The 526406-nt window shown below is 47.8% G+C and overlaps 4 protein-coding genes, 1 long non-coding RNA gene and 1 pseudogene across 17 annotated transcripts; 2 read left to right on the top strand and 4 right to left on the bottom strand.

Annotated features, from left to right (window-relative positions):
- The first annotated feature begins 19150 nt into the window (after positions 1-19150).
- LOC104652455 (uncharacterized) lies at positions 19151-25124 on the top strand. Its single transcript, XR_012516728.1, has 4 exons — positions 19151-19234; positions 20134-20728; positions 24223-24301; positions 24892-25124. It is a non-coding gene; the product is annotated as an uncharacterized LOC104652455 (long non-coding RNA).
- Positions 25125-55255: 30131 nt separating this feature from the next.
- Positions 55256-211520, bottom strand: EVC2 (EvC ciliary complex subunit 2). 6 transcript variants are annotated; one of them, XM_074395877.1, is made up of 22 exons: positions 211259-211520; positions 198074-198128; positions 194621-194787; positions 191861-191929; positions 189778-189964; positions 185528-185637; positions 181206-181259; positions 163372-163506; positions 159727-159866; positions 137718-138042; positions 128428-128667; positions 125165-125340; positions 122373-122532; positions 118903-119357; positions 114563-114767; positions 111442-111564; positions 84597-84824; positions 71785-71999; positions 69975-70062; positions 61642-61838; positions 57837-57938; positions 55256-55967 (listed from the first exon to the last, which is right to left on the bottom strand). In XM_074395877.1, the coding sequence occupies exons 1-22, from the start codon at positions 211469-211471 to the stop codon at positions 55700-55702; spliced, it is 3912 nt and encodes a 1303-aa protein (XP_074251978.1). In that variant the 5' UTR covers positions 211472-211520; the 3' UTR covers positions 55256-55699. The 6 variants fall into 6 exon arrangements, with proteins under 6 accessions (XP_074251978.1, XP_074251979.1, XP_074251980.1 ...); XM_074395878.1 differs by lacking the exon at positions 211259-211520 and adding an exon at positions 198224-201226; XM_074395879.1 differs by lacking the exons at positions 198074-198128; positions 211259-211520 and adding an exon at positions 197858-197940.
- Positions 211521-214055: 2535 nt separating this feature from the next.
- EVC (EvC ciliary complex subunit 1) lies at positions 214056-310078 on the top strand. 3 transcript variants are annotated; one of them, XM_039468093.1, is made up of 21 exons: positions 214056-214403; positions 223015-223140; positions 233167-233250; positions 235260-235492; positions 237176-237260; positions 246524-246616; positions 250005-250142; positions 252863-253021; positions 257548-257764; positions 258939-259087; positions 264756-264854; positions 281122-281334; positions 291376-291485; positions 294811-295021; positions 296363-296569; positions 299699-299843; positions 301544-301655; positions 305692-305818; positions 307045-307138; positions 307868-307979; positions 308479-310078. In XM_039468093.1, exons 1-21 carry the CDS (start codon positions 214230-214232, stop codon positions 308558-308560), a joined length of 2970 nt encoding a protein of 989 aa, XP_039324027.1. In that variant the 5' UTR covers positions 214056-214229; the 3' UTR covers positions 308561-310078. The 3 variants fall into 3 exon arrangements, with proteins under 3 accessions (XP_039324027.1, XP_039324026.1, XP_074251977.1); XM_039468092.2 differs by having other exon boundaries at positions 308476-310078; XM_074395876.1 differs by lacking the exons at positions 301544-301655; positions 305692-305818; positions 307045-307138; positions 307868-307979; positions 308479-310078 and adding an exon at positions 300354-301530.
- Positions 310079-315191: 5113 nt separating this feature from the next.
- On the bottom strand, positions 315192-394543 carry CRMP1 (collapsin response mediator protein 1). Of its 3 annotated transcripts, none has more exons than XM_003934660.4 (14): positions 394046-394543; positions 368835-368923; positions 363161-363345; positions 357716-357880; positions 345526-345587; positions 343363-343443; positions 337000-337068; positions 335480-335600; positions 333752-333908; positions 331056-331197; positions 329903-330073; positions 322859-323038; positions 319897-320062; positions 315192-316244 (listed from the first exon to the last, which is right to left on the bottom strand). In XM_003934660.4, the coding sequence occupies exons 1-14, from the start codon at positions 394424-394426 to the stop codon at positions 316153-316155; spliced, it is 2061 nt and encodes a 686-aa protein (XP_003934709.2). In that variant the 5' UTR covers positions 394427-394543; the 3' UTR covers positions 315192-316152. The 3 variants fall into 3 exon arrangements, with proteins under 3 accessions (XP_003934709.2, XP_003934708.2, XP_003934707.1); XM_003934659.4 differs by lacking the exon at positions 394046-394543 and adding an exon at positions 391161-391760; XM_003934658.4 differs by lacking the exon at positions 394046-394543 and adding an exon at positions 389799-390173.
- Positions 350687-350777, bottom strand: LOC120363767 (U6 spliceosomal RNA; annotated as a pseudogene).
- A 4466-nt stretch (positions 394544-399009) lies between the features above and the next one.
- C3H4orf50 (chromosome 3 C4orf50 homolog) lies at positions 399010-521200 on the bottom strand. 4 transcript variants are annotated; one of them, XM_074395870.1, is made up of 15 exons: positions 520903-521200; positions 514421-514559; positions 510255-510794; positions 497329-497458; positions 495841-495968; positions 491420-493882; positions 483657-483821; positions 479429-479485; positions 476902-477084; positions 470180-470228; positions 468120-468241; positions 460630-461658; positions 458777-459777; positions 429227-429384; positions 399010-407162 (listed from the first exon to the last, which is right to left on the bottom strand). In XM_074395870.1, the coding sequence occupies exons 1-12, from the start codon at positions 521187-521189 to the stop codon at positions 461413-461415; spliced, it is 4509 nt and encodes a 1502-aa protein (XP_074251971.1). In that variant the 5' UTR covers positions 521190-521200; the 3' UTR covers positions 399010-407162; positions 429227-429384; positions 458777-459777; positions 460630-461412. The 4 variants fall into 4 exon arrangements, with proteins under 4 accessions (XP_074251971.1, XP_074251970.1, XP_039324298.2 ...); XM_074395869.1 differs by having other exon boundaries at positions 458777-461658; XM_039468364.2 differs by lacking the exon at positions 429227-429384 and having other exon boundaries at positions 458777-461658.
- Between the last annotated feature and the right edge of the window lie 5206 nt (positions 521201-526406).

The following is a 526406-nucleotide window of genomic DNA, read 5'->3' as shown; positions in this document are numbered from 1 at the left end:
CATGATCAATGGCTTTCCCTCTTGGTGTCTCTGCACTTCATGTTTATCCCGTCTTTCCCAACACACATTTTCTAATTATTTCCACCCAGCAGGAAGAGTGGCGAGTCACACATGAGCCTTTCCCAGGTATCATAGCTGCCATTCTTGCATCATCCTAATTCTAAAAGAAGATTTATGCAACCACCTTTTGTGCTTAATTCAATAACATTTTCTAGATAGAAATTAATTTCACACATTGCTATAGTCTGAATGTTTGTGTTCTTCTGAACTTCATATATTGACATGCCAACCTCCAAGGTGATGGTGTTGGGAGGTGATTAGGCTGTGAGGGTGGAGCCCTCATAAACAGAATTAGTGCCCTAAGAGGTCCCAGAGAGCTCTCTGGCCCCTTCTACCATGTGAGGACACACGGAAAAGGTACTAAAAAGCAGTTCCTGCCAAAACACCAAATCTGCCATAATCCTGGACTTCCCAGCCCCCAGTACTGTGAGAACTAAATTTCTGCTGTTTGTAAACTACTCTATTTATGATATTTTGTTATAGAAGCCTGAACAGACTAAGACACACATCATATTTTTAATCAGTTCTTAACAATTAAGAGTGAGGTTGAGAAGTTCTCTAACAGAGTTGTGGCCAAGACCAAGAGAAACCTGTCTGATCAATCAGCTTTCTCCATCTTTCTCAAAGCTCTCTTCTGTTCCCCACCACCACACCATGTTCCCAAGAGAGCTGGGGAAACAGCAAAATAGAAATCAAAATGACTACATCAGTATTGAGGCCCCAACACATAGCCTTGTTAGAAGGTCAAGTCAAAGCAAGAAGCACAGAATCAAAGCCTTAGCTAGGCCCTGGGATCTTCCCAAAATTTGACCTTGGCACCTACAGACTCAAGGGTGCCAATCACAGCAGTGCAATCCATTACTAATAGTGGCCCCATTGATGGCTTAGGTTCAGACCTGTCAGAAGGGAAATTTCTCTTTCATTGTGGGAGAAATGAGCAAGGGTGCAGACATGCCTGGCAGTGGAAAATGTGCAGAGATTCCCTTTTTGTTTGTATTATTAAGCTGTCAGAGAGTCCTACTCTCTCACAGAAACCAAAATCAAATAAAGCCAGAATTTATTTACTTGCCTTCTAGACATCTTCTTCCATAGAATTTCCCCACTCGCTCTTTGTGGTCATGGCAAGAATGTATTGGTGGCCATGCTCTTCTATATGACATTTTATGTCTATACCTCTGAAGAGCCCTCCAAGCCTCCATCTTGGAGGTGACTGGGTTATGAGGGTGGAGCTCTCGTAAACAGAATTAATACCCTAAGAGGTCCCAGAGAGCTTTCCGGCTCCTTCTACCATGTGAGGACACAGAGAAAAGGTACCTCCATCTTGGAGGGCTCTGGATGTTACCAAGGCCTTGACACTGGCCCATCTGCCCACACATTAATATGGCAAACCAGAGGGGAGCTACCTTGGTGTGCTCAATGGAAGCCTCCTTTGTCAAGACCAGCAAGTTGGAAAAGAGATGATGGAGGGTGCATTCCAGGCAAGGAAACAGGCAAAAGGCCCTGTGTTCAGAGATACCCTCGGTTCTTCCAAGAACAGTAAGGAGGCCAAGGGGCTGAAGCTTAGTGAGTGGAGTGAAAAGTGGTACAGATGAGGCCACTGGACCAAGCAAAAGGACCAGATTATGGAAGTCCTAGGGAACGCCGGGGAAGAGTTTGGAATTGTGTGATGAGATGTTCTTAAACTGTTTAGAGAGGGAAGTGGCTACTGTGCAGACAATAGACAATGGGGTAGGGGTAGGGACAAGTGTAGAAATTGGGAGGATACCAGTTAGATGGATGATAGAAAAATCCAGGTGGCTCAAGGGGGTAACCCTGAAGATGCAGATGGATCAGTGATGTAGGGCACATCACAGTGACCTACTACTACATCACAGTGGCTCGCAAATAGATGGATTGGAGACATTTCTGGAGAACTTTCAAGTTGTATGGGGTGATAAAGGAAAGAAGCAGGACTTCTAAAAATTATACTTTAAGCTCTGGGATACATGTGCAGAACGTGCAGGTTTGTTACATAGGTATCCATGTGCCATGGTGGTTTGCTGTATCCATCCTCCTGTCATCTACATTAGGTATTTCTCCTAATGCTATCCCTCCTCAATCCCCTCACCCCCTTCTATCCCTCCCCTAGCTTCTACAAGCCCCTGGCAGGCCCCAGTGTGTGATGTTCCCCTCCCTGTATCCATGTGCTCTCATTGTTCAACACCCACTTATGAGCGAGAGCATGTGGTATTTGGTTTTCTGTTCTTGTGTCAGTTTGCTGAGAATGATGGTTTCCAGCTTCATCCAAGTCCCTGAAAAGGACATGAACTCATCCTTTTTTATGGCTGCATAGTATTCCATGGTGTATATGTGCCAAATAGTCCTTATCCAGTCTATCTTTGATGGGCATTTGGGTTGGTTCCAGGTCTTTGCTATTGTAAATGGTGCCACAATAAACATATGTGTGCATGTGCCTTTATAATAGAATGATTTATAACCCTCCGGGTATATATCCAGTAACGGGATTACTGGGTCAAATGGAGTTTCTATTTCTAGGTCCTTGAGGAATCCCCACACTGTCTTCCACAATGGTTGAACTAATTTACACTCCCACCAACAGTGTAAAAGCTTTTCTATTTCTCCACATCCTCTCCATCATGAGTCAGACTGACCTGGTTGTGTTACCATGGACCAGTAACTTGAGATTTCTGATATCCAGTAATAATAGACAACCAGCATGCAGATTAAATAAAATCATGTATTTAGAGCTCCTATTGCCTGACATGCAACGTATACTCTGTGAGACATATCCTCTCCTCTCCTTCATCTCTCTTGCAAGAGCAATAAAAGCTCTAGAAGCTTTGGGTTGAGCTCTTTTCTGCCATCTACTTCTCTTTTTAGGGAGCTGGTTTCCCCTATGCCCAACACCCATATGCTGCTCCTTCCTCCTCTTCACCCCCTGACTTCCACACTTTATCTCTCAGATAAAAACATCAGCCTTGCTGAAAGGAGATTTTAGTAAGAGTCTCTGCTGAGGTCTTCTGAAAAGATTGCTTGTTTGCAAGAGGATTTTCCTAAAGGTATCCTGTATCTATTTGCTTTCTGCTATAAGCAATGGAAACTCAACTGCCTTACAGGAGAATAAATGTTATCCCACTTAATAAGGAGTCCAGCTGTGCACAATGGCTCAATCCCTGTAACCCCAGCACTTTGGGAGGCTTAGGCAAGAGGGTCCCTTGAGCCCTGGGCAACAAACTGAGACCCCGTCTCTACAGAAAATTCAAAAATTAGCTGGGCACTGTGGTATGCATCTGTAGTTTCAGTTGCTCGGGAGGCCTAAGCGGGAAGATCACTTGAGCATAGGAGATTGAGGCTGCAGTGAGCTATGATCACACCACTGCTCTCCAGGCTTGGCAGCAGAGCAAGGCCTGATTTCTAAACAAACAAACAACAAGAAAAAAACAGTGAGTCCAAGGGAGGGAAAATCCATGGCACAGAATAGGGTGTGGATCAACATCATCAGGGCCCAGGTTGGTCCATCTCGCTGCAGTGATGTTCTTAATGTGCTGGCATTGTCTTTGAGTTGGCAGTCCTCGTAGTTTTAGGTGGTGCCACAGACATGCACATACTATCCAGACACAAGAGCATTCAGGGGACATAGAAGAGGCTCTGCCTTCCTATAGATCTCTCTTGAAGAAGAGAAGTTTGTCCCAGAGTGCCCCATACTTTCCCTCATAACTTGTTGGTCAAAATTGGGTCACATGCCCATCCTGAACCCATCATAGGCATGGGGATTGGGATTGCTATGATTGGTTTATACCAGTCATAATCCATTCTCTAAACCAGGAGATGGGCTCCCCTTCCCTGTGTGATGTGGAAATGAGAGATGCATGTGGCCAACATTGAAGTTCTATAAGGAAGGAGAAGACATGTTGGCTAAACACATAGCTTTTTTTTTTTTTTTTTTTTGAGATGGAGTTTCGCTCTTGTTACCCAGGCTAGAGTGCAATGGTGCAATCTCGGCTCACCACAACCTCCGCCTCCTGGGTTCAGGTAATTCTCCTGCCTCAGCCTCCTGAGTAGCTGGGATTACAAGCACGCGCCACCATGCCCAGCTAATGTCTTGTATTTTTAGTAGAGACAGGTTTTCACCATGTTGACCAGGATGGTCTCGATCTCTTGATCTCGTGATCCACCCTCCTCAGCCTCCCAAAGTGCTGGGATTACAGGCTTGAGCCACCACGCCTGGCCCACACATAGCTCTTAACAGAGGGAAACTGAGACTTCATTGGATTTGAGACAAATTATTACAATTCTGTTAGCAATGGTCCTCACAGAGACCTTTCTAGCTTTGATTCACCAAAGAGAGATAAAAGGCACAGAAGTGACAACTTCGAGTTCTCTTACTGTTTCATCACATAAAATTCCATTCTGTGAACACAATTAGTTCATGGTTGTTGGTTCTCCATGGTGACTATAACTTGCCAGACTTCAATACATCAGAGGTGGAGGATCCAAGAAGAGGTTGGGCAAAGGAAAACTGACATTTATTGAGAACCAACCACGTGCTGGGCCCTGAGCTACAGCTCTGCCCAGATCTCTCATTTGATCCTCAGATTTCTGCAAGTCAATATTGTTAACCCCTTTTCACAAAGAGTAGCTTTCTGTACATGATGGATTGAAAAGGTGCCCTGGATGGGTCTCTAATTCTAAAAATTAGGCACCTGGAGAGAAGCTATCTACTGTGTCTTTCATGTCCAAAGTCTCAAAAAATGCATTTATTACCCAACTTGGTTGAAGTACCAATCTATCTACCAATCAAGAGTTGCCAGGGGGATGTACAGGGAAAAACATGGTAGTCATCCTGGAACCTTGTGGGCTGGACTCAGAGACTCACTTCTAACAAATAAGAGCATGGAAAAGGAAAGCAAGTGATGTTACAGTGGAGGACCCCAGCGGACACCACCTAGCCAAGTGATCAAAGACACCATTGCCAGAAAAAGTCACGTTGATATCATATATCCCCTGAAAAGATACGATGGGAAGGGCATTTAGGTTCTCTCATACACTTCCAAAACATCCACAGCTTCAGCCTAATAATGAAAACACATCCAACAAACTTCAGCTGAAGAACATTTTACAAAATACCAAAAGTATCAAAATCATGAGAGATAAGAAAGCAAAACAAGAAATTACATCGATGAGAAGAGACGAAGGTCACCTGACAGTTAAAGACAATGAGATGTCCTGCATTGGATCGTGCCACAGAGAAAGCGCATTGTGGAAAAACTGGTGAAATCCAAATAAAAGTTTATAATTCAGTTCACAGTAACATCCTGATGCTAATTTCCTAGTTTTGACAAAGGTACCATGGTTATGTAAGATGCTGGAATTAGGGGGAGGTGAGTGAAGTGTGTTGCAATCTCTGTAGCTCTTTGATAAAACTAAAATTATTTTAAAATAAAAAGTTCTGTCTGCAGAACTGCCTGGCATTAGCCACCCTGATGTTATCCCCTCTACCCTCATCCAAGCAGTAGCATCATTTTTTCTAAGGCTGACCTTGGAATTCTGCTTTCTAAAAAAACACAAAGATACTCTCAAGAAGGGCAAAATTCCTTATTGTAGGCATTGGTGGAGCTTACATGTGCAAGGAGAAGCATCAGCCCATCTGTCTGTCCTGGCCTGTACAGACTGACATCACGCCTGCTGCTGAGAGGCCCCATCCCCAGTGAAAAACTCAGCCAACCTTCCCCTTGTTGGGGAAGCTGAGAGACCACACATAGACACACAAGCATGGCAGAAAACACAGGGCCACCTATGTTCATCAGCTTGGTCTATTATCGATCAATCAAAAGCACAGGCCAGGATCAACCAGGCACTGGGGAAAATCAACAGCACAAAAGAAAGGGAACAGGCAGGAAACACACAGGGGAACTCTCCACAAATGACATAGTTGATTTGGAGAAGAGAAGAAAACTTTAAAAGATTGAATTCATCCCTCAAAAATATTTGAGAAGACATTGCGGCCATAAAACAATAGAACAAGCTATTCTGAAAACAAATGAAAGAATGTGAAGGAATTTCTGAAAGGTGTTGGATATCCCAAGTACATGGAGAAATCAGAGACCACACAAATTATATGGAAGTATTAAATTATCACTTGTACCCAAAGATGATACACATCTATTATGCATCAGCAAAAACTTTTTCAATTATTGCCAAAATAGAAAATTCAATAAAAGAGCTGAAGGAATAAGTAGAAGAAATCCCACATAACTTCCGTCATCTCAATAAACACCAGAAAAAGCTTTCGATAAAATCCAGCATCCCTTCATGACACAAACCTTCACCATCCTGAAGACTGAAGGAACACACCTCAAAATAATAATAAGCCATCTATGACAAATCCACAGCCTGCATCATACCAAAAGGGCAAAAGATCAAACCATTCCCCTTGAGAACTGGAACGAGAAAAGGATGCCCACTCTCTCTACTCCTATTCAACAGAGTACTAGAAGTCTTAGCCAGACCATTCAGGTAATAGAAAGAAACAAAAGACATTCAAACAGAAAAGCTATCTCCCTTTGCTGATTATATGATTCTATACTTAGAAAATCCTGAAGGCAAATCCTGAAGGCTCTGCAAAAAAGCTCCTAGAATTGATACACAAATTTAATAAAGTTTCAGGATACAAAATCAATGTTAAAAACCTGTAGCATTTCTATATATCAACAATGTCCAGCCTGAATTCGAAATCATGAATATGTTCTCACAATACCCACAAAGAAAATGAAATACCTAGGAATACAGCTAACAAAGGAGGTAAAAGATCTCTTCAAGGAGAACTACAAAACACTTCTGAAAGAAATCAGAGACCACACAAATAAATGGAAAAACATTCCATGTACATGGATTGGAAGAATCAATATAAAAATGGCCATACTGATGAAAGCAATTCATAGATTCAGTGCTATTTCTATCAAACTACCAACATCATTCTTCACAGAATTAGGAAAAAACTATTCTAAAATTTATATGAAACCAAGAAAGAGCCCAAAGAGCAAAAGCAATCATAAGCAAAAAGAACAAAGCTGGTGGCATTACGTTATTTGACCTTAAACTATACTATAAAGCCACAGTAACCAAAACAGCATAGTACTGGTACAAAAAAAGACACATAGGCCAGTGGAGCAGAATGGCAAACTCAGAAATAAAGCTGTACATGTACAACCATCTCATCTTCAAGAATGCTGACCAAAAAAAAGCAATAGCAAAAGGACTCCCTATTCAATAAATGGTGCTGGAATAACTATCCATATGCAGAAGATTAAAATGCCCTACCTTTTACTATATAAAAATTTAACTCAAAAAGTATTAAAGATTTAAATGTAAAACCTCAAGCTGTAAAGATCCTGGAAGAGAACCTAGAAAATACTCTTCTCAATATTGGCCTTGGCAAATAGTTTTTTGCTAAGTCCCCAAAAGCAAATGCAACAAAAACAAAAATAGACAAGTAGCACCTAATTAAACTAAAGAGCTTCTGCATAGTAAGAGAAACTATCAAAAGAGAAAACAGGCAACCTACAGAATGGGAAAAAATATTCATAAATTATACATCCAACTAAAGATTAATATTCAGAGTTCATAGGGAAAGTAAACAAATCAACAAGCAAAAAACACACAGCTCCAATTAATAATGGGCAAAAAACATGAATAGACGCTTCTTAAAAGAAGACACACAGCCAGAAAACATATGAGAAAATGCTCAGCATCACTAATCATCAGGTAAATGCAAATCAAAACCACAAGATACCATCTCACACCAGTCAGAATGGCTATTATTAAAAGGCCAGACAACAACAGATGCTGGTGAGGCTACAGAGGAAAGGGAATGCTTATTCACTGTTAGTGAGAAAGTTAGTACTTCCACTATGGGAAGCAGTCTGGAGATTTCTCAAAACAAACAAACAAACAAAAACCTGAAAACAGAGCTAACATTCAACCCAGCAATCCCATTACTGGGCATATACCCAAAAGAAAACAAAACATTTTACCAAAAAGTGCCAAAAAGACACATACACTTATATATTCACTGCTGTGCTATTCACAATAACAAGGACATGGAATCAACCCGTTGCCCAACAAAGGTAGACTGAATAAAGAAAATGTGATACAGGCTGGGTGTGGTAGCTCACGCCTATAATCCCAGCACTTTGGGAGCCTGAGGTGGGTGGATCACTTGAGGTCAGGAGTTCAAGACCAGCCTGGCCAACATGAAGAAACCTTATCTCTACTAAAAATACAAAAATTAGCTGAGCATGGTGTAATCTCAGCTACTCAGGAGATTGGGACATGAAAGTGGCTTGAATCTGGGAGGTGGATGTTGCAGTGAGCCAAGATCACATCACTGGACTCCAAACTAGGCAACAGAACAAACCTGTCTCTAAAAAACAAACAAACAAAAAAAAAAAAGAAAGAAAGAAAGAGAGAAAATGTGGTACATATACACCATGGAATACCATGCAGACATAAAAAAGAATGAAATCATGTTCTTTGCAGCAACATGGATGGAGCTGGAGGCTCTAATCCTAAACAAATTAATACAAGAATGGAAAACCAAATGCTGCATATTCTGACTTATAAGTGGTAGCTAAGCATTGAGCACACATGGACATAAATATGGGAACAATAGACACTGTGGACTACCAGTTGATGGAGGGGGGGATGGGTTAAAAAAAAAAAAAAACTACCTATTGGATACTATGCTCACTACCAGAGTGAAGGGATTCATATACCAAACCCCAGGATCACACAATATTCCCATGTAACAAATTGGCACATATGCTCTCTGTATCTAAAATAAAAGTTGAAATGAAAAGGGACTATGAGAAAAATGTGATTTGGAAATTGAGACACAGAAGATCAATAATAGTAAAGATGAGGTGTGTTCACTATATGCTAAGCAGTGTACTAAGCAATTTGCACACACATACATACGAAGTTTTCACAACCTGATGAGATGCATGAAGTCTGCATTTCTATTTTATAGAAAAGGAACTGAGACACAGAGATGAGGAATGACTTTCCTTCACACAGCTAGTAAAAGAAAACACCAGACATCAAACCTAGGCCTAAGCCACTTTTCTAATCTGCTACTTTCACCAGTGGCTTCATCTTCTTGAGTCTAACCAAACTACTTGGCTCAGCAGATGTATTAGTAATTTTTATACTGCTATGAAGAAATACTGGAGACTGGGTAACTTACAAAGAATAGAGGTTTAATGGACTTACAGTTCCATATGGATGGGGAGGTCTTACAATCATGATGGAAGGTGATGGAGGAGCAAAGCCATGTCTTACATGGTGGCAGGCAAGAGAGTGTCTGCAAGAGAACTTCCCTTTACAAAACCACCAGATCTCATAAGACTTATTCACTATCATGAAAGCACCATGGGAAAGACCCACCCCCACGATTCAATTACTTCCCACCAGTTCCATTTCATGACCCATGGGGATTATAGGAACTACCATTCAAGATGAGATTTGGGTGGGGACACAGTCAAACCATATCATTCTGCCCCTGGCTCTTCCCAAATTTAATGCCCTCACATTTCAAAACCAGTCATACCTTCCCAACAGTCCCCCAAAATCTTAACTTGTTTCAGCATTAACTCAAAAATCCACAGTCCAAACTCTCATCTAAGGTGAATCAAGTCCCTTCTGTCTATGAGCCAGTAAAATCAAAAGGAAGTTAATATTCAGAGTTCATAGAGAAATTAAACAAATCACCAAGCAAAAAACATGTAGCTCCAATTAAAAATGGGCAAAAAACATGAACAGACACTTCTTAAGAGAAGACACACAGCCAGAAAACATAAGAAAAAATGCTTAGGGTCACTAATCATCAGAATAATGCAAATCAAAACCTATATACAATGGGGGTACAAGCATTGGTTAAATACACCCATTACAAATGGGAGAAATTGGCCAAAATGAAGGGCCTACAGGCCTCAGGCAAGTCCAAAATCCAGTGGGGCAGTCAAATCTTAAAGCTCCAAAATAATCTACTTTGACTCCATGCCTCATATCCAGCTCACAGTGATGCAAGAGGTGGGTTCTCACAGTCTTGGGCAGCTCTGGTCTTGTGGTTTTGCAGGGTACAGCCCCACTCCTGGCTGCTTTAACGGGCTGACATTGAGTGCAGCTTTTCCAGATGCATGGTGCAAGCTGTTGGTGGATCTACCATTCTGGGGTCTGGAGAACAGTTGCCCTCTTCTCACTCCACTAGGCAGTGTCCACTGGGCAGTGTCCCAGCGGGGACTGTGTGTGGGGGCTTCACTAGATGGTGGCCCACTAGGACAGTGTCCCAGTGAGGACTCTGCTCCACTAGGCAATGTCCCAGTGGGGACTGTGTGCAGGGGCTCCCACCCCACATTTCCCTTCTGCAACTGCCCTAGCAGAGGTTCTCCAATGAGGACTCTGCTCCTGCAACACACCTCTGCCTGGACATCCAGGTGTTTCCATAAATCCTCTGAAATCCAGGTGGAGGATCCCAAACCTAAATTCTTGACTTCTGTGCACCCAAAGGCTCAACACCACGTGGAAGCCACCAAGGCTTGGGGCTTGTATCCTCTGAAGCAATGGCCTGAGCTACACGTTGGCTCCTTTAAGTCAAGGCTAAGATGCAGGGCACCAAGTCCTGAGACTGCACAAAGCAGCAATGCCTTGGGCCTGGCCCAGGAAACCATTTTCCCCTCCTAGTCCTCTGGGCCTGTGATGGGATGGGCTGGAGACCTTTTCCCCATTGTCTTCCTGATTAACATTTGGCTCCAGGTTGCTTATGCAAATTTCGGCAGTGGGCTTGAATTTCTCCCCAGAAAAATGGGTTTTTCTTTTCTTCTGCATCATCAGGCTGCAAATATTTCAAACTTTTATGTTCTGCTTTTTCCTGAATACTTTGCCACCTAGAAATGTCTTCCTCCAAATACCCTCAATCAACTCTCAAAGTGCCATAGATCTCTAGGGCAGGGCCAAAATGCCACCATCTCTTTGTATAGCAAGAGTGACATTTACTCCAGTTCCCAACAAGTGTCTCATCTCCATGAGATCACCTGAGACTGGACTTTTTGGTCAAAACCATTCAACAAGTCCCCAGGGAGCTCCAGACTTTCCCACATCTCCCTGTCCTCTTCTGAGCCCTCCAAACTGTTGTAACCAGTTCCAAAGTCACTTCCACATTTTCAGGTATCTTAACAGCAGTACCCTACTCTACCAGTACCAATTTACTGTATTAGTCCATTTTCATACTGCTATAAAGAAAGTTTTGAGACTGGGTAATTTACAAAGAAAAAGAGGTTTCATGGACTCACAGATCCACATGGCTGGAGAGACCTCACAATCATGGCAGAAGGTGGAGGAGAAACAAAGGCATGTCTTACATGACAGCAGGCAAGAGAGTGTGCAGGGGAATCGCCCTTTATGAAGCCATCAGTTCTCATGAGAACTAACTCACTATCATGCGAACAGCATGGGAAAACCCATCTCCATGATTTAATTACCTCCCACTTGGTCCCTCCCACAACATATGGAGATTATGGGAGTTACAATTTAAGGTAAGATTTGGGTGGGGAAACAGCCAAACCATAAAAATATTCATATAAATATAACATTACAAAAGCTTTTAATGGCTTAAAAATTTTAGAATCAAACCATGGACAAAGCACAGATGCTTTCTTTGTATTCAGTAAAGAGGATGTACTTGTGAGGTAGCTGATAAAAGTCAGGAGTAAAGAGAAAGAATTGGCAATGTGCTAAGCAACTTGTTTTTCACAATGGGAGTTCACAGGAACACTTTCAAGGTGATAATATAAGAAGTAGAGTTTATCACAATCGCCATTATATTATGGCGATCACATCCTGTTAGTGTTGTTATTCTGACTTTATAAAGTTAATGGGGCAGAGCTAGATTTCAAATGGCTGCAGCTTATATAACTTAGGGGCTCTCTTTAAAGAACATGAGTACATATTGGAAATTCAAAATTAGGCCCAGAACCTTGGAAGGAGCCTGAGAAACCTTAAACTACTTTCTATTTACCGTCAGTCTACCTCTAGTTTCAATAAGAAACCGAATTGAGAAAACTAAAAAAATGTAGAAGGGTGGGGAATGTAGATTATAGAGCAAGTTGATATTATCTAGCTCTAGATAATATCAAAAGGTATGTGTATATAATTGTCAAAGCACACAGATATGAACATATGAAACTGGATGATAAAGGTGATAAACAGAAAAAGTAAAAGCAGAAACAGTTAAACAGTATTTCTGCTGTGGGTCTCATCTGGAGGTGGTGTAGTGGCAAGGGGGAGATTTTATTTTTCATTTCATCCCATTCAGAACTGCTGTGGGAAAAACTCCCCTCTATCCTCTTAAGGGCCTGTCTGAGTTCCAGAATTAAATTGACAGAAGACAGAGTAATGCAAGTTTTGTATGGCATGGAAAACTTCATAAAGAAACAGAGACCCAAAGAAGCAGTTACAGTCAGTCACAAGATTGAACAAAGAATAGCAAACTGTAAACATGCAATAAGGCAAAGTGTCCTGGGCTAGGGTGGTTAATTAGGTAAAGTAGCCAGGATAGCAAGGGTTAGTTTAACAAAGCTTGTTTGCACAGACTTCCTTCAGCCTCAACTATCTTGTCCTTGATAATAAGAATGTTACCTTATAAACAATTATAAATCTTTCTATTATAAGGACACATGCACACATATGTTCACTGCAGCACTGTTTACAATAGCAAAGACCTGAAACCAACCCAAATGCCCATCGATAGACTGAACAAGAAAAATGTGGCACATATACATCATGGAATATTATGCAGCCATTAAAAACGATGAGTTCGTGTCCTTCGCAGGGACATGGATGAATCTGGAAACCATCATTCTCAGCAAACTGACACAAGAACAGAAAATCAAACACCACGTGTTCTCACTCATGGGAGGGTGTTGAACAATGAGATCACATGGACACAGGGAGGGGAGCATCACACACTGGGGTCTGTTGGGGGGGACAAGGGGAGAGACAGTAGGGGGTAGGGAGTTGGGGAGGGATCACATGGGGAGAAATACCAGATATAGATGACGGGGGATGGAGGCAGCAAACCACATTGCCATGTACGTACCTATGCAACAATCCTGCATGTTCTGCACATAAACTCCAGAACCTAAAGTGCAATTTAATTTATATTAAACAAACAAACAAAGAATGTTGTCTTTTCTCTAGTGTAGGGAGGACATTTTTCAAATGGGAATTTCATCTTCTGCTTTTAAGTTTTTGAGTCCAGAGAGCAGTTGTTGAGATTTCTAGATGGTGGGTTCAAAGAATCTCCAACTGGAGTGGGGCAGGCGTGGTAACCTGGCAGGTCTCCCTGGTTTGGCATTTGCATGTTGAAAAAGTTGTTCATATATGAGTGGTTACAGTGAGTTTTCTGAAGTCTGTATCAAAATGTCCAGTTTCAGCTTACAGGGATTCTGGAAAAAGACAATTTTAATTTTTAGCGATGCCAAGTCAGAAGGGTGGGAGAAAATTGGAAATATTAGTTTGGATACTAGTAGCCAGATACTGGAGGAAAGTAGAAGAATTCAGTATCTAGTCAGTATTATAGGTAAATAAAAACCTCAAAAACAATGAGCAGGACTACGGTATCCATCTAATAATGGATACATTATAGTTTTCTTCTGAAATATAATTTTTTCTCTCTAAACTTGAGTCTACTAAGTGGCAGAGGGTCCCTGGCCAAATTCCAACTGGCTGTGCACTGGGAACGTGCACTGGGTACAGCCGTGGAAGTTCCTGCTGTTTGCAGCGGGGAAGAGCCTGGCCCCTCCTCTTCCTGTGTGGGACCTGGGATTCAAGCTGCGAGGTGGGAGGCATACTAGAGAAACTCTGGCCTTGCAGAGTCCCTGTTCCCCGATTTTTTTCCTTTTCACCCAATAAAACCCTGCCCTGCTCACCCTTCAAATTGTCTGCAAGCTTAAATTTTCGTAGCCATGTGATAAGAACCCCTGTCTTCAGCTGAACCAAGGAAAAGTTCTGCAACACAATCACCCCATTTTTACCAAAGGTAATCAACATAAAACCGATTTGTGAGTAAAAGAATACAGTCTCATTAAACTTGTGCTGATCATTTACATAAGTGCATCAAGAATAGTGATGGATCATGCAGGCTCGCTCCTTCCTTCCTTCCTTCCTTCCTTCCTTCCTTCCTTCTTCCTTCCTTTCTTCCTTCCTTCCTTCCTCCCTCCCTCTTTCCTTCCTTCCTTCCCTCTGTCCCTCCCTTCCTCCCTCCTTCCTTCTTTCCTTTCTTCCTTCCTTCCTTCCCTCCTTCCTTCCTTTCTTCCTTCCTTCGTCTCTCTCTCTCTCTCTTTCCTTCTTCTTTCAAGGAAAGAGTCTCACTCTGTTGCCCAGGCTGGAGTGCAGTGACACAATCTCAGCTCACTGCAACCTCTGCCTCCAGGTTCAAGTGATTCTCCCGCCTCAGCCTCCCAAGTAGCTGGGATTATAGATGCCCACCACCATGCCCAGCTAATTTTTGTATTTTTAGTAGAGATGAGGTTTCACCAGGTTGGTCAGGCTGGTCTCGAACTCCTGACCTCAGGTGATCCACCCCCCCCCCCCCCGCCCACCGCTTGGCCTCCCAAAGTGCTGGGATTATAGGCATGAGCCACTGCTCCGGGCCTAGGCTTTTTTTTTAAAGTCTACTTTGCTGTAATCTCAGATTGTACATTTAAAAGCCCCTGAAGGCTAGGAAGCCAAGTCAAGGACTTAGCATTAGATGTCATCTGTGATACCTATAGATTTGGTGAATTCCTTTCTTCTTGAGGTTTCCAAAATATCCTGAGGGTTTGGGGCCTGTCGGACAGTGGCATTCTTTACAGAACTATCAAGTCAAGAGCCTTTTAAAGCCACATACAAGGCCAGCTTTTCCAAGAAAGCTTTGTAAGCATTGGCTCCATAAAGTCAACCTTACTTCCTTAAAGTTGTCTAGTCATATCTGGAAATGTGATATTTCAGTTGAAGCCTTAATAGTATAAGCAATGTTTCCAATTATGTCCTGTTATAAAGAGAACAGATTCTTACTGAACTCACGTAGGCAACTATATTGCCATAAAAATAAGAATACTCATGGAGAGTTAGTTTCTAAATTGGTGGAGGAGGGGATCTGGTAGGAAGAAAAGATAAATGTCTCCTTTGTGTTTACTCAGGTATGCCTTACTAACTTGCTATAAGCTATAGATCATTAAGAGAAAAAAAAGAGAAAACTTTTGTTAAATCTGTAAAGCACAATGTGAAAGAATCGCCAGTGTTTCGCACAGAAGTCATAAAAAATGGTCTTCAGCTGTTTGTTTACTCCCACGCAATTAACTCTTATTCTGCCTCATTTTGTGATAGCACTTTCATGAGCCTGTTGGTTTCTTCATTGGAGTTCTGGAAACTCTTCCAGTCTGGCCTTAAAGTTATTGGAAACCTATGTTTCAGAGTACTTGTCAGAGGCTTTTTCTATGATTTTGTTAGAAAGAGCAGAAACTTTGGACGGTAGCTGGTTGTAAATGCCTTCAGGAAGAATCAAAATAAACAATAGCCATCTGTGAATAACAGAAGACTCAGAAAGGCCATGGTTAAGGGTCTGATAAGAGTTCACGATAATAATGATGAAATTGACAAGGAATTTGGTTATTTCTATGACGCAACATTTTAACATGTTAACTAGAATCATTACTGATAATGTATTAGACATATCACATTTCTAGGAATTTTATGTAATTTTTAGAACACATATTAATGATATATGTTCATATCAATATAACATGAAGGTTAAATATTATTTTCACTATGTTTCCCTATACTTTAATATGTCAAATAAGCTTAATTAGTTTAATATCTCTTTCTGTAAGGAGAGAAAACAAATATTTTATAATCCTCCAGATACCCATCTGGAAAATTCTAAAGTTAGCTCAAGGTAATTTAGATTTAATTTAGAATTTGATTTTGGAAAGTTTGTCAAAAATGGAAAGTTTGTCAAAAAGTTAAAGTAATTAATTAAAACATGATCATAGGTCATGAAATAATACCAAAGTGACAGATGATTTCAAAGGCAAATACAGAAAGTTACATTGTCCTTTAAAAAAAAAAAACAAAAAACTTCAGCCTTTTTAATACTAAGAAAACTTAGTTTACTTAAGTAATCAAAGACAATGAAGACAATGAGGACAGAAAATTATTTCGATCAAACACAAAATTTCTGTTTTCTAGGCAAATTATTTCAAGCCTAAAAGAAAACACTTTGGCCAGGTGCAGTGGCTCATGCCTGTAATTCCAGCACTTCGGGAGGCCAAGGCAGCTGAATCATGTAGGATCAGGAGTTCAAGACCAGCCTGGCCAACATGGCAAAACCCTGTCTCCACTAAAAATACAAAAATTAACCAGGCATGGTGGTGCACACCTATAATCCCAGCTACTCGGGAGGCTGAGGCAGGAGAATTGCTTGAACCCAGGAAGCGGAGGTTGCAGAGCAGAGATAACGCCATTGCACTCCAGCCTGGGTAACAGAGTGAGACTACATCTCAAACAAAACAAAACAAAACAAAACCATTTTTATAAATCTCTTATCAAGAGCAGATCAGTGTTCCAAAAAAAGTTTTGTCCTTTAAATTGAGAGGACAAAATTCTACTTTTGCATCAGTTTGCTTATGATATTAAGGGTCATTTTAAAAACCCTTATAATAAATTCATTCAGTTTAGTCAGCTTGACTATATGAGTCTCTATTTAGCTCTCTCTCTCTAACATTTTACATCCATCCAGTTTTTATCCTTTATTCATTGATCCATCCTGAAACAACCTTTGGAACCTCAAAACTTACAAAATTATTCTTTTCCTCAACAATAGCAAAAAAACCACACCTTTCTTTATACCTTATAACATCTCACTTTCATTGTAGCTTTTCATACTGAAGTATTTCCTTTATGATTGCTAGCAGTTTTTGTATTGGAATTCTTACCTCTTAGTGACTTTAATTTCTAGTAAAAACTAGAAAGCCAGGAAATAAGCAATTGTAAACATCTATGGATTTGTGAATACATTATTTCATTACTTCTAGGAATATATGTGCTTCACTGTTGTACAATTTTTCAGTGTGGCACAGGACATATTTATCAACAGACCCAAATATCTTTGGTTATTCTGTAATAAGAAGTCAGAAGAATAGGTTACACTTATGTTCAGCAATTAACGTTTCAGCATTATGTCTTATTTGAAAATGATCTAGATATTCAACAAATTGTCAATCATTTAATTTAACCTAATATAGTTTTAAGGTTTTAGTTTGCAAAAAATATTTTGGAAACTATTTTTAAGTACACTTATTTTATAAAACATAATCATTGTTGAAAGGGTTATTTATAAACTTTGTCCTACTTACATTTATTAAGTCTACTTGGTTTTAACAATTATGTCTGAATTGTTAATGAAGACTTCATGAAACATTAAGCAAAGCTAGTTATTATCTTATTTTCTTATAGACAAATCAGTCAAGTATCAAAAAAATCAAAGAAACAAAGACAAAAGTTACAACATATGGCTCTTTTCAATTTTTTAAATTGTCATTTTTTCGTTCCTCAAGCAACTTACCTTTTATTAAATATTTTGTTCTTAGGTTGAATTTATAATTTTATACTCTTAAACATACATAACCTTTTAGAATTGTAAGTCCAGATAGAAGAATTTGTATGTGTGCATTATATTTAATGTTGACAATGCAGAAAACATGCATGCTTTAATTAAATCAACAAACTTTAAGTCGGTTTTTATTTACCAAAGATTATCTAAAACCATGTGAACTTGAAAAACACTTGGGTTAGTTTCTTTTTTTCTGAGATAAAAATTTGTGTACTTTTTTTTTCTTTTAAGTCACATCATCACATAGGTACCACTAGGACAAGATAAAAGCTCTCTTTAAAAAAAAAAAAAAAAAAAACGCTTTTAGATAGAAAAGTCCAAATCTTCAAAGATATACCTACTTCAATTTTGACTCAAAACTGATTATCTTTTTATGGCTTAATCAGGGACAGAAGAGGCATCCCTAAAAAGGATACAAAAGTACCCCCACCACCCCACCCAGAAAGTCAAAGTTTCCTCCAAGGATATCTAAGAAAGTAAAGAATCTCATTGATAACAAGGCAACAAAAGCTGAGGCAATTAAGACAAACTCTCCTGAGAGCTGGTGAGGTCATACAAAAAGACACTTCATGCTTCAGAATCCTGGGAGCTGGCTAACTGCCTGGTATAAGTCCAACAGCTTGGGCCCCAGGCTAGTGGAAACCAAAGAGCACATTTTCACTGATTACAAAGCCAAACTCTTATGACTTAAAAGACGATGAAGGAGAGTCTTATGCAGGGCAGGTGAGCCTCAATCTTGGGGATCAACCTGAGAGAGTTCTTGGATTCATCCAGGAAAGGATTCAAGGGTGAGCCAGTGGTGAGAGAAAGTAACATTTATTGAGCCAGTACTGCTCCTTGCAGAGCAGGGCTACCCATAAGCAGTGCACCCAGAGTCAGCAACACATAAGCTGTTGGCAGCTGTATTTATACCCACTTTTAATTATATGCTAATTAAGAGATGGATTATTCAGAACATTCTGGAAAAGGGGCAGAGAGCTTCCAGAATCACATATGGTAACTTCCAGGCCATTATTATGACCAGTTGCCATGGCATGTGTAAACTTTCATGGCACCATGGGAATGTCTTTATGCTAATGAGTAGTAAGGGCAACTAGAGGTCACTTTCATGGCCATCTGCTTATTTTGGCTGGCTTCTTCACTGCATTCTGTTTCAGCCACATCCTTTCAACGAAATCAGCGGGGTCATGACCAGAAAACAAGTCCTGCCAGCCTCCTACCTCAAATCCAATTATAATTTTCCTCATGACAACCCACACAAAAGACAAAGATAAGAAAAAGGACTCCTGGGAAGCTCTGGATCAATTACCAGTCAGAAGCACATTCACAAGATCCACAATTCAAAGAACCAATTTTTACAATTTTTTTTCCTGTCAATTGAATTTGGGAAGGAAGGAACAAGCAAAAATTGTTATCTTCTTCTTTCGACAGCACACTACGGACAGAAATCCAGGAGCGCTGACCTTGGTAAGATTTCCTACCTTCTTCCCTCATTCATTAGGCCCCTCAGGATCCCATCTGCAGGCTCCAGAGGGAGTCAGGGGTGCCCAGCCTGTTAGGACGGGATGAGAACTGCTGGGACAGAAAAATACTACTTCACACTTTTAGGGTCCCAGGTGGGTCCTAGAATTAAATTGACATAAAATAGATGAACAGGAGAAAAGCACAGTGCAAGTTTTACATGGCATAGGAGCCTCATAAAGAAATAAAGACCCAAAGAAGCTGTCAGAGTCAGTTAATTCTGTACCGGTTTTAACAAAGAACAGTAAACTGTAAACATGGGCTAGGGTGGTTAACTGGATAGAGAAGTAGCCAGCGTGATAAGAGTTAGTTGAGCAGGCTTGTTTGTACAGAAATCGTTCCACTTAAACCTTCTTGTCCTTGATGATAAGAACCTTGCCTGTTTTCTACTGTAGAGAAGAAGACATCTTTCACTGGAGAATTTCATCTTCTGCTTTTAAAGAAATAAAGTTCAGACTGATCTCCTTGCACCTGCTGCTCTTCAAGTGAAGTGCCTTTAACTGAAATAGTCAACCTACCAAAATAGAATGTTTTAGCCCCTTCGGGAATGTTGGTTCTTGTTTATTTTCATACATTACTTTTATAATTATAAAAGCTTGTTTTATAATTGTATAAAAGGAGACCTGGGAACACCAGCCTTCTGCCCTCCACATGCAGGAACTGCAGAACTGGAATGCTTTGCTGCCAGCTGGACCTTTGACCCAAACTCCAGTGTGACTCTCTCCAATGCTCACTCAACTGGAATGCATCCATGAGGGTCACTTTCTGTCCAGATCGTGGAGTCTGCATGAAAAGAATCAATACAATCCTATTTTTCTCACTTCTCTCTCTCTCTCAATTCTTAGGTTAAAGAAAAACATAGCAGACCTGGATGGTGCCCAGCTCAGATCCCCTCTGAAGCCTTTTACCAGCTCTGTGCATCCAGCCCAGCCCCTGTATGCCTTGCTGCTAAAGGTTTGCCTCCAAGCACTGGGGCCTTCCCTGGAGAGCTGGAACAACTTGGCAACTCATTCCCAGCCCTTCCCATCCCCCCTTAACTCACCGCCAGTGACTGACCAATGTGGAAATACAAAGGCCCAGCACCTGTGCCTTGGACAGGACAAACCCTGAGATATCTCTGCTTCAACACACCACTCAAGACCAGGATGAGGCTGGGGTGTCACCCAAGATAGCACACTGCTTGGGTCTCTTCTCCTCCCCTATTTTCTCCCCCACCCCTGGTCACCACTGCCACACTGGTACATCTCAGGAGCACTTCCTCAACAAACCCCTTGCACTGAATCCATGGCTCAGGCTCTGCTTCTGGGAGAATAAGACCTGCTGGGGAAAACAGTAATGATGAATACAGTCGTGAACCAGACAAAGCAACCTTTGACTTCATGAAGCCAATGGGGAAGAATAACTCATTTTATTGATTGGATGCCTGGCACAGAAGGAGGGGTGAGTACCTACATTCATAGGTGAATTGTCAGCCAAGGTGGGGGAGTTGCTTCAGCAATCCTCTTTGGTGCTCATTCTAAGAGCACTGCTGTGCTGCCTCAGACACAGAGCCTAAGGAAAATGTGTCCACATTTAATGGCAGGTGGACAGCCAACCTTTCCCTTTGTCCCAAGTCTTCTAAGAACAAGCATGCAGAGCCTGCTCCAAGCTGGACAAAAGTCCAATTCCCTCTGTCTTCCTCTCAGAAGGTAGTCTCCCGAGACTCTGCCTTGAATAAGTAGAATTTGTCTGATGTGTTTTTGTTAGTGGGGGTTTTATGTGCTTTCTTTTTAATCTTCCCTAGGAAAAAATAACTGATCATTGGCAAAAAGCTGAGGATGACAACCTGAGGGGATGAAAGGCTGTCTTTTCGCCCCCTTCTGAGCTTTTCTGCTGGCTCCCAGCTGGGAGAAACCAGCACGATGAAAGATAAAGAATACTGGAAAAGAGAGAGAGTGGGCAGAGCCACGACCTCATCCTCCCAGTGGTTACTCTTGAGTCTGATTTGACAAGATGTCTTCTCAACCAGGTGACCCCCTGGGAACACATCAGTATGTCACCCCACGACCTCACTGAGTCCTCACAACAAATCCAGGGTGTAGATTGTTTTTCCTGTTTAGAGATTACAAATTGAAATGCAGGAAGATTAAAGAACTTGCCTGAGGTTGCTTCGGTAATAAAATAACCTGGATTAGAACCCAGACCTTCCCAGCTCAATAACTGAGTCCTTTGTTACTGATTACACCTATCTCATGGGCATAATGCCATCTACAATCTCTCTCTGTTCCACTGTTTAAGATAAATCCTATGAGGGTTAACTGAGATCATGCATGTTCAGCGCTTAGCCTGAAGTCTGTTGTGAGATAAGCACTCTATAAATGCTACCTAGTGTTGTCATTGCTGTTGATGGTGTTGTTGCCATTTTTGTTACTGTTTCTGCTGCTGCTGATACTGCTGTTGCTGTTTTTGCTGTTGTTGCTGCAGGTTATGTTGCTGCTGATGTTTTTGCTGTTGTTGATGACAATGTTTTTGCTAGTGTTCTTACTATCTTTGATGCTGCCGTTATTGCCATTTTGTGGCAGTTGTTGCTGCTGATGTGCTGCTACTGTTGCTGTGATGATGCTGTTGACATTGTCACTGTGGATGTTGTGATGATGCTGTTGACATTGTCACTGTGGATGTTGTGATGATGCTGTTGACAGTGTTACTGTGGATGCTGTGATGATGTTACGGCGCATGTTTTGTTGATGCTATTGACATTATTACTGTGGGTGTTGTGACGGTGCTGCTGACATTGTTACTATGAACGTTGTGATGATGCTGTCGACGCTGTTACTGTGGGTGTTGTCATGATGCTATTGACACTGTTACTATGGATGTTGTGATGACATTAACATTGTTACTGTGGGTATTGTGATGATGCTGTTGACACTTACTGTGGGTGTTGTGATGATGTTGTTGATGTTTCTCTGATACTGTTATGTTGTTGGTGATGTTACTGTGGAATAGTGATGCTCCAGACATTGTTTCTGTACATGATGTCTTGATGCTGTTGCTACTATTACTGTGGGTGTTGTGATGATGCTGTTCATGCTTCACTGTGGATATTGTTGCATTGTTACTGTCAATGTTCTGGCTGATGTGGTTGGCAGGGCTGTTGTTGCTATTTTATTCCTGTTGCTGAGATGTTATTGTATTATTGTTGTTGCTGCTGTTGTTACTGCTGCTGTGCTGCTATTACTGATGTGATAATGTTGTAGATGTTATTAATGTTGATGTTGTTGCTGATGATGTTGGTGTTAATATACCCATCCAGATTCACTGCTTTTGTTACACACTTCCAAACCAAATTTAATTTAGGCATAACTTACTAGTCATACAAAGATATACTTACAGCCTGCCCCTCATGTTTCCACAGAGGCTGAGAATTTCCATTCCACTCTCTGGGAGAGATTTTGAAAGTCATCTATAGACTTTCTTTGCCTCCTCGCTTAATGGGGCATTCTTCTCTCAGACATCCCTTTCAGAAACATAAGCTGGCCAATGGTACATGTGACAGGGAGAGTGAGTCTACCTCTATCGAGGTATAAAGTAAGAGGAGACTCATGTGGCTACCCACCTCAGGTACCTGGGTCAATTCAGCCTTTTAGCATGATATTTTCATCCCCATCTGTCTCGCTCCTGTGTCTAATTGGTTCAAAACTGGGAGATGAAGAAAGAGGTGCCATATTTACCTCTAAGACACCAACGAAGTCTTCATGATACACTTCAGTTCACTTTTTACCTCCCCAAAGAATCCTTTCCTTATTTCTACAACCCAGAATGGTCTCACTCGCCTATGAATTTTTATAGCAGTTTGCTATTTACTCACATACCAGTAAATATTGTGAAATATGGGAACCTGGCTAGACTGTGAGCTCCTTCAGACTAAGAACATATCTTAAACATTCTCTCACTTAATGTGGTTCTAGACACATAGTAGGTGCCCAGTAAATGCTTGTAAAGTGAAATACATTGGAAGCTTCCTACTTAGGAATGGTTCATGTGGCTGAGTCTTTATGCCATCCTATATTTTTGAATGGAAAATATTAATTGGAAATCTGTGATCCAGAACTTATATATGATGAATGAATGCCCTTGATGGTATGGAAATGGGAAGAACTGATTAAGTTCTTTAGTTTTTAAGACCCGTCAGTTGATATTAACATCTTCTTATTACATGTAATTCAATAAAAGTGTAAGTCATTACCTGTAGAGGCATTGGGATGGATGCCAGGCTTCCAAAATTGAGCATAAAATCCAAGGGGTTTCAAAGTAGGCCATTCTCCAATGCTCCTTTCACAAAAGAGATCGTGCCAGTAACCTTGAGGAGTCATGAGCCTGGGGAGGAGCCTGTGAACCTTTCCACAGAATCGAGTGTGTGGCTTTGTACGGTGCTTACCCCCATCTCTCTAGGATAGCTATTTCTTTATTATTGTATATATTTAAGGTGTACAGCATGATATTCTGATACACATGGTGAAATGATAGCTACAGTCAAGAAAGTTAACATATCAACCCCCTCACATAGTTATGGGGTGTGTGTGTGTGTGTGTGTGTGTGTGTGTGTGTGTGTGAATAACACATAAAATTCAGTCTTTTAGCAAATGTTCAGCATACAATACAGTACCATGAAATGTAGTCCTCCTGCTATGCACTAGGTTGGATTTATTCATGTCACATGACTGCAAGTTTGCACTCTTTGATCTATAACCTCTAGGACTTTTCAGTTCCTGAACTGGCCAGCAAATTCCAGCTGACTGAGGTTACCAGGCAGCTGACTACCTCATAAGGTAAATTATTGTTTTAGAAGCACTTTAGGCTTTTTGTAGGACTGGTTTCACTTCTTACTCATCTGGTGAATAAGGCTTCATCAATTTGCAAGTAAATATTGTGTTAATAATATCATCTAATAGGCGCTGAGAACTTGGTGTGAACCACAGTCACCTAGCAGACTACCTACCATGCTGAGCATCCATCCCAATGCCCCTACAGGTAATGACTTATACTTTTATTGATTGATTCTCTCAATCCTCATGTCCTGAGAGTAAAGACCGGTGCATCTCTCGCCTTCAGCACTCATGGGCACTAATGCATTTAATTCTCACAATAACCGTCTGAGGGAGACACTGTTAATATCCTCCCAACTTTGCGGAAAGGCCTGGAGCACAGAGGAGTTCGGTTATGTGCCCAAGGCCGGGAGCCATTAAGGGAATGGGGACCCAGATCAGCTATCTCTGGAGGCTCCACGAGTGACAAGAAAATGGAATCCCAGGTTCACTGAGGCATGAAAAGACTTCCCTTGTATTGCTCAGGGTGCGCCAGGGAAACAGAACCAATAGAATGTGTGTGTACGGTCCTCCCTTGGTTACAGGAGATTGGCTCCAGGACCCCGCACCGATACAATAAAATGGTGTGGTATTTGCATGTAACCCATAGCATGTCCTCCTATGTACTTTAAGTCAGGGGTCCCCAGTCCCCGGGCCACAAACCCACCCTACCCATGGCCTGTTAGGAACCAGCCCATGCAGCAGGTGAGTGAGGTGAGTGGTGGGTGAGTGAGCAAAGCTTCATCTGATTTACAGTTGCTCCCCATCGCTGACTCACATCACCATCTGAGCTTCATCTCCTGTCAGATCAGTGGCAGCATTAGATTCTCATAGGAGCACAAACCCTATTGTGAACTGCACATGCGAGGGACCTGGCTGCACACCCTTTAGAGAATCTAATGCCTGATGAACTGTCCCTGTCTACCATCACCTCCAAATTGGACCATCTAGTTGCAGGAAAACAAGCTTGGAGCTCCCACTGATTCTAAATTATGGTGAGTTGCATAATTATTTCATTACATATTACAACTTAATAATAATAGAAGTAAAGTGCATAATAAATATAATGAATGTGTTTGAATCATCCTGAAATCACCCTGCTGCCAGTCCATGGAAAAATTCTCTTTCATGCGACCGGTCCCTGATGACAAAAGGCCTGGGGACCACTACTTTAAGTCATCTCTACTTTACCTATAATACATAATACAACTGAAATGCCCTCTAAGTAGTTGTTACGTACATTGTTTGGGGAATCATGGCAAGGAAAACACCTGCATGCAACTTTCATGGGTCTAACTAAATATTCCACCTGCAATTGGTTGAATCCACAGATGAGAACTGTGGATACAGAGGGCCGCTGGTATGTTGATAGAGATTTACTTTAAGGAGGCTGGGAAGTCCAAACTCCACAGGGCAGACGGCCAGGCTGGAGACCCAGAGGGGAGCTGAGGCTGCAGCTCCAGCCTAAAGGCCATCTGTGAACAGAACTCCCCTTGCTCAGGGGAGGTCAGTTTTTTCTGCTGTTCAGGCCTTCAGCTGATTGGACGAGGCCCACACGCATTGTGGAGGGCAACCTGCTCTACTCAAATGCACTAACTTAGATGTTAATCTCATCCAAAAACACCCTTGCAGAAGCATCCAGAATCATGTTTGACCATAACTCTGGGCACTCTTGTCCAGCCAAGTTGACTCATAAAATTAACCAGCACACCCAATATCACACAGATATAAGAGACCCAGGCCCTCGAAATGTGACTGAACCCGCATGTTCTTACACGTGGGACCGGGAGCCTCTGTTTTCATCAGCTCTGCAACCCACCCTGTCTGCCAGCAAGCAGGGGTCAGTTGTGTCCTTCCTTCTAGAGCTGACTGTCCTTGTTCTCTCCCCAGTGGCTACTTAAGTGAGGCCACTGCTGCCTCTGCACTGACCATCTAGCAGAGAGAGCTTAGCTGCTCTCTGCTTTAAGACTTCATCAAGCACAGCCTTCAGGATGCCCAAGGTGAAGAGCATGGATCGAATCTGTTTCCTGGGCTGCTTGTCTTGGGAGGGAAGCCAAGCGTGCAAGCTGTGCAGGGATGGGACCAGAGATGGCCAGCACTAGCAGGCAGCGTGGTGGACTCTAACCCCGGAGTCTCCCTCCATACTCTACCCTGAAATCAGGAAGCGGCTCTGACTCTCCACTGCAGAGAAGAGGAATAAAGGAACCAAACCTTGTTCACTCATTCATTCAGCAGATCTTCCCACCATGTGCCCGCATTCCAGATGCTAGAACATGTCACTGACAAAACAGACAGAAATCGTTTCTCATGGAGCTGTCCTTGCGGTGGAGGGACACAGACAACAACTCAGGAAAGAAGCAAATGACAGTACGTGACAAGCTGACGAGTGCCAAGGAGAGAAATCAATGAGGGAAAGGGACCGGGGTGCGGGAGGAGGCGGGGTTGCAATTTTCAACAGGGCAACTAGTGAAGGTCTTGCTGAGATGGTAACATTTGAATAAAGACTTCAAAGCCACATGGGGCCGAGCAAGGTGGCTCATGCCTGTAATCCCAGCACTTAGGGAGGCCGAGGTGGGCAGAACACAAGGTCGAGAGATCGAGACCATCCTGGACAACATGGTGAAACTACATCTCTACTAAAAATGCAAAAATTTGCTGGGCATGGTGGCACATGCCTGTGGTCTCAGCTACTCTGGAGGCTGAGGCAGGAGAATCGCTTGAACCTAGGAGGCGGAGGTTGTAGTGAGCCAAGATTGCACCACTGCACTCTAGCCTGGTGACAGAGCAAGATTCTGTCTCAAACTAAAAAATAAATAAATAAATAAATAAATAAGCCGCATTGGTGTTGGAGGAGGAGCATTCCAGAGAGAGAAAGCAAACACAAAGGCCTGGAGGCAGCCGTGCTCCTGGGTGCTCAAGGAACAGCAACGGTGGAAGTGGCTGGAGCAGAGCCAGTGGGGATGGGATGGGAAAAGAGGTCAGGCAAGGAATGGGTCCAGTTGGGAGGAACCTGGCTTCTTCTCTGCCTGGGATGAAAGCTTAAAAGGCTTTGAGCAGAGGAAGGACATGCTCTGGAAGTCCATGTTCCAAGGACTGGAGAGATGGAGATGCTTGCCTCACATCCTGCAGCCAGTGAGGGGCAGAAGAGCAAGCCGGTGCGTCTAGCTGTGAAGAAAAGCTTGTTTTCCTGCACCACCCCTGTACCTGCCAGAGCTTGTTGGCTGGAGTCCACACTGCTGCTAAGAGAGCTGACTGCCACAACAATGTGAAAAATAAATCAGGGCATGGGGAAAAGAGGGGTGGCTGTGTGCTAATTCAGGAAAGGGGACAAGTCCCAAAAGGCCTATTGGAGGAGGTGATATTTGAGCTGAAACCCAAATGGTAGAAATCAGCCAAGGAAATACACAGAGAGCGGGGTGTTCAGAAATAGGTGGTGCAAAGGTCCTGAGGCAGGACCCCGCTCAGAGTCCCAGGAGAGCAGAGAGAAGACAAATGTGGCAGAATTGCCATGCACAAGGGGGAGATGAGGTCACAGAGGGAGCCAGGAGGCAGATGCTTCACGGCCTCATAGGAATTTGGATTTTATTCCATTTTTTTTTTTTTTTTTTTGAGACGGAGTTTCACTCTTGTTACCCAGGCTGGGGTGCAATGGCACATCTCGGCTCACTGCAACCTCCGCCTCCTCGGTTCAGGCAATTCTCCTACCTCAGCCTCCTGAGTAGCTGGGATTACAGGCACATGCCACCATGCCCAGCTAATTTTTTGCATTTTTAGTAGAGACGGGGTTTCACCATATGGACCAGGATGGTCTCGATCCCTCGACCTCGTGATCCACCCGCCTCGGCCTCCCAAAGTGCTGGGATTACAGGCTTGAGCCACCGCGCCCGGCCGGATTTTATTCTTAAGAATGATGAGAAGGCACTCAAAGATTTAAAGCAGGGAGTGATTTACATTTTCTATTTTATTTCATTTTATTATTATTTTTTGAGATGGAGTCTGGCATTGTCACCCAGGCTGCAGCACAGTGGCGCGATCTTGGCTCACTGCAACCTCCGCCTCCTGGGTTCAAGCAGTTCTCACAGGGTTAATGTGACCTGTGAGGATTTTTCATCAGAGGATTGTGATGAGCGCAAACAAACTTCCTGTGGCCTTGTTAGGGGAAAATAATAAGCTCCTGCTAATGTATAGAATTAACATGTTTGGGCTTCCTGTTCAGAAACCTCAAGCGTCTCACTTCCACGTAGTCCGCAGAGAATTCTTTTTTAGATGCAGTTGCATTGAGTGAAGGAGGCTTTGTGGCCTCTAATATCCCCACTGCTGGAAGAGCTCTACTATCCTGGGTTTTCCTCTGCAGTTCACGGTGGTCTGGCACTTAGCATAGCATCTGAAGAAAAAAAAAAAAAAAAAGGCTAGATTTCTATTTGAATGAACAAAAGAAATGGTTAGTGGCCATAACACAAGGGTTTTCTCTCATGTCTATTTTCTAGGGAAAAACAGGAGAATTTTAAAAAAATGTGTCTCTCTTTTTGGGCTGGGCATGGTGGCTCATGCCTGTAATCCCAGCACTTTGGGAGGCTGAGGCGGGCAGATCATGAGGTTGAGAGATGGAGACCATCCTGACCAACAAGGTGAAAACCCGTCTGTACTAAAAATACAAAATACAAAAATTAGCTGGGCGTGGTGGCCTCATCTAAACGTCATTGCCTCCCAAAGCCCCACCTCAAAATACCATCGCATTAGGGGCTAGGGTTTTAACATATACATTTTTGGGGAGGGGAACACAGTCATTCAATCCAGAGCAGAAATCATAAGGTGGGAAAATTTCCAAATACAGTCAGACTATTCCAAAAGCAAGATGGCTCCAAAGATGGCCACACCCACTACAGCCTTTCTCTTCTACATCTGTCTCCCACACAGGGCCTGGCACACAGCAGGGGCTCAGTAAGTGACAGCACCTACTTTCGCTAGCTGTGCTTCCCTGTTTAGCCTCTGCCCGTCTCTACCTACAGCTCTGTCTACTTGGATTCCTGTACTTGGAATTTTTTCCCATGGACCCTTTCACTACAACCAGCACTTTAGAAGAAAAAACAATGGAATACATCATGCAAAGTTCACCAAATCCAGCTTTAGCACCAATTTTAAACACAGATGTATGCAAATATTCAATGCAAATATATTTCTAAGATATGATTCTCTAAAAATGTGGGTATTGACACTCTTATCACAACCTAGTGTCCTTCACCCAAGAGATGTTTAAAGAGCTTATTTGTATTACTTGATTTCCACTTAATTAATGTGCTTATTGATGCCTTTTTTTGGAAGAAATATATTTAATAATTTAGAAACAATAAGGCAAAATATTTTTACATAAAAGTTTTAAAACATTTGCATGACAAAAAACATGCAAATTAAAATGACAAACACTACACTGCAGAAATATTTTTAATTTAAATCACAACACATTAAAAAAGAGTTATTATCCCTAACATATAAATCTCTGTAGCATTTCCTAAAACCATAGGAGAAAGAAAAGCCCTAGAGAAAAATAAACTAAGAAGTAAATAGACAATTCACAGAAAACGAAAAAGCATCTTAATTGCATGAGAAGATGATAACCTTGTCACTGAGAAAGGTAAATTAAAACCAGCTTAAGACTGTCAACAAACACATAGCAATAAGGATCAGATTTGTCTTTCCACTTGGAAAACATTTCTAAATGGACAAAAGGAGCAAAACAATAGTTTTCAAGATGTTGGATGTTAGACAACAAAGGCAAGTGACCCTAAAAGGCAGGAGAGAAATGAGGTGAGCCTAGAGTTGCCCTACTTTCTGCCTTGAGAGACTTTCCAGGCACTGCTGCAGGGACGGGAACCCAGGCAGAGCCCAGGAGATTTCAAGAGATTGCAGGCAGAGTTTTGGAGAGAGGAGAATCAGAAATCTACAGGGGGCTATCCTCAACCATTCAGCAGAGTGACATCAGTACATGTGCGTGAGAAAATGACTTGCGGCTGGGGAAAGAATCACCCAAAAGAATTCCAGGGAGCAGTAATCAGTGCTCATAGCAGAATGGAAATAGTTTCCCACCAGCCAGACTTGAAGAACTTGTAAGTCAGGGGTCATTTGGTAGAGGACTCAGAAAGATCTTGTCTCAACAGTGGGGAATCATTAGCCATAGACTAAACATCTTCACAAATCATAAAAGCTAAACACAAAAGGATCAAAGTATTTCCACATGCTTAACTGCATACCCGAACAAAGCCCAAGAATAGTTACAAGAATACCAAAATACTCAGCACCCAAGAAGCTAAAATGATTGGCATTCAATCAGGGAATACCAGGCACGTAAAGAAGCAGGAAATATGGTGCAAAATAAATAAGAAAATAAATCAATTCAACTCAGTCCAGAATTGACACTATTGAAATTTGTTGGTGTCACTAACACATTTACTAGAGAGAAATTTCTGGCACTAAATCCTGTATTTAGAAAAGAAGTCTCAAGTCTATGACTTCAGATCCCTCTTCAAGAAAAAAGAGGAGAGCACCTTAAACCTAAATTAAGGCAAATAAAAGAAATAACAACGAGCAGAAAGTGGTGAAATACAAAACAGAAACACAATAAAGAGAATCAATGAAGCTAGAAGTTGATTCTTGGAAAATATCAGTAAAACATAAACCTCTAGCCAAACTGATCTGGAAAAAAATAGAAAAATAAAAGAAGGAAGGAAGGCAGGGAGGGAGGGAGGAAGGACACAGAATACCAATGTCAGGAATGAAGAAGTGGCATCACTATAGATTCCACAGAAATTAAAAGAATAATAAAATATTATGAACAGCTTTATGCCAATAAATTCAACCACTTAGATCAAATGAACAAATTCCTTGAAGTGCATACATTACCAACTGTTATGCAAGAAGAAACAGATATGATCCACTCAAAAAATTTAACTTTTAATTTAAAATCTTCCAATAAAGAAAATGCCAGGCACCAAAGTTCACAGGTGAATTTGAACAAATATTTAATGAAGAAATAATACCAATTCTTCTCACACTCTTCCATAAAAATTAAGTGAGAATATACTTTCCAACTCATTTTATGAGGCCAGAGATAGCCTGATTCCAAAACCAAAGACATTCCAAGAAGAGAAAACCAAAGATCAATATTCCTCATGAACTTAGATGCAAAAGTTCTTAACAGAACTTGAGCAAATAGAAACCAACAATAGATTGCAAAAAAGAATAGTTTATCATGACCAAGTTGAGTCTATCTCAAGAGGGCAACGTTGATTTAATATTTTTTTTAAAATCAATGTTATTTATTCTATTAAATGATGAAAAAGTAAAATATATGTCCATTTCAATGGGGGAAAAGTGTTTTACAAAATCTAACATCAATTTCTGATTAAAACCATTGACAGAGTAGGAATAAAGGGAAACTCTTCCATACAATAAAGGTTCTCCATGAAAAACTCACCGTTACTATCACACTCAGTGGTGAGCAGCCAAATCAGAAACTACTGGGTTATATTTGCTCTCACCAACTCATTAAACATTGTCCTGGAAGTTTTAGCCAGTAAAGTAAGGCAAGAAAAAGAAATAAAAAGCATCCAAATTGGAAAGGAAAATGTAAAACTGTCTTTATTCAACAACACTACGGTTGTCTACATAGAAAACCTGATAGAATCCATAAAAATAGCCACTAAAGCTAGTCGGTGAGCTTAGAAAGCTTGAAGGATTCAACTAAAACAACAGAAATCAATTGGATTTCTATACTTTAGTAATGAAAAACAGAAATTGGAACTTTAAAAGGCAGTATGATTAATAATAATATTCCATTACTTAATATTTATGGATAAATTTGACAAAAGTACACTGAAACTATAAAACATTGCTGAGATAAAATTTTAAAGACTTAAATAAATGAAGAGCTATATTGTATTTGTGGATTGGAAGACAATATTTGTTAAGATGTAAATTCTCCCTAAGCTGATCTATAGATTCGACACAATCTGAATCAAAATCACAGCAGGATATTTTGGTCAAAATTGACGAGCAATTCTAAAATTTGCATGGAAATTTGCATGCAGTGGACCTATAATAGCCAAAACAACTTACTTTGCAAAAGAAAAAAAAATACGTATCTAACACAACCTGATTTAAGACTTACAAAGCTACAGTAATCAGGAAACGGTGCTATTGGTGTCAAAATAAACAAATAGATCAATTAAACAGAAAAGAGATATAGAAATACACCCACTCATAAGTATATGGCTGATTTTCAACCAAGGTGGAATTCAATTCAGTGGAAGAAATAGTCTTTTCAAAAATGATGCTGTATAATTGCACATGCAAAAGAAAAAAAAAGAGAAATGAACTTCGATCCATGGCTTGCACCACACACTACAAAAAAACACTTTAAAATGTGACCTTGAGTTGAGCAAATATTCTTTAGACACCAAAGCGAAATCCATAAAAGAAAAAGTTGACAAATTGGACTTAATCAAAATCAATACCTTCTGCTTTTCAAAAGATACTGTTGAAAGAATGAAAAGAAAAACTTCAGAATTAGAGAAAATATTCCCAAACCATATATTTGACAAAGACTTTGAATCTAGAATATATAATGAACTCTCAAAACTCAAAAATGATAAAATAAACAACCCAAAACATCTAACCAGACCCACCAAAGAAGACATGCGGTTGGCAGACAAAAACATGAAATCCAAATTAAAACCGCAATGAGAAATCACTACTGACTATTAGCGTAAGTACAATTTAACAGACTGACCACATTCAATATTTGTGAGAATGTGGAGGAACCAGAACTCTCTTACATGGCTAGTGGACTGGAAAATAGTGCAAGCACTGTGGAAAGCTGTTTGACAGATTTCTATAATGTTTAATATATGCCATCGTACGTTCTAGCCATTCCACACAGATATATGTCCAAGAGCAATGAAAGTTTATGTTCACACAAAGATATACACAAACGCTCACAGCAGCTTTATTTGCAATCGCCACAACCTGGGCCATCAACAGGTAAATGTGTAAACAATTTGTAATGGCCACAACTCAGATTTCCCTCAACAGGTAACTGTGTAAACAATTTATGGTACATCCATATTGCTCTGCAATTAAAATAATCAACCATTGATACATGCAACACATGGATGAAACTCAAAATAATTATGTTCAGTGAAAGAAGCCAGAGTGTGTGCTGTTTGGTTCCATTTATGTAAAACGCTTTAAAATGCAAACTAATCCACAGTGATAGAGCAGGTAAGCTGTTGCCTGGGCATGGGGAAGGGGGTGCCCTAGAGGGAGAAATTACCAAGGGCCACAAGTAAATTTTTGTGGAGGATGGAGATGTTTGCTGTCTTGATTGTGGTGAAGGTTTCACAGCTGTATCCATATGTCGGAGCACACCAAAGTGTACATCTTAAATATGTGCCATTTATTATATCTTAATTATACCTCACTACTGTTTTTTAACTGCCTTAATGTACAACGTCTAATCCATCAGATTGCCAGAATTCTAAAACGTGGACATCAGCTACTGCTGGCAAGCTTGTGGGGAGGCAGAGCTTCTTTTCACAGAAGCCCTTTAGGTTTTAGGCTCCCTCCCCCAACCAGGGTCTAAGCATTACCCATCATTGCACACTCATCCATGCTAATGAATTTTTAAATTTTAATTTTAGCTTTTCCAGCTGCCTCTGACCTTTTCAGACAGCAGAGTGTTAGTCTGACTATAGTGATAATGCTGCTCTGTAAGAATGCAGATGGTTAAGGGAGAAATCAGGGTATGCAAAAAAAAAAAAAAAAAAAAAAAAAAGAAGCAGCAATTTCATGTAGTTACTCATTTGCATTCATTCCACAACTATTTATTGACTGCCTGGTAGGTGCCAGGCTCTGTTCTAGGCACTGAGGACGTAGCAGAGAAGAAGCCCAAGGAAGTCCCGGTTCCCATGGAGCTGACAGCCCAGCGCTAGGCTGCAGACAATAAAAACCATCGAATCAACAGGGAGCACATCCAGTGGTGACAAACTGAGGAGGAGGGAAGCTCAGAGGGAGCTGTTATTTTAAAGAGTGGGGTCAGGCAGGTCTCCGTGAAAGATGGTGTTTGAGCAGAGACTTGAGAGTGAGTGCTGGAAAAAGATGATTTGGAAGGGCTGAAAACAAGCTTCTCTAAAAGCACACGGCTTCCTTTCCCTCTGGAAACATTTGGAATATGCAGGAAGGACTCCACATCCTCACGTCCCAGCCTCTCAACCTCTCCACCATGGCTTGAAGCGATATTTGTGATGCTGTGGGTGTGTTTGTCACTGTAGGCTCAGCGTCCCAGGCCTTGCAGTGCCTCACCAGTCTGGTGATTCTGAGCAGGACAGTTCACATCTCTGAGCCTTGTTTTCCTTTTCTGTAAAAATAGATCATTAGGAATTCACTCAATCATTCAACCAATATGGTTTGAGCAGTTATGTGGTGGGGCCTGTGTTAGGTACTGGGACAAAGCGGAGAACAGGAGTCCCTGCCCTCACTGAGTTTATGTCCAGAGCAACAGACAATGTGTGTGCCGCCCTCCCCAAATTGAATTCATATGTTGAAACCCTAATTTCGATGTGATGGTGTCAGGAGGTGGCCATTTCGGTAGGTGGTTAGATCGTGAGGTTTGGCCCTCATGAAGGATGAGGGCCCTTATAAGAAGCCAGAGAGCCAGCTAGCCCTTCCTGCCCTGTGAAGATAAGATGAGAGCCCGGCTGCCTGCAACATGAAAGACAGCCCTCACCAGTACCTGACCATACCGTCGCCTGATTACCGGTTTGCAGGCGGGTGTGGCTACTCACACCTGTAACCCCAGCACTCTGGGAGGCTGAGGTGAGAGGATCACTTGAGCCCAAGAGTTTGAGAACAGCCTGGGAAACATGGTGAAACCCACCTCTAGAAATCATTTTTAAGAAATTACCCAGGCATAGTGGCTCACACCTGTGGTCCCAGTGACTCAGGAAGCAGAGGCAGGAGGACCACCTGAGCCTGGGAGTTTGAGGCTGCAGTGAGTGGAGATGGTGCCACTGCACTCCAGCTTGGGCCACAGAGTGAGACCCTGTCTCAAAAGAAGAATCCTCACTTGCTAATGCCCACAGCTTTGATGGGGACCTCCTAAAAAAGCCAATAGGCCCATCCCTCTGGGGCCACCCACCACTCAATCTTGTCATCTGAAGAGGATGCAGGTTAATGAGTAGGCTGTCCAGGTTCTAAGCCTCGCTCTATAACCTACACACTGGAGAGTCTGTGCCCAATATTTGATGATCGTGCCTCAGTTTCCCTATCTATAAAATGGGGATGATCATAGTAGCCCTGACTTTGCAGAGCTGTTGTGAGGCATTCACATGAAGTGCTACTCACAGACCCTGGCAAGAGGGTCAGTTGTCAGGATTGGCTCCTCCCAGCCATCCTTGTCACGGGAGCTGTGGCGCGGTGTCGGGGCAGTGCGTCTGCAGCCGCGCTCGTGGGGACAACAGCAGCTCTCCCAAGCCCTTCCGTGGTTTTCCAGGGCCCACTGCCAGGCTCAGCAGCAGCAGTAACCAGCGATTTTCTCTTCCCTGCAACGTAAACAAGTCCTCCCACACGTCTCCCCTCCACCCATCCTGTTAAGTGAGGCGAGCAGAGCAGAATTCTGTATTTTCTTGACTTCTTATTATGCGAACAGAGAGGCTCCAAGCATTGCAGGGCTCAGTCCAAGGTAACTCAGCTCTGTTTTGGGACAAACTTGCAGATAAATGATCATTTTTCAGACATCCGCTCACTTAACCGAATCTCTGGAGTCCCAACCAGGTACTGCCAGAAGCTCTCCTGGTTCCCTGGCCTGGAACAAGATACAATCCTGGTCTAACCAAAGTCTCTCCCACCCCTACCCGCATTGTACCATCACCATCCACCCACAGCCGGCACGCTCCTCCCTTCTGAATGACACAGTGAAGATCAGGGTTAAAATCTCAGCCACTAACTTCCAAAATAAGCTCTTGAAATCTGTAAAAGACACAATTTTGAAGCCCAAAGCTTTCAATGGCAAGAGGGTTCAACGTGTTTCACACATCTAGGAGTTGGTGAGGGGTTCTTAGTATACAGATTATACCATAAATAACAAAATTGGCAAATATATATATATATATATATATATATAAAACCAATAACTGACAATTGACACAAGAACAGAAAACCAAATACCCCATGTTCTCACTCATAAATGGGTGGGTGTTGAACAATAAGAACACACAGACACAGGGAGGGGAACATCACACACTGGGGCCTGGGGGGTGGGGGACTAGGAGAGGGATAGGGGGTGGGGGGATTGGGGAGGGATAGCATTAGGAGAAATACCTAATGTAGATGACGGGGCAATGGATGCAGCAAACCACCACCATGGCACGTGTACACCTATGTAACAAACCTGCATGATCTGTACATGTATCCCAGAACTTAAAGGATAGTAAATAAATTAATTTGAAAAATACATTATGAATAAAAAACAGTTTTCTAGCCCAACCGGAAGTAAGGTGCCACAGGTACGAGGAAGAGAGGAGAATCAGGAAAGAGGCTAATGAGAGCATATTCCAGAAGTTCCACGTCAAACCCCTCCAGGCAGAACCACGGGGGTGGGGGATAATAGGGAATATTATAGAAAACCCAGGTAGGTAAGATGTCTGGGGAATCGGGTGTGAGGGGGCATTGCACGTGCTTCCCAAGTGCAGTTCCAGCCCCTGTGGGGTTGGCACCAGGGCTGCGAGGAACATCTGAGAAGGACACTGTCACAGCATCCACCACCCCTGCACTGCACATTTCCTGTGCCCAGAAAAGGATGCAGGCCTCCAGGGCCATCACAAGGAGACCCAAGTACAGGTGACAGTGTGGGTGTTCTGGTGACCATTGGTGAGGAAACCGATCACAGAATGTCAGACAGGCAAATTATGCACCTCCAGGTGCTCACTGGGTGGAACTGTGCACCAGACACCCCCTGCCACATGAAAACTGAAATCCATGGCAGAAGAGGGAGGGAGAAACCGTGCAGTCATCTGAATGTAAACTAAAATTAACTAGGAAATCACTGAATTTGACAGGGCTAACCTGGCCACAACTTAAGGCTTTTTGCAAAAGGAATGTTGGCTAGATACGGAACTCAAGTTGTTCTAGAAAAAGAGAAAATTCTGTTTTCAGAAACTCTGTCTGAAGTTGTCAAATAGTGGATCGACAGTAGAAGGAATTGATCTGTCCCTGCTTTCATAGAGTCATCTGAGACTTAAATTTATTTTCTCTGGAAATAACTTGATTATCCATCTCATGCTACCCTCCACACACGTGCACCCACACAAGAGGTGCAGTTCTGTGCAATTCTGTTTGGGTCCCTCCGTATTAATTTCAAGACAAGTGCAACGCAATCAGTGCAGGAGCCAGCGAGCCCAGAGTGACTCCGTGGGAAGCTCTTGGCGATTTGATCCACCCAGGTCCCCAAGAGGGAGGAGTAAACTCACATAATTCAAAAAGTGAAACAGCTTCAGGACAAATCACCAGAGTTCTTCGCATATCACATTGGATGTTCACATTGGAAACTCCAAAAATAGAATCACAGAGAACTAAACAGAAGACAGGGAATGAGGAGTTATGGATACTGTGGTGAAAACATGGAGTGACCACCGTTCGGTGCTCAGGATTGAGATCCACAGATCAAAACTCGGTTTCTCAACTTGTTCCTCCCAAGGACAGACAGGCTTGGGGAGGGTCCAGCCCTGCAGCCCCCAGGACTAGCCCTGCCCACCCTGGCTACCTTAGCTTCAGAGCCTCCTCACTCCCATCTCCCCGACCACACTAAAATCCCTACAGCACTGGCAGTGCACCTCAAGCCTGAGCTCATGCTGCTCCTTCTGCTTGCAACACCCTTCACTGGCACAGCCTGCTCAGCCCTCCAGGCTCAGGTGCAGTGTTTTAGTCTTTGTGTATTTTCCTGGGGCACTCCCAGAAAGGGGGGTTCCTTCCACAATGTTTCACAACACCTATAGATGGCTTTGTATGGGATCTGTGTCCCCATGTAGATAGTGAGCTCCTCTCCAGGAGACATTTACTCATTCATTCATTCATTCATTTATTGAACAAACATTTACTGAATATCTACTAGATGTCCATAAATAAATGGCACACAGAAATGGTTGAAAGAATAAACAAATAATGATTCTATTTTCAGGCCAGGGGAGTCAAGATGCTGTGTTGGGAAGAACACAGGCTTGTGATTCAGACAGATGAGTTAGAAACCTGACTCTGGAATTTGCTAAGCTGGAATTACTCATCTGAGTCCAGTTTACTCAGATATAAAATGATAATAGTAACAGGTAATGTTCACTTCTGGTATTATTAGACATTACTCAAAACAGAGTTATCAGAAGGAAGTACGAATCTGCAGAAGACATGGCACACAGGAGTTTCCTCTCCCTGTAAGAGAAGAGGCTGGACCGTCTCTGATTCCCTACTGACCACGTGGGAATTTGGCAGACATGAGTCGCCTACCCAAACCCTTTCTCCCCTGCTATCATACTAGAGTCCCAACTTAAAATCACCTTTTCTTATCATCCCTTGCAAGCTGGGGTGGTCATGGGACTCAGTTCTGTATAAAGATTTAGTATAAAGACCATACTACAAATAACAAAATTGGCAAAATTACATTATGAATAAAAACCCATTTCCTAGTTCAACAGGAGATAAGATGCTACAGTGATGAGGAAGAGAGGAGCATTGGGAGATGATCTGCAAGCAGATGTCACTAAGCGGGGCTTCTGGAAAAGCTCTTCAAAGGGAACTGACAGCTATTCAAGTTTGCTCTTTTGCTTTCTCCATCTGATGGCAGCAGCAGCAGCCTGTCTAGAGTGGCTGCTGCCACCACGCTGGCTGCAGAAGGGAGGTACAGCCAGGTCTGCAAACTACATGGAGCTGGTGGGAGCCAGGGACAAGTGGGAGCCCTGCCCCTTCTGGATTGGTGGGCAGGAGCTGCCCTGGTGCAGCCATGGCTGCCCAAATTGTGGCGGTGGAACCAGGCCTCCCACTCCATGGGAGGAGTCCTGCCCTGTGGGCACAGCTACAGCCTCCCAAACATACCTGTAGACTCAGGAGTCTGTGCACTCTTGGGGGTCTGGGAAGGCCCCCATGCCCTTGCAGGCTCGGAATTGTCTGCTCCCACTGCCTGGCTTCTCCCTGCTGTCAGTGCCTGCTCTGATCTCAGAGCAAAGTCAGGGCCAAGTTGCAGCTTGGCTGGTGCACACACACTTGGGGCAGTGTTGACACATCAGCCCCCCACAGGACTTTGGGCACCAACAAGCATAGGAGGGAAGCCAAAGGGGTGCTGAGGGTAGTTCATCATGACTTGCAGGTGCCCCTTGGCATCTACAGCCTGGGCACCATGAATGGCAGCAGGAGGCAGAGAGGTTCCTGGATGGAAGGGGGCAGATCCCCAGTGAGGCCCCACCTTCAGGAAGTGAGGATCTGAAGGCTGGGGTCCAGGTTGCCAGTCCCATGGACCAGAGTGGGAACTTGTGGTGCCTTTTCCAGGTCATTCACGGCCACCCATGGACCAATTGGCATGCACTTCCTCCCTTCTGATGCCCATAGAAGCCCCAGGCTCAACCAAAGCTGATTTTGGGATAACCAGCTGCAGAGAGGAGCTACCCACTCCAGGGCCCCCTCTGAGCTATTGTGTCCCTCAATAAAGCTCTTCTTCACCTTGCTCATCCTCCGCTTGTCTGCATACTTCATTCTTCTTGGATGTGGACAAAAACTCGGGACCTGTGGAATGGTGGGATTAAAGAGCTATAACACAAACAAGGCTGAAACACACCCCTTGCTCGCCATGTTGCAAATGAAGGGGAGTGAAGAGCTGTAGCCCTTCAGTGAGCCCAGACCTGGGAGCTCCCTGAGCCAAGGCTTTGACTTCCTCTTTGGAGCCCAATGGCTCCTGGAGTCTCCAAGCTTCCGTGTGCCACCACACTCCCTGGTGGTAGTCATGGAGGCTGCCTGTGGTGCACCTTGTCCAGCCACAGCCTCACAGAGAGCTGGCACCCATGCTGACACCTGGAGCTGCCCGCCCCACTGCAGTAGCTGGTGTGCCTTACTGTGCACAGTGGCTGGACCCCTCACTGGCTCACTCACACATCCATTGCCATTTCATGCCTGGCTTGCCCTTGGCAGACATGAGATCTAGGCTTGTAGCATGAGCTGAGCACAGCCTGCCAGGACAAGAGGGAAGAATGAACCCAGCAGGCCTAAGCGAAACTTGGGAAAAGGTGCCACCAGCCACAGAGGTTTCCAGCCAGAAAAGTGACACACCAAGATCCCTCAACACTTCCCTTCATCTGGAATGGGAAAAAAATGATGGAAGTTGCAGCAGCCACCTTGAAACCATGAGACAACCTTGAGGGTGGAAGCCATGCACCTAGGATGGCCAAGCAGAAAAGTGGCATAATGACATTGTGGAGCTCTTCTCCAGCCCACACTGCCCACTTCTGAGTTGTGTGTCACATGTGAGAAAGTTAAACTCATAACTTATTTAAATCACTACTATCTAAGTTTTTCTTCCACACGCAGTGGAATTCAATGTTTATCTGATGCAGAGAGTGTCTGCAGATCACTCAAATCTGCTCGATCATAGAAAAGTATAATAATTGCTGAGAGTTATTTTGTGGTTATTATTGTTATGTGAAATGGGTTTTAGATATTCCTAAGCCAGAAATATGATTACAAGGTAAAATATGAAAAATTATTTTCTCTATTTCAAACCTGTGATTTCAGATATCATTTTTGGTACTCTTATCTGATGACAAAGGAAATGGAGGTTCATTTACACAAATTTGGAAGCTGCCAGAAGGCACAAAGGAAAAAAAAATTTAAATTACCTGTAGACCCTTCAGGAATAAGCAGTGCTAACATTTGATCTATTTCCTTAAGTTGTTTTTATGTATTCATTTACTAAGAGTCCCTTCCTTCCTTCCTTCCTTCCTTCCTTCTTCCTTCTTCCTTCCTTCCTTCCCTGTTATTTTTATTTATATGTACTCATTTACTAAAGCAAGAATTCTTCCTTCCTTTCCCCCCTTCCTCCTTCCCTTCTTCCCTCTTTCCCTCCTTCTTTCCCTCCCTCCCTCCCTCCCTCCTTCCTTCCTTCCTTCCTTCTTTCACTAAATAGACGGTGATTGAAAGATTGAAGGCTGGATACTATTATTTAATCCTGTTTCTTTTTTTATTACCATTATTTACTAAAGCTTTCTGAGGTCATCAAATATTCATTAACATAACTTTGAAACTGAATAGCAACAATAAAACCAACCTACAATTTTTATATTATATTATATTGTTATAATGTCAATATAATTTAATCAATGATGCAACACAACTAACCATCATTGATTAGGCACTTAATCTGTACTGGGTACCTGGGTATGGGAGTTTTCTTTCTATTTTACTCCTCACAATAATTGTAAGATGAGAACTGTTTCACGTCCTCCTTTGACAGGCGAATACAATGAGTAGTAAAGAGGTTGAAGAACTTGTCCAGGGTCTCACAGGTAGTCTAAGCATCTATGCAGGGCTGTCCCCTGACAATGCCAACATGTGCATCTCCCATTCTGCTACACAGATTTTCTTCATAGTGACTAAAGCATTTACCCATTTTCTAGTTGTTGTGCTCAGCACTGGACATTTAGTCTTTCTGATCTTCATGATCAGCTTACTTGGCCAATAATACAGTCTCCCATTTTACAAATGAGAAAACTGAAGCTGTGAAAGGTCAAATCCTCAGGGAGTGACAGAACCCGGAATTAACCCAGAACTCTGATTCCAAATACCAAGGACTTTGAGATTTTTAATTAAAGTAATGCATGTCCAAAGCTTAAAGGCAAAGAACTGAGTGAATTTTAGGGCATAAAACAACAGACCCTGCTCATTCTTCCTTATCCCTTTATATAGACTTGTGTCCCTACTCAAATCTCATCTTGAATTCCCACATGTTGTGGGAGGTAATTGAATCATGGGGGCTGGTCTTTCCTGTGCTGTTCTTGTGATAGTGAATAAGTCTCATGAAATCTGATGGTTTTAAAAATGGGAGTTTCCCTACACAAACTCATTTTGCCTGCTGCCATCCATGTAAGATGTGACTTGCTCCTCCTTGCATTCTGCCATGATTGTGAAGCCTCCCTAGCCATGTGGAACTGTAAGTCTATCAAACCTGCTTCTGGTATAAATTGCCCAGTCTCAGGTGTGTCTTTATTAGTGGTGTGAAAATAGACTAACACAGTAAATTAGTACTGGGAGTGGGGTGCTCTGAAAAGATACCCAAAAATGTGGAAGCAACTTTGGAACTGGGTATCAGACAGATGTTGGAACAGTTTGGAGGGCTCAGAACAAGACAGGAAAATGTGGGAAAGTTTGGAACTCCCTAGAGACTTGTTGAATGGCTTTGACCAAAATGCTGATAATGATATGGGTAATGAAATCCAGGCTGAGGTGGTCTCAGATATAGATGAGGAACTTGTTGGGAACTGGAGCAAAGGTGACTCTTGTTATGCTTTAGCAAAGGTATCAGTGGCATTTTGCCCCTGCCTTAGAGATACGGGGAACTTTGAACTTAAAGAGATGACTTAGGGCATCTTATGGAATAAATTTCTAAGCAGCAAAGCAGTCCAGAGGTGCTGTTAAAGGCATCAGTATTAAAGGGGAAATGGAGCATAAAAGTATGAAAAATTCACAGCCTGGCAATGCGATAGAAAAGAAAATCCCATAGGAGAAATTCAAACCAGTTGCAGAAATTTGCATGAGGTACAAGAAGCCTGATGTTAAACCCCAAGGCAATGGTGAAAATGTCTCCAGGGCAGGTCAGAGGTCTTCACGGCAGCCCCTCCCATCACAGGTCCAGAGGCCTAGGAAGAAAAAGTGGTTTTATGGGCCTGGCCCATGGCCCCCATGCTGTGTGTAGCCTAGGGACTTGGTCCCTGTATTCCAGCCACTCCAGCCATAGCTGAAAGGGGCCAACATAGAGCCTGGGCTGTGGCTTCAGAGGGTGCAAGCTCCAAGCCTTGGCAGCTTCCACATGGTGTTGAGTCTGTGAGTGCACAGAAGTCAAGAATTGGGGTTTGGGAACCTCTGTCTGGATTTCAGAAGTTGTATGGAAATGGCTGGATGCCCAGGCAGAGGTGTGCTTCAGGGGTGAGGCCATCTTGGAGAACTTCTGCCAGGGCACTGTGGAAGGGAAAAGTGGGGTTAGAGCTCCCACACAGAGTCTCTACTGGGGCATTGCCTAGTGGAGCTGTGAGAAGAGGGCCACCGCCCTTCAGATCCCAGAATGGTAGATCCACTGACAGCTTGCACCTGGAAAAGCTGCAGGCACTCAATATTAGCCCATGAAAGCAGCCAGGAGGCAGGCTGTGCCCTTCAAAACCACGGAGGTGGAGTTGCCAAAGACTAGGGGAACCGACCTCTTGCATCAACATGACCTGGATGTGAGACATGGAGTCAAAGGATATCATTTTGGAGCTTTGAGATTTGATTTTACTGCCTTGCTGGATTTTGGATTTGCACTGGGGCCTGTATCCCCTTTCTCTTGGCCAATTTTTCCCATTTGGAATGGCTGTATTTACCCAATGCCTGTACCCGATTGTATCTAGAAAGTAACTAACTGGTTTTAATTTTACAGGCTCATAGGCAAAAGGGCCTTGCCTTGTTTCAGATGAGACTTGGGATTATGGACTTTTGAGTTAATGCTGAAATGAGTTAAGACTTTGGGGGACTGTTAGGAAGGCATGATTAATTTTGAAATGAGGACATGAGATTAGGGAGGGGCCAGGAGAATGATATGGCTTGGCTGTCCCCACCCAAATTTTATCTTGAATTCCCATGTGTTATGGGAGGTTCCTGGTGGGAGGTAATTGAATCATGGGGGTGAGTCTTTCCCGTATGGTTCTTGCAAAAGTGAGTAAGTCTCATGGGATCTGATGGTTTTAAAAACAGGAGTTTCCCTGAACGTGCTTTTTTTCTTTGCCTGCCACCATCCATGTAAGATGTGACTTACTCCTCCTTGCCTCGGCCATGATTGTGAGGCCTCCCCAGTCATGTGGACCTGTAAATCCATGAAACCTCTTACTTGTATAAATCATCCAGTCTTAGTTATGTCTTTATCAGTGGCGTGAAAACAGATTAATACACCCCTCAATTCTTTTTCCAGAAACTACTTTCTTTTTTTTTTTGAGACTGAGTTTCGCTCTTGTTACCCAGGCTGGAGTGCAATGGTGCAATCTCGGCTCACCGCAACCTCTGCCTCCTGGGTTCAGGCAATTCTCCTGCCTCAGCCTCCCGAGTAGCTGGGATTATAGGCACGTGCCACCATGCCCGGCTAATTTTTTATATTTTTAGTAGAGATGGGGTTTCACCATGTTGACCAGGATGGTCTCGATCTCTTGACCTCGTGATCCACCCGCTTCGGCCTCCCAAAGTGCTGGGATTACAGGTGTGAGCCACCGCGCCCGGCCCCAACTACTTTTAATTGTTCAGTTATTTCTTATGATTTTAACATTTATATTTCTAAAGGAACATTTTCAACTTCTCAGAGTTTTGTTATACATTTTACATACTGACCTACTATGGAGATGACGACTAAACTCTACTTCTTACATGTATACACACACACACACACACACACACACACACACACACACACACACATTCTTCCTGTCTCTCCAGAGTGGCAGGGGCAGAATTTACACTCCCAACTAGGGAGTTGGCCAAATTATAGGCAACAGCTATTCTCAGACAGGCAACAGATGGCACAGGACTGTGAATAAATGAAGCAGAATCATAGTTGCCTTTAGTGCCGCGAGGCAGTTTTAAGGTTACAGATCAGGAAGGGGAAACCCGAACAGAGATCCCCAGTCTGGATGAGTTGAGGAGACAGATAATGGACTGAGACAACTACAATTTATGAGACAGAATACTGAAGAGGAAGCAGAGGTAGAGAGAGAAAGAACACTGGATAGCAACAGAAGGGCCTCCAAAAGTCTTTAAGTGATGATCTGTGCATACAATGAGGAAACTCTCAGAGCTGGGAAAGAACCATGGAACAGTAGTTCCAAGCAATTCCCAGAGCTCACAAAGAGCCAGGAATATTTCATCTCCCCTCTGGCATGTGATAGATCGGCTAGAGTCCTCTGATGGATATTGCTGGTATTTGTCTTTTCTCACATTGCTACAAAGAAATACCTAAGACTAGGTATTTTTTAAAGGAAAGAGGCTTAATTGGCTCATGGTTCCACAGGATACACAGGAAGCATGATGCTGGCATCTGCTTGGCTACTGAGGAGGCCTCAGGAAGCCAAGTCATGGCAGAAGGAGAAGGGGAAGCAGGCATGTCTCACATGCCAGGAACAGAAGCAAGTGGAGTTGGTGGGGGTGGGTGCTACACACTTTTAAACAAACAGATCTTGTGAGCACTCACTCACTATTGTGAGGACAGTACCAAAGGGGATGGTGCTAAACCATTCATGAAAAAATGCCCCCATGATCCAATCTCCTTCCACCTCCAACACTGAGGACTACAACTGAACGTGAGATTTGGTGCACATGGAACCAAACCGCATCATTGCCTTAGTACTAGGAATAAATCAACTCTGGACTTAACATGACAAGGCTAAAAACCAGGTCTCAATAAATCTGTAGAGACAGTAAGTCTCTAGGGCTGGAGCGGGAGTAGGCAGGAACATGAAGTTTTGTGGAAGTGACTATAAGCAGATACAAGATTTTTGGAGAAATAACAAAATGTTTCTAAAATTAGATTATAGTTACTATTGCACAACTCTGTCAATATACTAAAATTCAACTGTTCACTTTAAATAGGTGAACTCTAGAGTATATAAATTGTATCTCAAGCTTTGAAAAGAAAAAATAAAACCTTAAACAATTCAACTGATCCCAACTGACTTCACAGCATGCCAGAACAAAATCTCTTTACAAGAATCCAACAAAATCCAGCACCCAATGATGTAAAACTGCAATGTATAACACGCAGTAAAAAAATTCTCAGGCATGCAAAGAAGCAGGAAAAGATGACCCACATGCATGAAAAAAGTTCAGCAACAATAACTGACTTGGAAATGGCAGAAATGAAAGAATTCACAGGTGAGGACAGTGCAACAACCAATATGCGTTGCCGTATGCCAAAACCAGAGGAAAAAATAGGAACACGACGACGAGAGAAATGGGAAGCAAAAAAAGGAATCCTGCCACTTCCAGTTTCAGTCTGAACATGTAAAAAACTGGGAAGCTGGTGCTCCCACTCACAGGACAAGGAAAAAGTTGAGCAAATTGAAAATCAGTGGCTTTTCTTGGATCCATCTGAGAACTGAGATCACAAAGCCAACCACTACCTCCCCATCTGGAAAGACAAGCTCACCTATAGAGTCACGGCTGAGACCTGCTTACCTGAAGTTACAAGTGGCTGAAACCATAACCAGTAAGAAAACTTCATGGTCACGTTGATGAATTGCTGAGGGCTGAAAGTAGACTTGGGTAACCTGCCCTATAAGAAATGTTAGAAGTTCCAGAAGAAACTCTAAAGGCCTAGAGTCTTAGGGGGTCCCTCACTCTTTGTTTGGTTTTACCTATAACAACCTTACCAGATTCTCATGATGAAGAGATAAGAAAGATCCCCTCTTGGCACTGGAAGAAAGAATAGAAAATCAAGCATTGTGTAATAAGCCTGAAGCATCTGCATGACTTTAACAGACCTTATCCCGTCTCCCAACCCCACACCACCAAAGGAAGGGCATTTTCCTAGCTCCAGCCACCTCAGCCTTTCCTGTCTCACTTGAGATAATTGAGAAGAAGCTAAGAAACACTTGTGAAGGTCACAGCCTGGAGACAGAGAAGACTGGGAATACCTGAAGTCTATCATAGCCAGAAGCCCCTCCAGAGTATTTTGAGGCCAATCCCAGACAACGTATAATTTCATCCATAAATATTTCTGTGCATCTCCAAAAGATGAGTCCTTTTTATACAAGCCAACTCTTAACTCCAAGAAAAACAAAAAGTTACACAAAGAAGGAAATGTATTTAACTCAAATGCATTATAGGGCTCAGCTTTAAATAAAAATTTACTCGTTATTAGTTATAATGTTGTAAATGCCAAATATTTACTTAAAATTGTGCTTTAATTGCTCTAGATAACTAGAAAGAGAAAGGGTGTCTTTGCACACACATGTGTATAAGGAGAGTGGAGTCATCATTCTCCATAGTAGAAGGTCAGTATATAAAAGGGATAAATAGGGCATAAGTATAGCCACCAAAATCATTTTAAGTGTAATTGATATGCTGAGAGAGATAAAATAGAGTAAGATAAAATGATTAATCAAAACCAGAAAAAGCAGAAAAAGGAAGGGGAGGGAAATAAGCAATTCAGCAATGAATGGAAAACACTTGCAAACATGGCTGATATTAATCCAACTATATTAATAAGCACTTAAAATGTGAATGGACTAAAAACATCAAAGATAGAGATTGAGTGGATTTTTTTAAAAAAGATCCAAATATATGTTTTCTACCAAAAACCCACTCTAATTAGAAAAATGGAGACAGGTTAAAAGTAAATGGATGGAGAAAGATATGCCTTGCTAACACTAACTAAAAGAGAGCTGGGATAGCTATATTGCCTCCAGACAAAACAGACTTCAGAACAAGGAAACTTACCAAGGATAAAGAAGGGGAATAGATATGATAAAGGGATCAATTCACCACCAAATATAAGGCATAATGTAATTGAACTGCAAGGAAAAATAGACAAATCCACTACTATAGTTGGAATCATAAGAACATAGTTGGCCTGAAGAGCACTGTCAATCGACTTGATCTAACAATTATAGAATAATCTCTCCCAGAAGTACGGAATATACAATCTTCTCAAGTTTGCATGAAATATTCACCGAGATAGGCCACATAATGACAAACTTAATAATAGAAATTATACAAAATATGCTTTCAGATCACCATAGAATTAAACTAGAAATCAATAAAAGAGAAATGAATAGAATGTACCATAATACATGCAGATTAAATAACACATTTCTAAACAACACATGAGACAACAAAGTCTCAAGAGAACTGTAAAAACATTTTGAACCACATAAAAATGAAACTACAACTTATCCCAGTTTGCGTATGCAATGAAAGAAGTGTCTAAAGGGAGACTTATACTATTAAATGCACATATTGGAAAAGAAGGAAGACCTAAAATTAATAATCTAAACTTCTGCCTTAGGGCACTAAAGAAAAATGAGCAATTTAAGGCTAAAGCATCAGAAAAATAGGATAATAGAAAACAGAGCAAAAATCAGTGAAGATGAAAATAGAGAAAATTCTATGAAACCAGAAGCTGGTTCTCTGAAAACGTTAAGTATAATTGATAAAGAGCTGAACACACTAACCAAGAAAAAAAGAAAACATGCAAATTACCAATATCAGAAATGAAAGCGCAGTCTCATTACTGATCCTATGGACAGTAAAAGCATTGTAAAAGAATACTGTGAACAACTCTGTGCCCACAATTTTGATGACTTAGGTGAAATGAATGAATCCCTTGAAAGACACAAACTACAAAAATTCACACAACATGATGTAAACTAAATCAATATATATCTACTAAAAAAAACTTAATTTGGTAACCTTCCAAGAAAATAAATTCCCAGACTCAGATCATTTTACTAGTGAATTTTAGTAAACATTCAAGTAAGAAATAATACTAATTTTCCATCTCTTCTAGAAAATAAAAACAGAAAGTATACTTCTTAATAGGGCCAATATAACTGTAATATAAAAAATAGATAAAGAAAATACAAGAAAGAAAAACTAAAGACCTATATCTCTCAAGAACATAGATGAACAAATCCTGAACAAAATATTTACAAATTAAATCCAATAATTTATAAAAAAGAATGATACACCATGACCAAGTGGGATTTATCCCAGGTATGCAAGCCTGGTTCAACATTCTGAAATTGTTTAATGGAATACATCACATCAAAAGGCTAAAGAAAAAATTATATAATCGTATCAATTAATTCATAAAAGTATTTGGTGGCATTTATTATACACATATGATAAAATCTCTCAGCACACTATAATTAGAGAGGCACTTCCTCAACTTGATTAAAAAATAGGCAAAAAAGGTATAGCTAATCTCATACTTAAATAATGAGAAATCAGATGCTTCCCCTTCAGATCTAGAGTAAGGCAAAGATGTCCTCTTATTACTTCTATTCAATATTGTATGGGAATCCTAGCTAGTGTAATGAGACTAAAATAGGATATAAAACATACAAATTGAAAAGGAATAAATAAAATTGTCTTTGTTCTCAGATGACATAATTGTATATATAGAACATCTCAGAACTAACCAAAAAAAAAAAAAACCAAACAAACAAAAAAACAAAACAAACAAAAAAAACCCTAAAACTAATTGGCAAGTATAGTAAGGTTGCAGGACACAGCATTAATATTCAAAAATTGATTGCTTTCCTATATATCAAAAATAAATGATTGGAATTTGAAATGTTAAAATACCATTTAAAATAACACCAAAATAATAAAATAATTAGGTTCAAATCTAAAAACATTTACAGGATCTGTATGCAGAAAGCTATAAAACTCTGATGAAGGAAATCAAAAGATCTAAACAAATAGAGGAATAATATTTCATGTTCATGGTCTGGAAGATTCAATATTGTGGAGATATCAATTCTTCCCAATCTGACCTATAGAATATATAGATCTATAGAATATCAATTAAAATTCTAGCAAGTTATTTTGCAGATATTGACAAACTGATCCTAAAGTATATATGGAATGGAAAACAAAGTTGGAGAATTCATACTACCTAATTTCAAGAGTTACTATATAGCTGCAGTAATCAAGATAGTGTGATATTGGTGAAGGGACAGACACATAGATCATTGGAACCGAATAGAGAGCCCAGAAATAGATCCACACAAATATAATTAGCTGACCTTTGACAAATTCCAATTATAAGAACGTTTTAGAAAAGGCAAAACTGTAGAGATAGTAAAATGATCAGTGATTGCCAGGGGTCCACGTGGAGGAGGTAGACTGAACATGTGGAACACAGGAAGTTGTTTAGGGTAGGAAAACTACTCTGTATGATATTACAATTGTGGATACATGGCACTATGTGCTTATTAAAATGATTGTATATCATTTTATACAAATTCATATGATTTTATACAATCATTTTAACAAATACATAGTGCCATGTAAATGCAGAGTTGACTTTATCATATGCAAATTTAAAAAATTGTTTAAGAAATCCAGAGAATTCCAGGAAGCAATGCAGAATGTGACAAAATAATGTAACTGCATTTCAAATGTAAGAAACAACTTCACTGAAGAGGTTGGAAGAAAAAGATGCTGACCTAAGTAATTTAAATGAGTAAAGTCTTTAAAACTAAATGCCAAAGAAACTGCACATGAGGACTCTATTGAGAAAGCTGTTTCCCACATGGGTCCAGGTTATCAACCCTAATAATGCAGCACATGTGTATTGGAACTGAACACTTAAGTAAATGGCTGGGAAAAGATGGCAGCCAGGTTTTTCACAGTTGGAATGGAGAGAAGGGTCAGGTGTGGTGGCTCACACCTGTAATCCAATCACTTTGGGAGGCCAAAGTGGGAGGATCATTTGAGTCTTGGAGTTTGAGAGCAGCCTGGGCAACACAATGGGAACCTGTCCCTACAATGATAATAATAATAATTGCTGGGTGCAGTGGTATGCATCCGTAGTCCCAGCTACTTGAGAGGTTGAGGTAGGAGAATCACTTAAACCTAGGAAGCCAAGGCTGCAATAAAGTGTGATTGTACCACTGTACTCCAGCCTGGGTGACAGAGGAAGATCAGGTCTCAAAAAAAAAAAAAAAAAAAAAAGAAAAGAAAAGAAAAGGGGAGAAGGCCAGAATGATCCATGTGGCAATGGATTCATGTTGGAGACATCAGTAAATTCATATTCAGCTTAATATAGACACGGATTATCACATGTGAAAATATTAATGTGGAAGACAGTGTGGCGATTCCTCAAGGACCTAAAAATAGAAATCCCATTTGACCCAACAATCCCATTACTGGGTATATATCCAAAGGATTATAAATCATTCTACTACAAGGACACGTGCACACGAATGTTCATTGCAGCACTGTTTACAATAGCAAAGACCTGGAACCAACCCAAATGCCCAACGATGATAGACTGGATAGGGAAAATGTGGTACATATACACCATGGAATATTACGCAGCCATCAAAAACGATGAGTTCACGTCCTTTGTAGGGACAATGGATGAACCTGGAAACCATCATTCTCAGCAAACTGACACAAGAGCAGAAAATCAAACACCGTATATTCTCACTCATAGGCGGGTGTTGAACAATGAGAACATATGGACACAGGGAAGGCAGCACTACACACTGGGGTCCGTTGGGGGGAAATGGGGGGGGTGGGGAGGTGGGAAGAGATAGCATGGGGAGAAATGACAGATACAGGTGAGGGGACGGAAGGCAGCAAACCACACTGCTATGTGTGTACCTATGCAACAATCTTGCATGTTCATCACATGTACCCCAAAACCTAAAATGCAATAAAAAAAAAAGAAAAAGAAAATATTAATGTGTATGTGTATATAAACAGGTTAGTATGCACACATACATTTTCTTGCTCTGTCAGCCACGAGGGCCTAGAAGCAACAACACTGCGGTAACAACAAGCACATTTAGTGCTCAGATTTTGGTTTCTAATACCATTCTCCAATAAAAGGAATCAGACTCCTTGGAGAAATGTCTGATTCTAGGACCGAGACAGGAAATACAGAAGAGAATTTTTTTATAGTGCTCATCTGTTATAATGTTCACCTTTTAGACCGTCTTCTAGCGTCATAAAATAAGGAAGTACTCAGAGAAACTTAAAAATGTGCACTGATGGGATTATGTTAAAGCAATATGGAAGACAACAGAAAGAGCTCCCAATGTTGAAAGCCGGTAAAATTAGGGAAACAAATTGTTATTTACTTATAACTCAAAGTGTAAAATAAATAACCATGACTCTATACTGATTTTAAAAAATTGAAAAATAAATGGAGAAGAGATCATTTCCCATGTAGAATTCCAAATAATCTATGTAGACACTTTGCCCTCACGGAGGTGGAATTATGTCCCTATTCCTTAAATGTGTGCTGCTCATACTGACTTCCTTCCAAAGAGTGCAGTGTGGAAATATAGAAGAGTCATAAGCACCAGCTGACCCCTGCCAGGTGTGACCTCGTTCCCAAATTCCCATGGCAGGATTTTCATATGTGTGTCTTACCCCTTGCATTTACCAATTTTTTTTTTCTTTTTTCTTTTTTTTTAATTGCATTTTAGGTTTTGGGGTACATGTGAAGAACATGCAAGATTGTTGCATAGGTACACACATGGCAGTGTGGTTTGCTGCCTTCCTTCCCCTCACCTGTATCGGTCATTTCTCCCCATGCTATCTCTTCCCACCTCCCCACCCCCCCATCCCTCCCCCATTTGCCCCCAACAGACCCCAGTGTGTAGTGCTCCCACCATGTGTCCATGAGTTCTCATTGTTCAACACCCGCCTATGAGTGAGAACATGCGGCATTTACCAATTTTTTATTTTTGTGTCAGTCAATGCAACTAGATCAAACTCCTTGAAGACAGAATATACAGGGAGCTGAGCCCCACAGAGGCTTAGGAAATTTATCAACTTTGCTCAGCTTGTAAGTAACAAAGCCCAGACTTGAGCTCAAGTCCTCTCAATCCAAGTCCCTTGGAGCTTCTCTCTCATGAGTAGGCTTCCGTGTGAAGATACAGACCTTCAAGAAAACTGCCTTCACCTAGAGTGGCAAAAGGAATGAAAGAAACAGTTTGTTCTCACATTGTTATACGGAAATATGTGAGACTCAGTAATTTATACAGAAAAGGGGTTAAACTGACTCACAGTTTCACATGACTGGGAAGCCCTCAGGAAACTTAACAATCATGGCAGAAGGTGAAGGGAAAGAACAGCACGTCTTCACAGGGCAGCAGGAAGGAGGAGTGCCAGCCGGGGAAATGCCAGACACTTACAAAGCCATCAGATCTCGTGAGACTCTCTCCCAGGAACAGTATGAGAGAAACTGCTCCCATGATCCAACTGTCTCCACCTGGTCCTGTCCTTGAGACATGGGGATTACGGGGATAACATCTCAAGGTGAGATTTAGGTGGGGGACACAGAGCCAAACCATATTATATTGGATTGATTTTTGTGAAGTTGTTAAAATATAATCAAATAAATAAGCTACCTTATTGCCCACCAACATTTCATCAACATTACAGGCATAATATCTGGTATCTTCACTCTTTACAACATCCCTATTCTAAAGTAAGGCATTAGGACCTCTGTTTCACAGATGAAGAGACTGAAGTTCAGAGTGGTAAAGTAACTGCTGAGAAGTTGAAGAGCCACAATTTACACCCAGTCTATCTGATTCCAGAAACAGGCTTTCCCCAACCCATCTTGGCATTTTTTTTTGTGCAGTGATTTTACAAAAGGTAAATCAGTAGTTAGTCTTTCTCTATTAACATAAGGAGTTACTGGTTCAAATGCTAGATTTTGAGCAGCTTGGGCACCTCCTGTTGTTGTCAATAGCCTCTTCAATCAGTCTTCGGCCTATAATTTTGAGCTATTTTTTGAAATCTTTGCATGCAATCTACTTTCAACCATGCATAATTCTAGCAGAGCCCTTATAGAAGCAGGAAATTATCAGAAATGCAGACATTTGCCTTAAAGAGGAAGAGAAGGACATAGATGTGGTAGACTTTATAGACCCAGTTGTATCTACCTGCCCAGATACACATGGCTCACAAGTAGTGGAGCAGGATTTGAACTCCAGTCTGTTTATTCCCAGGACCGTGCATTCTCCACTCTGCTGTCCTGTGTGTAAAAATCACTGCTCTTTCTCTGTCCTCACTCAAGGCCCACTGGACCTTCTGATGGATGGGAAAACTGGCGCCATCATCTCTTCTCTCCTGCGTTCAAACTGCTTACCTGCACATTCCCGCCAGTGCAGCCAGTCAAGTGGCAGCTGAAGACGGTGCACGGCTGCTATCCCCTGGGAGAAGTGCAACCCCAGCCACGGTCCCTGTCCCGGTGCTGCCTGCATGCTAATAGGAAACCACAAACAAGACTTAGTCTTCTTGTTGCCAATGGCAACGGGGCATCCACGGCAGATAAGCGTTTTAGTGAGGAGACTCAGGTTCAAATTGAGGATTCCTCCCATAGAGGTGGTTTGATTGTGGGCAAATGATTTCAACTCTGAGTCTCAGCTTCCTTGGCAGTAAAATGGGAATAGGGATACTCCCTTTGCTGGGGTATACGTGACCATTAAAAAGTAGGTTAAAGTTGTTGGAAGGGTCTAGCAGCACCTCTCATGTGACAGATGTTTGATCTTTTATCAACCATCCCTTTCTTCCCTTGCTGGTGAGAGGATGTCCATCCTCATCATCCCCTACTATCAGGAAATACCCACTGTAATTGTATTACTTGCCTTGCTGATAACATATGTGGTCCAGCCCCAGTGAAACATCACTGGCCTCAGGCAATGCTGTGGATCGAAAGGGTCAGCACTCACACAGGAGCCTGGCGAGACATGAGGACTTGACATAGTCTATTTATAGTAACCGTGTGAGGGATGTTATGTGTCCATGGATCAAGGCCAGGACAAAGGATAAGGTTTGGGGGCCATAAAGTGTGAATCCTGATTTTCCTATTTATTAGCTTTATGACCTTGTAAAAATCACTTCAGTTTTCTATGCCATTGAATTTCCTCATTTGTAAAATGGGAAAATAACCCTGATTTGAATTGGTGAAGGTAGACCCCAGGGGCTGGCACATTTTTTGGCAACTGGAGTGATGGAGGGTGAATCTTTCTATTGAACACCACAGAGGGAAGAAAACACAAGACATAATTACAAATAAACACTCCCTACATAAAGCAAACATGGGTTTCATTAGAGCTTTGTGCAAAACACATTTATTTTTTAAAGTTCCCTTTATAAAAATAGAGTATGTAAGAAACACAAAACATTAAGAGCAGAGAATCTGGCTATCACCACATAGCCCATACCTTATACAGCAGAGGATGTGGTGTGGATTGCAGGGTAGGGGTCTCCCTCAGGGCCCTGGGGAGGTGAGGCTGAAAGGGAGTGCTCATGTCCTTGTGATACGGAAGAGAGTGGGCCATCTGGAAATTCATGAGACAAGATTAAACCAAGTCAGCGAAAGTGGGCATGCATGGGGGGGGGGGTCTGTGCCTTCTGCATGTGCAATTTATATTTGCAAGTTGTACATTATAAACACACACACACACACACACACACACACACACACACACACACACTGGTGGGCAGGAGAAAATAATCCCTTCTGTTGTCAGATGCTCCTGTGGGGCTTTCCCTTGGGCTAGTCCATGCCCAGGGCCTGTGTGGCCTTTTTGGCATTCAGAAAGTTCTTCTTTTTCCTGGGAGGAACACGCAGTGAGATCTCTGGCTCCTTTGGATTTCTGAATATAAAGAGCTTCTCTCCCGTGTTTAATATATCAATGGTTTCTGCCCCTACAATGGGTACAGGGGCCAGTTCGCCAATGGGCTCCAGTGACAGGTGTGGCCAATTCCCTTTTCCAGAGAATATCATCCTCTCTCTGAGAGGGAGACATGTCTTCTTTAATATGCTAAAGAAGAAAGAAAAGATCAAATTCAACATTTTTGGTAATGTACCCTCCAGAGTGTGCTGAGTTCTCCAAGAGACTCCCCCTTTGAGTCCTGAATTCCCCAATCCAATGTCATTTTAAGGAAAGGTTATTTTCCCCCTTGGTCACCAGATTGCTATAAAACTAGCAGCAGCCTGTGACAGTGGCACACTGCAGTCAGCTCCTCCTGGCTCACGACCATTCCATTTTCAGGACTTCTGCGAGCCCACTGTCATCACGTTGTTAGTGTGACATCAGATCAGTCATGGTGGGAATATTTACGCCACAGAAATTGGCAAATGCTACAAATCAGAAACCACTGTTCCCCTCCCCACCAGCCAATGGCTAAGCATTTATGAGTACACCTTATGGGACTCATGCTAAAAGCAGCCTGATGAAACCTGGTTACAAAGCAACAGTTAGAAGTCAGGCACAATGTGCTTGCCATAGAAGAGTGCAGCACACTTTGAGAATGTCCCATAAAAAGGGTGCTGGAATCTTGGCCATGCCTAGTCCAACCTCTGACTCCCAGGGTGCTCTTGATAGTGACCATGACCACCACCAAGAGCCCTATACATCCCGAAAGCCACAACGCTCTCTCTCTGCCCAAGCAGGGCAGAACAAGGCCATGTCATGGGGGATGCACCTGCTGCATGTCACTGGCAGGCTTGCTGACCCTCCCAGAGGTATGTAGTAGATTCTGCTCCATTGCCGTCACCACTAATTACCGCACTTGCAGCTAGTAAGTCTGTACAAGGATTCAAACCCAGCTCCGTCTCTCCACCATAGATCCATGGTGCCTCTAGACAGAGCAAAGGCCAGCACAGTGAGCCAGGACAGTGGGACCATCACGTTTCTTGATCTGAATCCACTCCACTTCTATTAGCGCAGCCTAGGAATGTTCCTAATGGTATACTTTAGAGTTCCATAGATGGAATTTCATTTTCTTTATCTAGGATCACATGTACTTCTTTTGACCAATATCCTGATCTAACTTAGATCTGAGACTATATTATGATAACCAGGCTGCTAATGGTTCCAAGTTTTTACATGAACACTCCATGAAGCTTGGTCTCAGCACCTTCAACTTAGCTCTGAGCAGTTGTGGAAGGGGCAGGACTGAGGTAGAGACGTCCCTTGAACAGCCACTGCTTCTGGAGTACACATCGATAGCACTGTTCAATCCCTTAGGAATCTACCTGATGCTGCTTTTTGTTACCCACCTTCTCTAGCTGGAATCACAGGAGACACTTTGGTCAACAGTTTGCAGCAATCTAAGACTGCTCTGCCCCTCACTTCCCTCTGCTCTCTAGGTGTGTGATAGCCACAGCCAAGGAAAAAGGCATTGGGTTGAAGGTAAAAAGCACAAGGTTGGAAGTTTAAGGAAATAAAGGGGGTCAGTGAGGCAGCCCCAAAGCTCATGGTCACTGTTCACCAGCTGCAGGCCTGGGGCTTTTTCTTCTGACCCCACTGCCCCGAGTTTCCATTTTACCATCCCCACTTTCTGGAAGGCTTAATGCAGCAAGACATGAAAGGGCTTTCTGAACAGTAGCCTAAGTAGCTACAGGAATTCTTCTAATTACATGCCATTAAAAATAGCCGTTAGCTAAAATAAATACAGTAACTTAAATGCTCATAAATATTGAGAACATTCTCTCACTAGTGGCCACAAGCTCATCTTTAGCTTCTAAACCCAGCCCACTGCATAAAGATTTGTGATCTTCAGGGTCACAAATCTCTGTCTGTTTGCAGCAATCTCCTCTTCCTTGTCACCTCCTGCCTCCCCAGCCCGGCACACAGGCAGCTTGGCGCACCCCCAGCCCAGCCACGCAGGCAGGTGCCCATCATTACCTTTCCTTCCTCTTGCGAGCCCACAGCATCTTTTCTAATCCTTTGCTTATGAGGTCTCCTCGCAGTTTGCTGTCTAAGGCTCGCCACCAGCTCTGGTGTTTCCTGCAGGCAAGAAGGGAGGCTTAGAGTTTCACAAAGAATAGAATCTTTAAGTGATGAGTAATCCTACCCAGCTCTCAATGCCACCTTTGGTTACCACTAGGAACCCCCTCCCCAGCGAGTTCATCATTAATTCTTTCCCTCATCCACTGCACATTCATCAAACACCTTCTCAGGCCTGATCAAGATGCAACCTCTGTCCTCAAGGGGTCAAGTTTAGGGGATCACAGACAGAAGAAGGCTGACTGGGGTTGGGGGAGATATTTGAGCAAAGGGAGCCTCTGGGGACACTCACAAAGGAATGGGCTCTGAGGCTGACTTCCATCCTGGCCGCCTCCTCCACTGGGATGAATGTTCTGTGGAGGCAGGACTTGGTCTCTTACCCTCCATGTAGCCCTAGTACCTAAAGCAGAGGACAGAGTGGGAGCTCCACAGTGCTTTATGCATGTACAAATACAGACGTTGAGAAAGCACAGGGAAGCCTGGAAGGTGGACTAGGCAGGGAGCCATAAAGCCACGAAGCTATGTGGTCCTAGACTGAAAAAGGTCATTGGAGAGTGTTGCCTGGGAGAGTGGGAGGCGTCAATAAAGGATGTGCTAGACTCATTCCTCTGCCTTGGCAGCTCACACCTGCCCAGCTGGTGGTGCAGATGGAGCCTCTCCCACCTGCCCAGCTGGTGGTGATGGAGCCTCTCCCACACTGAGCCAGGCAGGCTCTCTCCCAGGAGTCTAACTCCTGAGCAAAGGAGGGTGGTCCTCTGAAGGCAGCACCCAGAGAGGATGCCCCAAGTGCTTCCCTGGCCCTGCCCTTCCTGGGGCCTGAACCCAGGCTCTTTCCTGGATTCTGACATGGCCCTCAATACACCCCATTCTGCTTGGATTAATTACTCAGTTCCCATTGCTTGAAACTCAAGACTCGTAACTGATGTAATGGCCAGATGCCAGGTGCTGGGGACACAAGAATAGTATATACCCTGCCCGCAGAGATTGGGTTAGTGGCCTGGGACTCCAGAGTCATCCAGGCTGCCTGGCCATGAGGCTGGGCAAAGAAGGGCCATGCTCATGCCCATGGTGACAGTGACCTCCAGTCCTCTTGCCTTGTCCCACCTTGGCCTGTCTATCTCTCCCCACCGGCCTCCCACACTAAGCTGGCTGAAGGGGCAGCCCCAAAACAAGGTCCTCAGGGGTAGGCAGGCGGAAGTGGCCTCCCTACGTCACACCTGTTCCTGCTCCAGAGTCACCTTGAGTATTTGCCACCTGCATGTCCTCACAGGCAGGCAGGCAGGCAGTGACTGGGAAAACCAGGCAGCGAAACCTGATTTTACTTTAAATATTATTAATAATATTAATATTATTGGCTCCTAATATTCCACGGAGGGGCATAGCAAAGAATATGTAACTGTCATCCTGTCACTTGACATTCAGTTTGGCAGATGTGGCCTCCCCCTGGCTCCCTCTAGTTCCTCTGACCACACTCACCCCCAGGCTTCTGACCACGCCCACACCCAGCCCTGTGACCATGCCCATGCCCAGCCCTCTGCCCACACCCACACCCAGCCCTCTGACCTCAGACCACAACCAGCCCTCTGGCCACACCCACACCTAGCCCTGTGACCACACCCACACCCAGCCCTGTGACCACGCCCACACCCAGCCCTCTGACCCCAGACCACAACCAGCCCTACGACCACGCCCACACCCAGCCCTGTGACCACGCCCATGCCCAGCCCTGTGACCACACCCACACCCAGCCCTCTGCCCACACCCACACCCAGCCCTCTGACCTCAGACCACAACCAGCCCTCTGGCCACACCCACACCTAGCCCTGTGACCACACCCACACCCAGCCCTGTGACCACGCCCACACCCAGCCCTCTGACCCCAGACCACAACCAGCCCTACGACCACGCCCACACCCAGCCCTGTGACCACGCCCACACCCAGCCCTGTGACCACACCCACACCCAGCCCTCTGCCCACACCCACACCCAGCCCTCTGACCTCAGACCACAACCAGCCCTCTGGCCACACCCACACCTAGCCCTGTGACCACACCCACACCCAGCCCTGTGACCACGCCCACACCCAGCCCTCTGACCCCAGACCACAACCAGCCCTACGACCACGCCCACACCCAGCCCTGTGACCACGCCCATGCCCAGCCCTCAGACCAGCGCACACCCAGCCCTCTGACTGTGGTCCACATGGCACTTCCTGACTGTGCTGGGCCCCAAGGCCACTGGGAAGGCTCCTCGCCCCTGTGGCCTCCTGCCCACACCCGCTGCTGCTGTTCCCTCTTCCTCACCTTTCCTCGCACCCCAGCCTTACTCTATTCACCCTCAGAAGTACTTCCTGGCTTTTTGAGTCAGATACTCTCTGATAAGGAAAACATTCCCCCTTTTCTCAGAATTCTATCCACACCGTCATGACAGTTCCCCGGGCTCTCAGGTTCCCAGATGCCCTCCCGGCCTCCTCGGCGTCCTTGCTGAGGCTGCGAGCTCTGCGGCCTGGCGCTCAACATCTCCATCCTGGCCACGACTTTCCTTGAAGCCTTGTTTCCCACCTACTACATTCTCCAGGGGCACTGCTGGCTGACCCCCAAACCCACCTTACTCCACACCCCTTTCTGCCTTTCCCCATAAAGAACCTTTACTGGCCAAAGAGTTACCCATAATTAAGGAAGAAATGGGCCCAAACTGAGCGTCCAGTGACAGGATGACAGGGCCATGCTCTATGCTACACCCCTCAGCATGAGGAGCCAGTAAACATAATAATCACATGTACCACATGTCAACAACGTTGAAAGAATAAATTTGAAGTTAATAACACTAGCAGGAAATATAGTCTAAGTAATGGGGTAGGAATTATATGGGGGACATTTGCATGAAAGTTAACAGGTAAGGAGCAAAATTGCTTCTGCTACATGATTCTGAAACGCAGAATGTAGCAAGGCTGTATCCACTGCATGCCCTCTCCACACTCGACACACAAATACACATATTTACATGCATGACACGCTCACACACATACACCAACAAACACATGCTCCCACACTTGCAGACACACACTCATAAAACCCAGAAGAGAAATACCTTCTGGAGGAAGAAATGTTAACGGGATGCTAGCAGTTATTTTTCCAGGTGGTAGAACCATGGATATTTCTTTCTCTTCTTCCTTTTTTTTTTTTTTTTTTGTCCCTCAGACAAAGTCTTGCTCTGTCGCCCAGACTGGAGTGCAGTGGCACAATCTCGGCTCACTGCAACCTCTGCCTCCCAGGTTCAAGCAATTCTCCTGCCTCAGCCTCCAGCGTAGGTGGGATTACAGGCATGCGTCCCCACGCCCAGCTGATTTTTGTATTTTTAGTAGAGATGAGGTTTCACCATCTTGGCCAGGCTGGTCTCGAACTCTTGACCTCAGGTGATCCTCTCACCTCGGCCTCCCAAAGTGCTGGGATTACAGGCGTGAGCCACCATGCCCGGCCTCTTCTTCCTCTTTTTATGCATTTTTTACATTTTCTTTAATGGGCATGCATGACATACTTATGGCTCTGTGTAAACTTTTCTTAAGATTCTATTCTAAAAATAAATTGGTGACAAAATTAGAAAGCATGAACAAAATACATGGGCCTACCGTGACCTTGAGGACTCATGGGGACCGTTCTGGACAGGGACGCGCTCCAGGAGGCAGCCCCTCCACGGCACTCACCTCCACCTGCCCACGTCAGCCTGCTCTGCTCCAGCATTGCTCTCAGCCGTGTGGTCCGGATGTCTCTCGCCACCCGAATCCAGCAGGGCCAGCAGCTGAGGCTGTGAGGCTGTGGGCAGCACCACGCTCAGGAGCCGGCGAAGCGTGGCCCCGGGCACCACGGCCATCTTCGCCAGGTACGATGCCAGTCTCAGCTCCTAAGGGAAACAGCGGAGGGAGCTCAGACCCTCGCCACCCCTCAACTTGAACCACCCTTTTTCATTATCATATTCTGAGGACATTCTGACCTGGAGTGATAAATATTTCAGTAGCTTAGTCTGGAACACATGTTCCCGAACTTTCGGAGCTATCAAAAAAATCTATTTGGTCAGCAACCTTGGCTCCCAGGTCACTTCCAAAGCCACCATCCATCCTGTCTAGCTGCTTGCAAGTCACTGAGGCAGTGCCCAAATCCCTACAGCAAAAGCCGCAGTGTGCAGCAGGGAGATCCTCATGAATGTGCTCTTTCCTCCTCCTCACATTCCATGAAGCCATTAGGCACCAGGCAAGCAGCAGGCTCTGGAAACAACGGAAGTGTCCCGGAACCAGTGGATGATTAAAGACACCGTGCTACACCCATGCCACAGGATACCACTCTGCAGTCAAAAGAAAGAACTGGAAACATCCCAGGGGCATTAAGCTGAGGGGAAACAGCCAGTCTCCAAAGGTCACGTGCTGCATGATTCCATGCATGTAGCCACCTGCGTGTGATGACGCTTGGAGCTGGAGAGCAGAAGTAGACGGCTGCGTGGGGCAGGCGAGGGGGTGTGACCATCAAGGGGCAGCACAGGTGGTCTTTGTGGTGGTTGGCAGCTCTGTGTCTTGATAGTGGTGGTGCTGGTTACATGAATGTATATGAGATAAAATGACAGAGAACTATCGTACACTTCATATCGATGTCAACTTCCTGGTTCTGACGCTGTCTGACAGGAAGCATTGGGGGAAACTGAGTGAAAATGGGGGTCAGGGGCCTGAAACTCTCTATACGAGCTCTGTAACTTCTTGTGAATCTAAAATAATTTCAAAGTTAAAGGTTTTGGCCAGGCATAGTGGCTCACACCTGTAATCCCAGCACTTTGGAAGGCTGAGGCAGGAGGATCGCTTGAGCCTGGGAGGTTGAAGCTGCAGTGAATCATGATTGCATCATGGCACTCCAGCCTGGGTGACAGACTGGGACCTTGTCTCAAAAGTAGGGGTCACAATAATACCTACAGCAAAGACATTTGTGCAGACAAAGTGAGCTGGGGCATGTAAAACTGTTCTGCGCTGCAAAGACACAAAAACCAACCACTTCTCCCAGTAACGAGGCAGGGTGTCTGGCCACTTGCCCATCAAAAACCTTCCCTGGGGTTTTACAGGGCAAATCTGAGAGAGAGATGCATTTTACACAGCATCGTCAGGACGCCTGGGTGTTGAAAGGCCATGAGCTCAGGGCTGCCAGTTACACGTGTCCCTCTGTGTGGAGAAGGTTCATCAGTGGGCACAAAGAAACAGAGGAGAGAGAGGGAGAAGCAGAAAGACTCAGGGTCCCTTGGCCACTTGAGCCCAGAAACCTCAGCCCTGCTCTTCTGGAGGACAGCAGGCGATCAACCCATGTCCTTTTATGCTCAAAGCAGTTTCAGTCGAATTTTCGTTACCTTCACCTAGAAGGAATCTTGACTTTACAAAGCAGCTGAATGTAGTGCTTGGCCAGCAGCAGGCACTCAGCCCATGCCGGTTGCTGCTGCGGTGGCATCTGTGAGTTTCCTATGCAGCTGTGACAAATTACCATAAACTTGTGGCATAAAACGACAAACATGTATCTACGTACAGTTCTGGAGAACCAGAGTCTGAAATCAGCCTCACTGGGCTAAAGTCAAGGTGTGGGCAGGGCTGGTTCCTCCCGGAGCTCCAGGGGAGGATCTGTCTCTGCCTCCTCCAGCTGCTGCAGGTCGCCTGTGTTCCCGGGCTAGTGCCCGCCCCCTTCCTCATCACCTCCCTCTCATCTCCATCTCCATCATCATCATCACACAGCCTTCTCCCCTGTCCCTGACCCTCCTGCCTCCCTCTTCTAAGAACACATGGATGATCCAGGGGAGTCCCCCCGCCCCGTCTAAAGATCCTTAACTTAATCACGCATCAAATCAAAGTTCCTTTTGCTACGTAAGACCACACTCGCAGGTCCCAGGGATTGGGACATGGTCATTGTTGGATGTCTTTATGCAGCGTGCCACAGCACATTGCTGGTGCATTTACTCACTTATTCACTCATAACATGAGGGTGGAGACCTACTAGGTGCCAGATGCCCTTCTGGGCACTGGAGTGAGAGCAGCGAGTGAAATAAAGTCCCTGCCCTCACCAGGGTTACAGTCAAGTCAAAGAGACAGATGTAGGCATTCAAAACACAGATAGGCAAGGATGAAACATGAGGTAGGACAAAGGGACAGAGGGTGATGGGTAGGGGCAGCCTATGTTTTAGATGGTGGTCAGGGAAGGCTTCTCTGAGGAGGTGACATCTGAGCAGCCATCTGCATGCAGGGAAGAAGGAAGCCATGGGCAAACAGAGGCAGAAGGGAAACCAGAGCAGAGACCCCGAGAGGGGAAGCTGGCAGGGAGCATGGGACAAGGACAGGGATGGAGAAAGGTCAGAAGGACAGAAGGTCAACTCACGTGGGGCCTTTTCACCATGTAAGGATTTTGCCTTGTATTTGCACTGAAATGCGAAGTCATGGTAAAACCTTAAGCAGGGGAGTGGCATGCGCTGACTTTCACTTTTAAAAGGTTGCGTTGGGTGTTGTGTGAAAATGGACCATCTGCAGCAAGAGAGGTGGAGGAAGAAGAGTATCCCAGGCGAGGGATGAAGGCAGCTTGAACAGAGTAGGGGAGGGAGGTGGCCAGGGGTGAGCCGACTTCAGAGACATATCAATGGCAGAGCCAGTAACTTCTGTGGAAAGGAGGAGAGAGATACAGGATGGCACCAGTCTTCCACTGGGTAAAGGGAGCTGCCATTTACTGAGATTGGGGAGCAAGTGTGGCAGCGGGAATGACGTTCCCTGCAGCTCCATTTGGACAGAGGCACTAATGGAGGTGTGCGGCCGGCAGCTGTGGGTCAAGCCTCAAGTTCAGGAGATGGATTAGGAGTGAGCCATATGTAGATGACATCAACAAGGGAGTGACCACAGCTGGAGAGGAAAAGAGGCCCAAGGACAGCGCTGTTGGGTGCTCAGCACCCAAAGGCCGTGAGGAGCAGTGTCCAGCAAGGGGCCTGAGCAGGGGCGGCCAGGGGTGGGAGACAGTGAGTCCAGGTGCCAGAAGTCAAGGAGAGAACGTGTTCAGAAGGGTGGGCTCGGGGGTCAGGGACCACAGAGAGGCCAGGAGAAACAAAGACAGGGACTCGACCACTTGGAAACGCAAGGTCGCTATGACCTTGGTAAGTGCTTTCACTGAAGGCACAGGGAAAGGCACTGCTCCAAATACCACAGCTCCTTCCACATCCTGACACTCCCTGTCCACGGCCTCCCTCCACTGTCACGCCGAACTACTCGTCCTTCCCTGACTGTTGCTCTCCAGGGCCACTCAGCCCTTACCCATGAGCTTCCTTCTGCCAAGAACATATTTCTCCCAAGCTACTCTCTGTCTCTCTCCAACGCATTCTTTTGCACTCTGCACGACTCTTCCCCGACCCCACTTTCTGGGTCAGGTGTCCCTCCTCTGATCTCACACTGGTTTTAACCAGCTCTGCTGTAACTGCCCCATTTCCAGTGTGCCTCTGGACCTAGGCTCTTAGGATGAAGTCACTGATGCACAATTCCCTGTCTCCAGCACTTAACCCAGTTCCTGAAACAGAGCGTAACCAACAGACATTTGTTGGATACAAGATGGATAAACAGTGACTTCATAAACACCCTGAGGAAGAGGGATCCCACCAGTCAACGTGGGGATAGACCAGCCCATTGCCACAGCCCTTCCAGCTGCAATGATCCCTGATCACTAATCCTCCAGGTAAGTCAGTTCACCGGGTCAAGTCTTCCTGAAAGAGGTGACACAAAAAGCATCCATGTGGGTCATGAGCTTTGAATCTGATGCCGCATCTACAGACGGAAGTGGATCACAAGGGTAAAAAGAGAACATTTGCACATTGCTGGTGGGAATGTCAACTAGTTCAACCACTATGGAAAACAGTATGGAGGTTCTTTAAAGAACTAAAAGTAGAACCACCATTTGATCTGGCAATCCCATTACTGGGTATCTACCCAGAGGAAAAGAAGTCATTATATGGAAAAGGCACTTACTTGCACAAGCATGTTTACGGCAGCACAATTCACAGCTGTAAAAACATGGAACCAACCTCAGTGCCCATCATCCGAGTGGATAAAGAAAGTGTGGTGTATATACACCATGGACGACGACTGAGCCACAGCGCAGAATGAAATGATGGCCTCTGCAGCAACTGGGATGGAGCTGGAGGCCATTATTCTAAGTGAAGTAACTCAGGAATGGAAAACCACATGTCGTATGTTCTTATTTTTGAGAGGAGCTAAGCTATGAGGACGTAAAGGCATAAGAATGATATAATGGACTTTGGGTTCTCACGGTGGGGGGGGTAGTGAACGGATAAAAGACTACACATCGGTACAGTGCACACTGCTCGGGTAGTGGCTGCACCAAAATCTCAGAAATCACCAATAAAGAACTTAGCCATGTAACCAAAAGCCACCTGTTCCCCAGTTGAAATAATAAGAAAAAAAAATTAAAGAAATGGACCATAAAACAACACAGGGACATACTCTCTAGGCAGAGGAGGGCGACAGAGAGGCCAGGAGTGGCCAGTGGACAGCCTCTCTCCCCGCTTCCTCCCTGCCCCTCTCCACAGGATGAAGGAGCAGCAGGAGGAGGAAGGACACATGGACGTTGGAGGACTGAGCTTCCTGATGATTCTTTTCTCTGGTACAAAAAAGAAAATGGCAAACTATGGGGCTTCCTCCAGCCTGGGTGTGTGGGTTCATTTGACATGTCAGTTTGGCTGGGCCACTGAGCTCAGATGTCCAGTTAAACATTCCTCTTGTTTCCGTGGGGAATTTTGGGATGAGATTAATATTTAAACTGGTGGAGTCTGAGGAAAGTAGATTGCCTGCCACAATGTGGCTGGCCTCAGTCGATCAGTTGAAGGCCTGAAGAGAACAAAAAGGCTGACCAGCCCTGAGCAGATCATACTTCCAGAGACCGCTTTTGGATTCGAAGTGCGTCTCCTTCCTGAGTCTCCAGCCTGCAGGCCAACCTTGCAGAATTTGGACTCACCAGCCTCCACAATCCTGTGAGCCAATTCCTTAAATAAATTTCTCTACAGAGACACATCCTATCAGTTCTGTTTCTCTGGAGAACTCTTATTAATACACAGGAGTTGGGAAGAAAGAAATTCAGCTGAGTATATATTATTAGGCAGACTATGCCGAGCATCAAGCTGGGGACCAAGAAAAACAACAACCCTCCCTGGTCCCTGCTTCCCAGAGCTTCCAGTGTGGCCGCATTTACTCCTCATAGAGCCACTTCTTCAGCAGAGTGCTACTGTTTGAGCATTTGTGTCTCTTCCAAAATTCATGTTGAAACTTAATCCAAATGCCGCTGTATTAGGAAGGGGGGCCTTTGGGAGGTGATGAGTCCATGAGGGCTCTGCCCTCAAGTATAGGATTAGTGTCTTATAAAAGGGCTCCAGGGAACTAGCTAGGCCCTTTTTGCCTTGCCATCCCCTCTGCCACACAAGGACACGGTCTTCCTGCCCTCCGGAGGACGCAGCAACAAGGCACCCTCTTGGAAGCAGAGAGCTGTCCTCACCAGACACTGTATCTGAAGGTGCCTTAATTTTGGACTTTCCAGCTTCTAAAATTGTGAGAAAATTGATAAAGAATTTCTAATTCTTTTTTTTTTTTTTTTTGAGGCAGAGTTTCACTCTTGTTCCCCAGGCTGGAGTGCAATGGTGCAATCTCAGCTCATTGCAACCTCTGCCTCCCGGGTTCAAGTGATTTTCTTACCTCAGCCTCCCGAGTAGATGGGATTACAGGTGTGTGCCACCATACCTGGCTAATTTTTTGTATTTTTAGTAGAGACGGAGTTTCTCCATGTTGGTCAGGCTGGTCTGGAACTCCCAATCTCAGGTGATCTGCCTGCCTTAGCTTCCCAAAGCGCTAGGATTACATGCGTGAGCCACCGTGCCCAGCCAATAATTTCTATTCTTGATAAATTATCCAATCTAGGAAGTTTGAACAATAGCAGAAGCTGACTGAGATGCATGCAGAGTTCACAACTGGAAAGGGCCCACAATCTAGAAATGAACCTGGGTGAAATTCCACTGGTGATACTGGCTTTCTGTGAAGTCTCAAAGTGGCAAAGAAAAAGGTGGGGAAATCAAAGTTGAGAGTGGGAGGTGGCTCAGTTATGCAGAGACACAGGCCAGGGGTGGCCATCTGCTTCAGACCCTTCAGAGCCGGTCAGGAAGAGCGCACCAGGTTGGGCTGAATCCTGAGCCCCCCACCAGCAGCGGCGAGCCCTCATGCCCTCACCACCTCTCTGTGCCTCAGTCCCTTTACTCATAAAACAGGATAATACTGCCTGTTTCCCATCTTTCTGCAAGGATTAAATGAATAACGGACCTAAGTACCTAGGACAGCACTCAGTGCATGACAGGTGTGCAGGAGGCACCAGCTCCTCCCTGCCTTGTTTGGACACTGTCACTCCAGTGCCAACACTGGTACCGTGCTTTGTACAGTCGACAGAATAATGACCCCTCTCCAAAATGTCCACGCTCCCATCTTGGGACCTACGAAAATGTCACCTTACAAGGGGAAGGGTACTTTGCAGATGGGAGTAAGGTCAAGGGCCTGGAGACGGGGTGGGAAAGCAGTTAGCTTAGATTATCCAGGTGGTTCCAATGTAATCATCATGTAGATCCTTAAAAGCAGAGATTCTTCCTTCTGTGTTAGGTCAGAGAGAGACACAACAAGGCCAGAAGAAGGGCCAGAGAGATACGATTTTGCTGTCTTTGAAGATGAAGAAAGGAGGCCATGAGCCAAGGAATGTAGGTGCCACCGGAGGCCAGGAATATCCCCTGGCTGGCAGCAAGAAACAAGGACCTCAGTCCTGCCACCACAACGGACCAAACCCTGCCAACTACTTAAGTGAGCAGGAAACAGATTCTCCCCCTAAAGCTTCTGAAAGGCAGGCAAATCTGCCAACACCTTGATTTTCGCCTGGAGAAACCCAGGTTGCATTTCTGACCTGCAGAACTAAAAGGTAAATTTATAGCTGTGATAAGCTGCTGCTTGTGTTCATGTGTGACAGCAGTGATTAAAAAAACGAATCCATTCAGGAAGCTGGGTGTGTCTGTGGATGTAGCCGGCTGGACACCTAAAAGTGCCCCAACCCCTCCTCCCTGCTGACTCCCTTCTCAGAGGCCGGGGTAAGTGAGCTGCACCTCCCCTGCAGCTAGCAGGGCCTGCAGGCCAGCTTTCAGGTTGGGAGGGGAATCTGCTGCAGGGACTTGGGGGCATTTGTTTCCTTTATGAGAAAGAGCAGGCATGGTGACAGTTCTTCCACTTCCTCTTTGTTGCTCTGAAAGTTATGGCAGCTGGAACTGTGAGAAGGAACTGTGGAAAGAATCGCAGAGCATGACCCTGATGTCACTGCGTCAGCAAGCGCCTCTCCGGAGGCATGTGGCTTGCATTCACCACTGTCTGAAATCATATTCCCTGCTACTTACAGACACCAGAAGCGCAGGAAGCCCCTCGCAGGATGCGTATAAAACCCGACCAGTAGCAGACAGTCAGGTACGTGACTGCCTAAGGCTCCACGCACGGCCTCGGGGCTGTGTATACGGAAGGGAGGTGAGTGCTGCAACTCTGGCCAAGGATGAGAAAGGCTGGCTGATCTCACCTCAGAGAGGTGTCGTGTGGGGTACAATATCACCGACTTACGGCTCTGGCCTAGTTTTCTCTTACCCACTTTGTTCCTGGTAGAACCTAGTTTTTGTATATTAAACTTAGTTCAAGATAGAGAAGAAGGAAAATATCTGGGTGCCTGTCAAACCACAGAAAACATCGACGGGGGAAACGTGATTACTGTTGTGGTTGCTGCCATTAGCACTGACTGAGTGTCCTCTGTGTGTGCTGGGCTGTGCCAGAGGCTTTGCACACATGTGCTCTGCGGTTCCCAAGGCTCCTTCTCATCACCATCCTGCAAGTGAGGAAATGCGGACTCTGAGAAAAAGATGGAGTGATGTGCTGGCCAGGGGCGGCCTCAGACATGGCCAGTGGCCTCTCACCTGGCTGTACAGGGTTGCGAAGGTGTCTGCCTCCATGTTTTCCAACAAGTCTTCTAGGACGACACTGTTCTGTTGCTCTTCTCTCAAACTAGAGTGAGAATAAAATATACGTGAGTTTGGTTTTGTTAGAAAGTGATACTATGAGATCATCTAGTGATTTATTTATTTATTTAGAGATGGAGTCTCACTCTGTTGCCCAGGCTGGAGTGCAGTGGCATGATCTTGGCTCACTGTAACCTCCGCCTCCCAGGTTCAAGTGATTCTTCTGCCTCAGCCTGCCAAGTAGCTGGACTACAGGTGCATACCACCATGCCTGGCTAATTTTTGTATTTTTAGTAGTGACGGGGTTTCACCATGTTGGTCAGGCTGGTCTCAAACTCCTGATCTCATGATCCACCTGCCTCGGACTCCCAAAGTGCTGGGATTACAGGCGTGAGCCACTGCACCCAGCCTAGTTATTTTAATAACAAAAGAATCACACATCTAAGCCACACAATTTTAAAACTATGTCTATAGAAAGAGATGGCCAGAAAGACTGTCTTCCTTTTCTTGCCTAGGCTACTCTGCACATAACATGTCAAGGAGGGTTCCCTGGGAAGGAGACTCCTCGCAGTGAAAAGTTTCATGGTAGGTACAATGAGACGTTTCTGTGACTTTACAGGGTGATCTCTGTGATGCTGCTTGGAAAACTCTGCCTCAGTCCTCGTGGTGATGACCAAGAAAACCAGGATCCGGGGTCTATATCCACCATGCACCCTTGGGTTGAAGCAGACTGAGAACCAAAGGTTGGCACCTGATGCCCACACGAGGGGGTCTGCTTAACACACACCTTAGCCAGGTCAAGTTGGCTTCGTGGATCTCACCCTCATGCTCTTGCTGGCTAATACACCCCAAAGCTTCTGCGGGCGCAACTCAAATCAAAAGTCTGATCACAAGCCATCTCCTCCAGGAGCATATGAACATGATATGCCCTAAAATCCCAGGCTAAATTAAGCCAGAACCTTTGAGCATTTTCCTCCAACCACACAAATGAAGCCCCCTCGCACAATGATTTCAATGGGACAGAAATGCACTTCGATGTGTTTATACAGAAGAGCGTCACAAAACATATGAAAATCATCTGTCATCTCACTGCCCAGAAATCACATCTATTGAAATTTGGTCTATTTCCTTCCAATTAATTTGGTGTGTGTGTTCAAAAAGTAGCCACACTGTGTATAGACTTTGCCTCCAGTCCTTTCCACGTTCATTTTTTATTCACGGTGGAAAAGTATGAAGCTGTTAAAAATTGTGTTTTTCCAGGAGTTCTTGATGCCGCAGCCGAGGCTAAGTGTCTCCTGTGAATTGAAAACAACACAAAGAACAACAACAACAACAACAACAAAAAGCCTGAGGGACTGTTTTATAATTTTACAGAAGCAGGACATAAAATACTATGTTTGTGGTGAAACTGGAATAAGGCCGAGTCTAGTTCATTGTCTTTGCCAGTGTCAATTCACATACCATGACTACGTAAGATGTTACCAAGAGGGGAAGGGTACATGGCACTCTCCCTACTATCTTTGCAACTTCTTGTGAGTCTCTATTTAAAAATAAAAAGTTTAAAAATATTATGTTTAGCAAAACTTCAATGATATTAAATTGAAGGGAAGAAGGACGCCAGGGAAGAAGGAGGAAGCTACAAAGCCAGTAGCTCGTGCGGGAGCGATGGGATGACACCTTACGCAGGAAGGTGAGAGCCAGGGTGGGCAAGGTCAGGCTGAGTGGGAGATGCCTGAGCTCTTTGATCGCCATGGGGCACGCAGCCTACCTCTGCTGATGTTGCTCCAGTAGTGTCTGGCTCCTGCTCAGGGCTTGCTGCAGGACAGTAGAGACCTGCCTTTCAGAATCCACCTCCCCAGGTTCGTTCAGAATCCCGGGCCCATCGGCCACCCACTGCTGCCAGCTCGCCAGGGCCTGCTGTTGCTGGGCTGCCTCCTGCTGTGCCAGCTGGTCCTCCAGCTTCCTCTCCAGATCCTGGAGCTCCTGCACAAGGCAGGGAAAGACGGTGAGCCCCACTGCACACAGTAGGTGCGCTGCAGGACGTCTGACCTCCTGGGCATGTTGCTGGAAGCCTGGCATGGCCCTGTCTTAGCTGGTTCCCCATCCAGCTGTGCCACATGGTGCAGTGTAAGTGCACCACGATCTCTCACTCCTGTGTCACCTCCACGCCTCCACATACGCTGTTCCCTCCATCTGCAGTGCCTTTCTCTGTCTGTCTGACCAATCCTGTCTTCTTTCACTCCATGGCTTAAGAAGAACCTTCTTGATGAAGGGCTCCTCAGTGAAGGGATCCCTGAGTTCCTTGGGAAACGCAGGTGCCCTCAACTCACATGCCCAGCCACTACCCCTGGCATGTGCTCCATTTCCCCCATTACCCAAAATGACTGTCCTGTGCCTTTCTGCTAGAGTGTGAGCTCTTTGAGGGCAGGGCTGTGTCTCCTTCTCCCTGCCTGCAAAGTGCCTGGGTGCCTGCTGGTTGGCACCTGTCACTGTATACAGTGGAGTATCTGCATGTGCCCACCGTGGCAAAAGCCAGGCTGGAACACAGCAACCATGGCTCCACCACCAGCACCATCAGTGTGCCCGGCACTGCTCTGTGTACTTTTTATACGTAAATCTCACTGAACCTTATAACAACCCTTCAGAACACATACTCTTAGTTCTCTTGCTTTGTAGGTAGCGAAATTGAGACAGATAGAGTTAAATTAATTTGCCAGATAATGCAACTACTGAGTGACAGATCCAGAATCTGGAGCCAGGCTAGGCGGCTCTGAAATTGTTTTCTTAACCAATGGGCTACACTGTCTCTCCTTGGCCAAACAGTAATCTGCATTCTTAGGCCACCAGGATTAGATAATGTCAGCATAAGAGACTGTCCACAGCCTGCTTAGGTGGGTGACAGGGGCAGGAAGGAGGGCCCCAGGTCTTGGAGAATGTAGGCACATTTAACCCAGTATTTACCAGATTGGTCAGTACTGCAGGTGGGACTGGAAGGTGGACAAGGTGTTAAATCCCAAGAGGCCCTGGCTGGAGTTCACCGGGGAGGATGATCCTTAACCCTCCCACACAGGTACAGAATGGTCTGTCTTTCTGCAGAGAGGCCAAAGGTTGCCTCAAACACTCAAAAGGATCTCAAAGCCCCCAAGATTCTGAAACACTATTTGAGAACCACGAGAGAATAAAATCAGCCAGAGAAAGACTGCATGTCTCTGTAACATGGAGGCCACAGCACGGAGAACCTTCCATCCCAGCCAAACACTTGGGTGCCGAGGCTTTGAGAGCTCCTGAGCAGAGCTCCTAGCATGCTGAGATGTGGAACTATGACCATCCCTCTCACTACAGCATCCCACAAGGAAACACAGCCCAGTAGAGTTCCAGCAGTGTGCGCTGTCATGCTGTCAGCATTGCCAGGAGCTGGAGACAGAGAGCCCACTTCTACACAGATGCCAGCCCCAGCCCACCTCGAGGGGAAGGGAGGCTCACACCTGAGCGTGTGTCACCAGAGGAACAGTGGAACACACAGAGATTTTCAAGCACCAGGAGAGCCCTGGTTAGGAATAGAAAATAAGGTGGAAATGTGTCCCACAGTTTACAATCTGCTGATGGTGTCTCGAAACCCCTGTACCCTTACACCTGCCTGCCATCTGGTACAACTGGAATCCAAAAACTGGTTTCAGAATTGTCTTCTCTAATGCCCGATTTCCTCTCCAGGTTTTATTTATTTATTTATTTATTTATTTTTTTTGAGACGGAGTTTTGCTCCTGTTACCCAGGCTGGAGTGCAATGGCGCGATCTCGGCTCACCGCAACCTCCGCCCCCTGGGTTCAGGCAATTCTCCTGCCTCAGCCTCCTGAGTAGCTGGGATTACAGGCACATGCCACCATGCCCAGCTAATTTTTTGTATTTTTAGTAGAGACGGGGTTTCACTATGTTGACCAGGATGGTCTCGATCTCTTGACCTCGTGATCCACTCGCCTCGGCCTCCCAAAGTGCTGGGATTACAGGCTTGAGCCACCGCGCCCGGCCCTCTCCAGGTTTTAAATGCTGAGGGCGGGGACTCAGGAGCATCGCTGACGTGTTCACCTTTCTCCCCAGCGCAGAAAGAGTAACAATAATAACGATGATGATGATGATGATGGCGACAATAGGGATGACAGCAGCTGGCACTTACTGAATGCCAATATGGTGCCAGCTTTTATTCAACGTATTTTACATGAATTACTTTGTTTAATCTTCACAAAACAAAACAAGATAGGAATTTTTCATCATCTAATTTTATATATAAGGTAACTGAGGCAAAAGTGTATAATTAAATCTGAAATCATAGAGCTGGGCAAGAGTCTGAGTTAGGGGTGATTTCAGGTGTCTCTGACTCTGGGTCCCATCACTCTGCTCAAATGTCCCTAGTAATTACTCCACAGCTATCTGCTGAATGAATGTTGATGATGGATGGATGGATGGAAGCATGGGTAGAGGGAGGGAAAAGGGAAGGAGGGGAAGACAGACACACACAGAAAGGGAGAGATATAATAGATTGGGAGATTCGTGGGTGAAGAAGACATGGCCCCTACACTCCGAAAGCTCACTGTCTAGTGAGGGAGACACTCATGTACAGTTGCAGTGATGGAAATGCCACCATCTGCTTCGGGATGGAGGGTTACAGGAGCTGGAAGAGACCAACTCTGCCAGAGGGAATCATGGATGGCTTCAGAGAGGAAGTAACATTTTGAGTTCGTCTTAGACTATGGAGTTTGCAAGTCGGTAGAGCAGAAGCATTCTAGGCAGAGATCCTTCAAAGGGACACATGCCTGAATGTGTCTCCGATGCTCAGAGGCAGCAAGAAGGTCCAGGGGCTAAAACGCAGGATCTGAGAGAGGGAGCGATGAAAGGTTGGATTTTTAAATTCAGAGCTGGGGATGGGGCTGTGAGTCATCACTTTTATTTTTCAGGAACATCCCCTTAACCATCGTGCAGAGGGTTAACTAGAGTAGGGAGAAAGGAGGTAAGCAGAAATTGAGGTTAGGACAGGAGCATAGGCTTTGGAGGCAGGAGGTTTAAAGTCTGCGTTTCAGCTGTGGGATCTTGGTGAAATGACTTAATCTTCCTAAACCTCAGCTCCTTCATCTCTAGAATGGGTATGAAAACGTCATGAGATGGACATAGGTTTAAACACATAACCCACTGCTTTGGACATAATGAGAGCTCCATCGATGCTGGCTAATATCAAGCTTATTTCTGTTGTTCAGATCTAACACATCAGACAAGTGAAGCTGGGCAGCCAAAGGTGGAAATGAGAAAATCCAGGCAGAATCAACAGAAGGTGGCCAGTGGCATATGGGAGGAAGGCCAGAGAAAAGAACAGAAGATGCCAAGGCTCGGCACAGTGGCTCACACCTGTAATCCCAGCACTTTGGGGGGTCGACGTGGGAGGATTACTTGAGGCCAGGAGTTTGAGACCAGCCTGGCCAACATGGTGAAACTCCATCTCTGCTAAAAATACAAAATTAGCTGAGCATGGTGGTGCATGTCTATAGTCTCAGCTGCTCGGGAGGCTGAGGCAAGACAATCAATTGAACCAAGGAGGTGGAGGTTGCAGTGAGTTGGGATCACACCACTGCACTCCAGCCTGAGTGACAGTGACTCTGTCTCAAAACAAAAAACAATAAAATAAGAAGCAGCAGCAGCCAAATCAGACTTGGGAAAGTAAATACACAGCAATTTAAACTGAAATGCAAATACAGTGGGTACCATTTGTTTGGGGTCATGATATCTGTCAGGAGTAAGTCCATCCCACTTAAATTTGCCTATTACTGTCAGTTGGCCTTCTGATCTGACTGAGCCCTGAGTATGTTCCGAGTTCGCAAAATAGTCTGAATATTTCATCAGATAAGGTACACTTGATATGGTTTCCTTAGGAGTAATTTCTTCCACAGCATTCCATTTCATGCTTTTTTAATTCTCCTGAATGTTGAACAGCCTAAAAGCTCATTCCTGGTAGGAAAGTGGTTTACACAGAATGAGCAAATTGCAGAATGCAAGTCTAATATCTGGAACAAAACAACAGGTTTGTCTTCATTCCAAATGCAAACTCAAGTAAAAGCGTATCATATGCATTGCCTTACGACCCATTTAATAACACGCATCATCTGATTTATCAGCTGCTCCCAACTCAGGACATGCTAACTCTCTGTTCTAAACAAACTGGAGCTAGGAATTCCTCAAAAGAGTTTTAAGATAAAAAATGTAAGTGTTGTACTCTCCAATTATTACACTAATAGAAATCAGAGTGGTATCAAGTAAAAAGCACTACTCTGCATTTTAGGGCTGTACTGAGGGTGTTTCTTGGGCTTTTAGGATGAGCAGATGAATCATAAACTGAAGGCTAACTGTTCCTGGTGCCTCACTCTGCCCCTAACTCACTAAACAACCTTGGACCTGCTCTTCCCTCTGCAGGCTCTATCTCCTCCACCTGGAATTCAGGGCAGTGGTCCGCCTCATGCTAACCACCTCAAGTGTAATACTCGCTGTGGGCTTTGGCTAAGTACTCTGTGGAGGTTTCCTCCTATTATTAATTTGCTAAGGAGTTTTATCTTGAATGGATGTTAAATTCAGTAAAAGAATGATATGGTTTTGATTTGTGTCCCCACCCAAATCTCACGTTGAATTGTAATCCCTAGTGTTGGAGGTGAGGCCTGCTGGAAGGTGATTGGAACGTGGGGGTGGATCCTTCATGAATGGTTTAGCGCCATCCCTTTGGGGCCGTTCTTGTGACAGTGAGTGAGTTACAGTGAGATCTGGTTGTTTAAAACTGTGTAGCACCTTCCCCACTCCCTCTTCCTTTTGCTCCAGCCATGTAAGATGTGCCTCCTTCCCCTTTGCCTTCTGCAATAATTGTAAGTTTCTTGAGGTTTCCCCAGAAGCTGAGCAGATGCATTATGCTTCCCAGTCTGCAGAATCGTGAGCCAATTAAACCTCTTTTCTTTATAAATTACCCAGTCTCAGGTATTCCTTTATAGCAATGTGAGAACAGACTAATACAGAAAATTGGTACTGAGGAGTGGGCAATGCTACAAGAATAATTGAAAATGTGAAAGCAGCTTTGGAAATGGTTAACCAAAAGAGGTTGGAAAAGTGTGGAGGGCTCAGAAGAAGACAGAAAGATGAGGGGAAGTTTGGAACTTCCTGGAGACTTGCTACATTGTTGTGACCAAAATACTGATTGTGATATGGACAATGAATTTTAGGCTGAGGAGGTCTCAGATGGAGATAAGGAACTTACTGGAAACTAGAGTAAAGGTCACAATTGCTATGCTTTAGCAAAGAGACTGGTGGCATTGTGCCTCTACTCTAGAGATCTGTGAAATTTTGAACTTGAGAGTGATGATTTGCGGTATCTGATAGAAGAAACATCTAAGCAGAAAAGCACTCAAGATGTGACCTAGCTGCTTCTAACAACCTATGCTCATAAGTGTGAGCAAAGAAATGACCTGAAACTGGACTTTCTATTTAAAGGGAAAGCAGAGTGTAAAAAGTGTGGAACACTTGCAGCCCACCATAGCCAAGACAATGGGAAAAAGACCTCAAAGGCATTTCAGAGACGTTCATGGCAGCCCTTTAATCACGGGCCTAGAGACCCAGGAGGAAAGAATGGTTTCCTGGGCCAGGCCCAGTGCCCTGCTGCCCTGTGCAGCCTTGGGACTCTGATCCTTGCATCCAGCCTCAGCTCAAAGGGCCCCAGGTACAGCTTGGGCCACTGCTCAGAGGATATAAACTATAAGCCTTGGCAGCTTCCATGTGGTGTTAAGCCTGCAGGTGCACAGAATGAAAAATGAAAGAGTGAGTCTTGGGAGCCCCTGCCTAGATTTCAGAGGATATATGGAAAAGCCACGATGTCCAGGCAGAAGCCTTCTGCAGGGGCAGAGCTTTCATCAAGAACCTCTACTAGGGCAGGTTCATGGAGAACCTCTACTAGGGGAAATGTGGGGTTGGAGCTCCCACACCAAATCCCCACTGGGACACTGCCTAGTGGAGCTGTGATACGGGGGCCACTATCTTCTAGACCCTGGAGTGGTAGATCCACTGACAGCTTGCATCCTGTGCCTAGAAATACTGCAGTCACTCAACATAAGCCCTTGAGAGCAGCTGTGGGGGCTGAATCCTGCAAAGTCACAGGCGCAGAGCTGCCCAAGGCTTTCAGAGCCCATCTCTTGCACCAGCATGCTCTGAATATGAGACATGGAGTCAAAGGAGATTATTTTGGAGCTTTAAGATGATGATTGCCATCCTGCATTTCATCCTAAGATGACAACTACTCTTGCATTTCGAACTTGCCCTTTCTTTTGGCCAATTTCTCCCTTTTGCAACAGGAATATTTACCCAATGCCTGTGGCTCCATTGCATCTTGGAAGTAACTAATTTGTTTTTTATTTTATTTTGTTTTATTAAATTGTACTTTTTTTTTTTGAGACAGATTCTCGCTTCATTGCCAGGCTGGAGTGCAGTGGCAGTATCTTGGCTCACTGTAACCTCTGCCTCCTGGGTTTACGCAATTCTTCTGCCTCAGCTTTCTGAGTAGCTGGGACTACAGGCACCTGCCACCACGCCCAGCTAACTTTTTGTATTTTTATTATAGACAGGGTTTCACCTATTAGCCAGGATAGTCTCGATCTCCTAACCTCATGATCCACCTGCCTCGGCCTCCCAAAGTGCTGGGATTACAGGTGTGAGCCAATGTGCCCAGCCTTATTTTTTATTTTACAGGCTCATAGGTGAAATGGACTTACACTGTCTCAGATGAGACTTTGGACTTTTGAGTTACTGCTGGAATGAGTTACGACTCTGGGGGACTGTTGGGAAGGCATGACTATATTTTGAAATGTGAGAAGACCATGATATTTGGGTGGGGCCAAATCTCATGTTGAATTATAATCCCCAATGTTGCAGGTGGAGCCTGGTGGGAGCTGGTTGGATCACGGTTTAGCATGATCCCTTCGGTGCTGTTCTCATGATAGAGTTATTATGAGATCTGGTTAAAAGTGTGTAGCACCTCCCCCCACTTCTATTCCTCCTGCTCAGGCTATGTAAGACACGCCTGCTTCCCCTTCACCTTCCACCATGATTGTAAGTTTCCTGAGGCCTCTCCAGAAGCTTGGCAGATGCATTATGCTTCCTGCATTGCCTGCTGAACCATGAGCCAATTAAACCTCTTCCCTTTATAAATTACTGAGTCTCAAAGTATTTATTTATAGCAATGCAAGAACAGACTAACATAAAAACTTATTCTCTATATTCTAAAATCATCATACGAGTCACTCTGCTTTAATTTGTTAATCAGGTGAATTTTGTAAATGGATATTTTAATGTTAAACCAACCTTATATTCCTGGAATAAACCCAACCTGGCCATAATGTATTAATTTTTTAATAGATGGCTGTATTCTGCTATTTTGTTTTCAAATGGTACATCTGTGTTCGCATGCAAGATTGAAGTATAGTTGTTCTTTCTTGCACTATTCATGTCTGGTTTGGGTGTTAAAATTATCTAGCATGGTGAAATGAATTGAGGAATATTCCCTATTTTTCTAACACCAGGAATAATTCATATATGAGTTTGGAAAAATACCTTAAACTTTAGCAACACTCATCTACAAAACTACTGGAGTTGGGTGTCTTTTGTCTGTGTTTGGAAGATTTTAAACTACGGAATAAATTTCTTTCATGATGACAGGGATATGCAGACTTTTTTTCTATTTGAGTCAATTTTGGTAATTTGCATTTTTCTAGAAAATTTTACATTTCATTTCAGTTTTTGAATTCATATGTATTAAAGTTTCCTCTTAAAATCTTAAAACTGCTTTAGCTGAATTCTACAGATTTCCATATATCATAGTTTTTCTCTGTATTTTAACTTTCTTTTGTTATCTCTGACCTGTAAATTATTCAAAAGTATGTTTTCAAATTCCCTTATTTTTATAAACTCTACTGCATCTATTGTCATGTTGTTTTTTATACTCTTAATGTCTTTTATTTTTTTAATGGTTGCTCTTGCCAAGGGTTTGTTTATTTTATTAGACTTTTCTCAAAAGATTCAACTCTTCACTTTATCAATTCTATGGCAGTTTTGTTTTTTTTTATTTTGTTTATGCTATATTTCAGAAGAAACATACTTGTATTTGTTGAGAAGGAGTCTCGACCTGGCTCACCCAGGCTGAAGTATAGTGGCACAAACTCAGCTCACTGCAGCCTCTGCCTCCTGGGTTCAATCAATTCTCCTGTCTCAGTCCCCTGAGTGGCTGGGACTATAGGCATGTGCCACCACACCCGACAAATTCTGTATTTTTAGTGAAGACAGGGTTTCACTGTGTTGGCCAGGTTAGTCTTGAACTCCTGATCTCAGGTGATCTACCCACCTTGGCCTCCCAAAATGCATATACTTTTAAATATACTGAGGGAATGTGTTCTCTTCCCAGGTCCACAAGGGGGCATAGTTTTTAGGGCAGGAACTTGCCAGTGACATGCCCTACCTGCCTTCTCCCTCGGCTCCATCTGGGAGACTTAATGGTCTTTGTTTAACTTTGGCGCATACAGGAAAGGATTAAAGACCAATCACTCCAGTGGAAGTTTAAAGGAACTCTTTTCATTGGCAAGAGGGCTTGGAGAAGGTGGGAATTCCTTCCAGGTTAAAAGTTCCCTTATTTCACACCTCCTTGGATTCCATACTTGGGTCCCCTTCCACTAACTTTGTGGAAGCTCTTTCTCTCTTCTGGATTCCATCTTTCTGGATTCTCTCACTCACTGTGAGAGGAGCTTTCCCCCTCTGGGAACCCGTCTCACTCAGTGTGAGAGCGGCTTTTCTTTCTCCTCACTCAGTTTGATAGCTAGCTGTTTCTCTCCCTTCCCCTTCATCTTTCTCTCTCTCTCTCTCTCTCTCTCTCTCTCTCTCTCTCTCTGCCTAAGTAAATCCCTTTCTGCAAAAACGCCTTGGGGTTTGATATTTACTTGCGATCACACTGCGTCCAGTGTGGTCCCCTCTCCCATTCTTGGGTAAGTGAGAGACCAAGAGCCTGGAGCCCACTGGGGAGCAAGATAAACCTCCCCTGCACCCTGAAACCTGGAAGCAAAATCTCAATAAATGTATCACCATTTATTAGAAAATAAATATATATATTTATTGAGGTATAATATCTGTATGTTTTAGAAGAAATGTGATATAAACAAAATAAAAAACAATAAACGTCTTACTTTTTCCCCTTTTTATGTAATCTTAATTGTGAGCCTTTCTGCTTCCCTAGTATCAGTTTAGGGCATACATTTCCTTCCTAAAGCTGCTTTAGCTGAATTCTACACATTTGCATGTATCACAGTTATTCTCTGTATTTTTAGATTTCCATTATGTTATCTCTGACCTGCAAATTATTCAAAAGTATGTTTTAAAATCAATTTCTAAAATTATTTTTTTTAATTTTGATTTTTTTCTAAAATCAGTATCTAAAATCGATTTTAAAAAATCAATTTTAAAATTTCCAAAGTCAAAATTATGGACACTTTATAATCATCTTTTAAAAAATGATTTAAAATTAATTTCTCCTTGTCAAAAAGTATTAAAATAATATTGTATAGTCAATTATTTTTAACTGTTCCAATATATGCTGGAGATACACATTCGTCAGTTTTTAGTTGTAAGAGTTGTACACGTGCATTAAAACACCTTGTTAAATGTGTTCATCTCCATTTTTACTTGTGTTTCATTTAATCACTAAATCAACCACTGACAGAAGTATGCAGAAATTTCCCACTATGATAATAGATTTATCAATTTCTCCCTGTTTTAGCAATTGTTCTTTTTGATATTTTGAGTCTTTTATTAAATATATGCAAGCTTAAAATCACTATATGTTCCAGGTGAATAACACTTTTTTTTTTTTTTTTTTGAGATGGAGTTTCGCTCTTGTTACCCAGGCTGGAGTGCAATGGCGCGATCTCGGCTCACTGCAACCTCCGCCTCCTGGGTTCAGGCAATTCTCCTGCCTCAGCCTCCTGAGTAGCTGGGACTACAGGCACGCGCCACCATGCCCAGCTAATTTTTTGTATTTTTAGTAGAAACGGGGTTTCACCATGTTGACCAGTATGAAAATCAGCCCAGGTGTGGTAGCCTCACATCTGTAATCCCAGAACTTTGGCAGGCTGAGGCAGGAGGATCATTTGAGCCCAGTTGAGATGGGGTAAAACCCCATCTCCTCAAAAGTTACATAAAAGAAAAACAGCTGGGCATGGTGGTGCATGCCTCTGTAGTCCCAGCTGCTTGGAGGAGGGAGGTTGGAGGATTGCCTGGGCCGGGGAGGTTAAGGCTGCAGCGAGCCGAGATCAGGCCACCGCATTCCAGCCTGCTTGACAGAGTGAAACCCTGACTAAAAACAGAAAAAAAAAATTAAATCATTTTTGTAATATCTTTAACAGTTTCACGCATTATTATTATTTTAGATTCTGTGTTGATCACTGGCATCCCTGAAGTATTCAGGGATCTTAACCTGCTTTGGCTTGCTTCTCCTGTATGCAGTTCACCTTATCGGGCTTCTCTATGTGTTCAGTGACTTTTTTTCCTTCGATTCAGAGCTCATATTCGGCTAGACTTAATCTATGGAAATCCTGAGCTGCCCCATTCAGAAAATTTTTTTTCTGGAGAGGATTTGTCTTTGCAAGAAGACAGTTAACCACCTTGGAATTATTTTAATTTATCACCTTGGCGATTTCATGACTGGATGGCTAAAGTACACTTGGATTTGTTCCTCATGTTAGCAGAAGCCTTTGATGAAAAACTCACAGGAAGAGTTTCACCTGGAGCAGGTGCGGAGGAGGGTTTTTCCAGCAGGTGGCTTTCTCCTCCCGCCGCTCACTGGGTGTTCTAGCTAACTGAGACATCCCACAGCCTCATCTCCCATTCCTCCAATATTAATCCTCAGTCCCTGTGTTGCAGGTTTCAGCCTTTGCTCTGTAGTAAAACTGGCTTCTGAATTTGCCTGCACTTATCTCTGTGAGTTCGGATTACTCTAGGATATATCTTGCATCCTAGAGTAATTTGGGGATTTTCCATAGACCCTTGTGAGCTCACAAAGCATTAAAAATATGTGCATTCTCATTTGTCCAGCATCTGGCTATTTTGTGCAGGAATCACCTACAATGCTCGCTCACCCGCCCTTCCTTCCTTCCCTCTCTTCCTTCCTTCCTTCCTTCCTTCCTTCCTTCCTTCCTCCCTCCCTCCCTCCCTTCCTTCCTCTCTCTCTCTCTCTTTTTTTTTCTTTCTTTTAAGATAGAATCTCACTCTGTCACCCAGGCTAGAGTGCAGTGGTGTGATCTCGCTCACTACAATCTTTGCCTCCCAGGTTCAAGTGATTCTCCTGCCTCAGCCTCCCAAGTAGCTGGGACTGACAGGCGTGCGCCACCACGCCCAGCTAATTTTTGTATTCTTAGTAGAGATGGGGTTTTACCACGTTGGCGAGGATGGTCTGGATCTCTTGACCATGTGATCCACTCGCCTTGGCCTCCCAAAGTGCTGGGATTACACTTTTGCTTTCTTTCTATCCCTAACATAGCTGTTACAGTGCAGGGTGCATACTGTCTGCCCACCCCCAAAATAGTTTTAGACTTTTCAGCATCTACTGTTGTTACTTTTTAAAGAAAGTAATGAGAGCCTCACATGGCAGACTCAACTGATACAGTCCATAGATCTGACATAATGGGTTGAAGTCAGAAAGATTCCATTCCTGGCTCCTGTCACCAGCCATGTGGTCTTTACAAAGAACTTGACCTGCCACCTGCCCCAGTCTCAGTTTACCTGAGAACTGAGCATAATCGCAGTATCTACTTCACCACACAGCTAAATAATGAATCAAACGACAAAGAGCATAACTGAAAAGTAGCATTAAATTGTACCTTATTAATTATGCTTAAGTAATAATCTTAATAAATGTAACTAAATCAAGAATTATGAACACTTCAGTGAGCGCCTGTCTGTTCACAACTTAGAGACACCTCCCTCCCCATACTAGGGATTCAACAAATGTGAGGGCCTTTTTCCTCACTGTAAGTGATTATGATAATAACAGATAATAAGTGAAATTCTAAAATCTGCACAGAAAAGGCCTAAAATTAGTCACCAAAACAGTTATTACCATTGCTTTTGTTTTACGGATATACCTCTCACATTTTGGAAAGAATGTAGCATGTTGCAATAATTCTTATCATTAGAATCTTAAAAATAATAAATAACCCAATACATTGTTGCATTTAAGGTGCCGCTAATTGGAAGATACATTACTGTCTTCCCTAGCACAATGAAAGAAACAATACTGCCAGCTAAACCACGGCACCTGCCAAGTTTCGGAGATGTTAAAATCCAAAAGGGTTGCTTCTCAGAGCGATTAAATAGAGCCATCTTGGGTTGAGAGAGTGCAAAGTACTCTAATAAGTCACTTCATTTAATCCTCACCACAACCGGCAGCAGAGACAGGACAGGGGAAGACGCAGAGGCGCGTACCAGAAGGAACCAGCTCTGTCCCTCTCCTTCCCAGCGCCTGCACTCACCCGGCTGTGTGACTCCAGAATCTGCATGCAGGCCGACTTGGTCAGCGTCTCAGACGCACTCAGCTCTTCCAGGAGCAAGTCCTGGATGCTGAGGAGGGCGGTGTAGGCCGACAGGGTCTCGGTCACCCGGGCTGCCTTCTGGAACTGCAGAGCAACAAGCGACTGTGCAAAGCCTCCCTCCTGCGCCTCCAGCCGCTGTACTCTCTCCTGTAGCAATTCACCTCGGACCTGGGAGGGGACAGAAATGAACGCAAACCCAGAGGGCAGTGAGGAGGGTGGAGGAGGGCAAGCAGCCTTTCAGAGTTCACAGACCCGGGATCCTGAGGACCACCAAAGGTTTACAATGGAGACACACTGGGAACCCACAGGGAGCCACATCAGACAAGCCTGTCCCTGCTTATGAAGACGCCAGGGGGCTTAGGGAGTCCAGCCAGCCTCCATTCCATAGGCATCATCCTCAAGAGTCACCCGAGCCTGTTGCTCTCCTGAAAACCCATCAAAATCTCTCCATGTCCTAGAGGATGAAAGTTCAACTCCTTAGCGTGGGATCCAAGGAACGCCCCACCTCAGTCCCAGCAAGGTTCCCCTGGACAGGTGTGGTCGTTCCTCCGCCCCTACCCCACTCACTCACACACGGACACCCGGGACTTCCTTTCCCAGCTGCGCGCTGTGCTCTGCACACCACGTGCTTTGTTCCTGTGGCTTGGCTCTCGGCAGTGACTGCAATGTCCTCCCATCCTCTCTTCCTGAAATTCCACGATTTGTCTGTTGGGTCTGTAGTTCCCAACCAGCCCCTCTGAAGCATTCTCACTTCTCTGTTTCTTTTGTTCCATGTAGGCTTTAAGCCAGGTGCCCAGGGTTTACTTGACCTCGGGCAGGTCATTAAGCTCTGCATGGCTACATGTCTTCATCTCGAAAGCAGAGACAGTAATACCATCCGACACACAGAGTTTAGCTTACTTTTTATCAAAACATCTTAACTGAGCTATAACTTCTGTACAATAACCTGCACATAATTACAGTACACATTGTGATAAATGTTGACGTACTTCTACCCCTATGAAACCACCCCCACAACCAGGGTAGTAAACACGTCTATGTTCTAGGTAACCCCACCCCCTCTCCCCCACTCAGCAACCACTGATGTGCTTTCAGTTACAATGGATGAGTCTGCATTTTTTAAGAGTTTTCTATAAGTGGAAACATACAGTATATATTTTTTTGTCTAGCTTTTTTTTGAGATAGCGTCTAGCTCTGTCACCCAAGCTGGCGTGTAGTTGTGTAATCACGGCTCACTGCAACCTCCACCTCCTGGGTTCATGTGATTTTCCTGCCTCAGCCTCTGAGTAGCTGGGATTACAGGTATGCAGTAGCATGCCCAGCTAATTTTGTAATTTTAGTTTAGATGGGGTTTCACCACGTTGCCCAGGCTGGTCTTGAACTCCTGGCCTCAAGTGATCCACTGCTGTGGCCTCTCAAAGTGCTGGGATTACAGGCATAAGCCGCTGTGCCTGGCCTTTAACTGAGCATAATTATTTTGAGATTCACCTTTTACCATCTTCTTCTGGGTTGAGCATCTCTTAAGCTTCCCCCTTCCCTCCCTTTGTGGCTTTATTAGCTATAGCTCTGTTTTGTTATTTTAGTGGCTGCTTTAGGGTTTATAGTACACATCTTTGACTTATCCCAGGGTATCTTCAAGTGATATTGCATCACTTCACACGGAGTACAAGAGCCAAAAATAAAATTCTAAGGTCCTCCAACCATCCTCTCAGCAAGGGGATGTCAAAGTTATCCTGAAAAACTAGTTCAGGCCATGATGGGAAGGAGGAGCTGAACATTCCTTCTTATACCTTCCTTCCTTTTGAAATTTCAGGTAGAACAGACTCTTGAAGTCTGATAAGAAACATTTAGAATACATTCTCTCTGAAGCCTGCTACCTGGAGGCTTCATCTGCTTAATAAAAGCCTTGGTCTCCACAACCCCTTAGTGTAACCCAGATGTTCCTTTCTATTGACAATAACTCTTTCAGCCAATTGCCAATCAGAAAATCTTTTAATCTCACTATGATCCGAAAGTCCTCACTTTGAGTGGTCCCATCTTTCTAGACCAAACCAATGTACATCTTCCACATATTGATTGATGTCTCATGCCTACCTAAAATGTATAAAACCAAGCTGTGGCCCAATCACCTTGGGCACATGTCATCAAGATCTCCTGAGGCTGTGTCATTGGTGTGTCCTTAACCTTGGCAAAATAAACTTTCTAAATTGATTGAGACCTGTCTCAGGTACTTTTGGCTTACAACCCTTATGCTAATTGACTTCCCTTTCTTGCTTCCTGGTCTTTATGCTATTTCTGTCATACATTTAATTTTACATGTGTTATAAACTTCACACTACTTTGTTACTATTTTCATTGAAACAAGTCAGTCTTTAAAATGTTCTTGTATTGAAGTGAAATGCACATAACACAAAATTTACTACTTGAAAGTCAACAATTAAGTGACATTTAGGATTGAGTAGCCCCCACCTCTATTTACTCTGAGGACATTTCACCATCCCCAAAGCAAAAGCAAACCCCACACCTCTTAAGCAATTACTCCCCAGTCCTCCCACCCCAAGTTCCTGGCAACTACCAATCTTCTGTTTCTATGATTTTCCTTATTCTGGATATTTCATATAAATGGAATAACAAAATAGCAACCTTTTGTGTCTTGTTTCTTTTACTTAGCATAAGGTTTTCAAAGTTCATCTACTTACTGTATCAAAACTTCATTCCTTTTTATGGCTGTATAATATTCCATTGGATGTATGACCAGTAAATTTTTGGAAGATTTTTAAAATAAAAAGAGAATCTAACATATGTACCCATGTAGTTACCATTCCCAGTGCTCCTTTTTTTGTGTGTGGTTCTAGATTTCTATCTGTTATGAAAATCCTTCTGACTGATTTCCTATAAAATTTCTTGCAGTATGAATCTCCTAGTAATAAAAACTTTCAGCACTGTATGTCTGAAAAAGTTATTTCATCTTCATTCTTGAAAGATATATTTTCTGAACAAAGAATTTTAGGTGGCAGGTTTCCTCATTGTTTTGAGGACATTCCTCCATTGTCTTCTTACTTGCATTATTTGAAATGAGAAATCTGCTGTCAACCTAATCTTTGCTTTGTAGTGTACATAATACATCTGTTTCCTTCAGTTGCTTTTAAGGTTTTCTCTTTATCAGTGGTTTGGAGCAATTTGATTATCATATACTTTGGAAAAATTGTCCTCAAGTTTCTTATGCTTGGAATTCACTGAGCTTCTTAATTCTGTGAGTTTATAGTTGTCATTAAATCAGGCAAAATTTTAGACATTAATTCTTCCAATATGTTTTTATCCTTCTTTTTCTCTCTCCTCTTCTCTAGGAATTCCAACTACCCACAGATTTAGGCCACTTGAAGTTGTCCCATGGCTCACTGGTACTCTATTCACTTGCCTCTGTTTTCATTTGAGACAATTTCTGTTGCTACATCTTCAAGGTATTTTTTTTTCTGCAGTTGTTAATTCACACACACACACACACACACACGTGTATGTATGTGTATATTCAAATCAAACTTCTAGAGAAGAAAAATATGTGTGATACAGATGTAAATACAGACATATAGATATATCTTTTTATGTCTTCCATATCTATACTTAATGTTTTCTGAATATATAAAACAATTATAATGACTGTTTTACCCCATTTATGGTGGAGGTTGCAATATTGTGTGTGTGAAAAATCAGATGTTGGTGCTCACCTTGAGCAGTATGATATAAATAACTCCCACAGCTTAATGTTCCAATAATGGAACACTAGGCATAAATGGTTTAATGCCATTCTCTGTCAATTCTAACATTTGTGTCAGTTCTGAGTTGGTTTCAATTGGTTAATTTTTCTTCTCATGAGGAGTTATATTTTCCTGTTTGTTTCCTGTTAACTGAACTATAGACATTGTAAATTCTACCTTGTGGGGTCCTGGATATTTTTATGTTTCTATAATTGTTCTTCAGCTTTGTTCTGAGATGCAGGTAAGCTACTTGGAAACAGGCTGATCTTTTGGGTTATGTTTTTAAGCTCTTTTTGGGGGGACCGGTTTAGGGCTCATTATTTCATTGCTAAGGCAAGACCTTTTGGGGACTATATTTGATGCCCTCTGAATTATGAGGCTTTCTGGTCTGGCTAGCAGGAACTGCCACTATCCCCAGCTCAGTGTGAGTGGTGTGTACTCTTCTAAGTATTTTGGGTGGTCTTTCCCCTAGCTTTGAGTAATTTTCTTCCATCAAAGTGTTTAGCAGGTCTCAGCAGAATACTCAAGGGGACCCAGCAGACATCTCTGGAGTTCTCTCTGTGCAGCTCTTTCTTTTCTGGGATTCTGTCCTGTGAAATCCAGCTGACTCAGCTTCCCCAAATTCTTAGCTTTGTCTTTTATACTCAAGTAGTCTACCTGAATAGACCTCCTGGGCTCCTTCTTGCTGTGCCTCAGCCTGGAAACCCTTTGGGAGCAGTGCGTTGGGGCAATGACAGAGCTGAACTCCTTTATTTCCTACTTCTTAGGGATCAGTTTTGACTGCTATATAGTGTCCTGAAAAGCACTGTTCCATAGATTTTGTTTGTTTAGTTTGGTTTTAGGTGAGGGGTAATTCTAATACTTTTTATTCTCTCTTGGTCAGAAGCAGAAGTCTCTCACAGGGTTATCCTGATTATTAAATAATCTCATACTTTTAAGTGCTGAGAACAGTGCCTGACACATTGGAGTATTTACAAATGTTGCCATTGTTGTCCTTGGTGGTGCCAATGTAATACTCTTATTACTGGAGGTGGAACATGGTGGGTTCCATAAGGGAGGTCCACATATGGGTCCCTGTGGTTTAGAGAAAGGAGAAGGTGGAGGAGTCAGGGGAGGTTGTGACAACACTGGCATTTGAAGCAGGTATTGAAGGATCCATGCATTTAGGGAGAGGAACAGTATGACCAGAGGCCCTGAGACAGAGGGCCCCCACAGAGGCTTGTGAGAGGCTGAATTGGACAAAAGCTAAGAGGGAAAGTGGAAGATGAAGCCGTAAAGGTGGGGCAGAAGAACCCATGCTGCAGAGGGCCTGAACTGTCAGAGACAAGAAGGCAGAGCTTCCCCTGAGATAGTGAGAAAGGCAAGAGAGCTGGATGTCCCTAAACAGGAAAAACCTGAGTGATGGGCAAGGCATGGCAAGATCCGGGTAACAGGTGAGAAATAAAAGTAAAATTCGAAGCCCCCTAACTGACTGAATGGACCCCCTGTTGGCCAAGGAGACCCCAGAGACACCTTGGAAGCTGAGCTCCCAGCCATAATGGGACGGGAGGTTGGGCATACCTTGCTATGCCCCCTCCCTCACTAACCATCATTATACTTTCTTCCCTAAGAGGTAAACAGAAACCAGGTCTTCCGAAAGACTCCACCCCCGATATCAACCAACTACCTGACACTGCCCCTCCTTGTTGATGTCTTAACAAAGCAACCAACCATTCTTTCCTGATAACACACACTCACCACAGAGTGGTTCTGGACAGTGGACACAGGATGCTCAGTGAGGGTTTTAGTGTCCTCTACTTCACATTCTGATGTCAGAAGGTAGAAACCACCACCCTCAGATCATGCTAGCACCACCATTTTTTTTGTACATGGCACTTGTATTAGTCCATTCTCATGCTGCTATAAAGAACTGCCTGAGAGCAGGCAATTTATTTATTTATTTATTTTTCTTTTTTTTTTTTCTTTTTTTAATTTTTTATTGCATTTTAGGTTTTGGGGTACATGTGATGAACATGCAAGATTGTTGCATAGGTACACACATGGCAGTGTACTTTGCTGCCTTCTGTCCCCTCACCTGTATCTGTCATTTCTCCCCATGCTATCTCTTCCCACCTCCCCACCCCCCCACCCCTCCCCCATTTCCCCCCAACGGACCCCAGTGTGTAGTGCTCCCCTCCCTGTGTCCATGTGTTCTCATTGTTCAACACCCGCCTATGAGCGAGAATATACGGTGTTTGATTTTCGAGAGCAGGCAATTTATAAAGAAAGGAAGTTTAATTGATTCATAGTTCCACAGGGCTAGGGAGGCCTCAGAAACTTACAATCATGGCAGACGGGGAAGCAAACACATCCTTCTTCACATGGTGGCAGCAAGGAGAAGTGCCAAGCAAAAGGGGTAAAGCCCCTTATAAAGCTATCAGATCTTGTGAGAACTCAGTTGCTACCACAAGTATAGCATGAGGGTAACTGCCCCCATGATTAAGTTACCTCGCATCAGGTCCTTCCGATGACAAGTCAGGATTATGGAAACAACAATTCAAAATGAGATTTGGGTGGGGACACATGGCCTATGAAAGAGCATGAAGCTCAATGACACTTGTGCATGTTTCTCCTTTCATAAATATTTATGACTCCTCCTATAGCTTATTAAATATGTGTATTAAGTCACCCTGTTTAGCATAAATTCATGTCTCCTTTGTCCCTTTCTCTAAGTGCCTGTTTTCAGCTAACCAGAGGCTATGCTTCCCAGCCCGTCAGAATGGCCACCCTGTAGGCTACAACCCTTAGGAGAAATAAAGGTCTCCTTTCCACATTTAGAAAATATATATATATTTTTTGTACTTTAGGTTCTGGGATACATGTAAAGAACATGCAGGATTGTTGCACAGGTACATACATGGCAATGTCATTTGCTGCCTCCATCCCCATCACCTATATCTGGCATTTCTCCCCATGTTATCCATCCCCAACTCCCTACCCCCCACTGTCCCTCCCCAGTCCCCCACCAACAGACCTCAGTGTGTGATGCTCCCCTCCCTGTGTCCATGTGATCTCACTGTTCAACACCCCCCTATGAGTGAGAACATGTGGTGTTTGATTTTCTGCTCCTGTGTCAGTTTGCTGAGAATGATGTTTTTCAGGGTCATCCATGTCCCTACAAGGGACACAAACTCATTGTTTTTGATGGCTGCATAGTATTCCATGGTGTATATGTGTCACATTCTCCCTGTCCAGTCTATCATCAATGGGCATTTGGGTTGGTTCCAAGTCTTTGCTATTATAAACAGTGCTGCAGTGAACATACGTGTGCATGTGTCCTTATAGTAGAACTATTTATAATCCTTTGAATATATACCCAGTAATGGGATTGCTGGGTCAGATGGAATTTCTGTTTCTAGGTCCTTGATGAACCTCATCATTCTTCAGCTGACAGAAGTCTTCTTTATTAAATGCCTGCCACGTGCTAGGGTTTTCACGTTACTTTCGTGTGGTCTCCATCTTCCCCTCTTGGGTGCATGGTGGTCCAAGTGCCTTGTAGGACCCAGACCCCTGCAGAGGTGCAGGGCAAAGGCAGAGGGGAGAGTAAGGTGGCCATAAGGGATAGTTCAAGTTTTATTTATGCAAATGCATACATAAATGTGGGCGAAGTATAAAGCCTTTAGTATATATTATAAGAACAACAGGGACAGTGAAATTAAAAGGAAATAAAAGCTTCTCCAAAATTCTTTTTTCTTCTTTGGAAAGCTTAGTTTGTTAGTTCCAGCACCATGAGAATGTGCCTCTAGAGGGGGATTTAATCCTTTTCTAGAAGAAATCCTGGGAAAGCAACACAGATTTGCATTTCTATGAGGTATTAATGACAGGCTTCATTAAATATTCAAGCCAATGAGAATAATACAAATTCATTCGCAAAATGATATGCTGCTAAATACTCTTTAAATGAGAAGTTCAAACAACTTCCTTACTATTTTTCCCTGATAACATGTGGATTTCAAAGGAAGAGTTTCTTCTATGCATTATAATGTCCTTTAAACACATAATAAAGTCTACCTGTCAACCAGCGGAGAGTTACTGGGATTCTAAAGAGCTTAATAAATCACACCTCTCCTTCTTGCCTGTTTGGAAACAAATACAACTAGATGCAAGGGTGAGCCAGACAGACACCGAATGTCAGCTTTGATACTGATGAAAACTAGACTGGAGAATGTAGCTCAGATATGTATCCTAACAAACTCATAGTCCCCCAAACAGTAGGCCTCCCTACCAAATTCATCACTTAATAAACAGATAAGAGGTGCTTCCTACAGGCAGGCTGGGTCCCAGAAAGGAGGGGGCTGAGCTGAGCCCACCCCTTTTCTTCTCTAATCCTACCAATCACAAAAACCCTCCTTGGAGAAAAGTGGGCAAGGGATGGAGAATCTAGGGATGCCACTAGCAACATCCTCCAGTGGAAACAAAGGCATTGAGAAAGGTCTTATTGTTATAGTAGGTAACTAGTCAGACATGAGCAGGACAGGAAAGAACCGGCCCCCCGACCAGGAATGTCAGGGGGCCATCAGGTGATGGTCAGGTGGTTGTTAATTGCCTCTTTAAAATAATAATTGGTCGCAGCTGGTGCCAGGGAACAACAGTCTCCCAACAGATAGAAGAAATCTGAAATTAGTGATCAGCAGCTTCCTGATAAGAACTCAGGAGTTGGGCAAATGAGCTCACATGTGTGCACTAAGGGGCAAAATGGCAGAGTACAACTAGTATATGATTTCTAGGAACATTCTACTGGTAAGGAAGAGCGCCTCAAGTGAGCATGTGCACCACTTCGGTAAAAACACTGGGTGTGTATCTCCTCCCAAGTGCTGGCAGGCCACTGTGCATGTGGACAGCCCACCCCGAAGGAAGAATCAGGGGAGAAGAGACGTGATACAGTTTGGCTGTGTCCCCACCCAAATCTCATCTTGAGCTGCAGTTCCCATCATTCCCATGTGTCATAGGAGGTAACTGAATCATGGCGGTGGTTACCTCCATGCTGTTCTCCTGATACTGAGCCAGTTCTCCTGAGATCTGTTGATTTTGTAAGGGATTTTTCTCCCCCTTTGCTCTGCAGTTCTCCTTGCTGCTGCCATGTGAAGAAGGATGTGTTTTGCTTCCCCCTCTGCCATGATTCTGTTTCCTGAGGCCTCTCTAGCCCTGCGGAACTGTGAGTCAATTAAACCTCTTTCGATGATCAATTACCCAGTCTTGGGTATATCCTTACAGTAGTGTGAGAATGAACTAACACAAGATGTAACCCTCCATTAGTATGCCAATGTATAAAACCCCAAGTCAAAGGTCAAGCTGTACAGTTGGTCTCTCAAATCACCTGCCTGCCCCTCTTCCAAGTGTGCTTTACTTCGTTTTCTTCTTGCTCTAAAGCTTTTTAATAAACATTTACTCCTGCTTGTAAACTTGCCTCAGTCTCTCCTTCTGCCTTATGCTCCTTGGCTGAATTCTTTCTTCTTAGGAGGCAAGAATTAAAGTTGCCACAAATTTGTACAGATTTGCTGCTGGTAATATTATCATCAAGAAACTTGCATCCAAACATTGGGAGGATAAGGCTAAAGAAACGCTCCTTAAATATCAATGTGCATTTGAAGACTCCTATTCTAGTGGATTGTCCTCTTAAAAAGCAGGTTAGTTTTCAAGCCTGTAATCCCAGCATTATGGGAACCGAGGTGGGCAGACCATGAGGTCAAGAGATTGAGACCATCCTGGCCAACATGAGGCCAACCCCATCTCTACTAGAATACAAAAATTAGTTGGGCGTGGTGGCACACACCTACAGTCTCAGCTACTTGGGAGGCTGAGGCAAGAGAATCACTTGAACCCAAGAGGCAGAGGTTGCAGTGAGCTGAGATTGCACCACTGCACTCCAGCCTGGCGACAGTGAGACTCCATCTCAAAAAAAAAAAAAAGCATATTAGTTTAATCCCTGTTCTGCTGAATGGGTTCAAAATACCTAGAGTAAGTAAAAAGATGGGAAATGTTTAAAACTCCCTGCAGCATATTGTATCAGAAGAAAAGTAGATTCAGTGACAGTCCATGATGATCCATTGGGTTAATATTTGCTGAAAGAAATACTAACTTGCTAAATCAGCATTGTCAGTGCTTAAAGTTTAGACCTAGACAAAGTAATTTATATGCCTGAAAAGATACTTCTACCACCCCTATCATCTTCATTATCAAAGTGCAAATACCCCAAAGAAATGAGGGACATCACCTCACATCACTCAGCATAGTTTTGCTTTGTTATATTTTAAGATTGATCTATTAACTCTTGCATACAAAGTTACCACTGAACCAGCTGTGACCGAGTCAAGTTGCTTAACTTCTCCAAGTCTCAGCTTTTTCTGTGAAAAGGAAATAATATCTGGTACCTAGTGAGCGCCTAATAAACAAGAGCTGCCATCATCATTACCACTTTATTATTTTCGCTATCATCATCATTAATATGAAAATAGGATCTCTTTCAAGTTGCACAAAGAAGATCAAAATAATGGTTTGCCATATTAAGTTTTCCCCTTATTTTAAGAGGTTTCTTCATTTCTAATGATGAAATACATGCATAGCATAAAAAAATATTTACAATGAAGATTCCTAGTGAAGAACAGTGAATTTTTAAGATACATCGAGTGCGTTTTTTCAGGCAGAGGGTAAATATGGCGGAAACGAGAGAGGAAACCACAGTGGTAAACTTTTAAAAGTTAGAAACTGGATGACTCACTGGGAGAGAACTCAATAGATCCAGAAAACTGAATCCTAAGTTAGCCATGAAGTAAGCAAAGAAGCAACGTAAGCTATAATTTGCCAAGTCTCAGAAACATCTAGACATCAGATACATCTAGAAGTGGGAGGTAAAAGATGGAGCTAAAACAGAAGAAAGGGGTAAACATCTCATTAGGAAACAGGTTCCCAGAATTCCCCCCACCCATCCTCTGCTCAGCAGGCCACTCTATTCCCTACAGCCAGCAGATGACTGCAGATTTAGTCTCAGGAAGAGTCTCTGAATTTAGGGAAGGAAACTCAGGCACATCAGAGAACAAAAGGCCCTAGTGAAAGTTTACATACTGACTACTAAAACCCCGCTCCCTTCCTGCATTTGGCTTCCCAAATGTTGGGCAGCCAGGCCTTTACCATCTAGACAAAAGACTTGGAGTGGCTTCTCTGGGGGATCCAACTAGCCTTGATGAAAGATCTAAAGACACTCACACTGGGGATTCACCAACAGAGTGGCCCAGCCCAACCTCCAGAGTGAAGGCCACAGTCTACAAGCCCTCACTATAGGCTCAGAGCCTTCAACCAGTTTCTTACTATCCCACTCTTAAATATCAGCAGACCACCAATGGTAACCACATACCTGGGAAAGCCTCTATTGAACACGAAGGTAAGAGTGAATATGCAGGAATTTAAAAATAACCATTAACATTTTCAGAAAGACAAATCAAGTTATAGCAGCCTCAAAACATTAAGAGAATGTTATTTCTTTAGGAAGAGAGCATTGGGATGGTGCAGGAAGATGCTCTTAGAGAATTCAAAATTGAAAACATAAATGAAGAACTCTATTAAAGGCTTGTAAGATAAAACTTAAGTTATCTCCCAGCAAGAAAAGCAAAAAGACAAATAGTAAAAAGAGGAAAAAAAATAAAGAAAGGATGAGAGGTCAACATTGGAATCCTGAGAGTTCCAGAAAGAGAAATTAGAGAATAGGAAAAGACATCATTAATACAATCCAGGAAAATTTCCCAGAATTCTAGATTGGTCAAACTGTCAGTTGAGTATGAGGGCAGAATAAAAATATTTTCAGACTTGGAAAAATCTAAAAAATTCCAAAATATTACATCTCCTATGTTCCCCTTCCCAGGAAACTAATAAAATATGTGTTTCACTAAAAACAAGAAGAAAATCAGGAAAGAGAGGGGTGAAGGGAACTCATAGTGTGACCCCAAGATGGCAGTTGTGCATGAGGCACAGAGGTCTATGTCCAACTGGAACACATCAGAGGCAGAGACAGAGATGTACCCTGAAAGTTGGGATTAACAGAAGACGTGACACGGGTGATGGTCCTGATAGGGTATTTGGTCCACTATCAAGAAGTGGATTCATAAAGCTGGGCATGGTGGCTCATGCCTATAATACCAGCACTTTGGGAGGGCAAGGCAGAAGGATTGCTTGAGGCCAGGAGTTCAAGACCAGCCTTGGCAATGCAGTGAGAACCCTGTCTCTACAAAAAATTTCAAAAATTAGCCAGTTAGGGTGGTGCATGCCTGTAATCCCAGCTACCTTGGAGGCTGAGGCAGAAGAATCACTTGTACCACCCAGGAGTTCAAGGTTACAGTGAGCTATGATTGCACCACTGTACTCTACCCTGAGCAACAGAGCAAGACCTTATCTCTTAAATTTTTTTTTTAAATGTAAAAATAAGTGGATTAAATTGGTGATAAATACATAGAAAAGTTACCAAAAAGAAAACTAAAGAACAATATTAACTCCAGGAAAACCAAAAAGTTATAAAGTAAAGAAAAAGAATCCCAGTTTTCTAAAAGATTCAACTGTGAATAACATTTAAGTGCTTATAATCATAGAAACTGTAAATACTGATCTAGCTATGGTGGAGGATGAAGTGAGGCTGATATGTGGTTGAGCTTTAGAGAAGAAAGGCAGTAAAGTCGTTTCCTAAGGAAACTAAAGGACAATATTAACTCCAGGAAAAACAAAAAGTTATACAGTAAAGGAAAAGGATTCTAGTTTTCTACAAGATTCAACTGCAGTAACATTTACATGCTTATAATCGTAGAAGCCATAAATACTGATCTAACTATGGTGGGGGATGATAAAAGGGCTGGTATGTGGTGCAGGCTGAGAAGACAGCAAAATAGAGTAAATCCTCATTTTTCATATGAAAAAGAGAATAGATAATCACAAATTATAAAAATAAAAAAATAGCAAAGCAAGCATGCTATTTAGAGTTATGGAGGTAAGCACCAAAAGACCACGCTGAAAAGTTAGAAGTTGTTAACTCTGGGGAGCTGAAAATGTGTGTGTGTATGGGCATGGCTGAGGAAGTTACTCTTTTTTCAGCACAAGCCTTGTAGAATTATTTGACTCTAAAAGTAGGCATGCATATGTTTGATAAAAATGAAATATAAAATTTAAAAATAGACAAACTAGAAAAATAGGAGAAAAGTCACTAAATTAAAGCCATCCAAAGATAGCTGTGGTAACCTATCGGCATGTGAAAGGCATACATTGAATAGATGAGAAAGGTAAGATGAAGTCTGACCATGAGGCCTTGGATGCCAAGCTCAGGAATCTGAATTTTGTTAGGGGTCAGTGGGAAGCTATGGAACGTCTCTCAAAACGGTGCTTCAGGGAGATGAATTTGACAGAGGCTGCCTCAACGGATAAGACAGAGACAAGAGATGTGAGGATAACTGTCGGCAGGCTTTCCCACTCTTTATGGATGGATGGATTTTTTTCTTCCCTTCCTAAATGGATTCCCTTTTAACACACCTTCCTTTCTGAGCTCTTTAAGGACCATCAGTGTTCTCTCCTGTCAGGCCACTGAAAAGCAGCACATTATTCTGATGCTTAAACTCGAGTCCCTTCTCAAGTCAGAGAGTGTGAAGAGCCATTCCTGACAAGTACCAACTACCCCCGCATAATTGCCGAGGCAGCTGCAGAAACACAATAGGATGCACCGTCGCTGGCAATCAGGAGCTCCACTGCTGAACGAAGGCATTTCTAGTGAACTGTGCATGCACGGCACGTCATGACATCTGGAAATAGTGGATGAATAATGGATGGGTGAATAGATATGTGGTAGCTGTGCCATGCAGACAGAGAGCAAGATCATTAAAATAAGACCAGAAATAATGGGTGAAGGAGGAAATATGGTTATTTCATTTTCATTTATATTTAAAAGTTCCTAAAGAATATTTGTGAGAAATGTGTGTATACACTGTTCAAAAACAGCATAAGAATCACACCAAAGATGAATTAAAATGTTCTTTCATTTTTGGATCCATCAAATAGATCTGCTAATCAAATGCAGGGATGGAAACAGAGATATCTGCGCTTTAGGCTCTGTTCTACCATGCCCCAGCTTTGTAACCTTGGACAAGCCTCTTACTCTTTCTGAGCCTCAGTATTCTCATCTGTGAAATGGAGACAGTAACAGTTGCTCTGACTGCTTCACTACAGGGGGGTGTAGGATATATGCAGAGGGTCTAGGATTGTTTAAAATGTTTAGGGGTTGAAAACAACCTAAATATCTATTAGTTGACAGCAGATGAAATCACTTAAGGCTCACATATACACTGAAATGCTATGCTGCTGTGAAAAGCAATGAGGGAACTCTCATATAGTTGTATCCAAAATCTTCAAGTTTCAGAGTAAAGCAAAAAGCAGAAATAGACAGATAATAAGACAGGTAAGTAGAAAAGCAGTTAACTCTTGAACAACACGGGTTTTAATTGCCTGGTTCCACTTACATGTGGATTTGCTTTCAATTAAAGTTACATCAATGTTAAGTGAAATAAGGCAGCCACAGAAAGAAAAAAAATCACATGTTCATACACATAGATGTGAGCAAAAAGAGCTGATCTCATGGAGGTAGAGGGTGGAAGGATAGTTACCACAGGTGGGGAAGGGTGTGAGGGGAGATGAAAGAGTCTGGTTAATGAGTACCAACATACAGTTAGATAGAAGAAATATGATATAGTGTTCAATAGCAGAATGGGGGGGCCATAGTTAATAACAATGCATTTTCTATTTCACAATAACTAGAAGAGAGGACTTAAATGTTCCCAACACATAAAAATGATAAATACATGGGGTGATAGACACCCTAAATACCCTGACTTGATCATTATACATCTTATGTATGTAACAAAATATTACCATATACCCCATAAATATGTACAAATATTATGTATCAATTAACAAATTTTAAGTTACACTGAGTGTACCTGTGTTTCCCGTCTCCCCTTCCACCTCCTTCAACTCTTCCACCTCTGCCATCGCTGAGACAGCAAGACCAGTCCCTCCTCTTATTTCTCCTCCTCCTCAGCCTGTGAAGACTGGCTTCAATTCAATGTGAATGTAAATTCGATGTGAAGATGATGAGGATCGAGATCTTTATAATGATCCACTTCCATTTAATGAACAGTAAATACATTTTCTCTTCCTCATGATCTTCTTAAGAACATTTTCTTTTCCCTAACTTACTTTTTTTTTTTTTTTTTTTTTGAGATGGAGTTTTGCTCTTGTTACCCAAGCTGGAGTGCAATGACGCGATCTTGGCTCACCGCAACCTCCGCCTCCTGGGTTCAGGCAATTCTCCTGCCTCAGCCTCCTGAGTAGCTGGGATTACAGGCACGCACCACCATGCCCAGCTAATTTTTTGTATTTTTAGTAGAGACGGGGTTTCACCATGTTGACCAGGATGGTCTCGATCTCTTGACCTCGTGATCCACCCACCTCGGCCTCCCAAAGTGCTGGGATTACAGGCTTGAGCCACCGCACCTGGCCACTTTTTTAAAACATATATTTAATAACATACAAGGAATTGCTGGCAAGATGGCTGAACAGGAACAGCTCCATTGTGCAGCTGCCAGAGAGACTGATGCAGGAGATGGGTGATTTCTGCATTTCCAGCTGAGTTACCTGGGTCATCTCACTGGGATTGGTTTGACAGTGGGTGTGGCCCAGGGAGGCCGAGTCAAAACAGGGTTGGGTGTCGCTTCACCCGGGAAGAACAAGAGCTCCAGGAACTCCCTCTTCTGGCTAAAGGAAGCCATCAGGGACTGTACCCTGCACTCCGGCCCAGATACTGCACTTTTCTCACAGTATTTAAAACCCACAAACCCGGAGATTTCCTCCGGTGCCTATAACACCAGGGTTCTGGGTTTCCAGCACAAAACTGGGCAGCCATTTTGGAAGACATAAAGTCAGCTGCAGCAATGCAAAATGCAAAAGCAATGGCAACAAAAGCCAAAATAGACAAATGGGATCTAATTAAACAAAAGAGCTTCTGCACAGCAAAAGAAACTATCATCAGAGTGAACAGGCAGCCTACAGAATGGAAGAAAATTTTTCAATCTATCCATCTGACAAAGGGCTAATACCTAGAATCTACAAAGAACTTAAACAAATTCACAAGAAAAAAAACAAACAACCCCACCTAAAAGTGGGCAAAGGATATGAACAGACACTTCTCAAAAGGAGACATTTATGCAGCCAACAAACATAGGAAATGAAGCTCATCATCACTGGTCATTAGAGAAATGCAAATCAAAACCACAATGAGATGCCATCTTATGCTAGTTAAAATGGTGATCATTAAAAATCTGGGGATAACAGATGCTGGAGAGGATGCGGAGAAACAGGAACACTTTTACACTGTTGGCTGGAGTGTAAACTAGTTCAACCGTTGTGGAAGACAGTGTGGTAATTCCTCAAGGATCTAGAACTAGAAATACCATTTGACCCAGCAATCCCATTACTGGGTATACACCCAAAGGATTATAAATCATTCTGTTATAAAGACACATGTACATGTATGTTTATTGTGGTACTGATGACAATAGCAAAGACTTGAAACCAACCGAAATGCCCATCAATGATAGACTGAATAAAGAAAATGTGGCACATATACACCATGGAATGCTATGCAACCATAAAAAAGGATGAGTTCATGTCCTTTGCAGGGACATGGATGAAGCTGGAAACCGTCATTCTCAGCAAACTAACACAAGAACAGAAAACCAAACACCTCATGTTCTCATTCATAAGTGGAACTTGAACAATGAGGGGAGGGGAACATCACATACCAGGGCCTGTTGCGGGGTGGTGGGCTAGGGGAGGGGTAGCTGGGGTTGGGGGGCTAGGGGAGGGATAGCATTAGGAGAAATACCTAATGTAGATGACGAGGGGATGGACGCAGCTGACCATGGCATATGTATAACTATGTAACAAACCTGCATGTTCTGCACATGTACCCCAGAACTTAAAGTATAATAAAAAAAATACAAAAAACTGTTTATGTTATTTGTAAGGCTTCGACAACAGTAGGCTATTAATATAATGTCCTATTTGGGGGGAGTCAAAAGTTACAAGCGTGAGTTCTACTCATGCACGTCATGCACAGGACTTAGCCAAAGACTTGAGGATGCCCTGAAGATCTCTGGAGAGCTCTCTCTCTCTCTCTCTCTCTCTCTCTCTCTCTCTCTCTTTCTCTCTCTCTCTGTTGGAGCTACCTTGTCTTTGGGAACTCTGCCATAAGAACTGTAGACACAGTAGCTTCTGAAAGTTTGATTTTTCTTTGCTTAACCTGGTGAGCCTGGTGGGCTCCACCTGTGATATGTGACCCCTGCGATGTGTGGGGTCAGCACCACAACCCCCATGTTGTTCTAAGGTCAGATAGCCAGATGATTGATAGCCAGATAGATAGATAGATAGATAGACAGACACACACACAGACAAATAGACAGATAGATAGATAGATACAGACAGGCAGATCTATTTGCAATCATTGGTAAGTAAAACATGAGCTGCATAATTTGTGGACTGCTCTGTAGACTGGCTCAGATGTTGAGGCAAGAGAAAGAAGTCACATTCTCTGTCCTGGTTAGGAATTCAGCAAAGAAGGGTTTGGCCAAGAGCCATTTTGAGTAACAGTGTTACAGTCCAACAGATCTGACAAACTTGTCCCAAGCTGAGGAGAGTGGTTTGAGGCCAGGGCAGGTGGCCAGAATGTCCCTGAACTGAGTGGACACTGTACTTGGGCAGCCTCCTTGGCTGCCCTCCCGGGAGGGTGGGGGTAGTGGGACTGACCCAACTGAGCATCAGTTACAGCAACTTTGACATCCCCCATGCCCTCAGGGCAACTATATCCTTGCTGTGCTGTGAGGTCTTCCTGTGCCATGGGGACCTGTAGGTTCACCGAAGCCAATCCCTTTCCTGATGGGACTGTGGTAGCTTTCAACATAGGCTGACACGCAGAAGAAAAGGAGTAGGTCAAACTAAGACGAGGCCCATCTGCCCTAAGCCAACCACGGCAGAGGTCTGGAGAGGAGGACGGACCAACAGAGACCTACTGACTGGTACTCCCCACCAAATATTCTCTAGAAAGTGCCTAAATCTTGTTGATTTTACTTCCAAACATCTAAGCTGCTCAGTGCAGCTTTGCAGACCTCATGATCTGGCTCCCACCCACCTCCTAATGCTCCCTTTTCCATACTCACTGGAAAACACTCAGCCTTTCTGAGAACAAATCTTCTAAAGCAGACCTAGTATAGAGCCACAAGGTGGGCTTCAATACATTCCAAAGAAACTTTATACATACTTTGATCTCTAACTAAGATGCAATGAAATTAGCATCAATAACAAATCAGTAACACTTAAGGGCATCACCTTAGTAGTGAGAATAAATGAGTCTGGATTAAATGCAGCTCTTAACCCAAGCTAACAGAGCTTCAGAGCAAGTCTTCAAAGGGTAAAACGGATTCCAGGTAACTCAACTACCTGTTAGAGCTCTAACACTATTAAAAAGAACACAATGAAATCCATTACCCAACACATAAAATTTACAATGCCCAGCATCCATTCTTCTTAGCAGAAATATATGATCCATAAACCAGAGAAAACACAATCAATAGAAATGTGAGAGATGGTGGAACAAGCAGATAAGGACATTGAAACAGCAATTAGAAAGAGAAATCAGGTGTAAGAACTGGGAGGCTACGAAGTTGTAATCATTTGTTGACATTATGACTATGCAAAACCTCAACAGAATTAACAGATAAATCCCGTAGGTGCTTCTATTATCCACACTTGAATGATGTGTATGTTAAGGTGGAGAGAGGTTAAGTAACTTGCTCAAGGTCACACAGCTAGAACGTGGCAGAGCTAGGACTCTGGAGCCAACAGTCTGGCTCCTAGGATAGCATATGGGAGTCTGGAAAGGCTTACTAAAATTAGTTACATGTTTTATGCCGGCATTGAATAACCGAAAACATACAATTGAATCATTCACAATTATAGCCAAACCTATACTGTGTCTGGGAATCACCATAAAGAAAACACAAGACCTTATATATAAAGTCACCGTAAGATTTCTCTCCTAAGCTGAGAGACAAAGTGGGGGTTCATGGGAAGAGATGTGGGATGATAAGGAAACTGGAACTGTCTCAAGCAAATTGAGATGTATGGTCACCCTATTCACAAAAAAAAAAAAAAAAAAAAAAACTGGTCAATTTCATTAGAGGTCCTAAAAGAAGCTCCAAACAAAATAAGAAATATTGTACACTTTTGGATAGAATAAGCAACTGCTAAATGAATATGTAAATTCAATGCAATCATAATATAAATGTATTCAGAAACTTGATTAACTTATCCTAAAACGTATATGCCCTCCAATGTCTTCCAGGTTGCAAATTCTGTATCTGTGCATTTGTAATCGGTCCATCAGAAGGACTGGGCATCGGTAGCTGAGTCTCCCATCTCTGATCTGCCCACTTTGGCCCAACAGGATAGCTGCCTGTGACCACAGCTGATGCCTTCCTCCCTTAATCCACCAGCTGTAAAGAAAAAGTAGGCAGCCAGAGGCTCATGTTTGTCTGTCAGTCTCTCCTTTCCTCCAGGAATCAGTCATACAGATCTTCCTGAATTAGTCACACAAGTCAAGGCAGAGCTACAGATAGTCGGGTGGGTTTTCAATCTGAAAGCAGGAGGCAGACTTCCAAATGCTTGATGGAAGAATTGCCTGCTCACCTGAAATGGTGAACATCTCAAAAGCAGAAACTTAAAACCGTGCCTAGCACAGAGAAAACACCACACAAAACATTCCCTAAAGAAGGAGGCAGAAGGAACAGGGACAGGGGAGAACAGAGAAGGGCAAGGAAAAGACAGAAAATGAGAGAAAGGAGGAGATGGGGAGGCAGTGGCAAGAGCCCAGAAGAGTCATAATGGGAGGCGAAAGCCTTCTCATCCTGGCAGCTCCCTGCGGTCCCGGCCACAGGCCTGGGCTATGGAGGCAGACACACCAACTCTACCACTCGCCGCTGGTGTGGCTGCCGACAATTCTCCCAACCCGTCCTGGCCTCTCTTTCCCCTTCTGTTGGATAGAGAAGTCTAGACAAGGGCCGTATCCATTTGGGGCTGAGGGTTGGCGTGGATATCTGCGGCAGATTTTCATCAAGAAAGGGGTCACCCAGCAGGTGCTCCTAGTCTGAGTATACTCTGCAGCCCAACAGTGAAGTCAAAGTCCCTCTGGGGACACCACATGGCCTGCCAGGCTTGGCATCCACAATGGGTCTCTTGGGCAGTGTCAGCAAGATGCAGCTCCATCTTTCCAGCTTCATGGACTCCAGGGGACTTCCTATTCTCAAGACATGATTCTGACGGTTAATTTTATGTGGTTGGAAAACTGGGATAGGAGGTGCCCAGATGGCTGGCAAAACATTATTTTGAGGTGTGTCTGTGAGGATGTTTCTGAAAGAGATTAGCATCTTTTTATTATTTTATTTTATTGAGACATAATCTCACTCTGTCGCCAGGCTGGAGTGCAATGGCACAATCTTGGCTCACTGCAACCTCTGCCTCCCAGCTTCAAGCAATTCTCCTACCTGAGCCTCCTGAGTAACTGGGATTACAGGCATGCACCACCACGCCCAGCTAATTTTTTTTTTTTTTGTATTTTTAGTAGAGACTGAGTTTTAACATATTGGCCAGGTTGATCTCGAATTCAACCTCAAATGATTCACCTGCCTTGGCCTCCCAAAGTGCTGGGATTACAGGCATGAGCCACTGCGCCTGGCCTGGAAGAGATTAGCATCTCAATCAGCAGACAGCAGCAGACAGTGAAGATTACCCTCCCTAATGTTGGTGGGCATCATCCAATCCCCAGGGCCTGAAGAGAACAGAAAGGTGGGAAAAGGGTGCATTTCTCTTCCGGAGCCGGGACGTGTGTCTTCTCCGTGCCCCTGGACATCTAAAGTGCTCCTGGTTCTCTGGCCTTGGGTCTCTCATACTGACGCCAGCAGCTCCCCCAGTTGTCAGGCCTTGAGACTGAATCATACTACTAAGTCTGCAGGTTCTATACCCTCCAGATGGCAGACAGCAGACCTTCTCAGCCTCCATCCTTGCATGATCAAATTACCCAAATAAATCTGAATAAATCTCCCCCTATCTACCCTCTTTCCTCCCTTCCTCCCTATCTATCTATGTATCTATCTATCTCCTATGGGTTCTGTTTCTCTGGAAAACAATGATTAATACAACCATCAAGCAACTCTTAGTTGCGGGCATTCACAGAATGAGAGCTGTCATTTTTCCCTCTGCAAATAAAACATCTGAACAACCGCCATGCAAGTGCTAAGAGACATAATCGATCAATTTCAGGAGGAACGTCAAAGCTGCCAACTCAAGAGTGCCTATTCTCTTGGCACCTGCCACGACGAAATGGCTGAATGTGAAGATGGACTGTCACAGAAAGGTCACGATGATGAATGCCTCGTGTCCGCCTTTGTGAGGCCTGACTCACGTAGCACGTGGAGCTGCTCCATTAGCAGGAAAGAAACAAGAGCTGCAGCCTACTCCAAAGCTGAAAGGCACCTTGCAAATGCCCCGTGACTGGAGGCTACTGTTGCCACAAGTTGCATTTCACAGAGGCAGGAGCCAAAGCGCGCTCACCCTGCATTGTGACGGTCCTGATCAGGACATGTGGTCAGGAGATGGTGTGACAGTGACAGAGCACAGAGAGCTTCTGCTTCCTGTGCTGCGTCTGCCACTGTCCGGCTACAGGATCCTGGGCAAAGTCACTAACTTCTCTGGGACTCAGTTTCCACATCCATAAAACAGAAACATTGATGGTTCTTACTTGTTGTGGAAATTGAGAAGGGTAAAGGATGTAACGAACAAGGCACAGGCCAGTAATGCAGCAAGAATGCAGGGCCTGAAGACCAGTTGTGACCCTGGAGTCACTTCACCTCCCTGTGCCTCAAAGTCCTTATCTCTCACAGACCAAGGACAGTGGCACTGCTCTTATGGGCTGTGTGAGGATTAGAGTGGAGAGATGGAAAGCACTTAGCTCTCAGTACACCTCACTAGCATATACGTGGATTATGAGCGTACATAAGGTACTCGTACATAGAACTCACATAGGGATGGCTCATATGTACACACCCATACATACTTATACTTCTCTCTTAGGCATATATTAATACATACACATACACACATACATAGTGTTTAGCAAGGTGCCTGGCACTAAAACACAAATGAAGGAAGTAGGCACCATTCTTATTCAAATGCCATCACTTATTAAGTTCTCCAATCAGTGCATAAGACAAAAGTGAAATCTAAATCACCCTTGGAAATACCTTAGGGAGCAAGAACCAGCCAGTCCTTCCTCCAGTGCTGGAGCAGATGGCTGTGTCTTCAGCCCAGGGCCAGGTGAAGGGTCTGGCTTGTGTGTGTGGGCTGGGATGTAGAACAAACGTCTGCCCCAAATGTAACCGGCAGAGGTGAGCTCAGGGCAGGGGCAGGGTGCCAAGACAGGCTCCGGGAAACACAGACCTCCAGCGCCCTTTGCCTCCCCATCCCCGTCCTGTGAATACCTCTGCTCACCTGCTGAGCTCACCTGGCTGGTTTAGCCGATCTTTACTCCTGCACCCTGTTCTTCTTGGTCAGTGTGTTATGAATTGCTCCTTCTTTGTTTTCTTCCTTTCTTTTTTTTTTTTAAATGCCTTTTGTGAAACTTCCCTAGGTGTCTATGAATGTGTGGCAGGTAGACTAGATAGGCAAGCTGGAAAGACCCATGCTTTCTATTCAAATAGACATGGCTTTGAGTTGTAAGGGTTACACCCACTAGTTGGGTGGTCCTGAACAAGTCATACAGCCCCCTGGTGATGCTGCCCCTCATGCATCAACTGGCTAAGGTGACCCAGTACACAAGGATTCCCAAGGTAGGCTGTCATTGTGTGTACCCGCCACACCATGGAAATCCTCAGATGTCTCCTCCCCATCTGCCTTGGATCCCTTGTTCATGCTATGAAAGAAGTGGTAACTAGTATCTCCAGCCAATTACATGGGACCAGGATGCCAGCGTAAACTAGGAGACGCAGCACAGAGGGCTGAGGCAGACCAGGTCTCATCACATGTCTGGCGGTGGACCCTGGGTTGGGAACGAACTTTTCTGAACTTAGAATGGACCTCAGGATGCCATTCTTGCAGCATTGTGATGAGTATGGAGATTCATGCTCATGAAGAGTGTTAGCAACAAGCCTGGTAATCTGATAGGAATCTGATAGGTCTAGAAACAGTTTTGCTTTTAAAATCACTATGTTTTATCAGTACAGTGTACTGATTATCTTGTAAGCCTAGTCAATTAGACACAGAGCCCTCTCTCACACATTATGATGAATGCAGAGGCCTGGGAGAGTAATTCTAAAGGACCATGGGTGACAAACAAAAGGAACGAGGTTAAGGTATTTTCAGTAGTAATAGTGAGTACTGGAATTAAAAACTCAAAAATAATGGAAAGAAACTAAGAAAGAAATGGGGTGATGAAAGATATAACGCGTTAAAAATTTCTAAATAAAACAAAAATCCTGACAGAAGCAAAGTGAAAAAAATTAAAAGGCAAAGAAAACAATATTTTATATTTGCCACCATGAGAAAATGTAAACAGTTGTGAAAATAAGTAATCTGATACCTAAGTTGCTGAAACTTTGTATTATTGGGTGCCTTAAAGGAACATGATTATAGGGCCTGAGTCACATGACAGGCAGCTATAACCTAAGCGGCTGAACTTTTGTTTCCCGATTACAGGCTTCTTCCCAGCCTACGTTGTTTTGTAAAATGCTGTAAATGACTAAAGGGTGCCAGAAAGGACCCCTTTCCTCTGCACTGCTGATCTTCCTTACAGATTCACTTCCCTCTTCCCTCTCACACAGACTTCATGAGTATCATATTTGCCAAGATGGAATGTTAAATATACTCTTCTAAATTGGAAAGGAAATGAAAACAAGCCACACAGAAAAGAAAACAAACTGTAACTAATTAAACTGGTATAACTTAAAACCAGACTTGTATAGAAAATGTAATCCTGTTAAATCTTTTTATTTTATTCCTGTATAATTAAGACCTTAACTTTTAGCTTTAGAGGGCTGACCCCATTTCTCTGCAGTCTGTTTCCCAGATGGCAAGTCCCAGGTTGTCTCTTGGATAAACTCTCAAAAACTGGGTGCAGAGTCTTTCAATTATTTCAAGTTGACATGGTTTTTTTTTAAAAAAAAAAAAAAAAGAAAGAAAGAAAAGAAAGAAAAAAGAACAACAGGAAGGAATGTGCTTAGTTCCTTCTATTGAAATGACTAATTTGGGCAGAAAAGGAGATGGATCTGCTGGTTTGGGGTCCGTAAGGGATCGGAGCTGGGCTTTAGGAAGAGGATGCTCCCTGCTGCAGGAGAATCAACTGGATGGAAGAGGAAACAAGCAGGGAACAGTAGGGAGCCCACTGCGTGCATCTCGGCAAAAAGGGTGCTTGGCAAGGCCGGAAACAGGAGGAGATGGATTAGAAATAATTATTAAGACAGAGCAGGAGGAGATGAGGCAGGGGCCAGGGAAGGGTTATGGAGGATGCTGAGGTCCAGCCTTGAGCCGCTGGGTGGGAGTGGTGCTGTCTGTACCTGATGTCCGCATGGGTCACCACCTCTGCATCACCTTCTCCCCCAGACATTCATCCTGTGACTCTGCTCCAAGGGTGCTGGTGAGATGGCCCTCATCTTTCTCAGCCCGGCCTTTGAGCAGGTTCCTCCACGGGGCTGCTCCCCGTCCCTGGCCATGACCCCGCACTCCAGAAACGCAGCTTTGTCACAGGGCTTCAACCCTCTGAGTTCCCTCTGTGCGCTGTGGCCTCCAGCGCAGTCCTGGATACGCATTCCCTCTGCCGAACCAAACCCCAGCTTTCCCTTCACGAGCAGCTCTTCTCCGACAACAGCCACCTTCACTCTGGTGGGTTTCGCCTCTTACAGAGGATCACAAAGCAGCTGGTACCGGGGGAAAGGCCCATTCCACCCCCAAGTGTGGCGATCTCCTCCCTGTGCCAAGAGCTCAATGTGTACAACACCTGCCCTCTCTCCAGCTCTCTCCTCTTCTCGCTGTAAGCTGGGAATAAACTGGAACGGCTTGGCTTCCCTCTCTTGCTTTTCTTTGGGACCCCGATTTCTGCTTCCCTAGGGGTAGGCTGTGCTCGCCTCCCCAGGAACCTTCCAGTGATACTGTGATTGTGTTATGGAGTCTGTCTAATTCTCAGGTAGTTTAGCAGCTCTCACATTAATGTGTATCTCTTGAATTAGCCTTTACCAATAGGGAAGATGACATTGTGCCTTTATCTGTCTAATTTTTGTCTTACTGTTCAATTTCCTATAGAACCTGGGTGAGAATAGGGTTGCCACTTCCTGGATCCCTTAAAACATCAACAACCTGGTCACACTTGATAGGAGACACTGACCATGCCCAGAGCAGTTTCTATGAGATCATGCGTTTGTGTTCTGAGAAATATACCAGCACTAAAATTAAAAAAAAGCAAAAGAAACTAGAAAAAGGAGATAGATGGAAGGTAAGAACAAAACAGCAGCTCTAAAGCATGGCTTCATGCATTAATTCACTGAGCATACTCCTCTTGGGAATCCACCCTTTGCAGGGTGCTGGGGAAGACAGCCAGGCAGCCAGGCTGCGGTCACATGGCTTCTTCTCTCAAGCGGCACCTCTGCAGAGACCGCGCCTCCTCTCCCACCTACAGTCCACCCTGCTTCCAGCCTACTTCATCTGGAAGGTCACGCCATCTTACTCCTTTCCTTAATAGCACTGATGACGGTTTATCATTTTAAGTGTTCATCATCCATCTCCCCCAACTAGAAGGTGCTCTCCTCTACTGGAGAGCAGGGACCGGAGCTGCCTGTCACTGCTGCAACCTCAGAGTTCACTGACACAACGCCTGGGATACTGCTGCTTCCCCAAAATACTTGTGGAACAAATTAACCACGTAATAGGTGCTACGGTAAGAAAGAGCTGGAAGTGGGATGGGACAAGTGGGAAAATCTGGGGTGTTCAGGGAAGGCTTTTTGGAAGGGGAGACATCCAAGAGCTGAGGGAACACCTCGGCGCAGCAAAGGACAAACGTGATTTATCCAGGTAAACAAAGTGGAAAAGTAATTCCAGAAAGAGAGATGAATACAGGTGAAAGCGTCCTAGGAGACTGTGTAGTGTGTGCTTGAACATCACATATAAAACAAGGCTGGGCCAGGGAATGGCTCACGCCTGTAATCCCAGCACTTTGGAAGACAAGGTGGGCAGATCACCTGAGGTCAGGAGTTTGGAGACCAACCTGGCCAACATAATGAAACCCCATCTCTACTAAAAACACCAAGAATTAGCCGGGTGTGATGGCAGGCACCTGTAATCCCAGCTACTCGGAAGGCGGAGGCAGGAAAATCGCTTGAACCTGGGAGGTGGAGATTTCAATGAGCCGAGATCACTCCAACCTGGGTGACAGAGCGAGACTCCATCTCAAAAGAAAACAAACAAACAAACGGGGCTGGAGGGAAGAGCCCAGTCAGTTTGTGGGAGCACGGAGGAGAGTGTGAGAGATACAGAGTGTGATGGAGGTGATACGGCAGATGCATACGCCCCAGGACAGAGCCAGGCACACACATAGCAAGTAGCTCAGCCAACAGAGGCAGCACCCGAACTGAAGCCTGAAAGATCCTGCGAGATCCCCAGGCTGAGAAGTAGAGGGAGAGGGTTCCAGGCAGAAGGCACTGGGCGGGGCCCAGGGGGAGGGTCTTCCCACTCTTTCTTACCATCACACCTGAGCGAATGAGTGGTTGGGTGGAAAGGGACGGCACAGCCCCCAAGGGCTCTGTGTGCCTGCAAGTGTGTCAGCTGTGAGCCCCGCCATGTGCAGAGAGAAACGGCGGGTGAAGCAGAAGTCTGACCTTTTCAGCCAGGTCTTCAGCGGCCTGTTCCTCACAGAGGTGGATTTTATCTTCGAGGCACTTCTTCAGAAGATCTCCCTTGCTTTTACCCTTGGATCGCGACTTTCTCGCCTTGGACTGCGGCTGGAGAGGGGTTGGGGAAGACACTGGTAAGAAGGTGATCCCCAGCGAGTCCATGCAGCCCGCACAGGGCTTCACAGCCCAAGAGAAGTTTCTGCAGCTCCCAGAACTGAAAAACTCTGCCTTAGGCCAGAGGGGAGGAGAGAGGTATGTTTTTCTGGAAGGAGCTCAGTTTCAGAGCCTTTGGTCTTCACACACTCTGGTGGGCTCTTTCCACCAAAGGAAGGAGAGGGAGCCTGATGGGCAGAACCTCAGCTCTGGAGTCAGACAGCGGACCCAAGCCATGTCCACCTCCTAACTAGCTGCGGGACCTCAGAGCCGTCAGCCTCCTGAGAAGGGGATGTGACGAGTGAGGTCCTTGTTCTTGCAATGCTTCCATGATGGTGGAGAAAGCAATCTGAAAAGATGAAAACTAACTAAGGATACTAGGAGGCAAGTCAGGCTGGCGGGCAGGACCCGGAGCCCGGGGTATAGACTGGGGCTGGGAGGAAATAGCCCTAGAGAGGGCCGGGCAGGGAGCCCATCCTGCAACTCCCAGGCGGTGATGTCAAGCCTGAAACTGGCCTTGAGAGGATTTACACCAGGGAAATGGGCAGACGCTGCAAGTCAGGATTCCCCTCCCTGCCTTCCCTCTCCCCTGAGGGCTCTCCCAGCACAGGTCTGGTCAGGGGCCAGACCACAGGGGGCCTTGAGGTCATGCTGGAACTTGTGTCCCAGCCCAGAGAGCCACAGAAAGGGCTGAAGGAAGAGGGTGGTGAGTCTGACCTGCACATCTCTTTAGAATTTGCAAGTGTCTTAGAAACTCACATCTGTGAATGGTCTGGGAGCCCTGGGGGCCGCCAGCAGATGAGGTTCAACAGTAGACACTATCTGTTTTGCGGGTCTAGATCAAAGAGAAGTGTGCAGGGAAGAAACGTGGGGGTTCCCTGGTGGTGACGTGACAGGAGGGTGAGGACGGCCAAGGGATGGGGAGTGCGCTAAGCACCGCTGACGCTGCCATTGCTGCACCTGGCCCCATACGCCCTCATTCCACCCATTTTACAGATGAAAGCATGAAGACTAAAACAACTATTTTTTCCCCAGGCCTTGGTGCTCAGGAAACCGAGAGCAGGCTCTCCTGCCACCTTCTCTGCTGCTATCTCGGGACTAAGCAAGAGAAGGGAGCTGCCGCTCCATCCGTGGAAACCCTGGCCCTCCTGGCCCACGTGGGGCGAGCACCTTCATGACAGGGAAGATGACGTCTGCCCCTCTGAGGCATTGGCCAAAGCCATTTCCATCTGAAAACCAAGCACCCTGGGTGATTTTGAAGGCAGAAACTTCATTCCCACTGGAACTTACCAGCTTCAAGGCAGGGGAAGCTGCGGGTCATGGACTCCCTCCCCTCATTTCAGTGATGTCAAAATTATTTTCCCCTATTGTTCCAAAATATTTGATATTTTTGATAATGTATCCCTTACTCTTTAACCACCACACATGCTGTATCTCCCATATCCTTGTAAGAACAGAAATGGGGGGTGGGGGTGGGGAAAGGACATTAAAAAACATTAAAAGAATGTAAGAGCTTCCAAGTTGTTTCTGCATCCACTGGTTTATATTCAGAAAGAATATGTCTGAGTTTTTTATTTCTCTAAAGGAAAAGAAGTCAGTTTAAAGTCAGGAAACACCAGCTCCCAGCCCCGTTCTCTCCTTCCGATAGGGCCACTCACTTTTCCTCTGCTGCTCTGTTTTCTCATCTGTAAAATGGGACATCATATTGACATCTTAGCACTGCTGTGAACTTCAGGTGAGACCAGGTAAGCTTCAGTGATTTTAATGTTTTCAATCTCAACATACTATTTTAAGCCCCAGTGTTACACATCTGGTGCTTGGGTAGTGGGATGTTGAAGCCAACAAAATTTACTGCACACCTACCATGCACTCGGTACTCTTGAGTGGTGAATGGGCCAGGGAGCTTATTTTTAGTGGAAGCCCAGGCAACGGGGAATTCAAGGAACCAGCACATTTTAGATAATGATAAATAAAACCATGAAACCAGCATGTGATAAAGAATGCCTAGGGAGAGGGTGATTTTAGACAGGTGCTCAAGGAAGCCTGTCTTGGTGGAGGTGGCATTTGAGCTGAGACCTCAATGGACTACAAAGCATGTATGTGGCAGAGAAAACAGAAGTTCGAAGGCCACATCTTATGTTGGGATCCCCAGAAGCGGAGCCTGAGGCAGGGATTATGTGCACATAGTTTCCTGAAGGAGATCCCTTTAGGATCAACCTGTTGGGGAACAAGGGAACAGGACAGGAAAGGAGAGAGCCAAGCAAGGCTGTGGTCTCAGGTAAAGTCAAGCCTAAACTGGTCCCTGGGGGCTCTGGAGCAAAAGCTACACTAAAGAGTTGTCTGCCTTCAGGCACATACTAGCTGCTCACTAAAAGGCAGCTGCCAGTCATCATCCTTTAAGACCCTGTGCAAGAGGCCCTCTTTCCCTGACCCACCTGAGCTGAGGGGATCACCCCTCCTCTATGCCATAGAGAGAAAGGCCTTTTGTACCCAGAGTCAGTCATTAGCTGTGGCTGGAGGAAGGGTCAGGAGAGACAGAGTAATATCTCAGGCGAGGCAGCTTCCATCAGGAGAAGATTGTGGCTGGGCGAGACTAAGGTTTATGGCTGCTGGTGGATGGCGCAGCAGTCTGGGCGTCAGGATCAGGGCACAGCACCAGTGATGTCCACTATACTTTAAAGTTGGGACAGCCCTGGAGTTTCCTGGAACTGCTGGACACTAACGTAGCCAGAGAGGAGAGGACAGGGGAGCGTGAGGTGAGATGGGCTCAGGGTGCTGGAGAGAGAGGACAGGGGAGCGTGAGGTGAGATGGGCTCAGGGTGCTGGAGAGAGAGGACGGGGAGCGTGAGGTGAGATGGGCTCAGGGTGCTGGAGAGGTCAGACCCTGCAGGGTCAGCAGCTGGGAGACAGCCCCGCTTCTGTAATAAAGAGGCAACTGCCACGTCCATCCTACCTGCAGCTCGGGGGCCGCCAGGGCCTGGTCCAGCTTCAGGAACTCTGCTTCTCGCCATGCAGTCTGAAATCGCTGCAGCAGAACTCGGGCCCGGATTTTGGGGAGGGCCAAGCTCCTGTCCATCTGAGCGAAGCAGCCATGGACCTCCTGCCTCATCCTGAGCAGCTCCTCTTCAGACAGGGAGAAGACTGAGGAGTAGAGCTTCCTGGGAGGAAGAACAGAGATTCGCTCTTACACAGAGAAAGCCTGGGGGCTGGGCTGGGGTGGCGAAGCCAGAGATGCAAAGCTCATTCCTCAAATCCACAATCTGGAGAAAAAGCATTGGCTCCTCAATCGTGCATTTCCTGCCACGGGCGTTCCTTAAGCACCTAATGCATGTTGTGCTGCGTAGGACGTCGTACTGGAGCTAAGAACGAGAACTGAGTGAGGCAAGGCTACCGGGATGTCTTTGAGGAGGAAGCAGGCCTTCCAGTGCCCATGACCTTGCAAATAACCTGGTCTCACTCACTTCACAAACAGACATGAAAACAAAGTGCTGTCTGCGGAGGCTGGTCAGGAGCATTCTCTATGTAGAACCAGTGGACAGAGGAGATACGGAGCTCAGGGTGGTCAGGGAAATGGGAGTCCCTTGTGCTTGGTTCTGAAGGTTGATGATTGACAGCTATCATTCAGTGAAAACTGATTCCATGCTGGGAACCATGCTGAGGGACTTCATGTTACGGGTTGAATTGTGGCTCCCAAAAAGATATATTCAAGTCCTAACCTGGGACCTGTGAATGTCGGTTTATTTGGAAGCAGGGTATTTGCAGACATAATTAAGAAGTAAGCTAAGATGAGGCTATACTGGGACACAGTGGTCCCTTCATGCAGCGTGACTGGTATCCTTACAAGAAACGAGACAAACACGCAGAGAGGGCATCTGATGCAGAGGCAGAGATTTGGGTGAGACGTCTACCAGCCAATGAATGCCAAGGATTGCCGCCGACACCAGCAGCTAAGAGAATACACAGAACAGATTCTCCCCTGGTGCCTTCAGAGCGAGCATGGTCCTGCCAATGCCTTGATCTTGGACTTCCGGGCTTCGGAACGGTGGGAGAATATATTTCTGTTGTTCTAAGTCACCCAGTTTGTGGTACTTTGTTATGGTAGCGCTAAGAAACAAATGCATTGACCTACATCACTGCTGCTCCTTACACCAAATTACAGACAAAAAAAAAATGGATAAACAGTTCCTCTTCCTTTCTAGTGAGGCCAACAGCCCTAAAGGAGACAAAGGCTACACAATTGCTTTCTCAGCCTCAAGGGGGCTGGTTCTGGTCCATGAAACGTAAGAGGAAATCTGCTCGGAAAGTCTGGACAGAATTATTCACTGAACAGAGATTCTCTGTAGATTTGTTTGGATGTTCTGTCAATACAGCCAGCATTCGCAGATGCCTTAAAATTTAGAATTATCTGTAGAACACCCAAGGTGGTTGGCCAGAGTCAGGCTTACCATACCCAGATCTCAATGTGGGAATGTGAACTGTGGCCCAGCTAGAAAGGACTCTTGGGGAAAGAGAATGAGACCTTCAGAGACCATGCGGGCCCCCTGCTGAAAACAGTCTGAAGGTCTGACCCCGTGTCATGTGACACCCGTCTTGGGTTCCTCACTTCATGGGGCCCAGTGATTTTTAAAGCAACCTCTAGAAACTGCAACAGCTCCCTTGTACCTTCCCTAGTGCAAAGCCTTTGCCCCGCTGTTTGCTGGTTACGTGGAACCCAAAGTGAAAGCAGCTGTGAGATGACTCAGTCATTATTCCTGCCACTTTCAAACCAGATCGGCCCTTAGCAGTCTCGTCTTGATCCTCCGTTACGGAAGTGCCAAGAGAACACAGAAATCCAAGAGGCGAGATCTTTGCCCCGAAGGAGTTTAAAATCAAGACAAGAACTTAGGAAAGAAGGCTCAAAGATACGCTTTCTCTACCAAAGATATTCCTCAGGAATTCCTACTTTAGCCAGCCAGTTTTACAGCAACCCCATCTTGGCTGAAATTGGAAAGCTGCTAAAAATGTGTTTCAAGTCTATTGTGCGAAGCCATTTTTGCATAATGCCTCAGAAACAAAGGCTGCAACCTTTTAGAATATTAAATAAGCAAAGTATATAAGCAGACTCACACTGTGTGCATTGTGAGTTGATACTCTATGACCCTTGGAAAAATCCTACACGTTTCTGATAGCCAAGGGAGAGTTCTCTTTTTCCCTACAAAATGGCTAAATCAGCAGTGGCTTTAGTAATACTCCCTGCAAAACGAATCCAGACGAAGCTGAAGAAAATGACCAGTTGGTAACAGAAATGCCAAAGCGAATTCACTTGCTACAAAGAGTCCAAAGCCAGTTTGAACATGAAAAGAGAATTTCCTGGAATGTAGACTAGGCTGAATAAATACGGTAGAGGGCAATTCATGGGAATAAGAAATGGCATTTAAGGAACTGATTTTTATGGACTAACAGAAGACAGCATCTTGTTTTCCTTGTCAAGAAAGCAAAACCTAACAAAGATTTAAAAAATAAATGAGGCCAGAATCACAAAAGAGAGAGATGGGAAAGGGCCAGAGGTCACTTCATGCAAACCAAGATAATATCACTCCTTGCAAACACCTGGGGACCGATTTTCCTGGTGGCAAGGTCAGACCCGGGGATGAAAACTGTGTAGGGAAGGGAAGGGCATTACATCATTGAGGCCAGCAAGATGCTAGGAGATAACGTGTACAGGGGAGGAAGGAGATTGCAGGCAGATCCCATGTCCATCACAGGGTCCGAGGGGAGCCCAGGCTCTCACAGAAACATCGTCTTCACATTCAGACCATGTGACAGTGCCACGTCCTGCCAAAAGCACCTGAAATGATTCGATTTAGTTTTTGTGGTCTTCATTTTACAAGCAGGAAAGATGAGGCCCAGAGAGGTTGAACAACTTGCTCAAACCTAAGTGGTGATCCTGGGTCTTCCGGTCTCTACTGCCCATGTCTCCTTCTACACTGGCTATGTTTGAGGCCCTTCCAGTTTCCAATCTGATGCCAGCCCCAAACCACCACCAAAAGTTCTGTTGGTCTCTGTCTCCCTTCCTGGGCTAAGCCAAATCTCAGCGTGCACAAAGAGCTGGCAGACATTTCAGAGAAGTAGAGGACTGTGGGGCTGGCCCCTCTGGAATCAGACTCCAACTTGTCTTCACTGTTTCCACCACCCTCCCGTGTCTTTAAAAAAAATTACTTGTGAGATTTATTTTGGGAGGCTGAGATGGGAGGATCCCCTGAGCCCAGGGATTTGAGACCAGCCTGGGCAACAGGGTGAGACCCCATCTCTACAAAAAATAAATAATAAAAATAAATGTATCCATGATTTTCTAGTTACTGCAGGAGGAGTGTTAGCTGTGGTCCACTGCATCCCAATGGGAAGCGGAAGTCATTGCATGGTTCTTGAATTAATAATAAAGATATGGCCAGGCATGGTGGCTCACATCTGTAATCCCAGCACTTTGGGAGGCCGAGGTGGGTAGATCACGAGGTCAAGAGATCGAGATCATCCTGACCAACATGGTGAAACCCCATCTCTACTACAAATACAAAAATTGGCTGGGTATGGTGGCGCGTGCCTGTAATCCCAACTACTTGGAAGGCGGAGGCAGGAGAATCACTTGAACCCAGGAGGCGGAGGTTGCAGTGAGCCAAGATCACACCTCTACACTCCAGCCTGGTGACTTGACGAGACTCCATCTCAAAATAATAACAATAATAGTAATAATAATAATAAAGGTACATAGCCCAAGAAATGGACCAGGGATGAAAGGGCCAGGTGAAAAGATGACAGAGTGCAGTGGAATAACTGAAACGAGGGCCAAGATCACGTGCAGCCTTGAGCCTGGTGAAATCAGCAGGGCCTGGAATGGCCTCACTGCACACTCCCCTTCCCACTCTGCTTCTGTGGATAATGTGCCCTCCCCAGAGGACACTTTCTATTAAGGAAACCAGCACATTCCCATTTATTCCTGAGTAGCTCCCTGGAATTATTCAGCCCAGGGAATTATTTGGACAAGCCAATCATATTTTCCCCTGGGAGCCAGGGGCCACCCATCCTCTCCTCACTACAAAGCCCACGGCCCTTGTCCTGCCCTCTGCTCAATCCTTGTAGGTCCTGCGTGACATGGGAGGTCCTCCCTGCGGGGGAGTTTATGTGACTCATTAACGCTGTCAATCATCTGTCTGGGGCCAGGTGTCTCAGGCGTGGCCACCCCCACAACCACAGGGCAGGAATCTCCCCGCATCCATGGGGTGGGGAGAGGTGATGAGGACCCAGGGGGGCACTCACATGAAGATCAGGCGCTCCCAGCGTCTCAGCTCCACCTGCTCCTCCGTGGCCGCCTCGGGAGCGTCGTCCTTCAGTCTCTGCCTCACGCCCTGGACACCCTCCTGGTCCCTGTCCCTCTCCTCCCCCTCCAGCAGCTCGGCCCGCGCGGCCATCTCCTTGCCATGCTCCTCCAGGATCTGCTGCAGGAAGAGCCACGGCACGCTGCGCTTGAGCAGCTCCTGGGTCATGGCCGAGTTCTGCAGGCGCCGCAGCTCGTCGGTGGCCTTCTCGAACAGCGAGAGGGTCAGGGCCCTGAGATCGTCCAGGGCGGCCTGGTCCAGACGCTCCTGCAGCTCCTCCAGGGCGGCGCCGTGCTCCTCCATCAGGCTCTTCCACTGGCGCAGGTACTGGCCGGCATCCTCCACCACCTGGAAGGCCTCGCCGACGGACAGCTGCTCCCTCCGCTGCTCCCGGTGCTGGCCCAGTTCCAGAAAAGAAAATTAGGTGGGGGCGGGGCTTGGCGGGTACAGCCTTTTGGCTGCAACACTTTATTGCGGGAGGCACAGAACGTTTATAGACTTTTCCCCAACAATCTCATATTTGGAAAAAGTCATTCCTTTTTTTTTTTTTTTTTTTTTTTTTTTTTTTTGAGATGGAATCTTGCTCTGTCGCCCGCGCTGGAGTGCAGTGGTGAGATCTCGGCTCACTGCAACCTCCACCTTCTGGGTTCAAGCGATTCTGTGCCTCAAACACCCGAGTAGTTGCAATTAAAGGCACGTGAGTCATCACACCAGGCTAATTTTTAAAAATAATAATTTATTTTATTATTTTGAGACTAGGTCTCTCTCTGTCACCCCTCCTGGAGTACAGTTGTGTGATCTTGGCTCACTACAACCTCGGCCTCCTGGGTTCAAGCGATTCTCCTGCCTCAGCCTCCCCAGTTGCTGGGATTACAGGTGTACACCACCATGCCCAGCTAATTTTTGTATTTTTTGTAGAGATGGGGTTTCACCATGTTGGCCGAGCTTCTCTTGAACTCCTGACCTCTAGTGATCTACCCACCTCAGCCTCCTAAAGTGCTAGGATTACAGCTGTGAGCCACCCTGCCAGGCCTAGAAAGTTATTGTTTAAAAAAAAAATACAGTGAAACCCTTATGCACTCACCATTCGCTGAACAGGTATTTACTGAGTAGGTAAAGCCCAGATGGCAGACTGCCTGGGTTCCAGTCCCGGCTCCACCATTCACAAGCTGAGTGACCCAAAGCAGGTATATTAACCTCTCTGTGCCTCCATGTCCCAACTGTAAACTGAGGATAATAATAGGACTTCCCTCTCAGAATAAGTTGTGAGGATTATGTGAGTTACATAGTACATGTACAGCTCTTAGAAAAGTGCCTGATATAGAGCAGTTTATGCCAGTAAATATCTGTCAGTGTTATTACTATGTGCTAGGCACACAGGATCTGCAACGTGTAATATTATAAAGGGGGAACTAAAAAGCTAAGATTTTTGAGAGACGACTTAAATGAGGAGGTCAGTGAAACTTTTAAGGAAGAAAATCTAAGTGAGACCTAAGGAAGGAGGTCTCATCTGAATCAGCTTAAGAAATGGGGAGGCCGGGCACGGTGGCTCAAGCCTGTAACCCCAGCACTTTGGGAGGCCGAGGCGGGTGGATCACGAGGTCAAGAGATCGAGACCATCCTGGTCAACATGGTGAAACCCCGTCTCTACTAAAAATACAAAAAAAATTAGCTGGGTGTGGTGTTGTGTGCCTGTAATCCCAGCTACTCAGTAGGCTGAGGCAGGAGAATTGCCTGAACTCAGGAGGCGGAGGTTGTGGTGAGCTGAGATCACGCCATTGCACACTCCAGCCTGGGTAACAAGAGCAAAAAACTCCGTCTCAAAAAAAAAAAAAATGAGGAAAGAACCTTCCTAGTAGAAAGAACAGTAGGTGCAAAGGCCCCTGTTGTGGGAAAAAATTGAGCTACATAAAGATGTCCACTATGGTGTTCTTTATAACAGTGGGTTCACAGATAGTCTCGGTTCTATTTTGAGAGAACATAAGATGCTCTTCCGAAGGAAGCACTCAATAAATGTTAGTTCCCACCATTATCATTAGTCACTCAAACCAGCACTCCTCAGACACTAGTCTATCATAACCCACGTTCACGGGTCCTGGTGACCGGAGAGTATCCATTCTTTCATTCTACAAATAAGTACGGGCACCTACCAGGTGTCAGGCAGTGTCCTCAACAGTGGGGATGCAATCATGGAGCTACATCCTAATTCTGGGCCACTGGTAATGTTTATCAAAAGTAGCTACAAGAAATAACATTCACAGAAGACTGCCAGAATCTCCTACAGGATGTGGAGTCCATCCTTCTTTCTAGACACTGACCTTGGATCAAGACCATAGGGAAATGGAGCCCTGGACCCCTCTGTTTTCATCCCTTAAACAGTGGCTCGGAGATGAATGGTGTGATGCTCAAAGATGGGGTGTGCATCATGATCAAGGTCAGAATCATGGCTTTCACTTGGGTCCCAAACTTGGTAACAAAGAGCAGAGTTTCTACTGATCAAATTTGAAACTTATTCTTCATCCCCTCCCTGCAAATGGTACCAACCAACTACTTGGGTGTCATCCAGCGTGTCCCATACAGTCCCTGAACCTGTCCTTACCCCCCGTACTCAGGGCTTTGTGACAGTTTAGGCCCTCATCTGCTCACACTTGGCCACGTACCAGACACTTCATGGGGTGTGTTCCCAGGTTCCTGAACTCCATCTTACATGCTGCTCACCTCAGCTTCCTAAATCACAGATCTGGTCTCTCTCTCTCTCACCTGCTGAAGACCCTTTAACGTTCCCTACTGTCCTCGGATGAAAGGTAACCACTTAGCCCGGAACAGCATGCCCCCACTGACTTGGTACTGCATTTCCTTCCAGGCCCTACCCTCCTCCCTCTGCACACTCCAGCCTCATCATCTCATCATATTCTTAGAGACTCCAAATGCATGCCATGCTTGCCACTTAACTAGATATTTGACCCTGACCACACACACACACACACACACACACACACACAACCCCATGGTATCTCCCTCATAGGGTTAATATAAAGATTAAACAAGATATCTTATATAACACACTTAGCACAGTGCTAAGTAAGCACTCAATAAAAGTTAACACCTATCATCATCATTAATCACTCAAACCAGCACTCCTATTCCCTTACCTATGCAGACATTACTAGTCTACCATGACCCTCTGCTATGCTGGGGGCTGGATAAGAACTGGATGCTACTGCAGCGCCTGCTGAACAGAGCATTCCAAAAAGTCACTACCAATCAACAGTAGATGGCACATCATGATGCCTGTACAGCTGCCCTTCTGATCCTAGTGCACCAATGGCAATGGGTGGCACAGTACCCTGGTACTTGATGGGTATTAGCAAGTGCTTATGGAAAGAATAAATAGCATCATGCCTTATATACCTTTTGCAGCAACTCTCGTCTTCTCTTAATTATTAGTTTTTGGTGGAGCTTTTTCTTTTCCTGCTTTAAGTCATTGTCCAACTTCTGCTTGATTGAAAAGACTTCTGTCTGAGCCCGTTCCAACAGCATTTCCATTTGGTCTTCATCCAGGTACCCCGCTCTAGATGGAAAAGATGTAAAGTTAGAAATGTGGTCTCCAAACTCTCCTGAAGCTTAATTGCTATTGTACATGAACAGTCATCTCCTAATTAGTTTGGTTTGAATCAGAAAATCTTTACCCTCCAGAAGAATTAGGAGAATGGGCAGCTAAGACCTTACCAAAGTACTAGCAGAGGAAGGGCAGAAAAAGCTCAACACAAGAGAGGCATCATTAGGGTGGAAGTTGGCAAGAGTTCTGGGAGAAAGAAACATTTGAGAGGACCAGTCTGGTGCAGACAGAAGCTTCCAAGGGGAGATGGTGGATTAAAAATCCTGTGTCAAGAACAGAACAAAGTAAAAGAGGCAAATACAGGGAATACTCTGTGTGACAGTTAATTTTATGGACCAACTTGATCGGCCCAGATGAAATGTTCTTTCTGGTGTGCCTGTTTCCAGAGGAGATCAGCATTTGAATTAGTGGACTCAGTAAAGCAGATGGCCCTCCCCAGTGTGGGCGGGCATCATCCAATATGCTGAGGTCCTGAATAAAACACAAAGACAGAGGAAAGGGGAATCTGTCCCTTCTTTTCTGCCTTACAGCTATGGTGGGACCTCTCATCTCATCTCCTGCCTTTGCACTGGGACTTACACCATCAGCTTCCTCTGGTTCTTAGGCATTCAGATTTGGATTGAATCACACCATTGGCTTTCCTGGGTCTCCAGCTTGCAGATAGCTGGGACTTCTGACAACGGGACTTCTCAGCCTCCATAATCACTTGAGCTAGTTCCTGTTTGTATAGGAAGCTATTTGGATGGTAAGCTGGAAACAAGAGACGATTCTGTCTATATGTTTATATATCCTGTTGGTTCCGTTTCCCTGGAGCACCCTGACGAGTACACTCTGCTACTAGCATTGCCACTATCATTCCTAGACTGCCTGTGTCCGTGGGCTGAGTCCCCAGCTTGGCCCAGGGAAGACTCTCAATGGAGGTTTCTTGAAGGAATGAACAGGTGAAGGAATCAGTAGTAGATGCACGCTTTAGAAATATAATGATGTCTTTTAAAATAGAATTTAGAAATAAGAGATAAAACATCTTTCCCTGGTGATTGCTGACAACCAGCTGGTGGGCCCTTCAATTCAAGGCGAAAAACTGGTTCTTTCACTTGAGTGCAAATCAAAATCAGGAATGTCAAGTAAATTGCAGTGATAAATTCATTCGCATCTTCAGGTGGGGAGTGTTTACGTAATTTGCACCTTACCGAATCCTCATTAACAGAGCAGGAGAGGGGCAAAGTCCCAATAAGATTACCTAAGTAGCAGAACCACAGTAAAACAACAGATCGTTATAAGAAAACCACTTTATAGTCATGTCCCTATTCATTTCAGAGCTTCCTGTAACCTAAAAGGATAAATTTTGCTGTTTACAATTAAGTTACCACAAAGAATTGCTGAGAAGGAACGCTAGAGAGAGGCAGGTGATGGCAGTTAGAACTGTGACGCCACCATATACCTGACCACAGGGAATCCCAGGTGCTGCTTAGAAAACCATTTGGAATCCGAGACAAGCATCTCTGTATTTATTCTTGGTGTCAAAGGTGAATGCAAGAGCCAGTAGTGTGCTAGATCTTAAAGAGACGTGGGCTCTTCCATCACATGGTCGATGTGAGCCTCGTCCCTGATTTCTCTAGAACACATTGTTGGGATTCTTCTTCAAAATAATCAGGGTAGGGATGTATAGCCACATCAGAATTGGCCATGAGTGAACACCTGCTGAAGGGGCTCATACAGTTGTCTAGACTGTTGCATATGTTTTTAAAATTCTGTAACACTAAGGATTTTTACAAAAAGATAATTCTTAAGAAATAATAAGTGGTCAGGCATGGTGGCTCACACCTATAATTCCAGTACTTTGGGAGGCTGAGCAGGGTAGATCACAAGGTCATGAGTTCAAGACCAGCCTGGCGAACATGGTGAAACCCCATCTCTACTAAAAATGCAAAAATTAGCTGGGTGTGGTGGTGGGTGCCTGCAATCTCAGCTATGTGGGAGGCTGAGGCAGAGAATTGCTTGAACTTGGGAGGCGGAGGTTGCAGTGAGCCAAGATCATGCCACTGCACTCCAGCATGAGCAACAGAGTGAGACTCTGTCTCAAAAACAAACAAACAAACAAAAAACAGAAGAAAGAAAGAAAAAAGAAAGAAATGATAAGAGAGGAACAGCCAGCATATATGCTGAATAAACAGAAGTGCAGGTCTCCAGTGAGAAAGGTTTGTGTGAGGCATTTCATTTGTGCCATGCTGTGAATGTCACCTCCAAAACTTGATATTTAATTGCCATTGTGACAGTATTAACAGATGGGACCTTTACGAGATGATTAGGTCATGAGGGCTCCACCCTCGTGAATGGATTCATGCCATTTCTGTGTTAGTTATCACAGGAGTATGGCCCCCTTTTTCTCTCACACGTGCTGCCCTTCTACCACGTTATGAGGGAGGAAGAGGGCCCTAGCTAGATCTTGAACTTCCCAGCCTCTAGAACCATGAACCCAAATATATCTCTTCTATTTATAAATTACCCCGTCTGTGGTATTTTGTTACAGCAGCAGGAAACAGACTAAGACAGTTTGCACTGTTGGGATGGTAGTGAATGGTACCTCTCGTGCTTCTGAATGAGGTGGGTCACCTGGGCTGCAGCAGTGCTCAGAAGGCCCTGCACACGGGTCTCTGATGACTGTAGGTTCTGGACCAGATACTCCCTGTGGCCAAATCTTTTACTCAGATGATACCTCTTATTAGCCTGGAAAAAGTCCATTAACTCTTCTACATTCTCCTGTCAATAAAAAAATAATCAAGAAAATACGCCTAATTAAAATTCAGAGCATAATCTTTCTAGACGTTTAAAATATGATTTTTCCTTTTATAAGAAATACACGAGAAAAGAAACATGAGAATTAACACCTTTAACCTCCCTGCCTGCAACAAAGGCTTATGGGAAAATTACATACGAATAAGAAATGAGGGCTTTGAAAAATGCAGTCTAGACCCTGACGGTAAAGAGTTATCAGGACAACTTTACTGCCCTACAGAACATAAATTTCACTCACTCGGCCATTCATCCTTCACCCATGCACACACCCCTCCCATCTGTGGAGTTCCCACAAGTGCTGAGCACCAGGATGAGGCGCTGAAGTTCTGGGATAAGTCAGCCATCAGCCCAACCCCAAGGAGCTCCCACCACCACAGAGGAGACAAGACCAGGATGAGCACAAAGAAAGCAAGAAGGTTTCTCCCAGTACAAAGTGAACAAAACCCAAGCGAACACAGGCGAGAAATAACCTAGCTAATGTGAGGTACGTTCTCCAGACCTGAGACTGGGCCAAGAGTGTTTCCTGGCTCATCTAACTTAACCTAGGGAGACAGTATTATTATTCCCATTTCACAGATGAGGAAACTGAGTCCACATCCGACAACTGGTAAATGGCTGAGCAGGTATTTGAAGTCAGCAATCTAATTCCAGGACCTGTGTTCTAACATCACAACAGGCTGCTTCCAAAGACCCTGCTTTAACCAGAGGCATAGTAATAGTAATTAGATCAGGAACATCAGAAGAACGACCCCATGGACTGGCTTGGCTGTCTTTTCTCCATCTGTGGAAACATTGCCCATACAACGGATAACCAAAAAAGTCAACAAGTCAGCGCTTTGTTCAACAGGGAACACGTGATGGCATGGCTGCTCTCCTTTCCACTGTAGCAGCTCCACGTCTCAACATTTGGGAATCAGCACTATCCATTGGGTGAAAAGCTTTGTGGTCAGTCAGACGTGGCTTCACACTAGCATCCCCCTAAGAGCCACCGGCACCAGAATCCATATAGTAGGAAGGTTGTGGCAATGTTCCTGTTCTCCACGGGACGGGATCCACACGTGTTGATTGATGGGAGCCCATCCCATAAGGAAATTCAGAATGGGCATCCTGAAATACTCTTATAGCTCTGGTCCAAAAAGCATGTGCGGTACTTCTGTTATCACCTGTGAAGTTACTTCATCTGGCATATCATCATTCACGGCAGCATGCATTCTTTTTAACTTGAGTGCTCTGGCATTGAGAGTCAGACACTGCTCATCATGAGTACAATCTGTGAATATCTAAGTCATGCCATGATGTCTGAATACTGAGCTATGAATACAACAGAATTTATGCTTTATGTACGCTCACTAAGGACTTAGTGGGAAAACCCTAGATTAAATGGAGTCAGGAGCTCGTTCACTTTACGTCCTGGGTGCCTTCTGAGAGTGGGAGGCTTGTGATGATGACTTGGTCTCCTCCTGGGAGAGCCTGATGTCCCGGCCCTCATGCATTCAGCCTGGTGCCGGCTGCAAGTCCCCGGAGGACGGGCAGGGGCAGCCTTTGTCTTTGTCAGTGATAGGGTGAATGCTCAGGACCTGCTCACAGATGCAGGGATGGCCGCCCGTGCCTGCACCTCCTCTGGATGTTCCAGTTCATCTTTTGCCACTGTCTCAGCAATGGAGTAGCAGAGGCTGCTTGTAAGCCCTGATTCACCCTAGATGGATGTGGCTTATTCTGCTATGGGTAGAATCTGTCCTTCTAGTGCAAGTAGGGAATTTCAAGGTGGGAAAATTAACCAGCTAGCCAACTTTCTGGATTGATTTTCACTTATAAAGATAAAACTGAAATAGCACTGTCCACTACATCAGAAAAAGCATTGCTGAAGAACCACAGTTATGCACTCCTGACTGAGAACACATTACTGGACTAAGGAACAAATCAACCCCTACGGACTTGAGTATGCCGGATGATGCTTCAAGACCTCCAGCACCAACCAAAGGTACCTTTGCTGTTTTAGAAACAGGGATTGGCTCATAATCTGGAAGAGGCAGCCTGTCTAAAGAATGACATTTGCATTTGTCAAACATTTTATTAACAGTCAAGATACAACATTCTGTAAAGTAAAATAAGAGTTTGTTCACTGCCACCCTTACCATCAGCTAGAGCAAGCTATCAGCACCAGGGACAGCGCTGAAGCCAAACCACAAAGCGCATTCTTGTAAAGCAGTGATGTCACTCTGTGTGCCTGTGTGTGTGCACCCACTTCTGCATGTAAAATACCTCGTGCATGTCTCCTAAGAAATTCCACAGTGATGTTGACAGTTTCAGACAGACGATTTTCACTACCGCCTAAGAAATTGTTCCGCTGGACTAACAACATTCACACTCAAACTGACTTGCAAAAATACACAAATCCATCCAAGTATATCCAGGCAGGTACTAAACCCTACATAAACATTGATACATGCACACATACATGCCTGTGTGTGTGTGTATTTATTTATTTATTTATTTGAGACAGGGTCTGGCTTTGTCACTCAGGCCGAAACGCAGTAGTGCTATCATGGCTCACTGCAGCCTCAATCTCCTGGACTCAAGCAATCCTCCCTTCTTGGCCTCCCAAAGTACTGGGAACCACCAGGCCTGTCCCATATTTATTTTCCACTGCTATACACATTAAACATACGTTATGCCAAGCACTAACTTTCCATGAATCAGCTCATCAAATTTTCTTCACACCCTGGTGAGTGTGGGCATTCTATTACACTCATCTTACAGGTGAGGAAACTAAGGCTCAAAGAAGTTAAGTAACTTGCTCAAGTTCACACAGTAGACCAGTGGTGGAACTGAAATCTGAATCCCGATCAGCCTGAGTTCAAGGCCTGTACTCCAAGCCACTATTGGCCCTGCTTACTAGAAACCCACATACCAAGAGATAGAAAGAAGAGAAAGTTCACTAGTGCACAGTCCAAAGGAGAGGCAGGAGTGAACACTGAGAAAGGAGACATTTACTGAAACAGTTCAGAAAAATTACTCTTCCATCACAGCCAGGCTGATTTGAGGCATTACCTGTATTGTAGAATAATCTTGCAGCAGCATTTTAGCTGCCTCTGGCTTCAATTCCCCTTTGAAAAGAGCACTTTTTATTTGGGTAAAAAAGATACTGTGCAGTTCGCTTCTCTGGAAAACAGCCAGCTGCCTGTGAGCTTTGGCAAAGTCTTCTTCTTGTTGCAAAGCGAGAGACTTCCGTAAGTGCTCCTGTTCCAGGCCATGGAGGGTCCGCAGAAGGTTGCTGCACTCTACAGCAGACTGGAGAGAGGAGAGGCAGCGCATGAGAAACGGACACACTGACCATGAACCTCCATGTGTATGCAATGTAATGTGTAAGGCACATATGCACACACAATGTGTACATGAACACATAGGTGCATGCATGTATGCACGACAATATACACACATGCATATGTGTGCACGTGCATACATGTGTGCACATGCACACATACAATGTACACACATGCAACATGCACACATGCGCACACACAGAACATGCACATACACAAGGCACAAGTCCATGTGTGCACACAGCATATACACACACAGCAAAAACAATGTGGACACATAGACATACACACAGTCCCAAGGTGACAATGGTGAGATTACTAAGCCCTGTAATATGCTGTTCCTACCTGTCCTCCCCTGTTATCTAAATGTTTTCCAGAATAATCTTAAAGCAGAATATTCACAGGGGTGGAAATTTACAAATCAAACTGTTAGAAAATAGCCTGCAGGCTGGGCATGATGGCTCTCGCCTGTAATCGTAGCACTTCGGGAGGCCAAGGCGGGTGGATCACCTGAGCTCAGGAGTTCGAGACCAGCCTGACCAACATGGTGAAACCCAGCTCTATTAAAAATACAAAAATTATCTGGGTGTAGTTGTGCCTGCCTGTAATCCCAGCTACTAGGGAGGCTGAGGCAGGAGAATCGCTTGAACCTGGGAGGCGGACGTTGCAGTGACCTGAGATCATGCCACTGCACTCCAGCCTGGGTGACAGAGCAAGACTCCATCTAAAAAAAAGAAAGAAAGAAAAGAAAAGAGCCTGCTAAAAACGGAAATCAAGAACCACAGTCACGGACTCATAACGGAAATCTCTTAACTATCAATGGACGATGCTGTTAAACTCACAAGATTATTTCCCCTATCTTTCATTCTCAACTTCGCTGAAGAGAAAAATACCAGTAATCAGGCCCAAGTGGAGATCCTTTGGGTAAAGAGAAGCAAAAGAGGTGTTCAGAAATGGCTGCTTGGATGCCTGCATATTCTGAGGTCCTGCATGCAGCAAGAGAGGAAGCTCACCTCTGCTGAGCTCCTGATGCATTTTCGTACAGCCTCCCCCTAATTATCTCAGTACGACTCATGCCCTCTGAGGGAGCTGTTCTTCACCTTATGTGGGTAGGTAGGATTCCAGAATGGCCCCTGATTCCCAGCCCCCAGTATATATGACACATAACTTCCCTCCCCTTGAATAAAATGGGATGAGACTTCTGATTAAGACATTCCTGTGATTAGTTTACACTATATGGCAAAGCTGAAGGCGTCTTGATGCAATTGAGGTCACTCACTAATCAGTTGATTTCGAATTAATCAAAAGGAAGACTATCCTGGATGGGCCTGACTTTATCAGGTGAGATTCCTTAAAAACAGCACTGGCCCCTTCCTCAACAGAGAGACTCTCTCCTGCTGGCTTTGAAGAACCAAACAGCCATGCTGTAAACTGTCTATGCACAAGGGAAACTTCTAGGAGCTGAGGGCATCAGTCCTGTACCCACAAAGAAGTGAATTCTGCAAATAGATTGAATGAGCTTGGACCAGGACCCCAAGCTCCAGAGAAGAACGCAGCCCAGCTGAGACTTTGATTGCTAGCCTGCAACATCCTGAGCACAGGTCACAGGGAAGCTGTGCCCAGACTCCCGACCAAGGACAGTGAGGCAATGTCAGTAAATGCGTGTGGTTGGTTAGGCAGGATAGAAAGCTGATACACTCCACTTTGTAGGAGAAGAAACAGAAGCTCAGAGAAGGTAAGAGCTTTCCCAAATTCTCACCCATGTTCAGCAGGGAAGGAAAGGAGTTGAAAGCAGGTGTCTGGGCCCCAAGCTCTGAAGCCACACAGGCAGTGACAGTGGAGCCTGCTGGTGAAGCGAAGGCAGGGAAGGCTCACGTGTGCACGAGGCATGGGTACAGATATCCCAGACGGACAGCAGAGGTCTGGCCTTGGGGAGCAGGCAGGTGTAGCATCATGCCATGGGTGAGCTGAGCAGACGCCCAGAAAAGGCAAAAGGGGCTCTGGGGCAGAGGGCAAGGGCCAGAGCTCCTTCAGGCTAAACAAGGTCAGAATGCTGGATCACCACCGGAATTCTCTGATTTCAGTAAATAGCATCACCAGCTCCCCAGTTTCCCAAGTCACAGACCTGCTCACCTCCACTTCCAATTACTTACAGAAGCTCATAAAGGTGATATGTTCATTTCTAGCTTTCTCTGTCTCTCCAGCCCCTTTTACTTATTGTTTGTTCAGAATCTGGGCCAGAAAGAGAAGCATTATTTAGAGCCCTCCAAGGAAGTCCAAGGGGCAACACATGGCAGCCTCTGCCCTCTGGGTGCTCTGGCGAAGCCTGGTGGATGACAGCAGCGGCCACAGGCTGGAAGTCAAAGCCTTCTGCGTGCATCCTCTCGGCAATTCTATCAGGATCCATGCCTATACTAACGGGTTGCCTTGCCCACCAAATAACAGTTCAGTCTTTTTAAAAAGCTGATTTTATAAAAGGATTGGATTCAACATAATGAGTCACTCTATCACAGAGAAATGGTATTCACAGCTGACTTGATCTAAATCAAAGGATGCGGCTCACCAACAACCAGGAGGGCGTTAGGACCCTGAGTCCGGGCACCACAGGGGCATTCTGCTACGAAAGCCTGGCTGGTGCCCAGTTACGTCAGTTCATCCATCAAAGTGACCTTCTTTTTTTGACAGTATGGAATTTGACGAGTCCAAAACCTTAATTTATTTTAATTTACAGGAATGAAATGTCGGGTAATTTCCATTTAGCTTCTCACAGACAAGACAAAAAGCACACACACACACAAATCCTAAAATAAAATATTTTGGCCTTTTTAGGAATTCTATCTGAAGAATAAAGTATGAGGCAATGACGTGTTTGTGCCATAGTGAAACACTCTCTGTAATACATGTGGACAGGATTTCCATGCCCACTTCTAAAGGGAGTTCAGAGACTTGCAGAAATGAGTTTGACCCCTGACCTAGTTCAACGTCCTAAGGCGTAGATGGGAACAATAAGCCCTAAAGCAGGGGAGGTCCTGTTTTCAAACAACTGGGGCTGCCTGGTGGGAGAGGCACTAGGGAGTACTGGGGACTGGGGCAAAGTGCAAAGAGCAGCCCTGCCTGTGGGGGCAGCCACCATTCCGTCCACCAGAGGGCTCTGCAGGAAGACAGACTCAACACGGCTCAATCTTCACATCCTTTAGCTGGAAATCACCTCAAATAAGAGCTTATATTTTAAATATTGTCAACAAATGGGTTTTTTTTTTTTTTTGAGATGGAGTCTTACTCTTTTGCCCAGGCTGGAGTGAAGTGGCATGATTTTGGCTCACTGCAACCTCCACCCCCCAGGTTCAAGTGATCCTCCTGACTCAGCCTCCCGAGTAGCTGCGATTACAAGCATCTGCCACCATGTCCAGCTAATTTTTGTGTTTTTAGTAGAGATGGGATTTCGCTATGTTGGCCAGGCTGGTCTCAAACACCTGACCTCAAGTGATCCACCTGCTTCAGCTTCCCAAAGTGCTGGGATTACAGGCATGAGCCACTGAGCCTGGCCACAAATGTGCATTATAAAGGAATGTGAAATAATTGCTCACTCCAACCCCTTATTGAACTTCTCAATAAAACAGACTTCAAGGAGATAAGCCACATGTACACTGTGCCTTCCAACACCTAGAAAAGCCACTGTCCCATGGAGGGAGTGGGGGGCATGCACCTAAGGGAGGGTACAAAGGTTCCAGTGTGAGAAGCTCGGCCTGCATCAGGCTGGCTGGAGCAGCTGCTGTGCATAACACTGACTCCACAGCACCACGAAGTGAAATCCCGCTCAGAGGTTCTGACTGTGCTCGCACACTCCCCACACTCAATTTAGCAAGACAGGCAAATTATAAAAATGTTTTCTGAAAATAAATTCATCAAACACGGTGAAAATGTCCGAATTCTTGTGCTGAAAGAGTCTCTCCCTTTAAGACAAAGACTCACACAGGGGTTAGAAAGCCTCAGGCAGCCCAGGGCAAGTCATCTGCTGGGCCTCCTCTTTTAGTGGCTGAAAAGCAGCGGGGAGGGCCTGGGTATAGAAGAGGAAACCCAGAGGAAGGACCCAGCTCCAACTGGCTGCAGGAAGCTGGGTTGCCAGTCACTTCCCCTTCAGGATTTGGTTTGCCCACCTTCAAGCAGAGAGTTCACATTCTCTGTTCTATGCCATGGGCATCTTTAAAAAATTACACTCAGTTGCCGGGTGCAGTGGCTCATGCCTGTAATCCCAGCACTTTGGGAGGCTGAGGCAGGTGGATCATAAGGTCAGGAGTTTGAGACCAGCCTGACCAACATGGTGAAATCCCATCTCTACTAAAAATACAAAACTCAGCTGGGCATGGTGCTGCCCACCTGCAATCCCAGCCACTCCGGAGGCTGAGGCAGGAGAACTGCTTGAACCCAGGAGGCAGAGGTTGTAGTGAACCAACATTGTGCCACTGCACTCCAGCCTGGATGACGACAGAGCGAGCCTCCATCTCAAAAAAAATAAAAATAAAAATTACACTCAGTTATGAATCATAGTAAACACTCGTGCAGAGTTGATTCTGCGCCAAGCGATGGCTGAAGAAGTAGATGAGAATTAGCTTACTTATTCTCAAAACAGCCCCCTACGACCTCAGGCGTCATGATTCTCCCTGTCTTAAGGATGGGAAAAGGAGGCCCAGGGTGACTGGACAGTGTGCCTGCTGGAGGGAAGGAGTGAGGAAATAAACACAAGCGACCTGCCTCTGTGCCTGCATTCCCCAATTCTCAGGGCTTCTCAATGGAGAAATGCTTTGAAAACTATAAGGCATTGTATAGGCATTTAAATATCATCATGTGAACACATTTCAGCTCTACACTGATCACAGGCAGCTCTCTGTATCCGTGGGTTCCCCATCCACGGGCATAACCACCTGCAGGTCAAAAATTTATGTGAGTATTGAACATACACAGACTTTTTTTCTTGTTGTTATTCCCTAAATAACACAGTACTATTGTTTATATAGCATTTATATCAACTATTTATATCAACTATAACTATGTAACATTTATATCATATTATTATAAGTGATAGAGATGATTTAAAGCATACAGGAGCATATGTGTGGGTTATGTGCAAATACGATGCCATTTTATAAGAGACACTTGACAATTTGTGGATTTTGGTATCCATGGGGGTGGGACGGCGGGGAGGGTCCCTGGAAGCAGCGCTTCATGGGTATAGAGGGAGGGGTGACTGGACTGCACTAAACCTGACTCAGGAAAACTGAGACTGCTCCTTTTGCTTTTCTTTTTTAAAACTAATTCTTGGTGGACTAAGACACCCACAATATCTTTATGTATTTTATTTAAAGATGACTACAACACATGTTCGATAATTATAAAGTAGCTGTGGTTTTGTGAGATGGAATCACTTGCACGGACTGGAAGTAAACCGGTTCTATTAACTTTTCAGCTCACGTACTATTTCTGGAAAGATTGGGTCAAATAAGGCGGCTGCTGGTCTTTGAACATGGTGACCTAGGAAATCTAGAGTGATGGTGCCTGCCCACGGCATGCCAGCGGGCGAGGTGGTGCGGGTGGGAGAGAGGTTGCAGAAAAGCCAGGACAGGGCAGGGTCAGGAAGCCCCGAGGAGGAGAGGAACTGCACAGCAGATGGGAGCAGGGCACGTCCCAGCATCCTGTCCTCATGCTCTCCGCATCCAAAAGCATTGCCCCAGGCAGTCTTTTGGTAGCAAAGGCACTGGAAACATTCTAGATGCCCACAGGATGGGTTCACATGGGGCGCCAGCAGGGGGATGTAACCTCCTGCAGGAGCGGGCAGTGTGCACGGTGGTCAGGGGCGCGCTGCTGGACGGGAGGCTGACCGTCCTCGGGCAGGTGCACCTTCCCAATCTCAGTTTCCTCACCTGCCAAAGTCAGATCCTCTCAGTCCCTACCTCACTGAGTTATGAGCACTAAGGAGACGGTCAATGGGATGTGCTTAGAACAGTAGCAGGCACACCGTGCATGCTGAGGAGAGCTGTTACTGTTACACCGTGTACTTTTTAAGTATTGAATAAAATCAGCAAAGGTGTATGCTGTAGTATAATGTGAAAATGAGAAATGTGTACATTTATACAAACTGCATAATCCTTACTGTGTAAAAATGGATGGAGAAAGCAAAAGGCTAAAACGTATGTTGGAACCTGAGGGCAGGTGTGAAGGCCGCCTGAGCCATCTCTATAGCTCCAGGATTGGGATACAGTAGGAACTCAGTAATGGGCCGAATGAGTGGTGGGATGGGCTTCCCTTTTTATTTTTTCAGGGCTTTTTCTTTTTCAGCTTTGGATCTGAAATCAGCCTTTCTGTAAAGCACCATATTTTAGACTTGGCCATCTGAGGTCTCTGTCATATATTCTTACATTTGTTTGATTTTTTTAAATGCTTTAAAAATGTAAAAAACATTCCCAACTTGTGGGCCACACGAAAACAAGCTGGGCAAGATTGGGCTCATGGGTCCTTGTTTGCTGACTGCTGCCTTAAACTACTGTCCAAGCCTCTCTTGTTGAGCATGTATTATTTTTAAAGGTTAAAAAAAAAAAAACACTGGCCAGGCATGGTGGCTCATGCCTGTAATCTCAACACTTTGGGAGGCTGAGGTGGGCAGATCACCTGAGGTCAGGAGTTCAAGACCACCATGGCCAACATGGTGAAACCCGGTCCTATTAAAAATACAAAAATTAGCCAGGCTTGGTGGCAGTGCCTGTAATCCCAGCTACTCAGGAGGCTGAGGCATGAGATTCACTTGAGCCCAGGAAGTGGAGGTTATAGTGAGCCAAGATTGTGCCACTGCACTCCAGTCTGGGTGACAGAGTGAGACTCTGTCTCAAACAACAACAACAACACCACCAAATTGTAACAGGTTTAGGAAAGAATCAAAAGAGAGATAATGGGATCGTTTAGGAGCTAAATCACTGAACAGTGCATTCAATGCATTCTTCCTAAGAGCCTGGCTCACGGATGTGTGATGTTGACCAACACAGTCATAGAGAAGGCATCAGAGGGGAGGGGTGGTGAGGGAGGTTGCAGTGGGCTGAATGGTGACACCCCCACCCCCAGCCCCCTAAAAAGGTATGTCTAGATCCTAACCCAAAGACCTTATTTTGAATAAGGGTCTTTGCACATGAAATTAATTTAAGATATTATGAGATCATTCTGGATCATTTAGGTGGGACCTAATTTCAATGACAAATGGCCTTATAAGAGACAGGAGATGAGAGGGTTATCAGGGAAAAGGCCACATGAAGGCAGAGCTGAGATTCCAGTGATGCAGCTTCAACCCAAGGGACACCTGGAGCCACCAGAAGCCGAGTCAAACGTGGAAGGATCCTGCTGACAAGGAGACTTCGGACTTCCGGCCTCCAGAACTATTACATAACAGAATACATTTCTGTTGTTTTAAGCCACCAAATTGGCGGTGATTTTTTATGGCAGCCACAGGAAACTAGGACAGGCACAAGCCACACCTGAAATGTACAGTAGCCGAACAGTACACAAGCCACACCCTAAAATGGCATGGTCTGAAGGCAAGGGAGGCCCCAGGAGCAAGGGAGCAGGTGCAGGCAGGACGGCGAGGACTTTGCCCCCTTTCCTGACTGCTCAGCCCACGTCTGACCACAGATGACCATCTGTGAGTCACGAGCTGTCAACAAGAGAGCTGCTTACTTACTCCCAGGGGCATCGGTGGATGGCCACAGTCTGGGGAAGGGAAGCTGAGTTCAGAAGCTTGTTCTTAAGTCGTCGGAAGCCCGCCCTAGGGTAGTAAATGTTCAGAACAGGACAGGCAGGCTCAGGTCACATGAGCTGAATAAGCCGTCTCTTTCACAGAGGAAGACAGAAATCAGGTTTGATTTGGTGCATTCAGGAAAAACTCCAGTTCTTTCAAGGCAGCAACTGACACAATTTTTGGAAAAACAAGAGCTGATTTCTGAGCCATCTAGGCCAGCCCTGGGAAGGCCAACTGAGCGATGAGACCTCCACCCGAGCACTGTGTGCTGAGAACCTTCTGCAGCCCATGTGCACTGGGCAGCTGCTTTTCCCACACTGCTTCTCCCACCCGCCCTGAGAGGTGGCTGCCATTAGACTTGCAGAGGCTAATTAAGGCCTTCAGGAGCAGAGCTGGAATGTACTAGACTGTGAGTCCAGGTTTTTCTGACTCCAGAGCTTGCGCTGGAGAGAACTGTAACCTAACAGGCTATAGACCAGAGGGGGACACATGCAGTCTGACATCACAACTTTCTGTGGACCATGCCCTCTAAGGACGTGTTCCGCTATGAATGAAGCCTTTCTTTCCCCATGAATTCCACAGCACTGTGAACATATCGCTATTATAACATGACTCAATAATGTCTCATTTTTTATGTGTATAGATTTTTTTGTAAGACTACGAACTTCTTGAATGGAAGAACCATGTCTCATTGTCCCCTATACCTTCACTGCTAGCCCAGTGCCTGAGAGACAGTAAGTAATCAACACATTTTTGCTAAATGAATTCTGATAGATGGATGGGTGATAATGGGCAGATAGGTGGATGGGTAGATGGATGGATGTGTAGGTGAATGGGTAAATGGATGAGTGGATGGGTAGATGGATGGTTGGATGGGTGATGGTAGCATGGATGGGGAGGGTGAATAGATAAATGAGTAGGGGGATGAATGGATGAACAGATGGAGGTGTAGATAGATAGGTAGATGAGTGCGTGGATGGATAGGTGCACAGATGAATGAATGAGTGGGTGGATGGATGAGTGTGTAGATGGGTGGATGGACAGATGATGACGGATGGACGGTGAGAATGGTTGGATGAATGAATGGAATGATGGATAGATGAATGGGTGGATGGTTGGATGGGTGATGTACAATGGATGGAGGAGCCAAACAGAAAAATGGGTGTGTAGACGGATAAATGACAAATCGCTGAGAGAAAGGGAAGAGGCAAGGGAACACCTCCCCTTCAGACCTGCCTTACCCTCTCACTGGCACGTTTCAGCAACTCTTCTGCTTCCTCCATTGCCATCATCTCTCTCTGGTACTGGTTTTCCATCTTCTTCCTTGCTTCCAGGTCGCATTCAGCTGTCAATGCCACCATCTTCCGATCGTACTCCTCTTGTATTTCATTTTCCAGCAACAGAAACTGCTTTTTGAAAACAGCACTCATTTTTCTCTCTACCTGGGGTGAGAGGTGGCCGCTGCTGGTGAGATTTTTCAGTAGAAGGGCAATGACGTCCTTGCTGATTTGCGTTCGACAAGCCTCTAGGTCTGCATCTGCTCGATTCAGAGTTGCAATCTCCAACCTAAGAAACACAAAAGTCAAAAGAATTCTATTACATGAAATTGCAACAGAAATCAAAGATTTTTCGAGCTCTGGGGTTTTAAATTACGTGTAGGTGAGGGCTTTCTTCCCCTTCCTTTTCTCCCTTTCTCTGCTCCCTTCTGCTTCATGCAGATATTGAAAACCATTCACTAAATTAGCTGACTCTTACTTAGTAAATTGGTAAGGTACCACATGATGTGCAAAAGGGAACAGAATCAATTTAAGACATGTCTTTGTCAACAAGTAACAAGTCAAACAACAAGGAAACCAAGGGGACATTGGATAGCTAATATATTTGGAGAATTTAAAAATAAAATTTATTTTACTTTTCTTTCCACTAAAAACTAATTTATGGACATGACTAGTAAACATAATGTCATATCCTGGATGGATTCCTGGAGCAGAAAAAAGGACATTAAAAACTGCGAACATCTAAATAAAGCATGGACTTTGATAACAATTGATACATGACCACACTGTATCAATATTGGTTTGTTAATTCTAACAAATGTAACATACTAATAGAAAATGTTAATAATGGGGAACCTGGGTGCAGGATATATAGAAATTATCTGTATTATTTTCTCTATTTTTCTGTAAATCTAAAACTGCTCTAAAAATAAAGTCTACTTAAAAATATGTCTGAGGTAGTTCAGAGACACAGTGTTTTGAAACCTGATTGGCAGTAGTGGCAGGAGTGTATATACTTCCAGTAACACATCAGACTGCACTATTAAAATACGTGAATTTTATGATATGTTAATCATACTTCTATAAAAGTAAAAAAATAAAGCCACATAGGGAAAACATTTATTTACGTTCATGGTAAAAATACATCTGGAAAACAAAGACGAATTAAAAAAAAAAAGAATTCATTCACTGTGAATCCGTTATTCAATCAGAACTAATGAAGGCATTTTGTTATTTTATTTTATTTTACTTTATGTTCTGGGATACACGTGCTGAACATGCAGGTTTGTTACATAGGTTTACATGTGCCATGATGGTTTGCTGCACCTATCAATACATCATCTAGGTCAGGAATTCCCAAACTACTGCCTCGTGAGCCGCATGCGGCCCCCTGAGGCCATTTATCCGGCCCCCTGCCGCACTTCAGGAAGGGGCACCTCTTTCATAGGTGGTCAGTGAGAAGAGCACAGTATGTGGCGGCCCTCCAACGGTCTGAGGGACAGTGAACTGGCCCCCTGTGTAAAAAGTTTGGGGACGCCTGATCTAGGTTTTAAGCCCCGCATGCATTAGCTATTTGTCCTAATGCTCTCCCTCTCCTTTCCACCCACTCCCCAACAGGCCCAGATGTGTGATGTTCCCCTCCCCGTGTCCCTGTGTTCTCATTGTTCAACTCCCACTTATGACTGGGAGCATGCGGTGTTTGGTTTTCTGTTCTTGTGTCAGTTTGCTGAGGATGAGGGTTTCCAGCTTCATCCATGTCCCTGCAAAGGACATGAACTCATCCTTTTTACGGCTGCATGGTATTCCATAGTGTATATGTACCATATTTTCTTCATCCAGTCTATTGTTGATGGGCATTTGGGTTGGATCCAAGTCTTTGCTATTGTACATAGTGCTGCATGCCTTTATAGTAGAAGGTCATCATTCAATTAGAACTAATGAAGACATTGTTACATTTCTTCCAGCCTTTTTTTCTATGCATATTCTTTTCATAAATGCCTGCTATTTACAGAGATGTATGCAAGTACAATTTTATCCACTTTTTTCCCCCAATTAACATTGTTACAGGTATCTTCCAGTGGTATTTAAAAACGAAATGCTTCTTTATAAGGGTTGCAAAATATTTTACCATGTGATACACCACCATTCTTCTATTGTTGCACATCTGGATTATTTGCAAATTTCTTTTTTTTATTGCATTTTACGTTTTGGGGTACATGTGAAGAACATGCAAGATTGTTGCATAGGAACACACATGGCAGTGTGGTTTGCTGCCTTCCTCCCCTTCACCAGAAATATCTGACATTTCTCCCCATGCTATCTCTCCCCACCTCCCCACTCCCCTGACTCTCCCCCATTCCCCCCAACGGACCCCAGTGTGTAGTGCTCCCCTCCCTGTGTCCATGTGTTCTCATTGTTCAACACCCGCCTATGAGTGAGAACATGCGGTGTTTGATTTTCTGCTCTTGTGTCAGTTTGCTGAGAAATCACTTTGTACAAAGCTCTTGGTATTCACAATAATTTCTTCAGTACAGATTCCCATGAGAGGAATCACTGGGTCAGATGTCAGTGACATCCGTAAGTCTCCTGGCACACCTAGACAAACTGCTTTCCAGCAGAGACCCCCAGCCACACATCAGGCTCCCCACACACAGCCCCACCATCCACCATATCAAATACCTTTGATAATCTGATTTTGGTGTATGATTGTAAAAATACAAGGGTTTTAAGAAAACTGTAAGGGCTTCTAAGTACATGACTTCCATATTAACTATGTTCAAAAATCGTCAATATTGACAAATCTTGTTTTCTCTACTGCTTTAATGTTTGAGCAATTTAAAGCAAATATCAGATCTGTCATTTTACCTCACCACGCATCTTTAACTCTCAAGGAGACATAAATAGACAGATTGATCAAAAGATAGCTGTGTGCGTGTCTACCTATCAGGTAACTTGTTTACATAAAATGTACATGCATATCTACTTTACCTAACCTTGTTGCTGAAGGGTAGTAAAATATACTACCTCCAAAATGTGCTTCTGGGATACTGACTATTTTCAGTTAAAGACACCTCAAAAAACAAACAAACTAGTAAGTATCAGATCACTCTGACCTTCACCTTGTTTCTTTTTTTTAAATATATATACTTTAAGTTCTCGGGTACGTGTGCAGATCTTGCAGGATTGTTACATAGGTATATACATGCCATGGTGGTTTGCTGCATCCATCCCCCGTCATCCACATTAAGTATTTCTTCTAAGGTTATCCCTCCCCAATCTCCTCACCCCCAGCTGTCCCTCCCCTAGTCCCCAACCCGATAACAGGCCCCAGTGTGTGATGCTCCCCTTCCTGTGTCCATATGTTCTCATCGTTCAACTCCCACCTATGGGTGAGAACATGCAGTGTTTGGTTTTCTGTTCTTGTGTCAGTTTGCTAGGAATGATGGTTTCCAGCTTCATCCATGTCCCTGCAAAGGACATGAACTCATCCTTTTTTATGGCTGCGTAGTGAACAAGCAACCAAGAGAATGGAACTAATTTTTGCAATCTACCCGTCTGACAAAGGGCTAACATCCAGAATCTACAAAGAAATAAAGCAGATTTACAAGAAAAAAACAACCCCATCAAAATGGGTGAAGGATATGAACAGACACCTTTCAAAAGTAGACATTTATGCAGCCAACAAACATATGAAAAAAAACTCATCATCACTGGTCATTAGAGAAATGCAAATCAAAACCACATTGAGATACCACTTCACTCCAGTTAGAATGGTGATCATTAAAAAATCTGGAGACAACAGATGCTGGAGAGAATGTGGAGAAATAGGAACACTTTTACGCTGTTGGTAGGAGTGTCAATTAGTTCAACCACTGTGGAAGACAGTGTGGCGACTCCTCGGATCTAGAAATAGAAATACCATTTGACCCAGCAATCCCATTACTGGGTATATACCCAAAGGATTCTAAACCATTCTATTATAAAGACACATGCACACGTATGTTTGCTATGGCACTGTTTACAATACCAAAGACTTGGAACCAACCCAAATGCCTATCAATGACAGACTGGATAAATAAAATGTGGCGCATATACACCATGGAATACTATGCATCCTGTTTCTTAAAAGCAGAGGGGTGAAATTCCAATGTGAAGGAGGCCATCCCTATAGCGGAAGGAAAGCAACATTGTTACCATCAAGCATGAAAAATTGAGACCAAGATAAAATTGACCTTGTTTAAATAATTCTTATCCTTCTTTAGCCTCACCACATAATTTAGTTGCTTTTTCACAACTTGCTAGTCTCTGTCTAACTCAGCATATACTATTGACCTCTCACTGTGTCGGGTCTTCATTTCCTTACGTGGGCTCCAGTGTCAAGTCAAACTTATATTAAATTTGCACGTGGTTTTCCTGTTAATCTATCTCAAGTCAATTTAATTCTCAGGCCCAGATGGGACCCCTAAGAGGGCAGAGGTAGAGTTTGACTCCCTACACTACCATTATTATATTAAAAATATTTGAAACAGCCTGGGTGCAGTGCTCATACCTGTAATCCCAGCACTTTGGGAGGCCAAGGTGGGTGGATCACTTGAGGCCAGGAGTTTGAGACCTGCCTGGCCAATGTAGTGAAACCCCATCTCCACTAAAAATACAAAAGTTAGCCAGGTGTGGTAGCAGGTGCCTATAATCGCAGCTACTCCGGTGGCTGAGGCACGAGAATCACTTGAACCCGGGAGGTGGAAGTTGTAGTGAGCCAAGATTATGTCACTGCACTCCAGCCTGGGCAACAGGACAGGATTGTCTCAAAATACCTAGGAATACAACTAACAAAGGACATGAAGGACCTCTTCAAGGAGAACTACAAATCATTGCTCAAGGAAACAAAGGAAGACAGAAATAGATGGAAAAACATTCCATGCTCATGGTTAGGAAGAATCAATATTGTGAAAATGGCTATACTACCCAAAGTAGTTTATAGATTCAATGGCTTCCCCATCAAGCTATCATTGACCTTCTTCACATAACTGAACAAAACCACCTTAAACTTCATATGGAATCAAAAAATAGCCCACATAGCCAACACAATCCTAAGCAAAAAGAACAAAGCTGGAGGTATCATGCTATCTGAATTCAAACTATACTACAAGGCTACAGTAATCAAAACAGCATGGTATTGGTACCAAAACAGAGATACACACCAATGGACCAGAACAGAGGCCTCAGAAGTAATGCCACACATCTACAACCATCTGATCTTTGACAAACTGGACAAAACAAGCAATGGGGAAAGGATTCCCTGTTTAATAAATGGTGTTGGGAAAACTGGCTAGCCATGTGCAGAAAGCTGAAACTGGATCCCTTCCTTACACCTTATACAAAAATTAACTCCTGATGGATCAAAGATTTAAACATAAGACCTAACACCATAAAAAACCTAAAAGAAAACCTAGGCAATACCATTCAGGACATAGGATCCAGAAACAGAAATGCTACTTGACCCAGCAATCCCATTTCTGGGTATATACCCAAACACTGTAGTTCTCTCTCATAAGTGGGTGTTGAACAATGAGAACACATGGACACAGGGAGGGGAACATCACATACTGGAGTCTGGTGGGAGATTGGGGAGGGATAACATTAGGAGAAATACCTAATGTAGGTGACAGGGCGATGGAAGCAGCAAACCAGCATGGCAAAGATTTCATGAATAAATATCAAAAGCAATGACAACAAAAGCCAAAATAGACAAGTGGGATCTAATTAAACTTAAGAGCTTCTGCACAGCAAAAGAAACAATCATTAGAGTGAACTGACAACCAACAGAACGGGAAAAAAGTTTTTGCAATCTACCCATCTGACAAAAGGCTAATATCTGGAATCTACAAAGAACTTAAACAAATTTGCAAGAAAAAAACCAAACAACTCCATCAAAAAGTGGGTGAAGGATATGAACAGATGCTTTTCAAAAGAAGACATTCATGTGGCCAACAAACATGAAAAAAAGTCATCATCACTTGTTATTAGGGAAATGCAAATCAAAACCACATTGAGATACCATCTCATGCCAGTTAGAATGGTGATCATGAAATATCTGGAGACAACAGATGCTGGAAAGGATGTGGAGAAGTAGGAACACTCCTACATTGTTGGTGGGAGTGTAAATCAGTTCAACCATTGTGGAAGACAGTGTGGTGATTCCTCAAGGATCCAGAAATAGAAAAGCTACTTGACCCAGCAATCCCATTACTGGGTATATACCCAAAGGATTATAAATCGTTCCTTTATAAAGACACATGCACACGTATGTTTACTGCAGCACTGTTTACAATAGCAAAGACTTGGAACCAACCCAAATGCCCATCAATAATAGACTAGTTAAATAAAATGTGGCACATATAAACCATGGAATACTATGCCGCCATAAAAAGGGATGAGTTCATGTCCTTTGCAGTGACATGGATGAAGCTGGAAACCATCATTCTGAGCAAACTGACACAAAAACAGAAAACCAAACACTGTATGTTCTCTCTCATAAGTGGGTGTTGAACAATGAGAACACATGGACACAGGGAGGGGAACATCACACACTGGAGTCTGGTGGGAGTGGGGGCCTGGGGAGGGATAGCAGGGGGTGGGGAGATTGGGGAGGGATAACATTAGGAGAAAAACCTAATGTAGGTGACAGGGCGATGGAAGCCGCAAATCAGCATGGCATGTATATACCTATGTAACAATCCTGCAAGATCTGCACATGTACCCCAGAACTTAAAGTATAATAAAAAAAAATTTTTTAAACAATCCCAATAATGAGTGATGTCTAGTTATCTGTCATTATTCAGATTACTTCAAGTGTCTCAAAATGTCTTTTTACAACTGAACATTTAAGAACCAAACAAAATCCCATAATGCCAGTTAAGTTCCCTTTAATCTAGAACATTCTGGCCTTCCATCTTTCCTTCTACGGCATCGATGTGTTGCGGAAGTAAGGCCACCATCCTGCAGAGTGTCCCACATTCTGGATTTGGCTAATTGCTTCCATGGGTGTCACCTTACCTCTCTCTATCCCCTGTCTTTCCTGTAAACTAACGGTTAGATCTAAAATCTTCATTCGATTTGTTTTCCTTCGTTTTTTGAGTGACTTTTAAAAATTGAGACAAAATATACATATACAATTTACCATCTCTTAAGTGTGCATTTCAGTGGTAATGAGTATTTTGCATTTATATTCTTGTTTTCCTTCATCTACATCTACCCCTTCCCATTCCTGGGCTCCAGTAACCACTATTCTATTCTGTATCTTCACCAAGTCCACTTTTTTAGCTCTCACATATGAGTGAGAACGTGTGGTATTTGTCTTTCTGTGCCTGGCTTATTTCATCTAACATAATGACCTCCAGGTCCATCCATGTTGCTTCAAATGACAGGAATCTGTTCTTTACTGTGGTTGAAAAACATTCCATTGTGTATTTATTCCATATTTTCTTTATTCATCTGTTGATGGGCACTTAGGTTGATTTGATATTGTGGCTGTTGTAAATAGTGCTGTGATACCCATGAGAACGTAGCTATCTCTTTGATATATTGATTTCCTTTCTTTTAGATATACACCCAGTAGGGGAATGGCTGGATCATGTTGCTACTATTTTTAGTTCCTGAGGACCCCCCCATAGTGGTACTATATTAGTACCATGTGCTTCCTTTATGTCCATACTGTAGGGAAAGGCTAGGACAAATCCATAGATTCAAGTCGTACCAACATGATCCCTGCGTTATCGTATTTCCCATCAACCATTCATCTAATGATTGTAACATCCATTTCCTTTTTTTTTAAGTTCAGAGGTACATGTGCAGGTTTTTTATACAGGTAAACTTGTGTCATAGGGGTTTGTTGTACAGATTATTTTGTCATGCAGGTATTAAGCCTAGTACCCATTCGTTATTTTCCCTGATCCTCTCCTTCCTCGCACCCTCCACCCTCTGATAGGCCCCAGTGTCTGTTGTTCTCCTCCATGGGTCCATGTGTTCTCATTATTTAGCTCCCACTTATAAGTGAGAATATGTAGTATTTGGCTTTCTGTTACTGAGTTAGTTTGCTAAGGATAATGGCCTTCAGCTCCATCCAAGTTCCGGTGAAGGACATGATCTCATTCTTTTTTATGGCTGCATGGTATTCCATGGTGTACATGTACCACATTTTCCTTATCCAGTTTACCATTGATGGGCATTTAGGTGGATTCCATGTCTTTGCTATTGTGAATAGTATTGCAATAAACATACATGTGCATGTGTCTTTATGACAGAACGATTTATATTCTTCTGAGTATATACTCAGTAATGGGATTGCTGGATTGAATGGTAGTTCTGTTTTTAGGTCTTTGAGAAATTGCCACAGTTTTCCACAACGGTTAAACTAGTTTATAGTCCCATCAACAATGTATAAGCATTCGTTTTTCTCCGCAACCTCACAAATGCCTGTCATGTTTTAAAATTGTTTATTTTTTGAGACAGAGTCTCACTCTGTTGCCCAGGCTGGAGTGTAGTGGTGCCATCTTGGCTCACTGCAACCTCCACCTCCCAGGTTCAAGTGATTCTCCTACCTCAGCCTTCCAAGTAGCTGGGATTACAGGTATGTGTCACCGTGTGTGGCTAATTTTGTATTTTTAGTACAGACAAGGTTTCATCATGTTGGTCAGGCTGGTCTCGAACTCCTGACCTCAAGTGATTCACCTGCCTTGGCCTCCCGAAGTGCTGAGATAACAGGCATGAGCCACCGGCCCTGGCCTATTTTTTGACTTTTAAGTAACAGCCATTCTGACTGACATGAAGTGGTATCTCATTGTGGTTTTGATCTGCATTTCTCCAATGATCAGTGATATTGAGCTTTTTCATATGTCTGTTAGCTGCATGTGTGTCTTCTTATGAAAAGTGTCTATTCACATCCCTTGTCTGCTTTTTAATGGGATTGTCTTTTTCCTGCAAATTTCTAACAGTTACCTAGATCCATGATTTCATTAGGGATTTAAAAAGCCAATTGTCTAATTCTATCTTCTGCATTTTTAAGCTGAAATTCTTCAAAAAGAACTTTCATCAACAATTCTGTTACTCTGACATAAAGTTCACAGAGATGTATAATTATTTCTCTTGTATTTTATCAATTTTCTAATTAAAGAGTTGGTGTCACAGCAACCTTCAATGGTGAATAATGAGTTTGGATTTGTTTATCAGCTTGTTTTGTTATATTTTAGCATGAGGACAAAGGTTTATAAAACTTTTCTCAGCTTTCTGAGGATCTGAGCTTTCGTTAACTCTTACCCAGAAACTTACTAAGAGGAATAATATCAAATAGGCTACCAGGCAACATGGCTTACGGTAAAAATAGTGCCAGACTGATAAATTACATATGGATGAGAAGATGGGTAAATACACTAAATACCTAACAGGGATGCCATATTTTGTACTTTCCTGAGGGAGGTGTCTTGGAACTGGGCATAGCTCTTGTAGGAACCTTGGAAGTGGTATCTGTGAGTTGTTACAAGAGATATTGCCACCACCTGTGGGGAAGGAATATTTTAAGCCAGAAACACTCCTGCACCTGCTTGATGTGGACTGCATCTCCTTGCAACTGACCTGTGTCACCAGCGAGGAAAATGCCGCCCCCCCCCTGCAAATAGTTGTGTAGGCTGCTGTGTGGCCTGTGGTGAAGACACCCACAAGGCAATAATGCTGTCCTCACAGCAAGCCGTGTTGCAGCCCCTCACACCTTCTGAGTAGATGGGGGCCATGTATGCCCTGTGAGTCCAGATGTTTAGCCGCACCTAGGAGGAGCCCCTGCCTCTGCATAGTACCACTATGAAATTGAAGATTTTTATATATTTGGCGGGTTTTGATCAACTGCAGTCATTATTCTTTTTGATGCTCTCATTTTACCATCTTAGATTAAAATAGCTTCCATCCCCTTAAGACACAATTTAGCCTAGTTTGAAACAACAGCTCATTCATTTGCTTCTTTCGTTTTCTCCGAAAGTGCTTATTGAACATGTGCCTATGTAACCAGTGCTTCACGGGTTACAAAGCAAGAAAGTAACCCAGGAGCTGCCTCAAGGCAGTGTGTGTGTGTGTGTGTGTGTGTGTGTGTGTGTGTCTAAATGTCAAATGAACTAACAAACAATGCTATGCAAGCTCAGAAAACAAAATCCCTTCTCGATTCTGAGACAGACAGAATGGATTTCACACCTTAAACAAAGCCTTAATAGGCAGGGAGGATGGTGCCCTCCCCAAAGACATTCACAGCCTCATTCCCAGATCTGCAAACACATTAGGTTTCATGGTAAAGGAGAATTAAGGCTACTCATCAGCTGATCTTAATATTGAGATCAAGAACAAGGGCTTTGAAAATTGGAAAAGAGTTCTGGGCACAGTGGCTCACACCTGTAATCCCAGACCTTAGGGAGGTCGAGGCAGGTAAATCATGAGGTGAGGAGTTGGGAACCAGCGTGGCCAAGATGGTGAAACCTCCTCTTTCCTAAAATAAATAAACAAATAAATAAAAATAAAAAATAAATTAGCCAGATGAAGTGGCAGGTGCCTGTAATTCCAGCTACTTGGGAGGCTGAAGCAGGAGGATCCCTTGAACCCGGGAGGCGGAGGTTGCAGTGAGCCGAGATTGTGCCACTGCGCTCCAGCCGGGGCGACAGAGTGAGACTACATCTCAACGACAACAACAAAATTGGAAAACGGAGGCAGAAGAGGGATCAGAGTCAGAGAATGCCATGTGGTGAAGGAAGCAGACACAGGAGTGATGATGTCAGCTTTGGAGACAGAGGAAGGGGACCCAAGTCAGGGAATGGAAGCGGCCTCAAGAAGCCAGAAAAGGCCAGGAAGTGAACCTCCCCTAAAGCTGACCTCTTTTTTTTAAAATTGACACGTAACAGATGTACACATTTTCTGGGCCCATGTGATAATTTAATACATTCATATAATGTGCAAAGATTTAATCAGGTTAATTGGGATAGCTATCACCTTAAATATTTGTCTTTTCTTGATGCTAGAAACATTAGAATTCTTCCTTTCTAGCTATTCTGAAATGTGCAATAGATTAACGTAAACAATAGCACCCCACTATCTATGTAGAGCTGACATCATGATTTTTACCTGGTCAGACCTGTATCGGACTTTGACCTCCAGAACTCTAAGATAATACATTCATATTGGGGTAAGCCACAGTTTGTGGTAATTTGTTACAGGTGAATAGGAATCTAACACACTTTACTTGACCACCTTGTCCATCATTCATTCACTAAGTTACATGAGCAAATGTTGTAGCTGCTTGTGTGGGGTAAAGGGCAGGTGCTGTACCAGGTGCTTTGCCAATGGCTTGCTGTGAAAGCACTTGCTAGCTAAGGGACCTGGGTAGGGAACTTCGTTTCCACATCAGCACAGTGAGGACCACCCTCATAGGCTGTTGCTCAGGGTTAAAGAAGAGAAGAGTCCAGGCATGGCGGTTTGTGCCTAGAATCCCAGCACTTTGTGGGGCTGAGGCAGGTGGATCACAAGGTCAAGAGTTCAAGACCAGCCTGGCCAACATAGCAAAACCCCTGTCTCTACTACAAACACAAAAAAAATTAGCCCCGTGTAGTGCAGGCACCTGTAATCCTAGCTACTTGGGAGGCTGAGGCAGGAGAATCACTTGAGCCTGGGAGGCGGAGGTTGCAGTGAACCGAGATCACGCCACTGCACTTCAGCCTGGGTGACAGCGACATACTCCACCTCAAAAAGAAAGAAAGAAAGAAAAGAACACAGAAGAAAAGAAGCAGAAGGCACGCAGCAAGACTGGCATTTTGTTGGTTCTAAATAATAGTAGTTTCCTCATTCCTGGTTCTTCCCTCTTGCAGAAGCCTGGCTGCAGGATAGAGTCGGGGCCCACAGCTCATGTTCCTAGTTGCCTGGGAAGACAGTCCCAGAGGCACTCTTCCTTGTAACAGTTTTAATGTTAATCCCTATGGATAATCTGTCAGAAGAGGTGATGATAAAAACTGTCAGAGTGTTCAAAAGCCACAGGAGAAAAGAAAATATCCCCCTAAATCGATTAAAACACCATGCCACTAATGAAGCCAACTCTCATCCATTAATTTCCCAAAGGGTTGTGAGAGAGGAAAACAAATATCAATAATTCATCATTTCCATACAGGATTGGGTCCACTGGTGAAGAGTTACATTTCCATTGCCCCCTATGGCATTTTGGCATTTTTAACTATTCAGACAACAATGAAATACAGATCTTTTTCCATTCCCTTAAAAGTCCCTAACAATCCCATGAGGGGGACAGAGACATTTTGGGTTACATATGCTGGGCTCCGACCCTCAGGCGTCTTCACTACCTCAACAGCTCAGCAATGTTAGCAGGATTCACCCACTGCTTTCCCAGGGAACAATCGTTCCTTGAGGTCACAAAAATATCATCTTGCCCCTGTGCTTCAAAGATGAACATATTTTCTCTGACCAGTTTTGCTACAAATACAAGCAATCTTCCTCTTGGAAGTGACTCACTTTACATGAGTTTAGAACCTCGTCCAGCACAGGAAGCACTTACTAAGTGTAAGCTATTAAACCTTGGGAATAGGTCTGCCGATGATAACATCTTTCCAAGGGAAACAGTACCGCTTAAATTAGCCAAGAACTGATTAATACTTTGATTAGCTACTGATAATAAAAAAGAGAGAGGATGACATTAATTATTCTTTCTTCTTACTTTTTCACATAAAAATTAATCAAGTTCTCACCAAATGGCAAGCAAGGTGTCAGGACAAAATTAGGATAAGAGTTGACACGGGCCGGGCACGGTGGCTCAAGCCTGTAATCCCAGCACTTTGGGAGGCCGAGGCAGGTGGATCACGAGGTCAAGAGATCGAGACCATCCTGGTCAACATAGTGAAACCCCGTCTCTACTAAAAATACAAAAAATTAGCTGGGCATGATGGCACGTGCCTGTAATCCCAGCTACTCAGGAGGCTGAGGCAGGAGAACTGCCTGAACCCAGGAGGCGGAGGTTGCGGTGAGCCGAGATCGCGCCATTGCACTCCAGCCTGGGTAACAAGAGCGAAACTCCATCTCAAAAAAAAAAAAAAAAAAAAAAGAGTTGACACACATGTGGCAAATGTTCTCCAGAAAGTGAAAGAAGACTCATTTAAGCAACATGGTGGATAAATAATACATTTATTTATCCACAAAATTCAGAAGGAAAATGAAATCACCATGGCTATTTTAAAAATATAAATCTGGCATCTTCAAGGTAGCAGGTGTACACACAACAGATCCCCCTAAACCGATTCATTATGAACAAAACTGAAATTTTTCTCATCAGAAGCTAATTCCCATGGACAGACAATACTGTAAGATTCCTCTCGGGGACCATCAATCATGTTTATAAACTGCCTATTTGCAGGCATGGACAATGGGAATTTGGGGAAACAAATATCTCCTGAGTATATGTGCTGTCCAAATTGTAATGAGAGGTTAAATGAGAGTAAAAGGAGTCACCTACGTGAGCTAAACACCAATAAGACTTAAGATAAACCATTAACTTTCGAGTTTGGTAAAACCTAGACTGCAAGGTACAAGAGGTCAGCAGTTTGCATAGGTCCTCACTCATATTTTCCCTCTTAAAGATTTCTGTGTCCAGGGCACGGTGGCTCACGCTGTAATCCCAGCACTTTGGGAGGCCAAGGCAGGCAGATCACCTGAGGTTGAAAGTTTGAAACCAGCCTGACCAACATGGAGAAACCCCATCTCTACTAAAAATACAAAATTAGCTGGCATGGTGGCACATGCCCATAATCCCAGCTACCTGGGAGGCTGAGGCAGGAGAATCGCTTGAACCCGGAAGGCGAAGGTCATGGTGAGCCGAGAAGGCACCATTGCACTCCAGCCTGGGCAACAGGAGCGAAACTCTGTCTCAAAAAAAAAAGAAAAAAAAAAAAAAGATTTCTATGTTTAGAAGTGAGATTGGGCCTTCCCTCTCCAGGCCTCGAGCTACTCCTTAAAGTGGGTATAGATGCAGACAGATGCCACTGACTCTTCCCTCCTGGGGTTTCCGTATCATTGCCCACTCCCTACTCCACCCACTGGCCAGACCTGACAGAATGCTCAGCCCTGGAGGAGGCAAAAAGGAGAAGCGGGACTTCCTCTCTCTGCCTCAAATCCTTCCTGTGCTTCCCTAACTCCATTTCACACATATCCTAATCAAGTTTCCCTGGAAGGCAACATTTCATTACGTTTGAAAGCATGCACTTGGAAGTCACAGGAACTTAGCTTTCAGTTTCAGCTTTACCCGGGAGGGACTGCATGAGCTCAGGTGGGTTATTCATGTCTCTGAGCCCAGTTTCCCCGCTGGCTAAGTGAGAATATTATCACTCACATCAAATGAGAGTCACCGGGAGGATTAGTCATAGTGCCTCTTATGATCAGGCTTTGTTTTAATCGCTTCATATATATATAGTAAGCCATTTAATCCTCACAAGGAAACCTTATAAGGGAGGTGATTAACATCTCTTACAGGTGAAGAAACTGAGGCACAGAAAAAATACCTTAAGTCATACAACTATTAAATGACAGAACTGGGATTTGAACCCATAACATGTCTCCAGAGTCCTTGCTGTACCATCTGTCCTACCGCCTCAAAACGGCATGCATGAAGCACGTAGCCCAGTGCCTGACACAGAACAGATGCTGGAAAATGTGACTTCTCAATGTTGCTGCTGTTGTTACGTCTGTCACATCTCTCTTGACATCATTCTTTATGGCAAAGAAAAGAAGATGCAGGGGAACCATGATAAACACATGGATGGATGAGTGGATGGCTGCATAGATAAATGGATAGATGGAAGGGCGGATAAATGGATGGAGGGATGGATGGATGGATGGATAATAGATGAACAAATGGAGGAATGCATGGGTAGGTGAATAGATGGGTGGATAGATGGCTGGTTGGATAGATGGAAGACTGGATAGTAGATGAAGGATGGATGACAGATAGATGGGTGTGTAGATGGAGATATAGATGGATGGATGATAGGTGGACAGGTGGGTGAATGGGCAAATTGATAGATGGGCAGATGGGTAGATGAGTAGATAGAAGAATGGATGGATGAACAGATGAATGAAAGAATGGGTGGGTGAAAAAGATGGGTGGAAGGACAGACGAGAGAATGAGTGGGTGAATGGGTGCCTGGGTGAATCGGGGGGGTGAATGAGATGATGAATGGGCAAATGAGTAGGTGGATGGCACATGGGTAGGCAGAAGAACAAGTGATGGGTGAGTGGGTGGATGGCTGGATGGGTAGATGAGTGGATTAATGACTGACAGGTAGTAGAGAGATAACATTTGAAACTCTTACCTGAAAGGGCAAATTGTGCTTTACCTGCAAGTCAGGAGACGAATCGAGGAAAGAACTGCAGGACGGAAAATGTAAAGGTAGCTTCAGAAATGGAATAAACCTTGGATGTTAGCTAAGTCACCTTTCCAACCAATATCTGGGTTTTCTCAACATCTTCTCTGCCAGGTAGTCCCCAGTCTCTGCTATGTGCACCCCCACAATGGGGAGCTAGCTGCCCCTCCAGGCTAACTCCCCTTATAGGAGAGCTTGGAGAAATAGAAAGGTCTTCATAATTAGCTGATATTTATCTTCCCACAATTTCCATGGATGTCCCAAGTTCTACCATTTTATACGTAACAACCTTGCAGATATCTGATGATCTTGATCACGTGAACACAAGATATCACCAATCCAGGCTAAACGGCCTTAGGCATCTGACACAGAGCCTTGCAGGCCACAGCGGGGATTTGGTTTTACTAGGGAACAGGAGGAAGCTGGCAAAAGCTTCTCAGTACAGGTGACCCAACCAGGTCCACTGAAAAGGCACCTCTGGCTGGGGTGTGAATGGACTGGAGGGTCAAGGATGGCGTGAAGTTGGTGTCAGAGGACAAAATAGAAATGGCAATATCTGGGACTCAGGTGCTAGTGACAAGATGGGAAGAGGTGGGAGCTCCAGGACAGAGAAGCTCCAGGGGAGAAGTCCCACGCAGGGACCAGCATGGAGGTGAAGTGAGGCTGTGTCAGGACGGCACCACAATTCAGCCGGCTGTTTGTAGTAAACACCGTGTTCACCACATGTGACACTGTATAAACGGATTTCTGGCTAAGGAGAGACGCACCTTCTGGGGAATATCAGCTGCCCAGCACTGAGATGGAGAACTACATTTGTATTCTGCGGCTGCTGTGACAAAGTACCACAAAGCAGGTGGCTTCAACCACTAGAAATGTGTCACCTCACAGCTTGGAGGCCAGAAGCCGAGACGAAGGTGTCAGCTCATGCAAACAACAGGCAGCTGGGCCAGGAAGCGAAGGTCTTCAGAAGCATCCTCCAGCCGGCAAGGGCTCAGAGCTGCAGCAGATAAAAGCCCTGAGGTGGGAGGGATGGCACGGAAGGTCTGCAGCCTTAGATCAGCATTCTTGTGAACTCAGAACCAAGTAGACGATGCATCATTGGGGTACTCTGCTCTCCTGCAGAAGTTGTGAAACTATTAAGCATCAGAATGACCAGAGCAATCTAAAGATGTAAAATGCAGCTCCCCAGGCCACTCTCAGGTTCTGCTTCACAGGGTGTGGCTTAGGGAGGTGTACTTGTTTCCTAGGGCACTTTCCTGTATAGCCAAGCACCTTCAGCTGGATATCTTAGAACAACAAACAGGTATATCCTCATAGTTCTGGAGGCCAACAGTACAAAGTCAAGATGTTGGCAGGGATGATTCCTTCAGGAGGGAAGGATCTGTTCCATGCCAGCTTGGTGTTGCCAGCAACCCTTGGTGTTTCTTAGCTTGTAGCCGCGTCATTTCCCATATCAAACCCTGTCCTTCCATCAGACAGAATCTCCCTGTGAGGGTGTCGCAGCCACAGGACATCCTTGGAGGGAGCTGGGTAGGCTGTGGGACCACATCACATCTGGAAACACACAGCGTTGTCTTCAGGATTGGGGAATGCTGCACCTCCTCCTAATCTTTGCTATCAAGTACCTTAGAGCCTCAAATCTTCTCTGCAAGTGACTTCTGCCAAGCACACCATTGTACAGTGGTACCCACTGATCCAGGCACTGCTGGAGGCACCACAGATGAATCAGCAAGCTAGACAGGAGGTCTCTGCACTCACAGAACTTACTGCCTAGCTGGGTGAGACAAAATACAACATTCATTTGAAAAAATCAGGTAGTTTCCAGCAGCCTTGAGTGTTGTGAAGAAAATTAGAATTTCAGGATGAAGAATGGAGGCAGTGCTGCTAGAGGGAAGGCCCCTCACTGGCTCGATGACCCTTCAATCTCTGCGCCCTCTCAACCTCCCATCCCAGCCTGGTCCTCCTTTGGGTCCTCAAATGCCCACATCCCTTCCCACCTCCTGTGCATGCTGCCCACCCCAAAACGCTCATCACCAGCTCTCAGCTTAACAAGCCTCCCTTAGAAGCATCCTCTCCACGATTCTTTAACAGAGCCCCTTGTCCCTTCACAGCTCTGACCACAGTGTCGAATCAGTTTCCGGTGCACGGAGCTGTGTTTTGCTTGTGTATGCTCTGTAAGGACAAAAGCCAAGACTCTCCCTTGCTAGTGTCCAGCAAACAAGAGGCTTGGGTCTACCCCAGTGTTTGGCGCTGAATGCACCCTAAGCAACAATCTGTTGGACTCATCAGTCCTTTGTTTGGTTTTTTTTTTTTTTTTTTTTTTTGAGATGGAGTTTCGCTCTTGTTACCCAGGCTGGAGTGCAATGGCGCGATCTCGGCTCACCGCAACCTCCGCCTCCTGGGTTCAGGCAATTCTCCTGCCTCAACCTCCTGAGTCGCTGGGATTACAGGCACGCGCCACCATGCCCATCTAATTTTTAGTATTTTTAGTAGAGACGGAGTTTCACCATGTTGACCAGGATGGTCTCAATCTCTTGACCTCGTGATCCACCCGCCTCGGCTTCCTAAAGTGCTGGGATTACAGGCGTGAGCCACCGCGCCTGGCCTTAATTACTTTTTTTAAGGTACTGCATGCATGAACCAGCAACCCAACCAAAGAACAAACGAGCAAAAGAACCTTGAATAAAGTGTTTCATTTATTTCCCTGGGCTTCGGACTTTTAGAGATGAGGAAGAAAATAATTTCTCTGCAGTGTTTATAAAGAATAAAAAAAGTAGTTGTAAAAATATACCGTATGGTTGGCACATAAAAAACTACTCAACACACATATTTAAAAGCCTCAATTTGACAAACACTCATGGCTTACTTACTTTGTACAAACACAATTTTGAGACAGTTTAGAGGCAATGTTGGGAGCATCCGAAAGGAGGGCTAAGCTTTATCTAACCAGAGGAAACAGACGTACGCCTGGGCTTCTTTTTTGTCTTATATTCTTTGACTCTCTGGAATATCTAAGCTTAGTCTTTTTAAAAAGCTGTTCGGTCAATAGAAGAAAAGATGGAAAGCATGCAGGCCTAAGCCGAATCCATTACTACCTCTGTGGCCTTGGGCAAAACCAATAAACCTGACTGAACCTCAGCTTCCTGGTCAAAAACGGGAGAGTTGGGAGAATGAAATAAGATCACAGGCGGGAGGTGTGTGGCAGTGGTCAGGCCCAGAGCAAGGCCGGAACTAAAACACGGTGAGCAGTCCACGCTCCTAGAAGCTTCCAGGACCAGCCAGTCCTGCCCGGTTCCTCCCTCCCCCGGTCCACCTCCATGATAACCACAGTCAAGGAGCCTGATAAAAATCAAAGGACATATTCCTTCCTCAAATCCTCTCTGTAAGAGACAGCCTATGAATAAGCAATGTAAAAGATAAACCACCACGCACACACGCACACACGTAGGAAATGCTCTTTGTCAAAAATAACTCAGCAGGATAGAGCGAAGTTTAGGCTCTGATGGGGCTTGAGAGGAGGTGGCAATCAAGTCACCTAATGGCATATTTAGATTCCCAGCTAAGCTTCCTCTTAGAATTACAAATGGGACAACTGATTTGCCAGAGAGAAATGCTATTTTTAGTGGGAAATGTATCACAGATTTCCACGCATACTAAGCTCCTGCCATTCTGAGTGACATTTTCTTTCTGGGAGCACCTAGGCAGGACTATACATCAAGATGGAAAGATTAAAAGTAATTGGCAATGCTGTAACTAGGGAAAAGAAAAAGACTGGGTTCCTAAAACTAGTGTCCAAATACAACGCCTGAAATGGAATTGGAGTTCAATAAATATTGAATGTTGGGACAGGAGGGAGGATGGGAAGCTGGGGGAGAGGAATAAATTTAGCTCACAAGCTGAACCCTCTCAGTGCATGCTTGATAATCAATGCTAAACACTCTTTAGGCAAAATAAGACAAGCTCCCAAGAGAAGTGAATATAAAATTCCAGAGGTGCAAGAACAAAATCATTATAAACTTCAACATTCCTATTGTAGTCAGGCATCAGGACTGGCAAAGTGGAGCAGCTGCTTATAATTTCCTTAAATGTAGGGACAAAGAAAGACTGGGCTTCCTACACCCCATCGCTTTTGAATAAAAAACAAAGAGAGGAGGATTAATATTTTCCTATTTTAAAGTACTAATTACTTTGGCCTGAAGGTTATAGAGTACTACATACTTGCAAATTAAATATCCAGGTGCTGATTGCACGATCCAAATCATTTCACTCTACTTTTCATTTTCACGTTTTGTAAGAAAACGGACTTTTCGCTCTGAAACCATTTGATAATTAGCTGCTCATACCACTTAATACAGTAAGTGACATTTATGAACCTCTGCCAATAACTTCTCCTCCCATTGCCTGTCCATTTCTCCCCACTCCTCTCAGACAAGGTGGCAAATTTTAATTTGTATCCTTGGCATTCTGATTAGGGAATTAAGTGAAAATGAAGAATCGCATCTTAATGGCTGCACAAGGCTTAATTAACCAAGCCACACAACTCTGGCACCCAGAAATGGATTAACGAGGCCTGACTCTCCTCCTGGCGCAAGGTCAGCCCTGCATTTCCGAGGCTGCAGGCCTGGCTCTTTCCAGGGCACTCAGGGAGGAAGGAGCAGCCATTCAAACAAGAGGAGAGTCCTTTCTGCTGAGAACAGTCACTGAGCTCAGGAAGTGCCATGAGTCAGACATAGCAGGGCTCTTCTCTCAGGCCAGTAAGTAGTTGCACCTGGAAATACCATTTGACCCAGCAATCCCATTACTGGGTATATGCCCAAAGGATTATAAATCATTCTATTATAGACACATGCACACATATGTTTACTGTGGCACTGTTCACAATAGCAAAGACTTGGAACCAACCCAAATGCCCATCAATGATAGACTGGATAAAGAAAATGTGGCACATACACACCAAGGAATACTATGCAGCCTTAAAATAGGATGAATTCATGTCCTTTGTAAGGACATGGATGAAGCTGGAAACCATCATTCTCAGCAAACTGACACAAGAACAGAAAACCAAACACCACATGTTCTCACTTATAAGTGGGTGTTGAACAATGAGAACACATGGACACAGGGAGGGGAACGTCACACACTGGGACCTGTTTGGGAGTAGCGGGGAGGGCTAGAGAAGGGATAGCAGCGGGGTGGGGGGCTAGGGGAAGGATAGCATTAGGAGAAATACCTAATGTAGATGACAGGATGATGGGTGCAGCAAATCACCATGGCACGTGTATACCTATGTAACAAACCTGCACATTCTGCACATGTTCCCCAGAACTTAAAGTATAATAATTTTTAAAAAGTGTATTATACAAGTTAGTTCTGTAAAGTTTGTAAGCTGTGTCTGGTACTATCTGTATTGCACATAGGTAGCACGATGATAATATTCACTAACTGCATAAGAAGGGAATTCAGTTTAGCACACAGCCACATCACTTGGTCCAGCCTCTCTCCCTCTGTCTCTTCTTTATTATCTATACTCAATATCCCAATCTGCACATCAGCCACACTTAGCTACTGACATCTCACCAAATGTATCTTGCTTCTTTCAAATTCTTACATCTGCCCTTTCTTTCCTCCATCTGAAAATTGTTTCCTCGCTTAATCAACTTGGAAACCTTCTTCATAAGCTTTCAGAATCAGTTCAGATTCTCTCCCTTAAATAATGAGTATTAGATTTAATACCTGGGTGATGAAATAATTTGCACAACAAACCCTTGTGACATAAGTTTACCTACACAACAAACCTATACACATATCCCTATATAACATAAAAGTTAAAAATAAACTTAAAGATTAAAATAATTAGGCCGGGCGCGGTGGCTCAAGCCTGTAATCCCAGCACTTTGGGAGGCCGAGACGGGTGGATCACGAGGTCGAGAGATCGAGACCATCCTGGTCAACATGGTGAAACCCCGTCTCTACTAAAAATACAAAAAAAAAAAAAATTAGCTGGGCATGGTGGCACGTGCCTGTAATCCCAGCTACTCAGGAGGCTGAGGCAGGAGAATTGCCTGAACCCAGGAGGCGGAGGTTGCGGTGAGCCGAGATCTTCAGCCTGGGTAACAAGAGCGAAACTCCGTCTCAAAAAAAAAAAAAAAAAAGAAATTAAAATAATTAGTTCAATGCCACCTCCAGAGGAAGCATTTCTATGACTCTCAGAAGTAACTACTTCCTCTTCTGTGCTCTGCCAGCCCTGATATTCCCATTGGCAAGGGTGCCACCCAATTTGCTGTCACTTCTGTTTATGGTTGGGTCTTCCCCACTGGATCAGATTTCCTTGGAGCAGGAAGTATGTTTTCTACACCTCTTTTCCTAGATGCCAAAAACGTCCAGTGCATAGCAGTTGTTGAATTATGACAAGAGAGGGGCGAACGATTAACTGAATGAATGGAATATACTCAGTGTTTGCTCTTACGTCACTGCTGTTAAAGCACTCATCACAACTATGGAAGTATAATGGGATTTAGAATTCTTACTCTTCTAAGGCTTGAAGCATGCTCCCAGGGTCCTCGGAAGACAGAATGTCTATCATTTGGTCGTTCAGGGAAAGGTCCTCATTCACACCATCAGCTGAGGTAAACAGCAAGGGTTCCAGCTTGCTCTCGTGCTGCCAAACCTTCAGGAGAATTGCAGAAGTAACAATTGAGTGAGCCTTCTTGTGAATTCCATGTGCTGGGAAAGCCAGGAGGAAAGGCCAGGGGTCTGCAGTCAGAGCCCCCATCAATCAGCCCCACCACTGTGACCACGGTAAACCCTGACAAACTTTTGCAAACATCCCTGAGCCTCCATTTTCTCCGCAAAGAAATGGGATCACAATTCCAGGAGCCCTGCATGCCGATGTTGTGTGGGTAAAGTGGAACAATGGACAGAAAGACCTTAAAGAGGTTTCACTATCATTATCTTTATCATTATTAGGTAGAGGAAACCTCACAATGGATATGGTGGGCCTTGCCATCAGAAATCTGGTTGGTTTCTAATCAGAATAGAGGATTGGGCTCAGCATGGTGGTTCATGCCTGTAATCCCAGCACTTTGGGAGACTGAGGTGGGCGGATCGCTTGAGGTCAGGAGTTCGAGACCAGCCTGGCCAACATGGTGAAACCCCATCTCTACTAAAACTACAAAAATTAGCCAGGCATGGTGGCAGGCGCCTGTAATCCCAGCTACTCAGGAGGCTGAGACAGGAGAACTGCTTGAACCTGGTAGGCAGAGGTTGCAGTGAGCTGTGATTGTGCCAGTATATTCCAGCCTGGGTGACAGAGACTCTGCGAGAGTGAAGGAAGGAAGGAAGGAGGGAGGGATGGAGGGAGGGACAGAGGGAAAGAAGGAAGGAGGGAAGGAAAGAAGGGAGGGAGGGAGGAAAAGAAAGGGAAGGAGGAAAGGAGGGAAGAAAGGAAGGAGGGAGGGAAGGAGGGAAGGAGGGAAGGAAGGAGAGAGAAAATAGGATTGTGAGCTGGAAGTGACATTAAGATACCCAAGCCCAACCCTCTGATTGGATAGAAGATATATCTGCTTTGTCCCCAATATCATTAACTCTGCAAAAATACATGACAGCTAGAGCTAACCTTTACCAATTCCTGTTCCTGTGGCAGGGATGATTTTCAGCACTTTCTATGTGTTATCATGAAGCTGTTACAACAAGGAAGTATTGGTGCCCCCACTTTACAAACAGGAAAACTGAGGCTCAGAGAAGGGGAATCAGGTTATTGAAGGTCACACAGCTCAAAAGAGCCCAGCTGATTTCTGATCGCAATCCAACTCTGAAGGCTGCCTTCTGTTTTAGAGCATGGCCATCACCATGTTGGCAAAAAAAAAAAAAAAAAAAAGAAAGAAAAACATGAAAAGAGTTCATTCTGTGATGCCAGGAAAAAAGGGTCTTCAGGCCTTAAAACAAATTCATACCCTTGCTTTTTCCTCTGTGCAGTTCTAATGATCTGCCTTAATCTCTGGGAAATAAATCCTGCTCCGACATCAAAGCAGCAGGGTGCGTTTAGTTCTGATTGATAACAGCTTTGGGAGAATCAGTACAAGGTCTGATTAGATGGGCCGTTTTTCTTCTCACTTTTGCCTGCCAAGGAGATTGTGGGCTGACCTCATTTTGAAATGACAATCCTGTCCTCCAGGAAGCAGGCACAAAATGAACAGGCCCCTCACCCAGGCTGGGGTGGAATTTCCAGCCTCCAGAGAGGAGAGAGAGGGAGTCCCCAGAAGCCAGGTACTAGCCTGTGCCTGGTCACGTTAAGCAAGTTATTTAACCTCATGGACCTCAGAGTTTATGATCTAAGGGGAAGGACAAAGATGATAGATGTTCCTGCCAGGGTGTTGCCCCTCTGGGTGACAATGAGTCACCGTAGGGCCCCTGGCACGGCTGGTTCTTTGCCATGTCCCCTGCCTTGAGCACTGCAGTGCCTGCCAGCCCACGACCCACCAGCGTGTATCCCCACTCCTTCCCTGAACGATCCTGCTGGCCTCAGATGCCATGTCAGGAGCATGTCCCCTTCCTTCTTGCCTTTCTGCCTCCCTGTCACCAACCGATAACTTAGTGGACATCTCTCCCAGCCCTTCTGCCCCTGGGTACAGTGATGCTGTGGCTGCTTCTGCTCCATCTCCAGAGCCCCTGGGCAGGACTAAGCCCCAGGCCCCACAGAGGCCCCTGACGAAACACACCCTTTACCAGCTACCTTCCCTTCCTGCCCCACTTCCCACCCCACCCCTTATGTCCTGGGATCACTTCCCACATAAACTACTTGGATTGGAATTTCAGTCTCAGGGTGTGCTTTTGAGGGAACCCACCCTCAGACAGGAATGCAAAGATGGAGAAGCTCCCTGTCCGGTCCAATGTATGACAACAGGTGCCTCATGGAGCCAAGTGGAGGACCTGAGAAAGGACCCCTACCCTACGGGAAGTGGCCTGCCACGCCTTGCAGGCAGAGGCATTGGCCAAATTGAGGCTCGGAGGATGGGTAAGAATTGCCCTAAGTGAGGAGAGAGGACAGGAAAATGCTCAGGCGTGTGGACGAGGAGCTCAGCACCCTCAGGGAAGCTGGGTCACTGGGTACAGCGGGAAGCCGGGGTGTGAGGCCGGACCTGGCAGGGGGAGCAGCTGGAAGCCAGTCTCGGGGGGCTTCGAAATCCGGGCTCAAGGGTCTGGGCTTCAGTCTGAGGATAACTGGGAGTCTCCCAAAGCTTTTCCACGGGGACTGCAGAATGAGACCTGCATGTGGTGCCGCAAGAATACAAAGCAGCCAAGGTGAGTGGGGTCATGGGCTGCAAGTAGGGCAACAGGATGCGTAGGGGTGACGGGCTGCGTGGGGGCGACGGGCTGAGTGTGGGTGACAGTATGCATCGTCGTGTGGGTGACGGGCTGCGTGGAGGTGACAGACTGTGTACCAGGTAATAGCTGCACGAGTTCTCCCACCTGGCTGGTGGTTAGAATCATTGGGGGAAGTTTTGGTCAGGTGCAGTGGCTCACACCTGTAAATCCAGCACTTTGGGAGGCTAAGGTGGGCAAATCACAAGGTCAAGAGATTAAGACCATCCTGGCCAACATGGTGAAACCCGGTCCCTACTAAAAATACAAAAATTAGCTGGGTGTGGTGGTGCACACCTGTCATCCCAGCTACTAGGGAGGCTGAGGCAGGAGAATCGCTTGAACCCAGAAGGCAGAAATTGTAGTGAGCTGAGATCACACACTGCACTCCAGCCTGGTGACAGAGGAAACTCTGTCTCAAAAAACACGGGGAAGTTTTAATAATGACTAAGCCGGGCATGTTGGTGTAGCTGCAGTCCCAACTGCTTGGAAGGCTGAGGCAGGAGGATTGCTAAAGCCCAGGAGTTCCAAGTTAAAGTGTTTTTTATCGTGCCTATGAACAGCCACTGCACTCAGCCTGAACAGAACAGCGAGACCCTGGCTCTTAAGGGGGAAAAAAAAAAAAAAAAAGAATGATGGGGATGCATCCCAGGACAAACGCACCAGTTTTGGAGGCAGGCCGTGGACATGGGTTTTGTGCACAGTCCCCTCAGTGATGCTGGTGGAGATCTAGGGCTGAGACCCACAGAACTGAAGGATGAACTTCAACCTTGCATCCCCCACCTTCCAAACCACCCTCAGGGAAGACTCACCCGATGTCTCGTGAGCATGCTTCCCTTCAGACACTGATAGCGAACCATGAGGAAGAGGGCAGCCCAGGTCAGCACAAGGGAGAGGAGGAAGGCGAAGAAGAACCCCGCTGCGTGGAGGCCATGGTTTGGCAGAACCTGCGAGGACAGGAGGAGAGCAGGATTCATGTGAGGTCAGACTGCGTGTCTCCCAGGCCACACAGGTGATGGAGTGTCAGAGAGACCAAGCAGGGAGCCGGGACACTCACTGGCATCTGAGTCCCGCTCTGCCAGCTATTGGCTGGCTGCCTGGAGGCCCTCAATGGTCCCCTGTGAGCCTGAGTTTCCTCAGTGCATGACAAGCCTGTCAAAGAGCTGACGCATGGTGACTTGCACACAGTAGGGCCATCCAACCCCAAGCCTAGCACATCACAGACACTCAAGAATGTTAAGTTCCCAAATCAAATACGTGACAATCCAAAGGAAGCACTAGCAATCCATGACATTTTCTGAGAATCAGGGGCAGAATTCTGCAGAGGCCACAGAAAGAACCCATGGCACCCTCACCTTCCTGCCATACACTGTAACTTTAAATTAAATAATTAAACCCCAATTTTAATGGTATTACATTTAGAGAAAATCTCATCTTCTGACTAGTGAGATTAGTGCCCCACACTTGCCCCCACCCCTCCTTCCCCATTTCTGCCTTCCAAAATTTATTAGGTTTATATCATATATATTTTGTTCTGCAACCTGAATTCGGTCCTGATGATTGTTTATAGGTTAATTCCAGCAACTACAAAATTTAAAAGACAATATTATTACTATGATTAGGCAAATGCTGCTCACTGCAGAGTAAAGTAACTGGATCCAATCCTGTGTCACTAAATACTGGCCCCACAAAGGAGTATGTTTCTAATTCACCTCCCTTTCTCACACTTTATTAATTTTTCCAAATCGGGCTACATCTTCAGTTTGCTTCAATATGAATTAGCATTTCCTTGTATGACTTTCTGTTTTTCCTGAAGTTTTTCACCGTCTTTCTTTTTTCTTTTTTTCTTCCTAGTATACACCCATTTTCTTAATAATACTATCTGTTACAGAGAGTACAATTTACTTTTTCTCAAAGTTATCACTCCCAGAGTTCTCTGACTTTCTCATTTAATCAGACCTGGCTACTTTCTAGGTTTTCTGGTATCATAGTGAGCTTTTTCTTTTTCTTCACTGCCTTCTATATTGTCACAGCATTACCGATTGAAGAAAAACTGTATTCCTTGGATCCCATTTCTTCCTTTTTATTGGATAATTCTTTTTTATTTTGATGAAGTATCCTAAGTATCTACTGATGCTCAAGTAAGTTTGTTTAGAGAAGAAATGTTCTTTTCTCACATCTGGCCACGCTGTCACTTAGCCCTCAATTTGATTGATAGCGTGGCTGGGTATATAACTCAAGGTTCAAAGTCACTTTCCCTCAGAATGTTGATGGTGCCATTCCACTGTCTTCTGACAGAAGTGCACCTGATAACCTTTTAGAAGGATCTGTTTTTGCTTTGTGGGTGCTTTTAAGATTTCCCCCTTTTCCCTATAGTTCTGAATATCTTACCACTTAAAAGAAGATTTTTGAATACGTTTCTACTAATATATAAAAAGGCTTATATACTAAGCCTTATATACTAAGGCTTATGTACTGATGCATGGTGACTTGCACACAGTAGGGCCATCCAACACAGTTTTGCATACTGTGTATGCAAAACAATACACAGTATAATCTCGATTTCATTAAAATAAAAATAATATGGATATATATACATACACATGTGTAAATTATAAGGAAAATCCTGTAGAATTTTATTTGAACATAATTTCTTCATGAGGTTTTTCACCTTCTTTATGCTTGTTTTCTAATATTTCCAAATGGGCATGTATTACTTGTGTAATAGGATACAATAATAATTATTATTACTATTATTATGATGATTATAAAAAAATGTAAGGCAAGTTTGACAGATGAAAATCACCCAGACTGCTGAGTCTTTTCAACCCAAATCACAACTCGACTTCTTCCTCTTTTCAATCCTGCCTCATTCTTCTTCCTTTCATAGGGAGTTTTGATTGTACCAAGGATCCCCAAGGCCACCTGCATACAATTACACTCATAAGTATGATTTATTACAGCAAAAAGACACAAAGCAAAGTCAGAAATGGGAAGAATGGAGTAAAGTCCAAGGAAAACCAGGCATATGCTTCCAGACTCCAGTGGAGTCACAAGACATGCTGAATGCCCCCAGCGAGGGGCTGTGACAACTCATGTGAAATGTGGTCTGCCAGGGAAGCTCATTAGGGACTCATTGTCCAGGGTTTTTATTCGAGGCTGATCATGTAGGCACCCTGTGCCTGGCATGTACCAAAATTTTATACTCCAAGGAAAACAGCAGATAATCAGTGTAAACTATACTACATGTGAAAAACACTTTAGGTACAGGGAGCCACTCTTACAGGTTTTAAGAAGATGGGAATCCTGAAATCCAAGTTCACAGACACAAGTCCAGGATCAATAATGTAAGCAAGCCTTTCTAAGGATAGCAGCCTCCAGTTGGATATGCTAACTTTTCTCTGTACAATGGTAACCATATTTACCCAAAACTCTGCATCAGCATCTTTCTCCAGAAAAGCAAACCTGTGACAATTAGTTTAATTCAAAATGGCTCCAGACCATGGGACGCTGAATGTATTGTTTAGGGGCTAGAAGACAACTAGCCTGTTCCTCATTTTTGCAGCCACAATGCAGACTGTAGTCAAGGGTACATTTTTTTCTGACCGACCAATGAGGCCACCCTAACCTTCCAGACTTCAAAGCTAAGTTAGGTCAGAAACAGGAGCTTCAGTTCAAATGTTTATTGAAACCTCAATCAAAGTGTGATGCCGCTTATAACTCACCTTTGATAAATCAGACTCTGTCCACAAAGGCTCTTGTAAGAGACTGACAGAGAACCAATTCTGTTTTCCTGCTCTAACATCCCCCTGATCCTAAATCTTGAATTTTGATTACCACCAAAATGAAATCAAAGTACTCCATTTGTTCTGGAAATGTCCCTCTGCTCCCTGAGCCCTGACTGTGTACCCACCAGACAAGAAAAAAAATCAATAAACTAGATAAGCATGAATAGCACTGCATGGAGGTGATGTCAAAATATTGATAGAAAGGAAACTGAAAAAATCCATCTGTAAAAGAACACAGAAGCTAAAGATCAGTAATCTGTTTTCAAAATTGTTAATCCCCTTTTCCTTCAAAGAGCAACAACTTGTTTTTTCATCTTTGAGAAGAAGGAATGGGATTTAAAGGGGATTAACAATTGTGATTACCTGCAATACACCAATCTCTGGGATAGACAAATGTAGTAAGTTGAGTTGAGCTGTGCCCTCTAAAAAGATATGTTGAGGTCCCAACCCCAATACCTACGAATGTGACCTTATTTAGAAATTGAGTCTTTGTCAATGCAGTCAAGTTAAGATGAGGTCATATTGGGTCACGGTGAGTCCTAAATCCAATGGCTGTCCTGAGGAGGGGAAGATTTGTAGACACACACAGAGATGAGGCCCATGTCAAGATGGAGCAGATACTGAGTGATGCAGCCATAAGCCAAGGAATGCCAAGGATCTCTGAAGCCACCAGAAGCTAAGAAGGGGCAGAGAAAGATGCTTGTCCAGAGTCTTTAGAAGGAGTGTGGTCTTGCCTGCCAACATCTTAATTTCAGACTTCTAGCCTGCAGGACTGTGAGAAAGTAAATTGCTGTTGTTTTAAGGTACTAAGCTTGTGGAGATTTGTTATGGCAGCCTGAGGACACTAACACAGTGCTTCATATACTTTATTTCATTCAATCTTCTGTAATCCCGTGGGACACGTATCATCCCTGTTCTACTGATAGACAAATGGAGACGCAAAGAGATTGAATAATTACTCGAAGCCCACAGCTAAAACAGAATTAGCTCTGTGGGACTCCAATATGTATGTTTTCCCCACTGGAGCTGGCTACTACTTACTGTCTAGGGGGCTGCACATTTTTCTAAAACGTTTCTAGTCTTAATCTCCCACACCATGGTAGAAGTTAGCTGTATGGCTGAGATTATGTATGGGCAGCATCACTCCACTGTAAAAGGCAGCAACAGAACTCTCTCGTGTGTTCCTTCTCTCCTTTTCCCCCATTCCTTCCTCCTCCTTCAAGAAATAGAAGTGGATAGCTGAGTCAGGCTACCTTAAATCTCTTCCTCTTTCCACTCCCGTCTTCTAAATGTAAATCTTAAGATCTTACTTTCCTTTGGCCACATGGGCATGGCTAAGAGCAACTGAAGAGCAGTGGTACTTAGGACAGTTCAGTGGAGCAGGGTCTTGATCAATGCTTAAAAGTAGCAACACAACTGTGGGAATCTAGGAAGGATCTAGGAAGAGGTAAAAACCAGGGCCGGTTCTGCAGATACCATCACCTTTCACCCCCTTCTCTTACAATTCCTGCTTTCTGGCACCAAGTAACAAGCAAACTTAGGTAGAGCCTACCTTCATGGAGCAAACCCACTCATGACCCTCACTTTCTTCATTTGTCTGTGTTGTTAAATTATGCTAGGTCCTGCCCTGCCTACAGTGCCTCTACTCCTCAATCTTCTTCTTCCATGAAGAATGACCAAAGAAGAGTAAGATCTCAATATGTAATTTTATGGTAAGAAGGAGGCTCCACATAATCACTACCATCACTATCATCATCAACAACATCACTCTACCACCATCATTATCAACATCATCAATATCCCTATTACCACCATCTTCACCATCACCATAATGATCAACACCTTCATTAATACCATGATCACCATCATCAGCAGCATCATCATTAAATTCATCATCACCATCACCATCACCACCATGACCATCACCATCATCACCATCACCAACTCATTATCAACATCATTAGTATCTCCATCATTATCATCTTTATCATTACTGTCAACACCATCATGATCACTATCAGCAGCATCACCATCAAATTCAGCATCACCATCACCATCACCACCATGACCATCACCATCATCATTATCAACATCTTTAGTATCTTCATCATCATCCTTATCATCACCATCAACACCATCATGATCACTATCAGCAGCATCACCATCAATTCATCATCATCATCATCATCATCATCACCATCACCACCATCATTATCAACATCATCAATATCCCCATCACCATCATCTTCACATTGGCCATTACCACCTTCACTATCAACATCATCAATATCACCATGACCATCATCTTGTGTAGGGCTGAGGGCCCCACAGGGTCGTGGGGTGTGCCTTATGCTGCACTGAGGCGCAGGATCTGAGAAATAAAGAGACAGGACACAGAAGTACAAGGAAAATGCAGCTGGGCTCAGGGGGCCACGCCACCTATAAGCAGAGTCAGGTGAGGCCCCGAATGTCCAGAAGCATGAGTATTTATTGTGTATAGGTTAGGGGGCAAGGCAGTGAGTGAAATCATCTTTAAGGATAGTGATAGGGTCATGAGCAATAAAACATGGGGTCCACCCCCATTAGGTCACCTAGGCCAGGAGGTAGACAGTGTACAGCAAGGGGCCCGTTCCCATGAATGCAAGGGCCGTGTGCAGTGAAGAGGGTGCAGTGTGCGATGCTTCCATCTATGGCTAAACTACTTCTAAGAAGATTTATAGGAGGATGCTTTAAGTCACATAGCAGTGACGGAGCTGTCAAGGCTACCACCACCTTCTGGCAGCTTCCAATGAGTTCTATGGGAAGATGCTTTTCTAGCAGCATAGTAGCAAGAACTGATAAAGTTCACAGTCAGCAAGGTGGATTGCCGGTTTGAGGGCAGCCTTCCACAAGAACTGGAGCAAGGTCCTACAACTCCTTTATCAGGAGGAGTGGCTCTTGCCCCAAGCCTACCATACAGCGGGTATCTTTATGACACTGAACGCTGCCACCTGGGCCATGGATTCTTGTCCTGGTATAACTGGTTTCCCTGAAATCATGCTCTGCACTGCATTTGCTCTAGACATTTCTCTGATTACAAGCTACTTATTCTTAATTCACGCTCTGTACGGTGTCCACTCTAGGCATTCCTCCGATTATGAGCTAAGATATAATTTATATATATATATATATATATGGAAATATTCTTTAGGCACTCATACTATCAACTATTATATGATTATATATAGAGGATTATATAAAGGAATTCTTCAAGCCATAATTCTATAAACTAATATATATTTATATAAAGGATTATATAAAAGGAAATCGTTGAGTAGCAGCATTATAAAGTGAGATATTCTTCAAGCCCTAACTGTGCCAGGGTTCTGCTTAGCTCACTCCTCGGTGCCTATATGGGGGGGTTACCCACAATCTTGATATTGGCCATTACCACCATCACTATCATCATCAATATCACCATCACCATCATCTTCACCATCACCATCACCATCACCACCATCATTGTCAACATCATCAGTATCCCAATCATCTTCACCATGACCACCACCACCATCATTATCGTCATCATCAGTATCTCCATCACCGTAATCTTCAACATTACCATCAACACCATCATGATCACCAACATCAGCAGCATCACCATCAAATTCATCATTGCCATCACCACCATGACCACAGCCACCATCATTATCAACATCATCAATAGCCCCATCACCATCATCTTCACCATGACCATAACCACCACCACTATGAACGTCATCAATATCACCATCACCATCATCTTCACTCCCACCACCATCAACACCATCATGACAACATCAGCAGCAGTATCAACATCACCACTGTCATTTTGGAGAACAAGTGTTATGCAGACACTAAGCACCAAGGGATGGGTCCAAGTGCTTTTCGTCTATTAATCCATCTAATCACCAGAACGATCCTCTGACATGGGAACTATTTTAACTGCCACTTTATAATGTCATTGTAGAAATAAGTTTTTTAAATGGCCCAAGGTCACAGACAGAGTAAGTAGTGGACCTGAGATACATCCAGCAGTTGGGACTAGTAGTCTTCACATCCCACCTGCCTCTCCTAACCTGGTCCTTTATCAGGAGCCTCGAACTGAGTCATCAAGGGTTTGTGCCACTGTTAACACTTTCACTCCCACTCTGAGTAGGCAGCTCACCTTTTGGGGGTGAGGCAGTAGCAGGGCAGGATTTTGGAATTCCTGAGTCTCTGGCCAAAAGCCTTCCTAATCTCTTCAAACTTTACTTTTTTCCACAGGCCAGGCTTCATTCCCTTTTTACTCTTTCAAACAATACTATAAATGCAGAATTCAGACATCCATCTCACATGTGCAGAACCCAAGCTTTGCTGTAATTTTGTTTGCCTGAACCTTTCTATTTAAGTGGATACATCAAGTGGGCTGCCAGGTTTGGCCCTGTGTTTGGATGTGACACTGCTTTCCTGATGTTAATTCACTGAGTTAGTGGAGCCCTGTACTGGCTGCTGTAAGAACAAGGAGGAACCAGAGCCAGGCCCTGCTCAAGGACCTCACAATCCCACAGAGGAATGAACAGGCAGGCAGATGCTGCTGCCACAGATGTGCCTGGGCTGAGGTTAGGAGCCTGGAGGACTCGCGGAGGGAGGGAGCTCCTCTCCTAGCCCAAAGGATAGGAGAAGGCTTTCTAAGAGGTGACCGGTGGGCAGGGGAGAATGAGCTGGGCCAGGAGGAAGGCGAGCTTAGAGAAGGACTGGCCTGAGCAAGGCCTGCAGCCAGCAAGACAAGCAGCCCCAGCCCGAGGGCCTTCGAGAGCAGGTTAGTGATGTGCTGTGTCACCCTAAGAGAATAAGGGGAACAAGTGAGAGGCTTTAAGCCAGGAACAAACATGGTGAAATCAGTATTTTAGAAGATAACTCTGGCCGCTGTATGACTTCAGCCTGGAGGAAGGTAAACCCGAATGCCAAGGGAGAGACGGGGGTCATGAAAAGAGGCTGCAGGAGGCAGCGGGACAGGCCAGCAAGGACCATGGACTTTGGCCTTTGATGGGGGTTCAACTTTTAGACCCACCCCCTTCCACACTGTGGGTCACTGTGTCTCTTCAGCTCTGAGTGGCAATAGGTTAAAAATAGAATTACTATACAACCCAGCAATTTCACCCCCAAGCATATACCCAAAATAATTAAAAACAGGCATTCAAACAAAAATCTATACTCGACTGCTCATAGCAGCACTGTTTACAATAAGCTAAACATCCTGATGAACAGAGAAGCAAAATGCTGTATATCCATATAATGGAGTATTATTCAGCTATCACAATGAATGAAGTGCCAGGCACGGTGGCTCACGCCTGTAATCCCAGCACTTTGGGAGGCTGAGGTGGGCGGATCACAAAGTCAAGAGATCAAGATCATCCTGGCCAGAATGATGAAACCTCGTCTCTACTAAAAACACAAAAATTAGCTGGGTGTGGTGGCATGCACTTGTAGTTCCAGCTACGTGGGAAGCTGAGGCAGGAGAATCACCTGAACCTAGGAGGCGAGGTTTCAGTGAGCCAGGATCGTGCACTCCAGCCTGGCAACAGAGTGAGACTCCATCTTCAAAAAAAAAAAAAAACAAACCCCAAAACCCCAAAAAACAAAACAAACAAACAATCAAAAAGGAATGAAGTTCTGGTGCATGCTACGACATGGAGAAACACTGAGAACATGATGCTAAGTAAAAGCAGCCAGACACAAAAGGACACATACTGTGTGATTTCACTTATCTGAAATGTACAGAGTTGGAAAATCCAGAGAGGGAAGCAGATGATTGGTTTCCAGGGGCTGAGGGAGAAGGAAATGGGAAGTAACCAATAGGCACCAAGTTTCCTTTTGGATTGGGGAAAACATTCTGAAAGCAGACAGTGGTGATGGCTGCACAACACTGTGAATGTACTAAACGTCAGGAACAGTAGATTTAATGCCATGTGTACTTTACACACAAAAACAATGCCTAATGTTTAGGGTTACAGCACACACAAGTCAGTAAATCCGAGGCACTATGACTACTACTATTGTTGGCTGGTGGGAAGGGCACAGATTAGAGGAATATTTAGGAGACAGAGTCAACTTGATGTCATGTTGGAATGGATACATAAGAGGCCAGACACAGTAGGAGCCAACAATGTCCCTGAATCCAGCTTCGTGGGGCGGGATGGTAGGACCCACTGCTGCAGTTCAGAACCAGAAGTGGCTTAGAGCACCAGAATCAGCCCCACGTTAACTGCACTTCTGAGATTCCCTTAAAAATGCTGTGGCCAAGTTCCACTGAGAATCACTTTAAGCACAGATTCCAAAGATCATCCTTACCTTAAACTCCATCGTCTAAGAATAAAGAAAAAGAGATGGTTATCCCGGCTTCCCATCCCCCAGAGACCTCCTCACTTTCCTTCCTGTCTCTGGAAGAGAATCATCTGCGATTACCACCCCTTTGATCACATATTAGCAGGAGCAGATGCCTTTGATGCATTCTGTCACTGCATTTATCAAGAGCCATGCTGGATAAACAGGCCTTTCAAAATGAACTCTAAATGCTCAGCATCCAACACCAAGTTACAAAAGCACGATGAAGAATTGTTTACAGAGTTTGACTTCAATTATGTACTAAATACATTCATAGCCTTGTGGCAGGTAAGTAGCAAAGATGGTTCTCCCTGCTGGTGGGATTACAGCATGAAGTTATTTTATTCTTCCAACTTTTCTGTATGTGGATGGTGGTGTGGAGAGGACATTTCTTCAAAAAGCCTACAGTGGCCTTATATTAAATCTCACCCACCCAACCTTTCAAAACACAGAAAATGCTTGATGAACATGGAGAGCAGATGAATGTTTTCTCCGAGACAGAGTCTAGAAGTCATTTACTTGAAATTCTTTACTTTGAGCTTGAGATCCAAGAAGCAGAGGGGTGAGTGGCTGGCTTGCCTCTGTCACACAGTCTTTAAGGGGCAGTCCCGAGGGCAGAGACCCTTGGCCTCCCAGCTGATGGTTCTGGCAAGAGTGAGATCTCGAAGGTAATCACAGGTAGAGACAATCACACTTACCAACACAGCAACAGCTTTGCTAATTTACCTATCTAGTGAAGAACGCCTGGATTTAAATCACACATGATTCTGACTACAATGATGCTGAGTTCAGAACCTGGACAGTTCCCAGAACCTCTCTGGACTGGAGGTTTTTACTCTAAAATGAGAAAGTGGAATAGATCATCTTTAAGGTCTCTTTCATTGCAACAATTCTATTCTGATGTCAACAAAAATGGATTAAGTGCCATCCAGAGGAATAATCTCAATGTCACGGAATGCCAGGCTTTAATAAATGGTCGAATGCATAGGACTCCAACCCAGAGTGTGACCAGCTTGCCAGGGGAGAGCTAGGGCATCACGGAGTGGAGATGCTGGTCAGGGTCTGGTGGGAGGTTTACGAGTTGCCCAAAGAACAGCTAAAATGAGAACAGGATGTGCGAACCCAGAGCATCACGGAAAACAAAGGCCCCCAGCAGCCCTGGGAGATGGTTAGCAGGGGTCAGCCTTCCTGATGGATCCCGAATGGGGGCCCCTCAAGAATAGAAAGCAGGTAGGTTTGTGTTTCAGGGAAGACCACTCCAGCGTGGACAATGGGCTGGGTAGGGAGCAAAATTGGAGGCAGAAAGGACAGGGCGCTGGGGCGGTCATCAAAACAAGAAATGCAGATTGGGGCAATGGTTAGCGGGCTTGATGAAGTGTCCACAAAGAAGGCAAAAATGGTAATGTGCAATTGTGTGCAAACCCCTAGGCCTCCATATACAACTAACAGCCACGTGATTTTGCCCTCAGAGTGACAGGGGTGGCCACTGTGCTTCAAGGGCACCTTGTAAGCCTCGTCTTTGGGAAATTCTCATATTGTAGATAGCTATCTATTGTGGCATTCCACCTCTTATACATTAAGATTAAAATGCCCTTTATATATTAAAAACATTAATCTTTCGTCTCTTATACAATATATATTACAAATATTCCCCAAGTTTCTCATTTATCTTTCTGAGTCCTGTTTTTAAATGTAAAGTTTGCAACGATGTGTACCCAAATCCACAGTTTTCTCCAGATCATATCGTATTAGCCCATTTTTTTTACAAATTGTTATATTTACTTAGATTTTAATCTGATTAGGAAATTCATCTTTATCTTTCTTTCAAAAGACCCAGTCAGTTGTTACCAAATTCATGGATGATACATCCTTCTCCCACTGGTTTAAAACATATGTATACATATGTGTGTAGATTTTATCTTTTCTTCCATTGGTTTGATGTTTCTTGTAGCAGTCAAACGCTGCATTAATGTAGCTTCCTAATATTCTTAATATCTGCTATTACAAACCCTCCCACATTACTCTCCATTTTCAAAATCTTCCCATCTGGGTTCATAATGTATATTTTCAGGTGAAACTAATTTTTTTCACATCCCCTCCAAAGTACCATTAAATTAGTATTGGAATTGTGCTCTAAAGGAATTGGGGTACCATAACAATTGGTTTAAATGTCTCCCTTTGATTAGATCTGAGATCCTGGTAGCAGAACACCGTGATCTGTTCTCTTGGTGCCCAGCATGGTACCCAGCCCTTTCGTGGGCACATGTGATGAATACAGAAGATGATGTCTAGTGCCATCTGAGACCTGCACTTGATGTGTGATTCTTATTTCCTCTCAAAAAGACACTACTCAGCCATGAGACAGAAAAGGGAAGAAGACTTCTTGAGAAAAACTGAGAAATAATTTCTTGGGATCTCATTTTCCTTGGCTTATATGTGTCAGTTTCACCCTCAGGAAAGTAACAGGAAATTAAGGAGATAATGCGGTAGCTCTCAAGTGCGGCAGAATCTCTGTTTACACAATGGAAGCCTCCTGTTTTTACCCTGTATTTTTTTTTTTTTTTTTTTGAGACGGAGTCTCACTGTGTTACCCAGGCTGGAGTGCAGTGGTGTGATCTTGGTTCACTGCAACCTCCACCTCCTGGGTTCAAGTCATTCTCTGCCTCAGTCTCCCAAGTAGCTGAGATTACAGGTGCCTACTACCACGCCCGGCTATTTTTTTTCTATTTTAGTATAGACAGGGGTTTCACTATCTTGGCCAGGTTGGTCTTGAACTCCTGACTTCGTGATCCACCTGTCTCGGCCTCCCAAAGTGCTGGGATTACAGGCTGAGCCACGTCGCCTGGCCTACCCTGCCTGATGCAAACGACAGGAGCGCTGCTACCATCCCAGTGAGCTCATCCGATTCATTGAGACCACATGGGTCTGGTGTAATTCTACTATCTCTGCAGGTGCCCGCGTCTGCCCTGCTGGAACACATGCCATGACTGCCATGGCCTTACCTCAACCTTATGTGCATGCCAGCCAGTAGTTCTTGGTTCATGCCTGACCAGTAGTCAACACTGGCTTAACACAGAAGTTGGATCTTCAGCTGCCCCTTCCCTCTCTTTAATTAAATCTCACCTTCAAGGCCCAATTGAATTCTTTCTCCTCCAGGAAGCCTGCCAGTCCCCCCAGCCCACGGAGTTCTCTTTCTCCTGTCAGTGCCCATGGGACAAGCAATCTATATTTCAGGTCACGAACTCACAAACTCAGTGAGTACTCTGCATTCTTCGGTCTTTTTTTTTCTTCAGGTACTGCCTGAGTGTGAGGGGGATGGTGGGTGGCAGGTGACCTGAGTGTCCAGGCTGCCCCACGCTCTATTACTTCCTAGAATCTTGCACTGAGCCTGACATACACTTATAGCACCTGAGTGCCCCCCATGGGCACTGGAGCACGAGGCCCTGGTGCAAAACATTCATTCTCAGTCTCACAGAACACTTGGCACAGCTGTGTTGTCCTCATGTGTAAATAACAACAACAGTGCTGATGGTAACAGCTGACATTCACAGAGCCCTCACAACACCGGGCACTGTGCTGAGTGCTTTACGTCCCTTGGTCCATTGACCTTGACAACCACCTATGAAGTGAATATTGTTATGACTCTCATTTCACAGTTGGGGAAACTGAGGCTCTTAGAGGTAAGTGACCTGCCCACGGTCACATGCAACCAGTGGAGGGACAGGGATTCAGAGCCAGGCTTTATGGTCCAAGAGTCTGCTGGGCGCACACAACACCACAGGGCCACCTTGTGTGTATAGCGCCTCTCCCCACTCAAGACGGAGCTCCCTGAATGCGGGCCACAGCCCAGGAATGCCTGTCCTGGGGGCTGGTGTGGCTGAAATCCAGCTCCAGCTCCACGGCCACGCCTTGCATCCACAGGTCTGCATCCCAGGGGCAACCATTTCTCTTTCTCCTGAAGGCAACATGCAGGTGACGGGAAGCCTGAAAGACATGGGCATGGCTCAACTCCATGCACAAGGGAGCCTGTGGCAGCTCAGAAATACCCATCAGTGAGTGTTCTCTGCCTTTTAGTACACTCACACAGCAACCAGCCACCTCCTCCTGAACAGCAAACATCACCATTGATGACAATAAGCTCAATCACAGGATATTTACCCATTGAGTGCCACCTGCAATGTACCACACAGTGGGAGACATGGGCGAATCTGACACGGCCTCAACCGCCGGGAGCTCACAGACCACCAGAGAGACCTGTTACCCACAGGTCCCTCTAAACTGAACACTCACCCAAGGCCAGCCTTGTACTCTCTCTTCCTCTGTTCTGTGCAGGACTCTGGCTCTCTGGGAGGCAGTGTAGCCCAGTGCCTGACAGCAGGACTCTGGAGCCAAACTGCTTGGGTTCAAATCCAGGTCCTGCCACTTACTAGCCACTCAGAAAACAGTGAACAACTCTAGCCAAAGACTGCCATCCTCTGAAAGCCCTTCCTGTAAGGCTGGGCCTCAGCTGATGTCTGGGAACATGGATTTGGGGAGGGTTTCCACTATTTTCTGGTTAGAGTGACTCTGTTTTCAAACTGTCTGTGCAAACAATGTGGCTTACGCTGAGCACCCACTTTCCTTCTGGGAGTCTGGAATCTTGGTATATGCCAGGCAGACAGTGCCTACATGGCCAGCCCCCAATAAAAATTCTGGCACTGAGTCTCTAAGGAGCTTTCCTGATAGACAACACTTCACATGTGTTATCACAACTCACGCTGGGGGAATGAAGCATACCCTCTGTGACTCCACTAGCAGAGGACTCTTAAAACTTGTATCCCAGCACTTCGGGAGGCCCAGGTGGGCAGATCAAGAGGTCAGGAGATGGAGACTATCCTGGCCAACATGGCAAAACTCCGTCTCTACTAAAAAACAACAAATTAGCCGGGCATGGTGGCGTGCATCTGCAGTCCCAGCTACTCAGGAGGCTGAGGCAGGAGACTCGCTTGAACCCAGGAGGCAGAGGCTGCAGTGAGCTGAGATCATGCCACTGCACTCCAGCCTGGGCCACAGAGCAAGACTCTGTCTAAAAAAAGAACTTGCAGGTGATTTTCTCCAAGCTTCTCCCCATGTACCTTTTCCCTGTGCTGATTTTGCTTTGTACCTTTTCGCTGTAGTAAGTCATAGCAGTGTGTACAACTACAGGCATGCATCACCTAACGACGGAGAGATGTTCCCAGAAATGCACTGTTAGATGATTTCCTCATTTTGCAAACATCATAGTATGGCTTATACTAACCTAGATGATCAAGCCTACTACTCACCTATGCTCTATGGTATAATCTATTGCTTCTAGGCTACAAACCTGGACATCATGTTACTATACTGAATACTGTAGGTAACTGTAACACACGCTAAGTATTTGTATATATAAATAGATCTAAGTATAGAAAAGGTACCAAAGACTGTAATCCTAGCACTTTCAGAGGCTGAGGTGGCTGGGTCACTTAAGGTCAGGAGTTCAAGATCAGCCTGGCCAATGTGGTGAAACCCTGTCTCTATTAAAAATACGAAAACTAGCTAGACACGGTGGTGGGTGCCTGTAATCCCAGCTACTCGGAAGGCTGAGGCAAGAGAATCACTTGAATCTGGGAGGCAGAGGTTGCAGTGAGCTCAGAATGCACCACTGCACTCCAGCCTGGGTGACACAGCAAGACTCCATCTAAGAAAAAAAAGAAAGAAAAGAAAAATACGTACAAAAGACAAAAAAAATGCACTTGTATAGGAAATTGACCATAACTGGAGCTTGCGGGACTGGAAGTTGCTCTGGGCGAGTCAGTGAGTGAGTGGTGGGTGAAGTCCTGGGGCGTTACTGAACACTGTTGACACTTGAAACGGTGCATCCTCAGGCTACACTAAATTTATTCATTTTATTTGAGACAGAGTCTCACTGTGTTGCCCAGTCTGGAGTGCAGTGGAGTGATCTCAGCTCACTGCAACCTCCGCCTCCCAGGTTTAAGCAATTCTCATGTCTCAGCCTCGAGCAGCTGGAATCACAGATATGTGCCACCATGCTCAGCTAATTCTTTTGTATTTTTAGTAGAGACGGGTTTTGCTCTGTCAGCCAGGCTGATCTTGAACTCCTGGCCTCAAGTGATCAGCCCACCTCGGCCTCCCAAAGTACTGTGATTAGAGGTCTGAGCCACCGTGCCTGGTCACTACATTTATTTAAAAAGTACATGCTGTGTAGGTTTCTTCAGTAACAAGTTAATCGTGGCTTACTATAACTTACTTACTTTATTTAATTTTACTTTAAGTTCTGGGATATATGTACAGAACGTGCAGGTTTGTTACATAAGTACACATGTGCCATGGTGATTTGCTGTACCTATCAACCTGCCATCTAGGTTTTAAGCCCTGCATGCATTAGGTATTTGTCCTAATGTTCTCCTTCCCCTTGTCCCCTACCCACCAACAGACTCCAGTGTGTGATGTTCCCCTCCCTGGGACTTTATTAACTTTTTATTATTTTTTAACATTTGGACCCTTTGGTAATAACACAGCTTAAGACACAAACACATTGTACAGCTGTACAAAAATAGCTCCTTTCTTTATATCCTTACTCTGTAAACTTTCTATATTTCTCAGATTTAAAAAAAAAAAAACTTTTTTGTTAAAAACTAACACACAAACACACACATGAGCCTAGACCCACACGGTGTCAGGATCACCAACATCCCTGCCTTCCACCTCCACACCTTGTCCCACTGGAAGGTCCTCAGGGGCATGGATCTGCCATCTCCTAGAATAACAATGCCTTCTTCTAGACTCCTCCGGATGGACCTGCCTGAGGCTGATTTATAGGTAAGTTTACTTTGGATTTGATCAGTGGGAGGAATACACTCTAAAATAACAATAGAAAGTGTGTATACTGAATACATAAACCAGTAACATAGTCTTTTAGTATCATCATCAAGTATTATGTTTGTACACAATTGCACATGCTAGACTTGTTATGACTGGCAGCACAGCAGGTTTCACACCAGAATCACCAAGCAGGTGCATAACGCACTGTGCTGTGATGGACGGTACACAGCCACGTCATCACTGGACGATGGGAGCTTCTCAGCTGCATTACGATCTTAGGGGACCACCTTCATATATGCAGTCCATTTGTTGGATACAATGAATTCTAAATTTTTCTTCAAAGAATCAGCATGTCAGTAGGCCCAGTTCTTTGTCCTCCATTTTAAAGCTTAATTTCCTTGTAGTTTCAGTAAACAACCTCTTCCACCAGTTCTAATCAGTAGTTCACATCTGTTCCCCTGGTCCCCATCTCTATCCTGACTCATCTCAGTCACCTGCTTCAGTCACCTGCCCCGGCCACCTGCTCCAGTCACCTGCTTTGACCTAGGTCACACCTGGCTACCTGCTCTGACCTGCCTGTAACCATCCTTCTCACCAAACCACCCACCCTGCAATTCCAGCTCGTACCCCTGCTCTCTTTAACATAGCCAGTCAGGATTGGTCCAGCCTGTGCGGTCTAACCCTAGCCAACAGGTGAACAACACAGCAGCAGCGGCAACCTCCTTCAGGATAAGTACCCCCTTTCCTCCCTTGTCCAGGTGTGTGCTCACCATTGCTCCGTCCATGAGGCGCACCCTTCTATAGAAGTAAACTGCCTTGCTGAGAGGATTTATCTTTGAGTGTTATTTCTTTTGCAGCATTGAAATTTTACTTCAATGACATCGTTCACCAAAATGTCATTAGGTGGCACCTGACTGTATATGTAAGTCCTATGAGTCACTCTGGAGAATCATTGAACCTGGGGATGGGTCTTGGCGACTCAGACATTCTAGCCATGGGATCTTGGGCAAATGACTTGACTTTAATGTGTCTTGGTTTCCTCATCTGAAACGGCAGTGATTTTAAAACAGAATCTGTCTCACAAGACTGTGGTAAAGACGATGTGATTCCGCATACATAAATTGCTTAGAATGCCTGGCACCCAGTAGGTGTTTAAGAAACATGAAGTATTGTTACCTGGTGAATTAACACTTGGTGAATAGAGGAATGAGTGAATGTGTGAGCTACAAATGAGGAAACTGAAGAACAGAAATGAAGAGGTATTCGTGGGGCACAGTAGAAGCAGAGAGGCCTGCCCACAGACAGCAGGCTTTGGGAAGATCTGGGAAGACAAAATGTGACCAGAAGCTTGACCTAGTGGCAAACGCTGGGCACAAGTAGGGGCATGGCCAGACAGCAGCACAGACGGGCAGTGAAGGCTCAGCCTATCCAGCCTGTGGCCGACCTGCCTTGCCCAGGAAGAGGGTCATCCAGTGAGGCAGCCGCAGGGCACACAGGAACTGGGGTACCAAGGCCAGCAGCTGGCGCCTCCCCATAGCACCAAGGACAGGCAGGAGACCCACACAGCACGGGTGTGAAGAGACACAGATATAAGGCAGGGGGTGTTCGGGTCGTGTCATTTCTCTTACCCTTATGTTTTCTTCTGCTGTTATGGTAAAAAGTGCTTTCAGCTGTGTTCTATTCTAGAAAAGGAAAAAAGGAAACGCTTTCAGCAACAGTTTGGCGTCTGACATGTGGGGTAACATTTGGTGTGATTTCCAACCCACCAAGCCTGGAGCTAGAGTTGGCCCTAACTGCTGCATAGGCCAGAGCTTGTGAAGGTTGCACCATTGGAGGAAGGGCCCGTGGGCTTAGGATCCCTCCCTCTCTACCGGAGGCTGCGTGAAATCCAAATGCCAGGCTCTCTAACATCCAGAAAGTCACAGCAGCAAGCCCTTGTGGAGAAACCCTCGGGGTGGGGCGCTGACTCCAAGCCCGTGACCAGGGTAGGTCACCTCCAGCCTCCCAGCGTCTGCCTCCTTCACAAAGGCAGACAGAATCCTGGGCTCTGACTGGACTGCACTGTTCTTCTCTCCCTCAAACGCGTTTGGTTCTCCAAACCCCAAGTCCCTGTGGGTCCATTCCTAATGCTCTCTAACATTCCTCTGCTGAGAGATACACGAAACAGAAAAATGAAGCGTGTTACGGCAATCCACCTGTTTAACCACATGGTGACTGAGAAGACCTAACATGAGAACGTACTTCTTCCTGGGGGTGGAGGCAGAAGAGTCTGCAACTGACAGGCAGCATACAGGGTGGTGGCTAGGGCCAGGCTGTCCGGGTTCATACAGGGCTCCACTGCTCACCAACAGTTGTACCCTGGGCAAGGTATTAGCCTCTCTGTGTCTCTATTTTCTCATCTGTGAAATGGTAATCATATTTAATTCACAGAATTGCCATGAGGATTAAGTTAGGTAAAACAGAACCCTGAAGAGTGCCTGGCACTAGGGGGTGCTATAAAATATTACTGCTGTTGGGGGCAGTAGCTGGTAGTAGTAATATTAGCAGTAGCAGCAGTAGAAGTAGCAATAGCAGGTCAGGTGTGGTGGCTCACACCTGTAATCCCAGCACTTTGAGAGGCCGAGGCAGGCGGATCACCTGAAGTCAGGAGCTCAAGACCAGCCTGGTCAACATGGTGAAACCTGGTCTCTACTAAAAATACAAAAATTAGCCATGAATAGTGATGGGCGCCTATAATCCCAGCTACTTGGGAGGCTGAGGCAGGAGAATGGCTTGAACCTGGGAGGTGGAGGTTGCAATGAGCTGAGATCGCACCATTGCACTTCACCCTGGGTGACAAGAATGAAACTCTGTATCAAAAATAATAATAATAATAAACATTTTAAAAAGCAATAGCAATAATAGTAGTAGTAGTATCATTATATAGAATTAGACCAGCCGGGAGCGGTGGCTCATGTCTGCAAAAGCAGCACTTTGGGAGGCTGAGGCAGGTGGCTCACCCGAGGTCAGGAGCTCGAGGTCAGCCTGGCCAATGTGGTGAAACCCCATCTCTACTAAATACAAAAGTTAGCCAGGAATGGTGGCAGATGCCTGTTAATTCCAGCTACTTGGGAGGTTGAGGCAGGAGAATGGCTTGAACCCAGGAGGCGGAGGTTGCAGCGAGCCCAGACCGCACCATTGCACTCCAGCCTGGGTGCCAAGAGTGAAACTCCGTCTCAAAAAAAAAACAAAAACAAAAAGAACCAGACGTTGGGACTTGGAGCTTGCAGCCCAGTGAGCTAAGCAACCCGTGTAATTCTCATGACAGACACGACTAGGGCATTTTTCTGTAACTTGAGCTACACTCCTCCCAAGGTAACAAATCCCCGGATCCACGCCCTGCAGACATTATGGCAGCAGGCGAGGAAGCAGCGGGACTTCCCAAATTCACTGTGGGCCAGCAGGCCAACCTCATGGAGGCTTCAAAGAAAATCAAAAGACTGTATGTCCTCTTTCCCTAGGAGGGAAATGGAACAGTTTTAGAATATGACTCTTTAAAGAAGAGACCCCTCTGAGGCACTCACTTGGCCTTTTCTGTTCTGGAGTCGCCTCTCCTTTGGAATACATCTGGTGCCTTGGAGTCTCAGGGTCTCCTGAGCTGCAGCCCGAGGCTAAGTTCAGAGCCCACATTCCAGTACACTCTGCTGTGTTCCCCACTTCCTGTGCTTTCTCATACCCAAGATCTACACAGATTGGAGCCTAAAGCGTACTATCAAAGCTTGCCTTCAACTCTTTGCAAAACATAAATCCTCGGCTGGGAGTGGTGGCTCACACCTGTAATTCCAGCACTCTGGGAGGCTAAGCAGGTGGATCAGAAGGTCAAGAGATTGAGATGATCCTGATCAACATGGTGAACCTCATCTCTACTTAAAAATTTTAGTAGAGATGAAAAAAAAATTAGCTGGATGTGGTGGTGCATGTGTGTCGTCCCAGCTAGTCAGGAGGCTGAGACAGGAGAATCGCTTGAACCCTGGAGGTGGAGGTTGCAGTGAGCCACAATCGTGCCACTGCACTCCAGCCTGGTGACAGAGTGAGACTCTATCAAAAAAAAAAAAACAAAACAAAAAACCATAAAGCCTCACTCCAGTAAAGGTGTGCAGTTACGACATAAACTTCAAGGCTTGAGACATGTGTTTTAATTCCTAGCATGAAGCCAGAAAACATGGACCAAGAGGGAATCAACACATTGTTACTGAGTATCCACCACGTGCAGGGTTCTCTTTTTGGCATTTGTCATTCCCAACAGGTTTATGTCACTTTCTTGGAGACATAGCTGTGAATAGGATACACGAGGTCCCTGGTTTCATGGAGCTGACATTCTAGTGAGGGATGGAGGGGATTCCTAGAGGGTAGAGTCAATATCACAGACAGGAACCAAACAAAGTAACAGGCAGGACTATTTCTGGGCGTTAGCAGGGGAAGTCACAAAGAAGGTCGCCCAGGAACATGCAGGGGCCCAGGCTGTGCCAAACCACAAGCCACCTGCTGCCCAGCCAGCACAGCCCAGGAGCACACACAGCTGCCCAGGGCTGCAGCTCCTGAGGCTCCTGCCTGAGGACACGGAAGCTTCCGTCCGTTTCATTTTATTCAGAGTTTCTGATTTGCTTTCTGATTCTTACCTTATCTTACATTTTGATTTTAATTTACTTGGTTTCCTGTCTTCTGAAATTGCTGGTATTTATTCTGGGCCATTTCACCCCTAATTTTAAAAATCTGTCTTTGTCTTCTTTTTTACTTTACACTGAATTATTTCCTAAGAGACTTGTCATTCCCAACAGGTTTATGTCATTTTCTTGTATCTTGTATTTAGCCTCTTTCATTTTATATACATTTATCTAAGATGTTTTTTGATTTTTTTTTTTGGTCCCTCTTATTGCAGCAGAAACGCCACATTGGCCTTGCAGCCTCAAGGGTGGAAGGAGGCCCCAGGAGGAGGCTGCAGGGCACAATTTGATTCTGTTATGTGACCTGGGGCAGTCACAATCACGATATGAGCTGCACCTTCCATGTCTGTGAATAGGGAAGACTTTCTCCAGGGGCTGAAACCACAATAAATGACAAAAGGAAGCAGAGCGTCCTGATCTTCTTGAAGTTAGGAACCATATCTCCCCCAGCCTGTACCCAGGGCGTGCAGCCCCTGCCAATCCGGCAGACAGCCAGTGTTCACTGCAGAAGTGAACTCACCACAGGGGAAGCGAGAGACAGAGAGACTCACTATAATGGTGTTACAGGCCAAACTGTGTTCCCCAAAGTTCCTATGTTAAAGTCTTAAGTCCCAGTGCCTCAGGATGTGACTGTGTTTGGAGATAGAGTTTTTACAGAGGTAATAAGGTAAAGGGAAGTCACCAGGCTGGGTCCTGGTCTTGCATGCCTGGTATCCTCATGGAAGAGGTTAGGACACAGACGCGCAGACAGGGAAGCCCTTGGGAAGACACAGGGAGAAGGCAGCCTCTGCAAGCCAAGAACAGGCTCAGAAGGAATCGGACCTGCAGACACCCTGATCTCCAGCTTCCAGCTGCAAGGAAATTACATTTCTGTTGTTTTTAAGTCTAGCCTGTGGTACTTTGTTATGGCAGCCCTGGAAAATTAATAGTAATGGTAACTGCCGGCTGGTGCTTACGAGGTGCGGGACACAGGGATGAGAAATTGACATGTATTGATCACCTATCCTTATAATAACCTCATGTGAGGCTCAGAGGGGTTAAGTAACTTAGGCAAGGTCACATGGGCATCACTAAGGGAGCCAGGTTCCTGGCAAGGTGTGAGACTCCTGGGCCTGTGCCCTTCTCTGCAAGGCGGCATCCCTGAACGAAGGAAGAAACTAACAGGTGTTCTGCCCAAAGTGTCCCTGTTGCTAAAACAACCTCTCTTGGCAGTGACAAGACAGAGATTAAAGTAACAAAGGTAATACCCGTGACGAGCTCTGAAAGGTGAGCTGGGCAGGAAGTGTGAGGCTTTCTCCATTCCAGATGTCTCCAGCCTGGGGCGTGGCTGTGTAGCTGACAGCGAAGGCATCTCCCACTGTGCAGAGAAAAGCACCTGTGAGTCAGGGAGGGCTTGGCCACGCCCCCAGCCACACCCCACCACAGCCCAGACACATCCTGGCCTCTGGCTTCAGGGTTTCCAAGGGAGGCCACCACGGCAGTGACGCCTGCAACAAGGAAGCACTCTGTACTGCACACACCTGAGTGCGGGGAGGGAATTCTCTGAGTGGTAAACTGAGGAAAGTGAGCTAGGCGGACTCCCGGTCCTGGCGCTTCCAGTCACGAGGTGGGGTGCACGACCCGCAACAGGGCTGGCTCTCCCGGCCCTTTCTCACTGTGCAGCAGGACTCATTCCATGAATAAGTCTGGGTGGGCTGCGCTCTGCCCGTCCTGCTCAGGAGAGGCGGTAACAGGACTGGAGGCCTTCGCCCGACGTGGTCAGGTGGGTGACGGAGCCCGTCTAACTCTGCCGGTCACTGTTCTTACCTAAGCTTGCCCTCCAATCTTGCCTTTCTCCCTAACCGAGGTTACCTGTAGCCCTAAAATGCCACCATATGCCTCATTTCTCAATGTATACAGACCTCAAATACACACACACACATATATATATATAATATGTATATATATATAGTAAAGAGGAGGAACACTCACTTAGCCTAAGGAATCACTGGAATTTTTGTTTTTAAAATCCTCAACATTTTCATTTTTATTTTTAAATTTTTATTTATTTTTGAGACAGGATCTCTCTCTGTTGCCCAAACTAGTCTTGAACTCCCAGGTTCAAGCGATCCTCCTGCCTCAGCCTCCTGGGACTTTAGGTATAGACCACGCCCATCTCATTTTATTTTTATATGTGGATAAGAACTAAGATAATGACCGTAAAGTGATAAAGATAATGGTAGTGACAATGGCGGGGAAGGTAGTGGCAGTCAGACCTTCCTCACACAGTGATTTGATCACTCTCCACGCGCTGCCCCTGCATTAACCCAGCGGATCCCCATACACTTGCCGGAGACGGATGGAGAACATGTGAGTTTCTGCAACATACAGAAGAGGAAACTGAGGCTGAGAGACAGTAACTGGCTTAGGATCACCCCGCTGATGGACAGGGAGCACTGGTCCTCTGGGTCCCATCATCTTTTCCTCAAACAACAGTGGCTCTAATCAAAGAAAAGCATCAAATAATAATAAGGACAATAATGATGACGAGGTCAGAATGTCAATGAACTGGGCCTGACTGGTCATCTGAATTTATAGTTATCTATTTATGTTTTCAGGGGGAAAAAAAAGTCACCTGTGCCCCAAGGTGAAAATCAATGTCACATTCTTTGGCATAGCAGTGAGTTCACAGATAAATATGATTCGGACACTGCCCTCAGGGAATGCAGAGCCCAGTAGGAAGAGCTAAGCATGGGCATGAATAACAAGAATGGAGCAACAAGATAAAAACGACACCAATTATGGCCGGCGCAGTGGCTCACACCTTCATCCCAGCGCTTTGGGAGGCCGAGGCAGGTGGATCACCTAGATCAGGAGTTTGTGACCAGCCTGGCCAACATGGTGAGATCCCACCTCTACTAAAAATACAAGAATCGCTTGAACCCGGAAGGCAGAGGCTGCGGTGAGCCAAGATGGCACCACTGCACTCCAGCCTGGGTGACAAGAGTGAAACTCCTTCTCAAACAAACAAACAAACAAAACCAACAACAAAATCCTTCCTAACACCAGGAGCCCAGGAGCACTTTCCAAGGCCGGGCCAGGCCACACTGCTTTAACTCCCTTACCCTCACAGCACCTTCATAGGTAGGTGTTACTGGCATACCCGGGGAGAGATGGAGAGCCAAGGTTTTCTAGAGACACAGTGTGCACGCGCCAGAGCAGAATTCCATGAATTCACGTGTGGAAAGTGCCTAGAATGCCATTAGGCTCCAAGCAGGGAAGCAGGAAGGGGGAGGTAAGTCTCAGTGGGAGTTTGGAGGCAGAGGGGTGACTTTGGGGCAGGGGATACGGTAGAGCTTTCTAGAAAAGGTGACACCAGGGCCAGGTCCCAAAGAATGGAGATGATTTGCATATTCAGAGTGGAGAGAGGTGCTCTCCTGACCCACACAAGAGCAAGGATAGATGCAAGGAGACAGGAGAAGGGGAGGAAGCTGGGTCTGGCAGGAGCACGGACCATGAATCGTCAGCGGGAAAGTGAGATGAGAGGCCGGTGCTGCAGGACCACAGGCTGCAGAGGGTGTTGGACACCTCCCCTTTACCAGGCAGAGTGCCTGGGTGACATCGTCTCCTTGATTCAAGCTCTACAACTCCACAATGGACTGATATTCGCACAACCAGAGCACTTCAATAGCTTTCCAGGAGCCATGTAGCTGCTGTCTCCAGGCTGGGAGTCAACCAGGTCTGTCTGAGGCTGTGTCTGTGCTCTGCTCATGGGCCCATGCTCCATTCTTTGAACATGAGTTTAAGAATAGTGGATTCTTTTTTTTTTTTTTTTTTGAGACGGAGTCTCACTCTGTCACCCAGGCTGGAGTGCAGTGGTGTGGTCTCAGCTCACTGCAACCTCCGCCTCCCAGGTTCAAGCGATTCTCCTGCCTCAGCCTTCTGAGTAGCTGGGATTACAGGTGTGGCCACCACACCCAGCTTACATTTTTAGTAGAGATGGGGTTTCACCATGTTGGCCAGGCTGGTCTCAAACTCCTGAGTTCAGGCGATCCACCTGCCTCGGCCTCCCAAAGTGCTGCGATTACAGGCATGAGCCACCGTGCCTGGCCTCATTTTTATATCATTGAAGGCAAGAAAGCATTGAAGGTCACTTAGCTGGGACATCTCATAACAACTTTTACGGCATCATTTAAATCAGAGCCAGCAAAAAGGTCACTACTTGTGGGCAAGCTCCAGTGGTAGGTTCTGTCGATAACAGTGCGTACAGAGGGATTCTGAGGCCTCATCTAAGCTCCGAGGGAAGGAGCAGCATGGCCAATGAGCACTGTGCGTCACGAGTACGGATGCATGGAGTTGCTAAGAGTTCCAGGTGTGTGAGAAGCATGACGGTTTAATGGGTACCAGGGTGCACGGGGGAGCCAGACTGCCTGAGTATGACTCTCAGCCTTGACATCGGCCAGCCGCATGACAGTGGGCAAGCTTCTCAGCCACTTCAGCCCCAGCCTCGACATCTGTAAATGAGGTCCTACTAAGAAGAAAAGATGTCTTTGCCCTCCTAGGGAAACCGAGTTCTGAAGACATGGTACCAACTGAATCCCAGAAGTGGTTTTCAACCTGTTTAATTGACCAACAGCAGCCCAGCTCAGGGAACGAACCTCTGAAAGCCACCCAGTGAGGGTGGCATGGTCTACAAGCCAACCAAGCGGAGGTAGAGTTACCCCAGTGAACATGCTTGAACATGCCTGAACATGCCTGGATGCGCCTGGACATCTCAGGAACATGCTACTGAGATGGAAGTCACCCCCCTCCCACCCTGTCCAGCACAACCCAAAACAGACTCCTCCTCTTCCTGAGTGATGGTCATTTTGGTGATCTGAGTGACAGGTATACTGGGGTTCACTGTAAACTCTATCTTTGTGTATGCTTGAAATTTTTAATAATAAAAATTGACTGTATTTTTTTAAAATTCTAGACCAGGCATGGTGGCTTAAGCCTGTAATCCTGGCATTTCTGGAGGCCGAGGCAAGCAGATCACAAAGTTAAGAGATCGAGACCATCCTGGCCAACATGCTGAAACCCCGTCTCTAATTTAAAAAAACACAAAAATTAGCTGGATATGGTGCTGTGGGCCTGTGGTCCCAGCTACTTGGGAAGCTGGGGCAGGAGAATCGCTTAAACCCAGGAGGTGGAGGTTGCAGTGAGCCAGGATCATGCCACTGCACTCCAGCCTGGCAGCAGAGAGAGACTCCATTTCAGAAAAAAAAAAAAAAAAAAATCCCCACAATTCTTGCCCAAATCCAACATCTCTCTAAGGTAAATGAGAAATTCAGCTTTTTGGTGGCAGATATCGAACGCAGTCTCTTCTTCTGATACCCTGGCAGTAAGCTCCACTGTGCGGACCAAGTGAACCCATGTGAGGCCTGCAGAACATGCCTGACCCAGAGCACATTCACCTGGAAGTGTCTGCAACACGTTCTCATTTGTCATCCCTGACTGAAGAACGCTCTGCTGTTACCTTGTAGAAACTTCTTGCTAAAAACCTGGAATCCTTCTGAGGTTCTGTTTCCGATGGATTCCCCAATGGTGAGACCAGCGATGCTGTCCAGCAAGAGCAGCTCTGAGAGGTTGGCTGACGAGGGTGTCTTGGTGTTGTTAACTAACAGCCATATGTGGGCTGTCTGTGCTTCGCTCGGCCCGGACACCTAGGGCAGGAGGAGAAGGCATGAGGGCAGATTTGCTGACAAGCCCGGCTTCCTAAAATGGGTCACGAGCCCAACCTATGCACATCAGGTCTCCAGGAAGGAGGGTGGCACCGTCTCACAGAGGTTCTGGGAATTTATCAGGCTCTGTATGATTTCAAAGACCCCCAGGAGGGTTTTGAGCCACACTTGCCAAGCTGTTGCTTAGAGACCATTTCAAAGAAACTGAGATGCAGTGAAATCATCCTTGCAGAGAATCTTAGAAGAAAAGGTCCAAGTGTGGAAACAGTCAGGTTGGGGGGATTGTGACAACCGGCGTTACCAAGAAGAGCAAACAATGGCTCTTGGGTAGTTATTTTGAAGATTCATCCTCAGCACAGGGTCTCTGATGGTCATGTGATCTCCAGGAATGACCTGAGCAGCTTTGCTGCCTCCTGGGTCATCTCCCACATTCAGCCTCTGCCCAGCACGTGTCTCAATGGCTCTGCTGCTGGAAGCCAGCCAGTGGCCCACCCAGCAGGCTCATCACCTGGGCTCTGCACTCTTGCCCTGCCTCCCTCTCTACCTTGTCTCCCAGCCCCCTGCACCACCTTCTCCCCAGCTCTGCTGAAATAGACACAGGAGCTGGAAAAAAGAGAAGGAAGCAATGTATATACTGAGATGAGTGAGCTCCAGAACACAAGAAGTGATGAAAGCAAGCTTCAGAATGATGTGTGTAATATACTGCCACCTATGTAAGAAAAAACAAAGTGGAGGGAAAGAAGGTGCCCATATGTGTACCTGCATGTGCACAAGCCTCTGCCTGCATGCACATGGCAGAAATCGTCTCTAGAAAGATATATGAGAAACTGCTAACACTGACTGCATCAGGAAGGCAAACGATGTCGCTGAAGGGCTGTGATAAAATGAGGGTGGCACAGTGCAGGCTTAACTCAGCAGGTCTGGGCTGTGCAAACCCTCCACATTCAACAGAAAGGACTGGCCCTTGACCAGCTCCGGAGAGATAACCTCTAAAAGCCTGCAGAATATCCCTGCCTGATTACAGTGTGGGTTTTTTCAAATGCCTCAGTCCTTAGACTTTACCAGATAGCGATGCCAATGATCTGTGGTGGGTGCCTTGGACCCTGCTGTACTGAAATGACCCCTGGGGGGGCTGGAGAATGAGTAACTGAGGTCAGTCTCTTGGATGCTCCATGCCTATGTGACCAAGCCTGAGGAAAGCCCTGGACAGCAAGACTCCAGCGAGCTTCCCCGGTTGACAGTACTCCATCCGCGTTGTCATACATCATTGCTGGGAGAACTAAGCTCTGTCCACACAACTCAGCCACTGGGCGAGGACAGCTGGAAGCTCACAGCTGGTCTCTCCTGGCTTCTGCAACATTCACCTTTTTCCTCTCCTGACTTTCATCTGTACCCTTTCTCTGTAATGAACTGTAACTGAGCATAATGGCTTCTCTGAGTTCTTTAAGTTTTTCCTGCAAATCACTGAATCTAAGGCAGGTGCTGGAGTCCCGTGACACAAGGATACTACGAGGAATTAGTAATCATCTTGTGGGATTACGAAGGTTAAAGACCTAAAAATTATCGAACAATATTTAAAACTGCCAGGTATCACATTAATGATTACAATCTGAAAGAAAATATATCGTACTTTGTCACATTCTAAATGATCACTGTGCATTTTTAATGACAATTATTTAATTGTAACAAAGAAAACTCAGTGGTAATGCTACCATATGACATCTCAGAGCCCTTGCTGTGTATTCATTGCTTGTGTGTCTAGACTTGTGTAGGTAAGCCCATGATTTATCAGTTCTTAAATACTTGACTCCATTAAAATGATTTGGGCAAAATCCAATTAATTTTCTCTTCAAAGATAAATCCCCAATGGAAACTTACCAGTGCACATTTCTGAAAAATTACTCCATTCTCAGAAGTCCCTTGAACTTCTCTTGAAATGTCCCCATACTACAATAAAATGTAAAAGTTATTAGAAAATGAGAAATACTTCATGCTATACATAGTTAATAAAAGTACAAGATGATGAAATTTTTACAGGTGGGTAGAAGGATTATTGCTACTAATCCTTAAGTAATCTTGAAGTCTTATTTTTAAAAGAGCATTAAAAGATTGGAAATTAAAACCTACAGAAAGAAGAATGAGGACTTGAGATTACACCGCGTGTATTCCCAGTCTGGGTGCATGTGTGGGACACGTGTTGTCACAGGGACTCGGCCAACCCAGACTGACTTACCGGAAAGGGGGATGTGGGCAGACCAATGAAGATATCATTTCACATGCACCGTGTGCCTCCCAGGTGTGGGCTGACTTAGTACACGTGTGCACCACGGTTCGCTGGAACGAAGGGCAGTGTGTTTGGGAGCTGGGGGTAGCCTCTGTGAGCTTGATCCCTCATCAACATAGGGAATCTCCCCCAGGCTTGGCCTCCTCCAGCCCTGCAATGACTCCCATGAAAAGGTTCCAAAGGAAAGCCAGGGTTCGCCCACCAAATACAAGCTTCCTGCAGCCCTTGAAACCCCAGGTTTCCGTTCCCTTTGTACTAACAACCAATGTTTGTTCATTTCTACTCTTGGCCCTTGCCATGCTCCCTACCCTAGAGCCCTGGCCCCTGCAGTATCCACACACCTCCTTTAAATGGGACTGGACCCTGACTTCATCCAGGAAGCTCGATGACCATGTCTTCCCCACTATCTGCCTTGCGCACCTGTCACCTGCAGTGGGACAAGCTGAATTCTGAGTCATGGACTATGGCAGCTCTCAGTGATATGAATAAGCATATGTGAATTTATTTTTTATTTTTGTAGAGATGGGGTCTTGCTATGTTTCCCAGGCTGGTCTTGGACTCCTGGCCTCAAGTGATCCTCCTGCCTTGGCCTCCCAAGGTGCTGGGATGACAGACGTGAGACACCACACTGGGTCTAATAACCATAAAATGTCTGTCATTTACTGAGGGCCAGGCATGGCACCCATCACTTTACATACTTGAGTTCTATCACTCCCATTTTATATATGAGGAACTGAAGGCTCAGAAAGGTTAACTCCCTTGCCGAAGGTCACATAGGCAGGAAGCTCGGGACTATACCCAGGACTGTGTGACTCCAAATTCTATGATCTTTCCACAGCTCACATTCCCTCTCCACAGTGTAACCCTCTCATTGCGTAGAAAATCACCAAAAAGGCAGTTTTCCAAAGAACACACTGACAATGTGCAGCAATCTCAGCCTGACGCAGGCCTTTGATTCAGCTGAGCTTGCATCCACCACACCCACCCTAATGCCTTTTTAACATGCTGGGACCCTAAGAGAATTAATTTGCCAAAGCCCTCAAGCAGGGACCTGGCTTTCTCTTCTTCTGACCTTCACATAGCATCTTGTAAACAGTAACTGATAGATACAGCTTGTAGGGCAAGTAAGTGCAGAAGGGACGACTGAGCATGGAGGGTGCTGCCCTGGGAGGTGGTGACGAGTTACCTGTGCCTGGAGAGGACTGGAAAGAACAGTGAGTCTGGGAATGGGTTCAGTGGTGGCCCCCAAAGGATATGTCCACATTCTGATCCCCAGAACCTGTGAATGTGTTCTGATTTGGAAAAGAGGTCTCTGTAGATCTAATGAAGCTAAGGATCTCAAGAGGTCATCCTGGACTATCCAGGTGGGCCCGACGTCCAATGACAAGTGTCCTTATAAGTGGCACACAGAGAAGCCCCAGACACAGAGGAAGCCAGGTGCAGATGGAGGCAGAGAGTACAGCAATGCAGCCGCAGCCAAGCAAGGCCTGGAGCCACCAGAAGCTGGAAGAGGCAGCAGCATCCTCCCCTAGAACCTGCAGAGGGGACATGGCCCTGTCAGCACTGTGATTCCAGCCTTCCAGCCTCCACAGCAGTGAGAAAGTACATTCCTGTTGTTTTCAGCCACAATGTCTGTGGTCATTTGCTATGGCAGCCCCAGGAAATCAATAGCACTACTTAGCAGGGAGCCCAAACAAGGGCTCTTGGCCATCATAGCTCACTGGCCAAGCTCAATGGTTCTCACACCACGTTAAGTCACTGAACCCATGCTACATAAAACAGAAGAGAAAACAACAGGAAGAGCACAGAGCAGTGGTTACAGAAGAGGCTTCCGATCTGGGATCTAACACTTCCACCTGTGGATATGGAACTCGTTTCTTAATCTCCCTAATCCTCAATTTCCCATCTGCAAAATGAGAATTAAAATATGACTGTTAAGAAACTCATAATGAGGCTTAAGTGAGATTATGCATAGAAGGTGCTAACCCCAGCACCCGGCCCATAGGAAATGCCTATGAGACGCTCACTGCTCTTAGGGGCACAGTCGTCTTTAATAGCTGGGAGTGATTCCGCCTGGTTTAAGCACAATCCACTCGCTGCTTCGGAAACACCAGAAGAGACAGCCTAATTCTCTGATTCAAACCTCTTCTCCATCTAAATACTGTATATCGTGTAGCAGAAATAGGGCCTCGGAAGAAGAAATGGATTTGCTCCCCAATGATAACTATGTTTAGTGAAAGAGGAGGAACAGGCTTTTTTAAGCAACAAAAGCCTGTGTCATTTTATAAACAGCCCAAAATTGGATTCTTTCCAACTTCTGGTATTTGTGTTAAACTATTGAACTTACTACTTACCAGGCGGTGTGTTATCGGAGACTCTCTTTTAAATAAGTTCTTCTTAGGCCAGGAGGGTATAAAAGCAAAAAAGGAATGAGTCCAGGGCCCACGAGAGGCTGCAGAAGTTGACAGTGGGATACAGACTTCCATTTTCTTGTCCAGTTTCTCTCCAAGTGGTGCTTCCACTGGAAAACAGCAACGCACATGTCTTATATAATGCGGAAAGACAGTAAGACATAGAGCTTAGCCTCCAGAGGCAGACTCCAGGGTATGTGGAAGGCACCTGGAAAATGTGTGCTGGGTAAATAAGTTAATGAATGAATGAATGATACCATTGTGTGCTGGGTAAGTTAATGAATTAATGATATCATCTCTCTGCCGGGAAAATGAGACATGCTAATTGGGAAGCTACAGAGCTTAAGAAGAGCATTTTTCAAAGCCTGGTCTCCTTACCTGAGTTGCGCAGCCCCATGTAAGAATCAGAACCGCTGGGCAAGCATGGTGCCTGGGGTGATTCTTACACACATGATATTAGACAGCCCTGGACTCCAGTGCTGGCTCTGCCCCTCCAGCTATGAGTCCTTGGGCATAACCTCTAACCTCTCTATACCTCGGTTTGCTTAATTCTAAGGTGAACAGCTCAGGTCTTAACATTACTAGGTCCTTCCTAGCACCTGCCTACCGCAGAGACCTCAGTGAACACCTTCAACCACCATCCTAAAGAGGATGTGTGCACGGCCAGACACAAACGCCTGCTGAGCCCTCCAGTAAGAAATGACTCCCTTAGATGTTTCTCTGTGTTGATACATTTGGAAAGTTCATGAGCACTGTGTGTAAGCACAGGAATGTCATTTAAAAGGTCCTGGCTGGGCTGTCAGGGTCCTCTAGAGTGGACGCGGCCCAGGTGCTGCTCAGCTGTGGGACCTTCCACAGGTCAGCTGAGTTTTCTGGGCCTCAGTTCCCTTCACCTGGGAGTGTGGTTAAGATGCCAATCAGAGAGGGTTGCTGTCTGAGCAGCCCATCAAATGCCACACTGCACGTGAACATGCTCAAATACATCAAATGCTTCAAGTCAGAAATTCGAGTTTTGAAATGACCTGGATGGTGGAGTTGTGCCTTCATCAACATGTATCTCCTATTCAGACACAAACTACTTTGACTGGATATTTGAAAATAATATGGACTTTTCAGTCTTTCCTACCCAGTATATTAATGGTAAGGACTTTACAAGTACTTTTGAAACCTCCTCTAGCATTTTAAAATATATGCAGGAAAAAATTAAAATTTGATAAAAAAGATGTGGAGCTGGGTCCCAGATTAAATTACAGTATTTTTTTTTTTCCTTCCTTGGGTAGTATCTGGGGGTGATTCAGCTCCTCCGGTTGCGATGGGATAAGGGCTCCTACTGCATCAAGCATCGGGGCACTGACGGCCCTCACCACGGAAACAACTGGGTGCTCCAGCAGGTCAGTGGCTGATTCAGAGCATCAGGAATGTCCAGGTAGGGAGTTTGGGTGCAAGTGAGACCAGACATCCACCTCCAGACCCCAGCATAGCACCTGGGGCCAGGGCACAAACGCCTGTGAAGCAGCATGGAGGACATAAAATCTGCAGGCCACACCTCACCCTCACGTGAACCGTCTCTGGTCCACCCATTTAAGCCCCTGTGGCTCTCCTGGTCCTCAGCTTTAATGAAAACTCCAAGGCAATCCCTCCCTTCAGAGAGGATCCCTCCTCTATTCAGCAAGAATCCTGCTTGGTCTATAGAGCCAAGTGGGGCCCACCTGAATTTCTGCCCAATCCCAGTCCGTTCCCCAGGACACCAGAGATAGGCACAGAACCCAGAAAACCCCACCCACTGGCCCCAGGGATAGGTTCGCGGACCCACGCTGAGCCCATAGGTCTACACTGGAACTGCCACAGCTGCTGGGAAAAGTCTGCGCTGCAGGTGCCAGCCATCAGGTTCAGGAGCCAGGGACTGCCTACAGCATCTTTCTCACCATGGGGAAAGGATGTGCCTGCCTGAGAAGGATGCTCACCAGAGGAAAGCAGGGAGGCCGAGAGGGAGGGGGAAAGGCAGAGCCACAGGAACACTGAGAACCTCAAGCTCCTGGGTCCAGCAGTACCGTGGCCGGCGCCTTTCAGTTACCGACGCGGATCAGTTCCCTCTCACTTAAATGAGTGTCAGTTGAATTTCAACCACTGAGTATGTCAAGCCGAATAAAGGTCCACAAAGACAGCCAGGCCCTAACCCCATGAGCCTGTGAATGTTATCTTAGGGTTGCAGACACTTTGCGGATGTGATTCGATGAAGGGCCTGGAGACAGGGAGATTGCCTGGATTATCCTGGCGGGCCCTAAATGTCATCGCAGATGTCCTTATAAGAGGGAGACAGATTTGACAGAAGAGAAGAAGGCCAAGTAACTTCTGAGGCACGATGCCATGCTGCTGGCTTCCAAAACCGAAGAAGGCAGCATCCCTCATCCATCTGTAAGGAACTCAGGCAACGTGGCCACAGATGCTGAAAAGGAGAGGAAATGAGCTCTCTTCTGGAACCTCCAGAGGGGGCAGGCAGACCTTAACTTTGGCTAGTGAAACTCTTGCAGAATATTCAGGAGACTGGAGAGATCAGTGGGTGAGACAGAGGAAGGTGGCCACCAGCTCAGCGGATTAGCATCGCAAGGCTGAGCAAAGGAGAAAGAAAACGGGGTACTTTGTACACATCCAGAATGACTCGCAGCTGACAGGTTTACAGAAGCCAGAACAAAGAACAGTTAATTAATTTGTAACATGCCCTGTGATGTACATTACATTCGAAAAATAGCATTTTGAAAAACACATTGTACATTCTTGGGTGTTATCTTGCCCCGTGACCTTGCAGCTGGTCAGCAAGAAAAGCAGGAGTCTTGAGATGCCTGGGAACTTCGCTGAGAATGTGGGGAGAACAGATAAGGTAGGCTTTACAGGGAGTTGTGAATTTCAAGCAGAGCTGGGAGTTAGGTTTTATGTTGGACACAACACAGTAAACTTTATAATGTAGCCATTAGACTACTATTGTTACTGTTTAATTTCCCTCTTCAAAACTGATGTCAGACTTCTGCACTCCAAAACTGTAAGAAAATAAATGTGTGTGGCTCAAGCCACTAAGTTTGTGAACATTTGTCAGGGAAGCCACAGGAAATGCATACACCCAGATAATTCACACATTCTGTTTCATACACCAAATGCCTTCAGGGGACACTGAAAAGGGCCTACCTCACCCCAGATTCCACGCGCACTGCCGCTCCGGCCGGCTCTGAGGAGGGGGCCCACAGCGCTGGTTCCGTAGGGTCAGGGAATGACCTACCTGCTCAAAGTAGAGAGGTGCTGGAAGCATCAGCAGAGTGTGAGGGAGCTGGAGGAAGGAGGGCTTCGGGGTTCTGCTTCTTTCATGCTCAAGACAGGGGAACATCAACCAGAAGAAAAACTCACCTGCAGTCTTAAAGGGACAACATTCCACTTTGGGCCAGATGGTACAGGGCAAGTCCTACAAAATTCAAAAGACACAAAGCCATTAATGAAGCGCATACTTGTGAGAAGTGGTGATAAATAATCTTTGTAAATGGCTCAGACGGAGAGGACCTGCACTTTTATCCAGAAGCGTGAAGTAAACTTTTCAAAGCCAGCCATCCCTGCCAAGCTTCTGAGTAGAGAATTCCCTTCTTTTCCCTGGGAGAGAATCAGCACCCTCGTGACTGCATTTCCGGGAGCTGTCAAGGGAGGCCACACCATGTGATTGAAATGGCTTATCATCAGACGGACCTGGGTTCAAACTTCAGCCTTGCCCTCCTCCATCAACTCTGAGATCCTGGGTAAGCCAAGAGTCTCCAATTTCCCAAGATCCTGCAAGTTTTCGGAGTGGCAGATAAGACACTCAATGGGGAGTGGAGAAAACTGGACTCCAGCTGGAGCCATTTATTTGCTGTGTGTCCTTGGCTAAGTCTCTTAGCCTCTCTGAGCCTCAGATCCCTCTTCTGAAAAGTGACTTCAAAGCCTCCCCCGGGTCATCGCAGTCTCTTCTGTGATGAAAATTGGTCTATACTGAGCCTGGCCAAACCCTTCCAATTTACCTTCGTGAATCGCTGGGCTCTAGAAGACTCAGACCTCTCTACTGAATAATGATGAAAGCTCTCCTGGATGGCACCTCCTCAGTGTGTCAGTGCTTACGCTGTGTGCTCCAGGTGGGCTGTACGAGCAGTCCCTATAGTAACCCATGCAGCATCATTTTCATTTTACAGCACTACCCCCAGTCTACGGTAACTAGATAACTCACTCCAGAGCCTGGTACGCAAGCAGCCTGGCCCAGCACGTGCGCTCACCCTGCACGCGATGGCTGGTTTCTGTGTAATGGAAGGAGAAAGGATGTGTATGTGAGCTAAGTGGGATGCTCAGGCCTGGCTTTGGGGTTCAGTTCCATGACTAGTCCCTGTGGCTAATGATCACATGGCTCTCATGCGGGCCAGACGCCATGGAAAGCATGAGATAGGACGGGATCAATGGGTCACTGCTGTGGCCACTGTCTGTGTGTTTCAGGCCCAGTCCTAAAAGGCCTCCAAGACCCCGGCTGTGGCAGTTCTGCTGGGGTGACGTAAGCCCAGCTGGGCTGGAGGCTGGTTTTCCCCCAAAGGCACAGAGGCCTGCCCACAGAGACAGAGTCTCATGCAGAGACACAGAGAAAATGATGGAAATTGCAGAGACAGAGGCAGAGACAGGCAAGAGAGAACACGGATGCAGCTCGATCCTGCCTGCCTTCTACCAAACCCATCCCAGTATTCCCAGTTGATGAAGCCAAACATTTGGCTTGAGTTTGTTCATATGGAGCTTCTGTTATGTTATGGGCAGCGTGAAGAATTCTATTTAAAATAGTAAATGATGGTACAAACATTCTATGGAGTACTAGGCAGCTATTAAAGGGAATAAAGCAACATGATTCAGAATTCCACTTCTGGGCATACAAGCAAAGTAACTGAAAGCAGGGTCTTGAAGAGATATTTGCACATCTGTGTTCACAGAAGCGTAATTCACAATAGCCAAAAGCGGATGCAAGCCAAACATCCATCAATGGATGAATGAATAAGCTAAATGTGGTCTATCCATAAAATGGAATATTATGCAGCCTTGGAAAGGAAGGAAGCTGGGTATGGTGGTTCAAACCTGTAATCCCAGGACTTTGGGAGGCCAGTGTGGGTAAAGCACTTGAGGCCAGAAGTTCGAGACCGGCCTGGCCAGCACGGCAAAACTCTGTCTCTACTAAAAATACACAAAAATTAGCCAGGCATCGTGGTGCACACATGTGGTTCCAGCTGCTTGGGAGGCTGAAGCTGAAAATCACTTCGACCCAGGAGGCAGAAGTTGCTGTGAGCTGATATTGCATCACTGCACTCCAGCCTGAGTGACAGAGTGAGACTTGGTCTCAAACAAACAAACAAAAAACACACAAAAAAGAGACTGGGTGAGGTGGCTCATGCCTGTAATCCCAGCACTTTCCAGGTAGATCACGAGGTCAGGAGATCGAGACTATACTGGCCAACATGGTAAAACCCATCTCTACTAAAAATACGAAAATTAGCTGGGCTTGGTGGCATGCGCCTGTAGTCCCAGATACTCAGAAGGCTGAGACAGGAGAATCGCATGAACCCAGGAAGCGGAGGTTGCAGTGAGCGAAGATCATGCCATGCACTCCAGCCTGGGTGACAGAGCGAGACTCTGTCTCAAAAAGAAAAAAAAAAAAAGAAGAAGAAAAGAAAAAAAGAAAGGAAGGAGACTGTAACAGTTTTCAACATGGGGGAACCTTGAGGAAAGTATGCAAAGTGAAATAAGCCAGTTACGAAAGCACGAGTCCTATATGGTTGCGCTCATATGAGATCCCTAGAGTAGTTAAATTCATAAAGACAGAAAGCAGAAAGGTGGTTGCCAGGGGCGGCGGTGATAAAAATGAGGAGTTATTGTTTAATGGGGACAGAGTTTTACAAGATGAAAAGAGTGCTGGACATTGGTTGCCCAACAATGTAAATGTACTTCACACTACTGACCTGTACGCTTAAAAATGGTTAAGATGCTAAATTTTGTTATGTCCATTTTACCGTAATTAAAAATAAAAATGGACCAGGCATGGTGACTCATGCGTGTAATCCCAGCAATCTGAGAGCCCAAGGCAGGAGGATCACTGGAGCCCAGGAGTTGGAGACCATACTTAGCAGCATAGAAAGACCCCATCTCTACGAAGAATTTTTAAACAATTAGCCAGATGTGATGGTGCATGCCTGTAACCTCCCAGCTATTTGGGAACCTGAGATGGGAGGATCACTTGAGCTCAGGGGTTCGAGACTGCAGTGAGCTGTGATCATGCTACTGCACTCCAGCCTCAGTGACAGAGCAAGACCCTGTCTCAAAAAAATGAAAATCAATAAATACATAAATAATAAATGAAGCAGACCTGTGTTTTCCTAGAAAGAACTCTAAGATGATTAAGTGAAATCTCCAAGTCACAAAACTATATTTTCCCATTAAATCAAAATGGGATTTTTATATATTCAGTACTATGTAATAATTATATTTCTCTATTTATTTTATATATTTATATTAACACACTTACGTGTGTGTATTTATATATTCAATATGATACTTATATATTCCATAATGTATTTAATACTAGTATTTACACGTTTAGAATGTACACTACAATATATTATAACACGATACTATTTTTAAAGCCTAGAAAGGGGACATTCTCAAGTGTTCCCAGTGGCCACTGTGGGGAAGGAGGGGTATGGGTGGAGGCAGGAGAGGAAGACTCACTATTTTGGTGCCACCCACGTTGCTTCATTTCTCACCATGAGGAGTACATGAGCACGTGTCACTGCAACCCCCGTGACAACAATAATAGAGACTCAGGAACGGGAGCCAGCCACGATGCTCCTTTGCAGGCCTGTTTCTCTGGGGTTTCGGCTTCCAGGCCTCTCACACCTGACAGGAACGCTGTCCCCAGGAGCCTCCTTGGACAGCTTGGTGGGCCCAGGACAACTGCTAGCTCATGAAGTGTCTTCTACAAAGTAGAGGAAAGCTTCCTTCCTCAAGAGAACAAGTCCATCTGCCAGAAACTGTTGCAAACTGCTCAAGTGGATGGAATAGGCCTCTACTGCCACATGGCAGGAAAAAAATGTGAAGAAAACCCCACACCCAGGCTGTGGACAGTGACCTCCTTCCAACAAAGACAGCACAGTCACGCGGCATCAACAACGGGGATATCGTCTGAGCAGTGCGCCGTCAGGCAACATCATCATTGTGTGAACATGAAAAAGTATACTTACACGCCCCTAGATGGTGCAGCCAGCCCCACATCTAGGCAGTACGGTGTCGCCTACTGCTCCTGGCCTACAAAGCTGTACAGCAGTTACTGTACTGAATACCACAGACAACCGTAACACACTGTAAGTATTTGTATATCTAAACATAGAAAAGCCACAGTGAACATAGAGTACTGTAATCTTATGAGACCACTGGTGTATAGGTGGCCTGTCCTTGATGGAAACCTGGTAATGCAATGTCTGACTGTGTAGAAAGTGGGGAAAGGGCAGTACATTTGTCTGCTCTCATGCTGCTAATGAAGACATCCCTGAGACTGGGTAATTTATAAAGGAAAGAGGTTTAAGGGACTCACAGTTCCACATGGCTGGGGAGGCCTCACAACCATGGCAGAAGGCAAATGAGGACCAAAGTCACAGCTTACACAGCAGCAGGCAAGAGAACATGTGCAGGGGAACTCCCCTTTATAAAACCACCAGATCTCGTGAGACTTATTCACTCTCACAGGAACGTTATGGGCCAGACCCGCCCCATGATTCAATTACCTCCAACTGGGTCTCTCCCACTTCACATGGGGATTATGGGAGCTACAGTGCAAGATGAGATGTGGGTGGGGCACAGCCAAACCATATCAGAGAGTTTCACAATGGAGCAGCCTGACAAACTCCGCTGTAGCCCAGTGACCCAGGCCAGCGCCAACAGCAATAAGTCACGCTGACAGCATACACCCAGAAAAATTCCTAGGCAGGGAGGGCATCCTAGAAGACCCCAGACCAGACTGCCTGGGAACTGTTAAGGAAAGCCTGAGAAGGGGTCACAGCAAAGAGGAGCCCAAGGAGATGTGACAAAATATAATGTGGGCTCCTGGGTGGGACCCTGGAGCAGAAAATGAACCTTCAGTAAAAACGAAGAAAACCTGAATGAACTACGGGCTTTCATAACAGTTTGTCAGTATTGCACCATTTACTGTAACAAACGTACCACACAAATGCCTAGTTAATTATGAGGGGAAGGCTGGCCATGCTGGTTCATGTCTATAATCCCAGCAGTTTGAGAGGCCAAAGAAGGAAGATCTCTTGAGCCCAGAACTTCAAGATCAGCCTGGACAACACAGGGAGACCCCATCTCTACAAAAAAAAAATAATAATAATGATAATATAATAAAATTAGCCAGGTGTGGTGGCATATGCCTGCAATCCCAGCTATTTGGGAGGCTGAGGCAGGAGAAACTACTTGGACCCAGGAGATCAAGGCTGCAGTGAGCTATGATCATGCCACTGTACTCCAGCCTGGGAGACACAATGAGACCTGTCTCAAAAAAATAAATATAAATATTAATAATAAATAATAGGCTAGGTGCAGTGGCTCAAGCCTGTAATCCTAGCACTTTGGGACACTAAGGTGGGCTGATCGCTTGAGGTCAAGAGTTCGAGACTGGTCTTGCCAATATGGTGAAACCCTGCCTCTACTAAAAATACAAAAACTAGCCGGGCATGGGTGGTGGGCGACTCTAATCCCAGCTACTTGAGAGGCTGAAGCAGGAGAATCACTTGAAACCGGGAGGCGGAGGTTGCAGTGAGCTGAGATTGTGCCCCTGCACTCCAGCCTGGGTGACAGAGTGAGACTGTCTTAACATATATAAATAGATACACACATACATAAATAGAAATATAATGGGGGAAACTATGCATGTGGGTGGGGGGGAAGAGATATATGTGAACTTTCTGTACCATGTGCTCAACTTTTCTGTAAATTTAAAACTGTTCTGAAAATTACAGTCTATTACTTAAGAACAAATACATCCATATGGTCTCTAATATGAACATTTGCCAACGAATATGACACCATGGTGCACCCAACTCCACACAAATGTATGTTTATACATCCCCTAACCCGTAGAACTTTCTATCCATTCTTTCAACCAGCACCTGCTGCCTCTTAGGCACTGTGCTAGGCATCACCCGTCAGGCAAAGCAGACCTGGCCCCTGACCTCGCCCTGGGACAAAGCTTTCCTTACTAGTGAACACTGCCACTTGCGAGGAAGGGGCAGGTTCTCAGAGAGCAAAGGACCCAGGCTGACCTCCATGAGGAAGCCCTTGGGTAACGCCGGTGCCAGGCACCCTCGGCCATGCCTCAGACATGCCTCCCAGGGCAGTCTCACTGGTTTCCGGGCATCTCTGATTCTTGTCCTCAAGGAAGTCCCCAGCCTGGGGAGGTGCCTCTCTGGGGACTCTGGCCACTCTGGGCAGCCACTCCTGTAAGCATCATGCCATGTGCAGCTGACAGTACCTTCCAGTGCCCAGCCTGTCATTCCTCTCTCCAAGCTGGCACAGCTCCTGTGGAGGCCACCATGGCCACTCCAAGGCCCCACTTCATGACCAGTCCTCCTCATCACACACGCTTACCAGCAGCATTCCACATGGGCTTATTCCAGCTTCCTGTGGCTGCTGTACAAATTACTGCAAATAGAGTGACTTAAAACAACACAAATTTATTCTCTGATAGTTCTAGAGGTCAGAAGTCTGACACAGGCCTCACTGGACTAAAATTAAAGTGTCAACAGGGCTGCGCTCTTTTCTGGAGGCTCCAGGGGAAAATCCGTTTCCTGGGCTTTTCCAGCTTTCAGAGGCTGCTGTGTTCCTTAAGTTCGTGGCCCCTTCCTCTGGCGTCAAAGCCAGCAGCAGCTGAGTCCTTCTCACGCTGCATCTCTCTGACCTTCTTCCAATATCCCCTGACTCTCTTCTCTGCCTCCTTCTTCCACTTTTAAGGACCCCGATGATTATATTGGAACCATCAGGTAATCCTGAATATCTTCCCTACTTTAAGATCAGTTAATCAGCAACCTGACTTCCTTGTATAACGTCAATTCCCATGGTCCTGTAACCTAACATACCACATGTTCCCAGGGTCTAGACGTGAGCATCTTTGGGAGCCATTATTCTGCTGACCATGGTGAGCCCTTTCTCACTTCCTGAAGTGCCCTCCACCCTTGACCTCTGGGTCACACTCCTGGTTCCCTTTCACAGGGGCCACGTGTTCTCCACCTCCTCTGCTGGATCTTTTCTTCTTCCTGGTCACCAGCCCTGGGGTTGCTCCAGTGCTCAGCCCTAGGACCTCACTCTTTCCATTCAAGAGTTGCTCCTGAGGTGAGCTCATCCAGGCCCTCAGACGTTAAAGTTCATTTTAAAACTGGCTATTCCTCCATGTAAATCTCTAGTTCAGATTCTCCCCCCATATCCAGAATTGAATGCCTAAGAGACATGTGGAACTCAACGACAGTGATTTCCAACCCGAGCCTGCTGCACAGTAGCCCACGGTAACTCCTTTCTCCCATTTGCTCAGGCCAAAATCTGTGGCTTTGTCCTTGATTCTTCTCTTTCTCTTTCTCAACCCAGAATCAATCCCATTAAATCCCACTGGCTCTACCTTGAAAAAGCACCCACAATCCAACAGCCTCTCGGCAGCTCACCATTCCCTCCCCAGTCCAGCTCCCCTCCACGGCCCCCTGGCCTCCCACCTGCCTGCTCGCCACTTTCCCGCTCACACCTCTGCCTGCCATCTATTCTGTCCCCTGCCACAGGGGTGCTTGGAAAGGAAACACGAGAGTGGGTCCCTTTCGTGCTCAAAGCCCATCCACCGCGTCCCATCTTACTCAGAACAACTGTCGGAGTCGTGGCCAGAAACACGGCCTTGCCCGTCCCTCACTCCATTCAGGGACTGGCTCAGCCGTCACCTCCTTGAAGTACCTTCCCTGCCCACTGTGTCTGTACCATCAGTGCCCCTCATCACTCAGACCACTCTGCCCACTGTGTGCATCTCGACAGCCCCAACCACAGTGGACACACCACCGAGTAGCATGATTCCTGCCTGTTTACTGCTCCAAAAACACAGTTTCCTCAAGAGCAGGGACAGGTCTTGATCTGCCTTGTCCTGTTGTATCCCAAGCACTTAGGACAGAGCCTGGCACCTAGAAGGCCCTTGAACGCCATTGCAAATGAATGGCTCAGAGGCCCAGTCTCTATTCCCCCTGCACTTCCTCCTCCCCTTCCAGTCAACTTCCAGTAGAACGGTCTGCAGTGAGGAAATTGGTCTAGAATCTGAGCAGTCCACTAGCCACACAGGGCCACTGAGCATGTGAAATGTTTCAGTTTAGCCATATATGGCTACTGCAGTGGACACTGCCCTTTTAGACCATCTGAGAAATGGTTGTACTTGCCTTCTAGTTCTTGCTTTCAAAGAAGAAAGAAATAATAAATTAGCACAGAATGCTTGTGTTCAGGTTTACATAGCACTTTCTTCTTTTTTCTTTTTTCTTTTTTTTTTTTTTGAGACGGAGTTTCGCTTGTTTCCCAGGCTGGAGTGCAATGGTGTGATCTCGGCTCACCGCAACCTCCGCCTCCTGAGTTCAAGCAATTCTCCTACCTCAGCCTCCCGAGTAGCTAGGACTACAGGTGCGTACCACCATGCCCAGCTAATTTTTTTGTATTTTTAGTAGAGACGGGGTTTCACCTTGTTGACCAGGATGGCCTCGATCTCTTGACCTCGTGATCCACCCACCTCGACCTCCCAAAGTGCTGGGATTATAGGCTTGAGCCACCACGCCCGGCCCTACATAGCACTTTCTTATAGACTGTAGACACTGACAGCAAGTACTCTGGGATAGGCAAGTCTGGGTGGGCATTTTCACCTCACCTGGAGTCACTGCAGCCTCAGTTTCCTCATCTGTAAAATGGGGATATTATATCCTCTTCATAAGGAATTTTAAAAGATTAAACCAGACAATAAATATAAAGCATTTAGCATAGTGCTCAGAACACAGTAAATATACAGCACATATATAATTGTTATTATTGCTGTTATTACTAATTACTATGTATTACCATTCAGTAAGTCCTTACTTAACATCATTGATAGGGTCATGGAAACTCTGACTTTAAGCCAAATGGCATACTGTATAGCAAAACCAATTTTACTCTAGGCTAGTTTATATAGACAAGAGCTAGGTTTCTATAGCAGACAGTGCTTCCTTTTGCTTAAAGTATCCAAGAACCTATCTATGTTCCGTGAGGACTTACTGCATAGCATCATAACTATTATGATCACCGCTCTTGTTACTGTTCTTATCATCATCACCATCATCATCTCTGATAATGCCAAAGGGAACTATGAAATCGCCACTTTGCAGATGAGGAATGTGAGTCTCAGAGCTGCACTGAGCATCAACTTCAGGAAAGCAGAGACTCAGGCGTGCTGAGAGCTCTATCCCCAGGAGCCACACGGAAGCATCAAGAGAACCCAATAAATGCTTCGTTTGGTTGTCGTTGTCTGAGAGACGGTCTTGTTCTGCCATCCAGGCTGGGGTGCAGTGGTGAGATCACAGCTCACTGCATCCTCAAACTCCTGGTTTCAAGCTACCTTCCTGCCTCAGCCTCTTGAGAACCTGGGAATACAGGCATGTGCCATCACACCCAGCTAATAAAAAAATCTATTTTTTTTTATAGAGATGGGGGTCTCACTATGTTTCCCAGGCTGCTTTCAAATTCCTGACCTCAAGCGATCCTCCTGACTCTCCCACCCAAAGTGTTGCGATTACAGGCGTGAGTTTATTTGACTAATGGGTCTCTTAACTGGAATTCCAAGGCTGCAATTTCAAAGCTACAGTAATTACACAGTGTAACAGATAATGTTACCTCATAACTGGCTGATTTTCTGTTGTTGTTTTCTACAAATTCCTTGACCTTGGGACACATCCGATCCACTGAACTTGGCATCACAACCAACCTAAATTACTGCTGTTTGATATTTGAAGTAAAATAACAAAATGATACTATTAGCATAATGAAATGGTGAAAATGATGAAAGGATCCCATTCTGAAATAGACACTTATCTTTCCAAGGGGCAGGGTGGTTTCTTTCATCTCTAATTCTTGGGACAGCCGATAAGGCTTGCTGCTGAGCAGTGATTCTCAGACTTGTTGGTATTGGGACTCCTTTACACATCTGCCAATTATTGAAGGCTCTAAAAAACTTTTGTTTGTGCTGATTATATTTATCAACACTTACTCTCTTTAAAGGTGAGAATATTTTAAAGTGTCTATTAATTCATTTTAAATAGGAATAGCAATGCCATTTCATATTAACATAAATAGCATATTTTATGAAAACTAAATAAACTAAAACTATTTTCTAAAATTAAAAAGTGAGAAAAATGGCATTTTTTACATTGTTGTGAACCTCATCTATGTCTGAGTTAATGGAAGGAGCTGGATTCTCAAGTCTGCTGGATACATTAAACCTGCAGCAACACCACACTTCCTGTCACCTTGGAAAACCTCATAGCACAATTGTGAGAAAATGAACAGAAAAGGTAAATAATATCTCAGTATTACTATGAAAATAGCTCTGACTCCTTGGACCCCCATAATGGTTCAGTGACCCCAGGGATTCCCTAGGCCCCACCTTGAAAATCACTGGGGAATAAAAGGCATTCCAGCCAGGCATGATGGCTCATGCCTATAATCCCAGCACTTTGGGAGGCCGAGGCGGGTGGATCATGAGCTCAGGAGATGGAGATCATCCTGGCCAACATGGTGAAACCCCATCTCTACTAAAAATATAAAAATTAGCTGGGCGTGGTGGCACATGCCTATAATCCCAGCTACTCAGGAGGCTGAGGCAGGATAATATCTTGAACCAGGGAGTCGGAGGTTGCAGTGAGCCAAGATGGTGCCACTGCACTCCCACCTGGCAACAGAGCAAGACTCTGTCTCAAAAAAAGAAAAAAAAAAAAGGCATTCCTAGTGGGCATCATCAAATGAAGAAATTAAAAAAGGTAAAATCCCTGTCCACAGGAACTCACGGTACAGCAAAGGAGGCAGACAAGCAGCCCAAACAATGTGGTAAACGTCCTCAACAAGAGATGTCCCAGCCTCAGGGGACAAGAGACTTAGAATATGTCAAGCCCGTCCTACATGCCAGCCACACCCATGATGATTCCTCCACCTGGGATGCTCTCTCCCCATTCTTTCCTGGCTAAATCTACTCATCCTTCAAGTCTCAACTGATCCCAGACTAAAGACCTCCTTCCTCCACCCTCTCTCACCGCTCCCCATTCTCCTCCTCACGGCAATCACTGTGTGCAATTAGGCACTGGTCTCCCAGCCCCCTGCACACAGCATGGGACTTAGCAAAGGTGCAATAAATACCTATGTAGATATTGAAAGAATGAATGGATAGATGGAAGGAGGGAGACATGAAGGTATCAAATAATTACAACAGGAAGAACGAATCCATGCCTTCAGGAACTGTGCTCTGGAACTAGGCCTTATACCATTGCTCAGAAGAGCAAGCAGAGACCCTGAGGGCTGTGACTTGCCCTAGGCCCAAGAAGGAGTGGCCATGGCAGGGGCACACTTGGCCCAAGCTCTTTCCTATACAGTGTGCAGAGGGCTGTCCAAGACAGGCCCAGAGTGACGGAGGAAGGCTGGCCATGTGGACAGCTGAGATGGACTGCACTGGACCAGAGCCCAGGGGAGGCACTCAAGACACCAAGGGCACCTGAACACAGGTGCTCATTACCAGGTTCCTGCAAAGGCAGAGGTGGCCCTTGAGGGTGAGGTGCTCTAGGCACACTGTGGTCCTAGACAGCTGCAGGCCCTTCCCAGTAGACACTGGTCTCCTTTCAGGCAGGGACCACCCTCAGCACCACCGCTGCTGACAGAGGTCAGTGCGCACGAGGATCTTCTGACACTGGCTTCTCAGAAGAAAGAGCCTGCGCTAAGCAGGTGAGGCCAGGCACGCGGGCTCTGAATTGGGGACCACGGAATGCAGCTCCCTGAGTGCTGGTTTCGTCACCTACAAAATGGGCCAGATACTCCCACCTCACAGAGCAGATGCAAGTGAAAAGACCCAGGGAACATATTCTGTCATTGGACTTTTGAAAGCTCAGGACACTGACATGACATTTCTCCATTGAAAACCTAAAGACAGAAAGGGAGCAGGGTCTCTTTTTTTTTTTTTTTTTTTTTTTTTTTTGAGACAGAGTTTCACTCTTGTTGCCCAGGCTGGAGTGCAGTGGCACGATTTTGGCTCACTGCAACCTCTGACTCCCAGGTTCAACTGATTCTCCTGTCTCAGCCTCCTGAGTGGCTGGGATTACAGGCATGCTCCACCATGCCTGGCTAATTTTTGTATTTTTAATAGAAACAGGGTTTCTCCACGTTGGTCAGGCTGGTCTCGAACTACCGACCGCAGATGATCCGCCTGCCTCGGCCTCCCAAAGTGCTGGGATTACAGGCATGAGCCACCATACCCCACCAGGAGCAAGGTCTCTTTTAAGAGACTAAACCTCTACAAGTGTCACAAGTGTGCTGGGGTACAGAACACAACATGACAGGACCCAACGCCCTGTGGGAGAGCTGGGAGGACCCCAGGGCAGCATCAATGGGCTAGTCCACTGGCCAGGGCAGTCCTGGGAATAGAAGCCTGGGTGTGCTGCCAGAAGCGATAAAGTTGGGGAGGGAAGAGTGCCAGCAGGGGAGGAGAGTGCCAGCAAGGGAGGAGAGTGGCAGGGTGTCTCCCAGAGGTCTGGGGGAAATGGATGGGAGACATGGGAAAACCACCACCAAGGGCTGGAGGTGAAATGATGGGGCCTGAAGCCAGGAGGTGGCAGTGCGCAGGGAGGAGGGGCAGACATCCAAGCTGAGAAAAAGGCACTAAGACTGATGACCAGCTTTGTAGGGCGAGGTCAAGTCTAGGTCGACAGCCAGGAATCTATGCCTTTCCGGTTTAGGACCACAGAGGGAGGGCCAGGTGAAGTTGGAAGTGGTTAAATCCATCAGCCAGGAGAGTGCAGTCAGCTAACGGCCCAGCCCAGAGTCCCCACTTTCAACAGCCACTGCTGCAATCTCCCAGTGCTGGCTTCTGCAAGGCGCTCCGCATGCCTGAACTCATCTAACCCACTTCCACCCTTCAGGGTGGAGGCCAAGACCGCCCCGTTTCACAGATCAGGAAACAGGAGTGACTTGCCCTAGGCCAAAGCCCCTCAATTGCCAAGTAGGATTCCAACCCGGGTCACCGGTGAAGTCCAAGCCCGCAGCTGCCACACCTGAGGAAGGTCTCCAGTTTCCCTCGAAGCTTTCTGGACAAGAGACAAGGGCCGGATACACCTAAGGGCCGCGAGACACCCTATTCAAATCCTGCCCTCCCTTCCACATTGTTTGTGCACTACTAAGGGGCCTCCCGCCACCGCCGGTGTAGACGGGGCCAAGCCAAGGGAGTCGGACGGGCGCTTAGGGGCGGGTCCTCCTTACCTGCGAGCTGCTCTCGGGCCCCGCCCCGCTCCCTAGGCCGGACCCAGACATGGGAGCCACCGGGGCATCCCGGGGTGGCTGCGAGCCGAGGGGGCGCCAGCGGGGACCTGAGCTGGCGCCGAGACCGCCTCGGCCCCCTGGCGCCAGCGCCACAGCCAGGAGGCCCCCGGCCAGCACCCACGTGGCGCGCTCCCGGGAGCCCGCGGGGCCCATCGCCTGCGGGGACCCACAGCCTCGGAGCCGCGGAGCTTCCGGACCCCGGGCCCGCCCCGCCGCCGAGCATGCTCAGTGCGAGGCGCCGCCGAAAGTTTTCTGGAACAAACACCCGCAGCTGGGGCTCGGCGAGCCGGCGGTGCCGGGCGGGCGTGGGAGGGGGAGAGAGAGCTGGCGCGGCCCGGGCACAACCCAAATCAGGTTGCTCGCGCCCAACCCAAATCAGGGCTGGTCACTCCTCTGCTCCCCAAGGTCACCGGGGCCTCCGGGGCCCCTCCGCTACCGCCTACCCGGGTCTGTAAGCCTCAGCTCAGACGCACTTCCCCTGGAAACCCTTTCCTGACACAGGGGTCTGATTCCAGAGTGTCCCCATTCCCGCTTAGAAAACGGAGAAGCATTTGGAGCGCGGGGCCAGGAGTCGCGAAGCACCCGGAGGGTTCAGGGCGGCTCGGAGGGGCGGGAGAGAAGGAAAGCACCCGCACTTCCGGCTGCGTTCAGTGCGGAGCACCCACTGCCCGAGCCCGCTGAGGATCAGCCCTGGGCCTGACCGGGTGCCCCTCGCATTCCCAGTGGGAGACAGTCAGGCCAGCCACTGGGACACTTCTCTGGGGACCTAGAAAGAGGGGAAGGAGTTGGTGTCTGAAGACGCAGCCCTGAGCAAGCTCTCCCGGAACTCTCTGTGGGCACAGAGGGTTGCTTTGCCAAGGGAGGCAGGAGGAGAAAGACCCTGGAAGGAGGGCTGGTGGAGCCTTTTGTCTGATCCTTATCCCGGCTTAGGTCCTGGGTGGCCGCTGACACGTGCTGACGGGAGAAGGCTCCGCTCCTGCCAGCCTTCCTGCTGGGCGGCTGGTTAGGCTGTCTAAAGTTTCAGGCCAGAGAGCCTGGCCCCTGGCAGCCTCTCCCCATAACCCAGACCGTCCAAGGACAGGCCTTTCCTAACCTAGCATGGACAAGGCCACGAGATTTGAGAACCTGAGAATTTATAGCCAAGTTCCCCACACCAGGGGTGACCTGGCAACTGTCAGCATGAGACAAGGCCACAGGCTAAATGCCAGGCAAGTTGCTGGACCATCAATTTTACTTAACAGTCAGTAATTTAAAGGTTAATTGAATAGTCAAATAACTTTATGATAAAGTAAAATGCAAATAACCCTACATTTAAAAATTCTTCTTATTACTATTTTTTTATAGAGTCAAGACCTCACTATATTGCCAAGACTGGTCTTAAACTCCTGGGCTCAGACAATCCTCCCACTTCGGCTTCCCAAAGTGCTGGGATTACAGGCATGAGCCACCACACCCGGCCCAAACACCACCTTTAAAAAACTAAATCCTAAGCATTGATGGAAATACCCTGCATAGTATTCACGGAAATACCCAGTATAAAGCAAGAGCATCAAGTTATTGCGTCCCCAGGAACCCTGGAGATGCTTCTAAGGAAATATATCAGAAGCTCCACATAGCAGAGAGTTTGCCCTCAAGCCAGAGAGACACAGGTGTCAATGGGGCAGGAATTCTGTCCCACTCGGTAACTGCGAGAGGTTAAATGAGTCACCTCTCCTCTCTGTCGGTTTCTTCATTTTTAAAGAGGATGAAGAATTTGGATCACAGTTCCCATGTTGCCATGCGGAAATGACGAAATAAACTAGAAACAAGCTGGACATTCAGGCGGAAAGGACAAAGCTCTTTTCTGCTGAAGCAGATCCTCATGGTGTCCCTGAGCCCAGCCCGCACAATGAATTAAGCTCCACAGGATAGGAGTGTGCGTGTGTGTGTGTGTGTGTGTGCACGCGCGCAAGTGTACATTCTTGTACATGCATGTGTGCTTTACCCCCGCACCCCTGACAAAAGCAAACAACTAATAGCTACTCCATAAATGTTTGCTTAAAGCGAACGCAGGGTGATTAACTCATCTAATTGTTTATCCCTTTAAACAACTGTGAGATGGTCAATGCCCCTGATACCGTTTGGTTGTGGCTGGCCTATCCCCTGACCATGCAACACTCACTTAGCAGATTCTCCCCAAGTGCTCACTAAATGATGATGGTGCAGTGTCCTGGTCCTAGCAGGGACTGGGTGTAAGCGTCTCTCTATCTATCCATCATCCTGGGGAGATGGGGTATAACGGTCTCTCTATTGTCTTGACCTTCCCTGGGAGAAAGTAAGATTAAAACGGGAGTCTTTGCGTGAGCAAGTTCAGAGGCGCGGGGGGCGGTGTGGCCCCGGGAAGACTGATGGGTAGAGGTTAGGGACAAGGGCAGTGGGGTGGACGTGCGTTGGTCCCAGCGTCATCAGGAGGATGGTGCACCCACCGCAGAGGGTTATGGAGAAAGTTAATGGGATCGTGACTCGAAATGCTCGGCATATTCTAAACCTTAATAAAGTTAAAGGAGCAACGCCTTCCTCGGTGGTCGGGGTCCCTCTTTCTCCCCGGGAACCCAGGAGTCCCCTTGGAAACCCGGCTCCCTCCGGAAGGGTCCAGGGCTGGGAGGCGAGCCCCTCTCTGGGCATGCTCAGTGCAAGGGCAGGGCTGGGGCGGGGGTGGCTGAAAGTTTTGGGCGGTGATCTAGGCTCCTCCCTCGGGCTCAGCGAAGCTGGGAAGGGGAAAGGAGCTGGAGCCTGGAGACCGCACAGGCCGGAAAGTGCGGAGCGCGCCGCGCCCCTGACGCGCCGGGCCTCCGGGTCCCGCTTCGCCGCCCTGGCGGGGACTGTGCACCAGGCGGCGGGATGCGGCGGGGCGGCCGCCTGAGCGCCCCCGATGGCCCGCGGCGAGGCGGCCTGCAAGAGCGACGCGCGGTTGCTGCTGGGCCGGGACGCGCTGCAGCCGGAGCCCGCGCTGCTGGCCCCCGTGGTGCTGCTGGGCGCCGCGCTGGGCCTCGGCCTCGGCCTCTGGCTCGGCTGCCGCGCGGGCCGCAGGCGACCGCGGCACCAGGTGGGTCCGCCGACCGGGCAGCGGAGGGGCGGAGCGGGGCGCGGGGCTTTTGGGTCCCGCGGGCTGGAGCCCAGGCTCTGCGACCCCTTGAGCCTGGTTGGGGACTTTGCGCTCACAGGGGTCCCCTTCTGCTCCTGGAAGGAGACGGCGGGTGACTAGAGAGCGTTGGCCTGTTTCATCCCGCTCCGTGTGTGATCCTAGACAGCAGCCCAACCGCGCCACGCCTCGGTCTCCTCATCTGCAGCACCCAGGGCTTGGACAGGATGCTGGCCCCGCTCACCGTGGTGGACCGAGGAGGCTGGGGATCCCACCCCTGAATGCCTGTTCCTGCTTCTGCCTCTTCCTTCCTCGCGGTGTGGGTTACCTCGGCTGGCCCGAGTCCCAGCTGCCACATTGGGATGCATTCATTCATGCATTCATTTATTCATGCCACAGTAAAAGTTTTCGGGCACCTTCTACACCCAGTCACTGGCCTAGGGACCACATTCATGAGCAAGAGAGACCCTGCGTTGCCTGCTTGAGGTTCACATCCTCAAGAAGAAGGACGAGTTGCAAGTTTGCAAGTAAACTTTGGGTTATGACACCCCATGAGGAAGTCTGTGATGGAGCACTGACAATACTAGCGTTTCTTAAGTGCTGACTGTGTACCAGGCACTGAGCCAGATCCTCTGCCTAAATGAGCTCAATGAATCTCCACAACAGTTTGAGTTGATTTCATGAATGTCGCTGCTTTGCAGATGAGAAAACTGAGGAACAGAGTGGTTAAGTAACTTATTAAAGTGACTGACATATCTAACCCCAAAGCCACTGTGTTTTGCATGGATGAGGGTCTGGGTGGCTGCCTGAATGGGACCAGTGGATGCTTCATATGCGCAAGCCCTCATGGAATTGACTGTGCATGGCGACACCCGGCATGTGGCAGGCATTCCATCAACAGTGGTGTGGCCACTATTTTAGGTCCTTGCAGTTTCTGCCTCTTTGAAGTGTGTGTGTGTGTGTGGGGGGGGGGGGCAGGGAGGGTAAAGTCTGTGAGTTCAGAAACAAGATGACATAGTCTTGCTGTCCCCATTTCTGGCCTCTGGGAAGAGGAAACAGACCCTGTGCAGGTACTTTCAGAATGTGGTGACTCATGGTGAGCATTGCCCTATAGAGGGCTGAAACTAAGATAAGGCAAGATGCTTGTAGATGAATTGAGGGTTGTCAGATCCTGCTGGCGATTAAGTGATGCTAAGAGATGCTGGCTTGTTGGATAGAGTGGGAAAGTGAAGTAACATACAGACTCTGCTAGGTGCCCTATGCAGTGTTTACAGACATCTGGTTCTTTTTTTTTCTTTTTTTTTTTTTTTTTTTTTTGAGACGGAGTTTCGCCCTTGTTACCCAGGCTGGAGTGCAATGGCACAATCTCGGCTCACCGCAACCTCCGCCTCCTGGGCTCAGGCAATTCTCCTGCCTCAGCCTCCTGAGTAGCTGGGATTACAGGCACGTGCCACCATGCCCAGCTAATTTTTTGCACTTTTAGTAGAGACAGGGTTTCACCATGTTGACCAGGATGGTCTCGATCTCTCGACCTCGTGATCCACCCGCCTCGGCCTCCCAAAGTGCTGGGATTACAGGCTTGAGCCACCGCACCCAGCCAGACATCTGGTTCTTTATACTCCAGCCCATGAGGTGGAGAAACTGTCATTATCCCCGCTTTACCGTGAGGCAGTGCAGGCTCTGCAAGGTTATTGGTCCAGGGTGCCACGATGAGTAAACAGTGGGGCTGAATTTCAACCCTAGTCGGTTTGAACCACAAAGCCAGAGCCTTAAGCATCTGCTACCTGGTGAGGTGGTGGTTAGTATCTTATTTGCTAGCTGATTCAGCTAAGGCTTACTGGGATTAACCAAGCCATCTGGGTGTGCACAGCTAGTCAGTTGAGGCTTAGAGCAGGGTGGCAGTCGTGGTGGGACTGTGGCTCAAAGTAGGATTAATAGTGTTGCAGGAGCGGCCACGAGAAACAGATCTCTCCGACACCGAATATTGAAGGAAGGAGTCTATTCGGCCGGGAGCAAGGTGGCATATTTGCCTAATATCCAGGCTCCCCTAACAAAGGAAGGTTCCTTCTTTATATAGGCTTATACTTTAGATGTTACATGTGGAGGAATCTTAGGTTCATAGCTTAACATATGAAAAGGGTTTACAGTCTTAGGAATTACATATGAAAAGGGCTTCAGTTTACAGTCTTAGGAAAAGGGAAGTTAATCTGAGATCCCTGGGTCTCCCTCTTCAATAGGATTTTCTTATAGTTCGACCTGATCCTTGCAACAACATTCTTTCTGATGGGACTCCTTTCCTCCTGTCTTCTCCCTCTAGTTTTTATTTATAAAATGCACGTCGGACAATGTGACTCTCCTGATTCAACACCTCCAGAGACTCCTGGCTGCTTGCAAAGACAATACACTGTTTCCTAGCACGGCACATAGGGTGGCTTACCGTCTCCAGAGCACCCAGCCACTTGCCTCCTCCTGCTCTCCTCCGCATTGCTGCACATCTGTTCTCTCTGCCTGCACTGGCCTTTCTCAGACTCTATCTTGCTGAGGCTTCAGGACACAGAGAGACTTCCCCGGCCGTGTTAGATCAGGCACCTCCCTGCTTTCTGGGCACTCTGTTCTCCTCTAATCCAAGTCACAGTTTTATTTTGCACTGCTTACCTTTTGTTGTTTTCTTTTTATTTTATTATTTTACCTTATTTCATCATTAAACCTGTTTTATTTACATCAAAGTTGTTCATGTACATAATTTAAAGTAGTAGTTCAAAAGAAGCAATAGCCCCACCCATTTCCACCCCCCCACCCCCCGCTTCTCAACAATGACCTTGTTAACTCTTTCTTTTCCTTAAAGTAAAAGCAAGTTTGTTAAGAAAGTAAAGGAATAAAAGAATGGCTACTCCACAGGCACAGCAGCAGCCTGGGCCCCTCCACTGAGTATGTTTATAGTTAGTTACTCCTTGATTATATGCCAAATGAGGAGTGGATTATTCATTTATAGGGAAACGGGTGGGCAATTCCTGGAACTGAGGGTTTCTTCTGTTTTTAGACTATATAAGGTAATTTCCTGATGTTCCTGGCATTTGTAAACCCTCACTGTCACTTAGCATGCTAATGTATTATAATTAGCATAATGACCTTGTTAACTCTTTCAGCTGGTTATTTTGGGAATTTACTTCCCATTTTTGGATAACGTGCCAATATTGCTGCTGCTTGCTTTTGTTTGTTTGGGTTTTTTTTTTTTTTTTTTTTGGCTGCATGAAATAGCCATTGACCCTCCACTGTGGAAAGGAAGAAGACTTAGCTCTGTCGCCTCCTCTCTTCCCTAAGATGTCCACTCTTCCCAACACCACCACCACCCTCCCGATATGGTTATAGGAGAATTTGGCTTAAGTTACTATTCGGTGTTTCCATTATTACAATTCTGTAAACATTATTTACTGTAAGTCGAGGATCAGTTATGAATACCTTCTTTTCTTGAACAACACTCTGTTTTTCCTGAAATTAATAATCATCCCTTTTTTTTGGCTTTTTGTTTTTTGATTTATTTGGGACAGGGTCTCATTTTATTGCCCAGGCTGGAGTGCAGTGGCATGATCATGGTTCACAATAGCCTTGACCTCTTGGGCTCAGGTGAGCCTCCAGCCTCAGCCTCTCAAGCAGCTGGGATTACAGGCTTGCACCATCATGCCTGGCTAATTTTTTTTTTTTTTTTCTGTTTTTTTAGAGTCAGAGTTTTGCCATGTTGCCCAGGCTGGTCTCAAACTCCTGGGCTCAAACAGTCCTCCTGCCTTGTCCTCCCAAAGTGCTGGGATCACAGGTGAGAGCCACTGCATCTGGCCTCGGTTTCTTCGTTTGCTTAGATTCTGTGTACTTATCATTCATTTAACTCTCCCCCATATATATGCCTTTCTGTTCAGGACATTTGAATAATTAGATATTTGATCCATTTTATCTTCTTGAGAAAAACATCTTTCCCAGAAACATTCTGCCATGCTCCAGTTTGAGCTGTTGTTCTCTAGACAGTTCTCTAAAGTGTGCACCAGACCAGCAACATCATCATCTTGGAGAGCTTGATAGAAATGCAAATTTTGGAGCTCTGCCCCAGACTCACTGAATGAGAATCTCGGGGTAGGTCCAGCAAGCTGTGTTTAATAAGCCCTCCTGGTGATTGACATGTTCTTAAAGTTTGAGAAGCAGCTACTCATCGTGCTGGGACTTTCTCACAATTCTCCTGGGTTGAATCCTCTTTCAGGATTCCCCTGCTCTCCCCTTTCTTTAGCTAATTTCCTTGCATGCCTGGAGAACATCCTTCAGTAGCCTTTTTAAAAAGGGATGGATGCAACTCTTTTGAGGACTTCTGTGTCTGAAAATATATTCTTCTATCTTTATACTTAATTTGGTTAGAATAATTAGCTTGGAAATAATTTCCTGCCAGAATTTTGAAGGCATTTTTTCATTGTCTTCTAACTATTGTAGAACTAAACTGGGTGCCACCCACCTGGCACAGTAAGACCAGATTGCCACACTGAGGTAAAAAGGAAGGTGTTCATTCACAGAACACCAAGTCAGGAGGACTAGGCAGTTCATCCTCAAATCGTGACCTCCCTGATGACTTGCAGGTGAGGTTTTTTAAAGGTAAAGGTAAATTTCAGGAAAGCACAAGTTACAGGCAAAATCTTAAATCAATACATGGAGGTTACAGTTGGTTTCAGCCTAAGAGAGCGGGACATCTTGAAGTGGAGACTTGCAGGTCGGAGGTAGATTCAAAGATTTTCCGATCTGCTATTTTGTCAAGGAAGAGAAGCTCTGTTTTAAAATGTGGGTTCAGCAGAAAAGAATGTTAGCTCAGGCTCCTGGGCATGACTTTCTCTGAGTCCCCCAGGAGGAACTTTCGAACAAAGAATGGTGCTCAGAGTTTAGATCTCAGAGAAGGGGCAGCAGAGCACCTCAGCCATGGTTCCTCAGGGTGGATCCATTTGATGGGGGTCCAGGTTTCTGAAAACAACTCAGAGACTTATTATGTTATCTTTACTTTCTGTAGGGAAACCAAGCATCTCCCGACTCTAACTTCCTTGGCTATTGCTTTAAGCTGCTGTTACCTTCTTGCTTATCAAGTTGCTGATAATTTCTCTTGAGGAAAGTCAGGATTTTCTGTTATTTGCATGCTTAGGGCAGGGGATTTGCAGGCTCCTAAAAAGGAGCAGGGTGGAGCCCTGCTTCATCTCATAACTTCCACTGTTGCTGTTGAGGAAACCGATTCTATTCTGATCCTTGATACTTTACACAAAACCCCTTTTCCTTTTGCTCCTCTGTAGAATCTTTTTTTTTTTTTTTTTTTTTTTGAGACGGAGTTTCGCTCTTGTTGCCCAAGCTGGAGTGCAATGGCGTGATCTCGGCTCACCGCAACCTCCACCTCCTGGGTTCAGGCAATTCTCCTGCCTCAGCCTCCTGAGTAGCTGGGATTACAGGCACACGCCACCATGCCCAGCTAATTTTTAGTATTTTTAGTAGAGACGGGGTTTCACCATGTTGACCAGGATGGTCTCGATCTCTTGACCTCGTGATCCACCTGCCTCAGCCTCCCAAAGTGCTGGGATTACAGGCTTGAGCCACCGCGCCCGGCCTCCTCTGTAGAATCTTAAAGAACCTTTTGTTTGCTCCCAGTAAATGAAATTGTGCCAGGATGGTCTTGGTGAAAAGTCGTTTGTCACCCACAGTGCCAGGCCTTTGAAGTGTCCTTTCGATCCAGAATCATTTTCTTGCTTTCTTTGATGATCCTTTTCCTTTGATGATTCTTTCCTTCTTCTGGACGAAGGAGTTCTCTTCTTCCAGAAACTCCTATCATTTTTTTTTTAGGTTGAATTGGGCTTCTAATCCTAATCTTCCTCTCTCACTTCCCATCTCTTTGTCGTTTTTACATTACAGAGAGACTTTTCTCAACTTTATACTTGTATTCGATTTTTTGTATTTTCAATTTTCAAGAGTCCTTTTTTGTTCTGAGAATGTTCTATCTTGTTCTTGTTTTGTGAATGGAATATCTTCTGTGATCTCTCTGATCGTATTATATTTGTTTATTTGTTTAAGGTTTTTTTTCCCCCTTGCATAATGTGTTTCCTGCTTGCTTTTTTCCTTTTGTTTTGGATTTTATCTTTCATATTAGAGTCTGTCTTCAAATGGCTGGTAACCCGTTGGTCATTTTCAAGTGATGCTGGTGCTCCCTCTGTGGGATAGATATTTTTTTTCCCCAGTGTTTTTACTGTAGGACTTTCTGACTTTTTTTTTTTTTTTTTTTTTAGGCAGATTCTTGCCCTGTTGCTCAGGCTAGAGTGCAGTGGTACAATCTCGGCTCACTGCAACCTCCGCCTCCCAGGTTCAGGCTATTCTAAGTAGCAGGGATTACAGGCACCTGCCACCATGCCGAGCTAATTTTTGTATTTTTAGTAGAGACAAGGCTTCATCATGTGAGTCAGGCTGGTCTCAAACTCCTGACCTCATGATCTGCCTGTGTCGGCCTTCCAAAGTGCTAGGATTACAGGTGTGAGCCACTGTGCCTGGCTTTGATTGGGTCCTTCTTTGCAGAACCCTTGTACTGGCCAGCTAGGGTTGATAAAGAAACAACCCTCAAAATCTCTGGCGTCATCGTCTACCCCAAGGCCCACCCCAGCCTGCTGCATCTGTGCAGGCTTCTCTCCATGCCCAGCATGGGCCTGCCTCAGTGCCTTTGCACTTGCTAGTCTCTCTCTCTCTGGAGTGCTCTTCCCTGAGATATCTCAATGGCTGGTGGCCTTACTTCTTTTAAGTTCCTACTCAAATGCCACTTTGTCCAAGAGACTTTGCCTCCCAGCATCCTTCCCAGCCTCCACTGTTACTCTAGAACATGGGTCGTCCCTGACTTACCACGTGTTTTTTTTAATGTGTTTGCATCTTTCTTCTCTCAGTGCAATGTTAATGCCACAAAAGCAGAAGCTGTGTATTTTGTTCATTACTCTATTCCCAGTACTTAGAACAAGTCTTGACACAAAGCAGATGCTCGATAATAGTAGCTGATTAACTCAGTGACAAACTGGTAATATTTCTTTAGTTCAAAGATTAAATTCATGAGCAGCTAGTGATTAAAGAGGAAGTTGGTTAAGTGTCTGGGGTAACAGAATTTTTTTTTTTTTTTTTTTTTTTTTTTTTTTTGAGACAGAGTTTCACTCTTGCTACCCAGGCTGGAGTGCAATGGCGCAATCTCAGCTCACCACAACCTCCGCCCTCTGGATTCAGGCAATTCTCCTGCCTCCGCCTCCTGAGTAGCTGGGATTACAGGCACGTGCCACCATGCCCAGCTAGTTTTTTGTATTTTTAGTAGAGACGGGGTTTCACCATGTTGACCGGGATGGTCTCGATCTCTCGACCTTGTGATCCACCCGCCTCGGCCTCCCAAAGTGCTGGGATTACAGGCTTCAGCCACCGCGGCCGGCCTTGGGTAACAGAATTTTAAATACGGTTTATTCTCTTTATTCGTGGTAGTTATGTTCTATAAACTTGCTGAGAACACAGCATTAGTGAACACCAAACTGTTGTTCCTAGGGGAAAACCAGCATTAGGTTCCTATAAGCCTCTGGTCACATTTCCATTAACCAGTCAATACATAGCATTGTTTTATGTATGTTTCTGTTTAAAGATATCTTATTTAACACATGTTTTTGATGTATTAACATGGGACTCACAGACAACAGCATTGTAACTCATACCTGAATGAAGCTTCTATAACACAGCCGTTTCTCCAAAGGGCATGTCATAGTCTTCTTGTATTTCAGGAGACTAGAGAGCACTACTGCATGGTGCTTGGTGGTGGTTATTTTAAACAGTAAAACCACCAAGAAAAAGCACAGAAATGCAAACACTGTGGTACTAGAGTATGAACAGGATGTCTGTTTACAGCCTGAGAGCAGAGACAAGAAGGCAGAGTCCTGCCTTGTTCCATCTCAGCTGAGCATGTGCACGCTGGGCAACACAGATTTTTCAGGCTCTGCATGTATCCATGAATAACTGTGAAAGACCCATAAGCATTGGTTTGGGGGTCATAAGTAAATTTTAGCAACTACAGGAATTGGCAGATACAGAATCCATAAATCAGGAGCACTCGTTGTAGTTCAGAATAGAGACTATTCTATAACTTAAGGTCACCTAACATATTTTCTTAAAAACCATTAAGCAGATGATCAAAATCAACAGGAAAATTAATATGCATGGGCCATTTCCCATGCTTAGTTGTTAAATCGAAGGAACTCCCAGTCCAGCGGGGACCTCAACCTACAGGAAAAATGGAACGAGCTTTGCTCCGCATCTTGCTCCAAGTCCTGAGGGTGCCCTGAGATGGGGCACCCTGGAGGGATTAGGAGGACATCAGTGCAGACCCCATGTGGGGTAGGAGGCATCACACACAGAGGGCCAAGCTCGTGTCGAAGCGCAGAGGCAGGTGGAAGTGGCCACTGGACTGGGGCAGTTGACTGGCAAAAGTCACAGTGGGGACCAGGCTGACTGACATCAATGTTGTGTTTCTATCCACCCTCAACTCCTGGCCTTCCGGTTTTAGAAAGACGACACTCAAAATCTGCTCAGGAATTTGGAGTCGAATGCGCAGACCCCCTTGGAAACTGGCTCCCCATCGAGGAGGAGGAGGAGAGAGGTGCAGATGCCGAAGGACAAGGAAGCTGTTGATGTAAGCTTGGTGTTGGTGTTTGTTTGTAGAGGGACCCGTGGGAGGTGGGGTGTCCTCCCTGGCAGCCAGGTATCATGTAGACAAGCCTCTGACAGATGCATTTTCCCAATCGGCTGCTTTTTTTGAGGCATAATTTACGTATAGTCAAATGCACAGACTTTAAGTTTTACAGTTTGATGAGTTTTGACGATTGTGTACACGTTGGAACTCATACCCGCATCGAGAATGTTTTCATCACCCAGCAAGTCCTCTAGTGCTCTTTTCCGGTCAATGGCCACTCCCACCCACTTCCAGAGGCACCCATGCATGGGTGGGACAGTTTCGCTGTTCTAGAACCTTATGCAAATGGAGTTGTGCTGCCCTGCGCCTGTGTTCTCGCCACAGAATGCCTTGAGATGTTTCCCTTTTGTTGTGTGTATCAATAATTCGCCCATTTTTATTGCTCAGTGGCAGTGTACTGTGTGGATGTGCCATGCTCTGTTGTCTGCTCACCATTTGGTGGGTATTTCATTGGTGGATTGGGCTGTTTTCAGCATTTGGCTGTGATGAATAAGGCTGCGATGAACGTTGGTGTCTGTTTACTTTCATTTCATTTTACTTCCTTTAAGTAAGTCTCTAGGGGTGGGAGTGCTGGGCCTCTGGAAGAGATGTTACAAAAATTATCCTTGTTCCTGCCTTCCTGGAACCCTTACGCTATGCACAGAACATTGCTTTCTGGGTGAGCCTCGTGGTGGAGAGGATGTGACATTTCTAGTCACCTCCTTGTCCCCTAGAAAGCACTGCAGACTTCTTCTGGAATAAGGGGAAAGACTGAACTAGCGTTATGTCTTCGCATCTGCTCATGTCAGGCAGTTTTACACCTCTCACCTGTGAGTGATGCCAACACTCACGTGAATGATCTCGTCACCTTCCCTCAGCAGCCACGAGAGGCTGATCTGATTTATATCTTCCACATGAGAGAGCGAGGCTCAGCAGTGGTCTGCTCTCCTGAGTCCCGCAGCTGAGGAGTAGCCAAGCTGATATTAGTCCTTAGATTAGCCAGGCCCCTGCTTGGGAGTGCTGCACCCCCACCTCTGACTCCCAGCCTCTTCCCCTTCCCATCCTGTTCCATTCCATTCTGCAGCCTCAGCTTACCACGGAAGAAAATGGGTTGGGGATTTCAAAACAGATTTCCCCAAAGGTCTGAAGTCAGTAGGGCTCAGCTTCTAGTTAAGCTTTACAATCAGCTTTTGTGCCAGTCCTGGGTCTCCCTCCTGTGCTGGCGGGATCCTGTGGAACAGGGGCACCTCCCTGCCCTTGGCTGACACGGAGCCAGGTAGACGCAGGGAAGCCTCCGTTGCTGTCCTGGGACATGGCTTGTGGGAGATGAGTTGGAATGAGCAGATCTTTAACTTAACCCTTGGTAATTATTAGCTTGATAATGAGCATCTGCTAGGTGTTGCTGAATAGTGAACAGGTAAGACATTACTAGGCAGGAAAAAAAGAGTTAAGCTTACAGTGAGGTATAAACACTGAGGGCTCCCTGCAAACACTGACTGAGCACCTATTTGGATGTGCCCTGTGCTTCTCTGATGCTGTGTTTGCCTCTCCACGTGTGTCCATGTGTGTGTATGTCCCAGTCCGTCACTCCCTCTGCGGGTCTCTGTGTGTGTGAGCCTGCAGGTGCGCGGTGTCTCCCTGTCTTTGTGTCTCTCTTCCCCTCACTGCTCGCTCTCTCTACTGCTCTGCCCCTGTCCTGCCCTCTCACACTATTAGAATCTACTCACAGATGTGAAAACAGGTGTCCACACAAAAACTTGTATGCAAATGTTCAAAGCAACACTATTCACAATAGCTAAAATGTGGAAACAACCCAAATGTCCCTTGACTGACAACTAGAAAAATATTTGTGATATTTGCAGACATTGAAAGATTATTTGGCTATAAAAAATGAAGGGCTGATCCATGCTACAGTCTGGATGAACCTGGAAAATACACTAAATGAAAAAAGCCATTCACAAAAGACCACACGTTGTAGGATCCTGAGGGAATTTGTTCTGTTTCCAGGTCCATGAGGGGGTGAAGTTGTTTTTTTTTTATTTTTATTGCATTTTAGGTTTGGGGATACATGTGAAGAACATGCAAGGTTGTTGACAGGGAAAATGTGGCACATATACACCATGGAATATTATGCAGCCATCAAAAACGATGAGTTTGTGTCCTTTGCAGGGACATGGATGAACCTGGAAGCCGTCATTCTCAACAAACTGACACGAGAGCAGAAAATCAAACACCCCATGTTCTCACTCATAGGTGGGTGTTGAACAATGAGAAGTTTTAAGGGCGAAAGTTTCCCAGCGCCATGCACCCCTCCCATCTCTCTCCATCCGAGAAATTTAACGGTTTATGTTTATATTTCGGGGGCGCGGGAAGAAACTAAAAGTCAATCACCCCAGCGGAAGTTTAAAGGGACTCCTTTCATTGGCCAGAGGAACTTAGGAAGGTGGGAATTTCTCCCAGGATAAATTCCCCTGCTCCTTCACCCACGCCAAATTTCCAGCTTTCTGGAATCCCCTTCCACATGGTGAGAGCTCCCTCGGGATTTCCCCTCTAGAATCCCCTTCCGTACTCTTCGTAGAAGTCTTTCTCTTCTTCTCTTTGCTCTACCTAAATAAAATCACCTTTCTGCAACACTTCTTGGTCCAGTACTTACTTTTGTTTGTTTGTTTGTTTGTTTGAGACGGGGTTTCGCTCTTGTTACCCAGGCTGGAGTGCAATGGCGCGATCTCTGTTCACCGCAACCTCCGCCTCCTGGGTTCAGGTAATTCTCCTGCCTCAGCCTCCTGAGTAGCTGGGATTACAGGCACGCGCCACCATGCCCAGCTAATTTTTTGTATTTTTAGTAGAGACGGGGTTTCACCATGTTGACCAGGATGGTCTCGATCTCTTGACCTTGTGATCCACCCACCTCGGCCTCCCAAAGTGCTGGGATTACAGGCTTGAGCCACCGCGCCCGGCCCCAGTACTTACTTTTACTAGCATACAGGTGAGACCTGCGCTGGCCCCGCTGCTTCTGCTTTAAAAGGTCGGAGGCCGAAAACCCACAGCGTTCTCTCAGGGAAGCTGTGCCTCACCGGCGCTTAAGAAAAGTCCCGGTTACAATCCCATTCCTGTGAAATGTCTAGAACAGGAAGATTTATACAGACAGAAAGTAGATTAGTGGTTTCCAAGGGCTGGAGCAGAGGAAGGGGAGGAATGGGGTGACAATGAAAAGAGGACACGGTTTCTCGTTGATGCCATGAAAATGTTCTAAAGTTGACGGGAGGCTGGGCACGGTGGCTCATGACTGTAGTCCTGGCACTTTGGGAGGCTGAGGTGGGCAGATCACTGAAGGTCAGGAGTTCAAGACCAGCCTGGCCAACATGGTGAAATTCCATCTCTACTAAATACAAAAATCAGCCAGGCGTGGTGGGGCGTGTCTGTATTCCCAGCTACTTGGGAGGCTGAGACAAGAGAATCGCTTGAACCCAGGAGCTGGAGGTCGCAGTGAGCCAAGATTGTGCCACTGCAGTCCAGCCTGAGTGACAGAGCGAGACTCTGTCTCAAAAAAATCAGTCAGTCAGGTTGACTATAGTGATGGCTACACGTATCTGAAGACACTGAAAACTATGAAATCTTATACTTTCGTGAGTGAACTGCAGGGTGTGTGAATTAAATCTCAATAAAGCTATTAAACAACACTGTTTACACATAGGGCATCCTCGAATGTGATGGGAACAAGCTGGCTTTGGGACCTAGAATCCTGGAACCCAGTTCCAGCTCTGCCACGTGTTTACTGTGTGATGTTGGGCGGGAAGTGTAACCTGTCTGAGCCTCAAGTTTCTTACTTAAAATGACAGCAGTGATGGTGCTTCCCTACCCGCCCCCCAACCCTGGAGTCACCCAGGGCTGAGTTAATGCATGTGAATGTTCCTGCCACAGAATAGGTGCTCAATCAGTGTTTGCAGGGAGTCCTAAGTCATTCTACCCTGTTGTAAACTTGTTTTTTTCTGCCTAGTAATATCTTAGCTGTTCACTCTTCAGCTACACGTAGCAGATGCCCATTATCAAGCTAATAATTGCCAAGGGTTAAGTGAAAAATCTACTTGTTCCAGTGACTGGCTTGTCAGAATGCTCTTGGCTTTCTGCAGGCTGAGCTTGTCAAAATATGTGGCCAGGACTGCTTTGGCCTGTGGGTCGAGCTACAACTTTCTTGTCCTCTAGTGCCCAGAAAACCAGGGCTTGGTGGTTCCCGTCACACCTTGGATGACCTCTATTTAATGAACAACTCATCTCAGCTGAAAACAGAAAGTTCCACAAGGTTCTGAGGCTTGCTACTCCACAGCCTCTGTCTCTCCATCCCATTCCTTTGCTTTGCAGGGAGGGAGAGTGGGTAGAGCCTTTAAGGACTCATTTATGCATTCTCTGAAAAGAATCCCTTTATGTTGGTGACAGAAATGGCTTTTCCTTTCCTGCAATTACACTTTAACCAATTTTCTGAATAATTGCATTGCTTCAGCTGAAGAAGCTTAACCTTGTATATTTCGCTACAACCAATTTTCTAAATAATGGTATTGCTTCGGCTGGGGAAACTCTCCGAATTTGGAAGACACCTGACCTTAATGAGGAGCGCTTTAAAAAACTGAAGGCAGGCCGGGCGCGGTGGCTCAAGCCTGTAATCCCAGCACTTTGGGAGGCCGAGGCGGGTGGATCACGAGGTCGAGAGATCGAGACCATCCTGGTCAACATGGTGAAACCCCGTCTCTACTAAAAGTGCAAAAAAATTAGCTGGGCATGGTGGCACATGCCTGTAATCCCAGCTACTCAGGAGGCTGAGGCAGGAGAATTGCCTGAACCCAGGAGGCGGAGGTTGCAGTGAGCCGAGATCGCGCCATTGCACTCCAGCCTGGGTAACAAGAGCGGAACTCCGTCTCAAAAAAAAAAAAAAAAAAAAAAAAACTGAAGGCAGTGGCTCCTGTTCAGGGAGCAGAGCCTGCTCCTTCCCTGGTTTCAGGTGTCACATGTTCCTGGTCCTTTATGCCCTGGCAAAGACCATGACCATCCGTGGGCTGGCCCTGCAAGGGTTGCAGTCTGTAGGTAGGTGGATCAGGTTGAGGCTTCCTGCCAGCTGGGCTGTGTTCCTGATGCCCATTCCCCGGCTCCTCCATCCCCAGGTTCTGCCCTCACAGGTCTCTGGTGGGCCCTGTACCAACATCCTTTTCTTCTTCTTCTTTCTTTTCTTCTCTCTTCTTTTTTCTTTCTTCTTTCTCCTCCTCCTCCTTCTTTTTTATGTTTCTGATCTCAGCTCACGGCAACCTCTACCTCTTGGGTTCAAGCGATTCTCCTTCCTCAGCCTCCCAAGTAGCTGGAATTACAGGCACATGCCACCATGCCTGGCTAATTTTTTTTTTTTTTTTAAGTAGAGATGGAGTTTCACCTTGTTGGCCAGGCTGGTCTTGAACTCCTGACCTTGTGATCCTCCTGCCCTGGCCTCCCAAAGTGCTGGGATTATAGGCATGAAGCATTCCTTGTTCACTGACAAAATTTCAAGTGGAAAGTGGGCCAGAATGCAGGGGATTGAGAGCAGACCAGGCTCTGTACCCTCAGGTCAGAGGGAGGCCAGGAAGGGTTTCAAAAGGCACATTGATGGAAATTTATGTTTAAAAGATAATTCTATTTCTATGTGGAGAATGAATTGGAAGATGTTAACCTCTGAGCCTCAGTTTGCCCGACCATAAAGTAGGCATGATAATAATAGTCCCCACCTCCCCAAGCTGACGGATGTGTGGTAATTAAATGGGCAAGCATGCATAGGTGGCTGGACATGGTAGACCCTCTCAGTACATGGATGAGAAGCTGCTTAGGAAGTGACTGCAGCCCTTCAGGGTAAATACGATGGAGGCCTAGGCCAGGGCCATGGATTCCAGAGAGATTTGGGAGGTTAAGTTGATGGGATTCGTGGTCAGTTGGATGTGGGGACGTGGGATGTCAGAGTGCACGGTACCTCCGTATCTGCTGTAGGTTCCTGAGCACGGTGAAGCCAATCCTGGGGCCTTCTCTCCGAACCCCCACTTCCCTTTAAGCTCCATGGCACTTAGTCCTGCTCTTATTTGCGTCACGTTGACAGAGCCAGCATGGCATCGGCTAGAGGGCAGACCTGGAGCCAGCAAAGCTTGAGTTCAGATCCCGGTTCCTGTGATGATTGGCTGTGTGGCCTTAGGCACGTGGCGTTACCTCTCTGCGACTCACTTTCTCTGTCTGGAAGTGGAGACGGTGATCTCTGTGGCAGGGTCCTCGAAGTTTAGGGAGGTAGCACGTGTTGGTGGTCTTCCACTATTTTTTTTTTTTTTAATGAGAACTTTTTGTTTATTTTTCTTCAACTTTTATTTTAAGTTGTGGGATACATGTGCAGGATATGCAGGTTTGTTACATAGGTAAACGTGTGGTGGTTTGCTGGACAGATAAACCCATTACTTAGGCATTGAGCCCAGCATGCACTAGCTCTTATTCCGGATCCTCTCCCTGCCCCTGCCCCCAAAGAGGCCGCAGTACATGTTGCTACCCCCGCCCAATGTGTCCACGTGTTTTCATCGGTCAGCTCCTACTTATGAGTGAGAAGATGCCGTGTTTGATTTTCTGTTCCTGTGTCAGTTTGCTGAGGATAATGGCTTCCAGCTCCATCTATGCTCCTGAAAATGACATGATCTTGTTTCTTTTTATGGCTGCACAGTATTCCATGGGGTATATGTACCACATTTTCTTTATCCTGTCTATCATGGATGGGTATTTGGGTTCATTCCATGTCTTTGCTATTGTGAATAGTGTTGCAATGAACATACACATGCATATATATCCAGTAATGAGATTGCTGGGTCAACTGACATTTCTGCTTCTAGGTCTTTGAGGAATCACTTACACTGTCTTCCACAATGGTTGAACTAATTTACGTTCCCACCAAAAGTAAAAGTAAAAGTTTTCCTTTTTCTCCACAGCCTCACCAGGATCTTTTGTTTCTTTACTTTTTTTTTTTTTTTTTGAGATGGAGTTTTGCTCTTGTTACCCAGGCTGGAGTGCAATGGCGCGATCTCGGCTCACCGCAACCTCCGCCTCCTGGGTTCAGGCAATTCTCCTGCCTCAGCCTCCTGAGTAGCTGGGATTACAGGCAGGTGCCACCATGCCCAGCTAATTTTTTGTATTTTTAGTAGACATGGGGTTTCACCATGTTGACCAGGATGGTCTCAATCTCTTGACCTCGTGATCCACCCGCCTCAGCCTCCCAAAGTGCTGGGATTACAGGCGTGAGCCACCGCGCCCGGCATGTTTCTTTACTTTTTAATAATCGTCATTCTGACTGGCATGAGATGGTATCTCATTGTGGTTTTGATTTGCATTTCTCTAATTATCTGTAATGTTGAGCTTTTTTTCGTATGTTTATTGGCCGCATGAATGCCTTCTTTTGGGAAGTGTCTGTTCATGTCCTTTGCCCACTTTTTAATGGGGTTGTTTTAACTTGTAAATTTGTTTCAGTTCCTTGTAGACTCTGGATATGAGACCCTGTTCAGATGGAGAGATTGAAAAAATGTCCTCCCCTTCTGCAGGTTGTCTGTTCACTCTGACGATAGTTTCTTTTGCGGTGCAGAAGCTCTTTAATCAGATCTCATTTGTCAATTTTTGCTGTTGTTGCGATTGCTTTTAGCATTTTTGTTGTGAAATCTTTGCCTGTTCCTGTGTCCTGAATAATATTGCCCAGATTTTCTTCTGGGGTTTTATAGTTTTGGGTTTTACATTTAAGTCTTTAATCCATCTTGAGTTAATTTTGTATAAGGTATGAGGAAGGGTCTTCCTGATTCTTGTCACCCAAGTCTTTTGTGAGTTGTAAGGTAGAGAAATGACAAGAACCGGAGCCCCTGGTGTGCAGCTTCCCTCCCATGCTGCTCACAGGGCGTCAAGGTGCAGCTCTCCTTGGAGACATTATTTTAAGCTGCAGGGTACGTGTGCAGGATGTGCCAGTTTGTTACGTAGGTAAATGTGTGCCATGGTGGTTTGCTGCACAGATCAAACCATCACCTAAGTATTAAGCCCGGCATGCACTAGCTATTCTTCCTTATCCTCTTCCTCCCCCCATCCCTAGGCCACAGTGCTGGCTCAGTGGGGGCTGTGTCATCACCCCAAATTAGGAGCAAGTGATCCATCCTTCTGTGTTGCCCACAATAGGCTCTTATTCCAAGGTGAACTTTGTGATAGGAAGTTGGTCATGGTGATGGAGCTTGTTCTTCAAGACGTGGTTGAGAAGCATTGGAATAGATGCAGATGTCGTTTTACCCATCAGTGTGCTCAGAATTGCTCAGAAGAGATTTTTCATGGTCTGCAGCGCCAGGCTCTGGGCTTGCCTGTCTGCTTATCTTCATTCACTATCTGGTTGTGTCCAAAGCATTGATTCGGCACTGACTTTGCAAAGTGCAGTGGTGGGGTGGGGATGACGCAACAGGAGAGAGGTGGAGGGGATTCAGGGATATGGGGAAGGCCATGGATAAGTTCATCCAGCTTCTCTATTTTTTACTTTTTGAGACACTGTTGCTCTGTCACCTGGGCTGGAGTGCAGTTGGGGGATCTCGGCTCATTGCAACCTCTGCCTTCCAGGTTTAAGTGATTCTCCTGCCTCAGCCTCCTGAATAGCTGGGACTATAGGCATGTGCCACCACGCCCTGCTCATTTTTGTATTTTTAGTAGAGATGGAGTTTCACCGTGTTGGCCAGGATGGCCACGATCTCTTGACCTCGTGATCCACCCACCTCGGCCTCCCAAAGTGCTGGGATTACAGGCATGAGCCACTGCGCTCAGCCCATCTAACTTTTTATTGAGTCAGGGGAGGTGATTCCAGAGTAGGATTTGACAGTGGTGTGTTATACCGCTACGCACAGCGGCCCACTGATTGGTTTCTTCTCTATTCTAACAACTCAGCAGGGTGCGTTATGTATGTGGTCCTTGAGGGCAGATCCTCTGCTGATTTGCTATCTGGGAAGACTAAGATTCAGAGAAGTTAGAAGACTTGCCCAACAACTTACTTTTGTTGAAGGGTCTAATCCAAGATCTCGTATGAATATTACTGCATGTGCTTACACCTGTGGCAGTGCTAAAAGTATTTTGTGTGTTTGCTTTTCCTAATTCTTTAGGAGACTCTCTTGTCAATTATTCTCAAGTTATTCAAATCCTTTTTTTTTTTTTCCCAAAACTGAAGCATTTTGATTAAATGAACATTGTGCCATTCTCTTTTGATAGCCTCCTCTGTCTGTTCATCCGTCTGTCCATATACCCATCTATTTTTTCATCTACTCATCCATCTCTCCACCTTTTCATTCACCCATCCATCTGGCTGTCCATCCACCCACCCACCTATCTATTCATATACCCATCTATCTATCAACTCACCCATCTATCTATCTGACTACCTATTCATTCATCCACTTATCTGTCTGCCTATTCATCTATCCATCCATCTATCCATCTACCCATCCATCCACCCACTCATCTATCCATCTGTCTATCTATTCATCCATCCATTCAGCCATCCATCCATCCATCCATCCATCCATCCATCCATCCATCTACCCATCCATCCATCCACCCATCTATCCATCTGCCCACCCATCCATTCCTTCACTCATCTATCCATCTGTCTTCCCATCTGTCCATCCACCCATCTATCCATCTGTCTACCCATCCATCCATCCACTCATCTGTCTACTCATCCATCCATCCACCCATCTATCCATCTGCCCACTCATCCATTCATTTACCCACCCATCCATCTATCCATCCATCTGTTTGTCGACCCATCCACTCATTTTCCTTCTGGCAAGGAAGAGCTTATATGAATCTAAATGTGCCTATTATGGTCCCTTTCTGAAGCTACTATTACAAATGGGATGTGGCATATTGGAAAAACTCGACAACTTATCCTTCATTTTACAGAAAGTTTCCCATGCCTTTTGTGTCTTTCCCTCCCAGGAATGTGAGCCATCTGCCAACAGCAACGTCACAGCATTCGCCCTGAAGGCAAAAGTCATCTACCCCATCAATCAGAAGTTCCGGGTGAGTGTCCTGAGCTCCATCATAGAAATGCAGTTACTTCTGTCATGTACCAGTGACTGGGAGGAAAGTAGGGGGATTGACTGTGTGATGTTTGGTCCTGTTTGAGGGTTTTATGGCAAGCCATTTTAATAGGGGTAGTTTTGAGGCTTTGTAATGGAGCAAAACTTAGGGTTAATCTGTCTTATGACAGTGTTATCGGGAGCAGGACATGCCCACGATAACCACAGTAAGGAAGTTCCATGGCTCCTTGTACTCCTGGGGACATGAGGTGACAGCACAGTAGGACAGCTTCCTCTCTGCCTTTTTAACACTAATACAAACACAGATACTGACTCAGTTCCCAGTGCTAATCCTCATTCACAGAGCCCTGGACTAATGCCAGCACCTACTGAACACTTATGTGCACAGGGCCAGTGTCGTGCTAACTGTTTGCCATGCATTAGGCAATTCAACTTGGTGTTATGTCTATCAGGTAGATAATATTGTCTCCACTTAACACGTAAGGCAACTGAGGCCCAGAGAGGCTAGTGACCTGAGGTCATGTGACAGGAAGTGGCAGAACCAGAATCAAACCCCAACACCTGGCTACAGTTACACCTTCCAGGAGCCTGGGAGGTGCTTTGTGCAAAAAGGTTTCTTAGCGAAATAAGTTCGAGAAAGTGCGGCTTGCTTTCTGGTGATCAGGATGACGAGCTCTGGAGTCCCAGTAATTCAGTCCTAACCCCATCTCAGCTATTCCGTGCTGCATTTCCTGACTTCTCCGTGCCTCAGTCTCGTTATCTGTGAAATGGGGCTGCTGGTGCTCCTGCCTCGTGCCGTTGTTTTGGTGCTACACAGGGTAACATAATAAGGGCTCAGACAGTGCACACCCTCTGCACACTCAGAACATGTTAGCATTTCTAAATTATTACTTGCTTCTGAAGACAGTCAAAGCATACTGAAGGTTCTGAGAATTCCTGCTCCAAAAAACATTTCACCTTGTTTAACACAGGCTTTCCCCAACTGATTTTTCTGTGGAACCTTTGTGGTGAGGAGTAACTGGCTCATGGAACTGTTCCCCAGAGCCCACAGTGGGAACCACGTCCTTCACATTGTGGAAGGGTGGGACGGTGGGTGGATGAAGGGCACTTCCCCATCCTCTGGGTAGGCCCTGCGTGGGTCCTGGGGATCATGCCATGGTCAGGAGGGCATCAGCCCCACCCTGGAGGACCTCACTGCCTGGGAGGACCAGAATACACTGAGATTGCAGGACGGCACTTGTTGAAATAGGCAAGAGGCAGGTGCCAGGAACTGCGGAGCCATTATGGGGTCGGGATCCATGCCTGGAGGGAGGGACACTTCCACCCAGCAAACAACATATTAGGGGGGTGATTCAGAGAGGGGGACCAAAGTCGGGAAAGGCCCAGAATGATGAAGCGACCAGGAGTGTCTGAGACAGAGCCACCTCAGTGCAGCTTGGGCAGCCAGAGGTGGAGGCTGACATTTGCTGGGCCCTCCTGTGGCCTGGTGCGCATGGTGCTCCAGCTTCTTGGTGAGGAGCGTGGAGCCTGTCGGTGGGCAGGGGGTGGGACGGTGGCACCTGCTCTGTGCAGGTGAAGGACAGGTACTCGGCAGGATTTGTGGAGGGAGCAGGCCGGGGTCAGACAGCGGCGAGTGAACTGGGTCAGGGCAAGCGGTGGCTGTGGACCCGGTCCGAGGTGCCAGCTGGGAGGAGGGTGCAGCTGGGTATCCGGGGGGCACAGATCCAGGTTGGCAGCTTAGGGGAAGGAGCCTGGTGCAGAGGGGCTGGCCTCATGAGGACAAGTGAACTGTGACTTGGGCCTCTGGGATGTGATGTGGCAGAAGCCGGGACAGAAGCCCTGTGGTGTCTGTCTGCTGGCACCCCGGCCAGTCTCCTCCAACCAGGCTTCCTGTGAGCATCTAGAGTGCATCTGGTAGAATTGTTAATACTGGATCAAATCCCTGAGGCATCACGTGGACTGAGTGTGACTTTCCTACGGCCACCGCAGCCTCTGGCAGATGGCTCCTCCAACCCGTCTCTGCACGAAAACTTAAAGCAGGCTGTCTTGCCGCACCAGCCAGCAGAGGCCTCCCCTTCCAGCAGCCTGGGGAGCCTGAGCCAGGCCGAGAAGGACGACTACAGCTCCTCATCCAGCATCCACTCGGCCGCCAGCGATGACAGGTTTCTGAGCCGCACCTTCCTCCGGGTGAACGCCTTCCCCGAGGTGCTGGCCAGCGAGAGGTAAGGAGAGGGACAATGGAGGATGAGGCTTCCGGTCCTCTTGGCGTTGGCCAGGAGGGTCACATCATTGTCAGAGGAGGAATCGGAGGCCCAGAGAGGTTCAGTGACTCTGCCAGATACACACAGCCACCCAGTGTCACAGTCAGAGTTCCAGATGAATTTGTCACTTGTGTGCTGTGTTGACCAACACTGGGCTTATGGAGTCAGGCCTGAGCCCTGGGGAGAGACGACAAGGCGGCCTCATTTAATCACTGGCATGCCCCATGCATGCCATCCCAGCCAGTGAAGTTGATTAAGTGGGTACTTCTGAGTACTGGACAGAGTGCTAAGCATGGAGATTAATGATCTCATGAGGATTTTGCCCAGTAGGAGGGAGCCTGGGACAGGTTGAGCAATCTGTAAGTATTAATCAATGAAGGAATGAATTCCCGTTAACATACCTATGAGGTTGGGACTGTCAGTTCCCCCAGTTCACGAAGAATAAAGGGAAACCCAGAGAGGCTACGTGACTTGCTGGTCACACAGCGGTGAGTGACAGGGCTGGGTTTGACCCAGCCCAGAGCAGGGTTCAGCACCTAGAGGCTTGAGAAACTCAGTCTGGCAGGTTCACACACCAGGCCCCAGGCCTCTCTCCGCTCTGAAATTACATGAGCCCGAGGGATGGGATGATCCAGCACACAGCCTCTACTCGGGGCTGGCAGAAGGACTGGGCTCAGCTCCTTGAGCCTGAATGTGACCCAGGCAGAAGGGACTTCATTGAAGAGGGGCCTTCTTGGATTGGCCAGCCCTGGCTTAGAACAGCTTTCTTTCAGCATTCGGACTTAGAGGATTTGAAACAGTTTGGGTGGGAGTGTCATGATGTGAAATGTATTTGCCTATGAGGGAAAAAGGCTCAAAGACTTCTACATCTGCTGTGTGTCTGTCCCCATGGACCCTATGATGATCACTCGATTTCTCTGATCCTCTCTTCCTGAGTCAGTTTCTGCATCTGTAAAATGGGCGTCAGAATGTGTCCGCTAAGGCACCGAGGGAAGATGATGTGTGTGATGATAGATACGAAAATGCTTGAGGTGGGGCATCGTGGCTCATGCCTATAATCCCAACGTTTGGTATCCAAGGTGGGTAGATGCTTGAGCTCAGGAGTTCAAGACCAGCCTAGGTAGCATAGGGAGACCCCATCTCTAAAATAAAATACAAAACTCAACTGGGTATGGTGGCGCATGCCTGGTAGTCCCAGTTACTCAGGAGGCTGAGGTGGGAGGATCACTTGAGCCCGGGAGGTGGAGGCTGCAGTGAGCTGTGATTGTGCCACTGTACTCCAGCCTGGGAGACGGAGCAAAACCCTGTTTCTAAAAAATAAATAATTTTTTAAAGAAAATACTCAAAGGAGGAAACAGCATTTTTATTTCTCTCCCTTCCCTCCTTCCACTGGTTTTCTCTTGGGGGTCCCGGGCAGCTGTGTCTCTGACACCAGCTGTTCTCTTCTGGCCCTTGGTGGGTTTCAAACAGCTCATTCGATCCCTTCTTATAAGCCTGGAGCGAGTGTAAGGACCTCAGCATGCTTAGAATGAGAGTCTGAGGCAGGGTGTGCTGTGGCTTATACCGATTAGGAGCGTGCCAATATCCACGCTTTTCATTTCCAATATACTGAAAGTCTTTTCTGATTCTCATTTTATTTTGCAGTGTAGACATTGACCTGTGTATCTACAGCCTTCACTTAAAAGACTTGCTGCATTTGGACACAGCACTGAGGCAGGAAAAGCACATGGTAGGTGGAGATGTTCGCATTCCCTCCTGTTCATGGGGGCAGGAACTGGGAGTCACGGCCTCTGTGTGCACTGGGTCCCAGGGACCCTTGAGAAGCCGACATCAGTGAAAACAGAGCTGCCGCAAGGTCGGGGAAGCCGCGCTGCCAGGCATCCAGCCACAAAATGCAAAAGCACTTCATGCCTGTTGGTGGGGCATGGAGTTTACTTTAACTACAACTGTGGAGCCTCAGCAGAAAGAGGAGTACCTCCTTCAAGGGTACACCTCCTGCTGGAGACAGAGATAAGAGATATTTAAAAGAGACTAATATTTTTAAAGGATTAGTAATAATATTTATAAACATGAATTTTCTTGAGTGCTTGCTATGTCCTAGGTCCCAGGAGTATTTACACTTAAACCTCAGCACAACCCAGAGGGGCAGGTATCAGTATTATCTCGACTCTGCAGGTGGGGAAACTGAGGCACGGGGAGGAGGAGGTACCCGGTTACAAAGCTGCAGGTATGGTGCAAGATGAGACGTTCAGTACCTTTTTATGGGGGGGCGCATGTTCTCTTGGCTGAATGAACAGGAACTCAGAACTGTGGATGTGAGGAAAACAGCATTAGTCTCTACCAGATGAGTCGGGTCCAGCCCTACAGGGGCCCGTGAGTCCCTCTCTACAGGTGTGGAGACAAGAAACTGTGGAAATAAAAGACACAAGACACCAAGAAAAACAGTTTGGGCCCAGGGGTCCACTGCCAACCAAAGTACGGAGTCCAGCAGTGGCCCCGAGTGCCTGGACACTCTGACTTTTATTGAGTACACAGCAGGGGGAAGGGTAGGTAGAATGGGGTCATCGTGGCCAGTGATAGGGTCAGGTCAATCACGTGTCTCAGAGACAGGGGTCCAAGACTTTGAGGAAGCCAAGGCGAGGAGAAAACCCAAGGTGTCCGCACTTTTTTCATACTTGTCAAGAAATAGCAAGGTCACTAAGATTTAAGTTACGAATTCTCATCTTCTATGAAAAAGAGGAACCAGGTGCAGAAGCAGAACTTGAATGCAGACATGGAATCTGACCACTGAACCGCAGAACCACATAGAGAATTAAGCCCCCGGATGTCTGTGGGTCTCCCTGACAGCGTCAGGCTGACCACAGGAGCTTGGAAGAGCAGAGTTTTCTCCTAATTCTCCAGAGGGAGACGACTTGGTTATCTTGGATGTCTCCTTCCCTAGCTGGCTCAACAGCAGGCGCTTTCACACAGCCAAGGCGTCCTCCGGCAGCCCTTCTGCAGGCGTGACAGAGGCCTTAGAGCATCTTGCCTTCGGGTCATCTCTTTCCCAATGCCACTTCAGTTCCATACTTCCTGACCTGAGACTTATTAGTAAAATTAAAGATTATATGATTATGTGTATACATATATATTTATGATTACATATGAATAGCCATGTGGTTATGATTATATTTTGTAGGAATAACTATCTAACTATATCTCGAATTTGTTTCTAATCCTGTGTTTATATGAGAACATACTGAGGCTTCAGACCCCTGCCTAGGCTCTTGCAGAGTTTCCGCCCTCCGACACAGATGCACTTGGCCCTGATGGACTCACCCGTGGATCTGAGCTGTGGGAAGCCAGACAGACGAGTCCCACCGTAGCTGCAGAATCCCAGTGGCTTTAGCCAGGCATCAAGACCACCGGGGTTAAGAATGTGCTATTTCTCCATGAGGCACATTCTCTGAATTACTGAATGAGGGATGAGACCTACAGAGAGAAGGCAGGTGAAAGAGGAGAGAGAGGAACAGAGGCAGACAGACACAATATATGTCTACAGGGCATGCTTATCAGCTGGAGAAGGGCACAAACATCACGTTGGAGGCCAGGCGTGGTGGCTCACACCTGTAATCTCAGGCTTTGGGAGGCTGAGGCAGGAGGATTGCTTGAGCCCAGGAGTTTGAGACCAGCTTGGGCAACATTGCAAAACCCTGTCTCTACCCAAAAAAACAAATTAGCCTGGTGCAGTGATGCGTGCCCAGCTACTCAGGAGGCTAGGTGAGAGGAACACTTGAGTCCAAGAGATGGAGGCTGCAGTGAACCGTGATCACACCTCTGCACTCCAACCTTGGCGACACAAAAAACAAACAAAAACAGATGAGCACACTGGGGATGTGTCTGAAAGAAACTTGTGCTCTGTGTGAGCTGGACTAGCCTTATAAACAGGTGCCAATGTTTGAAACTGCAAATAAGCTAGAATTCAAGAAATAGAGCATAGCCCTGCCCCGCCTCTACCCCAGCCCCATGGACATCCCCAGACGTGAGCCACCAAGCAGCCTGTGGCTGCAGCCTGCCCTCAGTGCGCTCCACCGGCCCTGGCTGTTTTCTCCAAGGCTCCATGCTCCCTGGAAGGATCAGTTCTTTCTGGGCCCAAAGACCGTCCAGTTGGTGAGCAGAGTGGTCCTGGCTGGCTTCGCCCCACAGCCAGTGGGTACCCACAGTGAGCAGCCTGTGGTCCTGGAGGGATGGTTCACCATCACTCACCATCCAGCACTGGGGCGTGGCCTCTGCACGCTGCTGGGCACAGTGTCAGACACCAGGGGTGGCCTCTGCCTTTGTGGAGCCCACTCTCTGGGGCAGCAGGGAGGTTAGTAAACAGATGTCACAAAATATACAGTGGCAGGCAGCATGACAGAGGCCTGTGACAAAGCACCATGTGGGTGTAAAGGGGGCACCAGAGGGAGCGCAGGCTGGGGAAATGGTCAGACTTCCCTGGGGGTGAAAACCCAGGGAAGTTCCAGGAGCACTGGATTAAGAGACAGAGACCTGGGCTCTAGTTCACCATTTGACAATTAGGAGCTGTGTGACTTTGGGTAAATTGCTTCACCTCTCTGGGCCACTTTAGGAAAGGCTTAAAGAAAATACTTTTTCAGCTCTTGCTCTGTGGAATTACTGAGTTACTGGGAAGTCAAGCTGTCCTGCTTTGAGAGGGTTCTGTGGGTAGAACTCTGGGCTTCATGTCACAACTGTGTGGCCTGCATGGTCACAGCAGCGATTATTCTGCATGTACGCCCTGATAGGCTCGCTCGGTGCTTTAAATCTTTTACCTCTTTGAAGCTTTACCTGCCACTTCACTAACAACAAACCTGAGGCTCAGAGAGGTTAAGTCACTTGTCCAAGGTCACACAGCGGGTGATGGCAGAATCAGACCTCAACAAGGTCTGTCTGAGTGCAAGGCCCCTGCATGCCCAGTGTAGCCCTGCACTCTGCACTTTGAAGGTGCTCAGGAGAAATGTGTTGCGCGTGTGACCAGCACCGCCCTGAGAGAGCTACCTCCCAGCCCAGTCCTTCTCTGGGGAGCACAGCTCCATCGTTGCATGCTGGCTCTGTAGGAACCGGGTGAGCCCCTGGAGCTGTGCTACCTGGAGACCTCAAGCTCTGTTTCCCTGGTCGAGATGAGCTGGGGTTCTGGAGTTCTTCAGACCGAGACCCTCATGTGTCCCAGAAGTTTGGAGCTCCCTGGCTGGCCCTGAGGAGGAAGAAACTGGCTCTGGGCTTGTCCAAGAGGCAGGAGGAGCTGGAGTGGAACCTCTATAGAGCGGTCGGGATGAGAACAGACGGGTGGCATGGAGGAAAGTTTAAATAAAGGGGCGCGCCAGCACGAGGGGTCTCAGGGTGCTGGAATATTAGTTTGACTGTGGCTGCGCTTGCCTGAATCTATACGTGGGGTAAAATTGCATAGAACTACACACACGCGCACACACACGTGCACACGCGTAAATGTGCTTAAAGATGGGGGAAAGCTGAATAGCGTCTGCAGACAACAGTATTCGACCAGTGGCACTTTCCCAGTTTCGATACCGTACCAGGGTGTCATCAGAAGCCACCCCTGGGGGAGGAGCACACAGCGCTTTGTGCAGGCACACCTGGCGTTATTGCATTTCACTTTATTGTGCTTCAGAGATGCTGCATTTTTTTGTTTGTTTTACGAATTAAAGGTTTTTGGCTACTCTGCATCCAGCAAGTCTGTGGCTCCATTTTTCCAATAGCACATGCTCACTTCACGTCTTTGTGCGACGTTTTGGTAACTCTTGCACTATTTCAGACTTTTTCATGATTATTTACGGTCATCTGTGATCAGTGATGTGGAACGTTACGATTGTAGTTGTTTGAGGACATCACAGACTGCGCCCGTGTGAGACGGCGAACTTAATAAACGTTCGATGTGTTCTGACTGATCCATCGACTGGCCACTCCCTCTCCTTGGGCCTCCCTATACCCTGAGACACTGGGATGCCGAAATTAGGCCAGTTAGTAATGCTGCAATGGCGTCCAGGTGTCTGAGTGAAAGAGAGAGTCACATGTCTCTCACTTTAAATCAAAAGCTAGAAATTGTGAAGCGTAGTGAGAAAGGCAGATCAAAAGCTGAGACAGGCTGAAAGCTGGGCCTCTTACACCACACCGTTAGCCAAGTTGTGAATGCAAAGAAGAAATTCTTGAAGGAAATGAAAAGTACTACTCCAGTCAACACACGAATGATAAGAAAGGAAAACAGCCTTATTGCTGATACGGAGAAAGTCTAACTGGTCTGCATAGATCAAAGCAGACAGAACATCCCCGTAAACCAAAGCCTCATCTAGAGCAAGACCCCAGCTCTCTTCAATTCTGTGAATGCTGAGAGTGGTGAGGAAGATGCAGAAGAAAAATTTGAAGCTAGCAGAGAATGAGGTTTAAAGAAAGAAGCTGTCTCTAGAACAGATAAAAGTGCAAGGTGAAGCAGCCACGAGTGCTGATGGAAAAGCTTCAGCAAGTTACCCAGAGGATCCAGGTAAGACCCTTTGTGAAGGCGGCTGCCCTAAACAACAGATTTTCAGTGTGAATGAAATAACACGATATGATCATGGAAGAAGATGCCATCTAAGACTTTCATAGCTAAAGAGGAGAAGTCAATACCTGGCTTCAAAGAACAGGCTGGCTCTCTTGTTAGGGGCTAATGCAGGAGATGACTGTAAGCCGAAGCCAGTACTCATCTACCATTCTGAAAATTCCAGGGCCATTAAGGGTTATGCTAAGTCTACTCTGCCTGTGCTCTGTAAATGGAACAGCAGAGCCTGGACTACAACACCACTGTTTATAGCATGGTTTAAGCTCACTGTTGACACCTGCTGCTTAGAAAACAAAATTCCTTTCAAAATGCTGCTGCTCATCGACAAAACACCTGGCCACCCAAGAGCGCTGATGAAGATGTGCAAGGAATTTAATGTATTTTCATGCCTGCCAACACAGCATCCATTCCGAGCCCACTGATCACAGAGGAATTTCAACTTTCAAGTCTTATTGTTTAAGAAATATGTTTCCTAAGGCTGTAACTGCCGTAGATAGTGATTCCTCTGAAGGATTTGAACAATGTAAATTGAAAACCTTCTGGAAAGAATTCACCATTCTAGATGCCATTGAGAACATTCATGATTGATAGGAGGAGGTCAAAATACCAACATTGACAAGAGTTTGGAAGAGGTTGATTCCGATCCTCATGAATGACTTCGAGGGGATTCAAGACTTCAGTGGGGGAAGTCATTGCAAATGTGGTGGAAATAGGAAAACTTGGATCAGACTTTGAGCCTGAAGATGGGGCTGAGTTGCTGCAATCTCATGGTGGAACGTGAGTGGATGCGGAGCTGCTTCTGACGGATGAGCAACGCAAGTGGTTTCTAGAGAAGGGATATGCTTCTGGTGAAGATGCTTTGAATGTTGTTCAAAGGATTTAGAGTATTACATAAACTTAGTTGGTAAAGCAGCTGCAGGGCTTGAGACGATTGACTTCAAGTTTTCAAGTTCCACTGTGGGCAAATTGCTATCGAGTAGCATGGCATGCTACAGATAAATCTTTTGTAAAAGGAGGAGTCAGTTGATGTGGCCAATTTCAGAGTTGTCTTAAGAAACCGTCACAGCCACCCCAGCTTTCAGCGGCCACTAGCCTCATAAGTCAGCAGCCATCAACATCAAGGCAAGACACTCCACCAGCTAAAAGATTACAACTTTTTTTTTAATAATCATCTTAGGCTCAGATGAACATTAGCATTTTTGGGGAAGAAGGTATTTTTAAATTAAAATATGTACTTTTTTAGACATAATGCTACTGTACACCTAGGCTACAGTATAGTAAAAACATAGCTTTTATATGCACTGGAAAACCAAAAAATACGTGTGACTTGCTTTATTGATAGTCACCTTACTGAGGTGGCCTGAAATCAACCCCACAGTATCTCCATGATATGCTTGTATTATTTTTGTGTCTCCATTTGAGCCTATAACTGTCCCCAAACCGGCACTCTGGAGAGGGAGAGGATGAGGCTGTAAGCATTACCGATTCATTTGGGGCCGGGAAGAAAGTAGACTTGAAACTAACATCTTGCAAAAATACTGTTATTCTATCTTACACCGTGACAGTCTTCAGCGGGTAGAAAGCCAGGACACCACTTTCTTCTTGGAGCTCACTGTCACTGGCAAATATGAAGGTTGGTGGGCAGAGTTCTGGGTTCGAATCTCAGCTCTATTGCCTGTGGCTGTGTGGCAGGAGGCAAGTTGCTGGGCATTTTTTCAGGGGAAGGGAAAAATGGGGAAGATGATATCAATTTCCCCGCATGCTGTGAAGATCAAGTGGTAGTATATATAATACATACATTAGGCTGGCACAGAAGCCTTAACCCACTAAAGAAGGATCAAAAACTGTGGCCCTTGAGCCAAACCTGGCCATGCCCCTTCCTTTCCAGATTGCCTGCATGGCATATACCACAACCGCAGGACTAAGTAGTTGCAAAAGAGATCATGTGGCCTGCAAAGCCAAAAAAATATTTGCTGTGCCACCCTTTACTGAAAAACTTCACTAATCTCTGCATTTAAAAATGCCTTACCAGGCTGGGTGCAGTGGCTCGTTCCTATAATCCCAGCACTTTGGGAGGTGAAGGCGGGCAGGTTACATGAGCTCAGGAGTTCGAGACCAGCCTGGGCAACATGGAGAGACCCCGTCTCTCTAAAACAAAACAAAACAAACCAAAGACAAAAAATGCCTTACCTTCTAATATCTAAATGACCTTTGATGAAGGGGCAAAAGCACTTCAATGGAGGAATGATGAGCTTTTAATAGATGGTACTGGAGCAATTGGACATCCATAAACAAAACAACAACAGCAAAAGAACTTGAACCAAAATCTCACACCTTACACAAAAATTAACTCAAAAAGGATCAAATACTTAAATATAAATAATAAACTATAAATCTTTTAGAAAAAAAATATTGCCGGGCACGGTTGGCTCACGCCTATAATCCCAGCGCTTTGGGAGGCTGAGGCGGGTGGATCACTTGAGGTCAGGAGTTCAAAACCAATCTGGCCAACATGATGGAAACTCCATCTCTGCTAAAAATACAAAAAACAGCCGGGTGTGGTGGCACAAGTTTGTAATCCTACCTACTTGGGAGGCTAAGACAGAAGACTCTCTTGAACCTGGGAGGTGAAGGTTGCAGGGGGCCAAGATCATACCGCTGCACTCCAGTCTGGATGACAGAGCGATACTCCATCTCTCTCTCTCCCTCTCTTCTCTCTCTCTGTCTCTCTGTCTCTCTCTCTCTCTCTCTCTCTCTCTCTCTCTCTATATATATATATATATATATATATATACACACACACACACACACACACACGTATTTGATAAGAGATTGCCGAATTTGATAAGAAATCATATATATATATGTATTTTATATATGTATTTGATAAGAAATTACAAAAATGTTTTCCAGGATGGAAAACATTTTTATATTCCCATCAGCAATGTATGAGTGGTTACAAAAATTAACCGGGTGTAGTGGCCAAGCTTGTAATCCTACCTACTTGGGAGGCTGAGGCGGAAGACTCACTTGAACCTGGGAGGTGAAGGTTGCAGTGAGCCAAGATTGTACCATTTTGTATATACACATTATATATGTATATACATATATATATGGGTGTGTGTGTATATATGTGTATATATATATACATATATACACACACACACATATATAATACATATATATATATATATATATATATATATATATATATATGAGAAACTCTCCAGGATTTAGACCTGGGCAAAGAGTTTTTAGACTTGACATCAAAAGCATGACACACAAAAGGAAAAATTAGCTGGAGTTCATCAAAATTAAAAACTATTGCTTTGCAAAAAACCTCATTAAGAAGATGACAAGATAACAGCTATGAGGTTAGAGAAAATGTTTGCAAAGCAGGTACCTGCCAAAGGACTGGTGCCTAGACCAGTTACAGAAATGTCCAAACTCTGCTGAAGACAGGAAGCAATCCAGTTAGAAAATGGGACAGACATGAACAGATATTTCACCTAAAGGGATACATGGATGGTAAGTAAACACATAAAAAACTATTCAGTATTGTTAAGCCAGCATGAAAATCCAAGTTAAATTCACAGTAAGATATCACTACACACGTGTCAAAATGGCTAAAATAAAAAACAGTGACAACACCAAATGCTGACAAGGATGTGGAGAAACTGATCACTCATACATTGCTGATGGGAATATAAAATGGTACCTACCACCACACTGAAAACATTTTCGCAATTTCTTATCAAATTAAGCTTGCAGTTACCAGGAGAGCCAGCAATTGCACTTGTGGGCATTTATCTCAGAGAAATGAAGACTTACGTTCACACAAATGTTCATAGCAGCATTATTCATAACCCCAAACTGGAAACAATCCAGATATCTTACAAGGGTGAATAGATCAACAAAATGTGGACACAGTCCCCTCTGTACTTCCCTGGGTATCCCCACTTATGGGAGGGTCCTTCTTGGTTTAAGGGATGTCTCCAACCATTGAAACAGGGGACTGACATGGATGACTTTGCATTTCCAATTCCAAACAACTATCCCACTGATTCTTCAAAGAAGCAAACCCTCCTTTGCCTTTCATATTTTCTTCACACATGGAAATGGGGGATGTGGAGGATCTTGCATAGAGTAAGCACCTAATATTTGTTGAATACAGGCGTGAAGAAGTGAAGCTTTTTTAGGAAGCTTCATGAAAATGTAATCCATTATGGACCATTTTCATGATTTATAATCGGAGGTCCTTTCTTACAGCAAGACGTGTGGAGAGAGGGTGAAGGAAGAAGAGAAGGAGGGAGGTAGTGAGGGAGGGAGGGAAAGAGACAACAGAAAGTGAAAGAAGCACCATTGGTTAAACTCTTCTCTTGTTATCTTTCCTTTTTTGGCAATAGATGTTTATTCAGATTTTAAAAATGTGCCTCCTTGATCTTCTTCCTAAAAAGAATGATGAATTATACCAGAAGATCCTTTCAAAGCAAGAAAATGTAAGTCTTCAACCTATATTTAAAAGTAACTTAAAAATAGTTTATTATAATATATAAAACTTAAGATACAAAACTATTTTTTCTTCCATGTATAAAATAGGCTCTTACAATATACACTTTTTAACACAGTATAATGAAATATAAAAGTATGTATGCAAATATTTGAACAGTGTATTATTAAAATTTGGAAAATATTTATAGCAAAGAGAAGAGTATTGGCCGTATTCACTACTCAGACAGTCACTGTTAATGTTATTGTCTGCACAAGTTTGGGATATTTTTAAAGACGTGATAATTTGTTTTTTGGTTGTAGCTATATATACTAGTTTGTATTCTATTCTCAGCCTTTTATGGAAAGTTTATTTTGTTTCATGCACAGCAAAGAATTGGGGCTTGGAGTCACTCGGGCTCTATCTTTTATAAGCTCTCAGAATCCTGGTTTCTTTTTTGTGTAATGAGATAATCTGTTCTGCAATAGTGCAGAAAGGATAAGAGAGATGTGTATGCTGCACCTGGGAATATCATAGACTGTGGCTATGTGATGGCTACCATCATCCTCATTATTACAACCACCACCAAAATCACCATCATCTTTGTGATTGCCATCATTTTTATTTTATACCACCACCATCACCACCACCACCATCACCACCACCACTACCATCACCGTTCTCTTCTTCACATCATTCTTGTCCTCACCATCAACCATCTTTTTTGTTATTGTCACCGCTGACACCATCATCCTTCTTTCTGTCTTTACCACCGTCATCGTCATCCTCATGACACCGTCATCACCACCACCATCACCATCCTCCTGTCCTCATTACATCATCATGAGCATCATTTTATCATTGTCGTTGCAGTCATTGGCATTCTCATTCCCATCACCGCCATCATCATCTTCATTACCACCATAATCATCATCACCATCTTCATTGCCATCACCACTACAAATGTTGCCACACAGGCGAGCTCCAGAATGGGGTTTAGCCTGGGAGGATACTTGGCTTCACCCAGGAGGGAATTCAAGGGAGAGCCAGTGGTGTTAGACAGTAGTCTTTTAGTGAATGGTGCCACTCCTTGTGGAGCGGAGCTAACCCATAGGCAGTGTGCCCAGAGTTGGTAACAGCTTGGCAACAGTACTTATACTCATGTAAACCCACTTTTAGTTACATGCAAATTAAGGGGCAATTGAATGCAAATTGAGGGACAGGTGATTTCGAACTTTCTGAAAATGGGACAGTAACTTCTGGGTTGTTGCCATTGAAAGGGTTGGTAACTTTTGGGTTGTTGTCATGGCATTTGTAATCTGTGGTTGTGCTGCTGGGAATGTCTTATGCTAATGAGCAATGAAGGCAGCAAGGTAATTAGTAATGAGGGCAGCAAGGGATCACTTTCATCACCATCCACTGGTTCCTGCTGGTTTTTTCACTTTATCCTGTCTGGACCAGATCCCGTTTTGATCAGCAGGGTTGTGATCAGAAAACAAGCCCTGCCGGTATCCTGGCTTACCTTATTCTCACCATCATCATCATTATTCTGATTCTACTGTCACCAGCCTCTTCTTCATCATCCCCTACCATCATTTTCATTATCATCATAATTGTTACTGTCATCATTCTCATTATTGCCATCATCACTGCATCACTGTGTTTGTCTCCTCAGCACCACCATCATCACCGTCTTCATCTTCTACCTCTACCTTCACCTTCATTAGAGTCCTTATCATCATCATCATCATCATCATCATCATCCTTGATAGTATCATCATTAGATCTGGGGGTGTGGGAAGGAATGTTTCTTCCTTACTCCACTGGATTCCATGAAGAAGGATGACTTACTGCGTCCCAGGAAGGAGGAAAGACATCACTGCCTTCATTGTCACCTTCAGTACCACCACCATGGTCATGGTCCTCAGGCAATGCACATGGTGCTTGGCATACATTATTTCATTTAATAGTTATGACAGCCCTGTGAGTGGCCGTTCTTATTTTTGTTTTACAGCTGAGGAAACTGAGGCTCCATGAGTTCAAATGACTTTCCAATGGCAAAAATGATAATGATGATGACATTTATCATTGCATTAATAATAATGAAACAATACTGTCTGCTATAATGGGAAGAATAAGAGCTCTGGAGTCTGCAGACCTCAGATCAAATCCAATCTCTATCAGTTAAACAAGGCTGTTTGAACTTAGACAAGCATATTAATTAGAATAGTGGCTAGTATTTATTGAGACAGTCTAGTCGAGTGATTTAAAGGCATAATTTCATTTAACACTTGCAATAACCTTAAAACTTTCAGAAGAAGATGAGAAGTGCCCAGAATTTGGAAGAGTAAGGACAAGGCTAGCACTGCCCCTTTCTGCCTGGGAGTCTTTGGACAAACTATCTTACCTTCCATAAACCAGCTTTGTCACCTGGAAAGGGGTCATAATTTCTCTCCTGCAAAGATGCTGTGAAGATTGGAAATCACGTGTGGCCTCAGCTTGGGTCCTCAATCGTACTTTACATCAATGTTAGTTTTCCTGATGAAGCTGGACCGATGCCACACTGTTGGCTGTGTGGCAATGAACATAGAGAAAGCAGAACTGCCTCCCACACTCCATCTTGGGGTTTGTAGGACGCTATACTTAGAATGCCCCTTTTCTTTCCTGAGTTCAGAATCAGTTGAGAGTCAAGAAGCCAGATATAGAAATGTAGCTTTATTACCGAGTAGAGGCCAGCTTGGAGGACGTGGCTTAGTTGCACAGCTCTCATGGCTTCCTAATACTGAATCCCAGAAATCACTCAATTGCCTAGCTAGTCACAGGCAATACTGGGCCATTTTAGGCTTCCCCACAGAGAAACAAGGTCTTGGCTATCCAGCCCACTCTAGGCTGAGACCACACCAGAGCAATGGCATCCCCTGATTGCCCCATCAAAACAGGAAGAGGCTGGGCAAGCTTCCGGGTTTTGAACCAACCAATCGAATACACACTACTTCCTGCCCTGAGGTGTCGTGAGTAATTTTTCTCCAGGAAAACCGGAAGAAGAGGGAAGAAACATTCCTTCCCAACCCACCAGATGTCATGATATTTTCCAGGACTTTATAATGATTGAAAGATACTATTTTATTGATTTTTTAAAGTATGGTCTAACTTTTTTGTTTGCAGGAGGATACAGAAGAAAATAATCCATTGTTCTTGAAGCTCTATGTTTAATGAGAAAATAGATTTGCTGCCAGTAGGTTTATTATCAAATCTCATGTACAACAATGCCCAGAGCATTTAATTATTGTTTTAAAATATTTTGTAATAATGTGGTGAAAAATAAGAACGTTTATTTTTCTAGAACTTAAGACACAATAATTTTTTTCTTTGTTTATTTGCTTTTTTTTCTTCTCTAGGATTTGGAGGAATTAGAAAAGGGACTTCAGGTCAAACTGTCAAACACAGAAATGTCAGGGGCTGGTGACTCTGAGTATATCACCCTGGCTGATGTGGAAAAGAAGGAGCGAGAATACTCTGAACAGCTAATCGATAATGTGCGTGCTGGACTTTCTTTCCTGTACACAAACATTGGTTTCAAAAACAGTGAAATTGGCTAAATTAAAGAGATAAGAGTTAGAAGTGTGCCTAATACTTGGATTAACCTATCACATTCTGCCCAGGAGGCAGGATCCAGTCTCTGATGCTAAGTGATAGGGAAGAAGTAATTAAGCAGCAAAGATTCACAAAGGGAGGTTTATTTTTTATGTCATGAATTATCCTCATTTAAATTTCAGATTGGTCTTTTTATCATTCAAAGCAGATTGCTCTAACCTTTGCTGTCATCACTGCCCTTTGGAGCAGAGCAGACAAAGCTGCTAGGCACCGCTCATGAAAGTATGCTTTAAGTTGCAGACTGAATGGCTTCCCTGAAATACTTTTTTCTTTTCTCTTGGGTTCCACCACCCCCTGTTCACATTTCCTGGGCACTCGCTCTTCACTAGGCATCATGCTGGGCACTGGGGACATAACAGTCATTTAGACATGGCCTTGCCTGAGAGGTGCCAGGGGGGACCAACAGGTGAGCAGATGACGCTTCATGGGGCCACACGTCTTGTGATAGAAGGAAACATAGGAGAAGACCCAAGGCAGGCACAGTGGAGGGAAGCGTTCATTGACCCCAGGCTCAGGAAAGCCTCCATAGAGGAAGGGACCAGGGAGAGGCTGGTCGGGAGAAGTGTGGGTGCTGGCCAGGGGTGGGGCAGGGACGGGAGGTAAGGAGGGCTGAGAGCAAGTCGAGGTGAGGTAAAGCCAGAGGGATCTGGCCGGCTTGTGCCTTATGCCGCGGAGGTGGGAGGCACCGAAGCTTTGAAGCAGGAGGTGGCTGGGTTCAGCATCTGTTTTAGAAAGGCTGCCCAGGCACTGAGTGGGGGCTGGTGAAGGTCTACTGGGCTAGTCCAGCAGGAACTTTATTAAGGCAACCGCAGTGGGACGGACAGGTGAGGAAAAGTGTGAGAGAAGCTGTGGTGATCTACTGTGGGGCAGTGGGTGGGGAGGAGGAGGAGTCCAGCGTCAGTGCTGCTGAAATAAGGGTCCCAGAGTGAGAAGCGCATGGGAGGGAGGGAGCTGGTGCTCCTCTCCTTCGACTAGGTCCAATGTTGAGAGGAGAGGCCTAGAGATGCAGCGTCTCCATGAGAACCCACGTTAGAGGGCCTGGAGGGCCAGAATGTTCTTACAACTGTGGGCACAGCCTGGATTCCAGTGGTGCACAGAACCCCCAATGCTGTGGGCAGCATCTTGTCCATGTCTGCATTTCTCAGGGAGAGGGCTCCGAGTTTTCATAAGATTCTCCAAAGTACTGGTGACCTCCGAAAATGGAGATGCCTCTGGCCTAGAAATGTGTGTAAAATGGGAAGAGAAAAGATCTTGGGGGCAAATGCTGGATCCTGCCCATATTTAAGGAGGAGGGGATGAGAAGAATCGGGACAAGAAAGCAGCGGAGGAAGTGGATGGGCTTTGCAGAAGCAGGAGAAAATCACGTCGTGGATGCCAAGAGAATCAGGAGTTTGTAAGCAGAGCGGGGCGTGCAGAGTTGGTGGGTGACAATTTGCAGTCGCATGGCAGGTGGAAGGCAGGTCATCTGATGGCCCCAGGGGGAAGAGCAGGGTGACAGCATGAGGGTGCCAGGCAGGTGTGAGGTCCCTCCTGGCAGGGATGGGAGGAGGAGCTGACCAGCAGCATGCATGGGGTTTACTGGGAGGCCATGGGGTCCTGAGGTGGGAAGCCACACCAATTGGGGGGCGGTGTTCATCTGGGTGCAGGCTTCCCTGTGGCAGAGCCAGACAGATGCCGCAGTTACAGCGGACAAAGTAGAAAGGTTATAAGGTTACAGGTACCATGACCTTTAATCACAGCAACAAGATCCGCATGGGTTTCTGGTGCCACTAACCCATGCCCCCTCCCATGCCTGGTCCAGCCAGAAGTGTCCATTGCAGCCTCTGAGAGGCTGAGCCAAGATGGAGACAATCCCAGCCGTGGAGTGAAATGGACCTGAACCAAATCCTGGCTCTCATTGGTTACATGACCTACGTCTCCCCATACAAACTTACCAAGGCATCAAATGTGTGACGTACGGAACCTGGCAGACAGCCTGCAGGCCACGAGGGAAAGTTGTTCAGCTTCTGGTGTCATTGTCCTTAGAGCTCTGACTGGCTGCAATGATGCAGTTAAACCTGCATGCTAAGCCACTTGGGGATTCCCAGCTCTGCTCCTGATAAAATGAGGAGAAGGGAGGAAACGTATTTTAAAGCAAAAGGTTTTCATGGTGGGCATCGTCTCTGCCATGTTAAACTTTTGTACTTTCAGGACAATAACTAATGTTTAAGTGTCTGTTTATGCTTTTATTTCTGGGAAGTGTTTAATCCCTTTTAAAATTCCCAAAGCTTCCAGGAGCACATTTTCACATTTAATCTGCCCCTAGGTAGCTTAATGACCCATGCGAGAGTCTGCAGGCTGGACAAGCTACTGCTTTCTTTCCTTAGCAGCAGTGCTTTTGTGTCTGCTGAAAAGCCATCACAGAACTGGCTCCTGCAATGGAACCAGAAAAAAACTTTACCGTAGAATGTGATTGTTGCCAAGATAAACTCATTGAAATTGTACAATTGTTTAGAATCTTTGTTTGTAATAAGGAGTGAATTGTAATTCCCAAGCATGCACCCGTTTGGCTTTCTTGAGTAAGTTTTTCCCTCACTTCTTGCTGCCTTTGCTCATTTCACAGATGGAAGCTTTCTGGAAACAGATGGAAAACATCCAGCACTTTCTTGTGGACCAATTTAAGTGTTCCAGCTCCAAAGCCCGACAGCTCATGATGACTCTGACGGAAAGAATGATTGCAGCCGAAGGGCTATTGTGCGATTCTCAGGAGCTGCAGGCTCTGGTAATGCTGGAGGGGGCGGGAAGGAACATCAAGATATTCAGACTAGAGATTTGGAATCCCAACGCTTGACATTATTAAATCTAACAGATCATGTTGTAGCTGGGTATATAGAGCCCCAGGGGAAAAAAACAGTAAATTCATCCATCCATCCATTTATTCATCCATCCATCACCCATTCATCCACCCATTTACCCTTCCAACCACCCATCCATCCATCCATCCATCCATCCATCCATCCATCCATTCACCCACCTGTCCACCCACCCATCCATCCAACCATTCATCTACCCACGCACCCACCCACCCATCCACCCACCTACCCATCCATCCACCTACCCATCCGTCCATCTACCCACCCAACCACCCAACCACCCATCTATCCACCTACCCATCCATCCACTTACCTATCCATCCATCTATCCATCCACCAACCCACCCATCCACCCATCCATCCAACTTCCCATCTGTCCACCTACCCATCTGTCCACCTATCCACCCACCCACCCAACCACCCATCCATCCACCTACCTATCCATCTGTTTGTCCATCCATCCATCCATCCGTCCATCCGTCCATCCAATGAGTGAAGGCTCTGGCCAGCTCATTATTACTGCAGCATAGAACTCTAGTCCTAAACCTGAAATTACACATTGAAATTTTCTGGGGAGCTTTAAAAAGTATTGATTCTTGGGCCCCAGATGGGTGTCTACCCAGAGTTTCTGACTTAGTCAGACTGGGTGCAACCTGGCTGGGCACTGGGGTTTTTAGAACTCCCCAATGACAACAGTGAGCACTGGGGTTGATGCCTGCTGGTGTAGATAGAGCATTGGTTTACTCTCCTGACTGCCCTGTTTTGCCGCAGAGTTCTTTAAAAATGCCTTTTCCTGACCTTCGCTCTCAGAGGTTCTGATCTGATTGGTCTGGAGTGGAGGCCCTAGCCTTGTGGGTTTTAAAACTCGCCGAACTATTCTGATGGGAGGCCAGGGATACGAACCACTGGTGCATGGATGTCCGACCTTTTGGTTTCCCTGGGCCACACTGGAGGAAGAATTGTCTTAGGCCACACATAAAATACACCAACACTGATGATAGCTGATGGGCCACACATAAAATACACCGACACTGATGATAGCTGATGAGCAAATTAAAAAAAAAAAAGTTTTCTGCATATATTTATGAAGGCTGCCGTCACAGGTAAGTGTAAAACATCCTCACATTCAAAGGGTTGGACACCCACGGGAGAGAAATCTGCAAATCCAGCGTTGACCCTGGGCTCTGTTGTTTGGAGCTGTGTAATCTTGAACACATGACTTAACTCTCTGAGTGTCTGTTACTTTATTTATAAAATAATAGTGCTAAGAGTTGCCACAGACAGGCCTGGGTCGCTGCTGAGTGACTCCTAACACCCCAGTCTCCATTGGGTTTCTCTTGGTACACGTTGGGCTCGTCCCGTGTGTGCCAGCCAGTGTGCACGAGCCCTCTGATGCTGGCTCTGCACCCATTTCCCTGTCCTGTGTGCCAGCCCATGTGGCAGCTCCGCTCAGAACCCTCCAGTGGCTGCCCTGCCCTCAGCACAGACTCAGCTCTTCAGACCAATGGGAAAGCTAAGCCTCAGTGGATCCTTGCCACCCCTACACACTGCGGCCTCTCCCAAGCCGCTCTGCTCCCCCGGGTGTGATCCACAGACCACAGCATCGGCTGCACCAGGAGCTGGTTAGAATGCAGAATCCTGTCCTCCACCCTCCTGAGCAGAATCCACGCTTCAACAAGACCCCCACATCCACACAGTTGTTTAAGAACTTCATATGCTTTTTCTCAGCACATGCACACAAGGTCTTCTTTTTTATCTCAACACTACCAAAAGATAGGCGTGGGAGGTATTTTATTCACAGCACACAGATAAGGAGCCCACTCAGTTACGCACCTAACATCCCCATCCTGTCTAATGACGTCACTGAGCCTGGGCCTGAAACTTCCTGGTTTGCTGCCCAAGCCCCTTTGAATTGGATTTCAGTTTGATAAGGCTGCTGACTCAATATTAATGCTCTGCAAAGGTGAAAGACTTTTCTTCCTCTTTTTTTTTTCTTTTGCTGCAAGCAGGATATTGATGCAGAAAAAAGAAAATAGATCGTTAGCTGACTCTGGCCAGAGCATCAGTCAATAACTTCCAAATAGTAAGAAGGAAAGGGATCGTCCAGTTTAACAGCATGACGGTCCTTCAGCCAGTGTTTAATGAGCACCTACTGTTTGCCACATGCTGTTATGGAAACCATATTGCAGAGGTTACAAATGCAGACTCGGGGAAGAAACCGGAGGTCCTACTGCAGTCTTGAGCCACTCATTAGCTGTGTGATCTTGGGTAGATAATTTAACCTCTCTGTGACTTGGTTTCATCGTCTATAGAATGGGGACTGTAAGAGCACCTGCTGTCTCACAGGGTCACTGAGAGTGTGAAAGACTCCACAGTACGGAGGGTTTTTAGAGAAGAGCCCAGCATGCGGGCAGCAGTCAGTACTTGTCAGTCATTAGAGCCCCACAGGCCACGTGTCAGCAGGAGAAATAGACGACAACAAGTTGTTGTAATGAGGTGTGGACAGGGCTACAGTCTGTGTCTGTACAGAAGAGGAATGGATTCACTGTGCCTGCATATGGGAAAAAGATGGCCCCTGTATCTCAGAACACGGAAGAGTTGACATTCCCAGGGTGGCATCTGATCTTTCTGGCCTGGGAATTTGGAGCTGGAATGTGCATCTCTGAATATTAAAACTGGAAGAGCCCTTCAAAGGGACCCTGACAGTCATAAGATTCAGTTTCTTGAGACACACGGGAAAAAAAAAACAGCTGCCGAGACAGATGTGGGGACGGGCCGCTGATAATGATGGAAAGGGCTGACGCTCAGGGAGGCTCACTGTGCCGTGGCTGTTGCTCTCAATGCTTTACGGATTCTGACTGACTTAACCCTCATGTCAGATCTGTGCGGCAGGGGTCGGGTGAGGAGCCTGTGCCCGGGTCCTGGGAGCCAAGTCTGTCGAGGACTCAGCCACACTCGGAGCAGGTCGGGGCCCCCATCCTCCATCCCATGTCCCTCTTCTCATGCACCTCTCTCCACTCCATCCTCTCTCCAATATAAGCCCATCGATTGCACCACCTCTGCCCACCCCACTGGCCTGTGTTGGGCTCTCAACATCCTCACGTGCTCCTTAGAGGTGGTCACGGCCGCCCGTCCAGCCCACGGGCACCTCCGCTTATCCTCTTGCGCCCTCTAGGGGTCACAGGCTGCTGGAATGAGTGTCAGCGTCCGGGTCCGTCACTGGGGGATCTTCCTGCCCTGATCTTGTGTTGTGGGAACAGAGGCCAGTGCAGCTCAGAACACAGCAAGGCCATGGCTGGTCAAGGGGACATGGGTGACTCAGGCCTGGCTCCTGTCCTCAAGGGCTCTCAGACAGGGCTGGGACTGCTACTCACAATCACATCCTCCAAGATGGGAGCCCAGAGCAGGGGACCCATGCGGGATGAACAGGGAATGGCCACAGAGCCCGAGAGGATGAGAAGGACCTGGCCAGGCAGGGGAGTGAGAGGAGGCAGCGAGGGTATTCCAGGAGGACGGCCCCGCATGTGCAGAGGCTGGGCAGCCAGGAGCAGGCAGGTGCATGGGACAAGGCCCGACAGAGCTTCCTGTGCCGTGCCTGGGGCACTGGACTTGATCTCGGGGCAGTAACAGGAGGGTTTGGGGCCAGGGCTGACAGAACCATCAGCATCTCTGAAAGGTCCCCTGGTCTGCAAGGTGGAGTTGGAGCTTGGCGCAGAGATGGGAGGCTGGGGAGCAGGACTGGCCCCTGGCCTCAGCCCAGCACAGACGTGCCCAGGCCTGAGCTGGGCTTGGCTGGGAGTTGGGGGTGCAGAGTCTGTGCCAGGGAAATGCCGGGGCCCCCCGCCTGCTCCTCCATTCCCCTTACTCTCATTCCACCAGCAGCTGCTTTTGGGTGTGCATGCCTTGGCTGCCTCGGGTTGACATTTTCCCGTTTTTCCCGATAGTCAAGTCCATGAAATGATGAGGTGGGGCCGGGAAGGGCCTGCTGTAGAATCTGACTGCAGGGAGTCATGTTGGAAGCCAATCATTTCCCAGAAAATCTTGGCTGTCCGCAGCAGTCAGGCTCTCTGGGGCTCGAAAGCTGGGGACAGCGGGCACTTCACATTTCCTCCTCCGTCCTGGGGGAGCCACAGGGTCAGATTAGCTGGGGGAGGTGACTGTAAGCAAGGTGCCTTTTTTTCCTTGACCATTTGCAAATCTGGATTCCCTCCCGGGAGAGCGGCCCTCTGGGGCGCACTCACTGGGGATGAACTGCCATGTGTTACCCAGCTCAGCCTCCCCGCACCCCTAGGAGAGGCATTAATCCCCACCTCAGGGGCAGACCCAGGTCTCACTCATGAAGGAGAAGAGGAGTTCATTCCTCTGAGCTGTTCCATGGGAAGCTGAACGGTTCCCAGGACGCCCTAACTGTGGTCTTGTGTGTTTTTTCTTGCAGGACATCCTGGAGAGGACGATGGGGCGGGCGCACATGGCAAAGGTGATCGAGTTTCTGAGGCTGCAGGTCCAGGAGGAGACCAGGTGCCGGCTGGCTGCCATCGCCCATGGCCTGGAGCTGCTGGCTGGTGAGGGGAAGTTGTCTGGGCGGCAGAAGGAGGAGCTGCTCACACAGCAGCACAAGGCCTTCTGGCAGGAGGCGGAGTGCTTCAGCAGGGGTGAGCGTGGGCATGGGCGCCGTGGTCCACGAGGCAGGGGTGAGTGTGGGCATGGGCACCGTGGTTCACGACACAGGGATGAGCGTGGGCACAGGTGCCATGGTCCACAACTCAGGGGTGAGCGTGGGCACGGGCACTGTGGTCCACAATGCAGGGGTGAGCGTGGGCACGGGTGCTGTGGTCCATGACGCAGGGGTGAGCATGGGCATGGGCACAGTGGTGCACGACCCAAGGATAAGCATGGGCATGGGCGCCGTGGTTCACAACACAGGGATGAGCGTGGGCACGGGTGCCATGGTCCACAACTCAGGGGTGAGCGTGGGCACGGGCACCGTGGTCCACAATGCAGGGGTGAGCGTGGGCACGGGTGCTGTGGTCCATGACGCAGAGGTGAGCATGGGCATGGGTGCCATGGTGCACGACCCAGGGATGAGCATGGGCATGGGCGCCATGGTCCATGACCCGGGGTGATCATGGGCATGGGTGCCGTGGTCCACAACTCTGGCATCCTGGGTCCCTGGGGCTATGCAGGGTGGGCTGGAAACCTGCAGCAGTCCGCTTCTGCTCTAGGGACTGGGTCACTGGACTGTCCTCTGGGCCTCTCTTTCCTTTTCTGTACAGCAGAGCCCATGAGGGCCACTGCCCAGGGAAGGGGTCAGCTGCTGCACTCACTCACCAGGGATTCAGACTGACTGAGTCCCCATGTCCTGCAGCAAAGGCACCAAGACCTGCTGAGGGACAGAGGAGGGTGGAGATCTCACACCAGAAACTTAGAGTGGCCTGTGTCACCCAGCAGCAGCTCATGGTCCTGCCGGAGTCACATGGGCCTGCTCAGCGGCAGGGTGGGCGAGGGTGAGCCAGGTCCAACATGGGGGGCGGGAAGGGGAGCCCGGTGTGGCTCAGCTGCACGTGTATCCCACGCATGCTCCTGCCCCAAGGCTGGCCCTGGGATGCTGGTGGGCAAGGCTGGAGACGTAGAGGCATCTGGACTTAACTGAGGTCACGCTACTAGCGGGACCCTCAGAAAGAAACCCAGGTGTGTCACCGACAGGGCGGGCACCATCTCTGCAGCCAATACCAGCTTCCCCAGCCTCTGGATGGGAGAAGGCATGCGGATCCCCACTGAAAGTTCGGCTCAGACACTCACTTGTGCTGTGGCTTTTTTCAATCCCAGAGTTTGTCCAACAAGGCAAAGACCTGGTCAAGGCGTCTCTGGCTCACCAGGTGGAGGGGACAGCAAAGCTCGCACTGGCCCAAGAGGAAGAACGGAGACGCTTCCTGGCTGAGGCCCAGCCGACTGCTGACCCGGAGAAGCTTCTTAAGGTGACACACACCCCCAGCCCCCGCACATGGGGTGAGCGGTGGTAGCTCTGTTCTCCTGACTGAGCACGGGAAGCCCGAGGTCTTCATCAGATGTCAGGTTATCTCCCTACTTCCCATGTGACAGCCGAGTGACTGAATCTCAGTCCCTTAGCCCCTGCACCCCTAGTGTCTTAGTGGACTGTAAGCCAATGCTGAGAGTCGTGCCACTGTCACTGGGCTGCTGGGAAGAGGAAGGTAGGATCCGTGGAGAGCTTGGCAGGGTGCAAACGTAGTGGGGCGCACAGATGGTGACGATGGCCTGAAGCGAGAAATGTATGGAGCAGAGGGGACAAGCATGTCCTGTAGAGTAAGGCAGGCTCACACACCCAGGGGAAGGGCTCTCGTGGGTTGGCTACAAGTCCAGAAGAAGGAAGGGAGCTCCCAGCCTTGTGTGTGGGGTTGAGTGGGCAGGGCTAGGAGGTGGCCAAGCTCAAAGGTACCCTTGGTTTTCCCTGAGAAGGGGACAAGAAACCTGAAGGACAGAAAGCAAGATGTCACCCTCCACGGACCAGGGGTCACCCGGCCCTGGTGCAGGCACCAAGGACCTGGGCTGGCCAGTTCTCAGAGAGGCCGCCCGGCTCTGGTTTCGCTCTGCTTGCTTTCCCTGGTAACGGGCAGTGGGAATAGGGGAGGGCCAGCTTGTCTGTGACCATCTTGCACGCTGGTTAAGCACTGGGCGCTGAGGCCGGGCCACACCTGGCTTTGCGTGCGGACTCTGCCAATAGCTGGGTGAGCTTCAGCACGTTGCTCACCCTCTGGCCCTCAGCTTCCACATCTGTGAAATGGGCATAATGGCACCTATATCACGGCATTATTAAGATTCAGTGAGACAGGAAGGGGCAGCCCAGCCTCACTGTTTGCCCAGGTCCACCTGCCCTGCATCAGCACTTGGTATGGGGCATCTCAGCTCTGCCAAAGGATGGGTGGTACCATGTCTGGGTCCAGGTTCAGCCCAGAACAGAGGCCCAGGGGCCCTCTCAGGGGGCCAACCTGGTGGTGGTGGCACGACTCCTTGAGAAGCCAATGGAGAGGTCCCTGAGAACAGAGGAGAGGCCTCTAGGTCCTTGGTCCAGCTGCCTCCCTCACCCAGGGAGCCTCTTCCAGAACTACACTGGGAGTTTCTGGGTTTGCTACAAAGGGGTAGGGTGGGTGTTTCTGTCTTCAAGAAGACACATTTGAAATAAGAGGAAGGTAAGCCTATTCAGTTCCTTGTCACTTAGAGATTTCGGGGCCACTGTCCATGATGCCTCAAAGCCCAGTGTGAGTCCAGAGAATGGAGACAGTCCCCGGGTGACCGCGGTGTCCCAGGGCCTCGGCACAGGCCTCGGCGCTGGCATTCAGGACACGTGGGATGCAGGCAGGGCAGGTGAATCCATGCATGAAATTGGCAAATCAAGTAAATGACAGAAGGACGGAATGGATGGGAGAATGAATGAACCGCACCCGGCTCCCAGCACACACTCAGCACCCGCCTGTTTCCAGCCCTGCCCTTCTCTCTCATCTCACCTCCTGCCTGTAGCATCCCCACAGGTCCTAGGGGCTCTTAACCTCTTGGCCTCTGCTGCTGCTCCCTGAGCCTGGCTCCCCATCTGCCCTCAGGGAGCCCTTCCTTGTGCTTAGAGACTCCACTGAAACTTCTCCCGAAGGAATTTTCTCCTGTAGGCCTCCCCTGAGAAGGGTCTGTTCGTCTGTCTGTCCGCCCTGCCTCACCCCTCTGCTGGTGCCGGGGCCTCTGATGCTCTGCCTAGGGCTGGCTGGGTCTCCCTCTGCTGATGCCAGAGCCTCTGATGGTCTGCTTAGAGCTAGCCGGGTCTCTCTGCTGATGCCAGAGCCTCTGATGGTCTGCTTAGAGCTAGCCAGGTCTCTCTGCTGATGCCGGGGCCTCTGATGGTCTGCTTAGGGCTAGCCGGGTCTCTCTCTGCTGATGCCGGGGCCTCTGATGGTCTGCTTAGTGCTAGCCGGGTCTCTCTGCTGATGCCGGGGCCTCTGATGGTCTGCTTAGTGCTAGCCGGGTCTCTCTGCTGATGCCGGGGCCTCTGATGGTCTGCTTAGTGCTAGCCGGGTCTCTCTCTGCTGATGCCAGGGCCTCTGATGGTCTGCTTAGTGCTAGCCGGGTCTCTCTGCTGATGCCGGGGCCTCTGATGGTCTGCTTAGTGCTAGCCGGGTCTCTCTCTGCTGATGCCGGGGCCTCTGATGGTCTGCTTAAGGCTAGCCGGGTCTCTCTGCTGATGCCGGGGCCTCTGATGGTCTGCTTAGAGCTAGCCAGGTCTCTCTGCTGATGCCGGGGCCTCTGATGGTCTGCTTAGGGCTAGCCGGGTCTCTCTCTGCTGATGCCGGGGCCTCTGATGGTCTGCTTAGAGCTAGCCAGGTCTCTCTGCTGATGCCGGGGCCTCTGATGGTCTGCTTAGGGCTAGCCGGGTCTCTCTCTGCTGATGCCGGGGCCTCTGATGGTCTGCTTAGGGCTAGCCGGGTCTCTCTGCTGATGCCGGGGCCTCTGATGGTCTGCTTAGGGCTAGCCGGGTCTCTTTGCTGATGCTGGGGCCTCTGATGGTCTGCTTAGGGCTAGCCGGTTCTCTCTGCTGATGCCGGGGCCTCTGATGTTCTGCTTAGGGCTAGCCGGGTCTCTCTCTGCTGATGCCGGGGCCTCTGATGGTCTGCTTAGGGCTAGCCGGGTCTCTCTGCTGATGCCGGGGCCTCTGATGGTCTGCTTAGGGCTAGCCGGGTCTCTCTGCTGATGCCGGGGCCTCTGATGGTCTGCTTAGGGCTAGCCGGGTCTCTCTCTGCTGATACCAGGGCCTCTGATGGTCTGCTTAGAGCTAGCCGGGTCTCTCTGCTGATGCCGGGGCCTCTGATGGTCTGCTTAGGGCTAGCCGGGTCTCTCTGCTGATGCCGGGGCCTCTGATGGTCTGCTTAGAGCTAGCCGGGTCTCTCTGCTGATGCCGGGGCCTCTGATGGTCTGCTTAGTGCTAGCCGGGTCTCTCTCTGCTGATGCCGGGGCCTCTGATGGTCTGCTTAGAGCTAGCCGGGTCTCTCTGCTGATGCCGGGGCCTCTGATGGTCTGCTTAGAGCTAGCCGGGTCTCTCTCTGCTGATGCCGGGGCCTCTGATGGTCTGCTTAGGGCTAGCCGGGTCTCTCTGCTGATGCCGGGGCCTCTGATGGTCTGCTTAGGGCTAGCCGGGTCTCTCTCTGCTGATGCCGGGGCCTCTGATGGTCTGCTTAGAGCTAGCCGGGTCTCTCTCTGCTGATGCCGGGGCCTCTGATGGTCTGCTTAGAGCTAGCCGGGTCTCTCTCTGCTGATGCCGGGGCCTCTGATGGTCTGCTTAGAGCTAGCCGGGTCTCTCTGCTGATGCCAGAGCCTCTGATGGTCTGCTTAGGGCTAGCCGGGTCTCTCTGCTGATGCCGGGGCCTCTGATGATCTGCTTAGAGCTAGCCGGGTCTCTCTGCTGATGCCAGAGCCTCTGATGGTCTGCTTAGAGCTAGCCGGGTCTCTCTGCTGATGCCAGAGCCTCTGATGATCTGCTTAGAGCTAGCCGGGTCTCTCTGCTGATGCCAGGGCCTCTGATGGTCTGCTTAGGGCTAGCCGGGTCTCTCTCTGCTGATGCCAGGGCCTCTGATGGTCTGCTTAGAGCTAGCCAGGTCTCTCTGCTGATGCCGGGGCCTCTGATGGTCTGCTTAGGGCTAGCCGGGTCTCTCTGCTGATGCCGGGGCCTCTGATGGTCTGCTTAGTGCTAGCCAGGTCTCTCTCTGCTGATGCCGGGGCCTCTGATGGTCTGCTTAGGGCTAGCCGGGTCTCTCTGCTGATGCCGGGGCCTCTGATGGTCTGCTTAGAGCTAGCCGGGTCTCTCTCTGCTGATGCCGGGGCCTCTGATGGTCTGCTTAGGGCTAGCCGGGTCTCTCTGCTGATGCCGGGGCCTCTGATGGTCTGCTTAGGGCTAGCCGGGTCTCTCTCTGCTGATGCCGGGGCCTCTGATGGTCTGCTTAGAGCTAGCCGGGTCTCTCTCTGCTGATGCCGGGGCCTCTGATGGTCTGCTTAGAGCTAGCCGGGTCTCTCTCTGCTGATGCCGGGGCCTCTGATGGTCTGCTTAGAGCTAACCGGGTCTCTCTGCTGATACTGGGGCCTCTGATGGTCTGCTTAGTGCTAGCCGGGTCTCTCTGCTGATGCCAGAGCCTCTGATGGTCTGCTTAGGGCTAGCCAGGTCTCTCTGCTGATGCCGGGGCCTCTGATGATCTGCTTAGAGCTAGCCGGGTCTCTCTGCTGATGCCAGAGCCTCTGATGGTCTGCTTAGAGCTAGCCGGGTCTCTCTGCTGATGCCAGAGCCTCTGATGATCTGCTTAGAGCTAGCCGGGTCTCTCTGCTGATGCCGGGGCCTCTGATGGTCTGCTTAGGGCTAGCCGGGTCTCTCTGCTGATGCCGGGGCCTCTGATGATCTGCTTAGAGCTAGCCGGGTCTCTCTGCTGATGCCGGGGCCTCTGATGGTCTGCTTAGAGCTAGCCGGGTCTCTCTGCTGATGCCGGGGCCTCTGATGGTCTGCTTAGAGCTAGCCGGGTCTCTCTGCTGATGCCGGGGCCTCTGATGGTCTGCTTAGGGCTAGCCGGGTCTCTCTGCTGATGCCGGGGCCTCTGATGGTCTGCTTAGGGCTAGCCGGTTCTCTCTGCTGATGCCGGGGCCTCTGATGGTCTGCTTAGGGCTAGCCGGGTCTCTCTCTGCTGATGCCGGGGCCTCTGATGGTCTGCTTAGGGCTAGCCGGGTCTCTCTCCTGATGCCGGGGCCTCTGATGGTCTGCTTAGGGCTAGCCGGGTCTCTCTGCTGATGCCGGGGCCTCTGATGGTCTGCTTAGGGCTAGCCGGGTCTCTCTGCTGATGCCGGGGCCTCTGATGATCTGCTTAGAGCTAGCCGGGTCTCTCTCTGCTGATGCCGGGGCCTCTGATGGTCTGCTTAGAGCTAGCCGGGTCTCTCTGCTGATGCCGGGGCCTCTGATGGTCTGCTTAGGGCTAGCCGGGTCTCTCTGCTGATGCCGGGGCCTCTGATGGTCTGCTTAGTGCTAGCCGGGTCTCTCTGCTGATGCCGGGGCCTCTGATGGTCTGCTTAGTGCTAGCCGGGTCTCTCTGCTGATGCCCAGGGCTGGCCCCAGTCTCCTGCTGCTCTGCTGGGTTCTTCAGGGAAGGGCTTCCACCATGCAGTCAGAGTGGGGCTGGCTGGTTGCTGACTGCACTGACCTCCAGTCGCCCGTCTGCGTCACCCCTGCTGGCTCCCATTGGTGGGTCTCCCGTGGCCTGGGTGGTGGTCCTCAGCCGCAGAAGTCAGAAAGTGATGTCTGGGTGGCTGTGGCCAGGACAAAAGGGTGACAGAGGTAGCCCAGTGGGCCCTCCTCATCCTGGGTTTAACAGAAGTGTGGTTTGTGGTATTTCCTGGCAATTGGATTTGTTGGCCCTGGCATCAGCTGTGAAAGCCATGTGGCAGCCCCATGCCTCAGTTTCCTTGTGTGTAATACAGGGGCCAACATCCTTCTTTCTGATCTGAGATGCAGGGGATGGTTGGAGAACCTTCTGGAAAAATAAAAATAAAAAAAAAACAAAAAAAAAACACCCTGCATGTTTCTACCAGACTCAGGTCTTGCTTTCCTCACAGGCTTTCCATGAGGTCCTGGAAAGGCAGAGGCTGCTGCGGTGCGACCTGGAGGAAGAAGAGAACGTGAGAGCCACCGAGGCGGTGGTCGCACTCTGCCAGGTCTGTGGCCTCTGCGGGGACCGGCAGGGAAGCCCCAGGGTCTGTGTGTGTGCGAGAACCCCACATCCTCCTGGCCGGGGATCCCAGAGGTGGTTCGGTCCAACCCTGGCACTCGTTGGCCAGAGATTCAGGCAGACCGTGTCCCCTCCACGGAGTCCTCCCTGTCCACAGCAGAAACTGAGGCCTCTCGGAGGCCCCGTCCATTTCTGGGGTGCTGAGGGCTCTTATCTCCAAACGTCCCTGTCAGCAAAGCTCTTTGGAAATCAGTTCTCCCCAGGTGAGAAACAGGCCCAGGATTTTTGGGTGTCGTCAGTGTAGAGTGACAGAGGAGGGGTGCTGGGCTGAAATGGGGAAGTCTGAGGTCACCTGCTAGCACCACCGCCTTCTCTCTGTGCATCCGTGTGCAGGTCTAGGGTGGGGAGGGGAAGCCGGCTGTGCTTGACCCGCGGGCTGGCTTCGAGAGCACAGGAGAGGGTGCCCGAGCCCTCCTTAGGCCAGGAGTCACAGGATGCCATGCTGAGCCAGAGCTCCCGCCACCCGCAGGCAGCATCCTCGGCTGTGGGAAGGGAGGAGTGTGGACACCTGGCTCTGAAGGAAAAGTGGGTGCTGGCAGCACCGGCAAGACGAGAGGGCTGTGTCTGTGGCCTGGCTCCCCTCTTCCTCTCTGCATGGCCACAGGAGCGTCACCTGGTCTCTAGCTCTCAGGTTCCCCATCTGTGAAATGGGGACAGTCATCATTCTTCATGGTGGCGCTGGGACGACTGACCACGTATGGGGCCCTGAGATGGCAGCTGGCACTCAGGATGCCCCAGGGCACTTTGTCTCCGGTGGCAGCCTCCCTGCTTCTGAGTGCAGAGGAGAGGCCAGGGACTCCCCGGGGAAGGTGAGACCAAGGACAGCAGGCTGCAGGAGGCGATGCTGAGCCAAGCGTTGGACGAGACCATGCCCAAGTGGAAGTGAGTCACGGGCATCCCTGGCCGGGAGAAGCCCATGCAGCGGTGGGAATTGCAGCCCCTCATCCGGTGGGAGCTGCACTGGGGTCAATCGTGTCTGTGTTAACCTGCCAGGGCTACCGTGTTGCATACCACTGACTGGTGGATTAAACAACAGAGGTGTGTTCTCTAATGGTTCTGGAGGCTGAAGCCCAAGACCACAGTGCCAGCAGGGTTGACTTCTGGTGAGGCCTCTTTTCCAGACTTGCAGACAGCTGCCTTCCCATTGCCTCCTCACATGGTCATTTCTCTGTGCTTAGAAGAGTGGAGGGCAGGGGAGAGAGTGAAAGAGAGAGCTCTGGTCTCTCCCTTCTCTTATAAGGACACCAGTTCTGTGGGATTAGAGCCCCACCCTGATGACCTTATCTAACCTTAATTACCTTCTTAAAGGCCCTGTCTCCAGATACGGTCACATTGGCTACTGGAGGTTAGGGCTTCAATATAAGAATTTGGGAAGAGGAGACAATTTAGTCCCAACAGTGTCCTTCAAAATGTCATGTCCATCTGGAACCTCAGGATGCGGCCACACTTGGAAATAAGGGCTTTGTGGATGTAAATGGTTAAGGTCACACAGTTAGTTAGGTCCTGCTGGATTTGGGTGGATGCTAATTCTAATGGGTGGTGTCCTTATAAGCAGGCCATGAGAAGACACAGAGACACAGGGAAGGAGGCTGTGTGAAGACAGCGGAGAGGCTGGAGGGGTGCGGCCGTAAGCCGAGGAACACCTGCGCCCACAGAAGCCGGAGGAGGCCAGGAAAGGGCCCCCAGAGCCTTCAGAGGGCGCGAGGCTCTGTCAACACCTCGGTTTCATACTAATGCCCTCCAGAACCCTGAAAGAAGAAACCTCATTGTCTTTTGTATGTTTGTTTAATTTTTTTTTTCAAGACAGGGTTTCACCATGTTGGTCAGGCTGGTCTTGAACTCCCGACCTCAGGTGATCCGCCTGCCTTGGCCTCCAGAGTGCTTGGATTACAGGTGTGAGCCCCACACCTGGCCGAAACTTCATTGTCTTAATGCACCCAGTTTGTGGCACTTTGTCATGGTGGCCACAGGAAACTAAAGGGAAACCGACGTTTGTTCAGGGCCAGCCCCTATCTTAAGTGCCCCCAGAGTATTTGGTTATTTAATCCTCATGAGATTCATGAAGGAGACACTGCATTTCCCTCCCTTCCCAGATGAGGAGTGAAGAAGTGTTTTCTCCAGAAATGCGTACAGTAGGGCTCAATTTGTCAAAGCCCTGGGGACCGCAGGCAGGAAAGGAATAACTTTGTTTCCAGAAGAATCAAGGCTCAAATCTCTGGCTAGACATGAGGAAACCGAGTTCTAATCCTCCTCTGAGTGCTAACATGCTGTGTGACCTTGGCTGGTTACCTAACCTCTCTGTTCCGGCCCATGTATCTTGCTCATGTTTTCTACAGCCAGCAAGCAGGGAAGATGGAATTTGAAAGAAAGCCTTTCTAATGTTAGTGCCGATGTGCTCACGCCAACCATGCTGCTCACTGTGTTGATGGCTGTTGTGAAACCTCGGTTCTTGTCTTTTTAGTTTAAAAGGATTTAAACAAGAGACTCACAGTAAAGGGATGCAACATAGAGAGATTTATTGCAAAGGAGAAAGAACGTTCTGAAAGTTAGGTGCAGAGTAGACAGGACACCCTGGGAGACGGTTCAGAGCAGACGAAAACAGCCTCAGCTGTTACCGGCAAACCCCCTTTCTGGGAGTCTCATGTGATGATTCATAAGGGGTGGGAAGAGGCGTTACTAGTAAGCACGTTCTGGGGCCGGGGAGGAGGGTGCTCTGGGTGCCCGTGTGCAGGAGCTGTGCACACTTGTTCATACATCACAGGTCTCATTAGCATCTTAAGTCTCCGCCCAAGGGTGTGTTTTTTACTATTATAATGAGCAAAGGGTCAGTCTGAGGACAGATAAAATCAGTGCACCTGCTGTCTGCAGGGTGGAGGTAACTGTGCTTGGAAGAGCTGACTACAGTGTGAACGCTGAGGCTTATTGTGTTGATGATTTGGTCGAGGTCACTTCCTTGACTACCTGTGCTGCCTCAAGTGTGGGCTGCGGAGCGTAACAGTGAAGCCCAGGCTCTGGAGCCAGACGTCTTGGGTTCAAATCCCAGCCATGCCTCTTACTGCTCCCTGCTGGAGGAGAGCCCTGGTGGCCCTGAGGCCATGGGGTGGGCATCAGCAGCATTCTCCTCCCTGCCCCCCATGGCAGCTTACTGGATTCTCACCAGGTCCCCTCTAACTGGTAGTTCTCAAACTTTGCTTTGCATCAGAGTGTCATGAAGATTAAGGCAATGGAGGTATAGGTTAGATCTCTTGCTCACAATTGCACACCCAGGCCGACAGCCTGAATAAAACCCCTATCAATGATTGCTGCAAAGCATAAACCAAGCAATATATAAATGTAAACCCAGAAAGTCTGAGACAGCCTCAGTTAATTTAGAAAGTTTATTTTGCTAAGGTTGCGACACAGCCTCAGGGGGTCCTGACAACATGCGCCCGGTGGTCCCGGCACAGCTTGGTTTTATACATTTTAGGGAGACAGGAGACATCGATCAGTATACCTAAGAAGTACTTTGGTTCTGTCTGGAAAGGTAGGACAACTTGAAGCAAAGGCAGTGAGGCTCAAAGCAGGGAGGGGGCTTCCAAATCACAGGTAGGCAAGAGACAACAGTTGCATTCTTTTGAGTTTCTGATTATTCTTTCCAAAGGAGGCAATCGGATACGCATCTATCTCAGTGAGCAGAGAGATAACTTGGAATAGAATGGGAGGCAGGTTTGCCCTAAGCAGTTTTCAGCTTGAGTTTTCCATTTTGCTTTGTGATTTTGGGGGCCCAAGGTATTTTCCTTTCACAATAGCAAAGTGGCTGGCCAGCCCCAGTGAGTGCTGATAAATACATCAGTTTCAATGAAGGTTTGTCAATGATGCTGAAATGACATCCGTAGGAAGTTACGCATTTGGTTTTTCCCTGTGTGGGACTAGTTGCCGGGCCTATGAGAGCTTCAGCGAAGAAAGTGGAGACAGCCTTTTAATCTGACATCAGGAGAAGGTGACAGGTGTGAGGAGGGGTGATACCTGCTGGAGTCTCTCTCTTAGGAGGAGGCATATGAAATGTACTGCATAAGAAGGTGTCCAGAAGCACAGTGGAGGTGGGCGTGAACTTCTCCACATCTTCGTGGGAGGTTTTTGTTTGCTTGTTTTTGAGACAGAGTTTTGCTCTTGTTTCCCAGGCTGGAGTGCAGTGGCGCCATCTTGGCTCATCACAACCACAACCTCCGCCTCACGGGTTCGAGCAATGCCTCAGCCTCCCGAGTAGCTGGGATTACAGGCATGCGCCACCACGCCCAGCTAATTTTGTATTTTTAGTAGAGACCAGGTTTTCACCATGTTGGTCAGGCTGGTCTCGAACTCCTGACCTCAGGTGATCTGCCCACCTCGGCCTCCCAAAGGGCTGGGATTACAGGCGTGAGCCATCTCATGCAGCCTTGCAAGGGCCTTTTTAAGGCAAGTGACCCAAGGCCTGTGTCAACTTGTCTCTCAGAATCAGGCCAGAGGGGTTTCCTTAGGTTTACTTTCCCCTTTCATCACAAGCCTTTTGGTGCCCTGTCGCTTGGTTTATTTTACATTTCCTCAATTTGGAAATTGTCGCCTCTGGTTACTGGAAACTGCTTTACCTGGTAATTCCATAGGAGCAGGCTAAACTCCATTGCAGATTGGAGAGCTGGCTGGGTGTCCTTGGGCCAGAGCCTGGACTGCTCTGAGCTCTGGTTTCCTTCTCTGTGCAGTGGAGGCTGGGAGGCCATTTTCCTTGATGGCGGGGGCTGCCCAGGAGAGCAGGTCTGAGGCCTGGGCCTGGCACAGCGGTAGGTGCTCAGCGAATGCCTTCCACCTGCCCCAGGAGGTGTTGAGCACAGTGCGGATGAGCCCAGATCTCTGGGTCCAAGGTCCTGGGTGTGAATCAACCACCGAAATGAATGACTGAAGCAGGTGCCGCAATCAATCAAGGTTGACTGAGCCAGCCTGAGGGTGCGCCTGGGCAAACGCAAGTCATAGACTTGGCTGTTTTTTTCCAAAGAGGTTCTCAGGAGGTTTAGTATTTGTACATTTTCCTTTAGAAAAGGGAGGGGAGGTGGGGGTGGGGCAGCAATGAGAGGAACAGTTATGCACTTGGGAGACCTCAGTCAGTGCCTAGTAAATCTATGTTTTATGTTAGATAAGGTGACTGAAGAGAGGAAGCAGGCATCTCATCTCATCTTTGTTCTGTACTGGAAGATGAGCAGCCATCAGCATGACCAGCCTGGGATCTTTTGAAAGGGCCGGTTTCTGTTTAGTCCATAGGGAAGAAAGCCTTACGGTGGTTGGCTGGTGCGGGACGGGGTACAGTGAGGTGTGTTCAGCCTCCCATCCCGTCCTTCATGGCCATCGGGAACTCAGCTTCCAAGGTTTCCCTAGAGTCCGCTTGGCCAGCAAGCCCCAACTGTGCAGTCAGTTGGCAGCTTAGAATTTTACTTTTCTTTCTCAGTCTGCTAACCAGGCACCTTGGGAGAGTTTGTTCGTTCATTCATTCATTTAATCATTCATTCATTCAACAAGTGTTGTTGAGCACGGCGTTGTGCAGCACGTGTGTGCTTGGGGTTGCAGCAGTAGGGCCAGTGTAAGGGCAGCGGGGAAGCTGGGAAAATAGGCAGGGAGGAAGGGGCAGACGGGGAGGGGATGAGGCCAGAGAGCCACATGTTGGAGGGCTTTGCAGACCATCCCAAGATAGTTGCCTTGACTTCTGAGTAAGACAGGAAATCACCAGCGTGTTTTGAGCAGGGAACTGACTTGCTTTATGTTTTACCAGGATCACTGTGGTTTCCATGAGGAAGGCAGACTCAAGGGGCAGAGGTAGCAGCGGGGAGCCCTGGGAGGAGACATTGCTGTTGCCACGAAAGAGATGGCGCTGACTGATGGGGCAGTGAGAAAGCCTGGGGCTTTGCGTCTATTTGGACGGTCAGTAGCCCACCTCCACTCTGTCAAAGTGGAGCTAATAGGCCTTCTTCATATGGCTACCAAGAGGTTTAAGTAAGCTCACATGGGTAAAGCATAGAGAAGAGTGTTGGGCACACAGTGACACTCGAATGTATTCTTGGCAGGGCACGGTGGCTCACACCTGTAATCCCAGCACTTTGGGAGGCCAAGGTGGATGGATCACTTGGATCACTTAAGGTCAAGAGTTCGAGACCAGCCTGGCCAACAGGGTGAAACCTCGTCTCTACTAAAAATACAAAAATTAGCCAGGTGTGGTGTTGGGTGCCTGTAATCCCAGCTACTTGGGAGGCTAAGACAACAGAATCGTTTGAACCCAGGAGGTGGAGGTTGCAGTGAGCCGAGATTACACTGCTGTACTCCAGCCTGGTGACAGAGCAAAACTCCATCTTTAAAAAAAAAAAAAAAAAAAAAAAAAGTACTTTCATTCACTATCATTCAGTTTCTAGAGGCCACCCACATTCCTTGGCTCAGGGCCCTTTCTTCCATCTTCAGGGCCAGCTATGGTGCCACCCCTGCCTCTGCTTCCACCATCACATCTTCCCTGACTGTGACCCTCCGCCTCCCTCATTCGCTTATCAGAACCCTGTGATAACATTGGACCCAACTGGGTCATCCAGGATCATCCTTCTGTCTCGGGGTCCTTAGCTCAATCCCACCTGTGAAGTCTCTTTACCATGGAACATTCCATGTTCAAAGATTCCAGGGATTGGGACGTGAACATCTTTACGTCCCAATAAAGATATTCTGTGTCACAGAGAAAAACAGTACATTTCCAAAGAGTGAAAGAATTTTGTTTCCGGAAGACCATGAAAACCCTGATTTTTCTGGGCAGTAACCTATTGGAAGCAGATCTTGAGAGGACATAATAGAAGCCTGGGCCCCACAGACCTCCCCGTCTCTGGGAAGCAGGTGTCCATGCGTGGTGCAGGGTGCAAATCAGTTTCTGTGGTTCTTTATTAGGCTTGAAGGGTGATACGCCATCACCAAGGATGCAGAGACTGAGAAAAACAGGCTGGATGAGTCTTACCTACCTTTATAGAAACAGACTAAGGGAATGTGCCTCTTTATTTTAAGTTAGTAATACTACTGGGGTAAATGTGTTTTCTCTGCAGAAGCACCACTCACAGTGCCCTCTCTTTCCTTTTAATAACTTTTACAACCATCTTACCTCCCTGCAAAGAGGTACAGAGGGGAGAAGAGTCATTCAAGAAGCAGCTAGACCAGGTTGTGAACCCATTTCAGCTGCATACCTGCTGTGTGGCCTAGTCCGTATCACTTAACCTCTCTGATCCAGGAATTCTCAGCTACCTTCCTTTTAAGTTCTTAGCCATATGAAAGAGCCCACTTAACACCCCAAAATGCCTCCTGTTGCTCTCAAGAAGTCTGACATCCTTAATCTGGCCCATGATGACCACTTAGCTTGGTCCATGAGGCCCATCCAGCCTGTCCACAAGATGCCCCCAGCCTGACCCACAATGCCTTCCTGGCCTGACCCATGAGGCTTCCACCCAAGCTGGCCCACAAGATCCCTAATGTGGCCCAACAGGCCTGCCAGCCTGGCCCACAAAGTCCACACAACCTGGCCCACTCATCACCCTTCCGGGAGTTCTGTCCCTTGCTCCCTGACTCCGGCCAAGCTCAGACATCTCTCAGTTCCCCCAAGGGTGCCCTTGCCCCTCCCACCCCAGTGCCTGCCACTGTCTTCCTCCCTTCCCTGGGCTTTGCCTGGTCAGCTCGTTCCTGCTCTTTGAGTCACAGCTGAAATGTCACTTCTTTAGGGGCGCCCTTCTCTGACCTCTCCCCAGACCTGTCTGTCTTAGGACTTCCATCTTCCCGGTCACCACATGCGTCACAGTCTGTGGGCAGCATGTGTGCCATGTCTGACCCCCTGTTGGACTGTGATCTTGCTCAGGTCTGGGTCCACACCTGCCACAGTCACCGCACTGTCCCTGGCACAGTGTTGCCTGCAGTAGGTGCTCAGGAGACATTTGCAAAATGAACCTCTGCACGCTGTGAGGAGAAGAGCTTTCACTGTTAGGACCCTCTCCAGTCCCTGCTGTCCAGGTAACTATGATCACAGTCATGCTGTGTAACAAGACACCTGGAAACCCAGGGGCTGAAGAAAGCAGTGATTTGCTCCCATGGTCTGCAGCTTGGTGGGCGGTTGGCTGATCTCGGCCGGGCTTGATTAATGTGACTCAGCCTTGCTCCCTGTCTCTCCTGTCTTCCTCCTAAGACCTGTGGACTAGGCTGGGCATGTTCTCATAGCAATAGCTGAGGCCTAGCCTCCAAAGCAGCACACCGCCCTTCCGCCTCATTCTGTCGGCCAAAGCAAGTCACGTGCCTGAACTCAGCGAGGCAGGGGCAGGGAGGTGCTCCCCACTCACCCAGAGAAGTCCCTGCAAAGTTATGTGGCAAGGGGCGTGGGTACCAGGAGAGAGAGTGGGAGGCAGTGCGCTGAGCTGCCCAGGCGTTTCTGGGGCTCTCCCCCAGGCAGGTGTCCGCCCCTCCTTTGCTAAGGGAGTTGGCCCGTGGTCACGCTGCTGGTGGATGGCCCAGCACTGCAGGCGCGTGAGCTCCTGCCCCTTGTTCAACCCACTTCCTGTGTTTTTGAGACAAGGTTTTGCTCTTGTTGCCCAGTCTGGAGTGAAATGGCACGATCTTGGCTCATTGCAACTTCCGCCTCCCAGGTTCAAGCAATTCTTCTGCCTCAACCTCCCAAGTAGCTGGGATTACAGGCATGCACCACCACACCCGGCTAATTTTTTTGTATTTTTAGTAGAGATGGGGGTTTCTCCATGTTGGTCAGGCTGGTCTTGAACTCCTGACCTCAGGTGATCCGCTTGCCTTGGCCTCCCAAAGTGCTGGGATTACAGGCGTGAGCCACCATGCCCGGCCCCCAATTCCCATTTTTAAGAGACCTAAGCTCACCTGTGCTCTCTAGGACCCACTTGTCAGGGGAACTTGAGCACACTTTACTCTGAAGTCATTAAATGCACATCTTCAGAATAATCAGGCTGCAGTCCCTGGGGAGTGTTCTTGGTTCCTGTTGTGAGGAACAAGACTCCCAGGGGCCAGGCCATGTCCAGGGCATCCAGAAAGATCCATTCTGTGGACTCTGCAACTTCCTCAGGGCATCTTCAGCCCTGACTACATCCTGGGCTTGCTTGAACCCCACCATGGTCCAGTCTGCCAGACCTCCTCTTGGCAGTGTGGCATTTTGGTCTCTTGTGTGATGCTGGCCCCGTCACTAGCCCTCTACCTCCCCAACACCCTGTACTTTAGCCCCTCTGGGCCACCTGCCCGTTCCTGGCCGTGTACCTCTCCTCCCTCCCTGCTCTCCCACATCTTGCTTGCTTTTCAACAACTGAAACAAAAACTGCCCCTGCTCAGAGGGAATTCTTCTCACCTCTTTTCCCGAAATGCTTTGTTCCTAGAATGACAGTGGCAGTGGATAACACTTCTTGAGAACCACACACTAACTTCTCCAACTTTTATCTAATCATACGAGCTAGCATTTATTAAGTGCTTGCTGTGTTCTGTGAGCCTACCAATCCTTTCTAATCCTCATAATCAGCCCTCAAAGCAGGAATTATCAGCCCCCCTTGACAGATAAGAAGACTGAGCCTCGAGTAGGTTAAGGAAGCTTTCAAAGGCTCCAGACTATGAGTACCTTCCCTGCCCCAAGTCCCTGTTCAGTGAGAAACCTGGGGAGGGCAGCTGGTAGTTTGGATGAGGGTGTAGAGGAGACACCTGAGTAAAGAGCAGGTTCAGAGTGAGCAGGTTGTCTCTGCCTGGGCTGTGTGTGCTTCTGTTTGAGGGGAAGGGGACATCCTCCTAAGCTTAGGGGGTGAGGCCCAGGGCCAGCCTCCATCCCCCACCAGAGTTCCCCTCCATCCTGACCCCTTTACTGGGAAAGCAATAATGCAAATTAACTCTGGTTCTATTTCAGGCACAGAATAAATCAGTATCTCCCAAATGACACGTGCCAGCATTAGTGGGAAGCGATGTGTTTTATAACTTGTCAGACTGTGCGACAAGAACACAGACCTGAGTCTTTCCAGGGAGCAGACAGGATCCAGCACATTTTTTATTAGAAGGAGGCTAAGCTAATGGACCGTATTGCTTTTACAAAGCTAACCTGTCTCTAATTTACAAATCCCAGCATCTATTTGTGATTTGACAATTGTGAACAATAAACAAAAAGGTTTGTCCCAACCTCTGCTGTAGAATCAGAGAGTCCAAGAATGAGAGTCAATTTAAAAATCTGTCTGCTGGCAGAAAATTGGGATTCTTAGAGGCTGAAAAATAATGTCTATCCTTCCCATTCATTGAAGCAATTTTTATCGTGAAATATAACACATATGAATAAATAAAGCAAAATCTTATAAATTAACAAATGATTAATGTAAAACATGTACGAAACCATGTAGAGCAAGAAAGAGAATGTACCTGAGACCCCAGAATACCCCCATGCCTCCTCCCCATCCTAACACCCTCCCTGCTCCCAGAAGCCTTCATCCAGCTGATACAGAAATCAAATTCCGGGTTTGATTTACAGTTGTGTGTCTCAGAGCACACCCCTGGACACCGTTGTGCAGCTGAGGCAGTTTTTGAACTTCATGTAAATGGAATCTTACAGCATGTGCCTTGTCCCATTGGCCTTTCACTCAACTTTATATTCGTGAGATTCATCTGTGTGGCTGTGTGTGGCAGTAGTTCATTCTTTCTTATTGCTGTGGAGTGTTCTGTTATATAAATACAGCACCATACATTTTCTCATCCTACTGGTGATGGACTTTGGAGTCATCTTGTGTTAGCCGATTACACATTGACTGGCATGAAGTTTCTTGTAGAAGTTGTGTGCCTGTATTTCTCTTGGATATACCGAAGAGTGGAATTTTGGATTAAGGAGTATGTATTGCTTCAATTGATATTACATATAGTTATTGATTAAGATTTAGAATGTATAGATCCATTTGAGGATCATTAATGTCTTTACAGTATCAAGTCTTCCAATCCAGAAACATTGTATACTGCATTTATGTAGGTCATATTTAATTTAGTTTTTCTTAATATTGCTTTGTGGTTTCCACCATTAGGTATAATATGTAATATAGCTGGGCTTTTTTTTTCTTTAATCAAGTTAAAAATGTTTCTTTCCATTCCTAATTTGCTAAGTGTGTTTCTCATGCACAGAAATTAAATTTTGTAAAATGCTTTATCTTCCTCTACTGAGGTAATCAGTGTAATATTTTTTCTCCTTTATTCTGTTAATTTGGCAAATTTCAACGATTCAGTAATGTTATTAAGTACATACAAATTGATAATTTTTTCATCTTTCTAGTGAATTAAACCTTTTAGCATTAGGAAATGACCTCTTTGTGCCAAGTCATGTTTTGTCTTTCTTAAAGACTATTTTTTTCTGCTATTCATGTAGCAAAAAGTGACCCTGTGTTTACTAGGTACTGGCTATTCATTTATTCATTCACTCATTTACTCATTCATTCTTTAAAAATATTTACCTGAGTAGCATCAAGGTCATGGGCACTGGACCTCAACTGTCAGAACTGTGTGTAAACTTGTACAACTTATTTAACTTCTCTTTTACATGTAGAGAGAAAGCCTCGGATTCCTTGTTTGTGAATTTCTTCCTTCAGTTTGGGAAATTTCATCTCTTCAAATATTGCTTCTACTCAGACTTTCTCTTCACTCCTTCAGAGACTCCAATTTAACATGTTGGACCTTCCCACTATGTGTTCTATGTCATAATCTTCTCCTCTGTATTTTCCATCCTTTAGTCTTTCCTTGCTTTGTGCTAGTTTCTTCTGGTCTATCTTCCGGTGTGCTAATTCTCTCTTCAGCTGCACCTTAACTGCAATTAAACCTTGAGTTCTTAATATTGAGTTCTTAATATTTGGACAAAATTTTTCAATTCTAGAACTGCTAGTTGGTTCTTTTTAAACTAAGTAGTACTACTTTTTATAATTTCCAGCTCCTTACTTAAAGGTTTAAGAGTGGCTTTTAACTTCACAAGCATGGTAAGCATTGATACTTTAAAGTACACGTCCTGTAATTACATGCTGACTTGTAATTATTTCTGAAGTACCTGTGGGTTTGTTTCTGATGTCCATTGTTCATGTAGGTCCTTCATCATGTTACCTTATCTCCTCATGTGTCCATTTATATTTTGTATACTATATTTCAAATTTGCACATTTATTTGTAGAAATATTTTCAAGTATACAATGATACTGTCCTTCTCCAAAGAGGATTTTCCTTTGCTTTTGTCAGATATCAGTACCTCTAGTGATCCAGGGTCACCTTAATTCAAAGTTGGGGATTAAAATATCCTGGGCAATCTAAATAACTTGACTCTGGGTTACAGTCTGTATAACCAGTTTGGGCTGGTTCCCTTCCATTTCACTAACATTTCTTCAGTGTAGCTTTTTGGGTCCCAACCTTAAGTGTGGAATGGTTTATCTTCACCCATAATGAATGATGAACTCAAATTTCTGTCTCCTGACAGCTTCAGGCTGTCAAAAGACCTGCCCAGGCTTTCAACCATCCCCTCTGAATCAAGCAATACTCCCTAGGTAAAAGCAGCTTAAAGGCTGGGCATGAACCATGAGCTCAAGAGTATGGCTTTCATTCGGTTGAATTAACATTGATTTGAATGAAATTTAACTTATATTCATTAAGCATAGCAAGTATGACCTAGGAACATATACCATACTAAATGTATGTGTGAGGATATGTTTATTTTCCTTTCAAAAAACCAATTATCCATGTAGGACCCTGGCTAAGGGTGTGAGTCTAAGAGTCTAATGGCCAGGACCTACCGTCTATAAATCGTGTCCTAGTTACTCATTTTCTCTGCCTCAGTTTCCTCATTTGTAAAATGATGATTATAATAGAATGTCTTGATTGAACTGTTGTGTGGATTGAGTGATATTACGCATAACAGTGTTCTTGATTCTGGCAATGGTAAGAATTCATAATTGTTAATAATTCTATTTATTATCACCTGCCATTTGCTGGGCACTCTGCTAGGCCCCACAAATGCAAAGGTGGTAAGAAGAAACTCTGTGGTCTCATCCATGAGAAGGGCAATCACACAACCAGTGCCTGCAAAGGGTGGTGAGTGCTGGAGGGGCAGCAGCAAAGGAGGGGCACGTCTCCTGGGGCCCGAAAGACCCCTAGATTCAGTGGTTCACTAGGACAGCTCACGGACTCAGCCTATAGTTGTACCCATGACTGAGACTTACTGCAGTGAAAGGATTCAAAGCAAAATTAGCAATGGGAGAAGCTACAAGGGGTAAAATCCAGAGGAAACCAGGCACAACCTTCCAGAATCCCCTCCCCGTGGAGTCAAAGAGGATGCACTTCATTCACAAGAGTTGCGATAGCATGTGTGAAATGTCTACCAGGGATGCTATCCTGAGCTTAGAATCCAGGGTCTCCACTGGGATCAGTCAAACAGGCACACCCGCTTCCTGACATGTACCAAGATTCCAGATTCCAGGAAGGAGAGCAGATGTTCAGCTAAGCCACGGGGCACCTAATCAGACCCTGTGACCAGGGGCCTTATCAGAAAAGGAGACCTCGAATTGGTTTTTGGAACATGGTGGAGAGGTCCTGGGTAGAGAGGGGACGTGGTTGTTCTAACTGTGTTGGTGCATGGTGAGTTCAGGGACAGCAGGCAGGGACTTGGTTGGAAAGGATATGAGATACGGGTCCAGACCCTAGTGCAACAAAGTCGCTATCTCAGGGGCTGTGCTCATGGGGGATGACAGGTAAACTGTGGCTTAGATACTCTGCTGGGCTAACCAAACAGCTGGTGGGAGCCCAGGGTCAGAAATCCCCATGTTAGTCTGAGTGGCCCGGGGAAGGCTCCAGAGAAGGGATTATTTTGGAGGGATTGCAGGGTGAGGAGTCCATTCTGGTGTGAAAGTGACGAGATGGGGAAAGGGAGTGTCTTTAAAAAGCTTCTGGGCCCGGCACAGTTGCCTATACCTATAATTCCAGCGCATTGAGAGGTCAAGGCAGCCAAAGCCCTTGAGCTTAGGAGCTCAAGAGCAGCCTCTGCTACATGGTAAAACCCTGTCTCTACGAAAAATCTAAAAAATTAGCTGGGCATAGTGGCATGCACTCCTATAATCCCAGCTATTTGGGAGGCTGAGATGAGAGGATCACCTGAGCCCAGGAAGTCGAGGGCGAGATCACTCCCCTGAACTCCAGCCGGGGCGACAGAGAGAGATCCTGTCTCAAAACAAAACAATAAGCATCTGCATAATGAAACACGCGATGAGGTGCCATTGATGGGTGAATTAACGCACACACCAAAAGCCACCTTTATGAACATGATATGCAGGGAAAGTATAGACATGTAAACTGGAGAGGGATACTGACTTCACGGAGGTGGCTGTGTGAGGCTGAGAGGGAGGGGAAAGAATTGCAGGAAGCCGTGAAGAATTACAGCTTAACCCGTAAGGTTCCGTGTTTTTCTGTCTGTTTGTTTGTTTTTGATCTAGAGCAGGCGTCCCCAAACTACGGCGGCCCCCTGAGGCCATTTATCTGGCCCCCACCGCACTTCAGGAAGGGGCACCTCTTTCATTGGTGGTCAGTGAGAGGAGCACAGTATGTGGCGGCCCTCCAGCGGTCTGAGGGACAGTGAACTGGCCCCCTGTGTAAAAAGTTTGGGGATGCCTGATCTAGAGTGTCTCTGTGTCTCCCAAGTTGGGGTGCAATGACGTGATCTCGGCTCACTGCAACCTCTGCCTCCCAGGTTCAAGTGATTCTCCTGCCTCAGCCTCCTAAGTAGCTGGGACTACAGACATGCGCCACGACTAATTTTTGTATTTGTTAGTAGAGTCAGGGTTTCACCGTGTTTTGTTGGCCAGGATCCCGACCTCAGGCAGTCCTCCCAAAGCGCTGGGATTGCAGGCATGAGCCACCACACTCGGCTACCTGTAAGGTTCCATTTTTTAAATAAAAACACACAAAAAAGATGCAAATATCGCATCTATAGGTGTTTCATATTATTATCTATGGTGTGGGTTTGTTTTTCGTAGTTTTTAGAAAGGTATTGGGGCAGGGGAGGTGGGACGAAGGCAACAGAATGAGACGGCCGGTGCCACCTCTGAGCTGACTGGAAGCCCTGCTGGGTGGTCCTGAGTGTGAGGGGAACAGAGATCCTCCATAGACCTGAGGCTTCAGTATAACTCACCTAAGTACGGAGGGTGGAGGGAAGGCAGAGAGACCAGTGGGGATTGTGAAAATAACCTGGACAGTGACCCAGGGGAGACCCAAATGGTGGTTTCAAGGCGATGCCAGAGATGAAGTGCTCACTGAGGAAGGAGAGCAGGTGTGAGGCTTGGCTGAATGGGGCTGATGGCTCTAGGGTAGCGGGTGTATCCCAAGACTATGCATGCATGTGTGTGTGTGTGGGGGGGAGTGTGTGTGCACAAGTATATATGAGTGTATTGTAATTCATGTGCACTTTATGTATAGAAGTGTGTGGGAGTGTGTGCATGGGTCGACAGGTGTGTGCAGGTGTGCATGTGTTCATGTGGATGTGCATGTCTGTGTGCATGTGTGTATATGTGCATGTGTGTGCAGGTGTGCATGTGTTCATGTGGATGTGCATGTCTGTGTGCATGTGTGTATATGTGCAGGTGTGCATGTGTGGATGTGCATTCTGTGTGCATGTGTGTATATGTGCGTGTCTGTGTGCATGTGTGTATATGTGCATGTGTTCATGTGGATGTGCATGTGTGTATATGTGTGTGTATATGTGCATGTATGTGAAGGTGTGCATGTGTTCATGTGGATGTGTATGTCTGTGTGCATGTGTGTATGTGCATGTGTGTATATGTGCATGTATGTGCATGCATGTATGTGTGCATGTATGTGGAGGTGTGTATGTATTCATGTGCATGTGTATGTGTGCATGTGTGTATGTGCATGTGTATATGTGCATGTGTCTGCATGCATATGTGTATGAGTGCATGTGCATGTGTCTGTGTGTACAAATGTGTATGCATATGGGGGGTGTACTTGTATGTGTGTATATGTGTGTCTGTGCATGTTTGCATATGTGTGACTTCAGAGTTCCTGTCTGTGGATCTCCTTGTGTCTTGTGGGAGGCTTGTGGAGGAGAGGCAGAGAGGATCTGAGGCCCCACAGAGTCCTGCCGTGACCTATAACACCAGCTGTGGTTCTTGGCTTCAGGAGCTGTACTGCAGCACCATGGACACTTTCCAGAAGTTTGTGGACACCTTGTTCCTTCAGACGCTCCCTGGCATGACTGGCCTCCCCCCGGAAGAGTGTGACTACTTGAGGCAGGAAGTCCAGGAGAACGCTGCCTGGCAGCTGGGGAAATCGGATCACTTCCGGAGGCAGCAGTGGAAACTCTTCCAGGAGCTCCTAGAACAAGACCAGCAGGTGCGGGCATTTGGGAACCCAGGGGCTGGGGTCTGTATTTTAGAAATGCATGAAGAAGAGTGACAGATCTCACATGCTGAGCACCCACTAGTGCCTGTTGTAGCTGCTTTACAGGGATGACTGTTGCCTCCCTTTCACAGTGGCCCACCACGGGGTGGGATGAGAGAGCAGAGCCCTCATCTCCTGCAACAGGAAGTCGGAGATCATACCTTAAGTTGATCGGTCAAGAAAGAGCAGCAAAGCATGTTCTTTAGAATGAGAGGAATAGGTAGCCAACCAAATGGCAGAAAGGAAAGAGATTCACAGGGAGTGGGCTCTGTGGGAGTGGGGCAGCTGCATGCACAGGACTCCTGTTTTTCAGTGAGAGTCTGATTACTAAGACCACAGATATATGCTGAGACAGAATCATGACCCCCCCCACAAAGATATCTACACTGTGCTCCCTTGCACGGCAAAAGGCACTTTGCAGGTGGGGTTGAGTGAAGGATTTTGAGGTAGGGATGATTCTGGGTTATCCCAGCGAGCCCAGCCTAATTGCATGGGTTCTTATAGGAGGCAGGCAGAGGGGTGGGAGTCAGAGAAGGAGATTTGATGGTCTAAGCGGAGGTCGGAATGGTGTGGCTGTGAGCCTAGGAACTCTGGCTGGTTCTAGAAGATGGGAAGGTCAAGGAGCACATTCTCCCCATAGCCTCCAAAAAAGAACACAGCTCTCCTGACACCTTGATTTTAGCCTGTTAAGACCCGTTTTAGCCTTCTGGCCTCAAAACTATAAGATAATAGATTTGTGTTGTTTTCAGCCACAGCTGTGGCAATGTGTAACAGCAGCAATAGGAAACTAATACAAAACACACTGATGTTTTTGTTTTTGTTTTTTGGGGTTTTTTTTGTTTTTCCAAGATGGAGTCTCACTCTGTTGCCCAGGCTAGAGTGCAGTTGGTGCGATCTCAGCTCACCACAACCTTTGCCTCCCAGATTCAAGCGATTCTCCTGCCTCAGCCTCCATATTACAGGTGCGGGCCACTACACCTGGCTAATTTTTGTATTTTTAGTAGGGAAGGGATTTCACAACCATGTTGGCCAGGCTGATTCCAAACTCCTGAACTCAAGTGATCCACCCACCTCAGCCTCCCAAAGTGCTAGGATTACAGGCGTGAGCCACTGTGCCCAGCCCACGTTGATTTTGTCTTTAAAAAATTACACTGTTAAATAAAAGAAGGCATATTCAAATTCAGCATCCACCAAGACTGCCTACATGTCCTGTCTCCCGTGCCTTCTGCCCTCTAGAAGCTGTGAAACTAACATCCTTACTCTCCAGATCCCTTACAACTAGCCATGGCTGAGCAACACTGCTCTGGCCTTTGAGACAAGGCAAAGGGCTTCTCTTTCCTGATACAAAAGCCGGTTTTGCCTGGAGCAGCCCACTTCTTTATTGTCCCATTCTTCCTTCCTAGAACACACGGGAGGCCTGGAGGTGCATCAGCCTTCTTCTGCCTTTGAGGCAGCCTGTGTGAGCCTGGTGGGCTCCAGATGATAGCGCGGTCGGGACAGCCCCGAGCCCCTGGCGGTGCTGTTAAGCCATTGCCGCAGCCCTGAACTGCCCACCCCTAGATGCTGGTTGTCAGAAACAAACCCTGTTTCTTTAAGTTGGGTTTGCAGTTAGTTACAAAAGACCAATCTGACTGAAGCATCTAAAAGAGTTTTCCTGAAACGATTCCTTGGAGCAATAGAAAGTACAAAACAGATAGAGGAAGGCATTATGCAAACACACGACCACTCACAGCTGTGGGGACAGGCACAGGGCCTAGTTACCGGCCCAAATGAATTCTTAGACCTCCTTCTAGTTCATTCAGTCCTCTGTCAGTGGCCTCCAGTTGCCCCGTCATGGGGCAACTGTCCGTCTCCTGCATTTGGCTATGAGTTCCTTGAGGACAGCAACGCAGATTTTCATCTTTACACCGCCTGTGTAAAGCCCAGTGGCTGCAATATGGTAAAGGCTCAGGAAAACGAGTTCCATTTCCAGCAACAATAGTGCAGCTTTGGAAATGATGACAGCGTTGCCTTTGCCCTGTATTCTTCTAAGGGATCTAAACGAAGCTGAATTCCTCCAATTCATTCCGAATCCTGGACCGCAGACCAATTCATTTACAGTCCCTGCGGAGGGTGGAGGCCCTGAGCCTCAGTGTCTTAGAATCCAGCTGAGCCTAATGGGCCTCTGAAGTGGACCCACTAAATGTGCGTAGGGGCCTTTTAAAGACCATTGTGGTTTTGCAGCCAGGCCCCTAACCTCAGAAGTCCAAGACATGGGTTTGAGCCAGAGCAGACACATTAATGAGCTATGTGACTTTAGCCAGTGAGCTGACCTCTGGCAACTCTGTGACTTTACACAACTTGCTAAAAATGCCTCAGAACTCCAGCTTCTGTGTGAAAACGAAGGGTCGCAACACCCAAGTGATTGCTGTGAGATAATGCAAGTTAAGACCTTTTGCACGGTATCCATCAACTCATTTAATGCTGTTGACAGTGAAGGAATCCAGAATTTGACTTCTGATAAAACACCTGTGATTCATCTAAAACTCTCTGGTTATGAGTCTCAAGTTATTTTAGGCAAATAGTAGATTGTCCACAGCTCTGTTTTTTTATATTTTACTTGTTTACACTGTGAGCATATGATTGTCAATTTTTCTTGGCATGTGGGGAAGGTTTGGTTTCTGGCTGAGTTTTGCATGCAGGAAGCAGCAGAAGAGTTAATGACCTCATCAGCTGATTATATACGTATGACCCAAGACTGTTTTCTCAAGGTGTGTATGTCATAGTTAATTTACTGATTACTTAATTGCCTTAAATTAACACACGATAGTTAGAGATCCACTTGCCATGTTTCCCCGTCGATGGAAAAAATGAGAAATGAACTCTCTGCAGTTCAGATGAATATTAATCATGAGAAGAAAAGCACCAACAAAGCTATTCATGGAAAATCAAAACACATCGACTACAAATTGCCTTTCCACATCATTTTCTATCCAAAAAGGCCGTGGCAGTTTCACATCCCGTTGCTCAGGGAAGTTGTTAAAAATTATGGACTTTGTGAATTACGCTGTTGGAACGGGTTGTAGAATGCCGTTTCTCAAAATTTCATCTGCTCTAATGCAGACTTCTGGGCTTCTCCCAGTGCCCTTGCGGTAGGCAGCCACAATGGCCCCCAGGAGGCCCACGTCCTAGTCCCTAAAACTCATGACTATGTCTGGTTACAAGGCAAAAAGGACTTTACCAATGCGACCGTGAGATGGGGATATTCTCCCGATGATCCGGCTGGTCCCCATGTCATCACAAGGCTCATTGTAAGTGAAAAAGGACCCTCAGTGTCAGAGTAAGGCAGCGAGGAAGACTCTGCAGCCCTTGCTGGACTTGAAGATGCAGGAAGGGGCTGTGAGCCCAGGAATGCAAGTGCCCTCTAGGAACTGGAAAAGACAAGGAAATGGATCCTGCCCCAGCCCCTCAGGGTGGGGCGGCGTCTGACCTCTAGCAGTGTAGGGTAATAAGCGTTGTTTTCAGCCACCAAATGGGTGATACTTTGTTACAGCAGCCACAGGAAACTAACACACCAGTGGGTAGTCGTGGGGCAGGGAATGTGGCAGTTGGTACACTCTTGAGCATGACAGTAAAGAACGCCAAGGCTAGAGGCAGTCTGTCTGAGTTTGAATCCTGGCTCCCCACCTCACTCTGTCTGCACTCGACTCCAGATGGTTTCCATCGTTTCGTCACTGAGTCTTGCTCTCTCCACCAAGTGCCGAGCTCTCTGGCCTCCTCTTACTGGACTCGGGGGGGGGGTGTTTGGCCACGCTGCTCTCTTCCCTCCTCCTTGAAACACCCTCTTGCCTCTTGCTTCTCCTCCCACCTCGCTGGTTTCTGCTTCTCACTCTCCTTCTGGCCCCTTCCCAGCTCCTTATTTTCTGAACACTGCAGAGCCCTGGGGTGCAGTCTGTAGCCCTCTTCTTTATCTATATCTGCCCTGCCTCAGGGGTCCCATCCAGTCACACACCATCTGTATTCGTTTTCTAATGCTGCGTTAACAAGTAACCAGCAGCTTAAAACCACATGCGCTTATTATCTCGCAATGTCCGTGGGTCAGAGGCCCAGGCAAGGTTTAACCAAGCCCTTTTGTTCAGGGCCTCTCACAAGTCCGCAGCCAATCCCTGGGCTGGGGCTGAGGTCTCATCTGAAGGTGTGACTGGAGAAGAGTCACTTCCGTGTTCACTCACATGGCTCTTGTCAGATTTTAGTCCCTCAAGGCCAGCAGCTTCCAAACTTATACCCTCAGCTCAGGAGCATTCCTGAACTCAGCTCTACACAAAGTCTCCGTTTAGATGACTGCTAGACCTGAGAAATTGGTGTGTCAAAAATAGCTGTTGCTCTTCCTGCCAACCTGCCTTACTCACAGCCTTCCTCCACTTTTCTACTAAATTGGGGCAAAAACTTTGGGGTCATCCTTGACTCCTCTTTCTTTCACACCCTACATTGGTTGCCAAGAAATCCTATTAGTTTTGCCTTCAGTCTAATCCTGAATGTCTAACCACTTCTCAGCACCTGCCCTCTTAGCACCCTGGTCAAAGCCACTGTGCCTCTTGCCTGGGTTACTGTAAGAGCTGACCAGCTGCTCTGCCTCCATTCTCAAGCCCCAGCCAGAGTGATACTTTTAAGATAAGATTGTCCGACCTACAGGCTGCATGCATTCCAGGATGGCTTGGAATGCAGCCCAACACAAACTTGTAAACTGTCTTAAAACATCATGTGATTTTTTTTTTGCATTTTTATTTTATTTTATTTTATTTTAGCTCACGAGCTGTCATTCATGTTAGTGCATTCTATGTGTGGCCCAAGTCAGTTCTTCTTCCAGTGTGGCCCAGGGAAGTCCAAAGATTGGACACCCCTGTTTTAAGACATCCTATTTGCCACTAATCTTTAGGATACACATTTAAAAATATTTTAACATCCCTGAAATCAAGAGGCATTTTAATTTAATTAGCAGTGACTTTTCTCTCTTAGTGATACTGAAAATAAGTGGGCATCTTACAGTCATTGCACAGTAGATGTGATAGGGAACACTGAGTCACATCATGCTGCTTCTCTGTGCAGAACCCCCAGCAGCTTCTCATTTCACAGAGCATAAAGCCAGAGTCCTCACCACACTCTGCAAAGCCCACCATGTCAGGCCCTGGCTGCCCTCTGATGCCACCTGCATGCTCCGCCAGGCCCCGCTGCTTCCTTGCACCCCTCTGGCTTTCTGGGCGCGCTGCAGCCTCACTCTGCCCTGCTCCGGACCTTGGCTCCCTTGTCACTTTCACAGCAAGGCCTACTCTGACTGTGCTGTTTAAAACTGCAATCCCCACTTGCCCCCAGCACTCCGGTGTTTGCCTCAGGAATTGATTTTAGAGCTCACCCCACCTAAAAACCCTCCCTGTTTCCAGGAGGACACTACCAAATTTTCAGCACATACTAGGCATCCATTAGTAGCTCTTCCCTTTCTCCCCATAATACACAAAAGTTTGAGACGAAGAGTAAAACTTACCCGAGGCCACCGAATGACCTGGTAGCGAACCAGCACTCTAGCCCGAGGAAGCAGCTCTTCTGAACGTGAGCATTGACCAGCCTGCATGTGATCATGCTGAAGAGGTTTGTGTGATTCCTGCAGGCCGCGTCTCGTGCAGGTCTTGGCCTTATCACTCATCGTGGAATCCTGTTGCTAATTTTAGCTGCATTCTCAAAACACCCAGCAAAGACCCTTATATACTTTAGTGACAATGCAAACTCACCTTTCAAAGAATGAAGACTGGCCAGGCACGGTGGCTCATTCCTGTAATTTCAGTACTTTGGGTGGCCGAGGAGGGTCGATCACCTGAGGTTGAGAGTTTGAGACCAGCCTGGCCAACATGGTGAAACCTACTCTGGGTGGTTTCCATCATTTCGCCATTTTTTGTAAAAATACAAAAATTAGCTAGGCGTGGTGGCATGTGCCTGTAATCCCAGCTACTTGGAAGGCTGAGGCAGGAGAATCACTCGAACCTGGGAGGCAGAGGTTGCAGTGAGCTGAGATTGTACCACCTCACTCCAGCCTGGGCAACAGAGTGAGACTCCAATCTCAAAAAAAAAAAGACTCTGTAGAATTTTCTAGAATGTTCTGGTTTCCCTAGTACTCTAACAGATTACTGTAAACTCCTCACAAGAGGGATCAGAGATGGGATTTAATGAACTGTTCCAGTAGCACAGTGCAGTTTTGTGAGAGTTAAGTGCATGTGTTATGAATTACAGCGTCCACTAGAACTGAAGTCTAGGCTGCAGGTACTTTTGTCCAGGCCTGTGTTTTATCTGCATTCCAAATGCAGCATGCACCATCTCCAGGCTGCCAGAGGTACAGCCTTTTACCATAGAAAAGGGAAGAAGTCTCTCTTACCTGAAGGATGGAGGCCTTGGTTTTATCATCGTCTTGCTGAGTTAGGTGCATCTCCTGGTGATGTGAGATCATCAGGGAGGAGCATGGTGGATTTAGAAAATATGTGAGCCTTGGAGACATAAAGACGTAAATTTCAGTTCCTGCCCCACTGTTTATTACCTGTGTGACAGCCGCCTCAGCCTCCCTAAGTGCTGAGATTACAGGCATGAGCCACCACGCGTGGCCTCATTACTATAATTTTCATTCATAAGGTATAGTTTCTCAGTGTCTTGTCTTGTTTCACAGTGTCTTGTTTTAAGGGCTATTAATCCCCTCTGTTTTCAAAAGAACACACGTTATAAGCACATTCTAATGTATAATCTCAGCACTTTGGGAGGCCGAGGCGGGTGGATCACCTGTGGTCAGGAGTTCAAGACCAGCCTGTCCAACATGGTGAAACTGTCTCTACTAAAAATACAAAAAGTTAGCTGGGCATGGTGGCAGGTGCCTGTAATCCCAGCTACTCGAGAGGCTGAAGCAGGAGAATCACTTGAACCTGGGAGGCAGAGGTTACAGTGAGCCGAGATCTTATAGGAGATCACTCAGCCTGGGTGACAGAGCAAGACTCCATCTCAAAAAAAAAAAAAAAAAAAAAAAAAAAAAGAAAGAAAGAAAGATAAAAACGAAAATTATAGTAATGAAAACAGATATCTAAGTGGATTAATTAATATAATAGCAGATGAAATTGAGGCTAAAGAAACAGTACATGAACTAGAAGATAAATGTGAGAAGGTGGTTCCAGAAGACAGCTCAGAGGTCTAAAGAGATGGGAAATATGAAAGAAGAGACCTGGAGAACAGGATGACAAGATCCTGTAGGAGCAGAACGTATCTTATTCTGTAGAAACCGGCAATTTTAAACCGGTAAAGGAGAACAGAGGGAGTGATGGAAACAAGAAAGAATACTGGACAAAGGAACAGTGGTAATTTAAACAATGAAGAGTTTAGAAAACAGCACAGAACCAAAATAATGGAGATCAGTATCCGAGAAGGCAGAGAGAACCCTGGAATCATGTTTCTCCTAGTCTGGAGGAGGGCGGAAGTATTAACTTTATATTTACAAGTTAAATATGCAACTTAAAAACTGAAAAGTAACCACGTAGGACAGAAAGGAGCAGCCCCTCCCATCCAGGAGCTAGCCTGTTACTCACAGCTGGACCTGGGTGTTTGCTGATTGAACAACCAACCACCGAGCATCAACCCTGGATGAGGTCCCTCTGCTACAAGAAAGTTGGAGCCAAAAATGACAGCACCCTGCAACCACATCTGAATCCATGGGAAACATTGTCCAACTCCCCGCCCCTGACATGCCCAGACACCGCGTCCTGGCTGAGCCAAGCCTGGCTTCACTAAACCCTCCCCAAATCACCTCCCACAGCCCACACCTGGGCCTTTCTCGCCCCCTACACGTTTTCCCTTGCCGCACCAGGTGATAAACCAATCTGTTCAGCCACAGGGGCGCTCTGATGGTCTTTGCAGTGCATTGACTGAGTAAAATAACTAAACAGAATATATGACTTCCAAGGTAGAGGCAAAAAATATCCCAGAATACAGCTTAGAGATCCAAAGAATGATGAATACAGTTGTTGGAAATAGATACTCGGTGCTGCAAAGAAAAATTAGCACTGAGATGAGATGTTTTAGCAACGCGTGACTGCAGGAAGGGGACCCTCACTAGCTATTGTGCCATGAGAGTACAAGGAACAAAGGGAAACATACAAATGTATCCCTTATGCATTTGGGGTCGTCCTTACTGCTGTGTGTGTTCTCCGTTGATTGGAGCCAGACCTCACAATCTGAACTAAAACCCGACTGGCTAACAACTTAAAACTTTTCTAAACAGGTAAAAGCAGTGGAGAGCTGGGACATGTCTGTGAGCATGTCCAGCACAGGTATCTTGTTTAAAATACAAGGACATGGAATGTGCTGCGTGCCTGTAAGCACGGCATGTCAAACAGCTACATAGGGCTTTACAAAGTTGTTAGCACACTTATTCTTTAACAAGAAAAGAAACCTTAAAAAGGAACTTTTCTACTTTCCACACCAGTAAAAGATAAAAACAAGTTGGGAACAATGCACATTTCACAGTATCTACAAAACACAGGATTAGACAGCGGGAATAGGTCCAAGCGTACCATTAGTCACAGTGAAAACGAGCAGATCCATTTAAATTGCTAAAAAACACATTTCCTAATCTAGCTGTGTGGCATTACAGGAGACACAGCTAGATCATCAAAAATTAGAAAGCCAAGGAAAGGAAAACAATATCTCAGACAAATATCAACCGAAAGAAACTGCATGATACTGAGATCTGACAAACTACACATTAGGTAGCAAACTTTTTGGGGGGATAAAGAGAAACATTACATCGTGTAAGACGAACATACAACAATTTAGCCACAAAATATATAAAGCAAAATTTGACAGACTTGAAAAAAAAAGATGAACAGTTGATACCATGATGGAAGATTTTAATACCCCATCTCACAGAAGGTAACAGACTGACCAAACAGTAAGTCAGGCCAGGAAAGATCTGTCCTGAACAACACGATCAGCAAGGGTGAGCGGATGCTCCTCCATCAAATTTTGTGCATTATTTGTGGATTATTCAAATGTCTCTATTGGAAAGCCAAAATAACCTACAGACAAACTGTCACAACTATGAAGATTGCTCTGAAATGTCACCACATACAAAATCGGTCCCAAACCCAGAGATTTCCTCCATACCAGCAACACCCAGTGATAAAGAAAGATCATCTTTAGAATAAAAGCCACAAGATGCCTAAAAATAGGTTGACCGACATGTATAAGACCTTCAGGGAGATGTTTATAAAATGTTACTGAAGGCATATAGAAAAATGAGAGCAATGGCATGTTTTGAGGTTGAAAGCTCAATTTTGTAAACATGGTGATTCTCTCCAAATTGATCTGTAAAATCAACCCAATTATGAGAAAATTCTAGAGTCTTTTTTCCCCTAAACTTGGCCAGCTGATCCTAAAAGTCGTTTGAAAGGGAAAGCAACCGAGAACAGTTAAGGCAGCTTTGAACAAGAGGATAAGCGGGGGATCTGCCCTTGCTGCACTGACATTTGATTGCTGCAGCATTAGCAAGCATGGTGTTGGTGCAGAAATAGACAGACCAATAGAACAAAATAGAAAACCTGGGACAAGATGTGCGTGTATACGTTGATTGTACAGACAAGGTGGCATTGGAGGAAAGCCAGAAAAAAATGAATTATTTAATAAACAGGGTTGGGACAATTAATTATCCATTTATCCAGAGAAAATTAGACTCGTTCCTCACTATACAGAAGATAAATTTTAGATACTTTGATTTAAAATTTTCCTATTTGCATTTTTCCTGAATGTTTCTATTTGCATTTAAAATTAAAAATTTTCCTATTTGCATTTTTCCTACATGCAAATAGGAGAGATGCTATGCTTTTAGAAGAAAATACGGGAGAAAATATCAATGAAATCGAGGCAGAAAGGGATAAAAACAAAACAAAAAACAACTAACCACCTACCCGCTCTGTCCCTCTGCCACGGGTTCAGGTGTGGATGGAGGAGTGTGCGCTGTCCAGCGTGCTGCTCACGCAGCTGCGGGAGGATCACGAGAGCACCATCCAAGGCGTCTTGGGCCGACTGGGCGGCCTCACTGAAGAGTGAGTACAGCTCTCTGAAGGCCTGGGGCTTGTGTCCTGTGTGATGCTTTGTCCAGCCTCAGCGTCCTCATCTGAACAGTGGGTACACTGACTGCCCCTCGCCTTCCTTTGGATGTAGATGACTTAACATTTCTTAGCCTTGATTTCCTCATCTATAAAATGGGCTAATGATGCCTACTTCATAGACTCGTCTGTCATAGGAACTTTTTTAAACAGCTTTTTTCAGGTATAGTTTACATACATTTGTTTTATGAGTATAATTCAATGATTTTTAGTAAATTTACTGAGTTCTACCCCTATCACTGCAATCCAAATTTAGAACATTTCTGTTACCCCCAAAATTGCTATGTGATCACAATTGTAAAAAGATCTCTTGTGCCCAATTGCAACCACTCCCCAATTTATTATCAGTTTTTATATTCATTTTTCACATTTTTGCTATAACTATTAGTGCAATATGGTCTTTTCAATTTGCTAGAAAGTAATTTTTCCTTCTTTCATATAAAAAATACACACACACACACACACACACACACACACACACATGTATTTTTTTTTTTTGAGCTAGAGTCTTGCTCTGTCACCTGAACAGGAGTGCAGTGGCACAATCTTGGCTCACTGCAACCTCCCTCTGCTTCCAGGGTTCAAGCGACTCTCCTGCTTCAGCCTCTCAAGTAGCTGGGTTTACAGGTGCAAGCCACCACGCCCAGCTGAGAAAAAAATTTTGGATATAGCTATTTTTTAGTTTTATTTTTCAATTTTTTATTTTAGATTCAGAGGGCATAGGTGCAGGCTTGTTACAAAGCTGTATTGCGTGATGCTGAAGATTGGGGTGCAGCTCCCCTCACCAGGTAGTGGGCACAGCACCCATAGGTCGTTTCTGAACCTTGCCCCCTCTTGTGGTCCCCAGTGTCTGTTGTTCCCATCCTTACATCTATATGTGCCTCATGTTTCGCTCCCACCTGTGAGAACATGCAGTGTTTGTTTTTTTGTGTCTGCATTAGCTTCCTTAGGATGATGGCCTCTGGCTGCATCCATGTTACTGCAAATAACATGATTCCATTCTTTTTATGACTGCATAGTATTCCATGGTGTATATGTACCACATTTTCTTTATCCACTCCACCTAGATTGATTTCTTGTCTTTGCTTTCGTAAATAATGCTGCAGTGAACATATAAGTGCATGTGTCTTATTGGTAGAATTTATTTTCAATTTCTTTTCCTTTGAGTATTGATATTACTATTTTTTTTAGTTGTCCAGCCCTTTCCAGAAAGCAAATTGTGTATACCATCAAGAAGTAGGTGTCTAGCTATGAAACTGGATAATACGGGGGAGACATCAGAAGAGCCTGGTGGCCAGGTGTGCTGGCTTGCGCCTGTAATCCCAGCACTTTGAGAGGCTGAGGTAGGCAGATTGCTTGAGCTCAGGAGTTCGAGACCATCCTGGGCAACATGGTGAAACCCCGTCTCTACTAAAATACAAAAAATTAGCTGGGTGTGGTAGTGAGCACCTGCGGTCCCAGCTACTTGGGAGACTGAGGCTGAGAATCGCTTGAGCCCCAGTAGCAGAGGTTGCAGTGAGCTGAGATCGCGCCATTGCACTCTAGCATGGGCTACCTAATGAGACTCCATCTCAAAAAGAAATAGAAGATAATGGAAGCATAAGTAGTCTTGGACCAGGGAGACCTGGTGAGCCATACTGAAGACAACAGAGAGTGATTGGGGGGTTTGTCTAGCCTGAAAACATGTGTCTTTTAATTGTATTAATGTTTAGTCCATTTATGTTTAATGTAAATCCTCATGCTGATATGTATTTGGGTTTTCGTATCAGTTTATGGAAATTCTCAGCTGTTTTCTCTTTAGATCTTCCCCTGCCCATTCTCTCCCTCCTCTCTTTTTTTTTTTTTTTTTTTTTTTTTTGAGACAGAGTTTCGCTCTTGTTACCCAGGCTGGAGTGCAATGGCGCAATCTCGGCTCACCGAAACCTCCGCCTCCTGGGTTCAGGCAATTCTCCTGCCTCAGCCTCCTGAGTAGCTAGGATTACAGGCACGAGCCATCATGCCCAGCTAATTTTTTTGTATTTTTAGTAGAGACGGGGTTTCACCAAGTTGACCAGGATGGTCTCGATCTCTTGACCTCGTGATCCACCCGCCTCAGCCTCCCAAAGTGCTGGAATTACAGGCTTGAGCCACCGCTCCCGGCCTTCTCCCTCCTCTCTTTCTGGGACTCCAGTGACAGAAGTTATGATGCTTTTCCACCTTACCCCATATGTCTCTTACATGCTACTCTGTATATTTTATTCTTTTCTTCTCTGTGGTTCAGCATGGATATTTTCCTTTGAGGTACCTCCCAGCCACTCTCTCTTCAGCCATATTTTATCAGGTACCAAACTCATATCTTGAGTTGTTCATGTCAGTTATTGTGTTTTCAGTTCTAGGATGTCCATTTGATTTCTTGTATAGTTTTCCAGTTATCTGCTGAAATTCTTCGTCTTATTTAGTTTCTGGAACATATTAATAATAATTAGTGTAAAGGTCATTGTCTGACTATTCTGCTTTCTGATATCTGAGGGCATGTTTCTGCTGTTGGTTTTCTCTTTATTTTCAGTTAATCCTCTTCTATTTGCATGTCTGGTTATTTTTATTGGATGATGACCACTAAGCGTGAAGGACTGTAGAGCTAATTCAAGGCTTCAAATGATAGGATCTTCTTTCAGAGAGGATTTGTGTTACTTCTAGTGGGAATTGCAGAGAGTGGTAGATTCACTCCACCCATGTTGGAATTTAGCTGATTCTGAATTAGATCTTTGTGGGGAGGGACTTTTTTCCTAGCATGAGGCACCCACCAAAAAGCCTGGAGTGTTTGCCAGCCTCTCCTTGGTAGCTGACTCTCAGACCTCTGTTCACCTCTCAGCCTCTCAGCAGATGCCTCAAGTTATACAGCCAAATGAACCTCTCTGGAAGACTGAAGTTTTTACATGCATCACTGAAATAGGAACTCAAAAATAGCTCAAGATTTCTGCTTTGGATGTGCTGATTTTGAGTTACATCATTAATTTGAGTGGCTGCATACCCTAGGCTGCCATACACATGGATTGGACAGCCGGGCAGGTTGTGATGAGGTTAAAAAGATTAATAGACAAGTAGATAGCGGTGGGGTGCCCAGGAGGCACCCATGCCTAAGAGGATGGCAGCAGAGGGTGGTGATTCCACTCTGCTTCCTTTTGGAGGGGCTCCCTGTGGGCTCTGGCTGTTTGTGGGGGGAGCTTCTCACTGGCTCCGTGAAGCCAAGAGCATTGACCCCACCCCTACCTGCTTTTCTCAGGTCCACGCGGTGTGTCCTGCAGGGCCATGACCTGCTTCTGCGCTCGGCCCTCCGGAGGCTGGCGCTCCGCGGCAGTGCCCTGGCCACCCTGACGCAGATGCGGCTCTCGGGGAAGAAGCGCCTCCTGCAGGAGCTACGGGAGCAGCGTGCGCTGGAGCAGGGGTCCTCCCAGTTCCTGGACGAGCATCAGTGGCAGCTACTCAGGGCCCTGGTAGGACCACCCATTTCAGACAGGTGCTGCCCCTGCAGCAGCCCCCAGCTTCTGAAGTGGAGGTTTGCCAGAACCCAAATCCTACCACCCCCGGTACTGCAGGGCAGGGTATTCATTCGCTGAGGCTGTCGTAGCGAGGTTCCACAGACCGTGTGGCTCACACAGCACACATTCCCTGCTCACCATCCTGGAGGCCCGAGTTCTGAGATCCGGGTGTGGGCTGCTTTGATTCTGAGATCCCTCTCCTTGGCTTGTAGATGGCCGTCTTCAACCTGTGTCCTCCGGGTCCTTCCTCTGTGGGTGTCCAATCTCTTCTTATAAGGACACCAGGCATACTGAATCGGGGCCCATGCTAATGACCTCTTGACTTTAATCACCCCTTCGAAGGCACTATCCACTTACTGACCTCCCATGCTGAGGTACCTGGGCTCAGGGCTTCAACATACCCATTTTGAAGGGGCACAATTTAGCCCATAACAAGTGGAGACAATGGAGGCCCCACAGGGCCAAGCAGGTGCCAAAACGTTCTAGTGTCCCTAATATAAAGAGAATTCTACTGGAAAAAAAGCATATCTGGAATCAGAGGGAGACAGGTGCAGTTGTCTTTGGGGGCATGGGAGAGAAGGCCTCTGTGATCTCTTTGAAGTGTGATAGCAGATGAAAGAAAGAATAGGTAAGTTGCAGAGCTGGGATTTACACCCAAGTAGGCTGACTGCAGGCCTCTGGCATGAAGCCGCCAAGCTCTGGGAGCAGCTGCTGCTATTTGACCCACACATGAGGCCCAAGTCCACAGTCTCTTTACCTCTGTCCAGGAGAGCTCTGAGGGGCAGGCAGGACTCACTGACCTCGCTCCAGTCCCGCTCACTTCTTTATCTTGTTTCTACAAATTACGGCAGCCCCCGGGGCCCTGTGTGCCCTGCGTCTCTTGTGGTCTCCTAAGAGACTCAGATCTGGCTTCAAAACCTGGCTCTGCTGTGTGACTTTAGAAAGTTACTTAAATTCTCCAAGCCCTTGTGTCTTCCTCAGTGCTAGCGTTCAGGTCTCAGGATGTTCTGGAAGGGCAAGCAAGGCCCCCCCACCATCTTGTGAGGGGCCATAGATGGTACTGGGCACAGAGATGGTGCTCAATAAACGCCCTTTCTCTGGGGAGTGGAATCTTCAACAGACACCTAACCCCATCCATTGACTTTGGCAAGCCTAGAGAGGCCACCTCTTTCTGCCCTTTCCATCTCTTTTCCAACCTCTGAGCCATGGATAGGACCAACCCCATATCCCAGTGCTGGCCAGAGCTTCTCTGTGAAGGGAGCACTTGGCCCTCGCTCCCAGTGCTTTCCCTCCCAGGAGGCGCGTGTGCTGGAGGAGGCCAGCCAGCTGGACGAGGAGGCTCAGCAGACGCGGCTGCAGCTCCAGCAGCGGCTCCTGGCCGAGGCCCAGGAGGTGGGGCAGCTTCTGCAGCAGCATGTGGAGTGTGCCATCGGGCAGGCGCTGCTGGTGCACGCACGGAATGCGGCCACCAAGAGCCGGGCCAAGGACAGGGATGACTTCAAGGTATGTCCTGACCCTGGGAACACCAAGGGCAAGAAGGATCAGGGTAGGGTCCATGCCTGGGTCTGCTCCTTGCCACACCCTTCATGGAGCCTGTGGCCTTGTCGACTTTACCTGACTTCTCTGAGCCTTGTTTTTCTCACCTGTAAGATGGGTCTTCTCCCTCACAGAATGGGGAGGTCCCTGGTTCTCCTCCTGCCGCGGGCCCTGTGCTGCGTCATCCTGCGAACTGGCTCTGTCCTTACAGCAGCCCTGAGTGCGATGTGGTGGCACCAGAGCCACACTGTCGGTCAGTGGCAGAACCAGGATCTGAGCCAAAGTCGGCCGTCTCCCAGAAAGAGAGAGACGTGTGCTTTCCCTGCCCCTGGCTGTCTCTGCTGAGACACTGGAGCTTTCTGGAGTTCACCCTGATGGCTGAATGATGCCACAAAAAATCAATTTGGCTTAAGTAGACTGGTTTAACTCCTTATATTCACAAGAATAAAAAACAATAGCAATAAAAATGGGAACAGTAAGAAGTCACATTAGCACTGCACTGAAGTCGAAGTGCTTTTTCCCACCTTGTCTTGTTGGATTCTCTCCACTACCCTGGCACGGTCAGGATCACTTTTCTTCCCACTGGGGACAAAAGAGGCCTATGATTGGGCAGAGAATACATTTCCAGCCTCCAGCCTAGTGAGGGGCCACCCCTGGGCTGCCGGAGCCTGACCAGCATGCACACTGCATCTGCCTGGTGCTCCCCTTACGAGCTGTAAGGAGAGGTGAGCCACCCCTTATAGCACCTCGCTCACTGCAGGTCACTGCAGAAAGGGTGTCTGCACCCGGGGGACAACAGCAGGGGACAGCCCTGTGCCCAGCAGGCAGCCCTGGTATCAGGAAGTGCAGGAGCACTTCCAGGCGTCTTCCAAGGGGCTCCTTTCATCTCGGTAAAACAAGTCACTTTGTGTGTCTGTGCAACAAAGAGGTTGGGCCCACATTTCTGCAACACCCCGTCTTATTCTAAATATCTCACCTCTGCCTCAGATTATCCAAACATTAGGGCTGTGCCTGGCTGGTGATATTGGGAATGTCACCCCATCCCTAAAACTGTCCGCATGTTACCTAATAGTAAATGCTCACTGCATGGAAATGGAGTAAGAAATGAGTGTCAGATGTTGTCCTCAGCTTTCCAGAAGGATTTTGAGTCGAGATTGAAAATGAGTGCCCCCACAACTTCACGCTTACAAAAAAGAACACTGAGCTTAGTTTCTAGAAGGATGGTCATTTATTCAACCTCTATTCAGGGGCTTCCTGGAACGCTAGCACAAATGTGTGTGCTGATGGGTACAGGAGACTGGCCAGAAAATAACTGAGAGGAGGAGAGAAGGGGTGGTCAGGGGTGGAGGCCTGGGGAAGGGAGGAGGGGTGGGTGCAGAGTGGGGTGCTCGCCGCTCTTCTGTGGCAGGAGCATACAGGGTGTGAAGATGTGGGTGGGTTTGCTGACCTTCATGAAAAGAGGATGGGAGCTCCCGATAGGAAGGGCAAGGCTGAAGCCCACGTCTTTGGAGGGATGGAGTGGGAGCCCCTTTGGAGATGGGGCAGAGGAGGAGGAAAGAAGCATTGGCAGTAAGGGATGAGCAGGGGCTTGGGAGTTAGAAGACCAGCTCAGACCTGCGCTGCCACCCGGGCCATGAAGTCTCCTCACCTCTGCAGCCTGCACTCCACCCCTGTGCTCAGGTACCTTTCTCAGATGCTACACTGAGAGTAGGTGGGTGTTTTTTCTTACCCAAAGCATAGGACCATCCAATAAATATTTGTTACAATGGGGATGAACTTTTCTGGCCTTTGCCCATCTTCTTTTTTTTTGAGACAGAGTCTTGCTCTGTCACCCAGGCTAGAGGGCAGTGGCTCGATCTCAGCTCACTGCAACCTCTGCCTCCCGGGTTCAAGTGATTCTCCTGCCTCAGCCTCCTGAGTAGCTGAGATTATAGGCATGCACCACCATACTCAGCCAACTTTTTATTTTTAGTAGAGACAGGGTTTCACCATGTTGGTCACGCTGGTCTCGAACTCCTGACCTTGTGATCCTCCCACCTTGGTCTCCCAAAGTGCTGGGATTATAGGCTTGAGCCACCGTGCCAGCCTCTGCCCATCCTCTTATGGAGAAAAGGTTGATAACTTTCTCGGTGCACAGCCAACACATCCCCAATGATGGGATGTCTCAGCATCTCCTATCTTTTCTGCTTTGGTCTCAGATGCATCGTGCAGAAATGTAGCTGCAAGTAACATGACTCAAAACAAATAGCAGTTACTCACCCCCTACCCCAAGAAATGTGGTGGTGTGTGACCCCAGGCTGCCACAGTGGCTTTGTGATGTGACCAAGGACAAGGCTCTTTCTTTCTGACCCTGCATTCTTACTGTTAATTTATTGCTTCATAGTCTTAAAATGGCCACTGTCACGCCAAGACATCAGGCCTGCATTCCAGGCAGGCAGAGGAAGCAACAGTCTTTCACCTGCTCAGCTTCCGCCTTAATGTTTAGAAAGGGAAGGCCTCAGCCATGCACAGTGGCTCACGCCTGTAATCCCAGCACTTTGGGAGGCTGAGGTGGGCAGATCACCTGAGGTCAGGAGTTTGAGACCTGCCTGGTCAACATGGCAAAACCCCCATCTCTGCAAAAAATACAAAGAATCAGCCAGGCCTGGTGGTGCGCTCCTGTAATCCCAGCTACTCGGGAGGCTGAGGCAGGAGAATCACTTGAACCTGGGAGGTGGAGGTTGCAGTGAGCTGAGATTGCACCACTGCACTCCAGCCTGGATAATAGAGTGAGACTCCGTCTCAAACAAACAAACAAAAAGAAAAAAAAAAAAAAAAAAAAAGGGAAGGTCTCTTAGCAAACTTTCCCTAACATCACATTTCCTTGGCCAGAACTGGATGAAACAGTCAGGCCTAGACATCCCTGGCCTAGGAAGATAGGATTACCATGACTAGTTTAAACCAGCCATGCACTCACTGGCTGCTTCCTGACCAGTCCAGGTTGGTGAGTAGGTAGAAGAATGGAACCAGAGCACAGGGAGACAGGGACTGGATGGGCCGTGGGTGGCTCCCATGTGTGACTTCTCTGCTGTCCCCGTCCTTCCTTTCTCCCCTCAGAGGACGCTGATGGAGGCAGCAGTGGAGAGCGTCTACGTGACCAGTGCTGGTGTCAGCCGCCTGGTGCAGGCGTATTACCAGCAAATTGGGAGGATCATGGAGGACCACGAGGAGAGCAGACTGCAGCACCTGAAGGCACTGCAGGGTACGGGACCCCTCAGGGAAGACACAGAAGATGCTGGCAACATGTGCTTTTAGTTCGAAGTGGAATGGGATGTCAGATGTTGTGAATTTTATGTTTGGGCATTTAATTCTTTCAGTGTTTTAATGTAGTTATTTATCCCTTCTTTGTCTCAAAAACCTTTTTCAAAAGGCCCTTAAAGAAACACAAGCGTAAGGACACATCCATTGCAGTGCGAGTGTTTTAAGTCGATCACCCAGGACGAGGATAGGACCCTGAGGTAGAGTCAGGACGAGGCTTATCTGGGACAGCAGTCCCCATTACATTTACTATACACTTTATTTCTATTATTATTCCATTGTAATATACGATGAAATAATTATGCAACTCACCATCATGTAGAATCAGTGGGAGCCCTGAGCTTGTTTTCCTGCAACTAGGCAGTCCCATCTGGGGGTGATGAGAGACAGTGACAGATCACCAGGCATTAGATTCTCATAAGGGGAACTCACCCTAGATCCTTCACATGTGCAGTTTGCAGTAGGGTTCACGCTCCTATGAGACGCCAATGCCGCGGCTGATGTGACAGGAGGCAGAGCTCAGGCGGTGATGTGTGCGGTGGGGAGCGGCTGTAAGTACAGATGAAGCGCCGCTCACTCACGTGCCGCTCACGTTCTGCTGTGTGGCTGGGTTCCTGACAGCCAGGGACCAGTACCAGCCTGTGGTCCAGGGGTTGGGGATCCCTGATCGAGGAAATCTGCCCGCAAATCCTACTTGGACGTGAAATGTGATTTTGTCTGTGAGCTTCCTGGTGGTCAAAGAGATGGAGACCTACTTAGTTAAAGCCACCACAGTGACCATGAGCCCAGTGGCCCAGGGGGTGTTTGAGACCTTGAGAATGTTCCCCCATGGGCTCTTGTAAAGGCCACTCTGGGGTGATGGAAAGGACAATATCCCCAGTTCCAGTAACCTACGGATAATGACGATTGGAAGCCAGTTTCTTAAATGGTCTTCTTCTAACACCCTCCCCTGAATCCAGAGCTTCAGCCTCCCCAGTAGCTGGGATTACAGATGTGGGTCACCAGGCCTGCCTGATTTTTGTATTTTTAGTAGAGACAGCGTTTCACCATGTTGGCCAGGCTGGTTTCAAACTCCTGACCTCAGGTGATTCACCCATCTCAGCCTCCCGAGCTGCTGGGATTACACACGTGAGCTAGGTCGCCCAGCCTCACTTTACTTTTAAAGCTTTTAAAAGTCAAGAGTTTCCTGAGCAGCTTAACCTGCAAACAAGGAGGAGCTCCAAGAAACGGGGGGCGTGACTTCAGAGCCCAGACCTCCCAGCTCCTTGGAAACACCGGCTTCGGCACTGCCCTGACTCTGCCTGGCCAATCGCTTTTCCTATCTGGTGTGGCTTTTTGAGCTTTTTGTGGTGCCCGCTCAGGGTTGACTTTTTCTTATTCGACCTCCCTTTTCTCCTGATATGAGAAAGCTGGAGATGGAGCAGGTGGAGGGACGCACCACAGATCGCTTCCTTCTGCAGCGCCTGGCCCACTATGAAAGCCATGTCATTCATGCACACAGCGCCCTGTCCCTGTGCTGGTGCAACGGCACACTCTTTGAGAGCTGGTGTGTCCTGCTCACCCTGCCCCCCAGAACCTGCCCCAGACCTAGCACAGTTGATCCTCCAAAGAGACCCCTTGATTGTCCTGTGTTAAATGATCTAGGTGAGAGAATGGAAAATTACAAGCTTCGGAAAAAGCAGGAGCTCGGCGACCCTTCGTCTGGCGGCAGGACAGCAGGTGACGCTCACGAGGCCTCCCAGGCGGTCCACCAGAGGTGAGGCCCCAACTGAGGTCCCACGTAGGGGCGTTCTCTACCCCTTCACGTGGCGTGTCTCTCTGTGGCGCTGTCGGCGGGTTCCACTGCATGCATGGCCCATGGACTTGGGCACCATCAGCCTCCCTCACCCGGTGCCTCTGTCCTGGTCTCTGCCCTCCATGCAGTGCCTGGAATGGCACCTGGCACAGATGAGTGAGCAGGTCAAAGTGTGGTGGTGGCTTCGTTCCCAGATTTAAGTGGCAATCACAGCCCGGACATGCACCTCCCCTCTCGTTCTTTGGGCGTTCTCAGAAGCAGACCTTGACGAGGATTTGGGGGCAGGTTGTGTACATGGGAGGTGACCCGCAGAAGCACAGTGAGAGGGCAAGGAGGTGAGGAAGAGGTGGCTGCTTCCTGGGACTGTGACCATCACAGTAAGTGCACATGTAGCAGCTCAGGCCATGCAGATGTCCTATCCCGAAGTGCTTGAGGTCAGCAAGCGGGCTTGGCTCTCCTGGCTTCTTCACTCCTCACAAGGCCTGAGTGAAGGGGTCAGCCGACCGGGCTGTTATTAGGAGGCCACTCACTAATAGCTGTCAGGAATGCCCTGCTGCAGGGTTGCACAGACTGAACTTGCCCTGACTTTCCAGGCTCCCAGTGAACTAGGGTCCCGCAGTCCTCAGATGTGGGGCGCAGAAGCATCCCTCAGCTTTCCTGCTAAACTTGTAGGTTCTGGGAGCACAGCCCGGAAACGTGGGCTCAGAAGGTAGGAGAGGAGCCCAAGAATCTGATTTTCAGCCACACCCCTCCCCACTAAGGGTTCTGATAGATGTGGTCCAAGGGCTTCACTTTGACCCAGGCGATCGAAGAAAAGGAGCCCCAGCAGCTGCGTGGGCCAGCGTGCTTTATGAAGGAGGAAAAGGAAGCAGAGCGGTGGAGGACAGGGGGCATGACCCCATCTGTGACTCACAGCTTGTCTGTGGCTGTTGACGCCCTTCCCTCCCTCCCCCACCGCCTCGAATTCATAGAGGCAGTTTCTTTTTCCTTCTGAAAGAGCGCAAGTATAATTTTATTACAGAGCTATACTGAATAATGGTGAAGGCAGAGCTCTTAGTGTACCCATCACCCAAATAGTATTTGTTTTACCCATTAAATAATTCTCATCATCCACTCCCCTCCCATCATCCCACTGCCCTTCTGAGTCTCTGTTGTCCATCCTTCCGCTCTCTCTTTTTTTTGTTTTCAATTTTTTTCTGAGACGGAGTCTCCACTCTGTTGCCCAGGCTGGAGTGCAGTGGCATGATCCCGGCTCACCGCAACCTCCGCCTCCCAGGCTCAAGTGATTCTCCTGCCTCAGTCTCCTGAGCAGGTGGGATTACAGGCACACACCACCATGTCCGGCTAATTTTTTTGTATTTTTATAGAGGTAGAGTTTCTCCATGTTGGCCAGGCTGGTCTCAAACTCCTGACCTCAGGTGTTCGTGATCTACATGCTTTAGCCTCCCAAAATGCTAGGATTACAGGCATAAGCCACTGCACCCAGCCTGTCATTCCACTTGCTGTGTCCGTGTGCACAGTTGTAAGTGAGAACATGAGGTCTTTCTGTTTCTGAGTTGTTTCACTTAAGAAAATGGCCTCCAGTTCCATCCACGTTGCTGCCAAAGACATGAGTTCATTCTTTTGAACGAAAAGGCCAGAGATTAATAGATGAATGAGTGGATGGGGGGAGAAAGTGAGGGCTGGAGGGATGGATGATGGGGTCTTGTAGGATGCATAGGAATTTTCTGGACAAAGACGAAAAAGAAGAAGGGTGTTACTGGCAGACAGAAGAGCATGAAGTAGAAGCAGGCTGGTACTTCTGTGCCTCGGGCACACCACATGCACAGCTGCCAACCATGCTGAAGGTGGCTCTGCCTTCAGATCTAGAAATTTGACCCCATGCGGAAAATCTGTCCTAAAAGATGGGAAGGAGGTGAGCAGGGGGCAATAGTGGAAACGGGGCAGCTGGATCTGGATGTTGCTGTTTGCTGAGGAGCTGAGGGCACCCGGAGAGGGGGTAGGCTCTGCAGCTCTGTAACAGGGCTGCCTGCCGTATTAGGGATTTCCCAGAGGCTGCATCCCAGCAAGCTTCTCATTTTACAAGGGAGGGGCTGGGGCAGTTCTGAGATTTAAAATCAGGGATGGGAAGCCGGTAGGTCTCCGGTCCTTTCAAGAGAATGCTCCTCCGCGGGAATAAGATGGTTTTTCTCACGAGAAGATGCCACCTTCTGCTCAGCCACGTCACAGATGTGTGCACTCAGGGAGGCCCCACCTCTCTGGGCTTCTTCCACTGGCTTTTCTACACTGTCCTGCTGGTGCTGGGAAGCTCCTCCGAAGATCACACGGAAAGTGTGTGAGCAGGACTCCGTAAACTCCTGCGTTGTAAAGGGCGTCCCCTTCGATGGAGAGGCAGCCTGCCTGTGGGGAGCTTTTGCTTGGGCCCACTTGGGTTGTCTGCCCATTTAGCCTGGCAGGCTACACTCAGTTCACACTACTGGCCTGAATCCCATGCCTGCCAAGGGTGAGCCAGGTACAGAGCAGGGAGAGATGTGTGAGTTAGTGAGTGTGGGGTGTGGCCACAGCACAGTCAGGCATGCATGCTGGCTGCTGCAGTGGGGCAGGCAACTGCAGGTGCCAGCACAGGTACTGACTCTCTGTGAGGCTGTGGCTGGAGCAGGCACACTGCAAGCAGCTTCCCCTGCTGGCACTGTGGAATGAAGTGGTGTCTGGACGCTCTGAGATGCTGGAAACTGCCAGGGTCTGAAAGAGGGAGTAACAGCCCTGGCTCTGGGAGTTCCCAGGTCTGGGCTCCCCAAAGGACAGCAGCTCTTCTCTCCCTCTCTTCATCCACACTGAGGTGAGAAAGGGGCATGTTTCAGCCCTGATTGTGTTACAGCTCCTCTAGCCTTGCCATTTGCTGGGCCCCGAGTTCTTGTCCTGCAACAAGGAAGAATGAGGCATGGAGACAAGCAGAGGGTGAGCGAAATGAAGAGGAGCTTTATTGAGCAGTAGAGCATCTCAGAGGGCTGCTGTGGGCATCTCCTTTCTGAAGACAGGGTGGCCCAACAAGAGTTCAGCCCTCAGCAGATAACAGGAGTCCCTGGGGTTGGTGGCATTTCTCTGCTGGTACGCGTCTCATTGGTCCAACAGGTCTTGGCAGAGAGGAGGCCCTGGGGTGGGTCGCTCCTCTCTGCAGGCACATCATCCCTGGAGTGGGAGGCTTCTGTCTGCTGCAGGTCATCTCAGCATTCTCCAGCTATCAGCAGAGAGGGTAGCTCCTCTCTGCAGCTGGTCATCTTGTCATCTCTCATGCTCTGGCTGAGCCTGGGGCTTTTACAGGTCTCTGAGCAGAGAAGTGCATGTTGATTGATTTGTGGCATCCATGGGTGGGGCCAGGAAAAAGCACCATGAGTTACCTCTCTGGTACACAGGACTGTCAGGCCAGCACCCAGGCTTTAGGACTTCCCTAGCCAAAGGTGGGGCTTCTGAGCACTCAATCCCTTCCACCCAGAAGTGTTTCTGCTTCCTGGTGCTATCCATGCAGCCCAGGCTACTGCCAACAAAACCCTCCTGCAGGCCACTGACAAACTGCCCTCAGTGGCCCCTGGTTTCCCTGCCAATGCTTGTCAGTGCCAAAGCCAGGGTCTGGAGCTGGGGCTGCTGTGAATGGCACCCCCAATGGCCAGGCCCCTCTTGGGGTTCCCAGGGATCAATGACATCTAGTGGCCACTACATGCCTCCACGCAGCAGCCCTTCAGAAAGATTTGCACTGGGACCCTAGTCAGTCTGCAGCCCAGTGGCACTGACTTCCTCCCTCCCTCCCTCCCTCCCTTCCTGCCTGTCTGCCTCCCTCCCTCCCTCCTTCCCTCCTTCCCTCCCTCCCTCCCTCCCTCTTTCCCTCCTTCCCTCCCTCCCTCCTTCCCTCCTTCCCTCCTCCCTCCCTGCCTCCCTTCCTCCCTCCCTCCCTCCCTGCCTGCCTCCCTCCCTCCCTCCCTGCCTGCTTTTCTTCCCCCAGGATGCTGTCCCAGCAGAAGAGGTTCCTGGCCCAGTTCCCTGTGCACCAGCAGATGCGTCTGCATGCCTGGCAGCAGCAGGCAGGAGTCATGGACCTTCTGGAAGCCCAGCTGGAGACCCAGCTGCAGGTACGAGTTACAGAACTGGGCCTTCAAAAGGCAGTGGTTTAAAGAGGAGCAGAAATAGCAAATGCCAGCCCGTGACCACAGGTCAGCCATGGGACTGTGGTGAGGGGACACCCTGGTCCCTGTGCCTCCCCGCCTGTGGCATTGTTGACCCGCCGAGTCTCCCCTGCTGAGGATGCATCGGCCTCACCCTAGGACCCCGAGCCCCTGGAGGGCAGGTGGCCTGTGTGGATCCCTCCAGCGGCTGTAGCACCCTAAGCAGGGCCAGGCCCTGAGCAGCTGGTCAGCCCTCATCTACAGACCTGACAGAGAACTGGGCACCCCCTGCAGGTGCATGGCCACCAGGAGGCTGGTGGTATAATGGTGACTTCCGTAGTCACTCAGGCAGTGTTGGTGGGAGCTAAAATTTACCCTTTATTTACAGCAAACAGGAAGCTCAGCTCTCATGATACAAAGTGCATATTTCATCACACACAGTCCCGTTTGTGTGAGATTATACAGTGGATGTGAGGTGAGACTATAACTGTGGCTAAGCAAAGCGGCTGCCTTTAAAAAAATCAAATCTTCCAGAATGGAAGCGTCCAGCAGAGCGCTGGCCCCTGCAGTTTCCTCCATTGAGGATGGCAATCGCAGGGTGACAACCATGAGATACAGCGGTGCTGGCTGCTGGGCACTTACAGACTCTGCGGTAGACAGTCATGAGCCGAGAGCTTTGCATGCACTTTCCCACAAGGAGGTTACTGCTGCTATCCCTGCGACAGGTGGACACATCAAGGCATGCACAGGTTAAGCTGCTATCCAGGGTCTCACAGTTCATGCATCAGGGAATTCTGGTGTGTCTGGTTATGCCACGGTGTTGGCAGTTAAGAGCCAGTCTGCAGAGTCGGGCAGAAGCGGGTCCCGTCCTATTCTGCTGCACCTGCTCCGGGCAGGTCACGGAGCCCCTCTGACCTCAGTGCACTGTGCCAGCTGGAGACCCACGGCTGCTGTGAGTGAGGACACGCAGTTACGTGCAGGAGCTGGCAGATGTCAGCTCCTTCTCTCTCGGGTGCCTCCTCCTGCTCCTCTCCTCCCTGGGATGCATCTTAGAAAATTCTCCTCCACAACAGGACAGGGACGTGGTCCCTGGTGGCCAGGCTTAAGTGGCAGACTCACGTGGAGAGAGATGTAGAGAAGTCAGGAAGGCGGAGGGAAGCCCGGTTGAATGCTCCTCTCTGCTTGCGTTTCAGGAAGTGGAACAGAACTTCATCACTGAGCTGGCAGCCTTGGCCCGAGTGCCCCTCGCTGAAAGCAAACTGTTCCCCGCTAAGCATGGGCCACTGGGTGAGTCACAGATGCTTGTGCTGCAGCGGGAAGCACTCTGGGCTGAGAGATACGGGTTCTAGTTCCACATTGGCCGCTAACTAGCTGTGTGGCCTTAGGCATTGTGCCTAGCCTCTCTGGGCTTTTGTGACCTTGTCTGTAAATGAGCAGGCTTGGCTAGGCCACCCCACAGGCCCGCTTGCCCTCTGTCATTTAATAATTCCAGTTCCTGGGTCTGCTATGCACTGGCTGTGTCTCCTCACTGACTCCATTTTTCCATCTGTACAGTGGGGATAATAAGCCCTCCTCCCACCCCTGCCAGTGACAACTTCAGTGACATCACAGGGTGTTTTAACCTGGTAATGGGAGAGTGACTCAGAAGGTGGTGTGAAAACACAGAGATCTCTTAAGGCGAAAGCTATCATACTGGTGCTGGGTTTTCAGTGGCTTGTAACTTCATTAAGTCTTCCAGTCAGCTGGGCAGAATGGAAACCCAGTGGGAGCCGAGCAGACCGGAACACAAGTCCCAGCTCTGCCACTTACAGGCAGTGCAGGCTTGGGAGGGCACGTCACCTTCCTGGGCCTCAGTTTCCTCATCAGTGGAGCAGCTGTAATAGCATAAGGTACCAAGCACACACTTGGTTCACACAGCAAGGTCAAAAATGTCAGGCTGGGTGGGCGTGAGGCTGCAAGAAGTTGTCACTTGCCTGAAGTCACAGAGCCATGTGTGGATTCATCTGTCCTCTACAGAGAAGCCCCTAAGGACTAAAAGGAAGAAACCCCCACCCCGGGAAAGAGAGGATCTGGGGGTGCCCAATGACGAGGATCTTGCCTCTGGGGACCACACCTCAGGCTCGCTTAGGTATGACTGGGCCCCAGACCTATTGCCTGTGGCTGGGTTTTACACTCAGCTGCTGGATGCCAAAAGTCTGGGCGGGAGAATCCATCCCCTCAGAGGCATTAAATGTGAAGGTTCCAGAAATGACAGATATGAACGCAATTTGTGGGCAGCAAGCCATGACGACACCAGGGGTGCCACAGGGCTGTTACCCTGCCTGTCTGTGTCTCATTTGGCCAGGTGAGCCTTGGCCTACCTCCACGTCCCGTCGACATTCAGCCTGAAGTGCTGAGCAGTCCCCTCTTTGACCAGGGCTGCTCGTGGTCATGGCACTTGGATGACCTCCTACCCAAGAGAGGGAAACAGGGATTTTATTTGCTTCTTAGCAGCCCATGTCAAAGTGAAAATTGTTTTGATCACCCTTAGCTGCATTTTCATTTAATCCGATGGGGTAAATTATGGCATCAGGATGGGCGTGGAGCCTGCATACTAACCAGCTGCTTTTCTTCCCTGTTTTAAGCAGCAAAAAGCTGAGTCCACAAGAAAGTGAAGCTGGGGACAGTGAGAACTCAAAGAAGATGCTCAAGAGAAGAGGCAACTTATAATTTAAGACCAGTCAGAGGGACGGGACCTGAAGCCCTGGGTCTGGGTGTGAACTCTGCCTTTCCTCCCACAGCGCTGAGAGTCAATGAGGAGGGGGAGGACAGCCGTGTCTCTGCTTCAAAGGCTCTTTGAGATGGATGGAGAAAGAATAGAAATGTGCCCTAAAAAGCATATGTGGGTGCTATCACCTGAGAAAATTAGGCATTCCACTGTTGGAAACATGTCTCTGTGGGTTCACATTTCATTTGGCTTGGAGCCCTGGCTTGACACCTCACGGATCTTTCTTTCCCAGGAGGGACTTCATCAGGTGTCCAAGCCTCAGGCCAAGAACCCACAATGTAGACCCTGGAATCCCCAGCCCAAAGGCCTGTCTTGGCCCACCTGGGGCTGAGGATGCACAGATACATAATGACACCTGCAGAAATATATTTTCTGAGGACACTTAGAATATGAGGAAGAGGGCGTGGCCCCAGCCTTCACTTCACCTGGGGAGGGCTTCTTCCAGACAGCAGACCCCCTTGACCCTGCAGAGAGAGGTCATGGGAGCACCTACTTTCTGGATGGATAGTGAAAGCATCCAGAAATTTCCAGACCAGCCCCTTGTCCACCGCAACCAGGGGAGGACTTTCCTGCCTGGATAGAAGCTTCCAAACCAGCCCCTCTCACCACAGCCAGGAGAGACCTTTCCTACCTGGAGAGAAACTTCCAGACCAGCCTCTCACACAACAGCCAGGAGAGGCCTTTCCCACGTGGAGAAGCTTCCAAACCAGCCTCTCTCACCACAGCCAGGAGAGATCTTTCCTGTCTGGAGAGAAGGTTCCAGAAAATCACCATAGCCAGGAGAGCCCTTTCCCACCTGGAGAGAAGCTTCCAGACTAGCCCTTCCCACCACAGTCAGGAGAGGCCTTTCCCACCTAGAGAAGCTTCCAGACCAGCCCCTCACACCACAGCCAGGGGAGGCCTTTCCCACCTGGAGGGAAAATTGCTCCTTTCATTGAGGTTCAGGACTGTCACCCTGAGCACTGTGAACATTTTGGGCAAGGTCATTCTTTAGGGGAAGGAGCTGCCCAGCGCATCACAGGATGTTCCAGTGTCCCTGGCCTCTGCCCATCAGATGCCAGCACCTCCACCAGTCCTGGCAACCAAGAATGTCTCCAGACACTGTCCTGTGTCCCCGGGATATCACCCCCTGTGCTGAGTCAAAGAGTGCCTGCCCTGGGCAAAACCAGGACATAGCCATGGGTGTGTCCACAAATCCCCAGAACCTAGTGAGCCCTCTGGCTTTGGGAGCCCCTATCTCAGGGATTTTCTGGGCCATTTGTGACTTTTCATTTTTTAAACCTGAAACAGACTCTCAGTCAGGTACGAGTGACTCTTTCCCGGAAGTGGCCAAAACTTCTCAGCCGGTGAGATCTCCAAAGTTAATCGACAGCTCCCTCTTGTGGGTCACTAAAATATTTCATTATTCCATGGAGTTGTGCAAAGCTGTGGCTTCCTTGATACAATATTCTCAAAACCTACTTTGCATAGAAATCACTTTTTTTTTTTTTTTTGAGATAGAGTCTTGCTCTGTCGCCCAGGCTGGAGTGCAGTGGTGTGATCTGGGCTCACTGAAACCTTCGCCTCCCAGGTTCAAACAATTCTCATGCCTCAGCTTCCCAAGTAGCTGGGACTACAGGAATGTACTGCCCGGCCAGTGTGTGTGTGTGTGTGTGTGTGTGTGCGTGCGTGTGTGTGTGCATGTGTGTGTTAGCAGAGACAGGGTTTCACCATATTGGCCAGGCTGCTCTGGAACTCCTGACCTCGTGATCCGCCCACCTCGGCCTCCCAAAGTGCTGAGATTACAGGCGTGAGCCACTGTGCCCCACCAGAAATCACTTTTATATTGTCTCATGGCATTGTCCCTAGTGGCTTCCTGCTGGGGAAGCCTGATTTTGTGACCTGTGTATGGTAAATAAGGCCCTCCAGCAGCACCATAATTCGTCGGTTATCCTGAGCCCAGAGCTGGGCAAGTGTCTGTGGAATGATCATAGGACCCCTCTCCTCTAAGAAGGCTCACAGCTGCCTCCCTGCTGTCAAGCTTGCAGCCTGACTCCCTGGCTGTTGCATGGAGCATTTTGTTTCTGGGGTGGCTTCCTTAGCCCAAGGGAATGTGTACTCTGCTGTTTGACCCTGCCCCTGCCCCTGCCGCCTGGCTGTTGTGCTGGGCACAGTCTGGTGCACAGGCCTCCATGATGAAGATGTGTAGGCTGTGGGTGCTTTCATGTGTCACAAACCAGCACTTGTACCTGCTGGCGGGAGCGTGATGGGGACGCCACGCAGGAATTGTTCCCTGATTAAAATGAGATACGGCTATTTGGAAGACATTGCATGCTAGCCACTGTCCCTGGGCACAAGCTGGGGCCCACCCTGGAGCTGATGAGGGCTGGAAGGACGGAAGGGCTGAGCCACACGAAAGTGACACTCAGGGCCAGGCGAGAGAGAAGAGGATCAGCAGTGCAGCCCCAGGATGCCTCTCAGCTGCCCTGCCTCCACATTAGTTACCATCCCCAGTTCTTATTATGGGCTGTGGGCTGCTATGGTGATGGATGGACGTGGATTTGGAAGGGGACCTCGAGAGATGGTGTATTAAGATGTATTTGTGAATTAACTCTTGGGTGAAAATAGGATCCTCTGACCTGTACTTGAGACCCCAGGATGAAGCCGGCGTGGTTTCTGATACTCTCTCAGGGTCAGTGCACTCTGCCAGGATCCTCCCCGCCAGCCGGGGGGCATGTTCTGCAGAGCATTCCTCCTGAAGCCGTGGCCGGGACAGTGCTGATCTTGCTGTTGCCACAGAAGCCTCTCCTGCTGTTGCCAGGTTTCTGGGTGCAGGGGAGTGCTCAGCTTGCTCCTCGGTGGGCTGTTCTTGGTCCCTCACTCACCTGAGAATGGGAGGGGGGACCATGCTAGGCGTGGTGTGCTAGCAAGTAAAAATTGGACCCCAAAGAGTTTTTGCAGAAACTGATTGATTTAGGCAGAGAACGAGAAAGAAGAGAGAGAAAAAGATGAGAGAGAGATTCCACGAAGATTGTGGAAGGGGACCCAAGTACGGAGTCTGAAGGGGTGTGTATGAAGGGGACTTTTAACCTGGGAGGAATTCCCTCCTCCAAGCCCTTTGACCTATGAAGAGTTCCTTTAAGCTTCCGCTGGAGTGATTGACTTTATTTTCCCGGGCCAGTCAAAATGGAAACAAAGACCCTTAAGACCCCTGATGGAGGTGGGGGAGCATGGCGCTGGGAAGTTCTTGCCCTTGAAACTACGTGCCCTTGTGGACCGGGGAAGAGAACACATTCCCTCACTGCCCCTGCCATCTGCTCATCACATGTTCTCCAACACAAATCTGTCTGAGGGTGGCGTTCCCTGGCTCTTGGGAGGAAAAGCCGGATCTTTGCCATGGACCATGAGACCCAGTGAGGTCTGGGCTGAGCCCACCCCTGCGGCCCAGCAGACGCCCTTCCCCTTCAGTCTGCACCCGGCCCATCTGCTGTCATGACCTCACATGGGCCACGCCCCTGCCCCCACCAGGCCTTTGAGTATGATGTGCATTCTGTCTGGAAGACCCCTGTCCCCTCCCCAGCCCTCTGTTCAGGGGCTCCTAGCCACTCCTCATGTGGACTCAGGACTCACATCTTCAGAGATCCCCCTCTCTCCCCACTCTCTCTCCAACCCTGAACAAGATGAGGGTCCCCCTTAGACTCTAGGTCCTATGTTCTTTGCTGCTGGGACTGGGATAAGGGAGGACAACCTTCCTCTATTTCTTGCCCAAGTTCAGAACTATGTGACCTACATAGACAATCCCTCTAAACGCAACTCAGCTGGCCCTTACCCAGATCCCAAAAATGTCCCGGGCCTCCCTAGTGTCACCCAATATGCAGTGGCATCAGTGGGAAAGGGAATAGTGGTCTTAGGGATTGCAGCGGAAAGATCTGACTGATGTTGCAAGCTGTAAGGAATGCTTCCGTGGACTGTGGCTAAGCCCACTCCCGGGCTCTGGTGGGGTCTGTACACAGGTGTCAGAAGTGTGAGCTCCATTAGCTTTACCGTGAATCAGCTGTGGGCACAGTGGGCAAGCTTCTCCACTCTATGAAGGCTCCCTGAGAAAGAACTGGCAGACAAAAGGCAGACCAATAGAACAAAAAGGCATTCCAATGTAATGTGCGCGGCTCAGGGAATGGCAGGAGAGTGATGACTCAGCAAACCAGTGAGGTCCAGGTGCTTCCACTCTCTTACTCATAGGGAGACGGGGCATGGGGGAAATGTGGCTATTTAGAGGATAAGGAATGATTTATAGGGAGGATGAATCAATCCAAAGGCAAACACTGTCTTGGGAGTCATTCTTCCCAGACCAACCAATCAGGTATTTCTCCTCCTCCCCAGAGAAGAATAAAAGAGAGAGAGAGAGAGAGGAGGAGAGGAGCCAGGGGAGTCCCCTAAGCTTCCCCACAGAGTGGAAGCCCCTCCCTCTTTGGAGATGGGCAGAGTGGGAGATGGGATTCTCTATTCTCCCCTAAATATTCCCTCAATGACCCGTAACAGAGTGTGCTTTGGGTAATAATCATTTTATTTGTACCTGATGTTCCCCTGGAACATACACTGTGGACCAGCCACATGCTGCCTGGCATTTAACAGGCATTCATGGTCACCTAGTGGAAGGGAGGGAGGCTGGGGATACTATTTTCCTCACATGGAGTATGGATTTCGCTGTGTGTCAGCATTACCCAGTGAAGTTTGATATGGGCTCCAGATTATGCTGGCTGGACAGTGGCTCCTATGACCTGGGAGTCAAGCAAGCATCCCTTCAGAGTCTGTCTTAGAGAAGGTGCTAGTGCTGCTTCTGCTTCCACTTCCACCCTGACTGAGGAGGCGAGACCCAGAGAGCAGGGTGGATAACTCTATCCTGCCAACTTTAGTCTCCTGGAAATTTCCCTTTAATAGTCCAAATGGGCCAAGGCTGAATGTCAAAAATCCTTATCATTCATTCTTACCATCCAAAAATCCTTACCATCCATGGTCTTTCTCAGTAGTTAATTAGCCTTGTTTCAAGGAAGTCTGTAACTGACCCTGAGCCAACACTTCTTTAAACATTAATGAAGGTATCCTCATGAAGCTGAGGAGTGGAGGAGGAGAGCAACACATGAAAAACGCTGAGTTAACATGGGCCCAGACCATCCAAAGCCACCTGCCTCAAATGGCCTTGGAACTCAGTAATTAGGAGCAAGGAGCTTTGGATTCGAGCCCAAAGTGCCTGAGTCCTGGATTCAAATCCTGGTTCCATTACTTCCTAAGTGTGTGATCTTAAGTTTATTGACCTCACTCTGACTCAGTTTCCTCATCTGTACAATGGGGATAAATAATCCTTACCTCATGGAGTACCTGGCATATAACAAGTGCTATACAGATATTAGCCCATGTATTTGTTATCATCATTACCACCAACTTCATCACCATCACCAACACCATCATCATCACCACCATCACCATCATCACCACCACCATCATCATCACCACCATTACTGTCATCACCATCACCATCACCATCATCACCACCATCATCATTACTGTCATCACCATCACCACCATCACCACCATCATTACTGTCATCACTATCACCACCATCACCAACTCCACCATCATCACCATCACCACCATCATTACTGTCATCACCATCATCACCACCATCACCATCATCACCACCACCATCATCACCATCACCACCATCACCACCATCATTACTGTCATCACCATCATCACCACCACCATCATCACCATCACTACCACCATCATTACTGTCATTACCATCATCACCATCACCACCATCATCATTATTGTCATCACCATCATCACCACCATCACCACCATCACCATCATCATCACCATCACCACCATCATTACTGTCATACCATCATCATCACCACCATCATTATTGTCATCACCATCATCACCACCATCACCATCATCATCACCACCATTATCATCACCACCATCACCACCATCATTACTGTCATACCATCATCACCATCACCACCATCATTATTGTCATCACCATCATCATCACCACCATCATCACCACCATCACCATCATCACCACCACCACCACCATCATCACCACCATCATCATTAGGTCATCACCAGCACTGTCACCCACTATTACTAACAGCTAATGGAGGCAAGCAACTTTGCCTGCTGTTTTTACTCCTGTTTTAGTGTCTCTCTAGCTCATGGAAATGGAGGGAAGAAATGTGAAGTTTAGGAGACTGACCTTCCACTCTGAGGCTGATCCACACAATACAGATAGAGAAGGAGAGCCAAGAAAGGCCTAGCAGGAGGGACTAGATGCAGGATTTGAGCCAATTTTGTGGAAGCCTGCCCATCAGCTGTCTTCCCTCTCTTCTCCTCCTTGGGTCTCAGGAACTCAGCCTTCAGAAGTCGTGAACTGAATGTCTCCTCCGAACCCCACATCCACCAGTCTCTACCAAGAGTGAGTCCTCAGGAAGCAGCCACCACCATTTGTTTTCACATGGGGAGACTGCCCGGCACCTGTACCCACCCCCGACACCACCACTGAAATGAAAACGCCCAGTCAGGACAGCAGGCAGTTCATTTTCTTTATTTTTTCACAAGCTTTGAATTCAGAAATAAGAGCCACAACAAGTTGGTTGTTAAGTAAAAATGGGAGTGATTACAAAGGAAAACTTTGTACAAAACTTTAAAAATCTGACTGCCCCGTCAACTGCCTCGGAGGGACCAGGACTCAGGCCACCCAGGGGCAGCCATCACCCCCCCATCGTCAGCCCCGAATGGGGATGGGGAGACCTCTTTCTGAATGTGAACCTGGCTCGGCCTGAAGCCTAGAGCTGGCTTGAAGAACACACACAGACCAGAAGACAGCACAGTGAGTTACACGGAGACCAGGGTTTCTGACACAGGGTGTGGAGGGTGCTTCTCTGCAACCCAGTGCAAGGCTTCCCCTGCCATTCCGAGAATTCACAGATCTCACGGTGGAGGTGGGCCGAGCTTCCTTCTAGTGTGGACCAGGGGTGGGGGCGATGAGTAAACATCTTCACTGTAAGAGTCTCGGGGTTGCCCCCGAGGACTTGAGGTCTCGGCATCGTGTCTCAGTCAGTCCTTGGCGATGTCCCCTCAGACGCACTCACAGACTTGCATACGTAATTTAGTAACATGCATCAACTATCCTAGAACATCTACAGGGTGCAAAGGAACCACCACTCAGAGAATCATGGAGCCAGTGGAGTTAGAAGTGGAAGGGACAGAACACGACAATGCTAAAACCCGTGGTTCACTAGGAAGGGGAAATGAGAACACCATGCTCCGAGGTGGATCCAGCATGAACACAACTGTGGGCAAGGAATTTCCAAGCAAACACACCACACGAGTACCACTTCTTCCTAAACAAAAAAGGGAAAGAGCATCCTTCGACTTCCCCCTCCCTCCATCAGCACCGACTAAAACTGTGGGTTTCAAAAACACTGACAGGAAAAGGGATGGACATGATTCCTGGAATCCTTCAGCTAGCTCCTCCGCGCGTCCGCGTTCAACCGAGGCTGGTGATGTTGGAGCGGCCACCCGGAGGCGCCACGATGCGGTGGCCGGTGCGCCTGGGATTGTTGTCATCTATCTGGGCACCTGAAAGAGAGCGCCAGTCGCTGCTGGGTGGAACTGGATCGACATCAGGTTCCCGCTGCTCCTGGAGGCCATGTACTGTGCCATGCCCACCCCCCTCCCCTACCTTAGCAGACGCCATGCCCCCACCCTCCCTGTCTTCAGATGTTCTCCACTGGACCCAACCTTCATTCAGGCCTCAGTCCAGACCACCCCGGGAAGCCTCCCTGGCCTCCGCAGAGGCCACTGCTCTCTCTTCTGTGCCCCGCAGCCCCTGGGCTCTCCCTCCTTCAGCCCTGACCACCTTGGGTTGTTCTTGTCAAATTCCCCAGTAAAATCTGACATTTCTGAGACAGGTGATCAAATGCTTACTAAGTTCCTACTGTGTGCCTGCACAGACTTGGTGCTTTAACTTGTTACTGCATTTATGAAGCGGGTGTTTGTACTCCCAACTTATGGGTGAGCAATTTGAGGCTCAGGCAGTGTGTCTCGGGGGACGCCGCAGGTGTTGGGTGGGGAAGCCAGGGTTCAGGCCCAGACTGGTTGGTTTTCAAAGCCCATGCTCTTAGGCAGAGTCCCGCACTCCAAAGGTATTTTGCATATTGTGTGTGTACACATTTGTATATGCACGTGCATACGTGTGTACACGTCCATGTGAATGACTCAAGCTGGATTTACTTCCCTCATTGGCAATGGGTGGATCTGGAGGGGGGCGTGGTGTACAGAGGTTCTTAGTTTTAAACTTTCAGAACCAACCACGCATTCTAATTTTACATGTTCTCTTGCATAAAGATGGGAAATTCTAGCAGCAAATCCAGTGCCTGGGGCTCAACAAATATTTATTAAATGAGTAAATCATGAAGGATGGGTAATGCTGAAAGGTGGGAAATGTAGTCCTCATCAGGGAGGGGAAGTCGAGCTGGTGGAATCAGGGAAAAGTAAAAAGAGAAAGCAAATGAGCTGTAAGTCTGCCTTTCTTCATGGTCTAGCACACAGCCTTCCTGCACAAATGACTCACAGCCTTCCTGCGCTCAACTTATCACCAGACCCTCAGCTCATAGAAAAATGCAAGTCAGCTCACTGCAACCACAGCATTACGGAACAAAGCTCTCTTCAGCACACAGCACGAGCACCATCCTATAAAATCTCCAGCAAGCCTCGGTTTCCTTGCAGTCAGCTCCTTTCTTGCTGACCTACCCCACCACACCCTTTCATACTTTTTCTAAGAAATCTGACTTTCTTTACCTACAACTGTCTTGATGAATTCTTTTTACTGCCTGCAGGACGCTGGCCCTTAGTGCTAATCATGCCTTGAATTTGGGCAATTTGGAGTAAGACAACACCCCCGTTCCTTGGCCTCATTTCCTTTTCTGCAAAATAAGAATAGTAGACTAGATGAGCCCCTTCCAACTCTGACATTATTTAATTGTCTATGCAAGCCACTAAGAATTTGGTTCGGAGTACTGACTTTGCTTTTCTCCCATTGTTTCACTGGTAAACAATTTGTCTTCTTGTAATACAAGAATCCCCTAAAGGCTTACAATCAGGTCTAGTACTTAGTACCTTTTTCCTTATAAACATCTGTACCTTGCTGGTTACATGTCTGTACTTTGAAAATACCTGCTGGACAAAGGGACACTAGTTATCGTTTGAACTTTTTTCCCCCAAAACCTCATGTTGAAATCTGATCCCAAAGGTGGAGATGAGGCCTAAGGGGAGGTGTTGGGTCATGACGTGTTTGGATCACTCATGAATGGCTTGATGTCAGCCTCACGGCAATGAGTAAATTCTTGTTCTGTCAGTTCTTAGAAGAGCTGGTTGTTAAAGAACCTGGCACCTCTGCCTTCTTCCTCTGGCTTCCTCTCTTGCCATGTGATCTCTGTACATGCTGGCGCTCCTTCACCTCCTGCCAGGCTGGCTGGCCTGAGGCCCTCACCAGAAGCAGATGCTTCTCGTACAACCTGCAAAGCCGTAAGCCAAGCAAACCTCTTTCTGTGAGTCACCCAGCTTCAGGTACTCCTTTATAGCGATGGAAATAGACGAAAACAGACTACTAACTCAGGCTACAGCTCTATAACGTAACATATGCCGACATTAAAAAGGGCGTCTGTGAGGTTGTTACTGATGCTGGAAAGCATCTATGCTGTTGGTAGCAAATGAAGTCACCTATCAACGTGCCATGAGGCTGGCAGACGGCAGCGGTGCTGTGGGCTTCAGGAGGACCCAGAGAAACTGGAAGAACAAGGGCGGGGAGGGGCCCTGGCAGGAGGCTTTGAACTTCATTGTTAATTCTTGTTCTAAGAATAATGGGGAGGAGGACTTTCTGTCCACGTTTAATTGCAATTGCGCAATGTTCAACTGTATAACTCCAGAACGGAGGTCCAGTCTGTAAACTCCTTGAAAGCCTGCATCTTCTTATACCCAGACAGCGCTTCCCAGTATTGAAGCCACTCCCTGTTTTGCTGATTGAGCAGCATCACATGAATATCAGAGTTCTATTTAGGGTCTATTTTGTGCAAAAATATTAAACACTGGAAGCTCTTCCATGAAAGTCTTACTGAGAGTGAGACGGATGGGGAGGCCTCCCTGATTCAGGCCTCTCCACCTAAACCACTGAATCAGACACTTCTTGAATGGATGAGAGGTTCTCCCGCCACGCCGTCTAAATCGGTGCTTCACCATCTCTCTCTCGCTTTGCCCCTTCCACTCTCTCTTTTGCTAAGCCTATCACCTTTCCTGACCAGGAGTTAGCCAACTGCTCCACTGACCAAATCCAGCCCACCGCCTGGTTTTGTACAGTCTGTGACCTGAGAACAGTCTGTACATTTTCAAATCGCCATTGAATAGAACATCCTAGGTGTTGTATTTTAGCTCAAAAAGTCTGAAGTATTTACCATCTGGCCCTTTAAGAAAGAAAAAAATCCCCATATTCATAGTGCCTAGTGCAGTGTGGTACCCGGGCAATGCCTCCTAAGAGTTTGCAGGACAACATTCCAATTCAGCTTTCTCAATGTGTGCGTGCCTGCCCTCACGTGGCCATCTGACGAAATCGCAGACACACCGCCCTGGGGCCTTAAGAAAGGCGCGATCAAGTCAATGTCTAATTTTGTTCCCACACATTTGTTGAGCACCAAGTCCTGGCATTTTGACATTGGATCTCTTGCAGCTTCAGTTTCCTCTTTAAATAAATTGGTATAACATCACTCTATGGAATAGTGAGGATAAAATAAAATCACGGGCTATCAAAGCACTTGCTACACCGCAGTGGGCACACAGGCTGAAGACATGCACAGAGCACGTGCCCTGCCAATGGCAGCTACTCTCATCTCCTGTTCGGCCCCATCACGCCATGTCTACCTTCACGAGTAAGCATGGGAAAGTGTCCCCAAGTGTGTGTAAGGATGAGGCCTGCGCCAATTCTGGTGCCACTCTTTGTAAACCCAGGGCAGATACCACCATGTTGCCCCTCTAATGTGGACCCTCCTCTGCTTGGTGACCATGCCAGCCCACGCTGTCCCACCAGTGAAAACAGGCCATAGCGGGGGGCGTGACACACTCCCTTCCCTGCTTCTTCATCGAGTGTCCAAGGCCATTGTCCATTTCCTCAGAAGCAGCAGGAAGGGCTCGGGCTGAACTGCTGCAGGGGTGGGAAGCCCCGGCCACCACTGCTTCCTACCTGATAAGCTGAAGTTGGACTGGTGGAGGTTTCTGATGGGCGGGGGCTGGTGTTTGGAAGGCGAAGATTTGGCTGAAGGAGCGGGAGTTGCATATTTGGGTGTAGCTGGCACCTCGTACACAGGACCGTCGTACATGCCCCTGGAAACCCCTTGCAATCCAAAAACCTGACAGAGGAAGGGAGAGTGTGATTGAGTGTGACTGATTGACACTGTGTGCGTGTGCCTTTCTGGGCAGACAAAGCAGAGCCCTGTGGGCAAGAGAAACCTGAGGTCACTTCGAAAGTGCACGCACACACATAACACACACACATGCACACGTATGATATGTGTACATCACACACATGCACCCACGCATTCATACACACAAGCATGCATGGATATACATAGACGCACACATCACATACACACACTCACATACATGCACACGTGTGCATGCATGTGCAGTAACAAAACATCCCTATACGGTAGCATACATGTGTGAACATGAATACACACACTTAAACACATTCATATTCACACTCAAAGGCATACACTCATGTATGTATACACAAGCACACATGCCCATACACGCACACTCAGATATACACACTCCTATATATACTTACACACATGCACACTCATACACATACACACAAAGCATCATGCGGAAGGACCCCAGATCCCTTCCAAGAAGAAATCACTTTCCCAGACACTGCCACCTTGCCCCACCCCCGGGAAGGACCCCTGAATCCCAGACAGGCAGCAGCGAAGGGCCCATCTTCATGTATGTTCTTGCAGAAGTCAACGGTGAGGCAAAGATTCGGGAGGCAGGTAGTTTGTTGGGAGATGGTTCCAGAAAGGGGTCAGGAGTGGGGAGGTGAGACAGGGAGGGAGAAAGCAGGATAGACAGGCACCAGGAGCGGGCCAGGTCTGTGGGCCACAGGCTGGGGGTGCTGCGTGCAGAGCATGCCTCTGTACTGGCCTGCAGAAGGATGGGGAAAGAAGGCAACAGAGCCACAGCCCCAGCCCCACTGGGAAGGGTGGTGGGGGCAGAGACCCTGAAAGCAGCAGGGTCCTCCTTCCAGGCAGGAGGCTGTTAGCCTGCTGGGAACTGGCAACAGCAGCCCTGGTGCCCTATGGATGGCCAAGGGTGGGAAGGCACTTGCTCCAGGAAATGACAGCACGTGTCCGGGGACCTGCACAGGGTCCCTGCATGGGTCAGTGGCAGCACCCTACCCCAACACAGGGCTTCGTCCTATCCAGCAGGTGACAGTGCCCTGACCCTAGACCTGGCTCCCTCCTTCTCTGCAGCAGGTGACAGCACCCTGACCCCCAGTTCTGCCTCTCCATAGGAGAAAGCCTCAAGTTTCACACCAAGCTGAAAGACCTAGCACCTGCACATCATGTCGGTGGCCCTCCCCTGTCCCTGAGCCCTGCTCCTCAACTCCCTGGGGCTCACTCTATCCTGTCCACTGTCCTCTGTGGCTGCTGCATTGCCTCCTGGGTAAGGCCTTTCATCACTCCCTGAAACTCAGGTGGCCAGAGGCAGGCTCCGGTGCAGGTTTCTTCCCTCACCTGGCCTAGCTCCTGCAGGTTGAGGAAGGAATCCCCGTGCAATGCGATCCCCGGTCCTAGTGCTCCAGCAAACTGCTGTCTTGGCATCTGGGGTCAGACATCTGCTCTCAGGGAAGCTGACTGTTAACCGCAGGCCTTGGTTCAGACCAAGAAGGAAATGAAGCCAGCCAAGGGGTGTTTCTGTCTCTTCAGTGGGTGTCCCAGCCAGGGATTTCCATGAGTCTCCTGTCCTCACGTGGCCTGCTGCCTATGCCTGGCCACGTCTCAGAGCTGACTTGTTTCTGCCCCAACACTTGTTTCCCCATCTCGTGCGATTTGGTGTCTTTGACCTGCATGCTACACCTTATGGAAGCTGGCAGAGCCTCCCAGCTGGGGCTGGAGCCTGGGAAGGCAGGAAGCCCTTTGGACTTCTCCATCTCAATTGGTGCTACTTACTAAGCACACAAAGAGCAGGACCACACACGTACACACATGCTCACATACCGCACACACACATACACACAGCTCAACACATGCTCACATACACATATACACACTCCAACACGTGCACACATCCCCATATGCATGCATACACACGTGCATGCATGGACACATGCACGCATAACATATGCAGACACACACACATACGCACATGTGCGTGCACACACACACACGCGCGCACACACACACACACGAAGCTGGCCTTTCTGGCAAGCATCAGCTGTCTCATGGGAAAAGCAGCTGCCATGGGGATGGGAGGACCCGGCTAGGGAAGACGCTGGCCACACGTGGCAGTCTATCTCAGCTGAGAAAGTTCTCTCCTCCAGTTGCTCTAAAGTTAGGAATAGAGCCCACTCCTTGCGTTTGACAGATGTCTTGAGGTCAGTGCTTAAGGCGATTCAAGGAAAATAAGGAACAACGGGGCAGAACCACCAAGGGAAGAGGGAGGGGAAGAAAGGGCAGATCTGAAAGGAACGTGGCCTGCAGGACGCTGGGGTCATGCCTCTCTCTAAAAGGCCAGGCCCGAGGGTTTCCGGGCTGTGACTCTGGCTGAGCCCTTCACGGCTCTGGGCTGTAAAAGCAGGATCACAGCAGCTCCAGTGAGTGTGCAGGATTCCTTAAGATGACGCAGGACAGTGCCCAGGGCAGCTCGGTAAGCGTCCCTCCTGTGACCCCCCCACCCTCACGGGTGCACGCCCCTCTACGGTCGCAAAGCCCTGGAACTTGCGTGCCCTCATTTGATACTCACTCCTGTCCTCAGACAGGAGCCCAGGGCAGCGTCTCAACCCATTTAACAGAGAAGGAAAGGGAGGTTCCCAGGGCTCTGGCATTATTAACTCTGCACACGCACACGTCAGACCTCGATTCCCCAAGAGGAGCTGTCGGCTCTGATCCCACAGTGGGCCGGTCCCCTGCAGATGCACTCACCTTATTCCTGATTTTGACGCGCTGGTAGAGATGCTCCGGGAACGGCTTCCGCGGGATGAAGCGGCCCATGCCCTTGTTGACGTTGATGTTTCCGTCTTCAAAGACAATCTTGCCCTGGCTGATGACCACTAGCGGGGAGCCATGGCACTCCATGCCCTCGAAGATGTTGTACTCCACCGCCTGCACCAACAGCCTCAGCGTTACTTCCCAGGCTTGCTCTGCTCAAACCCCGCTGTTCGAAACAGCAATTTTGCCTAACACTCTATCACAAGCATGTTCTCATGTTTTTTTCCTCTGTCTCTCAAAACACCTTTTATTGATTGTGTAATATTCCACTGTATGACCCAGAATGTCTATGACCAACAACTCACTGCTGGGCAGGTAGGCTGCTGATGGCTTTCTATAATCAAATCAATATGGTCCTGGGGCATCACCAACAGGAAGGGGGTCCCCCTGGTAAGTTTAGGCAATGTGGCTGCTTTGACTATACTGGGCATAAAGATAAATCAAATGTTCTTTATTTTATTTAAAACACCTCTTTAAAGTTTTTCTCTAGGATAGGTTTCTAAAATCAAATTACTGGGTGAAAGAATATGCACTGTTTTAAGGCATGTGTTGCACATGGCCAAATTATTTTCCCAAGGGATCAGACCAACTGACACTGTATCAGCAACGAGGGAGAGAGACATTTCAGGTTCACCCCCTCCAGCACTGGGGAATGCCATTTTTTTCTTTCTCTGCTAATTTGAAAGACAAAATAACATTTCCTTTAAAACACACATTTGGCCGGGTACAGTGGCTCATGCCTGTAATCCTAGCTACTCAGGAGGCTGAGGCATGAGAATTGTTTGAACCTGGGAGGCAGAGGTTCCAGTGAGCCGAGACTGCACCACTGCGCTCCAGCCTGGGGGAACACAGCGAGACTCTGTCTCAAAACAAAACAAAACAAAACAAAAACAAAAACACGTTTCTTCCATTACTCTTAAAGTGAATGCTTGACCTTGTGTGTCAACTGCTTTTTATTTATTATTTTAAAAGTGGGTCATACAGACGGTTGAAAAAAAATCAAATAGTAAAAAGCATATTTGACAGAAAGGAAGTCTGTCTTCTACTTGAGTCTGAGACATGTCTTGAAGAGTTTCTTCTATATCTCTATGTATGTCCAAGGCATGAGTATCTGTCTCACGTATACACACCTCTACACAGACATGCCTCACGTTGATTTTTCCTTACCTCAGCAATTGTTCTGTATCAGCACACATACAAAATACTTTTATGCTATACCGTATTTCATCAGGAGGATGTACTACACACCCAGTTCCCAAGGATAAACATTTGGGTCACTGCCATGCCTTTGCTAAAAAACAATGCTGAAACAGACTCTGCACTGACAATCTGCACACGTGAACATGTTTCTAGATGTGGAATCTGGGGCCAAAGAGTAAGTAGATTTTCACCTTTGATAGATTTGCCCTCCAAAAAAGGCAATGCTAGTTCCCATCCCCAACAAAACTGTGAGCTGACCTGACAGCCTTTGGTAAACAGTATCTATGTGTATTACACTCCTGATCTCGGTTGCTGGCACAAGTGAAAAATGGTCTCTAGGTTGCTATTTGCATTTGTGACTGAGACTGGGTCTCTTTAAATCCACACACGCCATTTCTGTATTTCTTACCATGTCACTGTTCTATTTCTCAGGGTCTTGGCATTTTTCTTACTGATTTCTAAAAGTACACACTCACTGTTAAAGAATTTACCCTTTGTTATGTGTGTTGCAAATACTTCTTCCCTCCCTGGTCCCCTGTCGCTGGAACTCATGTGAAGTAACTGTTTTTGCCACACGGATTATTTTGTATAGTTTTTGTGTAGTTGATGTTCAAACAGACCAATCTTTTCCTTTACCATTTCTAAGTTTTGTGTTTTGCTTAGCAAGGTCTTTTCCCCTCCAAAATTGCAATTTTTTTTTTTTTAAAAAAGTGTGTTTCCCTTAATCTTTGATCCATGATTTGATTTATTTGCTAGTAAATAGCAAGGCAGAGGTTAAGCCTGATGAGCCAGGTATTCTAACACAATTGGATGAGTAACTATTGTTTGCTCATTCTAAATGTCTGCTAATATTGCAAACGAAATTCTCATATGCAGTCAGTCTATTCCTCGGCTCTCTTTTCTTGTACCCAAACCAAACAGTTTGATTTATTGAAGCTTTATAACATGTTTTAATAACTGGGACGACTGACACCTCCACCCCAGACTTCCTTTTGTTCAGAACTATTTCAGCTGTTCTCACATTTCCCACCTGTGAACTCTGCTTTCTTAGCTAAAGAACTGAATTTTCTGATGGAATCACATCAAATTTATAGATAAGATTAGAAATAATTTATATGTGCACTCTATGGAATCTTCTCAGTGAGAAGGTTCTTGAATTTATCTAAGTCTTAGTTTATTTATTTAATTTATTTATTTTTGATTTGTTTGTTTCAAGACAGGGTCTCACTCTGTCACCCAGGCTGCAGTGCAGTGGGGTGATCATGGCTCACTATAGCCTCCAACTCCTGGGCTCAAGTGACCCTCCTGCCTCAGCCTCCCAAGTAGTTAGGACTACAGGCATGTACCACCATGCCTGGTTAATTTTTTTTATTTTTTGTAGAGGCAGGGTCTCACTATGTCACTCAGCTTGGTTTCAAACTCGTAGCCTCAAGTCCGCCCACCTGAGCCTCCCAAAGTGCTGAGTTTACAGGCGTGAGCCACCACACCAGGCCAAGTCTCCAGTTTTTATTGCTATTACAGGATTTTGATTTCCATTCTATTTTCCAAAGTGTTTTTTGACTCTTCCATAGAAAAACAATCAATTCTTTATATTGGTTGATAATCTGCTGGTGTTTGGCGATTTTTAGGTGCATTCACAGCTGCTGTCACTGTGCCAACCTCACAGGACCCGGGCAGACGGTGCACTTCCAGTGTCAGCATTTGCTAACCTAATTCTCCCTGGGCTGCCCTACTATGGAGTGATTCCTAACTGTGTGAAGGTCACGTGGACTGTAAATGCTGAGGGGAGGGTGCAAGGAACCCATCACCCATCTCCCAGCTGAAACTGACCAGCCCTCGGGGACCTGGGTTGCTGTCCCTACTGCTGTGTGAAGACCATGCAAGCTGGGGAGCTGTGAGGAGGCCCGGGTCATATCACAAACGTCACACCCTGCATTTCACACCACCGCCGAATTTTAGACAGCAATTCCTTCATTTCTTAAAGGTAATATACAAACAATGTAAAGATGTAAACAACACAAAACACCGTAATGAAAAAGCCTCTTGTCTCTCCCATCCGTGAGTCCCAGTTCCCTGGTTCCCTCCAGGGAGGACTCTTTTCTACCTTTTAAAAGGCAGCCCGTCAGCTGATTGACTGTGCATAAGCAAAACGTGGTCCATCCCTACAAAGGAATATTATTCAGCCATCAAAAGAATATGGCACTGATCACAATACAGCATGGATGATCCTCAAAGCAGGATGCTAAGTAGAAGCAGCCAGGTGTAAAAGGCCATATATTCAATGATTCCACTTATATAAAATGTCCAGAATAGGCAAATCCATAGAAACAGAAAGGAGCTGAGTGGTTGCCACAGAATGGGGGAGGGAGAAAGGGGCTGATTGGTCACGGGTAGAGGGTTTCTTTTCTGGAGGTGATGAAAAGGTTCTGGAATTAGTGACGACTGTACAACCTTCTCAATATATTAGCTCATATATACTCAATATCTCAATATACTAGGCTCAAAAAGCCACTGAACTGCATACTTCAAAACGGTGACATTTATGGTATGTGAGTTACATCTTGATAAGAAAGCTTAAAGCATCCAGATAGTCTGCGATATACAAACATGTACGCATACCCATGATATAGCACTTTGATGTGAATACGTTTTCCACTGATAGGAAAGAATAAAAGTTGTATGTTATAGAAAAGTAGATCTGAAATCTAATCACTGGTCAATATACAAGAAATGACGCCTTTTCATTGTTAAAAGTAATTTTTTTTTGAGAGGAAGTCTCACTCTGTTGCCCAAGCTGGAGTGCTGGCACAATCTCGGCTCACTGCAACCTCCACCTCTTGGGTTCAAGCAATTTTCCTGCCTCAGTTTCCCAAGTAGCTGGGACTACAGGAATGAGCCACCATGCCCAGCTAATTTTTTTGATTTTTTTTTTTTTTTTTTTTTAAAGTAGAGACAGGATTTCACCACGTTGGTCAGGTTGGTCTTGAACTCCTGACCTCGTGATCTGCCTGCCTTGGCCTCCCAAAGTGCTGGGATTACAGGCATGAGCCATCATGCCAGGGCAAAAGTAATATATTTTTAAAACATACAAAAATAAAACTAACCTCTAACAGCATTCCTCAATCCACATTCTGAAAAAATTGCAATTCTGTGAATTGCACTGCTATAGACAGAGAAAATGAAACAAAGTCCTTTGGTCACTGGCCTCTTGCTACTATGACAAGAATTCAAATCTTGCCTGACACAGAGAGGAGGAGGCTTCCCCAAGCTAAACCTGAAGACAGTGACCTCCTAGGTAGGTAACCTCGGGTATATTACATATTGTTACCGGTTGAAGTGTGCTCCCCAAAAAGATATGTGGAAGTCTAACCCCCACGGCCTCAGAATGTGACCTTATTTGGAAATCGGGTGTTTGCAGGTGTAATTAGTTAAGATGAGGTCACGCTGAGGTGTGGTGGGCCCAAAATCCAATGCCTCGCATCCGTAAAAGGAGAAGACAGCAGAGAAGACCACGCAATGACAGAGGTAAAGATGGAAGGGATGCCTTACATGCCACAGAACCAAAAACTGCCGGGAACATCAGACACTAAAAACTGCCTGGAAGGGATCTGCTCCCGGAGGTCTGACCAACACCTTGGTTTTCAACTTCTAGCCTCCAGAACTTTAAGAGAACAAATTTCTTTTGTTTAAACCACCCAGCCTGTGGCACCTTGTAAGAGCATCCAGAGGAAATGAATGCCCGTGTCCTCTCTCTGCCCATTTTCTCATTTATTAATAATGACATACCTAACTCAGAAGATCTAAGGAAGAGTGAGGTGATGCATGGACAATGCTGAGCGTGGAGTAACCACAAAGTGGTAGTTGGCTGGATTGTAACGATAAGCAGAGTGCCCACCCTGGAGCACGGAATCTGGCGTGGCCCCTGATCCCACACTGAAATAATCAGATGATCCCAGCTCAGTCTACTTCCTTCTGCGTCCTTGTCAGCTGACCTGTGACTGGCTGACTCAGACATCCATGTTCCTTTCTAGACAAGGATCACCTTGTGAAGGAAGGGGCAGCTCCCACGGCCAGATGGTGGTGGGCGTGCACACGCTCTGCCATGGCTGGAGTGTCCCCTCAAAATTCAACTGGACATTTCATTGCCATTGCGATGGTATTCAGACATGAGATCGTTAGGAGCTGATTAGGTCATGAAGACTCTGTCCTCATTAATGGGTTCATGATATTCTCACAGGAGTGAGTTAGTTACTGTGAGATTGGGCTGGTTATAAAAGTGAATACAGCATCCTCTCGATATTTCTTTCACACTTGTCCTCTTCTGCCCTTCCGCCCTCCACCACGGGATAACTCAGCAAGAAAGCCTTTGCCAGATGCCAGCATCTTAATATTGAAATTCCCAGCCTCCAGAAATGTGTGCCAAATACATTTATTTTCTTTATAAATTACCCAGTCTGTAGTATCCGTTACAATAGGACAAAATGAATGAAGACACCCTCTCACTGGCAAGAGCCTCAGATATTCTTCCACTGCCTCTCCTATGTGCACAGACCGCAAGCAGTGTGTACACACCTTAAAAAATTCATAGTAATAAAATTGCATGCCCTGCTAGACTGTACATGTGAATGGCATAAACCTTTCTCCATGGGAAGACGATCTCAGGCACCCCATTACCTGGAGATGGGGGCTGTGGGAAGCCAGCAGTGTTACAGGGAGCATCGTGTATTGCAGGAATGCCCCGGACTGGTGAGCCGGACAAGGTCAGCAGAACGCTACCAAAACCTCTGCTTCTGCAGGCCACGTCTCTTGCAGCCAAGCAGATACTCCAGGGCCGTGGCCATGAGCTGCTACAAGTGTTTCCCGTGGCTTTCTTATGAGACTTCCTTGTGCCTGGCGTCCTGTCCCCATACCTGTGGTCTCCTTCTCCAGTATGTGACCCCAGGGGCTATGAGAACTCCTACTGCAGCTCCAACCTGGTGTGCACGTGCGCTACTTCTGACTTGTGTGCCTGCACAACTCCCGTGAGCCAGGGACCACTGTGGCCTCTTGGGTCTGTGCGTGTAATTGTCAATCCAGACTCAAGACCATTGCTGGCCAGGCAGGAGGGTGTTAAAGCAAGGCCTTAGGGAGGCACAGGTGTCCTCCGCCATCTCTGCATGCACCCTTTCTGTGCATGCATTTTGCTGGTTGCTGCATGAGTAGAGAAATCATAGGCATGTAAGATACAAAGTGGAGATGGCCCCTAACCACAGGCGTGGGATGTGAAAAAGTGTGCACTTTAGGGCCGAGCCTTTCCTGTCTATTAGCAGCCAGCCACAAAACCAAGTGGGAGGCTTCTGATATACCAAATCAAATCCTGTCCAGCTTGACAATTAAATTGATAACCTTAGGCCTAATACTTTCCCCCTCCGAACCCTGAAGCTTACAACATGGAATTATAAGCAGTGTCAGATGGCTGGGAATGCATGCTTCCATGGGCAAGAGCCACGAAACAGAGAGAGAGAGAGAGAGAGAGAGAGAGACAGAGAGACAGAGAGAGAGAGAGAGAGAGAGAGAGAGAGAGAGAGAGAGACAGAAGCAGCTTAGCTGAGCCTGCTCAAATCCCTCCTCCCACCTCCCAGTATCTCCAGCTAGCAGAGAAATGCGGATGACTGAGTCACGCTAGATATCAGATCACATCCTTGTTGGGAAAATTCGTAAATCATTTTTAACCACTCTTCTAAAATGATTACAACCAAGCATCATTTATTTCAGCAGCACAAACAGGCCAGGACTTACCGACTTGTGGCTTTTGGCTGTTACGGTCTTCACCTTGTCCGGGTCCCAGATGACCACGTCGGCATCTGAGCCCACGGCAATCCGCCCTTTCCTTGGGTACAGGTTAAAGATCTTGGCTGCATTGGTGCTGGTGACAGCGACAAACTGGTTCTCATCCATTTTGCCTGTAGCCTAAAGGCAAGACCCGCTGATGAGAGAAGCACCTCATAATGGGGCCAGGAGGAGGGGCGGCTGGGCACAAACGGAAGCCTCCCAGCTGGAGTCCTTGCAAGGCTCGGCATTCTTTCCTCTCCAGCTAAGAACGTGCCATTGTCAAAGAACCCCAAAGGGCCCAGCCTCATCAGAGAGGACATTTAATTAACCGCACAGAGGTACCCTGACACAAGAGCCACTGTGACATCTGGTCCATGTCACCAGGCCCAAATTTAACAGAAGAAAAAAACCTTTGGTTTCAGGCCAGGGATCAGACTGTGACCCAGCTCTTCCTCTGCAACAAGAATTCTCTCTATCCACTTAGTACCCCAACTCCTAACACACAAGTACATGCACACAGAATTTCAGCGCCCTCTCCACATGAGCTAGCACCTGGTTAAGAAACAAAAAGAGACTGGATGCAGTGGCTCACACCTGTAAGCCCAGCACTTTGGGGGGCCAAGGTGGACGGGCCATGAGGTCAAGAGATCGAGACCATCCTGGCCAACATGGTGAAACCCCATCTCTACTAAAAATACAAAACAAAAATTAGCTGGGCATGGTGGTGGGTGCCTGTAATCCCAGCTACTCAGGAGGCTGAGGCAGGAGAATTGCTCGAACCCAGGAGGTGGAGGCTGCAGTGAGCAGAGATTCCACCACTGCACTCCAGCCTGGCAACAGAGCAAGACTCTGTCTCAAAAAAAGAAAAAGAAAAAGAACAAAGCATTTTTCAGTCTTAAGATATAAAGGACAAGGGTGACATCTGTGAATGCAGAGGCCTCTCCCGGATATGAGCTACTCTCTCACAGGCTGTGCGTTCCCTCCTGTGTCTTCCTAGTGTATCTGCTTCCACCCCCACGTCAGAAGGGAACTTTTAAGACCCTGGCGTGCATCATGCATTGGCTTTCACAGGCCAGGTAGGGTGTTTCTAGAACGTTCCTGAGAAGTGATCCGGCCTTACCACCGCTTTGTCCCAGACGACGGTCATCCGCTCCTCTATCCCGTTGACACCCTCAGGAATCAGGGTGAAGTTGTCCTTGCCCACGGCCTTCTGGGCAGTGCTGTAGGGACAGTGGCCGCTGCCTGTGACCTGCAAGTCCCCACTGGCAAGGACAAAACAAGGTGGAGTTCAGACCTTCATTCATTTTTAAGGCAAACCGCGACTTCAGACCTGGACATGCAGGACAGCCAATAAATGAATAAATACATGAGGAAGCCGGTGGGTAAGACAGAAACTCTCCAGCACGTGCCCGCACGTCTCACAAGTCGGGGATGCCCCATTTATGTCACTGGCCTCCTGCTCTGCACATTACAAAGCGAGTAATGTGTGCTGACATTTGTCTTCCTGATGTGAGGCAGCTGGCACAGCGCTGGCCGGCGTGTTTGTGCTGTGCTTGCAGAACAAACACTATTCATTGGTTACAGCAGAGTGGCACAAGTTCGCTGGGATTTACCCTTTAGTCCCCTGGTGTTTTGAAAACAAACACCCTTTTTTTTATATCAGGCGCCCTGAGCTGAACACCTAAGTCAATAAAATTAATGGACCAGGCTGAGTGTGGTGGCTCATACCTATAATCCCAGCACTTTGGGAGGCCAAGGCGGGTGGATCACCTGAGGTCAGGAGTTCGAGACCAGCCTGACCAATATGCAGAAATCCCATCTTTACTAAAATTAAAAAAAAAAATAGCCAAGTGTGGCGGTGGGCACTTGTAATCCCACCTACTCAGGAGGCTAAGGCAGGAGAATCACTTGAACCTGGGAAGTGGAGGCTGCAGTGAGCTGAGATCACGGCGTTGCACTCCAGCCTGGGTAATAAGAATGAAATTGTCTCAAAAACAAAACAAAACAAAATAAAAACAAAAATAAAATGAATGGACCATTATTTGAGGTTCTAAATGCAGAGTGAGGAGGATGAGGCTGCCCTCCAATCCAGAGGCCCAGGAAATGTTACAATCACCTAGATGCAGAGGAATATATTTAGAAGTAATCTTCACTTATTTATTCAACGAAATTGTGTTGCATGCTTCCTATGTGCCTGGTACAATTTAAGGCTTGGGAAGTGCATCTGAGACCAGAGAAAGAGCACTCCTGCTCTACTGAGGGATAGTGGAGTCTGACAGTAAGCAGAGAATGGGGCACATGGGTGCTGCCAGGGTGAGTGTCAGGGATTCAACCACAGTAGGTAGGGGTGAGGTGTGCTGGGGACAGGCTGGAGATGCCGTTCTCAGGAGGATAATCAGAAAACTATGTCACTGAGAAGGAGCCTTCCAGCAAAGATCTGAAGGAAGTCGCGGAGCTAACCACGCGGTGTCTAAGAAAGAGAACGAGGCCGGGGGTCCCATGAGTATAAAGGCCCCGAGGCAGGATCCTGCCTATGGTTCAGGGTCAGCATGAAGCCGGGACCGGACTGAGGGAGCTAAAGGCAGAGGAGACCTAAGGAGGGAGGTTGGTCAGGGAATGAACATAGGATCAAGTTCTACCTTGTGGGATGCTGTGGGGACTTGGGTTCCATTGGGAGAGGACTTACTGGTTCCAAGCAGCAGGTGTTTGATCTAACCTAGGTTCTAAATGGCTGAGAGCAGACTGTGATGGGCAGGGTGGGGTGGACACGTGCGGAAATAGAAAGGCTTGGTAGGAAGCCAGGGATGGCAAGGACCCGAGCCAGGATGTCCACAGCGGAGGAGGTGAGGCGTTGTCAGAGTCCAGGGCCTCTGGTGCATGATATTGACATTTCCTGAGATGGACAAGACTAGCGGGGTAGCAACTTCATGAGGGAAGATCTGCAGTTCTTTGGAAACACGAGCTGCCCACCAGACATCGGGCTGCGGGTGTTGAGTAAGCCGCTGGCTATGCCAGCCAAGGGTTTCTGTATCAGCAGGGAGACAGTGATTTCCACGTGAAAATCGCCATGCGCACCGCTATCCTCTCCTCCAAGGTTCCTTTTGCCAAGAAGCCCTGTCTTATCCTCCCCTACTGGGCAAACTCCTACTCAACCCTGAGCTTTAGTCTCAATGCCACCTCCTCAGGGAAGCCTTCTGCAAGCCTCGTGGTGGGTTCTGAGCATGCATCTCTGCTTCCAGAGTGGCCTGGACACTCGGCCTCGCCATGTGACCTTGCTACTGCTCAGCGCTCTTCCCTCGTGGTGGCTGACGGCAGGGTAGGGGCTGAGGCGCTGGATTCCACAGTGTGCGGGCTCCACAGCAGGTGCCCTGCAGGCAGCAGCGACTTCTGGAGCCCTGAGTTCCAGGCCCTTTTCCTGCACTGTCCGACAGGCAGCTCTGCCACAGGTCCTGTCTGCTCCCACTTTGAGTAAAATGAGGGAGACCGAGGGACATTACAGGTGACGTGCCAGGCCCAGCGTGACACAGCCTTGTCTCCATCCCTAATCCTGAGTGCGCCCCAATACACCACGGTGCCTGCCACACAGCAGGTGCTTAACAGTAGGCTGGCTCAACAGGAGGTGGTCAACAGCTGTGAACGGAACAATCACGAGATGCCACAGATCTTCAGGTTCCGGAAGGCCTGTCGTAAGCCATACCGGGCGCTTCCTTTCAGAGCACAATCATAAGTCCAAAGCAGCCTGTGGGTTCCCACCGTGAACTCGGCCTCTAAAGACCCCAGCTGCCTCCCCCAGCCCCACATTCTCGCAGCTCTCACCAGGCCAGCAGGGAGGTCAAGTAGTCGGGCGTGGTGGGGTCCGGGCTCAGGGGAGGGGAGGTCACGAACGCTGCAGCCTTGGCCCAGTTCTTGCTCCAGTAATGGGTGCCATCGGTCCCCAGGCTGGCGGCGATGGGCTCACCGAAAACTAGGGGACCTTGGGTGGGGCAAACACAAACAAGCCTGGTTAAAAGTAAATACTCTCTTGAGGCAGACATCAAAGGCACAAAACTGGAAGACTGTGGAGGGAGAATGGGGCTGGCTGAAGGCCAGGGCACTGGCCGCTGTTCTTGCAGGCATCACCGCTGCACCTCAGGGACCCTGTGTGCTCTGGCCCAGCTCCGCCACATGGTCGACACCCCAAACGCTCCCTGGGAAGTGCGGCAGCTGACTCACCCAGAAACCTCGTGGATACTGCTGTTGCTTTTAGGATCAGGACATTACTTTGTCCTTTTATAGATTTGTAAACCAAGGCATGGAGAGGTGATCTGCAGTCTCAGTGTGGATTCTGCCGGAAGCAGATCTTTAAATAAGGAATCTAGTTCAAGCATCTTATTTGGGAAGTGATTCCAGGAAACACTGGCTGGGGACTGAGGAAGTGATATAAGGCAGGGAAAGAAGCCACTAAAGGGAGATTTCTCACCGAGGCACAGCTGAGGGCCCTGGCGCTCAGTCCGGCTTGGGAACACGCCTCAGGGTCATCCCACCCCAAGGGAAAGTGACCTGGGGTTGTGCTTCCATCAGCCCAGTGCCAGAGGGCAGCTTCCCAAGCACTAACTTCCCAGAAGTTCCCGCTTGCCTTTCAAGATGTGGGCCAGGGGGGCTTCTTCCAGAAAAGCCTGCAAGTGGAGGCTCGTGCTCCCCAGGAAAGATCTTGGCTTAGAGACTGAGGGCAAGAGATGTGGCCCAGGAGCCCCTGCTGCCCTCCCCTGAGGCCACCTTGCTGCCCAACGGGAGAGGCGGCTGTGAGCTCTGCCCAGCTATAGGGCACCCCATCAAGTGCGCTCTCTGCAGCGAGGGGGGTGCCCTGCCTTGCAGCTGCCCAACCAGCAGCCACTGGCCACGTGTGGCTCTTAAGCTGGTATGGCTGGTGCCACTGAGAAACTAACTTGCTCATTTTCTGCCATGTGTGGCTAGTGGCCATATTATGGCTTCCTGTAGCTCCAGAACCTGCCTGTTTATTCCTTCCCAGCTGATACCGCTTCCAGATTTCTGTGACCTCTCCGAGCTCCGGTTTCCTTATCCTCAACATGGAGCTAGTTCCAGGCAAGCTGTGCTCTTCTAGCCTCCACTTGTCAGCTTGCCCTTAAAAACACGGAAACAACGTATTTGGGGTCCACAGCTGCTCTGTCCAGTAAGGCGGTCCTGAGTCGAAGGCAGCCACCAATAACCTAAGGCTCTGGTTAGTCTGAACTGAATTGTGTATGTGTAAAATACACACTGAATTTTGAAGAGTACAGAAAACGTGCAAAATATTAATGATTTTTATATTGATGACATGCTGAATTAATATTTGGATCCATTCAATTAAACATAATATATTCTTGATAGTTTCTTTAAAAGGAGCTGAGCTTATCAAGGTGAATGTCCTAGGGTCGTTGGTACCAAAGAATTCCAGCCACCCTGCCTGTGTCGGGAGCATCCCTCCTTCACCCCTCCCTCCTGTGGCAAAGTTTGGGAGTGAATTTGAACCTGCAGGACACCCCCTTCCAGGCCCCAGCTGCATACCTTTCTTCCTGGCCTGAGCAATGATGTCGGCTGCACTCTTGCTCATGACCTTGGTGATGTACACGGGGCAGTTGATCCGGCCCGCAATGGTGATGGCCCGGAACACCGCCTCGGCCTCCAGCTGAACAGGCACACACAGTGTCACAGGAGGGAAGTCTGGGGGCGCAGCCACCACCCACCCCGAGCTCCCAAGGCTCTCCCTCCACAGTGCCCTTCCCTTCTCCTTAATTAAATGTGGTCAGAAGGGAAATCTGCTCCATCAGATATGACGGACACACAGAGTCCAACAGCGCCTGGCGGTGCCCCCTGCTCTCCGGGGTGGGGGACAGGTTTCACGCTGGGATACGGCAGAAACATTCAAGCTCTATACAAGTTTATAAGCACTGCCTCCTGGTTCTGTTTGACCTCACCATGAGCCAGGAGCACACAGCTCATGGCCATCCCTGGGATCTGGAGCTTGTGAAGAGCACTGGGCCAGATCTCGGGCCCCTCGGGGCATGGAACCTGTCCATTCACTCTGTGTCCACTGTGTCCAGCAGATGCCAGGCCCAGAGCACGGGCCCAGGAGACTTGGTAATGATCTGATAAGGGCATCAGAAAATGTCCTTGACTCGGGCGGGCGCAGTGGCTCACGCCTGTAATCCCAGCACTTTGGGAGGCCAGGATGGATGGATCACTTGAGGTCAGAAGTTTGAGAGGTGCCTGGCCAACATGGTGAAACCCGGTCTCTATTGAAAATACACAAATTAGCCAGGCGTGGTGGTGCAGGCCTGTGTCTAGTAGTCCTAGCTACTTGGGAGGCTGAGGCAGGAGAATCACTTGAACCCAGGAGGCAGAGGCTGCAGTGAGCTGAGATCGTACCACTGAACTCTAGCCTGGGTGACAGAGTGGGGCTGTCTCAAAGGAAAAAACAAAAAGAAACGCAAAAAAGAAAATGTCCTCAACTCAGAGGATGGTTTCCAGAGTGCCCATTCCATTCCATGCCTGATCAGCTTGCCTTCCTCCATCCAGGCTCCCTGAGGATGTGCATGCACACGCACACACACGCAGACACACGTGTGCACACACAAGACAAACACACACACATACTCTCACACTCATACGCACACACACACACAGCCACTCCAGGGTAAGTCATGCTTTTTCTAGGCTTGGGAACAGGGCAGGCAGTGGGAGATGTCCCCTGGGTGCTGGGCTTGGGCACGCGGCTCCACTTTCCTATCATCCACTATGCAAAGTCCCCCATGAGACTCTACATTAAGTTGAGACACTGGGGCACCCATGGGGCCTTGGAATGAAGTTCCAGGACCTTGAGAGAGGTGGCCCCTCTTCCTGGCTTCTCCAAACTGCAGCCCCCAGGGCTCTCAGGAAAGGCAAGATAGTTTGGGATGCTCTGGGAGAGGACATGGGGAGAAGCCAGGCCCCAGTTGCGCTGTTCCAGCTGGAACAGCAACAGCATCAAGGTGAGTGAGTGCTCAGTGGTGGGTGTCAGAGTCACATCCATGCTGAGGAGTCCTTACCTCTTCAGGTCTGCTCAGGGCATGGCCCTCGGGACCCGTGATGCCCATCTCTAGGATCCGCTTTTGTTCCTACGAGTCGAGAACAAGTAAATTAGAGATTAGAGGAGGTCAGAGCTGGGAGAAACGGCTCCTCCAACTCCCTGGTTAGACAGAGGGGGCAGCTGGGTCCCAAAGAGGTGAGTGGCTTGCACGAGTTTAACAGTGGGCTGTGTGGGGTCAGTGAACTGCGCCCCCTCCACTACACCCATCCACCTTCCCCCTTTCAGCCCTGCATGGCTCCATCTGCACCTGCTTTACATTGAATGCCCAGGATCAACGTGAGGAAGCAGGATTATAAGACAAGAGCTTCAAAGACCAGCCGCCACCCTCTCAATCCCGAGTCTCCCTACAGGGCTCTCCTCTGGGAAGAATGTGGTGTTTGGGTACGACACGGGTATCTTCAACCAGGAATCCTACTCTAGTCTTTGACGTTGAAATCAAAGATCCCTGAACTGGGAGTCCAGATCCAGACCAGCTGTCTCTGTGACTTTGGGCCGGTTGGTCAAGCTCTCTGAGCCTCGGTCTTCTCTGCTGTACAGTGCTTGTATTGCAGAGTTACTGTGCTGATCAGATGCGCGAGCGTATCAAACATGCTCACCACAACACCTGAAGCGGAGGAAGCGCTCACTAATTGGCAGCCGGCTCTCCTATCTCTATTTCAGCTGCCTCTTCCTGGCAGGAAACCACTACCTCAAACTTAACATATAACCTTGAAATGGTTCTCTGCACTGATGGCCCAGATTCAACTCCATCTGGTCCAAAGTTTCTTTGCCCCAGGAACGTTTTAATTTCTCAAAAAGAAAAATTCTTTTTGACATTGCCCAGATGCCAGCTGTGCTGCTGCTAATTTTAACTTCCTCAGCGTCTGTGTCATTGTTCTTGGACATAACCCAGCCATGAACCCCGGGCCCCATCAACCATGAAAAGAAATCACAAGCTCAACTGTGCATCTACGGTTATTAAACTCGAGTCTATTACAAGAATATAAATGGGAAACCATTTCAAAGTCTCACAGCTGGGTGGATTTAAGTCAACAATGGAATAATTTCAGCTACTGAAGATGGTGTTTACAAAGCATTTTTAGAAAATGTTTACAAAAAAGATTGTGGAATACAGAGAAATCCCTAGGTGAAATTGTTTAGATGTCAGTTACTATTCTGGAAGGAAAGACGAAGAAGGAGGAGGGCAGGGGAGGGGGGATGGAGAGAAGGGGAGGAAGGGAAGAAAGGCGGGAGGGAGGGAGCAGAGGGGGAGAAGGGAGGATGAAAGATGGCACAATGAGGGAAAACAAAGACGAGAGTAGGATTTTTAGTTGAAAATAATGGAGTACACACATTTGTCTCATTGCCTTCCAAAGCACACTAGCAACAGAAAATGATACACAAGAACCAAGAAAACACAAGACAATAGAAACAAAATGTGGAAAGCTGGAAAGAGATGTCCAAAAGGTGACAGACGTGCTGGAGCTGAAACAGATCTAAGTGTCCGCTGGCAGTGAGGAGAGCCAGGCCCCGGATGTGCCACCCAGGAGCTGGGGCTGCAGCCTGGCCCTCCCTCACACCGGCGGGGGCGGGCAGTGCATGCTGGAAAACTGTGCAGCAGTAACCACTAAAGCTGAATCTACACACTCCCTAGGACCCAGCCGGGCCTCCCTTAGGTATACGCCAGCTGAAAATGTGAACCTTGCTTTTAATAAAAGGCTGAACAGGAGTGGAACAAGCAGCAGCACAGAAGCCTCATACATAACGGTCCCACATTCGAAACTATCCAAATATCCAATGGCTGGAGAATCCACGGTGCTAGAGCCATGCACTGGAATTCTACAAAGGGATAAAAAAAGAAAAAGCTAGCGCTATGCCTGACCAAGGAATGGCTCTCACACGCCCTCGAGCAAATGGAGCCAGGCTAAGAGTGCGCACTACATGGTTCCACTTATAGAAAGTTTAAAATCGGCTAAAAGTTGTGTGGCAGGCAACTTCTAAGATGACTCCCGGTAATCCCGCCTCCTGGTTTTCATGCCCCTGCAGGGTCCCCTCCCCTGGAGTGTGGGCTGGACACAGCACCTTGCTTCTGATGAGCAGAATAAGACAAAGGGGGTGGGCTGTCACTCCCGGGGTCAGGTTACAGAGACTCTGGCTTCTGCCCTTCTCACTTCTTGCTCTTTGGTTAATCTGCTCTGAAGGAACTGAAGGAAGCCGCCTCGCTGGGGCTGCCCATGTGCAAGGAACTGAGGGAGGCCTCTAGCCAGCAGCCAGCAAAGAACACATTAGCCTGACCGCTGGCAAGGAGCTAAATCCCAAAACCTACCACTTACGCGAGGCTGGATGCAAATCCTGCACCAGCTGAGCCTTGAGAGGCCCACTGCCCTACCTGCCACCCACTATGGCCTGTGAGACCCTCAGCCAGAAACAGCTGAGCTGCACCTGGAGTCCTGACCCGCAGGACCCTGAGATGACAGTCATCTGCTTTAAGATGCTATGTTTTGGAGTCATTTGTTAGGTAATCATGGATGACTAGCGGAGGTTTTGTTAGCAGAAGTAGGGTGTTACCATAAAAGTTATCTAAACGTGTGGAAGAGGCTCTGGAACCAGGCAGTGAATGAGTTCCGAAGCTGCACTTTAAATAGCCCTGAATGGACTCTTAGAAGAAACAGGGCCTCTGAGGACACTGCAGTGAGTGCTCACAGGCGGCGAGAAGCCGCCATAGTCTTGCGATGAAATCAAGGATGTAACTCTACAAGCCTTTGTTAAGAACTGAGAAAGATGAGGGGTGGTGCCTCCCAGTATTATCAGGCTCAGTAAAGAGATCCTTTAAATAGGGAACCTTTAGGCTGGGCGCGGGGGCTCATGCCTGTAATCGCAGGACTCTGGGAGGCCGAGGCCGGCAGATCACTTGAGGTCAGGAGTTCAAGACTCGTTTGGCCAACGTGGTGAGTCTGGCCATCTCTACTAAAAATACAAAAACTAGCCAGGCATGGTGGCGCTTGCCTGTAGTCCCAGCTACTCGGGAGGATGAGGCACAAGAATCACTTGAACCCAGGAGATGGAGGTTGCAATGAGCCAAGATTGCACCACTGCACTCCAGCCTGCGTGACAGAGTGAGACTCAGTCTCAAAAAACTAAAAAAAGAATTTTTGAGAGATATTTTAAAGAGATGAAGGCTGTACCTGGGGCCCTCTCAAACTACAGGGCCTCTAGGGTGCTCAAGGTGTGTCCCTCAATTCTCTCATCAGGGTAGCAGAGGGATTATCTGGAAGAAATTGGTGGGTGTCTTTCGTCTTATTGTGTGTACCCCAATGAGGTTCACAGGAAGCCCACAGACTTTTAGTAGAACTACCTTAGCAAAATACTGGAAGCTGAGACTGAACACAGGCATGTGATATGAAAAGAGGGAGCTGGATCCCCAAAATTCTTCTTTGTTTTTTTTGAGACGGAGTTTCACTCTGTCACCCAGGCTGGAGTGTAGTGGCACAATCTCAGCTCACTGCAACCTCCACCTCCAGCATTCAAGCAATTCTCCTGCCTTAGCCTCCCAAGTAGCTGGAATTACAGGCACCCGCCACCACACTCTGCTAAATTTTTTTTTTTTTTGGATTTTTAGTAGAGGCAGGGTTTCGCCATATTGGCCAGGCTGGTCTCGAACTTCTGACCTCAGGTGATCCACTGGCTTTGGCTTCCCAAAGTGCTGGGATTACAGGCATGAGATACCACACTTGGTGGAACCCCAAAATTCTACTGAGCAAGAAGCAGGCTGAGAAAACCATTCGGCTGCAAACATGCACTACCTTTCATGAAAAAGGATGGATGACTCAAGACGATGGAAGCAGGGGCTCAGCAGGTAGAGCCAAGAGCTACGGAGAATTATTCTCAGACTTTGAGACCCAATCTGGGAACTGCCAACATTTCTCAGCCAGATTTCAGAACCGCCATGAACCAATGACACTGATGCTTTCCAGTTTCCCTTTTTGAATAGGAATGTCAGGTCCACCACCGTCTGGTGTATGTCAGGAGGAAAGGTATCTCCTTCTTTAGCTTCAGAGACCTACAGATTATGAGAAATGCAGCCAAGGAGCCTCATCCACACCTGCACCTGGTTCAGATGATGAGATTCCAGACGTGAGTTAATGTTGTTATTGAGATTTTGGAGAACCATGGGAGGGGTTATTGTATTTTTCCCAGGAGAGGGACGTCCATCATGGGAGTCAGAAGACAGATTGGGAGCTGGGAGGAAGTCTCAGATGTGGCCCCAATAATGGTCACTTCCTGACATTTCTGCCCTGTATAATCCCTTGTTTTTGAGTGTGGGCTGGGTGTGACTTGTTACCAATGAACAGAATACTGTTGCATGATGGAACTGAGGCACTGTTTGCTTTTTATGTTGAATTTGAAAGAATTTCAACTGTGGTGCAGAAAACCTACAAGGACACAGACAAGAAGTGAAGTCAGTAACGGAACCTTAATGGTAAAGCTTTAGATCTCCAGCACTGCACCATCAGCTGCTCTTCCACTGCGCTCGGGAACCAGAGGAAACTGGTTCACATCCCAGCTCCACTGCCCTGTGAGCACAGTGAGCAAGTTATTCACATCTGAGCTTCCGTTTCCCTACCAATAAAATGGGAATAATTATATCTACCTCACAGAGTAGTTATAAGTCCTTTGCAACGTGCCTGGCATGAACCACCTTTACTGGTTGCATCCTGACCTTCCCCTATATGCCCGGTCTTGATTTACAGCATTATGATCAATCCATGACTCTGTACCAGAGACCCAGAAGCCCCTTGACTTCCTTTTCTTCTTCCCCCACCCAATCCGTCCATGAGTCCTGTAGATTGCGTTTTCCTCCTGTCATGCTCACCTCTTCCATCTCCTATCACTTTTCTTCATTTCTTATGAGAATTGTTGGAGTAAAACCTAGCTAGTCACCCTGACTTCATTATTTCTTTCTTTCTTTCTTTTTTTTTTTTTTTGAGACAGACTCTCCCTCTGTTGCCAGGCTGCAGTGCAGTGGCACAATCTCAGTTTACTGCACCCTCCACTTCCCAGGTTCAAGCGATTCTCATGCCTCAGCCTCACATCTGTAATAGCCATATTCCCACCTGTAATAGCTGGGATTACAGGTGTGCTCCACCACACCCAGCTAATTTTTGTATTTTTAGTAGAGAGGAAGTTTTGTCATGTTGGTCAGGCTGGTCTCACACTCCCGGCCTCAAGTGATCCACCTGCCTCGGCCTCTCAAAGTGTCGGGATCATGGGTGTGAGCCACTACTCCCAGCCTTCATTCTTTTTCCAACAAATTCTCCACCCCACAGCTAGAATGATCACAATGTGTTTGTGTCTCATCTTACCCAACACATTTGCATGGCTGCAGTCCATTATGTGTGAGGTGCTGAACCTCACATACATGATGTCCTAATCTGTTTTCTGATGCTATAGCAGAATACCATGGACTGGGCAATTAATACAGAAACTAAGTGTATTTCTCATGGGTCTGGAGCTGGGAAATCTAATAACAAGATGCCGGCATCTGGTGAGGGCCTTCTGGCTGCATCACAGCATGGTGGTGGCCAGTACATGAGAGAGCAGGTGCATGCCAGCTCAGGTCTCTCTTCCTTTCCTTATAAAGCCACTAATCCCATCAAGAGGGCCCCACCCTGATGATCTCATCTAATGCAAATTACCTCCCCAAGGCCTCACCTCCAAACACCATCAACATACCAGTTTGTGGATTAAGTTTTCAACGTATGAACTTCTGAAGGACACATTCAAACCAACGTGCCAGTGATATTATGGCACATAATATCATTTGATCCTTACAATAACACTGCCAGGTGGGTGTTTCCAGGTGGGTGTTGCTGGATGAAAAATGAAAATGTTCATGGAAAAAGTTCCTTGCCCAAAGTCACATGGCTGGGAGATGGAGGAGGCTGGCCTGGAACACTTCCTCCAAGCCTGGGCTTTTCCATGATGCCCACTATCAATTCCTGAAGACAACGGGGAACACCAGTTTCCATGTGCATGCCACTGCTATGACCTAGGTTTGCAAAGCATTTTCATTCACATCCTTATTCCCTCATGCAAACCCTTCAAGGTTCATAGGGCAGTTATGTTATGCTCGTTGTACAGGTGAGGAAAACAGATTCTAGAGTCAATGTGGCCTGCCAGTGGTGTATGAGTGACTCTCAGCTGGTGTGTCTGATGTGACACCCAGTTCTTGGCTTGACCTTACATTTTGTAGCCTCCTCCCTAACCAATGCTCTTTTATCAAACCTTTTGCAACAAGGAGAAGCAGACAGAGGCAGAAGGAGTGGAAATTCACACCACTCACCTGAGCTATCAAATCTCCATTTTCTGCATGGACCAAGATCACAGCTCCCAGCCCCTTAAGGAACGTAAAGGCTTCATAGAGCTATGGAGAGATAAACAGGGGTTGGTGTGAGATTAAAAAAAAAAAATCACAGCATGTGCATTCACAAAGAGTGTTCTTCTGCTCACACCCATTTGGTCATTTACCTGCCAGCCTCTGTAGACACATTCATACGGATGGAACGTGCTGCTATACAAGTCAGACTTGGAAGGATTGCTCCTTGGCCCTGACATCTTGCAGACCCAAAAGCAGGGGGCTGAGGGTGAGGCACAACTGATCCAAATCACCCCAGGGCATGAAGACAGACTCAATCTTGGTGCCTATCTGTGCCTTTTGCTGTCTTTTGGGGTTGGTTTTTTTGAAACACCCATAGGTATTAATGGCAACAACTGGTCTTGAGAAGTCACTATTAGCTTTACAGAAACTGTCTGACTAAATCTGCTAAGTCTGTACCATAGCCACCAACATGTCACAGGAGATGTGTGCATCTTTATAAAAATATGAACCCATGTCATTTTATGGACAGTGATGAGGTGGGGGAAACAAGCTCTCTAATTAAACTCCAGTACTCAGAGAGCATACAGCATGCCAACCAGCCTCTCAATTAGCCAAAACAGCCCCTCCCCACTGCCTATGCTCTCTTCCTACCTGAAGAGAATCTAAATTTGGGCATTTGCCCCTGGTGAGGGCTAAAGCCATGAAGCTTCCTCCTTAGCAGCACTTGAATCTCAACTTTCTTCTCCATGCATGTAAGACAACATCGCCCGGGATGTATGCTATCCAACATAGCAGCAAATGTAAGTATCAGTGGGTAAGCAGGCAAAACCATTGCGAGAGGTAAATTCATAGCCTTAAATGCTTCATCATTTTTTAAAGGGATAGACAAGAGTATATAAACCAAGTAATCTTCCACAAGCAAATGGGGAAGATGCGTGGAGGCATGAAAACTTTTGAGAACCCACACCCAGAAGCTGATTAATTCCATCCATGCCCAGGGTCCCAGTCGTTAGAATGAAACAGGTGAAAAATCATAATTATGCCAGCACATCACATGCTGTTTTCTATGTAAGTGAACCAATTTTCAGCTCTTTGAATGTCTCTACTGATTGCATCAAAGGCTTCCAGGACATCTTGGGATAAGTTACTTTCTGCAACCCCAAGCATTTATTTGAAAGGCAGGACGTGAACTGTTTCTCCCACTGCCCAAGTATCTCCATGGTAACAACAAATTACCACACTTACTAACACCTGTATGGCACCGCTCTGTGCCAGGCACCATCCTAGCACTTTACTCTTATTAAATCATTCAGTCCTCCAACTGCCTCTATAAGGCAGGGCTATTATGAGCCTAAAGCACAGAGAGGTTGGGAAAACCTCCTCTGGCTGCACAGCTAGCAGCCGGTGTGGCCAAGACTTGCAGTCTGGCTTGGCTGTAGCCTCCATGATTTTCTCCACCACACTAACAAGCAGAGCAAAGGAAAACAACAATGAAACAAAACCAGGAGACCCAGCAGTATAAGAAGGGCAGGTGTCATCTAAGTCGCAACAGCTACCCCTGAAGAACAACTTGCGGCTCCATCTCCCTTGAGTTGCTGCATTTCCATAACAATTGTTTGATGTTGGCAGGGCCAGAAATGTTACATCTTACAAATGAGAGAAGATGACTTGCCTAACATCTTGCAGTTGGTGTGAGGGAAGGCCAGGCAGTCTCTCTTCTGGGTCGGAGCTCGTAAATGGTACCCAGCCTTGCCTGACTCCCAGAATCCAGTGTGGAGCTTTCAGGAAGTACAGACTCCTGAGCCCAACACCCGACATTTCTAACATGCACTAAGAATCTGTATTTTGAGTGAGATCTCCAGCTGATGCTGAGGATGAGCCGGGTTTGGGAGCCACCAAACCAGGGACCCCCTCTGCACGCCACCCACACAATCAGAAAAGAACAAAAGCCCAGCAGGGGCAATGACTGACATCATATCACATAGTCATTCTGTGCCAGGACCAGGACTCGAACCCCACCATGTGTGACTCACAATCTCCCTTGCCCTGTGCTGCCTGGACTGGCAAAGCTGGCCCAGTCCTGCCCAGACAAGAGAGGAGAGGGCGTGCGTGAGGGAAGGAACATACCTGGCTGTCGGACATTTGGTAGAGATCCTTATAAGCCATGTAGACTTGGAAGGAATTAATGCCTGTTTCAAGATAAAAAAAAAAAGGGTAGAAAAATATGTTTAAGAAAAACAGAAGCATGTTCTTCCAATAAATCAATGACCGCAGAGCAGAGTGGTAGCCGTCAGGAGAGATGAGTGCCATTGAGATTCCCAGTGGGGCACCTATCCAGCCTGGGGGTACGGGTGAGGGTCAAAGGAAGCTTCCAGAGAAGGTCACATCTAAGTAAGCAGAATCTGAACGTGATGGAGGAGAGCGGGAGGAGGAAGAGGAAGAGGAGGAGGAGAAAGAGGAAGAAGAGGAGGAGGAGAAGAGAAGGAGGAAGAGGAGGAGGAGGAGGAAGAGGAGGAGGAGGAGGAGGAGGAGAAGAGAAGGAGGAGGAAGAGGAGGAGGAGGACGAAGAAGAGGAGGAGGAGGAGGAGGAGGAAGAGGAGGAGGAAAACTCTGCAGGCTCAGAAGGAGGGGTGCGCTAAGGATAAGGCAGGGTGTGATAAACATCTGCAAGAAGGAAGATGAAAAGACATTAGTCCTGCGGCTTCTAGAAAGTGTCCTAAGGCATGTGCTTTTTTATCTCGTTTTTTAAAAAAAACTGTGGCGTAATACACATAACCTGCAGTTCACCATCACAACCAGTTTAAACTGTCCAATTCAGTGGTATTTAGTACATTCACAATGTGTGCAACCATCACCTCTATCTAGTAAAGCAGGCGTTTTTAAAGCAAGGGAGTGGCATGAGCAGAGCCATTTGTGGTAGAAAGATTACGCTGGAAGCAGTCTGGGGGATAGGAAGAGGGAAAGGCAAGAAGAAATGGGGCAGGAAGGAGGATGCTGAGGGCATCTGGCAGTCTGTGGAGGCTCCCAGACAAGGCTGGAGCTCTGCACCAGGCATCATCCCATCTCACCCCTAGGGATGGAGAGAACTGGCGGGACTCAAAAAGGTTCAATTGGTAGGACTAAATCACTGAGTGCACTGGCAAGTCGGGGGAGCAGTGTACAGAAGGAGTAAACTTTTCCTTAATTAACCTTCAAGTTGCCTAAGGACAGAGACCATATCTTAGATATCATTTTTCTTGCACATATGCTATGCAAGTCATGTTTCTTTTCTTTTTTTTGAAGATGGAATCCCACTCTGTCAATAGGCTGGAGTGCAGTGGTGTGATCTCTGCTCACTGCAACCTCTGCTTCCCAGGAGGTGGCAATTCTCCTGCCTCAGCCTCCCGAGTAGCTGGGACTACATGCACACATCACCAAGCCCAGCTGATTTCTATATTTTTAGTAGAGTCGGGGTTTCACGTGTTGGCCAGGATGGTCTCGATCTCATCCGGCCTCAAGTCACGTTTCTTAGTGGAATCAGAAAACATTTGGATAAGGAAAAAAAAGAATTTAAGGCCAAAGTATTACATGATATTGAGACTTCTTTTAAAATAAGCAATAATGAAGACAAGCCAAAATCTTTTTTTACATAGAAAACTGTGGAAATAAAAATTTATTTTCCCGAAAGATCACGAAATTTTAAAAAAATGTATTCAGAGATTAGCATGAAAGCATCAATCTCTAATTAATCAAATAATAACAAAAATAATTTGATATTTAATAGATATTGTGCTCCTCATAAAGAAAAACCTTCTTTAAATACAAAAACTGGCTGGGCTCAGCAGTTCACGCTTGTAATCCCAGCACTTTGGGAGGCCAAGGCAGGTGGATCATGAGGTCACGAGTTTGAGAACAGCCTGATCGATATGGTGAAACCCCTTCTCTACTAAAAATATAAAAATTAGCCAGGCATAGTGGCAGGCTCCTGTAATCCCAGCGACTCAGGAAGTTGAGGCAGAAGAATCACTTGAACCTGGGAGGCAGAGGTTGCAGTGAGCCAAAATCACACCACTGCACTCCAGCCTGTGTGACAGAGGGAGACTCCATCTCAAAAAAATAAAAATAAATAAATAAATAAATAAATACAAAACCCAAAACTCAGTTTACAGACACAGAATAAATATCAATGCGTAAGCAGGTAAAACCATCGTGAGAGGTAAATTCATAGCCTTAAATGCTTCATTATTTTTTAAGGGGTAGAAAAGAGTATATAAACCAAGTAATCTTCCACAGGAAATTTTAAAGGAACAGAATAACAATTCACCAGGAATTAGAAGTAAATAATACAGATAATAGCAGAAATAATGAATAAGACAAAATGTGGCAGAATTGCTAAACATACCCTAGAACTGCTTCCCAGAGAGGGAGGCAGGGCAAACAGGGCAAAGCCATCTCAGATTAAAAGCTATCATGAAAAACCATGATAGACTGGACTTATCAATGGAAGTCATTTGTAAGTCAACTCTTAAAAACTCAAAATAAAAGGCAAACAATCAACATTGTAACCATATCTGCAACAAATGCAAAACAAAAAAATTTTTTAATCCTATCTAAAGAATATCAGAGAGTGGTTATTTTGTGGGGTAGGCAGGAGTTGTGACTGCCCAAGGAAAAGTCTGTAGGGGTGTGATATGGTTTGGATGTTTGTCCCTTCCAAATCTCATGTTGAAATGTAATCCCCAATGTTGGAGGTGGGGCTTGGTGGAAGGTGGTTGGATCATGGAGGGTGGACTCCTCACCAGTGGTTTAGCACCATCCCCTCGGTGATGAGTAAGTTCTCCCTCTGGTAGTTCATGAAAGATCTGGTTGTTTTAGATGGTGTAGCACCTCCCCGCCCCTCCTGCTCCCTCTCTCTGGCCATGTGATGTGCCTACTCCCCTTTGTCTTCCACCATGATTGGAAGCTCCTTGAGGCCTCACCAGAAGCCAAACAGATGTTGATGTCATGCTTCCTGTACAGCCTGCAGAACTGTGAGCCAATTAAACCTCTCTTCTGTATAAATTAACCAGCAATGCAAAAACAGACTAATACAGTATGGCTGGCAAAATTATATTTCTTGCCTGAGTGGGGTAACCTCATAATTCATAAAGCCACATATTTGAGTTGTGTGTTCTGATTTATATTTAAAAGATTAAAATAAAAGCCAAAGGCAAACAGTGTTAGACAATTTAAGAAAAAGCAAATGGCTAATTTAAGAAAAAGCAAATGGCGAATAAAAATAAGAAAAAGATTCGGTCTTATTTTTAATCAAAGTAATTCAAATTAAAACCTCAATATTATGCCATATCTTAAAAGATCTTTTCTAGTACTAGTGAATATGCCTCGAAATGAGTCCCTCTTAATGGCAAGTGACAGTGAAACGTGGCACAGTCGATTTGCAACCGCCTAGAAAACCAATTTAGCAATTGCATATCAAGTGTTGGGTTTCATTCCTTTGGCCTGATATTTCTACTACTCACAACTGAGCCTCAGGAAATGCAGAGGCCCCTGACAGTCATAAAAACTCTCAGATTCATAAAGGCTGTCATCGCAGTCATTTTCCAAGGAGGTCCCCTGGAACTCTAGTTCCACAGGATTGTATGGAACACCAATCGGGTCGCCAACCTATTTATTCATAACACCCTCCGGTTCTCAGAACTTTCATACATTTTATAGCAACTTCCTCATTCCCATGTCCACCCAATAACCTTGGAAACAGCCATACTCACACCATGTGACCCCAGACCACAGTTCAGGACCAGGCCCCTAACAGGTGTGAAACTGAACTGGGATGAGAAACCGAGTCCGGCTGACATCAAAGACACCTGGCTGACCTCCAAAGCAGAAATGACACCTGGAAATAGGCTGGGCAGTTGCTTCCCACCATAAGGACAGAGGCAGGAGGGAGTGCAGGCCTAGGGTAAGAGAGCAGAGCTGGCTCAAAGAGAAAAACAGAAATGAGAGCAGGGAAAAGACTCCCCGGCATTAGAACCTTGGATAGTGTCTCTGTCACTGAGATAAACTTGCTGCATTTCGCTTCGCCTAGTTCTGGAGAGATTCTGTGTCACACAGCACCCTGGCAGTCATATAAGTAGACTTCTCTCAAAAAAGCTCTGCCTAGTAGAGACTGGACTAGAATCTGATACACTGGAAGCCCATAACGTATTTAAGAAAGTTGTACCACTTTTAACTAAAAGAGACTAAGAAAGTTCAAAATGAAAAGAAGCCTCTGATCCGCCAACTTTCTATAGGCAGGAAAAGGTTGAGAAAGTTGCTCAGCTGTAAATACGGGCCATTTTTTGGGCAAAGTTACAGCACCTCAAAGAGTCAGGCCAGGAGTACAGAGGATGGAACTTGGGCTCTGCAAAGCCACTAGCACAGGGGACTTTTTTTTTTTTGTCAAGGGCGAGATTAGTAAATGTTTTAGATTTGGGGGGCACCACATAGTCTTTTGTCACGTGTTATTGTTTGCTATTGTTATTTGCCTGTTTTGTTTCTTAAAGCCTTTAAGAATGTAAACAAACAAACAAAAATTCTTAGCTCAAGGACAGTATAAAACAGGCCACAGCCAGATTTGTCTCAGGGGCTGTCTGCGGTTTGCCAGACCCTGAACTTGGATACTCCTCCCCTGAGGAAGGAACATTCCCTAATCCCAGAGTAGGTGCACCTGGCCACATGTAGCCAGCTAAATTCCAGAATTTCTTTCTTTCTTTCTTTTTTATTGTACTTTAGGTTCCAGGGTACATGTGCAGATCATGCAGGATTGTTGCACAGGAACATAGATGGTAAGGTGGTTTGCTGTCTCCATCCCCGGTCACCTACATCTGGCATTTCTCCCCATGTGATTCCTCCCCAACTTCCCCACCTCCGCTGTCCCTCCCTTAGCCCCCCACAGCAGACCCCAGTGTGTAATGCTCCCCTCCCTGTGCTCATGTGTTCTCATTGTTCAACACTCGCCTATGAGTGAGAACGTGCGATATCTGGTTTTCTGTTCTTGTGTCAGTTTGCTGAGAATGATGGTTTACAGATTCACCCATGTCCCTACAAAAGACACTAACTCATCGTTTTTTATGGCTGTGTAGTATTCCATGGTGTATTTGTGTCACATTTTCTTTGTCCAGTCTATCACTGATGGGCATTTGGGTTGGTTCCAGGTCTTTGCTATTGTAAATAGTGCCGAAATGAACATATGTGAGCTTATGTTTTTGTAATAGAATGATTTATAATCCTTTGGGTATATACTCAGTAATGGGATTGCTGGGTCAAACAGAAAAATATGGAGCACTTCACGAATTTGCATGTCATCCTTGCATGCTAATCTCTGTATCATTTCAATTTTAGCATATACACTGCTGAGGTGAGCACAATTCCAGAATTTCTATGAAGTCCTGACTAGGCGCCATCCATTCTCTCTCTTTTTAATTGGGAATGTTTACTGTGGTCATCCTGTCCCTGCCCCACCCTTGTATGTTGGGTGTGTGTTGCCAGACAACCAAGGTAGCACGCATAACATACCTTTCGGTTCACAAGTCTTTGGATAAAGAGAAGCCACACCCTGGAGCCTCATCTGCAGCCTGTGTTGATGGTGACAGTGAAATCCTGGACTCTGAGCCTTGTGCTGTAACTGGATGGAACTTTTAGGGTTTCTGGGAAAGGTAACAGTATTTTGCACTTGGGGGGAATATAACTTTTTGTGGCCAGCATGAGGCAATAGGGTAAATTAAAATGGTCACAAATTCTTTGACATTCCTTCTACCAAAAAGTGGAGGCTTCTTCCCCATCCCTTGAGTCTGGGCTGTTTTTTTTTGTCTTGTTTTCACCAACGTGATACAACCAGAGAGCCACTGGAGGATGAGAGATCGTGCATGAAGCCACCTGTCCATCCCAGCTGAGGTCCAAACGTCACGGTGAGACCGAGCAAGATCCGTAGAACTAACTGCTCAGTTGAGCCCAGCCAAAACTGCCATCCAACAGAAGAGTGAATAAATGATTGCCGCTTTAACCTCTAGGTTTGGAGTGGTTTGTTACACAGCAAATGCTAGCTGATACATAGGGCAATGCAATGAAAAGACCATGAGGATTCCGGAAGAAAGATCCAGGAAGTTCATGCAACTAGGAGAACGATACCACTGCCCTTGCGTTGCTGCTCTGAGAAAAGAGCCGAGGGCCTGATCTACAGGAAGCGCTCAGCTCATGCGAGTTCCTTTCCTGTTTACCACATCTTGTTTTTTCTCCTCCTGTCAAAGGTTTATAAATTGAAGTCTCTATTTTCAGACTCAAATGCTGCTGACATCCCATAACACCAATTACTGTTCATAGTGTTTGGGGTTTGGGGCTTAGAAACCACAGGAAAGACACTTTCCTCTGTGATTTACTATGCAAGGGACACCAGGAACAGTCATTTTCTCCTACCAAGTCCACACAGCGCCCAGAACTAGCCTATTGTAGAATAATTTCCTCTTGTATCTTGAGATTTCTAAGGTTATATTTCAGCCCCTAATAGCAGATATCAGGTCACCGGGGCTGATCCCGTCCTTGGGGACCCCTACGGACCTATTCTTTTGGAAGTCTAAAAACAACAGGAAGAGCGCCCGGCAGGAAGGAAGTTGGGGCTGGCAGCAGCTGGGAGGAGTCTCCAGCTGTGTCTCGCACAAGAGCCCGTGGATAAGGAAGCAGCTCAGGGAGCTGCACTCCAGCCTGAGCCCCACATGCCCACCCCACCTGACCGAGGCACCTTCTTCAACCTCATCTCCCAGGGAGGGTGCCTGTTTGCCATTCCCATAAAGACATCAACAGTGACAGCTGCTCTGTCAGGCTGAGCTGAGTTCCGGCCTCAGTAGCTGTGTGGCACTGGAGAAATTTCTGCACCTCTCTGGGCTTCACGTCCCGCATTTCTGCAAAGAGTACATGACACCAAATGTGTTGGTTTCCCGTCCTGGAAGTGCCCTACATGTGACTGTACAGTATACTCATGACAACCACCAAGGTTTCTGGGCAAGCCCTTCTGACTTAGAGAAGGATGCACTAAAATGCTTCAGGACAAAGGAAACCAGGCATGTTCCTCCTGCCCTTTCTTCTCTCCCTCCCTGCTTCTCGCTCTCTTTTCCTTCCCTCACTTATTTATTCATGTTACAAACACTTATTGAGAGCCTGCTCTATGCTAGGCATGTGCTAAGCGCTTGGGATACAGAAGTTAATAAAGGCAATTTTCAGGAAGTCAGTCAGCTGGTCCACTGATAGCTGTTGTATCTCTTGGTGTGCAGGCACTTGCCATGAAAATGTGAGTAAGACGACAAGTCCCGGCCCAGTGGGGGCTCGCCATCTGGGCTGGGGTGCGGGAATATCAGCAAAAACAGGTAAAGACAACCTAGTATGTGGGGCACTTGTTGGGGGTTGCATCTGTCAGGGGGCTTCAGAGAAGGCTTCCCAGGGAAATGCAGCTTAGCGACGAACAGGAGAATCGCTAGGAAAAAACAGGGAGAGTGTTCCTGGAGGGGACAGCGCTCACTCACACAGCCCCGAGGGCCAGAGGCAGCCTTGAGCAGATGGGAAACAGGGAGGTGCAGGGGGGCTGGGGCTCTGGGCTCCAGGAACTGGAATAAGCCAGTCTGGAGGGGCAGGTGGGTCCTCGAGAGCCAGGTGGACGGTTTGAGATTTATTCTGGCGATGATGTGAAGCTGCTGAGAGCATTTAAGCTGATTAGAAAATAAAAACCCGGCCGGGCGCAGTGGCTCAGGCCTGTAATCCTAGCACTTTGGGAGGCCGAGGTGGGTGAATCACCTGAGGTCAGGAGTTCAAGACCAGCCTGGTCAATATGGTGAAACCCTGACTCTACTAAAGATACAAAAATTAGCCAGGCGTGGTGGTGGGAGCCTGTAATCCCAGCTACTCAGGAGGCTGAGGCAGAAGAATCACTTGAACCTGGGAGGCAGAGGTTGCAGTGAGCCAAGATGGCACCATTGTACTCCAGCCTGGGCAACAGAGTGAGACTCCATCTCAAGAAAAAAAAGAAAAAGGTGGGGTGCGGTGGCTCATGCCTGTAATCCCAGCACTTTGGGAGGCCAAGGCAGGCAGATCACCTGAGGTCCAGAGTTCGGACCATCCTGACCGACATGGAGTAGCCCTATCTCTACTAAAAATACAAAATTAGTTGTGTGTGGTGGCACATGCCTATAATCCCAGCTACTCGGGAGGCTGAGTCAGGAGAACCTCTCCATCCCAGGAGGCAGAGGTTGCAGTGAGCTGAGATCGTATGATCACACTCCAGCCTGGGCAACAGGGGAGTGAAACTCCGTCTCAAAAAAAAGAAAGAAAGGGAAAGGGAAGGAAAAGAAACGGGAGGGGAGGGAAGGTGGGAGAGGGGAAGGGAAAGGAAGAAGGGAAAAGGGAAAGGGAAGGAAAAAGGGGAAGGGAAGGGGAGGGGAGGGGAGGGAAGGGGAGGGAAGGGGAAAGGAGGGAAGGAGAGGGGAGGGGAGGGAAGGGAAGGGGAGGGGAGGGGAGGGGAAAGGAGGGAAGGGGAGGGGAGGGGAGGGAAAAGGAGGGAAGGGGAGGGGAAGGAAGGGGAAGGGAGGGAAGGGGAGGGAAGGGGAAAGGAGGGAAGGAGAGGGGAGGGGAGGGGAGGGAAGGGAAAAACCTCCATGTAAGACATAGCAAGTGTTGGCGAGGATGTGGAGAAACGGGAACCCCTGAAACACCATTCGTAGGTGTGTAAGTCAGCACAGCCACCTCAATGGAGAAGAGTAGGGAGGTTCCTCACAAAACTAAAAACTGAATTGCCACATGCTTCAGCAGTCCCACTGCCGGGTAAAAATCCAAAAGAACTGAAATCGGTATGTCCGGGGGATAGCCGCACTCCCGTGTTCATTCTGGCATTATTCACAACAGCTAAGATAAGGAAGCGACCTGTGTCCATCCATGAACCAGTGGATTTTACAAATGGAAGTGTACACAATGGACGCCTTGGCAAAAAGGACATCCTGTCATTTGCAACAACAAAGTTTAAGGTGTGGAACCCTATGTTAAGTGAAATAAACCAGGCACAGAAAGGCAAATACCGCATCGTCTCATTTCTATGTGGAATCTAAAAAGCTGACTTCACAGAAGCATATGGTCGCTGCCAGGACCTGAGCACCATTGCCATTCGCCTGTTGATGACCCAGCCCAGAGGCGCACGGCACGGGGTCCCCTGGATGCCTGCAGGCAGCGCGAACCGACCAGGCCCCACAGAGCCCAGTGTCTTTCCCTACAAACTCCACTGCCACTCCAGAGACCCTCCCACCTCAGTGAGGGGCCCCTGAACAACCATTCACTTAAGGCAGCAACCTGGGGAAAACTGCTCAGAACTTAACATCAGGTAAGGAAAGTAAGATACAAGACTGTCAGTTTCCTTGGATTATGACTCTGTTACGTAGTTGCCGTGAATCACACAGCAACTGCAATAAAAGGGTAATGCCTTCTTCTTTTGAAAGATAGGGTCTCCAGGTCTTTGCTATTATAAACACTGCCGCAATGAACATACATGTGCATGTGTCTTTGTAACAGAACGATTTATAATTCTTTGGGTATATACCCAGTAATGGGATTGCTGGGTCAAATGGAAGCTCTGTTTCCAGGTCCGCCATAAGGGATGTGGATGAATCTGGAAACCATCATTCTCAGCAAACTGACATAAGAACAGAAAACCAAACACCGTATGTTCTCACTCACAGGCGGGTGTTGAACAATTAGAACACGTGGACACAGGGAAGGGAGCATCACACACTGCGGTCAGTAGTGGGGGCTAGGGGAGGGACAGTGCAGATGCGGAGGGAAGATGAAGGGAGAAATAGCAGATGTAGGTGATGGGGGATGAAGGCAGCAAACTGCCTTGCCATGTATGTACCTATGCAACAATCCTGCATGATCTGCATATGTACCCCAGAACCTAAGGTATAACAACAACGAAAAGATAGGGTCTCACTCTGTGACCCAGGCAGGACTGTGACCCAGCCTCAGCCTCCCGAGTACAAGCAATGCTCCTGCTCAGACTCCCAAGTAGCTGGGACTACAGGCATGCACCACTAGTCTTGGTTTTTTATTTTCTGTAGAGTTGTAGTCTCACTATGTTGCTCAGGCTGTTCTCAAATTCCTGGCCTCAAGCAATCCTCTCTCCTCAGCCTCCCAAAGTGGTGGTATTACAGGTGTGAGCCACCATGCCTGGCCAGTAACATCTTCTTGATAGAAAGAGCTTACATAAGACATGAAAATGAAAATTGATGAGTGGGCAAAGAATACGATCAGATATTCACAGAAGGAAAAATGTTTAATGTCATTAGTAAAGAACAGCTACGAAACCCACAATGGTGGTGTCTTTCAGCCCTCAAGGATTGGCAAGGATTTCACAGACGCAATAACACCCAATGGTGCAAAGGTGCAGGGACTACAGATCCTGGCACAGGGTTTGCAAGTGTACAAGGAGATGCATCTTTCAGAAAACCAATTTGGCAATAGGTGTCATAATCCTGAAAAATGCTAAGACCTTTGACCTTACAATTCCATTTCTGGAAATCTAAAGAAAAATTGGAAATGCAAACAAATGTTTATATACAAAGACATTCACCATTACAGGATGTATAATAAAACAAATAGAAACCCTAAACGCCCAATAAAAATAAAGTAGCTAAGCAAATTAACCATTACATTGTACATTATGAGCCATTAAAAAGTTATGGATGAAGAGTAATGTGACTCATAAACTGTTAAGTGAAAAAAGAAGGATTCTACAAACAGCTATTGCACAACCACATAGGGAAAAATCATCCAAATACACAGGGAAGGGAAAGCCATAATCCTTCATATTAAGAGTAAATTGTGATTCGGGGTAGAACCAGAGGAAAACACTTTATTCCTTCCATTTTCTGACTTTCTTTAAATATTAGGAATAATACGTTATTACGAGAAAGCACAGCACACCTATTTTAAAAATTGAGGGCCAGGTGTGGTGGCTTATGCCTGTAATCCAAGCACTTTGTGAGGCTGAGGCAGGCGGATCCCCTGAGGTCAGGAGTTCAAGACCAGCCTGGCCAACAGGGCGACACCCTGTCTCTACTAAAACAGCAAAAAAATTAGCTGGGCGTGGTGGCACATGCCTGTAATCCCAGCTACTTGGGAGGCTGAGGCAGGAGAATTGCTTGAACCCAGGAGATGGAGGTTGCGGTGAGCCAAGATCATGTTACTGTACTCCAACCTGGGTGACAGAGGAAAGAAACAGAGAGAGAAAGACAGAGAGAGAGAGAGAGAGAGAGAGAAAGAAAATAAAGAAAAGAAAACATACCAACATACCATCTCCTTGAAGCACCACCATTTAAGAAAGAAACAGAAAGAAAGAAGGAAGGAAGGAAAGAAAGAAAAAGAAAGAAAAAAGAAAGAAAGAAAGAAAGAGAAAGAGAAAGAAAGAAAGAAAGAAAGAAAAAAGAAAACATACCAACATACCCTCTCCTTGAAGCACCACCATTTGAGGCTGCCTCCCCAGAGTGTTCCCTAACTAGCCCTTTCTGGACAGATCGCTCCTGCCCTGACTCTTTCTGTTCTGTGTTTCTTTGCTTCCTTTGTGTCTTCTGATCAGTTCCCCTCCATTTGATGTAATGCACACCATAAAGTGTCTACACTGTACAGGGATACCTGATGTGAACCCAAACAGAGGGGAGAAAAGGTGGGATGCAGGGACATATAGACATGGTCCCCTCCCTCACAGAACTCAGGGTCTAACAGAAGAGCCAGCCAGACAACCCATGTCCCATAATCCAGGAACAATGGAAAAAGTGTCCCAAAGGAGGCCTACGTAACCGGTGTTGGATATTCAAGGTCCGAAGCAATTCTGACTGGGGATACGGGAGAAGGTAATGGTTGAGTTGGGTCTGGAAGGTGAGCAGCAATGGGCAGGCAGAGGAGAAAGGGTATTCATTCCTGGCAGGGGAACCACATGAATAAGGGCCTCGCAACATAGCACGTTTCAGGGATGGCAGCCAGGCTAGTGATCCAGGTGATGGGAAAGAAAAGCGAGGTTAGATCAGCGAGGGCTTGGCATGGCACGCTGCAGAGACTGGATCTGCTTCTGAGAACAAGGACACCCCCAGAGGATTTCAAGAAGAGAATGGACTCTGTAAGGCAACTGTCTGTTTCTTCACTGTCATGTGGCAGAGAGCAGCTCATAATCAGGATCAGAGCAGATGCAAATAGGGAGATCTTTCACTCCACCATAATCTTTGGTTCTACCAAAGAACCCGGGATTCCAAAGCCCCGTTCTGAGGCTTGAACTGACCTTTGTCCTGCACCAGCACCTCCAGCTCCTCCCGAACGCCATCGTACCAGCTTGTAATGTCCACGTGTAGGGAGTAATCACAGCAGGATTTGGTGTCAGCTGCTTCATGCCACTTCTCGAAGGAGGTCAGCAGGCTGGACCCAGGTTCAGGAACAACATGGTCAACTGGGATGGAGAAATATGCATCATGATGCTTCAGACTCAAGTATTCCAATAGTAGCCACATCATTACCACCATCACCATCATCGCCATCATTATCATCACCACCATCATCATCACCACTATGATTATCACACCATCACCATCATCACTATGACGACCACCATCATCATCACCACAATCATCACCTCCACCACCATCATCACCATCGCCATCACCACCATCATCACCATCACCATCACCATCACCACCATCATCACCTCCATCATCACCATCATCATCATCATCACCATCACCTCCACCATCATCACCTCCACCACCATCACCATCATCACCACCATCATCGCCATCATCATCATCACCATCACCATCACCTCTGCCATAATCACCACCATCATCATCACCATCGCCATCACCACCATCACCACTATCGTCACCATCATCACCATCATCACCACCATAACCACCATCACCACCTCCATCACCATCATCATCACAATCACCATCACCATCATCACCATCATCACCACCATCACCTCCACCATCATCACCTCCACCATCATCACCATCACCATCACCACCATCATCGCCATCATCATCACCATCACCTCCACCACCATCACCACCACCATCATCATCACCATCATCATCACCATCACCATCACACCATCATCATCATCATCACCATCACCTCCATCACCATCATCACCATCATCACCACCATCACCTCTACCACCATCATCACCATTATCATCACCATCACCACCATCATCACCTCCACCACCATCATCAGCATCATCATCATCACCATCACCTCCACCATCATCACCACCATCATCACCACCACAATCATCATCACCATTATCAACCCATCACCATCATTACTATCACCACCATCATCATCATTACCGTCATCACCAACACCACCATTTACTATCATCACCACTATCATTTTTACCCATCACCATCATCACCACCCCATCACCACCACCATCATCATCACCACCATCATCACCATCCTTTCCATAATCACTCCCACCATCACTATTGTCATATTGCCACCATTGTCACTATCATTAACCCTAACCATTAGCAGTGATATCATCATCATCGGCTTCGGGCTTCATTATCACCATCATCACCACCATTGTCATCATCATAATAACTAATTATGGAATGCTATTTGTCAGATAATGCCACAAAGGCTTTACATAAGTTCAATCCTCACAACTGTCCCATAGAGTGAAAATTAATATCCTCATTTTGCAGATGAAAATCTTGAGGCTCAAAGAGGGTAAAGCACGTGTCCAAGAGCATACAACCAGTAAGCAGGAGGAGGAAGGTTATCCAAGACTTGTCAGATGGTCTGAACTCCTAACCACTGCTCCAAGCTGCCTCCCTTGGCATAGAATGCCAAGATGAAAAGGACCTCCGAGACCAAACAAGTTCACCTCATCATCCTTTTTTTTCCCCCCAAATAAAATCTTAAATGTAAAGTCGATGAGAAAGGGGAGCCTCCAGTCTTTTAAACCTCCCTTGACTTCACATACTCTGCAGCTTGCTGCCCTGTTTCTTCACACCCCCACACTTCACAGGCGGATGTCAAAAAGAGAAGTTTCACCTCTCCTCCTCTTACTCACACCTCCATTCCACCTAAAGCATCAGCCTTTGCTAATACGACCCTCACATCTCTAGGTCTAATGGGAGCATGCAGTCTTCACTCTCTTGGCCTCTCAGGGCCCAGAGAGTCACTCCCTCCTTCCCTAAATCCGCTCCTCTCCAGCTTCCGTGGCAACACCACCTTCTGGCTTTTTCTGTCCTCTGTCCTACTTCTTTGGCTGCTGCTTCTCCACCGTCCTGAGTACTCCATCATTCACTTAATCGCTATGCTCATTAAGTGAATCCCTTTTCTTTCTGTGCACTAGCTCGGTGAAACATACCACTTGCTCTGAGCTGCAGAACTCTGAACACAGCTGTGTTCTTGGCTTCTTCACCAAGATCACTCAAAAGCTCCCCAAAATCAGAACGTCCAAAACCTCATACAATACTGTCCCCGCCCCCACCCCCAGCTCTGGAGGACATCACCAATGAACGGTTCCTCACCCAGAAGCCCAGGTCACCCTTGCCATTTCCTTTCCCTCGTGTTCGTCCATGTCTGACCCCGCCCAAGGGCTGTTGACTGGCCTCCTCCAAATCCCTGGAGCTGTCCACATCTGCCCACTCCACGGCCATGCCACCCTCATCGCTCAGCTGCACTATGCAATCGCCTCCCATCTGGTCCACCCACGACCCACCCAGCCCACTCTATTACAGTCTCCTCAAAACACAGAACAGGTCACATCCCTCCCTGCTTAAAATACCTCAACGTTGTCCATCACCCATGTGAGAAAGAGTCACAGCCACAGCAGGCCATTGAGGCCCAGGGTTGCGCTCTCCTTCCAGCCTTGCCTCACATGATTTCGTCCCTCAGTCTGGACACCCCTGCCCAGCAGGCCTCCCTGCAGTCTCTGGAATGGGAAGTGTGTTCTCACCTCAGGGCCTTTGCACATGCTATTCCGTCCTCCTGGGGCTCTGCTCTTCTCTGCCCTCTTCCCCCCGTTAATTCCAACTCATCCTTCAGATCCTGTACAAATGTCACTTCTTCAGAGAATGCTTCCCTGAGACCCGGCCCCTCAGTTCAAAGCCCTGTACATCCTTCTTCTGTAGCAGGAGTAACAGTTTCTAGTCATACACGTGGACGATCAGTGACTCCCTGAGAGATGGCAGGCGCCTTGACAACAAACATCATTCCTGCTTGTGTTCACCTGGTATGGTGCCTGGTGTGTATGACTCTTAATTGACATCTGCTGAATGAAAATGGGAAAGGGTGGGGACCCCTTCAGAGCCCAGACTGTGGTCCTCATGTGCCTTCATAGGTTCTTAGTGTTCCATAAATCACTTTGGAAACTGTCCTTCATGGGTGGGGAGGATAAGGCTTAGAGGGCAGGGCTCCCCAAGGTCTCACAGCTGGTGATGGGGAAAAGCAGGGGACGTCCCAGGAACCCTGAGTCCTCATCCAGGATCTGTCCCCTGCCCTGCGCAGGCCTCCTGAGCCTGAACTTCCATACCCACTCTTAGAACTCTCAAGTCCCATGCACTGCACGAAGGACTTTCACATATGTCTCCAAACCACCCTACGGGCTTCCTACCATAAGGCCCACATTACAGATGAGGAAGCCGAGGCTCAGAGAGACTGAGAGCCCGCCAGTGTCATGCAGCTGCCTGCCGAGTGGCAGTGCTCAGGTTCAAACCCTGGCCACTGGGATCCAAGGCCAAGTCTAGATCCTTCTGTTTTCCCATCCAGCGATCCATGGGCTCCCCTTTGGAAGAGGAATCAGGACAGCGCTCGCCTCAGAAGTCGAGCCCCACCCTCCTGGCTCAGGGACTTGGCAAACTCTGCCCATGGCAGTGGGCTCCAGCCCACAGACCACGCTTCCAAAGGGACTCCTTTGTGAAGAAGTGGGAGAGGTGGGCATGGCTGGGGCCAACTTACAAATGAGCCGCCTAGAACTGGAGGGCCTAACAGTTGACAGAACATTCACAATCGACTGTGTCCTAATTAAAATTGCTTATTAAAATGAATCCAAGCCAAAGCAGCTCTTCAAAATCAACATAAGAAATAGCAGTCAGGTTACACAGGGCAGTGAAGGAGGAGTCCAGCTTCCCAGACTGAGCACCGTCGGGGAGTGGTCTCACTGCCCACAGTGTTTTCTTCCCCTCCCGACCTCACCAGGGCTCTCTGTGGCACAGTGCACTACTGGCAACTTTGGGCTTGGCCACGTGACTGACCTTGGCCAACAGAATGCGAGTGGAAGGTGCAGCGGAAATGAAAAGATGAAGCAGTGAGAGGAGACGCAAGCTTCGGCCAGAGCCCCCTGCACTCTGCCACTCACCAGGAGAACAGAGTGGCTGGGGAGTCACTGGGTCCAGAATGGTAGATCCATCGTGCCTGAGTCCAACCCACAGCTAAGCACTCCAGCCCCACGCCCACTCCTGCACAACCTCAAATGAGAAAAACAAATGTTGCTTGAGATTTGGGGGCTGCAGTATTACTGCAGCAATGCTGACTAATACAACCACTTCACAGCTGTGTCTCCTTGGACAAGCTGCTTCACCTCTCTGAGCCTCTATTCTCCCATCTGTCACAATAATATCTACGTCACTGGTTCTGAAACCATAGCCATCTTCACATCATGTTGAAGGATTTTTTTGCTTTATCTCCCTATAATCCACACCTTCTTTACTTAATGCTTTTCTTTAAAGAAATTTTGTTTCTAAAAATCTAAACGTGACTTCAGTCTCATGCTAAGCAATTATACCAATGAGATGCTATTTTATTTATTTATTTATTTATTTTAATTTTTTAATTTTTTTTTTTTTTTTTGAGACGGAGTTTCGCTCTTGTTACCCAGGCTGGAGTGCAATGGCGCGATCTCAGCTCACCGCAACCTCCGCCTCCTGGGTTCAGGCAATTCTCCTGCCTCAGCCTCCTGAGTAGCTGGGATTACAGGCACGCACCACCACGCCCAGCTAATTTTTTGTATTTTTAGTAGAGACGGGGTTTCACCATGTTGACCAGGATGGTCTCGATCTCTCGACCTCGTGATCCACCTGCCTCGGCCTCCCAAAGTGCTGGGATTACAGGCTTGAGCCACCGGGCCCGGCTTTATTTATTTATTTATTTTTAAGATGGAGTCTTGCCCTGTCACCAGTGCAATGGTGTGATCTCGGCTCACCGCAACCTCCACCTCCCAGGTTCAAACGATTCCTCTGCCTCAGCCTCCCGAGTAGCCGAGATTATAGGTGTCCACCACCACGCCCAGCTAATTTTTATATTTTCAGTAGAGACCGGGTTTCACCATGTTGGCCAGGCTGGTCTCAAACTCCTGACCTCAGGGGATCCAGCCGCCTCAGCCTCCCAAAGTGCTGTGATTACAGGTGAGCCACTGTGCCCAGATGAGATGCTATTTTCTTTCAATACTTTTATTTCAATATTTAAAAAAAATTGTTTAAAATTGGTGCCTACAAAACCATATTGTTTATTAAGCCATCTTGTGTACCCCCAGTGGCACACATGGTATGCTCTGTAAAATGGTGCCCCGTGTCATAGGGCTGTGGTGAGAATGAAATACAATGGCACCCCGGGGCAGAGAGCCTGGTGCACACTGAGCACTTTGTGGTGATGCTGGTGATGAGGAAGAGACCTTACAGCCTATGTCCTTAAGGTAGGGGACATTGTCACTCACTGATCATTGTGGTCCCGCCCACCAGGGCTGCCCTGGTCCCTTGGAAGAAGTCATCAGCCGTGGTCATCCCCTGGGAGGGCTTCTGCAGGTACGTGTTGACATCGATGCCTCCGGGAATAACCATGCGCCCATTGGCTTCAATGGTCTTCACTCCACCAGGAACGATTAAGTTCTCTCCTATTTGTCTGGAGGCAAACAACAGAGACAGCCTTGGTTTTTATAGGAGAAGAAGGAATGGGCAGTCAACCCGCAGCTTCCGTTCCATTAAATAAACATTTCTGAGCCTGGCCCTTCTCAAGGCCCTGGGTAGACAGAGATAACTCAAGCAGGGCCCATGCCCTCAAGGGGCTCATAGTCTAATAGGTGGAAAGGCAAGTGGGCAGACTGTTAGAGCCCAGTGTAGCAGAGAGGGCCGGGGGGCACCGGGAGGGGCCCTTTCATCCAGCCTCCTTATTGCGGAAGGCTTCCAGGTGGAGGGGACGGTAAAGCTGAATCCACAGGAATGAGATCCAGATTCTGAAGGTACTGACCATCACGTCTATTCCCTGATGCAACAGATGCCTGAAAACTTCCTCTAGGAGGGTAAATTCCAAATGGGGAAGGAGGGAAAAGAGCGTACGAAACGAGAAACCAAGCTCCCGGGGATCTCCGTGGGTGACTTACTGATGACAGGGGCTTCTAGGTTTTATTGCTGGCACCAAAGTCAGGAGACCCATCCAGGCACTGGGGAAAGGCTCAGGCAGCAATGGGAAAGGGACCCAGCAGCACCAAGGTTGAGGTCTCGCTCAGACCATAAGATCTGACTGCGAGTGATTTTTATTTTTTAAAAAACTCCAATTGTCATGAACTCTGGAGATTGGGCAGCATATTCATTTTCTAAGTCACATAAAACACCAGTAACAAGGACACAGGAAGATGCTGCGACAGTGACCAAAAGGGGCAGTTGTGGACAGAATCCACAGCCAGGAAGCCAAGACAGCAGCCTCTGCCCTCCTGGGCTTCCAAGAGAAGGTGGGCCAGCAAGCAGGGGCCACACACGGTCCTCTTATCCCAGGAAATAAGCCTAGGACTGCACAGTGCCAGGGACAAGATGAACACCCAGGAAACGTTACCACACGCTTCCAGCTCCACCAGAGTCACCATCGCCACTGCTTATAATGACCAGTCCCTGCTCCCAGAATATCCACCGCTGCTGCTTAGAATAACCAGTCCCTTACCGCAGAACGTCCAACCTGACTTAGGGAAATCCTATCGTCCCCAATCCTTCTGCCATCTCTCCAAACATGTGGGCTTGCCAAGAGCTGAAGGGAAAGGGGTCAAGAAGACACCTGGCCCTTAACTTAAAAGGAAAACACCGTCGTTTCTTAGTTCTTTTTTCTTTTCTTTTCTTTTTTTTTTTTTTTTTGAGATGGAGTCTTGCTCTGTCGCCCAGGCTGGAGTGCAGTGGTGCGAACTCGGCTCACTGCAACCTCCGCCTTCCGAGCTCAAACCATTTTCCTGCCTCAGCCTCACAAGTAGCTGAGACCACCAAGCCCGGCTAATTTTTGTATTTTTAGTAGAGATGGGGTATCACCATGTTGACCAGGATGGTCTCGATCTCCTGACCTCATGATCCACCCACTTCGGCCTCCCAATGTGCTGGGATTACAGGCGTGAGCCACCATGCCCGGCCTGGAGAACAGCATCTTCTAAGTGCGTCACCACTTCTCTCGTTGAATGCTCACAACCAGCGCTGAGAGAGGACAGGGTAGCACTCCAAATGCCAACCCAGACAAAGGCCTGGGCACGGTCCAGTCAAAGGGCACTGGCTGTAGACACACCAGTGTCTACACATGGGCATGGATCTGCACGAGTGTCAGCGGAGTCACAGCTCAGTCTCATTCAAGCCTGTGACCAAGTCACCAAGCTGTGGGGGCCAACAAGCACTTAAATTAGAGATTCTTTTATTTACTTTTGATCCAGGGTCTTGGTCAGCCAGGCTGGAGAACAGTGGTGCAGCCTCCACTTGCTGAGCTCAAGCGATCCTCCCCGCTCACCGTCCCTGTAGGACTACAGGTGTGTACCACCACGCCCAGCTAATGTGTTTTAAACTTTTCGCCGAGATGTGATTTCCCTGTGTTGCCCAGGCTGATCTCGAACTCCTGAGATCAAGGGGTCCTTCTGCCTTGGCTTCCCAAAGTGTGCAAGCCGACATGCCTGGCCTTTTTTTTCTTTTAACTTTTTTTTAAAATTATTTTTAGAGAAACTGCACATTGCCTGAGTAGCCTGGTTGGCCAGAATCCTAAGATGCTTGATGTTGGACAGTGAATGCAGCCAGAGGCCCTTTCTTATCAGGCGCAATCACAGCCTCTTAACAAACTCTCTCTGGTCTCCCGCCAGCAGCCCTGTGAGGTAGGAGGTAGAGGACAACAGAACTCAGAGATGTAGTAACTCAATCAAGGTCACACAGCAAGTTGGTGATGGGCCTGGATTTAAGCCCAGGTCTCCCCAGGCCTAATATCAGAGCTCTGACCAGCAGGCTTTATTGCTGCCCTGCTTCCCTCATACAGGAGCCAGATTCTCAGTGAACTGGGATTAAACTAAACAGGATCCCCAGTGAGTGAGAGGGACTGACTCACTGAATGGCGCTCAATAGCAACGTGCTTGAAACTGAAAGAGGAGAGAGGAAACTCAGCTCCGTGAATGAGACAGACGCCCCTCCCCCAACACCTGGCGGTGCAGAAGAAACTCTCAACTACCGGCACTTGAGTCACCAAGGCTGAGTGACTCGGATGGAAACCTCGATGAATCATAATTCAATGAATCACAACAGCTGAACTGCTTTTAAGAAAACCTGGCAAATGGCTGCAAAATTCAAGGATTCTTGGGGTTTAATTAAAGTGAGGGAAAATAATTGTGCCTCTGGCTGCTGGGCGGTCCCTGGGGTGAGCACAGGTGGTCCCCAGGTCTTCCACACCTACCCTTCTCAGAAGGACCCCCCGAGGGCCCTGGAAGGCCTCCGTCACGGTCACTCACTCCGCTTTACAAGGCTGGGGGAGGACTGCCCGCACTCAGACAGCTTCTCAGCAACGGGTTCAAGTAAAAGGGGTTTACCACCAAGAGGGGCTGCAGATAACGAATTTGGGGAAACTGCGCACTTCCTCAACAGCCTGGTCAGCCAGAGTCCTAGGGCTCCTGATGTTCGCGCATACAAAAGCTTAACGAACGCAGCTCAACCCGCGGCCACTTGCTCTCTGTGTATACTCCCCGGGATGACAGAGCTCCACAAGGGGGCTTGGCCTGGGAAGGACAGGAGTGGACATGGTCAGATGAAACTTCTAGCAGCAGGTGGTGTATGGGATTGGGGAGCCCACAAGATCATTCTCAGGGTCACTTTACCTTTCAGGGTTCAGAAGCCCAGAGCCCCCTACACAAAGGGGAATTCCCTTGGAGTTGCTTTCTCTGTATCTAAGCCGTGGCTGAGTCAGAAAACCTCATTTTTTGACGCATCCGGCCACCCTCCCCGACCCCCAATCTGCCTTCATGACCGTTCGGGATCCAGGCGCCCTGCAGCTGACACAGTGGCCTCAGCACGGGATGGCCAACATTCGTTTGTTTGTGCTTTCCCTGAATCAGAGCCCTGGGACCTACTCTGCAGGCAGGACGTTGGGCCCCAGGTGGGGGCCACGAAGCAAGGCCCTGGTCGAGGAGCGACGCAGCGCGATGGGGGCTGCGACAGACAGCAGCTCAGGACTGTGGGGACAGATGGATGCGCCCCAAACCATCTTGGGGTCAAGGAAGGCTTCCTGGAGGAGGAGTCGCATGAGCTGGGCCCACAAGGACAAACAAGAGATGAGGGGAAGGCAGAAGGCAAGGGGAAAAGGCGTTCCAGGCACGGGGCTGATGGGCACAGGCTCTGACGTGAGAGCAGCTTGGCAAGTCCTTTGAGTCCCACGTTTTCATTATGGCTGGAAGAGCAAGAAAGGAATGAAGCCAGAGGAGGGAGGCCCGAGCTGGACTTGAATGGTCAAAGTTTGGGACTAGAATTGGGAAGTGGGCTGGGGAGAGGCGGGGAGGGCTCAACTGTTCTGGGTACCGTTCCTTCACTGGATGATTTGCATATATGGTCTCTTTCAATGCCCCCAGTAATCCACAGCCCCTTCTCCCCACCTCCTCCTCCATCATCATCACCCAAGCCCACATGGGCCCCAGAATGGCCCTGTTAACAGTATCAATCCCTTTCTGCCTTCCGCTAGCTCCAATTCCCCTCTGTCTTTCCTTCTTGTGCCAACCACTCATGCTGGATCCTAGAAGTGTCCTTCTCTTTCAGATTTTAAGGGAAGAGGCTGAGCACCCAGCAAACCCAGGGTATGCCTCACAGCATGAGAACCGTACTCCTCACCCGCCAGTGAAATGTGAAGGCCAGCCGGGCACAGTGACTCATGCCTGTAATCCTAGCACTTTGGGAGGCTGAGGCAGGCGGATCACAAAGTCAGGAGATCGAGACCAACCTGGCCAACATGGTGAAACCCTGTTTCTACTAAAATACAAAAGATTAGCTGGGCGTGGTGGCACATGCCTGTAGTCCCAGCTACTCGGGAGGCTGAGGCAGGGGAGTCCATTGAACCCAGAAGGTAAAGGCCCCACTGAGCCAAGATTGTGCCATTGCACTCCAGCCTGGGCAACAGAGTGAGTCATTCTATCTCAAAAAAAAAAAAACAACAACAACAACAGTGAAAGCCACCTACAGACCCCTGCCTGGCGTGGACTGAATTGTGTCACCCAAAATTCATGTTGAAGCCCCAGCCCACCTCATGGGACTGCCTTTGGAGACAAGGCGTTTAAGGAGGCGATTAAAGTTGAATAAAGTCGGAAGAGTGGGGCCCGAATCCAACAGGACTGGTGTCCTTAGAAGAGGCCCCAGGAGTGACCACACATGGAAACAGCCCCGTGAGCACAGCCCGAAGGTGGTGTCTGCAAGCCAAGGACAGAGGCCTCAGGGAGAACCAACCGTGATGGCAGCTGGATCTGGGACTTCCAGCCTCCAGAACTGGGAGCAATGCACTTCTGCTCTTTAGAGCACCAGCCTGCGGCAGCAGGCTAGCACACCCGGGTTGTGGTAAGCAGGGCTGAAGCGGGAGCCAACGGGAAGAAAGTAAAGGAAACTCCAGGCCCAATGAGTGACTTTTCTTTAGGTGCCAAGACTGTGCTTGGATGCCACACATTCCTCCTTTCTTCCCTGCTCCTCTCAATCCAATTCTAGAAATTGTGGCCAGGTGGAAGAAAGAGGTGTGAATTCAGTTGTCTAAGGGTGGAATCGGGCCTTGACCCTAACTCACCCCGTCAGATGGGGCCAGGAACCCAGACTCACTGGCCCTCTGCCTCCAAATCCACAAAACAGGAAATGCATTTGCATTTGCAGCCTTTGTGTGAGCATTGCTTGAGAGGAGCTGCCTCAGCTGTGTGGCAGGGAGCACAGCCCAGCGGGGGCACAGGCCAGCGGGGGCACTGGAGAAACACCAGCCCCTTCTCCACCCGCAGTGTACACCTCCCCCAACCTCTGTGAGGTCTCTACCCCTGAAACACAGGTACACGGCCCCATCACTCTAGAGCAGAACGCCAGCCACACGTTCCACCTAAGGCCAGGCAGCCTGGTGACACTGGTTTCTTAAAAGGTCTGTTTTGATCAACCCACTTGATAAGTCCATCCTCCAGGTAGACGTCAGCGTAAAGGGATTGGTCATCGTTGATGATCCGTCCACCTTTGATAAGGAGTCGGTCGCTCTGCAAAGCAAAGCAAAGTATTAAGGATCCTTGGAGAAAAGCCAGGAGAAATTTTTTTTGTTTTCAATTTTTAATACAAAAACTGTCAAATATTTTCAGAACTAAAGTAAAGGCATTTAACCTCCCCCACCCCAGATCCATCCCCAGCCTCAGTACTTCTCTATGCAATACCTCCCTTCTCCTTCCACCCTTCTCCCCTCACTGTTTGCTTTTGGCTGCGGTGTTTTAAAACAAAGCCACGCTCTGCAGCTTGCCACCAATAAATGCTTCACCAGACCTCTCTCACTGTTAAGCCATGTCCCGTTTGCCCTGAGAAATGGGTGCGGGCAGCAAGCTGAAATTTTTTTCCTAAACAGGAAAGGGGTAAGGACTCCTTAAAGATACAAAACCAGAATCCATTATCCCAACGAACCCAATTAACTTAATATCTTCATTATTAGTCCACAATCAGGCCCTGTTCCACGTTACTTGATTGTCTCATAGATGTCTTTTTGTAGTTGGAAGGTCTGAATCAAGAGCCATACCAGGCCCCTCAGCACACCTGCCTCATTCTCTTGGCAGCCTCTGTCAGCATCTGCACCGGCCCCTCCTCCCTTTCGAATGCCATTCATTTGCTAAAGAAACTGGGTCATTTGTCGAACAGGGAGTTATCAAGGTGTTATTAAATATGATAATGATCAACTTAGAGACATTTTAAAAGATAGTAAAAAGACTAAAAAAAAAACGCTACTTTTCCAGTACAACTCCCACTGACACTCTGACGTCTCCCCACTCTATTCTCTCTGTTTACTATGGTTGTAATCTCACCCCCACTCACTCATCCGTGCCCCAATCAGCTACCGACTTGGCTCCAGAGGGGACCAGGCACAGAGCTGGAATCTGCTCTCAGGGGGTTGACAGATGGAGAGACAGATGTTTATCAAGTCATGGGGTATGTGGGGTTGAGGAGAAGAGTGGGTCCCTGCCATGGAGGCCAAGTAAAGGGGCTGCCAACCTTATTGGGGGCAGGGGGGGTAGGTGGGCAGAGAAAGCACAGACCCAGAAAATAAGTCTAAAAAACAGTCTATCGATACTTCCTGTATCTATACTCTGTATGAATACAGACAGATAACTATGTGTCGTTAGAGGAAGATGGAAACACACACACAGGATTGTATGAGTATGTCTATGTAGGAAGGTGGATACACACACACACACACACACACACACACACAGAAGATTATATGACTGTCTATGTAGGAAGGTGGATTCACACACATACACACAGGATTGTATGAGTATGTCTATGTAGGAAGGTGGGTACACACACACACACACACACACACAAGATTGAGTCTATGTAGGAAGGTGGATACACACACACACAGGATTGTATGACTATGTCTATGTAGGAAGGTGGACACATACACACACACACAGAGGATTGTATGAGTATGTCTGTGTAGGAAGATGGACACACACACAGGATTATATGTCTATGTAGGAAGGTGGACACACATGCACACAGGATTGTATGAGGATGTCTGTGTAGGAAGATGGATACGCACACACACACAGGATTGTATGTCTATGTAGGAAGGTGGATGGATACACACACACACACACACACACAGGGTTGTATGACTATGTCTGTGTAAATAGTCATGTATTCAGGGGATGTTCTTCAAAGGACGGTTTCAATCTCACATCTGATTCTAAGGGCACAGCCCTAGGTTTTCAACCCTCTTCTATTCGTCTAGAACGGAGCCATCCACTTGCTTATGCATAAACACAAACAAAGCTTCACCATATGGAGTGTTCTGGGCAGAGGGAGGGAAGTGCAAGTCAGGGACCAGAACATGATGGAAACTGAGACACACACAGTTCTGTCCCTTCTGCATTTCACCATGAGCACACCCCAATCTGCCATGACTTCATTGACTTCAGTCATGAAGTCAATTCTTCATGACTATGTTTTTTGAATGAGCATAAAATACTCGACCTTAGGGATACATGATAAATTGTTCAATAATTCCCCCACTGTTGGTTACTGAAGTTATTTTCTGTTTTTTTACAGTGATATGTATTGCTGCAATGAACATTTTTGTGCACAAGTTTCCTTCCTTAGTTTGAATGATTTGTTAGGCAAGGTTCTCAGAAGCTTAACAACTGGGTCAAACAACGTAAACCTTACTTACAGCCCTGGATAAAGATGACCAAAGTGCTTTCCAAAAGGAGTGCCCCATTCTTTGCATCAAAACACTAATCATTCTTGTTTATTATTAATACTTGTTAATTTGTGTTTCTTTTCTTTTTTCGTGACAGAGTCTTACTGTCACCCAGGCTGAAGTGGCATGATCAAAGCTCACTGCACCCTCAAATTCCTGAGCTTAAGTGATCCTACAGCCTCAGACCCCTGAATAGCTGAGACTACAGGCATGTGCCACGACACCTGGCTAATTAAAATAAAAATTTTTTTTAGATAGGTCTCACTGTGTTGCCCAGACTGGTCTTGAGCTCCTGGCCACAAGCAAGCATCCCTCCTTGGTCTCCCAAAGCACTGTGATTACAGGGGTGAGTTACCTTGCCTGGGCAATTTGCATTTCTTAAAGGTTTGTAATTTTTTTCCATGGGTTTATTTACCATTTGTATTCTCTTTAGGCTGGAGACGTGGTGATGAATAAGACACAGTATCTGCCCTGAAGCCCATCCCTTGGGTTGGGGAGAAAGAAGTAAACTGACAGGCTGGGTGCGGTGGCTCACACCTGTAATCCCAACACTTTGGGAGGCCGAGGTGGGTGGATCACAAGGTCAGGAGATGGAGACCATCCTGGCCAACACGGTGATATCCCATCTCTGCTAAAATTACAAAATTAGCTGGGTGTGGCGGTGCATGCCTGTGGTCCCAGCTATTCAGGAGGCTGAGGGAAGAGAATCGCTTGAACCCAGGAGTTGGAGGTTGCGGTGAGCGGAGATCATGCCACTGCACTCCAGCCTGGCAACAGAGCAAGACTCCATCTCAAAAAGAAAATAAAAATAAAAATAAAAGAAGTAAACAGACAAGAACAACCCACAGTAGGTGGTGCTGTGACAGCAGAGCCTGACTCAAGAACTTGGAGGCAGGCGGTGCATCTGGGAGGCAGTTCCGGGGACTGGAGGGAGGGCATCCTATTCAATAAATCAATCCAGTAAAGAGTGCATATTGATCTGGCTAGCACTGTGGGTGACTAGGGCTTGATCTTGCTAAGGCCGTCCGAGGAAGTGCACAGAAGGCACCTCAATGGTCCCCGGGACCAGAACCCACGATCTTATGGCACCAGCCATAATGCCCTGCAAGCCCAGAGAAGAAGCATTTAACCCAAACTGAGAAATCAAAAACACATTTTGCTACCGGCTGCTCAAAGCCTCTTGCATCAGAATCATAGTTCCCTCAGAGTGAAAGCCAAGGTCAGCGAGATCCCAGTTAATCTGGAGTCCCAGGATCCTGGCAGTCTTCCTGCTCTTATTTTCTTTGAGTCCCACTTGATGCTACTTATCGGAGTGCCCTCCCCTTGACTTGCCCTGTTTGGAACAACCCACAGCACCACCCCGCCAGCTGAGCCTACACCCCTTACCCATTCTATGTATTCACAGTAGTCACAGCACATCTGGCAGACTACGTATTTCTAGGTCTGTCTAAAATGTGACTTGCCACACTGGAATCACAGCTCTGGTGCGTTACCCCATTAGCTGTATGGGACACAACTCCCCAGGGAACGCATGACATGGGCGCTGGTGGGGACGGCACTGCCTGGAGTTTGCACAGGACTTGCCTTTACTAGACCGTGAGTGCCAAGGAGACAACGGACTTTGCCCATTTTCTTCACAGCTGCCTCTCCAACACCTTGGACACAGCCTGGCTGGCTGACTGGGTGACTGAACTGATGCCTTTTTTTGAAACAGAGTTTCGCTCGTTTCCCAGGCTGGAGTGCAATGGCACAATCTTGGCTCACCGCAACGTCTGCCTCCCAGACGTTCAAGTAATTCTCCTGCCTCAGCTTTCCGAGTAGCTGGGATTACAGGCATGCACCACCATGCCCGGCTAATTTTCAAGTAGAGATGGGGTTTCTCCATGTTGGTCAGGCTGGTCTTGAACTCCTGACCTCCAGAGATTTGCCTGCCTCAGCCTCCCAAAGTGCTGGGATTACAGGTGTGAGCCACCGCGCCCAGCCCTGAACTGATTCTTGAAAGCTGAGTGGTGAAGACAGAGAGAAAAGCGTCACAGCCATGAGCCAAGGGAGAGTTGTGTGAAGCGGCACATCCTGTTCTTCAGCAGGAGGGTCTCTGGAGGAAGACGCTTCAAGGTAAGTTGCTCCTAGGCCCCACAACCTGTCTGTATCCCTAAAACAGATGTGTGCATCCCCAGAGAGGAAACTCACCCAAGCCTCCGGATGGCCCTCCGGGAACAAGGGGAGAAAGAGGCCTGGGCTCTGCACATTCAGGAAGCACCCACAAGTGTGAAGCTTTCCCCGGCGCCAGGAGCAGGAAACCTAAGTCACCACCAGCTGGTGCATGGCTTCTGGAACTCGCTGCCCCCACCCAAACCCCCTGCAGGCACCCGTCTGCCTTGTGACATTTAATAGGGGGCTTTGGGGGCTCAGTCTGAAAGGTGGTATTTTATCGTACTGTGTGCCAGAAGATCAGCCCAACCTGCTTCGGTCTTCCTAGAATCAGAGGGTGGAGCTTGTATTCAAATCCACTCCCTCCCCAACTATCACTAGACACTGCAAGCAGCAGCACCCAGGGGTCCAAGCCCTTAGTGCCTCTCAGGTACTGGTCTACTTCTGAAAAAATAAGCCCACAGGAAGGCAAGTGCTGATTCAAGCTCTTCAGGTTCTTTCTTAAAATTAGTAGTTCCTTTGCCTCTTAAAAAGCATTTTCAAAGCCACCTGCTACAGGACTCAAGCTCAGAGGGATTTTAGGAGGTACTGGCCCAGAGAGTGGTTCCGTGGTGCTGTGAGTTTAGAAATCTCCGGTAAAACAGAACCAAGAATGTCTTTACAACAGAACTTTGCAGATCCTTGCTTCTGCTGATATGTGATATGAATATTCAAGAGAATCACTGAGTTGATACCTTTTCCAAACTCAGGTTCCTTCGTGGTGTGGAAACTCTGAAGAGCTACTTTTCCACAGAAGACACCGTAGGAAACGGGCTTTGAAGGAGTTACGTGCATTGTCGCCATTTGCACTGAATGGTCCATGTGAAATGTGAGGTCTGATCCACCTAGGGTGGAAATGAGGTCCAGAGCCAGGTGCGACCTCCACGTTCACACAACTAGTAAGGGCGCAGGCTAGAGCCAAGGGTTCCTGATGACCTGCCGGCCACCAAACCATGCTTCAGTCCCAAGTTTAAACATTCTCAAACTCTAGAATCCATGACCTCTCATAAGAAGACAGAACTTGGAAATTCCCCAGGTTCTGAGGCCAGTGGGCCTTGCCGTCTAAGGTTGCCTTTCTCATGCAAGAAATATGAGTGTGCAAAGCTGTATACCAAAAACAGATATAAACAAATGTGTTAAAAATTAATGACACCAAATTCACACACTTAGAAAAAAATAATACCGGCGCTGTTCATCGCCTCTCACAGGATTATTGTGAGGGGGAAACAGCAGATGTGAACAATGGTTTGCTCTGTATACAAATTATTATGTTTAAACTAGGCAGAGTTTGGTGGCTCACACCTGTAATCCCAGCACTTTGGGAGGCTGAGGTGGGCAGATCACGAGGTCAAGAGATCGAGATCATCCTGGCCAACATGGTGAAACTTCATCTCTACTAAAAACACAAAAATTAGCTGGGCGTGGTGGCACATGCCTATAATCCCAGCTACTCAGGAGGCTGAGGTAGGAGAATCACTTTAACCTGGGAGGTGGAGGTTGCAGTGAGCCAAGACTGCACCACCACACTCCAGCCTGGTGACAGAGCAAGTCTCTGTCTCAAATATATATATATACGTAGCTGAAATATATATATATATATATATATATATATATATATATATATACACACACATATATATACAGTTCGTTTGGCGGTGACAGCAGTCCTTGTGTCAATGCTGCATAACAGCAAAATGTCCACACTCAGCCAGAGGCGGGTTTGGATTCTGTCCCCACTTATTATCCATGTGACTTATTAACCCTCAGTTTCCTCATCTCTAAGATGGGCTGGCTCTGCATCCTAGGCATGTATTCGAAGTGCTTACTCAGTCCAGGCCTGCTAGGTGAACAGCTCATTGTTAATTCTCTGCCATTTTCTGTGGCTAGAACACCACTCCACAAATCATTGTTTAAGGACTGGGTGTATGCAGCTTAAATGTAGCTCTTGCCCTCAAGGGGTGCTCAGGCCAGTGAGGGAGGCCAAGTCAACAGCCAGCCTTTGCCACCAGCATGGGAAGTACAGAGGGCCACAGAGCATGGAGACAGCCTCCACACTAACCCTGCTAAGGGAAAAAGGATTCCCTCTGAGCTTGGAGGATGAGTAGGAATTAGCCACACAGCAAAAGTGAAAGGGATCTTGAGAGAGGGAAGCACACGGTGTTATTAGTCCGTCCTCACAATGCCATACAGAAATTTCAGAGACTGGGTAATTTATAAAGATAGGAAAAGAGGGTTAATTGGCTCATGGTTCTGTGGGCTGTACAGGAAGCATGATGCTGACATCTGCTTGGCTTCTGGGTAAGCCTCAGGAAACTTATAATCATGGCGGAAGGCAAAGAGAGGGGAGCACATCCCATGGCCAAGCAGGAAGAAGGGTGGGGGAGGTGCCACACACTTTTAAATAACCAGATCTCCTGAGAAATCACTCACTATCACCAGAACAGCACCAAAGGGGGAAACCTGCCCCAATGATTCAATCACCTCCCTCCAGACCCCACTTCCAGCACTGGGCACCAAAATTCAACGTGAGATTTGGGTGGGGACACAGAACCGGACCATGTTTTGTGGGGAAAGACACAGAGGTCAGAAGCAACCTCACGTGCCTGGAGGTCTGTTAAGTGGTCTCTTTTGGCTGAAGGGTGACCTCGAAGTGGGGAATCTGGAAAGGAGGGCAGAAGCCAGATCCTGGGGACCCCAGTGCCATGTGTACAGAGGAGTTTGGGCTCTGTGGTAAAGGTCATGGAGGGGTTTTCATCAGGGAAGAACCGGAACATAGAAACATTTCCAAGCTAAGACATCACATGAGCACTGGGCAGAAGTAGAAGAGGAGGAGGAATCATCTTTATCTTCTCCTCAAAGCTGGGACTCCTCAGTAAGAACAGATGGCAACCAAGTTTGCAACAGGTATCAAAGGCCTTAACACTGTCCATGTCCTTTGACCCAGAAATTTAATGCTGGGAATTTGTCCTCCAGAAAATACCCAAAACAGGGTCAAAGAATGATACATAAAGATGTGATCCAGAATTAATTACAATGGTATAACCACGCCAGTAATGAGGTATCATTCAGCTACTAAAATATTGTCCAGGGAGTTTTAACCACAAACAAAAGTGCGAGATAATAAAATGTGAGGAGAAAAAGCAAACTACAAAATTCTCTGTTAGGAATTCAAAAGGAAGTGGATCTGGAGGAATTGGCTTCCCCTACAGAGACTTTGGGGTCCACCCAGACCAAATTGCCAGTATAATGCACAGCCCTACCCCAATGCTTATGGCACCTCATGGTCATAGTCCATGTGGTCATCTCCCACTGAGCTGGACACCCCTTCACAGCCAGGGGAGTTCTATGTATTTCATCTCCATATCCTCAGGAACCAGCCAGGACCCTTACACAGTATTTAGCAAATGTTTGCTGGGCGGGAGAGAAAGAGGGAGGCAACAGACAAGAGGCAAGGGAAGAAGGAGAAAGTAGAAAGAGAAAGTTTGAAAAGAGAGAGGGAGTGCAAGGGAGAGAAAAAGATCAGATAAAAGAAGGATAAAGAGGGAAGGAAAGATGAAAGGAAGCGTGAAGAAAGGCGAGAAGAAAGAAATAAAGAGAGAAAAGCATAGATGGACATATAATAAATCTTTCTTTTCTGCTTTCAAAATTCATGATAACCTACCCCTACTGGCTGGGAGCAGAGGCCTGCCAAGTGGAAGGCCTGCACACTGCAGAGGATGCATGAAGGCATCCTTGCGAAGACTCCACCAAAAACCTACTGCAGTCGTGTCTCCACTGACAAGTGTCTCATGAGTCAGAGGAGCAGCCAGGCAGGAGGAAAGGATTCTGCTCCAAACCTACTGTTATCTCCCATCCAGCCCCCACAGGGAGGAGAGAGCTGACATTGGCAGGACGCTTTTGCTCTTTTCACAAACATTAAGCATTAGGTTGAGCTCTGCTTACAAAAACTAGCCTTTAAAGCTTCAGGCATTTTTATCCATAGAACAAAAAAACAAACAGCAGCAAATGCAGTCAGCCTCAGCTCAGAGGGGAGGTTCTGGATGACAGTGGATTTTCTGCATCACTGTCTATTCCTGAGTGAGGCATTAAACCTCCGGGGTTCTATTCTCCCTTCAGCATGGTGAGAATAAATCTGTCATCTCCACCATGAAGGTGGCTGTCAGAAGGCATACAAAATCTATTAAGGTCTAGATTTTAGAAAAAATTAAAAGATGGGATGCTATTCTTATCCAATCACCCTTTATCCAAAAATCACTAGTTTAGCAAACTTGGCTATCTGGAAAATAGCAGAGAACCAAAGCTGTTATTACAGAGGCAGAAAAAAGACAGGGACTATGTCAGCAAGGAGGGGACATTGAGATGAGTTCCAAAATATAAATAGGAATTCGCCAAGCTGGAAAAATGGGGAGAGGAGAAGGAAAGTATCTCAGCCAAATAAGCAGTAGGTAGAGAGACGCCATCTTCTGAAAGTTCCACGTACCATGGGTAGGTGAGGAACAGGTGTGGGTTGGTGGTGTCCGCGGTCCTGAATTGACACTGGGCACAGCGACCGTGAGTTTTCTACAAATCCTGATGCTGAAGACCCCTCCACCCTCTACCACACCCAACCTTACAGTTTCTTATTGCTTTTCTTTCTCAGCTTCTAAAAAAGTCTTGTTTCAAAAATTCTTCTCTTAGCCTTGCAGAACCAAAATAATAATGACTTACGTTTCCCAGTGGACATAGCTGGCTTCAAGTACTTTTAGATGTTGATATATGAAGACCTTACACTACTTCCAATACTTTAATCCTCCCACCCCAGGAAGTTGGGGTGAAGGCAAGCAATCCCGTGGCCCCTACATGCTCCATTAGAGCAGTCATTGGAATCTGGGGTCCATGACCAGGTGGGTGTCAACATAGGTTCTCAGAGGCCATGCAAATTCAGATGAGGTTGCCTGATTCCTCAGTGGGAAGGGCAGGAAAGTTCAGGGTAACTAAATGATCAGTCTCTTCTGGAAAGATGAAGAAACCTTTCTTTCCAAAGAGCAAGCAGGGAAATGAGCCTCAAAAAGATCAAGGAAGCCCATTAGTAGAAATGTGCTTATCCAAACATTGAATGCAGGGAGAACTGCTTTCTTTTAGAACAAAGGAAGTATCGAGGGGGGTTTTGAAAGGTTTTAGTCCTTTAAAAACCACATACCCCTGATGTTGACGCTGACATTTGCAACTCAAAACTTCAAGATGACTGGCAGGCATACCCCCCCACCAAAAAAAAACCCAAGAAACAAAAAACTGACAGCAAGACTGGTCCTCAAAATACCCTGAATTAACCTACTAAAAATTTCCACTGGGGCTTTTATCAAGATATTCAGTCACCAGATCTAGATTACGAGCCAGGAATTTATATTATTAACAAACATTCCCAGAGAATTTCAACACAGACCCTCTGTGGCAAGTCCCTACCACCCACCAATGTGGGAGCAGTGCAGCCCCCTGCCCCATTGACTGTGGATGTGCTGCCCATGTGATTCGCTCTGGCTGGGAGTGCACCAGTCCACGCACAAGCTTTAAGGGGCAGGTGGGTTCAGCTCTCTTTGACAGTGCGCCCCCCGCCATGAAAACCACAGAAGCCAAGGAATGGCAACCCCAGAATGAGAGGATATGAGGAGCACACTTGACCCCAACAGAAGACTGAAGACAAATTGAGATGAGCCCTGCTAAACATCTACCACCCACAAACCAACGCCGTAAATAAATATTTGCTGCTGTAAGGCACAGAATCTAGGGGGTTGTTATGCAGCATCATTGCATCAAGTCGAATTAATACATCATAAACATTCTGTGCTGGGAGCCACAGGGATTGCTGCCTGAGAGGTTTTATAGCTCAAATGTGTCAGACTTCCACGACTTGGTACCTGCCTTGAATAACCAGAGCCTTCCCCTTCAGCAAGCTCCCTACCCTGGTCTCCTTGTAACAGCATGTGCTGCCATCCTGCCCAGCTGCACACTCATATTTATTCACAGAAACCATCCATTTGCCTTTGATTTTGCCTCTGGGTACAACCTGTCAGCCAGTGGCCCTTTGCCACACTATCCAGGAATACAACCCAGGAAGTGCCAACCGATATGAGCCTGAATCTAATTAACACACATTGGTTCCCCCTCTCATGGACAGGAGACAGGGTGGCTTTCCCTTCTTTATGAATGGGAAATACAGGTGGTCGCTATGGACTGCAGCCCCTTTTTTATTTTTCCGAGCTTCCATGACAACTGCAGTTATAAGAGCACACTTTCAGGTTCTGTCATACCAGGAGGCATTCAGGGAGCACTCCCTGTTGGACCGAATATCTGATTTTAAAACAGCATGCCTCTGTCACAATTCCAAGAGTGGGCAGGGCCTGCAAGCTGCATGGGGAAAGATGACGGTAGCTGCACATGTGATCGGCGACTTGACCTATTTCTCTGTTTTCTGGTCTGTGCTTCTTGCTTTCTAGAAACAAATCTGAACAGAACTCCTTTACCTTAAGAAGTGCACATTCCTTGAACTCTTATTAAGGATCAGTTCTGCATTACATGGGTTTTCATTTTTAATTCTTAAATCACCTTAAAAGTGGGAGTAACTATTACAAATGAGGAAACTCAGAAGTAATTTGCTCAAGGTCACACAGCCAAGAGATGGTACAGCTAGGATTTAAACCTCATTCCACCTGGCACCTACACAGAGACCACCCCACTGCTTCCTGGTGGGGAGACTAGTAGTGTTCTCTACAGTGTACCTGAACCTCATAATGTGTCTGAGCCTCAGTTCCCTATCTGTAAAATGGGGACAGGCACCAATAGACTGCACTTACCTGTTGAGTGTTTATTAAGTACGAACCCCTTGCACCTCATCTGCCCTCCTGACACGGTTATTGTGAATGTGGTCAAAAGTGGTTAAGGCAGATTAAAGGGCTCTGAAAACTGCAGAAGGCTTTCTAGGCGAAAGACATTAAATGCAGAGACCTATCACTTAATAAACATTGACAATGCCTCCTGCAATCCAGGTGCTTTCATATTTATCCTCATTGCATGTTCACTTAACAAAGAGGTGATGTCTGAACATGGGTATGGCGGCTGGACTGCACTTAACGACATGGATGCAGAGGGTAGACTACCTAGGCTTTTATGTGGCCCCACACCTTCAAACTCTGTAACATGGGTGAGCTCACCTCTCTATGCCTCTGTTTCCCATCAAATGCAGAGAAAATTTTGAAAGTGAAATGAATTAATCCATGGATAGCAGTTTGCAGAGTGACTGATTTTTTTTTTCAATCCTTGCAACATGGGTTGACAGATCTCATCAAAATGCTCAGTTCCATCTTCAGCTTCTCTCTAACCTGTCCCACCCGAAACGTACCTCTTTTCTAGAACTTGCTGCATCTACTCCGGAACTGCTCTAACACCTACCTGCTGACTTTCACCCCAACGCACCTGCCCCAGGTAAGCCCTCATCCCATCTCCCTGCCACATATCTTGTCCCCTCCATATGACAGGCAGAGTGACCTTTCTGAAATGCAAATCCAACCATGCCTCGGCTCTCCTCAAAAATCATTCACCAGCTTGTCCTCACCTGTAGGACAAGGCACACCTCCCAGGCTCTTCCTGGCCTGAGCTCTGCCCTCTCTCAGCCACGCCCCACCACACCTATCGAAGCACACTACACTCACTCTGCCACCCTAAAATGCACCTTCACACCCTGTGCCTTCATCTATGGCCTCCCTGCAGCATGGATCTCTGGCCACATCTGCTCTGCTCGTTGATTTCCAAATCCTCGGTCACGTGCAGTGTCTTGAATCCGGGACCGCAAGGTCAAATGGAGTTCCCACAACATGAAGCTTGCATCTCTGGTCAGCATTTGTTCATGACATTCATTTTCCAGCTCATTTTAATACATCTTATTTCCCCCATGAGACTGAAATCCTTGGCACCAGAGATGGCAGCTTACTCACTCACAGCTTCTTAGCGGGGTGATCTTTGGCAAGATACTTAATCTCTGTTGGCTTCAGTTTCCTCGTCTATAAATGGAACCCATCAAAATACCTACCACACAAGATTACTTGAGATAATATGTAAAAGCACCCAATACACTGAACACTGGCCTACGGAGTCTAGCATTCGATGCCAAATGCTCTAACATTCTATGCCAAACGCTCATGCAGCTGAGGAAGCAGGAAAACGCTTCGATTGCTTTTATCAGCTTCTCAGAGGAGCTGATGACCTTAGAAAGCCTTTAAACCAGTTTAAGAGGTGCCCAATAATTAAAGTTGTATTTTGGATGCCTTTTTATTCTGCATTTTCAGAAATAAAATATAGCCCAAAAAATGAGAAGAAAGGAAAGGAAAATGAAAGAAAATAAAGGAAGACCTAACACTGAGGAAATCGTGCTAGATGAGGAAGAACTGGAGTGGTTTTGGAAAACAGAAGGTCCTAAATAATGGAGAGGCATCTTCCAGTGCCTCCAGGAATAGCAGTGTGGAAGAAGAAACTTGGGAAGACTCTGAGAACTACAGCACGAGGAAGAGTCCCACTCTACATAAAGAAGAGCTTTACAACAAGAGAGCTGTACAAGAGTAAAGCAGGCTGCCATGTAAAGTGGTGATCTCCCTGTCATTGGAGGTATGCAAGGAGAGCATATTGGGAATTGCTACACTGAGGGGAGAATGATGGAGGCAGAGGAGAAGCAATGGACACACACTTTTTCCTTCCTCCTTAATTGTACTACAGAAAGTTTTACATAATTTAAAAGGTTCCATTCAACTTTGAGGTTACAGAAATCAAACATTTGCTGAAATTTTATTAGCCCTTAAGCCCTAAGGATATGACAGGATTTAAAAAAAAATACACAGCAACGTAATTTCGGGGCAGGTACAAAATTTCCTCAAATAGCCACCTTTTTGCTTGATGCAATTCTGCATCAGATCCAAGGAGTATTCCCATGGAATTGACGAAGTTCCAACACCAGGTCATTCAGCCAAGGCCTTGGGGAGAGGAGAAGATGTACACTGCGATGATCCCACTTCTGTGTAAAAAGTATGTGCTGCAAAAGCTTCCTATTTCATGGAACATGCAGTGAAGCTCATTGCTAAACCAGATCTGCCCTCCCCCCATTGTCAAAGCACCACTTCAGAGGCCCCCACACCTTCTCTTCTCTTTGAGCTCCAAAACTCCTCATGCCACCTTCATCTCCTTCTGCATAGTAACTACCTCCATGTTAAATCCACAGATTGGACCCCGTTAAGGAAGACTAAATGCAGTTATGGCTGAAACCCCATTCAGCAAGGAAGTCCACAACCTTGGCCTCATTCACTCACTCACACAATGAGGCATCCCCACTGTGAATCCCCAGTATTCTTGAGGGACTGCTGAGGAGAATCCGACCATTTCCCAGGCTTCCAAGTATCCATAGTCAAGTGAAGCAGACAGACATAAGCAACAAGCCAAAGTTGCTGAAATTGAAGTGCTCACCTTCCCCAGCCCAGGAGAAGGGATCATCATCTATAGAGAATGGACGCAGCTGATACAAAGGCAGAAGGCCAGAGATGGTGTGCTAGGTCCAGGAGAATGTTCTAGATGCCTGGGGCACAGGCCCAGGGAAGGAGTGGGGGAACCACAACCTCATATGTCCACAGACACTGCTGTCTTTCTTTCAGCTGCTTGCTCTTGTTTTCTAGACCGACTTCTCTATGAACCATCCAAGATCCCCCTCCACTTCCCAAACTACCAACACCAATTCAGAGTTGTTTCTTCTCAGAGCAAAGCTATGATTTGGTCATTACAGCTCTCTAGGGCAATGGTTCTCAACCTTACTGTATTCAAGACATACTTTCAAATCATGTAAAATTTTGCAACATTCTTGAGGGATTCAAAGACCTAAAACAACACCAAGTTAGTCTACAACCATCACCATGCCCTCCCACTACAGTGTGGCTGTGGCAATAGCTTTGATTGCGCTGTTATTCTTCAGCACCATGGCGCTGTCCACTGCCCGGACCATGTTCTTTTACATGCTCTCAGGGCAAAGTTCTCTGGTGCTCTGGTGTTCCCCTTCCATAGCAAGAGCTGACTTTTTCTTAAAGCGAATTAGACTCTATTCAACATCTCTCTGCTTGTGAATACTCAGGGCTCCACCTGAGAGATGCTACAGTAATTTGTAGACTTAACTGTAGCAAACATAAATTTTAAATGCTGATCGAAATTTAGAAGCACACCTGCAGAGAATTTTTTCCTTACACCACTGTGCTCACAGCACAGAGGCTGAGAACCACTGGTTGCTGAAATATCTCGGATTTTTCTGTCTTCTATCAATGCCTTTTGTACATGGTCCCCCAGTATCTATCTCTGTCCCTTGCCTCTCACCCTCATTCCAATCTATTCCTAACTGTCCACTGAGACACCTCAATTTGAAGCTTGTTCCCAAATCCAATTCAACCTAAGAACCAATGCTGAGATTTTTCTTCCAAACCCAATCCCTGTGCTTCCTGACCACCTCATCATTAGCTTCCACAGGTATTAGCATCCTTTACATGTTAGAACTTTCACATTCAATCCTCACATCTCCTCCAGAAAGACTGACTTTGTGCTTCTCTCCCACTGATTTAGAGCTTGATTATACAACTTGCTTTGGCAAACACACTATCAGCAGATGTGAAATATATGCTATATTTGAGTAGAAGTTGTTAAAGATATTTCAGGTTACTGCTCATCTCTTATGCTTTTCTTCTCCTTCAGCTTGGGTCTGAAAGTGAAGATATACACAGGGCAGACTCACTACCCACCAGTAAATGGGGAAAGTTTCAGCCAACCCACAGCACTCACGTAGACTGCGCAAAAAATAAGTGTATATTGTTGAGACCTTGGGGCTGTGTGCTATGGGACAAAGCTAATACACCATCCCATGGTAATAACAGCTAACCCACATTGTATTTACTATGTGCAGGTACTATTTTAAGCATCTTACATGTATTAAGTCATTTAATCCTATGGGGAAAAAATCTTAGGAAATATTCTTATCATTCCTATTTCCAAACATAAATTTTGTATAGAAAAAATGGACGCATAGAAAGAATAAGTGACTTGCCCCAATTACACAGCTAGTAAGTAAAACAGCCAGGATTCAAAGCCAGAGAGTCTGACTTCAGAATCCACATTCCTACAAGCTGCTTTCATCCTAACAGGCTCCTACCTCAAGAACTCCCAGTGCCTTTGTATTAATCACAGAAGATCAGAGTGGCCTAGAACTTGGAAGTGAATTATCGAATCCAACTCTCCCTATCAAAAGGAATCTGAGGCCCAGGGAGAGAAAGTGACTTGCTCAACGTAAAATAACTCATTCATATCTAAGACACATTTAGGACCCACGTGTTCTTTGCATCCCCTTGGGTGCATTCAGCCTGATTTCTAAAGCTTTATAGGATCCCCCCAAAGCCCCACCCCTTCACATGTATTTCCAGTTCTGCTTCCTCTGATTCAGCTCTGTGACATATTCCACCCACCTTGCATGCCCTTCCCTTCCCTCCACCAATCAAGTTCCTCACCACCTGGCTGATGTCATCCTCCAAAGCCCAAGAAGCCACCTCTTGTTGCTTCTGTCAGCGCTGAGTCCTCTCTTCTCTGAATTCCTCTGACACCTGTGCCCTGTTCTCCAGTTTATCTTTCAGCCTTTCTTTCTTTTCTTTCCTTTTTTTTTTTTGACACAGTCTTGTTCTGTCACCCAGGCTGGAGTGCAGTGGTGTGATCTTGCCTCACTGCATCCTCTGCTTCCCAGGTTCAAGTGATTCTCCTGCCTCAGCCTCTCGAGTAGCTGAGATCACAGGTGTGCGTCACCATGCCCAGTTAATTTTTGTATTTTTAGTAGAGACAGGGTTTCACCACGTTGGCCATGCTGGTCTCAAACTCCTGACCTCAAGTGATCTGCCCACTTTGGCCTCCCAAAGTGCTGGGATTACAGGGGCCCTTTAGCCTTTCTTAAGTTGTTTCACTTGCATGAAACAACTGTTCTGAATCTTCATTTCCTCAAAGACACAGCCTGAGTTTTGAGAATGGAGCTACGACCTGTTAGACATTTGCTATGTGCCATGCACACTCATGTATGTTGTATTGTGTGTGCTCCATGTACTCAGTCTTGGCCATGTTCATTAGAAGAAACGGACGTTCAGGGTTAAAGTGGCAGAGTTATGTCACTTTGACTTTTGTGTCCCCTCTAAGACATTTTAAAGAATTTGATTTAAACAAAATAATGTTTTGCTAAGAATGGTCCACTTCTCCCTCTCTGATCATGACCTTGACATCATGCAGGGTGTTTGCTTCTCTGCCCTGGATGACAGATGCTCAGAGTCAGTACTGGATGACTAATCACGGCCACTCGAGTCTCCTATCACTGGCACATTCATTCTGTCCTTCCTTGTTCCTCAGTCCTGCCATTCGACTTCCATCTGATTTTACCACATGCATGACAAATCACCGTAGACACCTCAAATCCTTTGTGTAAAAAGGCAGGGAACAAATTGGGTATCTACAGATAGGCTCAATGTCACCTTTGGGAAAAAGCATAACAGGCCTCACACATTCTTTGCGTACTTGCACATTACAGTAAGCAATTCAGCCTGATGTGATTTGTACTTGAGCTTCCTTCCTTGATCATCTTCACTGTTTGATCAAACACACACACCCAAACACACACAAACGTGTTCACACACCAAAGACATACACTTACATTTACATACAGACATGCACTGACACACACACAGCTACACACACACAGTGATTTTCCTAGCACACAGACCAGCCCATCCATCCTCCCCGCTCGAATGTAAGCTCTCCTTCCCCTCCACTGGCAAATGAAAGAAACTTTACAAGCCCCTGAATCTCTCTGAGCCTCAGTTTACTCTTTGGGGAAGGGCGGTGATCTACCTAGGCTGCCTTTCTGACAGTACCATGCACGGAACTAAGCAAGAGATAATGGCAGTTGTGCTGAATGCTTGGACTAGAGCAAAACCACATGTAATTGGTACTCACAAAGCTTTATTTTTAGCAATACTCTGACCATCATGGTGGACACGCTTTACTCCTCTCACAACTGAGCAGGCGTCCCCCTTCGGTGGCTGTATTCAGAGCCAATAGCTTCTTCAGGCCAGGAAGCCATGTGCCTTTGTTTGCTCAGAGCCACACCCAGGATGCTCTACTCACCGCAGTGGGCACAAGAAGCCGATTCAGCTAAGTTAATCCCCAAATGTGCCATTCATTAAAAAAAAAAAAAAGCCATGCATGAAAGAGAGCTTTATAAATATTTCAAACAGTCCCTGAGGGCAGGAGCTAAGTGTTTCTGCTTTTTTGCTCTCCCATCTTTAAACAGATACTATATTACCTCAGAAAAAGGCTGAGATGGAAAACAGAGGCAGACACCACCATGACTGCCAACATGAGCAGAACGTTTTCCTAAATCAGCCTCCTTGCCTTTGCCCATGCTGCGCCCCCTGCCTGCGATGCCCCTTCGCCTCCCCGACTCTAGTTCCTTCCTCTCCAATGTCTGAACTCATTGGCAAAGCTATACCCTTATCCCCACTGTGCGGATGAGACAGCTGAGGCTCAGAGGGGCACAGGACGACCCAGCAACAAGCAGATGGGGAGCCGGGGATAAAGCTGAGAGCTATGCTTACTACCCCAGCACTTCTTTTGATGAACCACACTTCTTTCCAAGCCCCCAGGTCTCTCCACAGGCCACACGCCATGGCTGTCAGAAACATCTCGACCGCCTTCATGATTTGATCTAACTGTGCAGAGGTTGCCCTTGGAAGGAGGGTAGGCTCTCTCAATGTCGTCTTTCCTTCAGTTTCTCCAGCATGCCAACTCCTTTGCCTCTGGGGCCCCATAGACCCCATGAAGAACTATGTCTTCCTCTTGTCCCCTCTGCTTCCCCTAGAACCAGGATGAGTGTCCCTGCTGGGGTCTCCTCCACCCCTCTGTATGACACCCTTAACAATTCACTACCATTTCAGGCTGAAATGTCAGCCTTGGCTAAGCTCTGGAAGGGCCAGGGGCAAACCCATTCATCTCCTTCCCACTCTCCCTGGCACCCAGCACGGTGCTTGGCACAGCAAACCCGTTAACAGCCAATGGGTTTGCATTAACTTGTCAAATGACTGCTAGGCAACAGGTTAAAGTGCAGCCATTTAGAAAGCCACAGTGCTCACCCATTTGTTTCACGGCATTTAAGGCAGGGATCTGGTTCCTGTCACAACACAGCAAACAGTCCTCAGGAAGATGAAAGGCCCATGCAAGTTGATCCTCTCTGATTTGTTGAAGGCTTTGATTTGTTTAAAACCACAAACACTTCTGGGTAATGTGGGCCAAATGAACATAAATGGTTCTCATCAAGGTCCTCTTTCCCAGGAACTAAGCATAATTTTCAGCCTTTCTCTTTCCCATCCTCGTCGAAACCACCTTTAAGAGGCAGCAGGAACCAACTGTTTGTTTTCTCTTTACACACAAGTTGACTGTTTCGCATGGAGAGCTAAAGCAGCAAATCCTGTCAGCAGATCTGAAGCCCTTATCACGGCCTAGCACACACTAAACGCTCTGGCAGGGTTGCCTGGGATGTTCAAGAGTCCTGTGAAAGGGCCCACAATGTACAGCAGAGCACTGAGGTTCAGAGAGGCATCAGACACCCAGCTCCATCGGCTGCAGAAGCCTAGGCACCTCCACTTCAGAGGGTGTCAGCCTGCAGGCCCCGGGGACCACTTCAGCTTAGCAGGCTGGGACTGTACACCTTCGGGGGTGGCATCCCACAGACCTGCCTTTGGACCATCCTATGAAGTTTCCACCTTGGAGACCGGGGTCCTGAGAGCAGCAGAGACCTGCTGTGGGCACACAGCCTCAAACCCAGAGCTCCCGAATCCTGAGTCACTGCATCACCTCTACTCCCATCATCTGCCTCAGTTCCCTTGGGAGGCAGGATTAGAGGGTCTCAAGGCAGGGACTTGCTCAAATCTCACCTGCCTCCTTCTCACATTGTCCAGGAGGAAGTAACCATATGTCTTCTAGTGATTCTTGGCCAACTACAGTGTTTACGAATAGGCCAGTTACACCTCGGCATCTCAGAGGGCAGAGCTGAGGGACGAGAAGAGGTGGTACACACCCTCTGGATGGGAGAGTGTGTAGAGGCCTGCTGGCAAGAGCTAAGGCTGGACCTAGGAGGTATGTTCTAACTCGAGACTCAGCCCAGAGTTGGGGTGGATGCAGGACAGTGCAGGGGAGGCAGGGTGTGTGTGGGGGGGCGGGGGCTGGGTTCTCTCCTGACCTTCCTCTAAGGAAGGCCCTTAGCCCATGCTCCAGCCTCAGGGTGCTTTAGGTGGGCAATGCCTTCCGCAAAGACTTGCTGCCAGGATTCAAAGAAACAGGTTGCCACATACAGGGCAGACCACTGGTAGGTGAGGAAAGTGTCAGTCCTCCGCCTACCCCAGGCGGCCCTCCGCCTACCCCAGGCCGCCCTCTGGCAAGTGTCCTGCGACTGTGCAGGAGTCTGAATTTTGCATAAATGAGCAGGCTGGGTCTCCAGTCGTCAAACCTCAGGAGTCACTCCGGAGGATTCCACCATGCCCAGAATCCCGCCTCCTGGCACCGGGAAGCTCCTGCAAACATGGGCACCTGTGGTTCACATCCCTCAGGAACGGTCGGGCTCCAAGCTGATGCCAGACAGGAACCGGGGCTGAGGCCCAGCTCCTGACCGCTGCGCCCTCAGCTCCCCACCCCGAGACAAAGCGTAAAGACGGGGGTTCCTTTGTTTCCGGCCACACCCAGGGACGCAGCCCCGCCGCTCAGCCTCCACCACCATCCCCACCCTCTCGTGGCCCAGTGTCGGCAGCGTTAACCCTTCCCGGGCCGCACCCGCCAGCGTCGCCCCATTAGGTTATTTTTAGCTGCGGGGTGGGGTGGGCCGAGCTTCCATCATGGCGCTGTCCCTAGGTCTGGACTTCCACTCCATCAGTAAGGGCGGGGAGCGGGAAGCGCTGGTTGATCTTTTTCCCTCCTCTGGCGGGGGAGGTACCCGGCCTTGGGCTGCACTGGTCGGACGATGCGGGGGCCCAGCGCGGGCCCTCCCCACCGCCGCGCGAGGCCTGCGGGGAGGGGTTCGGACCCCCGCCCCTCCCTCTTTTGTTCGGCTCCGCATCCTCCCTGTCCACGCCATCCTCTGGCACATCCCGTGGGGGGAGGGGGCGGCAAGCCCGCGGGGAGAGGGACTCCAGGCTTCAGCCCCGCCCCGCCGTGCGGGGCTCCCCAACCCCCATTGTCCCCAGAGACTGGGGGAGGGTGCTGAAATGCGGAGACCGGCCCCGCCCCACCCGCGGCAACGCAGGAGGCCTCCGGGGCCGCCCCCGCCGGCCCCCAGCAGATCTGGACCCTGCCGACGCCCACCCCCAGCCCACAAAGGCAGGCGCGGGGCGGCGGGGGCGGGGGCCGCTTACCGTGATGTGCGGGATGCTCTTCTTGCCCTGGTACGACATGGCCCCTTCTGGCGCCCTCGGCCCGGCCGCTGACCTGCGGGGCTGTCTGGCTCTGTCCGGCGCTCGCGGCCCCGCTCCCCGCGGGCGCGCTGACAAAGGCCCGGGAGGGACGGAGAGAGGGACGGAGGCTCGGCGCCCGCGGCTGCCCACGCGCGGCTGCCCCGGCTGCTCGGCCCGCCCGCCGCTCCGGCTGCCAGCACCGCCCGGCTCGGCGAGGAGGGCGGGAGGAGGAGGGAAAGGCGAGGGCGGGAGGAGGGGGCTGCAGACAGACAGCTCCTCCCGGCGGCGCGGAGCGGAGCCGGATTCGCCCCTCTCGGCTCGAACCAGGAAGCGCTTCCCTTCCGATCCCCCACTCCGCCCCCGCCCCCCACCCGCCGACCCCCGCCCCGCGCACACGCCCTCCGCGGGCCCGGGCGTCGCTCTCGCGATCCGGAGAGTCTGGTTTTCAGGGCTCCTTTAAAAGGAAAAGACGGCCTCCGGAGGCGCGGTCAGGGCCCGCGGGCGGCGCCACAGGTGTGCGGCCGCGCATCTGGAAGCCTATCTGCGGGGGCGTGGTGGGGGGAAATGTGGGCCGGGGGCCCGAGCTGCTAGGAACGTTCTAGGCCCTCCGGGATCGCGCCCAATGACCTCTGCTCTCCTGCCTCTCCTTCCATAGCCTCCGTTTGTCCTTACAGAGTGCCTCTCCCTGAATGCACCAAGCACTTTTTCCATCCAGAAGCCTTTATTCACGCCTTACCCTCTCCCTGAATAGTCTACCCCAGACAAAAGGCTGCCCACTCCCCTAGACCCATCTCCAGTGCCTTACCCACCACGAAGTGTCTCCCTGCCACCCATTCCAACCTAGCATTGAACCAGCCCTCCCTGGGGGCCTCTAAGGAGGAGTCTTCCTGACTGGCAGAGTGAACGGTAGAACAGGAGGGTGCAGCCTTAATTAATGCTGACCTGTTCTACTCTGACAGCAGCTCCCTTTCCACACAGCAGCCTGGCACTGGCGCCACCAGGTAACCCCACAGAATTGCCTCCAAGACAGCAGGTGCTTGGAGGGCTGGGCCACTGGCACCAAGGTCTCCACAAACGTGGGGACAAGCTGGGAGTCAGGAGAACTAAGGTGTTCTTGCCTCCTGGCAGGGTGGACACCAGCCCCAGAGTCCATGATCCAGATGTTGCTCCAGAGGGAGGTGGGCAGGAAGCTAAGTCACAGCTTGACAAGGTTCATTACAGTAGAGGGGAAAAGACAGAAGATGGAGGGAAAGGGGGAGCCCCAGCAAGCCCCCACAGCACTGAACACGTGCCCCAAGTCACCAGGCAGAGCAAAACACCAACCTTATCCACCACTTCGCTGTTCATTTTCTCCATGCGAAATCCAACCTCACGGGTCCTACGAAACGACTCATCTTTTCCGCTTTCAAGTTGCCATCCAGAGTGAGTGTGGCCTAGGCTTGGTACAGCCCCCCAGCACCCTGTTTGGGGCCTGGGGTCCTGACCCACACCACCCTAGAGGCCAGGCCCCTAATCGAGGGCGGGAGGCCAGAGACGCCTTGGCCTTAAAACAGAGGTGAGGTTTTAGCTTCACAGAGAAGCCAGCTCAGTATCCCAGGAACACGAGGCATAATTTTCCCATTTTACAGACAGGAAATTGAGGCTTACAGGGTACAATGATGTACTCCAGGTGCAAAACATATTAGCTGCAGCAGAGCAGCATGGAGAAGCCAGGTTCCTCCACACTGTCTACAACTCATTTCCCTCCAGGTATTCATGCATCTGTGGCTCTCAGTCCGGCCTAAAATCCTTGTCAATGACCAGAAACGTGGGGACACTGTCCCTCCCCAGTTCCTACGTTCCTTTCCTTGTAGTTATTAAGTCCTAGGTTCCACGTACCAGGGCGTTCCCTGGGGTCAATCTGGAGATCTGAGCAGAAAAGCTCCAGAGCAAGGGACAAGACCACGTGCGTATCAGGGGGAGGAGCATCCGCCTGCCACTGGCCAAACAGATCGCTGCTCCCAAGCAGATTTCGCGGGTACAAAGCGCCGCAGCCGCTCAGCCTCTGGCAGCTGCAATCGTTGCGCCTGCGCCGCAGAAAACCTTCCTGCAGCCCAGGGAGAAGCCTCGCGGGCGGGGGAAGGGCCGGGGCATCCGTTGCAAAACACTGGAACGGTGAGGCCCGCACCGGAACCCGAGCCAGCTGTAACCCAAGCTTCACCGCCGTTCCGCTCCCAGAAAGTAAAACCCTCCCTCCGTGGAGATCGCGAGCCCCTGAGCTCAATAGTCGCGAAACTCGAGTGCTTTCGGAGCCCTGGGCGTGCCAGAGGCGCAGCCTTTTGTCCGGTCCCTGAGAAGCCACGGAGAAAGGCAGACGGGGGCCACAGGGAGAAGAGGAAGGAGTAGGGGAGACGAACGGGAGAGGTGAAGCGACCAGCGCCCTCAAGCGTTAAGGCGCAGCTGCGGGGACAGCTCAGGCTGCGTCCCGGGGTGATGCTGGCGTTGGTGACATTGACCACAGCTCCAAAAGAACTGGCCTCGGGATAGCTACGGGCCGTGCACAAAGCGCCTTTGCCTCCCTGGTACTCCACCACGCCTTGAGAAAGGTCTGGAGAAGACGGCCACCCCCATCTGATAGATGGAGAAGCTGAGGCTCAAGAGAGCAAAGCGCCTTGGTTGGAAACCCGGGTTCCCTGGTGCTGGTCCGGCTTCTCGGCCGGCGGCCCAGAAGCCTCCCCATAGGGCTCTGGAGTGTGGATTGGATCCCAAGAGAGGTGGGACCACCAGGGAAGGCAGTGGACAAGAGGAGGCTGGACTTTCGCACCATCTCCCTTTCTGCCACCCCACCAACCTTGCTGTTGGACCTCTCTCTCGGGGAGGCGCCGGCTTCAGGACCACGGAGAGCTCCGGAGCTACAGAGAGTCCGCCTTCGAAGGGATGGGGTCCGAGAAGGCCCACCACCGCGTCTACCAGCTCCCTGCTCCTATTCCTCCAGAAAGCCCCCTCAGATATCTGCCCCGATAAGCTCTGCCTCCCTTCAGGTTCACTTTGGGTCACTCACAGCATTTAAGAAGGGAAGATTTAATTAAAATGATGACAGTAGTAAAAGTCAACAACAAATTTTTATTGAATGCTCATTACCTACCGGCATTAACTGATTTAATTCTCACAATGAATCCGTCGCTCACCCTAGCCCGGGAACTTCTGGAGGGTGGGGCCAGGTTGCTGAGCGAGGGACCTAGCGCCTACCCTGGGCCCGGTACCTAACAGTGCTCATGCATCCAGTTCTGGGCCAAGCCGAAAGCTCCCCAGCCCTCGGTGCTCCAACTGCGGTTTTTCCGGCACCTGATCCTGGCTCTCGGTCTATCCGAAGGCTATGCCATCCATCCACCCTTCTTCTCCCAGTTCCCTGGTGACCCCCAGCTCAAGGGAGAATATCCACAGGGCCCAAGCTCTAGCGTTCCCTTTCCCTGATCCTCCCGGCCCCATGCTCAGGTCTGGAAGGCTAGAAACCCCGATTCAAAATCCCAGCTCTACCTCCACCTTGCTCTGTGAAGCAGGCACGCTGGTGTGTGCTGTGGAGCTCAGAAGTGCCCCTTGAATATGTTGGCGCTTAGGTAGGGGCTTACGGCTCCAACTGCCCGATGACCTAAATCCTTCACCAAATCCTTCCCCCACAGCAAGCATGAGGGGAGCGCTCGGGATAAAGCTCCTTCCAGCTTGAGGCTGTGTGGCCGCAGGCGACTCGCGGAACCTCTCCCAGGGCCTGGCACACAGTAGGTGCGCTATAATTACTACCGAGTGAGTGGATGGATGAATGGACCAACGCGGAACGGAGCTCCAGCTCTTTTCACAAAACAGAATGAGAAGCCTGGTTTAGATTCATCCCAGAGGTTCCCTGGCGTTTTAAGCGACCATGAGGTGGCTTTAGCCAACTTACTTCCCCTCTCAGAACCTTGCTCTCCCTTTCTGCAGAAGAAGAGCCGGGAGTGGACCCGGGAGATCCCTTCGGAGTCTCACGGACCACGCCGGTCAGCCCTGACCGAGACGCACCAGCTCTGGGGACCTCTCTCATGATGAGGTGGGGGAGGGGCCGCCCCGTGGCTCTCCCCAGCCTGCCGGCCGCTGCCCCAACACCCAGGACCCGGGCACTGCCCTCGGGCGGCCCACGCCGGGGGTCCTCCTGGGCCCCGCCCCCCTCGTCCGGCCCGCGCGCTCCCCGAGGGTACCTGGCCATTGTCCCGGCCGAGGGGCAGGTCGCGGGGCGCTGGGCAGCGGATGCGCAGCGCCGGGGGCCGCTCGTCGCGCTCTCCGGGCGAGCTGACCGCGGAGCCCGAGGGCTCGCTCACGTCGCTGGCCGTGTCCTCGCTGCCACCCGGCCCCGGCAGTCCGACCGCGTCGGGCCGGCCAGCGCAGCGCGGCGTGCGCGCCGAGCCGCGGCGGCCCACGCTGTAGGCGTCGAAGTCGATGGTCTTGTTCTCGTAGGCGCCTTCCACCGCGGCGAACATGCCGCCGTACTTCTGGCGCGGGGTCTGCGCCGCGCTGCCCGGCCGCGCCAGGTACACGGGCAGGTCGTCCTCCGTGTTCCACGCGCGCCGCCGGTCCGCCATACCCGCCCAAGGCCGGCGACCCGCCGCGCTCCCGCCCGCCCGCCCGCGGCCCTGGCCACCGCCGTGCGCCGCGCTCCGCGCCTCGGTGCGGGCCCGCGGCGGCCCCGGCGCGACTGCGGCCCGGGGAGGGGAGAGGCGGGGCGGGGCGCACGCCGGGGCGGGGTTGGGGCGGGGCCTCCGGGCGGCTGCGGGCTAACTGCGCGGCCGGCTACAAAGGACCGGGAGGCGGGGACCGCGGCTGGGGCGGGGAGGGACTGTGACGCGCCGGAGCCGCAGCGCGGAGGGCGGACCGCAGCACCGCAGTGCCCTCGCCGCACCCCCACTCCCCGCCCCCAGGCGGAGCGCAGGGCGCGAGGAGAGCGCGGGCCGGGAGCTGGGTGCATACACCCGCACGCCCACACGCTCCGGAGGCACACGCGGGTTCGTACCTGCACGCCAGTTACTCCAAACACGAGAGATACACAGACATGGTGACACGCACACGAGAGTCAATTACACACGCTCTCCCGAGATACACAGGGGCTGGCTCATGCACACCACACTCAATGTACACACATACACACACATATGCTTGTGCACATTCCGAGTTCATTACACACACACCAGAAACCCTCATTGTCTCACAACCCCACTCACACACAGCAACACACCAAGATTAACTGCACACTGGAGAGGCACATGCATTGGACACACCGTACACTCCCTCGGCATTATTTTACTGAGCGCCCGCTAGTGCCTGGCACTGTTGTAGAAGCTGGGAACAGTGCCATAGACAAAACAGACCAAGTGCCTGCCCTCCAGGAGCTGACCTTCTAAAGAGAGGAGGAGGAGGAGACAAAAGCACCCGCATGGTGGGCCCAGGGGTGGTCCAGGAAGGTTGGTGCCGCAGCCAAGAGGGACATGCTGGAGGCATAGTCCCACAGACACGCAAGAGGAGTACATTTTTGCATGGGAACCAGTGACACACACATACATGTGCACTCCAATGATACCACACGACACACCAATATCAAAGGCAAACTCAAGGCGAATCCACACGTGCATCGTAACCTGACAACAGGATGCCCACACACTAGTCCACAGCAGGGATAAGGGGAGTTAAAAGCTTAAATGAAAATTCTCCAGAGAAAGATGCACAGAGACAGAGATGACCACACACACAGCTGGCAGTCAACCAGACAGACAGATCTCCCCCGATTCGAGGGGCACAGTCTGCTTTTGCTGCTCCTGGAGCTTGCGCTCTGGGCATTCTGGGATTCCTCTGATGTGGGGGTCGCTCTGTTGGGGCTCTCTTATAGGCCAGGCACCACCTGCCTCCTATGGACACTTTCCCTTATTTCTCAAGATTATCAGGCAGAGGATCCTGCAAGTCCCTGGAGAACTTACAGTCCCAGCTGCACTTTCTGGAGAGGCAAAATCCCAGCTGCCAACCCCCACCTCAGGCGAGTCCAGACAAGCAGTCAGGACTGGATGGGGACTGCAGAGGGGAACATCAATGCTTCTTGCAATGTCCCTTACCCACAGCCTCCCATGCTGGAAGCTGTCCCTTCAACTCCCGGCCCTGCCAGCTGCAAGCCAGAGCTCCCACAGTGTGGCCAAGCTCCAAGAACGCCAGACAGACAGATGGATTCATGTTCTTGTTGTCTGACTCTCTGGCCCCATGGACTGAGGATTCTGGGGCATTGGTTCAATGGCCTCAGCTGACACCTCCCTGAACATGCTGTCTTTCTACCCTGGAACAAGGGGTCTGTGCAGTGGGTGGGTATTGTTACCTGCCCCCTCTTGGAAGGGGAAACAGGAGGTGGCTCCCTCAGGGCCTCAACCTCAAGGAGGCTCAGCCAGGCCTGGAGCATGGGCTCATCCACTTAGCAGGCATTTTCTGTGCTTGAGAGAGAGGTTCGTGTGGGTACACAGACGAGTATTTCTAAGTCTCTCTTCAACAAGTGTGCACTCTAATGGGAAAAAGACTGCTGACTGCGAGAACAGAAAGTCCCCCACGCACCCTCCATCTGCCTCCACCCTTCACAGCCGCGTGCTGGCTGCTCTCTCCTTGTGTCCCTGAGCCTGCTGTGCAGATTTGCCACAGACATTCCTCTTGAGGTCTCTAGGCCTCCAGGCTATCTTGCAAGTGTTTTCGATTTTTCAATGAAAATTTTTCTCTGTCCTATGAAATACTATGTCCTAGCCTGTTCCAGGCAAGAACACTTCATGTTGAAGACCACACGGAAACTTCTTCTAAAACCCAGCAAATGTTTAGGGTGACATAACCCAGAGAAATATCAGAAAACTCAAGAATCGGAGTTAGATAGAACTTTGGAGGCCAGGCCTCCTCCTGCGTGATCGAATCTGCTCTCAGCAGCTCGAGGACACAGTCTCTCAGGCTTTACTGGTGGCGATGGAAATCTTACTGCTTTTAAAGAAAACCCTTTCCATTGTGAGAAAGGACTGGGCAGTTGCCAAGACAAGAGAGTGACACCAGGAAGGAGCTGAGAAAGGGCTGTCTTTATGCAGAAACAGGAAAGGATCTTCGTAGCTTCTGCGTATAGAATGTTTACCACGTGCCTGGTCCGTTGTAGGCACCTAACAGATAGTAACACTTTTATGCCTCTCATCAACCTTGGAAGTATCTCATTTTACAGATGAGAACACTGAGGTTCGGAGACATAAATAATCTGTACAGGGTCACAGCTGGCAAGTGAGACTTCGAGGTGTAAACAGAGTAGTCTCGTGCCAGAGCCCACATTGAAACAACTACTCTTCCCTCTCTCCAAGAGCCTGACTGCGGTGGTCCACTGGGAGAGGAGAGATAAAGGGACCTGGTTTAGGCAGAAGAGTCTAGGTGGTTGAGTTAGAATCCTGTTTTCTATGCAGACTTGGGCTACTAATCATTCAACATTCATCTAACACAGCTTTGGGGCACCCACTGTGTGTCACTGACTTTATATCACTTCCCCTGACTCCTCTCTCCCCCTGCAGAGGAGGGGACCTGGAACTCCTGGAGCTGCCTACTGTGCATAAGGGTCTTTGCACCCACAGTTCATCTCTGTGCATCACGTTCTGCTCTGCCAGCTCCCTCGGCAGCCCCATGTGGCAGACCAGGCCACCTTCATCTTCAGGCTGGAGTACCGAGGATGGCAAACCATAAGCCCACTGCTTAAGTTACCACTGGAAAGTGACTAAGCCGGGATTTCAACTCAGGTTCATCTGAGTTTTTCCCACACCATCTCATCTCAAGGTCAGTAACCCAAGCACGACAGATAAAGGGAGGCAGGAGACCAAACCCAGGGTATAAGGTCGGAAATGCACCCTCCAGCTTGCAGGGAGACAGAGAGGAGCAATGTCTGCCAGGGACCAACAGAGGCAGCTGGGGAAGCCTGAGCAAACTGTCCCCATCCTGGTGACAGCTGTGACCTCCCCCATCCCCCAACCCATCCTCCAACTGCTCCCAGTCGTCCTGGGAAGGAGTTCTTGTAAGTGAATTACACCACGACATTTGGTGAAGGACAAGCCTTGAGCTCATCCTGTCAGACATGAAGCCTTCTGTCTGGGTGATGGCAGAGAACAGAAAGGGACGAGTCAGATGGGTAAGGACATGAGGCTAGCTCAGGTCTGAGATGGATTTTGTTTTGGCAAACCCAAAAAAAAAAAAAAAAAGAATTCATTGCAAAAATAATGTTTTCAAAAAGTGAAGGAAAGGGCGTTGTAGTTTATCATTAAGGGTATATAGCATATAGCAATGGATTACTGTCCTCTTCTCAGATGTGAGAAGACATGTTCAGAGAGGTTAAATAAGCTGTTTGGTTCTGTGGCCAGCTAGTGGCAAAGATGCAGTTCAAATCCAGGCTCATTTGATTTTTAAATGTCTGCTGTTTTTCTATGGCCTCCAAATCAGTACATATGGGGCTGTGGTGGACAGAATAATGATGCTTGAAGGTACCCACACCTGAATCCCTAGAATGAGTGCCCATGTTACTCCGCATGGCAAATGGGACTCTGTAGCTGAGCTTAAAGGTCTTAAGATGTGGAAATGATCCTGGATCACCTGGTGAGCCAACATCATCCATCACAAGAGTCCTTTTGAGTGAGAGAGAGGCAGAAGAATCGGAGTCTGAGAAGGGGAGATTGGAGAGTAGAAGCAGAGGTCAGAGTTAGAGAGATTTGAAGAGGAAGGAAGGGGCCACAAGCCAAAGAGTGCGGGCATCTCTAAGAGCAAGAAAAGGCAAGGAAACAGTTTCTGCCCTGGAACTTCCAGAAGGAAGGCAGCCCTGCCGACATCTTGAGATTTTAGCCCAGGACTCTGACTTTCGGAACTACGAGATAATGAATGTGAGTTGTTCTAAGCCAATGAGTTCATGGTCATCTGTCAAAGCAGCAATAGGAAATTGCTACAGATATATAATGGATTATAAAGGAAAATTTTTCATTATTTGTGCAAAGTGGATTTGAGTACCAAGAAAATCATTTATTCCCCACCAAAAATCAAGGGAGTCCTAGATCCATTGCCTTTTTGTGTTATGTCAGGGTCGACATCACTTTGGAATAAACCATCAATAAATAAAACATTCAAAAGGGAAAAAAGACCCTTTAATTGTGAAAAAGCATACATTTTAATGTACAAAATTACACAAATTATACATTTAACTAACATAGAAAAATACATCTCAGTAACAAGAGAAAATGCCGGCCTATTTTACACAAATGGAGCGATCATTACAAATCCTGAAAACCCAAAGGGAGGGTTGAGCCCGACCCACTACCGGTCGGGAATCCAGTGAACGTTTCCACGGACTGATGGTTTCACGGCAGGCAGGCCTCGGGGGACAGACCGCTGCCCCAGAACCCGAGAAGGGTCCTGCTGAAGAGCTTCCGGAGGGGAGGCTTGGGTTGCGTTACTAGACCACTCCCATGTGAAGCAAGGTGGCTGACTCCAGGGAGGGGCAGGACTTGGCCTGACAACATTCTGAGCCTTGGGTTTATTAATGAGGGTGCATAGGAGACCTCGTAGATTCATGCAACCACAAGGTGTAGAGTTATTGTGCATTTGGGATTCAGCGGGAAAGTACGCAATCTCTAAACTGATGCCTGTGCGTCTCAGCTTTCATGTGATCTCTGCCCAGGATTCAACCTGGAAGAACTAAGGAGACCACAGTGGTTCTACCAAAGTGAAATTGCAAGCCTTGCTTATCGCTCTGCCAACACCCACGCCTCTTCCCTGCCTTCCCTGCAAAAGCTGGTTGTGCAAACCTGAACTGCGGAAGGGATCATCTTATTCCCCCAACTCAGGTTGGTGGGATTGGCCCCCCAGCCTCCCACCAAAATGTGTCTGTGCAGAACCCATTTTCAGAGGGGTGAGGGAAGGCTCCCAGCAGCCACCTACACGCTGAGTGCTTTAAGAAACTTGCTTTGGGAGGCCGAGGCGGGTGGATCACGAGGTCAAGAGATCGAGACCATCCTGGTCAACAAGGTGAAACCCCGTCTCTACTAAAAATACAAAAAATTAGCTGGGCATGGTGGTGCGTGCCTGTAATCCCAGCTACTAAGGAGGCTGAGGCAGGAGATTTGCCTGAACCCAGGAGGCAGAGGTTGCAGTGAGCTGAGATCGCGCCATTGCACTCCAGCCTGGGTAACAAGAGCAAAACTCCGTCTCTAAATAAAAATAAAAATAAAAATAAAAATAAAAGAAACTTGCTATTTGTTTAATCCTCACCCCTTCCCACTATTTCCATGGAGGACTTTGAGGCTGAGAGAGGTAGGTACCTTGTCCAAGCTTGCACAGTTCGTTGGTGGCAGAGCTGCCGTGTGTCTGGGCCCATAACTCACTCTCCTACATCTGTGAAGTGCAGACCTTGTCCTTGTCCACTAAAGAGTTAATGGTTAGAACATCACTGCATAGGCATTCCTTTACCACATCACTTTCAATGTCCTATTTACAAATACTGTATCACTTTAAAAAGATAATGTGGACTCAAAGTTCATATCAAGTTTTCAGCCGTTTTTAACAATCCCATTCATTTGTTTCTGTCTTCTCTTGTTCTACCATCACATAAAGGAATCATCAGCCCATGCTTGGACACAGCCTGCTGGTGTTTTCAGAGACATATATATATGTGTGTGTGTGTATATATATATATATATATATATATATATATATATACATATATTATATATATATACACACACACACACACACACACACACACACACACACATAGCTGGAAGACAACTCATTTTTGAGCTATCAATTCTTCCATTAGTCTTTCCATGACTCAATACATGACATTTACACTAAGGATGCCAAAGTCAGACTTGTGTAGGAGCTGAGCTTTCTGAAGCCAGAGTAGGATTTAGGGAAGTTCATGTGGGAAAGGGAAAACCCAATCCTTCAATCCCAAGTCTACTGAGTTCTTGAAAGCGGTTTTAGGTCCAAGGTACAAATGATCTGCTTTTAGAAAATCCAGTAACACTGAGAAGAAGACTAAATACATTAACAAACTCCAGGGGTCTTTTCCTTCTACACCACCTTAAGGCACCAGAGAACTTCAAATAATTTATTTCAAAGCCAGGTAGAAATGCAGTTGGCCATTGGTGCACATGCCAAAGACAAATCTACTCATGTCTGCTTACCCAACTGGTAAATGTACCGATCATAGAATATCTCTTTTTGGGTATTCTGGAGTTTAGGATGCAAACAACTGTACCACCCAAGAGATTCACTGAGTGTGTCTATTGTACCACCCAATTATATGATCTGAACTTTCATGGAACTCTGCAATGACCAGTCACCAAAAGCTCAGCTCCAGGATCTGCCACGTGGAGCTCAATGCAGTATTACATCATGCATTTCATTTCCATAAGAGCCATCAGCTGTTTAAAACGTCCTCCGAGGGTAGAGTTGCAAAGCCAACTCATGGCTGAAAATACTCCAAAGATGAGACGTTTCATCCTTTCAACTCTGAGGACACATTTCTTTCCTAGCTAGGAGCAAAAATAAATAGAAGTCTAACATAGAAGAAACCCACAGTAGCATTTTAGAATTAATTAGCACAGGGAATGGGAGAATTGAAAGAGACTATGTGAGTGTATTCCCATGGTTCTCCCCCAGTTGCCCATTAGAATCACTGGGAAGCTTTTCAAAATGATCTCTGCCCAGGGCCCCACCCAAGACAACCTGATTTAAGTGGCCTGGAGAGAGAGAGGCCTCGGTTTTTTAAAAAGCTCTGCAGGTGAGTCCAACATGCAACCGGGGTGAAGAATCATCACTGCAGAATGCAGTCTTTATATCCTTCAAATGACCTGGAAGGGGTAAGTGGCAGGACTGCAGCCCCTCCTAGCCTCGCTGGAATCTCAACCCAGAGCGCTTTCCAGCGCATGGCACTGCCTCAACAGAGAAAAAAAGGTTGTGTCTAAAATATGTCAGAAATGTCTAGCACCCTATTCTCAGAAGTTGACTGAGTTCTCAAAAGGTTTCACATTTCAGACCTGGAATTTAACCCTGGAGTCAAAGGGAAGCTGTGAATTTCTTAAAAGCAGCTCACCAGCCTGAAGGTGAAAAACCCCTCTCAAGTTTATAAAAGTTTACTCAATAAATTGCTGAGTAAAACAAATAGAAAGGAACTCATCTGTGAAAGGACTTGGGTTGCCTGTTTTCTGCAATGATGGGTAACTAAAGTCATATAATAATCTTATTGCAAAGCAATTCATAAACCTTTGATCAGCTCTGATGCTTGATTTCACACTGAGAAACTAGGTAAGGAAGGCTATGGAAGGGTGGATTTAAAGTTTAATCATATAAGTCTAGTCAGAAAGTAGGTGAGTTTCCAAGATACCCTGGGATTCAGGGCTTCCCCAGGGTGAAAAGCAGGCATGAATTCCACACAAAAGGAAAGAATTCCTTCAACGCATACCTATTGCTAGGTGATGCCATATAGATTGTAGTCCACTAGAAAATTAATTGTGTCAGACCAAGACCTAAAATTCTGATTCAGAAGAGCCGGCCCGTGGCACAGTTGGAGAACACTCCATGATGACATCCGAACCAGGTTCAGTCCCATCTGCAACCAAGTGGCTTTGTTGCTGGACTGCAGATGTCCATTAACCTCCCTGAGAATCAGTTTCCTCACCTGTAAAATGGGGAGGAGAAGGTGGCTCACACTAGAGGAAGTCTAAGTTCGTCTCCAGCTCCAACAACGGATGTTTCTGGATCTGTCACCTGAATCACTGCCCTGCTGGCTTGCCTGGGAAGGGCAATGGCAGGGCCACTCTAAGCAAACAGCCCACTTTGGTCTGCAGAGCTATCAAGCCACACTGCCTCAGCGTGTCCCCGCTGCCGCCACACCTCCGACATACCTATTTTAAGAACAGTGCCTAGCAGTTCACGGGGAAACGTTGCCATGCCAACTTGCTGGCTGTTGCTAATCATAATCTATGAATGTGCAGTGCAACCATCTGACAAGCATTTCTTCTCTCCCTTAGCCTGTGGACTTTCTTCCAAATTGTCATATGACAGATCACTTTGTTCATGATGGCACACAGTAGGTGTATAATAAATGTGCATTAAATTAATGACATGAGTAAAGTATACGCACAACATGTACGTCTGCAAGATGCCTTCCTATCCAGTTTTTCCATTACTGAGCACAGTAGGTGCCAAGATGAGTATTTTATTACCTCCATTTGCCCAGCAAGTAAACTGAAGAGAGGAGGTCACTTCCTCTGGTCTCGGAGCTAATAAGTTGCAGAACCCATGTTGCAGCCTAGCTGTTCCACTCTTAAACCCTAACCTCTTTCTCCTACATCTGATGGTCTCTGTCATCTCTCTAGGGGAAAGTCAGAAAACACCGATCCTGTGTAAACATGTAAATCTTAAGAGTTTACAAAGGGCTTTCCATCCGTATTCCCATTTCATTCAAAGCCTAAAGGTAAACTAAGAGGCAAGAATCTCTGGGGCCCACACCTGGCCCACAGGGTGCAATGGGGTGGACTGTTCACCCCAGGAGTGCTTCGCTGGTCTTGCCAGGGACCCTGGAAAGGACTGAGAGGATAGCAGAAGCAGCACAGGTGGGCAGGATGACCATGGTATCGAAAGGTCTGGGCCCCTGGACAGGTATGTTCTCTGGGACTGGCAGAGAACTGGGTGGTGTCCAGATATGCAGGAAACACACAGGCAGCAATAGACGAGCCTTCCAGGTAAAGCCAGGGCCTTTGGAAAGTCAGCTCAGAAGAGGCACTGAATGAGTACTCATGGAGCTACTGACCAGACTCATGTGGAAGCCCACCCACCAGGGCAGCACGGTGGTCTACTCTGTTCTCTCCTAGAACCCCAGGGCCTCATGTGGTGCCTTGTGCTTAGCGGTGCTCAATCAATGCTTGTTCCTTGAATGAGTGAATGAAACCTGGTGCCTGACAAACCTCAGTGGGAAGCTGGAAACCATACTTGGCCTTGTTCCTTTTTTTTTTTTTTTTTTTTTTTTTTTTGGAGAATATTTGGAAAACATGCCATCTTTTAAACCTAGAAAACAAATTTTTGCTCGGAAAGGCAAAGAAAGGAATTAGCCTTACTGAGCATCTACTGTGTGCAGAGCACCTTCCATTTCTCATTTCCCCCTGTGCTGTCAAGGACAGTGATATTTTCCCCACTAAACAATGAAAGAGTTTGCAGATCAGAGAGACGGGCTCACCTGCCCAGTGCCCTCAGTGGCTAAAATGTCCAGCTTCGGTTTTGAAATCAGGCCAATAGACCCTGAAGCCGGTCACTCCCATGATGTTACGCCTCTGTCTGGGTTGGAATCCTTGGATGTGACCTTACTTATTAGAAAGTAGCATTTGTGAAGCATCTGCTGGGTGCCAAGCCCTCTGCTGGATGCTTTTCCTTCTCTGCCTCAGTTGATCCTAGGACTAGCCCTGTGGGGAAAGGTGTGACCCCCTTTCCTGTCTTACGCATGAGGAAACAGACCCCCAGATGCTAGGTGGCCTGACATGGCCTGTGCTTTTAGTAACACCCCTTCCCATCTCAACTTCATTCAACGGTGATTGCTCATCATCTCCTTCCGTCTTCACGGTACATCATGAGGCTGCAAGAGAAGGTGCCATTTCTCCCATTTTCCTCCAAAGAGGAAACTCAGGTTCAGAAAGTTGAAGGGCTTTGTCCCAGGTCCCAGGGAAAGGCAGGTGGCAGAGCTGGAAGTAGAATCAAGGCTTTACAATGCCCAGCTGCAGGCCCTTCCTGCATTTCAGCTGTTGTATCGCTTTCTGGCCTGTGAGACCTCAGGCCCCAGCCACCCTTCCTCCCTGAGCCTCTGCATTTTCATCCATAACATGAGGGTGTTGAGTGGATGAGGTGTCACTAAGCCACAGACTGTGGAACCCAGGCAGGTGTTGCAGTGAGTGGAGGGAAAGGAGTCGGGGCCCTGTAGTCCACTGGCAGGGGTGCCTCTCAGTAGGGGAGGGAGCGAGCTGGCTTTATTCACCTCTGACTATGGCCAGGAAGATAGAGGCCTGATGCTGTCAGATACACTGAGTTTCTAAGAGAAGCCAGAAACCCAGATTTGTATATGAAATCTCTTGGTTTTTGAATACCACTTGCTAACTCCAATATTAAAAAATGCAACATAGAAATATATTTGTACACCTGTGTTCATAGGAGTAATGTTCACAATAGCCAAAAAGGTAGAAGCCACCAAAAGGTCCATCAATGCATGAATGATAACATGTGGTCCATCTGCACACTGGAATATTATTCAGCCTTAAAAAGGACGGAAACTCTGACACATGCTGCCACATGAACCTCGAAAACATTGTGCTAAGTGAAATAAACCAGTCATGAAAAGACGAAGACTGTATGATTCCACTCATGCGAGGTCCTGGAGTGGTCAGATTCACAGAGGCAGAAAGTAGAAGGGTGGGTGCCCACGGCCGTGGGACAGGGGAATGGGGAATGAGTGTTTCATGAATATAGTGTTTACAGTTGTGCAAGTTGGAAGGTTCTGGAAATGGATGATGGTGCTGGCTGCACATCAGTGTGAATGCACTCCGAGCCACTGAACTGACACTTAAAAATGGTTAAGAAGATACATTTTAGGGTTTTAGAGAAACATACTTTCTTAACTATTTTTAAGGATCCAGCTCACTGGCACAAAGTGCATTCACAATTAGAAAAACATAAAATGTAAGCCAAATGGGATACATCTGTGGGCCGAATCTGGCCCAAGGGCTGCCAGTACCCGCTGTGGACTGGAAATTCTCTAAGGTCTGTAACGTGATGTGGGGCCTGACTGTTGCCCACCCAGCACTGACCACTGGCCCACATCTGCGGAGATCTGAGACACCCACGGCCAACTCCGCCCACCAGGCCTGACTTCCGGCCATCACTCTCTGTCTCACAGCAGCCGAGACAGGAAAACATGCGGCTCACTGAGGTTTCCCCGTGCAGCAGTTGGCTTTTCACTACATCTTCCTGGGAGGTACTGAGATTTCGCAGGTCCCTGCCAGGCCCCTGGCTGTCAGTATAAGCGGGCCTCACAGCCCTGCAGTTTACAGGGAAATGGTGTCACAGGAAGCAGACTCTCCTGGGGACCGTGATGCCCTTTAACCGCCCAGCGAAAGGAGCTGAAATGAGGCGTCACACCTGGGCACTTTGGGGTGCTGTGGTGAATTGGGTGCAACTCCTGGACACAAGTTGCCTGCAGTGACATGTTTGAGAGCAGAGGAGCTCTTCGCTTACTCTGGAAGCAAGGAGGCTGGGTCTGGAAGCTTCCTGCCTGGCCAGAGCCGGCCTCTCAGTAGGAACTCAGCAACTGGAAGGCTGTGCTACACCCATTTTACAGATGAGGAGCTGAGGCGGATAGAGGCCAAGGGGCAGCCTTAAAGTCACCAGCAAGTTGGAGGCAGAGTCGGTCTCTGGGTTTCCTGAGAGAGTCCTTTTTGCCTGGACTAGGGGTGCTTGGATACTCGGGTGTTTGGCTACCAGTCATATTTGCAAATCAGATGAAATCCGTGCTCCTTCTCCTTAGGAAAGAGTTCACATGCATGCAACTTTTTGTGCAAGTTGAGAACTTCATCTCAGCCCAAGCGTCTGCAGGAGTTCTGTAATAGCAAAATAACTACTTCAATGATATTTTAAAACCCTGATCCTACCATCCCCTCATCACCCATCTTGGATGGAAGCTATGCAGAATGGCAAATCCATGCATCCTTATGGCAATAGTGTGCTCCTGAACAACCGTTAGTGAAGTACCTAAGATGAAGGAGCGGCATTTCACAAACACAGCAAGGCCCCCGACGTGTGGGAAGACTCTTACGGTGCTCAGGCACTTTCCCAGCCATTAGCTCACTTGGTTGTCAAAACTGTCAAGTAGGCATAGGACCCTCAAACAGATGAAGAAGAGGATGTTGGCAGAAGGTGAGTTATTTGTGCACAGTGACCCAGCGTCGGAGAAGCAGAGCCGACAGGTCCTTGGGTCCTTGGGTCTCCAGACCCGGCTTCCTGCCACTCACCCATGCCAATAAATGTGGGCTTCTTACGGTCAACAGCCATCTCTTGGGTCCCCTGCTTGGTATCATACAAAGTAAAAATATTCCCCATTAGTGACTTGAGATAGGAAGATGGTTGCTTGGCTTATAATCTGGCTCTCTGGAAAGGATTGCAAACCATGATGGGCCACCTCTTCTCTGTCGGTCCGTTGAGAAGGATGTAAAGATTTTCTAGCTTGCTGTGTTTGCTTCTGTGCCGTCTTCCTTTCTGCAATGACAAAATCAAGGAAACTGGTTCTTAAAGGGAACATAGCAACCAGAGTGACTTCTACATGCAGCCATCCACAGGTACACGCCTTTACGTCACTGGGAGACCCACTTTAAACACATGTGGTGGGCTTATATCATGAGATGTTTATCATACAATTCATCAGCTCCTCTTCAGAAAAGAATCTTACCTTGTAATTAATAGGTAATGCTGTCTTTATTTGGGGTGCTTCACACCCTTGAAATGATATGGAGATTTTATGTAATTAAGCATTTGTGCACATTGTGTAGAGAGGGTTTCTAGCTTTCAGGAGCTTCCCAAAGGGGCCAACGGCCAAAAGAAGGCTGAGAACAACTGGAGAAGGAGGAGACAAATTGGGCTGCTCTGGGATGTCTTCATTTGTTCCTCCCACAAAAGGTGGTGGGCACCTGCTGTGTGGCAGGCTCCACTCTACACAGGGGGGATGTCCTGCTTGCTGTCCTCAGGTTACAGAGTGTGACATAGGAATCACAAAACAAATGCACCCAGGTGCTGCTGTGCAGGAGGAGTAACAGCAGAGGTGGGGATAGCAGGTGTCGGTGTCAGGGTGTCAGGGAAGGAGCCTGCAGCCTGTGCAAAAGCCCTGCAGAGAGAAGGAGGGAGCAGGTGAAGCCCGTGTGAAGAAAATAGAGAGGCAGAGTGATGTGGCAGATGAGCCTTGACGGCTGGCAGCATGCCAGATGCTGGCGTGGAGGAAAGTCAGGGGCGGGGACTCCAGACATGGTAAGGGCTCAAAAAATGATTTCGCAAGGGTGAAAGGAAGGAAGGAAGGAAATGAAGGAGGGTGAAAGAAAGACGTTCTGGAGATTATGACATTTGAGCAGTCTTGGAGATAAACAGGAGTTTTCTGGGCAGAGGAAACAGCTTGGGCAGAAGCCAAGAAGTATGGGAGAATACAGGCTGGGAGGGGCTCAGCACGGCGTGAGTGGTGGAGAGTGGGTCTACAGAGCTCAGTTTGCCAAGAAGAGCCTTCATGGAAGTGCCAGAGATAAGAAACATATCTGAGCAATGAGACAGTGTGCAGAGAGGGACCCTAGGAAAATTAAAACCCTGTCTGTGCACAGCATCCCTTTGCAGTTCCACAGTTGCCCCGTGACTGATTCCGCCAAGCCAGGCTTTGCTGCAATGCTGAGAGCCTCAGAGCTGGGCAGTGATGGCTCACACACAACTCATGGCTGCATCCACCCCAAGGGTGTTGGTGCAGAAGTCAACTGCAGCTTCACCTTATGTTTCTCTGGTCATGAAGCAAGGTCAGGTCTCACTTGCCCAGGGTATTGCTTGTGTAGGTGTGTTTAGTCTGCTTTTCAAAATGTATTTTTATCTGTCTATAAGTACACAGCTTCAAATCCTTTTTTGGGATAGGAATAAGCAAGACAAAAATAAACCAAATTTTAAATCCTCAAAGCTTATAGGATCAGTGGCATCCAAACTTATATATAAATCAGAATCCCCTGGAGAGCTTTATAAGAATTCAGATTCTTAGGCTTAATCTCAGATTCATGAATTCAGTGTTCATGAGGCCAGTCTCGGAAATCTGTGTTTCCAATGAGTTCCATGCTCATGCATTAAGCTGGCAGGGAGTCTTATGTGTTAAGCTCATAAGTACCTGGCATCTGGGCACTGCTACATTGAGTGATGCTCCACTATGAGGACAAAGCAACAAGTTAAACTTGTAGTAGCTATCACTAGAAGCAGGTGAGCGATCTCAAACACAAGAAAGCAACATTCTTTCCCTGCGTTATACATGGTAACACATAGACATTGCATTCACCAGTAAATTAATGTAACAACTGTTTAAGAAGTAATGAGTACCCACAGGGTCACTTCCAAAACCCATGTGGGACACTAAAAGATGATAATTTCTGATAAGGTTGTATCTAAAAGTATCACAGGAATTATAGATACCCAACATCTGAGAGACAATCAGCAGATGCAATAAATAAATCACTTTGCAGGGGATGGGGGAGTAGTTCATGTAACAGGAATTCTAAAAGAAGACTTTAAAATATTAGGGATCATGATATTTGCATATATGTTCTATAAATGAAAAATAGAATAACTGATAGAAGACCTCTACAGGCAGGCTAAACAGTAGATGAGACATGGATGAAGGCAGGTTTAGCAAATCGAAAGGCAGATATGAGGAAATCACTCAGAATCATCCAGAATTCAGCCCAGAGAGATAAAGAGGTGTAAGGGGGTTGGGGGGCAGGGGTGCTCTAGGTTGAGTGGCTAGTAAAGATCTTTCTGAGAAGGTGACATTTGAGTTGAGACCCAAATGGCAAGGAAGATCCAGCTGTAGAAAGCAATAAGGCCAAAGGGCTTGGCCATAAAAGAAAGTGCAAAGGCCCTAAGGTGGGGTCAAGCTGGACAGGAACAGGTTGGCATGTTCAAAGGACAGAAAGCAAACCCCTGAGGCTCCACTATATGGGAAGGTGCCATGAGGAAGAGGAGAGTGCTCTACATGAAGTCAATGAGTAGAATCTGCTCAGAAAGTGATGGTTAACAGGAGACATATTTCAGTTGAAGGTAAAGAAGCACTTTTTAACAAGAAGAGCTGACCATTCACTGATTCACTCACTCATTCATTCATTAAGTTGCTTGTTTATTCATTCCCTCATTTATTTGCTCATTTTCAAGAACCTATTATATGCCAGGTGTTCAAGGCTATGGAGAATGTTGAGATGAATAAAACCCAGACGCATGTGTCCTCAAGGGCCTCATATTTGAGTGAGTGAAACAGACAAGCCAGAAAGCTATAATGCCAGAACAGAAGGAAATGCTGGGTTAACTGAAGTAACAGTGTGCTAAAGAGAGTCGGATAGAGGGTCCACTTGGGAGAGCTGACTGAGATGTTATGATGGGGTACCTGCAGGAAGCTCACTGCACTGCACATGTGGGGATATCAGAGAGGACCCCTGACTTTAACCAGAGGGCTCTGTGATGGGACAATTCTATAAAACCACAGCAGGCATTTATATGCCCTGGGGAGTTGGGGCGACTAGGCTACAGCCTCCCTTCAGAGTCCAGTGGAGGAAGCAAATGTGTGAAGCAGACAATGGCGACTCCAGGCAGGGAGACGACCATGTGATGAGGAGGGGGAAAGCCCTGGGGTATCAGAAAATGAGGGCAAAAATGGGGACACTAGTCCATGCCCTACTTAGTTCCAGACCTTTGTGAAGACAAGCTCCTCAGTGTGAGAATACCGCCCAATAGGAGAGACCAATACATACGAGAGTGCCCTTGACACCATTCACCTAACCCCCAAGGTCATGCGGCTTTTGCTGGGGATGCATAGCAGACATGGGAAGGTCATACTTGGGGACCACTTTGTCACTACCCTTTCTCTCTCTCTGATCTGTAAATCAAAGAAGAACCAGCCTGACCTATTTCACAGATTTAAAATGCCTGGAAAGTACAGAATGGGAGTTACTTGCTCTGTCAGTGCACGGCCATTCTCCCAGCCCAGCCTATGAGCACCTTTTAGCTAGACCACAGGGACAGTTTCCTAACCAGGTTCCCTGCTTCAGGCTGTCCCCACTCAATCCACTCTACACAGCAGTCAGAATTCCTGGGAAGCTGATGACATCATCCCATTGCTTCAAACTGCTACGTGTCTTTCTCTGCTTTTAGGATGCAGCCAAGCTTCTTAGCAAGACTTACAGAATATCCTGTCATGTCTAGCCCTGCCTACCTCTTCGAGTTTGTCTCTTGAAATTCAAACCCTTCTAGTCATACAGGGACCACGTGACCTCCTTGCAGGCTGAGTACACTGGCCTTGACCACCAAAAGCAGGGTTAGGTGCCCAGAGGGAAACAAATCATCCAGCTGTTGACTGCAACCAGATCTTTTGTCCATTTTAAAATCAGATTGCTTGTTTTTTTTTGTTGTTGTTGAGTTGTTTGGGTTCCTTTTAATGTCTTGTTGGATGCATAGTTTGCAAATATTTTCTCCCATTCTACAGTCTCTTCCCTCTGTTGATTCTTTCCTTTGCTGTGCAGAAAGATTTTAGTTTGATATTTGATATTTGATACAAATCCCATTTGTATATTTTTGCTTTTGTTGCTTACACTTTTAAAGTCCTATCTATAAAATATTTGCTGCTTATGAATGTCCTCTGACCAATATCCTTCAACCATTTCTCCTATGTTTTCTTCTAGTAGTTTCATAGTTTTGGTCTTCATTTAAATCTTTAATCCATTGTTGATTTTTATAAGTGGTGAGAGATAGGGGTCTAGTTTCAATCTTCTGCATGAGAATATCCAGTTTCCCTAGCTCCATTTGTTGAAGAGACTGTTTTTTTCCCCTGTGCATGTTCTTGGCACCTCTGTTGAAAATCAGTTGGCTGTAGATATGTGGGTCTGTCTCTGTGTTCTCTATTCTGTTCCATTGATCTATGTGTCTGTTTTTATACCAGTACATGCTGTTTTAGTTACTAGGGTTTTGTAGTATATTTTGAAGTCAGGGAGTGTGGGCCTCCAGCTTTTATTTCCCTCTCAGGCTTGTGTTAGCTATTTGAGGTCTTTTATGGTTCCATGTGAATTCTAGGATTTTTTTTTTCTATCTCTGTAAAGAATGGCATTGGCATTTTTATAGGGACTGCATTGATTCTGTAGATCACTTTAGGTAGTGTGATAATTTTAGTAATATTAGTGGAGCTGGGATTTTAAACAAGATCTGTCAGACTTCACGGCCTATGCTCTTAAGCAAGACACAGAGAAACACATGTGAAACAACCCCAGGAGCAACTGATCTTGAGAAAATGTAAACAGTGGGGGTGCTGACCAAGGACAGGCTAAACCCAGTTCAACTTCATGTGATCTTTATTGGATGCAACCTGGTTCCAACAGATTTCCTCAGGGAACAGTTAGCATTTCTCACAGGAAACGAAATCTAACATTTAAGCCAGGTGTCCCCAAACTACGGCCCGCAGGCCGCATGTGGCCCCCTGAGGCCATTTATCCGGCCCCCCTACCTCACTTCAGGAAGGGGCACCTCTTTCATTGGTGGTCAGTGAGAGGAGCACAGTATGTGGTGGCCCTCCAACGGTCTGAGGGACGGTGAACTGGCCCCCTGTGTAAAAAGTTTGGGGACGCCTGATAAGCCTTTCAAAAAGCTTCAGAATTTAAGAATCTAGTTGATCTGCTCCATCTGGTCACTAATTTTTATATTTTAAGCGATGTTTGTGTTTCTGATGCACATGACATTATAAACAGAATTGGTGTGAATTGTGGTGCTTTCGATTAACATATTAGTTATTCCAAAGCAATTATCTAGAGTGTGTCCTTGTATAAGCAGTTGAGGAAGCAGACTTCCAAAGAGAAAATGACCCCACAATAATCACCCTGCTCAGTCACGGCTGAGATTGGAGTGGCCTCCCCTATCCCTCAGCCAGTGCCCTCTCTGCCTCATCCCTTGCCACCATTCATCAGGGATCTTCAATGTGCGCAGCCCTGGGCAAGAAGCTTTTTTGGTGTTTGAGGGGAAATAAGAAAAAGTCCCTGCTCTCAGGTGCTCCCTCTCTCTCTATTTTTTTTTTTTTTTGGAAGTGGGGCAGGGGATGCCTCTTTATTGAATTTGAAAGTAGCACCATGTCCCTATTTGTCTAACATGTTTCATCAGAACCAGTGGGTTTCTTCCCTTTCTATGCCTTCTGAAGTCTTTCTATGTCTTCTGAACTTGGGGGGTTTTCTGGCTTTTCTCAAAACCAGAACCCCGACATCGAGCATCTGTGGTGGATGGTTGACCAAACTTGGATGTGTCCTCTGCTGGGTGCTCACCAGTTGTGCCAGGGAGGCCTGAGCCTGCTTCATGAACAGCTCTAACTACTGGAGAATTCGTTCATGAATGAAGTTACAGTGAGATTTGCTAGAATGTGTGTGAAGCCATGGAGGGAACACTTCACATGCCACTTAAAACCCCAGCAAGGGATCCCTTTACAGCAGGCGTCCCCAAACTTTTTACACAGGGGGCCAGTTCACTGTCCCTCGGACCGTTGGAGGGCCGCCACATACTGTGCTCCTCTCACTGACCACCAATGAAAGAGGTGCCCCTTCCTAAGTGTGGCGGGGTGGGGGGCGGATAAATGGCCTCAGGGGGCCGCATGCGGCCCGCGGCCGTAGTTTGGGGACGCCTGCTTTACATAGAAGGGCCTCTCTTCAGATAGGTGAGCCTGGTTCCCTGGCTGCCTACAGATTCCTCAGAATGAGAAAACATACTGAGAGGCCCAGCTTGGCCCGCTTCACCTTCCCAAGGTGGCAGGGTCCATTTGGCCTGCCCCAGGTAAAAAGATGAAGAGGAACTTGCTGCTCTCAGGCCCTGGTGGGAAGCAGAAATGGAGAATCACAGTGGTGAGCTAGCAAATGTTTAATAACTGGCACTCAAAGAAAAAAAAAAAAAGACCTGATTTTTGGCATTTTAAAATTTCTGTGGTGTAAACATTCTTACTATGGCTGATTTTAAGCCACTGATATGTTGGTAAGAGATGCATGCAATTGGCTCTCAAAAGCCAGGAAGAGCCAGCTCCAGTCCAGCACTCCACTATGTGTGTGTGTGTGTGTGTGTGTGTGTGTTTAGGGAAGACATGCTTGTAAGAATGAATAAATGGATGGATGAATGAATGAATGAGAGCAGGATACCAGTTTTGCAAAAGTGATAGGGAAGAACTGGAAGGAGCAAAATATTTTTATAACTGCAGTAGATAGGCCTTTATGAAGAAAATGAGCTGGGATCAATGAACAAAGCATTATCAGTGTTTCCACCAAATTACTTTCAAGGAAATATATCTGTTCTTGTAAAAGAGGTCTGATGGTAAAAGAGTGCACCAGTGTTCCAGGACTGTGTTTTAATTAGGTATGGTAATGTGACAGACACAGAGACAACTGTGTTTGAAAGAAGAGTTTATTACTCACAGTCCCCTAGAGGAGGGGGCATGCCACGCCATGCAGGGCCACACAGGGAAGTAGGAGGCAGAGGAGTATGAAGACAGCCTGGCCCAAAGCCTTGATTGTGGGTTCTGTGGGAAGAAATGGGTGAGGCAGGGGAGGCAAGCCTGAGCATGCCTAGGACTGGGGAGTTTTAACATTTTTGCATGTACTGGGTTATATTTTTGCATGTTCTCTAGTTGTCTGATACCTGGGCCTGGGGTGACATGGAGCAGGGGAAATGTTGGCTTGGTGTATTAGATAACAGAGGAGGCTGGAAACCTGCCAGGCTCTGGATTACCTGGCTTGCATATGAAAGGCATGCTCCAGGGCAGTCATTTCCATCCCTAGGAATTTACAAGCCCTGGCAGAGGCCATTTCTCTCTGGCCAATAAGGCTCCAAGATGGTAAAACATCACAAACTATAGAAAATGAAACTTTATTAATACAACCAGCTTTGGAACTTACTACCTGTGTGGCCTTGGGCAAGTTACTTAATCTCTTCCTCAGTTTCCCCATCTGTAAAATGAGGATGATAATGCCTACCTCACAGGGCTAGTTTAAAAAGGAGATATTCAGAGGCCTTAGCAAGGGCAGAGCTGGCATCTGATCCTGGGAAACTAGTGGAGACACCAGACCATAGCTCCTTGATGAGGAGGAGACCACATCCCTAGTGCTCTGCACAAACCCTGGGCAATGTCAGGCAGGCAATGACTATTCTGGGAATACATTTTGAGCAAGGGCAGTGGGGTCAGAGCAAGCTCTAGTGTGTAGAGACACCATATACTATGAAACAGATGAACCTGTTCAATTTCTGTGAGCTTCCTAATCACACAAGGTACGGAAAATACAGATGAGATAAAATGCTTTCTTCTCAAAATGCCCTAATCTTTGTTTCAATATCAAGAGTCATTAGGGCCATTTTCACTTTCGCTGTTCTTAATATTCTGGTCCAATTGATGGATTCGTTCAGGAGTCGGGGTCCCTTTGAATCTCATTACACTGGGGCTCCTGGTTGTATTGATCCTATTTAGAAATAAGGCAATAAATCGTCCACAGATGTTGGGACCAAACCTCCAGGCTGCCAAGGGAGTGAATACAGAAACCGGGCTCTCTTGCTGCATTGTCTGCTTTTAATCTAACATTTATCACAAGTTTGAACTTCTGAACCAGCAATAGGTATCAACAGCTTTAAAAATGTTTATTCCCTTTGAGATAGTAATTCCATTTCTGAGAATCAGCCTCCAAGAAATAGTCTTCTATGAAGACAAAGATTTACAGACAATGATAATCATCACATTATTTATTATGGCAAAAAAAAAAAAAAACCAAACAAAAAAACCCAGCAGCCCAAATGTTCAATAACAAGGATAGAGAAAGTTTTATATTATGTAATCATGAAAAGTAAAGTCTAAGAAGACAATGTTAGCATGAAAAAATGCCTACAGGACTAGATGAAAAAGTAGATAAAATTTTATATTGATTATGATTATGAATATTGTATAGAAACTTTACCCACAGGGATAAAAAAGAATATGAGCCAAGAGGTTAATAGTTATTTTTGTTTTTGTGGGTTTTAATGTTTTCTTCTTAACTGCTTTTTACTATCTTCTAGTTTTTCTGTAATAAGCATTCATCACTTGAAATTAATTATCACAGTTTAAATTTTTAATACCTATATCTGCATACCATGTCCTCTCTTACAAAGCCAGCAGATCCATCTGAAGAAATGCGTGTGATGGTACTTCTCATTTTTCATATGTTAGAAATACTTAGAGAGTATAATGTCCTATACTATACCGCTAAAGTTATTTGTATTTGATCTCACTCGGACATAATAACCTTGAGCTTGTTTTACAAGGCTGAGTCGGTAACTTAATGTAGCCTGGAATTTGCTTATGCACACAGAAATGCAAATATAAGCCATTTCCATCAAATCAAAAATCAGATGAGGGTGCCATCTCATAGTCTACTTCCTCACTAGGATAAATTCTCCTGTATATCTAATCAGTTTTAGATTCGTCTCAGTTGTCTGTCCAGTCACTTCCTTGATCCAATAGGTAACTCAGAAAGTAGTAACTCTAAATTCTGCACCTAAAAATATTCTCTTCAATACACAGGACAGGTACTGCAAATGCCTCTCCCCTGCTTCCAGTTCAACTCTCCTCCTAACCACCCTCCAGATAACAGCTGGAGGGATCTTCCCAGACCGTCAATCTAGTCCTGAAATATCCCCTTCCTGGGTCCACCTGCCTTAGGAGCCTCAGTGGTCCCCAGGACCATGCCGGGCCCCCCTCATCTTGCCTGTCAGCATCACCATTTCCCATCATTTTGTCCACACACTCTAAGCTTTGATCATATCCAGTTCCTGCCATTCCCAGACACAGCTTGTTCTTCCTACCATTAAGTGCACTCATGATACTAGGGAAAGACACAGTTCATTGGCCAACTCACAGTTATTCCCAGTTCCTTTCTCCTTTGTCGTCTCCTAGACTAGAGGTTGGAAAGAGGGATCTTGGCTCTCAGGTAGGAATGACCATAGGACACATTTGTGGGCATACCTGGCCAATGTATGTTGGAGGTTTGCCTTTTTCTTTCTTCTTGGGACATGGTTGTGAAGACTGAAGCCACAGCAGCCACCTTGTGACGTGAGGCAATGACCACCAGGAAGAAAGGCAGAAATGACCACCGGGAAGAAAGAAAGACAGTGGTTCTGAAGCATGGAAAGCAACTGAGTGGTCGGTGGCAACATCAACCTACCAAGCACTTCAGTCTCCCTGATGAGTGCGTAATCAACGTGCTTGTTTCAGTCGGACACGTCCTGTTTCTTGCAGCTAAGTGTCTCCTGTTTGTTCAACTCACTGTTCCCTCACAGGAGGTGAGTTCAGTGCCTGGAACATTCTAGAAGCTCAATCCCGGTTACTTCCCTCTCTTCTTTTTCCTGAGTGTTCCTTTTAGTCTGCGCTTACCTGCTGGGAAGTACATTGTACCTAGCACCATAGATTTTACGGAGATAGACCAGGTTTCGCGTCTGCATGCACAATTTGGCTGCTTGTGAAAGGAACCAAGCTGAAGTTGCCTAGGCAAAAGTGACACTGGAAGGCAAAGTTAGTCCTGTAACAAGGGATGAGTGTACAGCCACCACAGGGGCAGAACTCGGCTCTGCACAGCAGTGACCAGGGACCCAAGCACCGCCAAGAAGCCCTGCCACCTTCCTGCTTCACGTGGGCTGTGACTTCTTTCTTATTCTGCCCTGGCTTCCCTCACTGGGCAGGGAACAGATGCACCAACAGCTCCTGGTCGCTCTGGGGTGGGGGGTGCCATGCAGAGAGAATCATAGTTTCAGAGTGAAGAATTCCCATCTCCTGGCCTGGATTAGGTGTCTGGCTGTTGACCAATCAACTAGGAGAGGCGCAGGGCTTAACCACAAGGAGCAGAAGGCCTTGGGTCCCTGCCCACCACAAAGAAGGCTGGCAGCCAGAACCTGCCCCCAGAGCTCAGTCCCCAGGCACTGGGCTGTTCTCCCTCACATCACGACCCCCTCCAGGACACAGAGGAGACCGAGGTTGCCTTCAGGGCAGGGTGATTCACCCAAGGACAAGGCTGGTACCCTGCAAGTTCCTAAAAGCTACCTGTCTTGGGTTGGGCTCCCTCAAAAGCAGAGCCTGAGACCCGGGCAGGAATGCAGGTGGGAGGAGATCCCAGAAGCAGGAGTGAGGGAGTGGGGAAGTGAGACGGTGGGGGTGGGGGGTTGGAGGGGTAGTGGGGGGTGGCGCAGAGAAGGCAATGTCCAGATGGGTATTGAGGTCACTCCTGTAGGAAATAGGGTCACAGCCCCAAGAACACGTCTGTGAAGTGCACAGAAGGCCTCGCAGATCTTCTGCTTAGAGGACAGAAGCCCCTGCTTGAGGTAGACACAAGGAGAATCTGACCCTGCCAGCAGCAAGGCCCTGCCGCTGACCGCAGAGGCAGGCTGGGGATGGTGGCACTGGGCCCCAAAGGCGTCGTTACGTAGACTGAGGAGGGTACAAGTCCAGGGCTGCCTTTCCCTAGAAGTTGGAAGTCTCCCTGGTTTGACACCAAATTAGCCAAACCTAAGTCAAGATTTGGCCAAAGGAAAGTGGACCCAAGATTTCCAGATCACCTACATCGTGTCCCCCATGTTTTCTGATGTAATTCTCAAATTGTATGAATACTGTATCCTTATCCCCATGTTACAGATGAGGAAACTGAGGCTCAATAGACATTGAGTAACTTGTTCAAAATCTGAGAAGATGGACTCATTCACATACCCCTGCTCAGCCAGCCTGGGGTTGCAAAAGCTAGACATTTTAAATTTTTAAAATAAAATGTGTTTGTAAACCATAATATACAGGAAAGTATAACTGAAAAATGTATAACAACCTCAAGCCATTGATGCAAGGGAGTTGGAGGGTTTCAATTCCTTTTTCTTATGACAGTCTTGCACTGTCACCAGGCTAGAGTGCAGTGACACAATCACGGCTCACTGCAACCTCTGCCTCCCGGGTTCAAGAGATTCTTCTGCCTCAGCCTCCTGCCTCAGCCTCCCCAGAATAGCTGGGACTACAGGCACAGGCCATGATGCCTGGCTAATTTTTGTATTTTTAATAGAGATGGGGTTTCACCACGTTGGCCAGGATGGTCTCGATCTCTTGACCTTGTGATCCAACCGCCTCAGTCTCTCAAAGTGCTGGGATTACAAGTGTGAGCCACTGTGCCTTGCCAATTCCTGTATTTCTACTGAAAGCTATAGGACATTTCTTTCGTGAGCCTTGAAAACACACACCCAACCCCAGAAGGCATTTAATTATCGAGCACTCCAGCATTTCAGCTGCGCCCGCCCCGGGTCCTGGTTTGCACAGGTCATTAGGAGTCATCCTGCCTTCGACTTCCATAAATCATCCCAGGCCAAGCAGGGGCCCAGGCGAGAGGTGGTGTGCAGTCGGCACAGAGTGCAATGAGATGTGGCTGGTCATTCATCAGGCAGCCAGGGACTGGCCCGACGCAAATGACGACTAAGAAAAATGATTCTAGGGCCCCGAGGGTAAAGCAGGTAATGAGAGGGCAACATTCGAGAAAGAAACTGCACTGTCACTTCTCTGTCAGGTAGCTCCGGGAAGAAGCCCCCAGTAACAGTAGCCCCCAAAACTCAAAAGTCAACCGCAAGGAAAAAAGAGGAGGTGCGGTCATCTCGTACAACCCCCTCCCACCGCAGCAGGGATGTGAGCTTCAGTTATCTATCACACAGCAGAAAGAACGTTTGGCGGGTTCAAATCTGGGTAGCACAATTCACAGCTCTTCTCCTTTTTCACAGATGGGGAAGGGGAGTCACAGGGTGGGAAGGCCTCCCTCAAGGTTATGCATCTGTTATAGAAAGCAGTGCTCCTGGAATTCAAATCTGCGAAGAGCCACGTTCCTAACTGGTTCACACCGTCACCTTTGGAAATAAAAACAACCCGATGTCCTCCCACAATTAAGTACTTGCAAGTGGCTTCAGTGGGCTCCTTCCCTGGTCATGAACTACGCTCCTGGTCCGGGTCTAGCCACAGTGGCTGCAGCCCAGAGCGGAGCGGAGCTCAGGGCTGTGCCTGGTCTGGGCTCACCGTGTGGTTTTCAGAAGGAAGCTCTCAGGGAAAGGAGAGAGCAGATCACGTCTTAGCTGGGGCTCGTAAATCGACTTTTGCTGCATCCAAGATCCCAAAGGCACACTAAGGAAAATGATGACCTCTCTCAGCCCTCCTGCATTGAACTACTGTGCGTCCTTTGCAAGTGGGCCCCACCTCAGAGGTCACCTAGCCAGTGCTTCTCAGCCTGGAGGCATGCCAGAACCCCCTGGGGAGCTTCCAAAGTGTCCATCCCCAGAACATTCCAGACCAAATGCTGGAGTCTCCTGGCGGGGGACTCCAGCATTGCCATCTTTTAAAGCACGCCCCTCCCAGGTGATTCTAATGTGCAGCCAGGACTGAGAATCACTGGCCCAGACTGCATTCCTGTGCACAGATTGGGAAACTGAGACCCAGAGGTGTCAAAGGGCTTGCTCAAAGCTCGGTGCTTCTCAAGAGAACGTGTTGCTACAGCTCCTGGTTGAGACAGACATGGCTCCCTCTTTCCCAGGTGAGACACTGCTAGTGGGTGGTAGCAGGGAACGCTGGAGTGCAGGGCAAGTGTCAGCTTGCAGGACTCCACTCTCATTCAAGGCCCCTGGCTGTGCCATTTCCGGAGCTGGCTGTGCTGCCACTGACTGAGGGGCTTGTTTCCAGTTCAGAGGATGCCCCAGGCTTGAGAGTTGGCAGATCCAGTGCCCGGTTTCCATGGCTACCACAGCTCAGGAAGGTTCTAGAAGTCTGGGTGAACTCACCTGGAATGTGTATCAGCTTCCAGGTGACACGTCACATCTTCTTCCACTCACTCTCTGTAGGCACTAGACTGAGGCAGGGGCAGGTGTGGGTGGGGGGCACCCCCTTTCCCAGAGGGGCTCAGCTGCCTCCTGCCTCAGCAGCCCCACGGAGACCTGCAGGAGGCCATGTGGACAGTGTCTCCCAGGAAGGTCTCCCCAGGCAGCTATCAGCAGAAGCATGGGTGGGGGAAGAGCTGCTGTTCCAGAACCTCCCTTCCAGAGCAACCACCCTGACCCCACAGTGTCACCTGGACACGCCAGGGCAGCACACGCCACGCTGAGATGCTCAGCAGTCAGGCTTTCACAGGGCTTGCTGCTGCAAACAAGAGTCGGCGTCCCCCAGGCCCTGGAGGGACCACACCAGCTGAAACTGCTCCATGGCAGAGAAGAAAACGCTCTCCTGCTGAGCTCCCACAAAGCCCATGCGGGAAGATGCTTCACCCGAATCAACTCTGAAACACGGGTTTCTTCAGGCAGGGGTGGCCCTCCATATCTGTGGGATCCACATCCGTGGATTCAGCCAGCCAGGGATTGAAAATATTCAGAGAAAGCTTAGTCTGTGTTCAACATGCACAAGCTTTTCTTGTCATTATTCCCTCAACAACACAGGATGAGGACTATTTACAAAGCATTTGCTTTGTACAAGGTATTATAGTAATTATAAGTACTCTAAGTAGATGATCTGAAGCACAGGGGGATGTGCCTTGGTTATATGCAAATGTCATGCCATTCTGTATCTGGGACTTGAGCATCCTCGGATGTGAGTCTCCTTGGGAGGTCCTAGAAACAATGCCATGGGGACACCGATGATGACTCTGTGTTCATTAGTGCTTGTTACTGGGAGCTCAGGCTCTGGAACGAGATGGCCAGGTTCAAATCCCACCTCTGCCACTCACTAGCTGTGAGATCCTGGGCAAGTTAATGAACTTCTCTGTTGGCCCACTCTGGAGCTGGTGATGATGAAGTCAGTTGAGGGGTGCCTGGTGCCTATAACGGGGCCTGGAACATTGCAGGTACTGACTCCATGCTGGTTGTGATGATTATCTCAGCTTGGAAGATGAGGGGAAAAAATAAATACTGCATTTTTTTTTTTTGAAGTGGAATCTTGCTCTGTCACCCAGGCTGGAGTGCAGTGGCGCAGTCTCGGCTCACTGCGACCTCCGCCTCCTGGGTTTAAGCAATTCTCCTGCCTCAGCCTCCCGAGTAGCTGGGACTATAGGCGTGTGCCACCACGCCTGGCTAATTTTTATATTTTTAGTAGAGATGGGGTTTCACCATTTGGCCAGGTTGGTCTCAAACTCCTGACCTCAGGTGATCCACCCGTGTCGGCCTCCCACAGTGCTGGGATTACAGGTGTGAGCTGCCACCCCCGGCCAAATATTGCATTTGTTTCTTCAAGCACAAGCACCATGATGGTGGAGCAAAAGCAAACAACTCCATGCTCATCAACAACCACTGACTGCAAAGGTGCGCTGTGAGCTCCGAGGGGTGCTAGATTTTGGTCTCACTAGCACCCCTCCAGGAAGATGCCGTGTGGCTCCTCCTGAACCAGCTATTTGCTCAGGTGTCCAGGTCAGGGCAGAACAGCCGAGCCCACTTGTAAGGTGCTTCTAGGAGTGTCAGGAGCAGCGGACAGCAGAACTGACCACAGTCCGGATTTCTCTGGGATGTGGCCTGCTTATCTGAGTGACCTGAGACCTGGACACCTGAGCAAGCAGCTGGTCCAGGAAGAGCCACACGGCATCCCAGGTGCGGTTCCAGCTCCCCATCCATTGCTGGGCCCTTCCACGCTGAGAGAGGATCCCGGCGTATGAGTGGCATCCTGGTGGGGATGTTCGGTTGCCTGCGATAGACTTGATGACGTGTCATCCTCCTGGGCTCCCTGACAGACTCTTCAGTAAATCTGCGTTGCTCAGTCCTGCCGTGCAAGTGGATTCTGTGCAGGAGCTCAGAAAGAAGCCAAGAGCTGCCTCTCAGGGGGGCAGTGGGCTTGGGGAGAAGCCTGAGGCCCTGGGATGAATAGCCTTCAGGATATATATATATACACACATGCATGTCTGCATATGTAGACGGCGGCACATGTTCTGTGCACATACGGGGAAAGGGATGAATGCCGTGAGACGGTGCAGATAAAGTAACAGAATGCAAAGTTACAGTTGGCTTCCAGCAGACAGACCCTGCCAGCATCAGAAAGCAAGAGGGCTTCGATGTGGGGAAAGCTTCCAGGGAGGCAGGGGGCTGGGAGATACAGACTGTGTTTCGGGAGGAGCCACCGGGTGGGTGAGTTGGCATGCAGCGCTGGAGAGAGAAGGAGGAGGAGGCGACACTCAAGAGGGTAGAACGCTCCAATGCCAAGGAAGAGAGTTTGGATTTTACACTGCAGATAAGAGGGGGCGGATGTAAGAAGTATTTTTGCACTCAGGAGTGATATAAAGAGTGCTGCCTTTCTAAAGAAAGAGCAGTCTGACGACCGGTACTGGGAGGTGAGGAAACGGGGCCAGGGAAAGCTGTGATAAGGGTGTGGCCAGAGGGCTGCCCGTGAAGGCAGGGAAGGCTCAGATACTGCATCAGGCACAAAAGGCAACAGAGCTTCACTCTGGTCCCACTCGGAAAACCGCCGCAGAAACCTAGTAACCAGCAACAGCAGCCCCCTGCCTTGCCCTCAGCATGCTGGTTTCTGGGTAACCAGGAAAGTGATGGGAACCCAGAGGAAATACCCACTTGAGCAATTTCAGGGCAGCTGCCCCAGCTCAGATCCCAGTGGCCAGAAGAAAAGTCTGCAGGGTAGAAGCTGTCAGAGCCCAGAGCACAGAGGCCACCTGCAGGGAGAGTTAATCCCAGAGCGTCTGGGGTCCACTGCAGTGCACACGACAGTGATGGACGAGGACAGAGGACGGGCCCTCCCATCTCCTCAGAACCCAGGAACTGCGTCTTTCAAAAAAAAAAAAAAAAACCGCCTGAAAAGATGCAATCCTCAACTCCTTATTTCCTATACAATGTTAAATAACCTTGTGGGTTGGTTCTACTGCACAGAATTCAGCTTTCAGTGAGCTGGTCCAATTTGATATTTACTTATCAAACACCTTCTAGGAGCAGGGCCCTGCGTCAGGTGCTGGGGCTATGCAGGGAAATAAGACAGAGTCCTTGGAGGAATTGCCCACGGAAAGGGGCAGGCCTGGCAGAAGAGGTCTTGCTGGCAGTGTGCCTTGCTTGTCAACTGCCTATATAACCATCTCATCTCTAGACGTTAAGTACCATGAGGCTGTCATCCTGCCTCCTCCAGCCCCTGCATCCATGGCAGCGCCCAGCTTGGAAGCACCCTTGTGGAGTGCTCATCGAATGGGCAGATGGATGCCAGAGTCAAGGGTGGAGAAGGACCCGGGGAGTTTGCTGGACTCCAGCTGACTCCAACACACAGCGCATGGTCTCCACATCAGTTCTGTCTCCCCCCAACCCTGCCCCCATGACTCTGAGAGACCCTCGAGAGGCAGGAGCCTAGACCTTCACCTCACCGCAGCTTCTGTCCCAGCTGCCCTCAACTGTAATGCGTAATCATTGTTCTAACCATTTTTACAGCACTTCAGCATTCACAAACCACTTTTCACAACTTATCTCCCTGGGATCCTGCAGAAACTCTAAGGAGGGACACAGGATGAATTTCCTTGGGTAGACACGGTTTTCCCTGTTCCAGGAGGGAAAGGGACCTGACATTTTGCACATGTAATTAATTTAATTATCTCAGCAACAATTCGAGGGAGCAATTATAATTCCTGTTTTATGGATGAGAAACTGATATTCAGGGAGATTATGCATGTGGTCCAAGGACCACAGCTAAAGGGTAGTGGAGCTGGGACTCGAACTTGCTTCTGACTCCAAGTCCAGTAATAACAACAAGAACAAGGACAGACACGATGGCGGCAATGAGCCCTGAGTGCGAACTCCAGGCCAAGCGCAGAGCCTGGCACCTCACATGTGCTATTAATTGTGTTAACTGCTAACAAGGGGAAGGGGGATGGGGAGTAGACAGACTCAGGGAGGGAGGGGGTGGAGGGAAGAAGGCTGGCCTGGCGCCAGGTGTGATCCATGAGTAGGGAATACGGGAGGCTGTGGGGTCACTCCTAACACCCCCCACACAATCTTCCTCCCAATGGCTCCAGCCTGTAAACTTAGGCCACACACATTGAGAGCTGTGATGGTTAATATCGAGTGTCAACTTGATTGGGTTGAAGGATGCAAAGTATTCATCCTGGGTGTGTCCATGAGGGTGTTGCCAAAGGAGATTAACATTTGAGTCAGTGGGCTGCGAGAGGCAGACCACCCTCAATCTGGGTGGGCACCGTCTCATCAGCTGCCAGCGTCGCTAGAACGAAGCAGGCAGGGGAAGATGGGAGAGCAGACTGGCTGAGTCTTCCGGCCTCCATCTTTCTCCCGTGCTGGATGCTTCCTGCCCTCGAACATCAGACTCCAAGTTCCTCAGCTTTTGGACTCGTGGACCCGCACCGGTGGTTTGCCGGGGCCTCTCGGGCCTTCAGTCGCAGATTGACGTCTACACTGTCGGCTTCCCGACTTTTGAGCTTTCAGAACTGGCTCTGGCTTCCTGGCCTCTCAGTTTGCAGACGGCCTGTTGTGGGTCTTCGCCTTCTAATCACGTGAGTCAATGCTCCTTAATAAAGTCCCCTTCACCTACACACCGACCCTACTCATTCTGTCCCATTACAGAACCCTGACTAATACCAGAGCCAACAGTCAAACGGAAACCAAAATCAGCCATTTCTGACCAAACTGCAGGCACTGATGGCTTAGGCTTGAGGCCAAAAGTGGGGGCTTCTGGACCCTCCCCACACCCAGCCCTGGAGGCCCTACCTTAGGGAGAACTGGGACAGGCACAGCACATTCCCAGCCCGCCCCATACCCAGGGCCAACAGGAGCAGAGGGCAGGAAAGGCTGAGCACTTTGCTGGAGGCTGAGCAAGGGTGGAAAATCTAAGCTCCTGGCCCAGCCCTGAGTAGGAGCCGCTGTGAAGCCCCAGTCCATGGCTGCAGGGCTCAGTGCTGAGGACCCAGGGCGGGCCTGGAGCAGCAGCCTGGGGCTTCCTCCATCAGAGTGGCTAGCCCCCTCCCTCGGGGAGGAAGGAGGAGAGGTGGCTGGGTTGGGGACTGAGACTGAGATCAAGTTCTGTGTGGGTGTGGGGAGAGGGGTATCCACCTTCACAAAGTCCATCTGTAGCTCTGACTCTCAGTTGCCCACGGAGCATCCAGGTGGGAGCAGGAAGGTGGCTTATTACGGAATAGCAGGTCAGGGGGTCCAGAGCTCAGTGGGGAGGTCCCGGTGAGTGCCAGACGCCAGGGCCAGGGTGGAACCCTGGAAAGGAGCACTTGGGTGGCGGGTGAGCAGCTTGGGAGGAAGCTTGGGAATTCCCTGGCCAGGAAGGGGAGTGGGAGAAGTGGGGGGGTGCACGGGGCAGGAGGTTCTCAGCAGTGGCCAACTACCAGACAGGAGAAGACCAGGAAGCTGCCTTTGGGTTTGCTGTGATGTTGGTCTGGTCCGCTTGGGTGAGGAGGGAGAAGCCAGCAGAGGGAGTGGAGACAGACTTCACTGAGTGGAGAAGAGCTGGGACCAGCCGATGGAGGGTGTTCTGAGATGGGCAGAGAGGGATGTGGCCCTCGGCGAGGGGAGAGCTGCATCCCCGAAAGCAGTGAGGAGGTGTGGTGGGGAGTGAGCTCCAGTAGGAAGGGCTGCTGGGGGTCTCCCAGGCCCTAGGCTTCCCACTGTCTTTGCAAAGGACCATTCCAGGCAGGGAGGCATGGGGGACCCTGAAGCTTGTGTGGGAACTGGTGACCGTACATTCTACAGCCTGACAACTGAAGATAAACTTGAGGCAAGGCCACAGGACCTCGGGACTGATGGTCACCCTGTTGGGAGGACTGTGCCAGTGGAGAAGGGCTGGCAGGAGCAGCCAGGCTGGCCCTAGGAAGCGCTGAGAGGGGGATGGCTGTGGCCTATGGGCTGATCCTTTGGCAGATCCAAAGCATAATGCTGGGTTTCTATGGCAACCTGCCTCTCCCACCAATGTGAGCTTCTACCCAGCACTGCCTGAGCACAGCCCTGTGGTCACAGGAATGCCCAGGAATGGCCCTGGCCTTGGGGGGCTCATGGTCTGATAAGGCAGACACACCTGCACCAGGGTTTGGGAGGGAGGATCAGGGATGGGGTCCCAGGACCCATCCTTGGGAGCCAGGGTTGAGCTGGAGTTTACCAGGTGACAGAAGTTGGGAAGAGGGTCTTGGGAACTGGGGAGAGCTGAAAGGAAGTGCAGACCCAGGGCAAGATCCCAGCAACGCAGAGAAACCTGAGGCTTCACAGGGAATGCTGTGACTGAGAGGGGCTCCCGTGGGCATCGGCAGCTGAGTCTGCTGTGGAGAAGATCCATGCAGGCGACTCCAGTGATAGCTGGAAGGAGAGGGGAGGGGCTCCAGGGGATTTTCCTTTCACCCAATGTGTCTTTCAGTAAGGTTTAGAGTTTTATAATGAGCACATATTAATCTGGCGACCTAAATGCTCATACTAGTTAAAAAATGGAAACAACCCAATGTTCATCAGGAGAGGAATCGATGACCTAAATGAGGCCCATCTATCCAGCAGAACATTGTTCAGTTGAGAGAAGGAATGGCGTGCTATTACCTGCTACGGCGGGGACTGACCTTGAAAATGGGGTGCTAGGTGAAAGGAGCAGATATGAAGGCTCCTGGTGCATGATTCTGTTCACCTGGAGTCTCCAGAGCAGGCAGGTCCACAGGGACCGAAGGTGGACCGCTGGGTTTCAGTTACCCCAGAGAGGGGAGGGAGCAGACAGGGACTACCTAAAGGGCCTAAAGGGGACAGTGTTTCCTTTTAGGATGATGAAAATGTTCTGAAATTAGTGGTGATGGTTGCATAACACTGTGAAGACGCAAAAAGCCACTGAATTGTACACTTTAAAGTGGTTCAAATGGTGAATTTTATGTCATGTGAATTTTGCCTCAATTTTTTTGAAAGGGCAGATGACCCTCACTGTACCCATGTCCCCAGGCCCACAGACCATATTTTTAAGCCAAATGACAAGTGCAATAAAGTGGTTGAAATTAACCAGGCTATAAGTTCAAAAGCAGCCCCCAGGCCCACCCTCCCTGGGTGAACACTCACCCTTCCAGCTGTTTCCCACACAAACGGGAAACCTGAACTGCTCTGCAGCTCATTCATATTCATTCATTCACTCACCATTCATCCAATCAGTAACGATTTTATGAGTGCTTTCCACATTCCCATGTTTCTGGTAAAACACATGGAAGTTCCTGCTCTTATGGTGCTTACTGTGGAAGGGGAAGGCAGACTGGGAGCAGATGCATGCTTGTCAGATGGTGGTGACCGCAAAGCAGGAGATGGAGCTGGCAGAGAATGACTGGTGGGTGCAGTCTCCCCTGGAGCCAGCTGTGCCTGAGGCCAAAGGTCAGGCCACGAGAGAGTGACTGTGGAATCAGGGCTCAAGCAGGTCTTATGGCAACAGCGCAGATGGTCACGTGGCCAAAGCCTCCAGGCCTTGCTCCTCTTCCAGCCCATCGCTGACCACTGGCCACGCCCCGCTGCAACCACACTGGACTCCCGCCAGTCTTTCTAACCTCTCCCTCATGCCTTTTTGTTGCCCCTGCCTGGAGCTTTCTCTCTTGCTTTCTGTCTCTGCCCTCTGCTCGATGACTCCTACCCAGTGGTATGGCTTAACTCTGTGTCCTCACCCAAATCTCATCTCAAATTGCAATCCCCACGTGTTGAGGGAGGGACCTGGTGGGAGGTGATTGGATCATGGGGGCGGCTCCCCATGCTGTTCTGGTGATAATGAGGAAGTTCTCATGAGATCGGTTTGAAAGTGGGAGTTTCCCCTGCTCTCGCCCTCTGTCTCTTTCTCTTTCTCTTCTGTCACCATGCAAGATGTGCCTGGCTTCCCCTTCTCCTTCTGCCATGGCTGTAAGTTTCCTGAGGCCTCCCCAGCCATGCAGAACTGTGAGTCCATTAAATCTCTTCACTTGATAGATGACCCAGTCTCAGGTAGTATCTTTATAGCGGTGTTAGAACAGACTAATACACCCATTCTTCACACCTCAGCTCAGACTTGGCCTCCTCCAGGAAACCTTCCTCAAATGCACTGCCAATTCCCCCCCACAACACCTGCCTGAGTCCCTCCCCTGGGCTCCCAGAACCCTCTCGTGCCCTGACACTGATGTGTCCTGACTGGCCTGCCTCACTCACCTGAGTCTCAGTTACAGCTTCCTGGAGGCCTCTGCAAATACGGAGCTCACATTAATGCATGGAACTTGCAATATATTAAGGAACATAATGTTTATGGTCATCTATAAATGGTAAATGTTCCTAATACACCTTAAAATTTAATTCAGATAGAGCTCATTAAGTCAAACATAAAAATCTTTCACAAAATTACTCTGAAACAATATCCATTTTATATTCACTGAGGCTCTACCATAGGCAGGGTCCTGGAGTACAAACTGCAAGGAAGTCGTGTAAGGTCAAAGGCAAAACTGCAAACAAAGCCCTTTCATGGGCCTGCTCTCTCTCTTCTCCTCTCATAAACACCACAAACACACACACACACACACACACACACACACACACACACACACACACCCCGAAGCTACCTCAGACAGCAGCAGCTGGGTTCTGATCACCACGGGAGTTCGTGGAGCAGATGATGTAAGACTTTTGTTTCCTCTGACCAAGTGCTTATGGAAAGCAGCCAGCAGATCAATGTGCTCACAGGGACGGGTATGGAGAAGCTGTGATTTCCCATGAAGGTCTGGAGGAAGAAGGATGGGCACCAGGATGAGCTGAAGGCATAAATACCCTGCACACTTCCCAGTGATAAAACATTGCCCTGGGGCCAGCAGCCATTCTACTGCCGACACACCTTCTCCTGTCACTTCCAAAGGTGCAGTGACTCCTGGCACACAGACACAATTCCCAACAGGGGAACTTCCAAATGAGCATGTCAAATGCGTTTATAAAAACTTTCTTGTTTTTCCCTACTAGAGATGTTTTATGTGAGCCTTACAGATATTTGGAGAAAGAGCTAAAAACAAAATATAAGTCAACCTTCCCAGCGTTTTGTGTGCTTTCAGCAAAATTGGGATAATAACATCTCTGGGGGTTTTTGACTTAGAATTATAAGGTTTCCCCAAAGCATCATCTTTGTAGCAGTTATTGCTATGCATAATCTTCCCACTCATCATTATATAGTTACCTCCTCACACTGTCCCTGATACACAGCAGGCACTCTATAAATAGTGCTGAACACACGTGAAAAGGCCACTATTTCATGGAGTGAATATATCATCTACTTACCGACTTCCCAGCAGATGGACATTTAGATTGTGTCTAAGAAGTTGCTATTATAAATCATATCATGACAAATCATGCAATTAGTTAAATCTGTGTCTCCATGAGCAACCAAGAACCCCTGGAGCAGCGAGCGCCAGTCAGTTTTCAAAGGTGTGAAGGTTTTTCAGGCTCTGATGCACGTGTCGGCAGACATTTTTTTTCAAGTCCATATCTGCCTCTGTTTGAAGGCGGGAAGTTATGTAAATATTCCTTTATCCCAAACCCAACAGCCAAGATAGCCAGAATTTACATTCTGTTTTGCAAAAGCGAGCGAATTCTCCTTTAGGAATAACATTAACTTTCCTTGACTTTTATGCTCAATATGAAAAATGCACTTTTATAAACCCAGGAGAGCTGGCTCTGAGGTGAATTGTGTTTTAATAACAGGGACTTGTACTGGAAACAAAAGGACAGAAGGAATGGGGAAAGGAAACGTACAATTTACTTCTTACAAGCAGAAAAATAGAAGCGAGAAACTCCAGGAAACGCAGCTGCTATGAATTCAGTGCGCCCTGAGTAAACACGGTGGCAGTGAACTCGGTCCGCCCAGAGCTCTGAGAGCCCCGGCCCTAAAAGGCTCTTGTGCAATTCGCCATCTGTGTGCACCACCAGATAAACAGGGGAGAGTCAGAAGTTCAAGTGCTTGGTCCAATTATCTCATTCTGCGACAATCTAATAAGGGGCAATTAAGTGTTGAAGATGCTAGACCATTAAGGTCTGTTGTGACAATAACCAGCTTTACATATTGGCTACCCTGCAGTCAGCAAGCCCTGTTGGGCTCTACTAGAGATGCCAAGTGTGAGGTGGCTTTCACTCGATAGGTTTATATCCTCATGAATGGTTACGGCCTTTAAACTGTGCTCCTGTATCTAACAGGATACAGGTGATACCTCCAGGCACGATAACAACTAGGTGATGGCAGAGAAAACATGGGGCCCGTGACAGGCTGCTCTGTATGGTGGGCAGTGTGGGTGCGCAGCTGAGAATCAGGGAGACTGGACTCAGTGTCCCGTGGCTGCCTTCCCACTGACATCTGTCTGGGCCCTAGATTCCTCCTCTATTTAATGAGGATGTTAGATTGGATGGTCTCTGGGCATCGTCCATTTCTTTGGAAAATGGCAACCAATAATAAGAGGTGACATTACCTGCTGGGTGTCTCTATGTGTCAGGTGCTGTTTGTCAGCTCTGCAGGGATTACCCCTGACTCCCAGCCCCCCATCCTCCCTTGACTTCCCACCCTGCAGGCTGACCCTGGCTTCTAGTGTCGGCTCAATTCACCACCAGACATTTTTGAACCCCTTTCTTATTTTCAGCTGACCACCTCAGACAGTTGTTAGAAGAATCAAAGTGTTCAGGTTTTGTGAATCTTGAAACACTAGACAATTTTAACACTTTAGTCAATGTGGCTGAGCAGTGCCTCCTGTGTCTCACTGGGCATGTGTGCAGCAGCTCTGCATAGAGGGGGCGCAGAGCAAGTGCCCCTGGGCCCCCCACTTTCTGGGTGGGTCTGTGCATCACCATCCCACTCTCTCCAGAGCCGGACGCCCCTCCCTGAGTGAAGCACACATGTTACAGTTTACAGTCTTGTGCTCAACTCCAGTGCCCGTCTCCTCTGGGAGCACGTGAGCCCCACGAAGGCAGGGACTGTGCTTAGATTCACCTCTGCTGTCCATGATGCCCAGCATGGGCCTGGCAGGTGCTCCTCAAAATGTTGAAAGACATACATGGAAGAAGTGAGGTGGGAAGCAGCGAGGCAAAGGGGTAAGGGGGTAAGGAAGGAAAGAGGGAGAGACGGTCCTGGCCAGGGGTGCACAAACGCCTTGTGAATAAGTGAGCAAACAGTTCAGGTCCAGCTGCGAAAGCTCACATGAAAGTGGGAGGGCCTAAATCTGTCTCAGTGAGACTAGGATGAAAGAACCATGTCCCAGATTCTGCAGGAATCCATCTCTGTTGGGCCCAGCTGAAAAGGAACTCCCCAAGCCTGGGGCTGAGCTGAAAATGCCCCCTGGAATGAGTCCCTGCAGATTCAAAGTCCAGGCTACTTGGCTGGTGCGTTCCAATGACCTCAGGGGTTTGTATCCAGGGCAAAGGAAAGAGACCCAAGAGGCGGCCCCCAAACACTGATGCACAGGTGCAAGGGACACCTCGCAAGTATCAGAGAGAGTCTAGGAGTGGCGTTGGATTCCCATGTGGAAGAACACATCTTTGCATTTGAACAGAGCTTTATGATTTGCAAAGACTTTTCACTGTCAAGTCTCTCATGTGTGAAGATAAAGTGACTTAGACAGGATTCTCATTTCACAGAAGAGAAAAAGGGAGTTTAAAAACAGGACAATTTTCTCCAAGCTTGTGCAGCCCTGGAGAGGCCGAGCTGAAATAGAAAGCTGCCCTCTGCACTTGGAGTCTGCCACGTTTCCACGCTCCAAACCTAGGCTCTGCGTGGTCGTTTTCCTGTTTTCCTTCCCTCCCTCCACACACCAGTCATCAGCAGCTCCTGTGATGTCTGACGGGGAGGCCCACTCCACCCTCTCTGCAGGGGGGTACCCTCTCGTCCAGCTCTGCCTCCTCCAGGAAGGCTTCTGGGGAGCCTAAACTTTGCACACACCCCCTCCTTTCATCCTCTCCATGGATCCAGGCTCTCCTTTAGGATTTCACACAGAAATCACCCTTTGGTGTCACTGTCTGATTCAATGTCACTGCCTCCTTCTGTTTATTGATTCAAGCAAATTGACAGAGCACACAGAGAAGGGGAAACCAAGCCTGGAAAGGGGAGCCGAATTGTGCAAGCCATGCAGAAAGGCAGAAGAGAAGTCACGCAATGACACCAGTTCAGTCAGTGTCTAGAGAGTCGTCACCTGACCCCCAAATGCTAAGATCTTCCCAGTTCCCCCCACCCCCACCAACCTTCTCTAATTTCCATGCAATGTTTGGCCTCCTGCCCCTTCTCTCAGGTGAGGAAGGCAGAGGCAGGTGTAACTCACTAACCTGCCAGGTGTTAACCCACTGGCTAGCTGTCTTCACAGACAGGTCAACCATGCACACCGTTTTTGCCTAAATGCCCCAGAGAGCAGGAGCGGGTAGCATTTCCACTCTGGCACACTCTTTCCTTGGCCCATTTATGGAGCACACACACGAGCAGTTAGGCTGGGTTCCGTAAGGAATCCGGCCATCGGAGAGGGAGGCGGGCAGTGGACAGCTGGCCTGGTGCTGTCCGGATGCCCAGGTCCTGAACCTGAGGTGACCAGGTGGTCATCCACCTGGAGAGGGAAGGCATCAGACTGCAGTGGGAACACTACAGTATTGTTTGTTAGTCTGTTTTGGAGACAAGGTCTTACTCTTTCACCCAGGCTGGAGTGCAGTAGCTCCATCGCAGTTCACTGCAGCCTCGACTTCCCAGGCTCAAGTGATCATCCTGCCCCAGCCTCCTGAGTAGTTGTGACTACAGATGCATGCCACCATGCCCAGCTAATTTTTTTTTATAGAGATGGAGTCCCTCTATCTTGCTCAGGCTGGTCTTAAACGCTTGGGCTCAGGCAATTCTCTTACCTCAGCCTCCCAAATTGCTAGGTGACAGGTGTGAGCCACTGCCCCGGACCACATTACAACATTTAAAGAGCAAGGGAGCTGGAGTTCAATCCCAGATCTGCAGAAATAGAAGGTGGCTTTTTTGAACCTCAGTTTCCTTCTCCACAGAGAATATTACTAGCTAGCTTCACAAGTTGTTAGAGGGCTTAAATGAGATAGTGCATTTATAATGGTGGTGCAGCTCCTGGCATACAGCAGGCACTCAATAAGTGGCAGAAACCATATTATCATTAATATTAAATGTCATCATTTTCTCTCTGCCTTATAGTTTTTGTAGATGAATTTCTCCTCAGAAGAGCTGCCCCCAGCAGCAGCGATCAGGACCCAGACGCCAGAGCCCTGGATGGAACGTGGTGCTACCTCAGGGATCCTGAGCAAACCCAGCGAGCCTCCTCTCTGCCACTGGGTCTTCTCTTCCACACGACGTCTTATCTGCCCTCCTCTCTCACAGATGGTGGAGGAAGGATGAGATGCTGGGATGTGTGTGAAAACAGCTTGTCAAGGGTGCTTTTGAAAATTAGCTTAGTGGAACACAAGCGCCGTGTTTGCTTGTTACCACCCCACTTAGAAACTCTGGATGGCTCCCTGCTGATTCTGGGAAAAGGTCCAAGGTCCCGAGTCTGCCGCTCATGGAACCTTGTGGTGGGGCTTTTCCTATCCGGCCTCTATCAATGGCAGCTCCCGCCTCCACCTCCTGCCCCTACTCCCATATTCCACAGCTGCTGTGGGGCTGACCCCTGACCCTGGCTCGGCTCTCTCAGCACACACTGGCACACACCAGGCAGCACACATTGGCACACACCAGACTCCACACCAGTTACCTGCTCATGTGGCTGGAGACCCTGAGGGCTGGAGCTATGTGGCTCGTCCCTGTGTCCCTGACACCAGCACTCGGCCAGCCGGGACCCTCTGATGTCTGCTACTAAGGGGCTGGGGGCAAGGGGTGTGCTTGGCAGGAGCTGTTTTGACTACGATCATGCGGGGCTCGGGAGCCTATGGGAAACGGCTGGGCAGAGCAAAGTCCCCTGTGGCCTGGACTCCCTTGAAGGATGCTGTTCCCAAGTCTTGCACTGGCTGGTGAAGTCCCCTCCAAGACAGAATAAAAGTCAACATGGGGGTCCTGGTGACAAGCCTGTGGTGGGGAGGGGTGGGAGGAGGAGGTCAGAAGGGGAGAGGGGGAGAGGAGAGGGAAGGAAGAGATGACAGAGAGGGGAGCAGAAGCAGAAAGAGAGAAGGGTGTGTGTGAGCGAGAACCACCTGCCTACTGGTTCCTTGTAAAACTGGAGCAGCGGTGTGGCATAGGCTTAAGGACACAGGCTGGGACGCACCCCCCACTCCAGGGCAGCCCTTGGCAATTCACTGTGCCACTCTGCACCTCGGTCTCATCTGCAAGAAGGGGTGAGCACCTCGCTGAGTGGCTGTGGACAGTAGACGGCTGCATGGGAAGGCGAGGTGGACAGTGTTTGGCGGGGACGTGGGTGTCACAGCTGCTCTGAAACTCCACCACCGCCCACACAATCAGCTCTTTCCAGGTCCTCACTGTCGTTACTCTCTTCCTGCTCAGATAGCATTGTCCGCAGATTCCTCTGCAAGCTTTCTTTTATTGGAAAACTCAGCACAGAGTTTAGCTTTTTAAATAAATCAGGCTCCGCTCCTCCACAAAAGGACTTTGTGTGGTTTGTCATCCCTGCAGGAGAAGCACCAGGCTTGCTGGTCTGGCTCAAGTGTCCTCTGCTATCTGGCCCCTGTCCCCCTTCCCTTTGTATCCTGGGTGTCCTCACTGTACCCCCATCCTGGCCACACCGACCCCTGGCATGCTCTTCCACCGTGCTTTCTCCCTAGCTCCAAACCACCTGCCCCAGCCCCGCTATAGGCACTGCACTCCTGCCAAACCAGGCTGGGGCACAAGCCTCCCTTCCGTGTGTGTGTCTGACTGCCCTGGCCCAGGAGCTCCCGAGGCCTGGAACCAGGGTTTACTTGTAAATAACAACAGCAACACCAATAATAATGGCATTTGTAATAATAATGCCAATAGCTATTATCATATACTCACTTTTATGGGCCAGAAATCCTGTAAAATGTCTCCCCATAGCCTGAGAGGCAGCCCGGTATAGGCTTAAGCTCATAAATGTGGCCCTAAACTGCCTGGGTTCAAATCCCAGCTCCCTCCTTTACAGGCTGGGCGACCCCAAGCACGTTTCTGAGCAGCTCTGTCCTTTAGTTTCTCCAGCTGTAAAACATGGTTGATGGTGTGCAGATACAGTTGTCATGAAGGCTAAATGAGTTAAAACACGCAAACTGCTTAGAACACCACTTTGCACCCAGGAAACTCTAGGTTCATGATTGCCGTGGTCAGGGTGGCCTTATTGTTTCTGCTACAGGAAGAGGATCTCACAGGTCACGAAAGAAAAATCCACATGAGCGATGATCCCACTGCCACCCCTGGAAGGCTGCCCTGGCCTCTGTAAACCAGGGGATGGCACTCGATGTGGATGCTGGAACAAACCCAAGGCCCTGGGAGGGCTGTCCCCTCAGTAACAGGGTGAATTAGAAGACAGAGAGGAAGTCTGTCCTTGCCTGAGTTCTAGGTCAGGAGGAAAAAGCCATCCTTGAGAAGATGTAACCACAGCCCAATATCTCCTGGGAATTTGGGGTTCAACTCATATCACTGGAATGGCCCAGAAACCTCCAGTCAACAAATGAATATGAAAAGGTGCCCTTAATCAGCATACCCCTGGCCAGAAATATCCTTGACATGACTGGACCAAGAATGCACCTGATACCCTTGAGCCTGGGATATCCTCGGGGCTGACATTGAGATGCACTGGATTCCTATAGATAAAGCCCCAGAGGTCACGATTCCAAAACACCCAAGAAAACAACATTTCATGAATGAAGACATAAGATGTATTTGTCAGGAAGGTTAAGTTCCCCCAAGAACATCAAATAATAGAACTGTTGACTAGAGACCACAAAGTGGATGTGTAAAAGAATGAAAACAATGTCTAACTAACTTGGATAGAGCACTTACAATGGGCCAGTACAACCCTAAGAGCCTTATCTATATTGACTCATTTAACCTGAAAATAATTTTAGGTTATTTTGGTAGGCCCAATGGCCTGGCTACAGAGTTTTCATGCTGTAGAAAAAGATAAAAAATGAGTTTCAGAGATTCATCTGATGAAATCACCTAGAATATAGCTTAGAAAGACAGAAAGATAGGGTTATATGTAGAGGTTATGAGCCACGAAGGAAAAAGTCGAGCCAGTTTAAAACTGTTAATGAGTTTCAGAAGGAAAGAAAAGACAAGAGGTTGAAGGTGTAATAGTCAAATACATAATAACAGAATTTTTCAGAAATGCTGAAAGATACAAATTCTCAGATTCCGAAATCATAAATCCCAAGTAGGATAGATACAAATGAATATATGTCTTGTAGCAGAACTCTAGAATCACAAAGACAAATAGAAGATGCTAAAAGCAACCAGAGAGAGAGAAATAGATTACCTAAATGTGCATGGCAGTTACACCAATAACAGGCTTCCTGATGAAAGCCAGAAGACAGTGGAATAACATTGTCATCTCACCAAAAAGAAATAATCGAGGATCTAGAATTCTATATTTAATTAAATGATCCCCTAACGGTAAAAAGAAAAAAAAAAGTTGACATTCTCAGGCAAAGACTGAGAGGTTTTTTACTGCTAAATGCCTTGCTAAAAGATTACTAGAAAGGAATGTGCTCCAGGGAAAACTAAACTGAACTCAAAAGAAAAAAAAAGTACAAGGAAGAATGGCAAGTAAAGAAACTGGTAAATCTTTTACACTGTTGGTGAAAGTGTAAATTAGTTCAACCACTGCGGAAGACAGAGTGGCAATTCCTAAAGTATCTAGAACTAGAAATACCATTAGACCCAGCAATCCCATTACTGGATATATACCCAAAGATTATAAATCATGGAATATGACGCAGCCATCAAAAACGATGAGTTCGTGTCCTTTGTAGGGACATGGATGAACCTGGAAACCATCATTCTCAGCAAACTGACACAAGAGCAGAAAATCAAACACCGCATGTTCTCACTCATAGCGGGGTGTTGAACAATGAGAACACATGGACATGGGGAGGGGAGCATCACACACTGGGGTCCGTTTTGGGGAAATGGGGGAGGGTTGGGGGGGTGGGGATGTGGGGAGAGATAGCATGGGGAGAAATGCCAGATACAGGTGAGGGGGAGGAAGGCAGCAAATCACACTGCCATGTGTGTACATATGCAACAATCTTGCATGTTCTTCACATGTACCCCAAAACCTAAAATGCAATAAAAAATTTAAAAAAAAGAATTATAAATCATTCTATCATAAAGACACATGCACACTTATTTTATTGCAGCACTGCTCACAATAGCAAAGACTTGGAACCAACTCAAATGCCCATCAATGATAGACTGGTTAAAGAAAATGTGGCACATATACACTATGGAATACTACACAGCCTTAAAAAAGGATGAGTTCACATGTCCTTTGCAGGGACATGGATGAAGCTGGAAACCATCATTCTCAGCAAACTAACACAAGAACAGAAAACCAAACAAGCATGTTCTCACTCATAAGTGGGAATTGAACAATGAGAGCACATGGACACAGGAAGGGGAACATCATACACTGCGGACTGTTGGGTATTGAGGGGCTAGGGGAGGGATAGCATTAGGAGAAATACCTAATGTAGATGGCGGGGTGATGGGTACAGTCAACCACCATGGTACGTGTATAGCTATGTAACAAACCTGCATGTTCTGCACATGTACCCCAGAACTTAAAGTGCAATAAAAAAGTAAAAAAGAAACTGGTAAATCTAAAAAAGGATTAACTACATAAAGTAATAATAGTGGTTAATGTGAAAGGTATAAAAATAGAATGAAAATATATTCCTGGGCAATATGAAAGATGGAAAGGGAGATATTAAAATTAAAGCCTTCTTAGGATTCTGTGTGCATGAGGAAGTTAGAGATACCAAGCCAAGAATGCACACCGAAACTTTAAAGGTAGCCACTAAAATAATAGAAATACAATGTATACCTACGGTGAAAGGTAGAACAAAGAAAACTTAATCAGTTTCATATAAAGGAAGAAAATGGAAAAATTAGAAGCATAGTAAAGGCAGGGTAAACAGTAAGTACACAGCAAGATGACAGATAAAGATATATATTTATCAGTTATAATATACCTATTATGATATATATCAGTTAACGTAATAATTATAAAGGACTAACTTTCCATTTAAAAGACAAGAATTGATATAAGCTTTAAAAATTTAAAATACGGCTATGTGCTGTTAACAGAGACATACTAAAAATATAAAGACAGAGAAGACTTGACTGTAAAAGAATGGGAAAAGGTGGGCTAAGCAAATGCTAGCCCGAGAAACTCAGAATAGCCATGTTGACATTAAACAAAATAGACTCCAAAGCACTATTAAATAAAGTAAAGGTTATTACCTAATTATGAAACAAAGATTCATAGTGCAATAGAAAAATACTAGACTTATATGCACTAAATAGTAATAATATAGCCTCAAAATATATAAGGCAAAAATTAAGAAAATTAGAAAGAGAAATCGTTAAGTCTACCGCCATAGTTGGATATTTAAACACATATTCCTCAGAACTTGACAGATCAAGCACACAAATGTACCAGTGAGGAAACAAAGAAAATTCAAAGACCACAATGAACAAGTTTCATGTAATGGGCATATATGGAAGTCTAGAACCATAATAATCAAATACATAATATTTTCAGACTTTTACATGGAACATTTGCAAAATGCATTTATAATCTTGGAAATAGAGCAAGTCCCAACAAGTTAAAAAAAAAAAAAGGAAATTACATGAACCATATTCTCTGGTTATAATGGGATTCAAACATGAATAATAGGAAAATAAGGAAAACCCCACATATGAAGAATTTGAAAATATCCTTCTAAATAACTCATGGGTCAAAGAGGCCGTAAGGGGAATTAGGAGAATCATACAGTCTTTGCCACCGAGGAGCTCTCTGTTCAATAACCCCCTCCAACAAGTTAACTATTACAATGTGCGTAGTGGGACCCAGCGACCCAAGGGTCACAGAAGGAGGGGCCCCCTGATCTAAGGATGTGGCCCAGGATGGGGAAAGACAAGCTTTCCCGCCACTGAACAAGAAATAATGTTAGGTGGTTTTGTAATCAGTTTCCTAGGTCCCTTGAACAGGCCATTTTTTCTCCCTGGGCCTCAGTTTCCTCAAATGAGATGGTTGAGTCGATTCATCCCCAAGTCTTAGATAACCTTTTTTTTTTCAGTTTAATTTGAACCTATCCCCAGTTTTAATTCTACTTAATATCACACTAATCAAGACAAATTCTTCTCTCTCATTGCAAAACCTATCAAACTCCTTTCATAACATGATGTCAGTTTTCTTTTCTTTTTATCATTTAAGACAAATGATGCTGCCTTTCTGCCTTTGCTTTCCCCTAATCTTCCCAAGTTTGCTGCTGTGACAGATGGCCTCTCCATCAAGTAGTGTGCCTTATTTTGTCTACTCATGCTCCTCTGCTTTTTTGATTTATAAAAGAAATGGGGGCCAGTCACAGTGGCTCACGCCTGTAATCCCAGCATTTTGGGAGGCCAAGGCAGGCAGTTCACCTCAGGTCGGGAGTTCAAGACCAGTCTGGCCAACAAGGTAAAACCCTGTCTCTACTAAAGATATAAAAAATTAACTGGTCATGGTGGCAGGTGCCTATAATCCCAGCTACTTGGGAGGAGAATCTCTTGAACTCGGGAGGTGAAGATTGCAGTAAGCCCAGATCATGCTATTGCACTACAGCCTGGGAAATAAGAGCGAAATTCTATCTCCAAAAAAAAAAGAAAGAAAGAAATAATGGACATCACCTAGCCCATCAGCCATTGTCCACAACCAGGCAACATTCTTTCTCACTGTCCCCTCTCTACTAATTTCCCATCTCCTGCAATCCTTTCCCCATGGGGATTCAAAACGGTCTTCCTAAACCACAAGAAATCATCCCCCGTTTGAAACTCACCCTTGGCTTTGAGGGCACCACACGAGGTCAAATATCAACAGCAGCCAGGTGGGAGCTCAGTGTGCTCACCGAGGGCTTCTCTGGCAGAGCCTCAACACTGATCCTTTTCTTCTGGTCTTCTAGACTATGGAAAACTCTGCTCTGCTGTTCAGAGCCTTTCTCATTCTGCTTCCTACTCCCCACCCTGCACAGCTTTAGAATGTGGCAAACACCTGGAAGAGGAACCCACCCTGGCCTTTGAAGCCCCTCAAGTCTCTAATGTGTCTCTCCATCGCCATCAGTGGCCATTGCACTGAACCAGGCCTGAGCGCTCAGCCTTGTCCCCAGAGTGTAGACAAGCCCAGCAGGAGAGCAGCACTGATTCTCAGAAGATCTCCCCTCTCCAGAATTTGGCTCTGTTAGTCCTTACTGCTTCAGCAGTGATAAGAGCCCACCAGCCATGCAGCTGTCCTGGCCAGTCTACAGAGAATATGCAGAGAGGGTTTTCAACACCCTCAGATCATGCTAATGCTGCCACTTTTGAACCTGGGTCCCATGGAAAAGCATGAAGTTCAATTGCACATGTGTATGTTTCCTTTCATAAATATTCATGAATCCTCCCACATCGAATTGAATACGTATATTTAGCCACCCAACTCAGCATACATTTCTGTTCTCTTTGCCCCTCCCTGGAAGTGTCTGTTCCTGGCTTCTGGCTCAAGGTTATGCTCCTTAGTCTGCCAGAATGGCCACCCTGTAGGCTGCAATCCTTTGTGAGAAATAAAGCTCTCCCTTCCAAATGTATGAACCTCATCATTCAGTTGACACATATGATAGAAATCCTACTTCTTATCTGTAATTCATTATAGCATTATGGTTTTCCTAGAATCCTGTAATTCTCCTTGACAGAAGGAAACCAGGTGCCCTTCCCCCAGGCCCTGATCTGCAGCCTCAATCCCACCATCTCCAATGTCTTAATGGCTTGGCAGACTTGGCCCGAATAGAGTTTTCCTGGTGACAGTGAAGTTCTTGCCTCACCATTTTGCCATGTGGATAATGTCTGTGGAAGCTGAAGTGCCTGGTAAGTAATCAGGGCCTCAAAAATGTCAGTTCCTGCCAGTGAAGGACTGTTTGCAAAGCCATTGCAAGAATCTCCCCCACCTCTGTGTGCACATTCATTTGCAGTGTGACTCCCCTGACCCTCCCAGCAAGAGGTGGAGTCTGGTTCTCCACACCTTGGACTGGCTTTGCCACATGCTTGGACCAACAGAAAGATTCAGAAGTAACATTGTGGGAGATTTGAGCCTGGGCCCCAGGAGACCTTGAAGCTCCTGCTCTCTCTTTTGGAACCAAGCCTTTAGACCACCATATGCAGAAACCTCAGCTAATTTCTGGAGGCTGAGAGGCCATATGGAGCAGAGATGAGCATTCTAGCTGAAAAGACCACTCAACTGACGGCTAGCACCAATGGCCAGACATGAAGCCCTCCTAGACTACTCAGCCACAGTAGGTAGAACTATCTGATGAATAACCTGAGTGAGACCAGCAGAAAACCACCCTGCAGAGCCAATTGACATCAAATGTATATACATGAATGTATAAGATGGTTGTGGTTTTAAGCCAGTGAGTTTAGGGTGGTTTATTGCCCAACAATATCTAACTTCTTTCTTTTAATTAATAAAATGTTTTGATAATGATGATGACGATTTACATTAACTGGGTGCTTCCTTTGTGCCAGACTCTATGCTGAGTGTTTTATAAGTTTAAAGCTCTTGTATTCTGACAACACCACTGTGAGTTAAGTACTATCATCGTCCCTATTATCTCATAAGGATATTGAGACGCCAAGAGATGAGGCAACTTGCCTGCAGTTGGAGAGCTTGCCAGTAGCAGAGCTGAAAATGGAACTCTGACGTGCTGGTTCTGGTTCCTGCACCCATTGCTACTCCTTACACTACTTCTCTCTCATTCTACCATCGCCTCCCCTGACTTCCCACTCCCTCACCTAGCATCCTCCTAACTGCCCCCTGGAACCTGTATAGAATGGTAGAGAGGGAGAAATGAACATTTATTTGCTAAGTATTCATTTGTCCAGTAACATTTCCTCATGCCTGCAGTGTGCCCAATACTCTTCTAGAAATTAAGGGCATCAATTCCCACAACACAGAAGACAGGGCTTCTGCTCTTAAGAGTCTAAACTGGACTGGATGCGGTGGCTCATGCTTATAACCTCAGCACTTTGGGATTTCAAGACTAGCCTGGACAACATGGTGAAATCCCATCTCTACTAAAAATACAAAAATTAGCCTGGTGTGATGTCGGGCATCTGTATTCCCAGCTACTCGGGAGGCTGAGGCAGGAGAATCACTTGAACCTGGGAGGCAGAGTTTCCAATGAGCCGAGATCGTGCCACGCACTCCAGTCTGGGTGGCAGAGCAAGACTCTGTCTCAAAAAGAAAAAGAAAAAGAAAAAAAAGTCTAAACTCATGCCCAGCTCATGCTAGACACTCTAGACACATTCTCTCCCACTGTCCTCACTGTAGTCTTGTCCCCACTGTACACAGGAGGCTGAGGGAAATAAAGAAACTCACTCAAGGTCACACAGGGATTGGAACTAAGGTTGGCCTGGCCCCAGACCAAGGCTTTTTCCAGTTTACGATGGGACTCCTCCTCCTCTCAGTTTTACTAGGTACTCCTTGGGGTGGTAGGTTCCAAGTCTTCTCTAACGATATACCTCGTCTCCTTTCTTTGTCTTTCTTGGGTCTTGCTCTCATTCCCAAAGAGTCTCCAGTGATCAATGTTTATTTTTTAAAAGTAAAAAATAAAGATAATGGATTTTAGAATGGTCTCTCAAGCCGTGGGCAAGTTCTTAATCCCCTTGTGCCCCCATCTCTTCCTAAATAAAATGAGGACAAGAGAAGCACCTTTCTTATACTTTTGTAGGAGTAAACAAACTGAATATGTAAAGTTTCAGCTCAGTGTTCATGCATTTATGGAATGCTGGGAATCTACCAGGCACTGGAGAAAGGGTTGCTCCTGGAGGAATCTCAGTCCCAGCTGACTAAGGAAGCTTTAGGCAGAGGCAGCAGCTGGTTTGAAATAATTGGAGGTGTGTGACGGGTTACAAAACGGACCGAAAAGGCCTCCTTCCCTGCCTACACAGCCCTGGGAAGCAGCAACAATCAATGCCAGACAAATCAATGGCCGCATCCGCAGGGCCGATCTGGTTTGCTCAGGGCTAAGATCAGGAGCAGGGTGGTCCGGGCACAGTCCAGGGACCCGGGGGACATACAGGACCCGAAGGGGTTTGATCCTGGCTTTGCCGATCCCCACATGACTTGGCAAGTGACTTGTCTGCTCCACGTTTCAGTTTTAACATCTGTGAAATGGGAGGCAATATCAACTTCTTGGCATCATTTGGAAATTCAATGTGACAACATGTGTGAAAAGACCATGAAAAATGCCCAGGACAAAGTGAGCAGTGAGGCTGAGTGGGGGAGGCTTAAATAATTTTACTGAAATAATAGTAACATCAAATATTTGGTGAAAACTTGCTCTATGCCAGGCCCTGTTCTAAGCACTTTATGTATTTAGTTGGTTTACTCCTACAAGAATATAAGAAAGGTGCTGCTCTTATCCGCATTTGATTTAGGAAGAAATGGAGGCACAAAGAGATGAGGAACTTGCCCATGGCTTGAGAGACTATGCCAGAATCCATTGTCTTAACCAACACGCTATCTTGCCCCTATAAAATAGCACGTCGATACTACATGTTGAATGAGAAATGCTGTTAAAAATCATCACATACACTCTGATCTCATTTTTTTAAAAGCCTGGATGCATAAGGATAAATGTCAAAATGTTGAAAATAAACATCTCTTGTTGGTAGAATTCCATGTGTTTTTGTCACTTTATTTTTTGTAATTTTCCAAATTCATTCAAATACATATATATTAATTTTTATAAGCAGAAAAATGTTATTTAAAATATGTCTCTTTCTCTCTGCTGTGCCAGGCTTGGTTAGGCACTAGGCATATATGTAAGGATATTCAATTATCCTAGCATTCCGGGCAGGATCTTGGAAAACTTCTAGCCTGAGCCAGAATCGATGCTCAACTAACATTCAGCCTCATTCCTCACAAAAGCAGTAGCTGTTTCTGTGATGCTACCTGACTGTTAGACATCTACAGTAGCCTTCTTCTTAAAGTGATCATAACTTTTCTAAAACTGTTCTGAACCCGATAGAACTGAACAGTATCTGTGGGAAGTAGAGAACTTCCTTTTTAAAGTTTTCTTTCTTGTTAAAGAATAAGTGTGCTAATAACTTTGTTAAACCCCATCCCATGCAGCTGTTAAACGTGACGTGCTTACAGGCATGTAGTACATTTTATGTTCTTGTACAAGATACCTGTGCTGGACATGCTCATAGGCATTTTCCAGCTCTCCATTGCTTTTACCTGTTTAGAAAAGTTTAAGTTGTGGGCTGGGTGCAGTGGCTCACACCTGTAATCCCACACTTTGGGAGGCCAAGGAGGGTGGATCACAAGGTCAAGAGATCAAGACCATCCTGGCCAGCATGGTGAAACCCCATCTCTACTAAAAATACAAAAATTAGCTGGGAGTGGTGGTATACACCTGTAGTCCCAGCTACTTGGGAGGCTGAGGCAGGGAAATTGCTTGAACCCAGGAGGCAGAGGTTGCAGTGAGCTGAGATCACTCCACTGCACTCCAGCCTGGTGACAGTGAAACTCTCTCTCAAAGAAAAAAAAAAAGAATGAAAGAAAAATTTAAGTTGTTAGCCAATCGGGTTTTAGTTTAGATTGTGAGGTCTGGCTCCCGCCAAAGGAGATCAGACACAGCAGTAAGGACGACCCCAAATGTGTAAGGGATAAATTTGTGTGTTTTCCTTTGTTCATTGTACTCTTGTGGCAAGATGGCTAGCGAGGATATCCTTCCTGCAGCCCAGGAGGTAAAAATTGCATTGCTGAAAGATCCTTTGTCTCAGTGCTAACTTTCCTTTGAGCATCTATTTCCAACATCTATTTCTAACATCTGTTTCCAACATCTATTTTCAACAGTAGCTCAATGGTTTTGTTTCTTTGCATTCACTTTGAAGCTAAGCCCCTGAGGTTTCCCAGGTGTTCACATTTGGAATAGCCACATTTAGTTTTTGGATTTTACTGACTGGACACCTTTGCCTTGATGCCCAAGCACCAGGGTTAAAATCTGGGACACTTCGAAGGTCCGATTTCCAGGGCTTTGGGGGATTGGAGGAAAACCAGCCTCTGCCCTTCACCCTAGCTGTGTGATGTTGGGAAGTTTCACAGACTTCACTGTGCCTCAGTTTCCTGATCTGCAAAATGGGTATCCTCTTCCTTGTTCCTCTCACTTCACAGCTGTGAGACTCAAACAAGAGCACACATCAGGAGATGCTTTACAAACTGTGCATTCCCATCAGAGAGGTGGGAAGTACTTTTGAGCACGTCAGCTGTGAAGACTCCAAAGCACCCAAGATGTAGAAGTCAGAAAAAGGACAGGAAATTGAGAACCTGATAATAATCCCTTATCAGCTCCGGGAATCACATTCAATCAGCAAGCACTTCCCTATGTAAGACAAGACTCGTCAGACTTCATCTTATTTCTTTAAATGGCAAGTTGCTTTCGAGAGTAAAGATAAACCCCCTACAGCTGTCCAGATATGAAGATGGATGCTGACGAGGGCAAGACCAGAAAGTGGGGGCCAAAGGTCCCCCTCAAGCAGTATTTGCTTACCTGTCGTGACAGCTGGGCAGTCTCTCACCGGGCTCTTTGGGAGGCCTCTGGCAGCCACCATCTGACCTCCACCTCTCTTGCCGCATGTCTCTGACATACAGAGACAAACAGACACACAAAACCCTGGAGAGGAAGTCTCAAGGCCTGCACGCAGGGCCTCCAGTCTCCCTGGCCCCCCGGTTCCTCCTTCCCCATGCGGAGTCATAGCGGACAGTTTTTAAGCTCCTGTCTTCTCCCAAAGGCTGGGCTCTCAGCTTCTCCTGGGCTTTCCTTGGGGAATTCCTGCCTCAGCACCCCCATGGAGGTTGGAGGCCCCTTCTTGCCCCCTCAGCCCTCTGCAGGGGCATGACCTGTTTATATGGCTCATGACACTCTCTCTCATTCTCTCCTTCACTCTCTGCCCCCCAGGAATTCTCCCCTTATCCTGTGCTCCCTGGTGCCTTGGAGACGCTAGGCGAACCTTTGCGGAATGAAATGATCAATGGAAAAAATAGGAGTGAGCGAGGGAGCAGCCCGCAGATAAAAAACATGGCCCAGAGTCACTTGGCATACCCTTCACTATAGCTGGTGACCACAAGCCACACCCTGGTTCATACCTTGGAGAACCTTCTGGAAGCCCCAGTAGAGGAAGCACCACCCCCCCCCCATGCCTGGCCTGTGCTGGGATGGAGGATAAAGGTTCAGCTTGGTACCCACGTGAACCAAATGCACCCATGCCCTTGAGGAGCAAGCAGCCTGCTGGGAGTCAGACAGGTGACAAGAAAACAGAAGAGGACGTTAGCCTAGGGTGGAGGATCCGGGAAGACTTCCCCAGGAAAGGAAGATCAGAGAGGAGAGGATTCACACTTCCAGGCACCAAAGGTGGATAAGCCAGCCAGCTTCCTGATTGACTTATTCGTTACCAAAGCCTATTTCACAGGGGAGGGAACAGAGGCACAAGGCCACTCAGACACCTGCCCCAGATCTTGTAGCTGGTAAGTGGCATGGCTGAAATTCACACCAGGGCGCCACACCTGTCCTCAGATTGCCAAAACGATTCTCCTCTGGCCGGTGAATCTAGCACTGGAGTGCGTGTGGGGTGGTACCCTGGACTGAGGGAGGAAGCTCCAGGTCCCCTGAGCCCCCCAGTCCCCACTGCATGAAGCAAGCTGAAGCAGAGGGCGAGGGTTTCCCTTAGCAAGCAGAGTTCGGATTTGACTGCCTGGCACCTGCATGATCTCTTAATCCATCTTCCTACAGGGCTATTCGTGATTCAGCTTGGTCCCTGCATTCCCGGAGGACCCCACAGCTGCTGGTACCCAGGCCCTGGCTGAGGCCACATCTCAGGGGACTCACTTCATTTTCCTGTGTCTTCTCCTGCATTTAAGTGGCCTGGGCAGAGTGCCAGTGCCTGGAGAGGGCAAACCTCCCATTTCGTTCACAAACATGCCTCCTGAATGTGAGCCTGGCATCTGCAGATGGGAGACCCACATGGGATGTAATGAGCAAAATGAGTCGCGGGGCCCTGTGGAGTCCGGGCGGCGGGATCTCTTCCCGGGCCTTCAGCCTGGCGAGGAGGGACAGAGGCCCGAAGGGTGGGGCCTGCCCAGGGAGGCAGAGATCAGACTCGCCCCGGCTCCTGCCTCCTTACCATCAACCTCCTTGCTGCCTTCTCAGTTGCTTCTGTTTGCCATTCGAAGGAAACTCACATTTTTCTCGACCAGCTAGCAGGCTGGGCCCTGGGCTGGGTGGGACCCGGGGCCGGCGCATCTGCCCTCTCTGTTTTCTGACACTCGGCTGTCCTTCCTGCCCTCCTGGCCCCAGTTTTATCCATTCTCTGGCCCCAGCAGGCTGACTCCAAGGATGATATCCCTGGCTCCCTTGGCCTCTGGCTTCCAGCTGGGCTCAGCCAAGGGGAGGCACAAGGAGGAGGCTGGAGAAAGGAGGGACAGAAGGTTCTAGAATTTACTCTCCACCCCATCAGGAGTAGGTCCAGCAGCGGCCAGGCTTCTCTACGACAGGTCCCAGCTCTAGCTCTCCCAGCCTCCTGGAGCTGCAGCGCTCTCCCCTGACCCTAGGGTAGTCACCAATTCCTGTGCTTGTCACCCTGTTCACCCCTTGTCCTGCCCCTGAGCAGGACACGGCCTCTGCTTCCCAGGAGCATGCAGTCAGCTACAAAAGGAGCTCCTGGGGCTGGGGTATGGCAGCCAGGCCGGGGCTTGAGGGGGTCTGGAAAGGACAAGCAGGAGGGTTTAGTGCCTTCTTCACACACCCCAAACCCCTAGACTTTCAATGTACCCCCTGTGCTGAATATGATAAAAGACGTGGGAGGTGATAAAACACACAGTGTTCTTGGCCAGGGCCCTTGGAGAGACCACCATCTAAACAAAGATGACAGCCAGGGAAAGTCACAGGCTTGGCGTCCACCCCATCGGGATTCCCACTCACTCATTCATGGAACCTGTTTAAAATGAAAGGTGTCACACTCTCAACAGGAATGTATTATTTTCTTCTTTTTATTATTTGAACAAATACACTCCCTTCGTCACCTCTTTCTTGCTAAGACCCCATTCATGAGACGAGGAAGCTGAGCCGCATGACCTCCAAGAATGGCCTCCCTTACTGACCCCAATTTTAGCAGAGCTGGGGAGCTTCACATCAAGACCCCAGTAGGGTCGCAGATTTGTTGAGAAGAACCCAATGCTCATGGCCCTGGAACAGGCAAACGTTGTTGGATGAGATGGCTGATGGCACAGGAAGTTCACCATAGGAAGAAAAGACCAAAATAACTGTGATGCCTGGGGCGCCTTGGGGAAAAAGAATGAAGCATCCAGAACGATCCCTGCAACCACGTGCAGAATGCAAGCTCACACAGCAGATGGGAAAACAGCCCCGGAGAGGCTAGGGAGCCCCTTGCGTCTCCGACTGGCGAGAGGCAGAGGCAGCGACCGCACTGCAGCGCCGAGGGCCTCCCAGGCTCACTACCCTTCCTCTTGCTGCCTCTGAGGTCCTTGTCACTCCCACCGGAGCCCCGGATGTGGCCTCATCCAGGCTGTAGCGTAGCACTCCTCCAAGTCCTGGAGTTGGGAGCAAACCCCAGGATGCCGGCTGGATCCTGCCGCTGGGAACCCATGATAAAGTCAGGACTGCTTTATCTGCTTTCAGTTTCACAAAACTAAACTTAGAAAGTCTAAAAGTGGGAGCTGTCAGGCCCAGCCCCCAGGGTCCTCGCCAGCCAGCTGAGCCTCTGCACGAGATCAGACGCATCCAGATGCAGGCACCTCTTCCAGGCACCCGTCATTTCCAGGAGGGACTGTCGGGCCCACAGGATTTTATCATACCTCTACCTCCATGGTCAGTTTGGGACAAATCCACTCATGGGCCTGTTTTTCTCTCCCATGGGTCTGTCACCACCCATGGGGTTGGGGACTTCCCTCTGTGACCCCAGAAGAGGCACAGAGCAGGCAGGCAGTAAAGCTGGGGACTGAGAGAGCGAGGCTCACACAGCATGTAAGCTTTGCAGGTGCAAGAATTGAATTAGGCAAGGAACTGAAGAGCAGGCAAGGGGACGTGCTGCCAGAAGGAGTGTTCCAGCTGAGAAGTGATTAAAGAATGAAATCATAGGACGTCTTGAATTTCTAACTAATGAGTTTATGATCTAGGTATTGGGCATTCGGATGCTAACCTCACAGAAAGAAAGCCAGCCCAGCACTTTGGGAGGCCGAGGTGGGTGGATCACTTGAGGTTAGGAGATTGAAACCAGCCTGACCAACATGATAAAACCCTGCTTCTACTAAAAATACAAAAAATTAGCCAGGTGTGGTGGCAAGCCCTTGTAATCCCAGCTACTCAGGAGGCTGAGGCAGGAGAATGGCTTGAACCTGGGAGGCAGAGGTTGCAGTGAGCCGAGATCGCGCCATTACACTCCAGCCTGGGCAATAGAGTGAGACACTGTCTCAAAAAATAAATAAATAAATAAATAAAAATTTAAAAATAAAAAAATAAAAACAAAGAAAAGAAAGAAATAGAGAATAGAGAGAGAGCCAGGCACATGCCCCTGATGGAAAAATTTAACACTATCTTTAAAGGAGTCTTGAAAAAAAAGAACAAAAAACCATTGAATCTGTATTAAATCAAAGCTCTAGAGCCAATGGCCAATTCAAGGACAGACAGAGGAGGGGAGGGTACAGCAAACACCGCCGCAGGGACAGGGCAGCAGACGCCGCCCACACACGGGAACATCTGCAGGACAGTGACCTGGTTTCCCCAACGGCATGTCGCAAGAAAATAAAAAGAGAAGGAGGCAGAAGCCCTAGATGAAAAGACTTGAAAGACACACCGGCAGCGTTTGCGGATGGATGAATGGACAAACAAGATGTGCTTCCTCCATGCAAGGAAAGATTCCTCATCCTCAAAGGAAGCAAATGCCGGCCCACGCTCCAACATGAATGGACCTCATAAGCGAACGAAGCTAGTCGCTCACAAAAGGACAAATATGTGATTCTGTTTAGATCAGGCCCCTAGAGTAGTTGACTCATAGAGAGAGAAAGTGGAGTGGTGGTTGTCAGGAGCTGGGGGAGATGAGAATGAGGTTTGATGGGAACCGAGTTTCAGTTTGGGAAGATGAGAAGGATTCTGTGGGTGGATGGTGGTGACGGCTGAACAACAATGTAAATAAATGCGTTTAAAGGTTAAAATGGGAATTTAAATAAATGTACTAAAAGGTTAAAACGGGCCGGGTGCAGTGGCTCACCTATGCAATCCAGCATTTTAAGAGGCCAAGGTGGGTGGAACACTGAGGTCAGGAGTTTGAGACCAGCCTGGCCAACAGGGTGAAACCCTATCTCTACTAAAAATACCAGACAATTAGCTGGGCATGGTGGTGCGTGCCTGTAATCCCAGCTACTCCAGAGGCTGAGGCAGGAGAATGGCTTGAACCTGGGAGATGGAGTTTGCCAAGATTGCGCCATGGCACTCCAGCCTGAGCAATAAGAGTGAAGCTCCATATCAAAAAAAAAGGCGGGGGGGTTAAAATGTAAATTTTATAGGTTGGTACAAAAGTTGTGCAAAAAATTTTATAGGTTGGTGTTACTTTTTTTTTTTTTTTTTTTTTGATACAGAGTCTCGCTCTGTCACCCAGGCTGGAGTGCAGTGGCACAATCTCGGCTCACTGCAACCTCCGCCTCCCAGGTTCAAGTGATTCTCCTGCCTCAGCCTCCTGAGTAGCTGAGATCACAGGCGTCTGCCACCATGCCTAGCTAGTTTTTTGTATTTTAGTAGAGACGGGTTTCACCGTGTTGCCCAGGGTGGTCTCGAACTCCTGACCTCGTGATCTGCCTGCCTTGGCCTCCCAAAGTGCTGGGATTAGAGGCATGAGCCACTGTGCCCGGCAGGTGCTACCTTTTAAATAGCAAAACCTGTAATTATTTTTGTACCAACCTGTATGTTCTGTATATTTAACCATGAAGAAAGACAATCATAGTGTGAAGACCTTATTTACATTCTGATTCAGACAAACTGCAAATAATTTTATAAGCTATAAAACTGACAGGCCACTTAGAAATTTGAACACTGATTGGATATTTGATGAAGTTAAGGAGTCATCATTTATCCGAGGTGTGACCGTGGTACCATGACTGTTTAAAACACGAATTAAATGATACGATACCTAGTTTTACTTCAAAACAATATGAGTGGAGAGAAGGGGGTGGTGTGGAGATGAAATGAGATTGCTCTTGAACTGGGCATTATTGAAGTTGCTGTTGACTACGGGAGGTTCCTTATACTATTCTGTGTACTTTTGTAAATGTTTGAAATTTTTCAAAACAAAGTATCTTCAAAAATGGGGTTTAATCTGTTCTTCAGCTCGCTGAGTTCTCCCGGGCAGACGACTTCACCTCTCTGCTGCCTTCTTCACTTTTCCACTCAAAATGGCACCTCCTCCAGGATGCCTTGATTGATAACATCCAATAAGAAAGATCACCCTCCTCATTTCCTACCCACTGTCCCCACCTCATTTTTCTTCCCTGGTAGCATTGATCAGGACTTGAAATTACACAATATATGTGAGTCCGTATGTAGCCTTTCTCTTCCTGCTGACTTGTTCGTAGCTGAATCCCATACACCAAGAAGCATGCCTGGACATAGCAGACGATGGGTAAGCATTGGTCATGGGAATGAATGAACGAATGAATGAATGATCCACGGCATTAAGGCAGTGACAAGAGCCCTCCAGGTCAGCATAAGCACGAGTGAGACACGGTGCTCGGCCCACAGCCCAGAACCGAGTGGAGGCCCAGGGCCACGATTTCATCCTCAGAGCAGCGCGTGCTGGGCTTGCAGCTGTTTTCGTGAACCCACAGCTCCTAGCTGGGTGGCTGTCTGTCCTCTGGACCAAAACTAGAGTCCCCTCCTCCTATCTCACTGCTCCCAAACCTGCCAACTGAAATTTTCTCTATGCCATGAGCGTCCTCTTTACAAAATGGTGGTTTTCTGCACAAGGTTGAGAGACTATCAGTCATTCACAACTTAGCGTGAAATAGCTAAACTTTTCTAAGAACAGTATAGTAAAGCCATCCGCGTTGAGGGAAGGAAGGGAGAGGGCACATGGTTGTGAAGCAGGAGAGACTCTGGAATGAGAAACTGAGGCTTAGAGAGGTTACGTCACCTTAGATCCCAAAGCTAGTTCATGACGGATCTGCACTGGTCTCCCAGCCTGTCTCATTCCAAGTTACTGTTGATTACCCTGAAAACCAACACTCAGAGAGTAACCTTCATGAGCTAAGAAATACAAATGTGAAGCTGAGAAAGGAAGTCACTTTATCTGTGAAGTGAAATTTACAGCCCTAATAATAATGGCATAGATAAAATTCCCTAATAAATGAACTAAGACAGGTGACATGAAATAAATAACGGTCCTTCCAACAGAAAAATTAAACTTCAAAGCTGAAGAGTGAGCCTAAAGTCTCCCTGCTCTGCCACCGTCCACACTTCTGGTTTCTTCTTGCTAATCCAGACCTCTTCCCCAGCCCCAGCAATACCCACACCCTCCCCTCCTTCGGCAGCTGGTGGCAACCTGGCAATGTATAGAGGGTTGCAATCCCTCTTATCCTCTGCTCTTCCCTGAACCATTGCCTTCTTATACTCTCTACTCCCAAAGCAAAAATAACCATCCTGGCCAATGTGGTGAAACCCCGTCTCTACAAAGATACAAAAATTAGCCGGGCATGGTGGCACACGCCTGTGGTCCCAGCTACTCGGGAGGCTGAGGCAAGGGAATTGCTTGAACCTGGGAGGCAGAAGTTGCAGTGAGCTGAGATTGCACCACTGCACTCCAGCCTGGGGACAGAGCGAGACTCAGTCTCAAAAAAAAAAAAAAAAGATGATAATATTTTCTCATCTAGCAGAGCTTGCATTAGAGACAGTGAGATATGATAAAATATATGCTTGGAAGTACCATAAAATAAAATGAGCAACTAATTCGTGCAGTCATTCAACAAGCATGTATTGAGCCCTGGGAGGAGCCAGGCACTGTTCTGTGACCGGGGATGGAGCTGCTAACAAACCAGGGTCAGGAGTGGTAAGAGGCAGCTGGATCCTGGGTGGAGGTGACAAGACCTGCTGATGGAGCGGATCTGCAGGTACATAGATCACGAGGTCAAGAGATCGAGACCATCCTGGCCAACATGGTGAAACCCTGTCTCTACTAAAAATACAAAAATTAGACAGGCGTGATGGCATGCATCTCTGGTCCCAGCTACTCAGGAGGCTGAGGCAGAAGAATCCTGTGAACCCAGGAGGCACAGTTTGCAATGAGCCGAGAATGTGCCACTGCACTCCAGCCTGGCGATAGAGCAAGACTTCATCTCAAAAAAAAAAAAAAAAAAAAAAGATAGATGATAGATAGATAGGTAAATAGATAGATAGATAATAAATAGATAGACGAGAAGAGGAGGAGAACAGAAGTCAAGCCACTTTTCAGCTTTCTTTGCACTACGGAATTTGTGCAGAAAGCCAACGAGAAGCCAGCTGAATTGTACCCCAGAATTCTGGCATCGTTGGCAGCGGGGATGGCAGATGCCTCCAGAGCGAGGGAGAGGGAGCAGGGTGAAGCACAGGAGCACTGGCCGGTCCCTCCTCAAAAGCTGCGAGGCTGGTCTCTGGCCCCAGGTGGCACAGTCAGGGGACTCTCCGCTCCCCACCTGGCTGCGGATAGCTGGGGACCTCCATCCACTCCCTCCACCCCTTCCTTCACCACCTCCCTTCCTTAAGGGAACTTGGGGGGAAATATTCCAAACTGCCTAAAAGGTCAAGCGTCAAAAAAAGGAACTAGCTGGCTCCTTTGAAGACGCCATCATTCTTTTCTGGATGTCTCTGCTTAGATCCACAGGAAGAAGCCAGAGGCAAGGCCCAGTTTCCAGGGAAGGATGGAGTGCACGCAGAGAAGGCCACGGACAGGCGCAGGTGCCCCCAGCACAGGGCACTCCCTCCTCCGAAGACAGCTAGTTCTGGCACCAGCTGGGCGCTCCCACCCGACTCCACTTGAATTCCTTGTTGTAAGTTTTGTGTTTTCCTGAAAATATTTTATGCCATTGTGAAGCTATTCAAGGAACAACCGAAGGGAGCCGAAAGCTGCTGGGCGCCTCCTCTGTGATGAGCCCTGTCCTCGGGAGGCTGCTTCTGGCCTCAACCCCTGTCCTGCAGGGGGTGTCATGTGAGAGGCAGGAGGCTGGGTGCTGCCCGTTCTGCCTCCTCTTACCATAGCAGAGGAGTGTGAGTCCCCGCCCCACTCGTGTTCACGTGACTGCTTACTCTGGTGTGCAGCAGCCTGAATCCCAGCCCCGTCTGCCTTAAGCAGAGCCTCCCAGCTGAGCCCAGCTTGGTCAGCCGGACCCTAGCCCAGCTGCAGAACTGAGAGTGAGAAAGAATGGTTGGGAGTCACTGAGTCTGGACTGGTTTGTTACACGGTAATATTATGGCTGCAGTTGACTTACACAGAGAGGTTATATGACTCACCTAGAGACACACAGCTATAAAGTAGCAGCCCCACGGTCGTCTCCACTGCCTTGCCCAGTACTAACCTGGTGTCAAGCTGGGCATGGGTGGAGTCACAGTAACCTTGTAATAGAGGACCCAGGATGCAGGTTCTGGGATGATTTGGGAATAAAAGGCAGGACACAGTGACAGCAGTGTGCTAATCCCCCTGTGAGCAGAGTGGACCGTCCCATCAGCCCACAGCAGGACTGTTCGCAGGGCGAGACCTGGGAGAGTGCCAACCTCCTGAGTCTGGCAGGAGGGTGCCTGGGGGCAGGTCTAGTCCCTCCGGCACTGTATAAGCTGGAGGGACCTACTGGGAGGATTTGGAGACCCCAAGACCTGCCCACCCCAGGCTGCTGACTCAGCACTGCTAGGTCTGAGTCAGCAAAAAACACCGGGCTGGGCCACACAGTGCCTTTGTGCGGAATTGCAAAAAGATGCCGGCTCCAGGTGAACACAGGTGGCAGGGCTTGGCCAGGACAGCTGAGGCAGCCTCTGCAGGAACTTGTAAAAAGGCTCTTTTTCTTCCTTTATCATCCTTTGGGTATATACCCAGTAATGGGATTGCTGAGTCAGATGGAATTTCTATTTCTAGGTCCTTGAGGAATTGCCACACTGTCTTCCACAGTGGTTGAACTAATTCACACTCCCACCAACAGTGTGGAGAGCGTACGGCTGGATTTCAGCCCCTTCTGCCCTTGGACCAAAATGCCTTGCTTAAGACACAACCTGAACAACCAGACGCAGTAGCTCTGGAAGAGCGGGGTCAATGCCTGTTTGGCTCCTGCTGCCTGACAGTGAGCCTCACTCAGCAGCCAAGCCAGGAGCCAGCTGTGCCTTCCTGGCTTCCAGGACAGCAGCAGCACACAGTAGGCCCACAGCCGTCAGTGTGTGCCATGGATGGACTATCAGTGACAATGGGGAGTGGCTACTCTAGGGTTCTGCCTGCAGTCCCCCTTGTGTGTGTCAGACTGGGGGTGGGGCATTGATCTGGGGTCTGTCCAGTGTCCAGTAAACACCAGGAATCCGGCCCCGAGGCTGGGCGTGGGGAAGCAGCAGCAGCTGGAGAGCCCAGCTTCCCCCACCCCTGCCCTCAGCCCTGCACCTGCTGCCTGATGCTAAATTACTCTCGGCCACTCAGGTAGAGCCACTGCTCAAGGGCTCCAGGGAGTGATGGGCTGAGATTCTGCAGCTGAGGAGGAAGTTGATGTGTGTTGGGAGGGAGAGGAGAGGAGAAAAGATGGGCTGGGAGGATGGGGGAGGGGGATCAGCTGCCGGCAGCAAAGCTGCCTCCACTCCCATGTAGGCCTCCCTGGACAGGCGGAGCATGGGGAGGAGAGGGCTCTGGAATGTCACATGCCAGCCTATATTCCATTCGTTCATTTTTAAAAGGGTCAAATGAAGTAAAAGGTACCGGTCCAACCAGCAGGGATGCAAATTCTTTCAGTTAAACACACACGGACGTTTAGAGAACGGAAGATGCCCAGCTCAGCCCACCTCCAGAAGGCCCAGACAAAACAACCTCAAATCCAAGGGAAAGGCTGTTCCAGAAGAGACGGATCAGTGGAACCAGTGGAAGGGACCAGAGATCCTGGTTGGAAGAGACCTGAGAGAGGGGTCTTGCAACCCAGAAGCCACAGAGGTTGAGCTTCTGTTACTCTCAGGGTTAAAGTTGAGAAGAAAACCTCTGGCCAGGCTGGTTGCAGCCCCTGCAGACCACTGCCGACCCGCCCCGTGCTCCGGCCCCTGAGCTCTTCAGCTGTGAGCGAGTCTCCCTCTGAGCGCTCGCCCCCACCTCGCCTTCCCACCCACGCCTTAAGTGATTCGTTTTCATTCTGTCTTGTAAAAATGACCCGCATGGAGATAAAGCAGTGGCATGCGCCCGCAGCTCTGTGCATGTCGCACGGCCTCCCTTGAGAGCTTCACAGATGTTAAGTCACTCACACCTCGCCACCACCTTGGAGGCAGGCATCCCCATTTTACAGACGAGATCACCGAGGCAGGGAGAGGTGGGGTAAGGGGAAGAGCTGGGATCAAAGCCAGGTGGGGGTGTGAACTTGGCTCCCGGGTCACCTGCCTCCAGCATTACAGGGCTAAGGAGGACAAGGGGTGGTCACACACCTGGGCTGTAAATGCCACCGCCGGGCACTGGCCACGTGATATCTTTCAAGGCTCCATGAGATAAGAGGATGTCACGGGGCTGTAATTTCCATTTCCCAGGAGGAAGTCAAGCCTCAAGGGGCCTGGGCACAGGACCCATAGCTGCTGCGTGGCAGTTGGGGACAGGAACGCAGGACCATGTCAGCCCTCCTGGCTCAGCCCAAAGGTCACTTCTCGGCGGCCCCCTCAGCCTCCAAACTGTCCAGTGCTCTATCAGCCATCCCGGGTGGCCAGATCCCAGCCCCCCACTGAGGTCACTCCTGCCTGTGAGCACCTGCAGATGGAGGCGCAGCTGGCCCCTCCGGTGCAGTCAGGAAGCAAACACCTGCTTGCTCACTTCCATCCCCCACTCAGAAGCATCCCGTCGGCACAGGGCCCTGTCTGTGGTGCTGAATGGAATCCACACGTCACAGGCGGGTGCTGGCAGGCCTGGGGGCCCCAGGCATCCCCCAGCTCTACAAGTAGACGCAAAAAACGTTACAACTTCAAAGAGGGGCGAGCACCGGAGTTTGGCCAAGGCCAACAGAATGACAAGCGTTAGCCTCCTTTTCCTCTTAGCAGTTTACCCTCAGATACACGGCCACACATGTCATCACGGACACCGGTGGTGAGAAGTGTGTAGTTAGGTGATTTCCTCGTTGTGGAAACATCAGAGAGGGTCATACAGTAGGATCACAAGCCAATGCCTACCTTCTGGAACCTTCCACTCCAGGATTACAGAAAGCCATGTATGTCTACTACCATTTCCTACCCCAACCCTACCTGGGCTTTTGCTCATGATTTCCCCTGCCTTGGAAACCTCCTCTGCCTGGCTGACCCCTGCTCATCTCCAGAACTCAACTCAGAGGGCACTTCCTCCAGGAAGCCCTCCCTGACTGCTCATTGGTCAGTCACCCACTCAATGACCCCTGGGCCTTGTGTTGTCCCTGTTCGTGTCACTCCATCAGAGCAAACCCTGGAGGACAGGAACCTGGAGTGAGACCCCTGTGACCATCCCCCAGCCCTTCACCTGTCCTGACAGGTGCTCAGAGAAACATCTGCTGAGCAGAACTCCTTTGTAGCTTAAGCAGAAGGCCTCCCCAGAGCACAGGAAAATGAGCCAGGCAGCAGGGAGGAACCCTGGACTAATGCTTCTGCTGCTCGGCCTCAGGCCAAGGCAACCCTCTCCTCTGATTTGCCTAAAAGCCAAGATGGGGCCCCTTTGTGCAGTGGGGGAGGGGTGCATTTACCTCGCAGGGTTTAGGGCTCCACTGCCAGGGAAGTCAACCATTGTTTGCTGACAGTCCTGTGACAAATCGTTTTCTGCTGCAGAGCCGGGCTGGATGTCTGGCTGGTCTCCAGAGGCCTCGGGGTCACTGGTAGAATCATTACCTGCCCGTGGGGCAGCCGGAGACCAGCTCCTGTGTGCCAAGTTCCTGCCTGAATCTGCTGGGTCACCAGAGCAGGTCCTGCCCCAGAGCATCTGATGGGTGCAGGGAGCCTCCATGTGCCCTTCCAAGGGCTGGGGTCTACAGACCGGGCCAGGGGAAAGCAGGAGTCCGCTGTGCTGCACTGCAGAAGTGTCCCGGGAGCCCGGGCACAAAGCTGGAGCCGACCCAAAGTGCCAGTCCCAGACGGGATTCACGGCCCGGGAGAATAACTGGCTGCTGCCTCCGGAACATGATTTATTAGGGAATCGTCGGGTTAAGCTGTAAAGATCGTCTTGGCTTGCTTTAATGGATTTCCTGGGTTGCCTTTTTGCCCAGGCCCAGCACATGAGTGCACGGGGGGTGCATGAAGTGACAAGATGCCCAACGCCTGAGCTCCTGGCAGTCCTGGAGACCAAGTGTGGTGGCACCACGCGGCATCTCGCCGACTCAGCAAGGGCTCAGCTGGCTGTCCTCGACTGCACCGGCTTTCTGTCCTCTCTCCATCATGTTCCTGATGCTCAAAGCTAATGATGTTGTCTCAAAATACAGAGGGAGGCAGAAGGCAGATCAGTAAACCAGCGCTGCAGGTTGCTTCTGGCTTGGAAATTACAGCGAGGTGCAGGGCTGGTCCAACCGGCAGAGGGATCACCGCAGTGGTTTCCAGTCTGGGGACTCCCTGAGGGGTGGTAACGGGGCCGCGGGGTCTCCAGGGGGGGTCCCTGAAAACCTAGGTGGACCGCATCATCTTTACTTGTTGACCAGCAGCATCTAGCCAGACATACACGGCCGTCGCTAAATGCAGATTGAATAAATAGACGGATCTGTGGGTAAATCAATCCAGGAATAAATGGATGAATGTGCTAAACCATCAGAAAACCCCATCAGCTAATTTAAAGGGTGAACTCCATATGCTGAGGCTGCTCTTCTTATGTCTCAACAGCTCCCCAATTTTCCTCAAAATAAAACCCACTAGTTTCTATAATTGTGAGTCACACGAGATGCTGACATCAAGGGAAGCCCGGGGAAGAACCGATGGGAACTCTGTGTAATTTTCATTTCAAAGCAAAATGCTAAACTATGTAAAATCATTGTGTGCACTTTGACCCTTCCCGGGGAGCCCATGGCTCCTTGTCCTTGTCTTTGTTTGTCCTTCCATGAAGGGACAGCCACTCCAGGAGGGGACAGAATTGGACGGGTAGCACTGACGTTTCCCTCAAGACCCTCCTCAGCCCCTTCCCAAAGAGAGAGGTGACAGCTCTGTGGGTGAGCCTGGGTCAGGGTCTGGTGCCTGTGGTTCAAGCCCCCTGGACTCCGTTATTGGGGGGCTGCCCTCAGGAGGGAAGCGCTCTTCTCCTGGGTCACCCGCCTGAGTCTCTGTTCTCGGGGGAAGGAAGGGGTGCTGGATGGGAACGAGGCAGTGACTGCTTGCAGCTGGCTTGATAAGAGTACGCTTTGCCCACTCCCCCTCCAAGGGGCATATCCAGAGTTCAGTTTTATGTCTCAGGGCCTTTGCACATGCGTTCCCTCTTCCAGCCTCGCCCTTCCCACCTCACCCACAGGACGCTGCCCAGCCATTCCTTTGTGGCTGACTTCCAAGCCACGTAGCACTGCCCTTTCCTTCATCCTGTCCCTCAGGGCATGGGTGACACTTGCGTGCATGCGGATTTACTCACAGGAGTCTCTCCCACTGTCCTGTGAGGTCCCTGGTGCCGGGATCAACACCAACGCGTCTCTTCCTCCTTCATGCCCACTGCCTGGCACAGAGTGGGTATCAACAGATGTTTTTGGAGTGAATGGACTGACTAGAAAGTTCTGGTCAGTTTTAACGTTTTTAAATGTAAAATGTCTAATAAGTTAGGTGCTTCACTTAATAGACAAAAAATCCCTTAGAACACGGGAGGGACCCCTGGGGGCAGAAAAATAACAAAACAATTCTCCGTGGCTGATCGTGTTCGCAGCTGTGAGATCCGTCCCGGGCTCGCCATTCCAGCATTGGCGGCACTGGAACTGTCTTTCTTTGCCATAGGAGGCTGGCTGGGGTGTTGTAGGATGTTTGGTAGCTTCCCTGGCCTCTGCCCACCAGATGTCAGTAGCAGTGTCTCAGCTGTGACAACCAAAAGTGTCTCCAGACAAGGCCAGATTTTCCCTGGGGGAGTAAAACTGCACCCAGCTGAGAACCTCCAGACCAATCATTCGATAGGTTTTGGTGCAGTAAGTATTTCCTACGCTGCCTTGACGTTGCCTCAGCCGAGCTCCTCAGAATGTGCCAGGCACCGGCCAGCATTGCTCTCAAGCTCTGACAACGAACACAAATGCCTAAGCCGAAGGCAAAACCACTTGCCACTAAATGAGGGCTTTGATTGCTACCAATTTCGTAAAGCACTCTCTGAAGGTTCTGCTTCAAATATTTATGGAGTCTATGAAATGGCTCCGGAGAACGAGTGGTCCTATTACAGTTAGAACTCCAGTGGTGATTTATGGACCTGGGAATTGCTGCAAATGCTTTGTCTAAGCTCTTGGTGAAAAGCCAGGATCCTCGCTGGGCTCAGGAGCTCGGAAGGTGCTGGGGCGTTATCGGCGTGGAGGGCGGGACGGGGCATTCCCCCTTTTTCTTGCAGACGTTGTGCGGGGAGTCCTGATTCCTCGGTGACCGTGGCCTGGCACGTTCCAGGATCAAGCGTGGACCCCGAGGACATAAGGAGCTGCAGACAAGAGGACAATAAAATGGTCTCTGCATTCACGTTTGTAAAAGCCTCTCCGTTCACACATTTAATCAAAGAAAGGGGTCACATGATAGCTAACAGCTACGGGCACTTTCCGTGTTTGGCACCAAATGCTCCTCACGCATTGGCTCACTTCGTTTGGTGACAGTTCAGTGAGACACACACTGCCATCACTGTTCTGGGTCAGAAATGAGCATGGGGCAGGGGGAGGCTCCCACTGCACCCCACGCAGCAGGTGCCTGGCAATACAGTCAGGAGCGGGTGTTTCTGTAGCAGGATGTCTTCTATCAATTTTCTCCTTCCCAGTGACAAGAGAAAGTGACCTTCTCTTCAAAGGGGAACTAATGTCTTGCTGGCTGCAGACCTCATGCCCAGCTCATCCCAGGGCTTCCCCCAAATGTGCCATCTTACTTGCCCTTACTTAGTACCCCCAATGAGCTATCATCAGGCCCTCTTTACAGATGAAAACCCACATAACAGTTTAAAAGATTCTAAATGGCTTCACTGAATGTCTGTAGCTCTGAGTGGCTGGCTCTGCATTCAAAGCCAAGCCCATCTGATGTCAAATCTCTGCTCTTTCTACGTCTCTTTCCAGTCACGATTAGACCTGTGATCCCTTCACGTCGAGCACCTCACACCTCTCAGGCACCTTCCCTGCAAACGACAGAAAGGACCGCCTCACCCGGTAACATGTGAGTCCTGCTAACACCTCTTCTCCCTCTGCTAAAGGGTGTGGCAGGTGTGTCTGTGCCTCGCCAGGCAGATTAACAGAATGGAGCAGAATTCTTCACCAGTCCCAGGAGGCAAGAGCAACTGCAGATTTGCAGTACTCAGGGCCTTCTGCCTCACTGGCGGAAGACAGCTGAAAAAGAGGCTGGAGAGCAGAGGCAGGGAATCAGCGATCACTGACCACCTCCCTGTGTGCCAAACTTGACCTTGTCCCTGCCCTCAAGGCACTTCCAATCCAGTGGGAGAGGCAGGCACATAAACTCGATATTATGCTGGAGTGTTCAAGCCAGAAGAGAGACCCACATAGGAGCTGACGAAGGCTCCAGGGCAAACGTGCTGAATGCTTGCTGAGGGGCTGGGAAGGCCTCATGGAGGCAGTGTCTGAGCTCAACTTTTGGGAAGGAGCAGGATTCTGCTATATGTTAAAAATGCAAGGTCATTCTGGGCCAACTGATGTGTGCATAGAATGCAAACACCAACTTTAGGATTCTGCATGCTATCTTTTTTTTTTTTTTTTGAGAAGAGTCTGACTCTGTCACCCAGGCTGGAGTGGTCTCGGCTCACTGCAACCTCCACCTCCCAGGTGTAAGCGATTCTCCAGCCTCAGCCTCCCAAGTAGCTAGTACTACAGGTGCATGACACCACACCCAGCTAATTTTTGTATTTTTAGTAGAGACAGGGTTTCACCATGTTAGCCAGACTGGTCTCGAACTCCTGACCTTGTGATCTGCCCAATTCAGCCTCCCAAAATGCTGGAATTACAGGTATGAGCCACTGTGCCTGGCCAGGACTCCATCCTATAATAATAATAATGATAGTTACTTTGGGAGGCTGAGATGGGTGGATTACCTGAGGTCAGGAGTTCGAGACCAGCCTGGCTAACATAGAGAAATGCTGCCTCTACTAAAAATAAAAAAATTGGCTGGGCGTGGTGGTGTGTGCCTGTAATCTCAGCTACTCAAAGGGCTGAGGCAGGAGAATCACTTGAACCTGGGAGGTGATCATGCCTCTGCGCTCCAGCCTGGGCAGCAGAGGGAGACTCTATCTCAAAATAATGATAATTATTATAATGGTAGCTTAAGCCATGTGAAACTACTGTTTTTGAGGGAAAGAGTAGTATAATATTGGCAATTTCCTAGGGTTTGATCTACAACAGTGAGCATTTATTGAGTTCTTTTTTTTTTTTTTTTTTTTTTTTTGAGACAGAGTCTTGCACTGTCGCCAGGCAGAAGGCTGGAGTGCAGTGGTGCGATCTCGGCTCACTGCAACCTCCACCTCCTGGGTTCAAGCAATTCTTCTGCCTCAGCCTCCCGAGTAGCTGGGACTATAGGCACACGCCACCATGCCCAGCTAATTTTTGTATTTTTAGTAGAGATGGGGTTTCACCATGTTGGCCAGGTTAGTCTTGATCGCTTGACCTCATGATCTGCCCGCCTCGGCCTCCCAAAGTGCTGGGATTACAGGTGTGAGCCACCACACCTGGCCTATTGAGTTCTTATGATGCATTGTTCCAAGCGCTTTCCATGTATTGATTCACTGCACCTTTACAAACTACCAAGGAGACAAGTGCTATTATTAGTATTCCATCACACAGGTGAAGCAGTGGAAGCCCAGAGAGGTTAAGTGATGTGCCCAAGGCCACGCAGCTAATAGGAGCCTGCTGCAAGATTTGAACCCTGGCCATATGGCTCTCAAGCCTGCCTGATTCCCCACCACAGTGACAGCTGAACCCAGGGATATAGCGTTGGTCTTCAGTGGGCGAGTGGTAGAACGAGGCTAATGTCACAGAGGGCTGGACATCTCATTCACTAAAGGTTTGTCAGCCTTCTCAGGACATGCTTGTGTGCTCCTCAGCTTTCTTCTCATTTTTTTTTTTTTGCTAAGCTCAACCACACAGTAACAGAATTGGGTGGCAGGTGACAAATTTAGTTACTGCCCTTCAAAACTCCATGACCTAATTTTCCTTGTAGGTCACTAATCCCCTGGTGTCATTATTTAACAAGTTTGTTTTCATCATGGGAAGCTCTTCCCCAAAACCAGCCCAGATATGTGGCTTGCAGTCTGTTTTTGCCCGGGGCTCGTGACGAGCAGGCAGAACCAAGACTGCAGTGACAAGGCAGTGCGGGGAACCAGGAGCAGGTGCCGCGCGCCTTCCAGAGAAAGAGCCTGGTGGCCCCTGTCTCCAGCTAACTACTCACCCAACAAGAGCTTCCAAAGGCTTCCTGTGGGGCAGGTGCTGTGGAAAGCATGGGAAAAACATTGACACTGACATTCTGCCAGCTTGCTGCAAAGAAATAGAAGTCCTCTATGGACTTGAAATGATTTCCAACAGAGGACAGGTTTTCAGTCCAGTGGCATTCTGCGTTTGTAGTGATAACTTTGAAGAAAATTGAAGAACACTTGAGAAACTTGGAACCACAAGGGTATTAAGATGCGTTTTGGGTTTCTTCATTCATGCAATGTCACTCCACCTATTTCCTCAAAAGCTTTGCTACAGGTTTCTGGCCAGTGTCACTGACAGCAGACACTGGAGGGTTTGTTTTCACATTGAGCTCCAGACTGGAACTTCGAGGCAGAGAGAAGGGACTGCTCCTCTCTCCCTAACCCCTCCGCGTCCAGGCCGTGCACCATCTGGCCACACGGTGATCGGAGGGCCAGCTCCGGAGCCAGGCAGCCCGGATTGGGAGCCCAGCCCTGCTGCTGGCCAGCTGGGTGACCTTTGCCTCCTCAGTGGCTCGCCTTTTCTCACAGGTGAAGTGTGGCTGATGCTGATTTTTATTTGGTGGGCCCTTTGTAGCTCTGGATGAGCCCATGCCAGTGCAGTAAGCTTTGGGCGTGAGTGTTTTCAGTTTCACGCTGTTGCTGTCATCGTCCTCATTACCCTCTCTACCTCCTCATACTTCATGCTCCAGCGACGTTGCTTGCCATACCTCCAGATGCCTCATGGACACTCACCCTCCCGTCTCTGCAAGGGTTCCCTTTGCCTGAAATTTCTTCTTCTCCTTCTCCTTCTCCTTCTCCCTCTCCCTCTCCCTCTCCCTCCCCCTTCCCTTCCCTCCTCCCCCTCCCCCCTCCCCTCTCCCCCCTCTCCCCCTCCCCTCTCCCCTCTCCCCTCTCCCCCTCCCCTCTCCCCTCTCCCCCTCCCCTCTCCCCTCTCCCCCTCCCCTCTCCCCTCTCCCCTCTCCCCTCTCCCTTCTCCCCTCTCCCCTCTCCCCTCTCCCCTCTCCCCTCTCCCCCTCTCCCCCTCCCCTCTCCCCTCTCCCCCCTCCCCCTCCCCTCTCCCCTCTCCCCTCTCCCCTCTCCCCTCTCCCTTCTCCCCTCTCCCCTCTCCCCTCTCCCCTCTCCCTTCTCCCCTCTCCCCTCTCCCCTCTCCCCTCTCCCCCTCTCCCCTCTCCCCCTCCCCTTTCCCCCTCTCCCCCTCCCCTCTCCCCTCTCCTCTCCCCTCTCCCCTCTCCCCCTCCCCTCTCCTCTCCCCTCTCCCCTCTCCCCTCTCCCCCTCCCCTCTCCCCTCTCCCCCTCTCCCCCTCCCCTCTCCCCTCTCCCCTCTCCCATCTCCCCTCTCCCCTCTACCCCTCTCCCCTCTTCCCCTCCCCTCTCTCCCTCCCTCTCCCCTCTCCCCTCTCCCCCTCCCCTCTCCCCCTCCCCTTCCCCTCTCCCCTCTCCCCTCTCCCTTCTCCCCTCTCCCCTCTCCCCTCTCCCCTCTCTCCCTCCCTTCTCCCCTCTCCCTTCTCCCCTCTCCCCTCCCCCCTCTCCCCTGTCCCCTCTCCCCTCTCCCTCTCCCTTCTCCCCTCTCCCCCTCCCCTCTTCCCTCTCTCCTCTCCCCTCTCCCTCCTCCCCTCTCCCCGATGGAGTCTGCTCTGTCGCCCAGGCTGGAATGAGGATGCACGATCTTGGCTCACTACAACCTCCACCTCCCGGGTTAAAGCAATTCTCCTGCCTCAGCCTCCTGAGTGGCTGAGACTACAGGCAGGCAGCACAATGCCCAGCTAATGTTTATATTTTTAGTAGAGACGGGGTTTCACCATGTTAGCCAACTAGTCTTAGACTCCTGACCTCAAGTGATCTGCCCGCCTCTGCCCCTCAAAGGGCTGGGATTACAGGCGTGAGCCACCGCACTCGGCCTGCCTAGAATATCTTCTACCTGCTGCTGGTAAGGTAGATCAAAATAAAAATCAGAGGTAATTCTCCTAGGAACCACCAGTGCTTTGTTTTTATTACTAGATAAGAAGTCATTTAAAATGAAATTTACCAGTCAGAAAAAAAATAGTTTAAGGTCAATAACAATGGCTATCATTTTTTTTTGAATACCTCCCTATTTTTGATTCTAGGCACTATAATAAATACCTCATATGCATGATGTCATTGAATTGTCCCAACAAGCCTTCGAGGTAAATAGAGTTGTCTCTTTGATCTTTTAGATAAAATAAATTAATGTAATCATGGAGGCAGGAAAGAAGCTATGGGGATAACAGAAGGGGGAGAAAAATGCAATCGGCTGAAATAAAATGAGTAAGAGCAATTTTCCTTCTGAGTAATGGCTGCTCCCTCCTTTTTTCCGTGAGTGGCTCTGATGTGCCAGGCACACTCTCAGCTCTGCTGCCTCAATTCTCCCCCTAACGGTAGCAGGCAGGCGGCCCCATTTCACAGGTGAGAATTACGTACAGGCAGATGAAGTACTTGGCCAACATCACACCCAACTATAAAGGGGTAGGCTGGGACTTGAACTCAGAGCCGCCAGATCCCAAAGCTCGTAAGTCCGTTTTCTCTGGAAAGACAGAGGGGAGTGTTGCTCTGGAAATGACCGATGAGGGTCTTTGGGACCAAATCTGTAGGAAGTGCAACCCGAAAAGCTGGGGGGAGAAATGGAACAGAACATTTGTCTGAAGCCATCTGAGAGCTACGAAGGCTGTGAGGACTTGTGGGACCAACATTTTCTCCAGCAAAGCGAGCCGGGCACTTGGGGGACGTATTTCCCCTGGAGGTGAAGGCAGGGTCTGTGCAGGAAAGAGCCAGCTGAGGGGGTGAAAAGCTAAGGAGAGCACTGAGCAGCCCCTTGGAGCCAACAGGGGGAAGGGCTCTGAGATACTCTGCAGGCTTTTATGCCCTAGGAGTGAGCGTGAACAGACCTGCTGAGTACTGGGACTCCTAGTCGGCTCAGCCCTGATGACCTGCCCTGGTCAGAACAAAGGAAGTCCTCTGTGATGGAGATAAACTGTCAGGCCTCAGATTGTCATCAAGCTTTCACACATGACCTCCAGCACACACTCAAAGTCACCAGACCTAGGACGCATTATCTGACCAGAAACAAACATTAAAATCAGATAACAGAAGGAGACTGAGGGTGAAACGGGGCGGGGGTGCTGTTGGGGAGTTGGTTGTGTTCTGTTTCTTGACCTGGTGGTGGCTTTCTGGGTATACAATGCTTGGATAATTTGCTAAGCTGTAAGTGTGTTGTACTTTCAACAACCAAGTTCATTTAGGACAGGCGTCCCCAAACTACGGCCCGCGGGCTGCATGCGGCCCCCTGAAGCCATTTATCCAGCCAACCGCCGCACTTCAGGAAGGGGCATCTCTTTCATTGAGAGGTGGTCAGTGAGAGGAGCACAGTATGTGGCGGCCCTCCAACAGTCTGAGGGACAGTGAACTGACCCTCTGTGTAAAAAGTTTGGGGACACCTGATTTAGGAAATCAGGTGACAGGTGCCTTCTCACCTTCTGAGAATCCAGTTGGGCTGTCTGTGCTGGCCACTTGGGCTCGGGAACAGGCCAGGACTCTGAAGACAACGGGCTTTGGTGGACACTGTCCATTTCAGGATTCAAGAGGTATGTCTGAGCTAGAAGGGAAAATTCTCAGTCAAGCCTCCGCCCAGGATCCCAGGCGAAAAGTCTGCAAGACTCTGGTCTCTGTCATAACCTTCTTCACCCTCTAACTGTTCTCAGATCATTCCCAGACCCCACCCCCGGGGCAGAGGCCCCCTCAGATGCCTTTGAGCTCTCCAAGCACCTCATCCACATGCCTCTGATGGTGCTGTCATGAACTTGGGGCATCCCAGAAAACTACCTGCCTGCCTGACCTTCTCCTACCTGGCTGCAAGCTCATTCCAAGCAGGGACCGCCCCCTTGGCAAGCTGGCTTATCTTCGTAAGCCCAGCAACCCCTATGTGGGATCTGGCACACAGCGGCCCTCCAGAAATGTCCAGTGAAAAATAACCCAATCAGTCTAGTACATTTCCTTCTTCAAAAGGAGACAAAGCTGAGCCAGAGAGGGGAGGAGGCTTGCCTGGGGCCACAGGTAGAAAATGAGTGGCTGCGGCAGCGCAGCTAGGATCTGCGCCTCTCTAACCGTGAGAACAGGCGCAGAGTCAGGCTGTAGGGACAGAAGGTGAAGGTAGAGCAGCACAGGCCATCCTGAGGCATCAGGGACTGAGAACAGGTCTCTCTGCTCGTGAGCTGACATCCTGCTTTGGGCCGGGGCCAGATGTTCCAGAGGAAGGTTATATTATTCTTCTCTTTAAAGCATGTATGGCTCAGAGAGGTTAATGAATGCATCTAAGACCACACAGCTGGCAAGAATAGAATCCCGTAATAAGAACCACTAGATGAACAGATCTCAATAGCAGCTTGTCGGTCTTAAAGATAACACCCTCCAGACTTTCGTCACTTTTTTACGGAGAGCCTGATCTGAACACAACACTAAACAAATCCGTCGCACCCCCATACTGAGGGTACTTAGCTGTGCTTAAACAAGGCCCAGTCAAACACCGCCTGCTCCCCCAAAACTACTGAAATAAAACTACAAGTAAAACAAGGCCCAGGAAAACTCTGTCTGGTCAGGTAGTGGCTTAATTTTCTTTGTAATAATGAAAATAGGCCTGGCACAGTGGCTCACACCCATAATCCCAGCACTTCAGGAGGTTGGCGGATCACTTGAGGTCAGGAGTTCAAGACCAGCCTGGCCAACATGGAGTAACCCCATCCCTACAAAAACATAAAACTTAGCTGGGCATGATAGTGGGCGCCTGCAATCCCAGCTACTTGGGAAGCTGAGGTGGGAGAATTGCTTGAACCCGGAAGGCAGAAGTTGCAGTGAGCCAAGATCACGCCATTGCACTCCAGCCTGGGTGACAGAGCGAGAGTCCGTCTCAAATATAAATAAAAATAACGGAAGAACAACAAAAAAAGCACTCATGTTACCATCTCTCCATCTCTCTGGTAACCACGGCTGGTATTTTAGTTACTGTCCTAGCCTAAATTGCAAATCGGACACAGACTTGCACGTGGAATTATACAGTTATGATCATATGAAACACTCCATATCCTAACAATTTTAAACTTAGCAGAACATGGTAATTTCCATGCTGTTGCATGGCGCTTCTCAGGACGTTTTTAATGACTATGTTGTATTTCACTGATTGTATGGGTTCATTGACAATACTGAGGGTTTCCCCCAATTTTTCACTACCATAAAGCACTGGTAGGAACACACCTGTCCACAGAGTTTTCACATACAGAATTATTTACTTAGGATGAGTTTCCGGGAGTGAAACTCTAGTACTGAGGAATTTGAATGTCTGTATGTTTCCAGTATATTCTCTCATTGTGAAATAAGAGGGCGATGCCACGTAGGAAAGGAGGGAGAAGTGGGTCCCGTTCGTTTTAGTAGCACGAACGTGACAGTGGGCATCTCCCCACCTGCCCACCTGTCACAGCGTCCTGCTGGCCTGGACTTTTTCTGAGCACACAGACTTCTCCTGATTGAAAATCACACTGACCTCTTAGAGCTGCTGTCGTCTCAGACTTGACGTCCAGGCGGTGGCTCGTCTGCAAGAAAAGACATCTCGGCAGTTATTCTGCACAGTACTGGAGGGACAGCCTTGCACAGAGGACGGCAATTGGGCCAAGCAGGGCCATCACCCCTCCCCGAAAAAGCTGCATTCTGTGACCAGCTCTGCCCGTGTGCGTGAAGACCTCCCTCCTCTTCTCTCCAGGACGCTCAAAGGAGAACAGGAACTGGTTTTGCTCTTAGGAAACACAGGCACACACACAAAATGATTCTGTTTCCTTTTCTCAAGTTAAAGCTCCAAATGGAGACAGTAAGAAAAGTGTTTTAGAAACTGCCATTTAAAAAAAAAAAAAATTTAATCAGGACATCTGTTGCTCCAGTGTCCCCCTGGGGCCCCTGATTCAATCACCCAGGAATTCAGGTTGGGCTTGAACTTAAATGCACCACCTGCACCCCACCCCCCGCACAGACCAGCATCCTCCTCGTCCCGCAGTGCACAGGGCAGGTGGGAAGTGAGACGGCTGTGATCATTCAAGGTCATTCAACTGGTTGGCCCAGAGGCCCCCGAGTGGTTCAGCAACAGCAACTTCTGGATCTTCAAGGTAGATTCGAGTTGTTTTCAGACCAGCATTCTGGATCTTGCTTTCTCTTGGGTGTTTCTGATGGGGCAGGGGCCGGCGTGCAGTGCTGCTGTGGTAAGTGTCTTCCCTGTCTCCACTTCCAACACCTGGTCACGCTCATCCTCTGGGTATAGGAGGCCATCTCTATGCCTGGAAGGGCCCTGCCCTTGCTGTCTGTCTCTAACGAACTTCTACGTAGATGTCAAGGCCCAAATTCAAATGTCGCCTCCTCTGTGAAGTCTTCCCTGACTCCACCTGGCAGAGTTCAGCCACCTGCCTCTCACATGGCCCCTCCTGTGCTGCAGTGACACCTGGATTGACTGGTGCACTGCCTAATCCCCAGGGACCTGGGTTATGACTCAGCCTCTTCTGGCAGTGACTGGACCACAGCAGCACTCGTGGGGGTCTTTGCTACCAGGCACAGTGCCTGCTCCTGAACTGTGCTCTTAGAAGACTTTGTTGCAGCCCCTATCAACACTGTTGTGTCTTCAGGCACCACGGACTTTCCCACCCCCATGCCTGTGCCCACGCAGGCCTTGCAGCCTTGAGACCTTCATTCCATCCTTCCAACTGTTAAATCCTGCTTTTCGGCCTTCAGGGCCCCGCCTGAGTGCTTCCTACTTGTGGGAAGCAGAAAAATTTCTCTCTAAAGTTTCCTTTCTTAAGAATAAGCGTGCTAATAACTCTTTGTGAAGCTCTATTCTATGTAGCTGTGAGACATGCTGTGCTTACAGGCACATAGCACATTCTATGTCCTTGTACTTTAACCGAGATATCTGTGCTGGACGTGCTCACAGGCATGTCCCAGCTCTCCACTGCTTTTCCCTGTTTAGAAGAGTTTTAAGTTGTTAGCCAATCGGGTTTTAGTTTAGATTGTGAGGTCTGACTCCAACCAATGGAGATCAGACACAGCAGTAAGGACGACCCCAAATGCATAAGGAACAAATACGTTTGTTTTTCCTTTGTTCATTGCACTCTTGCGGCAAGACGGCTGGCGAGGATACCCTGCTTGTACTTCAGGAAGTAAAAACTGCACTGCTGAAAGATTCTTTGTCTCAGTGCCGATTTTTCTTTGTGGCACCGAGCATCTATTTCCAACACTATTCCAGAAAGCATATCCCCCAATAAATCTCTCTCCTCTCTCCTTATTTCCAGTGCTTCAGATGAATGCCTTTTATAACCCCTGGGTTTAGAGTCAGGTATCTCCTCATTAGATAGAGGCTCCTTCAACTTGAGAATGAGGTTTCATTCACCTTCATGGAGGATACACTGGCAGAGTAGCCTAAAGCTCACTAAACTGACTTCTGGGTGGCCCTGCATTCTGTATGTGATTGAGGTGAAAGGACCCTTTTCGGCTTCCAGCTCCTCAACTGTCCCATCGGCCTGGGGTGCTGCAGAGCTGGGCTTTCTCAGGTTGAGTCCTGGCTCTGCCACTCGCTGGTTCCATGATCCTGGCCACGTCAGTTGAATTCTCTGAGCCTCACCCTCTCCATCTGCAGAACGGAAATACAGTACCAATATGTTCTTTGCAGGGTTCTGCCAGAATGAGATGAGAAGGAACATCTACTAAATGCCAGCGGCACAGAGCGGGGGACAGATGAAGATGTGTGCTAAGCTCTCCCAAGCCCTGCCTCTCTTCCCCACGCAAACTTTTAGGGAATATTCTACATTTCATAAAAGGCAGGAGTTAAAGAGAAGGTAATTGCCTGGATCCTTGGAGGCCTGAGCTTGGGGATTGCTGATTTAATGAATTGGGGGAATTCAGGGCTGTAAGGGACAATTCTTCAATCGTCTGAGTATGACAGCTCCTTCTTTAGCCCAGCTTCCTTTTCCAAAGGCCACATATAGATCTCACTGACAAACGCCCAGAGGAAAGTGGGAGGCGGCAGGAGGAAGAAGAAGCCGCAGGGCGAGAGGAGGTAAAATTAGCATCTTCTTTACTAGGTCACCCACCTCTTTGCCCCGACCGACCGGACGACCCTCCCCTGCTAGTGCGACCAAGGCCCCTTGCTGCTCCCAGGGGAACAAAACTGGGTTTTGCTTGAAGGTGCCCCAAATGCTGCTGGGTGCCTGTGTGTGACAGGTGCTGTGCCAGGCATTTGATGTGGAGTCTTATTCAAACCTCACAGAGCCCCACGGGGGACAGCAGCCCCCACCTGGCCTAAGACGACAGGTGGCTCAGGGAGGTGAAGGGCAAGGGTCAAGTTCATGAGATGGGTCATTATTTAGAATCAGGGTGTCATTGTCTGCAGGTGAATCTCTGTGCCCAGAGAGAGGACAGAAGACAACTCCTTCGGGAGCACAGGAAGCTCAGGAGTTCTCTGTTTTCTGATGGGACTTTACACCTGTGGAGTGGACCCCAGGCCAGACCCTAGGGGTGGGCAGGACCCAGCTGCCACCTTAGCCAGTGCTGTGTCCCAGGAGATCCCAGGCACACCTCTTCTCATCTCCTTTGGTACCTGGACCTCTGCCTCCAAAGTCTCAGGGGTGGAGTAGCGGGACCATGTCACCAAATACAACGTGTCTCATTTCGGGCTTGTGAATATCAAGAGCCTAGATCCAGGCAAAACACAGGGGAGAACAAAGCAAAACAAAGCCAAACCCTGGGGCTAGGGGTCAGGGGAGGATTGGAGAGGAAGCAAAACAGGCCCAAGAAGGTGCGCTGAGCCCTGCTCACTCAAGGCGTAGCGGGGAACAAGGTAGAATTAAGAACTCCAGAGAGGTTTTAGGAGTCTGAGACTGGCAGGAGCCTGCCTTCCCCATCTCTGGCTAACACCAGGAGAGGCAAGACTCGCGCTCCTAGCAGAAGAAAGAGTGACCTCTGCCATGGCCAGTCTGACCCCCTGGGATTCTCCCCACCCCCAGAGCAGGCACCTGAGCTGGAGAGAACCAGCAGAGCAGGAGGAAGGAAGCTAGGGCGGATACAAGGGTGACCAACGAATGCCAGTGACCTGAACAGCACAACAGCAGATGCCAGCACAGACGGCGGTGCCAGGACCCGTGGCCCCCAGCCCATCGCCACATGCCTGCAGGAAGAGCACTGGAGCCAAACCGTCTGAGGCTCCATTTCCACTGCCCACCCAAACCAGGGTGAGATAAGGACATGGAAAGGCAAAGACTCAGTGAAGTGCAGGGAGGGGAGGTGGTCCCTGGCTGCTGCCTGCATGGGCACCAGGCCACACCACCTCCTCCTGAAAGGGCAGAGCTCAATGGTCTCAGCCCCAGGCCCAGCACCCACCCGTCAACAGCCCCGGGACATGCTGAGGCTCAGGGTCCCCGTGGAGCCTTGCAGCAGGATGCTGGGGGTTGGAGTAAGCAGATCCATGGAAAGCTTGCGAGGGGGTGGGCAGCGGGAGCCTTGGCCGTCATGGCTTAGCTGGATACATGGTCCTTTGCTGCTCTGGCACGTCCCACCTCAAGCCGATCAGTCTCCCCAGCCATCCTCATAGCCATCCTGGGCTCCCAGCCAGAGCCCAAAGGCTTCCATCGGGAAATCCATCTGTGTCCTCTGAATCGAGAGTTACTGCCCATCGAGCAAGCAAGCAGCACTGGACACGCTTCCTGCCCAGCTACCAGTAGGAGGAGCTGCCAGTACCACTCCCACCCTGCTCTCCACTAACTAAAGGATCAACATGCAGACCCCAGGAGGGCACGGGTGCCTGTGGCCTCCCGTCCAGCCCAGCCTCCCCCCGCTCCTCCCCGTGGCCTCCCGTCCAGCCCAGCCTCCCCCCGCTCCTCCCCGTGGCCTCCCGTCCAGCCCAGCCTCCCCTTGCTCTTCCCCGTGGCCTCCCGTCCAGCCCAGCCTCCCCCCCGCTCCTCCCTGTGGCCTCCCGTCCAGCCCAGCCTCCTCCCATTCCTCCCTGTGGCCTCCCGTCCAGCCCAGCCTCCCCTCACTCCCCACCTGGGGACCACGCTGCAGCCAGCCTGGAGCTCTCTTAACTTCTGAAACACATCACATATTTTTTTCACTTTCACAAGGTCTGGCAGGGACACCCTGGTCCTTGGAAGCATGTCCAGGCCCAGAAGCCCATCCTTACAGGAGATGGATGGGTCTGTCCGATGACATCATTGTAACAACTCTCCCTGTTCTCATTCTAGGCTCCCAAGTGATCGATGAAGAAATGAATGAAAAAATTTGATTTTCCAGATAATGACAGGGAGAGAATATGCTGACAATTTTCAACCATTTAGCAGATACTTCAACCTGCGTAATAGTTCTATTTCTCGTAGGAAATTTAAAAATTAATGTTCTGGTGTATACATCATTCTCTATGAGTTTGGTTATTGCAAGTCAGCCTATCCAAACCCAGTGAACATTTCAGTTCTAGTTCCAGGGCCTATGAGAGTGAGGAGCAGCCGTTAGAAGGTGGGCAGCTACTAGGATGCCCTTCAGCACACAGCCAGCTGGCTTTCCAGGACGACACCTGCTGCATTTAATGTTTGATACTTTGACAACCTGGAACTCTGCTTTCAACTGTATCTCACTTAACTCCCGGTTATTGGGCCCCTAGCGGATCCCAGGGACAAGGCAGGCACTTCAGTGAAATTCTGCCCTCTTTTCTCACCCCTATTCTAGTACTGAAACAGTCTTCCACCCCTTGGGCAAAGAGAAGAGCAAGAGACTGGGAGTCTGGGGCTCTGAATTCAAGTTCCGGCTCTGAACCGAGTCAACAAATGGCCCTGAACGTGCCTCTTGGCCTCCAGGCCTCCATCTCTGCTGTGCAATGATTTGGACCAGAGGGCACCTCTGAAGGCTGTGAGGGAAAAGAAGGGTCAGAGGAGGCTGGCCTTGCAGAGACCAGGCTGGGCAGAGCTGCAGAGGGAGACTCAGACCTGGTGCCAAGGGGCCAAGGGCAAGCCCCATAGGCAGAGCCTGGAGGGAGTGTGGAAAAGAGCCCCGTCTGCGTTTGCCATGGGAGCTGTGTCTCGCCTGTGCGCATAAGGAGCGGAGCTAGGGTGGCGGGGCACTGCTGGCTTGCTGCCAAAGGGGGCTCCTTGTACGTGTGTGGGCAGGCGTGGCTGGGCACCCGTGGGTGCCGACTGTAGTCAGGAGAACTCATCCCGGCTTGCACTGTCTGGAGCACATCTCCTAACCTCTCTGGCCTCCGTTTCCTCTTTTGTTGACCAGTGGGAGAGGAGATTCTCATTCATTTGGTTCATTATTTCATTCGCTCATTCAACACACATTCTTCCAGGTTTGTTGCAGATTCTCAGAGCCAGGCACTGGGAAGACAAAGAAGGCTACGGAGCAGCTCTGGAACCACAAACTCCTGCAACAGCGGGGAGACTCCCTGCTCATGCCCGTCACGCACTTCCACGTACAATGGAGCACAGGGGAGGGTGTGGTTAACTCTCTGGTCTGCAGGGTTCACAGCGGGCTGTCTGGGCAAGATCACACCTGTCCTTGACGGATGGACAGGAGGTTGTGAGTTGACTGAGGCAATCTGCCAGAGGAAGGGCCAGTGCATAGGTCCCAGGGCACGCACTAAAGACCCATCTTGTGACACACACCCAATGAAGCTTGTATGACCCTGAATTAAGATTACTGTTTGTGGCTGGGCGCAGTGGCTCATGCCTGTAATCCCAGCACTTTGGGAGGCTGAGGTGGGTGGATCATGAAGTCAGGAGATAGAGACCACACTGGCTAACACAGTGAAACCCCCTTTCTACTAAAAATACAAAACTAGCCAGGCGTGGTGGTGCATGCCTGTAATCCCAGCTACTCAGGAGGCTGAGGCAAGAGAATTGTTTGAACCCGGGAGGCAGAGGTTGCAGTGAGCCAAGATCACGCCACTACACTCCAGCCTCAGAGACAGAGTGAGACACTGCCTTGAAAAAAATAATCACTGCATCTGTGCCCTGCACCATTTCCTGAGAACTTTGAAGGGTAAGGGTTGCCAGATACACCTTCCCATGTTCACCCAGGGCACCAGCACCAGCATAGGGGAAAAACCAGGGGGTGTCTTCTTGGGTAGTATCTGTGGATGGAGGGAAGGAGGAAGGAGGGGCTGTTGGGGCCAGGCAGAGGCATGCAGTGGCCCTGCCCACACCCTGGTAGGAAGCAGGGACAGGGCCATCTCTGGGGCTCTACCTCTGGGACGCCGGGATCCAGGAAGGCGGCCACGTACTCAGCCAGTGCCACGTCACCGAGCATGTTCTGTGCCAGCTCAGAGAGCAGAAGGTCCACCGGCCCGTGTCTGTGCAGCTCCTGCAGCAGGCGGGTGATCAGGCAGTTCCTCTCCCGGCACTTATGGACCAGGGAAGCTACCTTGGCCTGCAAGGGAGAGAGGCCATGGATGCAGAGCTGCCCCCAGGGCTGCATGGCTGAGCTGGGGGCTGGGAGCCAGAGAGTCAGCCGAGGCCCCTACTTACCATCCCAGCTCTGCCTCAGCTCAGCGGAGCAGCCTCCTCCCTGCAATGCCTCCGCGCCCCTAGAAGCCGGGATGCTTTCGGAGCAGACTCCCACACGCCTCCAGGAGCTCTGCACTGCCCTCCCCATGGGGTCTAGGCTCAAGGCAGCAGGGGGTCAAGAGCGTGGATTTGGGCTCCACCACGGACCAGCTCTGTGAGCAAGCTCCCCTCCACACCTCCACTTGCCGTCTGTACAATGGGGTTGTCCCGGACACCAGAATAAAAAGAGATGGTGCTGGCACGTGCCCACCCAGTGTCCTGTTTCTATCCTTATCTCATATTTCCGTAGCACGTTGTAAAGGATTATGGTCTTCATTTAAAGAAATGCTCCGCAGCAAAAGGTGGCCCCAAGAGGGAGAAGAGAAGCCTTGCCCTGCGGGAGCTTCACAGTCCACTCTGCACCTTCCCAGCTACCGCGTCTGCAGGGGTGCGGCAGGAATTATGACAATTTTTATTTTACTGGCACCAACTCGAGGCTCAGACAGACAGAAATGTGGGGTGGAAAGTGACTTTCGGAACTGTGTGGCTCACGTTTCTGATTTGATGGCTGAGGAAACTGAGACCCCAGAGGGAGGATGACTCTGCAGGTCAGAGGGAGCGCCCCGGCGTAACCAGGTTCTGCTGATGCCCAGCCCAGGGCACCTCCCTCTCCACTCTGCCCTGAGGCCAGAGAAAAAGAGCAGAGCTCCCAGCTTCTCCCCTGATCCAGGCCCATGTTCGAGATGAAATGTTACCTTAACCAAATTCCGTGTCCTGCTAGCAAAGAACATATAAAACCCTGTGGACCACTAACGACATTTCCAGGAACTGATCTTAAACATAAATGTCTAGATACTTGGAAAAAAACCTGAGAAAAAATGTACACCGGCCAGGCAGATGGCTCACGCCTGTAATCCCAGCACCTTGGGAGGCTGAGGCGGGCAGATTACCTGAGGTCAGGAGTTTGAGACCAGCCTGGTCAACATGGCAAAACCCCATCTCTACTAAGAATACAAAAATTAGCCAGGCATGGTAACGCATGCCTATAATCCCAGCTACTCGGGAGGCTGAGGCAAGAGAATCGCTTGAACCCAGGAAGCAGAGGTTGCAGTAAGCCGAGATCACACCACTGCACTCCAGCCTGGGAGCAAGATTTCATCTCAGAAAAAAAAAAAAAAAGAAAGAAAGAAAGAAAAAAAAAAAAAAGTGCTTCACAGTGTTTATATACAATTAATGATAGCGATAGAAAGGAAGGGGCTTGAACACAGAGCGTGGGGGTGGTGATTTTATGAACCAAGGCGTCTCGCACTGCACCCCGGCATCAACAGTGCAGCCTTGAAGGCTGGGACCCAGGAGAAGTGCTCTCCTAGGTCACCCCATCAAGTGGGAGCAGCAGGGGGCAAATGCACAGGCATCGTGGCTCTCAAACACATGGGAAATATATTGGAGAAAAAGACATGGAAATGCTATGTGCAGGTAGGGGCTGGGGTGCTGCCTGTCTCCTTCATTCATTCTTCTTTCCAGCTTTTTTTTTTTTTTTTTTGAGACAGAGTCTCATTCTGTTGCCAGGCTGGAGTACATAACGTGATCTCAGCTCACTGCAACCTCTGGCTCCCAGGTTCAAGTGATTTTCTGCCTCAGCCTCCCAAGTAGCTGGGATTACAGGCATGCGCTACCATGCCCAGCTAATTTTTGTATTTTTAGTCCAGCCGGGGTTTCCCCATGTGGCCCAGGATGGTCTCAATCTCTTGATATTGCAAGTCGCCTGCCTCGGACTCCCAAAGTGCTGGCATGACAGACATGAGCCATCGTGCCCAGCTGTTTTGTCTGTTTTTGAGTCAAGATTTTGCTCTGTTGCACAAGGTGGAGAGCAGTGACATGATTTCGGTTTGCCGCAGACTTGACCTCCTGGGCTCAAGCAATCCTCCCACCTCAGCCCTCCCAAGTAGCCGGAACTACAGGGGCATGCTACCATGCCCGGCTAATTTTTGTATTTTCTGTAGAGATGGAGTTTTGCCATGTTGCCCAGGCTGGTCTCATACTCCTGAGCTCAAGCAATCCGCCCACCTCAGCCTCCCAAAGTTCTGGGGTTACAGGCATGAGCCACTGCGCCCAGCCATACCTGAATTTTTATACAATAGAGGCAGATTACATTTCTAACGGAAAAAATACTAAACTCGCTTTTGTTTTGAAAGAGGCGTTTCGTATTGATTTTATGAACGTATTACCTTCAGGGGAGTCACCGCCAACTGTGCTTCGTGTTGTTTTCTCTGAAGTTCTTCAAGCTGAAATAGAAGCAATATTTTTTATAACACTGCTGCACCACTTACCACCATCCAGGGCTTCCCCCAGTGAGCCCGGCTCGGAGCGGCTGGCAGTCACCTGCCCTCTTTACCCTCATGGGGACTCAGTGCCGGGAACAGGGGCCTTTCCCACCACCTGCCTGGCAGGATCAGGGGAGGTCTGATGCTCTGAATACCCAAGAGTCAGCTCTGCCCAACTGCAGTGGCCGGGGCCAGCTCCGGGCCCTCTTCTGAGTCCCCACGCAGAGCAGCAATTTTCTGGTCTTGTGGTAAACGTACAAGTTCCTGAGCCAGACACCAGGGGTTCTAATCCCGGCTCAGCCAGTCACTGGAACTGAGGTCTTGCACAAGGTTTTCTCCATCTGCCTCAGACTTCTCATCTGTGAAGTGGGCTCATACGAGTGCCCACCCACTGGTGAGAACTGTAGTGAGGATTCGGGGAACAAATTCATGTAAAGTGCTTAGAACAAGCCCTAGCACCGGACCTGTCAGTGACCAATAAACTAATGTTACTATTAGGTGCAGATGAAAGCTGGATGCCGATTCTTTGAGACTGCTCCCTGTGGAGGGGGTTCCTAGCTCCCTACCTCTGATCTGGGCTGACCTGAGATTCCTTGACTCATAGAACGCAGCCCGGCTTTGAAGAGGACTGGCAGCTTTGGGTATCTTGAGCCAGGATTTAAGAAGTCCCAGTGCGCTTTGGGGAGACCACGAGACACGACAGAGAAAAGGGAAGGCACTTCCGCCACCCTGCACATGAGTGAGGCCAGCGGGGACACCCAAGCCGACCTGGCGTCCAGCCGGACACCATGGAGTCATGGCCACTGATCCCTTGGAGGGCAGAATAGCCTAACAGTCTTGTCTGAATTCCTGGCCCATAAGATATAACAAAACAGATGCTGTGTAAGCTCTTCTAACTCTCTCATTCCCCTTGTAGTCAGTTAAAACAAAATAAAAAGCTATATAGATAAAAGGCCCCTTTCTCACCCCCAACCTCTTCTGACATCTAGTTTTTTTCAACCCAGGATACTCATATGAATCAGAATGTGTGTATATGAAATTATACTGTGCGAAAGGTTTTGGATCTTACTTCATTGTTAAATATGCAAGATTTTAAAAGAATGAGATCAGTTTGTATGTGATGAAACAAAAATTTTTGTGCTATCTTCATACTAATGCATAGAAGCTGAATTCATTCTTTTAAAATCTTGCATATTATTTAATCACAAAGCTGAAACAAAATTGATCTAACCAGTACTTTGTTTATGGAAATTTGTATTATTTCTATTTTTTTTGTTTTAGAAACAAATCTTCAATGAATAGTTCCATATATCGATTTTGGCACAACTTTCCTGGTATATTCAGAGTAAAATCCTAGCTTTAAGCAGACTGTCTTATATTCAAAAGGCACTCAATCATATTTGCAAGCTTGGATTAAACCTTCTGCCTGCTTCAGTTTAGGAAATAGCATAAATATGCCACAGTGAGAAATGTATTGGGCATTTGCAATGAAAAAATGAATGAGAAGAAATTAAAAAGATAACCTACAGAACTGGAGGAAATACTTTCAAATCATATATCTAATAAAGGACTTCTATCTAGAACATAAAACTCTCACAACTCAACAAAAAAAGAGTTAATTAACCCTATTAGAAAAATGGGGAGGACTGGGCATGGGGGCTCGCGCCCGTAATCCCAGCACTTTGGGAGGCCAAGGTGGGTGAATCACAAGGTCAGGAGTTCAAGACCAGCCTGGCCAAGATGGTGAAACCCAGTATCTTCTCTACTAAAAATATAAAAAAATTAGTAGGGCATGGTGGCGGGTGCCTGTAATCCCAGCTACTTGGGAGTCTGAGGCAGAGAATTGCCTGAACCAGGGAGGTGAGGTTGCAGTGAGCCAAGATCGTGCCATTGCACTGCAGCCTGGGCGGCAGAGCGAGACTCCATCTCAAAAAAAAAAAAAAGAAAGAAAGAAAGAAGAAAGAAAAGAAAAATGGGAAGAATCTGAATAAACGCTTCCTTAAATAAGACATACAAATGGTCAATATGCACATGAAAAAATGTTCCACATTATTAGTCATCAGGAAAATACAACTCAGAACCAGTGAGAGACAATTTCCCACTAACTAGGATGTCTAGAATAAAAAAGACAGCTAGTAGCAGATGTTGGCGAGGGTGAGAAGTTGGAACTTTCCTACACTGCCGGTGAGAAAATAAAATCGATTTATCAGAGACACTCTGCCTCTTTAAAGCAACTGTGATTGAGATGTTCAAGAATTACATTACAAAAATTTCCTCCTAATCCTGGGAGCTACGAAAAAGAATCATAGGGAAATTCTAGACCTGCAAAATAGACTAACCGAAATGAAAAACTAATGTGAGTTTAAGAGCAAATTTGATTCATCCAAAGAGTACTTTTAGCTGGAAGAGCGATTCGAAAGAAACATCGAAACTGAGCAGAAAGAAAAAAGAAAGAAAATAATTTAAAATGTACTTAAAGTCTAATTCACGTGTAACTGAAGTTTCCACACACCCCTCCCCACAGGCCAGTGAGAGTTAAGAGAAGAAAGCAAGACTAGCTCTTTTGTTCGTTGAAGATGCAGTGAACAAGACACACTCATTTATCGCTGGTGGCGTGGATGTGGGTACCACTACTTTGGAAAGCAATCTGTGGTATGCAGCTACGGATCAACAATATTGTCACCTTTGGAGCTGGGTGTCCCAGTCTGAAGTGTCATATATAAACGGTTACCTGTAAGTTCATAGAAATAGCTACAGATGCAACAATTGGGAAACAGTTAAGGAAACCACATCGACCCGATAGATGACTCCACAGTCAACAATCAGACGAACAGTAATAGATAACTACACAGTCAAACAATCACACATACGAAGACTATGCAGCCACATGGACGAATGCACATAAAGCTCTACATGTTACAAACAACACATGGGCAAAGAGCCAGAAATTATACCGTAACACTGAGGCTGTGTTTTTCATCCATCAGCTTGTCCAAAAATTGTAAAGTTGCTAACATTCAGGGTAACACGTTATGGGCAAACGAGTGGACTCATTTCATCTTGGGAGTAAAAATGATGCTACTATTTTGGAGGGTTATTTGCTATTAACTCTTACAGTTAATTGTGTATATATATATATCTCCTTTCTTTTGTTAGAATTTTGCCATTTAGATATACAGCAGAAGCATATGCCGAGAGAGAGATAAAAATGTTAATTGAAGCTGTGTTTGTAATGCGAAGAAAGGGTAACGCCTTGAACTTCCACAAACAAAAAATGGACTAAATAAGTTATAATTTGGCCTCATGATGACATAATACATATGATTTTAAAGGAATGAGGTCACTTTGTATGTGATGATACGAAAATACCACAACGTTCTTAGCTAAGCGACAAAATCAAGATGCTGAATAGTTTTGTACAGCATAACTTCAAACGTGTACACGTACACATTCAGAAGGCGGGCAGATAGGGTTGAAACAATATTGGAAGTCAGAAGAAGTTGAGATTGAGGAAAAGGAAAGCTTTTATATTTTTTATCTTAAAAAATTTAGATGACTAAGATTTGGATATAATTGTAAGAAATAATAGAGAGAGCTCTCTTGTAAGTGGTTTTTTGAGACAGGGTCTTGCTCTGTTGCCCAGGATGGAGTGCACCCTTGTACAATTTGCCCAGTTTCCCCCAGTGGGAATATTTTGCGAAACTATAGTGTCAAATCACAACCAGGAATTAAAATGGATGTAATCCACTGATCTTATTCAGACATCTCCAGGTTTACACGTGTGTGTGTGCGTGTTAAGTTCTGTGCAATCTGGTACCTGTATAGGTTTGAGTCTCCACCACTCACTTCTTTCCGACAGAGGAAAAGTGTTTGACCTTTATTTATATGACACTGTAAACCTGCTTGACTTTTTAAAGAAATCATATTTGTGTATTTTTTAAATTTCACAGAGAAGGTATGATAAAGCCTGTGTTTTTCTTCCTGGTACTGTCCTATACTTTAAAAATCCAGTAGCTGCTTCCAACTGGCTGGAAAGGTCAGGGAGACCTCAGCCGATCCTTGTCCACTCCCAAAACGCCCCAGGGTGTGGGACCCTGGCTGACAAGAGGTGAGAAGAAAGCGCTTCCCGAACCTTGGCCTGGAGCTCCTCCTGGAGACGGGTGGCCTCGTCCCGAGATGCCTGGTGGGTGGCGCCCAGGTCCCTGAGCTGGCACTGTAAGGTCAGTACCCGGTGATGGAGCTGCCGGGCACGCAGCCTGTGACCCTCCTCAGTACCCTCAGCCTCTGAGTCCTGGAGCTGCGGAAAGCAGATTTGAATGAAATTTTCAGGTTATCTTCCAAGCAATTTGCCTTAGCCAACAAACTGTACCTGTTTCCCCACTCTTGAGATTTTTTTCCTCCCACTTACATTTCTCTTACAGTAAAAAAAGTTTCAGAAAATAAAGTAGCAGAAATCACTCTCAATCCAATTATCCTGCAGCACGTTTGTTATTATCCATAGATTTTCTGCAGACTTCCTGCTAAGCCCCTCACCATGTGCATGTATAGGAGTGGGTGGTTCTGCTTGGTTTCCAGAGGGGGACGTTGGGGAGGGTCTGGAGAGCCCCAGAATAACAGCCTGGAATGTTATCTTCAAAAATATGTGCAGTGGGGTGGCATTCCAGAATCCCCTGGAATAGATACCAGTCACTCTTATGCTGGAAGTGTGATGAGCGAAACTGAATGTCCCAATCAAATTAGGAGATGCTTATTACCCTAAAACTTAATATATTATATAAAACAGAAGATACCATATCTCCCGCAGGTACTTTTCCCAAATCAATGCACAATTGCCTCTCACTTTTCCTGAATCTAAGGTGAGGGTAGCGGGTTCAGATGCCATTCAGATGCCAAAGGGAATTTCTGGGAAGGAGACAGCGAGAGGGAAGAGGCTGACTTCACCTCGTGGGAAGTGTGGTGAAATGGCAGAGGTGCTACTGCCCCCGAATGGTTTTGAAGTCTAAATTCTTATTTTTTAAATAACTCACACACATATGCACACACCAACATACATAAACATATACTAACACATAGTTTTCTATATAAACTTTAAAATACGATACATGTCTTTTGTTTCCTGATTTTCTCCCGTAACACTGTGTCCTGGGCATTTTTCCATATTACCAAATAATGTTGCAAATGCTATTATTAGTATCTACACAGCCTCCTGTGGCCATGCTGAGCGCTCAAATTATTCTAATATTTTGCCGTTGTAATTGGAACTGTGACAAAGGTCCTTGTGCATAAATACTTGGACATACCTCTGATGCTTTACCTGAGATCATCGGGGGGGATTTCTGGGTCAAACAACATGAGCATCTTGAAGCTCTTGGTTTATGCTGCTAAGGTGGTCTTAGAAGGGAACAGCACTGCTAAAAGTTCCATTTATGACGATTTAGGAACCCAGAAACTCGGATGCTTCTCAAACACCCTCCACCTTATGATGGCGGTCCTCCTTTCCTTTAAGTCAGCTTCCCTGGGAATTGTAAGGCCCCAAAACTGGTCCCAGCCGAGTGGGAGTAGGTAGGAGGGGGAATGCCGGGCCACCCTGCTTGGGAACGAGAGAGAACGGAGAAGAGGAGAAGGAAGGACCCAGGTGACTTCATGGCTGCTGGGCATCTCTCTTGTAATAAAATATACAATAGTAGAAGAGGATTTTTTAATTAATAGAAATATACACCACGTGGGCCTGAGATGCACAGGCTGGGCCCTGTCAAGAACAGATGGGTGCTCCGAGTGGTCCCATAAAATTCAGCTCCAAGATTTCAAAACAACTTGGCCTTTCTGGGAAGTACGTTTCCTCCTCTGCCTCCCTCCCCTGGCAGTGACTTGGACCGGGGCTTTGCCCCATGGGTCCTCAGAGAGCACCCAAGTATCCTCTAAAGAGAATGGCCCTGTGGGTGGGGCCAGCCTGCTGTCCCATGGGACCTCCTCACACAGCAGCCCCGTGAGCTGCCCAGCGAGTCTCCTGCTCTCTAGCAGACATCATGAGCGCATGCACTGGCTGCACGCTGGCCTGAGATGACAGTCGTGACGCTGCCCTCCAGGAGCTCAGGCTGGTGGGGACAATGACAGGCAGGTGTTCGACATTCAATGCAGCCTGATAAAGGGGAGTCAGGAGGCTGTGACCACCTGAAGGGGGCGCTGAACAGAGACCTCATCCAGCTGCGGGGTGGCAACTGTACAACCACCACATTCTGGGTTGGGGGGACAGTATCAATCTGTAGCATTTGCCAATTTCCATGGTGTGAATGTTCCCACCATAACTGACTACAAGCTACCAAAACAGCCTCACTGAAGGCAGAGTTGAGAGGAGACACACACGGGTGGGCTCTGACTTGTCTCTGCACAGAACCCAGCCTGGGGGTTGGGGGGAAGCTTTCTGGAGGAGACGCCTCCCCTAACAGGAGACCTAGAGGAGAAAGCTGGGTGCAGGGAGGGGTGGATGAAGAAGGTGAAGGAGGAGGGCAGAGGTGGCAGCATGGCGTGTGGAGCTGGGGTGTGAGTAGGAACAGCGGAAGCTCCCCGAGGGCCTCAGGGGCCAGAGCATTGCTCATTGTAGGAAGTCGGGATCTCATGCCCAGTGCAGTAAGAAGCCACAGAGGGTTTTAGGTAAACGAGTAACACGTCAGGTGGTGGTGACTTCCTGTTTGTCACCAAGTCCCATGGATTCCAGCTCCAGTTTTCACTCCAAATTCCTCAATCCCAGTGTTAACTCTTGGCTATCCAGCCACCAACTCCTCTCAAGTGTTCTCCTTTAATTCACCCGAACCACTGTTATCAGAGCAGACAGATTTTTTCACAGTATAAACTGGGTCACATCATTCTGCTCAAAACCCTCTGATGGCTTCCTACCACAGCTAGAATAGATTCAAACGAGGGCCTGTGAGCCTCCTGTGACCTGCCTTGTGACAACTTCTCCAGCCTCATCTCACACCACACCCCTCCTTGCCCACTGGGATCCAGCCACAATGGCGACTTTCTGCTTCTTCAGTGAGCCAGCCTCTGTCCTGCCTCAAGGCCTGGCCACTTGCTTTTCCCTCTGCCTGGAATGCTCTTCCTTGCTGCTCCTTTCTAACCTTCAAAGTATCAGCTCAATATTCAATCCTCAGATTTCTGCACTCTTACTCACTGGTATTGGACAACTATAAAATCTGGGGAGAATATATACAATTAATGCTTTGCAGGCATTGGAAGATGACCAGTGCAAAACCGTGATCCTTAAGAAAAAGCATGCACTACAAGGCAGGCTCCACATTTTGCCCAGATCTCTCTCTGAAACATTTTCCAAACAATGGTTCTGAAAATAAGAGCCCAAGCTGAGAGTGGTGGTCCTGTTAGGTGGAAAAATAGAGCTTGGAGTTTAGGGATGCTAAGACTTCTGGGGTTTCTGGGACAAAGTAAGAGGGACGAGAGGGCTGCAGAGAAAAAAAGTCCAAATACTGTTTTAGAAATGCCCCTTGGGTCCTTGGCTGAATCATATGGCACAGTAGAAGACTCTAAACCCTGCAAAGAACAGCAGCTTGGAGGTTAATTGGTGACAAGACATCACAGGTCATACACTTCTGAGAAGGTGGCAGAGTTCTGACCAAGCCAAAATAGAGAGGACTTGGTGAAAGCTGTGGAACTCAGCTGATGTCACTGAAAGGCGATGCCCTAAGAGCAAGGACCACACCTTAGGAGTCATATCAAGCCCTACTAGTCTGAGGGCAAAGCTTAAACAGGCCTACATGAGAATAAGATGATCTGCTGATCATGCAACTAGCTGCCAGAATAAAATTCACTCAGCATTCTTTGGGGAAAGATAATCATCAGGAATCTTCATAACATATTATGCACAATGTCCAATATATGAGTTTTTGAAGTTCCTAGATATGAAGAAACAGGAAAGTGTGACTGTCACCAAAATAGTCAATAGGAGCAGACAAAGAGATGATCCAAATATTGGAGTTATCAGCAAAAAACGGCCTTCAAAATAATTATGATCTGTGTATTTTTTAAAACATAGAAAAAATAAAGAAAATGGTTGTAAAGATGGAATATTTTAACAGAGAATCAAAATATATTTTTAAAAGAATAAAATGGGTATTCTAGAACTGCAAAACACAATAAATGAAATGAAGAACTCATTGAATAGATTTAATAGAAGATGGGACACAGTAGACCACAGGATGAGTGAACTAAAAGGCAAGTCGATAGAAAATCCAGACAGAGGCACACATTTTTAAAACTAATACAGGATTTTTGAAAGATGTGAAATAGAGCCAAAACTCTGAATTTCTAGAAGGAGAGAAAGAAAAATAGAACAGAATAAAACATTTGAAGAAATAATGACCAAGATTTTCTAAGTCTGATAAAAGACATAAATACACAAGTTCAAGAAGCTTGAAAGGAAAAAAAAGCAGTACAAAAAACAAATAAAACCATATCTAGGCACATTATAGTTATATGTCAAACCTCAAAGATACATAGGAAATTATAAAAGCAGTCAGAGATGAAATGACACAATTATTTCAGGGGGAGTGAGGAAGAAAACAATGACAGTTACAAGTGATTTCTGGGTAGAAACTATGAGAGGCAGAAGACAGTGGAATGAGACCTTTGTAGATCCAAAAGAGCAAAATACCTGGATACCTAAAATTCAGGACCCAATAGGAAAAAAAATTTAATGAAGGTTAAAAAATTATTTTTATAAAAAGAAATATGAGAAAATGAATCACCAGAAAATCCTCACTATAAAAAAAAAAACAGTTCTTAAGGCAGAAGGAAACTAGAGCCACAGAAGAATAAGAAAGAAGGAACAGCACAAGAACATGTGAAGATGTAGGTAAATGGAAAAGATTATGACTGTTTAAAATAACAGTGGCAGCCAGGCACGGTGGGTCAAGCCTGTAATCCCAGCACTTTGGGAGGCCGAGGCGGGTGGATCACGAGGTCAAGAGATCGAGACCATCCTGGTCAACGTGGTGAAACCCTGTCTCTACTAAACATACAAAAAAATTAGCTGGGCATGGTGGCGTGTGCCTGTAATCCCAGCTACTCAGGAGGCTGAGGCAAGAGAATTGCCTGAACCCAGGAGGCAGGGGCTGCGGTGAGCCGAGATCACACCATTGCACTCCAGCCTGGGTAACAAGAGTGAAACTCTGTCTCAAAAAACAACAACAACAACAAAACAGTGGCTTACAAGATTTATTCCACATAGAAGTAATATTTATAAGAAAAATAAATAATAAAAAGTAAAAAGAGAATAAATGAAGTTAAACTATTGAAAGATTTTTGCATTAATCTGGACATGGTAAAAAAAAAAGTAAAGTAAATTCAAATAATTACTAGATATATTTTTGAAATGCCTGGAGTGACCACTGAAAGAGTAATACTAAAACACAAGCTAATGGAGAATAAAAATAAATAACAAAAATATAATTAATACCAAAAACAAAGGCAGGAAAAAAAGAATAAAACAGAACAGATGAGACAAATAAAAAAAAATAGTAAATAAATAAATTGGCCTGGCTTGGTGGCTCATACCTGTAATCCCAGCACCTTGGGAGGCCGAGGCAGGTGGATCACCTGAGGTCAGGAGTTCGAGACCAGCCTGGCCAACATGATGAAACCCTGTCTCTACTTAAAAAATACAAAAATTAGCCAGCATGATGATGAGAGCCTGTAATCCCAGTTACTTGGGAGGCCAAGGCAGAAGAATCACTTGAACCCAGGGGGTAGAGGTTGCAGTGAGCTGAGATCACACTACTGCACTCCAGCCTGAGTGACAGAGAGAGACACTGTCTCAAAATGAATACCTTACTTAATTAAATAAAATTTTAAAAATAAAATAAAACAAAAGAAGACTATAATAGATATTTAAAATAACTAAAAAGAGAAATACACAAATGCGCACTCAGACTGGAGGATTCTAAAACAAGTCTCGGTTAATGACAACACATTGACAAAGATGGAAGAGATTTGGTTAAGACAATTAACCAGCTTGGCCTAATTAACACACAGCAAAGAATGTTCATTATTTGCAAGGGCATGTGAGATATACTGTTGGCCATAGACCATAACCTGGTCAATAAAACAAGTCTCAGCAAATTGTAGAAGACTAAAATAATATGCTGTATACCTTCCAACAACAATGAAGTAAAACTAGGAATCAGTGGTAAACGTGTAACTGAAAAATTCCAGAGATGCTTAGAAATTAAGCAACATGTTTCTAAATAATCCATGAGTCAAAGAAGAAATCATAATAGAAATTAGAAACTATTTTAGATATTTTAGGTTTTGTTGTTGTTGCTGCTTGTTTTTATTTCATCCTCTCTGACTTTAATTCCTAAATCAATAAAATAGGGATCACTGTAACAATGTCATTTGAGGTGATTTTGCAGAATAAATGATAGTATATGAATTTCCTGGCACATAGTAGATAGGCAATACATATTCTTTATCTCTAATCCTTAGAAACTATTTTGAACTGAACAGACTTCATCTCAAAATGTGTGGGATGCCTAGAGAGAAATTTATAGCCTTAATTGCATAGATTGCAGAAGAAGAACAGCTGAAAATCAGTGACCTAAGTTTTCAACACAAGAAGCAAGAAAAAGAACAGCAAATGAAATCAGAAGCAGGAGGAGGAAAAAATATAATAAAGATAGAAGAAGAAACCAATGAGCCGGGCGCAGTGGCTCAAGCCTGTAATCCCAGTACTTTGGGAGGCCGAGGCGGGTGGATCATGAGGTCAAGAGATCGAGACCATCCTAGTCAATATGGTGAAACCCCATCTCTACTAAAAATACAAAACATTAGCTGGGCATGGTGGCGCGTGCCTGTAATCCCAGCTACTCAGGAGGCTGAGGCAGGAGAATTGCCTGAACCCAGGAGGCGGAGGTTGCGGTGAGCCGAGATCGCACCATTGCACTCCAGCCTGGGTGACAAGAGTGAAACTCCGTCTCAAAAAAAAAAAAAAAAAAAGAAAAGAAAAGAAAAAGAAAAGAAACCAATGAAATAAAATACAATAAATCAATAAACAGAATTGGTTAAACTAAAAGTTGATTCTTTGAAATGATTGATTAAATTGTTGAGGTCAGGGAGGAAAGACAGAAAGAGAGAAAGAAAAGAAGGAAGAGAGAGACAAGGAGACAAAGAGGGAAAAGGAGACAGGAGGGGGAGAGCAAGAAACAGAAAGATGGAGAGATAGAGAAGGAGACGCAGAGAGAGGAAAGGAGGGAGGGCGGGTGGAGCCAGATGGGACAGAGAAACAGAGATAGAAAACAGAATGAATGAATGCCAAGAACTCAACACTAAATATCCTGCACATGGTGAAGGTGACCATAGGAACACTGTGATATTTTATCCCAGAACTCCCAAAAGTCAAGAACTGTCCACAGATGGCATGTGGCCTAAAAGTCTCTGCAAGCACAGAGCCAGGTTGAAACCCCGTTCTACCACGTTCTATGGTCCATTGCTCTTTCCACTGCAATGTTCAAGACTCTATGTACAGAATTAGAACTCGGGCTGGTTGGAAAATGCACAGTCTGATCTGATGAAAGTGTGAACACCCGCTTAGTGCCCTGATGGAGCCTAACCAGAGGGGCAGGCTTCGATGTCTCATGGCAGGTGGGAACAGAGACCCCGAGGCCAAAGTGCCCAGGTGCGAGTCCCCGCTCCTCCCCTCACTGGCTGTGTGACTGCAGTGACTGTGATTCTCTGTTTTCTCTGTACCAGCCTCCTCTCATTTGGTAAGTGGGGAAGATGACTGTACCTCCCTCTCAGGACCCTGGTGGATTGCATAAGTGAATGGGGTGGACCCTGGAACACAGTCACGTGTGATGAGTGAGCAGCTATGCAGACCTGACCTACCTCTGGGCCGTTGCTCTGGGACCTCAGAGCTTGCCCCTGAGCCACAGAACACCAGAGCCTCTTCTCTTTCTCCAAACGTGCTTCTTTCACTCCGGCTCCACCGACATTTCCTTGTAGGGTGTTGACTACGTCAGCGTTGTTCCAGACCAGTGATGGAGGAGGGGAATCAGCACTGCATCTGGAATTCCCAGCACCTGTGGAAGGTCCTGCCTGCCCTGCAGCCAGCCTCGTTGCGTTCTCCAAGGGTGGCCCACAGGCTCTTGGAAGCAGCTGCCCTGTGCATGGAGTCACCTGCACCTCTTTGTCCACAGCATGCATCCTGGCTTTTCCCTGGAGGTGCTGCCTTCCCCTCATCGAATGCCCCTGATCCGTGCTCCTCTGCAAGGTGACGTCCCTCTCCAGGACGTCGACCCTGCGTAGAAGGTGCTCGTTCTGCCCCCTGAAGGCCCAGATCATGTCTTCTATGCCCAGCACCACATCCTTGATCAGCTCTTTGTAATTGACGCCGAGCTCTGAGATCAGCACCCGGAGCTCCTGGTTCTCCAGGGTGACTTGCTCCACCGTGCCTTTGGATTTCCGAATGCTCTCCGACATGGCCTTCTGGAGCTGGCCCAGATTCCCTTTCAGTTTTTCATTTTCCTCTTCAAGCTCCAAAATTTTGCTGTAACTCTTCCCGTTGCAGTCTTCCAGGTCGGAGATAACTTGTAAATATCGGTCCAGTTCTTTCTTTAACTGAGAGACGTCCCCTCCCAGCACCTGGTTCTCCTGCTCCAGCCTGGATATTTTTGTCACCTCTCTCTCTCTTTCAAGGGCGCACACTCTTTTATGGCACCTCTCTTGGTCTCCGTGAAGTTTGGCGTTGTCATGTAAAATCTGGCTTCTCTCTTTCTTCAGTCTAGAAATGAGCTGATGAAACCTGCTCTTCACTCTCTTGAGGGCACCCGAGGGCTCAGCGGGCTCCCCTGGAGGGTCCGGGCTGGCTTCATCCCAGTCAGGCGGTGTCCCTGGGTCACCAGGAACTTTGCTGGTGCCCAGGGCTGTGGTCTTTTCCAGCGTATCACCTTCACCACTCTCTTTAGATTTTGCTTCTTCATCAGAACAAATACCCTGGTTTCCCCAAACCTGCTGAGAGCAAGCGCGCTCCCCACCAATGTGCCACTTCCGAGCGAAGCTCCTCCCTCCCCCGCACACAGAGGCTGAGTGCTGCCAGCCCCCACCACCCGGCTGCAGTGTGGACAGCTGCTGGAAGCAAGCCTCCACCTCCTGTGCCAGCTCATCGATTGTGAGTGCACACCTGTCCTGTCCTTGGCTCACAGCTTGCCGTTGACCATGACCAGTGGGTTCACCCCCGTCAGCTGATAAGGCAAATCTGGGAAACAGCGGTAAACCTGTCTCTTCCATAAAGAAAAGCATTTCCTTGCTCTCCTGTCCCTGGGAGTCAAGCTCCTCGGGGGCACCCCTGCACCCCGGACTGGACGCTTCTTGATGCGGTACCTCATCCTCCTCCTCTAGCCCTTCGTCCTCCTGGCTTTCTCCTTGCAGAATCTGAGCATTTCCGAGCCACATCTGGCTTTCCTCCTTGCCCCTAGCTGTCCTCCCGAGACCTCTGCCTCTCCCTGCCAGGAGCTGACTGTCTGCTGGCCTCGGCTCTTTGGTCTCATGAGCGCTGCTGAAGGTGGCTGGGGGTGCCACCTCTTCCTTCTCTGATGACAGTCCTCCTCCGAGACCCCAGACACATCCTTCCACTCTTCCCCTCCTGCTCAGGGATTCGGGCCCCTCCTTTGACGCTGAGGCCTCCCCCTGTAGAAGAGGCATCAGAAACTCCTGCCAGGGCTCAGGGCAGCAGGTGGTGGCCTTGTTCTTGGAAGCCCCTTGTTCTTGGAAGTCCTGCACGCCCTCTGTGGCTCCAGCCTGGTTCTCCAAGCTCAGGTTCTGACGGCTTTCCTGACTTGGCTGGTGCTTGTCACTGAGGTTTTTCCCCTTCCTGCCCAAAGGCCCCCTTGCCTCCCCCTCTTCGGTTCTTCTCCCCAGGCTTCCTCCTCTGTTGTTCCAAGTGTCTTTCAGATCCTTAGGGTCTTTTTTGGGAAATCGGTGATTTGAAATGTGGGGGGCCTCATGGAAGAGGGAGGCACCATGGCCTCTTGCCTGGTGACAATCCCAGCCAGGGTGTCCTGTGGCTTTGGGAGGAGGTGGGGACACGGTGACCAGCTCATCTTGGGTTTGTAGTCCATCGAGGGGAACCTTCTGGAGTGGCCAAGAAGCTGAGTCCCCCGCCGGCCCCCAGAGAGGGCGTGTAGACGTCTGCACCAGGAGGAAGGCCTCTGGGGTCGGGTCGGCTGCTAGATTCTCTGAAATCCGGGCCAGGTCCATCGGGAGGAGTGACTCGTGTAAGCATTCTCTTGAGGGGTAGCCACAGACCAGGAGAAGAATCTGTCCATCCAAGCTGGGCTCTGCCAGAGTAAGCTATGAATGGAGAGAGAAGATGAGGTGTGAAACAGCCCCTTTCACCATTCAGCACCCCCAGCTCCACTTACGTCCTGGGGTTCTCTGTGCTTCCCCACCAGCTGCACAGGGCACAAGCTCTTTCCCACACAGGACACAGCTGGTACCACCCCAGGGCCTTCACACGTGCTCTTTGCTCTGCCTAGAACGTCCCTTCCCACAGATAACCCCATGGCTCACTCCCCAGCTCCACTCACATCTCAAGGCAAACGTGACTTCCTCGAGAAGGCCCTGCCTGACAGTCCTCCGTCACTCTTGGGCCATTCACCCCGTGTCACCCCCCACAGCGCCCTCCGCGCCCTCACCCCACATTATTCATTTCTGTCCATATCGTCTACCTCCTGCTATAACCTTGCCCCAACCAATCCGCTAGTCATGGGCCCTATGGAGCTCCTAAAATGCAGAGTAATCAAATCAAGATTAGCATTCAGTTCTGGGGTGGCACCAGCCCCGTGTGGCTCCTGGCTACCATCTTGGGCAGTGCAGATGCAGAATGTGACCAGCGCTTCCAAAGGCTCTAATGGATGGCGCTCGTGCAGCTGTCCACTCCCTGAGGGCAGGACTTCATCTTTGTTCAAATCCTGGGCCTAGAACAGTGCTGGGCACACAGGAGGTGTTTACTCAATATTTTTGATGTATTTTTATCTTCATTTATTTGATGTGTTTATCCAGAGAGGAGGGGGTGCCCAGGTCATAGCAGAGGCCCCAGCTGGGCAGGGGGAGGCCTGAGGATGAAATCTACACTCAGCCAGGCTCACTGTGAGTCCCCAGAGGCTGCTCCCGGGCCTGGCAGGTTGCAGGCAGTTCTCAGTGGCACTTCTAGAACAGCTTCGAGAGGCTCAGCGGGTCTAAGACACAGATGAGAAGGACAGAGGGAGTGTCTCAAAGGACAGAGGGGTTCTGAGCCTTCGTGAATGGGCATAGCAGCAAAAGAACCCCTTCAGGGAGAGGGGACTTGAAGGCCAGGAGAGCTGCCCTTCCTTGGAGGGGCCATTGCATCCTGCTCCCTGGAGCTGCCTGTGGGCAGCACCCATCCCCTGTCGTCTTTGCCTCTGTCTGCGATGTCCGTCCATCCAGACACCAAGGCACGGTACCAGCTGCCCACAGAGAAAATGGCACTTACTCCAGAGAGGTACAGACCTGGCTTCAGCCCTAGGTGTGGCCTGAGCAAGTTCCTTAACCTGCTGGAGCCTCCGTCACCTCGCCTGTCAAATGGGGCACCTCAGTGTTATAAGACATTGTCCTGGGCTTCGAGGGAAGGGGGCGGCGAGCAGGAAGGAGTATAGGAATGCAGCATCCAACAAGAATAGGAGCTGCATCAGGAGCAGGACGTGAATGAATGAAGAGGGAACGGAGGGCTCTCTCTGTTTAGAACCGCAGAGCCACAGCCGGGCTCGCAGGCTTCAGCTCTGGTCCCGGCAAGGCTCCGTTCCTCAGGGACAAGAAAACGGAAGTGGAGAAAGGCTACGACTCCCTCGGCCTCAGAGCGAGGCCTGGGAGGTGAGTCGGGATGCAGGCTCGTGACCCTCAGGGCTGCTGTGGAGCCTGGAGCTCGGGGTTCACCTCCAGGCTGGGAGCCTTGGGGAGTCACAGTGGCCCTTGGAGTCTTGCCTCCTCTTCAGAGCAGAGGTGGCAGCACGGCCTCGTGGGCGTCAGGAGGAGCCAATGAGATGAAGCCTGCTCCATGGTAGCCCAGGCCTGGCACCCAGTTAACCCCTTCCTCCCCACTCCTCATCCAGATCTCAGGATGTTTCATTTCCTCTCCTCAAATCGCCCTTTCAACTACTTCCAGAATGTTCTTCCACACCTGGAGCTTCCTTAGCCCTCCCACTTCCTGCGGATGGCCGCATAGCCTGTGCAAGGCAGGGCTGGGGTGCCCAGGGGCACAGCACACACGCACAGAGAGCCTCCGGCCTCACCTGATCACGGTCGAATCCTGCCAGGTCTCCCGGGAGCTCGCTTGTGGCCTCCGGGCCTGGAGCCAAAACAGAAGAGGCCTGTCCAGGCCCAAAGCAGCTCCAGGCACAGGACCCCTCCGGGGACTGGCCTGAAAACAAGACCCTGGAGGTTACAAAGACACGCCCGGGGGCTCTGCCATGATTGTCTCTAAGGACCACGCCCCCTGGGCTAGGGTGAGATGGCACCCCCAGCCCTGAACTTTGAGCCTCCCCATGCCTCCCAAGGGCAGTCTGATGACCACCAGCATCTTGATCAGGGGAGGCAGCTGAGGCTCAGAGATATGAAACAACCATCAGCAGGGGGGCGGAGGCCCCAGGGCTCCCAGCCATCGCTGCGGCCACAGACTCCTGCACATCTTTCTAAGCCTCAGCATCCTCATCTGTCAAGCACAGTAATGAGCCTCACCCCAGTCCAGCACAGTTGGTATGAGGGCACACCTGACCTGGGTTGACGTGGCAGCTCAGCTCCCCAGAAATGGGATCAAGGGCAAACGCTGGCTGCTCAGTCGGCAGCACCACTGTGCTACATGTATGCAGGATAATGCCATCCCTCAATGGCCCTTGGGCTTGGAGGGCTGGAAATAAACCACAGATGCCCAGGTGGCCACCATGACTGTGAGTCTCCCTGAGTGCAGGGGCTCTGGAGGCCACGGCTGAAGCTGTTATAAGAAATATTGGCTCAGGCCAGGCGTGGTGGCTCAGGCCTGTAATCCCAGCACTTTGGGAGGCTGAGGTGGGTGGATGACATAAGGTCAGGAGTTCCAGACCAGCCTGGCCAACATGATGAAAGCCCATCTCTCCTAAAAATACAAAAATTAGCCAGGCATGGTGCCAGGCACCTGTAATCCCAGCTACTTAGGAGGCTGAGGTAGGAGAACTGCTTGAACCTGAGAGGCGGAGGTTGCAGTGAGCCAAGATTACACCACTGCACTCAAGTCTGGGAGACAGAGAGAGACTCCATCTCAAAAAAAAAAAAAAAAAGAGCGAGAGAGAGATCGGTTCACATCAGGGAAAATAGCCTTCTAAGCTCCAGCAGCTTCCCCATCTGCCAGGTGTGAGTTTCACTGCCTCACCCTGGAGCTGTCTGGGAAGTGGGGGGACAGGGTGGCTCCCAGTCATCACATGGAATTCTGTGAAGGCAAGTCCCTGCCACCAACCTGCTTGCCTGTGGGGCCGTCTGGCTGACACCCTCCTGAGGGCCGAGGGTATGAGCCTGTGTCCAGCCGAGCCCGAGCCAAAGGCCCCTGGTGGGAGCTGCACACTGATCCCAACTGCAGCAGCTATGACCTGAGTGAGGACCCCTACCCCTCTGAGCATCAACTCTTGTCTGTAGAGAGGGGGGACCACCCCTCCCCCGCCTCATTAGGACATGATGGGGAGGAAGCGAGATAGCCCCTTGGTGGGTATTGCCCGGGACCCCAATCTCCACGCACTGCCGCGCCCACACACCTGCTGAGGCCCTTTGTCCAGGAACATCATCGGACTGCAGGGAGCTCCGCCAGCCTTGGCTTTTGCAGGGGTCCAGGGCCTCCTCCCTGGGCAGGGGCAGTGAGTCACCCTGAACACAGCCCAGGGCGTCCTGCAGGAAGACAGAGGAAGTCAGGAGCCACTAGTGTCCTGGCTGAAGTGTGCACTCCAAGCCCATCCCCAGAGGCCCCCCATACAGGGGGGTGGAGTCCCTTCTGCAGGTGAGGAAACTGAGGCTCAGAGGGCAGAGAGCTCACAGCCTGGCAGCACAGCCCCAGCCTTGTGCTTTTGGCTCCCCAGGCCAAACTGCCCCCTCTTAGCCCTTGGATGCCTGTCCACAGATAATGAGGGCAGCGTTCGGTCCTCAGAGGAGTGTGTCCATCCAGTCAGGAAGCACCCAGGTCCCCTAAGTAGGGGCATGGATCAGACTGGTATAGTCCGTGGCCTGTTAGGAGTGGAGCCGCATGGCAGGAGGTGAGCGGTGGGTGAGCGAGTGTTACCGCCAGAGCTCTGCCTCCTGACAGATCAGCAGAGGTATTCGATTCTCAGAGGAGCGCGAACCCTACTGTGAACTGCATGTGCAAGGGATCTAGATTGTGCGTTCCTTATGGAATCTAACGCCTGATGATCTGAGGTGGCACAGCGTCATTCTGAAACTATCCCCCCACCCACACCCTGCCCATGGAAAAATTGTCTTTCATGAAACCTGTTTCTGGTGCGAAAAAGACTAAGGACTGCTGCCCTAAAGGGCACCCCAGTCTTCCAGCTCCGCCCTCCTGTGCCAGGTTCTTTCCATGACCCACCCAGCAGGGAGGGTGTCTGTCCAGGGGGGTTGGACCGTCCTGTCCTTCAACGGTCAGTAAGCTCCAAATGCAACTACCAGCTACCTTGGCAGTGCCCTGTGCCCTGGACGTCTCTGCAGTGTGGAGTTTCCCCAGCTGCCACCTGCTGCAGATCAGGATTATTGAGAGGTGGCTCCTTCACCGCTGCCATGCGGCAGAGGTGTGGGACTGGTACAAAGAAAACACCTCAACTGTCACCCATTGCCCACGAGGGGTTGGGCACAGGTCTCTGTGTTCCCACGGCTCCGGCTACTTCCACTATGGTGCTCCAGCCCAGTGCTGTGGGCTCCCTACTCCACTGCGCTGTGGGCTCCTCTAGGAAGGGAGCTTGGCTTCATTTTGTCTGCACCCTCACCCTAGTCTGTATATAGTAGGTGCTTAATAAATGTTTCATCCTTGAGTGGATAGATAGAACCTGAAGAAAAGCAGATGTTTTAGATTTACCAGTGCATTCATTCAGGAAACATTTATTAGGCTCCTGCTGTGTGCCAGGTGTGGCTCTAGACCAGGAGGAAACAGAAGTGAACGGGTAAGTGCCCTGTCCCCGTCTCGCCTGCTCCCCAGGTCCTCACCTGCCCTCAGCAGACCCAGCATCTGACTTCTGGCTGGTTCTCTGCCCCCTTTGCATTCTTCCTGCAGCTACCAGGGAGACCCGCTGATCTGCCAGGCTTCCCTTGGCTCTCCTCTGGCTATGGGTCAGCACGGATGCTGAAATTAGGTGCTGGTGGCTGTCCACAGGCTGTCACTGCTGCCCTTGTTCCCACCCCTGCGGCTTTGCGCCAGCTTCCCCTACAGAGGCCTGCCTGCCCCAGTGCATCCGTGCTCTCCCCGGCCTCTGCATGCCCCCATTTGCTATTCCTGCGGCCTGGCTGGCGCATCCTCCTGGGGAGGGACCTTGATCACCTGCCTGCTGCAGGTGAAGCCTTCTCTGCTCCTTGCTCCCAGCCCCTCCCTTCCATGCACCTCTGTTTCTAGCGATGGCAGTAAAATGGGAACTGGATACAGTTGCTCCCTGCTTCTCACGCTTCCTGTTACACTCAAAGATGAACTGCTGGCCTCACGGCCCCACTTCCACCCCGCCACCCCCCACCCACGTCTGTGCTCCTGGATGGGACTCTTTCTCCCCACGCCTCAGAGCCTTTGCACACACAGTGTCTGGCCCTCTCTTCCCACCCTCTGCCTGGTCAACCTCCTCCCCTTCTGGGATCCGCTTAAAGGCCAGATCCTTCACGAGGCCTTCTTTGGCCTTCATCTCCTCCCACTCTGGGTTGGTGGCCTCCTGTTGATCTGCATGATGGTTTGGGTCCTGTCTATTTCTTCTCATAGGCAGGGGCCTCAGCACTGGCCACATCATGGAGTCACCCAGAAGCTGTAAATAAGAACCAGTGCAGGAGCCTCAACCTGAACCCATGAACTCCAGAGGGCCTGGGCAGCAGCATCATGTCCCGACAGTCCCCTGCCTGCACCGGGGGGGCGCCTGGGCAGCAGCATCCTGTCCCAACAGCCCCCTGCCTGCACCGGTGGGGGGGTCTGGGCAGCAGCATCCTGTCCCAACAGCCCCCTGCCTGCACCCGGAGGGCCTGGGCAGCAGCATCCTGTCCCGACAGCCCCCTGCCTGCACCGGGGGGCCTGGGCAGAAGCATCCTGTCCCGACAGCCCCCTGCCTGCACCGGGGGGCCTGGGCAGCAGCATCCTGTCCCGACAGCCCCTTGCCTCCACCGGGGGGCCTGGGCAGAAGCATCCTGTCCCGATAGCCCCCTGCCTGCACCGGGCGGCCTGGGCAGCAGCATCCTGTCCCGACAGCCCCCTTCCTGCACCGGGGGGCCTGGGCAGCAGCATCCTGTCCCGACAGCCCCCTACCTGCACCTGGGGGGCCTGGCTTACCACTGCAGCTGTCAATGTGCTCCCCACCCCCTTCCGCTGCCTCTTGTCTTTATGCATTTGGTTCCCATTCGACCAGAATTACACACTTTGTCAGTTGCTTAAAATCATCGTTGGAGTGAGAGAAAAAAGAGAAAATGAAAGAGAGAAAGAAGGCATCCAAGAAAGGACGAGAAAACGTGAATGACAAAGGAAAAGGAGAGGAAATAAGATAGAAGAAGGAGGAGGCAGAAATTCAAAGCGAAAGCAGGAGGAGAGAGAAGTCGAAGGAGAGAGAAAGGACTAGTTAAACAGGAAAGGGAGGAGGCTGGCGAGGCAGCGTGGAGGCCACTGCACAGCTCAGAAGGTAGAAATGGTCACCGGTGCTGTCTTTTGTGGATTTTGTTATCAAAACCACGCCGACTTCAATGCAATTCAACAAACACTTGGTGAGCACCTACTATGTGGCAGGCCCTGATGTGGAGCTGGGACACAGCCATGGATAAACACACCCAGATCCCTGCCTCAAAATGTTGCCCATTGTCTAGCTTACCCCCTTCATGTCACAACGGATGAAAGCAGTGCTCAGAGAAGGCGAGTCACTTGTCCAAGGTCACACGGCAAGTTGACAGGAGAACAGGAGCAGAGCTCAGGTTTCTAAACCTGATCTAGAACTTTCTGTCTCCCTGCCTTGCTCTATTAGTTCAACCCTCAAGAAAACATTTGCCTGTAACTTAGTCTGGACTCGGCTTTAATGTGCAATTATAAGCAAAAAGAAGAAAATGAAGAATACCAGGATATCCAGACAAAAACAGTAACGTGTTAGAGGCCCTTCTGGGCTTTTTCCTATGCATAGACATAGTGAAAGTTCTATTTATACAAAATGTAAATTTTCACTTTGTGAGTTTTGCATTTAATGATATAGAAAGTTCATTTCTCTACAAGATCTTCTGCAGTGTGGATTTTATAGCTACCTAATATTTTCTGCTGTAAGGGACAGGAAAAAAGGGAGAGAGAAAGTTCCAGATTAAATCAATTTCCTCTTACTGGGCAGTTGAGTGTTTACAATTTTGACCAACTATCAGCAGAGCTGAGATAAACATGACTGTACATAACCTTCTGCACCCTCTGATCACTTTTTGGATACATTTGTGGAAGTCAGATGGCTGAGACTCGGCATAAACCTTTTGAAAGGCATTTAATACTTATTGGTTGACAGACCTTCCAAAGAGAAGTGTTCATTTTTACTCCTGATAACTCAAACACTGCCCAGCCGTGGGCCCTTTTGACCTCTGACAGGCATACAGGAGAAAATGGAATTCTGAGGTTTTTCTCATTGGTGTTTATTTTGTAACCAAGGGAGCTGACCATGTGTTTTTTTTAATCAGGCCACTGGCCATCTTGTACTTTCTTTTATATTATTTGCATGTTCATCCCTTTCGCCTGTTTTACTTTTTGACATTATTAACTTTTTTTTTTTTAAGCTCTTGCTTGCTGCTGGAGTGAGAAACAAATGTGCAATATGCCCTTCTGCACAGAAGCAAGCGGTGAGCAAGGCTGCCTGGAATTTGCCCAACAACAAAGAGATTCACGTAGCTGCCACCAGGGGTCACTCTATGCACACGGCCAGGGCCCATCCAGGAACTCCTAAAGCCCCTGACATTGATCGTGGTCTCAGCGGATGACAATGGACGAGGACTTTTTAAGAGCCTAGGTTTTCATCTGTCTGCACAAGCATCTCTAGGACCTCCAGGCCAGGCACAGCCCTGGGCCACCCTCCGTTGTAGCATCATCGTCATGTCATGCTCTGCACCTGTCTGTCTCCCCTGTAAGCTTTTGGGGAGCAAGATGCTTGCCCGGCTCACTGCACCTGGGACGTGGCAGGTGCCCAGTGCACACCCACGGGAAAGCATTCATATCCATCTGTAGATAATCTATGTTTGTCTTGCCAACTATGAATGGTTCTTATTTCCTTTTATCCTGAGCAGAAACCCTGTCCCCAAACTCCTCCCCAAGGTCAGGGTTTGTCTTTGCAGTGGCCCGTTCCTCTGGGGATCAGCGTTCCAAGTGACTTTCTCTAAAACATATGACCCCAGGCAAGTTATGGAACTCCTCCGGCCGTCTTTCGGGCACTGCCCCGGCCGTCTTGCAGAGTCCGTGAGTTCCTGCCTAGGAAAGTGCTTTGTGAACACGAAGCGGAGAAAACACATTCTTATAATGACTGCCCTTGCCACAGTGCACATCATGGCTCCCAGAGCACATCAGACGTAACCAAGGGGCAGCTGGCAGTGGGGTCCAGCCTATACCTCCTTTCAGACGCTGCTGCTTCTACTTCCTTGGGCAAGTGACGTTACCTCTCTGCCTCAGCGTCCTCCTCTGCAAAATGAGAATCCATAACTGTACTGCCTCATAAGCTTGTTGTGGGGAACGCAAAACATCACCATGCTGGGCAGGCAATAAACACTCCAAAGCCTGGTGAATGTCAGCTTTCGTGATGATCTTCGATCTGTGGCACACATCTCTGGGACTAGACCCTCCCCCCACATTTCCTCATTTCTATGCCTCACTTCCCAGCACTGCCACTGTGTAGCTGTCCCTTCAGCCAGAAGCGTCCTTTTCCCACGGGCAGTGGATCAAATAGCTTCATTGATGCACGAGGTCACTCACTCATCAAGCATGCCACAGCTGGCGGCCAGGAGCTGTGAACGGAGCTGAAGTGAACCAGTTGGTGATGATGAGGGACACACAGCTGAGGGCATGGACATCTGGGCACAGTGAACATCAGGGCCACCAGAGGTGGTTCATGTCACCATGGGGGCACGGAGGTGACGTGGGATCAGGGAAGTCTTCCAGGAGGAAGCAACATTCTCGCCAAATAAAGAAAAAGTAGCAAGGCTTTCCAAGCCACCTGGGGGGTGAGCCCTAGAAGCTTCTAGACGCAGGGAAGGCTCACAAGGCAGAAGAGCCTGCACATTCAGAGACCTGCAGCTCAGTGTGACTGATGCGCGTGCAGGGGACTGGGCCTGAAGGAGCAGAGCACCAGGGCCCTTAAGTGCTGTGGACAGGAGGCTGAACCTGACCCTGAGGCAGCGGGTAGCCATGCGGGGGTGCTTCTGAGAGGGATCCTTGGCAGTCACCACAGTTGTCCAGAGCAACGTGCTGAAGACCTGTGTGTGGCTCCTGGTCCTCCTGAGTCTCTACAGCCCAGTCCTTTGAAGATGCACTGGCAGCCTTGGGAAGCCACATGGTGTGAGAGGCTCTCTGGACTCCACGGCTTCATAGATGCGCAGAGGCCTGGAAGCCACAGCCACGGGCCACTGAGGCTCATGCAATTTCCACCAAGACACAGAGGGCCACGTCTGGCTTTGCAGTTTCCTTATCGATGGGTTCTAGCACTTTAATTTGTAAGTTCCAGGCTGCATTCAACCTGAGAGCTGGTGACTGGCCGGTGCGTCGGATTCCCCAGCAGATCTCTCAGGAGGAGCTAATTCTTCCTCTCCAGGCAGCCCTTTTTGACCCCAAAATGCTCTTTGTGGGCCATCAGTTTTCCTCTGAGAGGTGGACAGAGCCTGGCAGCCTTGTCTCATGCTGCGGCCTGGGTCCAGGCCACATTCTTCCCCTAGTGACTTACAGACTCCACAGGGCTCCTTTCTCTGCCCCTAACCCCTTCACCTGATCTGTTTTGTCATCCTCTGGGCAGGGTCTTGTCTCATTCCACGGCCCCCCTACTGAGCTCAGATCTGAGCCAAGCACAGGCACTAAGTGGATACTGTCAAATCCTGACTGTTGACCTGTCCACCAGTATTTACTGAAGGAACAGGGCGTGGTGTTTATAAGCTCAGCTATGGGATCACTCACCAACGAGCAAATCCTGATCCCAGCATGTCACGATCTGAACTTCCACATGTTCCCAGAACTCAACCGATAAAACCCAAATCCCCAAAGGATGTTGTTAGGAAGCAATGCTGAGTCCCGTTCAAGGGCAGGAGAGCCCCCCTCCGCCGCCCCAACCAAAAGGTAAAGTAAGTGATACCGGAAATACAAAGGCTATGATAAAATGAATAAACACACACACACACACACACACACACACACACACACACACACAGCCAGAGCAAGCCTCTTGCTAATCAACATTCTCCCAACCTGACTTTTCAAGGGCCATGGTTTCAGATTGCTAGAAGGCAGAATCAGTGATTACCCAAATATGTATATATATATATATATATATATATATATATATATAGAGAGAGAGAGAGAGAGAGAGAGAGAGAGAGAGAGAGAGAGAAAGAGACAGTCTTGTTCTGTCACCCAGGCTGGAATGCAATGGCACGATCTCAGCTCACTGCAACCTCTGTCCCCGGGTTCAAGTGATTCTCCTGCCTCAGCCTCCCAGGCAGCTGGAATTACAGGCACATGCCACCACGCCTGGCTAATTTTTGTATTCTTAGTAGAGACGGGGTTTTACCATGTTGACCAGGCTGGTCGCTTTAGGTCAGCAGTTTGTACGCAATGATATTTTATGCTAAAAATATTCTCCAGCATTCCTTCAGCGGAGTCCTGCAATCGCACTCTCTTGGGTTCTTCCCTCTGCTGCCACCAGGGAGACAAGTGCCACTATTTCTCGTCCAGTAGAAATTCACAGGGGATGTGGCATGCCCCAAGACTAGTGTCCTAAATGAGCCCAGAAATCAGATCATCTGCTTTGCACCCTCACAGGGCTGAAAAGGGGCCGGAAATCACACAGGTTCCAGTAACTGAGTGAGTGCTATCTTCCTTCCCCTCTCCTTGTGCTTAATAAATATTCACCCAGCACCTCTTCCATGCCTAGGACTGTGCTGGAGCTGGGAATGCAATAGAAAATAAAGAGAGTAGTGCCTGTCCTGCAAGATGCTTTTTTGGTGGAAGTAAATGAATTAATATATAAACGTACAGCACATCAGTGTGCCCGTGGCACTCAGCAGACACCTACCCCTGCCCTCGGGAGGCTCAGCTAGCACTGACAGCAGAGCACGTGAGGGTCCTGGGAAGACAGAAGAGGCTCCTGGGGACAGGGAATACCTGGAGGAGAAGAGACCGTACGACGTCATCTGCCATGTAACTTTGTGAAGTGGGTTGAATTGTGTCCTCTCAAAAGATATAGTACCTGAGACTGTGACCTTAGTTGAAAATAGTGTCTTTGCAGATGTGATCGAATTAAGGTGAGGCCAAACTGGACTAGGTGGATCCTAATCCAGTAAAGATCTGATATCCATATAAGAAGAGAAAAGACACAGAGACAGACACACAGAGGAAAGAGGCCAGGAGAGGTGGAGGCAGAGACAACAGTGATGTGTCTGCAAGCTGAAGACTGCCAGGAACCACCAGAAGCCAGGTGTGGCAAGGAACAGACTGTCCCCCAGAGCCTCAGGAGGAAATACGTCCCCGCTGCCACCTTGATTTTCGACTTCTGGCCTCCAGACCTGGGAGAAAATAAATGTCTGCAGTTTTAAGCCAGCAGGTTTGAGGTAGTTTGTTACAGCAACCCCAGGAAACTAATACCCTGTGCCTGGCCTGTTCCCTGAGGATGCACCCTGCAGCCCTGGGGATACCCCAGGTAACCTGGCCCTTACCTGCAGCAGCTAGCTCCAGCCAGGTGGGCACGCCTTGCCTGCCGCTGTCACACTCTGGCTGGCTGCAGCCCCTGCTGCCCACTCAGACAATGCTCTGCTGCCCAGCGCTTCCTCCCTCCACGTGGCTCAGAGCCCCAGCAGCCTGGCTCAGGGTCACTGCTAGTAAGATCCCCACGCTCTTGGAGGGCGGCTCTCGGCTGCCTGAGCAGCCAAAGCTGCCTCTGGGAAACTCCCAACCTGGGAGGCTGGGTGGAAATGGGAATTACACTGGGGCCTCGCTCCTTGGTTGTGTGACCCAGGGCAGGAGCCTTTTGCCTCCTCTGTGAAGCAGACGGGAGGACACCTACCTGGCTGTGTCGCTTGGGGATTAAGTGAGTAACAGGTGGGCAGCCCCCAAGATGAAAGTCAGACCCTTTTCCTTGACCCCCTCTCACATCACCTGCTCTACCCTGCAGCAGATCTAGGTGAAGTTTCTCAGTTCCTCAGCCCAGGGAACTGCCCCCATGGCCCTTCGCACAAAGCCACTGCAGTTCTCTCAGTCTTCCCAGCCCATCCATAGGCTGCTGGGACACAGGAGCTGGTGACCACAGGCCTCATCCACCCCTAGGAGCTGTCGGCCTGTGCTGTCCCCAGCCATGCCAGCAGCTCAATGGTGACAAATCACACTCACATCTAACCTATTCCAATCCAGGATAAACAAATAAATCTCAGGGAAAACAAGAAGCCAAGAGAAAGAAAATTACAATGTAGGTAGTGAGGGTGATTTACTCAACACCCTACTAGATGACCACAAGCCCAGAAAGAGATGATGAGGAAGGTGGCAATGCTGATGGTGACGGTAATAGGAATGATGGTGGCGATGGTGATGTAACAGTGGTGATGATGATGGTAATGATGATGATGGTGATGACGATGTGATGGTGATGGTGACTGTAATGATGATGGTGATGACAGTTATAATGATGTGATGGTGATGATGTCATGGTGATGGTGATGATAGTGATGGTGATGGTGATGGTGACGGTGTTAGTGATGATAGTGATGATGGTGGTGATGACGTGATGGTGATGATGGTGACGGTGATAATGTGATGGCAATAATGATGATAGTGATGATGGTGATGGTGATGATGGTGATGATGATGGTGGTCAGGATGATGTGATAGTGATGATGGTGATGATGTAATGGTGATGGTGATGACGTGATAGTGATGATCGTGATGGTGGTGACAGTGATGATGATGGTGATGATGATGGTGGTCAGGATGATGTGATAGTGATGATGGTGATGATGTGATGGTGATGATGGTGATGGTGATGGTGGTCAGGATGATGTGATGGTGATGATCTTGGTGATGATGATCACGATGGTGATGATGGTGATAATGGTGGTGATGGTGATGATAGTGGTGATGGTGATGATAATGGTGATGGTGATGACGATGTGATGGTGATAATGATGATGGTGATGATGTAATGGCGTTAGTAATGGTGATGGTGGTGATGGTGATGGTGGTGATGCTGACAGTGACAGAAGCTAGATTAGATTGATCATCAAAATATACTGGCACTGAGCTAAGAGCTTTCCCTCTACTTTCTCATTTCATCCTCACACCCACACCAGGATGCACTATTATTATCATCATCCCAGTATTAATCCCATTTCACACTTGGTAAAGCAAGGCATAGAGAATTTAGGAACCTGTCCGAGGGTGTCGCAGCTGGCAGGAGGCAGAGCTGTGCTGGAATCTTCCATCATCTCCACTCATATTCCTACCTGCACCTCTGAGCCTGAGCATCTTGCTCCACTTCAGTGTTGAAGGCTCAGCATTCTACACCCCACAGATTCCTGAGCTGCAACCCTGTTTTCTCAGCTACTCCGCCGATCAGAGGCTGAGGCAGAAATGGCTGAGGATCACATATAATGGGCAGTTTAGGGAGCTTTCAAGGAAAGTGTGACTGTGCAGGCCAGGCTGCAGTGCGGGCTTGAAAGCCGAGCCCCACGTGAGGTGCAGTTCCCCTGAGCCACTGGGACTTTTAGAAGAGGAAGCATGAAACCTTGAGAAGGTCACAGACACACACTGACAAGGGGCCAGTGAGCTGATGGCATAGAATCGACTAAATCCAGCCACCGTTGCTGCCCCAAGCTTCTCAATAACAAACTCTGACCCCAGGACCTCGACATCCAGGCAGCAGGCAGGAGTCATGGCTCGGCTCTGGCCATGTCCTTTTGCTCCTGGGATACTTAGCAGCTGGTGCCTGTGGTGACCTCACTTAACCTCCCTGGGTCTCAGCTTCTCCATCTGTTCAGTGGGTAAACAGCCCCTGTCTCACAAGGCTGCCCTAAGGATTACATGAGAAGGCAGAGTGGTCAAGACACGAGCAACTGCTTCCTAAATGCATAGGTGCTTGAGCTTTCTCCCAGATAACGGTCTTGAAGAAACAGCAGGCAGCTATTTCTGAGAAGCGTCACTGTGCACAGGAGCCTCCAGTGCAGCCTTGAAAGCCAAGCCCCACATGAGGTGCAGTTCCCTGGGCCACTGGGACTTTCACAAGAGGAAGATAGGATGAATGGAGAGATTGGGGGGACTTAAAGTAAGACTTTAAAGTCTAAAGTCTTAAATGTAGGAAAATTACAGAGAGTAATTTTAAATGACAGTTTCCATCTATGCACAATTTATTTTCCAAAATCACAACAAGATGCCAATGCTGTACAGTTTGTTTTCCTTTTATCTGAAGAACATAAAGAAGAAGAACAAACAGGAAATTTACGAGAGCGAGAACGGGAGGATAAAACAGTACAAATGTCAACTGTGACCACGAATAAAGCCGTTACTAAGATAATTGGGACAAGACACACGCCATTGTCCTGAGAAAATTCAGACCACTGAAGGTTCCAGGTAGTTTTAAATGGATTGTCCAGGTTCGAAGATAAATTTTATTTCAAAAAAAATGAGCAATCCTCTTTGGGCTAAGGTTGCTCACTCGTTTTTTCCTTAAATGCAAATTGAGCCACAGGGGAGAGGCAGGCTCTGGATCTCTTTGCAGGAGCTGAGTTAGTGTTCCCACTGCAGAAGGCAAGCTGCTCTAGTGGAGATGATAAAGCACTCACATCCAATTTTGAACACATTCTAGTTCAGTCCCTTAATAGCTGTGTGACGACAGCTAAAATATGCTGTCGTCTGAGCCTCAGCTTCTTCAAACACAAAAGGAAGACGCTAATACCACCTGCCTCCATGAGCATTAAATCAAATAACGTCTTTGTAAACACCCAGTACAGAGCCGAGCACATGGCAGGAATACATAGAATGTAAGCTTTTATTTACTCTCTGCTCAGTCAAGTGAATCAATACATGTCCAGCCTGCCCTCCAGAGTTTAAGAAGCTTGCCTAAGGTCACACAGCAAGTAAATATGCAAACCAGAAAGGGACCCTACCCTGCGTGCTCTCTACTCCACCATCCTGGGTCCCTCCTGTGGGCTGCTGTGGAGACTGAGGCTACAGAGACCAACACACCTGGACCCTGCCCTCAAGGAGCTCACAGTCTAAAGAGGGAAAACTGAAGACGCATGCACAGAACTGCCACCAGGGAACTGTTGTCACCTTTGGTACTACAGGTGAAGTGGGAGAAGAGGTGTCTGCCTCCAGAGGAGAGGGACTGGAGTTTCCAAGCACATAAGAGTCTCATGGCACAGCACGTTGACAATCTTGTCTATTGCAGGGCCTGGCACTCATCAGGGACGAATTGGATGGTGGACAGATGGATGGACAAGAGTGAGTGGACAGTGAGGGATACACGGTGGCTGGTTGGCTGCCTGGCCAGTGGCTAGAGAGATAGATAGATGAAGAGGTGGGGAAGATGGTGGAATGTGGGTAGACAAGTGGGTGGGCGAGTGCTAGGGTCTGAATGGCTGTGTTTCCCCTAACAAATGTATGTTGAAATTCAAATCCGCGGTGTGAAGGTATCAGGCGGTGGGGTCTTTGGGAGGTAATCAGGTTGTAATGGTGGAGGCTTCATGGATGGGATTAGCACCCTTACTAATTAGTGTGCCAGAGGACTCCCTCTCCCTTCAGCCCTGTGAGGACCTGGTGAGAAAGAACCGTCTGTGAACCAGGAAGCAGGCCTTCCCCAGACACCAAACCAGCTGGTGCTTTGATGTTGGACCTCCAGTCTCCAATGTAAAAAATAAGTGTCTGTTGTTTATAAGCCGTCATCTATGGTATTTGCTATAAAAACTCAAACAGTTCAACAAGCGGTTTAGTAAGTGGATTCATAGGTGGCTGATTGGACGAGCAGGTGTTAGGATGAATGGGAAAAATGATGGTGGGTAGGTGGGCGAGTGGTTGGATAGTTGGATGGTGGATGACAGGCAAGTGGGTGCGTCCGAAGATGGACAGGTGGGTGGACACGGTTGGTGGATGGGTAGTGAGGCGGGCGTGCACTGAATGAGTGTGTGAGTTTAGATGGGAGGGTGGGTGGATGTGAAGGACGAGGGACAGGGCTGGCAGGGCTGGATGTGTGTATGACTGACCACGTGGCTGGAGGAGAAAGAGAATAGCAAGAGATCACTCCTGCCCTGGGTTCCGGCCACTTACCAGGTTGCAGTGACCAGCAGGGACCTGGGCTCCCAGCTCCTCTCGCAGGCGCTGGTTCTGCTGGGCGAGGTCCTCCACCTGGCCCTGCAGGCCGATCTCCGACAGCTTCAGTCCGTAGATGCAGCAGCGCAGCTCCTCCAGCTGCCCGCGGAGCCGGCGCTCGGTGGCTCGCTGCTCCCGCAGCCTGCGCGCCGCCTCCTCCCGCTCGCGCTCGCTGCGCTCGGCCCTCGCCTGCAGGACGCGCAGCTCCGCAGCCGCCTCCAGGGAGCCCTGGGGACCCGGGGCCGCTGTGTCCCACTGGGCCAGCAGGAGGCCCGCGGCGCGGCAAAGGCGCCGCACGTCGCGCTCCAGCCTCTGCACCTGCGCCCGCAGAACGCGCTCCTGCTCGCGCACCAGGCCCAGCTGGCGCCGCTCGGTCCGCCGGCAGCGCTCCAGGGCCGCCGCCTGCTGCCCCAGCGCCTCGTCCTTGCGCCGCAGCCGCTCCCGCAACCGCCGCAGCCGCCACCGCTGCCGCCTGGCCAAGCTCTCTTTCTCCCGGACCTACAAGTTGGCGGTGGATGAGGGTGTCAGCAAGCCCGAAGGACACACCGTGGCTCACATTGATCCCGTCTTGACTTAACATTTCCATATTTCGTGCATGGTGCGTTTTTGCATTTTGTGAATTAAAATAGTGCATCTAAGTGTTATCTCTGTTTTGGCAGCCTCTTAAATTTCGCACGGGAGCGAAGTGTCTTCGTCACCTCATCCTCCCTAGTCTGGGCCCTGCACCCTCAAGAGCTCCCTGAGTTCTGGAAGGGAGCTGTGCAGGTGGCAGGATGGCCATCAGCGAGTACACACCTGAGGACCACTGGAGATGTCCGGATACTCAATATGTCCGCACCTGCGTGCACACAGCTGCTCCGGAGCCTCCTGAGTGTTCCCACTTCCACCCCAGCACTGCCCAGAGATCCCCATTTCACACCTACAGGGTCAATCCCTGGCCCAGCCAGGGTCAGCTGGCCCCAGCAGGTGAGTCACAACACCAGTGCCACAGCAGTTGTCATGACTGTGGACACTCCACCAGGAGGGAGCAGCATTACTAGCCTGCAGGACATTCAGAAGTGGCTTGCATATCACACAGCTAAAATTCACTGCAGCCAGGACACCCAACACCTTGTGTCTGACTCAGCCCTTTTCTTTTTCTTTTGCTTTTTTTTTTTTTTTTTTTTTTTTTTGAGACGGAGTTTCGTTCTTGTTACCCAGGCTGGAGTACAATGGCGCAATCTCGGCTCACTGCAACCTCCGCCTCCTGCGTTCAGACAATGCTCCTGCCTCAGCCTTCCGAGTAGCTGGGATTACAGGCACGCGCCACAATGCCCCGCTAACTTTTTGTATTTTTAGTAGAGACAGGGTTTCACCATGTTGACCAGGATGGTCTCGACCTCTTGACCTTGTGATCCACCTGCCTCGGCCTCCCAAAGTGCTAGGATTACAGGTGTGAGCCACCGCGCGGGGCCCCAGCCCTTTTCTTTTTCATCTGGCCACCCGCCTGACCAGAGAACACATCTGCCTCCTCCCACTCATAGGCCGTGAGCTGGACTGGGGTGCAACATTCACTACGAAAATGAGAGCCATTGTCTACTTTTCAGAATTAATTCAAGCAAACGGATCGAACTGCCTCTACGTTCATCTTTCTTTCAACTGCCAGCACTTGCTGCTGCTCTTTTGCCAGGGAGCTTCCAGAAAACAAAAACAAGCTAAGAGCAAACGTGAAAGAGGAGACCTGGGAATAGCTCAGACAAGCTTCATTTGATAGTTCTGGGGAACGTGGGGCAGATAAAAGCTGGGGTCAGATTCCCTGGGAGGAGAATTCTCCTGGTCTTCCTGAAGGCATGAATTCTGTGATGAGCTTTGCACGGTGCCTGGTGGAGGGCTTTCAGAGCCTGGACGGTCTGCCTTTGGCAGCTTTTAGAATGACGGCAGGTCACTACAGAAACAGGGCATCTTCATGTGCAAACGTTTACTGGAAACATTGACAGCAACGAAGCAAAGCTGCCATTTGGTACACATAGGTGCGAAGCACATGGAAAACTCGCTCATGCACTCTTGCAAAAGTCACTTCAAAATACGGATGTTTGCAGCGAGAGATTTAGGGTTAGAGGGTTAGGGGCAGGGTGGCTGCTGGGCCAAGTGGCAACTGAGAGACCCTGTCACTGTGAACATCTGCTGCCCATCTGGAAGTGGGGTTATGCGATGGATCTTTCCCAGGTGCATACATAGCACATGAGACATTTAACAAGAGGATCTGTTGGAAAAGGGCTTAGTGTCCCCCTGCAGAAACTGCTGGTTCCTGCAGTAGCTTTAACTCCCTAACAGCATGCCCCTTGCTGTCACCCTCATCCTTTACTCCCCATCACACTGTGAACATCATGACAGGGCTGGGTCAGATTCACCTCGGAAATCCTGCATGCACACAGGCATGGCTCAAAAAGTGTCTATGACAGCATTTTCCACAGAGACATCACATCAGTGGCGCTGGAGTCACACACGCCACTATACCGGACTTAAAAACGCCCCTCAGGATGGTAATGATGAGGTGCTATGAGCCAAGGAGGAGAAGCTACTTGATTTTCTGCACCTGAAGTTCAGGATAAAGGGGGAAAAATTCCACTCAGACATCTCCCTAGCAATTCAGGGACTATTTTCAATTTAATTGGAATCCTTATCATTCAACGTCCACTTCTATTTCACCCAAGACATGTGTCAAGTGCTTTTCCAGCTTTGTTGACAGTTTCCCACTATAAGAAACACACATGAAACAACCCTGAACATAACGCCCGCTATACACACATCTGTGTACAGTTGAAACAAGTTTCTCAAAACAGCACTCCCTCTAGCACATGCATTGTGCTTTTATGTTTCTTAGTCTGTTTTGAGTTTTAAGTGCTGGTTGTGAGCCTCTGAATCAATCTCACATCACATAGGTGGATTGCAACCTGCAGTTTTAAAATCTCTGGCTGCATTTTAAGTAGCAGCAGACTAAAACAGGATGCCTTCAGGGACCGCTGGGTACCGCATGCAGCTACCTTGGAGTTTTGCGGGTTTTGCCTCTGCAGCCTTTCCTAAAAGTAGCCTGCTCTCCAGCCCCCATCATCCTCCCCCTGAAAAATGTCAGTAATGGTTAACAATTATAAAAGCAGATAGTGTCATTTAAATACCTACTGTTGTGAATGTTTTACATGTATCAACTCAGCCCACACAATAATCTGAGGGGTTGGTATGATATCATTCCCACTTCACAAATGAGGAAACTGAGGCCCAGAGAGGTTAAGTCACTTGCCCAAGGTCACAAAGCTAGTGAGTAGCAGAGCCAGGGTTTGGCTCCAGGCTTCTGCCTCTAGAGCCCCCTCCCTTAACTGCCCGTTGTTTCTCCAGTAAGCGTTTGAACTTCTCCTCCTGCCTCTGCCATCGCTCTCTCTCATGCAGGGAGAATGGCACCCCCCAAATGACCATCTAACTCTGAGGCTTCCCTACTTAAGTCCCCTAAAGTGTGTTCCCCAGTGTCTTCAGAATTGGACCATGCAGTGGAGTTGGCCACCTGGCCCCTCTGGAACTTTCCCACTCACCCACTCTGTCCCCTGCATGGTGACAGCCTCTGTGTCCTCCCACGCCTCTGTGCTACGACCCATGCTGTCACCCACGCCTCACATGCCCTTCCCAGCGAGGCCCAGCTCACATGGCTCCAGCTCTCCGTAGCTCTCCTCAAATCCCCCAGCCCCTTGAACACACGCCATGGGGGATCCCTCACTCCCCCATGGCTCCCCACATCCAGGTTTAGAGTTATTTGTTTCTGATCAGTCTCCCCCATCTGCGTAAGAGCTCCAGATGCCAGGAGTCCTGCATCAGCCAACTCTCGTCCTCAGGCTGTGGTCTGGCGCTGGGATACTCAGGCACAAGAGCTTCCAGCAAGTGTGCAGCCTCCACAGTCACAGCCCCCACCCCCACATCCCTGCAAACCCCAGGCCCCGCAGTCACTGCATGCACCGTGAACTTAGGATCTCTCTAACCCTCCTGCCTGGGCTCTTCCAGGCCTGCCCTATACTGTCTTTGCCCAACTGCACTGCCACGGAGTTCCCACTGCCCTGATGGACAGGAGAAAGGGACAGGAAAGGAGAAGGGAACGGTACCTGGCTGGCCAGCTCCCCCTGCAGCACCGCCAGCTTCTCCTGGGCCTCCAGCCAGGCGCTTCTCTCCTGGGCCATGCAGGCACTCAGCTGGTCCACCTTCTGGAGGAGTTTCCTCTCTGACAGCTCCAGCTCCCGAATTCTGCAGCATGGAAAGCAGGAAGGCCCTTGCTCAGGTTGTAGTCAACAGGGCCTAAAGCTTTTTTTTTTTTTTTTTTTTTTTTTTTTGAGACAGAGTTTTGTGCTTGTTGCCCAGGCTGGAGTGCAGTGGTGCAATCTCGGCTCACTGCTACCTCTGCCTCCCGGGTTCAAGCGATTCTCCTGCCTCAGCCTCCTGAGTAGCTGGGATTACAGGCATGCGCCACCACACCTGGGTGGTTCTTGTATTTTTAGTAGGGAGGGGGTTTCACCATGTTGGACAGGCTGGTCTCGAGCTCCTGACCTCAGGTGATTCATCCACCTCAGCCTCCCAAAATGCTGGGATTACAGGTGTGAGCCACTGCACCAGGCAACATGGACTAAGACTTTTGCAGATACCAGGGCCAAATTACTATTTTATTATTTTATTTTTGTCATTTGGCCAATTCGATGTTCTGACAAGATTACATTTTATATAATATTCATGCACATAGTTCTAAAGATTATCTACAATGCTTCAAAGACATCATTTGAACAATTAGGTGCCATGCATCAGAAACCTTCAGTGTCCTCACGCGAAGCCAGTAACTGCAAATTCAAGTAATGCCAACTAAGAGTGCCCGAGCCTGAGCCATTTAGGCTAAGAGCTTTAACTCGGTGGTTTCTATGAACCCTCACATTACCAGCCTGCAGGTGGGTTCTGCTACCCCCACTTTACACATGAAGAAACAGGATCAGAGGGGGCAGACTTTTGCCCGAAGTCACACAGCATTATAGAATCGAGTTGGTCTTACTTCTGGACTCAGCCTTGTCACCTTCTGCCCTGCTGTCTCCCATTTTAGCTACATTCTTATAAATCTAAGGATATGATCGAAATTCAGAAAAAGGTTTCTGCAACTGAAAAAAAAATTAATCTCTCCATTACTTATTCTTCCAGGTGAGAGGCCGGAAGTGCCTTAACTGTCTATTAGGAATAGCTAAGTCCCAGGGAGGCTTTGCATGGTCTTGCAGACACACTGGGGCTATGTCACAAGCAGGCATGAACCCAGATTGGATGTGAACCCTGATGGCAGCATGTGAGAAAGAGACATGCACAGGATCAGGGGGAAAGTCCAGAAAGAAAGCCTGGGCTCCTGGACCCATGGTGGGTGGTGTGGGGAGGCACTGCAAAGACTGGCCTGTCTCCCACGGTGCCTAGTTTCCAAAGCCCCTTAATGTGCCAATCTTGCTTGTGTAATAGAAACCATGATTCATGTGAAAATGCATTCACAGCCTCCACGCCTAAGCTCTGCACATCCTCACTCCTTCCCCAAGTCCACGCTGGGTACCTGCACATCCAGGACAGATACTGCTGCCCTGGGTGAAGACCTAGCTTTGCCTGCTGGCACTGCCATTCACCAGCCATAGGGTCTTAACAGGGCTAGTCCAGCATGATGACCCTCAGCATCTTTATCTACAAAATAGAGGTCATTAACCTTGCTCAGCGGGTTTTCATGAAGATTAAATTACGTGATGTATTATTATTACTAATAAGGCCAAGAGTCCCCTCTCCTATTCCAGTTCTCATGCCCTGAGGAAGGGTCTCAAGGGTGGCAGACAAGACTGTGCTCTCAGCCAGGTGCAGTGGCTCATGCCTGTGATCCCAGCACTTTGGAAGGCTGAGGTGGGTGGATCATGAGGTCAGAAGTTTGAGACCAGCCTGATCAACATGGTGAAACTCATCTCTACTAAAAATACGAAAATTAGCTGGGCGTGGTGGTGCATGCTTGTAATCCCAGCTACTCAGGAGGCTGAGGCAGGAGAATCACTTGAACCCAGGAGGTGGACGTGGAGGTGCAATGAGCTGAGGTCGCACCACTGCTATTGGCAGGGCGAGACTCCATCTCAAAAAAAAAAAAAAAAAAAAAAGAGTATGGATCATAATCAAGGTCCTTCCAAACTGGACCACAGGAGCAGCTCGTTAGCCAGAGTCAGGCTGAGCCCTTTCTGATGAGTTGTGCAATATGAGGAGACTGGCTAAAAAAAACCAAAAGCCTTTTTTTCTAGTTCTGAGATCCATCTATAACAATAAACATGCTAACAGTATTTAATTCTCATACTATTCCTAATCGTAAACTAAGCAGAAAATGACAAATTTCACTTTGGCAGGGCAAATTATGGCCCCAAGTTTATGCAGGCCCTAATCCCTGGAGCCTATGGCTGTCACCTTAAAATGCAAGAGAGACGGCAGACGTGATGAGAGAAGGATGGTGAGAGGGGGATATGGACCTGGATTAGCCGGTTGGTCTCAAAGAGCCATCACAAGTGTCCTTGAGAGAGCGAGACAGAGAGGGCTGACTCTCGGAATGGCCGTGTGGGCACTGACACAGGATGGCACACAGCCAGCTCCAAAGACGGAGGCAGGGCCAGGAGCTCTGAATGCAGCTCTAGACTGGAGAAGACAAAGAAATGGATTTCCCCTCCAGCCTCTGAGAGGGTTTGGCTCCAGCGACAGCTTCACTAGCCCAGGAAGACTGATTCCGACTTCCGGTTGCCAAGCTTGTGGTGCTGGGTTACAGCAGCTGCGGGGAGCTAATACACTCACAGATATGACATAGACAGTGAAGTACCTGTTCCCTGATTAAACCAATGACGAGTGTTTAAAATATGAAAATGCAGTGCTGTACAGAGTGCTAGGAAAATAATAGGCTCCGTTATGGCAGAGGGACACACGGGCCGGCGTGGCTGCAGAGACACCTTCTGGGTCAGGCTGCCTGGGTTCACGCAGCTAGGGTGGGGCCTTGGGTAAGTTACAGCCACCCGGTGTCTTCCTTTCCCCATCTCTTCAGTGAGGATGATGCTCTTACTGTGTTTTTAGCACTGTTTAAGGATTAGCTATGTTAATACTTGTCAAGCCTGTGCACAGTGGCTTGGTGCCACGCAAGTACTCCGTGAGTGCTTAGCTGTTATTAATTTTACTGCATTTAGATGAGAAACAAATATGCAAACTGATAGTGTTATGAAGATTTTCTTCCTGAAATTTCTAACAAGGCTGTTTCATTATTTTGAGAAGGAATACTTTTGTGCTTCAACTCTTTAATGAAAGTGAATCCAAGACATTCTACCAGGCTTTCGCCCTGCCCCAGCTAGACCAAACACTGTGTCATCCACCTGAAATCTGCACTCAGAACTGTGCTTTTAGCAGCCCTGGATCACGTAGCGTTTCATCCCCTCAGCCTTAGCTTCCTCATCTGTCCAGGGAGATGATGTCACTCTGTGCATCACAGGATCCAGGAGGGTCAAGATGGGGCCGGTATGGGAGGGCCCAGCCCTGTGCCAGCTCCCTTTTCTCCTCCCCCGCCCTTCGCCTGCAAGGTGGTATACCCCATCTTTAAAGGGAACACAGGACTCAAGCCCACATTCCCCCATAGGCCCGGCCACAGAGGCCCCTCCTCCCCACCTCTCATGGTGTTCCCCTGGGGCTCTCTGTCTCCCCCTCCCATGGAGGGGTCTCCTTTGGCCAGGGTTCCCTGCCTGTCTTCCTGGGGTCCACTGATCTTCTGTTTCCACCACCAGCCTTTCTAGAACAGTTGAATGTACAATCCTGTATGGGCTGTGCTGCTAGTCTTTCAGGTGGGGGCCCTGCCTTCCCCAGCTCTCAGCACCCAGGACTTCTGTGATGGGCTCAACACGTCCCCCCAAAGTTCATGTGTTGAAGGCCTCACCCCCAGGTTCCTTAGAATGTGAATATATTTGGAGATAAGCTCTTTTAAAGAGTCAATTAAGTTGAAAGAAAGTCCTGAGCGTGGGCCCTGATCCAATCTGACTGGGGTCTTGTAAGAGATGAAGACACAGACACGCACAGAGGGGCGACCAAGCAAGGACGCAGGGCGAAGATGGACTCCACAAGCCAAGGAGAGAGGCCTCGGGAGAAGCCAACCCTGCCGACCCTCCATCTTGGGCTTCTGGGCTCCAGAAAGTGAGAAAATACATTTTTGTTAAGTCATCCAAGTTTGCAAATTATGTTATTTCATTATGACATTAATGAGGAAAAAAAAAAAGATTCCTGGCTAGGACCATGGTGTCTGTGGATTTTGCCCCCTCTCCCCATGTCTGCATGGGCTTCCTCAGGGTACTCCGGTTTCCACTCACATCCCACAACTGAGCACATTAGGTGAACTGGCATGCCCACATAGTCCCGGCCTGTGTGAGTGTGCGTGTGGGTGTGAATGTCCTGTCCAGGCTTTGCACCCTGAGCTGCCAGGAGAGGCCCTAGCCACCACCCGAGACGCTGACCTGCATCCATTGGGCAAACAATCATCTTACTTGTGGGGTTTTTTTTCTTTTTTTAGTCTTTCTTAAATTTAAATTTGTTTGAGTCTTTCACATTTATTTCCGTGTTTAACATTAGAAGTGTTTGGGGTCTTTATTTCAAAGCTTGGTGATGTTTTGGTGACCTGAACAAGGAAAGGAACTTAAGTCTTGTTTGTATCGATTAGCCCGTGATCAGATTATTTTTGTGGCCAGCTGTGGTGGCTCATGGCTGTAATCCCAACACTTTGGGAGGCTGAGGCGGGCAGATCACTTGAGGTCAGGAGTTCGAGACCAGTCTGACCAATATGGTGAAACCCTGTCTCTACTAAAAATACAAAAATTAGCTGGGCATGGTGATGGGCACCTGTAGTCCCAGCTACTTGGGAGGCTGAGGCAGGAGAATTGCTTAAAACTGGAAGGTGGAGGTCGCAGTGAGCCAAGATTGTGCCACCGCACTCCAGCCTGGGAGACAGAGTAAGACTACATCTCAAAACACAGCAAAACAAAAAAACAAATTGGTTTTGTTGTATGTTGCTTCACTTAGTCACAGTTTCCAAGAACCTACGGACAACATTCAGTGAGGACTTAACTGTATGTCATCATGGCAACCCAGGCAAACTAACGTAACTTAGTATGTGACTCTTGGAGGGTAAGTGCATTGCAGAATGAATGAAAGAATGGACAATCACACAGAGTAACAGAAGAATTTTTCTGATTTGTTGACTTCTTTATGCATAAAATTTTGCCAAAAGGAAGAAAACTAAACCACACGTGCATGCACATTCAATGGGCTGCCTTTACTGAAGCAAAGACAAGTAGAAGAAAATGAGCAAGTCCCACAAAAGCCCAAGGCACCTGCTGCTGGGACATGAGTCACCTGTCAGAATCCATCCCAGCCCCCACTACATGGGTTTCCTGATGTATATGCAAGCTTTCTCTTGCTGGCTTTCCTGATCTATATGCAAGGCCCCACCTCGTTCTGCCGGCCTGGGTGTCAAGACGTCATCAGGAAAGAGGTTGGGCTTTAGAGAAAGACCTGGATTCAAGTGCCCCAACTTGGGACCGTGTCAGCTCCATCGGGCAAACAGAGCCCATACCAGGAAGTTCTATAGAGATAAACGAATGCAGAGAACCTATTCTGAAGATGACAGCAGAGTCCAAAGGCCAGACAGAGATAACAGGCAGCCTGAATTAGCAACTGTCAGAAGCCACTTCTGCCCCTGGGGCTGGACAGCCACACAGGGAAGAGATGATGCAGCCAGGACACCCAGCGGGACCTGGGACCACAGAGGAAGCCGAGAGTACTTATGAGTTACAGCCACAGTGGGAGATGTCACTGAGGGGACAAGACTGACTTTGTTTAAAATGTGAGTCCAGCACGTGACTCCTGACTAACCCTAAGTCCACAAATGCCTCCAAGTTGTGGAGTCGATGTATCTCTTTACGTAGAAACACCTACTCATTGTGAGTTTCCTCCAAAACAACCCCTGTCCTTGCAGAAACCATAGGCTGTGACACCTGCAGCCACCTATGCATGCCTTCCAGAGGACATACGCTTTTGCCCAGGATATAAACCCTGGGTTGGGGGAGGAGGGTCACCTGCATGGGAACTGCCTATGATCATGCCTCCATCTGCAAGTTCCCCTAAAAACACCACCCAAACCGACAAACTAGGTTTGCCTATTCCTTTGATTTCTGGGTTCCTTTCTGTGCTCTGGGTCACTTTGTATACACAGCCCTTTCACGGAACAGTCACCCAGAGCAGAAGAGAGAGAAAAGACCCTGGCTTCTCCCTGCCTCCTGTGTTTCAGGGCCTCCTGTTGGCTGCACCCAAATGGAAGCCATTGAGCAGAGAAGCCTGGGCCGCCTCACCTGCAGGTACAGAGCAGAGGAAGGAGGGCAGGCAGGGCAGAGGGCAAGTGACTGTGCGGGCAGGTTACATGGTGAGCCGGTTTCCCCAGCTGTGTGGTGTGATTCACCACACCATGGTGACACACTCTGATAGCCCCGGGGTTTGTGAAATACACACAGAGAGATCAAAATGGCACCGCTACCTGCTTCTCAGCCCGGACTCCGACGTCACATACTTGTTCACCGCCGCTAACAGCTTCTGTTCGGAGGACTCTAGCTGCCTCCTGATCGCCCCCGTATCCACGTCTGGGCGACCAGATGCTTCTTCCGGAAGACATTCCCGCTCCTCAGCACTATCTTCCATGTCCTGGAATATCCAGGATGTGTCAATCTTCACATCAACGTTCATTATGTCGAACCCCTCGCTGCTGGGAGCTCTGATGATGTAGTTGAAACTTTTCTCAGTCCGTCTCTTAGCTGCTGGCTCCATCTCACAAACATTTCATGGGGCAAAGCTTAATAATAAAATTAAGTGAGTTTGCAACATTGACTTCTGGAGATTTCAAGAAGTGGTGGTTGTGACTTCAGATTGTTCAGGAAAATATCCTTTGAGAAGGGCAAGAACAGGTGGATTATTCATGAGTGGGTGACTTGGGTTTCAGCTGCACAAGCATCATACAATATGCATGAAAGTCTCTCATTTTACAAGTCAGCATGCCAGAACTCACACAAAGCAAGAAAACGTTGCAGAAAAATCGCTTGAGATAAAATGCCTAATGATGGGCACAGAGAGGAAAAATAAGATCTCCAGGTAAGATCATCAGACATTACAGACTCCCAACAGTAAATGAAGCTCAAGTTTTAGCCACATGATGAATAAGGTTCCACACCTTCTCCTTGAGCACAGCACATATTTTTCAAGGACCTAGAGTTTGCTAGAGGGAACAGGATGGGAAATTCATGCTGCCCTGGGTGCTGTCTGCTCCTGGGTTTTGGAGGGCCTCTCATGCCTTACCTAGTACAATTTTCCCTGTGACCCTGTGAAGTGGGTGTTAACATGACCATTCTACAGATGATCAGATGGAGGCTCTGGAAGGTGAAGGAGCTTCTCCGGGCCCCACAGATGGGATGGGAAGTAGCAGAGTCAGGATTTGAGGATGGCTCTGACTCCAAAACTGGAGAGTGTGTGTTCTGACACAAGAGATACAGTAATAGGTGAGCAACGAGACCCCAAAACAGGAGCAAATTCGACCTCTGAGCACCCTGAGGAGGGAGAGGAAGCTCGAGGCTGAAGAGATCATAGGAGGAATGGGAAACCGGAGCAGGGAGAGGTGGGGAGGAGACTCCCCCAGGCGGAGAGCATCCTCAAGCCGCAGCCCCACACAGGGAAGCAGGACAGGTGAAGGGAACGAGAGCACCAGGCTGGGCTGACCTGCTGGGCACACAGAAGGAGGATGTGAGGAGTAGGGACAGAGGAGGCTTGGTGTCATTTTGTCGCAGGCACTCAAGGAGTCTGGTGTTTCTGTGGGCCCCAGGGAGTAGGGAGGTGCCTGGTCAAATGTCATTCTGAGGATCGAGCACTCTGGATTTTGCAGGAGGGAGATGGAGGCAGCTGGACCTGTGGGAAGAGGCGGCACCACAGGCCAGGCTAGTGCAGAGGGTCAGGACCAAGACAAATGGAAAATAAGAGGCTTCCGTCTCCCTGTTAAAAATAAGAGACACCCCCTCCCTCTTCTTAGAGCATTTACTTTAGAAAATTTGTCAGTTCTTTCTTTGTCTTTTTGAAATATGTGCAAATCCTTTTTAAAGTGAAATAAGCCTTTTGCCAGCTTTATGACCCAGGGATGTTTTCCCGAAGGACCTGGAACCATCTCTTTGGGATGTAAATTCCAGGGACAACAGCGCCCCTAGTGGTCACTGGGAGGAAGAAGTCTAATTGGGCAGGTGCCCGGCTCCAAAATGTAAAACCTGTCTTAGGAAGTAACAGAAGGGTGGAACCCAGGTGCAGGGGAAGGTTTTTTCTTTTCTTTTTTTTTTTTTTTCCTTTGTATAAAACAAATTAGTGAACACAGAGGGTCGTCCTAGTTGCCAGGTGAGTTTAGGATGAACCATGTGAAACAATGATGCCATGGAATCCTTTTCAGTGGGGATGAGTGTGACGTCTGTGCGTGTGGGTTGCGCCTGCCTAGCTATATAAAAGGGTAAGACTTCTTTCTGTCTTTGCAATCTCTCAGTGGGTTGCCTGTGATGCATGTCATGTCTTGGTTTTCTTTCTTTTCTTTGTGACGAGGTTTTCTGCCCTGGGAGAAGCTTTTGTCTTTAATCATATTTTCCCAACAGTGCCTAATGTCTGGGTGGCCACGAGGATTTGCCGTAGACCTGGGACGGTCAGAGGCAGGGCCGGGGGTGAATCCCAGGCGCTGGGACCGGGCTGCCTGGATTCCAGGCTTGTCTCCATCCCTTCTCAGATGTGGTTTTGGACAAATTACTTAACTTCTCAAAAAAAAAAAAAAAAAAAAAAAAAGAGAGGGTAAAAATCATGCCTAAGTGAAGAGCTATTGAGGAATAAATGAGTCGATCCCCGCAAAGCCCTCAGCAGAGCACCTGGCACACACTAAATGCAGCATGCTGTTTGCTGGGTGGGGGACAGACGTCACACTGTCCAGCCGTGTCCAGCTTTCATGCTACATGCCACACGATCCTAGGCAAGTGACTCGGCCCCTAGCATAATGAAACTTACAGTAGTCTGACTTCCCAGCAGTGACGATGACTCACTGAGCTCTGGGCAGTGGGTGGATGGGGTCGGTGGCCGGTCCTGCACCTGCACCACACCGTGAGCCCCCCGGAACATCAGCCATCAGGAGTCAGTGCAGAGCAGGAGGATTGAGTGACAGCTGAAGGCAGCAGTGAGAAATGGAAAACTTACCCCAGACCTACCAAGGAGGGGGAGGTGTTCCAGCCCTTCCCTGTGAGCAGCCCTGAGGGAGGACATGTCCTTCCTTCTTGCCTGGGGACAGGGAAGCAGGCAGGGCCTCTCCCAGGAAGTGTTTTCAGGCTTTTTAGGTAAGTGATGAAGGTTCTTGGGGGAAGAAAAAGGTTGAACAGAGGAAAACGTGGCCTGCCACGGGTTATCAGCCTCCGTGGTAGACTGGGGTGGAGATCTGAGCCTGGCGGCCTCTCAGACGTGGCAGGACCTCGGCAGGGGAAGGGGACAGATTGACGTGGTGCAGATGTAAGGATGGGTTCTGCCCCCTTGGGATCCTCGGGGAGGTTCCCTGAGGCTGAGGGTGGCAACAGGGAAGACACAGTCTGTGGAAGACAACAAGAGGCCCCGTTTCTGCTGGAACAACAGCCCCTGAGAGGTGGGGAAAGGCTGGGAAGGAGGGAGGGAGGTCTGGCTGTGTGAAGACTTGGGCTCCACCCTCCTACGGAGCTTGAATCTGAGGCTTAGAGAAGGGGCCTATAGAAGGCCCCAAGGGTCCAGACAAGCTGGGTTGTGGAGGAGGGAAGAGGACGCCACGATAGCACGTTTGGAATTTCCCATCCAATTTGGGAGACCCCTGGCAAACTCTGTTTAAATGCGAGAAAATAACCAAATATCAAACTCGCCATTGTTTGTCCTGGGAGTCTCAGGCAGGTTTGCTACTGGTTACAGAGGGGTTATGGGAGGCCGGGGAGAAGCAGGGGCCACAATCCTGAATGCTCCCAGAGGATAGAGGAGCAGCGGATGGGGGCAGATGTCGAATTCACTTGAGAAAGACAGGGAAGCCGGAGCTGAAGCGGGACGTGCAAGCAGCCCGGGCGAGCCTTGCCCCAGACCAGGGGAGGAGCCCATCTACCCACATGTTTGTATTTCCCCCCACCCCCGAGAGCCCAGCACCGTGCTGGGGGCAGGCTGGGTAGGATCTCACACCCTTGAGCTGACTCTCAAGACATCCACATGAAGCATGCAGCCTGTTTCACCTAAGGTGCTCAGCATGAGCACTGCACCGTCAGCCGAAACCCCAGCGGCCAGCTGGAGGCCCAGAAGGGAAGCGGGATTCGGTGAGAAAAGCCTTGCAGCCACAGGAGAATGACCTCCCCGTTTGCGCAGAGTCTCCTCCATTTTCAAACCGGAAGGTCTATGTTCCAGGAACCTCCCTCAGTCCTGGACAAATCAGCCTGGCTTGTCCCTGCACAGCTGGTCTCCCAGCCCCAGCCCTGACCTCGGCTGCTCAGCCTCCAGGAGGCTGCCAGGGTGGCAGTGCCAGAATGCAGTCCGACCCCTTGACTTCCCTGCCCCAGCTCCTCCCTGGTCACTTTCGGCCTATGGAGGACTGAGGTGTGGGGGTGAGAAGCAGACACCTGTGTTTGCACCATGGGCATCTCTGTGCCAGGAACCTTCAGGGCTGGCTCTCCGACGAACCTCCAGCTGACCTGTGCTAAAATGAGGAAGTTACCTTGGCTTCCCCAGACTTTGTAACTCTGTTGCCGTGGAAACCACATACATGTTACTAGGCAAGAGCATTCAAAGCCCTGGCGGAGGCACCGGACTGGGGCACAGGGCTGTGGGTGAGGGGTGAGTGCACAGCCCTCAGGCTCCCTGCATACTGGAGTCCTTGCAACCAGGACTGTGCCTAGCAGGGAGCCAGAAGCTACGGCTGGGACTGTGACAAGAGACACTGGTTCCTAACAGGGACTCTGACGTCTATGCAGGGAAACCCCCGTACCTGCCCCTGTGAGCCTCATGCCTCCTCCTGCACCGCCTCCCAGGGGGCCAAAGAGAACGGGTCCTGGCCCCTGGCCAGCTGCATGGATTCCTCTGAGGACAACTCCCAAGGCGAGAACAGCAGAGGCTGTGTCTCCCACCTGCAGCCACGGTGGCCTGCGGGAGCCTGCGGGGCTAACCGTCCAGCTCAGACCCCTCCCAAGGTCTCGCAGGGGAACTATCGCTACCATTCCTCAGAGTGGCAAGGACAGTGCCAGTGTCTGTAGCAGGAAGAGGCCAGGCTGGCAGGGCCAAACGGGTCTGATTTCAAAGCCAAGGCCATTTCTGTAGCATGATCTGATGGGAGAGCCCAGCAGACGCAGACATTGCCCTTTACCTGCTGAAGGACGAGGGCAGGCAGGCGTGAGGACCACACTCCTGCAGTGGCTGCAGGGGTGCTGGACCGACATTCCAGAGACCCCAGGGCACCCCCAGACTTCTGCCCACAGAAGTTAGCACAGCAGTGCCTCCAGTGCTTCCCGGCCGGAAAGTGTAGGTGTGCCTTTGCTGTCACTCACTGCGGGATCCCACACTCCCGTCGCCGCCTGGGCTGCCAGGATGCCTGTGCCTTCAGCTAACATCAGTTTGTTCGTATTTCACCACCAAGTGTTGGTAAGTCACGGAGGCTGAGCTAGCAGGTGCTTTGGGGTTTTGATTTCAAAAGAGAATGGACGATGCTGGGCTGCCCTGGTGCATGTTCGCTTAGAGCCCAGATCCTGGGATGTGGTGTGGGGAGGGTTGGGATCCCAGGATGTGGTGTGAACAGCTCCCCCTGGCTTCCAGGGCCCATTCTGCGTGGTTCTCCATCCGTGGATCTGGTCTTCTGAGAACTTCCAGCTCCTCTGTCTCCCTCACCCCATGAGTTCCCTCAACTGTCTAAATTTCAGTCATTTCCCTTTTGTCCAGAGGTCCATCTCACTGGAGATCACAGAACCGCTTCTTCCACCCAATGAGCAGGGC

Source organism: Saimiri boliviensis, chromosome 3, assembly GCF_048565385.1.
Source record: "Saimiri boliviensis isolate mSaiBol1 chromosome 3, mSaiBol1.pri, whole genome shotgun sequence".
Taxonomy (NCBI): domain Eukaryota; kingdom Metazoa; phylum Chordata; class Mammalia; order Primates; family Cebidae; genus Saimiri; species Saimiri boliviensis.
Note: the sequence above shows the minus strand (reverse complement) of the source record. Positions and strands in the feature narration are given on the sequence as shown.

Bases quoted from the DNA above. Each gene is read 5' to 3' on its own strand.
- EVC (XM_039468092.2), top strand. From the start codon at position 214,230: ATGGCCCGCGGCGAGGCGGCCTGCAAGAGCGACGCGCGGTTGCTGCTG. The intron at 235,493-237,175 runs GTAAGGAGAGGG...TTTATTTTGCAG, and splicing joins GAGGTGCTGGCCAGCGAGAG to TGTAGACATTGACCTGTGTA. The intron at 253,022-257,547 runs GTAATGCTGGAG...TTTTTCTTGCAG, and splicing joins CTCAGGAGCTGCAGGCTCTG to GACATCCTGGAGAGGACGAT.
- C3H4orf50 (XM_074395869.1), bottom strand. From the start codon at position 521,189: ATGGAGCCAGCAGCTAAGAGACGGACTGAGAAAAGTTTCAACTACATC. The intron at 514,560-520,902 runs GTAGCGGTGCCA...TCCATGCTGCAG, and splicing joins GAGTCCGGGCTGAGAAGCAG to AATTCGGGAGCTGGAGCTGT. The intron at 510,795-514,420 runs GTACCGTTCCCT...GCCAACTTGTAG, and splicing joins AGGGGGAGCTGGCCAGCCAG to GTCCGGGAGAAAGAGAGCTT.
- EVC2 (XM_074395877.1), bottom strand. From the start codon at position 211,471: ATGGGCCCCGCGGGCTCCCGGGAGCGCGCCACGTGGGTGCTGGCCGGG. The intron at 185,638-189,777 runs GTAACAGCAGAG...TTCTCTGCACAG, and splicing joins TAGCAAGAAGTTTCTACAAG to TGGGAGATGCCTTCGCTGTC. The intron at 72,000-84,596 runs GTGAGTGCAGGC...TGCCTTGTGCAG, and splicing joins TTCTGGAGTCACACAGCCGG to GAGCTCCAGGATCTGGAGAG.
- CRMP1 (XM_003934660.4), bottom strand. From the start codon at position 394,426: ATGGCGGACCGGCGGCGCGCGTGGAACACGGAGGACGACCTGCCCGTG. The intron at 363,346-368,834 runs GTGGGTTGATCA...GTTTGCCTCCAG, and splicing joins CTGGAGGATGGACTTATCAA to ACAAATAGGAGAGAACTTAA. The intron at 323,039-329,902 runs GTAAGTCCTGGC...CTGTTGGTGCAG, and splicing joins CAGCCAAAAGCCACAAGTCG to GCGGTGGAGTACAACATCTT.